Source organism: Pleurodeles waltl, chromosome 7 (genome assembly GCF_031143425.1).
Source record: "Pleurodeles waltl isolate 20211129_DDA chromosome 7, aPleWal1.hap1.20221129, whole genome shotgun sequence".
Classification (NCBI taxonomy): domain Eukaryota; kingdom Metazoa; phylum Chordata; class Amphibia; order Caudata; family Salamandridae; genus Pleurodeles; species Pleurodeles waltl.
The window spans coordinates 677,735,187-678,311,902 of NC_090446.1; the positions used below are offsets into that span (position 1 = coordinate 677,735,187).

Below are 576,716 nucleotides of genomic sequence, written 5' to 3' on the forward strand. Positions count from 1 at the left end.
TTCTCCCCAAAGCCCCCCAAATTTAGCTGTATTTTGGCTAATTGTGTAGTCCCCTCCAGGGGAATCCACAAACCCTGGGTACCTTTAGAATTCTCAGGATATTGAAAAAAGGACACATTTTTGGTGTGGATACCTTATGTGGACAAAACGTTATGGGGGGCCTAAGCACAAACTACAAAAAAAAAAACAAAAAAAAAGGCTTAGCATGATGGGGGGATAGCAGGGAAGGGGTTAGGACTTCAGAGTTAGGACAATAACTTTCCGCTAGCAGCACAACCATGCTTTATCACCTTCTCCGTTTTTTTGTCACGGTCCTTACTTATTGATGTTCACCTTAACTCAGTAGGCAGCCAATCCCCATGGAATCCCTCGTGGTTTGTTTTTTCCCATTGTTGACATAGGCTATTTGCCTTTTCTAGTTGCTTTAGTGATTAATGGCTGGCCTGTGTCAGGGTTGGGACCCCTTCCAGGGCTGCGTAGATCCATCATTTGGTGTGTAGTGGTGCCCCTGCAATAGGGCACTTAGGCCTGAATTTATACTTTTTGGTGAAAAACTCAGTTTTGCTCCTAAAAGTATAGCGCCGGCTTGCACCATTCCTGAGCGCCAGCCGGATGCCAAATTAATGGAATGGTGTAAGCTGGTGCTCAGCTTGGGCTAGCGTCAACTAAAATGATGCTAGCCGGGTGGGGGTGGCGGTAGGGAAGGAGGAGGTTGTACCTCAAAAAATGATGCTAGCCTGGATAGAGGCAAAAAAATGCTTCTAACCAGACTAGCACCATTTTGTGATGTACAACCACCAAAAACATGACTCCTGTCTTAGGAAATTCAGGAGTCATGACCACCACCCCAATAGCCAGCACAGGGGGGACAAATGTCCCCTGGGCATGGCCATTACACCCTGTGCCATGCGAGGGCCCCAAGTAAAGGCCCCCAATGGCACTTTAAAAAAATAAAAAAACACTTACCAATACTTACCTTACTTACCTGGGATGGGGTCCTCCATCCTCTGGTGTCCCTTTGGTGTGGGTGTTCCTGGGACTTGGGGTGGGCACCTGTGGACCTATTTCATGGTGTCTGACAATGGAAATGGGTCCACAGGTCCCCTAACGCCTGGTATGACCGAGGGGTTAAGCCCCTCCTCCCACCTGTGCGTTATTTTTGGACAGGGGGATAAATATGGGGCTATGGGGATAGCACCATTTTTTTGGATGGGAACGCTTACCTTGCATCTCATTGACGCAAGTTAGGTGCACGCATCCAAAAAATGGTGCAAACTCCTATATTTTGACGTAAGACGTGTCTAACATCAAAATATAAATATGGAGTTAAGTTTGCATGAATTTGCATTAGAAAAATTATGCAGATTCGGCCAGAGTATAAATATGCCCCTTGGTGTCTGACTATGTTTCAGGAGGTTATCTTCTCGCCTGCATGGCGGCTGTTTTTGCATGTGCATGCAGGAAGTTGGGTTGAAGGACCCCATGCTCCCTTGTGGAATGCAAAAACTGGGATAATGTGTGTGTCTTCTGACCTTGGCGGGGTCTCAGTCTGCGAATTTGGTTACATTTCCTCTGTGTCTGTGCATTGTCGCTTTGCCCTGAAAAGAAATGCTGGAAAACTGTTGACTTCTGCAAGGTCTATAAATATGTTGTTGTGGAAAGCAGAGGCAGTGGCTCCTGGACGGACTTTTTCTTTTCGAACCTGCCTTCTAAATTGTTTTTATTTTACTAACATACGGCTTTCAATTCTTCGCATTTTTCTCTGTTTCTACACTCTCGGGTTCCATCTCCTTGTCTTCAGGTAACCGCCCAGTGAGACCAGCAGTGGGATTTTGTCTTGCTTCATAGATAACAAAACTCGTGATTTGGGATGGAGAAGATTCGTTATTTTTCAAGTAAATGCATAAAAATATTTTAGCTTTCCCACAAATAAATGTATCTATGTGAGAAAAAGCGCTTCTCTTCGTTTCTGTCATTAAATCTCCCCTTAGTTGTCTCAAAACGTTGATGTACCTCCTGCTTGTTATGGTCAGGATAGACGTGTTTGTTGCCTTGGCTACAGCGGGCTCTTTGGTTTCCTCACTATACTGGTTAGCTAGTTTATTAAACTGGATGCCTGTGTCTTTGTTAACACCAAATTGATACCTTAGCAATTGCTTCCGTCTCGCATTGCAACCTCGGTGATATCCTTGCAGGTCCTCTAACAGCGATGCGGCTGGATTGTTTGAGTTAACGTTTGTAATGGCTGAAGGGACTTAGGGCCATATTTATACTTTTCGACGCACAACTGCGCCAACGCAGTTGTGCGTCAAAAAATCTAACGCCATTCTGAAGCGCCATGCGGGCGCCGTATTTATTCAATGACGTTAGCCGGCGTTAGCCGGCGGAGCTGCCTGGTGTGCGTAAAAAAAAATGACTTACACCAGGCAGCACCGGCGTAGGGGAATATGGAGCTTGGGCGTCAAAAAATGGGGCAAGTCAGGCTGAGGCAAAATTTTCGCCTCAACCCGATTTGCGCCATTTTTTTTTACTCCCAACCCCCATTGAAATGACTCCTGTCTTAGCAAAGACAGGAGTCATGCCCCCTTGCCCAATGGCCATGCCCAGGGGACTTATGTCCCCTGGGCATGGTCATTGGGCATAGTGGCATGTAGGGGGGCAGAAATCAGGCCCCCCATGCCACAAAAAAAAAAAAAAAACAATACTTACCTGAACTTACCTTAAGTTCCCTGGGATGGGTCCCTCCATCCTTGGGCGTCCTCCTGGGGTGGGCAAGGGTGACAGGGGGTGTCCCTGGGGGCATGGGAGGGCACCTCTGGGCGCCTTCCGAGCCCACAGGTCCCTTAACGCCTGCCCTGACCAGGCGCTAAAAAACTATGCAAAAGCGGCTGGATGTCATTTTTTTTTGACCCGCCCACTCCCGGGCGTCTTTTTTGCCCGGGAGTGTAAATACGGCGCACATGCCTCGGAGTAATTTTTTAGAAGGGAACGCCTATCTTGCATATCATTAACGCAAAGTAGGTGTCCACGCTAAAAAATTACGCAAACTCCAGGAACTTTGGCGCTAGACGCGTCTAACGCCAGAGTATAAATATGGAGTTCGTTTTGCGTCGAATTTGCGTAAAAAAAACCGACGTAAATCCGGCGCAAACGGAGTATAAATATGGCCCTTAGTGCCTGCTGGGATTAAACTTCCGGATATGGTTTGGGAGTGCAGTGGGCTGCAAACTTATTGAATTCCTCCATTCTCTTCCGCGCTGTCAATATTTGATCTATTCATGTATGCATGCCGTTGGGTATTTAGTTTGCGCTTGTTTATTTTGGTGGTTTTGGGATGCATGTCACATCCTCAATGTGGGGTCTTTGGGACCATTTCTGTTCATAAGTTGTTAGGTTTTGGTCCTCTGTTCTTCTTTCATATCCTATTGTATTCCGGGAGTTCTAGTCCTGGTTTAAGACATCTTAGACAAGAAACTGCCAACACTGTTGATTTGTGGGGGAACACCTAAACCGGGTCCCAGTGGCCCAGTTGACATGAAATCATCTAGAATCATTCTTTGCTCTCTATCTTCTGATCTTTTGTGTGTGAAGTACTTTCCAAATTGCATTGGGGTGCTCCATGATTTCTGCTTCAGGTTGGCATTGCAGTGAGCTGGGCTTTGGACATATTCAAATGTGTTTAAATTTTCTTTACGGATCCGTAGCTTTGGTCATTGTTTTTCTGTGCGATGTACCACAATGGTATGATGTGATTTGTTCCTGTCTCTGGCGTGGTTGCATTGCATCATGCGTTTTCCTAGTTCTCTTCCAGTTGTAGATGGCTGTAGGTATGCTTCATGGCGCAAAGCTGTCAAATATACCCATTCATATTCACGGATGGTTGCAGTGGGTGCTCCTCTGGCATCTTCTGGGCAATTTCTGTTTGCGTATGGCCATGGCTTCATCACCTGCTCTCATGAATAAGGGTGAAATATTTGCCTGTAATGTCCATCAGGCTTTGGCGGGGTTTGCTATTGTTGCAGCAGGTGCACTGGAAGTTGCACTGCTCTGTGGTTGATTTTCTGGATGTATTGTGACTCTTTCTCAAGGTTTTGGGTTGTTATCTGCTACATCAAATAGGACCCATAGGCCCGGATTCTCAAATGTTTAGCGTCGGGTTAGCGTTACTTTTGTAAAGCTAAACCAACGCTAAACTTCTTTTGGGATTCACAAACCAATGCAAATTGCGTGGGCCACATGCAAACCATGCTCTGTGTTCACTCCAAGAACAGCTTTCTGTGGCTAAGAGACATCTAGTATGCTACATTGTGAATAAAGGCCACTGTTAGCTCTTTACAATGAAGGTACAATGACATGTCTATTTTATATACAGCTGAATTCTAATTAGGATGCTGCATGATATGCTAAGGAGACATTATACATTTCTTTTCTTTTGAACTGGAGGATATTGTGCAGTAAAACAAAAGTTATTGGCTTATGTTATTTCTGTGATTGTTAAAAAGTTTTTTATGTGGGATCACATAATCACTGTTAGGCCCAGAGTTGAAGCCATGGTTCTAAAGTAATTTTTAATGTATTCACAATACAGAAACATAAGTTGTTCAACTGTATGTGTTTTTTATTCACTTCTTTATTTAGAACAGTGGCATTCCTCTGCTGAATTTACTCGTTTTAAATAATTGAATCCTGGTAGTGGCAGGAGAACATAAACTGTGCGCATCAGGAGAATGTTTAGCTTCTTCGGTGTGCCACTTTCAGAGTTAAATCTATCAGTCTAACTGTATAATCTGATTTGATTCAGGATTTATGCTTTTTCTTTGCGTAGTTTGTCTTGATGTACTATGGTTGCCAATAGTCTATGTCTTGCCATGTGGGTCAGGGCCTTCCTCTCCTTGTGTGGTTGCATTATTTGTTTGTGGTCAGCCTTGGATGTTGAGGTATGAAGAGTGCTATGTATATCCTTAATATGTAAATACTATGACAAAGACAAGTGAGGTGGTAATGGCTTGAGTGCTACCAGTAAACATCAATATTGTGAGCTCACGTGTTCCTTGTCAGGCCCTGCATTCCTTAAGGAATAGTTTCAGCCCCACCAGATTAGCTACTGCTTGGTAGGTGCAAGTAGGTTATGAGTCTGCTGGGGAGTATTATGACACGGAAGATTTGCAGTTGAAGTCATGAAGATTATCATTATGCAATCAGGGAGACATCCCTAACATCCACTTTCACCACAACACATTTCATCTTGCTGACCCGATGTCATAGTTTATTTATTATTTCTATTTTCACTCTCTACTAGCACATGGGAACAAAACCCAAACCTGACCTCTGAAAACGTCTCATGGGATTCACCTTTTATAGCAAGCTCTAGAGATTTCAGAGTATGTGATAACATGATCATTTGAACTATTTGGAGAAAAACGTATAGGAAATTAAGGGCCAGATTTACAAGGCCCTAGCGCCACCAGAGCATCACTTTTTGTGACACCTCTGTGGCGCTAACCACATCTCCATATTTACAAGGAGGTGTAACAGCACTTTTTGTGGTTTTACGCCTCCTTGTAAATATGGGCCCCTCTGATGCAGTTTTCTGTGTGCAATGGTTGTTGCTGTGGGCGTTCCACCACATTACCCATTGCTTTTGACGCCGCCCCAGATTTACAAGAATTCGTAAATCTGAGGCAGCGCCAAAATCTAACACCACCCATGGCAAACGGAGGAGGAATATTTTTATGCCTCCTCGTTTTTTAAGTTTTCTATGTGTGCTGCATTCTGTGCAATGTGGCGCATGGAAATTATCTCCTTAAAGCCACATTAGCATAAAAAAATTACACTTGTGTGGCAGAAGGAGGTACAAGGGGCTTATATTATGCCCCTTTATGTCTAATTTTATTTTACAAAAAATATGTTGCTTAGTCCGCCATTCCAGAGCTCTGAGACTCACACATTAGAGGTTTTCTCCACTGTTCTCTTAGAGACAAATGGACTCATCCATAGGCACAGGCAAAATTTAAATCATGCTGGCATAATTTGCGTCATTTCTGGCACTTCACCTTATGTTTATTATGCATAATTCTGGGGAATAACGCCAATACACTTGGCTGAAACGTGGTGTGCTTGGGTAAATATCCTATCACGTGAGCAGAGAAACAACGCGAACAGAGATTACCAAGAGAAGACAAGCAGCTCTTGCGTGCTGCGCCTGGGTTTTTGAGCTAGTTTTAGTACTAAACTATAGCTTTATATGTTGCATATTTTTTCTCAAAATGTTGACTGAGGTACGCAAAATGAATGTAGGCAAGCTTTGTACACTCTTGGAAACCAATCAACATGGAAAACATTTTTGGAAATGGCTGCATTTGTTTTCCGAAGAAAAGGTGAAATCAGGTGTTGCACCCAGAATCTAAGATATAATCGTTCTGCACTGCCATTTATCACCCAGTATAAAGCTATCAGATGCAAGGCAAACAGTGTGATGAGGCCACGAGGAAAGGAAGAGTTGTGCTGTGTTGTGTTAGAAGTGCACCACTGAATAAAAAGAAGGTGTTTTATCGCTGAACAAACCATTGTGGATGACCCGTTGTAGGCGTTTTGTGAAGCGCCTGAGTCACAGCGCCAGAAAAATAGAGACAGATTGTAGACAATCCTGAGTCAATTACCCCTTCATTTCTACTCTTTACAAGGTACTTTTCTTTCATATTTGTATTACTCTTCTAATCTGACGTTCTTCTGATTTTTTTATGCTTGTCTCCCCACCCGAGGACCCTGCCACCATTTCTCCCTTTCCAAGCCAGAATTCTCCCGTTTGACATCTTTCACTTGATCTGAACTTCCAACTGTTCTCCGAGCTGCCCTCTCCATCAGCTCACCAAGAATGTACTGCCTTGTCTCCACCAGCAAGCATGAAACCCTCTCACCTCCCCTTCTTTACTTCCATCCCTTGCCCTTTACTCTCCCCGGCTTTCCACCTTCGCTCCCACCTACAGCCGCTGACCCTTTCCTCCAGATATTAATATTCATACATAGAATAATGTCATAATAAAAATCAACATTTTATTTATGCTTGGCGCTTTTATTGAGGACTGCAAGCTTCTGTGTATCGTTACTCTTTCATGAACAAAAAAGTGTGATAATGGCACTCTTTATCCTCCATTAAGCTGGCACGGGTTCATTACTGCAGCGTGTAGATATACTTTAGTCTCTCTCCACTACACGCCCACACAAACTTAAAGGCATTCTCAAAGCACTGTGCCACCAAAAAAATTAAAAATAAAACAAAATAAATACTAAAATTACTCAAATTTTTTTTGTTACCAATTACATGAAAGTTATGACGGATTCAGTTTCGTTATTCTTATAATATAAATGAAAAGATATGTTTTACAACTGTACACGACATTTTATCTACAAACAACAAGTAAAGGACGTACACTTTTTACGTTTCTTCGTTTCCTATCATATCCGAGGTCGCGCATAATTCGCATTAAAGTTGGCCAATGATGAATCGAAGTTGCGTTGCCATACTTTTCTACACTGAACCGAAAGTTAATTTGTTAACACGCCTCTTAAGAAAACAATCACGATTTGAGAGAATAAACAACACATCCGAGGAATCTGTAACAAAGCTGAGGCACCATGCATTTAATTTCTTGACAAAACACCACTCTGACAAAATGAGAGATTCACCAAACTGCCGCTGCAAACTTTTTAGAAGCCAGCAACAGAAATGTGGTGGCCAGCCATTAGCCAAATAGGAGCTGAGCTCGTTTCTGAATAAAAAACTCCTCCAAAAAATGCTGAAGTATAGAAGGCGCCTCTGCACATAAGTGTTGTGGCCTTTGAAAAAAGATGCAATCTGATAGGGTAATGTATGTCTACTGCCAAGGAGAGTTATACTAACCTGTATTTAACACTATTCTCTAGCTCCTTGACCACATGGCTGCATTTCCTTTAGTGAACAATATATACAGTGGTGCTGGAAAAAGTTGTCCGTAGTCTTGTATAGTGCTAAAAAATCACCCATGTTCTGATTAACTGGGAATACAAGTGTCCTGGTATTTCCAGCACATAACGATTGCAAAATGCTGATACAAATATGCTTGGAAAATTGGCTGGAACTGGTGAAAAACGTGGCAATCGGTGCATTAGTACTTCCTTCTTCGCGTTATTCACCATTCTAGATGTCAAAAGAAGGATTCGCCTGGCACAGGTGTAGTAATTCCACACAGTGTCTGTGATATCAGGTGTGGTATTACTGCCCCTTATTACCCGGCCACTTGGTATCAGGGCCATTGTATCTTGACTCTGTAGTTCCCCTTTCATTTTAAGAAATCAGTTATAGCTTATCGGAAACTGAGTGACTCTAAGTCACAAGACTACGAAGCGCTTCTACAATTTTTGCAAGACAGCTTATGTTGCTAAACCCTCATGAAGCGAAAAGGTTAAGCTTTTGACTGCAGGTGTCTACTCGGGTATCATGATGATTAATCAAAGAAGGTTCCAAAAAAGTAGTTTAGCACACAAGGACTGAGCCAACAATCACTAGGAGCCTGGGGTAATGAAGCAAATGAATAAACAGTGGACCATAATCTACACCTATAACAATAGTTATAACCAAATTGTCATTTGATGAAAAGATAATCAAATAATAATAAAATGGGTGAAAGTGACTAAGACACGCCCCACGGTGCAAAAGTTGATAGGGAGCTGGAAACTCCTATGTGAATCTCCTGCAAGAATCAACCTGGTTGGGGCTGCAAGGAAGGTGCAGAAAGGATTTTCCAGTCAGAACGGAGCAGCGTGATAACTAATACGCTGCCTGTGTATTGCTGCTACCATCCACTAGAGACCACTGTTTATTCATTCACTCAAAAGTACAGCACAACATACTGATGGACCACATTGAGGACAGGTTTGCACCGGACCACCTACTGACAATTCAGAAGTTAATTACCACTCTGGGACTTCTGGATTTGGCCTTTGCCAGAGATGACCAACTATTTACTGTCAAAGTTGTCTAGAATATTGGGTTCAGTCAATTTCATTGCCATCAGATCAACCCTTGGAAGGCAGGATTTGGGATATAGAATTTCATTGCCATCTGGGCAGCCATTGCCTTTTGGTTGACTTTCTTGCAGGTCCCAGTCCTTGCAGCAGCTGGGGCAATGTTCTGAAGGCAGGAGAGCAATAAACAACTCCCGGTTCTTCTTGCAGACCAATGCAGTAAATCACAAGACCCCTCAGTGTCATCTAAAGGAAGGTTGCCGTCCAGTGGTGAAAATATGAAGCATTAAATGAAAACGCATGAAACCAATGTGGGGCCCCGAAATTCTCATATCTTTTTCCTATTGCTTTCAATGTCCATACCCAGCCATTTTCTACAAACTTCAGAATTTTTTTAAAAAGTTAGCGCTAGACTGGCTGTCGACGTCTTTCCACCCAGATGCTTTAGTAGGTAAAGCAAGACCTATTATGGTATTCTCAGTCAATTTCATTCACAGGGGAGACCACCTCCTTTCTACTCCAACAACCTACTATTGATCTTTCATAGCATGCCCAACCACCTTAAATTTGGAAAAATGTTTGAAAACCTATCCATCCCAAAACTAGAACAATAAACTTTTCCCGTTAGCGGGTGTCAGCCTGTCCAAATACTGAGGTCTGTAGTGTGCAGAAAATAAGTCTCTCAGTCACTCACTCGCTCCCTTTGACGTTTAATGATCTCCTTTGTTTGTAGGTGTGACCAGGAACAATATTTATCAGTTGTAGCCTACTAATAAAGAGGCACTGGCAATGGCGGGACTGTGAGAAGTGCAGCAATGAGTATTTGTTTTGTATCCCAAACTGTACAAGGCAAATACGTCTTCCTGTGTAGATAGGGGCGCATTTTGCCTCTGCAGCCCCTTTGTGTAAGCGTTCATTGAATGACACATACAATAGTAATAACAGTGAAAAGCGCGAGCCTGTAAACACAGATGGGCCGGGGGAAGATGTCCGACTAACTCAAGAGCTATTGCTCACTCGAAAGTAGGCTGCGGTGTGGGAATTTCCCCAGTCTTGGATTGGCACCGCCTATCATGAAGTCCTGTTATGTCAAAAATGCTCCAGTCTGCCTATGTCCTTCCCCGTGAAATCAGTGCCTAGAAAAAAAATCATTTTAAGCACTCTAGTCCAATAGAACTTTGCGGATAAAGATGTCGGAGACGTCATTCTTGAAAGTACTGTTTGTTGTAGACGGAGATGGACCTTGTTCGCAGCATCCTAAATTAATTGACAAGATCAATGTGGAATCCTGACTCCTATGACAACTGAATAAATGAATGAATGATGGATGTACTTCCGGAAATCACAGCCTACTTGATAGCTCACTGTCATGACCAGGCATGTTGGAGGTTCACGCTGATGTTTCTGCTGCAAAGGCCAAGCAACTCCAGTTGTTTATACTTAAGCCTGCCCATCTCTAGGTTGACTAGTTCGAAACACACGTCTGTAAGCGTGCATGAAGTACAGCACTGTGTTATTTATGTGTGTTGACTGGCAGGTGCTGGGTGGGAAGTTTAATCATGCCTTTCGGAACAAATAGTAGTGATTATCACATGATTCCTCCCAGCGTGTTCAGGAAGCTGTGGGGCTCGCTGCTGTGTTCTGCGAGGTCCCGTCATCTCGTTCTGGGACCGTCAGCTCATGTCATTCATTACATGTAACATTGGAGCTCTTCTCAAAAACTGTAACGCCCCTTGCAGCACAGCCTTCGGTCCGCCATATTTAAAATGTTGTCCCTGCAGAAACAAAGAAAACATAGAATCTCATGTTCGTTTATCGGTGAGCAAATGAATCTGACCTCGCTTAAATAAACATGCAACATGCGCCATGACATTTGGATCCCAATAGATTAAACTGACAGTACACAAATCGGGCATATGGCTCTGAGAAAGACTTGATCAATAACTGAGCTGAAAACAAAAGCCGTTCAAATTAAATTTAGGGGTGTTCCGGTTCCGATACTGCGAAATGCGCAAATTAACCACATCCACAGGGGGTATTTCAGGCTGAATTGTGCGTTTGCTCTATTTATGTGGAAAGGGCTGGGATAGTATGGAAAAGAGGGTCACCTAGGTTTGCAAAGAGATGTGCTCACAATGAATGCGTAGGTAAAAACATGCTGGCCTCCGGCCATTGCAGCAATATTCAGGTTGCAATTTGCATACCTTCTGTAGGACAATCACTCAAAAAGTCATCCAGGTTACTGATATTACCTAATCCTGTACGTTTGCTTACGTTATCGCCCAAATACTGTGACTGCTTTTGGGATCAGTGTCCCACTGGGAGGTTGACTCAGTTCATGACTGAGGGGACACACGATGAACAAATCTGCCTGGTAACTTATTTCAGTACGAAGACAAGACGGGGTGCTTTACCTAAATGAACATACACATCTACACCACATCCCTCTTGCAATGGTCTAGATCATACTTAGGCCCGTATTTATACTTTTTTAGCGCCGCATTTGCGTCGTTTTTTGATGCAAAAACGGCGCAAACTTGCAAAATACCATTGTATTTTGTAGGTTTGCACTGTTTTGCGTCAAAAATCGGCGCAAATGCGGCGCTAAAAAAAGTATAAATACGGGCCTTAATTTGCTGGTTATATGGTATATTCTACTTTTATATCCAATAGCCAGAGTGGGTTTATGGCTTAACTACTAACATCCCTCTAGACTATTCTGGCCCTTTTTTATTGTAACCACGTAAGTGTGATGTGGGTCCTTATGTGAAGGTCGAGTATGAGTCTTGCTGCTGAGTTCTGTGTGTCTGGAGTTTCTTCTGGAGGTTTGCTGTGTTTCCTATTTAGAGCATGTTTCCGTAGTCCTGTCTGCTGGTGATGAGGGCCTGCATGACTGTCCTTCTGGTGTCTGCTGGGAGCTACCTGAAGATCCTGCAGAGCATGCTAAGTGTGTGGAAACAGGCAGATGTGACTGAGCCAACTTGTTTCTTCATCCAGAATGATGCTGATGTTGCAGGCGTGGTCTATTGAGGCAGGAGATGTGCCAAGCTCTGAGGCCATAAGGAGTCAGCCAATGGCGACGTATAGTTTCCATAGATGGGGACTTCCATTTTTTTGGTGTTGCGTTTGAGACAGTTGTTCTTCATCCTCTCTGCTATGTTCATCATGCATCTGTGGAACCTAGCAACGATGGGAGACTAATCCTTTGGGCTCTGCCGGTGAGGTATGAAGCAATCCATTTGAGAGTGTTTACTTGCATCCCAATGTGGTGGAGTTTGTTGTTCAGGATGTAATAGGAGACGGTGTTAAACGCGCCGCACAGGTCCAGGAGGATGAGAGCTGCTGTTTCCTCATGGTCCAGGAGGGCTCTTATGTCATCTGTGGCTGCAATCAGTGGTGTCTCGTGCTGTAGTTAGCTCAAAATCCAGAGTGGGAGGGGTCAAGGAGCTTGTTGTCTTCTAGATGTTGGGTGAGTTGCTGGTTGATTGCTTTCTCAAGGACTTTTGCTGGTTATGGGAACAAAGAGATGGGCCAGTAGCCCTTCAATTCAGCTAGGTGGGCAGATGTTTTTTCAGGAGGGGCCTCACGTCAGCCTGTTTCCAGACCTCCAGGAAGGAGGCCACAGTGATGGAGGTATTTAGGACCTTCCTGAGCTTGTTGACGATTGTCTTGCTTCCGAGGTCGAAGACGTGGTGGAAGCAAGGGTCCGTGGGTGCTCCAGAGTGTACCGAGTTCGTGTTGGAGGTATCTTGTGTGATGAGGAGTTCCCAGTGGGTGGAAAGGTGTTTGGGGTTCGTGTTTGTGCATGTGAGTCAGTTGATGCTGTCTGCGATGGAGGGTTGGCGTTCAAAGTTTTCATAGTTAGCTGAGATCTTGTCCTGGAAGAAGTGTGTCAGGTTGTTGCACAGTTCTTTGCTGTGGTTTGTGCTGGCTTTGATACATGCTACTAGTGCTTTCTTCTTGGTTTCTATCAGGAGGTAGTGGTACTGGTTGAGGGCGGTCCTGAAGGCGGTGCAGCCTTCTGTTTTATTTGCTGATGTGCCACTTACTTTCAAGTTGTCGGCAGTTGCATTTTGAGGAGTGAGGTTCCTCTCTGAACCAGCTTGCTATTTTTCTTGGTTCTTTGATCTTGACTGTCTTGGTGGGGTGATGGCATTGGCACATTCTGTGATCCACTCGGAGAAGCTCTTTGCTGCTTTTTCAGGGTTGTGAGTACAGTCTGGGAGGTGTGGGCAGAGAGTGTCATTCCACTGGTCCTTTGCGTGGATCTGGGGGCAAGGTGCTGGGGTATGTGGGTCCGAAGATGGTGAAGTGTATGCTGTGGTGGTCAGACCAGGTGAGTGGTGTGTCGCTCGAGGTGAAGATGGGATTGAGTGTGTGTCCTGCAATGTGGGTGGGGTCAGTGTCAAGCTGCTTGAGGCCAATGTTTCTCACGCTTTCCAGGAGGTTGGTGGAGGCACTTGGGTCATCGAGGTGTAAGTTGGGTTCCTCTAGGAATATGTAGTGCTCTGAGTTGATTGCTTGCGGGGCGATGTGTTCCAGGATGGTGTTGCAGAAACTGTGACATGGTCCTGATTGTCTGTAGGCAGGGGTACCTCTGATGGTGCTTCTTCAGTCTGTGTGGAGTTGGAAGTTGAGGTGTCCCATTACCGGAGTTGGGTCAACATGGGATGTCATGCAGGGGATAGTGTCTCTGAAGATGATGGCGATTCTGCCTCCATGATTGTTAGTTCGGACCCAGTCTGTTATCTTGTAACCTTTGGGGATGGCGGTGGCGATGTCTGGTGCAGAGGCGAGTTGAGCCAGGTTTCTGTGAGGAAGATGACTCCTGGGGTGAGGGAGGAGATCTTGTCCCAGACATTGTGGTGTGTTTAACTCGTAATCCTGAGTTGGGTAGGATGCACTGGAGTTGTGTTGTGGTGGTCTTGTGTTTGTGTGTGGTTGTGTCATGGCCCCTTCCTGCACAAAAACAATCTTGCATGCAACGGAGACATCCTTGCACCATGGGTGCCTGCGTTGGTGCTAGGTAGAAAATTGTGCGCCAGCACAGGGGGAAAGAACAGGAAGGCACTGTATTTCATAAATGCGGTGCATTCCTGCCCTTTCACGTTGGCGAAGGGCAGCACTGCAAGAAGACTTGCAGCGCTGCCCTACGCCAATTGCCCATAAATATGGGCATGAATGTGAACAGAGAGATGAACAGGACAAGTGTCACAATAAACTGGCATTCACTTTTTCACTGGTGCCCCAGATGACATTTACTTCCTAGGGATTCAGTTTGAGCGTTCAGTGTTTGTGGCTAGGGTAACGAGGTATCCACTGGCATGTGCTGTGTTCAAGATATTTGACACATTCTTAGAATGTGTAGGGAAAGGATTTTGTGGATCTGATCATGTGCTGCACTACCTGGATGACATCCTTAATGCAGGCAAAGTACAAAGGACAGGTGAATGTGAAAGTTTGCTAGAGAACCCTAAGGGGTTGGAGGAGGAATCGGGGGTGCCATTGGCATGAGTAAACATAGAACAACCAGCAACGACATTAGCATTTCTTGGAAACAAACTAGATTTGAGATCAATGAAATCTAGACTACCATTAGAAAAACTAACACCACTGAAGAGACTGGTGCATGAGGCGAAAGCGAAGGACATTTGAGTTGACAAATATACAAGTCTTGGTCATCTTAATGTGCATGCAAAGCAGAGGTTCTATTCAGAGCTATCGCCTGCTGAATGTCAATAGTCGGGGTTCAGTAAAACACCACAGACTGTATGGTTTGTGGAAAGGGTCAGTAAGGGCTTGGAAGGCTGGGAAACAGTCCATGATGGATATAACATATTCCACAGGTGGCTCACAAGATCTTCACATTGGTGGAAGAGGATCGGCTTGGTCTCTGCGGGGAGATTAAAGTGTGGAGGAGGGGCATGTGTCATAAGCAGACAAGCAGCACATTATTATTATTTTAAGGATTTTTTCCCAGTGGCTTTAAAAGCCCTAAGACAGCGGGGAAAAGGTGAGATGAATAACTGCCTCATTTTCACTTTTTTCACATTGAGGAAGTGGTGAACAAAAGAATCAGGATAAACACAAAGGACCACTGGGCATTGAGACTACTCAGGACTCTGGTAATATCTATGAATGAAAACACAACACTACGCCCGGTTCAGAGAAGTATATAGCTGATGTTCAGTCTTTTTCATAGTGCTTGAGATTCCATGGAATGGCTCATAAAGCAGAGGAACAGATAAACCTGGTCCCAGAAAACAAGTGGAGGGAAGTAGAATGAGGTGTTACTACTGGTTGAGAATTTCATAGCTTGAACTCCGTGATGACTTTACAAGGTTGATTGATCAGAATTAATTCACAGTGGGATGAGGGTAGGCAGCACATCCAAAAAGGGCATAGAGGGCAGATGGGATGATGCAGTTTGATTCATGATGGAGACTATTCTCAGGAAGATGGCCCTTGTAACCACTGGAGAAAACATTATAGGGGTGGTATTCTACAAAAACTATTTCTCAGGGGTGTGCTATTGAGGAGGAGTTTAGCCAAAGTGGAAAGAAGGCAAATGAATGGAGGGTGATCATGAGTCCCATTCTTATTCATCCTAGCTTATGTGGAATTCAGGAATGTTTTTGTTCCTGTTTAAGTCGAGCAATATAGAAGTGGCTGGTGCCAAAGGGATTTGTGGCATTAATGGAGGTGACATTGGTATTCAGAAAAACGCTACATGGATCGAAGTGGGAAAAGCAAAATGCACCAAAAAGGAAAAGAGTGTTTATGTAAAGATGGCAAGTTGAATGCTCGACACGTTTTCTTGGTCAGTTGGATGGAAGAAATATGTGAGTGAAAGTGGTGCAAGTGAGGGGCCATTTTCCAGGCATAAAGATGGAAGACATGGGACTGAGACAGTGGGGTAATTGAAAAAGCAGGAACAAATGTCATATTCTTAGAATGATGGTCTTCATAGCCCAACAACCCATTCACTTCACCCTCTGAAGCACCCTGAGGGGCGTGGTTTATGGTTTACCAAGTCTGGCTTCCTCACAACCTGTTCCTTCTGTTCCCACCCAGATTTATTTAATCTTCTGCTCCACAGACTCATCCAGAGCACATATTACTGCCCTTCTATATGCCTCCCTCCCCAGTGCATATTTCATCTCAGAAAGTGAATTCCCGTTTGCCACCCATTCCCCTTGTCACATTTTGCTTCACTCCTCATTCCATCCCAGTACGCCCTTTCCTTTCATTCCATATTGCCACCGCCCTCAGTGCAATGCAAAAAACGTTACATTATACACAACTATTGCCTTTGTCGTTTTTGAAACATCAAAGGGATATATCAGTAGAGCGGATGCACTACCATCAGTTTTCACTGAAGCCTATCTTGCTGGGAAAGTTGAGTTTAACGGGAGGATCCGATAGGTCTAAGGACAAGGTCCTCACAGAGTGCGATCGCTTGTTCTCCATCTGGTGCACAGGTGCTGAGTTAGCTCGCTGGTGATAAATGGCGGTCATTTCAGGACCAGGCGAGACCTCTTGCTTAGGTGACTCTGCTGTTGCTGGTTCCAACCTGCTGCTTTCGATGCCTGGTGAAGAAAGCGAGCTCTGCCGCTTGGATGGCGGAGGGCTGAAGTTCTGAAATCTCACCGTCTTTACTTGCTGCCATAGAATAACAGGTCAATGTTAATACAAAGCAGGTGAAACCTCATGAAGCATTTGCAAATCAACATTGCTTTGAGATTAGCAGAACATGTCTATGCGGGGTCTGTGGGAGTTCAAATGTCCCTATGATATGACTGACAGCCATGGCAAGCCTATTCAATTAAGCAAAGATGGTCACTCATCTTTTCGGCTCACAAGAACTAGAAATAAATAAAAATAATATATTTACAGTAACACTTGTTTACAACACTTACAAAAGGCAAACGCTGTAATAGTAACCGATATATAAATACAGTATTAAATTATTGAAATTAAGAGTAAATAAACAATCTCTCTGATACAGTATACAGGGGCTACATGTTTCAAATGAATGCAGCATTGTTCGAAAATAAATTTGATTAAAGGCACAATGCATTAAGTCAACACAAATTGTAATATGTACAACTCTGATAACTTAGCTCTATGAGCTATTGCTTATAGTGCTGAGGTCAACTGCATGTGTGCAGTTATTTGTTTGATACTTGGCAATACTGAGCAACAGCTACATCTGTTATTTACACCACTATAGGGACAAGACCGTGGATGAAATCTCTTTAGGAAAAACGATTTGTTATAAGGAATGCAATGATATTTATTAGTGGTTGACCAGTACTGTCTGTTATTCATATTTTATGGAGGTTCACTGGCCGCAAACTAAACAATGCATAAGGGCCTAAATCTCTAGTCTCAGACGTCAATATATAAAGTCACATTCAGTCCAATCATGTATAGTCACTCACAACTTCTATTCTCACTTCTCTCGATTAGGCAATATTTTCATTTCTAGTAATATTGCCAGCCCAAAAGTCCTTTTTTTATGTGTGAGATGTGTATCGTATTCTATTTTTACTTTAAGGGGTTTTGGGGCAGCCTCGTTCAGTCATGAACTTCTTTTGCTCTGGAACCTTCAGTCACCGGCTTGAAACATTGCCAATCACATCTTGGATTAGCCCACAGAAGAATTTAAGTCTCACTCTTTTTCTATTGGCTGTTTGATGAGCCATTCCATCTTCAACTGAATGCATGTGGGACTATTTTACATCTGGTATATTTCAGGGTTGTCCGGTAGTTCTGGGGAGCTCGGGCATCTGAAATATAGAAACTCCAGAAAAAAAAGCAACACTCTTGTTTCCAAGAGCATCCATGTTCATACGCATTTATCTGTGCTCACTCACTAGTGTTACTGGGCAAACGAGTCCCCAGTGCTACTGGACGTAAGAGCATTGCAAAGCCAATATGCTTGATATGTGCATTAGATGTACGCACCCGAACTGCATGTGATAGAAAAGTCAAGACTATTCCCTTTGCTAATGCTTGTTAGCTGTAGGAATATAGCAGGACTTCTTATCAATAAAATATTAGTCTTTCTTTAATGGTGATTCCAAGTTTACACGGGAAAATGGAAGGGCCAGCAAGGGTCACCCACCCTGTTACTCAGAAGGATGAGAAAATAGAAGAAATCCGACCCTGTGTCTCGAAAATTCACTTTTCTGAGTAAAAGTTAGCTTAAACTTGCAAGTTTGCTTTTTTTGCCGCTGGGCAATGTATTGCTTTCAATTTTCTTTTTGCCAATTAAGTAATTACAATTTATCTAAACAAAGGGTATTGTTTCCTTTATTCATTTTCGCATATCGCTTTATTCATTCGTATTTATCTCTAGCATTTCATTTATCTGCAAAAATATTTTAGTTGAAGAATTCACCAGAGCTGGGCTAATTTCCCACATTTGTCTGTGAAGTCCCAAGTCTAAGCTGCCAGGGCCTTTACTAGCTTGTGCATCCAATATACCATGTACATTGTGCATGACCTATTCACAAAGAGCACTTGTTTTGCGGAAATTGCAATGCCTGTGCTAAAGTGCATACAGAGGTTTGGCAAGAAGGTGGCAAACTCCTGTGGAAGCAGATCTCTTATCTGCACCGACATGCCTTGCATGAACGTATTCACTTCTGCTTCTGTCTTCATGGTTGGAGGCACTTCGGCCTGCTTGCGTCAGCCACATGGGCAGCAAAACCCTATACATAAATAGATACATGTGCATGGAGCGCTGGACAGCGCAGCGCTTGCACTCCTCACAAAACATATGAATACAGGAACTGTGCGCTACCATCCGCACTTCTGCAATGCACCACGCGTCTCCCTTAAAGAATGAACCCTCGATCCAGAACTGCTCCACTCTATACAGTGGAGTGTGCCGACTGGCAAGAGCTTCCTGCCTTACTCATCATCTGACCATCCATCTCACAACCTGGGGACTTGCTGAAAAGCATCACGAGGCCAACACCCGAACCATCTTTCACCAAGCAGTCATTAATACATGCGATAGCCATTTGAGGGCGCTCGTTAGCCATCTTCACACAACTGATCCATGATGTACAAGTCTTGATCGCAGCACGGATTGGCTATTGTAACGGCTGTACTGGGACTTCCGGTTGAAGTGAGTGCTTGTAATTGTTGTATTAGGGTGACCACCTGGCATTGAGGCAAATTCTGGACAGGACTGTAAAAAATTCCGGACAAAGGGTCAAAATTCAGGACAAAAATTCAGGACAAAGGGTCAAAATTCAGGACAAAAATTCAAGGACAAACGTCAGTTTTACAGACACACGCAAGAGAGGCCATGCCTCACTATGTTGTCAGTGCATTTATGTATTCTTTTTCAACATAGCACTATTTATTCACTGTGGACCTTTTGTGATTGCCTCCTGGTGTGCTACAGACAGGTGTCACATTACGTCCTTGTTCAGTAGTAAATTAATGCCCTTCACGGCAAGGCCATCACCCCTACCCAAATCTACCCGATCTTTCCTGAAGAGAAAGTAACAGCAACATTTTTGATTATGTTTCTGAACATTTCAAAACCCCTGGCAAACAGTTTGGGAAATGTTAGAAATGGGGTCTCTGGTTGACAGTCAGGTTACCCCCTGTTCAAGCAAGGACCCTCACTCTAGTTAGGATAAAAGAGAATCACCCTCAGCTAACCCCTGCTTACCCCCTTGGTAGCTTGGCAGAGCAGTAGGCTTAACCTCAGAGTGCTGGGCGTAAAGTATTTGTACCAACACACACAGTAACCTAATGAAAACACTACAAAATGACACAACACCAGTTTAGAAAAATAGGAAATATTTATCTAGACAAAACAAGACCAAAACGACAAAAATCCAACATACAAAAGTCAAGTTATGATTTTTTAAAGGTTTAAACTAAAAAGAGTCTTTAGGTAGTTGTAACACCACACTAGCGCTGCTAGCGTGAAAATGTACCTGGTTTGCGTCAAAAATAACCCCGCACGGGCGGTGTGCGTCGAAAATAACCCTGCACGGTTATATGCGTCGAAAACAGCTCGGCACGGCGAGGCGCGTCGAAAAAGCCAGCCACGCGACGGTCCGAAAGTCCCGCGGCGCAGGTTGCGATCTCTCAGCCTTCGTCAGCGATGCTGCGCGTCGTTTCTCCTGCTCCGGGCGTCGATTCTCCGGTCGCGTTTCCTGCGGCGTCGTTTCTCAGCTGCGGAGCCGGCGTCGCGTCGTTTTCTCAGCCGCGATCGGATTCGCGTCGATCTTTTCTCCGCACGGTGCTCGGTGCGTGTATTTTTGTCCTTAGGCTGCCAGCTTCTCCTTTCAGGGGCCCAGGGACTGGAAGGGCACCACAGAGCAGAGTAGGGGTCTCTCCAGAGACTCCAGGTGCTGGCAGGAAGAAGTCTTTGCTATCCCTGAGACTTCAACAACAGGAGGCAAGCTCTACATCAAGCCCTTGGAGATTTCTTCTTCAAGATGGAAGGCACACAAAGTCCAGTCTTTGCCCTCTTACTCTGGCAGAAGCAGCACTGCAGGAAAGCTCCACAAAGCACAGTCACAGGCAGGGCAGCCCTTCCTCCTCAGCTAACAGCTCTTCTCCAGGCAGAGGTTCCTCTTGATTCCAGAAGTGTTTCTAAAGTTTGTAAGTTTGGGTGCCCTTCTTATACCCATTTTAGTCTTTGAAGTCACCTTCCTTCAAAGGGGACTCACACCTTCTTGTGAAATCCTGCCTTGCCCAGGCAAGGCTTCAGACACACACCAGGGGGTTGGAGACAGCATTGTCAGAGGCAGGCACAGTCCTTTCAGATGAGAGTGACCACTCCACCCCTCCCTCCTAGCAGAGATGGCTAATCAGGAATGCAGATTACACCCCAGCTCCCTTTGTGTCACTGTCTGGTGTGAGGTGAAAAACAACCCAACTGTCAAACTGACCCAGACAGGGAATCCACAAACAAGGCAGAGTCACAGAATGGTTTAAGCAAGAAAATGCTCACTTTCTAAAAGTGGCATTTCCAAACTCACAATCTTAAAATCAACTTTACTAAAAGATGTATTTTTAAATTGTGAGTTCAGGGATCCCAAACTCCACATGTCCATCTACTCTCTAGGGGAATCTACACTTTAATCATATTTAAAGGTAGCCCCCCATATTATCCTATGAGAGAGACAGACCTTGCAACAGTGAAAACGAAATTGGCAGTATTTCACTGTCAGGACATATAAACCACATTACTATATGTCCTACCTTATCCATACACTGCACCCTGCCCTTGGGGCTACCTAGGGCCTACCTTAGGGGTGCCTTACATGTAAGGAAAGGGAAGGTTTAGGCCTGGCAAGTGGGTACACTTGCCAAGTCGAATTTACAGTGTAAAATTACACATACAGACACTGCAGTGGCAGGTCTGAGACATGATTACAGAGCTACTTATGTGGGTGGCACAACCAGTGCTGCAGGCCCACTAGTAGCATTTGATTTACAGGCCCTGGCACCTCTAGTGCACCTTACTAGGGACTTACTAGTAAATTAAATATGCCAATCATGGATAAACCACTTACATACAATTTAAACAGGAGAGCATATGCACTTTAGCACTGGTTAGCAGTGGTAAAGTGCTCAGAGTTGAAAAGCCAACAGCAACATGTCAGAAAAAAATAGGAGGCAGGAGGCAAAAAAGACTGGGGATGACCCTGCATAAGCAAAAGTCTAACACGACCCCCTACCAGCCTAAAGCCAGGGGAGAACAATCAATACCTTGATGTACTTCCCTGATTGGGGCGATAGAACAGGGACCCAGGCCCACAACAGCAGGGGCATGTTCCAGTTCTACGCCTTCCTGACTCCAGTTGGATCCCTCTGTCCATACTCTCAGGGCCCACTAAGCTAACCCATGGGGAACCCTTCTCCACATCTACAGACACCATCTGTGCAACACCTAACTTTACTTTGCTCACAGATGTATTGCAATGGGCAGATAGTACCACCAGGGCCAACACAGTGGTGTTGCCCACTCCACCCCCGGGGTGTGACTCTCGTCCTCCCCCCCCCAGGGGCAACTCTGTCCACCAGGACAGCAAGCCACAGTGGCCCCAGACAACTGTCAGGGATGAGAGCCCGACCTCAGGCCTCTCTAACCACTGTGACTGTGGAGAGTGGGGGGTGGTAGCCCCAGGTGCCTGGCACCCTTTGACCACTCTCTCTTCCACCAGGTCAGGGATGACAACCTGACCCTGGTCCTCCCCTCTGGGGCTCTGTACCCTCCCTGCAGAAGCGGCACCCCCAGAGTCAAAAACTGTCAGGGTGCTTGTAGAAGCAGTCCTGCACAATTCTTCCATCAGTGCAGGGATGTTAACCTGCAATTGATCCTCCAACCTGGGGTCTGTACCTTCAGGTTGGACCAGGGCCAGGGGTGAGGCTTCCCTCCCCCTGCCCTCTCTTCTGGGGTCCTGACCCACCCAACTAGGAGTGGCCCCCCCAGAAGACAACATGGTAGGGGCACTGTTAGCAGTAGCCCCTTCCTCCAGGTCAGGGGGGACACCCTTAACCTGGCCTCCCAATCCAGGGTCTGTACCCACAGACTGGATCACTGCCTGGCAAACCAGGACTTCCTGGGGGGCATACCTACCCCCTACCAGGTCAGAGTTTACCCTCTGAACCTGGTCATCCAACCCAGGGTCACCACCCTGCGGTTGAACCATTGCCTGGCACACCAGGACTTCCAGGGGGGCACACTTACCCCCCTCAAGGGACACACTGTCCCGAAGGGCCACACAAGAGTCTGGCTGGCGCAGGTCCCCTGACCTCTGCCCATCTGACAGAGTCTGGCTTCCCCCCAACCCAGAAATGGTCTCACCAAGGTCATTCATGGGGGGCTCTGCTCTCAGAGCTGACCCCTGACCCTCCAGGTTCTCCACGGGGGTCCGCAACCCTCTCTCAACCCTCTGTCTGGACTTCTGCACCCCCTCACTAGGAGTGGTACTGCCAGACACCAGAACTGGTGGGACGCTGGCTACAGCTGCCCCCCCAAGTTCTCCTGACACTGTGGGGTCTCCCTCAACAGATGGCCCTATGGTACAGGCTAGGCTCCCCTCCTGGTGTTCCCGCAGGGAACCCTCCAGGACCTGGGACCGGATCTCGGGCACCTTGGGCCTCAACCCATCCCCATTCCCTCTCCTCTGAGACTGGACATGGGGTCCCTCACCCATCCCACTACACTGGGACCTACCTGGGACACTACAATCCTTCCCTACCTCACCTGGTTGGGAACTACCTAGACCACTCCTCTCAGGAGCACCCCCAAATGCCTCTTCAGACTCTCTGGTACTCACCCAGAAGTCTGCCTCCATTGTAAGCTCCCTGGGGTCAGAGAACTCACACTCCACCTGGTGTTGGCATAGCTCTGGAAAATAAGGACTAGACATATGCTCTCCAGCAATTACATCACTCAGCCCCTCACATGAATTAACCAAAGTACCCTTCACCCAACCATCCAGTGACTCTGCTTTGAAAAAGCACCCCACATCACCCTCCTGAGACTGGTGAGACAGTACCTGACTGTCCCTGACACTCAACCCACACTCTTCTGGGATGTTTTCACACTCCATAACCAGGACTTCTACCTGGGGGGAACCCCTCTCCCTGTCACTCTCACCTAGAGTCAGTAGAGTGTCCCTCCCACCAGTAGGAATATGACTCCCCATGCCAGTTCCCCAATCCACCTCAGGGACCCTGTGCATCACTGGAGCTACCTCATACCCCTGAACCTCCTGGCGTGTGTGAACTCCCTCCTTCAAGTAGGGCACCACCTCTCTGGGCATGTGCACTTCTGCAGCATCACTGGATATACAATTGTTGCTGCCACCATTCCAGCTGGACTCAGCCCTCATGACTTCCAGCTCTTTCAATTTAAGCTCGTAAGCATAAATCATTTTTTTAATCTCTAAGTTCCTCCTCCTTTCTTCCAACTCCCAATCGAGCTTTTTCAGCTCCCATTGGTACTCCCTCTCTGCCTGTCTGTCCTGTAACTCTTCAGGAGTCAGACCCTTGGGTGACACCCTGCCATCCCTCCTGGGGACCCTCCCCCCAGGCGTAACAGGTTCCTCCACTACACCACTGTGTATCCTCTGCACTTCCCCACCCATATTCTCCTCCTCTGTGTGCCCTCCAGCCTTCTTGATTGTCACCCAAGCCCTCTGTGCCTGTTGCAGCTCCCCCTCCCTGGTGGAGCTCTCAGTGGGACAGTCAAGATCTTTAAGGAACTGTTTCAATTGAGCAACTGAGTACTCCTTCAGTTTCTCCATTTCAAACACAGCTCCAGCTGTTGCATCTCCAGATTGAGACATGATGGTCACAAGTGCAAAGTTCCAAAGGCAGAAAAAAAAAATTTCCCAATGAAGTAAAAAGAATCAGTCAAGGGATCAGCAAAATCATGGAAGTAGAATAAAAAGAGTCCTTAAGAGAAAAATCAAAAGATCACCAAACAAGTAGTATGTGGTCACGTAGTGGTCTGAGATCAAAACAGTAGTGTACACTTAATTACTGTATGTCAAGTACAAACACAAGTCCAATCCCGACCGCTGGTCACCAATGTTAGAAATGGGGTCTCTGGTTGACAGTCAGGTTACCCCCTGTTCAAGCAAGGACCCTCACTCTAGTTAGGATAAAAGAGAATCACCCTCAGCTAACCCCTGCTTACCCCCTTGGTAGCTTGGCAGAGCAGTAGGCTTAACCTCAGAGTGCTGGGCGTAAAGTATTTGTACCAACACACACAGTAACCTAATGAAAACACTACAAAATGACACAACACCAGTTTAGAAAAATAGGAAATATTTATCTAGACAAAACAAGACCAAAACGACAAAAATCCAACATACAAAAGTCAAGTTATGATTTTTTAAAGGTTTAAACTAAAAAGAGTCTTTAGGTAGTTGTAACACCACACTAGCGCTGCTAGCGTGAAAATGTACCTGGTTTGCGTCAAAAATAACCCCGCACGGGCGGTGTGCGTCGAAAATAACCCTGCACGGTTATATGCGTCGAAAACAGCTCGGCACGGCGAGGCGCGTCGAAAAAGCCAGCCACGCGACGGTCCGAAAGTCCCGCGGCGCAGGTTGCGATCTCTCAGCCTTCGTCAGCGATGCTGCGCGTCGTTTCTCCTGCTCCGGGCGTCGATTCTCCGGTCGCGTTTCCTGCGGCGTCGTTTCTCAGCTGCGGAGCCGGCGTCGCGTCGTTTTCTCAGCCGCGATCGGATTCGCGTCGATCTTTTCTCCGCACGGTGCTCGGTGCGTGTATTTTTGTCCTTAGGCTGCCAGCTTCTCCTTTCAGGGGCCCAGGGACTGGAAGGGCACCACAGAGCAGAGTAGGGGTCTCTCCAGAGACTCCAGGTGCTGGCAGGAAGAAGTCTTTGCTATCCCTGAGACTTCAACAACAGGAGGCAAGCTCTACATCAAGCCCTTGGAGATTTCTTCTTCAAGATGGAAGGCACACAAAGTCCAGTCTTTGCCCTCTTACTCTGGCAGAAGCAGCACTGCAGGAAAGCTCCACAAAGCACAGTCACAGGCAGGGCAGCCCTTCCTCCTCAGCTAACAGCTCTTCTCCAGGCAGAGGTTCCTCTTGATTCCAGAAGTGTTTCTAAAGTTTGTAAGTTTGGGTGCCCTTCTTATACCCATTTTAGTCTTTGAAGTCACCTTCCTTCAAAGGGGACTCACACCTTCTTGTGAAATCCTGCCTTGCCCAGGCAAGGCTTCAGACACACACCAGGGGGTTGGAGACAGCATTGTCAGAGGCAGGCACAGTCCTTTCAGATGAGAGTGACCACTCCACCCCTCCCTCCTAGCAGAGATGGCTAATCAGGAATGCAGATTACACCCCAGCTCCCTTTGTGTCACTGTCTGGTGTGAGGTGAAAAACAACCCAACTGTCAAACTGACCCAGACAGGGAATCCACAAACAAGGCAGAGTCACAGAATGGTTTAAGCAAGAAAATGCTCACTTTCTAAAAGTGGCATTTCCAAACTCACAATCTTAAAATCAACTTTACTAAAAGATGTATTTTTAAATTGTGAGTTCAGGGATCCCAAACTCCACATGTCCATCTACTCTCTAGGGGAATCTACACTTTAATCATATTTAAAGGTAGCCCCCCATATTATCCTATGAGAGAGACAGACCTTGCAACAGTGAAAACGAAATTGGCAGTATTTCACTGTCAGGACATATAAACCACATTACTATATGTCCTACCTTATCCATACACTGCACCCTGCCCTTGGGGCTACCTAGGGCCTACCTTAGGGGTGCCTTACATGTAAGGAAAGGGAAGGTTTAGGCCTGGCAAGTGGGTACACTTGCCAAGTCGAATTTACAGTGTAAAATTACACATACAGACACTGCAGTGGCAGGTCTGAGACATGATTACAGAGCTATTTATGTGGGTGGCACAACCAGTGCTGCAGGCCCACTAGTAGCATTTGATTTACAGGCCCTGGCACCTCTAGTGCACCTTACTAGGGACTTACTAGTAAATTAAATATGCCAATCATGGATAAACCACTTACATACAATTTAAACAGGAGAGCATATGCACTTTAGCACTGGTTAGCAGTGGTAAAGTGCTCAGAGTTGAAAAGCCAACAGCAACATGTCAGAAAAAAATAGGAGGCAGGAGGCAAAAAAGACTGGGGATGACCCTGCATAAGCAAAAGTCTAACAGGAAACATTAAGGTAATTAACCTTATGCTAGTTTAAACAAATTGAACAAAAAACATCTGGCTTACCGCAACCGCCCATGGACTTTTAACCTATTTTTTTTTAAAGAGGCAGGGCAGATGGTGTGGGTGACAGTCTCACACCTAATGACAGGATGTGATGTACCCATAACTTGTCTGTAGTCTCACTGCACTAGAGTGTATGTTTGGGACTCTACATTTATCTCAGAAATGGGAGCCCGGACTACCAATCAAAGATAATAAAAGAGTAGGATGAAATCGAGATCAAATGGGAGATCCACGGCAAGTAATTCAAAGGGTTGTTGCTAACAACTGGATAAATAAAGAAGAGAAGAACAAGGTGGGACAATTCCTAAAATCAGACAAGATGGGTCCACCAAGACTATTTGAAGGTATTGGGTACCTGGGGAGTTGTCTGCACACAGGAGCGAAACAGAAGGGGCACTGTCAAGTGGTTGAATAATCAACACCCATCCACCTTGGCAAACTCTTCTGGTGCAATGGTTCGCTGTTAGTGCTTGTGAAGGGTGAGCAGGGGCCAGACCCCTTGCAAGGTTGTGCAAGGCAATTGCCCGCTTAGTCCATGTCTTTATATGGTTTTGAAATTGAGCAAAAGCCAAACTAGAGATCTGGGTTATCCCTAAGTGTCAAGTACACATACAATCTTCAAAATATTTACAAATTTTAAAATTTAATTAGTGTTTCATTAACATATGGCACTGTTTTCGCCTTCATACACAATTAGACCTCAGATTGAACTGGGAACAAGTTACCTTTTGATACCTAGTGATTAATATCTACCATTCTTACACTGATTTCCAGGATGAAAATCTCGGCAGAGCGAACGGTCCCTCCAAGCCCAGTTTGCTTTTTGGTCTTCTCTTCTGCTTTCTGTAGAGGCCATGTGGCACTAGCGAAGATGGTGTGCTACCCCAATGATAGTATTATTTTGCAAACCTTCCCCTGCTCGTCCTTCATTCCTTCTTCAGACAGGCCACACATCTGATTTGGTCGCTGCGGCGCCATCGGGAGCTCTTTCCACTCTAAAGCTAACTGTGACTGCGGGTGGATTAGATCTTCTGGACTTAGAATGCTTTTATTCAGCTGCAGATGTCCAATGGGTGGCTCACTGGCTTTCTGCCCACCTCCCTGCATGAGATGGGGTTTACCAGTAAAGACTTTTAAGGAAGGCTTAATGCACTGCTCATCGTTTCCTACTGACCATTCTATGGATCACCAACCGGGGTTATCATGCATGGCTTTCTCTTGCCTTGCCAGAACCTGTAAACTCACTGACACGAAGAAACCCTATGCTCCTGCACTACCTTTGCTAAGCCTTCCCACTCGCACAGGATGGCTGTGCTCAGAGCAACTCTATCAGTGGCATGTTGCAGGTGTCTTAAAATTGGGGACTTTGTTTCTGAACAGTGAGCTACTAAATTTCCAAACCCTTGTGGCAGACTACCATCTTCACCCCGGTCAACTCCTTACTTACAACCACCTTAAATAATCATTAAATGCCCTATTTCATGTCTGCTACCTAGCACTAACCCTACAAGAGGTGTGCCAGAAGCTCTGTACCATAGGAAATGGTGGCAAACTGATAGAATGGGTGTACAGACCTATCCTGCAACATGGAAACCACTCCAGGTCTTCTTGTCATACTACCTGGGTGATTGATGTAGCCAAACCTCTGCAAGATATGGTCTAAAATACTGGACTTTCCCCACAAAGTATCCCACAGCTGTCCCTTTAAGTAAATTCATAGTGCTTCCTTGTGAATGCATTCTGCCCGTTGCTTGCCATTGGCCTTGTGGTTTGTAACTCACAATTTGTTGCTTTCAATTTGCTGGCTTTATTTGTTTTAGGCCATGCAGCTTGAATTTGTCCCTTCCCTTGCCAAAACCCTATTTACAGTATCCTGCTGAGTGCTCCCTTTCTGTAAACAGGCCTGTAAATCTTGTTCTTATCATCATATTTGCTGTGCATTCAAAGAACAAAGTCAAATGTCAGGCTCTGTCTTCGGTGGGAACTTAGGGGGTCATTCTGACCCTGGCGGTCACCGACCACGGGAGCACCGCCAACAGGCTGGCGGTGCTCCCTCGAGCATTCTGACCGCGGCGGTTCAGCCGCGGTCAGAAACGGAAAGTTGGCGGTCTCCTGCTGACTTTCCGCTGCTCGGGAGAATCCTCCATGGCGGCGGAGCGCGCTCCGCCGCCATGGGGATTCTGACACCCCCTACCGCCATCCTGTTCCTGGCGGGTCTCCCGCCAGGAACAGGATGGCGGTAGGGGGTGCCGCGGGGCCCCTGGGGGCACCTGCAGTGCCCATGCCAATGGCATGGGCACTGCAGGGGCCCCCGTAAGAGGGCCCCACAAAGTATTTCAGTGTCTGCAAAGCAGACACTGAAATACGCGACGGGTGCAACTGCACCCGTCGCACCTTCCCACTACGCCGGCTCAATTCTGAGCCGGCGTCCTCGTGGGAAGGTAGATTTGCCCTGGGCTGGCGGGCAGCCTTTTGGCGGCCGCCCGCCAGCCCAGGGCAAATCTCAAAATACCCTCAGCGGTCTTGCGACCGCGGAGCGGTATTTTGTCGGGGGAAGACTGGTGGGCGGCCTCCGCCGCCCGCCAGTCTCAGAATCACCCCCTTAGTGTTTACTTTCCTTTCTCTGACTTCAAAGTGAGAGGATTTATGCAACAATCTTGCTGGATACTGGGGTTAGGAAAGAGTTTTTTCTATCACATGACAACATTTAAATAGACTTCAGAATATATCAGAATTGCACCCTACTCTGTATCACTCCACTTTATGCCACTCCATGCCACTGTTCTCTTCTCCATTCGGAACCACTCTACATTATGTCACTGCTCTCTATGCTACTTCACACTATGCCTCTCTACTCTACTCTGTACTACTCTACTCTAAGCCACCGCAGTTTGCGTCTCTCTACACCACTGCGCTCTGCTCGTCTGCACGCCATACCACTCCAGTATAGGCAACACCAATATAATCCGCACAACTCCACTCTCTGCCACTCTGCAACGCTGCACTGTACGCCACTGCACTCTAAGCTAATACACTTTACTCTGTAACACTCAACTCTATGCCCCTGCACTCTACATCAATACACTGTACATCATTCTAATCTACTCTGCACCTCTGCACTCTATGCCACGGCACTCTACACTACTTTACTCTATGCCATCACACTCTATGCCACTTTATGCAACTCCACTCTAACCTGCACTTCTCCACTCTAAGCCACCTCACTCTACTGTGAAATAATCTACTTTATGCCACTGCACCCTGTGCCACTGCATTCTATGCCACTGCACTCTACCCTGCACCTCTCCACTCTACGCAACTGCACTCTACTCTGAAACAATCTATTCTACGCCACTATACTCTATACCACTCTGACCACTGCACTCTAGTTCAATGCACTCTACACCACTGCAAGCTGACTCTCTGCAACACTGCTCTAGTCGCCAATATACTCTACACCACTCTGCCCTGTACTACTGCATTTTGCACCAATATACTCTATTCCACTGCATTCTATGCCACTCTACTCTGCCCAATGCCACTCTATGCTACTGCACTTTACACCAGTGCACTCTAAACAACTGCACTGTCCTTTACTCTGCACCACTGTACTCTATGCCACTGTTCTCTGTACCACTCTACACCACTGCACTGACACTCTACTCTGCAACTCTGCACTCTACACCACTCTACTCTATGCCACTGCACTCTAGGCACTATACTCTACACCACTCTACTCTGCACCACTCTACACCACTACACTCTATGCCACATGAGTCTACTCTGCACTCTATGACACCACTCTGCATTACTGCGCTCTCTGCTACTCTATTGTATGCCACTCTACTCCACTGCACTCTATGTAACTCTACCCCATGCCACTCTATGCCACTGCACTCTGCGCCAATGCACTCTAACCAACTGCACTGTACGCCACTGCCCTCTAATCTGTACCACTGTACTCTACGCCACTGCTCTGTGCCACTCTACTCCACTCTACATCACTGCACTGACACTCTACTCTGCAGTGTTGCACTCTCCACCACCATACTATACACCAATGTATTATGTACTACTGCATTCTATGCCACTGCACTCTATGCCATTCTACTCTGCATCACTCCACTCTACAGCACTTTGCCCTACTCTGCACCACTCTACACTACACCACTGCACTCCCTGCAATGTGAGTCTACTCTGCAATCTATGCCACTGCACCACTCTACACTACTGCTCTCTCTGCTACTCTGTTGTATGCCACTCTACTCCACTGCACTCTATGCCACTCTACTCTGTCCATTGCCACTTCATGCCACTGCACTCTAAACCACTGCACTCTACAATAATGCACTCTAAACAATTGCACTGTACCCCACTGCACTGTACTTTGCACCACTCGGCTCTACGCCACTGCTCCTATGCTACTCTACTCCACTCCACACCACTATGCCACTAGCTTTAAGCCATGCTGAACAGCAGCTACTCTGGTGTATAACATGGCTAATGGCTAAAACACATTAGCAAAGCCATTAACTCTTTCGTAGATGAGACCTATTGGCTTTGCCAATGTTTGTTAGTACTATTAGGTACCGTGGTACCTGAAAGAACTGTGAAAAATACAATTACATCATAATAAAAGCTGCTACAAAATGCGCAAATACATTTCGGTTAAATAAATAAAAAGTGCTTCTTAAATACAGATTTGAATAATATACAGTTTATACCTAGTGATAAAAAAAATTATAACACTCCATTAAAACCACACACTCCACAGCTCACCTTGGAACACAATTACAATACCTCTCTGAAAGAAATATCTTTGCCACCAGAAAACTTCACGTGACTCCTTTTAGTAAATTCAATGCAGGTTTTCAAGCCCCTTTGTATTTGCAGATTTACCAGTTGCCACATTTGCATGTGTTTAGGGAAGGAGACACCCTGGCAAGAAGGCCTATTCTTATCTGTCTGCCCCTCCCTCCCTCAGAGCACAGGAGACCCCCTGCCTTCCAGCCCAGCTGGGGAAACTCCTCTGCCCATAATTTCACCCTGCTTCGTTGCCCTTTAGGTGAAAGCTAAAATTACAGACAAATGCCGTCCGTTAAAGCTTTCATCACGGACAACGGACAGCAGGGCGAAATTACGGACAGTCCGTGAAATTTACGGACGGGTGGTCACCCTATAAATTGTATGTATATAGCGCGTAGTACACGGACTTAGATGACCACTTGATCCCAACCTGGGGTCCGATTAGCATTTTATCCTCGATGTCATTTGCTGGTTCCCAGTGTAAGTAAGAATCAAGCTGCAGACAAGCACTGCCAATAAAAGGCATCAATGCACTGAGATCCTTCTGGCTCACAGGGAAAGCAAGCATTGGTAAAGTCAATAATCACGTCTTTAACAAGTGAGGGAGTGCGAAGGGGAGGGGGGCTGCGGCATCTCCTTTGCGAATGTTTTAGTTTGCACTTTTCAAAAAAGATTTTTTAATTTTCCATACTAAAGTTAGAACAGTGAATTCAAAATGAGAAAAGGCCAATGGAGTGTCGTGACATATGCACACAAGCAGAGTTCATCTTGTAATGGTGAAAAATGTTTTTTCGGCATTCGAAGAAAGGCATACACCGTGACGCACTGGTGGACATTTTAGCAATTTTGAATTTACTGTTCGAACATGGCTACTGGCCACCTTATAGCAGTGATTTAAAAAACTATGTACGGGGGGCAGGGGTTGCTAAAATAACAAAGCGAGCGGGAAGGGGGAGCTGGGCCCCACCGATGGGGGAGGCGAGTGTAGTGCCGTGTGCAGCTGCTGAAACCCTTGCCCCAAGAGTGGAAATAATAAAAAGCAAGAGTGTGGAGAGGCAGGGGCGAAATGTAGGAGGCATTGGAATTTAGGGATTGGTAGTGAGTGGAGAAAGAGAGATGAATGATGCATTCACATTGAGAGCAGAAACACAACTAAAAGGCAGCTCTTTCACAACAGCAGCGGAAGGATACTTGACTAATCAACTATAATTGATTTAAGAAAACGAGGCACGAGGGGCTGGACAAACCGAAGAATAGAGATCAGAGTTATCAACTAAGGAGCAGGGAACTGAGACAGACAAGACAGTCATTTAATCACAGCAAAAAACTGACTCGAAGTCCACTTTATACACTACATTGAAGACAAGTTGTATTAAAAAAAAAGTAGGAGGCAGATTTAAGAGCCCCTAGCGCCTCCTTGCGCCACACTAGCATCATTTTTTTACGCTAATGTGACCCAACGAGGCCAAAATCGCCATGCCAAATTTACAAAGTGGCACAATGCATGCATTGTATCACTTTGTAAACCTTTGCGCTACATTATGCCTGCGTCAGGCATAATGGATGCAAAGGGGCGTTCCCTCGTCGGGGGGGGGGGGTGGGGGGCAAAAAATGTCACAAAGAAATCTAAGAGATTTCTTTGCATCATTTTTTTGGCACTTTTAACGCCTGCTCAGAGCAGGCCTGAAAAGGAGGCACACCACTGTTTACAATGGGCCTCAATGGGCTTTGCAGGATTAGCGTCCCAATTGTTGACGCTATTCCTGCAAGGCACCGAACTAGCATAAAAGGTTATTACTCTAGTTCCCTAACTACCACCATGGTGCGTCGTATATTAACCACAGTGCACTTATGGTGGCGTTAGGGGGGGGGCGCTAGAAAAGTGGCTCAGCACTATATGCAGCGTCTCTTTTCATAAATCTGTCCCTAGGTGTCTCCGGCATTCTCCACACAAGAACCACATTGATGGCAGATTTTAGTTCTCTGGGCTCACCTTGCAAAACATATTGGTTCAGTTTATAGCATTTGAAGCATTCTCTGGTTTGTCTCCTGGCTATCCTTGGCGGAAAACCTGCTTGTTCAAGTAGCGCTTACTCTTCCAGTACATGCCAATCTAGATATTGATTACCCATCCATTTTGTATGTTTTCCTGTAATGTATTTTGCTCTCCTGAAAATCTAATGCAAAGTGGTCACGCTATGGTTGCATGTGCAATAAAAAAAATAATAATAATAACAGTGCAAAAGTGCCTTTTTTCTACTAAAGTCAGTCAATTTAATGTCTCAGAATGTAGCAAATCGTAACCACTATTGAGAGGCAAAATTTGTTTGCTTCATGAGTTATTATGAAACAAAAACAGCGTAAGATACTGGAAAGTACCCTATGGGGCATATTTATAAGGAACAAGCGCATCATCTTCGAGGAGCCAGTTTCCTTGCATCGCCCTGTGCCCCCTAACAACACCATGATAGTGCTGTATACATATACATATGTATTCAGCGCACCATGGTGCACGTTTGTACAATAGCGTCAACATTTTTAATGCTAGTGTGGTGCTTTGCTGGACTAGTGCCAAAAATGTTGATGCTAGTGCAGCAAAGCTCGGGAAGGTCCTTCGGAAATAGCACTAGTGTAACTTTAACACCTTCCCTGGGCAGGCGTTCAAAAAAATGATGCTAGAATGGCACAGTGAAATCTTGTAAATTTCACTGCGTCATTTTTTTGGGCCTCCATGTGGGGCATCGCCCCCCTTGCATACATTATGCCTGGCGCAGGTTTAATGTGGCACAAGGGTTTACAAAGTAGTCCAATGCTAGCATTGTGTCACTTTGTAAATATGGCATAGGGCGAGGGCCTCTCTAGCGCTACCGTAGCATAAAATAAATGATGCTATGGTGGAGCTAAAGGGCACAATGAGCTTATAAATATGCCCCTAAAAGTAACTCAAAGCAGCGCGAAGCTCTGCTTTGCGTTACTTAGCACCAAGGGGGCATTACATGGGTGGCCCATGGGTGTTCCCCTGCAACCACCCGTGCGTTTTCACGTAAAACCGTATCTACAAATAATAGTATGCAGGGTTTTGTGCCAAATGTTAACGCCATTTAAAGGCAGCATCAGGCATTAAAAGAAGAAATGTTTTAATTTCTCCTTTCTTTTCCGACTTTGCATGCGTGCTACACTGTGCAGCATGCATACAAAGTAGGCAAAGTTTTAAAGTGTGTTGAAGCATAGTATTTTGTACTGGAAGGCTACAATCCCAGTACAAAGCCCATGATAGACTCATGCACACACCCTTGCATTATGTCGCAATGGTGTGTGCATGGCGCACAACAGCTGAAATCAGCACCAGCGCTAGAAAGAACGGAGGAGAGAGACATATCTTTGTAGAGATGGCACTTTCCTGCTCCCTCGCTGCCACGCAGCACATCACTTTTCATTGCTGCGCCGCGCTGGGTGCTTCTCTCTTGTCCACTCACTACCAATCTGCCCCTTAGTTGTTTTTTAACACAGTCTTATTCATAAGGTAGAGACAGTTTGCTAAATTCTCCATTACTCTTTTAAAGTGATCTGTACGCAATGCACGTTGCAAATGGTTTCATAATCTGTATAATTCCCCATTACCCTGGAGCAAAGATCTTTCTGAATTATAGACTGGAGCAAAATCTGTTTGCCTCTTTCTATATTACACAAACAACACAAATGGTGCGTACAGATGTTCCCTAATTTTGCATGACTGCAAACTGTCTGGCTTATATCACCTGATCTCAACATATGCAAATTGGCACTTTACGATGCTACCTGGTGATACTACATATCACCTTTACCAATAATGCTTTCAGAGTTTGAATACATTAAATATGTTGTCTATAGCGTATGTCAAACTTACCTTTTCTGACAAGCTCTTGGATGTGTCTGGCTTCACCAATATGGACGGAGGCGCCGAACCAGGAGGCTTTTGCATCGTGCTGGTTTTAGTCACTTTAGTGTCCAAGATCACCGAACTATCAGCGGAATGAGCTCTTTGCTCTGTGCCCCGGCTGAAGACAATGCCAAAGTCATGACAGGAGTTAGGCCTTGTTCCTGTATCTGGGGGAGAAGAAGGGGTGCTGTTCTGCTCTGCCAAGTTCTGGTAGCTCTGGAACTGCTGTGGGCGTACAATGGCAGATGGAGTTCGCCGGAGGCTGTTGTCCATCTGAAAAAGAGGCCCTGTCTGGCCGTACCTGGGGAGCGAGGCACCTGTGAAGGAAAAGCAAATTGGATGTAGGTGGCCAACCAGAGAAGTGGAAGTTTGCTCTTTCACCTTCTCCTGAAGAAACTATCAGCAATGAGAAGAAAACCACATCGATTTCAGGAACAGCAAATCTAAAAACGCGAGGTGAGAGAGCCTTCGAGACTCCCTTTAGGTTTGTGTCCAAGCCCCTAAAAACTGCTGCAATTTGTACTCAACTCTCCCTCAGTTCCCGGATCTAACATCTGTGCATTTGTAAAGCGCTTGCTGACACCTTCTGGAACCTTGGCACTACATAATAGATGTTTATTTCTGTCCAGCTCAATGGTACTTATTTTGTTGTCCTCAGAAGTATGGAAAGGCGAATAGACTAACCAGGAATAGGGGCTATGACCATAAGGTCAAACACAACCCCATGGATGCATGGATTCCATTTAGCCACCAGACCAGGCTACCAAGTTAGAATTTGAAAAATGTTGTCAGGTCTTCTTTCGCCTCAACTTTAGCATTTTTCACGCGCCCACCAAGTTTCTCAGAAGTACCAGTTGATCAAAAGTCAACTTGAAATATCTGCCGTTTTGAGCCCACAGTCATTCTTCTCTTCAGGCACATGGGGATAAATTATTTTGCAGCTCAACGGGTCCACAATCAAGTCATGCAATGTTCTGTCATTACTTATATTAGCTGAGTTCCTTTACAATGCCTTAGCCAACAACGACTGTCAAAATTCCCTCGAGGCCCCCACAACTCCAGGATCTCACTCTAAACAAAATGTGAAGTACACCCTAACAGTGAATGCCTGTGATGCTGCCCCTCCCCGCAGGGCCAACTGCATGTCAGGCTTTTTCTGCCATGGCTGTTGGCTACATATGCACTTAGCAATTTGAAGGATGGTCTCCATTCTGGCTGAAGATCATAGATGGCATACATGATGCAACAATTAGACAAGACTCCGTTGGTGGCTGTAATCAACGTGTCAAGACAAAGTTCATGAGAGTTGACATGAAGGTTGGTTCTCGATACCCTACTTAATAAATATAATTGCCTAGAAGGAAGGTTTGAGGTATAAAAGGGGTTATTTATTTAAAACCACATTTGACTAATTGTGCAGTTAAAATTAAACACCATGATGAAAAATTAAGGATCTATCTTTAAGCATTACAGAGGTATGCTTTGTCACAAAAGTGGTGGGGAAATGCTCCAATAAAAACACCGGGAACAATGTGGTATTGCTAGTCTCTATCGTCTGGCATGAACATAAGGAAACTGTGGCCCAGGGTTAGTCAATGGACAAAGGTTGGTATAGGGGCAGTGCATGTGATCTTTGAGGCTGGTACACCCATATAAATGAATGGTCCGGGGCATTCAGATCCGGAGCTGGCCTTGCTATTGGCATTCTTTATGATGTAGGCCTAGCGGGAATTAATGGATTTGCAGAAATATGGTTCTTGGGGGCACAACTCTCACGGTTCAGTTCTTCGTGGTCTCCCTAGGTTCTGGTGCTGCTTGGGTGCTGCCACAAAGCTCTTTTTGGGGCAATTTGACATTGGAAACAGGGTATTTTTTGAGTTAGCTTGATAGATTATGCTCTAGGTTTTCGAGCCTCAGCTAGGAGACAGCTATGGGCAAATGGGGGAGCAAAACAGACAAAACAGATCCTGCAGTATTTCTTCCTACCTGGAATGTCCGCCACTTTGCTGTGAGGTTATTGGCACTGACAAACAAAATGTCCCATATCTCAGGTTTGGATTTACGCCATTAGGTTTTAACTCTGGCTTGGTGTCCTTCTTGACATTGTAGCCTCATGATTATGCTTAAAGTCATGGGAGACAGCAGACCTTGATAGCTGGTAGGTTTAAGTAGGACACAGTTCGAACAAAATGGTGTTGGTACAAAGAGTGCTAGCCCTGCGTACCAACACTGCCCAGCAAAGATTACTTAGAAGTTTAAACGCTGCCATGGTAAACGTTCCTTGCATAAAAATGTTGAGCCATGGGACCCTGCTCAACAACACGAAGGATAACGTGTGGTGGAACTGAAGGAGTGGGTTATTTTGGAGTGTGGATTAATTTCAAAGGGATGTTGGGCACAGGATTTATTAGAACCTCTGGGCCAGGTGGTGGAAAAACGAGGCATGTTGTGGCCAGGTGTGTGAAGTGGAGCAGCTGTGTTCTCGCTAACTCGCTTGTCTACATTTTGCTTCAGTTGTTTATATTTTAGGAGGTCTATTTCTTTGGGCAATAGCAACTTGTTTAACATCACTTTGTAGTTCACTTTTTTACGCGCTAAAACCCAAAGTTATCATGTTTGAAAATTTCTGGGTGACATCTACAAATATATGTGAAGTGTGAAATGAAATGTAAATCTATCTTGTACAATTAAGCTGAAGGTGGGCTTGAGTGTACCAGCGTTGGGTTGGCCTACTGGGCACTCTGACACTGTCAGGTAGGCCAACCTGAAAGGACCAGTGTGTAGACAGTTGTTTGGTCATAGTCTCCAGGACCAAAACACGTCCACACAATTGCCCATTCAAGCCGGCCCTTCTAGCAGTGCAAGAGTGCCCGATAGGTCAGTCCAACACTGGTGTGTATGCTGATCTTCACAGATTAATTTCAACAGTACTGCAACTTTTTTTATTCATGAAGTTCTGGTGGCATATAGGATTAAAACAGAGCTCAGTACTTAATCCAGGGCCAGGGAGGCAAGGCTCCAAGGAAACCAAGTGAGATCGGAGATTGGCTCCATATGACAATTTTAAAGACATTTACAAAACTAGCAGTAGAAACGTTCTAGTCATTTTTAAACCCAAAAGCAACAAAAGAACACTACTAAATACCTTCTTGTCTATACTGTTTTAAACGGGGGACACTTTAAGGAACAAATTATGCAGAAATGTGTACGCTTCTCTATCAAATAATGATTGCACAGCAAGAAGGATGAGTAGCAAACAGGAAGTTGGAAACAGGAAGTTAAACAAAGCTTCCTGGAATGATACCGAGTCAGTTGCAGGGCTCCGACTTCGACCTGCGCTTTCAAACACCTTCTCGTGTGTATGGCAAATAAATAATCTTTTACTCTCTACGACTAGCACAACAGGGACTGAAAACAGTCAAAGTCGTATGGACTCTGTAGAACATGGCGCTACTCGCTAAAATGCTACTCGCAATCCTAATTTGAAAGCAAAGGTCAGAATAGGAGGTAAAGTGTTAGTGTTCACCAGAGGAAACAGGTGCCAGTGATGCCAGTTCAGGAGCTGCAAGGTTTCCTGATGTGTGTGAATTTTGGGCCTAGAGTATAAGGGACACTTGGGAGAAGCCTTACTTTGCCATCAGCAATGCTCGAAAGCTGGTCAGACTGCCTGAGGTCTCTATATAATCAAGAGGGAGTGGCCACATTCACCAGGGCAGATCAATTGATACGACCTGCTTCCCAAGGAAATCCTTCTGGTCTGTTATAAGGACTCTCCCACTTGGCTTTAATTTAGTGGCAGCATTAATTTTTGACTCCTCGCAAGAGACACCAATGTCGTATCTTGGCAGGCTCTACCCTGTTCATGCTAGATGGAAGTGCCAGGGAGACACGTTAGGTGAATATGCCCCCACTCTCCATAAATTAAACAATCGTGCAGTTTTGATTACATTGTTAACAATACCATAATTAAAGAGGGTTGGATGATTCTTTCACAATGGAGAACAAGAACTGGCTAGAGCTTGTAAGTTTGCAATTTGTGTGATGCCCCGATCAGGTGTACAGACTCCATACAAATGTCAAACCCATTGCCTTTGCCAGTGTATACTTACCAAGTAGCACAGTGGACTGATCACAGACAAAAGTATCTGAAAAAAAGGATGCTACAGAAAAAGGTTGCTTTCTTTACTGTAGCATCCATGTTTCCGATTTGTTTGCAGTAGTTATTCCCCAGTCCTGCTGCACTGCTGGCTGACAGTTTATAAATATGTCAGCCATCTTGCATTGGCGAAACAACTGAAATAAATACCATTTCAAGATGGCTTCCATGTTTCTAATCTGTTTGTAAGTGGTCTGGCAGTACTGGTAAGCAACACTGACAAAAGCAGCTGAGAATGGACGTGGCAGGAGACTAGACAGAAGGAAAACTGTACCAGTTTCCCCCGCACACTTTTGAACAGTTTTCGGCTGGTGATATAGCCTGTGAAAGGATGAGAGATTATGAGGTATATCAAGGATGTGGATTTACTATACTACATGTAATTCCGATACACCCTGAAGTTCCTATTGCTAGCTGAATAGGGGTTCACTTCCAAGTCAAAATTAAGACTTGGGTCTATGTCTGGTTTCTCATGGACATCAGTTAGGGATGGCTAGGTTAGACACTGCTTTACGTGGCTAATCCATTGTGTCGCTGACACTGTTGTTTGTAGTTTGAACTGCTTGCCCTTATGTTGGCCCTTAAGCAACAAAAAGCATTGGCAAAACCCATAATTCTTGGTTTTAAAAGGTTGAGCTATTTGCTTATTGCTACTTTTCTACTGGCCACATGTGAACAGATGTATCATGGTGCTCTGGCACACCTGGGTAGCAAATTTGCATTGGGCTTACTCTCCTAAAAAAACGGTTCAATATAGTCGGGCATGCATATGCATCATGACACCTTGCACTCATGCACATGAGATCCTTGTGGCGTATGTGCGCTTGCTTAGTAGTCCATGGTGTAATTTTTAATTTATTGATCTAACATAGCAGATTGGTACGTTAAAATAGTACATTAAAAGTAAAAAAACAAAACAAAGAAAAGAAAAGTAAAAAAGTGCCTACAAGTTTAAAACAAGGAAGTGAATGGCCAGACAACAGTTTGCAACTACCAAACCCAGGTAAAAAGATAAAAATTATAAAAATGACAAACAGAAAGTGGAATCAGAAGAGGAGAGTACCCAAGAGTGGAAAAGGTAAGGAAAAAAAAGCACACAGGATGGAAGGCTACACAGAGAAGCAGAGGAAGGAGCAAGGACAAACGTACTCCAGAGCAGTATTAAATGCTACATAAAAAATAGTCCCATCAGGTCAGCAGTGAAAGGACAGAGCTAGTCCAGTAAGAACACTGTGAGACTGAAATGCTCCTGGGTGTGACAAACACAAGGATAGGTAAGAAAGTCACAGAATCAAAAGTAGACACTTGGCATAGGCGATAAAGCCATTTAATCTTCAGCAAAGGGCTGACCCAAAGCCCACTGTAATTATGTACTTATGTATTGGAAATAGTAGGTCTTGCCACTAAAAACTAAAGCTGTCTGTGGCCAAGACCTAAAAAGAAGGTTTTTGAGAGGCAAAGGGCGAGTCAAGGTATTGATCCCCGTGATTCTGTCCCGGGTCACAGGGCATGTAATGTCATGTAATGCCACATCTGATACCTTTGTCATTTTAGTAAAATAACATCCTCAGGCTCTCAACTTACTCTTTCTGACACTGGCACGCCCCCTTCGTATGGACATCTGGGTGGGAACACTGGGCCCGGTAGAGCTCCTGACGGGGGCCACCACTGCCGTTGGCACATAGACGGATCGTCGATATTTGCCTGTCGTGCTTTCTGAAACGCTACCCAAAGAGGAGAGCGAGGCAGTGCTGTAGGTTCCAGGGGTGAAAGGCAGAGCCCTTGGTTCAGCGAGGTGCTTATCTTTCCTGCTGAGGAAGGTGTTGAAGAGTTGTGTTAATATCTCAGATTGACAAGAAGATGTGACTTAGTGAAATCATAAGAAAGATGATACGATTATACCTCAGATATCTAGGCACTGGGAAGTCTTAGAAATTGAGCAATTACGTTTAAAAAGCAATAAACAGTACAAGTGATCACCAGGTCTAATTCATAATTAGGATAAAAGAAGAAGAGGCCTCATTAGAATGACAGAGCAAGATAAAAAATGATATCCCACACCCTATCGTTTATTTCATTTCAATATTTCTAGGCTCTATACCTCACAGCAAGGTGGACATAGACTGGCATCCTTTAGCTTCTTGATTGTACATTCTCCACACATTCCAAATTGTGCATCCTCAAAAGCTCAACCTCCTTTCTATCCCAGCATCACTTTGTGCACATTCTTGCAATGGAGGCGGAGTCCTGCAGGAATTTCTACTTACGTTTGCATTTTGTCTATCCAAAATTGATAGAGGCACCATAGGCAAAATAGCATTTCCCTGGGCACTTTGGCCCACCTCTGTTGCTTTTTTGGCTAACTTGGTGTGTCCTGCTGGTGATGACGTAACTGATCACCTAGGATTGTGTTAGTGCTAGAGAACATACAACAAATTCAGAATAAGTACAGGGTGGCTCAAGTCGAAAAGCCTTTGGCTGTTTGATGTTTCAGTGGTAAGCCTAGCCCCCTAAACTTACACCAAGTTCGTGTTATTCAAATGGAAATACCCCCAAATACTAGCATTCAAAGGACTATCCTCGTATCTCACATCCAAACTCTAAAACTCTGCAGAGAATAATAGAAATATCATTTACCAACCAATCTATGGCTGGTCGCTATTATGTACGTGGCAGTCACCACAAGTATGTGTTAGAATTATGTGCTTGAATCTCAGGTACGTCCATGCATGAACTGAGATCTGTATTTACCTATATTTGTGGCCATGTTATCATTAGAGAATTAAGATTTTCCTTTTTGGTAGATGTATATTTGAATGGAGCAGCCCACCTTCTGCCTTGGCTGCCTTTTTTTGGACACTTTGGGAACAAAAAATTGTTGAGAATGCCTGCGAGCCAGCGACGGCACTGATTTAAGGATATTAGGAGGTTCTAGGCTGTGTTGACAGTGATCGCTCCAAGCGATGGGCTGTGTTTCTTTGACGGGGATAAGATCCTTTGATGCAAATATGAAATCACAGGGGTGACCTGCATCATGTGTACCCCAAGTCTTAAGCTAGTAGCTAGTGAGCGCTTCAAAGCAATTGAGCAGGCTAGTCATCTGGTCTGGGTAATTGAGCCAGGTGTTGTGGTCTCCTAAGAATATAGATGAGGATGGTCAGTTGTGATATCTAGTAGGGTCCAGCGAGGCATCAGTGACGTGTATGTGCCGTGGCAGTGGAGAGATTAGAAGGAATGAGGCAATGAAGGTCAGAAAAAGGTGAATAGGTAATAAGTTAATATTTGCACTGTGCTGTTAAGCGATCTTTGATTATGCCTGTTGGTGAAGAGATTTTGCAGGCTACACCTATTCCTCCACAACACCTGTTGTACTGATAGAACTTGTGAAAGACAGCAGATTAGAAAAAAACCTGTTCTTTATTTCTTAATATATGCAGCTATTGACATCAAAAGCACCTGTAATAAGAAAGTTGTCATTAGTCCCTTGTTAGAAATTACTACACGTGTGTAATGATGTCACCCTTCTATTGCTATTTGTGGCATTACCACTACAAGGAGGAAGCTTATCACTGTTTTTGAGAACTGCCCCACTTCTTCCTCAGAGGCAAGCACATGACCAGCTCTCAGCCCAATCCACCTTCTGCCGCATCTATGTCTGGGAGACTGCGTCCAGGCTAGTGGGGTGGGGGCAGCCAAACGACAGTACATGCATTGCCCTCCATAGTTTTCTGTGAACAGGCCACCTTGTGCAGCCCCTCACTAAAAGCCTCTGCCCGTTCCCACCCCAAAGCGCTGCAATACTGTTGAAGGCGGCCTGTGAGGAACGAGGTGGGAACTAGGGAGTCTGACTACTGCCTCATGTATGTTTTGCATCCTGGGGACATTTATTTTTAGAAACAACTTAACTACTACTTTCAGTAGCCAAATTAATAAGTTCTATCATAGAATTCCTCACTGACTAAAAAAATCTTTTAAAGTAACGGCGCTCTAAAGCGCTAAAATTAAAAGTAGTGTCTGTCAGTCCCCACTGGTTTCTGATAGTTTCACCATCCCCCGCAACTGAATTGTTTGTTCGCCAATGATTAAATGGGTGTTAACATTTTCTGATGCAATGCTAGTCATTTCACTGACATAGTCAGTAGGATTGAGTGCTCTACTTAGCAGTGCCTTAACCTTGTCCGCCCTTTCCAGCAGCCATTCGTGTTCTCATTTCATTTGAATTAGAATTAATTTTAATGATGCAATTATGCTCCACTGCAACAAGTCAGGACCATGGATGCTAAGCTAAATGAGGAACCACCCCTCTTCCCTCCTCCTCATGTCACAGTGCCCATTAATTCATCCTCAAGTACTCCCCCAACTCATCCACCTGCAACACAGAACAGTATTAGGTGCTCCTACTTTAAAAAACTCAAAAGGAGTTTTTCCCGTAGTGGAATGAACAGTCATTTGATAGTCAGTGATTCTTTGTTTTAATTCTTTTTTCCAATCTTGAGTATTAACTCTGGCTAGCTAATTACCTTCCTATAACATTGTATTAATTCTCTCCACTGCCCCGTTTTTTTCTATGTGATGAACAGAACTTTGTTTGTGATGGATACCACAAGACATAAAATAAATTTCTACCTCAATAGAATATAACTGGGGACTGCTGCCCGAATCAAGCTAAGGAAACGTTCCCTCAAACACTTCCTCCAGAAACATTGTAACTTCAGAGGAAGAGATGTCTTGCACACAAGAAGCCTCTACCCATATCAAATGCAAACCAATTAACACAATAAGATAAAGTGTTTGATGTTCTCCTCTTTTTAGACCAACTACATCCATAGCCAAACATTCCCAGTGGTGAATGGAAAGTTTTCTACAAAACGTAGATATCTGCCATGAAGATATAATCTTATCACTCTTTCTACATTCTAAACATTTTCTAAGAGATCTCTGTACTTCAACGTCCATGCCAGGCCACCATTAGCTCATAATCCCGCCCTGGTCTTCACTATACCCAAATGACCAAGATGAGCCTGAGCCATCAACTTGCCTCTTAAACCAACCGGATTCTGGAACCTCTTAATAACATGCCCACTTTTTTTTCTCGTTTAGTCACCTGCCAGTGGTCACTTTGTATCCACTCACTTTTCACCACCCATCTTTCATTTTCTTCTTGCTGTCTATTTTCACTGTCTCCCTTTATTGCTTTTCATTCTCTCTCTTCATTCACTTCCCTCTTTTCGCTGCCCCTTTTAACTTTTTCTTTTTCCACTTACCTTCGATTTCTTTTACCATGTCTCTTTTCAGGTTGGGTTTCCACTTTTCAATTTTTCACCTAATGCTTTTTACCTCACTCTCTTTTCATAATCTTTTATTACTTTTTCTTCTCACTCTGTACGATTTAACTTGTAACATGGCCTTGTATCTTTTAACTATCATCAGACCTAAAGCCTGTAGACATTTGCAACAGAGACCTTACTACTCGAGCTATCTAATTCGAGATGAAACATATCTCTTGTTTGCCCTACTCCAGGATACATTACTAGTTTATCTCAATTTCTTGTTATAACATTCCATAGGCATAATAAGGTTTACATTTTCTACCCTATTGCAACATTTGAAGCGACAGTTTATATAGGCACTTGGAGTACACACATGAAATTAAGAACGTTGGCATAGTGCATAGTGAATAAGGGCTTGGTTTAGACTTTGGTGGACTGGAAACTCCATTACAAACTTGACAAATATCCCTTCTGCCGTGTTACATGTGCCATAGGTTATAATGTACTTCTAATACTGTGGATGTGATATCTGTCACGCTTGTGAAGGTGTATCCCATCTGCCAATGTCTACAATCAGGCCCTACGTTACTCTGAGGAAGCTAATGGCAAATAGTATTACTACATTTTATTTACTAAACTTTTTTGTACTCATTTTATCAATGTCATGATGAGCTTACGTGGGATTTGAAAATCTAAATCGACAAGTTGAGTAAAGCCCTGCAGCAGATATGTTCACACTATGAACTATCTTACCAGACAGAAGGGAATGCTTCAATGCATTGCTCGAAGTTGCTGTGGTCAATACATTTTAAGAGTTTTGTAAATGAATGTTTTAATACAAGAATTAGAGTTTCACATGGCACAACAGAGGCACTTTTTGTCCTCTAAAGGTATATTTATTCGGGGATAAGATAGGAGAAAGGATGTCTTGAAAGAGCATTGTGTATATCTCAGTACTGTGTAATGAAGTGTGCTTCACGCATCAGGTTAAACACGTTTATGTTCATGGAGCACTGTGGATGGCTAAATAACGTTTTACAAATCCATTCTGTGTGTCAGGACAGAGATGGTTTATTAGAACAGTGGATGATGACTCAGTACTTGATGACAAGTGCATGAGAAAAATCATGATAGATGTTTGTAGGGGTGTAATAAATATATTAGTTTGAATGAACTGAGAAGGAGGCTCAGTACCTCATCCAGCACGAATCCGACTTTGCATTCTAGTACTTTAGTTTGTTTTTTGCAAGTATGTAAGTACAGAGTGCAGAGAAAACATAAGCTATCTAATGCCTGGTTTCTAGGAATTCAGCAGGACTGTGCAAACTTTGCCCCATATTTATACTTTTTGACACAAAACTGTGCAAACGCAGTTTTTACGTCAAAAAGTATAGCTTTGGCATGCGTCATTCCAGAGTGCCAGCTGGGCGCCAAATTTATGGAATCCCACAAGCCGGAGAAAAGGGTGGGCTAGCATCTGGGAAAATAACGTTAGCCGGGTTGGGGTGGCGGTATGGGGGAAGGGTTTTTTGCACCAAAAAATGACGCTAGGCGAGTTAGAGGCAAAAAAATGCCTATAACCAGCCTAGCGTAATTTCCTGATGCAAAACCATCCATACCACATGACTCCTGTCTTATAAATGTCAGGAGCCATGCCCACCACCCCCATGGACAGCCAATAATGGTGATAAGCAGGCTTAGCACCATCATTTAGGCGCACCTTCCCCTGTGCACTATTTTTGCATGGGAGGATAAAAGGCGCTAGGGGCTTTGAGTAATTTTTTGGACGGGAATGCCAATCTTGCATCTCATTGACGCAAGGTGGTTTCACGCATTCAAAAAATGACTTTAACTCCAATATTTTGTCGCTAGACGGGTGTAGCGTTAAAATATAAATATGGAGTTAAGTTTATGCTGAATTTGCATGAAAAAATGACGCAAATTAAGCGCAAACAAAGTATAAATATGCCCCTTTGTTTTGTGGATAGGCAGGAGCTAGAGTGATAGAGACACTCTGCATGCCGGAGTCTACATGTTGAGGATGGGGAGGATTGCAGGAACAATGGGCATGGGAAGCTTTGTGTTGAGATGAAGATATTAGAAGAGAAAATTAAAATGACCCTTTGGCGTCTAAAAGGACAAAAAAACACACTCCACACTCACAGTGGTGTAATGAGCATGCACCCCTAGAATGCGTAAAAGTTACATGAAAAGCTACATCTCCTAACTCCTTTGCCCCACAGTGTAAACTGTGGCCTCACCCCTTGACCCTGCCCCCAAAAACCTGTTACTGTCCTCACCTGAAAACAGGAATGACGTAGCTGCCTGGGAAGACACCAGTTTTCCCACTGACCAAAGACATGCCCTTGAGCCACCCTTCATGGATAGGTCCTAAGACTCGAATGCCTTCGCCTTTCTGCAGGTCCATCTCGTCAGGGCCTCGCGCTTTGTATGGGTGAAGAGCTACACACCTGAAACACAGTTAGAGAAATGGGATCAGAATATTTATCCAACCTAGGGGAAAATCTAATCTCTTCAATTCTAGGTACAATATTTTGGTGTTGATTTATAATTCTATCAGTCAGCTGAAAAATAACATGCATGAACAGATATTTCTCAAAGTTTGAAATATTATACACAATTACATAATCAAATGGATACAAGTTGAAATTGTACAGTAGAAAACATGCAATCTATGACAGGAAGTGCATAGGTCTATCAATTTGATATTGGGGTAGTAGTGCATCAGCTTCTGATTCCCAATCCGTGATGGGTACCATTTGCACTCCTTTCCAAGCCACAACTCAAAAAAGCTCAAATGACCCACTAGCATCCTAAACTGCCCCAATAACAAAGTACAAAGGATGCAACAGTTGTAACAAACCATTAATGAGACTCCTGAGCTGGGGTGGAAACTGATTTGCAAAGTGGACGCTGTCTCACTGGGGAAAGTTTCCCCTTTGGGAATCATGCTTGGTGGCCTTGGAGGAGCAGGTTGTCATCCAGGAAACCACTATAGGCTTCCACAATCTCTTCCCTGCCTCAAAACATTTTTAAGCAGTACCTGTCTCTTTAAAGATTGCAGGGACGGAGGACTCCAGTTCTTCAATTCCTGTGTTGAGAGTCATTCGTACAGCATCATAAAATTGGTCCTGTTTCTTTAATATTAATGAGAAAGTAGGTTTTGCAACCGCTTTGAATATAGATTTTGTGATGCAATCAATACTAATGTTCCCTATATTAAGTCTGCCTTCTTACAGGCCCTGAACCCCATCTCTTTTCCTGTTAAAACACACAGTGCCATCAACCTATAGGGAGAACTATGGGAATGGTCACAACCAAGACCACAGGTGGACAAAGATGGGGCCTAAGACCTGACCCATCTTGATCTATTAAAACTCTTCACCACTTTACTATTGTCTGCCTTGAGGAAGTGGTGGTTTAGAGCCTAGATCTAAAGTTATTTCGTCTAAGGCAAAGGCCAGGCAGTTTCTATTCAATCTTTCATTTTGGGTATTTACTGTGGTATTTGTACTTGCCCTCAGACAATGGCTCTGTATATTCTGCTGTTTAATCTTTCATTTTTATAATTTCCCGCTTCAACCTCGATCTACTGGAGCCCTACTTTTTACCTGCTCCAACTACACCCGGATATTTGTAAAACTCATAGGAGTTCAAAGTCCATTAGTATCCTGTTGGAAGGGTGGTCTGACATTCATTAGGGACTGAAGAGGTGAGACAGAAGTACTGCCTATTTTGCACTTCAGCATTTTATGGATGTTAGAGTTTTCACAAAACTGCATTGGCCATTAGTACAGAATGTGAGGGTACGTCTGGATTTTACCAGTTCTCTTGAACCACAAGTGGCAAGAGTCTCTAGGGAGTGTTTTTTTTTTATCAACTTCTGCACTGTTGCTTTTTACACTTACTCTCCTTTGCGCACAAGTGTCGTTGTCCACTCATGCTTGGATTTTAGCAACAACATTTCACTTGCCTTCATGACCAAGTTGAAGTCCCATCTGCAAAGGGCTCATAACTATGATTTTTCATGTTTCCCTGGCTCACGACACTACCCATTGGCTTTCAGTGCCTATCAGTGTGGCGTTCAACGAAGTTTTAATGTTCACAAATCCATCACTGTTTAGTCTTTCCTTCTATGGAGATTAGCCGGTTCGAACAGGGATCTATGTTCAGTCATATATGCTCAAACATGTGCCCATCAATAAAGAAAATGTAGGCTTTGAGAGAGATATCTCGCTCTGTACGTAGATCGACATGCTTTCCCCTTGCATCTTGAACTTGGCATCAAGAAATTCAGAAAGCAACTTCACCCTCAACAGCATGTTTTTAGCAGTAGCTCTGCACCAAGATGGCAAAAGTGAGTACTTTACTAAAAACCCTCGCAAGAAATTACCTATGTACAGATTTAATTGAAAATTAAAACCAGGCTCATCTTAGCAGGTTTTAAAATGTGCATAAATAATGAGAAGAGGATAAGGCGAATGTCCATAACAATTGTACCCTGAAGTTGCACAATTGATACTGCACAGCTCAGCACTGAGCATTCCACCATATAGCTCAAAGTTAAGTTGCCAAGCAAGTTGTTATGTATTCGTTCTAGGGTGTGCCTGTGATGCTCCTCCTGCATGCTAGGAACTGACCCAGTTAAGAGGGAGGTGGCCTCCATTACAAGGAACAGTAAATAATCTTATGAAGAGTTATATTTTGAATTGTTTGTAAGTATATGTTATCTATATAGCACGAACCTAGTCGAAAGGCAGCACTGTGATTTACAGGGTCCAAGCAGAGCATTCAACATGTGCATTAACAGAGAAGGTCTAGTGCCTTATTCTTTCTAATTTGCACTTCTTTGCCTTTCGTCTGATGGTGTGTTGGCTGCAATTGTGCAGAGATCCACCAGAGATGTTGAGTTCGTCAGCCAGATAGGTGGGGATGTTGGTCATGAAGGCTGTGTAACTGATGCAGCTTTTTTTTAAAAGATGGTATGCATTAAAGGAATATTGTGGTGAACAGGTAAGTGAAGATTATTTAATATCCAGGTGTCTTCAAACTTCCCTCATGGAGCCAACTGACTTATGTACAATCGTGTCATGAACATTCTAAACAGAATTCAAAGGAACAATTCAATAGTAAGAGGATGGAGGAGGAAAGGAAGGTAGGGAAAGGTAGGGAAAATGATACAGTTCGGATGCAACATATCTCTTTCTCTGAAGAAAATGGGAGGGTAGAAAAGTTAAGGTGGAAAAACAGGAGGACTTCATAGCCTGAAATGCACAACTAAATAATATGTGCATATACACATCAATTGGTACATCAATTAACGTCATATTCTTTGTACCAAAAAGGAGCCCTTCGGATGCTGGTATCCTTCAGTCCTTTGTCACACTCTTCCAAGTTTGCATTGGTAAGAGTGAAGTGTTCCTCATTTTCCACTAGAACTCTAGGCCATTTGGACAATGTGCCTGTATCCCTGTGTGACCATCCTCTAGAATAACTACCTTTCTTTTGCCTTTTTTAATCCTCAAGGGTTTGGAAAATACATTCAATTTAATTCCAGAAGTCTCTGGCTTTATGACCACCACACACTGCCCCACATAGCTATTCTGGTCCTTCACACCAAACTTGATATTATATCTACATCTGCAATCCTTATAGTTTTGTTTTGACCTGTTTGTCCATAACATCCCTGTGGAAGCAAATCATGTTACCTCCATTTAATCAATTGGTGTCAACCTATTCCCTGGTTGCCTATCTTTTAAAGATACTGAAGGTGAAACCTTAGTTACATAATTGGGTGTGGTGTGATCACAAAATGTTTTACAAGGCTATTTTAACTGAAACTCTAAATCTATAAACTAATTGAATATAATCCTTCAATCTGTTAGTTGTTTCAACTAACCCATTAGCCTTGGGAATGCATAGAGCAGTTCTAGAATGACGGATGAACAACTCCTCTAAGAAACATTTCATGAGTTCAGGGATTAATTGTACTCCATTGTGTGACTCTGAGGTATTGGGTAGGTCTTCCACTGAAAACGTGCCCTTAGTGAACTCTTACAACATTTTAGTACTAATACTGTCCACCATGTTAATTATGATCCAAAGGGAGTGATAGTCCACTAAAACGAACTGAACTTCCTGGACACATTTGGTAAATTAATGGGACCAATTATATTAGGAGCCAACCTATCCCAAGATTTTGATGGTATTTCGGTAGGAGGTAAAAGGGCCTTATGTGCAAACTAGGAATTGTCCCTTAACCCACCCACAACCATAATAATCTGTTACTTTACGCTCAAGTATTGTGTCCATTTTGGGGACAAACATCCTGTTCTAACCTTACATTTTCATAAGACTCCTACCTAGATGGTCTTCATAGGCTAGATTAGGCAAAGCGTTCCCACAACCCCAACGTTATATGTCGGGGGTTCTAGGCAATACTCTCTACTTTAAATATTTCTCCCTTAAAGTGCTACAATCCTAATGTATATGGAGAAAACATGTCGGCAAATACCTTTTAATCAACACCATCTAAATGGATGTTTCAGTTTGGATAAGTTACATTGGTCTCATTATTAGTAGACCCAGCTTTGAATAGTAGTGTCTATTTCCCTTCATCTTCTACTTAAATTGCACATACTTGCTTGTTTACCAATACCCTGCAGCCCCTGGCAAATTGCCCCCTTTTATTACATTTCTTGTAAATCACGGCAACTGAGGTTATTAGCCAAGAGAGCATTATTCCCACACCAACAACATTTAAGTTTCTTACCACATTCTTTTAGTTACAGTCACCTGGATTTACTTATTTCTGTGTGGGGTTCTTTCATTTGGAATATTTCATTCATATCTGTATTTCTTATCTATTGGAATTTAGTTAATGTAATTGGATTTCTTTGTTTGATTTCCACAGCTTCTGTAAGTTTAGGGTTATGTGCGAACAGTTTTCCCTGAATCGTTGAATTGTTGGCACACCTACGCAACTGGTCTCTAATTAGTGAATCACTTAGTGGCCAAAAATTGCACGTCATAGATAAACCCCTCAAGACAGCAATGTAGCTTGTCATTCTCTTGTTTTCCTCTGCTGTGCTAAATCATTTTTGTCATTCTGATAATATATGAGATGTTCTTCTATTTTTTTTTTTTTAATGAACTGGTAGATATCTAGTATAGCTTCTCCTGCTTAAGATTTGTTCACCGTGGGTTCAGGCAAGCTTTCGATCATCTTTCAGCCATGTATTCCCGTATTATGTAATAAAATATGTGCTTTGCATAGTGGAGAGAATTTCTACCCACATATTGCTAACAGGTAAGACTGAAAAATTGTATACTGCAGACTTAATGAAGATTTGAAGTGCTATGAGATATAAAATTATGTTTTACAAAACTCACTTAAATAATTATGGGCCTAATTTATATTTCAGTGGATATGATACTTTGTCACAAACATGATGGAAATCCTATCTGTCATATTACACGTGCATTATATTCCATGGTACTTGTGAAACAGCGGATGGGATACCCGTCACATTTGTGACAGAGTACTCGCAATGCTGAAATAGCAAGACCTATGTGACAGAAGACACTATAACACTCATCTTATCTCCTATAGATAGAGAGGTCACATTATACTAACAGCCTAATCATGAAACAACACATTTGGCTAATGATATAGTCCTATTTTCATAAAGATGACTGTGAGGGTCTCTAGTCTTTAACTAGCAGTCGTGAGGCTAATTAGAGTGGAGCACCGCCCCCCCTTGCCAGAGAGAAATGTCCTTCGAAAGTCTCTAGATCCCACATAGTTAGCGAGGATTCACGTCGACATGCAGGGATAACGCTGAAAGCAGAAGATAGAGGCTCATATTAGTTTAGCTGCCACTCCACATGCCTCGACTGAGCAACATCGCTCTCAGCCGTTTGACGCAGTCAAAAGCAGTCAGGAGAAGAGTGTTCATGTGGCGGCGACTCCAGAAATCCTTGGATTGCAGGTAGCTGCGGCTTTAGTTAGGTGGGGCCTACATGAGAGCTGACGGGTATAAAGAGCCCAGCAGCAGCAACAATGAGCGAGGTGGAGGAGAGGCTCAAAGGCATGCCAAATTCAGGTAAAGGCCAGAACGATACATGGAGAGAAAGGTTCTAGTGTGAAGCTGCTGCTGAGGAGAGGTCCCACAGAAACTCAGTAGATTGTGGAAATCTCAATTAGGAACCAGTCTTGTTATTTAGCAACCACCTTTTGGGATGTCAGACCGAAACCTTTCCACAGCTGAAACGCATGGCCCGTTAACCCATCAGTCTTCTACCCCAAGACTCAGACAACAGGCTACTACAGCTCAGAATCAGGGAGTAGGTCATAGCAACATGGTACAGCACAGAACCAGGGAATAAACTGCAGCAACACAGCTGTTCCGATGGCCTGTGAGCTAAGAAGAACAGCAGGACCAGCGGCCACCATAGCGAGACTGAGACAGATGGCACTCAGCATCTGGAACCAGGGGAAGATCCATTTGGTGTACCGAGCAATACTAGTAGTAGGGCAATTAGCCTTAATATTATATGAATAGACAAAGAACAGTCCATGTCAGCACAATATGACATTAGCAGCCAATGCCTAAGTGATTCCAGCAGAAGTGATGCTGGATTAGCTGTGATGACTCTGATGCAAAAGGGTATTAAGACTGGGGTAAAAACACTTTTCCATTCTCTGCTACGATACTATCATTGTTGCCAAAAATTATAGAAAAGCGGTGGTGAACAGATAAGTGAAGAGGTTTATTAATCAGGTGTCTTCAAATTCTCCTTCTAGAGCCACATGACTGCAGAATGTCATGGACATTATAAACAGCCTTCAAAGGGACAATCCAAAAGTAAGAGAGTGGGAGGAGGAAAGGAAGGCAGGAGAAGACAGGGGGCATGGTATAGCCAGGATACAACAGTATGGGACGGCAGGAGGAGCCCATTGATTTTTCAGATGCATTCAGTTTCTAAAGTAGTACTCCTAGATTGGCCAGTGAGGTTGAGACTATTGATAATTTCCTTCTGAGCCATGTTTCGTCTTCCATTGCTTGCTTGAAGGGGCGGCCTTAGGTAGGTTTTAATCTTATTTGTTCGAGTTGAAGCAGAGGATGAAGCTGGACCCTCTAGTGTCTTATAGGTCAGAAGTGGATTACAGCGCCCGTTTGGTAGTCCTCACTTTATCCCCCATTGTTTTATACACACCTGAAACCACTAATGGGCTTGCTCCGGGCTAGGGGCCTTTTTTCTTGAATCAAGGACAATTTGTCTTACCTGCTCACAGCAAGTCCACTTTGGCAATTAGAGCACCATAGCATGGTGAACATTGGATCAGGTGCATAGTGCAGGCAGTTGGTAACGAGCGTTAATGGCAGCCCTGCGTTTAAATCTCAGCAAATGCTAGAGTGTTGCCAAAAGACTGCAGCAGGTCGTGTGAGCCGCTGAGTTCCATTTCTTTTGTGCACAAGTACCGCTTCTTCCTTTGAAGATTCTTGAGCCTTGGAGATCAGAGCAGGGGAGAGGTATCAACAGAGGATGATGAGTGCTGGTTGGCAGTCCTGTGTTTAAAACTTGGCAATCACAGAAGCAGCAAGGAAGGCTACTGCAGGCTGTCTGAACAACAAAGTCCAGAATATTTTGTGCAACAGCATTTAATGACACCAGTACGCTGACTTCCCTGCTTCCAGTAGGTCTGCTCCCTCCTTTGGAGAACGGCGCAGTGGTGAAGAAGAAAGTAGGTGTGACAAGAAGTGACATGCACTGCAAACTCTTCTAGTATACCAGCATCTAATAGCTGCAGCGCTTACTTCCGAATATGTGATCATTTGTTAATCATCCAGAGTAGATCCAAAATTTGGTGAATTGCACGTGCCAAGCGATCATTCCTTGTGAACGTCACCCATGGGCTCAGTATGGTCCTGATGACGACTCTTCAGAAAGAGTTTCCAAAGGAGTTTAAATATCGACTTATAAATGTTGACTTTAACGTTAACAGATGTTTACTGTTAACAATGGAACTTGTATGGTTATTTTGAGTCTGTGCTCAAAGATATGTTTAGGTTTTTAAGCCACCATTTCTTGGCTTTTTATATACTATTGTGCACTACTGTCCACCATCTTTCACTAATCACAATCACTGCACCATTTGTTTGAAGAACCCACGTGTAAACTGCTGAAGTATTTACAAATATATGTATAGATATATGTACAACCATTAACCAACTGGTTCCAGAATCACCAACCAGAATGCCTTCTGTTGTTGCCAAAGAAGCATAGGCTTTAAGCTTCCTCCGAGGGAACCAGTGTTCATTGTATACCATACAACAAGGATCCTAGCTATACTGGGTTCCCTGAATCGGGTTTGAGATGTACTGCAAACTCAGCAAACACTACAGAAGTGCGGGTGACAGCTGCACATGCAAAATGCGGAAACTATGCTAAATGTGTCACTCTCCTGAAAGAAACCATGAAGTAGGCCACACTGCATCTGCAGAGGGTCATAGAAGGTAACTTCTAGTTAAGGACGTCCCATTTTGGGAGAAATATAGAATGGTAAAGTCAAGATCTTTGCTAAAAAAATCTTGTCTCTTGCCTTGATGCCACTGGAAAGTGGTCAGAGTACGCCAAGCACGACAGAAATACAATTTAAAAACAAATAGGGCTGGAAAGATTCCTCAATCTTCTGTTACAGATTGTTCTGCCAGTAAACATAAAAGCCCCTTACCTTTGGTTCATATTAGATCTCACATTCTGTCAGATTGTTCCAATGAACATGTCTCCCATATTGTCTCTGAAAATGTTTGGGAACTGCTGATCGCAACTAGCTCAGCTTTACACCAGTCCAATTCTACAAGGGATTTCATGGATTGAGAAGGCAGAGACCAGTAGCATGATTTGTTTGTCTTCAATGGTCATTCCAGTACACTCGATACAACCCACCCACACATACCAGCGACTCAGGTACAAGAGCTACAGCAGGTGCTCAAAGGCATATTATTGATTTAGACACCAGTGAGTCAACACTCGAAAAGGCACTATGGTCTAGTCTGCTCAGATATTGTGCTGAATAGGTGCACTATATTGAAAGCTACTGCAGGAGGTCCACCCTACAGTTAAATAAACGTGAGATGCAGTAGACCTCCCAAAGACGTAAATCTTCAATGTTGTTGCCTTTGATGTAAAACTTATCAGACTGAATACCATGATAGAGTGGACTAAGAATGAGGCAGGTAAAGTCAGGATTTATAACTGTGTGAGTTCTACGGAAAGTGACCGCTTGACCTACAATGCTAACAGGTGTTGTGGCAGACCTAAAAGTAGGCTTTCATAAAGGACGGGGCGGACCGACAAATAGAGCTTGTGCATCAAATCGTGGAGGCAGTACAATCACTCAAGTAGCACATGTCCACAAGAGTGGTTATTCAGATGATAAAGGCATAATGAAAGGAAGTTCAGGCAGTCTAGTCAGCAGTGCCACACTATAGAACAGTCAGCTCTAAGGCTACAAAAACTTTCAGGATGGTTCTCTCCCAGAAAACTAGAGAAAGGAAATCAATTAAATAGGAATCAAAAACTGACTGTTATTAACAATTTTAGAAATACTACCGTACAACAATCAAAAATAATTTGTCATGTTTGAAAAACAGGTTGTCAGTGTGAGAAAGGCCACCAGTTAAAATATCATAAACAATGAGTGGAAGTGGACAGGTATACCAAGGAAAGGATATAAGCAATATCATTTTGAGAGTTTTCAATAAAATGACATGCCAATGGTTTGACCGAAAGTGAAAACACATTCATATAGACATAGAAAACAGATGCTTTACCCAGGAGCCACTGCGTGTACAGGCTAAAGAACGTTGTCAAGAGACATTTGTCATGACGGACATAAGGACTGCTGTAGTGTTTCACTTACATGTTAGCTGTTATGTGCTGCTGTGAATTCAAGAAGGCTGCGACTGTTGTTAAGTGTCCAATGGACTGAGGAGAGCCAGAATATAACGTGTTGACCTGAAAAACAAAAAGGGGAGAGAGTTGTCATGGTTGATCCTGCTTGCATTGAATGGCCAAAGAAAACATCCTTGGGATATGTCTGTAAAATGCACCAGCTGCACCCAAGACTCTCAATCCAATATTGCACAATGCGTCATCCTTTTAATTCTGATGCTAATCAGTAAAACACAACAAGGACTCCCACATAGCTAACAGGTCCAGGAACAAAAAAAACGGCAAAGCTTCAAAAGTCTTCTGAAAAATCTAATGATCTCTTCTGTGCGAGCATACCGGCTTGCAATCTTGCCAAGACGCGGTGTGCCGCGTCTTGGCAAGATTGGCAATATTGGATTAAGTGCCCTGATGAAGGTGGCCGTGAGTATCATGAATTTATTTAAAAGCATAAGTCAATTGAAATGCGCATCGGCAGTTCCGGCATTTCTGATGATTGATTAAGGGAAGAAGGATCATCTATCAACCGGCAGCAAGGACGATTGACTAATTGATGGAGCCATCTTGTTTTTGAGAACTTGTATAGAAAGACGCACCGGCTTTAGCAACAATTAATTCATTGAAGAAGTAATTTGGTTGATGAGAATTTGCATCTAAAGACTCATTGGATGTAGCCATAAGAGTTTGAATTTATGTGCCTTGTTATCAGCTTGGATCTCTGTGATATTAATTACTGCATTTGTGCAATGGACTGATCTAAAGTGTATTATTGGTGAGAAATTATGAATTATATATACAGGGGTGTGGTGTCTTAATTCACCATTTATTTGATATTTCAATTTGTGATGATTGATACTTTTCAGTTGTAAAATATTGTTCTGTCTGTAATTATTTGTTTTTCCGGTGTCTGGTCTTTGTCTATATGTAGATTGTATCTGTGGTCATTGGTCTATTGTTGTTTGTTGTGTTGTGCTATATGTGTATGTGTGAAGGCCATCTGTGTGAGAGTTTTTGAGGAGATAGGGGTTGCTCATTTAGTTTAGAAACTGTATATTTTGAAATAATGATGTATATATATATATATATATATATATATATATATACACACATATACCTGTGTTTGGATTAATAAATGTTTGATTATTACTTAGGCCTTTGTTTGAGAATACTTTGCTTTATTGGATTAATAGGAGAGTGATGCACTGTTTACTTATTGTAGATTTCCCTGAATCCCTCTCCATATTTACGCAGGGACCCTGTATTTCACATAGTCCATCCTTCGCCATGCATGGTTCGCAAATAGTCAAAGGTGTAGGAGGATCCCTGGATTAGAAATCAGTACCACTTCAAATGAAATGCATCAACTCAACGATAATATTTTAATTTCCCAACACAAAAAAGAGTAAAATTTCACTCAACTTTACAGTGAAATGACGGTCAAACTGTCCAAATAAGGGCCACTCACATAACTTGTGCCTGTGTTAAGCAAGTAAAAAGCTGGTGCCTTACAAAGCCACAACTAGGAGATGCTATATCACAAACACGGATGAAGCATGTTCTACACACACAAGTTTCGCTTGGAACGTTAAAACTTTGGGTCAGATTTACAAGCCCCTAGTCATTTTTATGACGCTAAGGCCGTGTTAAGGTGGCCATTCCTCATGCCATATTCACAGAGTGGCGCAATGCATGCATTGTGCCACTTTGCAACACCTTGCTCCAAATTATGCTTGCGTCAGGCATAATGTATGCAAGGTGGTGTTCCCACGCAGGGAGATCTGAAATAATGGCGCAGTGAAATTTACAAGATTTCAGTGGGCCATAGTATCCATCATTTTAACGCCTGCCCATGGAAGGCGTTAAAGTGATGTACACATACAAATATGGGCCTCACTGTGCTTTGCTGCACTAGGGTCAACATTTTTGATGCCATTCGAGCAAAGCGCAACAGCAGCATTGAAAGTTTTCATGCTGTTGTGTTAAAAACCACCATGGAGCATTGTATTGTAAATACGGCACAACCATGGTGTTGTTAGGGGGAGCAAGGGAGACAAAAGAAAAGTGGCGCACGGGGACCAATATGCGACTTTCTTGTAAATCTGCCCCTTCGTCCTTTTATGGCTACTTGAAACATGCATGTGGAAAAATCTCAGTGAAACTTCCCCTCTCCTATAACATCCCAGCTATTGTTCACCAAAAGACTAAAATTAATTACATATTAACTGTTCAGCTCCTAAAGACTTCCCACGAGGCGAGGAGGAGTCGGAAGGTTAGGAGGTGGGGAAGAAGGATCTTCAGCATGAATAAACATTTCTAGCCATAATCGTTATTGAGTAAATAACGTGAATAACTAGAGTGCGAATAAGTACACATATTAATATTTCATGTTCATTGCCTGACTCCTGGCAGGTGCCTTGGAGCGGCAGCTGCACCCCTGCTGATGCAAAAGATGTAAAATAACATACGCCATATGGGTTTTTGTTTTATGTTTACAAAGTGATGAAGAAACTCGGTTGTTGCAGAGGTGACGTCTGGACCCGGTGGAAGCAAGCTTGCGCTCTTTTAAGTTGTAAAAAAGAATATTTTAATGAAAAAGAAGACTTAGAGCTACATATGATGTCTTTTGCTTTACAAACTTTGGAGCATATTTACAAGAAAGTGGAGTGTTGATCCGATGCGCCACTTTTCTTGCATCTCCCCTGCCCCACCTAATGACACCGTGGTTGTGCCGTATTTACAATATGACGCACCCTGGCGGTCGTTAGGACAATAGCATCAACATTTTTACGCTAGTGTGGCACTTTACTGCCCTAGCGTCAACATTTTGTACGCTAGTGCAGCAAAGCACAGAGAGGTCCATTGGTTAAAATGGGTGCATCATTTTAATGTCCGCTCTGAGTAGGCGTAAAAATGACGGAAAAAATGGTGCAGTGAAATGTTGTAAATTTCACTGCATTCTTTTTTCGGGCCTCCCTGTGTTGGAACGCCCTCTTTGAATACATTATGTCTGATGCAGGCATAATGTGGCAGAAGGGGTTGCAAAGTGGCGTAATGCAAGCATTGCGCCACTTTGTAAATATCGCACGGGGGAAAAATGATGCTATGGTGGCGCAAGGTGGCACTAGGGGCTTGTACAGCGTAAGGTGGCACAGCGCTGGGAGGCCTTCGGGTAGCCATGAGCTTTATAAATCTATGAAACGAAACTAAACTAAACTAAATATGCCCCTAAAATTACATCTTCTCTGCTTTCCAGTCAACCCTTTCAGCATTTGCTTAACATTCCACGTGTATGCCTCATACTGCCAAAAATACTTCATCTAGAAAGTTATTTGGGCCATCTTCCTCAATATGGTAAAGCACAGGACTTCAATCTGTGAGGCACGACCCCTGGGGGGGCGTGGAGACATGGAAAGGGGGTCGTGCATTCCTCAGCCTTACTGTCAGCACAAAAGTATTTATAAAAAAATGTTCTCCTTCTTTTTGTAAAACAACCGTCAGGGGATAGAGGTTAATTCCCATGTTGTAAATGCTTCAGCTGAAGCGTCATTCAGGGTGTGTCCTGCACTGTGAAACCAAAGCCAGGTAGACAGATAAACATCTTCTTGCCAGGGTGCCTGCTGCCTGAAAGAAATGTAAATGTGCGCTAAGAGGTAGCCTATAAATGTAAAAGGTAATCTACAAATATAAAGGATGCTTGGGAGCCAGTATTGGCTTTAACTGATCAAATTTTTGTGCTAACAAAGATTTATTCTTTTTTGAGTGTTAGTGCAGTTAACAACTGAGCTGTGATGTGAGTGCTTTTATTTGTATTTACATACTGCTTACTACCACGAGTAGGTGTTAAAGGGACAGGTATGTTAAAAAAATGCATTACACAGTTTGTGTATTGATAAAAAATATATCTTGGAAGCACCATTTTATTGTAAAACTTTTAATGCATTTTGTAACAGTATATTTCATACTGTGTGTAATGCAAGTTTAAGATAATGACTTGCATATTCACAGTACTTTCTGTACCTCCTAACACAAAAAATACACAAGTCACTATTTTCCACTGCACCACCCAAGATTTAATTGTGTGGCTCTCTGGTTACACACAGACCACTGCAGTGCATTAACTAATAGAGGTTTCATAACATACTATCATGCATTTCACAATGAATAACAACTTTTTTTATTTAATTTTCTTTTAAGCTGTGTGTTATTTTATATGTAGCTACCTGACGGTGAGAGACCTAAAAAACGTACAGAATATTTTGTTTTTAGCTGCACATTTGATCCAGCTTCCACGCTCACTGACATCACCCCTATTGCATGCAGCATCTCACTTCCCATACTTTCTATAATGCAGTTCGACAGCTGGTTTGCTTGTAGAGTGAGAAAGCATAGCTTCATTTAGCTATATCCATGTGTTAGTCCTTCATTTTGGACTACAAATTTGAAGTTGGAGAGTGTTTAATCCAGCCTGTAAGGGATATCTAAGTTCTTTCATATCTAAGGTATTTTATCTTATTTTTAATATAAACAAACTACTCATTTACTATTCTTGACTAGATTCTCTCGGTGGTAATCCAACACTTTTATGCTATAGGTGATTCTATTTCTGCACTTTATCTAGTATTTTGCTGGACACGAATGGTGCTTTCCTTGGATCTTTAGATTTAGATTTATTTACCTTTATTAAGCATTGGTTTTATAGATTTTGATCTTGGGCACTTTATCAGTGTTTTTTCTTAATTAAGTCACTTGAGTTGGTCTGGTTGCAAATCTGACATGATTCGAGCCTTCCCCCTATGCAAAGAATTGTAATGAATAATTTTGATGTTTCTTTGATAGGCAGATTACAAGATGTACGTATGCCAATTATACTGAATCATAAAGTCCTGATGAAGGTGTATTTATATTTTTCTTCACTCACCGAAACGCGCGTCGGCTTGTAAATTGGCATGTCTTGAACATTGGCATGAAGTGTTTGAAATTGGCAAATTTGAAGCCCTGACCAGGATTGGCTACCATCAGGCCTGTAACACGAGAATTTGAATCAGGAAATTATAACCTAGAATTGGCTGTTATTATGTTGAATTTTATACAATCCAAACTACAACGCATAATTGTGGCATCAAAGCAGTAACTTTATTGTGCTGTTTAAATATCCTCTCATGTATGAGGCGGTTGTAAATTTGTATGTATACTATTTTGTGATTTTGTTGGTTCTGTGTTATTTGTTTATTTTTGCGTATTTACTGGTATGTTATTTATGTTTTCATATATGTATGTTTCATTTAGGTTAGGGGGTTGTATTATATTTTTCTGGTTGATTCTATGTTGATTATATTATGTGCGAACTGAATGTTTAATTAGCCTTAATAAATATCTAAATTGAAATATATTGTATGTTGTATATTTGAATTCCTATGTTTGCTATGTTAATGGAGAGTAAACTACGTTATACTCATAGTATTGCTTCCCTGTGTGTTACTCTCTGTATCTAGCTCAGGGACCCTGTTTAGATACGAGGATTTGCTTACTTACAGCTCTGCTGTCAGGGTTTGCTCGTTTGATTACTTTATTTATCTTGGGTCTTTCTGTGCACCAGACCTTCTTTCTTTTTTTCATTTGGGATTACATTGTTTTTGGGCCAATTTTTTTGTTTTATTTTAGATTCTTTTCTCTCTTTTAATACGTTCTTTAGAGTTAGTTTAATCTGTTTTCTTTGATGAAGAGTATTAAAACCTTTGGGTTTAACGAGGAGGATTTTTCAAGAACAGTGGGCACCAGTACCAATTCGAGTTCAGAGTCCTTATTTTCCAACAGCCTGAACAATGACTGGCTTAATTTACTAAATTTAAAAAAGAAAGGCCGCAGGACTGAAGCACACGCTGAATTTCTTTTAGAATATCTTAAGGCTGGTACTATCCCTAACGGCCTAAGAATAAGAAACATTCCAGGCCTCTTTGTTGAGATCAAACAATTCCTCGAAAAGTGGTCGCTTATTTCTAATAGATGCTCTCGTGATCACATGCTGTTGATTATAGAAACAGCCAGAGAAGTAGCTTCTTCTCTGTTTTCTGAGATTCAGGAACTTGAAAGCAAGCTCAGGCAGGCAGTATCTGTGGAGGAAGCCAAAAAAAAGCTAGAGGAGATAAATACGGATTTGGAATCATTTAATATATATTTGACAAAGAGGAAATCAGACAAATTGAAAAAAGATATCAGGTATTTCACCCGGGAGAGGACATATCCTTATCTTGCTGACCAGTACTACAAACAATCCTCCATACCACAGGAAAGACAGGAGTGGGTTCCTAAGAAAGTGGTGACGTTTTCCGATACTTCTGAATCTGAAGGGGAGGGTAGTTCATATCAATTCGATGAATATGGCAATAGACTGAATCATTCGGAACAGTACCAACAGAATCCCCGTTTTTTAGGTCACTGCAGATTCAATCACAGATCAAGATTCAGACAAAATCGGGGAAATCGTCCCCCGAACTCAGAACAATCTCACCACACATTACAAACAAGACGCAATCAGTATTGGAGGGACTGAAGGAGATTCCGATCTTTAATCTGAGTCAAATTACCTTGGATGACCATTGCATCAGCTTGTTATCGAAAGGCTTGTCCTTTGTACCGAATTCAGACATAAATAAATTTGAATTGATGAGAAACCTTCAGGCATTCTTCAGACGAATGAGACTAAAAAGGTTTTTTTCATCGTCTCCCCCTACTACCACTGTTAGCAGATCAGGACTCAAATTGCCATCTACGTTTACTCCCCCGTTAGAAGCTTTGGGTCCCGAAATAGCTATATTTGAGAGGACGGTGACTAGTAAAATTAAGAAAATGCTTCTACATGCCCCAAGATCCAGGTACAATCTTAGCAAAGATGAAAGCATGGCCCTAAAAAGTCTTAAAAATACCAGGACTATCACTGTTAAACCATGTGATAAAGGGGGTGGTATAGCTATTCTAGACACCAATTTGTATATGGACAATATGGAAAACATGCTGCAGTGTCCGGTCTTTTATAAATCTATACCAGGCCACCCTGAAATCAAATTGAAGAGATCAATCAAAACTACGAATCTAGAAGCCTTAGAAGCGGGCTTTATTTGTAAGAAAGAATTTGATTTTTTGACTCCAGTTCCTACTAGAATCCCGATTATCTATGGTTTACCTAAGATTCACAAGGACGCCAGTAATCCACCTATGCGTCCGATTGTATCCACCATAGGCTCGGCCATTGAGCCATTGTCAAAGTACGTTGATACCTTTCTGAAACCGATGGTAGCCCTTTTACCATCCTACATCAGAGACACAGGCCACTTCATTTCTAAGATCGAGGGCCTGCAATATAGATCTGATGGGGAATATCTGGTGACCATGGACCTTGAGTCTTTAAATACGAATATACCCCAGCAAGAAGCCATTGATGTTGTAGCACTATATCTAAACAGACGCGGAGATGATCCAGCATTGAGTTTCATTCTGAAATGTTTGGAAACTGTACTATTTAATAACTACTTTGATTTTAATGGCAAAATGTATCATCAAATCAAAGGAGTCAGTATGGGTGCTGCCTGTGCACCTAGTGTGGCGAACATATATGTGGGAGCATTCGAGGACAAGTTCATTTACAACGAAATGGCCCCTTTCTATGAGAATGTGCAGGCCTGGAGTAGATTTATTGATGATGTTTTCTTCATTTGGAAAGGCAGTGAAGACCAACTACTAGAATTTTACAGTTGGCTCAATCTGTGTGACAGCAACCTCAGATTTACGATTAAATACGACCATCATTTGGTTGAATTCCTGGATGTGTATATCAAACACTATCAAGGGCACTTGCTTATGACCCTATACACTAAACCCACGGCTAGGAACACGCTGCTTCACTTTGATAGTTTCCATCCCCGTAACCAGAAGCAGTCTATTCCTTTTTCACAATTCCTGAGACTCAGGAGAAATTGCACCAGCATGGCAGACTTTTTGAAACATGCCGCAGATCTTACGTCCAAATTTAAACAGAGAGGTTTTCCGATTAGAACCATCAAAGATTCCTTAAAAAGAGCCAAGTTTTATAACCGTGAGGCCCTGTTTTCAAAACAACGATGCAAGACCAGTGACCGGCTAGCCTGTGTGATTCACCATTCTACCCTGAATAATCAAATCAGGGATATTATTAACAAAGAATGGCACATTTTGAATTCCAATACTGAAGCGGATAAACTTGAAAAACCATTGTTCGCTTTCAGGAGGAACAAAAACCTACGGAACCATTTGGTGAAATCAGCTACCAATTTTGTATCTACTTTTGGCCAAAAGTCACTAACAGGATCTAATCCAGTTACGGGCAATTACAAATGTGGCCAATGCCACGCCTGTGACTCAGCCATTGTTGCAAAAGAGTTTACATTCAATGACAAGACTATCCCATTTATGGACATGACTAATTGTAGATCTAAAAATGTAATTTACTTGATTATTTGCCCCTGCAACCTGGGATATATAGGTGAGACCTCCAGGGAATTTAGAACTAGGCTATCGGAACATAAATCTGCGATTAGGACACAAAAGATCAACGCCCCCCTAGTTGCTCATTGGTTATCTTTAAGCCACAAGGAGGTAGATATCAGGTGGATTATTCTTGAGAAAGTACTGACAAGAAACGATGTGGACCCTGAAAAACAAAGGAAAAAGAAAGAAGTGTTTTGGATTTTTTCTTTAAACACATATGAGAATGGCCTGAACGAAGATCTCCCTTGGAGCAATGCCATCTGAGTACGTATGTACAGGATTGCCTGAGGGGTCAATATTTTTCCAGGTGCCTACCACAGGGCTGCTTTGTGCTCTCCTGTGGTGGCCCTTTATCTTATTTTGAAGTGAATTCTTCACTTTATACGATAAAACTGTTTTCGGTTCCTTCTTATAAAACCTTATGTTATCGATTTGTATTATATACACGATACGTATTGTATTTTACTAACCCACTTTGTGCCTACCCTTGGGGCATAGAGTACCCTGTACTTTGACGTTCCAAGATGGCGCCCACTGTTTTGGGCATGCTGGGAAGTGATATCTACTCTTTGGTTTGATTTAGAACTGGCCATTATTTTTTATTTTTTATTTTTGGTTATTTCCTTTTTCCACTACTATATGGCTGTGACTCTACAGTTTGATTGTACCTCTTATTCTCTGTAGATTTGGGCATATCTCATGTTTTTTTGACGGTTCTAAGATGGCGCATGTTTGACCATTTCCTTAGATGGCCTCTATGGGCCTGTTTCTATGTTCATCACATCACCTGTGGTGATTTGGTTTAAATAGGAGGCAGCTGGGGAAGTACGGGTTATTGCTCCTCGAGAGATCATCGTGCTGGTCATATGTCCTGGATCCTGCTGATACTGGTAGGCTAGCTTTGCTGAACCTTTGTGGATTGAATTATTTTATACCGTCTGGATTGTGTCATTTCTATTTGGCTCATGACTCCCCCCTGTTCTCTTGCAGTTAGCAAGTTGTTCCCTACAAGTTTGGTATCCTTGTGGGTTTCCCCTGTGGATTACGTTTTTTAAACCATGTTAACTTGTAGGTAAGTCTGTAGTTAGCGATTGTACATATGAGCAGATTTTTTCTTTTCTATTCTGTAGACTTTCCTGCCCTGTGCAAGCTAATTATTTCATTATATTTGCTTTTAGAGTGAGAAAGCATAGCTTCATTTAGCTATATCCATGTGTTAGTCCTTCATTTTGGACTACAAATTTGAAGTTGGAGAGTGTTTAATCCAGCCTGTAAGGGATATCTAAGTTCTTTCATATCTAAGGTATTTTATCATATTTTTAATATAAACAAACTAGTCTTTTACTATTCTTGACTAGATTCTCTCGGTGGTAATCCAACACTTTTATGCTATAGGTGATTCTATTTCTGCACTTTATCTAGTATTTTGCTGGACACGAATGGTGCTTTCCTTGGATCTTTAGATTTAGATTTATTTACCTTTATTAAGCATTGGTTTTATAGATTGTGATCTTGGGCACTTTATCGGTGTTTTTTCTTAATTAAGTCACTTGAGTTGGTCTGGTTGCAAATCTGACATGATTCGAGCCTTCCCCCTATGCAAAGAATTGTAATGAATAATTTTGATGTTTCTTTGATAGGCAGATTACAAGATGTACGTATGCCAATTATACTGAATCATAAAGTCCTGATGAAGGTGTATTTATATTTTTCTTCACTCACCGAAACGCGCGTCGGCTTGTAAATTGGCATGTCTTGAACATTGGCATGAAGTGTTTGAAATTGGCAAATTTGAAGCCCTGCCCAGGATTGGCTACCATCAGGCCTGTAACACGAGAATTTGAATCAGGAAATTATAACCTAGAATTGGCTGTTATTATGTTGAATTTTATACAATCCAAACTACAACGCATAATTGTGGCATCAAAGCAGTAACTTTATTGTGCTGTTTAAATATCCTCTCATGTATGAGGCGGTTGTAAATTTGTATGTATACTATTTTGTGATTTTGTTGGTTCTGTGTTATTTGTTTATTTTTGCGTATTTACTGGTATGTTATTTATGTTTTCATATATGTATGTTTCATTTAGGTTAGGGGGTTGTGTTATATTTTTCTGGTTGATTCTATGTTGATTATATTATGTGCGAACTGAATGTTTAATTAGCCTTAATAAATATCTAAATTGAAATATATTGTATGTTGTATATTTGAATTCCTATGTTTGCTATGTTAATGGAGAGTAAACTATGTTATACTCATAGTATCACCCCTATTGCATGCAGCATCTCACTTCCCATACTTTCTATAATGCAGTTCGACAGCTGGTTTGCCCAGCTGCCCATGCCTGTTCATATGGGGGGATATTGACAAAAATTGGAGCACTGCACTGCACACAGCACTGACGCATTAGTGAGTACTTTTGACTCATCACAATATAGCTGGCACTGGTCATGCTGGCCAGGGGGCTCAGCTGTGCTGGCTGCAGCAGTCTGACCACAGCTGAGACTCACTCAGCCCGGGTGTAAAACAGCAACTATGTTTCTTTTTCACGCTGCTACCTATGCCTCCAGTTTGGTGCATGCCTCATTAACTATATGTGTTTTATTAATGTGAGGGGCACCTCACCTTTAAGTCGTACAGACATGCACTGTCCTTTAGTACTGTGCTAGCTTCTGCCACAGCTGCTCTCCACCCCAGACAGTGCCTGTCTCAGCATATGGCTGCACTCCTGCAGCTAGGCCAGCTCTCAATCCCAGGCAGCAGCAGAAAAAGAAAGCAGCGTGTCACAGGTGCACACATTAATTAAGTCCTATGGTGCACAGGGGCACAGGAAGTTATACCACAGGGTCAGGAAGTGCTATCACATGGTTCTCCGTACTCAGACCCTAAAGCCCCTCCCCTCTCTCCCCTAAACACGACTGAAGCCAACAACAGTAGCAAACTAACATAACTAGGAGTCACCCACAAAACTTTAGTTTGCTAAACACTGGCTAATATTTCTCTACTGTAAAAATGATTTTCTGTGGGAATTGGGGGCATTTATGGTAGTCATTGAGGAGGAGTACCATGTTCTAGAAATTATTGTCAGGAGGGGGTCCTTACACCTAAATTGTTTTACAGGGTGGTCTCTGCAACAAATAGTTTGAGGACCTCTGTGGTAGAGAAAGCCAACTCTCTACCAGTCTTATTCACCATGTTAGGGCATGGTCTCTTCTTGGTCCAACTTTCATTCCTTTCCTTACATGTCAACGCTGTGTGGACTGCTGTTCATAGAGCCTCTCAATGATGCCTGCCTGCCATTTTCATGTTCCTATGCTATTAAGTTAATGTATCTACTATGCAGTTTTGGAGCAGAGGAAGGCACTTCATTGTAAACCTTAGATTCCATTTAAGGCTGCTTAATATCAACATTCTCAGGAGTCTCAATGTCCAGTTATACGGATAGCCAATCTGTTGCTGGCTCCTGCATTTTTTGTTGAAACAAATGTCACTCTCTTACTCACAACTCTTTGCCCACAGGTGCGGTGTCAGTACATTGGAGGAAAACTTAAGGAATAGAAAGCTGTGTGCCGTAGCCTATTATGCTCTGGTACACTCCTTAGGACAGCATTGTCCCTCCCTTAACACTCTCAGCCACATGCCGCGGCCAGGTATGAAACCATCTCTAACTTCCAGATGCATGGCTCTGCATTCCTTTGCATGGATTCTCAGATGGAGCCTTCTGTGCCTGCCACAACACTGACTTCTCCCTGATCCTCCTTGTATGTTGGCTCTTATGGTAACATTTTGTTTGCCCCTCCAATTGCTACTGATATCTGCCTATAGATTTCCATCTTGGTACCCATAAGTCAGCAACTTGCACTTTTTAGACTGCACTCTTCACAGTCCTAAGTCTCTAAGTCCATTTAGCAGAGCAGCAACTTAGATTTTATGGCGACTGAGTCCAGCCTGAGTCCTAAAAACATCAAAGCTGTTGCTGATTCTTCCATCTTTTTAGGTTTCAGTCGTCACACAAAGGTCTGAAGCAATGTTTTCAAAAAAGCTCTTAATAATTTTCTACACTGTTCCCTATCACATCCCCTGCCCACCACGGGGAACTCATATAGCACAAGCTCAGCCCCCCCACATCTGCTTTCCTGTCCATTCTAAAATATGTTGAATGTTTCAAGAACCAAGCTTGCGAGTGAGCACCCCATTCAACTTGCATTCCCCGGCAGGAGCCTGAAACCTGAGAATGTCTAAAACCATTTACACTCCTATACCACAGCCCTTAATTAGTTCAAGGGTACTGTACACATGTGAATATGAAAGTTAGCATTCATCGTGGTTTTTAAAGTAATGGACCAACTGTGCTTCTGGATATGCAAGTTGATGTATTAACCTGTAGTCTACAGTTGTCTTTGTAAATAAAAAGCCTAGTAGCAAAGTAATCAAACCTGGCATTCATTTGTCTTGCAATGGGCCTGTCATCCTACCTTCTTCCACTTCTTTCTCCAGCTTTTGAGTCACCACACGCTTGTCATCGTTAATGATTACAAGTTCTTGGACCACCTCTTCCTCATCTGATCCTGGCAAGGCAAAACTCTCTCCTCCAGCTCTTCCTTAGCCTCAGTGCATTTTCCATCTCTAGGTAGTTTGCATGCATTTTCCCACAAATCGTTTTCTACACTCTCCTCCTGCCCCCATGCGTGGTTGTCTGCCTCACAGCACACTGTAGCACTCTACATGGAGGTAAGGCCGAATGTATTTAGAGCATTCATACATGAACCTGTTGGATTAAAGAGTACATATGTCTCTACTGTTGGCCCAGCACAATCCCACCTTGTATGTTCCTTTGTACTGGAAGCCCAACTTTCCTTGGGCGGGATGCCATGAAAAGAAGGATCACAGTACTAGGAGCACACAGGGCAAATGTGCAACCTGGATTGTTCTGGAGGCTGCCACCTACTGCAGCCACTTTTAAATGGTGTGGCAAAGTTACCATGCCCTATGAGAACTATTCTTGGTGTCTGGCAGCTCTTGTCAAGCTGGCTGAAATGCAGGGTCTGAGCAGTGTTTGAAGTTGGCTTCCATGATGTGATGCTGCCAAGATGACAATACTATCTCCAGTAAGGGCCTGATTTAGATCGTGGCAAAGGGGAATACTCAGTGACAAACGTCCACCGTGTTACAATCACATAATATCCTATGGAGCTGATAATACGGTGGATGAGATATCCGTCACGTTTGTGACAGAGTAGCCCCTCCACCAAGATCTAAATCAGGCGTTAAGCGTTGTTTCCCCAAACCATCATGATAGCCTCAAGCTATACTCTACTCATATTGTTTCTCAAACGGGTTACCAGAGTTCTTTCTGTGGAACAGTGCTTTTGAATGCTTCTGGTTTCTTTCTGCCAGGAGGTATGTCATCCTTGTTGATTATGTTTTTTTCAGTATTTATTCTGGCTGATTTTTTGCTACTGTTGGCATCTCTGCAGATTGCTCAGCTTGGTGTTTACATGCAGCATATGTTTATTTTGTTTGGGAGCCCAGTGATGTTCTGCCACGTTCATAAATGGATTGGTATTCAGTCAAAGAGCGTTTGTTCATGTCTGCTGGCATTTCCCTCCCTCGTACTGGGGCGTATTGTTAGACAAACTTGTTAATTCATGTATTCTTTATCAGTTCATAGATATACATGTTTGAACCCGAACACTACAGTGTGGCTTTTAGAAAGAATTGACATTCCCTCAAATTCTCAAAGACGTGAGAGAACAAGCATTGTGCCAAGCCCTTTACAATAGTGTACCTTGCCTCAAGGCACTTTATTATCACTAATAATGTTTCTACCTATCAAAAACCACAAATGTTTATGTCTCTGCATCTATTTTCATACGGTTTAGGTGCAGACTTTGAATCACCTTAGTAGTAAAACATCTGTCTCTAACCTTAATTAACGTTCTAGGTATGCTGACTCTAAAATTCATCATAAAATTCAGGTTATGGCTCACCAGTGGTTTGTACGTTACCTACAGAACATCCTTCAATGGTGGTTTAACCAAATATCCTCTGTGCACCCCAACACATGAGTGTTGGTTCACACTGTATGCCATAGCATTTAGAAAAGCTTCAGCCAATTTAGTGAGCTATCGGTACCTTGCATGTGTGGTTCCCTACCATCCTCTCCTGATCTTAAAATGCGCTTGGACATCGTGGCATTTCAAATGTATGCATTTGCACGTGGCAGTATTTGTTTATTTATGTATTTCAAGTTGATTTCAAACTTCTGGCGTGAGATGAAAACCACTTTATAAGGCTGTTGAAAATTCGAATGGAAGATCATGAGTGATCCTTTTCCCTTCACTATAATTGATGGGTCCATGTCTGTATTAGTCAGGATCACATGATGGTCACTCAATTACAACCTTCCTCAATAGGGGTAATAATAGCCCCAGCTTCAAGAAAGGATGGCAAAGCCTTTTTGAAGGGACTTGTTTTTTTATATGTTTTCTATAATGAAGTCAGGTTGGGGAGATTCTTGAGGTCTGGTCACAATAGGTTCCAGAGCCCTACGCCCATCACACCGATCACCCCCTTCATGCTACCTGTAGTTGAAATAGACTTGTGCAGTTCAGTTCGCCTTGCTTGATTTCAGGTACACTTTATTCATCCTAGTTAACACCATTCTCACCTCTCTCTTAAGTTTCCTTCATCTGTGATAATAACTCATTTGTTGACTCTGCAACATCACTAATAAAGTGGTTGAAAAAAATGATCTTCATGGCTCCCCTCCCTCTCATGCCGTGACAGTTGCAAGCCCAATTCATAGCCTGTCACCCAATATAAGGGACTACGTGCACTAGTGTGAGAGGCTTTGCTAAGATCACCGACCAACACATCACTCGTGCTGATTATTATCATGAAGTTTTCGCTTTATTGTTTGGACAGTAATTACCGAACTGTCCTACAGTGCTGGAAACAACGCGATAATCCACATCGGAAAGAGTACATTACTACAACACGTTTAGACAAAGCCAAAAGATCTGCACTTGGCAGCCTTGTTCAATGGTTACATTTTAAATGTTTCTTTTTATTGCAATCGCTTCCTACAACAGCAAAAAAAAAGAAAAAGCAAACTCTGTCACTGCCTAAAAGTGGTGCAACAAAAAAGTACTATTGACATTGAATTACAGTAGACTGAGGACATGGTTTGACGACACAAGGGATTTTACTTGTTTTTATTTGTGATATTTGTATACCGAGCCGCAAGGACAGGGGAGTGCTTTACAATTAAGATTAGAAGATAACATAGAACACACTGACAGGAGAGGCAGGGAAGAAAGGAAAGAAGAGGATGAGGCATTGGTTAGTGATGTGTAATTTTTCGGTTCTTTATGACAGGCCAGTAGATCAGGTTTTAGGGCCTGATTTAGATCTTGGGCAATGGGGTTACTCTGTCACAAACATGACGGATATCCCGACCAACGGATTCCATTATATCCTACGGAAATTGTAATACAGCGGACGGAATAACCGTTACATTTGTGACAAGGTAACCCGTCTGCCAAGATCTAAATAAGGCCCTTAGTCTGATTGGGTCATGGATGGAGTTCCATGGTCTTGCAGCAATGATGTTTTTGCTTTATGGATTTAGGAACTTTGAAAATTAGTCTGTTTCTGTTTATTGTATTCCATTGTCCACCTGTGAGGTATAGTCTATCTCAAATAGGAGGTAAGCCATTTTGAATTCTTTCTTGGTAATGCATGCAGTCTTGAAACCTTCGAAGGGGAGCCAGTGATGATTTTCCGAATGGGAGTGACGTGGTCGGACCTTTGGTCTCCTGTGGTAAATCTGGCAGTAGCATGGGGTATAGCTATGAGAGCAGTAGAAGATGTTATGAGAAGGCCCCCTTGGACAGCGGATTGAATTTCTTCCATCTAGACATGTCAGAACAAGTGACTGTACTGTTTTTTTAAATCTGAATTAGGTATTGACGCTTTTAGTTCCCTTAATACATGTACATGGTAGGAGGCACATTTAGTTAGTTCAGCGATGTGATCATTCAGATTGAGCTTCTGTTTAAAAAAAAAAAAAAACTTTATTGAATTTTGTTGAGTTATGAACAGAGCATTCACGGCATTATAAAGTGTGCTTCTTTACGCGCAAAAAGCCATGCATTTGACAGAAACATTGTACGCTCTATGGTGCCACATGCACCTTAGAAAAAAGAGAACATGTTTACCATTGTAGATGGAACAACAGTATACAAAACAGTCATTAGTAGAGCGGTCTCCTATGATGGAGAATTGGACTATCTTACCACATGGCTGACACAAAATAAAGCATATTTAACTCAAACCCCCGACCCTCTCCAAACCGTCATTGCTGCCTCACGCCGCACATGCTTTTGTGTAACTGAATAAAGAAATTAGTTTGGAACATGTACTACTAATCATAATAATGGCATTAGTCTTGACGCGTAATATTGTATTTGGACACATCAAAAACAGAGGCATGTGATGGAATAAAGCAGTGAACGTTAGTGGGCTACCTGTGGTTGCTAATGAGTAGACTGAACGTGTCAGTGGGGAGAGGGCAGCCCCTGGGTGCTGTGCAGGTAGACCACGTTGATTGGCGCCTACAGCGAAATGGAGAGGAATCTAACCAGTGCTTTTCACTTGAGACTTAAAGGATGTAAGTACATCATCCCACACCATAGCAATGGTGCATTTACGCAGGCCATGGCACTCCACTGTATTCCAGTACACCATGTCTTCCCTTCATTAAAAGATGCGGGGTCCCGTGGGGGACTTCCACCATCTTGTCAATACGTGATTCACCAATAAGAGTGCTAAATCAACAAAACATGCCATATCCTTGAAGCTTGTAGGTCTGAGGTATATCCCCAGCAGTGTACCAGAGGTTAGACACAGGCAGGTCTGTTAAGGTGCTTTGAATGGCTGCCCATTAAGGAGACAGGAGCAAGCCCATAGCATGTGTAATAAATCTGCGTCATGTGTTTGGCAACAGGGGCAACCGGAGGAGGCAGTGGGGAACACTGAATGGAGTATCCGCAGTGTGAGTTATGCTCTATGTAGAATTGAGAATTGTATACATTTATTGCATGAGTTACTGTAGATCCTTCTGGGATATTCAATGATATTGTTCCATTCTTTGCCATGTAGAATGCGGTATAAGTCCTCTTCCCATTTGGTGTGAGAGTGTTCAGGTGGCAGTGAGGTGTAAACGTAAACCTCGGTATAACCACTTAACTAAGCACTGACCAAGGCCCAAAAAAAATCACATAAATAAATTAATGAGTGAAAATTTCGGAGCAGAGTGGAACCAGATATTCATGGATATATCTGGAGATGCTAGCATGTGTCAGAAAAAGCGTCTCCTGCAGACTATTAATCTGGGTAAATTCCTGATGAGTCATTACATTTTGGTTTGCAAAGAAATATCCCACTGGCATAACCCCAGCCTGTTCCCAGGGCGATAATCTATTTACTGTCAGCTTTCACAGGGAGGTGGGCAGAACTCTGAGGGGGATACCCAAGGCGTAGTGTGAGGGCGAGTCAGTATAAAGTAAGACACTCTTCCAGTAGGCATGGGCTATGCAAATCAGAAGGAGCTGTGGAGAGGACGGCCGCACCCCTAGTAAGAGCAAAGGTGTGGCTTACCTATTTTGAGCGTGCGCAGTGTATAGCCAGTTTTGACCAGGTGATGGCTAGCCATTGCAGGTGCCCCACCAAGCAATAACCCTTAAAATTTGGGGGGGCCATTCCACCATCACTTTCACAGTAGCTGCATCTTGGATAGGCCAACTCTGTGCCTTCTGGGGTAACACATTAGGTCAATTAATAAAGGGTTAAGTAGCTTGAAGGCTGGTGCAGCAACGACCACAGGGAGATTAAAGAAGCAATACAACAGGTGAGGCAATATGACCCTTTTGACCAGAGTTACCCGTCCTGCGACAGACAGGGACAGGGTGACCCAAAATCCGATTTCAGATTTTACCTGGGTGATGATTTTCATGAGGTTACCGTCCAACAACTCTTTAGTGTCCCAGCATATCTGTATGCCTAGGTAGCGAAATGTCTGAGGGGCCATCTGTATGTTGCCAGGGCCTAAAGGAAGATTGTTCTCTTCAGTGTTATCTCTGAAGGAGACCTGACAAGCTGCCAAACGAGTAAAGCACCCTGGTAACGCTGGTAATGGGTGTCATGTCCACCTTACGATCACTGATGTGTAAGACCGTCATCGACATACAGCGATATGGTGTGTATAGTGGGCCACTGGGACTCCCCAATCCTGTGGGACTGTCTAACGCATTGTGCCAGGGGCTTCGATGCCAATAAAAATATTAGTGGAAAGAGTGAGCAGCCCTGTCAAGTGCCACTGGATACTGGCTATTGTGAAGATATATAGGACTCTGTTTTAGCCCTACGGTGGGGGCAGTGTGTAACAGTTTAACCCAGTGCATCTAGATAGGGTGGATGTTGAACCGTGCGAGGGCAGCGAACATAAAATCCCACTCAAGCCTGTTGAATGCTTGTTGTAGGCCCAGGGAGAGATGGCCGACCGCCAGACACAGACCATGAGCTACATCCATGACCTGAAATAAGTGGCGTATATTTAGCAAGGTGTTTCCCCATGGAACAAATGCATAGTAGTCTGCATGTATTAAGTGTCGAACCAGAGGGAGCAGGCACCTCGCCAGCACTCAGCTCAAGATCTTATTTTCTGAATTTAGCAAAGACAAAGGCCTATAAGTAGACATATCTTCTGGGTCTTGGCACAGTTTCAGCAGAGAAGTGACCAGCGCCTGGCTCTTGGTGAGTGGCAATGAGCTAGCCTTGAACGATGCTTGTAAAGCAGTTCTAGTTGTGGTACCAGTCGAGTTGCAAATGTGACATACAAGTCAATAGATAATCCGTCCAAGCCAGGCATTGAATTATGGTGAGGTCATCAATGGCGTGTCATATTTTACCTGGTGTGAATGGAGCACCCCACTCCTCTCTTTCAGAAGCGGACAAGCTGGGCAATTGAAATCCATCTAGGAAGTACTTAATGTCCGTGGGGTCGAGTGGGGAGGGGGCAAAATTCAAGTCAACGTAAAAGTCCCTGAAGGCCACATTGATTTCCAAATGGGATGTTATGCGGGCATTTGGGGATGTGAGCACTGACAAGGTAGATTTAGGTGGGGGTGTCATCTTAATCATATGTGCAAGCAGTGCACTGGCTTCATAGCAGTCTCTGTGTGTTCTCTGTGTGTAAGCTGCATAGTCAGTAACCTGCAGAATCGCAAGGAGTTCAGCATAGGTAATCCTCACAAGTGGTACACATGTGCATCATTCTCCGCTGTGTCCTGTTCTAGCGAGCCTAATCGCTTCTTAGTGCTAATAAAGCTGTGGTGAAGTTTCTGTATTGGTATTTTCTGAAAAGTATGTGTCGATTGTGGTGGCTAAAGTGTCCTTCAACACTATGGCCCTCACTAGCCGCCCGCCAAGGTTGAACTGCCTATGCAGCCGCAAACCCACAAAACCGAGTTTCCGCGCGCCGGCCCAACGGGGATGTCGGCTGTAACATTGCAGCTGGCTCCTAATGGAGCCGGCGGTGTTGCGGCCGTGCGACGGGTGCCGCTGCACCCGTCGCTCTTTTCACTATCTGCTGTGCAGACAGTGAAAAGCAGGGGGGGGCTGTGCCTGGGAGCCCCTGCACAGCCCATGCCAAGTGCATGGGCAGTGCAGGGGCCCTGCGACTCCCCTTCCCGGTAGCCTTTCCATGGCGGTCTCTACCGCCATGGACAGGCTGGCGGGAAGGGGAGTCATAATCAGCGCTGCAAACAGCGCTGCCCTGGCAGATTATAACCGCTGGGATAACAATGGCGGAAAACCACCAGTCCCGGCGGTGTGACTGCGGCGGTATAAAAATATGGTGAATTATACCGCCAGCCTGTTGGCGGTACGATCGCCAATTCAACCCTTATGAGGGCCTATGTCCTTCAGCAGCTGAGGTTGCATATGCTAAGAAGGAAGGGTGGTTAGGACGTGGCCCCAGTATATGGATAGTTCTAGGGGGTTGTGGTCTGACAGCATCCCATATGTCGCATGGGTGACATTTCTTGCAGGGATGCAGTGCAAAGGGTCTTGTCCAGGCATGGATGCAGTTTATGAGAGGGCGAATAGAAGGAGTATTCCGCTATTCCTATCACGCCTGATGTCAGACAAGGACCTTCCTGTGACCCATTGCTGTAAAGCCTTGGCTTGTCTGACCCAGCCTGCACCAGAGAGGAAGGAGTGAGAATTATATAAATTGATATCTAAGACTGCATCAAAGTGCCTCCATCACCCAAGGACACAATGCCAGGTCAGTCAAGATAGTGGATAAGTGAGCCAGGAATACATCTTGCTGGGTATGAGGGTGGTAGACACTGCCAAGTACCACCTGTTTCCCATCCAGTGTGCTCTTAACTAAAACATAGCAGCGTTTTTGGTGTCTAAGACTACAAAGGATGCCACCGTACGCAAACAGATTACCGCCTCCCAAGGCAATGGCTAAGTATAATGCCTCAAACAGCTGCTCCCTCCTTTCTTTTGTAGTTTAACAGCCTCAGTAGCAGAAAGATGTGTCCTGCAAATAAACATAGTTTGCTTTGCGTCCATTGAGCTGGGCTAGGATTCTGTATTACTTTTGAATGGATCCTATGCCCCTGAAGTTTCATGTTATTATGTAATAGCTATACTCAGATCTGACATAACACAAGGTAACATTATTTATTCATACATGATCCACACATTGCTTAAAATAATCCGTATGTGACAGGCAAGTGACGATGACAACAGCATTTGAACAATTCCCCAATATTAGAATCAGCGAAGAATGATCCTTCCACCAAAACTGTAGAAACATTTGAACAGAGTAGTGGTGTGTGCATTCGCTATAGGGGCAGGCAAGTAGGGACACACAACTAGAAGGGGTGTGAACTAAACAGAGACGTCAATATGCCCCTGGTTCCAGGGCCCCTGTCTCCATATTATGCAGCATAACCAGAATCAGTAAATCTGCATGTATATATATATATATCAACCTCCGGAGAGGAGTGGTCGGCTATTGCCATGCTGAGTCACACTCGCCAGCATTAGTCAATGGATGTCATCAGGTATTTGCAGTGTTACAGAGGGGAACAAAGCTATGCTGGCACTAGAGCCGGAGTCAGAGACGTTGTCCGCTGAAGAGCTGGAACAAAAAAGCAGCTGCTGTTCTCTGATGGAGGTTGCTGAGGCGAGTGCAGCCCTCCTGCCCTTCAAGACCTGCTGCGGGGATGGGACAGGCCCGAATGACATCCAGGGCGCAGCTCCATGACGGCCCCCTCCGATAGGGACATTTGGTTTAAGGTGCTGGTGGACCAGACGACGCCCGTCTCAGGAAGTCAGGAAACTGCTGCTCCAACCAATCCCATGCAGTTTCCATTGTTTCAAAGAAGAGAGCACATTGGTTGTGGATTACCTTTAACCTGGCCAGAAACATGAGAGCATACGTTAGCCCCTTTGTTTTTAACCTTTTTTGGGCACAGTGAAAGGAAGAACGATGATGCTGGACTTCCAGTGAATAGTCCAGAAACAAGAGACTGGTGTGTTATCTATATTGATGTGCACTTTCTCCCTGGCACTCTGAAGGATGACATCACAGTCTCTGAAATTTAGTACACAGGCCATGATGAGACCCGGCGGTGCATCCCGAGGCTGGCGCCACATTGGGACTTTGTGCACTCTTTTTACTGCAAACAATGCCAACAGACCATGTGGCGCCACTTTAGTCTTCAGCCAGGTTTCTATATAGTGAGTGGCGTTGGAACCCTTTATTTTTTCGGGTATGCCAATATGGCAGACATAATTACGGCTTGCTCGTCCTTCAGCATCCCCTGCACGTTCATGCAGTATCATGGCCTGTTTATGGAGACGTTGAGAATGGAGGAAAGAACTGCTTGCGCCATAGAAGAGAGTTGGTGAATTGTTTTTGACTTTCTGGTGATCATCTTTGAGGAGGCTTAAGTCCATAGTGATTGTGCCAAGTCATTGTTCATTAGCCACCCTGGAGTTGAGGATGTCCTGAAGGACAATGTTTATCCATTGGGGTCTCGGCCTTTGTAGGGGATATACCATCCTCCGCAGCCAGCATAAAATAACTGTCCAATTGGATATGCTGGGAGTGAGTGAGATTGAGCAACTGCGTTGTTTTCGCCTGGTATGACCCATTGTGAGAAGTAGAGGTGTGAAGGGTCATGAGAGGTGCCAGTATGCGTTACACACTGTGATGGCAACTCAGAGGCAGGCCAGGTGCACCATGATAGTTCAGTACATTAAACAGCAGCCGGCACTAACATCCTTGTGCAACCAGTGGAAGGGGGGTGCTGCCATCATGTACACAACAATGTGCTGTGGTGTAATGGGGATTTCAAGATACTAATAGTCAATTATTCCACCACCATTCACGCACCCTTTCCAGTGCAGTGTACATTTCCAGAGCAAGGCCCTTCCAATAAGCCAAAAGGGGTTCAGTGCTGGACAACCCTCCAGTGTGTCAATGGTAACTGTACATGCTGGGAGGGGAGGTCATGGGAGTAGCAGCAGGTAGGCAGGCAGGCCCAATCACGTTAAATGGAGTGACAAACCTGAACATCTCAGGCCTGCACCTACACTCCCATGCAGTTGGGTGTTGCCTCATGGGCAACACAGCACCAGTGTGATCCGGTGGAGGTGCACCCCCCCAAATTTAGGACGTGCTTCCAGCAACCTCCTGTGGTTGTCTGCACTCCAGAAGGGGATTGGGCCCAAGCCAACTTTAGTCACAAGGCCTTGGCAAGTCGCTCAGCAGCACTCCTCTCTAACGGCAGTCAGGGCTGGGAAACAGGCTTGTGAGGGAAGGAGCCCGGTGCTACAGGATGCAGCAGATATGTACGGATGAAGGTTGATTCTGGGATATGGCCCGGGAGAGCTACAGATGCCCAACCGTCATCTTTGGCAGTTAGCCATGCCCTCCCAGATTCAAGTTCTAGTTGATGATGAAGCTGAGTGACTTCATGAGTGGAACATTAGAAGGGAAATAACAAAAGGATGTAACACGTCCAGCCATTTCAGTACTCGAAATGGAGTGTTGTTCGAGGAGAAGCTAAATAAATTTGGTTACTAAAAGATATTAAAAAAAGTATAATGAGTGGAAAGAAAAAAGCATTGGCAAAGTAAAATGTTATCTGACCATCCAAGGCACTTAAGTGCAATTCTTAGAAGGCGGATGTGCATACATGATGAGGCACAATGCCTTTGCTCACAATGTAAGAGTCTCTGGCTGAAACAGGCTGACCTATGGCCTGGATTAACCATATGTAATTAGGTTGCAGCGTACTAGACATTGTAGCTGTTTGGTTTGCTAAAGACATCTTGAGAACTTGCAGAAAGTTGACCTACGAATGCCTTCCGCCCAACGATAACTATTGGCTTTTTGGTTTGTAACTCACATTTTCAGTCTTTCTATTTGCTGGCTTTATTTGCTTTATGCTCCCCATGTTCAGTTTGTCCCTCCTGTTGCCTACACCATGTTTACTGTACCCTTCCACGAACTCCCTTCCTGTAAACAGGCCTTTAAATCTTCTTCTTATCTTGTCACATTTGCTGTGCATTTAAAGGTGGAGGTCAAATGTCAGGCGTTGCATCCAAAGGCGCTCGTTTACTTGTCTTTCTTTGACTTCAAAGTGAGTGGATTTATGTAACAATCTTGCTGGATACTGGGGGTAGGAAAGAGTTTTTTTTCGAGCACACAACATTTAAATAAACTATGTAAGTATTTCAGAATATATTGGAATTAGTAACACACATGAAGCACATTTTTTGTTATTTCTGAAGTGTGTGGAAACAAATACTTTAATGTGAGTAAAACAAGTAATTACAGAAGGTGGTACATTTTCCACCAATTTTCTTTTGTCTACTGTATAGTTTCATCAGTAAAACTTAATATCTGGGCTAATATAAGGGTCATTTCAATTGAAAATATGTTGTCTTTAATGGTAGTGCGTTACCATATCATGCATACTCTGCCCTACGCAACTCCACTCTGCACCACTCCACACTGCTGCACTCTACTCTGCACCACTCCACTTTACACCACTCCATGCCACTGCTCTCTGCATAACTCCACTCTGCGCCACTGTACTCTATGCCACTTCACGTTATGCTTCTCTCTACTCTACTGTACCACTCTACTCTATGTCAATTCACTCTTCACCACTGTACTCTAAACCACTGCTCTCTTCGCCACTGCACTCTCACCACTCTAGTCTGGGCCACAACAGTCTACTGCCACTGTACTCTACGCCACTCTGCAACACTGCACTGTATACTAGTGCACTCTATGCCAATACACTCTGGCCCTCATTATGACTTTGGTGGTCTATTGCGTAGACCACCGAAGTCACCGCAGCCATATGACCGCCAGTGTTGGCAGCCTGAAGACCGCCATATTATGACTGTTGGCTGCTCTCCGCCACTATTTGGTGAGGAAGCCGCCAGCAGCCATACTTGCAGTCGGTGGTCTAGTGGAGCTTGATCCGCCGCCACATCACCACAACACCGCCCGCCATATTACAACATTGTAAATAGCGTGGCAGTGTTGTGTTGGCGGGGCACTGGCGGCAGAGCAAGCGCCATGACCCCCATTCCCTCCCAGACGACCCCCGCGATCACCAGGAAAGGTGATCGTCAGACAGGGGTAGAGGGTGTGGGGGGTATTGTGTGTGTTTGTGTGGGAATGCCTGTATGTGGGGAGGGTGGGAGGTGTGTTCTGGCTGTATGTGTGTGTGAATGAGTGAGTGTGGATGTGTGCGTGTATGCATGTATGTGTGGAGGGTGCATGGATCAGGGGGTGGGGGTAAGTACGGGGATCGGGGGCAGTGAGTGAATCAGTATGGGGACTGGGGAGGGCCACGCTGCTTGCGGGGTTGGTCGGCTTCTGATGGGTTCAGGGGGTGGGCCTCCTACATGGAGGGGACGCTGGGGAGTCCTGTTGTGGCAACAGGAATTAGAATTCCTGTTGCCAGTATCCTTTCTGCCAGGGATTTTGTGGCGGGGTTGCCGCCATGGAATCCCTAGCAGAAAGGATACTCATAATTCTGCAGGCGGTGCTAGGTGGACCCACGGGTTGAAGGAGGTCAACCTTCAGCCAGGCGGACTCACTGCCCTGGCGATACAGGCAGTGTAATGACTGTAATGCAGCCAGTTCACTGCTGCAGTAATAATTTGGTGGTCCTGCCCCACCATGCTGTTGGTGGTCTGACCGCAACTACAAGCATGGCGGGGCAGGACTGCCAAGGTCATAGTGACCACCTTTATGCTAACACTCTTTACTCTGTAACACTCAACTTTATGTCCCTGCACTCTATGCAAATCCACTTTATGTCACTCTAATCTATTCTGCACCATTCCACTCTATGCCACTTTACTCTGCCATTTCACTTGATGCCACGGTACACAATTGCTCTCTACTCTGCAACAAACCACTCTACACCACTTCAGACTACTCTGAAACAATCTCATTTATGCCACTGCACTCTACACCACTCTACTCCACTGTGCACCACTCCACTCTGTCACTGCACTCTACGCAACTCTGTTATTAACTACTGCACTCTACGCCAATGCTTGCTACATAACTATACTCTGTCACTGCACAATAATCTGCAGCACTGTACTCTGCGCCACTGAACTCCATGCCACTCTACTTTGCACTCCTCCACACTATGCCACTGCACTCTATGCCACTCAATTCTGCCCTGTGCCTCTGCCCTCTGCATCACTCAACTCTATGCTGCTCCAGTCTGCACCATTCTACGCACTCTACTCTACATCACAGCAATCTATGCCACTGGACTTTGCACCACTCTACTCTGCACCACTCTACTCTACTACACTCTATTCTGCATCTCTCCACTCTGCACCACTGCACTCTACTATGCACCACTCAAATCTGCACCTCTGCATTCTACGATGCTGCATTGTATGCAGCTGAATTCAATGCCACTACACTGACAGCCACTGCACTATACACCACTGTACTGTACAACACTCTATGCCAATGCACACCGGTCCATTCTACTCTCTGCCACTCCAGTGTATGCCACTCTATGTGACTCCACCCTATGCCACTCCAATACACAACACTCTCTTCCACTCAACTCTACAACACTCTGCTCTACACTTTGTTATTTCACTCTGCGACACTCCGTGTGTCTCTCCTCTACGCCACTACCTTTTACTCAAGGTGAACCACAGCCTCTTCTGGTGTACAACATGGCTAAAACACATTGACAAAGCCAAAGGTGGCCAGGCGACAACTTTTGGCTTTGCCAATGCTTGTTTTTGTATAGCAACTGCCTTCATACAAATACTTTGTGAATATTATGAGTAAACCGATTTTTTTTTTACTTTCTAGTGATTGGGCTTAATGGGAACACATAGTAAATTAGCAAACAAGAATGCTGATTTATAATTTTCATTTGTACCTTCAAAAGTCATTTTGCACTAGAAGGTCAATTTTTCAAAACTGTCACTATTTACTCACTCAAGCAACCTTGGTGCCTTTTGTCCGGTGTTATCAGGAAATCGAAGCACCATTTTGTATCCGTTCAGCTGTCTGATGACGGAAAAGTACATTTTACCAATTTGAATACACGCACAACATTTCAGGAGGCTGACGTTTGTCGACGTGCTAAAATGTACTGTATATTTGACTAAAAAAAAAACACTAACGTAGTGTCTTCCTCATTTACCTGTAACTCATTTCATTGTTTTATCTGAACATTCATTCTAGGTGAAAACAATTCTTGTAAGATTGTGGCAGGGGACTGGGAAAAGCAGAAAATGTCTCTTTGCTAGACATTTATTGTGCGAAACAGCCTCCTGCAGATATATGGCAAGACTTTTTTATGCAGGGTGCATGTTGGAGTAATAATGTTACACAAAACCCTCCAATAGAAAATTTCGAGAAATTTGACAAATTTTGCATAATGCAAAATCTGGGAATTTCGCAAGTTTTACCGGCATAGTTAAAATTTAATCGAGGCCTAGACTTTCTACAACTGAAAATGTGAACTACATGAAAATTAAAATATTTTCCGCCAAATATGTTTCAGAAATAGTGATTTTTGTTTTTGTCTGCAACAAGTCTCTCAAGTCTCTACTGCTCAAAATAAATAAATGTCCATTATGGACAATAAAAATCAACCAATCACCTAGTCTATTACGATTGGTATAAGTGGGGGTGTGGCTATGCTGGCGATCAAGATGAACGTTTGGTGTTAGAGTTCCTGATGGATCGGACCACATGACCAGCGGAGGCCCGAGACCTGAGCTTAAATATAATACTGTACTGATGTGCTCAGCTGGCAGACTGCCCTGGGCTGGTGGTGACAAGGTTGGAGTGCTTATGGCAGTAGCGGAGTGCCGCAGATAACGTGGGCACAGCGCCTCGGAAGCCCCGCAGCGACAGGGGCAGCAGGCCAGCTTGAGGCATGGGCCACATGAGCCACATGGTGTGGCTCATACTTACTGCCTGGTCTGCCCCTCCTTTTCGCTCAATAGGCCTAGATCTGCACCGGACCTCAGTATCCAACACTGCCATGTGCAACTTGCTGGGGAGGTGCTGCGATGAAGATATCTGACATCAGGCTGGTTGCGGCCTGGCTGGGTGGTGCGGCCACGCTGACTGACCGGCCCTCCTCACTTTTACCCCACCTTTGCATTGGCACACAATTCATACTCACCCCTGGCATGACTGAAGGGGTTGTGGGGGGAATTGCCTGCAATCAGTGTGACCACTGCTCGCAGACCTCTGACACCGCTGCCTGACCACGCAGACAACTGCACCAAGAGGCTGAGTGTGGAAGAGTGACCGGCCCGCTGCACTAGACCTGCACCTCCCGCCAGGAATTGAGACTAGACAGGAGAATGTGTAGCTACTAATACACACCTGTTACTCATGAATCCTCTGCTACATTAACGCTGTGTGCTACAAGAGAGTTTGGTGGTGCATCTCTCCTACCTATATTGTCACTTTCGGGGAGAGGAGAATAATCTCTTCCAAATCACAGGCACACAACTTCCCACCACACAGATGGACTGAAGGCTGTGATCTCACCTTGACTGCCTAGAATCGATTAATTACAAGGCTGCAGTGCCCCAGAAGACCAGGCATAACGTGCCCATGCCTCACAATTGAGAGTCCTTCACACAGCCCCTAAGTCTCATGCAGGGAAATGCATTGATAGCCAGGCTCACATACTTGCTCAGCTCAAACGATACATATACTCACCTGTAGATCATTGCCTGAAGAACAATCGGTAAAGGGGACTCCATACAGCACAGACTCACTTTCGAAAGACAAAACCAAACACTGCAACAAGAGGTACCCACAATGTCGGAGCAGGGGGCCCATGGAGAAGAAGATACAGACATGACTGTCAATGCCACTGCGATAATGATGTAGCTCCGTGCGGGCTTTAAGGCGATTGATACCAGATTTGACACCATAATGGGCCGCCTTGACTGTATGGGTGAACGTCTTGATCGACAGGACCCACGGTTAGAGCATGCAGAGGATGGGATATTTAATGCAGAAGACAATGTTGCCAACTCCACTAGAAGACTGGAGGTGCTAGAATCCTGCCTGCATACAGTCGCAATTAAAAATGAGGACCTCAAGGCAAGAAGCCGACTTAACAACATACACATCCTGGGAGTGGCAGAAACAACAAACATGGGGTGCAGGGACTTGTTCGTCGAGAGTTTGCTTACTGAAATGTTTGAGTGCTGCAGATTCACTTCTACATTTGTGGTGGAGTGAGCCCATAGATCACTCATGGTGCAACTCTGTGCTGTGTGCCCCACCGTGCCCCATTGTTGCCCACCTGTTCAACTTCAGAGACCGTGACACAATATTACGTTTGGCTTGTGAACAAGCCCTCCTAAAACACCAGGGCACCTCAATCTCTCTCTACCCCGCCTACACTGTGGCAGTACAGGAGGCCGGACAGAAATTTCAGGACGGCAAGGTTCTTCAGAAACATGGCATTCGCTATGGTATGCTATACCCAGCCAGACTCCATGTTGATGTTTCAGAGGGGAAAGCTTGTATTTTTGACAATCCAGCCGAAGTGCTGGACTTCTACAAAAAGTTCACTGTTCACCAACGTCCTCCTGATCACACCCCCCACACTTCCAGCCAATAACTTTTTACATCAAACTGACCTTGTGCAAGTCTCATGGGACTGGTCATATTCGCGCCGACCCCCCTCTTCAGGAGATGGCCCCAAATCCTTGTACAACACTTTAAGGCCCTCTTCCTCTGGGCGCCCACCTTACACCTTTGAAATGGCTGATTTGAACCGGGGCTCCTCAACAGAATTGACCCCACTTTTACATGTATTTGAGACACAAGGTCAAACCACTGTAGCATTGTCACCCCCCCATGGTTGACACCACATTATGTGATTTCCTGGGATTATATTGGTTACTTAACTTTTGAGTATCAGCTGGCATGTTCATGGCAGGTATTGGACAGTTTATAGGTATTCTGTTTTTGCATTGTTTATTTTCTCTTATATTGCTAATCACTGTGTACACACCCGACTACTATACCTCACCATTAATCAACTATATGACTGATCCACGGACAGCGCATAACCGACACAAGACATAAAACTTCTGTCATGGAACATCAGGTAACTCAATGACTCCCATAAAGGGAAGCAGGTTCTACAGTACCTCTCTAGACATAACGTGCAGATTGTCTTCCTACAAGAGACCCACCACTAACTGCTCATTTGCAAAACAATGGGCCCACAGAGATACTATTGAAATTACAGCTCCTACTCTTGGGGGGGAGGGGATCTGCATCCTGATCCATAAATATCTATTCCAGACGAGGATGGCAGATTCCTCCTGGTAAGGGGTATCCTGGCTAGCCGTCATATTGTGCTATTAAACGTCTATGCCCCAAACATCGACGCCCCAGAGTTCTTTGGTACAATACAATGCAATCTAGACTGAGAGCCTGGTGAACACTTGATAATAGGTGGAGACTTTAATCTACTTGAAGATGTTTGGCTCGATACTACATCCACTCACCCTTCCACCAAACCACAGTCCCTGCACATACTTCAAGATAAATGCGAATCTCATTCACTACGCTACCCCTGATGGCTGTCTACCACCACTACGCTGCCTTATATTTTCTACTCTGCCCCACATAATACCTGGTCATGGATAGATTATTGGCTCCTGTCACCTATAGTGTTGTCTTGGCTGGACAGCATGGCCCATCTGCCACGCACACTGTCTGACCACTCTCCTGTTCACCTTGAACTACACATCCCTTGCGTGGATTATACGGAGCGCCCATTTCGCTTCCCAGTGATGGCTTTATACGATGATGCCTTTTGTGCTGAGATCTGCTTGGCTATTGCAGAACATTATTATATCTGTACATCCACAGTGTCATCTAAAGTGGCGCTATGGGAGGTTTTAAGACCTACAGAAGAGGTATCATTAAAAACAAGCATTCTGGTGTTTTACGATTCATAGACCGGGTAGAGCCGGCATTTATCAAAGTGGACAGTGGTGGCGCCACCTGCTCCACCGGGGCATCTTTGCAGGCCACATCTCATCTCATTGGCGAATTTTGTGAGTTTTCGGAATGTGAAATCAAATTCATGGGCAAATATGCCTGAGCCAGCTTCTACAAAGAAGGCGAGAGGCCAAGCCGAATGCTGACCTGCCTCATCTGACCTCCACCCTTCCCCCCAGGTTCTACATTCCTGAGGTGACCCAACCTGATGGCACTATGGCTTCGACCATCTCAGACTTACAGGCACAAATCCTTGACTACTACAAACAGCTATTAACTGCACAGGTCACAAACAGCTCCCCCGAGCTACTACAATATCTAGAGCAAGTGGCCATGGTGTGGCTAAGCTCAGTGGAACAACAGTACCATGGCGAGCCCTTTTCTGAAGAGGAGATCTCACTTGCCGTCAATGTGCTTGATGGATCTAAAGCAACCAGGTCGGATGGCTTCACAGGTATTTTTTTCAAGACTAACAAAAGTCTCTTGACTCCTCACTTGTTCGACATGTTTCAGGAAGCATTGGAGTTTGAGGTACTTCCCCCCACGCTCAGGAAAGCAGTGATTACTTTGTTATTGAATCATGGCAAAGAACCCTCACTCTGTGGATCATATCGACCCCTGTTATTATTAGACTTTAATAATAAAGTCTTAGCAAAACTAGTTGCCAACCGATTATCTTTGTTATTGGACCAGATAATTTCCCACTCAGCGGGGGTGATGATTAGGTTAAATATCTGGGCACCCACATACACAGAGACTCCGAACAAATGGTTTGCCTAAATTACGGTCCCGCAATGGACAAATTGGAATCGCAGATTGAACGATGGATTTGCCTCCCACTGTCCATTGCTGGTCGTATTGCCCTGATAAAAATGGTGGTACTTGCATGATTTCTGTATCTATTCATCAACATCCCAATTCCCTATACAAACTCCTTCTTCGCGACCATCCAGAGCTCTTTGACTAAACTGATATGGGCCAGGAGACGCCCCCGCATTCGCTGGGAGATACTGACCCTCCCTTATAAGCGGGTGAGGAAGTGGGTTCAGTGTTCCCCATTTTCAATTATATTATCTAGCTGCAACGTGCCACTACACATATTATTGGTGTCATCCAGACGCCTGCTTGCCACACAACATTCCAGAGAGGAACCTGGTGTTGCCCACCCGCCTGACAACACTCTCCCATCTAGCATCCCATCAGACACCACCGACGTTCAACCCCTTGCCACAACCTGCTGGGCATGGTGGCAACTAACACGCCTGCTGACACCCCCTATGCTATACTCACCGGCTCTTCCTTGGAAAGACAACACCTGTCTCCTGCTTACACAAGAAAAACTGGTACACCACACTCTCCACTCACATCATTACTTACTGTAGGTGAGCTATTCCCTGATCAGCATATATTCTGATTGACAGAGGATGTCCGCTTTAGGTCTGCTACTCAAATGGATCAATTTGTCCTTAGCTGCCTACAGAGTACACTGTGTGCACTATTTCTCGCATACCCACTTGCGCCCGCAGAATTCACTCCCCTTACTTTGACTATCACAGCCGTTTCCAGCGCAGTTTTAATTTTAATTTCCAAGCTATACCACATTTGCCCCATTCAACGTTCAAACAGGGACTGGGTGTGCGGGAGGCGGACTTGTGGCACAGTGTTTCAGACACGGTGTGGTATTCATACTGCTCACAAACACGCACAGTATCCCTCAACCATACACATAAACGTATGTATTACAAAGTTCTTTCCAGAACATATGTGACACCCAATGCCTTAGCCAAATTTGATCCCACATGCCCCTCTAATTGTCTGAAATGTAATCCAGAAAATGTTGACTTCGCACACCTGGCATGGACATGTTGCAGGGTGTCGGAACACTGGAGAGATGTTTTTACTATACTTTCGGCAATGCTTGAAACCTCTGTTGCACCAGACCCTCAGATGGCCCTACTGGGCTTTGTAAAGACTGTTGCCAAACCCTACAATGTTTTACAGCAATGGCCCTGTTACTTGCCAAGTGTTAAATAGCCATGCACTGAGGCCCTTTAACCTCTCCTACAACAAAGGCATGGCTTAGTAGTCTTAAATACTGTGATACCACTGGTGAGATCTATGCCTCTTTGCAGCCACCCAGTTCTTGCCTGAAGGATATATGGCAGAATCTTTGTGCTTAACTGCAGACTCTGTAAGATATGAGCACTCAGGACCATAGTTTCCCCACGGGTCGCACTCAGCCATTTCCTGCAAGGGATGCACTGTCGCACACTCCCTTCATGAGGTCGCAGAAGAGGACATGTTAACGACTTATACACCCTGCCGACCCAACCTGTTTCTATCTCTCCAGTGTTGGTTATAACTATATACATATTCATGTATCAGTGTGTCAGAATCATCACAGTACTTGTCCTACACAGGGCATATTATTGTTACAATGTGGCGCATGATTGCTTTTGGTTGAAAAATCAACAAAAAGGATTGATGTAAGTCATCTGGAGGCTAATACAAATGTAAGTCACTTTGGCAGTCGTGCAGGTTTTAATCAACAGTATGCTCTGAGCCTCCCAACGATGCACTTAGAGACTTGGTCTAAATGCTAAATTTACCTACACACTTCCCCTCCTTGAAATCGTCTGGCACGTCTGGTCCTTGCCCACTGGCATTCTGAAGGACTCCTTTTATCACATCAGCTGCTACCCAGGCAGGGCCATTCTAAATTTCTCTCTGCTCTTCTGCTCCTTCCTGCAATACCTAATGGTTGCGTATATCAAACTCTCTTGAAAAAGTAAGGCATAGACTCTTCCTCAATCTTCAGACTTATAGCCAAAGGACATTTCCAAGCCAATTTGACTGAAAGAGCAGCCTTCAAGCAAAACTCTTTTGAAGCCAATAAATCCCCGCCTAATGCACAAACTTGGTGCTACACTCATTACAGCACAGAGGCTTCTCTTTCCTCCATATGGGTTGACCTCAAATCTACAATCAAACAAAATAGGAACATAGAGCGACCTCTGATGTCGAGCAGCATCACGTCCTACTATGCAAAGTAAAAGAATTGGAACTGAAAAAAAAAAAAATCCACATAAAGGATCTATTCCTTCATCACGAACTGTGTGCCCACAACCTTTAATCCATCCTTTCACTCAGTGCGCTTCCACGCTGAAGCTAGCATCCTGGAGCATCCCTGCTTTTTAATGCCTATCTCTGTTGCCTATCTCTGTTCCTTACTGGACGTCCTTAAAACATTCAACCTCTCCTGCTACAACTATGCTGACACACCAATCATTCTGGAATTGGAACCATCTAAAGTCCTTAATAACTGTATGATTTGTCCCTTGTCGCTTGTTAGCTAAAACTTGATGACTTTCAAGGACTTAAACTCAACACAAATTCCAGTGTGCCGGAAATGATTAATACCTGTGATCTCTTGCTTACCTCCTGTGTAGACTTCAGTAGATTCAAGACACAGATGCCATAGAGTTCTTCTGTGCTTGGGAACATAGAGTCACAACACACATCAGCTCTTTAAGCTCAGCACTAGCTCTTTGTAGCGAGACACATGTTATTGAAGGCCCTCTGCCTCTCTCACAAGCTACACACAGTGTCGGGCAAATCTGTCTATAACACAAATTCTGACTAGAACCGCCCAGGAAGAACTGACTTATAGGCTGGTGACCCTGCTTATCTTGCAAAGATACCCGAAGTATTGGATAAGTAGTACATCTTTCTCAGCACAAACCACCATGCTCAAACACGTTCCTGAGCCATATCGTAAAACTTACTACCTCAGTGCTCTAAGTGTGATGGAAAATGTGTGGGGAAGGGTTCTAAAAGGAGTGAGGCCTATTAAGTATATTTAAGGAATCTCCACAAGGGACGTGGGCAATGTGACTAAGGAACTGTTCTTATAAATGTGAAATAGAATTGTGTGCTTGACAAGTTCATTGATGGCTTACTGGACAAATGTAGCCACATTTATTGGATAAAATATATATAACAGTTGTAATAAAGGAGACTTTCAGTGATGCCATGTTGCAACTCTACCATGTGACACGCTAGCAGGTACAAGTGCTTTTTCTTCATCCGATGAACAGGAAAAACATGAAGTCTCTAGGCCCTGGAACCATGTCTGTTTTTTTTCTTTTCCATGACCGAGTCCTTCCAGGCCCTGCCTATAAACCCAATCCAGCATGCCTCTGCAAGTACTGAGTGGAACTGTAGTTACGCAACTGCTAACAGATAAGACCGGCACATTACATAGTTGGCAGGCATTACCTACAAGCTTGTATTATCTCCTGATAGAATATCTTTCAGCCGGTGTTGGCAAATCTGCCAAACTCTTACAAATGCTATATTACTTAAGACTGTTCTGCTACAGGTTGATAACTGTTGCAAAGCCTTGCCAGCTCTCTCTTTTAGGTGTGTTTAATTTTGCACTACAGAATCTGTTGTTACTCATCATGCCTGCAACCATATCATCTATTTCATATGAGGGGTTAAGAGTTAAAAAATGTATGAGGTTTGTGAGTAGAGTGATGGAGTCACCAGGTATCATAAGAAATACAGTAACCTCTGGTGTGTCTTAAAAATGTATTGTAAGTCACCTCAGAGTTCCATAACCTTATAACGGAACCAGGTCTTCAACCTCTTTGCTTTGTTTGTTCACGGAACTCCTTGGTGACTTATAATTTCCTTATAATATACATATACTGTACTGTATCCCACATATTGTAGGTTACAATCCAAATGAGATAACTGTTGGCTACCACACCTCTTCAAAGATCTATGTGTGGCCTGCAGGCCACAGGCTTAAATACAAACAGGATTGAATAAGAGTCTCTTCTCTTCGAGATGAATTAAAATTAAATGACTGTCTTTGAGTTGGATAATAGTACAAACCATTGTTAAAACACAAGAAGCAATTCGGCCTGCGCTGTATAAATGGTATATAATAATCCTACACAAAACAGGTATCTTTTCTTGGCACGTGCCAGAAACCATCTTGCAAGTCTGACTTTTAAAAGGCATGTCTTGACAAATGGTCTATTTCATCATCTTTGACAATCTCTCAACATTTGCCCACATGATATATTATTAAATTGTCTGTCAGCAAAAGAGCTTCATCGGGAGTCGTTTTCTTGCCTCTAGTAACATACATTGTGTTGTGGCTCTGTATTTCCAGGGTCCTGCACTTTAGATTTATTGCTCCCAAGTACAGATGCAGCACCACCTAATAAGGTAGAACTTTTTACCTTCATTTCCAAAAATCATGGAATCTTAAATGCTTCGAAAATGTAGGAGCTTCTGTCCATGCTGGTTTCACTTCACCGCATGCTAAATGATGCATTTCCAACACTGCAATGCCTGTTGGTCTGAAGCCTTTGCACGGATGTCCGTACTTGTCTCATTACATGCGCTCTCAATGCTCTGCTCTAGTGGAAGATTGTCATAGTCCGATAGCGGGGTCTCAATGGTTAAACATGCAAGAATGTTCCTGGGGTTTCAAGGGTGCGAGGTCTGGAACAAACTGGACAGTCTTTTCAAACAGAATGCTACGGGCTGAGCTGCCGAAATATCTCGAAAATGGAACTGTTCAAGTTGGCTTAGAACCGAGCTGTCCCTCAGGAACAGTGGCTGAATAACACAAGCGCCTCGTTCCCAGTACTCTAGCAACCTGGCACATTATCAACTAACAACACAAAAGGATGATGGACGGAGTGCTGACAATGCAAACACTCACCCCCAGTCACAGATCTGGGTTTAATCCATCATTTTTTTGCTGCCCATGCCATTCCAGTTTGGACCCAGCCATATGCAAATCAGTCTTGACCCTGTTCCCCATGGGAACAGTCCAGCCCGAACTGCCAGGCCAGGTCTTCCCTGGACTGGAAACAAGCATCCTGGGACCGGTTTCGGAGTTTCACCCCTCATCAGCCAGGCTAGCTTGAATCCAGTGGCATGGGAAGCACGGGACCCACGTCTGGGCATACCATTCCCACTTAGGGCGACATTAACAACACAAAAGGATGATGGACGGACGTGGGTCCCGGGCTCACTGTGCCACTGGATTCAAGCTAAGCTGGCTGATGAGGGGTGAAACCCCGAAACCGGTCCCAGGATGCTTGTTTCCGGTCCAGGGAGAACCTGGCCTGGCAGTTCGGGCTGGACTGTTCCCATGAGGAACAGGGTCAAGACTGATTTGCATATGGTTGGGTTCAAACTGGGGTGGCATGGTGAGCAAAATAATGGATGGATTAAACCCAGATCTGTGACTGGGGGTGAATGTTTGATTGGTTCCGCATTCCGCCCATCCAGTTACGCTATCCCACAGTGTTTGTGTTTTGCTTTGCTTTTGCCGCCCTAAGTGCGCCGCGTGGGTCCCGGGCTCACTGTGCCACTGGATTCAAGCTAGCCTGGCTGATGAGGGGTGAAACCCCGAAACTGGTCCCAGGATGCTTGTTTCCGGTACAGGGAGAACCTGGCCTGGCAGTTCGGGCTGGACTGTTCCCATGAGGAACAGGGTCAAGACTGATTTGCATATGGCTGGGTTCAAACTGGGGTGGCATGGTGAGCAAAATAATGGATGGATTAAACACAGATCTGTGACTGGGGGTGAATGTTTGATTGGTTCCGCATTCCGTCCATCCAGTTACGCTATCCCACTGCGTTTGTGTTTTACATTACCAACTAACTACATTGTTCTCTTCTTTAATTATGATGAGCCAGAGCTAGCAAGCCATGGCAAGTCGCCAGAGTAACACTTTAGAAAACTCTGCAAACAAACAAGCAAACAAATATATAAGCAGTCCGCACTTCTCTCAGACTGTTCCCACGCTTTTAAAATGCCCACACATTCAGTCCCAGGGCGGATTAACAGTATGGATAAACTTCCATGCTTGTTTTCTCCTTGGCAGCACCTGGTTTTGTCTGCTTGGCATTGCCACTTCTTGGTTTTGGCTTATGGCACAGTGGCAGCCTGCGCACTTACGATGTTTATCTTACACCCATGAGAACTACTTAACACATCATTGACATCTCTGCGCTTTGTTGCAATTAAAATTGTGCAATCTGTTATGCACTTGTGTGCCGGGGGGTAACAAAGAGCTGATTGCAAACCTGTGTTTACCCTCTCAGTATAATGCATTGTACATCCAATGTGGCACAGACCGTAGAGAATGTACTGACGTGTTCTACGAGGAGCGGCCCCGGTGTTTCTTGCATGCATTAGATGATAAGGAGCTGCCATGTGTTTATCCAGCTTCCAAATGCACACATTCCCCTCCGCGCCTAAACCAACCGCAGGCAAATGGAGTAATCTTCACTCTGCATTATTACCTTTGAACAAAGCATGAAAGCAAAAAGCACGATTGGTACACAATGCAGCTGTAATCCTCTAAAGCGTACCACTTATCTCCTTACTGAGGAGGCAGGTATGCAGCACCCACCATAGCTCTTAGTCACAGTACTCAAAGGAATGTGAACACAACATTGAGCTCTAGCTACAACAGCCATTAGGTCTTGCCTATGAAAGGTTTATTGGATTTGCTAATGTTTTTTAGCTATGTTACAAATGGCTGGAAGTAATGTAAAAAACTGTATGAGACGTGGCAAGTGTTGTCCGCGTTATACCACTTTTTTTTAACTTTCAGCTATGCAGCACTGAAGCTAACGCTGCTGTATAATATGGCTAACAACAAATGACAAATTCAATAGATCTCGCATAGGCAGGACCTATTGGCTTTGCCAGTCCTTGGTATGGAATGCCATATGTTAAGTTAAATGTATTTATATACTGTTTACAATGGCAGAAGTGCTAATGTTATAGAATGGAGAATACCCTTTCCAAGGTGTTACTGTGTCCAGAGTGAAAGGATTATAGGACCATCCAAAAACTGTGAAACTGCCATACAAATGCGCTGAATGTAACATTAGTTGTAGGGGTGGGTGCAATAGTTACATAGGAATCAAAAAAGCACTGCTGACTGCTTGTTTAATAGAAAAATATAGCAATTATGGCCCCTGTGACACTGCACCTGCTGCACCATTGAAATCATGGCCCCTAATGCCTGCAAGAGAACTGCACTAGTGATTGCTTATTTAGTGGTAACATATAGCAATGATTGGTGCTCAGTGAGTTTCTTAGAGCTATTGATCCCTGTGCCACTGCGTCTGCTGCACCATGAAAATCGTGGCACTAGTGCCTGTGAGATAAAAGCGCTTGTGACTGCTTGTTCAATAGTACAACATAGCAATAATCTGTGCTCAGTGGGTTTCCTAGAGCTTTTGGCCCCTGTGCCACTGGACCTGCTGCACCATCCAAATCATGGCCCTAGTGTCTATAAGGTAACTGCGCTTGTGACTGCTTGCCTAGTGGTAACACATAGCAATAATCAGTGCTCGGTGGGTTTCCTAGAGCTTTTGGCCCCTGTGCCAAGGACACCGTCTGCACCATCCAAATCATGGCCCTAGTGCTTGCAAGGTAACTGTGCTTGTGCCAGTTTGCCTAGTGATAACATATAGCAATAATCAGTGTTGAGTGGGTTTCCTGAAGCTTTTGGCCTCTGTGCCACTGCATTTGCCTCACCATCCAAATCAGGCACCAGTGCCTGCAAGGAAACTGTGCTTGTGACCGCTTGCTCAGTGGGATCATACAGCAGTAATCAGTGCTCGGTGGGTTTCCTAGAGCTTTTGGCCCCTGTGCCACTGCACCTGCTGCACCATCCAAATCATGAGCCTAGTGCCTGCAGGGTAACAAGAGGAAATCATTTTTATCAAGTATTGTATGTGTTCCGAAAAAGACTCAGTTGCAGAAGAAATACAGAATTAATTTGTAGGGAAACAAACACAAAAGCTTTCATAAAAAGTGCCTTTAAAATTATCCAGCTCTTCAAAATGAGTTGCACAGATGTCATAAATAGAGGAAATAATTTACACATCAAAGTGAAAACTAAGCTTTGTTATGTTGTGTTACAAGGTGCCTGACTCTTTTCTGTGAAAAGATCTCATCTTGTACTTGACAGTGAATGGGCCATAAACAGTGTAAATTGCCCAAGATCACCATATGTTAGGCTTACACTGAGTCTGAAATGCGGTTTTGTTCCTAGAAAGTCAGTTTCACAGATAAAATGGACTCAAAGCAGAAAAACTTTGCAAAAATTGTGGAACTGTTTGGGGCAGATGAAGAATAAGATACCTTTTGAGATAGCTATGTGTAAAATAAAATTTTAAAAAGGGCACAAAGAGACTTCATGGAGAAAGGCTGCATTCCACTTTCCTATAAAAGCTGTCACTTTGAAGTCAGCAGAAAACAAGACAAATTAATAAGGCGCCCATGAAAACACCTTGGCATTTGACCTTGGTGTTTGAATGCTCAGCAAACGTGACAGATAAGAACAAGATTTAAAGGCCTGTTGACAGAAAAGGAGTTCCTGAAAGTATTCAGTGAACACGACTTTTCCATCAGGTGGGAAAAACTGAACCTGGACAGCCTAAAGCAAATAAAGTCAGCAAATGGGAAGCAAGAAATTATGTGTTACAGACAACAGAGCCAATGAGTGACGGGCAGAATGAATCCCCAAGTCAACTTTCTGAAACTCCACAAGATGTCTTTTGCTAACCAGACAGCTTTGATGTCTGGTAGGCTATGCTTAAAGATGAATAAACAGCTTGGTTCCAACAGTTAATGAGACACCCATGTATCTGACCACAGAACCCAGCTCTTCTTTACTTCAAGGATTTCCTGGACGCATTGTTTACCAAATGGCTGCTGACCTCGCCTTTGCCACCTCGCACCTTGGAGATGAGACACAGTTATTTTCTGGGTTAAGCAGCCAGCTGAACACACCTAGCACTCCTTAGCCGAAACTCTTGATCTATTATACCGGGGCCTTCCTGGCTAGAAATTATAAACACATGCCGGAGAGTTGTACGCTGCCTTTTCCTAAACAACACATCGCCTCGTTCTCACAATGATGTCTCTAACCCGATTAAACTAAAACAGGGACAGACTGCCAGCCTCGGAGTTTGAGGGGTGACCTGTAGAAATGTACCTTGGCTCCTAGTTCTATCAATTAAAATAGACCTCTACAGCTCCACCTCGGTTGGGTAGTCAAAGCCAGTTAAAATTAGGGTGCAGTGTTTAATAGGATGTCACCAAAAACTGGAAATGAAACGACAAACAGTTATGGAAATCTGAACACATTTTACCACGCATTCACAATTTGAAATTATTTCCCTTTCAAGTTAACAAAGACCCCTGATTATTCAGTAATGTGATACGGAGTAAGGAGACGTGCATGAGAAAGAACAAGTGTACTTTGTACAACGAATTCAGGAACTGGTGTTGTGCAGACAAATTGAACAAATCCTGCATCCTGCAAGACAGAAGTTCACAGTCACAATCTCTGAAGGTGAATATATAAATCATACATTCTGCTCAGTTAAGGAATATATACTTATACTGCAGATGTTTTGGGATTACATTATTTTTCGTTCAGCGTGTACTGTAATAATGTACGACCGAAAAGTACTTGTATGCAATAAAACCTCTTAAAGTTACTATGCATGTTATAACTACTAAAAGTCGTACATAATTTGTCAAAAAGAATAAAGCCAGCATGGAGGGGAAGCAGGCACCTCACACCCCTGGACTCCAAATAAACGCCACCTACTTTACTTATTATACCCTTGAGCAGCAGCATAGTACGCAAGGCAGGCTTAGTGGGCTTTTTAGGCCTGTGGCAGCTACAGCATTGAGTTTAGAGGCAAAGGAGTATGTAGCTGAACACTGTCCGCTGCAACGTGAACTACTTTTTGAGCAACAGATCTGTTAATATGAATGAAAGCTTGAAAAGAGCATCCCTTTTCGATTCTCCTCTGGGTCTGATAGAGCTTGTCCTAACATGCTGGGCAACGTGTTAGGGTGGTCACTATTCTGGGCGGCTATTCTTAAAAGTGAAAGTGAGTTTGAAGAGCAGACTTTCCTGTATCACCCTAATTTGCAAGAGTTCCCTCCTTAGGAATGATGAGCATCAGGGAGTTCGCTGATTGGCTCCTGTTACGTACACATGAGTTTCTGTTGTGAAAATATTTGGCTCTAGCAATAAAGCTGTTGCACAAGGCTCTACTGGACTGGTAATGCTTAGTCTTCACATATACGAATTTGGAGGACAGTAGCTTCCATATTGGACATTTAAAAACCTAACCTTCCGTGGAGGGCATTTATCTCCATGGCGTTTCATTTCCATTCTAAGTTTGGTTGCAGGATTTTATAATAGTTCTATTATCTTCACAGTTTAGAGGGACAAGCTCTGGCATAGTACAGTGACCTGCGCTGAAGATGCGTAGACTGACCAACCTAGAGCTACAACCCTCCTTTGCTCCACATGCCACCATTCTGCTGTCATACTGCCCAGATGCTTGCGCCTGATCCATTTTTCATTTAATCTGGAGCTATTTACTCGGTTTTTCAAGATTATAACACTCCTATTAGAAAGTTGATTAGGTAAATTATATACAGAAAAAGTGTACTGTCCACAGAAGCACACCCCTGTTACACTGCTCTTCCAAACTGGTGCTGTAAACCAAAGAATTTGAAATGTTAATGATTAAGTAAACTTCTACGGTGAAATGAGCTGTATGCTTAAACTGAATACTACTATTGAAGTTGAACTGATACACTGTAAACAGGACTGAAGGCTGTAAACATCGCCCGTTAGTCTATATGCACTATTGTAAGACGTACGGTGTTCTAAAACCCACTGGTAAGAAGTCTGTGCTCTATAAAAAAACAAAAAAATAAATATTAACTTTATCTGCTATTATGCAACCTTCTACTAAGCGTGGATGGACCACGCCAGAGCCACAGCACTGGCGTGCTTTTACATATCAGTGAATTGCTGTCATAGCGCCAGTTCACAGCCACAAAAACAATGCTTTAAACGCTCATGGATTATAGCATGTTTACTACTGAAACAACGCGTGTTCAGTGCTACACTATTGAGCAAACACTGTTTCAATATAGCAAATGCTTATTTTGTATTAAATGTGAGTGCATGGGCCCAAAGTTTTTATTACGGTCCTGCTGCCGACACGGTTGTGTGCTGCGAGTGAAGAATAAGAAGACTGCCTAGTTTTGATTCCAACTCATGTCTCTTTCTTCTATCATTCAACATTTCCTGTTTCTTCATCTCCCCCTTTGGGTTTTTTATTCATTCTTGATTTTTAGGTTTCACCTGCACAGCATACACTTGTGTGCTGTGCTTGTGAAGCCTTTTGTAAATGAAAAAAATCTTAAAAGGAGCTAAGAGCCAGCCCCTTACTTACATGAACTTACCATTCGTCTATTCCAACCTGGTTCTGCTTTTCATGCTTCTCATTGGCAACAACGTTGTCTGCTTTCACTTCCTCCTGCTTTTTTTGCCATTGTGTGGAGTTAGGATGAAGTACATCTTCAGGCCACTTTTCACTTGCCAGTGGCCAGTGTCCTTCTCCTGGCTACTTCACTCCTGAGGTACTTTTTTATTCAATTCACGAACAAACACTCATTGTCAGAATACCGTATACACCTCCTGTCGAATAAGCGTGGTACAATCTGTTGGCTTCACGTGTGCGAAACATTACCGGATAGTTTTTTTGGATCTCTTTAAAAAAAATCTTTTTTAATAACAAAGCTTTGATGGACAGCGTGAATCAATACCACGTAAAAAAGGTCACAGGTTTTGCAGCGGTATCGGTTTCCATTCAACGCATGGTCAAGTGTCTACGTTTACGGTTTTTACTGCCTTAGTCCTCTGTCTGTGTTTACCAACTAGCTTGTGTATTGACAAACTGCCCATAGGCGAACTCTGAATTGGTAAGAAAGAAATCAGTGTCATTCACTGTATGCTGATCAAAATTTGGAGCTGACTTGAGTACTGCCTTACTGACATTATTTAATCAATCAAAGATGCATCCTTGTAATTGGTTGCACAGGTTTACTTCCCTTTCTTTAGCTTTTGCCTACATCTGCAGACTTTGAAACTGGAGAATCTGTGTTGGCTCAACTTCCTGTGAAATCACTTAATCTCCCCCCCCATAAAAATAAATCTAAAACGAATGTGTCCTTACACAATGTAACTGGTGCTCATGTAAAGAGCTCCAATGCCCGCAGGTCCAGTTTGCTCTATCTGAAACTGCCTTTGTGGCACTTCATTTTACACATCTGTTGCTTTCTTTTATTAATAGTTTTTCTTTTTGTTTGTTTTTTACACATGTTGCACAGCAACCCCCGTTGCTACACAATGTGTCAAAGAACACTGAGAAAGCCAACAGATCTTACTTAGGCGAAACCTATTGGCTCTGCCAATGCTTGTTCCTTTTGCCACTGTTCTACTACCTTCCTCTTCCTCCTTCTTTCTCACCTTTCTGCCTGTCACTTTTTTTCTCTGGATCCAGGCACGCCATGCCCATTGGGGGAAAGGGCTTTAGCCAACCCCCTGTCGTCTGCTCTAGCCCGGGCTATACAGACCCAGCTTCCAGGACACAGGCAGTTTTTCAGCTGTTGTGGGCTGGGCTGTTGCTGATGCCAGGGAAGCATTTGTAGTATTTTGCAGGTCTTCGAAACACCATTTAATTGAAAACGAGTCTTCTGTCTCCTTTCACTTCAGCCTGTGCCCCCTGCCGTTCCCATTCTTGTAAGGACTCTTGCTGCCACACTGGAGGAGTATATTCAGGGCCACTGGAATTATGTGTCAGGGAAGGGCCAATTTATGCAGCTGGGTTAAGTAAATTGTGTGGCAAGGGAAGGCAAGTTATGAAGCATTATGCAACACACTTTGTGATAGTATTGCTTCATTATTTTGTCATTTTTTAAACGTAACACTGTCTGTGCATTAGTTGCAATTCATTAGTACCAGTTTAATACCTAAATATGGCAACAAGCTACAGAAAGGTAACCAGTCAACCTTTGCAACAGGCATTCCACTGTGTGAAAATATGTGTTGCTGCGTTTTTAGTAACTTTTGAACTGTGCATGAATGTTCTATGTTTCTATGGTTTCTAATGCAAAGCCCTATCTAATAACAATGGTAGAGAGGGCTTTGTGCCAAAAAATATTGCCTTTTTTGAGGCATGTGTTAAAAAGGAGAAAATATTTGTATTTCTCCAAAAGTTTCCCACTTAGCATCTGTGCTGCAATGTACAGCATGCACCCAAAGTGGGAAAAGTTTTACATTTTGCCTAGATATAGTATTTTGTACCCAGTACATAACCTATGTCATACATAATGCATGCAGCCTTGCACTATGTGTGTATTGCGCGGATTGTCCATCAGCCCTAACTTAATATAACGCAGTACTGCTCTCTCCTTTCATGCAATTTAGTGCTGCAACTTTGGTTGCTGTGCTGCGTTGCATGGGTTTTTAGTAAATCTATCCCATACTTTCTAAACATGAACCTAGATATATTAATGACTCCAATTATTTTGCTATTAGTGACCCAAGATACAAGTAAATTAATATGTTAAACCTGCAAGAGGTTTAATAACAAATGGAGTAACATTAAAATCATTCAAACATATATAAGTGAGGTTTCTGTAGAGCACACATCCTAAAATGATTTTTTTTTAAAGGTGCACTCAAATGAGAGGACAAATGAAAAGGAGGCACATTGAAATACGGTAATTGTCTAGGATCCTACAATTTAGTAAAACAGGTAAACCGTTTGATCCCAGGATCCTTATTTCATGTTGCACAATTTAGCCACTAGATGAAGGAGCAGGGGGCATGGTTATTGACAAAGGGAGAGGTCACATGAAGTCTTGGCTTGAGGTCCTAAAAATACATCTTCCTGAGTCAGAGTTCTGGATTTGGGTCAGGTCCTCAGTGGCTTGGATACCCCAAGAAAAGTGAATTTGTCCAAAAAGCTGACATTTTGTTCTAGGATCAGCTGATAATTTATTTTCTCCACCCTAAATCCCTGATTGACAACATAATAATCCTGGTTTAAATTGCACCTGAAGTCCCACTTGTCAACCATCAATGACATGGTGAGTTCCTTAAAGCGTCTTGAGATAGATCATTTTGTGCTCACAAGGGCGCTCCGCTCACCCATAACTCACACAGCCCATTCTACTCTCCTATACACACATACACACACAATGGTCATCCAGCTGTCACATGGGCATGCCACTGACTCAGCACTCATACAGAGGCACCTTTCACTCAGCACTCACAATTCTAACTATGCATTCACACCGATCACAGTCACTCAGCACTTACATAGGCAAACCACTCACACAGCACACATTAAATTACCCAACTCTCACAAACATGCACATATGTCTACAAATGCACTTCCAGAATATCTGTTCTTCCCGTTGTACTAAATGCCTATTTAGTTACAGCCACAACCACAACCACAAGGCGGGTGCAAGAGGGAAGAGTATATTGAGGCCGGTGGATAGAATGGGGAAGGGTGACTGGGTTGGGGTTGAGTGGGCTGGTGTGGGGTCGAGATCAGTCTTAGTCTGTGAGAGTGAGCCAGAAGAGAGTGGTATTGTGATACAAGAAGGGAATGCAGGCAAAAGCTGCTGGAGGGGAGCAAGCACAACAGTCTAAGAGTGAAGCATTGCATCAGAGGCCGTGGGCTGGTGTGAGAATTAAGTGGGTACTGCAGGCTAAGTGTGTGTGTGGTCACAGGTTGTAGATCTATTTGTTGGTCCTACACTTTAACTCTGTTGGCTTTATAACGGCTGCTGTGAATGTGGATTTGGTAGGTCACCGGTGGTCAGACCGTTTTTGCTGTTTCTGAATTCACAATGTAGACCATCATCTGTGCCCCACTGGCCTGCATCGTGGTCGTGTACTGCAAGGGCTGCTAGTGGAGGGGACAGTGAGCTGAGGATGTTTGGACTACTAACTAGTGCAGGACATGGGAGCTGGTTGCAGCTCTACTCACCAATACTTCTACCAGTCATACTGCTTCTGGCTCACGAAGCAAAGTTCATAGCTAATACTATCAAATCATGAATCAGTGGTCATCCTCTTGAACACTGCCATGCCATAACATTTTAATGGACAGTCATGTTAGGTAAGAGAACACCCCTCAGGAGTCAACAGGACTGCAACAAGCACTCTTAGCACACAACTTCTGCCCAATCAAGTTATTTACTCAAGGTAAACAACGTGGGCGGAACCAACATTCTCTCCCAGTTGTGCCCCTTAAAGGTATTTTTCTGTAAATCATGTAACTGCGGCGAGAGCTGCACTGTCAAGACTAATTTAAAAAGTAAGTCTCAGAAGTACTGAAAACACAACTATGAAGGTGTTCAAAAATACTGTTCAGTCCACCATACAAGTATATTAATTCTTTAAGAATAATGTATGGAGTTTTAATTTAAATTGATGGTAGCCCACTTGCAAACAACAAGGGGTCCCCACAGGACCCCTTTCCCTTTGTGAATGGAAGTGAAAATATTTTTTCAGAGCAGGTAGTGGTCCCTCAGACCACTGCCTACTCTAGAAAAAAACAAAAAAAACCTTTTTTTTTTAAAACTGCTTTATTTAAAAAGTAGACAAAATGGTCTGCTGTGAGTGCGCCCATTCCCAGTGGGGTCGCAAATTGCTACCAACCTCATGAATATTGATGAAGTAGGTCATTTGCGACCCCATTGGGAATTGCTAACAGTGCGATTGACAGTGTTGTACATTCCAGTTTGCGACTCGAAAGAAAATGCAAATTGCGAGTCGCAATCTGGAATGGTCGAACATTGGGTCCTTAGTGCAGATAATCTTTTTTCACCCATTCTGCCCTGGACTTCCACTAAAAATGTAATATTAAATGAATTGCAGTAGACTATATAGGGTTAGGAGGCAGACAATACAAAGTTGATCAGTTTGAATGCATACCCTTTCTATTAGAGGACCTATCAGACCATATTCAGGGGGCCATAGGGCAAGCACGGGCTATTGGGTTTCATCCTTGGTGTTGAGGTTGTTTGCCTCTGATGTCCAGCAATATCTCTTATTATGGCTGTGCAAACAGGGTCAAGTACATCCCCATCAGCACTTGGGGCTCAGTGGTAGCCATGGAAAGTAGTCACAACCATCTCAGGGAGGTAGTGTGGGGGTTACCAGTGATTGGTGGCCAGAGTGTTAGCCAAGAGCCCTTTGATGAACACAAATACTGTTGCTGGTGGGGACAGCGGTAGGCATTGGTCCCACTTCTTGGTCACTTAGTGTTGAGCATGGTAGCAGCGGTGGTGATAGCCATAGGCAGAGGCCTTGGCTTCAATCGCTTCAGTCTCAATTGTTCTTATTGCAGAGGGGTGAGGTTAGCCGCCAATCCATGATTTACACTTGGCACGTCACTTCTGGAGAGACTGCACCCATACTTTCGGGCTCACCAATCTCTCTGTGTAGTCTCTCTTCCCCCGGGTAGACCCTCAGCACCACGTTCTGGCTGGATCTTTCCCTCTCTCTGTAGGCAGGCTGGCTTCCAGGCACTAAGTTCAGAGATACAGTTCTTCCAGTTAGGCAAGACTCTAGGGAATAACCACTCTCATCTAAGAAGCTGGCTGTCAGTCAGAAACTGGGCCTGGGTGCACAGCAGTCATATCAGTATGCAGCAAAGCAGAGTGATGCTCCTCATAGTAGGGTAGTCTCCAGCCTGGAGTGCCCATAACAGTGGCACAAATAGCCATGAACTTTCTAAGCCTGACTTATCAGCAGCCACACTGTAGAATGATCATGGGAGATACAAATGTCTGGCTCATCTAAAAAGATCTTTTCCACACTGAAAAGAGACTTCAGTCCCAAACTTCACCCCAACCATCTTCCACATAGCAGCACTGCAGAAAGACAAGTAAGCAGCTCCTCCCAGCAAAAGGGCCTCCGTGAATTTCCAAAGGGATCTAGTCTTCTCTGTGCCCACTTAATTGTCTAGGTCTCCTCCCTCCAGCTTCAGGAATGTCAGCAAAACCCTCAACATCTGGGAAAACAATGTTGTGCACAGGTGCAGGTTAGGGGTTTCTAAAATGAAATGGAACCTGCAAGCCTTCTGGCATACTTGTGCACATATTTCATGTACCGCAAAAGCTGCATGCACAACACATGTTTGGAATGTTAGTACAAGGTTTAGGATTAGCGCACTGAAGCAGAACTTTACACAAGTGGGGCCTCCAATCCAGTGGCACAAATAAAAATTTCTGGTCATGACTATGGATTCACAAAACACAGTATGCTGCAACTCTAAATGCTAAACCTGTGCAGGCTTGGACTGATCTACAGGGCAATCAGGCAGTGCTTAATGGGATACTCTGAAAGATTACTTTGTGGGCTGTTTTTTCTGTTCGTTGGCCTGTTTTGTAGTCTGCTGAGTCTGTTTTTACTGTAGATGTCCCTGATTTTAAAACAAACTTTACTTGTGGCAAACCCATGCAGTCTTCCACATCTTTACCAATAATTATAAGGTGTTTTTACAAGTTCAAAACTGACCCAATTTACGAATACGGGCCACTTTTTTGATGACCAAGCTTATTTTCTGTCCCAGTTCGACCTTAAACCTGTGACAAGCCAGTAGTCCACTGTCAGCAAAATGAGGAAATGCTTGGCATGCCCCTTCAGGTCACCAGACAGATCTAGGACCTCAGCCATGTCAAGGGACAGTACAGGCTTCTATGCACTGGATTAGCATGAGGCTAAAGACAAAATCTGGGAAACCAGATACTAAGGCCCATATTTATACCTTTTTAGCGCCGCATTTGCGCTTCATTTTGATGAAAAATGGCACAAACGTACAAAATACAATTGTATTTAGCAAGTTTGCGGGCCATGCGTCAAAAAAATACGCAAATGCGGCGCTAAAAAAGTATAAAGATGGGCCTACGAATTTGACATTTCGGATAGGGCTACATGACTGTATACCTTGCTGGGGACATTCCAATCCCAACAGCATCTTCAGGCAATATTCTGCTTTCTACTAATATGGCTTCTCTTATGGTATTTTCACTCTGTATATGTTTAATTGACTCTTGTAAATCTGATGTTTTGTGGATACTATACAAGTGCATATGTGCATCTCAATGTATAGTCGTTAGTCTAAATATACATTATTTCCATGCACACATGCTGTAATCAGCACTTCATAGTGCTTATATGGTGAGCATTGTAGATGTTTTATTTTATTTTCTCCTGGAAAGGGTAGTGTGGAAGCTGACTGGAGCAAGTAAAGTTAACAAACAACAAAACATGATGTCAGCCTTGCTTCAGGGAGACCTGCCCTATGCCCTGGCAAACTGACAGTGACCAAGAGCATGTACCACAGGAAAGGAGATTTGAACGGGGGGCTGTTGAGTGACCTTAAGACCTAATGAGGGCCTAAACATCACAAACAACAACCCCTCTAGAGGAGTTCAGAGGAAAAAGGATCATTCAACCGCAATACCTGAAGTAGTAGTACCTTAGAGCATCTTCGACCCTTGGCAACACAGCAAAAGGCCTCCTCATCACTGATTCTTGCTGATTGCATGTCACACCTTAATTGCTACTTAACCTCCTTGCCTTCCCACTGCTCAGCCACAACTCTAGCAGCACGGTTTAGTTCACCAGATAACAAAACACAAAACAACTATAGTTAACTATTTTAACAACCTGACCACAGAAGACTTCAACAATGCTGCAAACACTTGTAGGTCAGCAGAATCAACAACAAATCCACAGGGGCTTAGTTTCAGGGAGTGTGCCTGGGGTGTAACATCCCCTTAAATAAATGCATTATTGTCTTGGCAGTTGGTCTTGGGGGCCAGAATCGGGTCTGCTATACCTGTGTTGGTTTTTCCCACTTGTTTAGTTGGGAATTGTGAGATTCACATCTGAATATCACCGACTAAGCTACTTACCTGCAGACCAATGTCCTCCTAAATACCTCTGTGACCAGTCCAGCCAGAACTGTCAACAACTCCTTCAAAATGGTTATCTTCCCAGAGGGACTCTAAATGTCTTACATGAACCCTCCTTAAAACAAACATGCCTAGAAACAAGAGATCCTTTTTACTTCTGGCCAATAACAGACTGTTTTAGACAAAAAAGACAGAAAGATCTGCTTTAAGACAAATATCTGCAATTGAGTACTGCATGCTTATTACTTGAACTCTTCCTTGCCTTTGATACTATTAATCATCCCAATCTGCCACAGAGAGTTCAAAACAAACAGAACAGGGGTGAACTGAAGAAAATTGCATCATTTCTATTAGACACTTAATCTCACTTTATCTCTTTAGGTCAGTTCCATTCAATTCACACCTAATGTTCCTAACAGTTCTACTTCCTCTAGAGCACTTGCCTTTGCTCTCCGCCAGAACTAATTGACTTCTTCAATTTCAACAATTACTGTTATGCAGATGACACACAAATCATATTTAAGTATGAAAACCCATCTGATCTTGACTCATACTTTAATGAACAATGCCTCAAGTGGTCAAATAAAGGAAGATCTCTTATCACAGAAAAATAAACATGTAACAAATCAAAATGTTCATATGCACCAACTGGATCAAACTCCACACATTAGCAAGATGACCTCAGCAACCAGGCCTGCCACCAACCAACTCAGCCAAGTAGAAACAGGAGTAACCGCAGACTCCAATCTTTCAATCTTATTCATATTGGGTTTGTCCAATACATTTGAACTAAAGTTTGTCACTTCTTTCCCTCATATTGGCAGTGAAGATAGCTCTACCCGCATTGCTTGAAATGCGTGACCTGCACAACTTGCTGTAAGTGTTAGCCACCCCAAAGGTTGGGTCTAGTTGCGCCCCTGTCTGGATCTCATTCTGATAATGAAAAGAAAGCCCCTCAACTGAAATGTCAGCTCAAATAAAAACAGTATCTGAGATCCCTGCCTATTAATATCTCAAAAAAAGATCTGTACTATGTGGGTCCTGTTTTATGTGGCAGTCACCCTATCAATGTTTTAGCATTGATAGAGCAACTTGATGAGCCGGGGGGGGGGGACGCCAAAGTCCTGGGGCCATGGACGCCTATGTACCACATGCTCTAAGAGCCTTCAATAGCCTAAGCATAATTTAAGGACCTGTTCCTCCCTAAGCCAGAAACACAAGGAAAGAGGCAACCCTGGTGTTCAAGAATGCTGCTAAGAAAGTGCTTGGTTGTAACATTTCTGGCTCAAATACCCTGTGGCAATTGCAGGAGCATCATTAAAACAACAGCATTTCTTAAAAGCATTGCGAGAAAGTGTTAGTAAAGCCCTTTTGTATTGCTTTTGTACTGTAAAAACCTTTTAGTGTCAGCCTAGTGATTTCTTAGTATGGGCCCTTTTTACGTCCATTGGATCTTTGGGTCTTTAGCTCTCAGCCTGGCAAACATTCCAAGAGTTCATTGGTAATGAAGTGACGGTCAAAGTTTAACTTTCTTTTAAAAGGGATCAGTCTGGGTGGAATAACAGTTAGTAAGTAGATCTGCGGATCATCTTACTTTGGACCCTCACAGAGCCATGAACGAACATTTCTATCAACATTGCCTAGTTCTCCCTTAGAACAGACGCTGCTGCACAGGCACGTGGACTGGGCCTACAGATGGCCGTGCCAGGGTCCTGTAATGCCCACTCACCACATCGCCCACCCTGACTACTGCTCCGACAGGTAATCGACGGCAGGAGTCGTGCTGCTGGTAGGAGGTGACTGTGGAGGAGGGTTCATCAAGGAAAGCTGCTGGACGTGGAAGAGCAGATGGAGAGAAGGAGACGGGAGAGGAGTAGAGAATACAGGAAACAAGTAAGAGGAAGAACAGAGGAGATGGTGGGAGAGACTAGAAGCGAGGAGGATTAGAGAGATGAGTAGTGAGCTTGAGCAAGTGCCGTCGAATGATAGATTAAAAGGAAATTCAAGAAGGGGACAAAAGACAGAGCTGCCGAGAGGGAGGAAATAAAAAGTGAGGTAATATAATTAAATGAAGAGATAGAAATGAGCAGTTGAGAAATGGAATGTGGAAACACTTCAGAGAAGAGAGACAAACGAAGAGAATGAAAGGAGAGCAGACTGGGGAAGGGAGAGAGCTAAAAGGAACATATGAAGCTGGAGAGAGGAAGGGGAAGCTTAGGAAAGTGGTGATGGAAAGAACACAGGGGAAGCAAAAAGATGTAGTGTGAGATGGGTTGACAAAAGGGGAGAATGTGGGAAAGAGAACTGGGGGGAGGCAATGAAACATTAAATAAGACAGATAAAGAGACAGAGTGGGATTGCAGTTTCATACATGTTCACCGAGAGGCACATAGGGAAACAATTCATACTAGAAATGCACGCATCACTGGCAGGTGTAACATCACATTTATTATCACTGCTTGGTGCAGGGTGGACATACCCAAGGAAACTCGTTGTTCTCACTCATCTGTAAATTACCTTGTGATACTCAGGGTGTAGCTGAAGGGGGGTGTGCTTGGGATGTTCCACCCCCTTAATACATGTATTCTGTAGATAATAGTTGGGTAGACGTACACACCCGCACACACACACGCACACACTCTTGCCTCTGTTTTAAGGGTCTTAAAATGGATATTCTTCAAACCCCCACAATCCGCACTCCTCTCCCTTCCTACTGCTCCTTAAGCCCCCCTCCCGCCCTGCTTCTTGCATAATGTATTTTAACCAGTGTGATTGTTTGGAATTCTAAAGCTCTCTTCCCCCAATCTTAAAAACCAAGCCGCGCCCCTGGCGACACTGCACTGGCCACTTGTGCATACTTCGCTAACGTGACTGAAGATTGTTGGACAAGGGACTGTGCTTCTATAAGACGTTTGTATGACATATTTCCTTGCTTCTCACAATAGCAGACTACTATCGTGGCCACTTTTTTAGGTTTTCATATTTAGACATTTAGAGTCATGAGCCTTAATTTCAAAGACAAAGCACCCCTGGGAGTCCATCACTATGTGCTTTTATTGCACAACATTTTAGTGCAAAGCAGGGGCGGCTCATCCATTAGGACGGAGGAGTGTCTCCACTCCCCCACCCACATCAGCACTGGCAGCTGCAAAACCTTTAAAAGAAAACAATAATGAACTTTGTTTATTATTGTTTTCTTTTAAAGGGGCGGGGCCACGGTGGTGACTAGTAGTAGGGAGAGTGCCTGTCACTCTCCATCACTGCGCAAGTATGTTTGGCCGGCTGTTTCGGGCCGGCCAAACACACATGCGCAGTGTGCTCTCTCCAGCCCGGCAACACAGCTACCGGGCTGGAGAGAGCCTGCACAGGCTCCCAATCTGCCTGGGACCACCCTGCCATGAGCAGCATCAGGATTGACAGAGGGCAGGCTGGGAGCTTGTGCCTGCCTGCAGCAGAGGAGCCGAGGAGCGATGCGGGAGCGAAGAAGTTGAGTGTTTTTTTTTTTATTTAATAAATTTAAAGTTTATTTTCCCCTCACCCCACTTGCCCCACCCCACCCATTCCGTGCTCCACGGTCCGCTTCATTTGCAATACATCTAAGACTGTGCTTACCTTTCAATTAAAAATTTACTTTGTTAACGTTGTCAAGATGACAACCTATCTTACATCATTTTTCACATAGCTTGCACTATCAGAATCTTTCTCACTCCTATCTAGCATGGGTGTGGCATGTCAGGAGCTCCACACACACATATCATGATCATAGGCAAATGTAGAGGAAGAAACTGCAAAAGGCCACAAATGCAAAGTCAAAGGCATGCTGCAAGGAATCAAAAAGCTTATAATTTATCTAAATCGACCAAAAAATGACTGAGGCTGCGCATCAGCATGGAGAAAAGCTACAGAATGTAACTAAACTCTGACATACTTTTAAATTGAAATCCTTGTTACTTTTTTACATGTTTTTCAGTTTTATAACCAGATTTACTTTTTATATTTTTTCCAATTTTACATTCAGTTTTCTAGTACATGTTTATATTTGTATGGCAACAGACTGGCAAACGAAGTGGGTCCTTTCCTGAAGAATAAAATATGCCGCCCAAATCCTAGGGTGAAGTTTTACATGCTCTGTAAAACTTCTAATTGCTTAAAAAACAATCCATACACCATGCTTATATCATTGCTCCCTGTGGCAATAATTGGTAGGCTCTTAAATAGGTAAAAAAAGATGTGGAATGAAGGAGGAGCTCTTTCTATCTATGGTGTCTTCAATTACTGAATCTGCTTTAGTTCTCACTTAGGTTTCACTCTTAGACAGTTTTTGCAGGTAAACGCACTGACACCACCCAAAACTATGGTTCTGTTGCCTGCACAGTATTAAAGTGTGTAATCACCAACAGACATCACAAGAGTACGCCTAGACCTTGACTAAGCATGGATGAAATATTTTATGCAAAACAGTTCAGTTATTTTATCCAACTCATATTTTTTATTCATGTTTAGGTTTTTCTGGCAGAGGAAGATTCAATTGTGCATCTGCTGCAAAACATCACAAATTCCATAAATAAAAAAGAATGAAGCTATAGCAGTTCTCCATGCATAAGTCTCACTTACAGGTGACTGAGGTTGTGAAAAACAGGGAAAACAGCATTATAAAATGTGGCATTTGGATTACTGATATGGTCTTCTTGTCCTCACCATGTATAAGAAAGTGTAGAAAACTCATCTTATGTACTGGCAGCAACTTTTCCTAATAAATGCAGCAATTACTCCACAAATGGAGTTGAATTAATTCATATTCTCTTCAGGTTTTGAGCCATACCGAATCCTCAATTACAACTTTCTAGGAAAACCCTACTCTACCTTAGCAAAGTTCAAGCCCTACCCTGAATATCACTCCCATTGCTGTTTCTTAGATGCTTGAATCACAATTGTGTTCTATTCTGAAGCCAGAATAGCTGTTCTTGTGCTATTGATTAAATTGACCGGTTGTTGATCCTGCTTATCAGAACCACCTACACGTTTTCTAAGAGAAATCCCTTTCAGCAGGTGTCCCATTGGAAAAAGGTGAAAAGGACCACAGGAGAACTGGATGACTGGAAAATCCATCAGGCTGATGTCTCAGAAATGCTAGCCGACATTGGTCAGTCAATCACATGTTAGGATAAGGATATTGCTACCCCAATGGTACCAACCTTTCAGAGGCAGCAATCTATGGTGATATTCCCACGTTTTACTTGTAGGTTAGTCTGCCCCTGATCTCAAGATATTGCTGTGACCAAAAACTTTAAATTGTCCCAAGTCAGGAGGAAAGGGTGGATCTGGTTATGGTTACTATCTTTGCAGTTTTGCTATTTTTTAATACATACCTAAGATATGATGCTTTATCATAGGGAAAATGGTTGAGGCCACTCTTTCTCATCGAAATGTTTGGGCAATACGAAAAGCCAACCGTAGTCATTTTCTGGAGAGCTTTAAAAATGTGAACAGAAGTGAGAGTGGAGGTGCGGAAAGCCTCTGAGTGTTGGAATTTGATATAAAGAAGTGAATGGTTTAATAATTATTAATATTTATTTAAAACAATGGCATTGGTTGCATGTACTCTCACCTGTAAACTGAGTAACCAGACTGAAATAGCCTCTGACATTCCTGACTGTCCGTGAACCTAAGTGGACCGTTATTGGTGATTTATTTTTCAGAACCCACTAGTTTTTTTTCAGTAGAATAGCTAAATGATCTACAAATGAGGCCGTTGCAAGAGAGACGTGCTCCAGGTTTTTCAATTTCTCAGTTCGATGGCTACAATTTGTTGCACTGAACTCTGCACACCAGGCTCAATTTAAATGTCCATAGGAGACAGCAAAACCTAGCACAGCATGACATAAATGGGCATCAAATACACATTTCCATAATCCACCATGTTATTTTTAAAGGAAACACTAGTAGATCGTAGAACAATCTCCGGGGTTTTTACGAGCACACCCAGGGGCATATTTATACTCTGTTTGAGCCAGATTTGCATCGTTTTTTTTTCCGCAAATCCGACGCAAAACTAACTCCATATTTATACTTTGGCGTTAGACCCGTCTAGCGCCAAAGATCTTGGAGTTTGCGTCATTTTTTAGCGTGGACACCTTCCTTGCGTTAATGATATGCAAGGTAGGCGTTCCCTTCTAAAAAATGACTCCGAGGCATGTGCGCCGTATTTACACTCCCGGGCAAAAATGACGCCCGGGAGTGGGCGGGTCGGAAAAAATGACGTCCAGCCGCTTTAGCGTCATTTTTTAACGCTTGGTCAGGGCAGGCGTTAAGGGACCTGTGGGCTCGGAAGGAGCCCAGAGGTGCCCTCCCATGCCCCCAGGGACACCCCCTGCCACCCTTGCCCACCCCAGGAGGACGCCCAAGGATGGAGGGACCCATCCCAGGGAACTTAAGGTAAGTTCAGGTAAGTATTTTTTTTTTTTTTTTTGGGTGGCATAGGGGGGCCTGATTTGTGCCCCCCTACATGCCACTATGCCCAATGACCATGCCCAGGGGACATAAGTCCCCTGGGCATGGCCATTGGGCAAGGGGGCATGACTCCTGTCTTTGCTAAGACAGGAGTCATTTAAATGGGGGTTGGGAGTCAAAATAAATGGCGCAAATCGGGTTGAGGCGAAAATTTTGCCTCAGCCTGACTTGCCCCATTTTTTGACGCCCAAGCTCCATTTTCCCCTTCGCCGGCGCTGCCTGGTGTAAGTCATTTTTTTTTACGCACACCAGGCAGCTCCGCCGGCTAACGTCATTCCATAAATAAGGCGCCCGCATGGCGCTTTGGAATGGCGTTAGCCGGCGTTAAATTTTTTGACGCACAACTGCGTTGGCGCAGTTGTGCTCCAAAAAGTATAAATACGGCCCCCAGTACCTTAGCGCCATTTTGGATAGAGGGAAGGAGCGTACTACAGGGCTCCACATTGCTACAAAGAAGGAAGCCCTGGCCTCCCAAGAGCAGCCACCTTAGAAACCTGTCATCCCTGAAAATCTGGGCGGGAGGAAGGGCTCCAAGTACTTGGGTGAGGGTGGCCTCTTCCAGCTTTGGTAATAAAACCAACAAAGATGATCTATTTATTAAGGTCTAAGCATCCTGGGCCTCACACTGCATCAGCAAGTTCTACTCTCTATTTCTGCCCAAGGGGGAGAGACACTAGCATATACACACACTCCCTAGAGGAAACCCAAAGGAACACTAAGACAGAATGACAAGTACTCATCAGGGGCGTAGCTTCTATTCAATCAGTCAAATCAATCAGCTTTTGTTAAGCGCAACTACTTACCCGTGAGGGTCTCACAGTGCTGAGGGGACGGGGGAGGGGGGTTTGTGGAGCATCCATCAGTGCGATGGTTCTTCAAATATCCCTGTTTTTAAATCGCCATGTCTTCAGCTTTTTTGTGAAGTTGTAGAGGGGTGTAGTTTGTCTGAGGTGGGGCGGTAGGGCGTTCCAGGCTGTGGTAGCGATGTAGGAGAAAGAGCGTCCTCCTGTTCTTGTTTTTCTGATGCAGGGTTCTTCGGCGAGAGAGCGCTGGGCTGAGCATAGGGTCCTGTGGGGTACGTGGAAATTGAGTTGCATGTTCAGGTAGGCTGGTCCCGTGTCGTGGAGGGCTTTGTGTGCGCGGATGAGGATCTTGAAGGTGTACTGAAAGCAGATGCTTGGAGATGTGATAGTGTTGGGGTAGGTTGAGGACCAGTCTGGTGGCGTCATTCTGGATGTTTTGTAGTTTGCGGGTGAGTTTCTTGTTGATTTTGGTGTAGAGCACATTGCGGTAGTCCAGTCTGCTGGTGATGAGAGCATGTGTGACGGTCTTTCGGTGTTCGAGGGAGATCCATTTGAATGTCTTGCGTAGAAGGCGGAGGGTGCGGAAACAGGTGGATGTGACTGAGTTGATTTGGCGGTCCATGTTGAGTTTGGAGTCTGGGATGATTCCGAGGTTGCAGGCTTGGTTCGTGGGGGGGATTCCGAGGGTGGCGGGCCACCAGGAGTTGTTCCACGCATCGGGTTGAAGGCCCATGATGAGTACTTCAGTTTTGTCTGCGTTGAGTTGTAGGCAGCTGCTTTTCATCCAGTTGACGACTACTCCCATGCCTTCGCGGAAGATGTGTCTGGCTGTGTTGGGTTCATTGGCTAGGGAGAGGATGAGTTGGGTGTCATCAGTTTAGGAGATTATGTTGAGTCCGTAGTTTCTGATGATGGTGGCTAGAGGGGCCATGTAGATGTTAAACATTGTGGGGCTGAGGGAGGATCCCTGGGAAACTCCGCAGGTGGTGGGCGTGGGGTCCGAGAGGAAAGGGGGAAGTCTTACTCATTGAGTTTTGCCAGAGAAGAAAGATCGGATCCAGTCGAGGGCCTTGTCTCTGGTGCCGGCCTTGTGAAGTCTGCATATCAGGGTGTGGTGGGAGACTGTGTCGAAGGCTGCCGAGAGGTCGAGCAGGACGAGGGCTGCAGTGTCTCCCTTGTCCAGCAAGGAGCAGATGTCATCCATTGCGGCCAGGAGGGCTGTTTCAGTGCTGTGGTTTTTCCTGAAGCCAGATTGGGAGGCGTTGAGGATGTTGTGGTCTTCAATGAATGTGGCGAGTTGGTTGTTGATGGCTTTCTTAATGACTTTCGCTCGAAAAGGGGGCAGAGAGATGGGCCTGTAGTTCTTGAGGTCGGTGGGGTCGGCCGAGGGTTTCTTGAGGACAGCTACCAAATACAAGGCCTCACTTACGAGGTCCTAGCGACACACTGTGCCACTGAAGCGTCATTGTTTTACGCTGCAGTGGCACATTGTGCCCACCCATATTTACAAGTCCACACAAAGCCACCTTGCGTGACTTTTCATGGCCTTGTAATTATGGAACCCTTTCAACCATGACACTGTGTCAAAGGGGCGTTCCATGGATGTTGCTATAGGTGTTATCACGCAACATCCACGGAATCCGATGGAATTTGACGCATTTCCAGATTTACAAGTCTAGGAATGTGTCAGATTCCTATGCCACCTCAGGGGTGGTGTTAAAGTGGCGCAAAGGGGAGAAATAGCATTCTTTATTACCCGTTTCTGTCCTCTTTCTATGTGTGCTGCACTCTGCAGCACATATAGAAAGGGGAAAACACCATTAACGATTGCTTGTGTGCAGGGAGGTGTGGTGACCTGCACATAAACAATCATCCCTGCAACTCAGGCACCATCGCAGCAATTTGTGCACAAGCACAGGGGACAAGAGAAGGAATGTGCTGTATCTTATAGATACAGCGCATTCCTGCCCTTTTGTTTTGACACAGAGTGGCGCAGCAAAAAGGCTTGCAGCGCTGCCCTGTGCCAAAACTTAGTAAATGAGGCCCACACTGCTTTACATAGGGGGAAACACAGTGTAAATTCATATCTGTTTGGGCTGGTCTGATGCTGCTGTCATTCCCTGCATTGGCGCCCTTACTAGGCTGCCTTGCACAATGGTGCACTATCGTGCTGAGGTGAGCGTGAGCTGTCTAGCAGAAGATATGTAGTACTCTTTCAGTACAAATCTTTATGCCTAGACAAAGGTAGGAGGATACCACACATAGGATCATGCAGATAGGAATCATTTCATATGCAAAGTTTTTTTTTTCTTTTTTTAGAAATTAACATACTTCTCTCAGTTAACGCCTGCTTCGGGATGTGTTCATTTTTTATGCAAAGCCCAGTATGGCTATTTTAAGAGAAGGGGGCTAGCATCAAAACCTATGAATTTGCACTGATCTACCCAGGGAATGTCCCAATATTGCCCGATTGATGCAAAATAAATCAAAGAAATGTGAAGCACTTTTTGTGCTGAGTAAAGGGCACTTTTCCAGTATACAATAAAACTGGCGCTGGAAAGTAAATATCAATGTGTCGCTTTGCAATGCTTGGCATCACTTTGTGGAGGCGCAAAGCCCAATTAAGTCTGGGCCCAGTACTTGACAGAATACTACAGATTTGTCCTTCATAACTGGACACACTATTGAAGATGAAGCCTCACCAGTGATGTGGACAGTGGTGCACTACAGACCTTTCTTTCCCTGGTCATCTCTTTGTTTCCCACCACTTACCTTCCTATCTCCCTTTTCTGCGGATGGCCCTATCCTCCTCTACTGTTGACCACCTGGGAGAGTTCCTATATCTCCACCTGCACTTATCTCTGCGTGCTCTTCCACACCTCTGCCTGTACATCCTGCCTGTTTCCTGTTCTTTTGCCCCTCACATGTGCCTCACCTGCCATGAGCCCTTCCCATGCTTCTTCCTCCTAGTGGTGCTGCTGTCAAAATGGTCATAAGAGGTGGCACATTTTAATAAATCACCTCAAAAAGACTTTGTTGAACGAGGAAAGAGAGTGACTGAAGGGCAAAATATCATTTTGCATAGGTCTCAAAAAATCCACAAACTGAAGCTACCTGCTCTTATATGTGACTGTCTCCCCTAACTCCCCCCATCCTTTCCAGTGTCCATACTGTGTGCGAGGGAAGCTTGTCCTTCTACTCAGCTCAGTCTTCTAGGTGTCTCCAACCTTTTTTGTAGTAAAAGCTCCTTATGTTGATGAAAATCATCTAAAGCTATGAATATTATTTAAATGTTAATACTGAACACATCAGAAAAGTTCACATGTTTGTTTTTACATAAACTTTACAGTTTTTGTAGCCTGGGGTACACACAGGAGCTACTCGTTGGAGACACCTCTCGTCTGTGAATGAAGGAAGTTTCCATTGCTGCTGTCATGCTTCCCTGTCCCTCCTGTGCAGAGGAATGTTTCTCTGCTGGTGGCCATACTTTCCCAGCTCTTTCATTTTGTGGGACGCCTGCACTGTGTGGGGCCGGTGGGTTGATTGTGGAATCCAGCCAGCCCCCGATTTGTGAGTGAAGAAGGTTACACTTCTGCTGCCCAGCTGTGCTTTCTCAGTTTCCCATCCCAAAGTACTATATGGCTTATTTTAAGGCAATTTGAAAAACGGGAAGTAAAACCAATCATGAGCAGTGGTTTTACCGCTAACTTCAACTGGTGCACAAATCAGAGCTTTAAATGGGCAGGTACTGTCAGGAGCTGGGTACCTGCACTTCTTCAGTTTGGAAGAGAGTTTTCTAGCACTTACTAGCACTACTGCAATGTTTTAATGGGACAATTCCGGCACAGGCACTCTGGGAAAATAAGTATCTGCACTTCTACATTTCTATTTCAAACACTTGCACAAACAGTAATTACTATGTTCGGATATTGGGTTATCGAACACATTTATGGTTTATGCCAGACTCAAAATGACACCTTCTCAAAAGCTTCATGCCCCTAAATCTAAATCATAAGGGAAACAAAGTACCTCGTAGGTCGAGCAAACACTGCAAAAATCATCTGTAACGTGGGTAGGTAAAGTCAACCTTTCATCATCCTGAGTTTAATCCAGAATCTAGAAGAACGTGACTAACATCGAAATAGTGGAGTTCACTCCATACCTGGTGTAATACTCTATGAACACCTTCAAATATTGCCTGCGTTTTCTATATATCATCTTTTGTTCGGTTGTCCAAGAATCGAATTTGATGTTCACGCAGCATTACAACATGAATAAATAAACCCAGCAGAGATGCTCTCCTGCTGCAAAATAATATATGGCTGTGGGCGCCAGCGTCCAAGGCCGCACTAGTTTAGGATTTTCTATTTTGCAGACCTTCTCATGGCTGCCTCAGACATCCACCAGTGTGAAATTAGCAGCCCAGTATTCTGTGACACAAATAGGCCCTCGCACCAAAGTTCAAGTGGCCCCCATTTGTCAATTAGCAAACTAGAAAGTGGCCCATATTTACAAATTGGGGCTGATATGAACTTGTCGAGACAAGCTGTGTAAGTGTTTGCAATGTATGGAAAATTGCATGGATTTGTGCTTGCTGTAGGCAAGGCGTTTTAATATCACGGAAGCCAACAGTAGACATAGGTCCAACACACCATAAAACAGGCCCCCAAAAAGCCAAAAAACTGGCCCACTCACCGAGCTGTCAGACCAGAATGTCGAGCACTGCCTGATTGCCCTGAAGGCCAGTTCAGCCCGGCCTCTCTGCCTACTGCCGGCGCGGAAACACAACTAACAGGTCTGAATTATGAATCATGCGAGATGTTTGTTTACCTCTCTAGAAACTGCACTTGCCATTACATAACACCGTGAACCGTCCATGTGAGAAAGAGCACCCAGTGTTCACTTTCTACCCTCCTCTAGGTCAAATGTATTTATTTCTTTTACTTCCATAAGTTTCCAAAACGAATTAGTGAACAAAGGCATTCTGTTTCTGGTGTAAGTCTTTATCATCCTTGGCTATGATGAGAATAAAACCTGTATGTTATCTTATGTCTACATTAGCCCGTATGCGTCACTGTTTTTTTCTGCTCAGTCTGGAATACCTTGTTAAGTTTGTGTGCTTGAGGATATTTTTTTTGTTATCTACCTGTAAAGAACAGGCCTTGGATGTTCCGAATTATTCTTAATTTACTGCCAAATTAAGGTTCTGCTATCAAAACGACTATGCGTGGGAGCCCTGAGGAGGCTGCCTTGCACTGTGGTGCACTATGGCGCTGAGGTGAGCGCGAGCTGTCTAGCACAAGGTATGCAGTGAACGCAGACTCTTTCAGTACAACTCTTCAAGGGTCGAGGGATACCACGCGCAGGACGCACGCACATAGGAATCACTACATATGCGATGTGTTTTTTTCTTTTTTAGAAATGAACATACTTCTCTCAGTTAATGCCTGTTTCGGGAGGTTTTGTTTTTTCTCTTCCGAGACAAGAAAAATGTGTCGTAAACTTTCGGAAGGCCACTAGGACTGGCTTATAATTGAAAGTGTCTGACAAGGTGACTCCAACATTGGCAAAACAATGCTCATTAAACTTTCTTGCCTTCAGCAAAGAAGCCCACCCAACTATGGGTGCAGTGAACTGGTAATCCACAATTTTCTGTTTCATATTCAATCTGATCATCATAGTCTTTAAAACTATGGACCAGATTTAAGGGGGCCTAGCGCCATTCCAACGCCACATTAGCATAATTTTGCATGACGCTAATGTGACACTAGAAGGCCCTAAAATGCTGTGCGACATTTTCAAAGTGGCGAAATGCATGCATTGCATCACTTTGTAACCCTTTGCCCTACATCATGCCTGCACCAGGCATAATGTATGCAAAGGGGCGATCCCTCGTAGGGGGGGGGAGGAGGGGGGGGGCGAAAAAATAGCACAAAGAAATCTAAGACTTTTTTCGGCACTTTTAACACTTGCTCAGAGCAGGCGTTAAAAGAAAGCTCCCTAACTGCCGCCATGGTGTGCCGTGTATTATTTACGGCGCACACATGGTGGCATTAGGGAGGCGTTAAAGGGGGCAAGAAACTAGGTGCAGCGCCACTTTTCATAAATCTGCCTCTATATATTTATTTCCAGAGCTCTTGCGTCCAGCACAATTTAATATTCACATGGCCCCTCTTATCTCCTTGATCACTTTATTTTGCATAGCCACAACCTCCTATGCTGATGATACCCAGTGCATTTTATCCATAGATAGAAGCTCCTTCTGTTCTGAAGATACTTTTCAAAACTGCCTCACTAAGGTCATACTCTGGATGCAAAAAAGCAGCCTTTAATGTAACTTGGATAAAACAGAAATGCTACTAGTCAGTAAGCCCATCCTTTTCCCCCTACCCAATGGTGGCCCACCTCTGACCCTCCATCCCCTGTCACTGTACAAGTTGCTAGAAATGTGGGTGTGAAGTTTGACACCGTCCTCTCCTTCCACCCCCCAGGCTGTGGGAGAGCAGGAATGAGTTTTCAATTGATAAAGTCACTTACATAAAAAAAAAATATATATCCCATTCACTGCCTGGAAAAATAGTTGCCTTTGCTCTAATAACTTCTAGACTAGTTTATGGCAACAGTTTGTAAGCAGGTGCCTCCAGGCAGCTACTTCACAAACTTCAAATGGTCCAATATGCTGCTGCCAGACCAGTGTTGAAACTTCCTAAGCAGAACTCTGCTTCTACTGCGCTGAAAACACTTCACTGGTTATCCATCCATAAGAGGGTACTATTCAAAATCTTATTGGTCGTCCGGGCATTCAACTCTAGTGAACCAAAATACCTCACAGCCCGTTTTACACACTACAAAATGCAGAGGGTGTTGAGGTCTTCCACTGCCAACCTCTTAAAGCCCCCCCCCCCTTTTATATTAAAGACCCTTGGAGGAAAGTCCTTTTTGGTACTCAGAAACCAAAGCTTGGAAACACCTCCCGAATTCCCTTTGCTTTACAGATAGTGAAGCCATTTGCAAAAAAAAAGTCTGAAGACCTGGCTCTTTCTTGCCCCTGACTCTCTTTGCTACTCTTAATTTAATCCTTCCTCTAGATCTTACTCGTTGTTGTTAGGTCCAGGCTCAGCGTCAGGATACTCAACTGAGAGTGACAGTTGAGCTCTCCAAGAACCCCATTCATTCATTCGTCTTCAGTTGTTATATTTTTACCCTGGGTATTGTACTGTTTGCTGGGCAGACATTTTCATCTTGAATTAGTGGTGCGGCACAACTTGGTGGCCATCCTGTAAATGTGAGAAGGGGCACTAGAGTATCCCAAATCCCTCTAGTATTCATTGGCCCAGGACCAGTGCTTAATTTGCAAATAAAAATGTGCCATTGCCTAAAGCTCTCCTTTGAAACACGTGGCTGCTGCAATTAAATGAGTAACAGGGTCAAGACTTGTTTGGATATGGCTGGATCCAACCTGGTGTGGCATGGTGAGCAAAGGAACGATGGATTAAACCCAGATCTGTGACTGGAGGGTGAGTGTTTGAAAAGTTTTAAGACTCCGTCCACCATCCTTTTGTGCTGCTGCAATTAAATGTGCGAGCACGGAATACTGAGGAAGCGTATTCCTGAAGACATCTTGGGCCTCTTTAATCCATTTACAGCCACTCCTGGCCCCTTCAGATCACTCTTGCAGCTTTCTGCTTTCTCCCTTTGTGACGCGTTTTCGTTTTTTTCTCTTCCTCTGTGTTTCCCATGTGTCTTTTGCCCACAGTAAATGCTTGAGGCAGAACAATAAGTTCTGGCCCTCAAAAATAAGTGCTGGTGCCCCGCACTGGAAACCCCCGGCTCAAATTAAGCACTGCCTGGGGTTTAGAGGGGGCCCTCAAAGATTTGGGGCCCCACAAATGGTTGGGGGGCCCTCTTCACCACCGTGGCTGCAGGGACCTGTGTTATGCCCTAGTCTTGAATATGGTTCTTCTTTTATGGAACTTTCTGTAGATCTTAAGTGCACACCAAGAGTAAAAGTTGTGTGTTTCTGTTCATGCTGCACAACCTACATTTTCTCCATGGCTTTCCGTTCTTGAATTTGTTTTATATATTTTTGCTTTTTTATTTTTTTATTTAAGTCTCTGTTGGTGGCTTCTGTTTACTGAAGAAACAACCTACTGAGGTGTACATTACTCCCTTTCACACAACTGACACAAACCTTACACTCCTTCGGAGAGGGAGATGCTTGGAAAGAGGTTCACCCTTATGGCATGCGCTTGCCCTTTTCAATGAGCTGGGTAGAAAAACCTCAGAGCCCCCAGAGTTTTATAGAGATACTTTAGGACAAGCAGCACAGTGATTTTATCAGAAGATGCGGTAGATAGATGAAAGGCAGGTTTGTCTGTAGTCTAGGCAATGAAGTTTCATTGACTCACTCACTGCCTTACTGACTGACCCACTCACATCCCGACTCACTGTGTCACAGATACTCTTCCATGGGCAACTTTGTGATTTAAATACTGGAAAGTCTACCCACTATTGAAATCTATAGCTCAAGAACAGATGGAGTAAGCGCTTGTATTTTCCATATCTGACATACTTGAGACAAATACATAGGTAATACTATAGTACGGAGGGGAGGGCTTTAAATTTGTTTTCTATTACAGGAGTAGTTAACGTGAATTAATAATTTATGAACGGTGAACTACAGTCTATCACCTAGAATCCATATTTTAATATTAGAAGGGACCCACAAACGTAATGTTTTTCATTATTTACATGGCATTTTAAGCCAATGAGAAATTAATTATTTGTATAAAAAAAGTAAAGATGCAAGATTAATAACTGTATTAAAAGGAAATTGCGACCTAAGTTACTCGAAGATTTCCCATTGCCTTAAACAGTGTGACAAAGTTTTAATGAGCACATCGAAGGTAATTAAATGAAGAGATTTTGAAAGCATGCTCGTGTGTTGTAAATCATACTTCAAATAACCTGAAAGGACAGTGCATGATCTGATATTACACACCATTTACAGGTGTGTTTGTCTAAGTAATCACTCAGATGGCTTGCTGTAATGTGCAAGGATCATCCATGTAACACTTATATGTAGTGAGGAAAACATTTTCTGTTCCTGCGCACGAGATCGCAGCCCACTGAGGGGCATATTTAAGAGCCTCTAATGCCACCGGAGCGTCACTTTTAGTGATCCTTTGGCGCTATGCACTGCACCGTATTTACAAGGTGGCGTTAAGCCACTTTTTGTGGTTTAACGCTACCTTGTACATACTGCCCCTCCACACGCAGCACTTTGCGTGGAAGGGGAGTGAAATCAGGGGCGGCTCCTCCATTAGGGAGGAGGAGCGTCACCCCCCATCTGCCAACAGCGGCAGCTGCAAAACCTTTAAAAGAAAAGGATAATAAACTTTGCTTATTATCCTTTACTTTTAAAGGGGCAGGGCCACGGGGGTGACGAGTGGGAGTGCTCAGCACCCTCCCACTCCGAATGTATGTTTGGCCAGCCGTCTCAGGCCAGACAAAACACATGAGGAGTAGGCTCTCTCCAGCCCAGCTGGAGAGAGCCTGAACAGGCTCCCAGTCTGACTGGGAGCGCCTTGGCTGGGCGCTCCTAAGCAATCCTGACACTTATTGGCCACAGGGCAGGCTGGGAGCCTGTGCCTGCAGCCTGGAGTGACGAGGGATGGAGGAGCGGCACACAGCAGAGGACATAACGAGCCACGACTGGGTGCAATGGCTGTTGAGGTGGGCATGCCACAGCAACACCCATCGCATTTTGACGCTGCCTCAGATTTACACGTTTTCGTAAACCTGAGGCAGTGCCAAAATCTAACGCCACCCCAGCGGTGGCGTTAGCAAGGTGCAACAAGGAGTAATACTTGTATTCCTCCTCAGCTTTTTCTTTTTCTGTGTGTGCATTCTGCAGCACACATAGAAAGAGCAGAATGCCAGAAATGATTGTTTATCTGCAGGAACATGTTACTTCCTGCACAAAAACAATCATTTCAAATGATGCTTTGGCACTTCTGTGTGTGCTGCATTCTGTGATTATTTAAGGGATACCTTCCCGCAAATAAACATTCAAACCCCTAAATGCAGACATCCTTAAATGATGGTGCAAGGATGCCTGCGTTGGTGCTACGCAGCTTAATTTAGCACCAGCGCAGGGGGAAACGCAGAGGTGCGCCGTATTCTAGTAAATACGACGCATCTATACAATTCTAAGAGGGAAACATCCTTAACAACTAGGTCCTAAACAACTACTTGCCTAAACCACTACAGCTAAACAACTAAAAAGTGTCTACAACAAAGTACTGAACAACTACTGTCTAAACAACGATTTTGCCTGAATAACGATTACCTGAACAATGAATTTTAAGGTACGTTTTTCTTTTTCGTTTGGTTTTTTAGTTGTTTAGAATTTACATATCTATATATATATATATATATATATATATATATATATATATATATATATATATATATATATATATATATATATATATATATATATATATATATATAGCTTCCAACACTCCTTAAAATAACAGGAGACCCAGGACACCTCCAAAGTGCAATTTAATTTATTTCATAGGATGTTCGTGCTGAAATAAATTAAATTGCACTCTGGAGGTGTCCTGGGTCTCCTGTTATTTTAAGGAGTGTTGGAAGCTTTATTAGGGCTTCTCGGAGCCCATCCAGGACCGCTGTGTAGAGTTCCTGCATTCCGAGACTTTCTTGTGAGATATATATATATATATATATATATATATATATATATATATATATATATATATTCAGAAGTTGTTTGGAATGTATTTATATATATGTATATATATATATATATTATTATAAGTGATATATATATATTCTAAACAACTAATAAACCATTAAAAAAAAAACAAGCACTTGCAACGCAACAGGTCTTGCATTTCTCCGAATTAGAACTATTAGCAGTTGTAAACCCCCAACTGGACTTTTTTTGTCTCATTAAATGGAAAAAACGAGCACGATCGCGCTTCTACAGTTCACTCGTAGTGAAACCTATCGGCAAAAGTGCAATTATCTATGTAACCGGCAAAACTGCAATTAACTATGTAACATGGTCGATCTCATGCAAAGCGCTCGACTTCTGCCAAGCGAGATCGTGCTGCGAAAAGAAAGAGAAAAAGTAGTCCACAAACCGGATGGAAAACAGCGAGCCTCGTATGTTTTCAGTACATGGTCGCTGTGCTTGAGGAGGGCTAACCACCGGAAAAGGCATGACGTATGCATGCCTTCGACTAATGAAAGCAAGCAGATTTTAAAAGGCAAACCCACGAACCAATGAAAGACATTGATGTGACATGGACGGGGCTCTGAGCCCTTTTCTAACTACTACAGCGTCTCGCAAGTGATACGCATGGGCAAGCCCAGGCTCGACCCTAAAAAGAAAAACTTACCTTAAAATTCGGTGTTCAGGCAATTGTTATTCAGGCAAAATCGTTGTTTAGACAGGAGTTCTTCAGTACTTCGTTGTGGAGACTTTTTAGTTTTTTAGCAGTAGTGGTTTAGGCAAGTAGTTGTTTAGGACCTAGTTGTTCCATCACATATTCGTTCTAAAGTGACGCAGCGTGGCGCTTCCAATTTTAGGGCAGCACAGTGCTGCAACACTTTTTAGTAAATTTGGCCCTGAGTGTTTGCAAGCAGTCTAGTATGGTGACTGAGGCTGAAATAGCTTGTCAAGACACCCTTTTTAAGCCAGTTCAAATACATTTTAACCCAAGGATAATTTTGTTACACATTAAAAACCAATGGCGGGCTCGCTTTCAGGACAGTCTAGGGACACCCAACAGGCGAGTGCTTCTAGAAGACGAGGCCCTTTTCTGAATATGTCCCGGGGCACAGACGTTATTAGGAGCTAAAATTAAGAACCATTCTTCTTAACCAAGATAGTAGCAACTATCTAAGCAAAATGCACTGAAAACTGATTCATACATAAAGTGTCATACAATGCCAAAGATATACTCATCTTTAGAGGCCTTACCTGTAGCGGGAAGCTGGATACAGAGTCTGCCTTTTCACTGCCCTCGAAAAGAACTGCAGGGTTGCTGGAGCTAATCAGCACCGGTGTGCTAATCTCCAGGGACCGCCGGTCACCTGGGGAGTGCACCATCTTGTTGATTGTGTTCAAGGCATTTGTGATGATGAACTGCCTCTGGCCCTTCCTCCTTGTGGCATCAGGAAACTTGTGGTACATCCCAGACTCTGGGGTCTTCTCCCTGGGAAGGGGCTTCCTCAATGGAGAAGAGGTGCTGCTGTTAAAGCCTGTTCTGCTGCCTTTGCTGTGGTCTAGGATCTGCTGAGCAGCAAAGCTAGACTGAAAGAGATAAGACAGCCTAGTGAGTGTTGTGTGGATCACAAGAGGAGGTGCACACTACCAATAAATATGGAGCACAGGCAGAATCCTTCCCCGACTAAATCCTAAACTGTCACTTGTGAGAAAAACAGAAAGTGCTTCCAGAGGGTGGCTGTGTAGTAAACTATTGCATTTTCACTGGAATGAAGGTACAAGTTACCAAATTAGTCTTGTAATATTTCGCAAGGAGTTTTTACTGTGGACTTGAATAACTGGTCAAGCAGACAAAAACAGAAAGAACAGAAAGTAAGGTAGATTTGCCTGAAGTGGAGGGGAGTTAGAACAACGGCTAGCCCATGGTAATGGATGGGACAGTGAGATTATCCTCTGCCCAAGCTAGGAAGAGATGAGGTCCCACCTTATAACAGAGAAAATGTGAGTACCAGAGATAACCTCTGGAAGCCACATGTTGAGGCTTCAGAAAAAGCTTCTGCGTCAAAGTGTACGGATTTCAAAATTGGCCTCTTATATAGTGTATTATTATTGCAACCACAATTTCTCTGGTCAAGCACTTTATGTCCATGTTGCCAGGTACCAAAGAAACTCATGTCCCTACAGAACCTCAGCATAACCTTCCATTCCAGTCTGCTCAGGTTTGACATACCCAGTATCAGCATGACAAGAAGGCTCACACATAAGTTCAGAACTCCTGAGGAGGAACATAAACACACACCTGATTAAAAGTTATTTGAGCAACCCTCTGTAGTCGCCTGTACTACTTAAGAGAAATTAACCTTTTCAAATGCACACCATGTGGATCTGTATTGAAGATTTCCATGGTCCAGATAGGTCCCCTGTGCTGTGTACCCTTACATCTGTGGACGCTAGTCAGACCCCCTATTTACCTTTATGCCTGACTATGATATTTTCAGCTTGTGAGATTTAGGGCCAGATGTATTAAAGATCCGTTTTGCATTTCTTAAATAGCGAATTTAAGAAATCACTATTTAAGAAATGCAAAATAGGGTGTATGAAATTTGCGATTCGGTAATCGCGATTTCTTCAAATTCGCAATTGCTATTACCGAATCACAAATAGAGAATGCGACTCTATTCATCCCTATGAGCCTGTAGGCCCATAGGTGCGAATGGTTTTGCATTTCCCGATTTGCGAATTCCTGTTAGGAATTTGCAAATTAGGTAATGCAAACCCCAGGGTGCTGGGGGCCTACGGTCCCCTCTGATGCACCCCCCAAAAAATATTTGAGGACATGTGAAGCACACACATGCCCTAGGGGCATGCGTGTTCTACATGTCATTTTTAAAAATGCATTTATAATGCATTTTTAAAAATTGCAAATGCTTACCACCAAACTTGAGTTTGTGGTATTTGCATTTCCTAAATGCCCAATTCGCATTTAGTAAATGCTTGATACATGTGCTTTGGAAATCGCAAATAGGAATTCCTTATTTGTGATTTCCTATTTAGAGAATCGCAATTTGCGACTCTCTAAATGGGGGTGCAATTTTAAGAAATCGCTATCTTTGCGATTCCTTAAAATTGCACTGCGAATGCCTTTCATACATCGTGAAAGGCATTTTTGCATTCGCAAACGGCCGAATTTTGCGACTCGCACCGTTTGCGAATGCAAAAATGTTTGATACACGTGGCCCTTAATGCCTTGCCTTACAATTGATCTCACTGAGATTTTGACTAGAGGGGAATTGTTTCCCCTCCTACAAAAACAGAACAGCATTCATTGAGAAAACGTTCAGATATTGTACTCACCTCTACAAACAGGAGAGGAAAGATCCCAGTTCGGTCTCCCAACTTTCCCTCTGCCCAGTTATCATCCACTCGACGTATCACGCTGATCATATCATCCTAAAAAGATATTGCAACACACTATAAATGTTTTTAAAAAAAGTAAAAACTCTGCTTAAATATGGAGAAGAGGTTTCAATATTCTTCTGAGTTGACAGCCAACAGAGATTTATAGATTATTCAACGATCACTAGTGACTTGTGGGCAATAGTTGTCCAGACTTGTGGGGTTAGAGAAATCATTACCAAAGGTTAAAGTTTCAGTGGAAAAACAAGACATGAAGAAAGATGGTGGTTCAGACTAATTTTAAGCATGTATATTATGGTGTAAAAAAGGATGTCAACAAAGGCATCCTTCGTTGACCTGGCTACACCCATTCAGCTGTCAAACTGTGATGTGAATTGTGTTACCCCCATAAACCAACTATCCATCACTTCTACTATGAGGACTTCTGTTTCCAAAGTCTGCATGCTGCTCTTGATTGTTCTCTGGTGCCTAAACAACTATGTTTCCAGCATGAAAGTCTTAACTTGATAATACATTTTTTCAGAGCCCAGCTGGCGATTTCTCTATTCCTTCGACCAAATTTCCAAATTACAAGTTACAAAAGAAACAGGACTGTTTTTGTACTTATTTAGGCTGTAGCTGATGTGTGAAAGATTGAGATCTTGAGGGGCCAGGGCAATTTTGGTCTTTAATATGGAAAATGTAGTGCGTTATACTTGCAAACGTTCCCTTCTAGGAAGGAGAGGCTGTTCAGCCAATAGAAAAGTTGTGTTGTAAAACATCCCCATAAGTTTAGAGATGGCCCTGTTAGGAAGGAAAGGTGATAAAGTGTACTCCTTGCACTATAAAGCATTGCACCATCCCTACACAGGGCTGGGACACAGCCAGTTCCTTTCTCTTAATAAGGCGTGGTTTACTTGACAATACATCTCAACTAAGAAGGCCTCAGCCGTCAAGTTTTAAACCCTCACTTTACAAGCTCTGGGTTCAGATTAAACCAAAGAGGTTGTATGCAACATTACAATAAGCAAATCCCTTCAGTTCTGAGAAAATATATTTTCTCTGTTAATTTCACCCTTGCTGAGTACACAGGCACTCAATCTGCTACTCATTTAATTTAGCATTTTTTCTCAAACTCTTCATAAATAATTCTCGGTTTTCAGCCTTGGCTTTAATACACAGGTAGAAAGCAGGCTGAACACGTGTAGATTTAGTGGAGACAACTTCACTTCACAAAATCATGCATTGATGTGCGTCTTATGCAGCTGACTTGTTGAGACGAACAATGGTGAAACTGAGATTGTGTTCGGTGAATGAGTGAAGCTTTGGGGATGAACAATTGATAATGATCACATCATGGACACTGTCTTTCGCTTGCATCAGGAATTAGAGGTATGAGCTTCTCAATGGCTACTCGTCTTACAATAAATTTCAAAGCTAAGACCGTTTCAATCCTATAGATGTCATTGAAAATTATTTTCTTTTGTACCAAATAATTTTCCGTTCCTAAATGCAATAATATCTTTAAGATGGAATACCCTTGTTTCTTCTAATGAGTTTCACACCTAAAACAAACACAAGAAAAAGCAACAACAAGAAAGAATTATCAGCCAAAACTCAGATACTTGATTTGATGCAGGTGGGAAACTTTGGATTAGAATTTATTTTGATTTGCACCCACAAACTTGTTTGTTATCTTGTTCGAAAAGGCCACTGCAAGCAATGACCTATACAGTACCAACCGGCAGGCTCTCTAAGAAGGCGAACTTAATTTACTATGAGAATCAACTGACCTTCTACCAGTAATAGTGTGCTTTGGCCAGGCCATGCATTCTACAGTTTCCACGAAAAAGGATACTGTGTGTGACAGACAAATGCTGCATAGCAACTGTACATGATTTAATTTTCTCACAACATGGAGGGTATGAATGCATAGAGAACTTACCTTCACAAATGCTAGGCAATGTTTCTTTTCACCTTTGTCCTTGTCTTTCAACTCAAAGTTGTACAGGGCTCGGCAGAGAGGTAGAGGTTGTGTTGGATTTTTCATCACCTGTACTACACTGGCAGGGAAGATACCCGTGATGCCATTCACTGCACCCTGGTACCAGTTCTCATCCAGCTGGCGCTGTAAGAGCACAATGTCACCCTTATTAAACTGCAGCTCGTTGGGAGAATGCCCTCGGTAGCTGTACAGAGCTTTTGCCCAGGGTACCTTGGAAAAGAAATAAAACAGTACATTAGTCTGGTTTGCAGCATAGACCATGGTTAGTTCAGTTGCAATCAGTACAATAAGGCACAAGCTTGGAGATGGCTCGTCTTTCGAGACATTATGGACTTGCAGGGAAAGGCAACCTACAATCACTGCATGGCCTTCTGCCTGTGGTGGAACAGACTGTACAAATGTCATACAATTTCCTATTGGGCTGGGGGCCACAATGAGAATGACATTGTATGGGCAGAGTTAGCCACATAGCAGATGGTAAATACGAAGGTAACCTGATGATAATGAATTCTTCTAATAATTCCCAGACTCAAGTGCTAGAGCAGAAGAAGCTGGCATATATCTGCCGCTGTACTCTTCCCTGGAATTTCACTCACTTGAAAACTTGCAACATCACAAGCATCAAGTTCTTCACAGCAAAACCCACTTTTTCTGATCTGCTTATTCTCTCCCACGGATTCTTTCCCTCTCTGCCTTTGGCAGTTTATATCTATGTATTCCACTTTCAAGTGAAAAGTAATGCCTATAAATTGTCTGTTCAGTTCTCTGTAAAATGTCCCCCTTCATAATACACGATCTCTGAAACCTAGACCTCTAACCCTAGAAATGCAGATACTTGAAAATGTGAGGTTTTTAACACAAAAGAGCTCTATGTATGGTTCCCTGCACAAATGTATCCTGCTGCTGTTCTTATGCGCACCTAGTAGCAATTAAGATATGCGGGGCCACTATACCTAGTAGGTTTAAATACAACAGCCTTCATGCAGAGTTTGGTGGTGAGGATACTCCATAAAAAACATGGCGGATATGTTGTCTACCAAACTTGTGGTTCTCCTGGCAGAACCTTGAATTGGCTTACCTGTCTCCACTGGAGGAAACCTTTGACTAATGGTCCACCAGATATTAGGCCATCAGTCTAAGAATATCAGACCGTCTGCCGTACTTAAGGCAGATGTTCCAGCGTACTTTTCTCCTCCAGGGAAAGTTTGCCAGTTCCGAACAGGAAAGCAAAGACATGACTAACACAGCTGAGAGACGGCCCAACATGTCAGGAATATATTTTTTTGTTTTTTAATAACAAACTCTCGCTTTGGGAGTTTGTTTTGTTGCTGATGGATTGTATTAAATATTGTGGCCGCTCAGCAAATGTTTCAGTGTGTTGGATCGAGCCCCTGCAACTGCACCTCTCCTGAAAGAATAGAACTGTGGCATAGAGAGCTCTGCCATAGACCTCTAAATATTGCAGGTTGTACTTCAACAGGGCATTCGCTGATCGGGTAGAATGAAGTACTCCTGGTATACTCTTAAGTAAGGCCAAAATATATTAAAAGTGATCACTCCGGAGCATAATACCATTTGCTATGTTTGTTCATTTGGGGTACAGATGATAACCAGTTTCTTAACCATACAACCCAATGGGACTGAATGTTTGACTAATACTTTTATGCTTACTGAAGAGATACAAACTTAAATAATTGTAATAATTGTCACCATAAAAGGTGTAACACCAGTGCAAAGTTTACAATGAAAATTAAAATATATTTTCTTGATCTCACTGTAAAAATAAAAGTAGAATCCAAGATGAAGCCATCTTACTTCTTGATATACTATGTATGTCCATTGAGAGCTCTTTAATAGAACTATACAACTTGTCAGGGATACAGTTTGGGAGAAACGTGATACAAGCTTCCCAACTTCACAAGATTGCATGGCTCTGGCCAAATCCAGTTGTGTACAATTTTTGCCACTGCTTGTGCAGACTGATAAAATCGGAAGAGCTACGAAATACAAGTCTAAATTTGACACTTTTGCAGACTATGCAAGCGTAATAAAATTGTCTACAAACACCCCTAGATTTAGTGAGGACTACAACATTAAATTGAGTGGGGAGGCTTTGATCATTAATATGCACAAACAGAGGGCCTGGCAACATTCAGGGCACAAGTCAGGAGTACATGCAGGTACAAAGCGTCTACCGACTATTTTCACAGGGTGGACACCCTCCACCCTGCAAGAAGTGGGCCCCACTGAAATATGCTAAACTTGTCCCAGTGTCATTTTTAGACACCGGGACACAATCAGCAGGGCCTGTACCTTGTCTGGTTTTGTTTTCCAGCAGCAATGTGCAGGTGGCGAGGGGGCTTTCATGTTTCAGACTCCAAATGAGCCCACAAGAAAGGACGAATTTAATGGGCCATCAGGCCTCCTTTTGTTCCACTTATTGTGGCTGGGAGCTATCTGAGCCTCAAACCCAGATGCAAATGCAGGGGAGGGGAAACAAATGCACAAAGCTTTTATCACTTCACAAATACTTAAGAGAGTCATGTGTTTTATGTTGTTCAATCCCTGCTTATAAGAGATTTTTATGCACTGTAAGAATGCCAGATTTGTTGATATCTTCCAGTATTTGCACAAATAACAATTTAAATACCACTATGTTGGTTTATTTCTTTTACAGCACTACTCATTCTATTGCAGGATGTCAAAGAGCTTTACATCACACGTTCACATTATACATTGGCAATAAATCCTATACATGTGTAAATCAATGTACAAAATGTGTTACCTAAGACAGTGAGGATTACAAGGTGTAGGAGTCACATGTAATTCATAACTTAATATATTAGAAAAATTACCATTTATGAACTGTGAGTGACAAAAGGATCTCTGTGTTAAAATCAGTATATCACTTACCTTATGACTAATAATAAAAATCTGCAAATATTTGCAATTAGATGATGCACTTTGAAGCAGGCACATTAACCCTATATGCTACTTTGATTCAAAACTGAGATTAGAGAAAAAACAGGTTTCTACAGCAGATGCATTACCTCCAAAACTTATCTCACCATTATTATTATTCCCTGAGATTTACTGGACACACAAAGATCTCTCCATCAGGTGCCTTAACCCCATAAGATATTTTAAAATGTAGACTTTGCAACCAATTAAGCAGAACAGATGTGTTGCCATATTTCTTCTTGTTTTCAATCTCTTTGTGGCAGGGTTTTAAAAAATAAATGTGCAAGTTGAGGCCCATATTTTGCATTGGGTTGTGTCACTTTTTTGGCACAAGCCTGACACAAAGTCTCATTTGTTAAATATTGTAATGAGCTCAAACGTAACCATGGTAGATCTAGCAAACCGGTGTGGGGTCTTAAGATTTGATGTCCCTTTATGCGATGTCACTATTGTGAGGTCATGGGTTGTGATGCCACTTCCTGTGATTCAGCATGCAATGCCATCCGCTGTGATGTCACGCACTGTGATGTCATGCGCCATGATGTCACTTGCATGCTGCCTAACTTGGTTAGTCCCCCACTTATTTTTTTAGGACTTGTGCCCTGACAACGTTCATGTCAAAAAAGGCGTAAGACTGAAACATTGAATTTGAACTTTACTCTGTTCCAGTGGAACAGTTTTGATTCACAGTGAGAGCAGTGCAGGAACTTGGGCACCAGAGCTCTCAATCCAAAACATTTCATGACCGCTAAACTCACTTCCAAAAAATCTCCAAGTACCTAGTCATGTGACACTAACTGGGAAAATACAGACACGTCTTGCTCATAGTGGGCAAGATAAAAACAAGGGGTGGGTGAGCGTGCCGGTGAACTCCGCTCCGCCGGTGGCTGGTGGAGTTTTTTTGCTGAACTCTGTGTTCTGCTTGAAATGCTGAGTACAAAACTCAGAAGTGGAGTTCACCGCCCACCCCTGATAAAAACAGGGGAAGTTTGTCCATGTACTGATTCATAAAAGGAAAACTTGTTTGTTAAAGTAAGTAAATCAACAATAAATCAGTAATTAAAATATCAGTAAAATATACTAGAGCCACAAAAGGTAAAAGAAGTGCATATTACTTAGGTAAGTGCAAACTGCTCATATGTAACTGGCTGTGAAAAGCGATGAGTAGAACACTTGAATTCGTTTCAGAAAGTTATTATTGGCAAGGCCACATTCCAGTCCATCATCTTTTTGTTTACTGTGCCACAGAACACAGAGATCAAGCATATGCCAATCAATTTGGGGCATTGCCACAAGTAAGTGGACAGTCCAGTTGAAACTGCTATGCCATGCCCTCCAAGACATTCATTAATGAGGAGCATCACTATCTGATACTGGGCCCATGTTTAGACATGTGTGTCACTTGGGGTTCCTTATTGAAAAGCACAATTAGTGATGAATGGGATGCTTAAACTCAGTCACTGATTTTTGCACTGTCATTGCTATTTTGCCCACAACGCCACAGCCTTCATAATTTATATTTATGTGGCATGCATAACCCACATTTACATTAAGAAAAAGTGGTCACTATACTGTAATATAATAATGTATGGTTATTTGAATAGCAGCTTCCATATCCCATGCGAGGCCTAAATCACCTTCATTTTGCTGAGTAACTAAGTACTACGTGTGTACCATATATGTATTGCTTTGTTTCCTGTGAGGTCACTGGAATGCTCCAACTTTCATTGAGCTCCTAGGTGTTCTTCGGGTGCATAGTAGGATGGGTAGTGGTTGACTTTAGATTGATGTGGGGAAAATGGTGTGTATCTCATTTAGGGCCAGATGTAGGTAGGTATACAATTGCGACTTGCAATTTGCGAGTCATAGCGACTCGCAAATTGCAACTCGCAATTCGAGATGCAGAAAGGTGTCTCAGACACCTTCTGCGACTCGCTATGGGGTCGCAAAGACCCACCTCATGAATATTAATGAGGTGGGTCGCAGTTTGCGACCCTATAGCGAGTCTAGGCACTCACAGGGATGGTGGCCTACTGAAGACAGCAGACCACCATGTCTGTGACTGTTTTTAAATAAAGCAGTTTTATTTTTTATTTTTGCAGCCCGTATTCCTTAAAGAAAAACGAGCTGCAAAAAGAAAAAATACCGAAACCATTTAGTTTCGGTTTTTTCAGAGCAGGCAGTGGTCCATAGGACCACTGCCTGCTCTGAAAAATACTTTTTGGTGGCATTCACAAAGGGGAAAGGGTCCCATGGGGACCCCTTCCCTTTTGCGAATGAGTTACCATCCACTTCAAGTGGATGGTAACTGCGAGTTGGTTTGCGACCGCTTTCGCGGTCACAAAGTAACTCAACATCGCGATGCGGTCGCAAATAGGAAGGGAACACCCCTTCCTGTTTGCGAGTCGGAATCACATTTTGCGAGTCGGTACCGACTCACAAAATGTGACTCTGTATCGCGTAAGTCCTTTTGCGCCTCGCAAACTGCGTTTTTCGCCGTTTGCAAGGCGCAAAAGGCTTCCTACATCTGGCCCTTAATGTGTAGGTAGAAATGTAGAATGGTTTAAATGACACATGAGCATAAGTGTTACAAAATAGTGTACGTTTAGATGCAGCTTTGAATGCAGGTGCTTAACATTTATTTTGTTTATTGTATCATGAATGATGCTGTTTATGATGTGAGTATGTCCACAGGTCGAACAACTAAATTGATCTTGCAAGACTGTAGAAGTAGGTGGCACCCTACGCAAACGTTCGGGGCGTTTCACAAAAAACCCTCATGAACCTAAGCTATAATTTAGTAAGATTTAGTCTGCAGTGGCACAACCAGGCTCCTTTGTTGTGCTGATGGTTCATACGGGGTGTCACTAAGGTATGGTACCAGAATAACGTTGTTTACTAAATTCTTTACATCAATATTCTAACATACAACCGTCCCCTGATCGTTTATATGGAGTGTTCAGGAAGTAGCCAATGAAAACAATATAAATAATTTTCCACACTCACAAAAGAGGAAATTCCAAGTTTGACGATTGATTTGGTCCCTTGCACAAGCTTTGCTGTTTCATCAATATGAAAGTCAGGAATCCACTTTGTAATGTTAAAAAATCATACGTTTCTCACAAAGTGGGCTCTTTCAAAATGTGGGTTGCTTCCTTTGTTTGGATAAATTAAATAAAACCACATTGTGTATCTTGGCAATCTGCAAGGTTTCAGGTCGAAACTTGCAGATGGGGTTGTACTCAAAATGCACTTGATTTTGCAAACTACATAGATTTGCATGACTAGTTTACACCAACTATAATTTGCTCCAGTATCTCCTGCGAATGTTGGTCTAGCGAAAAAAAAACGTATATTATAGACTGGAGTAACACAGTGATTTACATACACTAAAATGTAGTGTACTTGTATGTACTCAAATTTCCCAGAACCTTTGCGACTCACACCCATCGTTTAGCACCGAGTTCTAAAAAACACACAACTAACATTTCATTGAAAGGGACGTGCTTGCAACAGCACAGGAATAATCGCCAAGCATATTATTTAGACAGGAACACAGACTAAGCTGGGAATAGAGGCCCAGCCGTGAGAAAATATGAGTAACAAAAAACATAAAGATCAGCATGGGAAACACCCAAATACTATGACTCAGAAAGGACTGCGTGAAAATGATAGAAAGATCACAACCTCACAGGGAACAGGGCAGCAAGTGGACACTGACTAGGTTCACCAGAAATGGACAAGATCAGAACCGTTTTCTTTTCTTTTTCTGGTCAATGATAGTCTCAGAATCAACTAAACTTTTGCTACCAGTTGCTAGAAATATTGATGATGATTCTAAAGAAGATTTAAGACATATACTATGGAAAGAAGAATTATTGCATTTATTGCAACACATCAAGTGATTGAAATAATCGCGTGTCGATCAAACTTGTATCTTTTATTTTACTACAAAACAATTAGCAGCACAAAGACACTGTAACTAAAATGCACCATTTCCCTTAAATATGTCAGTCAAGATAAGGAAACCCAGCCTCCTCTCGAAGTTATTATATACAACTTTCTAGAGGCCTGTTTTCTTTGGGGAAGATGGTACATAACCCTGACAGGACTTGCTCCGGGTGGGTAGACGCGTGGACCGATGGGAAGCCGCCGCATTATAAATGGTCCATGTGTCACGTACAGAGTTGCCTCCTTGCAAAATCGCATGTTGTACACAGTGAACGGCCGTGAGCATGTGTCTGTTGATGTCGAGCAATGTTTCCCGGGTGAAAGTGAGTCGAGGGCTGGGCCTTGCTGGTTTCAGTAACGTCATCGGAAATGTTGCAATCTAAACCGCAGGTGGGAAGGCGCTGCCAAGCTCGTGTTTCTCAGATGATAGCGACGCTTTAAGTACCCCTTACAGAGTCACTATTAGAGAGCAAGGGGTTGTCAAACATATCTTACAATAACCGTTTCCCTGGACTCCAAACTGTCCCTCCGAGGTCATAGTTTAAGTGCTACCTTCTGACAGTTTAGAAACCCCGAGGCCTTTTCTGAAGTTAAAAAGGCGCGAGAGAAGATCCTCTGAAACACAATAGTCTGAGCTGTCGTGAAGAGCCGCCTTCGCCCGGAGCATCCCAGAAAACCCCATCCCTGCAGTCGTTGCCCCTCCAGCTTTTACAGTGAGAGAGACGCTTCCCATTTACTGCTGTCTACACACAGCTGCTAGGCCCAGGGGAGGCCTCGCCCGACTGCAGTGGTGGCTGGTTACATTTCAAAGTATTAGGGCGTAAAAGTTGGGTATGACTTTTATGTAGAGTGAAGCGAACAAGCTTAATGGACAAATAAGGTGAGTCCTCCACCCAAGAAAAAATTGACAAGTCGTGCACTTGAAAGCAAATGAATTCAGTGAGAAAGCAAGGTTTATAAAACAGTGGGAAGGTATAGTCTTGAAATACTCAACACATTAAAAACTGCCTCATAACATGCTGCATTAATACGCTTAACAGTTACTTTAATGTGCAAATTGTAGAGCACCACAACCTAGTGTGTGCTGGCCCAGTGTCTTGCACTGCATGCAGCATCAACTTTGGAAGAAAATGCTCCAAGCAGGCATCAGGAAGCACCCACAGCTGTTGGCTGTAATCAATCATACAGAAATACGTGCAGCCAGATCTGTAAGTGGGATGAAAAAAGTGGGGGCTTTCTAAAACGGAACATGTAAAATAAATTTCTGTGATTCCCGTAGTGTGCCACCCGGCCTGTATTTTGGTTTCTCTCTGAGATGTTATTGCATACAGAAATATAACACAACTGACATACACCTATAACCTGTCAGTACTGTTGGCTTTGTCAATGGTTGCTAGCTGTTTAAGATGAATGAGTAACAACTATGATTAGTGATAAATAATTTACATTGGAAATATTTAAATTCTGAAATTGTGAGACTGTGAATTAAATATTATTGAGGCCCGTGGAAGGAGTAGGGCATTCAGTTTTGTGCTTTACGTTAGTTATGTACATCCCTTTTTTTTCTTCACATCTCATCCATCTGCACATTTTCAACCCCCCTCTCTTTCCTCTTCAGCACCCTCTTTTCCCTCTCCCCTGAATGCACTCCCTTGCATCGTCCTCATTTTACCACCCCAAACATACACTGCTCTCATTCACATTTAAGGACTTTATTTAATTTAGCTTTTGCCTTCTAAATATTTTGACCCCATTCACACACATATACACTGCATTTCATTTGTAACTGAAATACATGACCATTGTTCTGTGTGCTCTGCAGACAGACTAACCCACTGTCTGGCACTTTGCTTTGCCTTCAGCCTCAGCACCAGCGCTCTCAGTCAAAGCCCCTTATAAACACCTGGCATGAGTCAAAGAGTAATAAAATGCACAAAAAGAAATACAGAAACAGAGCATTTTGAAACAGCTAACTCTCTTGGGGAATACAACATTAAGTTAAATATGTGAAATAAGAGAAAGTAAATGGCTGACACACATTAAACACATTTTAACATTCATTGTTTGCATATCAATCCATGTTTGTGGCATTAACGTTAGGGGCATGAAGATAGAGCCAATTTTAACCCCATACAGTGGATAACTTCCTTTATTGTAAGCATGTATTTCTCCCCTTGTGCTTGTCTCAGATATATGGATCCGTTTCACAAGAGACCAATAACCCTGCTTGTCTTTTTAAACAGTTTCACGAGGAACAAATACAGCAGCTCCACTTCTAAAGGAGCCAGCGATCTGCAGCCAGGGCCTGGGGTGTCACAAGGGGGAGGTTAGCGTGACAAGGTGTCTCCAAGGGGTCTCAGTAAAATAAAAATAATACAAGATTAGCATTCTAACACTTACCATTACCGAAGACAAGACACAAAATCACACGTGCTTGCATCCACTCCTACTGCGTGACGAATGGGGGAAAGGTGGGATCTACACATGTGAATGACAGCCGGCTGCCCTCAGTCATCAATGAAGACTCTGACACCCAAAATCATGACGCTAAAAACATCACTGAGCTATAGTGGATACTGCCATAGACCACAATGAAAATGAAGGGCTTTAGAGCAGTCCACCCGCGTTGTGCGTCACAGTGTAAAAAAGTTGATTTGCTGCCTGGCTTCCATCTCCTGCTTCAAAGCGAGGCGGGTCAGGCAGCCTGGTTGTTTAGAGATACAATCATATCTCTAAACAAATTGATCTATTTAATTTTTTTTATATTAATGTGTAGGAATTTCAGAGGGGCGCAGCCCCTCAGCCCTAAAAGAGAAACCACCCCTGCCCAAATGACACACAGTTTGTGGTAACAGAGAGCTATACACCCTTTTATGCCATTTATTTTCCACGTATGGCAGAGAGAATTTGATATAGCACCGCGTTTGCAAACGCTGCCTGTCACCGGATGACCAAACCCAAGTTTACCCAAAGACCAAAGTGTCTTCACAAGATGAGTGGAGCAGAGGCAGGCGGATCAGAAGGTCTGTAACTGTTTGAGTTTGAGTTTGTCACTACAGACGTGAAGGTAAAAATGTTCATGTTCAAACCCTTTAAGGCTAATTCACAGAGGTAAATATACAGGCGTATATTTACTCATGTTAAGGTCTAATCCTACACCTCAGTTTAACTCTTAACTTTTTTGCTATTCACCACTTATGAGTGGAGATTTACAAATAGTTGTAAACTTACATGCCTTGGGGATAGAGCCTCCTTCAGTAGAATTTATGGTGTAATATTACTCCCAGAACCTTTTCACCACTGGGTGGAGATCTCTCCTACTTAGGGGAGATCTCCCTCTGAGAAAGTGTGTGAAAATTAGTAAATGCTATAATTTAAAAAATACAGTGAAAAGTATTTTAATGTATAAAATAAATGTAAAATAATTTAAAGACTTGTTATCAACCTGGAAGTAATAAAATACAATGTTACAGTACATCAACGCATGAAATTAAATGTTTAGTAAACAAAATAGTTCAAATACATAAATGTAATTTATAAATATAATATTTGTTAAACAATAATTATTTTAAAAAAACGAAACATAGGTTGACTCATGATGTTCCATATCACTTCTGCAGTTAGGTGTCAACGGTAGAGCTGAGCAACAGTGTCTCCCCCTACCCCTTTATTACTAAAATAAAGAAGGGAGAGATCATTCAATGTCTCTGTGCCATTTCAGTCTGCAAGGTAAAGAACGGCAATGCAGTCTTCTCCCTCCTGCGGAGTCCTTCAGTATGGTGCAAGGGGTCGAGACCATGCAGAGGATTCCGACCCTGCTGCTTCCCTCACTGATGTCAAGAGGGGATGGGCCACGTAGTGTAGTGTTTACGTCACATAGCAAGAGGGGGAAGTTGAGTTCTTATTTTCATCCCTTGTCTGCTATTTCACTTAATAAAACGTCCATGAAAGTCACTACGAGACGATATCTACTACGTACTACTATGTAGTGCAAAGTCTCTACTAGGAACCTGTGACAGCGCACATCCTGCAAGACAAAGCTGGGGTCATGTGATGTGGCCAGTGGAGGCATCAACGATGCTTTTGTCTTTAAATTGTGCAGAGGGTGAAGTAAAGTTGAAGACTAAGCAAGACTCTTCTTTTCAACGCTCTCTTTAAAAAGGGAGTCAGGAGCGTATGGTCCTAATTTGACATTAAAACCTAAATTATTTTCTGTCTGGATTCCATTTCTCACGGATTTGGTCTCAGATAAGGAATCATTTTATCTTCGATTCCCTCTTACTGAACCTTGACCTCTCTATTTTTTTCTCTTCCATTTAGCATGGTATCACCAAATGGCCTGGTGTCATGACACATTTGTTATATACCATTGACCCACTCACATGAGCTCCAATTGGATAGACTCATTGGTAGATATACAAATGCTTACCACAAAAATAAATCCTGTACTGGCCTAACACTGTGTATGCTACAAGCCATAAACACAATAAACAGCGGTTTCCCAACCAACCATAAATCAATATTAAAAGGAGGTTGAAATGACATGACCTACTACTGAAGAGTAGCTACGACTTAACAACTGATTTACCAGAGGAAACCATCTGCAAAGAACTGAAAGATAGGTGTGAGACATTGATGGAAGTTCTCACCCAAATTCAGAAGGAGGGACTAGTACCTGCACAGTGGGAGTTTCACAAGGAGGGAATCCATACTCATTGTAATGATACTCAAGAACACACTTGAAAGGTTAATGGGTAGATGTTTGTAATCATCATATTGTGCCATGAAATGGCGCATACGGGTGGCACATCATGAACGAACCTAAGTACCTAAGTACCTAAATATAAAATGATGGTGCTATTAACAATTACGTTCATTTTATCAAATTTATTGACGTATATGATATGGTTTTATGATTTATAATGCATGCATTGAAACACTGATATATAAATATATCTTTTACCATTACAAACATACATAAAATAGTTTTTAATACAATAATTTTAATGTTGACATATAGCTGATTGAGAAACACTTGTTTTTCTGTCATTACAGTAAGTTCCATCCCAAAGGGCCTAAAATAACAACCCCCATACTCAAGGTGAGGGCAAGCCATAAATAGGCCCAACACAACCCATCCTACCAGTATCTTTAACATTCTTGTCTTCACTGATTCATACCACTGCTCCATTTAATATTTTCAAAATTGATTTGTTTTTGAAAACTAAACACCAGATTGAATGTATTACACCCCAATATTAATTGGCCATAACACTTGCTAACAAATGTATAGAGTGTTATGGTTCAAACCTGCAAAGTAACAACTGAGTCACTAATAGATACCCAATTGGATTATATATCTGTAGTGTAGTTGGAGCTCTTCAGTGACTTTACCATTGATGTAAGCCTTAAGCATGGACGTCATTAGGGTTTGCCAGAAGTTCCAGCTTCAACCCCTGGCTTGCCCCTTGCAACCCCTGACACTTCTTTTGAGACCCCTGGCCTCAGAGGTGGCAAAATCAGCGTCTGGAACACAGCGGCAGCTCGACCTTAAGGACATGGTTTGGGGCTCCCTCTTCTTGTTTTCTCTCAATTTTTTAATACACCAGTGACAATAAATCATGCAAGTGTGTAAATGGAGATACAAGATGAGTTACATAAGACAGTGAGGGTTACAAGGTTTGGCAGACACATGTATCTGATATCATATCTTGCGAGATCACTTCCTGTGATGCCCTATGCGATGCCACGCTCTGTGACGTCATGAGCTGTGATGTCATGTGCCATGATGTCACTTGCATACTGCCTCGCTAGGATTGTCCACCCACTTCTTTCTTTAGGACTTCTGCCCTGCGCTTGTGTGTATGTGGAACATTGTGTGTGTGAGTGAAAGTGAAGTTAAAAAGGCACGTCATGTCACCACTTCTTCCCCTGAAAAAGTCTGCTTAGAACATTTCTGTTTGCACAGAACCGGGTATATAACGACTAGAATGCACTGACTTGGACTCACCAGATAAACCAAATACATGTAATAGTTTTACCCAGTGAAGCATTTCTGTGCAGCGTGTCGGCACCCTAGTTCGTACACTGGATGCCATTAAACCCACTATTTAATAAATGCATACATACAGTGTAACAGATTGAGAACTAGAGTCTGGGCAGACAGGAACACAGCCATTGAAAAGAGATGCGTCTCTAGATCACGGCAATGACGTCACTCTCTCAGAGGAGCACATAGGAGCCCCTTTATACCTGGCGCGCGCACTGCGCCGCATGGCAGCGTAGGAATGTGAGACACACGATGAAGGGATCGTCTAGACATGTCTGTGAGGGACGAGGGTGCGCTAGCAGCACGTGCCCGCTTCCTCTTTCTTGGAGAAGGCACAAGCCTCTCTCCCAGGTGAGACGGAAGAGCTAGGTAAACTATGAACAGTGAAGGGCCGGGATGTTTCAAGCTAATCATCTTAGTTTGGTCAGTAAAACTGAGCAGAAGATTTTCCAACAATCACACTGGCGTGTAATGATAAGATACATTATACCACCCGCAGGGGGCACCAGAGGGACTTAAGGGGCAGCGGGAAAGAGGAGGAAGGCGGAATGGCATGGGTACTAAGTGAGAGAAAACACAATATTCTGTAAAATAACATTTTTGAAGATTTTCAAAATAGAGAGAGGAGAGAGTGTGTATGCGTTTTTCTCTGTATGCACAAATTCCTGGTGAAATAGAACTGACCCCTCACAATACCCGACTGGAAGCACCTATACCCAATTATTTACTTGAAAATACATTTATTGGTGGGGTGAAGCAACTCGGACACCGATGAAGTTGACTACTTAGCTGATCCCGTCCTGTCTTTATTTGCATTTTGGTATTTGTAGTCTGGTACTGTGCTTTAAATGGAAACACAGAAGTGCCCGTACTCGCTAGCCGCAGTACCTGTTTACTCCGGAGAAGTGCAGGTACTCTCCAATTAAATGTATTGCAGCCGGACTGAGAAGTGCAGGCACTCTACCTTTCAAAATAAGAAGTGCAGTTACTCAGTTCCAGACAGTACCTGCCTATTTGAAGCACCGGTCTGGCATTTAATGTGGGAGAGTGAAGAGCAATAATGTAAATACAAATGAAAGACTATGGTAAATTAGACACTCCTGTCACGAGACATTCGTGTCTATGGAGATAAGTACCGCCTCTGCCACAGTATCAGGCAAACCTGTCCACCCACTTTCTTACTGACACTCTATCCTTAGATACTACATAATATCCAATTTCTGTCTCCATAATGCTTCTCTTCTTCTACCCCGGCGGACCGAGCAACTGCTTAAGTGCTACGTTATACTGTGGCGTAGGTCTGAGCTCTTTTCAGGGTTCTTGAAGAAAAAACAAGTATCATGACCCCCTATACAAGTGAGCATATCGAACTCCTGTTTATCGCAGGGGTGAACACACTTGTTGAATCTCTACATGCTGAGGTGTGTGATTACACTTCCCTTCCAAAGTGCTTACTAAATACGTCTTGCGTGGCAGTTAAGATACAAATAATGCAATGATTTCTCCTGGGAAATGGAGTCCCTTTTCGCTGTTCATTTATGGTGCCAACTCTAATGCTGTTGTCTTCAAGCCCCTAGAAAGTAGCACATTGACTAGACTGAGTGGACCTGGTATTAGTCTGTCACGAGGAAGCCTATAATTGGTGTAATAATGATTATCAGGAACTAATCAGACATTTTCCTGACATGAATGGCAAGATGAAAATACCACTGATGAAACATGATATATAATTATTGACATTTATAAATTGTTTACCACAACTAAATCATCTCTATGCAATAAATAATCTGTATACTTAACAGTAGCCTTAATGCATGTTCATACTACTAGCAGTTATCTAATCTTTGTTTTCACAAAGGACGTTTTTAATGAGATCATCACAGCTTTGGTGCGGCTATGCAACTAAAATGAAACTAGAATAAAGGAGCGAATGGTCAGTGAGGACCTTTAAACATTCTTAGTCTGAAGTGGCCGGAGGAAATAGCTAACACTGTGGTATTAAAATAGTTCTGTGATGTGTTACCTGGTGTATCGTATTTTGAAAACACTTACAAAAACTGAGTTTGTAGCGCTTAAGCTGGCACAGAGATGGGCTATCCCCTTCCAAAGATGGTTCTTTTCTGGCTCCCACTCATGTGCCTGTTTGCCCAACGTGATTGTTGCTCAGGTAACAGGCTTGTGAAATGGATAGCGCACTAGACAAATAAAGCAGGCCGTTATTACAGTGTGGAAACTAATGGCCTCTATTGACATAAGTTGGCGACGGCACTAGCTACTACTTTTTCCTGTCTTTCAAGTACAGCCTTTTCTGCATGTTGTGCCAAGAGCACACTTCTCCTGGTGTAGCTTCCACAGCTTCAGTCACTCATTTTATTTGAGGGATCTTGTCATAGGCAGATTTGCACGCAGAGAAACAAGATATTTGATAACTGGCTGGTGCTTATGCAGGGTGACTGAGTCTGTCCTGGCCTTGCTTTGGTGACAGACAGCTGTAAAGCACGGCTGAAAATTCAAGCTTGAGCAATCAATCAATCAATCATTAAATTTATAAAGCGCACTATGTACCCGTTAGGGTTTCAAGGCCCTGGGGGGGGGCAGCTGCTATCGGTCGAAGAGCCATGTCTTGAGGAGTCTCCTGAAGGTGAGGAGGTCCTGGGTCTGGCGCAGGGGGGTCGGGAGTGAGTTCCAGGTCTTGGCGGCAAGGTAGGAGAAGGATCTGCCGCCGGCGGTCTTGCGTTGAATTCGGGGAACGATGGCGAGGGAGAGGTTGGCAGAGCGGAGTTGGCGGGAGGGGGCGTAGAAGTTGAGACTGTTGTTCAGGTAGGCGGGTCCGGCGTTGTGTTGTGCTTTGTGCGTGTGGGTGAGAAGTTTAAAGGTGATCCTCTTGTCCACGGGGAGCCAGTGGAGGTCCTTCAGGTGGTGGGGGATGTGGTATCGGCGGGGTATGTCGAGGATCAGACGGGCGGATGCGTTCCTGATGCGTTGCAGTCGTTGGATGTCTTTTGCTGGGATGCCTGTGTAGAGTGCGTTGCCGTAGTCTAGTCTGCTACTGACGAGGGCCTGGGTCACCGTTTTTCTGGTTTCCATCGGGATCCACTTGTAGATTCTACAGAGCATGCGGAGGGTGTTGAAGCAGGAGGAGGAGACTGTGTTGACCTGTTTGGACATGGTGAGGGCGGAGTCGAGGATGAAGCCGAGGTTGCGTGCGTGGTTGGCTGGAGTAGGTGGGGGTCCCAGTGCGGTGGGCCATCAGGAGTCGTCCCAGGCCGAGGGGGAGCGTCCGAGGATGAGGACTTCCGTCTTATCTGAGTTTAGCTTCAGGCGGCTGTTTCTCATCCATTCGGCGATGGATTTTAGTCCCTCGTGGAGGTTGGCTTTGGCGGTGTATGGATCTTTAGTAAGGGAGAGGATGAGCTGGGTGTCGTCGGCGTAGGAGAGGATACTAAGGTTGTGCTGCCGGGCCAGTTGAGCGAGGGGTGCCATGTAGACGTTGAATACCGTTGGGCTTAGCGAGGAGCCTTGGGGGACTCCGCAGATGAGGTTGGTGGCTTCGGAGCGGAAGGATGAGAGTCGGACTCTCTGGGTTCTGCCGGAGAGAAAAGAGGAGATCCAGTTGAGGGCTTTGTCTTGTATTCCGGCTTCGTGGAGACGAGTTAGTAGGGTGCGGTGGCAGACCGTATCGAAGGCGGCGGATAGGTCTAGGAGGATGAGGGCTGAAGTTTCGCCGTTGTCCATTTGCTGTCTGATGTCGTCTGTGGCGGCGAGGAGTGCAGTCTCGGTGCTGTGGTTGCGTCTGAATCCGGATTGGGAGGGGTCTAGGATGGAGTTGTCTTCGAGGTAGTGGGTGAGCTGGGCATTGACGATCTTCTCGATGACCTTCGCTGGGAAGGGGAGGAGGGAGATCGGGCGGAAGTTTTTGAGGTCGCTGAGGTCAGCCTTTGGTTTCTTGAGGAGGGCTTGGATGTCGGCGTGCTTCCAGCTGTCCGGGACGGTGGCGGTGTCGAAGGAAAGGTTGATGATTTTACGAAGTTGGGGGGCGATGGTGGAGTCGGCTTTGTTGTAGACGTGGTGTGGGCAGGGGTCTGATGGGGATCCTGAGTGGATGGAGTTCATGGTCTTTCGGGTTTCGGCGTCATCTACGTGGGTCCAGGTGGTGAGGCGGTTGGCGTAGGAGGAGTTGTCGGGGTGGGGTCTGGCGGAGGTGTGGAGTTGAGGCTGTCGTGGATGGCAGTGATTTTCTGGTAGAAAAAAGTAGAGAGTGCGTCGCAGAGTTTCTGGGATGGTGGGATGTTGTTGACGTTGGCGCTGGGGTTGGAGAGCTCCTTCACGATGCAGAAGAGTTCCTTGCTGTCGTGCGCGTTGTTAAGGCGTTCTGTGAAGTGGGAGCGTTTGGCGAGTCGGATAAGTTGGTGGTGCTTGCGGGTGGCTTCCTTGTGGGCTGCTAGGCTGTTGGGTGTGCGTTCGAGCAGCCATTTTTTCTTGAGTTTCTGGCAGGAGCGTTTGGAGGTGATGAGTTCGTCTGTGAACCATGCTGCTTTTTTCTTTTCTTGGTTGACGGTGGGCCTCTTGAGTGGTGCGAGGGTGTTGGTGCAGTTGAGGAGCCACTGTTGGAGGTTGATGGCGGCGGAGTCCGGGTTGGTGGGGTCGGTCGGTGGGTTCTTGGCGAGGGTGCTGGTTAGTTGGTCTGCAGTGACTTTTCCCCAGCGGCGGTGTGGTGGTAGTGGGGTGCAGTGATGTTCGGTGTTTTTCTTGAATGTGAAATGGACGCAGTGGTGGTCGGTCCAGTGGAGTTCGGTGGTGTGGTTGAAAGAGATGTGGTTGCTTGCAGTGAAGAGTGGGTCTAGGGTGTGACCGGCGATGTGGGTGGGTGTGTTGACCAGTTGTCTGAGTCCGAGGTTGGAGAGGTTGGTGGTCAGTGATGCGGTGTTGGCGTCGTTGTTGTTCTCCAGGTGGAAGTTGAGGTCTCCAAGGAGGATGTAGTCCGTTGAGGCGAGGGCGTGGGTGCTGGCGAGGCCGGAAATGGTGTCACTGAAGGGGGGTCTTGGTCCTGGTGGTCGATATATGAGAGTTCCTCTGAGGGTAGTGTTGGGGTCCGTGTGGATCTGGAAGTGAAGGTGTTCAGCTGTCTTGAGGGTGTCGTCCGTGTGGGTGTGGATCTTGAGGGTGGATTTGTGGACGATGGCTATTCCTCCACCGGTTCCATTGGTGCGATCTCTTCTGGTGATCTTGTAGCCGTCAGGGATGGCGATGGCGATGTCTGGGGCCGAGGAGTCGTTCCACCAGGTTTCGGTAAGGAAGGCTACGTCTGGGGCGGTGGTGTCGAGCAGGTCCCAGAGCTCGATTGCGTGCTTTCGTGCGGAGCGTGTGTTGAGGAGGATGCAGTGCAGGTGGTTGGTGTCGGTTGTTGTAGGCTTCGTTGTTCTGTTGCAGGTGAAATTGCAGGTGCAGCAGGAGAAGGGTCCTTTGGTGTGCTTCGGGGTGGCCTGGAAGCAGGTTGTGGAGGAGCCAGGGTTAAGGGCGAGTAGTTCGCTGGTAGAGTAGCGAAGGCTGGTTGTGCGGGGGGCGTGCGGTCCGGGGGGGGCGCTGGGTGCGGTCCAGGCGCGGACGGGCGCGGACGGGCGCAGACGGGCTTGCCCCTGGTGCGCCTCTGGCGCGGACGCGCAGCACCAGCCATTAAGAAGGGAGGGATGAGGGAGGAGCAGCTGGGAGGCGGGAGGGAGCGGCGAATGGGGGCGCGAGGGGGGCGGGGCCGCAGGGAGGCAGCGGCAGGGAGAGAACTGCAAGGGGGAGCGCACAAGGGGCGAAAACCAGGAAAACAAGGCACAGAAAAGTCGGGCACAATTTAAAAACAGTCACAAAATACAGTAATGGCACAAAATACAATCGGAGTACAGCAATCAGAAGGGGCACAAATGGGGGCAAGAGCGCAAGGAGGCAATGCGCTGAAAAGTTGAAAAACACTTACAAATACGGCGAAAAGCGGCAGAGAGCACACGGGTCTAGCGAAGCTTAGCAGAGCCCACTAGACACGCTCTGGGGGCTCGAACACGCTAGCAGCAGCGTGGGTGGGGGTCAGGGGCACGAGACAGCAAGGTGGTGCTGTGGACGTGGGGGGCGAGCTCTAGACCTAAAATAGGTCAGAGGTCGCTCACTCGTGACGCGCAGCGCCAGCCATTAAGAAGGGAGGGGGGAGGGAGGAGCAGCTGGGAGGCAGGAGGCGGGAGGGAGCGGCGAATGGGGGCGTGAGGGGGGCGGGGCCGCAGGGAGGCAGCGGCAGGGAGAGAACTGCAAGGGGGAGCGCACAAGGGGCGAAAACCAGGAAAACAAGGCACAGAAAAGTCAGGCACAATTTAAAAACAGTCACAAAATACAGTAATGGCACAAAATACAATCGGAGTACAGCAATCAGAAGGGGCACAAATGGGGGCAAGAGCGCAAGGAGGCAATGCGCTGAAAAGTTGAAAAACACTTACAAATACGGCGAAAAGCGGCAGAGAGCACACAGGTCTAGCGAAGCTTAGCAGAGCCCACTAGACACGCTCTGGGGGCTCGAACACGCTAGCAGCAGCGTGGGCGGGGGTCAGGGGCACGAGACAGCAAGGTGGTGCTGCGGACGTGGGGGGCGAGCTCTAGACCTAAAACAGGTCAGAGGTCGCTCACTCGCGACGCGCAGCGCCAGCCATTAAGAAGGGAGGGGGGAGGGAGGAGCAGCTGGGAGGCGGGAGGCGGGAAGGAGCGGCGAATGGGGGCGTGAGGGGGGCGGGCCGCAGGGAGGCAGCGGCAGGGAGAGAACTGCAAGGGGGAGCGCACAAGGGGCGAAAACCAGGAAAACAAGGCACAGAAAAGTCGGGCACAATTTAAAAACAGTCACAAAATACAGTAATGGCACAAAATACAATCGGAGTACAGCAATCAGAAGGGGCACAAATGGGGGCAAGAGCGCAAGGAGGCAATGCGCTGAAAAGTTGAAAAACACTTACAAATACGGCGAAAAGCGGCAGAGAGCACACGGGTCTAGCGAAGCTTAGCAGAGCCCACTAGACACGCTCTGGGGGCTCGAACACGCTAGCAGCAGCGTGGGCGGGGGTCAGGGGCACGAGACAGCAAGGTGGTGCTGCGGACGTGGGGGGCGAGCTCTAGACCTAAAACAGGTCAGAGGTCGCTCACTCGCGACGCGCAGCGCCAGCCATTAAGAAGGGAGGGGGGAGGGAGGAGCAGCTGGGAGGCAGGAGGCGGGAGGGAGGGGCGAATGGGGGTGCGAGGGGGGCGGGGCCGCAGGGAGGCAGCGGCAGGGAGAGAACTGCAAGGGGGCGCACAAGGGGCGAAAACCAGGAAAACAAGGCACAGAAAAGTCGGGCACAATTTAAAAACAGTCACAAAATACAGTAATGGCACAAAATACAATCGGAGTACAGCAATCAGAAGGGGCACAAATGGGGGCAAGAGCGCAAGGAGGCAATGCGCTGAAAAGTTGAAAAACACTTACAAATACGGCGAAAAGCGGCAGAGAGCACACAGGTCTAGCGAAGCTTAGCAGAGCCCACTAGACACTCTCTGGGGGCTCGAACACGCTAGCAGCAGCGTGGGCGGGGGTCAGGGGCACGAGACAGCAAGGTGGTGCTGCGGATGTGGGGGGCGAGCTCTAGACCTAAAACAGGTCAGAGGTCGCTCACTCGCGACGCGCAGCGCCAGCGATTAAGAAGGGAGGGGGGAGGGAGGAGCAGCTGGGAGGCGGGAGGCGGGAAGGAGCGGCGAATGGGGGCGTGAGGGGGGCGGGCCGCAGGGAGGCAGCGGCAGGGAGAGAACTGCAAGGGGGAGCGCACAAGGGGCAAAAACCAGGAAAACAAGGCACAGAAAAGTCGGACACAATTTAAAAACAGTCACAAAATACAGTAATGGCACAAAATACAATCGGAGTACAGCAATCAGAAGGGGCACAAATGGGGGCAAGAGCGCAAGGAGGCAATACGCTGAAAAGTTGAAAAACACTTACAAATACGGCGAAAAGCGGCAGAGAGCACGGCTTACTGTTTTCACCCGGAAGCAACAACAGACATATCCTGTCCAAATTGATCATTGTACAATACAGTTCCAGCTTACAAAACAGCTTTGCCCAAAACATTTGTAAAACACGCATTGGCAAAGTAAACATGTCTGGATTCGGTTGCCAGCCTTTTTGCTTTGCGATGATTGGTGAGTCAGTGTATTTGCAAAGATGTCAGTCTGATTCACTGATTATTTCTTAAAATCAAAGAAAATTTATTGCTATCACCACTCTCCCATCCTCTTCCCACTTTAGTGAGAGGCATAGTGGAGCTTTGAACTATGGAGAAGCATGGCATCATAAAAGTGATTGTACCCATATTTTATGGAAGCTGGGCCAACCGCTTTTTTTCAACGCGGATCTGCTTCCCAACCTGCCCAATAAAAGCAGCTGACTTTATAGGGCAGATTCAAGAAAAGTAGAGCTGCAACCAGTGCGGCGCCACTTTTCTTGCGCCCCTTAACACCCCCCCTACTGCTACCATGCGTGTGCCGTATTTAAAGTACGGCGCACCATGGCGCAAGGTCGGGGGCAATAGCATCAACATTTGTTACGCTATTGATGTCCTGTTCAGGGTTAGCGCCAAAACAGTACATAGGGGCCCATTATAAATAATGGCGTGCCCCCTTTTTATGCCTGCTCTGAGCAGGCATTACAAATGCTGCAATGCCCCCCTTACATACATTATGCCTGGTGCAGGCATAATGTAGTGCAAGGGGTTACAAAGTGGTCAATGCATGCATTGCGCCACTTTGTAAATCTGGTGTGGCAATTTTGTCCTCGTTGGGCCACATTAGCGTAAACAAATGAAGGTAATGTGGTGCAAGAAGGCGCTAGGCCCTCTTATACCTGGGTCTATGAGTCTGTGGTTGTGAGTGGGTCCTCTTTGTGCAGTGATGTCAATTTAGCTTCCCTGGCGATACCCTAGTAACCCACACGACTCCCATGCTCTTACAAACACTTCATAATTCATTGTATTTGTAAGAAATTGGATGGGTATTTGGGGTGGGTGACAGCTCACCATAAGAAATAATCATAACTTTTTCCAAGGTCAATAAATTAACCTGAGCTGAACCTTCTGGCTATGGCAAGAAGGGAAACCAGGTTTAATATGCAAGGTATTTATTCAGCACCAAAACAGCAATATAGTTAAAACGCAAAAGAATAAAAAAGCCCATACCAAATTAGAAAAAATGGAGTAATATTTAATAAACAAAACAATAAAAAAAAAAAATGGGAACCAGGAGATATGAATTTTTAACATTTTAAGTAGACATAGCACCAAAAAGTGCTATAAGCCAACATTAATATATGGTCGCAGTAGACAGGGACCTAGGCGCAATTTCAAACTGACCACGATGGAGCGTAGGTCAGAGACACCAACCAAGTTTACCCGGTCAAAGATGTTTCCTCCTGACTTAGTCTTTTAAGTTTCAAATAACCACATAAGTACACTTCTAAAGCCCCCAAGAGCCCCAAGGGAGGTATTTAATGACTCATGAGGTGTCAGGCAGAGACCTACAGAAAGGTGTAGCCCAGGTCCAATTGCTACTTACCATCTGTACACTTCCATGAAAACGAAGCTTGTTTATTTTCCTGTAGCCACACAGGAGGTCAGCCGACTGATTCTTGGAGTTCACTTCTTTTTCCTCGATACAGGAGGGAGCAAGTCCAGGCCTTTAGGGCTCCTTTCAGGTCACAGTCAGCAGGTTTAGTCATCTTCTGGCCTTCTGCAGGTCTAGAAGTGTTTTCAAGTGGGTGCCTGGAGGTGCCACATTTATGCCTTGCACCACCTAGTGAGTGTAGGTAATTCCTGGATCCTCCCTAGCTAATGCAGTAAATGTTCCCAGGGGTAACCCTACTCACTTTTGTTTTCAGCAGCTCCTGTTTGTTTTACTGCATACAAATCCTAAATGTCATGTGTCAGTACATTTTCAAGATGTTGAAAGTCTTCAGCCATAGTAAACATGGGCTCTTAGAGCTGCAGGTGTTTGTGAGACTGTCACAGGGAAATCACCTTTGAAACCTACATCTAACACTAAAATCCAGTCTGGAGGAGGCATTGTACCCACAAAAACTCAGAGACATAAGTCTGGTAGGACAAAAGCAGGGTCCTCCGGCAACCGAACAGTGAATAGAGAAGAATTGTCTTGATATCCTCTTCTCTTCCTTTCAAGTGTACCTCAAGTGTTACATGGGGCACAACAGGCCTGTCAAGCAGGATTTGACAAGTGAGGTGTCACAGGATGCCCACAGTCTCACTCTGAATAATCTGTGGAGTTCAGAGGTGCCAACTTTGCCCACTTAGGTCAGCCTATTGTTTGCTCCTAGGAGGCATTTCACAGCTCTTTCACACCAACACTAGGCTAAACACTGGCTGGGCTACTGCTGAAGAGCACATACAAATTAGCCATCACGAGCTTCAGGCAGGGAAAAAGTAGTTTTCTAAAAGTTACATTTCCTTAATATTTAATAAAAATCCACAATTGAAATATATTTTAATAACTATTAGAAATACTATTTTAATTATTATTCTAGCTGGTCCCTTTCCTGATATATGGAATTAGTAATTTTAGTATGTAGTCTGGTTTTCTACATAGGACAGATAAGCCTTCCACAGTTAAAAAGCTTTTAGGGCCTTGTCACTGTAGGGGTATGGCAACATTAATTTTCAACAAGTCCCACTTTTAAACACCATGCACTCAACCTTGTTACAAAGCTTACATAGGGGTGAGTTGCTAATATTTAAAAGGGAGATTTCTACATGCCAAAAAGAGTTATGTTAACGGTCATTCAGCAAATGTTATACTGCAGCAGTCAGGCTAAGCAGAGTAGGCCTGAAGCCATTTTTTGTTGCTCTAGTAGATGGTACAATAAGTGCTGCAGTCCACAGGCAACAGCTATTTTTCATTCCATGGGTGTATTTCTGCACCATATGCTATTGCCTTGAAGAAAATGTAAATATGTCAACTAAGGATCAGCAAAATATCTCTATGTTTTAGGGTTCAAACTCCATACATTGGGTACTAAACAGCAGTGCCCCATTGTGCAGGGTCTAAAAACATTCAATAAAATAGGCCCCAGGCAAGGTGAAAAATCTGGCCATGCACAAAAGGCATATCTCCTGCAATATTTGTTTTATTCTTTTTACCATTGGTACAACCTCTGCTGGTAATACAAGGTGAAGATGGAGGGGTTGCTTTGCAAAACTTGCTACCAAGCTGAGTTGCTCCAGCCCCTTTTCAAATGTTTCAGCCATTGCATCAGACAAAGTTCTTTTAAAGTGTTTTTAAAGCCTAAGTACCAAGTGAACAGAAGTCATGTAGAATACTTCAGCAAATCTCACAATCCTGGTGTTTACCTATCAGCACTTTGTATGCAGGATCAGAGATTTGTAAGAATGAGTCAAAACCACAAGTCTCAGAATGCAAAGGCAAAAAATGGGACTGGCTGAACTATCTGAACCATACCCTACAGCCAAATGTGTGTAGATGGTAGGTGTTAAACCATGTCTGTTTAGGAGCTTCACATGTGGAGTTCCAGCTTTGCGTCCCTTCACATCGCCTGAGTAAGGTGTGGTGGTATGGGTCTGATTTTGGGTCCTAGCAGATCTCACTCAGAGCAACAGGGTAATGTTTTAAACCTGTGATCTTAGATGGTGCTTGCTGTAAGTCATGGTAAGGAGTGCACCTGGGCACCTGGGCACCTGGGCTAGGAATAGTGGGCCAAAGACAAACTGATAGCCTGATTCACTCATTAATTATGGGGTTTGCCTTTATTTTCTGAGGAGGGTGTTATGAGTGAAAAATGTACTGGAGCATTGTTCCGTGTTTTATATAAATGAAACAACGGTACCCCTGTTTTCTGGAGAATCCACTTAGGGAATTTTCAAAAGAGACAAAACCATTAAAATGAATGCCGAAATTTGATGTGCGGTCACTGCTGCCAAACACGTCTCACTTCCTTCACCTGCTGCGGACATGATGTGATTTACAGCTGGTGCAAGATTCACTAATAATGTAGGATATGATTCATACCTGGTGGGCAGAAGGACACCATACTCCTCAACTTTCACTTTTGACCTTTCAAGCGTCAGGCACTAATAGAGCTCATTAACACCATTACAGGCTTTAGAGGAACTATTAATAAAACAGTGGCTTGTCAGGGAGAGATTATCACTCTTCCATTAAAAATTAATTTGACCAGTTGTGGTTACACCATGCTTATCTTGCCTTTGAAAAATACCAATAACACCGGCAAAATAGTTCCTCTACCTCACTGTGGCTGATTTATTCATTTCTGACTATAGGAAGTAAGGAAGTAGGGTTGCCACCTTTCCTTTTTTTAAATAGTTGTTATTAACATTTAAAACAAGATTCCTATAGCCCAACGCCCAGGATATATTGTTTGAGTCAAGGATATTGTTTTTAAGTTTATATTGTCCTTGGGACAGGTAGGCCCAACTCCCTGCAGCACACACCCTTTGCCTGCCTGTTTACACTGAAGGAAACTGTCTGTAGTTGAGATAATCATTATGTCTGTACAATAATGCTGTTCAAACTTGTATTTATGGTATATTAAGGCAAAGCCTTTATTATTAGGGTGAGTGCTCTCTAAATAAACGCTGTAAGGTCACACTGCACTACTGACAATGGTTCCAGTAAAAACAACGTTTACACATTTGTTTGAAAGTTTAACCATATGAGGCTACATATAACGCTCCCAGAATGGTCTCTTATTTGATGCAAATGTTTGCAAAAGCTTGTAAGCAAGATTGATGATTCTTTGCTTTCAAAGTAAAAGTTCAGGAAAAAAATGTAAGAAGGAAAAAACGTTTTGCTAACTTACTGTGAAATTTTAAGTACTATTTCTTTGAAGAATCATTTGCTAAAATGTGTTGTTATGTGCTAGTATTTTCACAAAATATTCATAATAGAAAATCAGCGTAACCATTTTCAACATGATTATGGGAAGTATGAAAACAAACAAGCAGTGGCAAAGCCAATTGATCCGACATTGGTGGCCAGTCTTTTGGTTTCGTCAATGTGTGTTTTGTTTTGACATAACTTTTGTAATACTTTATTGTTTTGGGAGTTGCCAGGCCCTTGCCATTGTAACAACATTGGCAAAAAGCAAAAAAAAAAGGTTGGTCTTAAAAAGCACACATTGCCACAGTAGTCCTGGCACTGAACAAAACTATTTTGTGTGCCAATATGCTCCTTGTGGAAGAGCAGCATGCTCTCACTCACAGTAAAGCCAGTCAGTAGATAGATATAGAGAGAAATAGAATTTTGATAAACATAAAATGTCTTGGTTAACAATTGACTAAATTAGGGGCCCAATCATTAAAGAAAGTCACAAAAGTGCACCCATGGCGTATGTCTCTGATAAAAACAAAATATCTCGGTTAACGGTTGACCTCATTGGGGTCCCAATTCTTAACCCCTTCTGTGCCGTGGATGAAATGGTTACGTCCACCGGCACAGTGCTCCTGTGCTGAGGAAGTAACCATTACGTCCTCTGCACTGAGCTCAGAGGGAGCGCTAGTGCTCCCTCTGTGGGCTTCCCTCCCACCCCCCCCCAAGGCAGGGATGGAAGAGGAAGGGCCTGCCGACCCCCCCCAGTGACGTCTGATGACGTCAGCAGGCATTTGCGCGCTGACCTCATCAGAGGCCACTTCCCCATGCGATTGGAAGAGAAATGCTTTGCATTTCTCTTCCGCTCATGTGATGGGGGACTGAGAGGCTTCAAAGGGAGGGAAAGGAATTTCCGTCCCTTTGAAGTCTCTCAGAGCATTTCAGAAGCCGGATCGTAAAGCGATCCGGCTTCTGAAATGCCCACTAGACACCAGGGATTTGTTTTGAAAAAAGAAATTGGCATAAGTGGAGCGACCCCTTGGGCAAGGGTCGCTCCCCAGGGGGGCAATGTTTTTCAAGGCCTTTACTGCCCCCATGGGGGCAGATCGGCCTATTGTTATTAGGCTGATCTTCCCCCGAGGGGGGCAGAAACCACTAGGCGCCAGGGATCTTTTTTTTTTTTATTCTTTTTTTTTTAGAGTTGGGGAGCGACCCATTAGGCAAGGGTCACTCCCCTAGGGGACACATTATATTATATTTATATAACTAGACACCAGGGAGGTTTTTGTATGGCGAATTCATGGAAGGGGAGCGACCCCTTAGGCAAGGGGGAGGGCAAATTTATCTTAGGCCATTTTTGCCCCACCTGGGGGCAGATCGGCCTATTGTTATTAGGCTGATCTAGGCGCCAGGGATATATATTTTTTTTTTGTTTTTTGTTTTTTAGAGGTGGGGAGCGACCCCTTAGGCAAGGGCCGCCCCCCTGGGGGGCAAGTTGTATTTAGACCATTTCTGCCCTTCTTGGGGGCAGATCGGCCGATTTTTGTTAGGCCAATCTGCCCCCCAGGAAACCACTAGGCACCGTTGATTTTTTTTTTGCGCCAATTTCACACAAGGGGAGCGACCTCTTATGCAAGGATCGCTCCCCAGGGGGGCAAATTTATTTTAGGCCATTTCTGCCCCCCCTGGGGGCAGATCAGCTGATTTTTGTTGGGCCAATCTGCCCCAAAGGGGGGTAGAAGCCACTAGGCACCGGGGATTATTTTGTGCCAATTTCACGCAAGGGGAGCGACCCCTTAGGCAAGGGTCGATCCCCAGGAGGGTGGGGTGCAGATTTATTTTCGGCCTATTGTTATTAGGCTGATCTGCTCCCGGGGGCAGAAACCTCTAGGCACCAAGGATAATTTTTTTTTTTTTTTTTTTTTTAGAGGTGGGGAGCGACCCCTTACGCAAGGGTCGCTCCCCTGGGGGAGGCAAATTTATTTTTGGCCATTTTTGCTCCCCTTGGGGGCAGATCGGCGTATTTCTATTAGGCCGATCTGCCCCCGGGGGCAGAAACCACTTAGGCACTAGGGATTGGTGTGTGTGTATGTGTGTTTTCTTTAGTGGGGCAGCCCCTTGGGTAAGGGTCGCTCCCCATGGGGGCACATTACTGTTGGGCATATCTGCTCCCCTTGGGGGCAGATTGGCCTATTTTTAGAAGGCCGGGGCAGAAAGCCCACCAGAGACCAGGGAAGTTTTTTTTTCCAAAATAAGAGGGTGGGGGTATGGCTATACCCCCACCCCAAATAAATGGGGCCAAAGTTGTTCTGCCCACCAGTGGGCAGATGGAGCAATTACCCCGGGGGGCAGAAAGTCTACTAGATGCCAGGGAATTAAAAAAAAAAAAAAAAAAAAACTGTGGGGTGGTGGCTACCAACCAGTATGGGCCTGCTTATGGCCCCACCCCAACTGAAGGGGGTAGCAGTCTTTCAGCTCTCCCTCCGCACTTTAAAACATCTTATCCCACAGCAAGCAAGAAGACATTTGATTATTTTGGGTTTTGGTTTTACATTTGGGCCAGGAGAGGGCTGCACTTTATGGACTTTGGGACGCTGCCATATAGAAAAATCCACAAGACCTAGACACATCTGAAAACGAAACATCTGGGTGATTCCAGGGTGGTGTGTTTCACATGCACCCTGCACCATTTTCTTACCCACAATGCCATGCACACCTCCAACTTTGCTGGAAATCACATATTTTTTCCACGTTTTTGTGATGGAACCTTCCGGAATCTGCAGGAATCCACAAAATTCCTACCACTCAGCATTGTCTCATCTATACAGATAAAAATTCGGCTGCACTTGTCAGCCTAAAAATGTTTTTTTTCAAACTGCCCTTTTGGACCCACTTTGGTTCCCCCCTCAATTTCAACATGTTTTTGGCTCTTCCCTGTCACAAGCTCTTGGCCCACCTACACAAATGAGGTATAAATTTTACCGGGAGACTGAGGCGAACGTTGGGTGATATGAAATGTGTCCCAGTGCGGTGATCCCAAACACAAATGTGGGAAAAAATGTGATTTTTTAGCTAAATTTGAGGTTTGCTGAAGATTCTGGGTAAGAAAACATTGGGGGATCCACGCAAGTCACACCTCCCTGGACTCCCTCGGGTGTCTAGTTTTCAGAAATGTCTGGGTTTGGTAGGTTTCCCTAGATGGCTGCTGAGTCCAGGACCAAAAACGCAGGTGCCCCCGCAAAAACAGGTAGTTTTGTATTTGATAATTTTGATGTGCTCCTTTAGGCATTAGGCCTACCCACAGAAGTGAGGTAAATTTTTATCAGGAGTCTTGGGGGAACGCTGGGTGGAAGGAAATGTGTGGCTCCTCTCTGATTCCAGAACTTTCTGTCACCGAAATGAGAGGAAAAAGTGTTTTTTTTGCCAAATGTTGAGGTTTGCAAAGAATTCTGGTAACAGAACCTGGTCAGAGCCCCACAAGTTACCCCATCTTGGATTCCCCTAGGTGTCTAGTTTTCAAAACTTCACAGGTTTGCTAGGTTTCCCTAGGTGCTAGCTGAGCTAGAGGCCAAAATCCACAGCTAGGCACTTTGCAAAAAACACCTCTGTTTTCTTTGTGAAAATGTGATGTGTCCACGTTGTTTCTTGTCGCGGGCACTAGGCCTACCCACGCAAGTGAGGTACCATTTTTATCGGGAGACTTGGGGGAACAAAGTCTAGCAAAACAAGTGTTATTGCCCCTTGTCTTTCTCTAAATTTTTTCCTTCCAAATGTAAGACAGTGTGTAAAAAAGACGTCTATTTGAGAAATGCCCTGTAATTCACATGCTAGTATGGGCACCCCAGAATTCAGATATGTGCAAATAACCACTGCTTCTCGACACCTTATCTTGTGGCCATTTTGGAAATACAAAGGTTTTCTTAATATCTATTTTTCACTTTTTATATTTCAGCAAATTAATTGCTATATACCATGTATAGAATGAAAACCCATTGCAAGGTGCAGGTCATTTATTGGCTCTGGGTACCTGAGGTTCTTGATGAACCTACAAGCCCTCTATATCCCTGCAACCAGAAGAGTCCAGCTGACATAACGGTATATTGCTTTCAAATATCTGACATCGCAGGAAAAAGTTACAGAGTAAAACGTGGAGAAAAATGGCTGGTTTTTTACCTCAATTTCAATATTTTTGTGTTTCAGCTGTTATTTTCTGTAGGAAAACCTTGTAGGATCTACACAAATGACCCCTTGCTGAATTCAGAATGTTATCTACGTTTCAGAAATGTTTAGCTGTCTGGGATTCAGCATTGGTTTCTCACCCATTTCTATCACTAACTGGAAGGAGGCTGAAAGCACAAAAAATTGTAAAAATGGGGTATGTCCCAGTAAAATGTCAAAATTGTGTTGAAAAATTGGGTTTTCTAATTCAAGTCTGCCTGTTCTTGAAAGCTGGGAAGATAGTGATTGTACCAACACAAACCCTTTGTTGATGCCATTGTCAGGGAAAAAAAACCATGAGCCTTCTTCTGCAGCCCTTTTTTCCCATTTGTTTTTAAAAACTAAATTTTCGCTGTATTTTGGCTAATTTCTTGGTCTCCTTCAGGGGAACCCACAAAGTCTGGGTACCTCTAGAATCCCTAGGATGTTGGAAAAAGGACGCAAATTTGCCATGGGTAGCTTATGTAGAGAAAAGGTTATGTGGGCCTAAGCGCGAACTGCCCCAAATAGCCCAAAAAAGGCTCGGCACAGGAGGGGAAAAGCCCTGGCAGCAAAGCGGTTAAAGAAAGTCAGAAAAGTGCACCCATGGTGTATGTCTATGTGGCTTTCATGAATTCATAAGAATTTACTGAGGTAGACCAGGAACTTGTACTGCTCAAAACTAATTGTGGACTGTATTTTAGCACAAGCAAATATGCATGGGTAGATTTACTCATGTGAAAATCTATTGAGCGTTTACAAGTTCACTTTCCCTCCAACCACTTATACCCCCAACCCTGAAAGAACTTCTACTTCTGGCCTTGTTAGGAGTAAATTTCCAACCTTTCTAAGTATGTGAAAAGATTAGAGAAGAGCTGGTGAAAATCCTCAAAACACGCAAGTTAGTAGGTTTGGACAGACTCAAAGGCATTCCAGCCGTGGAACTATTGTTTTCTGCTTCGTCCAGCCTCAGTATTTAAATCTGTGGAAAGGTGGCAAAATGTGGCAATTGCTATAGTATGGCTTGAAATTGCTAGTATTCAAGCCCTATTGCAGTGTTAGTTCTGGCATAATCAGAGAGGCTATTATAGTTCTTACATAATGAGATTGCTGCCATAATATGTCGCTGCACTACATGGCCCCAAAGGAACAAGTAGATTTTTTCACAGGACATGTAGATTTATGAAGCAACCTGTCCCATGGACAAGTAGATATTTTGTTGAATTCCATACCCCTGCCAATACAGTATAATTCAACATGTTATAAAAAAGGTGTGTATAAAAGTAATAAGCCCAGAAGAGCATGTGTACAAAGTGCAATAACTTTTGGCATTGCGATCAATTAAGGTTAGGTGCAGGTATACAGATGCCACCACAGAACACAGGTACCATAACAGTGCAATTAGTAAATAGTGATACAAAATACACAGAAGCAAGGTCTGTTGGAAAGCAGAAGTGCCAAAGAATGCAATTACAATTACTGATGTGGAGCCAGTTTAATAAATAAAAATAAGTGAATGAAAACACTGAAGAACTTAATAAAAACTGCACTTATTTCAGTTGACTGAGTGAAGCAGCACAAAGATTGCATAGCCGGAGGGTACCATTAGGGCTGCACCTGTTAGTGTCAAGTAGTATGGGAGATCCAGGTGTTTTAATGATCACATGGTATAGTGTTAAAAAAAGGGAGGAGGAGGAGGGAAGTAGTATGCATGAGTCCCCAAGAGGGGTGTGATCAATTGATGCCCTCTCACGGAGCTTCTCCAAGAGGGTATCCCATCTCTCAGAAATGGGGCATTTACGGAGATCTTTTACCTCCTCTCTATGCAGCAGTCTGCTCTCCGATATGGACCCACACCATCATAGATAGAACCCAGGTAGAGGTTGCGGGGGGGGGGTTGCCGCCTTATGTTTGTGGGTGATCATCCACTTCGCTAGAAGAAGGGCAAGGTCTGCAAAGCTAGTTGCAGCTTTGTGTTTTTTTGTGCAGTGGTAGAGCACCAGGATGCAGCCTCCCAAGAATAGGTCACAACAATTCCTGTACAGCATGTTAGGTGTGTAGTGACATCTCTCCAACAGGTAACCAGTGAGGGACAAACAGGGTCAATGTGGTGAAAGTAACACTTTATTGGGACTGGTGCAGTATGTAGAATTGTATTAATTAAAAACGGGCATTTCAGGACACTAAGGAAGGGTGGGTTAGTAACTGTCAGTAAAAGCAAGAACTAGATCAGTGTTCTAGTGTCTTCGCAATGTGGTGAGGGGTACTGCTGTATGTAGGTGAGGGCTAACATCTATGCAGGTCAGGGCTAACATCAAGTCTGGTGGCCTGCACCCAGAACAGTCAGGTGTTGAATGACAAGATGTTGTGTGGGTTCCACAGTTGTATCTCTCCACAGGCCTGGCTCAGCACACCAATAAAGGAAGCATGAAGTAAAAACTGGCCCAGTGGGAGTCTGGAACCAGCCAATAAGTCCTCTATGGGGAGGAGAATTCCGTCACAGCTTTGGGCAGGCGCTGCTCCCCTGCTAGGGAATGTCACCTACCCCCCCCCCCCCCAGCAGCAGCAGCAAACCTTTTACTATAAAACAATAATTTACCATGTTTATTATTGTTTTAGAGTAAAAGGGGTGGGGTCATGGGTTATGATGGGGACGGGGGAGGAGTGCACAGCAATTTCACTCATTGAGTATGTATGTTTGGCTGGCCGTCCCGGGTCGGCCAAACCCACCGGCATACTGGGCTCTCTCCAATCTGGCACTGAGTTGCCAGATTGGAGATGGCAGGCAGAGACTTTCACTCGCCTCAGAGCACCCTGGCTGGGCACTCCAGCTAATCCAAATGCTGCTGCATTGCTGCCAGCAGCATGATGGCAGCGTTCAGATTGGCTGCAGGGAAGGCAGGGAGCCTGTGCCTGCAGCAGAGGAGCGGCGCGGTGGTGGCAGTGACGGCAAGAAATTATTATTTTTTTGTTAGTTAATCCCCCCCACTTCCCGCCACACTGCCCTGCCCCTTCAAAGAGCCACAAGGCACTAATGGATGTAAGCCCACTTTGTGCCATAGGGTTCGCTACCTAAGAGAAGTAGTCATGCATTCACGCAGCATACCAAGTAATGGTAATGCTGGGGTGTATACCTGGTTGATCAGGTACTAAACAACGGTAAGCGACCTGTAGGAGATGCATCTTTAGTATTGGAGTCCTAGCAAGGGGATGTAATGTGGCAAGTAACTGATCCAAATCCCAAGGAGGGAAATGTGTTGCGGTGTCCTCCAGATCGCAACCTGCAAACTTGCAGGACACCCATTGGAGTTGGGAGGCCAAATAGTAATGTACGAGGTTGAAAACTTTGAGCCCGCTGCTGTTCTTAGGGAGACAGAGCTTGAGTAGTGCTACCCCATGACACGCTTTGTACCAAATTAGATCATCCACCATACGTTTTAAAGAACAAAAGAAGGGGCGGTGTAAAAAAAGAGGAAGGTTGGCAAAATAATACAAAAGTATCTGCAGGACCACCATTTTTGTCAGAGCTACCCTTCCTGCCACTGACAGTGGTAGGGTCTGCCAAAACAACATCTGTGCCAGCAATGCAGAGACAGCATGAAGCAGATTACCCTTCAGAAGGTCCTTGGGTGTGTGGTAAATGTGTATCTCCAAATAGTGAGACATAAATTGCTGCCACGCAGGTTAGATACCGTTCACTTAATTCAGGGGGTCTAAAGTATGCGTGTTAAAGGGGAAGAGACACGATTTTGTCCAGCTAACCCTGAGTCCGGAGATGGTGGCAAAGTCAGTCAGCAAGCTTACAATGGTGGGAGGTATTGAGGGTTGCCACCTTCCTTAGTAAAAAACTGCTATTTGATTATGTTTTCTTATTCGGGAAACTGCCTTGAGCTTGTAGATGGAAAATAATTTGTGTTTAATTGTTCGTTTTATTTTGTAACATGGCAATTATCCCTCTGTTTGCTCCAGTACTCATTTTAAAACGATATAGACAGGTGCTCAAACACATTTTAAATTATTTCCTTATGTGTTTGATGTTTTATGTTTATGTTTAAGGAAAAGAAAAAATACCAAATTTCACTGGTTTTCCTAACATTTTTACTGACATAGAACTTAAAAAATAAAGACAAGCTAATAGAAAAACAGCATGGGGGCAACCCTAATCGAATGTTGTACTACAGAGGTACCATTAAATGTACTCTTACATGCCTTTGAATTGGCCTAAAACACCCAACTCAATAAAAGGAAAACTGAAAAGAGGGCCCAGTCTTTTTCTATCTGTGGTATTTGTATATTATATTTCCTAAATATTCCTATTTCATTTTACATATTTTGGAGTCAGTTCACAAATGTATGTGAGAGTATGTAAAAGAGTACTCTGGAGGTTCTAATTTCCATGCTCCAAAATACCTAAGGGAATACACCCTACAGTTTCTCAACGAGACTATCTGCAAGGTAAGGTTTCTTTAAGTATGTTGGGGAGAGGATGGGTGAGGATCCACCCTTAGTTGGGTGTCTTTTGTAGACAGACACCTTTAAAAAATGTTGAAAGTCCGGTGCCTAATTCTCCATTTCTGCCCTAGAATCATAGTCCTGTGCTCTTAAGTCCTGACAAAAAACATGATCAGAAAATTACATTAATTATTCATCCACCTTCCCGGAGCTTCGTCACACAATCAACTGCTCCATCACCATGGGCACCTTCCCTGAGTACTGGAAACAGGCCCACTCCTGAAGAAACCTTTGGCCGACCCATCAGAGCTAAATAATGTCTGGCCCATCTTGCTGCTACCCTACCCCGCCAAAGTACGAGAGAAAGCAATCAACGCACAACTATGGAATTTCATTGAGGCCAACAACTCCCTGGACAGCTCCCAGTCTGGCTTCCGCAGCAATCACAGCACGGAGACTGCACTCCTGGCAGCCACTGACGACATCCGATTTCTCCTAGACTGCGGCCACAACGCAGCACTCATCCACCTTGACCTCTCAGCAGCTTTCGACGCGGTCTCACACAGCACTCTGTGCACCAGACTCCACGACATAGAAATCTGCAGAAGGGCCCTGGAATGGATCCACTCCTTCCTCTCCGGGAGGATGCAGAGGGTCAGACTCCCGCCCTACACCTCCAGACCCACAGGAGTCAACTGCGGAGTCCCCTAAGGATCCTCACTGAATCCCACACTGTTCAAAGTATACATGGCCCCTCCTGATGCCATCATCAGAAGCCACGGTATGAACATCGTGCCATATGCCGATGACACACAACTCATCATTTCCCTCGAAGCCCGAAGACCAAATACTGAAGACCCGGACACAGCCAAAAGGAACTTTCACGAAGGAATGGAAGCCGTCGCCACCTGGATGAGAGAAAGCTGCCTCAAGCTCAACTCCGACAAGACGGATCTCATCATCTTTGGAAATGCCACCTCAGCTTGGGACGACTCCTGGTGGCCCACATCCCTCAGAGCCCCCTCTGCACTGACCAAGCACGCCCGCAACTTAGGAATCATCCTCTACTCCTCCCTATCCAAGACCTACCAGGTAAACTCTGTCTCCACCTCCTGCTGGCAGACAGTCCGCAAACTTTGGAAGATCTTCAGATGAATTCCAGTAGACTGTCGCAGGACAGTCACCCACACCTTAGTCACGAGCAAGCTCGACTACGGCAAAGCCCTCTACACTTGCACCTCAACTAGGAACATCAAAAAATGTCAACTCATCCAGAACGCCGCCGCCAGACTCATTCTGGACCTCCCTTGCCGAGGACACATCTCCCAACGCCTGAGGACCCTCCACTGGCTACTGGTCGAGAAGCGAATCACCTTTAAGCTTCTCACCCACATGTACAAGGCCATACACAACGCAGGACCAGCCTACCTGAACCACCACGTCTCCTTCCACACCCCCACCAGATCCCTCCGCTCCGCCCAGATGGCCCTGGCCACCGTCCCTCAAATCTGCAAAACCACCGCCAGAGGACGGTCTTTCACCTACACTGCAGCTAAGAGCTGGAACAACCTCCCCCTGCATCTCAGACAAAGCCCGTCGCTCACCATCTTCAGGAAGAACCTCAAGACGTGGCTCTTCGGATGAGGCCCCCACTCCCCCCTTCGCCTTGAGACCCTCAGGGGTGAGTAGCCACGCTTTACAAATATTGATTGATTGACTGATTGATATTCACCTCTTTTATCAGTCAGGTGCTTCCATGTTTGACAAGTTTGCTTGTGCCAAGGATGCACTGACCCCCTAATTAGTAACATTTACATGCCTGACTATCTTGCATGAATACAGGAAATATTATGCAGGGAGGGCCAGCTTGAAGTTTCCTACACACAATAAATATCTCCCAATAGTGGGGCATTCGAAAGAATGGTAACAGTGTCATAAAGAAGGGCATGGACAGCAGACCTGTAATCCATCATACATACTTTAGCTCATAGAAGTATAAATTAAAGTATGTCCATAAAGAGACAATACTTTTAATTGAAAATGCTGAAATATATAACTAATAGGGTGATTGAACCCCTTAGTCTGCCTTTAAAGCCACCATGAAAAAGCAATTGAACCACCTCTCAAGAGAAACTGATATTAAAGCCCCATAGGAGAAGTGCATACAAGTTCAATTAAAAAAATATTACTCAACCCAGACCAGACAACTATACCTGCATCTAGCATAGGGCAAATACTGCCTCGAACTAATACTTTGGGCTAGGTTGGTGCCACCCCCAACAAAAGAGTTGAACTTTGGCTGGAAATCTCTTACCTGCATGGTACGATGCAGTCTGTACAATTACAAAAATGAGCTCATTTGTTATGCTGTTGCCCAACTTTGCATAATGCCTGACACAGGCTTCTGAGATCAGTCTTTCTACATTATGGCGTCCACACTGTCAAAGATACGCAGTGTGCTATTCTCTCTGGAAACCGCGTCATACCTGTCAAAATTCGGGAAATTTATCGACTTGGTGCCAGTGCTTAATTTGAGCCAGTGGTTGTCATGAGGGACACCGGCAATTACTTTGGAGGTCCAGCATCTATTTTTCTGCAGCAGGCGTTTACAGTGGGAAAAAATCCACAAATGGGAAAAACGGAGTGAGTTGGAGGGGCAGGGAGTGGCTGTAAAAGAGGCTCGAGGTGCCTTCAGGACTACGCCGCCTCAGTGTGCTTCAAGTTTACTGCAGCAGCCGCGCATTTCAGAGGAGAGCTTTGGGCACCAGCACGTTTTTATTTACAAATTAAGCACTGCTTGGAGCGTTCATTGTTAATGGTCAGGTCTCCAGAAAAGGTACCCCTCGGTCGGATACAGTCTCCCCCTTTACAGGAGTAGGTCATCGAGTATGCAGCAGTTTAACTTCATGCCAATGTTGCTTGATCAGGGTGCCCAAGTGCCGCGTCTATCTGGTAAACAGCTTCCCAAGGGCCTTTACACTTGGCATCCGGCAATTTCTGTTCATATTGTTTAATCTAATGTTTTTTACGACCCTAAGTTGGACCTCAGAGGACTGAATTTCTATATTTCTTATTCATTGTGTGCATTTTAGCTTGTCATTTTGCATTTATGTAATGGTTAAGTAATCATACAGTAAAGTTTTACTGTGACCGTAGGGTGACGGTAGCGTGGCGGAGGGGGAATGTGGCCAGGTTAAAGGTGTACACGAGGTGCTTAGGGCCTGGACTTGTTTGTTCCGGAGAGGAAACTAGTGCTTCTACTGTGTCCATAATTCTATGCGTTTTTATATAATGTCCACCACCGCAGTTTTAGAGCTTCACAATACATTAAATAACAGGCGTTATTATTGGCCAACAGAAACATACTCATTTCACTGACCAAAACTGAAACTTCCTACATCCAGGTTCGACGCGGATCCCAGCCACATGAGCACTCACCAACTGAGTTACCAGCTTGTGTAAGGAATGAGTGGGCAAAGAGTTTATTGCATGAATGAGGTCTTGTGCAGATCCCTCTTCTTGGCTTAGTCCTAGACTGGCGAGGTTCCAGTGTTCAAGCGTCGGTGTGCTTGCCTAGTTTGCTATATCACTCCATGAGGACTGATTGGTACTGACAACGGATGTGCCGTTTCATTGTGAGTTAACCAGAAAACTGTTTTCTTCTTGACTTTAAAAAAGGAACGAAGTTGGCGAGCTTATTCCCTTGAAACAATTCAAAGGGTATGCCAAAGCCACGATATTCATTTAAAAGCCCAAATGTAGAAAACTTTCCTAAAAGTAATCGTAGTGTTCATAAACAATATGGGGAGTTTGCAAGAGAATAAGTTACTGAAAGGACTGCGGACCTCACGATTGCAGGTAAACAGGGTATTTCTTTTTTAAGTTCCTATATACAAACAGCTCCTTGCTTCCGTCCACCTTACACGGATCCTCGACACCAACTGCCCCGCATTACACAATCTCCTCCCAGCATTCTACATTCTGAGATTCTCCGCTCGTGGGTTCCACAGCGCGAGGAACCAGAAGAGGGAAGGAGAACCCAAACCCAACACATCTCTTCCCCTTACAACGATTTTAACAAACAATAAAAAACAATATAAATTATAAGAATAAATCATAAATACACAAACATTGAAAAGACAATTGCGTATGAAATGCACCGATATTGATAAATTCTAGACAAAACATTAGCATATGTAATCATCAAATCTTTTAGGAAGTTTAACAGTTCTGGATGAACGTCTGTAAGGAAGTATTGGTGAATTGACTGTCATAGAGATATGACTACCAGAACGCATAATGTAATCATCAAATTTCTTAGGTGGTTTGACAGTTCTCTTAGGAAGTTTGACAGTTTTTGTTGCATCAGGAGACTGAACTCCAAGATGTTCAACATGCTCAGCACCTCCATCCCCATCCTTGACACACGTCGCCGCAACAGACTTAGTAAGAGATATCTTATCCTTATTCCACCACTTACCATCATCAAGTCTAACAGCACTGTTGCCTACTTGGACTATTTTCTTGCCACTGGAAAATTTGGACAGACCAGTGGATCTCGGACACTTCACCCTCACTGCATCACCAACCTTCCAATCAAACTTGCGGCGGTGAGTTACTTGTGAACTCTGCACATACTTTTGTTGCGCTACCTGGCGTTTTCCATCACACCATCAACCTTGTACCGTGGCACGCAAAAACGCCCCATCCATTCCTTGGCTAATTTTGAGGATGGAACCCGTCCTCGTAATAACACAAAAGGTGATACTTTTGTATCTGAGTTGTTAGTGGTACGCACGGCCCACAACAATTTATCCAATTCGTTTTTACAGTGCAAACCACTCGCTTTAGATAATTGAATATTGTCCTTGAGAACCTTGTTGAATCTCTCTACTAACCCATTGCTCCTAGGATGGTACAGGGAAGACTTTGAATGTTTGATTCCCAAGAAATTCACAAATTTTGCAAATTGTCCCGAGGTAAATTGAGAACCATTATCAGGTCAAGATTTCGTCAGGAATTCCTTCCCTAGCAAAGATCCCTTCTAACCATCGGATCACATTATTAGAGTCAGGAACTTTAACAAATTTTACTTCTGGCCATCTACTGTAAAAATCTATTAGTACTAACCCGTATTCCTGGAATCCATATGATAAACTCACAGGTCCAATTATATCAATTGCTAACTTGCTCCAGGGTTTATCAGGAACACTAATAGCTTCTATAGGACTAGGAACTGTGATTTGAGATTTGTCACTGGCTGCACAATAGACACAGTCTCTTACGAAGTGTTCAACACATTTATCTACTCCAGGCCACCAGAATCCTTCTCTGACTCTCCTTTTCATGGCACGCATACCAATGTGACCCTCATGTGCAAGGCTTAAAACCCTTTCCTCATACCATTCGGCACAACTAACAATTTTGACCTGAATAATAAACCATTGATCACTGACAACTCGTCAAAAACATATTTATACTTATCCTTGAGATCGCCATCCGGAGACCACTGTGACCACCCCTTCACGACTCCCTGCACTATTGACTTGATATCTTGATCCTCTTCACAAGCTTCCTTCCATTCTTGTTCACCTAACGCTCCATTCAATTGCTCACCTATTATACAGACAACTACCTCACCATCTTCATCCTTAGAATTGAGATACATAGATGTTTCTTCTAATGGATCAGTGGTCACCAATCTGGACAAGCAATCGGCCAAAATGTTTTTCTTGCCAGGCACATACTCTAACTTGAAGTTGTGCTCACATAATTTGTACTGCCATTTAGCTATTCGTGGAGTGGCCTTCTCCGCTCCTTTGGTTGTAAATAGTTGAACCAAAGGCTTGTGATCAGTTCTAACCGTGAACCTTGTTCCCCACACAAATTGTTTGAAGTGGTTAATACCCCAACAACATGCCAATGCCTCATGTTCAATCACAGAATATGTCGCTTCGGCTCCTTTCAAACTCCTTGAGGCAAAGGCAACAACTTCCTCCCTGCCATCCCTTTTTTGCAACAACACAGCTCCCAAGCCTTTTTGGCTAGCATCAGTCATAATGATAGTGTTATCTCTGGTATCAAAAGGTTTTAGGGGAATAGCTTGGGAAATCTCTCGCTTAATGTCACCAAATTCACGGTCGCAGTCAACATCCCACACAAATTTAGTATTCTTTTTCAGTAGTTTCCTCAGATAGTACGTCTTTTCTGAACAGTTGGGTACAAATCTAGCATAAAATTCTATTAAACCCATGAAGGACCTCAATTGGTCATTGTTTTCAGGGCAAACAAAATCCTGAATAGCTTTCACCAAACTCACCTTAGGTCTGATGCCATCTGCTGACAACTCAAATCCTAAGTAATTCACTGTAGATACTCCAAAACGACACTTACTTGAGCTGAGAGTTACACCCTTCAGCTTCAATACATCCAACACCCTGCTTAATCTTTCATTATGTTCACACGTATCTTTTCCATAAACCAGAATGTCATCCTGAAACGCCATCACACCACACATGCCTCTGAACATGCTTTCTACTGTCCTCTGGAAAACAGCAGAAGCGGAAGCTAACCCAAACGGCATGCGTTTAAATTGGAACAACCCAAAAGGAGTGATGAAGGCGGTGTAATGTCTGGAACTCGGATGAAGATTAATCTGGTGATAAGCAGAAGTCATGTCAAGCAAGGAAAACATTTTACCGCCCTTAACAGAAGATAACAGTTCTGAAATGTTGGGTAAGGGGTATTGATCGACCCAAATTTGATCATTAAGATCACGTAAATCCACACACATTCTCAACATTCCATTAGCCTTGCGAGCTAAGACCACAGGCGCCACCCAATCTGAGGACTCAATAGGTTCAATTATGTCTTGTTCACACAGTTTGTCTAATTCTTTTTTGAAATCCTCCCTTAAGGTGAAAGGAACTTTTCGCACTTTGTGCACCTTCGGTTGAGCATTATCATTGATTTTGATTCTGTGCGAGAACCCCTTGTATAACCCCACCTTGTTATTGAAAATTTCAGGATAGCGTGATTCCCACTCCACACATGTTACAGATGATACAAGCATAAATTAACTTCTCGTTATAACTTGTTCAGGGTTATTCGGGTCAAATACCAATTCCAATTTACCCTGATCAAACCACCCCAAAAGACAAGCATTATCCTTAGCCACCTATATGGTGGCAGAAGTTGTGTTATTCCTGAACCTCAGATTAGCCTGGAACTCACCCATAACATCAATAGATTTCCCACCATAACCAATTGGCTGGATACGTGAAGGGTTTAAAGTGATCCCACAATCTTTAAACAATTCATTCCTCTTGGAATCACTTAAAAGAGTAAAGGGAGATCCAGAGTCAGCCATCATCTGGACCTGAATTCCGTTAACTTCTACCAAACAAAAAGGTCTTCTTGTACAATTGTTCGTGAGATCATTATTCACTACAAATACTTCCTCCTCACTACTGCTAGAAGAAGGGGGATCATTCGTATCAACATTGTTTACTTTGTAAGAGTCATATTTATCCGATTTGTAGGGTCTATTTGCTTTCCACACCCTTGCAAAATGGCCTTTCTTATAACATTTGGCACAATTTTTATCAATAGCCGGACAAAACTTGGCATTTCCCAAATGTGCAGTGCTACCACATCTATAACATTCTAATAACCTAGTAACTTTTTTATCAGGTTTTCCGCTTGTAGATTGTGGTGCAAATCCCTTGTTTCCTTTTTTAAATTTTGCCTTAACTGCAAATACATCAGACTTCGGAGTTTCTTTTCGGAAATAGACATTTGTTCCATAAAGGAAGCTGTACTTTCAATTCTGGTAGCAATCTCCAACGCTTTCTGCAGAGTTAAATTGGGTGTGGATAACAGAGCTTCCTGTACCTTTTTATTATTAGTTTTCTCCACAAGTTGGTCCTTGATCATTTCTTCCTCAAATTCCTTATAGTCACACGAAACCGCTAATAGTCTCAAGGCACCAACATAGCTAGATGCATATTCGCCATCAGCTTGTACCCTTTTATAAAATTGATGTCTCTCCAAAGTAACATTCCTGCACCTCTTGAATCTAGTGTCCAGAGACACTAGACACTAGTACTAGTATGAGTCTCGTACTCATCTTCAATGCCATCACCTTCTCCCACTGCAGTTACAACAGTCACTTTAGGAATATATTTTAACATTTTCCGCCCCTCATTACCCAAACAATGCTTCAATATCGCAAATTTCCTCTTGTGAGTGAAAGTTTCACCCTCAAGAGCATCCAAATATGCTTCAAATGCCTCCTTCCATTGTTCCCAATCAGCGTCAGGAGAAGCTGGATTTGGAACAAAAGGAGGAGGAGGAGAAATAGATTGTTGCATCTTGTGAACAAAACAACGTGACAGGACAAGTAAGAAAATTAAAAGGTATTTGTAATACAATGCATGCGGAAACAATAAATACAGTAGTAATGTTATTTGGAACAGACAAAGTGAGACAGACAGGGTGTGTGTATCACCATGGTACACGAGACCTTAGCCAGTAGAATTAAAAATGAATGTGAAAATTTTCCACCAAAACACGTTAATGTGAAATTGAAGGTGTGCGTATCACCGTAACACGCAGATCCATAAGTACAAGAAGGCTGTAGCACGAAAGCGCGAGACGCATTAGGTGCAACTCAGTACTCACGTGGCACAAGTGCTCAGGCTTCAGCAATGTAAAGTGACACCAAAGAGATATCACGTCGGAAGAAGAAGCTGTCAGAAAGCGTCTCTACGTATTCAACAGAGACGCTCGAGGATGAGTGTATCCTAGGAGACGTCAGCAAGATCGGCGAAGCTTCCTTAGTGTGCCGTTGTTAAGATGGCACGCTCCGCTCTCGAGGAAAACGGCACGCTCCGCTCTAGAGGAATTATGTAAGGAACTGGCGTCTCCCTCTCCTTGGAAACGCCAGCAGGAGCGGCTTGGACTTCCTTGGCGTGCCGTTGCCAGGGAGATGCTCGTCAGCGCGAGCATGCTCCGTTCAAACGGCTGCGGTCACGTCTAGAAAGATTAAAAAAAAAAAAAAGACCAAAACGTGACCAGACCGAGCAGCAAAGCAGTAATGTCCCACGACGGTCCAAAGGTCGGAAGATACAAATGGGAAAGTTCCCGATTCTTGCTTGCGATGTAAATTTTCAGAAGTGTCGAAGGGAAGTAACAGCAGGTAACCCTCGTCGCCACTGAAAGGACTGCGGACCTCACGATTGCAGGTAAACAGGGTATTTCTTTATTAAGTTCCTATATACAAACAGCTCCTTGCTTCCTTCCACCTTACACGGATCCTCGACACCAACTACCCCATTACACAATCTCCTCCCAGCATTCTACATTCTGAGATTCTCCGCTCGTCGGTTCTACAGCGCGAGGAACCAGAAGAGCGAAGGAGAACCCATACCCAACAATTACATACACATATCCCCCCAATGTGCGGACCACCTTACTCCCAGTCCCCCTTAGAAGATCCGATTCCAGCCTGCCTGGTCCATGTGCTGCTATAAACAAGGCAACGGAGAAAAATCTATGTAATTGATTCGCTGTAATTGAAATATTTGAACTTTGTTCGGATATTAGATTATATAGTTTAAATTGGAAGACAGGTTATTAGGACTAGGCACTTTTTCACTCCATTTGGCTTTCTGAGATCACAAGTTGGAAACCCACCCATCTTCAATTTGACTTCTGGAACGCAATACAGCGCCACTGCTTAATTTGAACCCGTGGTTGCTGGTGGGAAGACTTTTTTGGGGACCAGCATGTATTTTTCCTCATTGGACATTTACCGAGTTGTAGAGAGGAAAAAGCCCACAAAGGGGAGTGGAAGAGAAAGAGAAAGCCTGAAAAAAGCATGAGGTGGACTGAAGACTGCACAACCTTGGTGCTCGTTAACAGCACCGAGCGCACGCTTTTGAGTAGAGCTTTGGGCACCGACACACATCTTTTTTTCAACAATTAAGCACCGTATAATACAACAGGCCTGGTAAGGACTTAGAATAAATCTATAGAGGCGCCACTTTAAACCCCCAAATCCCACCCTATTGTATTGTTCATTTCACAGCGTCTTTCTATAAAAGAACAAACAACCAAGGAAGGAGGAAGCAAAAGGCTTCTAGATTAATGGAAGAACAAGCTCTTCTCCAACGGGCTTTGCGCTCGCATTCCTAGTTTCATCTAGGGCACGTCTTCTTGTGATGTCATCACAATATCTAAAGAAGAGAGGATTTGAAAGCACCTGGCGTGGGGATTTTTGTTCCCATAGATGATTCCGCCCAAATCTTCCAGTATTATATTTTTAACAATCACCGACAAATGTAAGCGGTTTGGCTTTTTTATAAAACAGTCAAGTAGTGGCACATAGCATGCACTCACACATACAGCACGCCCACGTGCACATATGAAGGAACCAAAACACACCGAGAGTCTTCATTTAGTACACGCAGACATACTATCCCCCGTGCTTACAAAGCTGCAGGTATACATGCACAAGCATCACCAGACATGCAGTCATACATGGAAATAGGCGAATAAGTGTACTGGTACCCATACAGACATGCCACCAGGCATACAAGCACACATGCAGCAAGGTTCGTGCAGGCGCACGAGCACACGCACAAATAAAACAAATACAGACACAAATACAGTTCGAGCCACCACTCGTACATCCAGAGAAGCGGGCAGACGTGGTTGTACATAAGACGTGACTGAGAGGATGTGGACGTGTGGATAGGTGGCTAGACGGAAGGATGCTAGACGGAAGGATGCAGGCTGTGTGTTCAGGAAACGTTTTGTCGTTTTACGGAGCAAAACACTTTTGAGGTGGCAGATGGGGCACGGTGTCAATGCCCATTCAACCCTTGGCCTCTCTTTGGAGGCATCTCTTCTACTGCAGGTAACATACAGTGCTCTCTGCATGCCACTTCCACCCTTGGCTACTGATCTGTAGCAAATAAGTACTTTTCACCCACCTAGGACAAACACAACATACACTTAGGGTGGGCCGATCACTCCATTTACTCCATATACCATATATCCAGTCCTAGACTATACATTTACAAATCATTGTTCCTATGTGCATTGGTTAGAATGAAGCAAATAAAGACTATAAGTCCCCGAATATACTGATTTGTAAAGCTGCGGCCTGTAAAAAATATACACAGGGCCCAGCACTAGCTGGCAGACCTACCTGGACTGAACTCTGCATTCATGAAGCTTACCACGTTTCATTTTCAGGACACAACATACACGCAGGTTTACCATATTCTTTCATCTACCTGCCCCTGCTTTTTAAATGAATCAAACGGCATTGCACAATAGCAAAGATGAAAATGGGAAAACTTCCTCGTTACATATTTTTTACTGTGCGGGGCTGTCAATTTTTTTTTTTTGCCTTACCCTATGCTTACATTACCATTCAGATAACAGATCCCACGCAATAAATCTTTGTAATGAAATAAGAGAAGTATGTCCTGCTGAGCCACCCTGCAATGCCATCAGTTTCACTGTAGATGATTTATACTAAAATGTGCACAGGCTGTTACAGCAAATGTCTGTCCCGAATGCTTGCCTGTGGAGATGTGAGTCGTTTCCACTAATGAAATCAACCAATGCAAGTTATTGCAGTGCAACAGCTAAACTCCACCTTGAAGAATGATCCAAGTGGCAATCATTATACCAAACCAAAAAAACATCAGTTGCAAAGGATCACAGTCTAGCTCCCCTGCATCAACACTTATAACCGAGAGTGACTGTAAAACTATACAGATGCAACCATCATGTGTCTAATGAGTGAATACAAACTATAAAAATGAGAAAATCCACTTTAAATTATAAACTCCTTTTCAACGGCTTACTAACACTGGGTACCGTTGTCATTGATTTCAATGAACTATAAATTTCAGGGGCAAATTTGCTGAGAACTCACTGCATTGTGTGAATGGGAGAGAACTGGACAGAGTAAAATCAAACAAGATATGGCATGGTTGCCATCTTTTTCTGTGCTGGGGCAATTTAGGCTGCCTTGCACCATGTACACACCCTTTCACAACAGTGCAAGCGTGTGTGTGTGATGTTGGGCATAGATTCTGTGCATGAAGACTACTCTTCCTGTACAGAATATTTTGCTTAGGAATAGTTTAAAACTTCTAATTTTTTAACGTATGCTGTACTCTAAAACTCACATGCAAAGTTAGAAAAAGTTTGATTAAAACGTTTCTGAAATGTTACACCTGCCTAAAGAAAGGATACATTTTGACGTAAACCCATTTTTACCTTTTTAGCAGCTACGGCTTTGTGTGATATCCATCAGTGGCTGCATGGGAACACTCATGTACCACCCATAGGATACCCTCTTGATGCAAAGTAGGGCAAAGTAGCATCAAGCGCTACTGTGTGTTACTTCATTATTGGCTGCTCTCCAATCCAAGTCAAAATTTTCTATGGAGAGTTAATCCCAATTCAAGACTTTGCACCAGTTTGCATCCATTTTTGTCACACTGCACTAGCACAAAGCCTCCATACCGCTGGCCCACAATTTGTGAAATAAAGTTCATCCCAGCTCATTAGCTGAAACTGTTACACCATTCAGGTCTAATACAGCCCTGATGCATGACTTTAGTGTGTGTGCATAGTTCAGGATGGAAGAGGTGCACATGGATGGTGTCAATGTATCCACTAATATGAATCGATCACCTGTGGAAGGACCAGGATTTGGTTCCCATTTTGCTCTTGGCCATCATCAGTTTGAGATTGTTAAGGCTAATTCCCACAGGCGCAAACAATGATGGCACAAAAGTGCTTCTCTTCCCTGGCCGTAGACCAGAGGTCACCTTCTTTAGGCACCACGAGTACCAAACACCTCACTTAAGGGAAAATGTTTTCTATCATCAACATGTTGTTTTGGATTATAGGTTTTGTGACTACTCCTGATATTATATCATTTTTTGTTCGATTAGCCAATTCAACAAACGACTTCAACAATCAAGTTAAATCATGGGAGTAACTAGTAACAATCTTACTTCTACACTAAAAACCTGTCTCACGCACTGTCTCTTAGTCAGTTAAAATTGTGCTGCCACAAACCAAAAATGGGCCTTAAACAGGGAACTGTGCTTATTTGGCTCACAGTCAATCATTCGAACCACAATATACTCAATAAGGTGAGGCCGCTACGCAAACAATACAAAAGCAAACTTTGGGCGCATAAGAACAAACATGCCAACATCTTTTGGGCTAAATTGCACTACGTTTGCAACAGCAATATCTCCCCCAAATTCTGGGGAATAATCAACTCACTGGAAAAATGTCAAGTGGCGGCTACAACACTGACATTCCAGAAGAAGCTTGAGACTCAGAATTGCGCAAATCAAAGTCTCTGAGGGGTACCTTACCCCAAGAAGAAGAAGTTACCCCATGAGCTCCAACCACACCATCCATCTTTTGCACTGAGTCTCAAACAGAGGACATCATCAAAAAAGAGCAGGACTGACTAAACTCCTGGACCCATCGGCTTCCCCCCAGGTGTTATTCAAACAAATCCATCAACATGGGTGAAAATCCTAATGCAGCTGTACAACCACGCTTCCTTGACAAGTAAGATCCCGGACTCATGGTGAGGTGCCATAATATATCCAATTTTTTGAGGAGGAGATCTTTCAAATCAAGGAAACTGCAGCCATATGACGTTGTTGGATTATATTGTAAAATGCTATGGCAGTTTCCTCCTGGAGGAATTAGAGTCGTGGGCAATTGATAATAGCATTGTGCCCATAAATTAGACAAACTTTAGAAAAACAATGCATACCACCTCCAGTTTAATGGCCATTTCCCTCATGCTTGATAAAATCAAATCCAACCCCACCCTTTCCTATCTTTATTTTATAGACTTCAAGGTTGCTTTTTACAAGGCACTTGGGTCGACACAACACCTTCTCAGAGCTATTATGGAGCTGCATATGAACACCTGGGTGTGCATAAAGGTAGGGGACTGGAGCGTAGTTACTAGAAAAATTCCAACCAATACCGACCTGAATCAAGGGCATATTTTGGCCCTGCTTCTTTTCAATCTTTCTCAGGCAGACCTGGTAACCTCCCTAAATGATATCACTGCCCATCCCCCCAAAGTAGGTGAAATGCACATGGGAAACTTGTTCTATGCAGACACTGACCTCCTTTTAAGTTAGACGAAAATAGGCCTCCAGTGATTGTTAAATACCCTACAAGCATATACTGACAAGAACCAACTGGTGGTGAACATACAAAAGTCCTAAACAATGATTATAAGGAACAAAATCAAAAAGAAGGGTGAATGATTCTTAAATGAAAGCAACATCTCCAAAGATAACACCTACAAGTACTTAGACATTCTGTTAGACAATCATAGCTAATTCCGGCCCCAAAAACAAACGATCATTAATAGGACAGAGGCCCTTCATAACGCCTTCAGAAAACTGTCAAACCATTTAACTGGACCTTCGTTGACATCACTCATAGATGTAATCAAGGAAAAATTAATTCTAACCATCCCCTATGGGTCTGAAACCCTATGTGACAGGCACTTTGCTCCTAATGGATAACCTAGTTTTAAGTATATATAGGAAGGCCTTCAGACTTCCACAAAGTGTGTCCCCAGCCCACATAAGGGTGGAATTCAGGCTTATCAGCCAAAACACAATGCATCAGGGCTCATACTCAGAATTCTATCATAAACCCCAGGGTTCCAAGCCTGGCACTCTAAACCATCATCTATGGCTAGACATTTCGAAAACAGGTTCACCATCCCGGGCCGGAGCTCACCATAATCAGGCGATCAAAACCTTACAACTCAGTGAACACTGGCCCCTTCTCTACCTTTAAAGCAATAACCAAGAACATCATGCAGCAGCTCTCCCGTATTATTGATAAGGACACTCTAGCAATGCGGCCCCACGTCCGCCTTGTTATAGCTGTAAGACCTTGTATCCACAACCTTACTTGACAGTCAGTTTGTGAACCACAGTGGAACCACAGCTTATCAGGTACCGGCATGTGAACTTCTGACTCTAGACATGGCCCTGAGCCGGAGTAACCTAGATGGCAGAAAGTGATGCGGTTATGCAACTACCAATGAGAGTCAATGGAACATAACACATGTATTTGCCCTTCAAATCGAAAACAGGCAACGGCTAAAATCCATCTTCATCTTTAGAGGGATACGCACATGCAGGAGGACTATGAGTGAGTCCCTACAAGCAACTGACTACAGATTAACTGCACGCAAAGAAGCTTTCCACTCAACGGGTTGAATCTGTCCATCCCGGACCCATAGCCTTTTAAGCCGGTTATTGGACAGTTACTTTGCCAATACCTTATGATACCAATATGATGACTAAAAAGTTCAGTCCCCTCTCCTACCTCATGCTCGAAATGTAACAACTAGCTTATAGGAAATATAGTAACATTCTTACACATTATAACCAGACCCCTTTTCAATGACTGTAGTTTTTATGAACAGTTTACTTCTATATAGTGCGAACAGGTTTTATGTGGATGAACTACCTCTATGAGATTGTATGCAATGGTTTTTAATAACTGAGCATTAAATAAATAAATTCATTTTACGTCCGAGGCGAAATTTTCTTCCGTTTTTTTGGAATATCCCTTCGGCTCCAAACAGTGTGCTTGGGAGTTCTGCAGCCAATATAATTAGCCACTTCGCCTCCCGCCTTTACATGGAGGCATTTAACAGCACCCCTTTGTTCGACACCCGGGAAACTTGTTATCACTTGACAGCTCCACTTAGCTTTTTAGCTGATGAGTAAAGCTGAGAAGCGGCATCGTGCCGCGTGCACCAGATATGGTGGGAAGGCTGTGGGTGACAAGCAGCTAAAGATAGCTCCTGAAATACTATGTGACTCAATAGCTCTTTTCTTTAGGGGGCTGGGAGAAGCCTCTAGCATAAAGGACTGGCGTCGATCAAACGGCTAGATTTCAATCTTGAGAAGAAAGTCCCCAACAAAGAATCACTTCTATTACAATGCAAGAAGGAAGAGGAGGGCAAATTAGTGCATTAGTTAGTGTATACTTACAGGCCCCATAGCAGCCTTTGTGCAGAAGTCAGGTTGAGAGATTGGTGCCCTGAAGAGATACATGGTGCGCGAATAACAACAGGGTAGCTTGCAATGGTGAATTAGGGCCTTATTAGTTCAAAGCCTACAAGATAGCCGCAGCTGTCTGGTTTGTTTACAACTTCTTGTGGCCATTCTTAAAGCTGCCCTGGGAATGCATTTCATCCATTGCTTACTATTGGCTTTGTGGTTTATAACTCTCAATTTGTTGCTTTCTATTTGCTGGCCTTATTGTCTCTAGGCTGTCCAGCTTGAGTTTGACCCTTCCGTAAGCAAGCCTTGTTTACTGTTTTCTATCGAGTACTTGTTTTCTGTACATAGGCGTTTAAATCTTGTTTGTATTTTATCACATTTGCTGTGCATTCAAAGACAGAGGTCAAATGTCAGGCTCTGTCTTCTGAGGGAGCTTGGTGTTTACTTTTGTTTCTCTGACTTCAAAGTGAGAGAATTTATGTTATAATCCCGCTAAGTACCCATGTGAGAGAAGAAGCTGTAGGATGTTATTTTTGTCAGGCACACAGCAAAAATGAACTGTGCTGATGTTTCAGAATATATCAGAATTAGGAAAGTACAAATGAAGCATATTTTTTTTGTAATTCTGAAGTGTGGAGGAAAGAAATATTTCAATACAATAAAAACACATCAATACACTATTCCATACATTGTCATTTGTGCAAAGTAAAACTGTGTGATGGTGCAAATGTAATAGGTCATTTCTGTTGAAAATGTGCTGTATATAATGGTAGTGCACTACCACACCATGTATACTCCACACTACGCCAGTCCACTTTACACCACTCCACTCTAGAACACTTTACTCCAATGTATGCCCTTACACTCTACACCAAGCCACTCTGCTCAATGCCCCTCCACTTTAAGACACTCTACAACACACCATACCACTCGAGTCCACGCCACTCCAATTCTACTTTATGCCACTCACCCCAAGACACAACACACCACTCTACTCTATGGCACGCTTCTCTATGCCCCTCCACTCTGCGCCCCTTCAATCCACATCACTTATTCTACTCCACTCCAATCCACCCCAAACTATCACACTCCACTCCTCTCAAATATGCACTCAATCTATCCCATTCCATTCCAGTATACTCCACTAGACTCCAATCAAACACACTCCACCACAATCTACTCCACTCAAATGTTCCCCACTGCACTCCACACAATATACCCCACTCCCCTCCAATCTACCCTCCTACAATCTACTCCATTCCAATCTACCCCACCCCACTCCAATCCAATCTAACCCAATCTACCTCAATTCACCCCACTCCAGTCTACCGTACTCCAATCTACCCTACTCCAATATATTCCAATCCACTTCAGTCTACCTCCAATCCACCCGCTCCACTCACCTCTACCCAAACTACCCCACTTCACTCTATCCCAGCCTACTCCACTCCAGTCTACCCTAGTCCACTCCACTATGATCCAGTCTACCCCAATCTACCCACTCCACTCCGCTACAATCTACCTCAGACTACCCCATTCTAATCTACCCATTCCAATGTACCCCATTCTACCCCACTCCACTCCAATCTACTCCATTCCAATCCACACCACTCCACTCCTCCCGAATGTACCCCACTCCACTCAATCTAACCTAATCAAAGCCACTCCACTCCACTCTACCCCAATCTACCACACTCCACTCCAATGCACTCTAATTTACCCCTCTACCCCACTGCATTCCAGTCTACCCACTCCACTCCAATCTACCCCAATTTACCCCACTCCAATTTACCTCAATCCAAACCACTATTCCCAGCATTCCTGAATCCATTCCCCTCCAGTCTACCCCACTACACTTTACTCCATTCACTCCACTTTAGCCAACTCCACTCCAATCTACCCCACTTCACCCCAATCTACCCCACTCCAATCTACCCTAATCCAATCTACCCCACTCCATTCCAATTTACCCCACTCCACTCCAATCTCCACTTCACTACAATCTATCCCACTCCACTCCAATCTACTTTCGTCTCTGCCACTCAAATCTTCCTCAGTCTACCCCACTTCCTCAGTACACTCTCCATTCCAATCTATCCAACTCCACTCCAATTTAGCGAACTGCACTCCACCCCATATCTATCCCACTCTACTCTAATCTACCCCTCCACCCAAGTTTACCTCAATCCACCCCAATCCAGTCTATCCCACTCAGGTCTCCATAACAATCTACCCCCTCCCCCACTGCAATATATCCAACTCCCATCCACCCCACACCACCCACTCCACTCTACTCCACTCAACTCCAGTATACCCCACTGTACTCCACTCCAAACTACCCCACTCCAATCTACCCAACTGTTCTCCACTACAGTCTACCCACTCCAGTCTACCTCATTCTATCCCAAAGTACCCCACTACAATCAACCTCATTCTAACTCAATCTATTCCATTCCACTCTACCCCAGTGTACCCCATGCCACTCTACCCCTAATCTACCCCACTCTAGTCTAATCCACCCAACTGTACTAACTTTTAGCCATGCTGAACAGCAGCCACACTCATGTACAACATGGTTCAAGCACAATGGCAAAGCTGATAGCTTTCGAATAGGCAAGACCTTTAAGCTGTGTCTATGCATGTGCTAGAAGGGGGCTTACCTTATCTCAAACAGACCAGCACACACACTAGTTTTAGGGGATGATGGGCCTTTTTTTCCTCACATTAACACATGCTACATGCAATTTTCACAGAGCAAGGACCAACAGACATTTGCAGGCAATAAATCTTCATGCTAAAGGTGGAGAACCTCAAACAAAAACTACTTGCTGTCTCTTTTGTTTGTCTTAAAATATTGTCTTTGGGGTGGGAGAAGCAAAATGGTGTATGTTGTGCTTTGTTTAAAAATATTGCTATACTATTGACACATGCTCACACATTCCATACCTATATTTATGAGGACCGTCAATGACATTCGTAGAGTGTCAATTGACTATTCTAACTTTGCATGAACTTTGATACTGGGGTAGGTTATAAAACAGACAAAAGCTAATGTAACTGGGCTTTTAGTTTTTTGATCTACTCCCTCAAAAGTACCTAAAACACTACGGAGACCGGTCATCATAGCACTATGGTCCTCACAGAGATGGTATTCCCCAACCGCCTCTCTTGTTCTTGAAAGTGTCTTAAAGTGAGAACGATTTACATTTTTACAGATAACGCAAACCTGCCATTTATTAAAGGTACGTGCAGCTCACTCAGGAAACACCTATACTGACTGCACATATGTAGGTGCAAACAGAACCCGGAGGAGGGGGCCATCACAAGCTGTAACAGGAGGAAGTGTGACGTAGTGTGATGGCCAACAAAAATGTTCACTTAGTGAAATCGCCTGGGAGGGAACTCAGCACACAAAGGAGGGACATTTCACAAAATGCACCAATAAAAATGAAGCATTTAATACAAGCATAACAAAGAATGAATAGCAAGAGTGGGCGTGGTTAAACGCCCACAGAGAGATTACAACAGGCCAGAGCGCCTGAGCGCTCGACCCTAAAAGTGACCATTGGCATGTTCATTCTCTCCTCCCTCTTAGCCCAGTGTGGACCAAATGGTCTGCTTATTTACTGTAGATGCACATTTTGCATTTAGAAAAATGCAAATAAGTTGCCATTATGTGTAATTATATAGTAACGGTTGGCTAGAATGCATACGAGTATATGTGCTTATCCATATTTATGAAAATATGTCACAAACGTAAATTTAGCTGCTGAGATACACAGAAAGGGGAGGCATGTCATACAAATGACCTTAAGTATATTTTCAACTTACGAATGGGTATATAACTTGATACTAAGCACCACAAAGCAAAACTCGAGGAGCCTAAATCCCTGCCCTTGTACCTATGATGCTACTAAACCATTATGAGTGCTTGAGAAATAGCAAATTGCCTTGAGGGTTTACCCTAAAAAGACAGAATGCTATCATTCTTTTTAGGGAATATCCGCTGTCAATTCACTGTTCTTCCAGCACCCATAAATAGCGGTATGCTTAGGTTGCTCAATTGAGCTCTAGTGTCAGATACTTCTTTGGGGTTACTGTTATGCTAGAGGGGGGCATCATGACACTAAAGAGGCTTTTTCCTATTGGTCCCCCATTTTGTGTAAGCTAACTGTATATACACAAAATAAATAATCCATTTATATTTTATGTATGTTCGATTGTATGTCTTGGCTACAAATGGCTTACTAGCTGTCTGATACCCAAGACCTATTGCGTACAATACAAGAGGGAGCTTTGGGTCAGCACACTGATTAACTTTTGATAGCTTTTCTGTCAATCTCATTTGCTTTCTACTTTTATGATGACTTTTCTTCCTCTTCTGGTGTTTGCCATCCCCTTGAGTATAGCTTCTTTACGCTCTTTTGGTTGGAATGCTTATATCATTCCACAGTCCATGTCAGAAAACTAAATTTTTAATTTTCTTTGAGCACTCTATGGTAGCAACAGGTATATTTTTTCCAGGTTTGACTAAAGAGTAGACTTTATCAGGCTGGTTTTCTTTAATCTCCTAGCTTTCACATGCTACATGGAGGCCCTGGCCTTGTTACACAAATGCACCATTTGTAGTGCTGGGGTAGTGGAAGGCTACTGCACTCACTCAGCCTGCTTTTGAAGCATAAGAGTGGCTGGAAAGATGCCTCTCCTCCCTGAGACCCATAAATGAAGTGCAGAGCAACAAGTTGCTGGAGCATTTGTTCCAGTTACTAGCTGTATGGTAATTAAATAGCAAGTGCTTTGCTGTGCTCTAAATTCTGACATTTCCTCAGATAGTTAGGATATTATTTTAACAACCTGCAACTATTTGGCGTCTTATTTTCAGGTGGGTCACTTGCAACAGCCTTTTAAAAAGTCTGTTCATAGTTTCATGGTGAAATATGAACATTTATACAGATTGAAAATATGAAATGAAATGTACAGTTTCAAGAAACCTTAAAACATGTTTGCTTGTACTACAGTTTAAAAAAAGTTGTTTTATATCAGTTAGCTTTACCAATGCTTGTTATATAATTTAACCATACAGTGCAATGGGGAGAGGACAGTGAGAGCGTCTGTGGATTCCCCCTGCTGAGGATACAGGAGTTAGTTTTCTAAAAACGCAATCCCAAGCGTAGTACAGTGGATGCAAAATTATCTGGTCCTATTCTTCCAGTGTCATGTAATGCTTTTTTTCAACTAGGAACAAAGTAATGAAGTGCTGAAGAGCAAGTGGGCTTGACTCTGGATGAATAGAAAATGACTACCAGATGTCAAGAGATTCTCACCTCTCTCTCTAAGTCGGCACACGCTAATTGTAATAGTAATACAATAGCAAATCTTAATGCTTGAAAAGCTTAATAATTGCAAATAAAGCAGCCATTACCTGATGGTTTAGTCAGCACACAGCATCGCAACAAAGTAAAAAGTTTTAAGGAACCAGGTCGTTTTCAATTAGTCACTCGGAAAAACAGTGTTCGGTAATGGGTCTTATTTGCTCTAAACTGTTTTTAATTATTGCCATTAGATACATTTACTGAATAACTGAAAGTACCAAATGGCCTACTGCAATCTGTGAATAGCCATGGTTCCACGTTTGCGCTTAAGTTAATTTAACATGCATAAACGACAAAATGGCCAACATGTTTTGTTTAAATATGGAGGTAAGAGACTGGAACAGTCTAGTTCTCTAGCTCAGGATTTAAGCGCTCTTCCAGGCAATTGTTTAGAATTTGATCCATAATGGCTTAGATCAAAATACATTAGCATGTGACTCTCTTCTGTGTGCTATGTAAAATTAGATGGTGGTCTCAGTCATCAGTGCCCAGGTGTATGCTTCATACTAAATGCCTGCAACAGCTGGTACTAATTGTCCTACCTGCTGCCAAGGATCAAATGATTGTGGAGTCTGGTGTATTGTCTCTTCTTTCCTCCAGCAGGAGTAAAGTTAGCTAGATGGCAATAGAGGTCAGTTCTCTCAGGAAGACCATCAGCTTCCAATGCTCTCAACTGTGATTCACATAAATGCATAGAATTGATTCAAATTACAGTGGGTGCTACAGTAGAAATTAACATTTGCCTGTTCATTTGATTATCATTGCCATTCTTATTTTTTCACTGCATACAAAAAAGGGTTTTATTCAAAGAAAAAGATGTTTTACTATCCCTGTCAGAATCTATTTTCAGAGGGTTGTGGGGCAAACAGGAGCTACTGAGCCCAACCAAATGTGGTAGTCGAGGCCTTTTACTCATTGTAGGAAAGCACCCTTTTTGACATGGTTAGCCCCCACTTTTTACCTGGTTTCTGATGTGGCTTTGACTGTTAGTGCACTGAGTCCTTGCTAACCAGGTCCCCAGTGCCAGACCTCATTCCCCAAAACTGCGCAGTTGTTTTGCACAATTGGCAAACTCTTTAGTTACCATTGTAAGCCCCTTGTACATGGCACCTCTGGTACCTAGGGCCTGAGGTACTAAGGAAGGTCTCTGAGGGCTGCAGCATCAGTTGTGACAATCCCAGAGACCCCTCACTAAACTCACACAAGTGCTGCCATTGCAGGCTACATGATTGGTGAAGGCTAAATGGAAAACACGGCCTGTCACACACCCATGTGTGCCAGGGCCCCAATAACTGCATGTGCCAGGTGCACGTCACCCCTAAGGCAGGGGTGAGGGCACATATGCATGAGCAGACATGCCCCTGCTTTGTCTTTGTCGGTTCTGAGACATAGTAAGTGCACAGGGAAGCCATTTTAAATGCATGTGCTGGACACTGGTTATTACAAATTCCCCAGCTACATGATGACTTTTCTGACTCCTGGGGTGTTTGGTATCAAACATCTCAGAATAATAAACCCTCACTGACCCCATGATGGGATTATTAATAAATACACACAGAGGGCACCTTAGAGGTGTCCCTGAAAACCTACTAACTACTAGTGTGTTGATTGACTGGTCCTGAAAATTTCAGCAACAGCTGACCTGTTTCTGGGCCCCCCAGGTGACAGCCAGCACTCTCTCCCTCTGTCCCTCTGTCCCTCTCTCTCTCTCTCTCTCTCTCTCTCTCTCTCTCTCTCTCTCTCTCTCTCTCTTTCGGGCCTGAGACAAAAGCCTGCACTGGGTAGAGGTGTGACCTCTTCTCCCAGGCAGGATGGACATTCCAAGGTGAGGAGGTTCAAAGGCCTTGCCACCTTTAAAATGTGACCCAGGTCTCTCCAAATGGCGGCGAAGATTAACCCCTTGTCCAGATCCCACTTTTGGCGGCAGCACAGATGAGAAATGTAGTTAAATTAGGAGGAGTGCCCACTTCATGTCAGTCCCACCCCCTAAGGTGGACGAGCTGAAGTAGACACTACTTTTCAAGTTCCTCCATCTTGTTTGGAAAGAATTAGGCGACTAGGGTTAGGGTTACGCCCACTTCCCAGCAAAAGTGGTCATGCAAAGTGTGTAGTCACCCTAAAGGTGGTCAGCCCATTCTCTACCGCCTGGCACTCCCTGTAACGCCCCTAAATTGAGTATTTAGGTGGCAACCCTGCACCCTAGAACTCAGATTTCGACAACCTAAAAAGACCCAGATGAAGAATAATTGCACCCGCAGAAGAGGAGAAGAAGAAGCAGCTGACCTGGAACCAGACCCTCTTGCCTGCCTGCTAACCTCAAAGGATCCTGCACAAGAAGCCAACTCGTCCAGTCTTCAATAAAGACCAGACCTGCCCTGCTACATAAAAACTCCAAGGAATGGACTCTGCAGCTGCTGGAACCTTGTAAACCAGACACCAGAAGTGACTACTGCACCCGATGTCCATGACCCAAGGTAAAGCCAACCAACAGTGCCAATGCGGTTCCCCAGCTGCCAAGGGCAGCCTCTGCATGCAGATCCCATCTACCACAGGCTTGCAGAAAGAGAAAATCTGACAGCTACAGCAACTGCAACACCTATGACCGCTGACCCCAGCTGAGGTGCCAGTGCCAATGATGTCCCCCAGCTCCTAAGAGCTTGAGTCTATTCTGGGTCCACCCCTGCCGGACTCCCTGACACTGCGTGCTGCCTCAAAACACAGCAACCCATGACCGCGAGTACTCCCGGATGTGCCTAAATTCACCCCTGCTTCAGTCACCCCTGGGCACAGAAGAAGAGTACAAAAGATGCACCCCAAGTCTACTACCTACCTGTTTGTTGTCCCTGACTGGCTTCCCAGCCAGCGCATGCAGCCTGTCCTCATTAGGACCAAATTCCTATAGGAAACCATTGGGCACCAAATTGCTTTACTGCACCTCTGCACCCTGCACCCCAAGGCCGCCCGGTGTGTCCTGTTGGTGTGGTTCAGTACTTACCATAACCCTCTGAGATTGTCTTTGTAAGTTGTAGTTAACCCTGTGTTTGCTGAATATTGTTTTCCTCCATAGGATAGCATAAAGAGAACTCTGAAAATTGCACTGTGTCTATGTTTGAAACTGCAAAGTTTTTATGCTTGAAAGTCTACTTACCTGTTTACGAAGTTGTTGGGTTTGAAAAATATTTTAAAAAAAATATTTTTCTAAATTGGTCTCAGACTTATTCTTTGAGTGCGTGTCTCATTTATTGCCTGGGTAAGTACAACAAATGCTTAGTACTACCCTCTGATAAAGCCTAACTGCTCATCCACACTACCACAAAAAAAGCATTAGTTCTATCTACTTTTGCCTTTGCAATACCAATTGGGGATCTACTGGACTCTGTGCACAGTGTACTTCATTTTAGTGCACTATATAGAGAGCCAGCTTCCTACAGTCCTAATGTACTGGGGCCCGAGTTAGAATGAGGTCTGAGCATCTAGGAAAAGTACCCTTTCAACACTTGACTCTCAATAGTAGTGCAGTTTGAGCAGTCCAAGGCTTTGAGGAAGCTGCAAGGCCGGCATAGGCGCTCAACTCAAAATACATCCAGCAACCACAATAAATGATTGTCCAATCAAATACTTTCTTTTATGTAAAAATGAGTTTTTATCTACTGACACAAACTACAGTACAACAAACTGCAAATAATATACACAACCTTTGTGAGAGAAGCCTACTTGTGCTAACTGGGTCAGCTTTTCAGTCCCACTTCCCCACTTGTGGCTGTTGGGGATTACCCATTCAGGATGCAACATCCATGGTAGGCCCGCTAAGTTGTTTATGTCTCAGAAGTTCTACAGGGGCTGTGTTGAAAAGATCCCTGAATCTCAGTGCTGAAACGTATCAATCAGAAAGTTCCCATGGCCATGGCCATGGCAGCCAAATTGTAATTCCTATCTGCTCTTGCTGAGAGGCAGTTCAGAGTTTGCGGTAGCATCTCAACATCCTGACTGTGCCCAGAGAGCTGAAATCTGTAGTCACAGCGTCCACTATACTCATGCTTCTTCGATGTGGTAACACCCTCATGGAATCCAGGGGCAGGGCTCCATGGCTCATCCACCAGTCCTAGACAAACCCTTTTAATAAATGTCATGCCTAGTCTCAAAACGCCGATTACTACTGCTCGATATGCGTCACACTTGGGTGACTTATCAAAACGCACTTGAATTACAATTATTCCTGATCTGCCTATTTTTGGGTGAATAACACCACCGCCATAAAGTGTAATTGCTGTATTACAATGATTACATTTAACCTGTAATATCTCACCTCAGTTGAAATGTACTCTTGAACTGTGTGTTCTGAGGTATTGCAACTCCTAGACTAACCCTGATAATACATACCATTACTGGTCCTGTAATACCAATTTCTATGGGTTGGTCTGTGCCACACCTTGGAGGATTTAACCAGATGTGCACGTTGGCTGGCCCACAATAATTGCTGCGCTGTTCGCTTCACAAAGTACCCATTGCAGCAGGTAGAATGGCAGGTTACATCATTCCCATTCCTCTGGGTTGCCTGCTGCCACTATTGTTAATCCTCAGACCATGTCCCATGTCTGGTTACATAATGCCCACTCCTATGGTTTGCTTCCCAAGCAAAATGGAGTGTGTTCGAAAGTATGTCAATTTGCACGAATTGTATGCCACAGAAATCACCACAGATACGAGGGATATGCATGCATGCCCAGGCCTCACACTCTTCTCCACTTATGCGTAGTTGCAGCTACTTGCTTGTATTGAGATGGCCAGAGCCGCCTAAGCCATACACGCACAGAGCACCAAAGAACTTTCCACATAGGCCACAAGGCAGAGACACTTTCTATCCATTCACACTCCAACACCTAGGCCCATATTTACACTTTTTTAGCGCCACATTTGCGTCATTTTTTCACGCAAAAGCAGCGCAAACGTACAAAATATAATTGTATTTTATGTTTGCGCCGATTTTGCGTCAAAAAACGACGCAAATGTGGTGCTAAAAAAATATAAATATGGGCCTTAATGCTTAACCGTCCAATAATTTGCTGCTTTTTGCTTCTAATTCAGGCACATGCAAACGGGCAAAAACACAGTAAGAATAAAAGGATAGCCCTCAAGTACGATATCAAGGACTTCCCATGTAGCCATCGAGACTCAAACACACTCCTCCACCCGTAGCTTTGATGAAGTAGCATTCTACCCAACAGCCGGTGTGCTTTGGTGTTTCGTCAGGGGTATGAAAAGCTATATAAAAGTGTTATAATACAATATAATACAAAACAGTGACAATATTTCAGGCATATATAAGCCTGCATTTATAGAACACAACACTTTACAGTGGTGATCCGTGAAATTGTCAATTGATGTCAAGTGTGTGTGATTTCTATCACCTCACGCGGAGGACGCGTGTAGTTCATTCAAAATTGTATAGCAGACAGATTTACCATTAAAGAGAACTCTCTAATGAAATGCACTGAGCCATGAGCTCAGCCTGCATTACGGACAGTGGTTCCACAATAAAACGTGTGCAACAGGTTACTAAATGTAACAATTTGAGCCTATTTATAATGCTCCCAGAATGATCAACAATTGTATGCAAATACATGTATAAGCATGTAAGCAAGATGTTAATTGTTTCCATTCAAAATAAAATGCATAGAAAAAAACGACAACTTGAAAAACACGTTCTGCGGAAATATTCTGTAACATTAGAATGTTTTTGAAGTTTAACCCCATAAAGTGTTTAGATCATGAACTACTTACATACGAGTCATCAAATAATCAAAGTAGAAACAAGCCTTGTACCTTAGCTCCGAGGGAATATTTCAATAATATCAGCTGGTGTCTCTAACTCAGCATGAAATTAAATATATACCTTCTCTATCAGCTTTACCAGTCCACATAAATTTGCCATCCTCCTAAAATACACTAAATTCACGATTGCATTTTTGCGTAATAACATTTTCCTTAACAAAAAGTTTGCCGTTTTTTTTAAGTAAACCCTTTTGGTCCCACATTCCATATTTAAATTTTAGTCAATGTATTCACAGAGCTCCCAAACATAAACTTGACATTTCTTCTGAAAATGCACACATTTTGCTCTTAAAGGCCAGCTTTTTATTTTAGTTACATAAACTAATTCCACCGAAGTGAGGTTGCCTTTTCTAATAAAAAAATCCTCCTTTCCTCTCCAAATAAAAGCGCAGCAAATGTTAGCAAATAGTAGTTTGTCTCCAAGCATTAGTTTATTGTCATCAGGTACACTCATTTATTACTGCTCCACATGTAAACAAAGTGTCTCACTTTTCAGTGTATAGGTGCATATGTCCATGCAGAACTTTCATTTGCACATGTTCATTTTCAAATGGCCAACATAAATTTCAAATGGCAAGGTTAAGCCTCAAGGTACCATGTATGGCTGTACGTGCCCACATTTCACCATAGTATACCAGTGATGGCCATGAGCTTGCATGGCTAGCTCTCAGATACCAGAGATTACCTTTATGGGCAAGCGAAAGTGAAATCAGTACCGAACTGAAATCGACATCTACTTTGAATATCATTGCTGAGCATTTCCACTACTTTTCATAACCATTTTTGAGTTTGTAAAACAGCATCTCTTTTCATTTTATTTTTCTTTCTATAGCGCTAATAGTTTTACTAACCCTGGCAGGCTAGAAGCAGCGGAACTGTAACCTACTTCAACCACAATTTTTCTTGCTCATTTCTACCTCACTCCCTTGGACGATAGCCTTTACTCCCTTCACTTTGTGGTCCAGTGCTTTTTTTGGTCCACCTTTACATCTGTATGCCAAAGATAGTCGCTGTACGCAAATTATGTCCACCCAATCTAGCTGCTGCACACTATGCGCCAACAAAATGTATCATACACTAGAAATTGCATTCATATGTCAAAATTTGCCATCAGATGACGGTTAGATTCTGGGAATCATCACTGGATGCCAAGTATCATTGGCCGTGTGGCAGTGATTACATTCATGAGCTTGAAAATGCATTTATATGCTGGGAGTTGCCTCGGCATGCGATGAGTGTCATCGGATGCTAGTAATTTCCAGCATATGACGCACACACAAGCACGCACAACCTTCCCGCAGCAGCTGATATTGTTCTTAATGATGATTTGGACCAGGCACTTCTTTGCTGCACTGACATGGTGTCTACCACGAGTGCAGTTGCTGAATACTTGACGAGAGGCAAGCACCGATCAACTAGTTAACAGAGCCCAACAGTTTATCCCTGAAAACTACGCATCGCCTTCACTCAGTACTGGATTCAGACATCCCTTGCAAGAAGATTGGCCCCTCAAGCACAGCACCTCCTGCTGCCTGTGTTTACATATTTGCATGCTGTGACAGTGCCTGCGCCTCCTGCCTGGTTGTTCAGTTACCCGCTCGGCTTGGCCTGGGGACATGCCACTCCTTTGTAGACTGCTTCTGCAGTGGTAGGGTGGTGGATACACAGTGTGCCCGGTAGGCCTGTTTGGTCCATATTCCACCTTGTTGCGATGCTTGTGTATGAGGAATGGCATGCAGCCCTGCCCCTCTACATACACCGTTTAACCATCCATGTGCACATGCCTGTTTTCTGCAGGTGCATTGCTGTGTATGGGCTGGAGTCTCCTGGAGCCTCTTGTGCTAGCTGGTTCTAAGCCCCAGCCCCAGTGGTGGGAATTGCACAACAAGGGAGTATTGGCTCCCAGCGCAAGCAAGGAAAATGTGTTTTCTTAGCACTAGTTTGATATCGAAATTAGCTTTTATTCGGTTTCAGAAGGCACATTATAGCTCTTGAAAGCAAGGCCGTGCATCCACGCTAATGATAGCCATGCCCTACTATTAGGTTTCTGAGCGCTACCATTTACTTTTTCTCTTTCTTTCCTTTCACCATCCCCCTTCCCCTCCTTTTGTGCACTTGTTTCTCTCGCCCCTCCTCACTTCCACTCTTTTTTCCACTTTTCTCTCACATCCTCATATCCTTCCTCTTTTTAGCACTTTTTCTTCTCAGCTCCATGCTCTGTTATGCTCCTTTGCTTCCCCTCCTTTCTCTTTCCCAACATCACTCAATCTAGCGCTTCTATCCGTATCCTGTTCTTCTCCCTTTACATTTTCTGTCCTCGCTTTCCTGTTACTCCCTTTCCCATCTACATCTTGTCTTCAATTCTTTCCCCTTCTCATCTTTGTCCTCCCTTGTCCTCTTTGAGCTTCTTCCTGTGTTCTTCTCTTGTCTTTTTTCTCCGTTTCTTTATCTAGTATCCTCTTCCTGATTATAAGACCTACATATACCTCCCGGAACTGACTCTTCCTCAACTCCCCGAATATGAGTCAACACAAAACCAGCCCCCCAGGGAGGACCTTGCAAAAATGATTCTGCGCCGACAGCCTTTTACCTAAACTGCAGCTGGAGCAGAGAACTGTGAGCCCCTGACATCCCTGTAGCCCGGTGCCACTGCACCATCTGCAATCCTTATTGAACAAATGGCCTTTGAGTACTGCAAAGCATTCCTTGCCAGTTCGGGCCTAATGATTAAGGTGGATTTCTATGGAAGATCTGCCCGTTCTCTTCTTAGTGCCACGCTGTGAGAAAGCAGAGGGCCTCTCACCCGGACTGCCGCAAAGAGGATAGACTAATCTGCATCCCTGGACGCTTAATTCAAACCCCTATATTGCAAAGAAGCGATAGGGTACCTATGTAGAACTGGGTTTCGGATATATACAGATCGGCAGCAGATCCAGACAAGAGTGTGTGCGGAAGGACGGAGAGCATAGCGTTCAGGAGGTGCCATTTTAGTGGCCCGGGCCTACGGCAGTGTAACCAAGAGTGGAACCTGTGTTGCTTTACGTTGCTTTCTGTGCCTTCTGGCTGGGTCGACGCTGCTCGGCGTGGGGGCGGCCGTGGGAAGGAGCAGTTCACCACGGGGCTTTGAAACCGTGCTGACGGGTCTCACCCTCGGTTCTTCTGCGCGGGTTATAATTATTTTAAGCAGGTGTGGTTAAGACGTGTATTTAGGGCAAATCGGAGTGCGGCTCATTAACCTCACAGTGACACCGAATGCCGGGCTCGAGTAACTAACAGAGATGTTCTAAGGCTTGAGCAGAGTATGCAAATTTGGTGTTAAGGTGTCATTTCAAACGCGGCATATTTACAAAGTGATGCAATGCTTGTATTGCTCCACTTTGCAAACCCTTGCAACACGTTATGCTTATGCCAGGCATTAAGTATGCAAGGGGGGCATTCCCCCATTAGGGGGGGTTGAAAAAATGGTACAAGGAAACCCTGTGAGATTTCCTTGTGCCATTTTTTTGGGCACTTTTAATACCTGCTCTGAGCAGGAGTGAAAAGGGGGCTTCCATGATTCAGAATGGGCCTCTATGTATTCTGCAGGAGTAGCACCAACATTTTGGCGCTACTCCTGCAGAGTACATCAATAGCGTCACATAGAATGATGCTATTGCCTCCTACCATGCGCCTTGGTGCTCTGTATTTTAAATACGGTGCACACATGGTGGCGGTAGGGGGGCGCTAAGGGGCACAGGGAAAGTGGCGCTGCACACAGTGCAGCGCAACTTTCCATAAATCTGCCCCATGGTGTGCTTGTTAACCATATAAGATTGTGGCACGTTTCTGCTCTGTGATATGCGGTGTGTTCGATCATGTAGAGCTTTTTGTCACCGCTTGATTTAAAACAACAGCTGCTTATTGTTCATCAGTGTATACTGGGCCCTTTGCTTAACTGCTTGCAGCAGTCTTGTGCGTTAAGCACAAACCAGGGCAATGTGCAATAAGCCGAGAACCAATGCAGTTTTCCTCCCACACACTGCACAGCTGGGCAAGAAAACTGAAGCGCACCTTGGCAGAGAAGTGGTTATATCTGGCAGAAGGCATGGGCCTCAGCCAGCCCCACAACAAGTGCACTCACCCTCAGGGGGCTCCAGAGCCATTCTTAAAGCCCAGCGTACTGGGTGCATGTGCACACATCCTTTCTGCATGAGTTGGGCAGTCCACAACAGCACTCCTAAGGCCTTCCTCAACCCTGCAGGCTAGCATCACTTTGGTGACACTTTGTCCATATGTATGCTTCGGTCCTGGGAGTAATCACACAGCAATTGGGGATTCATTAACTCATTTGTAAATGGGCTTACCTGCCAACACATGCAGCAACCCCCCTTTCAAATGCCTGTTGCCAGTATCCGACTGCGACAGAACATGGGCCCGGCCACGAAATTAAGAGTGGCCCGTATTAGTAAATCAGATAGCCAAACAAGCTTTGGCAAAGCCAATAGGTCACACCTATGCAAGAGCTATTGGTCTTGCCAATGTCTTTCAGCCATTTTCAAGAGCAGCATTGCTAAAAGTTATTTTAAAAAAGTACTATGACACAACAAGTGCTGGCTGCATTCTTTTTTTTTTTCTTCTGGTGGATGAGGGCAGGCTACTTGGACAACTGGGCAGAGGTTGGGAAGGAATGGGCAACAGGAGGGAGGGAAAGCGCAATGGGACAAAAAAGTGCTATGACGCAGTTAACACTGGCCACTGCATAACACTTTTTTTCTTATGTCAGGTGGAATGGAGGGTATCAGTAGTGTGGTGGCTGGGATTTGAAGCAGCAACATGGACAATGGTAGGTGGGATGGAAGAAGCCACACATTTGACGGGGGTGGGTTTAAAAGACCACCTTCAGGAATGTGGTAGCATGTGATTGTTTGAGAAAGTTCAATGTGTTTGTGGGGAGTCTTGAGAAGAACTGTCAGAGTCCTCAGCTGAGTGCTGAGCTCCACCCTAGTGGTCCTAGGATGAGTGGGTTGTGCTAATATCCTAAAAACAGGATCTCTGTCTGGGACAGACATTAGCAGTAATGGCAGACAGGACATTCTGGAGCATGTTGTCTGGGCATGTTAGCACTTTGTAGCCCTCAGATCATGAGGCACCGGAGGATGGAGTCCCTGCAAATATGCATATTTAATGTAATTGATGCACTGGAAATGATGAATGATTGAGAAGCATGCCGATGAGTACTTTTAGATTTTTCTTCTGGGATTGACACTCTAGACCACCACTTACGTCTTCAGATCCTAAACTAAAGAAAGGGAATAAAAGAAACTGTGTTGAAGTGGTTTAACTCATTCCTTTCCTCAAAATAGCAATTTGTGAAACTAGATTCCTTCAAATCTTTCTAACTATAGATGAAATGTGGTGTTTCTCTCATTATCCTACATCTCTCTTCTCAACTCTTCAATGTATATATGGAACCACTGGCTACAATACTTCATGATGATTATCAGTATATGTCAATATGGTGATGACACTAAGCTTTGCCTACGATAAACCGCAAGTCCTTCTTTAATAGACGTATGAACTGGGAGTTATCACTCTTGCAGATTTAAACCCTACAAAGACCAAATTCCTATTTTTCTACTTACTAACCACTCCAGTCTAATAATGGTTATCTACTCTACATACTTTGAGTACCTTAGCATCCCTAGTATCTTGTACGAAGTTGCTTGACTTCATCCAATATTAAAATCTCTGTGCAAATGATCATATTGCCAAGTTCACAAAAACTGCCTCCTCCAACTACATCTGCTCAGGAAACCGAAACCCTTTATTGATTTGAAATCTGAAGTACAGGCACTTGTTTTTACTCATTTAGACAATGGCAATGCTATCCTAGAAGGCCTCCTGAAATCTTATACTGACTCTTATAAGACATTAGAGTACTAGTTGAGGGGAGTGAGAACCCACTTCAAATAATAATCACAATCCTTGCCAGGGTGAACCACAAAGGTCACTTAATAAACCTGTGATTAACCCTCTGGTAACTAGGGACTAAATCAGTCAAGTTTGAATTGGAGGCAATATGTAAAGTATTTATGCACTACTCAAATAGCAATACAGTAAAAACACAAGAAAAGTCTCAAACCACTTTAAAAAAATGAAGAATATTTTAATAAATAAAATGACACTAAATTGCCAAAAAAATCCAGTTAGTTGAACTAGAGTTATGAGTATTTAAAGTTTAAGGATCAAAACAGCGCCAAAATGTGTTACACACCAATGATGTTCATCTGTTTGTGCTTGACTGGAACAAAGTCAAAAGTTAAGGATGACTTCGGTGGAGCGGAGGTTAGATACAGAGACCAGGTTCATCCCGGTGGACTCAGTCTTTGGAATGGAAGTCAAAAATCCTCAGCAGGGCAAGGCAGCAGCCAAAGACGGTTCCACACCTTCACATAGCCACTGGATTAAGTCTCAGTGAAGCCACTGACTATTGGTGGGAAAGCTTTGAGTGGGAAAAGTGTGAACTTTGCACCCAGAAGGTCCCTCGCCAGCCAGATACTTTTCGTGCCTTCCCTCAGTGAAAATTTATATCTTTGGGCTTTTGTGGAGCTCTGATTCTTCAAGTGGGGCAAGGCTGAAGGCTCCACAAGGTTGGACACCTTCTCTGCGAAATCCAGCTCAATTGGATTTGCTGCCTTTGCTAATTTGAGTTGGTGGATGTAAATGTGGACCATAGACACGTACGTGGGGACTGATTCTTATTTTTCCTCATCAGATTTTGATCCACAGCAATACAGATAAAAACACAAAAGTGGGAAAGAAGAAGAATGAGAAAGAGGTAAAACAGTGACAATAAAATGCAACATAGATGCAAAAGAACTTCAAAGAGTGAGTTAAAGGGCGGGAAGAGTTTGGTGGTTGATGAAATATGCATGAGATGAAGGTTTGACTATGCTGTCTTGGTATTCGGCACCTCAGACATTCAATAGACTCAGCTTTGGGCTTCTGAGCAAAACTTTGGACCCTGGCACTTTTGGGTTCACAAATTAAGCACTTAAGGAGACAACCAAGGGAAACTTTCTTAGGGGAGTGATGGTGTCATTGTTTCAAATAGAAGACTACAGCATATAAAGGTTATGTTGCACCTTAATCTGGATTTGATTGATGGCTACTTGGCCCAAATATATTTGGATGATTCATAGTTTTTCTCATGAAAGTGACCCATTTGGATAACCCAAATATGTTAATTGCTGCAATGTCTGTGCTGAAACTTAACATTTTACTTCGGGCAGCAAGATGGTCCTTGCATGACTTCTTTGTTGCAAGGAGAAATCGTTGTTTGGTAATCAAGACAAGAAGTCAATCTTGGAGTGGGTGATTATTTTACATTGTAAGATGTTCCTGGACTTTGGCACACCAGGTGTAGGCACCTTATGTATCTTAAGAGTTAAAGAGCCATGGGCCAGATGCACTAAGCATTTGTTTGGTTGCAAAAACTCTGATTTGGTGTTTTTGACCTTTAAACTATTTTTTACTGATTAGGTATTTAGAAGGTGTGGGTTGTAGTCTCCACTTTCTAATACTGAATTGTTATCTACCCTGTCAATGTTTTATAAATTAAATATTGTTGATATTTTACCGACATCTAAAATGAGGTGGTAAGCCATGTGCAAAAGGAAAAGGGGCTTCTTTGGGAACCCTTCCCATTGTAAAGGTAAAAAAGTAAACTTTTATTTTTAAGGAAAACAGACTGCATTTTAAAAAGTGTGCCTTATTGAAAAACAATTACAGACTCTGTGTTCTGCTGATTCTAGCAGGTCACCAATGATGGCACCCAATTGTAGTGAGTTAAAATTCCATAATATGCATGAGGTAGGTTAAATTCCCACCCACCAGAATAAAAAAATTTAAGAACCGACCTATTAGTTCATAGGTCAGTTCCTAAAAATGTTTATGGGTGGCACAAATTTGCAACCCGTATTTTGTGACCAGTTGTTAGTGCATTTGGCCCTATGTTACTTCACTGGAGTTGCATGTAATGCCCTTTCACATATAAATCCTACATCACAGTTCTGGATTTAAGTGCCTTCTAAACTTTCTCCAGTACAGGTTGATTACTTTTACTGACACACATAGACACCATGGGATGCAGGGCGGACCGGCCTTCTAATTCACTGGGCATTTCCCCTGGTGGGCTGGAACCTCTGGAGGCCTAGTCTGAAAGCCCAGGATCGCCGCTGGTGTCACTTTCCCCAGCTCCCCAAGGCTAATGGCAGCATGCATGGGGAGACTTTAAGGGAGAGAGAAAGAGAGGGTGTTGGGGAGGATAGAAAGAATGCGATCACAGATGGGGAAGAGAGAGAGAAGAGAGACAGAATGAACGGGTGGAAAGAGAGAGATTGCCTGAAGGCCCGAAGGGAAGGGAGCTGGTTTGAGCATTTTTGCCAGGGCTGCTTTTGGTTACCCAATCCGGCCCTGATGGGAGGTTTGGTGTCATATGATTTTTGGATTAAGGGGTTACACAGGGAACAATGTTCAGTAATTCCTTGGTGTGTGTTCTTTTGTGGCATTTTCTATAAATAAATGTACTAAGTACCAGCCCACTGAATTATAAAAAATATTTTTTATTCTTTAAAGGCCATTTCACTGTCAATAAAATAAGTACATTAAGTAAACTTCAAACAAATTAAGTGCCAATTAAGTATTTCTGATGACGTGGTGTTAAACTACCGTACACATTAAATGCATTTTCTGTAAATGGAAGAACACTGTTTTAAAGCAAAGGTTATAATAAAAAGAATGTTAAGAAACAGCTCCGTAATTACCCAGTAAGAAGAAGGAACTAGAAAGTGTTATCACTTTTAAAGAAATCGCTGGTTGTTGCAGTTCCTCAGGCATCACCCGGAATGTGTTTTCAACTGAGCGATTAAACACTGTTACTAAGCTACACTACTGTAGTATACAGAATAAAGCCAATCTCCAAAAACTGATCCATCACATCTATTTCAAAGAAAATCCCTCTTAAATAGTCTTGTGACACAGTGACCCTGTTTTCATTTTGTGTATGTTGCATTCCCTGTATTTATTCTGTCTAGTGGCCTTGCACCTCAAGGCCATTAGAAGAGCGCCTGACTTTACTGGACTAAGAGTACATACAAAATGTACTTCAGCATTTAGTGGAGGGTGACAGTTGTCCACTCACGCGTCCCTGGACAGACCTAGAGTTGTTGCCTGCTGACACGTAGCAAACTGTAGGGGCACAGACCTTTTGCCTTCTATAAATGGGACCATGACTTCTCCATCTGCATGTGATGTGCGATTATGCCTATCTGTGTAGGGCATGGAAACAGTGCGCAATATCATGTGTCTTCTGTGAGCAGAAAATATTGCCATCCTGTATTGGTGTTAGGACAAAAATGATGATATTATTACTTCTCTACTACCCATAATATGTATTATCTTCAGAACTGATAGGGTGGAGTAAAGGGAAGGACCCTTTTTTATGCCCAGGCAACAAGTAACACAAGTCTCAGCTAGGAAAGAGTCAAATCTCTATAAGTAGTGCCCATGGTCATTTCCCTCCGTTTGAACTAAAAAGCCTGCAAGTTAAGATGATCACAAGACCGCTGGTATACAGCTGAAGCTTTGCCTCGGATTGGATGCAACTTCTGAGTGGCTTGCTTAATAGTGGTAAGAAGATCGTCTTAGAGGGAGATTTTAAAACCTCCACAGAAAGTCAAAGGGACACACGGGCTGATTTAACAGAATACAGCTCACACATTTCGCTAATTAAAACACTCACAAAAAGCCATTTATAAATCCAGTTTTATGGAAAGTTATCGTTCCAACTAATTTATTCCTCCCCCTCTTGGTACGAGGCATGCCATCTGTAAATACAGTACACAATCCCCTTGTTAAAAAATAAAAAAGCCTGTCTGTCTTTAGTGAATTTGCATAAATGCTCTAAGATTGTTTGGCTATTTCACAAAAATAGTATTTGAATAAACACGTTGCCAACTTGGTCCAGGCTGACAAGGTACTTTAATATCTTTTGCACCATGCACTAAGTCCTTTCAAAAAGCTATATCCTAGTAAATAACATGCATTTTATCACATGACAAATATTTCATCCACTACATTGTCGTACAATTACGTCTCAAAGTAAGCATAATTAAGTAGAATAAATTAATGCAATAGATAACAAGTTGAGGCTGTAGATGTGGAGGCAAACATAATATAACAAGTTGAGGCTGTCGGTGTAGGGGTAAAAATAATAATATGCCTACCATTAAGACATACTGGTAGGCAATGTACTGAATACATAGGCTATCCTGTTTTAGGTTTAAATCTATAACTTATAAAACCCCACAGAAAGGGAAACAACCCTCACCAGTGTAAACATATAAACACTGATAAACTAAAATGCATTCAAATAAAGGAATACAGGACATAATAAATCATATTTATTTCTTCTTGAAGGGGCCAACACAATGCAACTTTATTATACAAGGAAGTAACAAGAAAGAGTGGTCTAAGATTATCCTGTGTGAGTTTTGTTATTTAGGGGTGTCACTAAAATATTGTTTTGTTTTCATTTTCTTTTTCTAGTTTTGTATGCTGAATTAAATATGCAGGGTCCAAAGGCATGTTTTAGCTCTGATCTAATTATTTTATACATTGTAAAGAACCTGGGACTATTAAAATCATAGTTGATCTTTTGGCATTCTTAATTCTTTAATGATTAGTGAAATTGATGGCTCATAAGACTCTTGACCAATATGTGCAATCACAGAATGGGTAAAACCCTTATTCATCTGACAATTTTTCGATCATGTAAGTATTGGTAGCAGGTCAAATACCAAACTCTTTAAATAAACATACAAGGTCTAGTGACATTACCTGTGAAACAAGTGCTATCACCATGCACACAAAACAGTGGTGAAAACATAAGACTTTCCACATACCAACAAAATAATTGCTGCAAGGTGTACCAGTGTTATGTGTGATACCTCCAGTTACTCCTGTCTTTTTACCCAACTGCACTCTACTGCTGCAGCTTTGGAGCCCATAGTTACAATGTTAACAGCAACATTTCAAGTCTCAGCATACAATGTGATATATGTTAAAATGTCAGGACTGACTTAAAGTGAGACATTTGCCATGGGGGCACTTGCAGCCATGAATGTTCTAACCACCTTTTACTGGTTAGGCAAAGGGTACAGAAATGCAGTGGTGAGCATGCCTAAAGCGTCAAGTTTCAGGTGCTTAGAACGCAGGGCTACAAATGAATCTGGTGTAATTCAAAACTTTAAAGGTTTCACAATGTACTCTGCTGTTGACAGGGCTGACCAACCCTACAATGTCACAATATTCAGTAAGGATTAGGTGAATAACCCCTAAATATTTCCAGGAATTTGTTTATTATAACATTTGAATATATCACTTTTTATGTTCTTTAATAGTCTTGTAAAGCAGAGTACCATGAGGATGAGTGTGAGAGGTAAAGAGGTGTGACAAAGGTTAAAGGGAAATGAGTGTGAGTGAGAGTGTAAACACTTTCCATGCTTAAAACAGTTTAACATAAATCCACTGGACACACTGCCAATGGGAAAATCTACCTATCCTGCACTACTCCTCCTTTATGTGCTTTATGTCAATCACTGCAAACAACAACATATTTTTTAAACACTGGAAAATACTGCTTTGTCCATTTTGGAGTCACAAATCTGAGTAAATAGTGAAAAGCAAAGATTTCAAAAGGTCTGAAAAAAACACAACTTGAAATACACAAAACATCAACATTAAAACATGGGATCTTATGAATGCGATGTCATTGTAGGGAGATATTATTGCTTTTGACATACTTGTCATGGTCCTGGAAATTTGTTATACCTCCCCGGCTGCTGCTCTATTGCTTAGTGCCCCCAGCTCACAGCACTAACTGTTTAAAGAGTGTTAAACCCACTGAACTACACATGATCATATCCCAGTTTGGCTGTTGGTCCATTTCCCCAGAGCTTTCATCTGTGGGGTCAATAACCTTGTTACATCCTTGCTGCATGAAAGGTATACTACCAAATCTAACAGGTACCATACCTTACCACACAAGAAAGAAACCCTATACTGGCCGCAGTCATTCACAATTAGTATCATCCAAATCCAGGCTGCTCCACCCTGAGCAAAATTATTGACAAAAGAATACTAGTACAATAAAAAAAACTGAAGCCAACATGTCCCATTAGGTTCTCAACAATTAGGTTTTGTTCCAGGACACTGGAATGAGATGGCATTACTTGACAGCACAGCTTCATCCAGGTTGGATTATTCAGTAACATATGTGTATGTTGATCAGTGTCTAGACAAGTGTGATTTTAAGGTATGCAATGCAAGTTTATTTTTCTATATCTCTCTCGCACACTTTCCATCTTTCCTTCTCTCTCCAACATCTCTTTTTTTAAAGTTCACTATTTTTAAAATTCTCTAACAATGTATTTTACAAGTTTGCAAATGCCTCTTACGTCCTTTTGTGCTACAACCTTAGTTATTGACAACTGTCTTAGAAAGAATTGCACTCATTTAAATGATTCCTATATGCCGCACTGTTGAATTGTTAATATAACTTATATCCCCTACCCAGCATTTCATTTAATTGTCTTTGTAATCATCCAAGCTGTATTATTGTGTAGAGTATCAGTGACTGGTCGCTATGTAAATCACTTCTGTGTTAAGTGGTCCTACCTTGCTGTAAATAAAAAATAAAGGGCTCACGAACTGAAGAATTGTGTGGTTGGAAATCTGGCAACTTGCTAAAATACAGGCTTTCATACTGCAAAAATGTACAAACTAATGTTATGCCTCTCTGTAGTTTCAAGTTAGGAAGGGTTGTGAACAGGGGACCACTTATGAACTTTAGAAACATTTATCATTGCTTTGTGACCACAACTGTGGTTGAAAACCATTGATTACGTGCTGACTCTTCAAAGCAGATGGAATAGGCTTTATAATGTTGAAACTGTCTCAAAGGACAACTTCACTATGTGAATGTGGACTCATTCTTTTAGAGACCATACAGTACACCAGGAGAACTCTGCATGTTTCCCCCAATGTCCTTTGCGTCATGCCTTTTGTTTTTTTGGAGAAGTCGGCACCTGGCCCTTTAAGGGACAGGGCCAGTAACCAAAGGAAAAAAATACTTTTTGTGAATGCGAATGAGTTGATGGAGGTCTCCTGTCCATTCAGCCTTCCATCCAAGTATTCACAAAAGATCAGAAAGAGTTGCAACCTGAGGCTTGCTGATTTTTGTGAACCTTCCCTTTACAGTACAGGGCTTTGTACATCCCCTACACTTCAAATGGAGAGACTGGTTGAAGCATAAAGCAAAGACTGTGCTGCGACCAGCCTCGTTAGTACAAAAGGCCTTAAGCAGAGCACATGTCAGGGTACCCGCAGATGGCCGCCGTCTGCCCACTCGTTTCACATGGTGGACGCTAAGAAGTTAAACCCCGCTGAGATATGCTGAATTAGCGGACACATTCGGCAGCGTCTGCTTGCTGTCTCCTTTCCTTCCAGCAATGTGCAGGAGGGAGTGTTATTCTTTCAAATTCCAGTTGGGCCCAAAACAAAGGCCAAATTTAAGGGACCATCAGGCCTCCCTTTGTTTGTGTGTCCTGGAGCCTCACACCTAGATGCAAATGCAATGGAGGGGGAAACAAAGTCACACAGCTTATCACTTCACAGGTCCATTGGAGAGCCATGCTATTGACTTTGTTCAGTCCCTGTAAATAAGTGATATAATGCAATGTAAGAATGTCACGTGTCAGAGTGCTTTACATTACTCATACACATGATATGATAATAAATCATATGTGTGTAAATCAATGTACAGCATATGTTACATAAGACAGTGAGAGTTACAAGGTGTAGGAGCAGCATGTCCTTCATAGCTCACTGTGCTATATTAGAAGGATTACAATTTATGAACTGCAAGTAACACAAGCATTTGCAATGCAATGGGTCTCTCGCTTGCTCGAGGTAGAGCTATTAGCGTTGTAAATTCCTAACTGGACTTTTATTGCCACACAAAATAAAAATAAAAAGTAAAACAGTTGACATAAGCGAGCCAATTCAAAGCGCCGCCGTGAGCGCGAAGGGAGAGACAAAAGGAAATAGAAGTTTGCTTGCAGTCAACATTATCGGCAAAAGTGCAATTATCCATGTAACATGGTCAATGGCAAAGGCGGTAACAAAACCACCACATGGAGAGACAAACGTAAAGCATTTACCAATGATAACAAAGGATTTTTGAAAGGCATGCCCATGAACAAGTGATAGTGATGGGCGTGTGGGGAGCTTGGTTAAAAGCCCAGATACATACCAACATGTTGGAAAAGCAGCGCTTGCCTGCCGCTATGCTCAACCTAAAAAGGATATCTATGTTAAAAGTAGTAACCCACTGACCTAGTTACATAAAATGAAAATATCTCATCTGCATGTTACTTTGATTCAAAACTGGGACTAGAAAAGATACAGATCTTGTCAGCAAATGCATTAACCTCCAAAGCTATCCCTGAGATTTACTGGGAAACAGAGCTCTCTGCAGCAGGTGCCCTATCCCCATAAAATATTCAAAAATGCCTTTTGCAACTAATTATGTAGAAAAGATATACTGCCATGTTTCTCCTTGTTGCCAATTTCTTTGTGGTAGAGCTTTAAAAAGTAAAATGTATAAGTTGAGGCCCAGATTTTGCATTGGGGTTGAGCCACTTTGTTGGCATAACCTGACACCTAATCTCATTTGTTCAATAGTGTAATGCACTGAAATGTACTCATAATAGACCTGCTGAACATATGTTTGAGGTCTTAAGATCTGATGTCACTTCTTGTGATGTTACTTCCTGTAAGGTCATGAGTTGTGAAGCCACTTATTGCGATGCCATGCAAGATGTCACACGCCATGATGTCCTACATCATGATGTCACTTGAAAACTGCCTAGCCTGGTTAATCCCCCCCCACTTCTTTTTTAGGACTTGTGCCCTGGCTTTAATGTATCAGTACTTCATGGCATTACCATCAGATTTTGCACAAACCTGTAAAGATAGCCTCTGCTGTCAAGTCGCATAGTCAAAAGCAGAATTGAGGTCAAAAACAAATAAGTTAGCCTTAGGACTGACTTCTTTGACGTCTAGTGGGGAGGGGGTGAGGAATTCAAGAATCACTATTGATGTTGGCGAGAGATACATCAGCGAGAGGATCAACGCCTTTTTAATTCAGAATACTTTTACACCTCCTATTCTACACGTCACCCTCGGCAATTAGATGGCTGACACCTTCCAGCGTTGAAAAAATATGTCTAAATTAAAGTTTATGCTGACCTATTTTCATTGCTAATGTTTCTGTGTGCACTGTACCATGGGCAAGGTCACTGGAGCAGTGGCCAACAAGGGTACTAAAAAAATCAAGGAAAATGGGCACTTATTTTGATAGTAAAAACAGCACTAACCGGGTGCAGAGAGCCCCTCAGATCCTAGGTGCCTCTGCACCTCCTGCGGCACTGATATGTAGGCGCCTGCACTGGAGACAAGCTTAAAACAGCCTGAAATGGATGCTGTGAATCACTGCACAGATTGTCAGGGAGAAAGCTACCCATTATGCCTCCCAGTCTTTCCTGGGGCAGAGGCACAGCGCATCCAGGTATATGCCAAGGGTCCACTGCGAGAAAAGTGAAGATCAGTCAGTGAAGAAGTAATTGAGGGAGGTGGGGGCTGACTCAGGAGAGTGATTAGAAAGAGAGGCCTGGCAAACAGCCTCCCGTGTAGGTAGTTCAATTAAAAACGCAGATGGCCCTACTGGAGCCAGTATCCCAAAAAGACCATAGGCCTGATGTACAAGTTGGCAGACGGCTTACTCTGTCACAAACGTGGTGGATGTCCTCTCTGCCTTATTACAGGAGCATTACATCTTATCTCACTTGTAATGAGGCCGACTGCATTTCCACCACATTTGTGGCATTTCTACCAGCAAACTCTGACTCAAACACAAATACGAAGGAGGTGCCTCTTTTACCCGACGTTTCATGGATGATATCTGACCTGCTGTTTTAGCAATCATGAGGAAATGCCTCATACCTGTCTTAAAGCTGAAATGTAATATATGTTCATTAGTGTATGTTTTGTGTCTAACTCTGTTCCTTTATAGGTTTGTGAAGCAAGGAAAAATGCTTCTTTTAACCAGTAGCAAGCAGGTTCTGTACCTTTACTCTTGTTATCTCCCCCAAACAACCCTTCATAAGCAAGTAGCAGTTTAGAGAGTGGTTTCTTAGCTGGGGTTATTGCTGAAGAATGCACTTGACCTTTCTTAGGCAGCAAAAGGGCAGAAACATGTTGACAATTTACTGGGAAAACAGAGCTCTCTGCAGCAGGTGCCCTATGCCCATAAAATATTTAAAAATGCCTTTTGCAACTAATTATGTAGAAAATATATACTGCCATGTCTCTCCTTGTTGCCAATTCCATTGTGGTAGAGCTTTAAAAAGTAAAATGTATAAGTTGAGGCCCAGATTTAGTCCTAACAACCCCTGATTCCCTCTGCCTTTTTTTTTTTTTTTACCTTGGACAACACTCAAATACTGCAAAGTGTTCCCATTATACATTTTTAACAGCTCTCTTCCCCGCCTGCTTCACATGTGAAAACTTATTAAGATCCTATGTAGGTCAGACTGAAAACCAGTGCGTAATTTGAGCTTATTGTTTCCGGTGCTGAGCACCGGCACTTATTTTTTAGGGCCGGGGCTTATTCTTCTGGCTCAAGCATTTGCTGCGAGCAAAATACACATATGGGAAAGACGGAGGAAGACAAAAAGGAAAAAAGTGTCACTAAGGGAGAAAGCAGAAAGCTGCAAGAGTGAGCTGAAGGGGCGGAGAGTGGCCTTAAATGGATTGAAGAGGCCCGAGATGGCTTCAGGACGACGCTGCCTCAGTATTCAGTGCTTGCACATTCAAATGCATCAGCCGCGTGTTTCAGAGGAGAGCTTTGGGCACTGGCACGTTTTTATTTACAAATTAAGCACTGATGAAAATAGTTTTGTGGTCCTGACTAAGAGCTCCATCACCTCATCAGCATGTGGATGTTTAAATAGGAAGGTTGTGTAATTGTGCCTTTAAGCATCATCACACGTCTTCACCCTGTGCCTTTTACTGCAAATCTGAAGATGCCAGGAGCAAAATGGTACGTGTAGCAGCACTGGTAGTATGTGATTCTTTACCCTAATGGCATTGTAAGATGAACTTTGATCGTAGTTGATAACACCACTGGAGATAACATATAAAGGCATCCCACATCCTAGACACCCCTGTGGTGTCTTGACAGCTAGTGGAATATGAAGTACAGGACAATCAATGAAGTGTTTCTCTCACTGCACAGCTATGACGCAGTTATGTTGCGAACAGTGCCAACCAGTTTCTGTTTTTTTGTAATTACACAATTTTTCTCCAATGGTTTGGTAGTCATGCAACCGTATATTTCATATTCATATGTTGTGCAATTACCCACAGTTCAGGAAATTCTTGAGAGCTGCCAACTGGCCCCATATCATAAGGTTGTGGTTCCTATTTTCCTGCAAGTCCCAGCATGCTTTGAGATGCCAACTGAAGATGGAGAAATGGCTTAAAGCCACCCTCATTACATTGTTCCGGTTTACATCCATTGTCCTTTCACTCCAACAAACTACATCTGGAAGTCTGGTCACCCTGCCACGAGGAGCCCCCCCCCCGTCAACGAGGAGCGCTGCACAATATGTGCAAATGTCATCAAAATAGACACCACACACAATATACATGGGCATCGAAGCAGCCGATAAAGCGAAAGGGATAGTATCAAAGGAACTTTAATGTGTTATGGATTCCACATAGTTCCTTTGAATACACGTATGTTATTTCTCATACTAGTAAATAACGGTGAATTGAACAGTATGTTCTTGATTCACGCAGTTTCCTTTTTTGAAAATGAACTGCACTCACATAAATAAAATAGTTAATCTAGTCCAATATACTTCAGCCATGTGTGCCACGTGGACCCGGCCGCAGTACGTGAAGGCTCACTACTTAGGGAGCTTAGGGTGTATATTGGATCCAGGGGCGCTGGGAACATTAAGGCCCTATGTCAATAAAATCCTATTTCATTAATTTGCTGAAAAGCAATGTCTACAGTTGATAGATCAAAAGCGCCTAATATCCAACTATCATAAAATCGCGCAAAAGTGATGTCGCAGCAATGGACTCTGTTCATGAAGATTCCATAATGTAAATAATACCTATTAGTGTGAATCGTAATTCGGGCAATAAAACCTTGTTAAACACAATGCCTATAAACCTTTGTGCTCTGCAGCTACATTACACCGCTCTATGAAACTGGGCAAACTGGCTCAGAGACTGTATTTGTGTACAGTCATGTTTTGTTCCTGGCTACAAAGTACTTGTGTGACGCAGCTACTTATTTGAATGTTCTCCTCAATTATCTTGGATGAGCTCCACGTGCAAACATGCCATCCAGAGAGCAGCTCCTGGCAGACAGGGTACAAGGAATCCGTGAGACACCGTCTGGAGCACCGAGCCTAACCCGGGAGGTTAAGTCCTGGATTTTTGCAAGCACTTAGTGAAGGTAGAGCAGAATTATCTGAATGCCAGGCAGAAGGTCGTGGAAGTCGGAAATGATGATTCTATCAGCATCGTCCATTTATCAATCTCCATCATAATCATCATCAAGGTTTATTCTCATAGGAATGCCCTTGCCTAGCATGCATAATCTAAATCCCAGAATCCATTTTGCATAAAGTAAATTAAATCTGTAGCCTATGCCTGCTAGCACATGAGGGTCTTGCGAATGGCTAGAAAGCTCCACGATGATAGGTTTGGCCTGAATCTTGTACATATCACCAAATCTCTGCCGCCAGCCTCAAAAAACGAATCCTACATGAAGGGATAGAAAAAATGGTGAAAGAGTGTTGCTTTGTGGTTGTGAAAACTGTTAATTGGGTTACTTCTCCATGATGTTTTTGACATGCTGCATCAATATAATCTCATGCATGTTCTCAAAACTTGGCTTGCTGATGAAAGAAAGTGTAGCACAACTATCATTTCAATAACGTACTGCACTTTCCTGGTGGGATGAATGTACTAACAAACGTTTTGAAATATCTGTGGTGGGTGTAGATTTAGTTGTATAAAGCAGTTTGGTGTCATTGTCCAGGGTGAGGAGCTTGTTACCCAAATGGTTTACAAAGAGACTTGGGTTGCCATGTGATTGTGGCCACTGAAAATATGCCAAGCAGCCGTCATCTGGAAGTGGAGGAAGGTCTCTTCTGCAAGAATAGTAAGAAAATGAATGAACTGTGAGTACCCAAAAGTACAGTATAAGGAACTCCTCAGACCTAAACAGTAAGTGCACATAGAAAGTGGATTTCTATGATTCACATAGGGAGAATTTAGAAATGGCTAAAGCTTGCTGGTGTATGCTTATGTGCTTTGAAGGTCCCCTAATTAATATGCATAACACAGACTTGTCCCATTACCTCCATATTAATTGGTCCTCTAACCAAAAAAGGTGGTCTTCACAGGCCTCAGACCATGTTCGAGGAGGCGATAGTTTTGAAAATGGCTTCCACCCTCAGAGAATTTGCAAATATGGTTATCTATTTCTGGAAGGTGTAGAATATAAATATTTTTGCGGCTATAGCCAAGAGGGAAATGTGACTAGTTCCCACGTGGGGCTTCTCTACGCCCAAGGATTATAATTTATCCCAAATACATTTTACCCTGGATAGCACTGAATAGTGCGTGAAATATTGCGCAGGGAATTAACTGTGAGTAAGTAATGGCAGAGCTACAGTATCTGTGGCCATCCTCTCAGCTATTCCCCTATTTGCAACCCTCAACAATATTATAGGTCGATACGCTAGGGTTTGCGGATCTCCTAATGCCCTTATAAATTATTTCTAGCAAACTAACTCAATTTTTATTTTGGCTGGTTCAAATAGTAAGATGCAGTATGTGAAATCACTATCTCCCACACCCCACAACCACCATATTACACAAAAGTTAGCTGGCCCATCCCCTCAGAATGGGCAACCAAGACCTCAACATAGGAATTCCTGATTCCCACATGCCCGGGTGAGTAGCTAAACCGTGCAAAACAAAGAACACACGTTACACCTTTCAAAGCTGCCTTCCCTGAGAAGATGTACACGGGGCCTGCCTGGTTAGTCAGTGCAGCACTGCAGGCTTTAAAATGACACTGGGCGGCTCGCTGGTACATCAGACATGCCAACCGCCTTGCTCAGCATGTAGCAGTGGCTCATAGCTGGTTATTAGACCGTGACAGGGCAGGGAGTTCCGGGCAGTATTAACAGAGTCAGCTCCAAAGTGCCGCCGGCCCATCCTGAAGGGCTGTGTAAGAGTCTGCCTACTTCAAATCATAACGCGAGAAAGGGCATCATATTATTTGATCGAAAGAGAAGTGAACACCTTGAACAGCCCCCTAGCTTAAGCGGCGGTGAAACCCAGGCAATGACTTCAAAAGGCCGCGACAGAAATAGAGCAGCTTTGGTGCTGAGTGACCGAAAGCAATTAAGCTGTAAACCACGTGGCTGCACGAGCCCGCTGGTCACGTAACCACGCAAAGGCCTCTATTTTCCAGCACCCAAATATGTACTCAAGTTACAGGGACTATTCTGTGCCATGCAACAGGTAGGGATTTCAGTCGAGTCTGTGTTTTGTTACCTTGTATTTTTAAATGTTTTTCTTCAAATTGGAGGTTTATAGAGAGTGAATGACGTCATGCCATTTTACATCGAAGTATACATATATCTAGACTGAATTTCTTTCACCCAAATAGCACATGCAGGAAACAAGCTGCACATGAAGTAATACTTAAACTATGTGAAGACAAATATATGGAATTCAATGTCACTCAAACAACGGATTGTGGTGACCTGTGTAGATTTAGAGGTTAAAGTTTCTTCTTTCTGTGAATGCCATCATGGTTGGGTTCACCTTATGTCTCTATGTCTCTGGGGACACTGTGTTCCTGTCTAAGGCTTTCATTTAAAAATGTATCAGATTCCCCGCTGCTAGTCTTGGTTTACTTCACTTAAAGAAACTGGACTTCTGCACACGACTGGAAGATGGTCACCTGGGGTCATTTTTTACAAAGTAACCCAAGGGCACAATGGTTAAGTTAGCCCGTTTTGCGTGCCCCCGGGTCACTTTGGTATTACAAAAAGGGTTGCAGGTGCTTGAGCTCTTTCTAGCGTCTACTGCCCTTTCTGTGATACAGATAGCACTGGCACACATATAGCACCAGCGATATCACCAGAGGCTGTTCTGTCATTTGCATGGGGGCGTGGATCCTTGCAAATGAGGGAATCTCTTTTGCCTCTGCGTTGTATTATAGATGTGGGTGCAGAGGCAAAGAAGGTGTCAGAGGCGCACTAACAGTACCTCACCTAAAAAGGTGGCACACTCTCAGAGCACCGCTGAAGGAAGTTCTCTGGAGGGTGAAAAGAGGGTCCTATGGAGGCCCCAGACATTCCCTTGCAGGCGAGTGCAGTCATTCAGTGCAACCTGCCTACAAGGGGCTCTCTAATCCCCCTTAATAGTGCAGGTGGGTTCCAACCTGCACAGGGAAACACGAAGCTGCTGCTTCAAAGCCGTCTGTTTTTCACTTGAATGTGCTGTCCCCAGGGCAGAGCGAGTTTGCGGTTGCCCTGGGGCAGGGCATTCATTGTAATAGGGCGCACTTTTTCCATTGCGCCTGGCGAACTTGTTTTAAGTTGCGTTGTGGTGCAAACGGAGAAAGTGCGCCCTATGTGTAATTGGGCCTCTGGTGTCATGGATCCCTAACACTAGTACGACTAAGGTTTTCTCTCTGAATCAAGTAGTCTAATCTGAAAAACAGAGGAGTGAATTTATAAGGAATAAAATCAGATTTAGCCATGCTCACCTGCCGTTCTTGCGTCATGCCTTAGACTACATTTTGAAGCTGGACAAGTGACTTCAACATGGCTGACAAGCCATCCTGCAGCATGAAGGACTCTGGAGTTTCTTCAAATTTGCTACTAAATAAGATGTTGAACTACCTTCAGTTAGCCAATGCATCACTCCACTTTGCCATTATCTGGCATTTAGAAGTTTTTTAAAAAAAATATATGATACTGTATTCTATCTACTTTAGCTTAAGTTCAAGAGCTCAGATAGAGAGGGACTGACAGCCAGGGTAACTGAGCCACCTCTTGGTGATACCATTTTTGACTGGTTCCCATTAAACTAGACTGCGTCACTTATGGTTTTGGGTTGTGGAGAGCCTCTATTTACAACACCTCTGCACAATTATGTAGGATGAAGATTTGATAACCAGGGTGATGGATTTGAAGAGGGTACAGTTTTATGCTATCATCCAGTGTGCCAGATGTCTCCAAGAAAAGGACAGTGGCAATTAAGAAACTGGCACCAAATTCTACCAGCAGAGTTGAGAATTTCTTTCAAGATGTGGTATGTCTAAGTCAGGTACTACCTATGAGAACTATAGGCCCTGATTTACAGTCTAGCAGACTTTATAATCCATCACAAATGTGGCCTTATTGCATATGCACTGTAGCCTATAGCACTTGCACTATTGTGGATTGGATATTATTACATGTGCATTACAGCCTGTGGCACTTGAGCTACTGCGATGGGATATCTGTCATGTTTGGGACAGAATAACCTATCTATCAAACTCTAAACCAGGCCCCTATCTTAACGTTTTGCTTTGCTGTGGCTTCATACTTATCTCCTTTAACTGTATACGGATCTGCAAAAAGAACAAGATGATGGATTGAATGCTTGAATTAATCTCAGCAAGTGCTCAGGCCACATCCCAATCTATCATTTTTTTGCCCACCATGCCACCTCAGCTTAGACCCAACCATTTGCAAATCACTCTTGACCCTGCTCCTCATGGGAACAGTCTAGCCTGAACTGCTAGGCCAGGTCTTCCCTGAGCTGGATCCTATCACCAGTTTCACCCAAGTTAGGGCGCTTAGCCAGGAATAGCTTTGATCAAGTGGCACAGTAACCCTGGAACCCACATCTGGGCATACCTGGCGCACTTAGGGCAGTAAATGCAAAAAGAACATGCTTGAATTAATCACAGCCACTGGCAGTCACTAGGGCCATATTCCAATCCACTGTTTTTTTGTTCACCACGCCACCTCAGCTTGGACCCACACATGTACCACCGGCGGCCAGTTATGGCACTTTTGTCAACATATTTGCATTCTGGGGCTTTTGACGTATAAAGTCTTAAGGCAAAATTATAAACCCCACAATGCAACATGATGCTGACTGAAAAGCGAAGAATGACTGATGTGTTGTAGTACCCTGAAATACAAAATGCATTTTCATTCCCGGCTTTCTGCCTTTTCTCTTGAAGGCTAAAAAGTCCAGTGGGTGAAGGGGCAGAGATGGCATTTCAGATGAGAATAGGAATTACTGCTAATGGCCTAACATTAACACTTCTGTTTTCCGAAACAAAGCAAGCAGCCGAGATAGGAAGAAAGGAAAAGCAATGTGCTCTTCCGGAGCCCCTGCTATGACTTTGCTTCATAACGGTGCCAGTGGTTGGCCCCTCAGCCACGAGCCCTGGGATTAAATGAGATGCTGAGATATGGGCTTCAATGTACCTCGATCAAGTGCAGACGCTATGTGCCGTATTCCAGGTGTGTAAGTGAGAGGATGAACACACCTTCTGTAGATATCAGGGTGTAACCTACAAATCAAACAAGGATCCAAATCATAGGCGCTCATCCTTCAGGTGTGTGCAAAGTGAGTGCCATTGCACTGGTAATGGTAGTATCCAGTTACTACGGTGCCAGGATACCTTAGGGTTTGTAGTGCTAGAAAGTTGATCTACTAACAACAACAAAACAACAACAGCATTATTATTGTTATTATTATTATTATTGCCTACAGTGGGTGTGCTCTTGTTTGCTAAACACATTCCTACGTCTCCATGTGACCATAAAGTCTAGGGGTTTTATCGTGATTAGGAATGTACAAGTTAAAATGAGTGCACGGGTAAAACCTGCTGGATCACATATTTTAAACAGTCTATCACAGCATCCTAGCCAACTCCACCCAGTCTTGCTTGCACTGGTAACATCATTATGATGTAAATATTGAGTCTGTCTAGATCATCCCATTACCAAATTGTGTCTTGTGAATGCCCTTGCGGAAAGGGTGAATTAATCAGAACATCACTGTTCCATATCGTCTCTTGGATGCCAGCAGCAGTCTACCCTCCAGAAGACCCTAGGGGTCTGGGCACCTCTGTGTGCCACTCTGCACCACCTGCCTTCACCTTTTTCAAGTGCTTTTGAGTTGTGGCACACTTTTTGACCAACTATTCCAGTCAGGAAGTAGACTACCTAGTGCCAGAAGATTGAGAGGCAGTCTCTGTAGTCCACTTTGTTGCCATGTGCCCTTGTTCTTTGTACTTCTGAAGCCATCTTCAGAATCCTTCTGTGGGCCATGAAGAGCAGACAGAAATAATAGGAACAGTGGGGTGGCAGGACTAACCCTTATGAAGTAGAGCATGGTAAAGCATGTATCCTCTCACCCTGCCAATCCCGTCTTTCTTTTCCATCCCCAGCCCTCTGCTCTGAGGCTCATCAATTGACTGGTGCACACACTAAGAGAAACCGACATATGAGGCAAGTGGCTCTCCCCAAAAGCATGACAAAATATGGGGGAAGTGGTGGACTTATCATGGGATACAGTCATGAAAATAAATAATTGTTATGTATAGTACTGTAATCCGGAGACGCTCTGCTATTAATGACTGTGTCACATTAGAATTATACCTGCTCTGTAAACTCGAGAAAATCTTGGTTATCAATTTCTATTTAGTCAAGGTTGTTGGTGTACATAAAATCCAACAGCTAGCAAAAATGAAAGAACTATAGAAAATAAATATGTGTAATGAGACGTTCTCTGAGTAGATTATGCAAAGTATATTTATGTACTATAGAGAATAATTCAACACATAAAATAGATATATAAAAATACTTTATTTGTATTCTCAGTTTTATGCAATATCCTTTTTTTATTAAAAAAAAATGTAATTGAGTTGTTCAACGTTTGCAGCCAGCGGTGCAGTACAAATCAGACACATAAACTGGTACCAGTCCTTAATAACAGTAGTAGACTAACAATGTCTATTAGTGATGGTTATTACAGCAGCACATAGCACCTCCACCATTCAACCCAGACCTTAGTACGTTTTGAGGAGATCCCGAGATTATGCAATATCCTTCTATCCATTTATTTTTTGTGGCACTGTTGTCCATGTGTGCGTCTCATTGCTTCGACATAGCGATCATGCATATATTTTTTAAGCATTTCGGTCTCTTGTCCAGTCTTGACTCATCCTTGTTCCTGGTGACTTGCTGGTCTGAGTTTTGGAGACTTGGCTGTTTGGGTAGGCCTTTGGTTCCACTGTCTGCTTACTATATTATGATTCATGAAGCCCTCACAGTACTGCTTGGTTTTTGTTCTCCCATACACATTGGTTCCATATATAAAGCATTTGCCTCAGTGAGACTGTGATTATTGGGTAAGCACCTCTATATGAGATTGAGAGCTTTTTTTATTGTTATATTGTAAACATGTTCTCCCTCTTTTCAGTCATCTTTTTCAGATTGATTCTTTTTGTATTTGTTGGTTTATTTACTCCTGTGACGACTAGACCTGATGAGAGTTAGCATTTCTACATTTTCTGTCTGGGCTATTTTGGTTTTCTTTTTTTCACACCAGTGCTTGGTCTGATTGAGTAGCATGTTGTTGCTGGATTTTAGCATGTGCTCGGTGACTGATGCACACTTTGTTTTTTAGTTAGATTTTTTTCACTTTGGATTACTTCCTGTTTTCCTTTTTCAGCATTGTTTATTGTATATATGTATTGGCATATGTTCGCTTCGTTAGGTTCCTCTGGGTTCTGTCTTTTCAACATTTGTTAAACGGTGTCCTTAAGATGGTCTCACGGACTTCTGTATCCTTCACGTTTTTCCTCTAGGCCAATAACTCTTAATTGGTATTGACCCGTTAATATCACATGACAACTATAATTCTGCATGCAGAATAACCACCCCAACATTAATGTGCAACTTTAGAGTCTTGTTTGGTTTTATCATTTTAGGGGTTTTATCAACTACAGACCTGGCCTGGTCGAGAAGAGGCGTCCAAGCAAAGAGCAGAAAACAAAGGTTTAGCTACTACTGGTATTACAAGAAGTAGGACTATAGTTTGTGCCTTGAAACCATGCACGAACCACTTAACGCACAGCAATCATTCATGGGCTACTGTTGGAATACGCGGCAGACCCATCAGCACGAGTGATCACTCTCACTTATGGATGTAGAGAACAGTCGTCAGAGGGTTCTAATATAACATGAAATAAACTTTAGCTAGAAGAGTTTGACTTCCAAATAAATGAAACAAAAAAGTGTTCAGGGAAGATTAGCTTGAGGAGAGCCCTGGCTGGCATGAGACTTGAACCTGGAAAGGGTCTAGAGGCAGGGGTGTCTGCCTCTTCTCAAGAAGAAATGTGCATCAACCCAGGTGACTAGGATTGTCTTTGAAGGGTACAAGCTGAGGGTGGGTGTTTACCGTGAGGCTATCAGCTTGCTATATGCAGCCGGAGCAATACATTGCACACCATTCAAAACATGCTACCTTTCCAAACCTACTATCTGTGTCCATACTGTCTGTATACATATGTGTGTTTCTGTGCACAAGTCTCTCCCCTGGCAAATTTATGTCACCAGCATAATTATTGTATTTGCTGGCAATTTGTGGACATCCACAGCATGATGATCTCCCATGGTGAGATCCTGGCTCTGATGTATTGAGTATATTTTCCCAAAATGAAAAACTCTTTTGACAGCAAAGTATCCACATATTCATAAGCAGACAAGCTAATGTTTGGGGACAAAATGATTGTATTTGTGAAACTATATTTAGAATTCACATTTAAGTGACAATTTCAATTACTGTTGGAGATCCTACTCTGTAGTGATTATGTGCCCTGTAGGGTTTCATAACCTAGGCAACAGCATTGCTGTGTGAGCTGTAAAATCTGTCTATATGTCTGTGTACTGGTCGGGATTGCAGGTTTTTCATCGTTTGTTTTCATCCTTTCTTGTCATAATAATTGACTGAAAATTTACTCGGAAATGCAGGATGGAAAAATGAATGGAAGTGAAATTTAGAAATGCAGATGGGGGCTATGAAAAACGATAGGTCATGTAAAACCATTTTTCTGAACTGCTTGTACCACCAATGCATTTGTCGATATGTGTTTTGAAAATTATTCTGAAAAAGAAGAGTTTTTTTGCCACTCTGTTCACAACTGTGACAGGTGGGGCAGGTGAAATATACGATTTAGATCAACATTTACAAATATTCTATTGGTGTAATTCCTTTCATCAAGTCCTCTCGTTTAAGAAAATTCCAAGCCTGTTCGAGCACTTTTTTCCAATTAGTGCACAGATTAAATCTGAGACGGGGTGACATCTGAGAGCTGAGTCGTGTAAACCCTTAGAGCACTGAGATATCAGAGTGAGTACTGCTGTATGTTCCTCTAACTTTGCTATAAAGACATAAGAATGATAATTTCCTGTGCTATTATGAATATATAGAGGTGCTCCCAAATTAACGTAATGCCTATTATACCAGACAGATAATGCATTTTATAAATAATACCTATTATACCAGCCAGCTAATACATTTTATAAATAATATCTATTATACCAGACAAATATAATGCTTGTGCACAAAAGGAACCTCTGAGTAAGCCTGACCTTACGACTTGTTAGCACAGCAGGATACTAACCAGGGCGTTAATATGGTGAACAAAGAGCGGCTTTATTTCACCCCTAAAATGGCAGCAAAGTATTCCATTTTTTATCCAGTATGTGACATTCATAAGCGCAGGTCACATACGACGAATTCTAGCTGGTTTAGAACATCAAAAAGGGGAAGTCAATAAACTCCTGCTGTATTTGTAGGAAAGGTAGCTACCCTTTAAAACTGTCCTTTGTGGCACTGTCCTACCCTTCCAAGAATCACAGGAGGGGGTGTCTATCATAAGTGTTTATTACTATCTTCTCACGAGCTGGCAGCGTACATCCAACTGCCCTGCATTCCGACCTCCCACAAACATATATAAAATATATATAGGACGCAGAATGTTCGGAATGTGGAGCATACCAGTGCACAGAGACGGCAGGGTTTTATATTAACTACATACAAAACAGAATACAATAATACCTTATAATAAAATATTACCAGGAACAGTACACACCTACTTCGATAAACAGACGATTGAAAAATAAAAGAGCAATTCGCAGCACAGAACATTATATAGGAAGGAATGCAAGCCATACATTTCCAGAAAATACTACATTATATACGTGTTACATAACACAATGTTCACTGATATTTACAGCTCATTTAACCAATGGAATAACTACGGCTCTTTTTCTTCACTGTGGTAATCTTCCATCCATTTTTGAAGTCTCCCCATCCTGTTCTTTCCACACTGCTCTCTTTTGCAACTATCTGATTCTTTACAGGACAGTTCAGCTTGTCACGAGGTGAATACTCCCACCACACTCCTTGTCCCAAATTACCACCTACACATCTGGTGTTGTGCTTCATTCCATGCTACTTTCCTCGATGTAACCACCATCAACCAGTTGTGTTCCATAACCTTCACTCCCATAGCTACATCACCTTCCTCGTCTAACGATCCCTCATCAACCTTAACCTCCGACTTCTGCTCACTTACACCTTCTTCTTCACACAGACCAATCCTACTTGCCACACTTTCCCGTTAGACAACTGTAGAGAAAGACGCTTGATTTTCACAATTTTATCTGGTTGATAATATTTATTCTCGCCGTTAGTTACTGTACCATGTTTCTTCAGCCTGACTCAGTGCTCCGACTTAACTTCTACCTTTTGGCATTTGTTTTCCCCCATGAAAATATCTCTTATATTCTTCTTGGGTCTTTTGAATAATTTCTCTTACCTTTTGTAAGGACATCAGTCCCTTCTTAGACTAGAATAACCAAACTGCCCACTAGTTAGATTTTAAAAATCTTCTATTATTGATCTGAAATGACGCTACACCAGTAGCTTCACAACTTGTAGTTCAATACGACTGTCATTTCCATCTGTAAATCCCAATCACAATTACTATTCACTGCCAAGTGAATGGTACCTTTCAAAACACAACTGAAACGTTCCACCACTCCTTTACCACTAGAACTGTATAGGAACTTTTCTGATATCTCCATATCTTTGAACTCATAGGCGCTCACAGTACTCTCATGTGCACTGAAAATACTATCACCATACACGCCCTGTTCCAAATTACCAACCAATAGCTGGTATTATCTTCATTCCAAGCTACATCCTATCAATCAATTCCAATCCGAAATTCCATGCTCAATATAAGCAGAATGACCCACTTTGTGTTGCATAATCTTGGTTTCCTCAACTGCATCATTTTCCTCATCTAATAGTCCCTCATCACCCTTAACCTCCGATGTCTCCTCACTTACACCTTCTTTGCACAGAGCAATATGACTTCAATTCCACACTGCCCCATTATACAACTGTACCGAATTGTACAGTTTTCACTATTTTGTGTGGTCCATCATATGTATTCTTACATTTAGGAACTGTAACAGGTTTCTTCACCCTGACCCATTGTCCCAAGTTAACCTCTACCTTGTGGCCTTTATTTTCCAATCAAAATATCTCCTATATTCTTCATGAATCTTTTTGATCCCTTCTGTTACTTTTTAACAAGCACCACAGCTCCACCTTAGACTTGTAAAACCAATTGGGCCAAGACTTAGCTTTGGGAAGTATTATGGAATGTCATAATTTCAAATGAAGTTACTCACTATCTTAGCAATTCGTAGTCCTATACGACCATACCATCTTTCTAAATATATTTACTGCTCATTGCTGAGTGATTGACACCTTTTAGAACAAGGCTGAGTCGATCAACCGTCCCATCACCACTAGAATTGTATAGGAAGTGGCTATATGTACAACGTCTACTTTTTCAAATACTCTTTATCTTTGTGAGTTGTAAATTGAACACCATTATCATGTAACGCGGTAGTAGGTGGGGGGGTGAAATTTGCATAATTTGTTGTTGTGTAATAAGGCAAACTTTCAGCGATATTACGTATAATTACAAATGCAAATATGACATTTTCCATTTCGGATGCACGTATATATTTCAAACTAAAACAAACACTGCAACAAAAAGCTGCTGGAACTCTGTTGTTTGTGTTGTTCCTGTGCGTTCGCTGTAAATTAATGCCACTTGTGTTCTGTTATTTGTATTGTTCCTGTGGGTTCGCTATAGATTTTTACCACAAATGGTGCATTTGTAGTAAATCTTTACTGCGAGCTACCCTTAATGTGATATAATACAGCACTTTTCCAAAAATACATTATCAATAAACTCCAGGACCGTGTCACTAACTGCCTTTTCGACTACATGCATAACTGGCCACTCTGAACACAAGTCTCTCATTGCAATGACATATTTGCTGCTTTCCCCAACAGGACCTAAAATGTCCACACTAGGCTACGATTGTCCCAGACACTGACACGGGCACACAGTGGTGTTTTTAATGTTCTTAAAATGTTATCCACCTTCATACATATAATACAGTATCTCACTATCCGCTCAAACGTGACATCTATACTAGCAACAAATACAAATTTTTCACACCTTGTTTAGTCTTTACAATCTTTAAATGGCCTTTGTGTCATTGCCTCAGAATTATATCACATAAACAATTCTGAGGAACAACTTTATCACTTCGTACTATGATCTTTACTCTGCAGTGAGTTTATTTCCTCACTACCAGTAACACTTCTTTTCTATGTCTAAACTCTTTGTTTAGTCGTTAGCCAGCCATGCAGTGCAACCCCAGTTTTACATAGCAGCCTATCTTTTTCACCTTCAGAAAACAGCTCTTCTTTCTTAATAGCTGGTAAACCGCTGTCATTTACAAATCCAGTTTGACAGCAGTCCCACTCATCTTTAGCATCATAGGGAATTTGCGTAGGCATTCTAGAAAGAAATTCTGTAACTACACTCTTATTGCCCAGCACACATGCAACTTTAAAAACAAAGTCACAAAGTCTTGCAGATGCACAGACATCTTGGCTGTTCTTGCAGTTGTGTTTACCATAGCGTCCGTGGTAAACATTTTTGTATACGTTTTATGATCACAACATATAAGGAATGGCTTCCTGCACACATACGTTTTCTCCAAAGAAAAACACATACACCAGCGCTCCATGTTCTATTACTAAATAGCTTTTTTAGTTGAAAGGGAGAATGCTAAGCAAAATTGATAACATTTTCTCTGCCATTACCATCGATCTGACTCAAAACAGCTCACAGACTTTTACTACTCGCATCTGTGTTGATAATACCCTCTGCCTGGGGATTTAAACCTTATAACACACGGACATTGATACAATTTTTTACTAGGAATTCTCCTCGACAATCTCAGCTCCAATGAAATTTCACTTTGTTTTTTTAGTAACTGTCTCGTGTTAAAGATTTTACTGAAAAAACGTCAACATATTTTGTGTAAAGCTAATCCGAGGAATGATCTAGCGTCATCCCGTTTAAGTGACAGTGTAATTGCATCTATCAAACTAGTCTTTGGCTTTACACCCATCGCCGCTAATTCTATGCCCAATAAAAGTGACACTGTGACTGCGAATTTGCACTTACAACAGTACTGTTAAACAATTCATACTGTGTTCAAAACGCTATCCAGTCTAGCATCATGCTCCCTCATATCCTTGCCCAATACCAGAATTCCATCATCTTTGATGTCTATCTCATTGCTTAATAACTTATACATTAACTTTTGGAAATCTGCGGCTATGGATGCCAACCCAAATGCCATGCAAGTTGAAACACCTATCTAGGGTAATGAACGTAGCATATCTTCTATTATCCTCATACAGTGGAATTTGGTGGCAAACAACTGAAAGATCTTCAGTTGAAAACCACATAACCTCCTTATTCATAGCCAAAAGCTCACAAATTCTTGTAAAGGAAATCTGTCCATGATTCTGTTGTTATCAAATAGTTAATCTTGCCATTGGCACGTCCAGTAATCACAAGTAAAGCTACCCAATCTACAGCCTTCCCAAGATCTACTACCTCAGCTTTCACTAGTTTCTCTGGATGACTAATGACTTCCTCCCTTAAAAAATCGGAATACTTTTAACACAGTGAATTCTGGGACAAGTGTCCTCTGTGAGAACATTTTTGGGCTGAGAGCCTCTCAGGTTGTGTATTTTACCACGAAATAATTTAGGGTACTTCATTAACATGTGTTTACCAGTAGCCTCCCTCCTCTCAACAATTAGCACTTGCTCCATTCTATTGGGATCCAGCACAATATGTATATTACGGCAATTCATCCATCCTAACACATAATAACTCTTCTTTGCTACATATAGATTTACCACAACCCTCCTATTTTTAAATCTAAATAACAGTATTCCGTAACCTAAAATATGAATGGCCTCATCACTGTAACCTTGTGTCTCACTCAAACAGTTTGAGCCGCATTTTTCCTATAAATTTCACCCTCTCCACTTCTCTCTCCACTATAATATATGGGTATCCAGAATCTGAAACAGTGTGTCCCGATTGTCATTTAACATCAACTTTATCCTTTATTATCTTGTTCTCCTCAATATTCAAAACACATTTCTCCAGTACATTCAGCACATTCTTTTGATTTGAATGCCCATCCTCTCTAGATAACGATTCATCTTACGAATCTGCACATTTAACCTTAGCTCCCTTTCTTTGGCAAACTCTGGAAAAGTGACCACTCATACCTTGTGAATTGCATCTCTGTTTAGCTGCTGGACAATATTTGTTGGAGATCATATGATTAGTGCTGTCTCATTTAAAACACCACTGATTTCTCTCATAATCTTGCTTTTCCTGCCTGCGCGTATACCTACACGCAATATTCCAGTTTGAGAAAGGAAATGCCTTTCTGGTTCTCAGAATTTATTTTTCCTACAACTTCACCTTCAAAGACTGCAGTTTGTACACATAGCTCCGCCTTCACAGCCTGTGACACCACTTTGCGAGCAATAAACAAAATGACTTTTAACCCAGAATCATCATGAACCCCAAATTGTTCTTGTTTGTTCTGATTGTAAGCAGGAATGACCACTTGATATCTGATGAGCTCATCATGAAGTGCGCCAAATTTGCATTCAATAACAAGTTATTTCAGTGAATTAGCACAGTCATCAATTGTCTCATATTTTCTTGTTTTCTGTGAAAAATAAATAAATGTATAATCCCCATACAAACCTTATGAGCAAAATAACTATATAAATCAATTAAAGTTCTGTCAATACATTAGCATTGCCAGCTCTCTCTTTTGAAGGAGCTTGCTTGTAAATTCTTAATCATTCTGGTCCTAGTGAGTGCAGAAGGATCTGCTTCTTTCTCTCAAGGGACATTTTGTTTTCTTCATTGATAATTGAAGTGTAGTTCAAACAAAGCTCCTTCTGTTGCACCTATTTTAAATGTGGTTCTCCAGGAGCAGATAAAATCTCCTTTGGAAGATTGATACCGATGTTCTGTGCTGGTGGTGTAACAAAACTTGAGGCCGCTCCTACAAAGTACATGGAGAGAGGGCCCCCAACCTAGTCAGGAGCTCTCAGGCCAGGAGCCTGCCTCCTGTGTACAGTGTACTGCGCTGGAAGGGCCCCCCTGCACGCGGGGACTGCAGGGGCTATTGTTACACCGGTGTTCTGCACACACATTATGTATATACAAAGAGTGGATGAGTTTCATGTCCACATTTCAGCCCCTAAAAACAGGACTAGTCTTAGTTAATTTTTCACTACTTTCAATAATCGGAAAATGATAGCACAACAATGCATGTTGTGTTTTTGTATATGAAAACCCGACTTACAATTTAAAATCCTCATTTTACCCCTTTTAATTAAATCACAGTTTACACATTGCTCTCATCTTTGAATATATATTCAATCTAGATGCTCCAACCGACGCGCCACAATCAGAAGGGTAAAGGCTTCTGATCAAATGATGAACTGTTTTTTACTGGTGATGCCATAAACAGCTTCACAAAATGGCCGCCACGCCGAGGTCATGTCTTTAGCCTCAAGATGCTACATTGGTCGTTCACCAATGTCACATTGTTGATACGGTATTCCACAGATGCATACTCACATGTCACAGTTATGAGCTCAGGGTTCTTGTGCAAATTAATTGGTAAATGGAGCTTGTCATGAGCACACCTTCAAGGTTACCGTTATTGTATGCAGGGCTCTTGTAATCCAGGTTACGGACTCTGTTGCCCGTTTAGTAGCACTGCCCTACACCGTTCCAGGGACATGACGCAGAGTATTGTATAAGTGTCTATTAGTATCTCCTCATGACACCAAACACCTCAAGCTCTGCTAGCATTCAACTGCGCTACCTTTCAAACTCCCACAAATATACAGAGAACATGACATGTGAATTTGAAGCCTACCAATGCACACAGAAGATTCTGGGCCTTACATTAAAACATACAAAACACAATGAAATAATGCTTTATACTAAAATACTATCAGGCACACTACAAATGGGATTCTGAGTGCCTGATATTGGGCTCAAATACCTCCTTAACCTGAAGAGAAACCCTCTGAGCATGCAGCTGGGTAGACACACCATTTAGTATGTGCTCAAATGTACATCTCTGTTTTTGCTTGTAGCTTCTTTCCGCTCAGATTCTCTCTTTCCTGCTCTCCTCTCCTTTCTGCTTGCCCCCCCTCATTTTCTTATCATTCTTTCGCTAACCAGTGGTCCTCTGCTGTTTGAAAGGTGTAGCCAGTGCTTCAACATTTTTCTTCGTTTCGGAGCCCTAGGCTGTGCTTATCTGCCCTATTGCTCATGGCCTCCAGAGATGGGTTATCGGAGGACATAGTGTATATAAACACAGAACTAGGCAGAAGGATGATAAACACTCCTCCGTTTACTTATTTAGAAGCACTAGTAAAATCTAACTTGTAATTTTAGGAATTCCGTGGGGAGATTCTGGCGGGTATTAATAATTGTGTCCATCTGAAATCTCTGCAATCCTGGAATTGGAGAATAAATAGTGATCTGAAATATTTTTTCACATTATTTCTCTCTGCTCACATCCTCCCTCATTCCCTCTGACTGCATATATACCACTTCCCTGCCTCTCCAATCTTTAACCCCCTCCTCATCATTTCTGTTTTGTCCATCTCTCCCTTTTTAGCTTTCCCTATAAAGCGGACTCTTTCTTTCCGCTATCTCCCTAGCCCCTCTGCCTTCCTCGCCCATCCCCTCCATCTCTCACTTCTATCTTTATGTACCTCACTTTTTAACTCTCTCTCTTCTCAACAGTTGCTCTTATTTCCTTGTTCCATCCACCCCCAGCCAAGCCCTTCCCTTTAACCATTCTAAACGTTATCTCCTCTTTCCCATTCTCAGGCTATGGCTTTTTTACCCACCTACCTGTCTTTTCTCCCAGTTTCTTTCCCTCTATTTCTCTCCTATATTTTTCTACGTGCCCTCCCATCTCTTTTCTCTCCTAGTTCTAACTCTTTTACTTCCTCACTCCACTCCTTTTACCTCGTTCCAACTCTCTCTTCTGTACATCTTCATTCTCTCCTGCCACCGAGTCTTGGTTTCCAGACTCTCATCCCAACCCCTCTCTCTCGTTTTCTCTCTCTCTCTCCTCATCCCACCTCAGTCTCCTCCTCCCTCCTTCTCTCTCCCCCCAACAACTATCTTATAATACACCTCCCCTGTCACAGTTTTTGGCAGGTGCATCTGCTCATAGTTATAATGAGCATTATAAAAAACGCGTTTCCAGGCAGAATGTGCTATGTACCTGTTACAGTTGCCTTAGCCACAGAGTACTTTCACCGCATGTCTCAAAAAGACGCAGACTTTCCATCTCCTCGGAAAAAGATTAGCACCGGCTTGTGCCATTCCACAGTGCCAGCCGGGCACCATATTTAAGGAATGGTGCAAGCCGGCGCTAAGCTTGGGCTAGCGTATAAAAAAATTACACGAGCTGGGTGGGTGTGGCTGCATGGGAATGGGAGGTTGTGCATCTTGAAAGGACTCAAGGCTGGTTAGCGGCAAAAAAAATGCTGCTAACCAGCCTTGCGTCATTTCCAGACGCACAACCATGCTAAAACATGACTCCTGTCTTAGAAAAGGCGGGAGTAATGCCCACCACCCCAATGGCTAGCACAGGGGACCAATGTCCCCAGGGCATGGGAATTACACCCAGTAAACGTATTTAGAGACCCAACCCAGAGGGGAAACTCCCACAGAAAAAAAGTTCTCACGGGGAGGTGAGAAGTAGGTTATTGGTGGGAGTGTCGCTTTGAAGTATGTGTGACTACAAGCACACACCCCCTCCCGGAGGACCTATGATGCCATTAGCATAAACACAGAAAATTTGCCCAGCAGAACATTGATACTGATGGGTAGTATTTAATTTAATTGTATATGCTACCACAGTGAATAGTAATAGTACTTCCATTAGTGGTAGGTGCATGAGGAGTGATACTAGGGAGATCACTTTGGCCCTGATGAGTTTAGGGTTAAACTTCAAAACGTGTAGACCACTAAGGAAGACAGGTACATAATATACCCACCCTCCTAACACCCCTTTTTAATCATACCACCCCTGTGAGACATATTAAATTAGTAATATCATCCAGGGGGTAGTATTTTTAACTTACCAAGACCTCACCACTCCTATCCTTTTCTAGCATTTCACATCGTTGATACCAACAGTGCTCCCACATATTCCGTCGGTGGCAACACGCTTTGTTCTGCAGCAGAACGGGAGGAAACCCAATGATGAAGCATGCCACCAAGGGGTAACCCTGGTGGGTGAGGGTTTTTCTAACAAAATTTTTTTTCTGTGGAAGTTTCCCCTTCTGGGTTGGGTCTCTAAATATGTTTACTGTAGCTTCAAGGAGGATAGACCCTCCCCCTTAAACCTCCTTCTCCCCCTTTGTTTGGCACATTACACCCAGTGCCATGCAGGGGGCCACATGTTAGGGCCCCCAATGGCATTATAAAAAAAATACTTACCCTACTTACCTGGGATGGGGTCCCCCATCCTCTGGTGTCTCTCTTCCTGGGGCTTTGGGTGGGCTCCTGTGGGCCCATTCCATGGTGGTTGACCATGGAAATGGCTCCACAGGTGCCCTAACGCCTGGTCGGACCCTTATTTGGGGCCGCATCCCACCCGTGTGTCATTTTTGCATGGGTGGGATAAATGTGGTGCTATGGGAATAGCGCCATTTTTTGGATGGGAACACCTACCTTGCATCTCATTGATGAAAGTAGGTTCATGCATCCCAAAAATGGTGCAAGTTTGCGCCGCATTTGCTTAAAAAAAAAAACACTAATGCGGTGCAAACAGATTATAAATATGCCCCTAAATTTGTTTTATTGTTCATGTTGTGCTGTGCCATTGATGTCCTGTTTTACTGTACAATTTGTCATATACTAGTTTTTAAGTCTTTGTTTGTTTACATCATAATTTTTCAGTCACATATGTATACACATTTTCAGTTATGTATTTAGCATTATTGTCCTTATCAACATTTAAGTTTATTAATTCAAAGATGTAACAAGGTTAGTATCTGGTCTCCTACAAAAGCACAAGGCGCTTGATGGACAACAAAGAAGCAGCTCAGATTTGACACCATCGCTTACATGCTGGATCAGAAGTGCTACTTTCTGAAAAGCCCTCTGGGTTATCGCAAGTGGCAAAGCACCAGAATGATCCAGGCAGCGGGGAGACCCATCTCCAAACTGAGGGCCTCATTTACCAAGGGTTGGAGCAGGGCAGCATCGCAAGCCTTCTTGCTGCGCTGCCCTGCGTCAAAATAAAAGGGCAAGAATGTGCTGTATCTACGTGATAATATGTTCCCAATGCAGGTACCCTTGCACCATACTGACACATTCCCAGGTTTATGAAACCTTGTAAATCTGGGAATGTATCTGGTTCCATGGGTGTTGCAGGGGAACACCCACAGCAACACCCATGGAAGGCTCCTTTCATGCAGAGTAATGCATGAAAGGGAGCCATGTAAAGCCACGCAATGTGGCTTTGCATGGTCTTGTAGATAGGGCCCTGCAGCCTGCACTGCCGGTGCGACACAAAAAATGATGCACGAGTGGCGCAGACCGCTTGTAAATGAGGCCCTGAGTGTAGTATCTGACACTGTGCAGTTGGCACAAGGAACACTTCTAACTCCAAACTCAAGTGGTCTCTGACAAGCTGTTCATGCCACCTTCAGCACAGATGTTGGTATGGATGTAACATCACATCAGATTGTGACTGGCACTCACCTTTCGGCAAATTGTCATATTTCCCCAAACGCCCACTACACCTTACAACTCCATACTTCATAAGCTCAAAACTGCAGAACCTACACTATTGGCCTTGTTGACTTGTATGTGATTTGCTCTCAAATCTCACTGCATCCCATTTCTTCAACCACAATTTCATAAAATATTTCCAGCTCTTTTAACTAGCCTCTGGGTGTTATGGGGCAATGTATGAAAATTCAATATACAGGATGAACTATTAGATTTGATCTCCAGCTTTTCTGTGCTTTTTGTAGGATTTAAAAGTGAAACCAGCTTTCCAGTTCATATCTGGCCCGCATCTGACCAATAGGACCTCAAATCTGACTCTATGCCACAAATGACTGCTCTCTCTTGCCATACTATAGCACAGCATGATTCATGGCCATATACATCTCCATAAATAGCCATGTCACAAACCAAACTTTTCTATGTCTAATTATGGTGTACATCACTAACAAAATGCACAAAAGCCCAAATCATTTACTACCAGAGACATATGTTTCAAACAGGTTTATCTTGTAATCTTGTTTTTGTTGACTGGTCTTTGGCCTAGGTTGGAGGTGGTATCTGATCTCTTTGCATAGGCAAAGTATGCACTGTGGATGCCAGTGATTATTGGGCACTAAACTATGCAGGGCCTACCGTCTACACTCTCTGGAGGACTACACGTTGGGTATTGTGAATGGGGCAATCATGATCCAGTAAGGAATTCTGCAAGGCGCAGAAGGAATACCCCAATCCTGAGGGTCTGAGGCAACAGAACTCAGCCCTAGCAGCAGGTGAAGCCTCTGGCAATCACCACATATATTGGAAGAATGATCTTCTCTACAGTGAGCCTAAGGTGCCAGAGGATGGGGTAGCACATGTGCTGGTGGTCCCCCAGTGCTACCGGGCCTTCCTACTGGGTCTGGCTCATGACATTCCTCTGGTGGGACATTTGGGGCAAGACAAGACCTTCACCAGGCTTGTCACCCACTTTTATGGCCTCGAATGCAGGTGGCCTCAGATGCATTCTGTAGTCATGCCCAACCTGCCAGGCTAGTGGGAAGACAGGGGAAAGGCTCAAGCCCCCCCTGATCCCAATCCCTGTCATTGGCACCCCCTTTGAAAGGGTGGGCATCAACATCACTGGTCCCTTGGACCCCAAGACTGCCTTAAGCAACAGGTTTATCCTAGTTTTGGTGGACCAATCCACCTGCTACCCAGAGACAATCCCTCTGAGGACAGTGATTGCACCGGTGGTGACCAGAGCTCTGATGGGTATATTTACCCGTGTGGGATTCCCAAAGGACATTGTGTCTGACAGAGGCACAAACTTCATGTCTGTGCACATTAAGTCTATGTGGGATGCGTGTGGGGTGACCTGCCGGTTCACCACCCCTTACCATCCTCAATCCAATGGTCTTGTGGAGAGATTCAACAAGACCTTGAAAGGCATGATCACAGGCCTCCCGTGAGGCCATGAGGTGTCAGTGGGACATCCTCTTGCCATTACTTCTCTTTGCTTATAGAGAGGTGCCCCAGAAAGGGGTAGGGTTCAGCCCCTTTGAACTTCTCTATGGGTACCTAGGCAGGGGACCCCTAAGCATAGTAAAAGAGGGGTTGGAGAAAGCTTTAGGGAAATCCCCCCAGGATGTGGTCAGTTACATGCTGGCCCTCTGCAACCAGATGCAGCGCTTCTGGGAGAAGGCCAAGAGCAACCTCAAGGCCAGTCAAGAGGTTATTAAACAATGGTATGACCAGAAGGCCACCATGGTAGAGTTTCAACCTGGTGACAATGTTTGGGTAATGGAGCTAGTAGAGCCTAGAGCGCTCCGGGACCGCTGGACTGGCCCACTTGAAATCAAGGAGCAGAAGGGGGAGGCCACTTACCTATTTGACCTCAAATCCCCTAGAATCCCCCTAAGGATGTTCCTTCAGAACCGACTGAAGCCTCATTTTCAGAGGTCTGAGGGCAGCATGCGTCTGGTGACAAATGAAGGTATAGAAGAGGAGAGTAACCTCCTCTCTGCCAAAGAAGGTGATGGGTCAGTGGAGGGTGTCAATCCCTCTGATTTCCTGACCATGGATCAGAGAGGGGACTGCTATCAATTACTTGAACTGTTCTCCTCCCTGTCTTCCCTCACCCCTGGACTCATGCACTTGTGTGTCCCTGACATTGACACGGGAAACAGTCCCCCTGTAAAGAACAAAATGTACAGGTTTGTCAGACAAAGTGAGGACTAGCATCAAGGAGGACGTTGCCAAGATGCCGGCTCTTGGGGTGATTGAGAAGTCCAGAAGTCCCTGGTCCAGCCCAGTGGTGCTGGTTCCCAAGGCTGCCCCTCCTGGTACCAAGCCAGAACTTAGGTTCTGCGTGAACTACAGGGGTTTCAACTCTGTCACAAAGACAGATGCTCAACCCATACCCGAGCTGATGAGCTCGTAGACAGGCTAGGTGCTGCCAAATTCCTCAGTACCTCTGATCTCACATCAGGGTACCGACAGATCGCCTTGACTGAGGGGGCTGAAGAGAGATGTGCATTTTCCATGCCTGAGGGTCATTACCAATTCCGGCTGATGCCCTTTGGATTGAAAAATGCACCCGCTACCTTTCAATGGTTGGTTAACGGGGTCCTAGCTGGCAAGGATACGTTCTGTGCAGCCTATTTAGACAACACTGCCGTCTACAGTTCCAGCTGGAAGGAACACATGCTCCACGTCAAAGAGGTGCTTCAGGCTCTGCAGCAGGCAGGCCTGACCATCAAGGCCAGTAAGTGCCAAACTGGGCAGGGTTCCGTGGTGTACTTGGGACACCTAGTAGGTGGTGGCAAGGTGCAGCCCCTCCAGGCCATGATTGAGACAATCAAGGCCTGGCAACCACCTAGAAACCAGACAGAGGTGAGAGCCTTCTTGGGTCTCGCCTAGTACTACCGCAGATTTGTTAAGGGCTATGGCACCATAGTGGCCCCCTTAACAGAACTCACATCTAAGAAACAACCTAGGTTGGTGATTGGACAGAGGCTTGTCAGAAAGCCTTTGACTCCCTGAGGGATGCCATGTGCATGGCACCTGTGCTCAGGGCTTCTGAATACTTCAAAGAGTTCATTGTGCAGACAGACGCTTGGCATAGGGGAGGTTCTAGCACAGCTGAATGAGGAAGGCCTAGACCAACCAGTAGACTTTATTAGCAGAAGACTATTATCATGGGAAAAGAGGTGGAGTGCCATAGAAAGAGAAGCATTTGCTGTGGTCTGGGTACTGAAGAAGCCGAGACCCTACCTGTTTGGGACTCACTTCCGGGTTCAGACAGACCACAGGCCCCTCAGATGGCTCATGCAGACGAGGGGTGAAAATCCTAAGCTCTTGAGGTGGTTCATTTCCATACAGGGGATGGACTTTACGGTGGAGTACACCTGGCGACTGAACACGCCAATGCTGATGGTCTCTCCAGATACTTCCGCCTTAGTGATGAGAGCGCCCAACGGGTTGGGTAGCTTTCCCCACTTTCAGCTGGGGGAACACATGTTAGACATGACAGCCTTGGATGGTCATCCCCCAACTTTTTACCTGCCTCCCTCCACTTTTCTGACACTGTTTTTGCTGGTTTTAGGGCTCTGCGCACCTTACCACTGCTAACCAGTGCTAACGTGCATATGCTCTCTCCCTTAAACATGATAACATTGGTTCATATCGAATTGGCATATTTGATTTACTTGTAAGTTCCTAGTAAAGTGCACTACTTGTGCCCAGGGCCTGTAGATTGAATGCTACTAGTGGACCTGCAGCACTGGTTGTGCGACCCACATAAGTAGCCCCTTAACCATGTCTCAGGCCTGCCATTGATAGGCCTGTGTGTGCAGTTTCACTGCCACTTCGACTCAGCATTTAAAAGTACTTACCAAGCCATAAACTCCCCCTTATCTACATATACGTCACCCCTAAGGTAGGGCCTAGGTAACCCATAGGGCAGGGTGCTATGTAGGTAAAAGGCAGGACATGTACATGTGTGTTTTAAATGTCCTGGTAGTGTAAAACTCCTAATTCGTTTTCCACTACTGCGAGGCCTACTCCTTTCATAGGCTAGCATTAGGGCTACCCTCATATTCTGTTTGAGAGTTAGATTCTGATCAGAAAGGGATAACCAGGTCATATTTAGTATGCACAGAATGGTAATACAAAATCCTGCTTATTGCTGAAGTTGGGTTTGATATTACTACTTTAGAAATGCCACTTTTAGAAAGTGAGCATTTCTCTGCACTTAAAATCCATCTGTGCCTTACAGCCTGTCTCCAATCCACGTCTGGCTGGGCTGGTTGACAGCTCCCTTGTGCATTTCACCCAGGCAACCAAAAACACAGGACACTCAATCACACCTGCACCCATCTGCATACTGAATGGGTCTTCCTGAGCTGGGAGGGTGGAGGGCCTGACACATTTCAAAGGCTAGTGGCGTGCCCTAACACAGTAGAGTGCCAAACCCCCTACTGGGACCCTGCCACACAGACTTGTGCTGAAAGGAGATCTTGTGCAGTTCAAAATCACTCTTTGAGGTCTTTCCCACTTCAAAGGCATTTTTGGGTATATAAACTGGGGCCCTGACCCCACCAAATCAGACACGTTTGGACCTGCCAAGAGAAACTGCCTGGCTGCCCACAGGACTCATCTGGACTGCTTTGCTTTGAAGGAATGCTGCCCTGCTGTTGCCCTGCTGCCTCTGACTTTGCTGAGAAGTGCTCTCCAAGGGCTTGGATTGAGCTTGCCTCCTGTTTTCTGAAGTCTCAGGGCCAAAAAGACTTCGGGGGTTATTCTAACTTTGGAGGAGGTGTTAATCCGTCCCAAAAGTGACGGAAAAGTGACGGATTTACCACCAGCCGTATTACGAGTCCATTATATCCTATGGAACTCGTAATACGGCTGGTGGTATATCCGTCACTTTACCGTCACTTTTGGGACGGATTAACACTCCTCCAAAGTTAGAATAACCCCCTTCATCTCTTCAAGGAACTCCTTGTGCACCGAAATTCGATACACAGCCTGCAGGAAACGACACGCAGCCTGCCCTGCGAAGAAAGAAAAAATCACCACACAGCTGACCCGGAACGACACAGCCAGACTTCCTGAGCGAAGATCGACGCAGTGCCTGCGTGGAGACCGCAAATTCGATGCACAGCCCTACTGGATCGACACAGAGCCGAGATAGAAGGATGCAGCCCAACTTCCTGAGTGAAGAATCGATGCAGTCCCTGCCGTGCAACAGAAACTCCGACACATCACCTACCGGATCGACACTACACCTGTGACTTCGTCCTGCACGCCCAGGATTTCTATGCTCCGTCCCTGGCTGTCAAAGAAAAACCTGCATTACAGTGAGGAACCAAGACTGAGTGCCGGAAATCAACGAAAAAGCCCCTTGCTGCGTGGAAAGAAACAAGAAACAACGCATCGTCTGTGCCCCGCCTGAAATTCCGATGCACACCTTATTTTTCCACGCATCTCCTCCTATGCGGTCTCTGTGCATGCAATTTTGGAAGCAAATCAGGTACTTTGTGAAACAAAGAGACAAGATTTAAGACTCTTTTTAATCTTGCAAAAGGGACACCTCAAATTGTGCTTATTGAATCTTTATTGTATTGACCTTAATTTAACCAGATAAATGCCTTATATTTTTCTAAACCTGTGTGGTATCTTTTTGTGGTGTTTTCACAGTGTTACTGTATGATTTATTGCCCAAATATTTTACACGTTGCCTTTTAAATTAAGCCTGACTGCTCAGTTCCAAGCTACCAGAGGGTGGGCACAGGATAATTTGGATTGTGTGATTTACCCTGACTAGGATTGTGGTCCCTGTTTGGACAAGGGTGTATACCTCTGCCAACTAGAGACCCCACTTCTAACACTCACCAACTCATCTATGCTCTGGGGAATTGAACAACTATTGAAGTTTAATGTATATCGCATCTGGATTGCACTTCAATTTTAATATTTTTTAGAACTGAGTAACTCACTATATCTGTTGTAAATCGCATTTGGGTTTATGTCACAAAGGTTATGGGCAATGGTGTTACAATTTACACTCCTTTTTAATTCAGCTGAGTGTTGGAAACTGATTGCATCTCTCAAATCTCCTTGCTTTGAGTGGAATAGAAATTCCAAAGGCCAAGCGGAAAGATGTCCATATTCCAGACGCATTGCTATACTATATAAATGGTAGAAATGTAATCTAAGCTCAGAAAGGACAATGTAGGATGTTGATATTGTCATTCAGCCTCAATGTCTCAGCATTGCCATCATTGTTATTAACACCTGTAATTTAGCACTGAAACACACTTAGAGATACATTTGACAATTGACAGATCTGGTCGGGGAAATGGAAGATCCTTTGTTATTGTAAGGGAATCAACTTTGTAACAACAGAGTTGGAGAGCGAGTGATATGTTAGCCGTATCGCACCTGCATCATACTTTGTAGCATGAATGGTCATCGTGTTGTAGGACTACTTTGTAAAGAACTGATTTGGGCTGCAGCTGGTCTGGATTTGCAGTTTTTTTGCAAAATGCTGTGCTGTGCTTGAGTTTTGTTATAGTTGAGACTTTCTCCACCGACCCCAAAAACGTAAATTACTATTTCTAATGTTGGCCTTATCCAGTTTAAGAGAATAATCTACCTGTTCTAAGACATGCCTGATTGGAGGGGTTTCCTGTATTCTGACAGGAAGGACTTTATGGTACAGTTAGTGGAGACAACATCCCAGGCTGAAATAGTGCAGTACGCTAATATACGGCTGTGTCTGGCTCAAGTGGCTGAGAAAACAAACATGTATTTCTATTATTTTGATGACTGCAAAATATGACCTGCAGAAAGTGGACCACCTGAGACTTAGACACTGTACTTACGGCTTCCTTAAATAGACCCTCAGTTCTGGGACTTTATAACAATACCCTGGTCTGGCCAAACCTAAATGTCCGGCCTTGGATTTTGCCCTTGTTGCAAATACCACCAATTGATACATTTCTCTATTAGGGATAATTTTGGAAAGAGTGTTCATTTCACGCCTGGTGAGCTACCTGAAGGCTAAAGCCATATTCTCCAAGTCCAGCCTATCAGTATAGGTCTTTAAGTTTGAATGTGCTAGAATAGACTGCACTAGCCTGCCACTTGACCATGCCATATAAAGCTGGTCTACTTCTAGCTGGCAGAATGAACTCTCACGGGTCTTTCTGTGTACTTCTGCACAGTGACGTTGGACGGGAAATCCTGTCTTCAAGAACATGGCAGCAAGCAGTGATTATGGATGTCTCCTTCTTTTTCCAGTGGTCTGCCCTTTTCTACGTGGCGGACAGGCTTTGACGCATTCTTTGTACTGTATGTCATACTGGTTTTCTAAATCATACATAGTAATTATATGCGTTCATTCTTCTAACAAAGGCTATTTTGATCCTCACACTGCCTCTCACAGTTACATCCTGCCTCAGTGCTTAATTTGTAAATAAAAAGGTGCCGGTGCCCAAAGCCCTCCTCTTAAATACGTGGCTGCTGAAATTAAATGTGCGTGCACCGAATACTGAGGCAGTGTAATCCTGAAGCTATCTCGGGCCTCTTTAATCCATTCACAGCCACTCCCTGCCCCTTCAACTCACTCTTGCAGCTTTCTGCTTTCTCCCTTTGTGACGCTTTTTCGTTTTTCTCTTCCTCCATCTTTCCCACATGTGTCTTTTGCTCGCAGTAAATGCTTGAGGCCGAAAAGTAAGCACTGGCCCTCAAAAATAAGTGCTGGTGCTCTGCACCAGAAACAACAAGCACAAATTAAGCACTGCCCTGCCTCTTCAATTATTTGGGCCCTATCTTCTTACCCAATTGTCTTAATTTCCTCCGACTATTTTTTTGCAATATTAAAATGGTCCTCCATGTGTAACAGCAATTTTTAGAATGAAAGTTAGTTACACATTGTATTGGGTAGTAAATGCTATGTTTAAAAGTTTGGAATTAATTTTGAATTGTCGTTATAATAATGTTTTTGGAAATGCTGCCTTTGTAAATTCTGCCACAGTGAGTTTAGTAACATGATTGCACTTTGGCATATATTGATGCATGGACGGCTGCACAAGGCCCCAGTTACCAAAAATATATATGCAATATTGAATAAAACACTCAGCTGCAAATTGGCCAATAGGCAATGCATAATGTTGTCAAGCTTGTACAGTGGAAATAGAAATGGGGCTGTAATTATATGCATAACATATGCATAACATACTTACTTAAAGGGACCTGCTGGCAGTCCTCGTCATTCATTGCTCTGTTATCGTGTCATTTGAATTTTATATCCCCCAATAGAACATACAGCCTGGGGCAATGGATCAGTTCCCTTTAGCCACTGGCTAACTTCACTGGGAGTGACAGCATCCTACCTTTCACAAGGAGAACATCCACCCACAAAGTAGGCATCCTCAGTGCCAGGGACTACTAGAGCAATGGTTGTTTTTAGACCAAAATTGAAATCTTTTTTACCCACTGTTTTGTTTTTTTGTTTGGTGAGACGCAGCCGCTTCTCCGACATTAAAGTTTTGCAAAACCCATTGCAAAGCAAGCATTAACAAAGCAAAAAGGCTGAAAGACAATGTCAGCCCTATTGGCTTTACCAATGCTTGTTTCTAAAAGGTTCCATGGACGTTTCCTTGTCTCTTCCTAAATAAATCAAGAAATAAATCTGGTATTTGGACAAAGGTACCTAGCGAAACTGGGCGAGCATACAGAGATGGGCGGGGCATAATCAGTGACGTCAGAGAATACTTGTCACGGACCGTGGCTCAGTCAAATAGCTATTTACCGACAGGCGGTCTTCATTGCCTGACCAAACTGGCATTTTCGGGGGAAATTACCAGGTTTCAGGTGTCCCAGGTTTCTCACTGAGAGAAGCTTTCCTTGTTCTTTTAGACTTGCTGTGTTCAATGTCAGAATTTTCGTTTGGTCACTTCCTCGACAACAATTTCACTAGAAAATCTCCCTACAAAGAATCCAGTGATTGCAAATCGCACTTAAAGAGATTATTTACTCCGGATCTCCCTGAAACTCCAACATACACATCTGCATGTAATAGATACAAATGTCTTAACCAAACAAGAAAAGAGGCTTAAATGAAATCGGAAAGCACATCCACAGTAAGGCGCTATTGACAAAAGCAGCCTCCTTCCTCCGCTCTCGCAGCTTCTTTGTATCCCAGAATTTCACCGAAGAATCCAGGAACAAGCAGGCTTCAACAAAAGAACCCCCCTTTCTAGCTTAAAAGTTTTAAGCAATTTCTGTGAAAAAAGTCGATCTGAACGGAGTGTCATTTCATTCACAACATTTTCAGCCAAAAACAGACATGGCTCAGAAAATGTTCAACAATCACTGACAAGACCTGGCCTGCTTAGGGCTCGTCGGCTGGATGTAGATGACTTACTTCGAAAAGGAGAGGCGCATTCTGAAATTAACAAGTTACGTTCATTTGGCACTATCCTTTCCACGTACGTGCTCGTCGACAGTGATTCAGAAGTAGCCACAATACGAAACGCATGACCTCTTTCGGGACAGTGCCTGTTACTCACGAGGCTTTGTGGGTTCTATTGATACAAACATTCTCTGTGCTGAAGAATTCGAAATGCAAAGGGAGGTTCTCCTCGACTATTATTAATATGAACGCTTTCACATAACTTTTTTTTATTATGTTGCCCGTGAATTATACTGAGTGCCATTTTGTTTCGGGACACGATTTACACTTTAAATACGATATACACAAACGAAACAACTTAACTTGAGAGCAAAAGCTTAAAAACGAGGCGTGCCCCTGGACAAGCAGAAGTCCAGACGTGTACAGATATATGTAAAACAACACAGACTATTACACAACTCGGTTGCGAGTGGGAAGAGCGAACGCCTCACCAGGAACAACATCCACCCTGCTCAGCCGTCCTATTCCCACCGATCCAGGTATCACCCCGCCCGACATTCCATTTTACATACAAAATGCACTTATCACTGCAGGTTAAGAAATAACCTCACTAGGTCACAGGACCCCCGACCCACTAGGCTTGCCTGATCACTCCATGTCAAGGGGACATGTTACCACTCCTAGGCTTTCCTGTTAGGAATCAGTCACATCCAGCATGGTGGTCCCCTTGGGCTCACTTGTAGTGAAACTTAACAATGCCCCGAGCAATGCCCTGCCACCATGATAACATGTACTATGTGCTCTCTACTGCTGGGCAGTTTTGAGGGCATTTGGGGTGCATTTTGCCACATGCACAGTCATTTCTCAACATAGACCATCATTTATAACTATAACCAATGTATTGGCACTCACCCCTTCCATTGGGAGCCTGGCAGCCTGGCTCAGTCTGTACGACCCTGGTGGCACACCTTGCAGATCCCGGCTTCTTCTCGGTGATGCTGTAGCCGGTGGGCCTGCCACCCTCCTGAGCGAGTTCGCCCTGACAATGGCCTGTTCGCCCCGGATACTCTCCAACAGGCGCACCAATAGCAGGTTGGCGGGCAGCTCTTCGATGCCACAATGGACCTGTGTCCGGCACTCGGGACACCGAAGCTCCTTCCTGGCGTTGACTGCCTTCTGTAGGCAAGGCTGGCAGAAAGTGTGCTGACATGGTAGCACCCGGGCGCTGGCATCCAACTTCCCTCCGCACACAGGACATGCCAGCAGGTCCAATACTGTCGATTCATTCATGTCTGTGCTCCTAGAACCGACTAGCGTGGCATGACCAACCTAAAAAAAAGAAGAGAGTTACTGTGGAGCAGTGCAGCAGAGACAGGCTGTTGGGTGTTTCAGTGCGGGATCTGTATGGTCTGAGTCAACTTCATGGCATCCTAATTGTTGCAGAGAAAGGGTTTACACCATTTATGCCTCAAGATCTGAATCATGGATGTGCCGGAGCCAAATCATTCTATTCTGGGATTCAACTCTTTCCCGTGGGGGGATGAAGACTGTTCCTGTCCTGGGGTCAGATTGGGTTCAATCCTGAAATAAAAACTGGTCCTATCCTGGGATTAGGTTTTCTACAATTGTTGGATCCAAACTGTCAATATCCAAACGATCCAAATCATTCCCGATGTTGTGATTCAAGTTATTTCTATCCTGGCACTGAACCCTTTCTGAACTTAAGATCTGAATTCTCTCTGCCACGGGGTCTGAACTGTACTTCTTCTTGGAATGCCAGCCAATTCTTTCCCAGAATCTTATTTTTTCCTACATCAACCTCCCAGTCCGTCTCATTCAGGCGCTGAGAATATTTTTCTCTGGGAACGAGATGATTCCCGTCCTGCGATTCCCAACATTCCTGTCCCAGGGTGTGAATTAAACCTGTCAGGGATCCGATTCTTTTCTATTCCAATTAACAAATAATTTCTAACCTTGATTTAAATCATTCTGTCCTTGAATCGGATTCGTTCCTATGTCAGGACCCCAAAATTTCCTACTTCTTGACCTCGAGCCTTCCTATCACGCAATCAAAATCTTCCCTATCCCCTGCACCCTGGCCGGAATCTCTTGGAGTCCTTCCCTTCCAGGATCTGATGGCACCTACCCTGGGATGTGAAGGCAGATCGTGTGCAGCCGAAGGGAAGCTGAGCCGCAGATCCCAGCTGCTGCCTCACACTCTGGCCGCCACCTACATCGCCGAGCGATGCCTCAGCAGACAATCTGCAGATGTGCACTTACCTCGCTCAGCCCAGTTCCAAGTGAGTCACTTGTGATTCAGTACTGCGTGAAAACACTGCCTCCCCCACCAGCCTACATGCGGGCTGCTCACTCAGGGGCTGGTATCAGCCACCACAGGGAGGTGGGGGAGGCTACGGGCATGAAACAGACACGAAGAGGCCTCTGGGATCTGTGGAGATGCCAACAAGGGCAACGTATCTCAGCGGTGACTAGACTAATGTGATTTCATGGCAAAGAGAAAAGAAAACAGTGCGGAAGCTCACACTTTACTGTTCAGGTTCGTGTGTGCTAAGAAGCACAGAAGAAGGACAAGTGGGCTTGTTAGTGACTGCTGAACAGGTTTCCCCAGTTCTGATCAATAACCGCAGTTTCCCTTTATTATTAAAGATGTGTGATCCTCGGCAACTCACTTTAGCTCCGAGTTTCTCGCTCTCAATCGAAATAATAACCAGGATAAAATCAATGCATATGCGGTGCACAAGAGCTCGAGTTGTAACTTGTTAGTGCCGCGCGCCAAACAGGGAAGTGTTTTTATTTGCATTCTGGCGCTCTTGGTGTTGTTTTCCTTTCAACCCAGAGCAAAAAACGCAAGTTCCAGAGTACAAAGGAGAAACGGGAGAGGGCACGTTACACACAGGATATTCGCTGGTGGCTGAAGACATCTGGGTTCATTCTATGGTGCGGTTTATTCCCCCTCTAGGTTTAGATGACGCCCTCAAATTAGATCATGTCTGAAGAAGAACACTCACCTCCTTGCTTCTACTTTTTGCTCGAGTTGCTTTGTAAATTGATACAAAATCAAGGCATATCACCTGGAAACGTTTCCAGTCTTGGGAATTTCTTGTTAAAAGCATAGTTATCAAGAGTGTTGGCCCAGTCGGTTTAAGGCAAGCAAATAATGACTACAACTCCCAGAACACCTTAGGTTGACAAGTGAAAGCCTATGACTGGACACTGTGTGCGCTACTGACATTGAACAGTGATGCAACATTTGCTACCACGCGCTCACTTCCTGGTCCTGAGAGTCTCACACTGAAGAAGCAGGCCAGAGACAAAAGCCATCACTGCGCTTCAGGCAGGAATCAAATCTCCCTTCCCCTGTGTACCACTAGCTAGTTCTGCAGCTTTTATGACATGTAAATTCGAATTAGCTAGCATCTGACTATTTATTATGAGGTTGAGGTTTGGCTGTTGTTTCAAACAATGTCTGTAGGCACACTGGGACCTTTAGTTTTACTTTTCTCACTGTCACCACGAGCCTAAAAGTAGCAAGATGGCTAGCTCTTAGAAGCCAAAAATGCATCTGTGTGGCACAAGCCAATTGAAAGCTACGTGAGCTACGTATTCAGGTGACATTGTTTTCAGAAAGTGCAAACCTGCAGCAAAGCAACATTAAATGTCTCCATGGCGTAGTTACACACATTTATGTCTGACCTCTGCTGGAAACTGCCCCGAGTACTGTTGAGATGGGTTTGGTGGTTTGTGCTGGTGAAAGTACTATGCATGGCTTATTTTGAGCCGGTGGTTTAGGTGGGGCCCAGCAGACCCCCAAAACGAGGTCCGGTAGTTATAAAGGGTTGAGGTAAAGAGATGAGGGTGAGAGAGAAGTAAAGTAGTTGGAAAAGTAATACAGGGAGTGCAGAATTATTAGGCAAGTTGTATTTTTGAGGATTAATTTTATTATTGAACAACAACCATGTTCTCAATGAACCCAAAAAACTCATCAATATCAAAGCTGAATATTTTTGGAAGTAGTTTTTAGTTTGTTTTAAGTTTTAGCTATGTTAGGGGGATATCTGTGTGTGCAGGTGACTATTACTGTGCATAATTATTAGGCAACTTAACAAAAAAAAATATATACCCATTTCAATTATTTATTATTACCAGTGAAACCAATATAACATCTCAACATTCACAAATATACATTTCTGACATTCAAAAACAAAACAAATCAGTGACCAATATAGCCACCTTTCTTTGCAAGGACACTCAAAAGCCTGCCATCCATGGATTCTGTCAGTGTTTTGATCTGTTCACCATCAACATTGCATGCAGCAGCAACCACAGCCTCCCAGACACTGTTCAGAGAGGTGTACTGTTTTCCCTCCTTGTAAATCTCACATTTGATGATGGACCACAGGTTCTCAATGGGGTTCAGATCAGGTGAACAAGGAGGCCATGTCATTAGATTTCCTTCTTTTATACCCTTTCTTGCCAGCCACGCTGTGGAGTACCTGGACGCGTGTGATGGAGCATTGTCCTGCATGAAAATCATGTTTTTCTTGAAGGATGCAGACTTCTTCCTGTACCACTGCTTGAAGAAGGTGTCTTCCAGGAACTGGCAGTAGGACTGGGAGTTGAGCTTGACTCCATCCTCAACCCGAAAAGGCCCCACAAGCTCATCTTTGATGATACCAGCCCAAACCAGTACTCCACCTCCACCTTGCTGGCGTCTGAGTCGGACTGGAGCTCTCTGCCCTTTACCAATCCAGCCACGGGCCCATCCATCTGGCCCATCAAGACTCACTCTCATTTCATCAGTCCATAAAACCTTAGAAAAATCAGTCTTGAGATATTTCTTGGCCCAGTCTTGACGTTTCAGCTTGTGTGTCTTGTTCAGTGGTGGTCGTCTTTCAGCCTTTCTTACCTTGGCCATGTCTCTGAGTATTGCACACCTTGTGCTTTTGGGCACTCCAGTGATGTTGCAGCTCTGAAATATGGCCAAACTGGTGGCAAGTGGCATCGTGGCAGCTGCACGCTTGACTTTTCTCAGTTCATGGGCAGTTATTTTGCGCCTTGGTTTTTCCACACGCTTCTTGCGACCCTGTTGACTATTTTGAATGAAACGCTTGATTGTTCGATGATCACGCTTCAGAAGCTTTGCAATTTTAAGAGTGCTGCATCCCTCTGCAAGATATCTCACTATTTTTGACTTTTCTGAGCCTGTCAAGTCCTTCTTTTGAACCATTTTGCCAAAGGAAAGGAAGTTGCCTAATAATTATGCACACCTGATATAGGGTGTTGATGTCATTAGACCACACCCCTTCTCATTACAGAGATGCACACCACCTAATATGCTTAATTGGTAGTAGGCTTTCGAGCCTATACAGCTTGGAGTAAGACAACATGCATAAAGAGGATGATGTGGTCAAAATACTCATTTGCCTAATAATTCTGCACTCCCTGTATAAGAGGTGAGATGTGAAGGTGGAGAGGAAATATAGGGAGGTTAGATGGTAACAGCACTAAGGCGAAGAAAGAGAATGAGTTCGAGATAGATTTGTGAGGCAGAGATAGCTATAGGCACCGAGAGCGGTCCAAAGAGAGAGGTGGAATAGGGAGAATATACCGAGTGAAAGGTGGACATACATGAGACAGAGAGAATTGAGAAAGAGGGGTGGTAGAAATAATAGATACGTGGAGAGAGCGAGTGGTAAAGAGAGAGGCATGAGGTAGAAGAGGTGAGGTACATTTAGGAGAAAGAGACATAAAACAGTAAGGTTATCTTGTAATGTAATTGACACCATCTGCCAGAGAGTGTGAGGGTTACCTCTGGGCAGGCCAGCCATGCACTCCCTCATTAAGAGTGGCCCAGTAAAGAACGCCTGTGCACAAACATCTGTTTGCACTGGGGGCCACAGCTGTAGGTTTGTCACAATTTAACACACTTGGTAATTCCCAGGTGCGCAAAGACTGACCCCGGAAATACATTTCAAAATCTGAAAACATCCAGTAATCTCTGGCAACTGTGGACTTTTGTGCAGAAATAGGAGCCACGATAAACATAGTTCTCCGAGGAATCAGCATTTACTGGGATTGATAAATAACGCATCCCTTACTGGGAGTTTGCTAATAAGTGCCTACTGTTTCTTTTATTGAGGTCTAGCTGCCACATTATAATCCGTGTTTTATACAGATCGTCATTATGAATGACATTTTTAATGTCCAAATCACTTTATCGGGAGACTCCTGGGATTGTGGGGGCCGTGGGCAAATGCCCACTTTCCCCATGGCACGAAGCGATTCTGGTTTGTGCCTCCATATTGCAGCACGCTTAGACCACTCAGCTGAATATCAGGAGTGGGTACACGTCACCATTATGACTTGGGGCCGCTATACAGTAGTCCTGCACTGGTTTTGTAAAACGAAAGATAAGGTCTGAAAAACATGGTGGCAAAGGCAATAATAATTTGCTAATGACCCTTGCTGCATCGGTTTACATACCTCTTCCTGGCAAAATACTCTTTTTGTATAAATTCAACTGTCACTCTTGGATGCCTCAGGCATTTCCGCGGCGTAAACACAGAATGAAACCCATATAAACCTTCAGTGACCAGGCTTTTAAGCACAGATAGAATTGTTATATTTAACGTGGCACAGCTTTTACAGGCTCTCTGACTGACCAGTTTTCATGCTTTGTGAAAATCTAGAGTGATAGGGATACAAAACATTATTGGTTAAGGACCCATAATGCCTCAGTCTTGCACTCGATATGCAAGCTATTACACTCAAGAATGCTCTAGAAGTTTGTAGAATTCCTTAAATCCAACAAAGCTCACAAGTTTGCCCGATTATTGGGCTGATACTTTTAACCAGTACTGCCAACCGCACCCACATTCTGTTACCTGTAGCTTTGCAGTTCCAGTTATAAGTATTGCCTTGTTGGTGGCGACAATTGATAGAACACAACATTGGGCCACGTAGCTTATACACAATCAGTAAGCCCCATCCTGTCAGTCCTGCACCCTTCTTGCCTGGAGTAATCATGGTGTCCTGTCATTCTCATATTATGGCTGTGTGCATGGCCATGTTCATTCTCTCAGTCAACAGCACTGAGGGCTATCTATCTATCTATCTATCTATCTATCTATCTACTGAAAAGGGGAAAGGTTAAAGTAACTTTATAATCATGTGAGTTTATCAGTGTCAACATTAACATTTTGAACAAAAAAAACAGAAATTTACCAGTTATGGTTAGCACAGCTAAATATAATTTGCACCCAGGCCATGCACTGCATATGACCTCATATATGACATCACTCATGACATGTTCTATGACATCATTTATGACATCACTGATGACATCTCAAATGACATCACTGATGACATCATCCAATGAGTGTGAAAGTTTGTGTTACACTTTACATAGTTGCTAATATCTACCATATTAATTTCTTTACGCAATTTTGTATGGCTTGGGTGCAGCTTATGGGTATAAGTGATTACAAAATGCGTATACTTCTAATGTATCATAGCTGCGTAGAGGTATTGAACATGTTATGAATGTTTTAATTCAAAAGTAGCTCTGTGTGCAAGTGACAGTTGACTTGTATTCATTATGCTCCAGAGAACCTTTTGGTTCTGTAGAAAAAGTTTCCAACAGGAGAAAGATTCAACGTAGTAGATTCTAACATTTGTAAGCAGCCTTAAAATATAAGAGAGATTCGTGTCAGCATGAAAATTTATACTTAACATCGAAGAGTGTGTGCACCATGTACCAAACTATGCATGTGTGCTTGCTTTGCTTCAGAAGATGGGCTATCCAGGGGCGGCTCCTCCGTAATAGTGGAGGAGAGTCACCTCGCTGCTCAGTCAGGCAGTGAAAAATAATTATTTATTATTATTTGTCACTGCCTGACTGAGCCATAGGAGTCTAGGGCGGGGCAGGGTCAAGGCAGGTAAGAGGAGTGGTGGGCACTTGTAAGTGCGCATGGCAGTTTGGTCGGCCGTCTTAGGATGGCCAAACTGATATGCACACTTACATTTTTTCAACCCAGCAGAGTTTCACAGCTGGGTTGGAGAAATGGCACAGGCTCCCTGTGCCTGAGCGAGCATCAAACCAGCCTGCTAACAACAATCTCAGTGCTGCTCCCATGCTTGCTTTAGCATGAGAGCAGCATCTGGATTGAGAGCCAGTGCTTTGTGCCCCAGTGCCAGGAAGAGGGGCATCACAGAAGTGTCCGGCAGTGGGAGCATTGGAAAGGTAAGTTTAAAAAAAACTTTTTAAACCACGACAGCTCCCCACCACCACCCCACCTCACTTGATTGGTGGCAGCTGCCACTGGAGCTATCTCTATAGTTTTCAACACATTATTAAGGGTGAAGATACTATGTTTTTTAGCACCTTCAGATCTTGGTTATTTTTAGCAAATAGGGTTTTTTTGGCAACTGCTGAGTGGAATGTACACTGTTCTTAGTAGATTCTTTTGAACACTCTAAGGTGTATTCCTCATGAGAGTTTCACTGTTTTCAAACAGTGCGGTGTAGAAAGGACTACTTCCATAGAATAAACACTGTTTACAGTACTCAGTTCTCTATTGATATCAGCTTCACTTCTTGATGAAGGTTCAGTGTGTATCGGGGGTTTGATACAGATCAAAGCTGTCCATAGTAGGACATTTGTTTTGGAATTGGCATTCACTATTTTGGCTTTCTCTGAACAGATGTATACATATTGTACACCGTATTCAATGAGTGTTTCTTATATATCTGTGGTTGATATGTGTAATGCCATAGTACCTTATACAGCAATATGTGAGAAAACAAAGTTTGGATTAGGTCATCAGTGATGTCATCAATTATGTCATCTGAGGTGTCTTCAGTGATGTCATAAACAGTGTCACAGAACTTGTCATGAGTGCTGTCATATGCGGGGTCATAACTGACCTTACATATGAGATCACTGTTAACTATGACACACTGCCAACTATAAATGGTGAATATCTGCATCATAACTAGGGGGAGGGGAGCACATAGCCCCCTCCCTGGGCTGATTCTTGCTCTAGGGACCCCAACCCCTGGGGCCCAGTGCTGAAATCAGGGGTAGAGGGACACACAGCCCCCCCCAGCTGATTCACGCCCCAATTACCCCATCCCCTGGAGCCAAGCGCAGTATCTTTGGATGCCGTGGGGGGGGTCAAATCTCCTGCAGCCCCAGTCGTCTCCCCTCATCCAGTGGGACCTGGCATTGCTCCCACCTGGAGGGAGCAGCCAATAACAAATAATGCTGCTACCAGTGGGTGGGAAACAGCTCTAAATTCTAATACAAGTGGGAGGGACCATTTTTAAAACTCCTGCCAACTGGGAATGACTAGTGTTTGCTCCAGCTTGGCAGGAGATTTGAAAATACTCCTGCCAAGCGAGAACAAATACAGGTTTCCCTGTCCACAATGCTGCGGGCCAGCCTCTGAAGTGGGCTCCTCCAGGGCCATTAGTGGCTCTGAGAGTGGGGTCGGACGGCCATCCCCCCATTTGATGCACTTCTGACCCTGGGGGTGGGCTCCCCGGGGCATTTTCAAGCTCGGAGACAGGGCCCACGATGGCCCCTCCTCACTGGCTGCATTTTGGGCCACAGGTGTGGGCTCCCTTAAGGCATGAGGAAGGGGCCACGTGGCCCCCTCCCGGATAAATTATAAGATCGGCCCCAGCGGTAGGCTCTTCTTTCTTTTGTGGACCCAGGGGTCTCTTCCCTCCCTATGGGGCCTAGGTGGTCATGGTATCCCTGTTCCCATATATCTTTGTTCTTTACACAACTTTGGGACTGGGGACTAAGTCCATGAGTCCTGTAATGGCTGCCAGCAACATTTTTCTCATGTTCCTGGCAGACAATCAGAGCACTTGCTCTTGCAGATGTCTCACTCCTGCAGAAGCGAGATGGCCCAAGAGAATTAAAGCTCCTTAGGCCAATCAGATTGCTCTATTTTTTTAAATTGGTGCTCCCTAGAAGGTTTCAAAGTCTTTTGCAGACAACTTCTTGTCCACGAGGGGTCTCTCACAGACCTCTCAATTAGTCCCATGAGGTCAGGGTCCCTTTACCTTGCCTCTTCTATCACTTTTTAATATTATTTTCCCTGCTGAGAACTGAGTTCCAATGATCAAAATGGTGGCAGCAACTTTCCTCTCATGTTGCAGCCAGCCGATCACAGCATTGCTGTTGGTGGGTGGATCTGAGAATCTACCCGGTTCCACAGAGGATCTGCAACCCTATACAGCTATAATTCATTTCCCTTTAATAGCTCCAAAATTACTGAAAGGATTTGCTCCAAATTACTAAAAACACTCTACAAAGCAAGGTGGATCCTAGGAGAAGGTGACCGCAGACACATCCATTCAGCTGGACATGGTGTCTGTTCTGTTGGGGTGCTCTTCAGGTTCAGGTGCCTTCCAAATCAGACATTGAATGAGGTGACAATGTGTCTATAATAATTGCCTTGTTATATTTTCAAGTTGATGGATGTTTATATTTTTTTTATAATAGATTGCTTATGGGGCATAGAATTTGCATGATCTCCAATACTTTTATAGTATAGTATTTAATATGGTGTAGAGCATATATAAAAAGTTGTTCTTATTTGTCAAACCTTTACTGTGAGAAGTATCTTTAAATGAAACTGTTTCTTTCAACACGTTTATGTCCACAAATTGCATGCAATAATTCCCAACCTGTTGTAACCGTTAAACTCCTGCATGAAAAACTGACCTTCCAATTACTTGTGCTTTTTAAATCGACCTCTGCTTCATTCTACCTTCCTTCTACCTTCTATCTCCCTCATCTGTGTACAAGTTACTCTAAAAATCTCATAACTATCGGCCTTAAAGATCTTTTGAAACCATAACCATGTTAAATCCAGCTAGAAATTGTGCCTCATGTGCCCCATGCCCCAGCCGCCCCCCCCCCCCCAGCCGCCCAGCCTGGTCTGAGGGCCGCCGGGCGGTAATCCGGACGGCCCACTTCCCCTCGCATGGACTAGCCTGAAACTTAAAGTCCCTGGATGGAATCAACCGACCAATGAGCCCCCTGCCGACCAAGTCCCCCACACAGGTGATCATATAGACCCGAAGCGGCCCTGGAAAGAAGAGGCACGAAAACCCCCGAGACAACTGAACTTCACCCACATAAAGGCGTAACTGCTCAGAATAGGCAACATGGGGAAAGACAGAGCCTCCAGGCAAACACAAGCATCCCAACAGAAAATAGACCAGTTTACCACGCCGGCGGCTCCCCGGGCCGCAGGTGACACTGCGTCCTCTGACCAGACCACAGAAGGAGTCAGCACCATCCTACTTGCGATTCAAACCTCACAGCGGGCAGTGGAATCCAAAATTGGAGAGGTGAAGGAAGAAATGGGCCTTGTGAGGCAAGACCTTAGAAATGCGGTGGGCCGCATCACAGGTGGAGGCCCGTGTCTCACAAACCGAAGATGAACTGGCGGATCTAAGAACCAAAGTGGCCCAGTTGCAGACGCGGACTGGAGAACTCCACCGCAGAGCCGTAGATGCCGAGAACCGCTCCAGACGCAACAACTTACGCTTTGTAGGCGTACAAGAGGGAGCGGAGGATGGCAAGCCTGCCGAATTCCTAGAAACTTGGATTAAATCCTGGATGCCGGAGAACTCTCTCTCGCTGTGGTTTGCAATAGAGCGAGCACACAGGGCCTTGGCCCCGAGACCCCCGCCTGGGGGCCCTCGAAGACCCATGATTGCAAGCTTCTTTAACTTTAAAGATCGAGATGCCGTCCTCAGAGAAGCCAGACGCACACCCAACCTCCTTTGGGACAACCAGAGAATCTTGGTCTTCCCGGACTACACCCGTGAAGTCCAAACGAAACGCCGCTCGTATGAACAAGTGAAACAGAAACTGAGAGCGATGCAGCTCACATACATGCTCCTCTTCCCAGCACGCCTGAAGGTAATCCTAGCGGGCAGGGCGCATTTCTTCGAGTCACCCGAGCAGGCATGGGACTGGCTGACGGAGGAGGGTTTGGGAAACCGACGGGGCCCAACCGACCCGCCAAGGAACCCGGGTGGGACACAACCGATTACCCGGATTAACACGAGAAGGTGTCGGAAGCGAACCAGATCCAGGTGGGGTAGGCCTGGAAGCCCCAACCACCGAGCAGAAGAGGAACCGCATCTTAACCGAAATCCCTCGCCAAGGGGAGACCCGATTGATTGCCCAAGCGACGGAGCTGGGGGAGAGGACAAACTGGAGGATCGTTTGAGCCAATCCCCTGAACTTGGCTGATGGCGCCCCCGCATGTACCGAGCTCCGGTTTGCTTGGACCTACCGGCAGTCTCGGACGCCGCCCCACATCAATGAGACAAGGGGGCACGAATTTTCCAAACTTCTTGTACACCCCGGACACGTTACCAAAGGTGGGGGTTTCGCACTAACTAATTGCAACTGATCCGGCACACAGGAGGGGTCCACCACTCCACTCAATGGCAGTCGACGCGACTGTATTGCCCCAGTTGGGCTCTAGGGCGACAGATGCTTCAAGGGTAGAAGTATGGGGTGGGGGGAAGTTGGGATGTTTAAAGCTCACGTTAGGGCTTAGCATAGTGGTTAGATAAGTTACCGTAACAACGCCGACACCTACTGTATAAACTCTCCTCAAGCAATAGGCCCATCTCTGGTTCCCAGGTCAAGTCCTCTAATCCCTACCACGCAGACATGGCACAAACTGGTCCCCCACTGACACAGATCCTATCCTGGAATGTTAACGGCCTTCTAGATAGGATCAAAAGATCCGCAGTGTATAGCACGCTGCGTAGATACGCCCCGAAGGTGGTCCTTCTACAGGAGACCCACCTACTTGGAACCAAATGCCCCTTCCTAGCGCGAGGGGGTTTTGACAAGGTTTTCCACGCAGGATTCACTAGAGGTTCCAGGGGGGTGGCCATCCTACTTCATCGCTCACTTCCAATAGTAATCACATCTACCACGTCAGACCCGCAGGGTAGATTCGTAACGGTGACAGGAACATTACACGGATCGACAATTAACTTGGTGTGTACTTACCCCCCAAGTTGGTTTTGACAACTACTTGTTAAAACTACGCCGGACGCTTACTGACCTCCCACAGGGACTCACGCTCATAGGGGGAGACTTCAACTCTGTCTTAGACCCCAACCTAGATGTGTCTGGTCCCGTCTCCTCTGTCAGAATTGGGAGAGCATCCAGTTTAAACGGATGGGCTACTAAAATGGGACTCTGTGAGGTATGGAGGACATGGCACCCTAGGGCAAGACAATACACCCACACCTCGGCGGCTCACCACTCTCAGGCAAGAATTGACATGGTGTTCATGCCCGCACTGGACATCTCCAGAGTCACTTTCGCAGAGATATTGGCTAGAGGAGTCTCAGATCACTCCCCAATACGCATCCGATTGGGGAGCGCAACCTCCAATCAGCGCCCTACGTGGCGCATGAATGCATGGTATCTGCAGGACGAGGATTACACCTCCGAAATAAGGGAGCACCTTACCCAATATTTTGAGCATAACGTGGGCTCAGTTCAATCTCCGGGCACGATCTGGGCGGCATGTAAAGCCACGCTTAGAGGCTACGCGAAGCATCGCGTTCGCGCCAGAGAGAGAGCTCGGGATCAGCGAGTGACAGACCTCGAGATAAGAGCCCTCGCTCTAGAACGATCTATGACCTCTGCCGCTAACGGCAACTAGGGAGGAAATAAAGCAGACGGTACTTGAAGCCGCGAAACATGCTTGGAGGGCATCGGCGGCCCGTGTCTATGGATGGGGTGACAAAAACGGCAAACTCCTTCATTGGCTGGCCTCGAGCCCCTTGGCCACCAGAGTTGTCCCCGAGGTAGTGGATGACCCAGGCCTGGTTGAGAGAACCCCTAGTGGAATTGCGAGGAGCTTTGCCTCCTATTACGCTAAGTTATATGCGGTGCGTCATCGCCCGCTAGCTGAAAGGGAGTCCCCGCTCTTGAACGATATTACTCTCCCTAGAATCTCGCACACGACCAGAAGGAGCCTAGATGAAGCCATAGACCTGACCGAAATTACAACGGTAATAGCTGCCCTGACATCGGGTAAAACACCCGGACCAGATGGCTTTCCGGCTGAACTCTATAAAAGATGCGGAGATATCCTAGCCCCCCACCTACTTAACATGTTTGATGAAGCAGAGAGGGCTGGCCACTTCCCCGCTGGGATAGACCAAGCCACTATAGTGGTGATCCCAAAGTCACAACCGCCATCACCCAATAGATCAGTCTACAGACCAATCTCCCTGCTAAATGTGGAGATCAAATTACTATCAACAATACTTGCCACAAGACTGAAAGCGGTACTTCCCACACTGATACACCCAGATCAGTGTGGCTTCAGGCCCTCCCGCAGCACGAGACACTGCATAAGGAGATTACATGTCGCGATGGCTCAGCGTGGCACCCTGACTGGATCCCCCCTTGCTCTCCTCCTGATAGACTTTGAAAAAGCCTTTGATACGGTGGACTGGTCGTACTTAGAGCAAGTCCTTATAAAAAACGGCTTTTGGCCCAAGTTCCGCAGCCTTGTTAAACTACTTTACTCCAATCCAACAGCCTGTGTTCAGATAAACGGTGTGACCTCTGATCCATTCCCCATCCGTCGCGGGACACGGCAAGGATGCCCGCTGTCACCGCTGCTCTTCGCTCTAGCAATCGAACCGTTGGCCACAGTGGTGAGAGAGGACCCACTGGTGACGGGCTGGACATGGCCAGAGAGCCCGGAAGACCGTGTGGCATTGTACGCTGACGACGTTCTCCTCTACCTCTCCAACCCAGCGAGGAGTGGCCTCCGTGTCTTGGAACTCCTGGAACTCTTCTCACAAGCTTCGGGTCTAACCCTAAATCCCAGTAAATCCTTGCTGATCCCCCTACACCCCTCTAGAGATTGCATAAACTGGCAGGAAAACATCCCAATCCGTCGTAACAGTTTTAAGTATCTAGGAGTCCATATAGCGCTGCTTCCCAAACTAACGTGGGAGCTTAATATCGCACCACTTCTTAAAAAGACCAAAAAAGAACTTCAACGCTGGCGAGATTTGCCACTCAATATACTGGGAAGAATCGCATTGTATAAGATGATGATACTCCCTAATTTTTTATACCAACTACAGAACTTCCCACACCCAATCCCCCGGAAGTGGTTTAGTGAAGTAGAATCGACTGCGCGCCAATACCTATGGTACGGCTCCCGTACCAAATTATCCCTTGCCACATGTCAAAGGGACACATATATAGGAGGCCTAGGGATGTCCAACATTTATTTTTATTACCTAGCTATGCGAATACAGGTGATCAATGACTGGTTATCGGGGGGGTGGACGGACCCAGCATATAGACTAGAGCTCCAAGCACTGGGCTACAATGGGGTTTTTGACGCGCTATATGGGGGAACGATACCACAAACTATCCCTGAAGTCACTGGAATGGTGTTGAAGGGGTGGCGAGCGACACAGAAGACTATGGGGTGGTGGGCCCGACTAATGCAACAAACACCTCTCTGTCAGGGGAGGTGGCTGAGGGAGGTTTCCACGCTGGCGGGATTCCGGAAGTGGGACATCATAGGGATATCCACACTGGGAGATATCTGGGGAGACTCACAAATCCGAACTTTTGAGGAACTTCAGAGGTCACACGATCTGAATAGGACCCAATTTCACAAATACCTTCAACTAAGGCACGCCCTAGCAGTACACCTGCAACCCGGGGACAACATTCCAGAGCACAGCCCTCTCGAATCACCCAGGTATATCGAGTCATCCTAACAAACACCTCTCCCCCCTTTGAGAAGCTTCGCCAGAAATGGGAGGGTTGGGTGTGCCCCCTGGAAGAACTAGACTGGAGGGACGCGCTGTCCGCACCCTGAACACTGGCCATATCTACACGATTTCAAGCGCTACAAACCCTCTACTTACACACAGCCTACCTCACCCCTAAAATGCTCCATCAAGCTAACCTCCGCCCCACAGATGAGTGCCCCCGATGCCTTCAGACAGGCGCTGATTTCTTCCATATGATCTGGGCCTGTCCAGTTATAGAGTCATACTGGGGGTCAGTCCTGGGAGAGATCTCTGAAACCCTACAGTCTAGAATAGAGGCATCCCCGATCCTGATTTTGTTGGGGGCTATGGACGGATTGGGGCTGGGCAGAGCGAATCGCACTTTCCTAGGGAGAGCCTGTTTGATGGCAAAAAGGGACATCATTTCAGAATGGAAGGCAGCGAAAGCTCCGACCCTCGCCAAATGGAGACGAGGAATGGACTGGTGCGCAACATGCGAAAAGCTGATATATGAAGTGAGGGGATGCCCAGACAAATACAACAAAATATGGGGGAACTGGGACAATCAACTAGACAGTTGAATAACCTATTAGAGCAGAACCCCCAGAGAACCCCTGGTCAAACCGTTTAACCCTGGGAGAAGAGACGTAGCAGGCTGCAAACCCTGATCAGTGATAAAAGAAGGACCAGACCCACAAAGAGTGGTGCGATGGCGAAGCGGAACCCTAAAAAAGAAGGTAGTAGCGAAGTCTGTAGCCCCCACACTCGAGTGATAGGACCGAGCACAGACTATAATCCACGTCCGAGACCAAAGGAACTGGACAGGGCCATCAAGATTATTAAAGTCACTAAGACCGCTAAGAGGAACACTTAATATGCAGAAGATGGTATATCTTAAAATTGTGTCAATTTGTCGGTAACTGTTGATATTTATTCTTTCCCCTTTTTCTCCCCCCCCCTTTTTTTTTTTTTCCCCTTACTGTTGTAACGTGTTCATGCTGTTCCATTCAGACAAAATGAATAAAAATCTTTATAAAAAAATAAAAATAAGAAAAAAAGACAGCAGATTAGGGAAACTGTGACCCCCAGGCCCTCGGGGACGAGTGTCAGAGGGAGCCACCTTCCACCCCTGTGGATTCAAAATACAGTATGTTTTCACGTCGCTGGGATTCCCTGTACTGATCGTGTCTCCCACCCATGTAAATTTGCTAAGTATCAATAAATTAACACAAAATTACACAAAAAAAGACTACAAAAATGTTGGGTGTGAGTCCATTGGTGTTGCACGACTGTAGGGTGATCATCAGCAAAGGGGGTCTGCCGTCTGCTTGGGTCTGGGTGCAGGTCCTCACCACTGGCCACTGTTGGTACAGTAGGCACATGCTTTTCCTAAGTGTGTTCTAGGGAAAGGGAATGGGCACTCACTCCACCTGTGTCGTCTGTGGCAACCCTTAACTTCCACCAGTCATCTAAAGGTTGCATGTTGCAGAGTCTCCCTGGTGATGGCTACTGAAGAAGCTCTGCCCTGCGGTGTCTAGGCTGTGCACTGCTGAGAATGGCCACCTCACCGCTGGCTTTAAGAGGAATGTGTTTGCTGGATGAATGGCCAACTAGGTTACTGGGCTGTGTCATCTGGGTGTGTCTTAATCTCTAAAAATGATAGGTGTTAAGTGACAGAGCCTGCGGTTTCTGGTAGCGCGGCGTTGTGAAGTTGCCTGTAACCTGGGTGGTGCAAGGGAGCTGTGCTCCAATGTGCTGGAAAGAGGGGAGCGTGCGGCAAGGGGGTGGTTTAACACCTACGAGCTAACATTTGACTTTTTAAAGGGAATCCCTATTGGCATATTTTGTTTTGTCTCTGGAACTGGTGGATTTTAACATATTCGGCGCATGCTGAATAGCGCATCAGAGGAGCCCTTTAGTCGGGTAAACACACATTCTGTTGGTGTGCACTTTTGCGTGTGGAAGATGCAAAACGTCTGGCAGGGAGATTCTACCTGCTGTACGAGGGGAGGTTGCTTGTACTCCAATTCCCTGCCTCTCTCAGCCTCAGCGGGCAACTTAGAGCGCATTCAGGTGTGTTGTGCTCTTTCTGTGATGATTCCACTTCTCTCCCCGCCCCAAACCTCCCAAAACAGACTGAGATAATTAGAACTAAGAGGTATTGACAGGAGAATATACTAATGTTATGCGAAGAATGTATTCTCTGGGCCTTTGTGAGATGGGGGGTTATCGGCTGAAAATTGACCACAGGATGGGTGGGATGAGGAATACAGAACTATTTTGTATGCGGAATACGGACGGAGGAGGTACGATGTATACCTGTGTCTTGGCTTTAGGGCGTTTTGTAGTCTCGAGCCAATCTGACAATAGGCCTGCTTAAGAGTAGTCACACGATAGCAGGCTACAGGTTCTGCAGTTGTTAGTCGGGTTTCATTGTGGTTTCCTCCCTTGGTTTGCGATTCAGAATTTCCTTTGCATAGTCTTGTTGCAAGCCGAACTTGTAGCGCCAGAATGTAGAGGAAAAAAAAACCGAATGATCTACTCACACCCAGATTTGAACAATTTCACATCTCCCGGTAGCCTGTCAAATCAGCCAATACCCGATTGCTCTACTGCATCACATACGTGACATAGATCTCTCCGATTTCTAGTTGAAGGAAGGCCTGAGTGAGGCGAGAGGGGCAACACAACACTAGGAGTCAGGGCATTTTCGGACTGAAACTGAACATATTCCTGCAAAAAGTAAATAAACGTCTCCAACGAGGAGCCCATAGTTTGAAGCAGTAATTCTCTGCACATCAGGCTTGCCCATCAGCCTGTAATTCAAGACCACCTCTTCAAGGGACATCACCAACAAGGATTTTCCCAGCTCCCACTGCACACCCGGACTCAACACGGAAGAGAGCCACCTTCTCGCTGCTCACTGTACATAATCTGGAAGTACAGCTCCTTTTGCATCCCAGCTAGGTTTGTGCACTATACATACCAATACATCCATGAATACCAGCATTATATTGCTGTATTGATCCCTCTACTTTTGCCAATGTACATTATTCTTTTTATACTGCTTTCCTGTGCCAAGCTGGCATGCACTAGACGGTGGCAGAACACAAAATGATGCCAACCCCTACAGAATGTGATGATGCAGCTTGATACTCTAATTTCTCAGTGATGTTCATTGGCCTTATGATGAATGGGGGCCTTCTGAAGGTTTTAGGTTCCCTGCTGTGTTGGGAGCCCCCCTCTTCCGCCAGGGCCCGCAGGAGCCTGCATTACTCTTCTAGCACCAAAAGCGCTACCATCAACCATTCACTCTGACCCAGCTAACTAAATAGATCTGAATCATATAAACCACTGCTAGACAACATTGAAAGTGGCCTATATGTGGACAAGGTCCTACAATCTACCGAATGAAGGGGTCAGTATTATCAGCTCATCTTGGCACAGATGCTGCTTGGTATCGTCTACAGTACTGTGTTCTTCCTGCTCTTGCGCAAAGTTGGACATTTTTCAATCATGTTATGCGCCTGGCACCTCAAAGAGGAAATAAAATATTTCAGGTGTGGTACAATAGATTCCACAAACTCAGTGAGTAAGTGAGTGGGTGAGAGGGTGGGTGAGTGAGTGGATGACTGGAGGAGATGTGACTTGGTGGGGGGGTGAGTAGGTTGGCGAGTGAGTGGGTCAGTGAATGCTCATAGTTGTTCTATGCCCAAACTGACACGTTTATATGATTGAGGAACTTTACACTGGTACAGAATCCGACAGTTACAAATTCACATAATCTATTCTTCGAAGATGCTACCGCTCCTGTAATTAATATTGTTTATGAGGGATTTAGAAAAACTGCGTAGAATTGTTAAAGAGAATATGTAGCTGATGGCAGGAACAGGGACAGGGCAAACCTATCCTCTGGCTCTCTTTATGCTCTGGAACAACTGGGTGGTTCTACATACAATCACTCAATCAACCTACAACTTTTCCTACTGAGAAAAATAGAATACGAAAACATTTTCAACAATGTCACCTGGATGTCTGCCACTGGCGCCTGCCAGGACAAGCTCTGCATATTTACGGAGAGTTGCCAAACTAAGCAAGCAGTTTGCAACTGTTTCAAACTAAACCACTAGGCCCAATTAGGAAGACTAGTGGCCTGATTTAAAGTTATCCGACAGTTTACATTTTTATAAACCAGAGGGATACCCTGTATGCCTTATTACTAGTGCTATAGGATATAATACACTTGTAAAAGGCTGATGGGATATCTGTTGTGTTTGTGGCGGAGAAACCCATCCACCAAGCTCTGAATTAGGCTTTATGTCTTTTGCTTGCGACTATATATGAAACTTTTGGTAAACGTAGATCACACTGTATAGGTGGCCCAATGTCGAATGTGACTCATTTAGACAGCCTTGATCTTTCTGATGTTTGGGACAATTCGTAACCCCTTGGGTGCCTTGGACATAACAGTTACATCCTGGGCAGTACCTCTCGGGTGCCCAGGACGTAACCATTACATCCTGCACCCAGCTTATGGGGGGGGAGTGCTAGTGCTCCCCCTATTAGTCTCCCACCCACCCACCCCCCAGGGCAGGGACGGAAGGGGAATCGCCCTCCCAGTGACGTCTGAAGATGTTAGCGCGCAATTGCGCGCTGACCTCATCAGAGGTCGTCTCCCATCACGCTAGAAGCTCAGCTTCCAGCACGGATCAGAAGAGAAATGCAAAAGCATTTCTCTTCCGATCGGGGAGTGGGGACAGGTGGAGGCATGAAAGGAAAGGAAAGGCCTTTCCTTTCATGTCTCTTTGAGTATTTCTGTAGCACGATCGTAAAATGGTTGGGCTGCAGAAATTCCCATTAGACACCACGGATTTTGTGTTGGTTTGTGTTTTATGTTGTAATTGACATGAGGGTCGCTTCCCAGGGGGAGCATTTTATATAAGGCCTGTTCTGCCCCCCTGGGGGCAGATCGGCCTATTTTAATTGGGTCGATCTGCCCCAAGGGGAGCATAAATCTCTAGACACCAGAGATCTTTTTTTTATTGTTTACATGTTGGGAGCGACCCCTTAGGCAAGGGTCACTCTTCAGGGGGTTGGGGGGAAATTGTTTTTAGGCCATTTCTGTCCCATCTGCCTTTTTTTCTTCGGCCAATCTGGCCCCAATGTGTGCAGAAACCACTAGACACCAGGGATTTTTGATTAGGTCAATTTCACAGAAGGAGAGTGACCCCTTAGGCAAAGGTTGCTCCTATGGGGAGCAAATTTATTTGAGGCCATTTCTGCCCAGCCTATTTTAATTAGGTTGATATGCCCCCACAGGAGGCAGAAACCAGTAGGCACCAGGGATTTTTTAAAATTATTTTTTAACAAATGGGGAGCGACCCCTTAGGCAAGGATCGCTCCCCTGGGGGGCAATTTTATTATAGGCCATTTCTGCCCACCATTGGGGCAGATTGGCCTATTTTTATTAGGCCAATCTGCCCTCAAGAGGGGCAGAAACCACTAGACACCAGGGACTATTTATTCACACCAATTTCACGCAAGGGGAGCGGCTTGTTAGGGAAGGCTCCCTCCCCAGGGGGGCAAATTTATTTTAGGCCATTGCTGCCCCCCTTGGGGGCAGATCGGCCTATTTTAGTAAGGCCGATCCGCCCTCAAGGGGGCCAGAAACCACTAGGCACCAGGATTTTTTTTTTAACTGCTGGTGAGCCACCTCCAGGCTAGGGTTGTTCCCTTGGCGGGCAAATTTATCTGCCCCCCGGGGGAGGGTTAGAAACCACTTAGGCACCATGGATTGGTGTGTGTATGTTTTGTTTGGGAGGGGCAGCCCGTTGGGCGAGGGCCCCCCCCCATGGGGGCACATTACTGCTGGCCATTTCTGCCCCCCTTGGGGCAGATCGGCCTATTTCTGGAAGGCCCATCTGCCTCCAAGAGGGTCTGAAAGCCCACCAGAGACCAGGGAATTTTTTTTCAAAAAAGAGGGTGGGAGTATTGCCATACTCCCACCCGAAATAAATGGGGACAAAGTTGTTCTGCCCACCGGTGGGCAGATGGGGCAATTACTCCCGATCCACTCCTGGGGGGGGGGGCAGAAAGCCTACTAGATACTAGGGAATTAAAAAAAAAAATCTAAATATTGGGGTGGTGGCTACCAACTAGTATTGGTATCGTTATGCCCCCACCCCAACTGAAGGGGGTAACAGTCTTTCAGCTCTCCCCGGCACACTAAAATATCTTATCCCATGTCAAGCAAGAGGACACTTGATTATTTTGGGCTTTGGTTTTACATTTGAGCCATTAGAGCTTGTCTAAATCTTAAAATCGTCCCACTTGGAATGGTGAGGGCTGCACTTTTTGGACTTTGGGACGCTGCCATGTAGAAAAATCTACGAGACCTAGACACATCTGAAAACTAAACATCTGGGTGAGTCCAGGGTGGTGTGCTTCACATGCACCCCACACCATTTGCTTACCCACAATGCCCTGCAAACCTCCAAGTTTGCTTGAAATCACACATTTTCCCCATATTTTTGTGATGGAAACGTCTGGAATCTGCAGGAATCTTCAAAATTCCTACCACCCAGCATTGTTGCATCTATATTGATTAAAATTTTGCCCCACTTGTCAGCCTAAAAACGTTTTATTTTTTTCAAACTGCCCTTTTGGTCCCTCTTTGGTTCCCCTTCCTTTTTGACATATTTTTGACTCTTCCCTGTCACAGGCACTTGGCCCACCTACGCAAGTGAGGTATAATTTTTACCGGGAGGTTGACAGGGAATGCTGGGTGCTAAGAAATTTGTGCCGGTGCGGAGATCCCCCCACAGAAATGTTGGAAAAAATGTGATTTATTTAGCTAAATTTAAGGTTTGCTGAGGATTCTGGGTAAGAAAACACTGGGGGATCCACGCAAATCACACCTCTCTGGACTCCCTCTGGTGTCTAGTTTTCAGAAATGTCTGGCTTTGGTAGATTTCCCTTGAAGTCTGCTGAGCCCAGGACCAAAAACGCAGGTGCCCCCCCAAAAACTGGTAGTTTTGTATTTGATAATTTTGATGTGTCCACATTGTGTTTGGGGCATTTCCTGTTGTGGGCACTTGGCCTACCCACACAAGTGAAGTACCATTTTTATCTGGAGACCTGGGGGAACGCTGGGTAGAAGGAAGTTTGTGGATTCCCGCAGATTCCAGAACTTTGCAGCACCGAAATGTGAAGAAAAAGTGTTTTTATGCCGAATTGTATGGTTTGCTAAGGATTCTGGGTAACAGAACCTGGTGATAGCGCCACAAGTTACCCCATCCTGAGTTCCCCTAGATGTCTAGTTTTAAAAAATGTACAGGTTTTGTAGGTTTTCCTAGGGGCCGGCTGAGCTAGAGACCAAAATCCACAGCTAGGCACTTTCCAAAAAACTCGTCAGTTGTCAATGTAAAAATGTGATGTGTCAATGTTGGGTTCTGGGGTGTTTATTGTTGTGGGCACTAAGCCTACCAACACAAGTGAGGAACCATTTTCATCAGGAGACTTGAAGGAATGCTGAGTCGAAATTTGTGGCTCCCCTCAGATTCCAGAACTTTGCAGCGCTGAAATTTGAGGAAAAAGTGGGTTTTAATGACAAATTGTGAGGTTTGTTAAGGATTCTGGGTAACAGAACCTAATGGGAGCGCCACAAGTTACTCCATCCTGGGTTCCCCTAGGTCTCTAGTGTTCGGAAATGTCCAGGTCTGCTAGGTTTTCCTAGGTGTCGGCTGAGATAGAGGCCAAAATCCACAGCTAAGAACTTTGCAAAAAACAGGTCCGTTTTCTTTGGGGAAATGTGATGTGTCCGCTTTGTGTTTTGGGGCATTTCCTGTCGCTGGCACTAGGCCTACCCACACATGTGAGGTACCATTTTTATTGAGAGACTTGGGGGAATGCTGGGTAGAAGAAAGTTTGTGGCTCCCCTCAAATTCCAGAAGTTTCCATCACCGAAATGTAAGGAAAAAGTGTTTTTTTTGCCAGATTTTGAGGCTTGCAGAGGATTCTGGGTTATAGAACCTGGTGAGGGCTCCACAAGTCTCCCCATCCTGGATTCACCTAGGTGTCTAGTTTTAAAAAAATGCACAGGTTTGGTAGGTTTCTCTAGGTGCCGGCTAAGCTAGAGGCCAAAATGCACAGCTAGGCTCTTTCCAAAAAACACGTCAGATTTCAATGTAAAAATGTGATGTGTCCATGTTGCGTTTCCTGTCGCGGGCATTAGGCCTACCCACGCAAGTGAGTTACCATTTGTATCGGGAGATTTGGGGGAACACAGAATAGAAGAACAAGTGTTATTGCCCCTTGTCTTTCACTACATTTTTTCCTTCCAAATGTCAGACAGTGTGTAAAAAAATACATCTATTTGAGAAATGCCCTATAATTTACATGCTAGTATGGGGACCCCAAAATTTTGCAATGAGCAAATAACCACTTCTTCTCAACACCTTATCTTGTGCTCATTTTGGAAATACAAAAAAGTCCTTGATACCTTTTTTTCACTCTTTATATTTCACCAAATGAATTGCTGTATACCCGGTATACAATGAAAACCCATTGCATGGTGCCTTTATTGGCTCTGGGTACCTAGGGTTCATGAAGAACCTACAAGCCCTATATATCTCCGCAACCAGAATAGTCCAGCAGACGTAATATATTGCTTTCAAAACTCTGCCATAGGTGGAAAAAGCTATAGAAGAAAACGTGGACGTGGACGTGGAGGTTTTTTCACCTCAATTTCAAATTCTTTTTTTGAGCTGTTACTGCCCATAGGAAAACCTTGAAGGATCTACACAAATGACCCCTTGCTGAATTCAGAATTTTGTCTACTTTTTAGAAATGTTTAGCTGTCCGGGATCCAGCATTGGTTTTACACCCATTTCAGGCACTAACTGGAAGGCGGCCTAAAGCACAAAAATAGTAAAAATTGGATATTTCCCAGTAAAATGCTAAAATTGTGATGAAAATGTGGTTTTGTGATTCAAGTCTGCCTATTCCTGAAAGCTGGGAAGATGGTAATTTGGGCACTGCAAACCATTTGTTGATGCCATTTTCAGGGAAAAAAACACAAGTTTTCTTCTGCAGCCCTTTAAAAAAAAAAAATGTTCACTGTATTTTGGCTTATTTCTTGGTCTCTTCCAGGGGAACCCACAAACTCTGGTTAACTTTAGAAACCCTAGGATGTTGGGAACACAAGGATGCAAATTTGCCATGGGTAGCTTACGTGAACCTAAGTGCAAACTGCACCAAATAGCCAAAACAAGGCCAGGCACCTGAGGGGGAAAAGGCCTGGCAGCTTAGGGGTTAAAATTGGAAAAGTGAAACAAAATACACCAAAAGTAAATTGGGCCATTTGATAAAAAGCTAGGACTGTCTGAAAGTGTTCCTCACGATAAGTGACCATTTTGGCAGAACCGAGATGTGCATGCGCTTTAGAATTAATTATTGAGTCAGATTTTAAAACTTCCATATTTAGTGTTTGCAGGTTCTCTCCTATAGTGCTTACTTCAAGTGAAATACCTTTGCTTGCTATTTTTGCATACCCCCTTTCAAATCTACTAGATCAGCACCAGGTGAGGTCACGGGTGAATGCAAATGACATAAATTTCTGGCTAGACTACAGACCAGATAACTCATTCGTATTTCCTTGTTCTTGGGCCATGTGTTCCACTGGATTGAGGAAAGTTTACGCTCTCTCTAGCCTTTAATTGGCACCAGGCAATATTGCCCGTTTATCAACCTCTTTAGAAGCTAGAAACAGGTCATCTACTTGACCTATCCAACAATGAACTCTTGTTAACACCACAAGTCAATGCCACGGTCATGAATATCAATCTTCAGCTCGCCCTGCTATCCAAAATGCCCCAGTATTCCTAAGTGACCAGCGGGTGTCGCTAACAGGCACTCGTCTCATGGCACAACTGGACTACTGCAATATGCTACACTGGTTTTCTTACTGCTGGACTCTAAAGTCCAAAAGCAATAGCAGCCAAAAACGCCCTCCAGTTTTAGCAAACGAGATCATGTCAAACCCTCCCTGAAAGCTCACTACTCCATTTGAAACTAGGTTCAAATGTATGGCTCTCTGCAGCGTCCATAACATCCAATGCAGAGATAGTTTGCGAAATACGTATCACAAATTGTCTCGTGTCAGGAGAAAGTACACCCCTTTCACCTGTTCCCTTTGCATTTTGGTACTTGTAGACGAGACTGTCCATTGCTGAAAGTGTATTTAGTACTGACGGTTGGCACAGGATGATTAAAGACAGGTGTTGACAAGCCCGGCTTCCGAGTGACGCCTCGTTCCTCCTGTCGTCCGTGTAAACAATGAAACTAGAAGTATCATTCGCTCACCAGACTACCTGGGCACCGCAGTGATCTGTGTGGCAAGTTTGGAGGAGCACAGGTACGAGTTTAGTACCGCACTGTAACACGACCTGTCCGCACTGCTGGTGGTACCCCACGCGCCCCCTGCGCGGGATGATTTCCCATGCAGGAGGGGCTCAGGAAGGCAGCGACTACCTGTGCCACCGTGCTACCCACTGCCCGGCGCTGGCAGCAGCCACAGGACGCGCGCCTCCATGTGTGCCCAGACAACCACCCAGCCCGTAGGGAATGCAGGAAGTTTAAACGGAACACACCGTCAACGCAGCAAGGCAATCCCTGCTCACTGTTCCCGACGTGTACTTTTTTCGATTAATTAGAAGAAAATCCAAGGTCTATGAATTCATTTTAGACATCCAACAGTCAAAAATGCACAAACACTCGGCTCAGCGCAGCCACCCAATGCACGACCCTTCAACGCCCCACTACCCTGTTGACTGAAACTGTTTGGGCTTGGGCAAATCATTTACCTCCCTGCTCCCACTGCCCTAGCTCGCTCATCCGCCAACGGAAAAAACAAGTTACGGAACGTAAAACTCATCGCGCGCGCACACCCCCCCTGCCCTGCGCACTAACCTCATGTCCGTGGCCACCTAATGCCAAGGCAGGTTGTGAAGTAAAGCGCGGCTCAGCGATCCTCCTCACAGGCTGCAGTCAGATACTTCTGCCTCCTTCCTGCCAACTTTCAGGGATCCGTTTACAGCTCTTGAGGCGCACTTTTAACGCTTGCCTGCCCTGCAAGACGCTGTGACGGAAGCGCCTGCTCCCTGCGGGTGTTGCCTGCGTCTGTGCACGCCCAGCTTGACAGGTACTTTTGGCAGACAGTTACGAAGAGGAGACGTTTCTATTCACAGAGCTCCCTTCTCGTCCCCTCGCCGCTGCTCCTTCGTCTTCTCCCGACCCCTCGCTTCCTTCCAGTTCTTTGAGGCGGTCTTTGGTGGAATAAGATGCTTTGCAAAACAGTTTTCACACAATATAACTAAGGTGCAGGAAGATTACTTTAGTAAGCGAGAATTACACAATGGTGCGTATGCACTCCTATATTACAGCTTCTTTTTTTACAATGCAAAAGGAATTAACTAGTCGCCCACCTCTCCTCAACAGGTTGAGATCGAAGAGGGGCGTAGTTTCATGGGGGTATTTAGGAGTTAGACCCCCCTAATAAATGTATTTTATATTAAATAGTTGGGTACAAGAGCTTTCAATCGGGTATGTGTGAGTACACACACACATACACACACACACAGACAATTAAGCATTGGTAAAGCCAATAGGTTTCGCATTCTTTTCTTTTGCATTCTATCTCATTATCTAACCGGATTATAAATATTAGAAAAATGTTATGTTTGAAATTTGTTAAACCGTAATGATTGTTTATGTAGTTTATTAATTCAACCTAAATCCCAACATAAACAACTATTATTGGTTTATGAAATTTAAAACAAACACTATTATATTATTTATAATCTAGTTAAATAGTAAGATAGAATGCAAAAGAAGAAATAAAGGTGAAACCTATTGGTTTGCCAGTGCTTGTTAGTTATTTGCAGTTTTTTGTTTAACATAGCCAACCCGAAGGTATTGGAGCGCTTTACATGAGCTGCAGTTACCTTACACTAGAACGCATTATTTTTTTATTTTATTTTTTTAGGCCCGTGGAGATTGTGTTTGAGTGAAGAGCGGTCGGAAGGTGCTCTGAGCTATGTACAGTTGAGGGCCAGAATACTGCTCTGAGCAGAGTATACATGAGCTGTGTGCAGGTAACGGGTAGGGCCTTGACAGTGCTGTACGCTGTGCACAGTTGAGAAGTGAGCAGCCCTGTCCTTGAAATGCACATTACCGCCTTGCTATTTTCCATTTCGTACCCGAGGAGGAGTCCTTTTCAATCGAGATTTAGCACCATCTCAATACACTCTCTACTTCTAAGCACTTTTCAGTTAAATCCTGAGGATAGGTGGCACTGGGAAGGATTTGTGGATTCCGCAGCTCTAATCAGCGTGCCATTGGGGGGATAGAATGCAAAACTATCCATACCTTACTATGTGTGAACCATGTTTCTGTCTAATGCACGCGGCGGCCTTGGAGAGCACCACTATAGGCGTCATCACACTGGTGCAAGGTTTGACCTCATGCCTGGGATCATGCCACAAACCCTAGTAGACAGCTATGATTCGGTTCTTGGGCCGAGTTGGGGAAAGAGTGGTAGGGGCAGGGATTACCCGAGCTGAGTTGGGGTGATTTTTCACAATTTACAGCAGATTTGAATTGCCAAGGTCCAATTTCCTACCAGTTTTGACAAACAGACATAACAAGTTTTCCGGCTTTACACTTAAATGCTGTATGTATACCATCAGCCCCTTACAGTATTTGTGAGGAATACACAGGTTTTGTCTTGTCAAGTGTTAACTTGAAGGAAGGAAGTGAAGAAAGAAGACAGAAGATGACATGCAGTAAAGAAGAAAGAAGACAGCAGTGAAGAAAGAAGACAGAAGACAGCATACAGCAAAGAAGACAGCAGCAAAGAAAGAAGATGTCAGCGAAGAAAGAATACAGGCTGCATAAAGAAAAAAGAAGTACCTTCGGCATCGTAACCAGTGAGGAAGGACACTGATCAGTGTCCAATTGGAAGTGATCAGAAGGAGTATTTGGTCCAGAGGCTACCCGACAGAAAGAGGGGCAAAGAAGACGAAGAAGACAACAGGAAGTGAAGCAGGATGATGTGCAGATGACGTGCTGGCCACTCAGAAGCACGTATATCAGACCGAAGTTGGACTAAGCCAATGGTAAGTTCAGGTATGTAAAGGGCTGATTCTAAGACCCTTTTAAGTTTCTTTTTACTAACAATAGATTTTGCAGGCAGCAAGCGCCCGTGCAGGTGAAACCTAAAAAGGCACATACACCCTTTGCCTCTCTGTTTTAAAAGTCTTAAAAAATGTTGGTTATTTTACAAAATATAGTGCTTTCTCTCACTTAGTACCCCTACCAATCTGCATTAGCCTCCTTTTCCACTGCCTCTTTAGCACCGGTCATGCACCATGCTTTTTGTGTGATGTATTTGAGCATTATATGATAGCGCAATTGTTGGAAAATCGGAAGCTCACCCCCCCCCACATCTTACTGACTAAACTACGTCCCTGTCAAAGACAGCTGCTTCCACTTTATTATCTATATTCCCAATATACCAGAAAACATGGACCAGTGCTCAAAATGTCACATATATCATAATCTAATATAATCTAATCTAATATAATTATTATAATATAATATAATATAACATAATATAAATAATGTAATAGTTTTCAATCCCTGTAACAAAACCTGTCTCCTATTGATTTATGATCCTGGACTTGTGATACGTCCAGCCGCTGATTTTAAAGGAATGACGTCAGAATTCAACTGTAATAAGGTATTACAGTTGAGTTCTGAGGTTACTAAGGCTGCTGTTAGAGCAAGCATCCCAGGGGAAAGGTAGGTCAGGTCACAGAGCATAGTTAAAACAGCAATTCCAAGAACAGAAACGAAACATGTTTTTTCTGTCTTCTGCTCTGTTTTTCTAGCAGTACAATGACAACCAGAAATTAGATATTTATGCCAACATGTCTGTTCTTTTGAACTCCTTAGGTAACTATAAAAAGGTTAGAAACTTTCTGCTTGTTTATGCACATTCCGAGCTACTGCATCTTTTCTTTTTAAAACAAAAAAGAAAAACCAGAATTGTATTAAACTGATTCTAATATCTCCTTGCAACAGGCATTTCACAGATTTTTTTTATATGTTTAAGTTTGCACTAGAGATTCTGGGGGTCATTCTGACCTTGGCGGTAAAAGTCGCTAACCGCCGGCCAGAAGGCCGCCATAACACCGCCGCGGCCGCGGTAAACCGCCACGGTCATTCTGACCCGCAACTGGCAAACCGCCAAAAACCCGACATCCACAATATTCCGCCACACCAAAGGTCAGCGGGAAACTGGCGATGACCAAACCTCCACCGTCACGCCAACAGAAATACGCCCATGCCATTCCGACCCACAAATCCCCGCAGCGGTCTTTCAACCGTGGTATTCCATTGGCGGTACACACCGCCGCGCTCAAAATACACACACCTTTACAAAACACATCCACATTGGATAATTCAAAATACACACACCTGAGACACATACACACACCACTCCCACACACCCAATCCAGTATAAAACACACACCCACATCACCCACAAACCCCTACGACCACAATTGCGAATGAAGGACAGAGTGAGAGAGCACAGCATAGAGTACACCATCACACAGAGGCAAATCACAACATCACCCACACACTTTCCACGCACAAAACACCATACACCACCACACTCACCACACTCTACAACACATACACCACCCCTCACCTCATCCACACCACCCCATGGCACCCCAAAGACACCCCAGGTTCTCTGACGCAGAACTCAGGGTCATGGTGGAGGAAATAGTACGTGTAGAGCCCCAGCTCTTCGGGGCACAGGTGCAGCACACCACCATTGCCAGGAAGATGGAGCTATGGAGCAGAATAGTGGACAGGGTCAACGCTGTGGGACAGCATCCACGCAATCGGGACGACATCAGGAAGCGGTGGAACGACCTACGGGGGAAGGTGCGTTCCATGGTATCAAGGCACAACATTGCGGTGCAGAAGACTGGCGGCGGACCCCCACCTACTCCCCCAGAATTCACAGCATGGGAGGAGGAAGTCTTGCACATCCTGCATCCCGAGGGCCTCGCAGGAGTAGGCGGAGGAATGGACTCTGGTAAGGCAAATCTTCACTACTTCATTCCCCCACCCCACCTGCATGCCAAATCATACCCCCACCCTCACCCCCACCCCCATCACACCAACTCCTTGCTAATGGCTCACCATCACAACCCACCCATCCCAAAACCCAGCCCTGCATGCCTCCCCAAAGCATGGACACCCATCCCCAAAGCATGCCCACTGCACACACCCATCACCCCCACAAGCCACCGTCACAAAAGAACCCACAAGGGAATGCCAGCACTGGGGTACACTGCCACCCACCCTTTACACGAAATGCCACACACAGAAGCAATAACCATACTCTTATACCCCTGCAGGACCCGAACGCCACCACACCGCCACGGAGGGTCCAGAGATGTCCATCCCACCCCCAGAAGAGGCCCCCAGTGATGACAGCAGCTCTGTCTCCCTGGACCCTGATGACCAGCCCGGCCCATCGGGGACCTCGGGACAGTCGGTTCCCCACAGACAGCCACAGGCTACACCAGACCTAACCCCCTCTGGGAACACCAGCACAGCTCCTACCCAGCGGGCCCATGCCTCTGTCTCCAGGACACGTCAATCAGCGGTGTGTCCACCACTACAGGGCACCCAGGTTGACCCACCACCCCAACAACAACAGGGACCTGGGGGCAGTGGTAGTGGGCACACCGTCCAGGGGACAGAGGCCCAGGGAAACAGGGGAACTGGGAGGGCTGCTGTGCGACAGGGGGGGGACAGGCCCAGGGAACCGACTCTCCAAGAGGCCCTCTCCTCCATCATGGGAGCATACCACCGCTCCCAGGAGACGATGGCTACGGTACTGGCCAGGTTCCAGGAGATCCAGGTCATGCAGGAGCAACAGTACATGGGGTTCCGAGAGGAACTGAGGAACATTAGTTCCGCAATGGGGACCATCGTTGTGGCCCTAACCCAGATAGTCACCACATTGCGGGACCATGTGGCACCACAAAGGGCCCCTGTCACTAGCCTGGACCAGGAACAGCCTACCACCTCCGCCGGCGGTAGTGGACAGGAGGCCCCCACACAACGACAGGCCACCAGAACCCCACCTCCTGCAGAAGAAGAACCACCCCGCAAGCGGAACCTGAGATCTCACAAGAAGACAGAGTAGGATTGCAAGACCCCCGCCAGCAAACGATACCCCCTGATGTCATCCCACTGTCCCACATTGTCACCCTGTCCAACCTTGAACTGCCCCAGCTCCATCCTTCCATAGGCATATGGACAATGCACCTGTGCGACTGAGAACTGGACTCTGCCATGGACATTACTCCACCATCACCCATCCCCGTTTTACAATCATGTTCCATAAATTTAGCACTTGAATTAAATCACTTTTTGCACTAAAAAAATCTGGAGTCTGCTTGTAATTTGAACAAATGTATTAGACATAAGGGTGCAGAAATGTTCAGTTACATTGTGATGACAACATACCACTGTCACACAGCTGTAGTACATGGGCAAACAAAGCAGAGGTCACGCAGTGGGGCCCACAGCTCTGAAAACGGAAGGGAAAGTCACAACTCAGTTAACAGGAACTGGGGGGGAACTCAGACAGTAGAGAGGCAGGAGACTTTAAGTAAATGTAAAATGGCATGGTTGATTCGTACCTGTGTGCTACTGAAAATACTGTTGTATCACTGTGTCCCTGTTGTCTGTGTCGTCCCCGTCGTCCTCCTCCTCTTCACTCTCCACAGGCTCCACAGCTGCTACAACACCACCATCTGGACCATCCTCCTGCAGGAAAGGCACCTGGCGTCGCAAAGCCAGGTTGTGAAGCATACAGCAGGCCACGATGATATGGCACACCTTCTTTGGTGAGTACATTAGGTATCCCCCTGTCATATGCAGGCACCTAAACCTGGCCTTCAGGAGGCCGAAGGTTCTTTCTATAATCCTCCTAGTTCGCCCATGGGCCTCATTGTAGCGTTCCTCTGCCCTTGTCCTGGGATTCCTCACTGGTGTAAGTAGCCACGACAGGTTGGGGTAACCAGAGTCACCTATTAGCCACACACGGTGTCTCTGTAGCTGTTCCATCACATAAGGGATGCTGCTATTTTGCATGATGTACGCGTCATGCACTGACCCAGGGAACTTGGCATTTACATGGGAGATGTACTGGTCAGCCAAACAGACCACCTGGACATTCATAGAATGATAACTTTTTCTGTTCCTGTACACCTGCTCACTGCCACTGGGGGGAACCAAGGCCACATGTTTCCCATCAATGGCCCCAATGATGTTGGGGATATGTCCAAGGGCATAGAAATCACCCTTCACTGTAGCCAAATCGGCCACCTCAGGGAAAACAATGTAGCTCCGCATGTGTTTCATCAGGGCAGACAACACTCTGGACAAAACCTTAGAAAACATAGGCTGAGACATCCCTGATGATATGCCCACTGTTGTTTGGAATGATCCACTTGCCAAAAAATGGAGTACTGACAGAACCTGCACCAGAGGGGGAATCCCTGTGGGTTGGCGAATGGGGGACATCAGGTCTGGCTCCAGCTGGGCACACAGTTCATGTATAGTGGCTCGGTCAAGTCTGTATGTCAGTATGACATGTCGTTCTTCCATTGTCGACAGGTCCACCAGCGGTCTGTACACAGGAGGATTCCTCCATCTCCTCGCAAGTCCCAGCGGACGGTGCCTAGGAAGGACAACATGGAGCACAGAGTCAAGCAACCCACAGGTACGTAACCACAGCTTGCACAGTACACGATTCGCTATGCATTGAATGGCTTGTATGAGTGGCAATGCAAGGCCTAGGCCTGTGTGACGCCGTAGAAATTCAGCCATGTGGGCCCTTGAAATGGCGGCTGCCTGACCTGTGAAGTGTGACAATGGGATGTGAGGTCAATGCGCTGGCGTGGCACACTGTGGCGGTAGGCGGTCGAAGACCGCGGCGCAAAGCAGCATTGGTTAACATAGAACCCTATGGGTCTCAGGAGCCAATGACGATGTGCGCCGGCGGTCGCGGTACACACCGCCGCGGGCGTGACCGCCATTTTCTATCTGCTTAATCACTCGATACCTGATCATCCACAGGAGAGGACCTATACTGCAAGTGCTGCTGTGAACGCGGTCTGGAAGAGACAATGGCTGCTGTGACTGGGGAAAGGGCCCCTGCCTTCACATCTGAGGAATTGGATAAACTCGTTGATGGGGTCCTCCCCCAGTATGCGCTACTCTACGGTCCTCCAGACCAACAGGTAAGTACACTGGGAGCACGTAGTATGGGCTATGCCTGTGTTGAGTGGGGTGGATGTAAGATTGTGGGGAGGGGAGCGTATGAGGATAGCAACGCACGACAGATGAGAGCATGTGCCACATGGCAAGGTTGGGGAGGGGGGGCCACTCACATCGACCATGCAGAAATGTGATGATATTTCTTTTTCCACCCTGTCCATGTCACATAGGTCAGCGCCCATCAGAAGATCGACATTTGGCGTGCCATCGCCAAGGACGTCCGGGCCCTGGGGGTCCACAACAGACGGGGCACCCACTGCCGCAAGAGGTGGGAGGACATCCGCCGCGGGAGCAGAAAGACCGCCGAGGCTCTGCTGGGGATGGCCTCCCAACGTAGGAGGGGTGCCAGTCGTCAATTGACCCCCCTGATGTCCCGGATCCTGGCGGTGGCCTACCCCGATTTGGATGGGCGCGTGAGGACATCACAGCAGACACAAGGGGGTGAGTATCAGCACATTCTGCTATATTAGCGCACAGTGGAGGCGTCTGGGTGGGGGAGGAGGGCTGTGGCTATCTCTAGGCCAGGGCGGTTTCTGTAGGCTAGGCCCCTCCGTTAGACATGGCCCTGTGCCCCCGCCCCCCACCTCTGTAGGGTGCTAAGTACAGCTATCCATGGCCCGGGCTCACCTATGTGTGCATTTGTCGTCCATAGACTTGTAGGCCAAGTCACAATAATTGAGTAGTGTACCCCGAGTGCGCGGCGTAGTGCAGGGGGCTTCTGTGTCTGTCCTCTCCGCCAACGGTGCCGCCAATGTATGCACTCAACATGTCTTTCTTTCTTCTCTCCCCCCCTTATTTTTTGGTTTTCCTGCTCATGTGTGCATTAGCATCATCAGGCGGAGGAGAAGTGTCATCGGCGCATGAGGGAGCTGCATCTCACATGGGCCCGGAGGGCCCTGCAACCGACTCGGACTTAACCAGTGAGACAGAGGGCGAGGGGGGCTCCACAACGGGACCCGTGGAGAAGTCAGCGACACTGACACGTCCTCGGAAGGGAGCTCCCTTGTGGTGGCGGCACCATCCGTGCCCACCGCAACAACAGGTACAGCCGCCACCCAGCGCACCAGCTCTGCCCTCCCAGCAGCCCCTCAGCTTTCGCCCCGTGAACGCTCGGCCAGGAAGCCGGCCATCTCCTTCGCCCCTGGCACCTCAGGTCCTGCCCCAGTTACCCCTGCTGCCGCAGTGAGGAGGTCATTGACCTCCTCCGGACGCTCATTGTTGGGCAGTCTACCCTTTTGAATGCCATCCACGGGGTGGAAAGGGAGGTGCATCGGAGCAATGCATACCTGGAGGGCATTCATTCGGGTCAGGCTGCCCATCAGCGATCGTTCAACGCTCTGGCCTCAGCACTGACGGCAGCAATTGTCCCTGTGTCTAGCCTCCCCCCTCCAACTTCCTCAACCCAGTCCCACTCCCCTGTTCCTCTGCCTATCCCAGACACACCTACAGACCAGCCTGCACACACATCAACACCCAAGGGCAGCTCATCCAGACATAAGCACCACAGATCACACAAGCATTCACCCAAGCAACATCCACATGCAGACACAGCAACACCCACTGCCTCCACTGTGTCCCCCTCCTCCTCGTCTCCCTCCTCCCTCCCTGGGACGTCTCCACTCACACCTGCATGCACACCACCATCAGCCACTACGTCCATCACCACCACACCCACCAGAACAGTCCGCACACGTGCAGTCACCACCCCCACTACCATTTACACTTCCCCTGTGTCCTCTCCCAGTGTGTCTGTCACCCCCTCTTCCAAACCACACAAACGCAGGCAGCCACCCACCCAACAGCCATCCACCTCACGACAGCCTCCGTCACAAGCACCTGCACCCAAAGACAGCACACTTGACTCTCCTACAACCACATCCTCTTCCTCCACTCCCATACCCACTACAACTACCCGTCCCTGTCTTTCGAAATTGATTTTCCTTTCCAACCTTGACCTCTTTCCAACAACTGACCCACCCCCTCCATCTCGTAAGAGTCCAACCAGCACCTCAGCCACCACAAGCCCTGCACCTACTAGGACCATCGTTCAGGGCTATTGGAGTCCACCAGCTCCTAGGGCAGGAACATCGGCCAGCAGCAAGGGGACAGCCAGCCCACCCCCTGGGAAAAGAAGCAAAAAATTGAAGGGCAGGCGCCACAGGCCTGAGACGGCTGCCCCCAAGGACACCATCCTTGCACCGTCACCTGGCCCATCCACCAAGGGAGGCAAGGGCCCCAGAGATTCGTCCAAGGAGGGCAAGGGCCCCAGAGATACTTCCAAGGGAGGCAAGGGCCCCAGAGATTCGTCCAAGGAGGGCAAGGGCCCCAGAGATACTTCCAAGGGAGGCAAGGGCCCCAGAGATTCGTCCAAAGAGGGCAAGGGCAGCAGGGCGAAGAGGTCCGGCAGCAGGCGAGCTGCCCAGGAGGGCCCCACCAGCCCCATTTGGGGTGTGACGGAGGACACCCACGGGCCCAGGAGTCCAACACAGGAGGGCCCCGCAAGCGATAGGTCGGATGGCGACTGAGCGGGAATGATTGCCCAGATCTGGTTCCCTAGGAACACAAGACAAGCACCGCTGAATAGGGCCCCGCCATGAGAAGCACCGCTGAACAGGGCCCCGCCGTGAGAAGAATCGCTGAACAGGGCCCCGCCGTGAGAAGAACCGCTGAACAGGGCCCCGCCGTGAGAAGCACCGCTGAACAGGGCCCGCCGTGAGAAGTACCGCTGAACAGGGCCCCGCCGTGAGAAGAACCGGTGAACAGGGCCCTGCCAAGAGAAGCACCGCTGAACAGGACCCCGCCGTGAGAAGAACCGCTGAACAGGGCCCCGCCGTGAGAAGAACCGCTGAACAGGGCCCCGCCGTGAGAAGCACCGCTCCGCTGGGCCCCGCTGTCTCTGCACCGCTCCGCTGGGCCCTTCCTGTCAAGCACCGCTCCGCTGGGCCCTTCCTGTCAAGCACCGCTCCGCTGGGCCCTTCATCTCAAGCACCGCTCCGCTGGGCTCTTCATCTCAAGCACTGCTCCGCTGGGCCCTTCCTCTCAAGCACCACTCTACTGGGCCCCGCCGTCTCTGCACCGCTCCGCTGGGCCCTTCCTGTCAAGCACCGCTCCGCTGGGCTCTTCATCTCAAGCACTGCTCCGCTGGGCCCTTCCTCTCAAGCACCGCTCCGCTGGGCCCTTCATCTCAAGCACCGCTCCGCTGGGCCCTTCCTCTCAAGCACCGCTCCACTGGGCCCCGCCGTCTCTGCACCGCTCTGCTGGGCCCTTCCTGTCAAGCACCGCTCCGCTGGGCCCTTCATCTCAAGCACTGCTCCGCTGGGCCCTTCCTCTCAAGCACCGCTCCGCTGGGCCCCGCCGTCTCTGCACTGCTCCGCTGGGCCCTTCCTGTCAAGCACCGCTCCGCTGGGCTCTTCATCTCAAGCACCGCTCCGCTGGGCCCTTCCTCTCAAGCACCGCTCCGCTGGGCCCTTCCTCTCAAGCACTGCTCCGCTGGGCCCGCCGTCTCTGCACCGCTCTGCTGGGCCCTTCATCTCAAGCACCGCTCCGCTGGGCTCTTCATCTCAAGCACCGCTCCGCTGGGCCCTTCCTCTCAAGCACCGCTCCGCTGGGGCCTTCATCTCAAGCACCGCTGGCCCATTGGCAGGGCCGGATCTGTGTCGGGCAGGGCTTCACGAAGCACTCTGGGCACCATGCCTCCTCCATAACCAGTGGAGTCTGTAATCCACCAGATGGACTGTGGCTTTGCACTCCCCAGGATGGTACAGTGGGCAATCCACCCACTGAAGAGACTTGTGAGACTGTGGCTTTGCACTCCCCAGGATGGTACAGTGGGCAATCCACCCACTGTAGAGACTTGTGAGACTGTGGCTTTGCACTCCCCAGGATGGTACAGTGGGCAATCCACCCACTGTAGAGACTTGTGAGACTGTGGCTTTGCACTCCCCAGGATGGTACAGTGGGCATGGAGGCCCCTCGTGGATCTGGCGTTGTGGACTCATGTGGCTGAGGTGCCCCCCCTTCCCTCCCCCCTGAGGTGCCTGTGGTTTTATTATCTGATGCCCCAGCAGTGTTCTCTCCAATGGAATCGGGTTTCGTGTGTGGGCTTTGCCCATGTGTTTATGCACATTGGCCCACGGACAATGGCATGTAGCCAATATGTGCCAGACTTTTGGACTATGTTCATATTCTTCATGTTGTGATTTATTTGTTTTAATAATCTAATATTTCACTTCAGTTCAAATATGCTTTAATATACTTCTATTTTGATGATCATTTTATTTTGTCTTTGAATTATTCCGTGGGGTTTGGGGGGTGTAAATCTGACTTGTTGCTCTGCATTGGTGTGTGGGGATTTGGGGGGGGGGAGGGGGTGTCGCGTATGTGTGTGCCCGTAATCTTTTCTCCTCCCCCCTCCCCTGTGTCGTAGGTGCAGTACTCACCGTTGTCTCCTGCGGCGGCGTTCGTGCTCCTGGTAGAGGAGCAGGTAGACAATCGCTGGAAGGATGTTTAATTCGGGTTCCATGCTGTCCAGATTCCTCGTGGAGTGTATAGAGGTGAGCGTTTTCCCGTTCGTGATCTGTTTCCGCCGTGTTTTTATCGGCGCGGCCCCCGCACCGGAAAAGGTGGCGGATTGGTGGGTCGTGATAGGGTGGGCGGTACATCCGCCTGTCTGTTGGCGGTGACCGCCGCGCTGTTTGTTTGCCCCGCCGTGGCGGTCGGAGTGTTAAAGTGGCGGGCTGTGTTGGCGGTTCCCGCCAGGGTCAAAATTCCATTTTTTTGACCGCCTGCCTGTTGGGGGGTTGGCCGCTGCTTTAACATCGACCGCCAGGGTCTGAATGACCCCCTCTATTTTTAGCCTTCATCCTTGTAAATATGCTGTCTGAAAAAGATACTACCAGGGATTTAAGGGTTTTGGCGGGTAGGGGATGGTGTGACCATGTCTTGGAAGGGCTAAGGTATCCCCTGTAGTGCATGAGAAGGATATTGCAAGTCACCTTGGAGTTGCATAACCTTATAGAGATACTCAGAATTTGGCCTCGTTCCTCTATATGGTCATAGAACTCCACTGCGTCTTGCAATATCATTATAGTGTAAGGTACGGGTATTTTATATCTAATCGTATCTAATCAAATCTATACTCGTTTATATTGCAACATAGCTGCATCTTGGACTTTAGCCTTAGGGCTCATCACAAAAAACCACATTTCCAACCTCAAAAGTTGAATAAAAGACTGTGTTTTGAGAACACACACATGTTCAGGCATGTATACACACACACACACAAACACACACACACACACACACACACACACACACACATACACACCAAGCAGCTGAGGCAAAGGAAAGCTGTCATTCTGTGCCTAATTTGTAAGAGATCATTTTTACAGGAATAAACTTATGTGTTTACGTTACAAAACATAGTTGGCAAATATTGCACTACACAGTCAGCATGGGGGCGGACATTCTGCCTTTCTGAAAGTCCTCGTGAATGTCAATATATTTCCAAAGTAGAACACACTTATTGATTTTTAATAAGTTTCTACTTATAGCATGTCAAACATGACGAACCAAGCCATTGGACCATATGGAGCGCGCTCAGCAAGTGAGTGGGTGGCACACTCCTACAGTTTCTGTAAAAATCAATTGCCTCAGGAGAAAATGAATTTGGAGATGTACATAACATACTGGCACTGAGTGGGGAAAAGCTTTAGCTAAAGCAACTTTAAATGTAGAACTTGGAATAAGCATTTGCAAAGCCAATAGGTTTCGCCTATGCAAATTCTATTGGATTTGTCAATTTTTTTACATGGTGCACAGTAGTTAAGCTGCTGTGCAAAATAGCTTAAATTAAAAAAAAAACTCTACAAAGAAGACAATGCTGGCTGAGTCATAGTGCTTTTTTCTTTTTAATGTAAGTGGGGTAAAGGAGAGGGACTGCAGTACATGCACTCAAAGAGTGCAGGTCGGAAAGTCAAAGAAAAGTTCCTGCACTGCAGGAGCCTGCAGTGGAAGGACACTGGCCACTGGAAGCACTAGTTGGGCCAGGCTCCACAACAGGAAAAGGCTTGACTCGAAGCCCAGGAGCAAGATGGAGGTGAGGAGGAGGTGCTGACCAATAGTAAGCAAGGAAACAAGAGTGACATGACAGCCATGTGGGAACCAGTCAATAATAAGTAAAAGTGACGTAGGAGTGCCATTGGAGCCAGCCACTTGTAAGTAGAGGTAAGTAACAGGCGGGCTCTATGCCTCTTTTAAGATTTTTGGTTTTAAATGCAAGAGATTTTGCAAGAACAGAGCAAGCACTGTGCAGGCAAAACCTAAAAAAGTACCTGAAACTGAATATGATGATTCTATCAATCAGTGTCCCAGTGTTTATTGATTTTCCATTTGTGCTGATGTGCAACTCTCACAGGCTACGATTTTCATCTTGAAATGCACTCTGAGGCTGGGGTGTGCACCTGCACCACCATGCAAGTGTTGTACGAACATGGGTCCCACACTGTACACTAGGCCTCACCTGCATATAGGGTGGGGGGGGTGCAAGATACATGTTCAGTCTGCATGTAGTGCATGCTTCAGCAAAGTGCTGTAAACGCATGATAAAGGCCTTTGCAGATTAGAAATAGGTTATGTATTGCATGCTTGTTTAACCCCAGTAGATTAAATTACATCTCTGCATTGAAATCTGTTAGTGGTAACTGTTACCATTTCCTGGCTTTCTATTTGCTGACTTTATTTGTTTTAGGCTGTCAAGGGTGAGTTCGTCCCTCCCTAGAAGCAATGCCTTTTCACACCTTCTCCCCTCCTGTTCTTCTGTGAGTGCTCCTTTCTGTAATCAGGCCTGTAAATCTTGTTCCTTTCTTTTCACATTTGCTATGCATTGGAAGACAGAGGTCAAATGTTAGGCTCTGCATTTGTGTTTACTTTTCTTACTAGTACTTCAAAGTGAGAGAATTTATGTGACAACCTTACTGGATATTGGGGAGGGCAGGGGTGAGGGGGCAGGAAAGGGTTTTTTCTATCTTACAACAATATTGCAAGTATTTCAGATGATCAAAACAAATCAATACAATAAGTAATGTCATTTCCACACAATATCATTAGTGTGATGTATAGTTTTCTTAGTAAAACTCTATTTCTGTGCAAATGTAAACGTCACTCTACTCTACACCACTGCACTCTTCACTACTGCACTCTACACCACTCCAGACTAGGCAAATTCAATATACTCTGTACAACCCCACTCTTTGACACTACACTATACCACCCTGCAACACTGCACTCTACGCCACTGCAATCAATGCCTATACACTCTGCACAAATGTACTTTATTTTGTAACAATCAACTCTACATCCCTGCACTATGCACCACTCTAATCTACTCTGCACCACTGCACTCTATGCCACTGCACTCTTCACCAATTTACTCTACACCATTACACTCCATGCCACTGCATTCTACACTGCACCACTCCACTCTACACCACTCCACTCTACTCTGAAACAATCTACTCTATGCTGTTGCACTGTACGCCACTCTACTCCACTCTACACCACTCTACGTCAATGCAGGCTACACCACTTTACACCACTGTGCTCTGCAACACCCTACTCTGCAACACTGCACTTTCTGCCACTGAACTTTACACCACTGTGCTCTGCACTGTTGCACTCTATGCCAATGTCCTCTACACCACTCTACTCTGCATCACTGCATTTTGCATACCTCCACTCTACGCCACTGCAGTCTGTGCCACTCCAGTTCGCCCCAATCTATGCCAATGTACTCTCGGCCACCCTACACCGCTCAACTCTATTCTACACTAGTGGACTCGATGCCACTGCATTCTATGCCACTCTTCTCTGCACCATCACACCCAGCACCACTCTAGCCTATGCCACTGTGTTTTACACACTACATTGTATGCTGCTGAATTCTATGCAGTTGCGCTCTACACCACGACTGCACTATGCATAACTATACACTGCAATACTCTACACCAGTGCACTCTACTCTATGCTGCTCCATACCACTGCACTCTACTTTATGCCACTGAATGTTACTCCACTGCACTCTACACTAATGCACTCTACTCTTCACCACTGTACTCAACACCACTACAATCTACTCAAGACTGCTCTGTTCTATGCTAGAGCACTCTATACCACTGCACCCTACATTTTAGTCTGCAACACTGCACTGTACACCTCTAAATTCTATGCCACTATACTCTGCACTGCTGCATTCTTTGCCAGTGCACTCTAAGCCACTGCACTCTATCCTACTCTACACCACTCCACTCTACAGCACTCCACTCTACGCCACTGCACTCTACAATATGACACTCTAATCTACAACACTGCATTGTACACCATTGAATTCTACGCTGCTGCACTCTACACCTGTCCACTGTACTCCACTCTACTCCACCTCCCAGGCCACTCCATGCATTAATAACTAGGCTTTTTTACTATTCCTGCTATAATGTGTAAGCTGTTTGTAGCAGTGTAGATAACAGATGTTTCTATTACTCAGTTTAAAAAGGTGAATCACCCTTGCTAGGGTTCAAACCAGCCCTCCTGCAGTATGTGCACACACCAGCAGCAAGTGTTTACCTCACAGAGATATTTTATGCTTCTTACTCCTGTCACAGAACTGCTGGAATGCTCTCCTAGACCTCAAGGCAGCCACAAACATTGAGTTCTTGAATACAAATGTCATGCTGAGCTCCTCCTCTTCAGCTCTCGGACTTGGGACCCTCCCCCAATAAAACCTTCATGCTTAACCACCCTATTTCCTGGCTGAAATGAGCAATGCTCCAACTAAATACCATTGTCATCATGTTCACTCTTATTACCATTTCCACCTTTGCTGGTTGATATGACTATTCTCCATCTTCCATGTTCCTATGTACTGCTTTTTTCTATATAGTACAGACGAGGAGGAGAAATCTGCAAAGAAAAAAATAGGACAGTCCTATCTTATTATGTGCAGATTCTCAGCGGTTGTAAAAATACAATTAGTAAAGTTAAACTTGTAGTTTGTGAATACCAGAAAAATAGTAAACTTACACAAAAGTATAAGTTTACCTTTGTGAATCAGGCTTTGAGGGTCTTGGTGCAGCACTTATGATTAATATCTATATAACCATAGCCATGAAAGATGGAGTAACTGGACAGTTTGTGCATACATATTTTATTGTGATTGATACTATCCTGTCACATTCAACTATTTATGAACCCTTACGTCTCATTCTCCATCATAACGTTAGAGCAATTTTATTAATTCTATTTCTTAAAAGATTTATACAAGTTTTATGCCCTTGATGTAATAGGGAAATGAGGAGAATGTATTGGCACTAATGTTCCTAGTTTATTTCTTGTCTATTATTCCTGCTTATCCACCAGTTCATTTACCATACACAATATTTTTTGACTAATTATTGCTTTATACTTCCTGCTCTGGTGCCTTTTCATTTTTCAGTCCTTGAATAACCTCTACTTCTGTGGGCGTTATTTCCCAGACACTATTCTGAGGAGGGAAACTGTTCGCTCCTCAACATGGTTGAATGCCTTACCGAACTGACACAGTGTCAGAAGTTACCTGTATACTTCACTAGACCCAAGAAGAAAACAGCCTCAAGAAACCAACATCCACAAGTGCAGGTGAGGCATCTCATCATGGCAAGCAAACCCAATCCCACCTGGCACACGCCCTGCTCTATGTGCACAAATGTCCCACCTATACCCCTCATAAAAGCAGTCTCCCTCATAAATTGGTTCATGTAAACCATATTGATCCACTCACATCAGAAAGATGAAGAAATATGTATTTTTTAGCCTGTAGATCCATGCAGATTCATGCAGTTGCTTTATGGGCTCTTGCATTGTTGGAAACTGTCACCCTGTTGCAGTATCCCCCACTTTTTGCCTGATTTCTGTATGCAACGTAGACTGGAGTTCACTGTTAACAAGGTCCCCAGTGCTGGTGTTCTTTCCCTAAAATTGCAAAGGTATTGATACAATTGGCAACACCTTTAGCTGCCACTGTAAGTCCCTAGTAAACGGTACTTAGGAATCCAGGGCATGAGATATTAAGTGTAGGCGTATGAGGGCAGCAGCAGATATTGTGCTACCCTCAAGTGCCATGCATACAGATGCACCCAGCACTGCCACTGCAAGCTGAGTGTCCTGGTGCAATCCCTAAATGCAAATGTGACATGGCACACAGCCTGCATGTAATATAGATAAATCACCCCTCCAGCAGGCCTTCTAGCCCTAAGGCAGGGTGCACTATACTGTATGTGAGGGCATAGCTGCATGAGCAGTATGCCCCTAATGTGTCCTTGCCAAACCTGGGACAAAGTAAGTGAAAAGAGCAGCCATCACTGGTCAGTACATGTTTCCTGGTACATGATAGCTACTCTGAATCCTGGGTTGTTTGGTATAAAACAACACAGAATGAAAAATCCAAACTGTTACCAGTATTGGATTTATTACAGAATGTACCCAGGGGTCACCTTAGATGTGCCCCTGCAAAATCTAACTACCATGGCATGGTTGCTGGTTGGTCCCAAACAGCCTGTCACCACCAATTGTGGACCCCTGGGGAGAGAGGCATTGTTCTCTGGGGCCAGAGAAAACATCAGTTCCTGGGCAGAGGTGCCACACTACCTCCCCTAGGAATGTGCACAGCCCTGCCCAAGAGCTTCAAAGGGCTTCCTGCCCTTAAAACTCAACCCAAAGCATGGTGCTAGCAGCAGATGGCCTCCCTCGTTGCAAACCCCCCACTTTTAGAAGCAGCAACAGAGGGTAAACACACAAAGGACAGAAGGAACAGTCAGACCCTGCTTGCACCACCCCTAAGGTGTTGCATGCATGGTGACCTCTCCCTTTAATTTTCCTTCCTCTTGCATGAAAGGAAAATAGCGAATCAGGTGTGTAAAGTAACCTCTGCCCACAGGAAGTGGTCACTTAATGGGTGTAGCCACTCTAAGGTAGATGACCCATTGGTCACTACTGGGTACCCCCTAAAAACACCCACTAAATACATTATTTAGTGGGCATCCCTAGACCAAGAAATCAGATTTTAAGGACACAAGAAGACCAGCAACAAAGAAGACCCAAGGCTCGAGAACTGAAGACCTGCTGCACAAAGAAAATGCACCAAACCCTGCCTGCTGCACCTAGGACTCGACATTCACTGCTGAGGGGTTGCTTGGACATTGGACAGATTCTAGAACCCCCCCAGAGGACCTCCACACTTCAAAAATCACCAAATATCTCCCTTCAGAGTGAAGGCATCACTCAAGAACTACAAGGAACCAACAAGCAAGTGAGGTCCACTTCACTGACTGACTGCTGACTGCCGAAACTAGATGCTACAGCTGGACCAAACTGCACTGGATGGACTGCGAGGACAATCCCTGCAAGTGTGCCAAGTCTTGTGGCACTGCGCCCTCCAGTTGCCGAACCGTACCATTGCCCTGGGTAGTGGTCACTTTACATCAGCCACTTAGAAGGATAGTCTACTATGGACTGTAAAAGGATGAGGAGGAAGCCCCAGTCCAGGGACTTCAGAAAATACCAGTACCTCTCACCAGAGTGCCCCCGCGGGCCTGTAAGTGACCCAATTTCTGCTTCCAAAGGACATCTTTGCACACAGCTCCTGGCTCACTGATTTGCTCTGCACCCAGCTGCCCTGTGCCCTGCACTGAAGATCCAGCGGTGCTCTATGGGTCCCCCACCCATTGCGACCTTGACACTCCAGGGGGACCCACCGGACTTACCTTTAAGTCTGCCTGTGCAGCGCTTTTCCAAGTGGCCTCTTGCACTGTCCTGGCACCAGCTCCAAAGACCACTTCTTGCTGCTCCCGCCGGAACCGGGAGCCACCCGAACTTCTGCAGCCTACCAATAGTGGCCATTGATGACCTCGACGTACATGCAAAAGGAGAACTTGCTAAACATACTGCCTGATTTTATTTTCATTTTAAAGCATAGCCACTATTGATTCCTATGGTGCGTAATTACGCACAAAAAGACAAACTTCATTAAACTTCCAAAATTCATAACTTAAAAAGTAATTACATGATTTTGATCTTGGTCTTTACATTTTTATAAAAATCAGAAGTATTTTTGTAAATGGGTCTTGAGTTATTCTCTTGAGTTTGTGCCTTGATTTATTGATACTGTGAGTACAACAGAAGCTTTGCACTTCTCCAAAATTAGCCTAACAGCTCGACCAAGCTACCATAACAATTAGTGCATTAGGTGTTCTAGTTTTTACCTCTGTAAACCAACGTGTGGTTGCCTGGACCCCCTGCACAGTGTGCCTAGTTTTGCACACTACATAGAGGGCCAGCCTCCTACATACATCAGTATAAGCTATGGGGCATTCAGTAGCAAAAGATCTGAGTGGGTGGAGTGGATACATTTCACTTGGATCAAGAGCCGGCTTTTGCTTCTAAAGCATTATTAAAGGCACTTTCTGCTGTGGGTGTACAACTTCAAGTTTCACACCTGCTCAAAACGCAATCAAATTGAGTTGCAGAGAGGTTGAATAGCATGCTCAAATGAGCTTTGACTTGAAGGGTCTTAAGTAATGCACATAATAACTAAGTATTTTATTTAGTACCAAGTAATCATTAAATAAATTGCAAAGGTGTGTTCTATAGGACAGTATGGTTTATCTAAATCGATTTGGGATTAAATTGTATGCCCTAGCTCTCCTATAGGCTAAAAATATTTTTGCTTACCCACACCTAGGTGTCTGGCAGGATGTACTAGAGAGGTAATATTGCTTGTCTGAAACTGAAGCTCTCGTTGTGCTGCTAACATCTGTTGCTGCTGCTGTTTGCTTACAACAGACTGGCGACCATCTGCCTGAGCAAATTCTACACAAAGAAATCTGATTTGATTGACCTGGCCAACGTGGCTTATTCTTCACAGTCATCCAGTGACACTGTTGCAAAGCGTACAGACCACAACTCTACAGGAAAATTCTCTCCATGATCTGCAGTCTTCTCAGGAAGCAATACGTGCTTTGTTACTTAGGAGTATAACGTTGATCTTTCCACTGTCATTCCATGTGCACCACCTATGCAGTATATATTCAATATGAAGTTGAAATTAACAAACTTGGCACCAGAAACGTACCAGATTCACATTCTGAAGTTCTCAAATGTGTGAATCATTGACTGAGCATCTTGAACGTGGAGAGCCAATTGATGCATACACCATTACTTTGTACTTGTACATTTGAATTGGCTCTGCATCTGAGCATGAATTAGTGAGATAAATGGATTGCATACAGGCGTGCTTTCAACAAACACATGCATTCGACTGCTATTTGGATGATCCTGATGTTCAATGCATTTGCTTTATTGTGGCGCGTCTTGTTCAAGTTGTGCGTCTTGTTCAAGTAGTGCATCATCATTATCTACCAAACCTCTTGGAACCCATGCCATTTAGGTTACAGTTGAACCAGCAAACTCTACTTCCCCACTTCGTGTGTGTGCATTTTATGTTAATGATTATTCCACTGAAAGTCTATAGGCCTAATTTAGATATCGGTAGAGGGGTTACTCTGTCGCAACGGTTACGGATGATCTGTCTTCCGACTTCTAAATACCATTGTTTTCTATGATATTAAGATTTTGGCGGACGGGATATCCATCACTGATGCGACAGAGAAACCCCTCCACTGAGATCTATATCAGGCCCTATGTCTTTGGGACTAATAGTGACAACATAAGCCACACCTTCTGTTTCAACCTCGATGACATTGTCTCACAAGGTCCATTTGCCAGTGAATGGGACACCCTTTATGTTGTGGATCAGTATATAGGTAGGGTTACCAGTAACTCTTTTAAAAGTTATGCAGATTAATTCTTAAATATTTCAGACACCAAAAGAGCAGTGCTTCCTCATTATCGATGGGAGCACTGTTTAACTCAGAGCTGGACAGAGCATCTAAAGTTTTTAGGTAGATTCCAATATTTTACAGCACCAAAGAAAATCAACTTCACCCTAGACTAATATTTCTATAATCAAAAGTATTTAAACCTGACTCATGTCCTTCTTTCTATGAGTTGGGAAGGAAAAGTCCTCTACATGGTGATGGACATGCACCCCTGCTCTGCGTGCCAAACTCTACTGATGTCTGGATCTCTTAATGCTGGTTTTTGTTGTTGCCATGGCATGTTTCACGGATTGCAGTCTTTTTGGTCCGGTAGGGACGTCCAAAGCACTACCCACATATTGGTGAGAGGCTGCTGCCTTTACCAGGTGTTCAGCAGCACGCGTGTGATGATGGAAGTACACCATGTGGTGATCAGTAGGAATGAACAGGTCCTTTTTACCCTGTGCAACTGGAGTGAGGCTTACAGGATCACCCATTCAAAGTCCTGTTGAAGTGTGCCTAACTCAACCCTTGGCCTACATCGATTTTGTGTTTAATGCTGCACAGTGCATGTGTTGTATACATGTGCTGAGTGTATATGTGCCTGTGAATGGTACAATGCAGTGGTAATACAGTGCATGTGAATAGTACAAAACATAAAGGATGTAGTGCTGTCTAACTCCTGTATGTTATATGCATGTGCATGGTGTGTATATGCCTGTGAATGGTACAATACACAGAAGCCTCTGGGTTCCATTTAGGGAGACCAAAGGCTGACTGGAGGATCATGAGGAGTGGAGGTAGAGGAATTCTCCTAGGAAGATTTGTGTATTGCTGCATTCCTGTAAGCTGGGTGGTACACACCAGAGGAATGGGGAGCTAGGCTGTTTTGTACACTTCAAAGGATGCCCTTTCATTCAGAGAAAGGTAACTGGGAAGGAGCCTTGGCACCTCTCGGGAAGAAGATGGGGCTGATAAGAGAATCGTAAAGAGTAGGGCAAAGGGCCTAGAATAACCTTTTGATACACATATCACTGTGGCTGCCTCCAGGTGTGAAACTCTAGTCACTCCCATGGCCGGTATTGTGGGCAATCAGATTTGTTGTCATTCCTGATATGACAGACTACTTTCTGGAGGAAAGGAGAACAGATGAGAGGGCACTTTAAAAGGAAGCAGACCCCCAACAGAAACTTCAAAGACTTAGGGTCTGATTTAGATTTTGGTGGATGGAATACTCGGTCACAAAGGTGACGAATATCCTGTCTGCCGTATTATGATCCCCATAGGATACATGTGGTCATAATATGGCAGACGAGGCATCCGTCACGTGTGTGATGGAGTATTCCCCTCCGCCAAGATCTAAATCAGGCCCTTAGTCTCTACATCACATTTGGTATTAGGAAATGGACTATAAGAATGGCAGCATGAGGCCCCCATAATTGTCAACTGTCAAGCAGACAGTCGAGCTGTGTGAGGAGGAGAATGTCTCTGCAAGAGTTATGCCTGTGACCAGGTTTGGGGGCCCAGACCTGCTAGTCTCCCAGCCAGGTGAGGGAACACCACAGAGGGAATCTGAGACCACTGGCCCCAGGAGCCTGGACTACCAGCACCTGTCTGCTTGCCAAGATCAGTGTGTCCTATGAGGGAGAGGAGAGCATTAGACGGAGCGAGGTCTAGTGTGGGGATCCTGGTGATTAGATACCTATAGTGACGTGTGAGGAGATGGCTGCTGCACTGATCAGGTCGTGGCCCTTGTGTAGTAAAAAGTCATTGACTCCCATATGCCAGAGGAGGACCATTGTGAAGTGAGTTGTGACTGTTACTACACCGAACGGGTCATCACTCATGTGCAGAACCAAGTTGATGGACCCGTATGCCAGGGAGGGCGCTGTGAAGATTGCCGCTATGCAAATCAGGCCATAGCCCATGCACAGAGGAGGAACAGTGACCCCATATGCCGGTAGTGCCACCATGATTAGGCAAGGTGCATGATCTGGTTGAGAGTCTTGACACCATCAACAGGGAAGGAAACCACCTTGGTGACCTGAGCAGGACCAGTCTGTAACTAAGAACCAGCACGACGATCGTCACACCACTCTCACCTGTGGAGAGTATCCTGATAAGCTTAGCAAGCATTGAAGGAGCTAAGAGAACCTCGTCCACCAGCAGCGGCTACAGGACTGTGAGTGAGAAACTCAAGGACACTCGACTGAAGCCCTCCTGTGCTGCATGTGACTTACTGGAGGCAGCTACTGCAGCTTCAGCGTCCAAGTAGGAAGCACGCTCAGAGACTCTGGTCATTTGGATCCTTCTGGTGCTGCTAAGATTTATTTACAGGCCACACTGTCACCGAGGGGACTTGCTTGCCAGATAGTGCTTTGGCGCTGGAATACTTTTGACTTTAAGAAATATTTGGAGTGGGACTCCTGAGACCACTACTAGTGGCAAATATTTGACATGATAATCATTCATTGTTCTTGATGCATGAAATTTGATTTGTGAGCCTGTGTTCACCCCTCTGTATCCACATCCTCCCCAAGAAAGTCTTTGACTGCTCGACCCACAGTACCATTTAGAAACATGGGTTGAAGGGGTACTTGGCCCAGTTGCTTAATATCCATAGTAGGCTAGGCCTGGGACATCAGGAGTAAAAGACCTCAGCCCCCACGGTTAGGCCCAGAAGTTCCACTGGACAGGCCAACCCCCTTCTACATACAACTTCCTCCCTGAGCAAAACTCAAGCTTAAGACTTCTGTGCCTCCCTTAATACTTATCATGAACTGATAAGGCAAGCCTCTTCTACATACTGCTCTCTCTCTAATCAAATCCCAGGTTCAAGAAACCAGTCTCACACCACATAGATCACTTTTAGTAGGTCAAACCACATGTATATGCATCTGTCCCTCAAAACAAAGGTCTGAATCAAGAGATCAGTCCCCTACTAGACACATTACCCATTACTAGGCCGAGCCTCTTCTACATACAAGTTTCTCCCTGAAGAAAGCTGAGCCTCAATGCTGAGCTCCACCACACATATCTTGTACTAGTAGGCCAATCGTCTTCTAAATTGAGTTGTCTCCCAAAACAAAGCTCAGGATCAAGAGGCCAGTTCCACACCACATACACCCCCTTTTAGTAGACCGAGCCTCTTCTACAGACAGCTGTCCTGCAACAAAAATTCAGCAATATGAGACCTGTTCCCCAGTACATATACAACCTCTTTCTATACTCAGCCTCTTCTGCATACATCTGTCTCTCTGTATAAAGCTCTACAACAAGTAACCAGTTCCCTAAGAAATACACATCACCTTTTAGTAGGCAGAATCTCTTCTGCATACAGTTGTTCCCCCTAAAAACTCAGCATCAAGAAACTAATTCCCCACTAGACACATCACCTTTTACTGGGCCAAGTTCCGTTTCATACAACTTTCTCCCTGAACAAAGGTCAAGCTGTAGACTCCTGTCAACTACTGTACTTACCATGAATAGTTAGGGACAGGAGCCTCTTCAGCATAAAGCTGTACCCCTAAACAAATGTCTGCACCAACAGACCAGCCTTTGTCTACAACCATCAACTATAATTGGCCAACCCTGGTATATATACATAGTGTTTTCTCTTTGAAGAAAGGTTAGTCTGAAGAATCCAGTTCCCCAGCTCACATATATAAGATATATATCTTCTACATGGACCTGTCTCCCTAAACAAAGCTCTGCAATATGTGGCCAGTCCACCACCTCACATACACCACCTTTTAGTAGGCTGAGCCTCTTCTACATATAGTTGTCCCCCAAAAACAAACTCCCTGTCAACAGGCCAGTGTCCCACCACAAATACTACCCTTTAGTGCACCAAGTCTCTCATACACACAACTTTCTATCTGAAATAATGCTTTTCTATGGAAACATGCTCCTAACAATATATATATATATAAATTACCTAGTGTCGGTATATATATATATATATATATATATACATATATATATATATATATATATATATATATATATAAATAAATATATATTTATATATATATATATTATACATATATATATATATATATATATATATATATATATATATATATATATATATATATATGTATATATATATATATATATATATATACCGACACTAGGTAATTTATATATATATATATTGTTAGGAGCATGTTTCCATAGATAAAGCATTTTTTTACTTGCCCATATCTTTGTCACTGTTTAACGAATCTTCACAAAATTTGCCCTAAAAAGTGCTCCAGTGATTATTGTTGTGCACGGAAAGTTTCGGGGTAATCCATCAAGCGGGACCTGAGAAAAAAGGGGGGGGCATGCGTTTGCCCTGTTATTTCCCATAGGACCTTTGAACATGACTACAGCCTGGACCACTGGACAGATTTACACCAAATTTGTCAGAAAGCTAGCTTTCAGTACGCAGATTGTGCTTTTGCTTATTTGGTGTAAATCCGTTCAGTAGTTTTTGAGAAATTAAAGGCAAAACACATTTTTATGTCTGGCCGTGGCAACTTGGCAATTATTTTGTGAATACATTGTGGGGATTCACGAATTTTCGTCAATACGCATGCTAGAAGAAGTGCTGTAATTAGCTGACCACAACCTGACTAGAAAGTTGCAGCCGCCATTTTGTTTCACGGGGCATGGTCCCCTGGGTGGAAATCCTCATTGAAAGTGGCCTTAGGGGTCAGGGTGAAGGTACTCTGACCCCAGGGGTTTGATATAGGTGTGTTTTATTGGCAAATTATGTGTTTAAAGTAATTGTGCATCACCATGCGTGGTATTTGTGAAAATTTGCGAATGTTCGCAAATTATTCATAAAATATTCACAAAAGTGAAAAAAATTGAAAAATAAACTACTGCCTCATTCATACACTAATTCATTCCCTCATACAAGCACTCAGAAACTCATGCACCCACTCACACACCCACTCAGACATTCAAGCACCCACTCAGACCCACTTATAGACTCAGATACCCACTTTCACTCCCACTCAGACACTCACACACCCACTCACAGAGCCACAGACAGAGACAGGCGCTGTGGCCAGTATGCGCTGCGCATGGCCAAAGGCAGTGCATGGCGCGGGGTTAGGTGGTTATAAGGGCTTAGCTGCCAGGCCTGGCTGCAGGTGAGGTCATGCAACCAACCCCCGCCAGCGAGGGCTGGAATAACATATAGTAATTAAAATTACTATACGTTAAAAACCATAGAAATTCACTGAAACAAACAAAGGTTACAGGGATGATATAGTTAGGTTCTGAATTTACTCGTACAAGACCATAGAAATTCAGCAGTTATAGTTAGAGTTCCTCATCTATGTTCAACACCAGGGTCTTGGTCCTTAGTTTTATAATGTATTGACAGAGTTTTAAAGTTCTGTTGTGACCTCTTTCATTCTTTGGCACATGGGCTGTACTATAGTAATGCATCATTTTCTAATTACTATCATGTTGTAGTGCATAATGTCTGGCTATGACATAGCTCATATCCTTTTTCTGTACCACCCTTATATGTTCAAGTATTTGCTTTTTCAAATTACAAGTGGTGCTGCCTTCATATTTCATGCCACACTCACACTTTAATACATATACAACATAACATGTCTCACATGTCATCTTTAGGGTGATTTTAAATGTTCTACCTGTGGTGTCTCTAACTTCTTTTTTGTTTAAGCCTATGCAACATGCTTTGAATTTCTGGCTTTTCACAAATCCACTTGTTTTCTCCTTCAACCTGGTTTTGCAGTTTCCATTTTTTTCAAAATGGTGCCTTATCAGTTTGTCACATAAAAATTGAACTTTTCTGTATGTGACATTGGGTCTTTCTCCTACCAGGTGTCCCACCTCAGGGTAATATTTCCACAAACTCCAATGTTTGTTGAAAATATTATAAATGTATTTTTCCTCCTTACTGTACATTAGTATTATCCTTATATTTTGATTTTCATTCATGTCCTCTTTTTTATTCTTTTTCCCTTTCTGAATCAGTGTTTGTGCCCTTGATGCTCCCTTTGCTGTCTCTGCGCCTTGGTTGACATATCTTTTTGCATATCCTCTTTCTAAGAATTTATGTTTCACTTCCTCAACTTGTTTCTCCGATTCATGGCCATTAGCACATTCTGCTGTCTTTACTGACTAATTCCTATGCTTCCTCTGCTTTTTGTATTTGTTTCACTGCTTTTGCCTCCACTGCCACATCACAGACCACCTGAAAAACCTGCACTGGCTCCCAGTCAACAAGAGAATCACCTTCAGACTCCTCACCCACGCTCACAAAGCACTGCAAAACACCGGACCAGAATACCTCAACAGATGACTCTCCTTCTACACCCCGACCCGGCATCTCCGTTCCGCCAACCTCGCAACCATCCCACGCATCCGCACAACTACAACTGGCGGTAGATCATTCTCGCACCTCGCCGCCAAAACGTGGAACACTCTTCACACCCAGCTGCGCCAGACCAAAGACCTCCTTACCTTCAGGAAACTTTTCAAGACCTGGCTGTTCGAGCAGTAGCAGCACCTCCCCCCCTCCCCTTCCTCCCCTCCCCTCCTCAGCGCCTTGAGATCCTCATGGGTGAGTAGTGCGCTTTACAAATCCCTGATTGATTGATTGATCCGAACGGGTGTCTCCCTCAAGGTACGAATGCACTGAGCACTCACATGTACTGACTGAAAGGCATTTTGCATGATGTTGATGCAGTCCAATTGTATCTTTGAACATTGTGCAACAAAGTAACTGGAATCGAGCCTGGAGAACTAAATAGTAACAGTGTAACAAGGGTGTTTCTCATTTGTAAACGAAATGGAGGCAAGAGCTTCGAAACAAATGCAGAAAGCAGAGGAATTATTCAGTACCAACAGCATAACAGGGAAAAGGGGGGAAAGGGTTGATAACACAAGGGAAAAGGAACTAACACTGAAACAATTGTTCCTACAATTAGAGAGACTCTTAAAGGAGGAAATCATAAAGAGCTCTGAAGTTATATCATTGGAAAATATATTGAGTTAGGAAGAGTCCCACGTGGTTTGAGAATATTCACATTACCAAATCACACTGACACTAAGCCCCAGATGTTAAAGGAATGAGGAGAGAACAGTGTGTAATGTTCAAGAAATATGACCATTATTATTATAAAATATGTAAAGCTGGATACTGAGGAGCTACATATGGCGATCAAGGAAACAAGATTAGCAGGACGGCACAAGAGGAAGAAAGTGGAAAACTGAGGCAAATAATGGAAAATAGTTTGTATAAATGTGAAGCTGAAGTGGAATCCAGGAAATAAAGAAAATGTAGAAGAGACAAACATAATTATCTTAATGGTACAATACTAAAATTTGCAAAATGGTTCAATAATCTCAAAAACAATTTTCATCAGGTGAGATATCAGGAATCACAGCCTAAACTGAAACCAGCAGTGAATCTGATATTGAGTGAGTAAGGTGGCTCATCAATAACCACAACAACCACTAAGAACTTTTTTGGAGGAAATTCAATTACTTTACATTGACCAACAGACACCACGAAACAGAGGACGGGGTCGAGGGTGGGTAAGAGACCGTCCATCGGCGCACCACGCCGAAAGTCTCCAGAAGAAAGAGATATCAATTCCTGAACCAAAAGAAACATCAGGAGAAATAAAAGGGAATGCAGTGGTGAATCTTTCCAACAATCAACGTACAATAAATGGAAAGGGATTATTAAATAAGGGACTATCCTTTTGCCCTGAGAAACATTTTGATTATACTGAATGGAAAATAGACACATATATGTTTGTGAGGAAAGTGAAGTTAGCTAAATTCTTCTTGAAGAAGTGATGAACCTAGTGCACTGAAAAACAAACAACAAGGAAACAAGAAACCAACTTATTCATTGAGCATCGTGAGGATGTAAAAAGGTGTTTCGATTTGATGTACAGCATAGACGAAAAGTATATGTCTGAAACACAGATACTTGAACATCTAGACATAAAACTGATCAACATAAACATAGTACATTAAAGCCTAAATCTAAATTTTGTCCAACACTAACCCCTGGCAATACAATTGATATTTTCTATGATCAAGTTGCAACAAATCTAGACAGATTGAAAAACAAACAACGTAAGGGAAGACCTAACAATAAAAGAACGTAAAGCCTTGAAACATCTTAACACTCAAGATTCAATAGAAAGTAAACCAGCTGACAAAGAGGGTATATAGTCATTTTGGCCAAAAAATATTAAATGTTTGAGGCCTACCGGCAACTTAATGAAACGGAAAACTATCAGAGACTGAAAGAGAACCCCAGGAACAAATTAGCAATGGAACTTAAACAATTTTTGAAATTTGTGTGCAATGAAATCTTGCTCAATGAGGATGAATGTCAATTCCTGATGAATGAGTTTTCGGTCACACCAACAATATATTTTCTCCCCAAAAAATACATATCAATGAAGGATCCTTCAGGGAGGCCCATTATAGCCAGCTGTGGATTACTGTATGAGAATGTATCATCTTATGTGGACTATTATTTGGCGCCTTGGGTTCCCACTCTAAGCTCCTATGTGAAAGACACAGGTGTCTTCTTACGAATTCCAGCAGACATCACATGGCAAGAGGAGTACCTACTGGAGATGTAGTAGATGTGATTGCACTGTACATTTCGATTAGAGATGAAGTAAGCTTAAATGCTATAGAATTCTTTCTGAAACAGCACAACATCTAAGAGCTACGACATTCACAAATGCTGGTATCTATGATTACAATGTGTCTGATGAATAATGTTTTTCTCTTCATTCATGAGATGTTCCTACAAAAACAAGCGACAGCTATTGGAGTTTTCTTCTTTCCAAGCTACGCCAACCTCACTATGTGGTGGTTGGAGAGAGCAGTAACTTGGAGATAGGAGAATTAAAGATAAGTCAACAAGGTGATTTTATGGTTAAGATTTATTGATGACTTGTTCATCATTTGGAGTGGAACAGATGCGGAATTCAAAGAGTTTTTTACTATTTTGAACAACAACGATTTGGGACTGAAATGTACTTGTAAGACAAGCAAAACACAGATAGAATTCCTGGACATCAAGGTATATGTACATCGGGAGACTTTGGAAACCACCTTATATCGCAAATCCACTTCCACCAACAGCATCTTACATGGCACAAGCTTCCATCCACCCAGCCTAATCAATAATATATCCTACAGGGAGTTTCTGAGAGTAAGATATAATTGCATTAATTACCACGACATGTAGAAACAAGTTGAGGAAGTGAAACATAGATCATTAAAAGGAGGATATCCAAAAAGATATGTCAATCAAGGCGCAGAGAAAGCAAAGAGAACACCAATGGCACAAACACTGAAAACAGAAAGAGAAAGAGAAGAAGAATAAAAAGAGGACATGAATAAAAACCAGAAGATAAGAATAATATAAGTATATGCAGGAAAGAGGAGAAAGACATTTACAAAATTTGCAACAAACATGGGAGTTTGTTGAAAAATGACCCCGATGTGGGACTCCTGGTAGGAGAAAGTCACTTACCGAAAGGTCCCATCTTTATGTGACAAACTAGTAAGGAGCCATTTTGAAAATGAAAACCACTAAATCTGGTTGGAGGAGAAAACAAGTGGATTTATGAAATGCCAGAAATGCAAAGCATGTTGCATAGGCTTAAACAAAAAAGAAGTTAGCAACACCACAGGTAGAGCATTTAAAATCACCCAGAAGATTACATGTGAGACAAGTTATGTAGTATATATATTAAAGTGTGAATGTGGCATTAAATATGTATGCAGCACCACTTGTAATTTGAAAAAGAAAATGCTCTATCATATAAGGGCGGTACAGAAAAAGGATATGAGCTAGAACATATGCAGTCATTATGCACAACAACATGATAGTAGCAGGAAAACGATTTGTTACCATGGTATTGTCCATTTGCCAAAGAATGAAAGAGGTGGCAACAGAACTTTGAAACTCCATCAGCTGGAGTCCCAATACATTATAAAAAGAAGGACCAAGACCCATGTTGGGTTGAACACAGATGAGGAACTGCATACACATTTATGAATTATCTGTAACAACCCAGGGGTCAAACATGATTTTGAGAAAATATTTTGCCTGTTTATGCAAACTTGAAACAAAACTGGGAATCCTTCACTACACACCTTTTTAATTTGTAATAGTTTAAGCTGTTGTCCCTTCCACAACTCTCTCTTTTATTAAGGTACCAACATACATCTGAGAACTTCCCATATAACTGAATAACAATTTATAAAATAAATGCACTATGAGTAAGGTGAGAAATGGCTAGCTTAGAAAATATGGAATATCAATTTCTCTTGTGACAATGTAAGAGTCATAATAATAATATATCCACTATGGATAAAGCACGCAATTGGCACTGAGCTAAAATGGGCACCAGAATCATGCACAAGGGACATGACCACAATAGCAAATACTCCCACACCAAAGTGACATTGGTAGACTAATAGGACTACAGCTTTATGAAAGAGAATGAATGGGAAGTTGCATATAAATCACATAATATCGAAGGAACGTAAAGTAGAAAATATCATGCCATTAGGAGAATATACATATACATATATGGGCAATGTATGATAAAATGAAAGCCAAGATTTTGGAAAATATAGTAATCACACTATGCAGGACTACAAACCCCAGAATACAGTGTAAGGAGGTTGTAACAGAGGTTTAAAAGTCATACATTGGGATTAAAACAAAATATCACCAAATACAAGCTACAGTATAGAATAACAGCACTAAGCTATTTCGAGTTGATGGTATTTGTATGTGGTAATGAAATGATTTAATGAAGAGAAAATGTAACATTGATAACAAACAATGTGACACTACAAATCACAAAATGCACCACAATGGTAATGTAAAGTATTGTACTATATAAAGAGAGAGCAAAGAAGGACTAATCATCGATGAACAAGACTTTGTTATAGTTGAAATGCATCGGTGGTGTGATTGTTTCCTTTTGGAAAATAAAGTATTTTATTATAAAGCTTCCTGGAATGTGACCTTCCTGTTTTTTGTGATGTGATTCAGCTTGGGAGGCCTGGTCACACATCCTGCCTCTCCACCGGCAGAAAGAGCATCACCAAGAGGTAGTTATATTTAGGACCTGATTTCTATAGAAAAAGCATTTTTTTCCTTGGCTATATCTGTGGCGCCGGTTGATGAATATTCACAAAATTTTCCCCCAAAAAATTAACACGCATTTTGGCTGCTGCCTGGAAAGTTTCAGGGTCATCCATCATCCGAGGCCAAGAAAAAGGAGGGGTCCCAAATTGCTTTTTCCCTATTCATTTTTTCATAGGGTTTTGGAACAGCGATAGAGCCTGAACCACTAGACAGCATTATGCCAAATTGGCAAAATGGTAGCTCTTGGTCCAGAAAGCAACCTTTTTGTTATTTGGTGCAAGTCAATTCAATAGGGTGTTAGTAATTAAAGAAAAAACTAATTTGTATATATAGGTTAGCAAAGGCATTGTGAACACTCATGTTCTTGTGCTGCGATTTGATTGGCTGCCAGCACTTCAACAAGGAAGTGTTGAGAGCCATGTTGGCTTAAGCTGAGTCCCTGAAATAAATAAATAAAAATTAATAAAAGGGGCCAGGGTAAAGTCACCCTGACCCCTTAGCTCTTGTGCTGGGGTCCCAGAGAGACCACTACAGAGCAAAAACGCATTTTTTAAAAAACTTTTTCGGGGGGAATTGTGGCAGATCTGCTGAAAAAATAAAAAATAAATAAAAAACAAGTGCGGGCTCCCGTGCTTGTTTCACTAAAACCCCTGGGTGGGCCAGGTCCTGGGGGCATTTAGAATTTGAATGGGGGGGGCACACAGCCCCACTACAGACCTGGGGCTGCCACCTCCTCTGGGCATTCGAGAAATATAAGAAGGGGGCCGCGATGCCCCCACAATCCCGGGGACTGCCACCTCCTGGGGTGCTTTCAATAAATACAAAGCGGGGGGCGTGCAGCCCCTCTACAGCCCTGGGGACCACCACCTCCCTGGGGCTGCAATCAAAGAGTGAAGGAGGTCCCTGAGCCCCGATGACCACCACCTCCATGGGGCAAATGCAACATTGGAGGGACCTCTCTGTGCCCCTTTGGGAGCCATTCATGGCCCTGGGGACCGCCACCCCCCAGGCCTGTCTCCTGCTGTGTTCAGTGGTGCCCACCCGTGGGACATAGCTGTTTGCTTTTGCTTGGTGGCCCCACCATTCAAAAGCAAACAAAGTCCGCTTTCTTACAGCGAGAGCTGTCAAGCAGCTCCTGCTGTCAGAAAGCGGAGTTTTTATCTGTTTCCCTGCACACATATCTGCATGCAGGGAAACAGATGAAATATTGCTTCCATTAGCAGGGAGCTGCTACTTAAAGCAGCTCCCTGCTTGTGGGTGCAATGCCGGCTCGCGCAGGACATGGGGAGCTGGCTAGGACCAAGGGGGCCTTGAGGTTCCTCTTGCGGTCCTTTCACTCTCTCTCTCTTCCGTCCCATAGCGGGATGGAAGAGAGAGAGAGAGAGAGAGACTGTCATTGCAATGGTCTCTCCACACAATGACTTCAAAGAGTAAGGCCAGCAAGATGTTTGGTACAAATGTTATAGTTACGTTTGGATGCAGAGTGGAACAGAGTCAATTCTGGCTCACGGTCTTGTGCTGTCACTCAGGAGGCTGAAGGTTCAAATCCTAGTATCGCTTGGCAGTGTGTTTGTTTATTTGCTTGTGTTTTAACTGTTAAACCTTCCTAGTGACGGAACATTCACACTCTTTTGAATCACATGTGTGGGTTGACTGTCATAGGTATGTCTGGAAGCATGATAGTAAGGAGTCACCTTTCGCCTAAAGGTTACAGTCACAGACTCTCACACTGAAAGTTGAGGGTTCTACTTCAGATGTGTCCATGATCATTTTCCTTCTTTAATTTATTTTAAACTTCAACATTTTAAGGTTCATTCTGAAAGGTGATCTCACTCTTTTTAATTGACAAAAACATTTTTCTTTTTCAATTTGTCCCGAAATATCTCACTCTAAGTATGTCATTAATCAAAGCCTAAATCACTCTCTTCTCTCTCTCTCTGTCAGTGTTGGGTGGTTGGTCCCAGGAACTGGTTGCACGCCAGACCCTGCATCCAACCCCACCACGCACAACCTTGGGTTGTGCATAGCGCAAGGCTGGGTGGTTATAGGGGGTTCGCCACAGGGCCACAAGGCGGTAACTGGATTAATGTATGGTAGTGAAAATTACTTTATGTTAAAAAAAAACATAGAAACTCACTGAAAAAAACAAAGGGTACCCGGACGTCTTAGTGAGGCTCACATTTAAATTCAAGTTAGAGTTATCTCAAACAAGTATAACTCATGCCATAAGGTAACTATAATTCGCGCCCTCTCCAGGCACTGCTAATTACCCCATAAATTGCAGCACTGATGACATCTTTGATAACATCCTTGATAATATCAATGAAATATTTGCAGTAAACCTTTTGATGAAAAAAGTGTTCATGGCAGGGGCTCCATTGGGGGATCTTGTCTTGTATTAAATTATGTTCTTTTATTCAAGTTGTCGCAGTAAACAAATTCTATCACCTTCCCTTATTCATACAGGCTTTTTTGCTCAAACGAGCAATTAAGAACAATTAACCCAAGTACCCTGTTCCAAGACTCTAGTCACACAATCGAGATGGAACATCTTTGAAATATTGCAGAATAGACTTACAAGAAAAGCCTGTAAGGGGAGGCAATAGAATTTGTCTACTGCAACAACTTGAATCAAAATACTTCTTTGAATACAAGAGCTAGTTCCTGGTGTCTTCCTCTCCTGAGAAAGGTCTGTCACTGGGGATCCTGTAGGACTGAAATAAAAAGCAGTTGGAGAATTACAGTGAAACTCTAGAACAGACTGAGGTAGGGACTTAAGGGAAGATGACATATATGATTATATGAGGTAGAGAAAGAAAGAGGTATGTACTGACATGTTGCATCCCATCCTTTTAAGGAGAGGAACGTGTCTGTGATGAAATATAAGATAATGTGTTTTTGTATATATTCCTATTAATGAGGAGATGATGTACGCATGGATAAGTCAATGAATGGATGGTTTTACTTTGGTACCGTGGATTGCAAAATAGATCTTAGAAGATGCTTTACTGGAAAATTGTCTCAGTGTTTGCCTGGTACAACAGACATCCAGCTCAAGGTGCTCAAATACACGATTAGTACATTTAGCAAACACATTGATAATAGGTGTGTGTGGAAATCACGTAATTTGCTTTCACGCTATTACACAAGCGTATGGCAAAATTATAGGAAAAATATGCATAATAAAGTACAATATGAATCCTTCATTTAGAGCTATATTTTGGTGAAATGCGCACTCATCTACATTTTTTGACATAACGAAGTACTTTGGGGAAAAAAGCATAATTTTGCCACGATCAGCTGCTTAATTACAGAACATGGCATAATTGAGTCATTTGGGAAATTTGACGTAACAATCATGACGCGAAATTCCCAAAATGATGTGAATTACACTGCCATAGTTTACATTTCATGCGGGCCTAATTGATATCTGACGAAGTGCATTTTGTACACCACTGACACCTTTCACTACAATTGGTGATGCACCCCATTCTTTGACTGAGTGAGGATTGGGCCTCGAATGGCAAACCATAGCAACTGAGAAGAACACACTGTGATAGGATGAAAGCTTGCATTGCTCTCAGTCACCAGTAGTTAACTTTGGTCGTATTCAAGATATGTTTTTGCATTTTTGTGCCTCCTCAGTGAGATGCAACTTGAATTCTATGAAAGAGTAATCTCCTGGACCCACTTGTGGGAATACCTCTCCTACTTACTAACAGATGAACAAAAAGTGATAGGAGGGACAAATGAATTAATCTCGGCCACTGTCAATTATTCTGGGCCACATTCCTGTCCATCATTGTTTTGCTCGATATGCCACAAAGAAGGACCACACAACATGCAAATCATTAAGGCCCAATTAATATGTACCTTCCGAAGAAAGCCCCTTCAGTCAACCCACAGTAATTTGAACTTTTTGCATGCTCTGTATTATACCAGTGAATTTCAGTTGACTGTTTTCCCAGCTTTGAAATGGCTGCTCTAAATATTCCAAATTCAGTGACCATTGAGTATAATTTCCCTCCCCAGACACAGCACATTTTATGGTTGCATTTTTGTTTGTTTAGGTGTATTATGTAACTCAAACATGAAAAGTTACTGCAGGCTTCTGAGCCACTGTGGACAATAAACAAACACATATAACCGATTTCAGGGAAAAGAATGAGGTGAGTTAAAGCCAGAGAGAACTGTGCATAAATGGGGGCAAGTGGACTAATCTCCTGCATCCTGGGGTGCTCATATGTTATATTGATTTACCAAGATTCTTATGACTACTGTAAGTGCCATGGGGACACAACAGGCATATGTACCTGTTTTCTGTGCTTTTGGACCTCTTTGGTATTATAGAAAGGGTGATAGACACTTGTGAGGCACCTTCTGTAATACAGATCACGCTGGTCTTCATGTGGTATTTCCTCATTTGCTTGTAGGCATGGCTCCATGCACATGTGGAAACACTTTTCCTGTGCGCCCATTCCATCTTACAGATACACGCTAGGTGCAGAGGCAAATGAGTGGCAGGATGGACATTGACTGTGTGGTACACTGAAGAGGTGGTTCCGTCAGTGTGCACCGATAAGAAGGTGGGAGAGGGGCTCTCATAGACCCCACAGATTCCCTTGCTGGTGGGGAAATTCACTCATTGCACACCCCTGCAAGGGGATCTCTAGCCCCCTTTGATGTTCAGGTCTCATTGCTACCTGCATTGTGAAAGGAAGACTGACAGCTTCCAGCAGCCGGTCCACCTTTCACTAATGCGCTACTGCCAGGGCACCATATTAACATAATAGAGCACAATGGCCCTCATTACAACATTGGCGGTAAATCCCGTTTACCGCCGTGCAGAAGACCGCCAACACACCGCCGCGGCCGCGGAATTCCGCTACAGCTATTACGACCCACAGCTCGGAATCCACCAAAATCCAGACACCCACACAAGTCCGCCACACCAAAGGTCAGTGATAAACTGGCAATAACAAAACCTCCACTGTCACGCCAACAGGAATACGCCCACATTATCACGACCCACGAATCCACGTGGCGGACTTTCAACCGCAGTAAACCATTGGCTAGACACACCGCCGCGCTCAAAATACACACACATTTACAAAACACAATCACATTGGACAATTCGAAATACACACACCTGATACACATACACACACCACTCCCACACACCCGATACAATATAAGACACACACCCACATTACCCACAAACCCTTAAAAAAATTTGGAAGAAGCAGAGAGACAGAAAAGCAGAGACTACACCAGCATACAGAGGCACAACACACCACCACTCAAACACATCCACGCACAAAACACCACACACCCCAAAACATCACCCCACACATCACAACAGACACCACCTCACACATCACCCACACCACCCCATGCACCGCAAAGACACCCCAGGTTTTCTGAGGAGAAGCTCAGGGTCATGGTGGAGGTAATCATCCGGGTAGAGCCACAGCTATTCGGATCACAGGTGCAGCACACCTCCATTGCTAGGAAGATGGAGCTATGGCGTAGAATCGTCGACAGGGTCAACGCAGTGGGACAGCATCAAAGAACACGGGATGACATCAGAAAGAGGTGGAACGACCTACGGGGACAGTTCAGAGGACTGGCGGCGGACCCCCACCTCCTCCGCCACAACTAACAACATGGGAGGAGCAGGTCTTGGCTATAGCTGGAGGAATGGACTCTGGTAAGTCAAATCTTTAACTACCATATCCCTCACCCTACCTGTTTGCCAACACATACCCCCACCCTCACCCCCATCACTCCAACTCCTCACATATGTCCTATTATCACAAACCACACATCCCAACACCAAGCCCTGCATGCAACAACAAAGCATGGACACCCATCACCAAAGCATGTCCACTACACATACCTACACCGACCCCAAAACAATTATCACACAATGTCCTACACAAGAATGTAAGCACTGGGGTACAGGGTCACCCACCCATTCCACACCAAGGCACACACAGATGCAATAATCATGCCTTTGCACCCTTGCAGGACCCCTACCCAACGTCACCGGACAGGAGGTTCCAGACATGACCACCCCCCCACAGAAGAGGCCCACAGTGATGACAGCAGCTCTGTCCAACTGTATCTAGATGACCAGCCCGGCCCATCTGGGACCTCGGGACAGTTGGTTCCCCTGACACAGTCACAGGCCACCACAGAGTCTCCCCCTCAGGAAACACCAGCACAGCACCCACCCAGCGGGCCCATACCTCTGTCCCCAGGACAAGTCAAGCAGACAAGTCAAGCAGCAGTCTGTCCACCACTACAAGGAACCCAGGCAAACCCACAAACCCAAGAACAGCAGGGACCTGGGGGCAGTGGCAGTGGGCACACTGTTCGGGGGACAGAGGCCCAGGAAAACCAGGGAACTGGGAGGTCTGCTGTGCGACAGGGGGAGGACAGGCCCAGGGAACCCACTCTCCGCGAGGCCCTCTCCATCATGGGAGCGTACAATCATTCCCAGGAGACGATGGCAACGGTACTGGCCAAGTTTCAGGAGACCCAGCGGCTGCAGAGGAACTGTATTTGGGGTTCAGGGAGGAACTCAAGTCCATCAATACCACCCTGGGCACCATTGTAAAGGTACTGAAGGACCTTGTGAACACCAGGAGGGACACTGTGGCACAACAAGGGGCCCCTAACACTAGCCTGGACGATGAACTGCCCACCACCTCTGCCGGAGCTAATGGACAGGAGGCACCGCCACAGGACCATGACACCAGCACCCCACCCCCTGCAGATGGAGAACCACCCTGCAAGCGGTCCCTGAGATCCAGGACAAAGACAGAGAACAATGCCAAGACCCCCGCCAAGAAATGAGACCACCCTGAATGTCATCCTTCTGTCCCACTTTGTCACCCTGTCCATCCTTAAACTGCCCTAGCTCCACTTCCTATGCCCCTTTGGACAATGCACCTGTGAGACTAATAACTGGACTCTGCCATGGACATTCCTCCACCATCACCCCTGACCATTTTACAACCCCCTCCACTATTTAGCACTTAAATAAACACCCTTGAATCGCAAAACAATCTGGAGTCAGTCTGTGCTTTCACAAATGTGTATTTGCAATAACTGAGGAAAATAGCAATGTCCATTCTAATGTCAACATACCAATGTCACACAGCTCTAGTCCACGAGGTAACATAGCAGAGGTCACCCAGTGGGAGCCACATCTGTGAAATGGTAAGGCAAGTGACAATTCAGGGTCCATACACTGGATGAAAGTGACAGACAGATGATAGGTCTAACAATTTTATCAGATGTAGGAAGCAGTGATGTCTTCTTACCTGTGTCTAACTGGAAGTATTGCTGGATCACGTTGTTTCTGTTGTCTATGTCCTCTTCTTCTGCCTCCTCTTCTTCACTGTCCCCAGGCTCCACAGCTGCCACAAGACCTCCTTCTGGACCATCCTCCTGCAGAAAAGGCACCTGTCACCACAAAGCTAAGTTGTGCAGCATACAGCAGGCCACGATGATCTGGCACACCTTCTTTGGTGAGTAGTACACCACCTGTCATATGGAGGCACCGGAACCTGGCCTTCAGGAGGCCGAAGGTTCTTTCTATAATCCTCCTAGTTTGCCCATGTGCCTCATTTTAGCATTCCTCTGCCCTTGTCCTGGGATTTCTCACTGGGGTCAGTAGCCATGACAGGTTGGGGTACCCAGAGTCAACTGCAAATGTCGAGGGACAACTGTTAGACACACACTAACCCTTAGGGACAACCCCAGACCCAGACAACTATTCATAGGGTATAGGGTCCTTGTCCTCACCTATTAGCCACACACGGTGCCTCTGGAGTTGCCCCATCACATAAGGGATGCTGCTATTCCTCAAAATGTAAGCGTCATGCACTGAGCCTGGAAACTTGGCGTTCACATGGGAGATGTACTGATTGGCCAAACACACCATCTGCACATTCATTGAATGGTAGCTCTTCCTGTTTCTGTACACCTGTTCACTCCTGCGGGGGGTACCACGGCCACATGTGTCCCATCAATGGCACCTATGATGTTGGGGATATGTCCCAGGGCATAGAAGTCACCTTTCACTGTAGGCAAATCCTCCACCTGGGGGAATACGATGTAGCTGCGCATGTGTTTCAGCAGGGCAGGCAACACTCTGGACAACACGTTAGAGAACATAGGCTGGGACATCCCTGATGCTATGGCCACTGTTGTTTGAAAAGACCCACTTGCCAGGAAATGGAGTACTGACAGGACCTGCACTAGAGGGGGGATTCCTGTGGGATGGCAGATAGCTGACATCAGGTCTGGCTCCAACTGGGCACACAGTTCATGGATTGTGGCACGATCAAGTCTGTAGGTGACTATTACATGTCTCTCTTCCATTGTCGACAGGTCCTCCAGCGGTCTGTACACCGGAGGATGCCGCCATCTTCTCACCTGCCCCAGCGGACGTGCCCTATGGATGAGAACAGCGAGCACAGAGTCAGCCAACACTGAGGTAGTAAAACAATAATTTTATTGCACACATTTGCCAATACGCTATGTGCCTGTCTCTGTGTATATGCAAGGCCTATATATGTGTGAAGTATTAAAAATTAATGCCATGTGGCCCCCTGAAATGGCGGCTGCTGGACCTGTAATGTGGGACAAGGGGATATGAGGTAACTGCGGTGGTGTTGTACACCGTCGCGGTAGGCGGTCGAAGACCGCAGCACAATCCTGCATTGGTTAACATTGGGCCCTATGGGTTCCAGGAGCCAATGACGATGTACGCCGGCGGTGACGGTACGCACCGCTGCGGACGTGACTGCTATTTTCTCTCTGTTCACTCACTTGATACCTGATCTTCGACAGAAGAGGACCTACACTGCAAGTGCTGCTGTGACCTCAGTCTGGAAGCGACGATGGCTCATGTGTCTGGGGAAAGGGCCCCTGCCTTCACATCAGAGGAGTTGGATGGGGTCCTCCCCCAGTACACGCTACTCTGCGGTCCTCCAGACAAACAGGTGAGTACACTGTGAGCATGCTGTCTGGGCAATGCCTGTTTGGAGTGGTGTGGATGGAAGATGCGGGGGGGAGAGATGAGGCCTGCATGATCGGACAGTGTGTGTATGTGCGTCAGGGCAAGGGTGGGAACGTGGGACAATGACTGTGACGGTCCGGACGGTAAAAGTTTTACATTTTCCCCTGTACTATTCCTCTAGGTCAGCGCCCACCAGAAGAAGGATATTTGGCGTGCCATCGCCAAGGACGTCCGGACCCTGGGGGTCCACCACAGACGGAGCACCCACTGCCGTAAAAGATGGGAGGACCTTCGCCGCTGGAGCAAGAAGACGGCGGAGGCCCAGCTGGGGATGGCCTCCCAAACGTGGGAGGGGTGCCCGTCGCACCATGACCCCCGATGTTCCAGATCCTGGCAGTGGCGTATCCAGAGTTGGATGGGTGCTTGAGGGCATCACAGCAGCCACAAGGGGGTGAGTACACTCTCATTCAGCTGACTCTGCGCGCATTGGAGATGTCTGGGTGGGGGAGGTGGGCAGTGGGTTCCCCTAGGCTAGGGAGAGCTTTGTAGGCAAGAACCCTATGTGAGGCAGGCTAAGTGGCACCCCATCCCCACCAGTGGTAAGAGCATTCTACACCTAGTCAGGCTCCTGTGACTTCCATGTGTGCAGCAATCGGGCATAGGCCATGTACCCCATGTCCCTGTGATTAATTAGGGAACTCTAAGTGCATGGCGTAGTGCAGAGGGCTGCTGTGTCTGTAGTGTCCGCCGACGGTAGCGGTATTGTATGCACTGAACATGTCTTTCTTCTTTATCCCCCCTTTTTGTGGTCTCCCTGTTCTTGTGTGCATTAGCATCATTAGGCGGAGGAGCTGTGCCACCGGAGCAGGAGGGAGCTGCATCCCACATGGCCCTGGAGGGCCAGACAACGAAGTCTGAATTCACAAGTGGGACGGAGGGCGAGGGGAGCACCACGGTGGGGACAGGAGCTGAGACCAGCAACACCGACTCTTCCTCTGATGGGAGCTCCCTTGAGGTGGCGGGCCCCTCTGTGCCCACCGCATCTACAGGTACAGCCGCCACCCCCCATACCAGCACCGCCCTACCAGCAGCCCCTCAGCGTGTGTCCCGTAGCCACTCACCAAGGAGGGTGGGCATCTCCTTCGCCTCAGGCACCTCAGGCCTTGCCCCAATCAGCCCTGCTGCCCTCAGTGAGGAGGCTATTGACCTCCTGAGATCCCTCACTGTTGGGCAGTCTACCTTTCTGAATGCCATCCAGGGTGTAGAGAGGCAGTTGCAACAGACAAATGCATACCTGGAGGGCATTCATTCTGGCCAGGCAGCCCAACAGCGAGCATTTCAGGCTCTGGCCTCTGCACTGATGACAGCCATTGTCCCTGTGTCAAGCCTCCTCCCTCCAACTTCCTCCACCCAGACCCAATCTCCAGTACCTCAGCCTATCCCAAGCACACCGTCAGACCAGCAGGCACACACCTCAACACACAAGGGTGGCTCTGGCAAACATAAGCACCACACATCCCACAAGCACTCACACAAGCATCATACCCATGCACACATACCAACATCCACTGCCTCCACTGTGTCCCCCTCCTCCACGTCTCCCTCCTCCCTCCCTGTCACGTCTCCACTCACACCTGCATGCACTACATCTTCAGCCACTACCTCCATCACCAGCACGCCCATCACCACACACCGCTCACGAGCACTCACCACCCCCACTACCATTCACACATCCCCTGTGTCCTCTACCAGTGTGTCTGTGAGCCCTCCTCCCAAAGTACACAAACGCAGTCACACACCCACCCAACAGCCATCCACCTCACGACAGCCTCCAGCCCATGCACCTTCACCCAAAGTCAGCAAACGAACACCTCCTACGACCACTACCTCTTCCTCCACTCCCTAACCCCCTCCATCTACCCGTCCCAGTGTGTCTAAAAAACTTTTCTTGTTGACCTCTTCACTACACCTCCCCCCGTCCGTCCCCTAGGGCCCACCTTTCCAGGTCCCAACCCAGCACCTCAGCCACCACATCACCGGGCACAGTGGTGCCAGCAATACCCGGACTTTGGAGTGCGCCAAGCAACAGGGCTGCCAGTGTCCCAAGGAGCGAGGCCAAGGACATTCCCCCACCTCCAAAACAGAAAAAGTTGCCCACATCCCGGAGGGAGAAGGCCAAAACACCTGCCACCAAGGGCTGAGGCAAAACAATTGTGGGGAGTGGCAAAACAGCTGTGCCACCATCCAAGGTGGGGAAGGGCCTGAAGAAGAAAGGCAAGTCAACGTCGCCACCAACCTGCACGGTGGACAAGACCGCCACTGGCACCGCCACATGCACCGCCGCCACGGACACCGCTGCCAGCAGCCCAGATACTGAGCCCTTCACCAGCACCACAGACATTGTGCCCTTCAGCAGCACCGCAGTCAGTGAGCCTGCCACCAGCACCGCCGCTACTGACACCGCCGCCAGCACCGCGGCCAGTGAGCCCGCCACCAGCACCGCCGCTACTGACACCGCCGCCAGCACCGCGGTAAGTGAGCCAGCCACCAGCACGGCAGTCAGTGAGCCAGCCTCCAGCACGGCAGTCAGTGAGCCAGCCACCAGCACGGCAGTCAGTGAGCCAGACACCAGCACCGCAGTCAGTGAGGCCACCACCAGTACCGCCGCCACAATGACCGCCACAAGCATCGCCACTAATGACACCGCCACCAGCCCCGCTAGCGGTCCCGCAACAACCTGAGCCAGTGGCACCACCACAGACATGGCTGCCATCCCCAGTGGTCATCCGTACGTGGCTGGTGGTCAGTTCCAGGGGCCTGGGCAGCTTCCATGTTGCCCCACCGTCAGTGGACTGTCACATCCACTACCTCAGTCCTTGGCAGGATGAAGCACTGTGGGCACAATGCCCCCTCCAGAACCAGTGGAGAATCTTATTCACTACCTCAGTCCTTGGCAGGATGTAGCACTCTGGGCACAAAGCCCCCTCCAGAACCAGTGGAGAATCTCATGCACTACCTGAGTCCTTGGCAGGATGAATCACTCTAGGCACAAAGTCCCCTCCAGAACCAGTGGAGAATCTCATCCACTACCTGAGTCCTTGGCAGGATGTAGCACTCTGGGCACAAAGCCCCCTGCAGAACCAGTGGAGAAAGGCATCCACTACCTCAGACCTTGGCAGGATGAAGCACTCTGGGCAGAAAGCCCCCTTCAGAACCAGTGGAGAATCTCATCCACTACCTCAGTCCTTGGCAGGATGAAGCACTCTCGGTACAAAGCCCCCTCCAGAACCAGTGGAGAAAGGCATCCACTACCTCCGACCTTGGCAGGATGAAGCCCTCTGGGTGCAATACCCCCTCCAGAACCAGTGGAGACTGTTCTCCACTTCAGAGACTGTGGCTTTGCACTCCCCAGGATGCAGCAGTGGGCAAACCACCCACTTGAAAGACTTGAGAGACTGTGGCTTTGCACTCCCCAGGATAACACAGTGGGCAAACCACCCACTGGAGAGACTTGAGAGACTGTGGCTTTGCACTCCCCAGGATAAAGCAGTGGGCAAACCACCCACTGGAGAGACTTGAGAGACTGTGGCTTTGCACTCCCCAGGATAAAGCAGTGGGCAAACCACCCACGGGAGAGACTTGAGAGACTGTGGCTTTGCACTCCCCAGGATGCAGCAGTGGGCAAACCACCCACTGGAGAGACTTGAGAGACTGTGGCTTTGCACTCCCCAGGATACATCAATGGGCATGGAGCCCCCTTGTGGAGCTGGCGTCGTGCACTCATCCGGCTGAGGTGCCCCCCCTTCCCTTTCCCCTTAGGTGCCTGTTTTATTTCGATCTGATGCCCCTGCAGTGTTCTCTCCGTTCCGATCGGGTATCTTGTGTGGACCTCGCCCATGCATTTTGGGCCCAGTGGTCCACGGACTATATAGGTGCAGTACCTGGACTTGAATTCTTGGTGTACATATTTGTTTATAGTGTATATAAATTTTGGAGTATTGGATGTTTATTGATTACAATTCCTTTTGTCCTTGCGTTCTTCCAGGGGGGTCGGGGTGTAAATGTAATGTTTCAGCATGCATTGGTGTGTGTGTGTTGTTGTGGGTGAGGGTGGGGTGGGGGGTGTTGCGTGTTGCGTGTTGTGTTTGTGTGTGTCACTCTCTTTTCCCTCCCCCCTCCCCTGTGTTGTAGGTGCAGTACTCACCGTGGTCGGCGCCGCCGTCGGTCGTGCTCCTGGTAGAGGAGCAGGAAGACTATCGCAGGGAGTATTTGGAGTTCTGGTTCCATGGCGTCCTGGTTCCTCGTGGGTTGTGTAGAGGTGAGTGTTTCCCCTTCCAAGTCCTGTTTCTGCCGTGTTTTTGTTCATGTTGAATCTGCCCCGGAAAAGGTGGCGGATTGACCTGTCATAATAGTGTGGGCGGTACATTGTCTTCCGCCTGTCTGTTGGCGGTGACCGCCATGCTGTTTGTTTGTACCGCTGTGGCGGTCGGAGTGTTAAAGTGACTGTCTATGTTGGCGGTTTCTGCCATGGTCATAATTTCATTTTTTTTTACCGCTGGCCTGTTGGCAGTTTTACCGCTGCTTTACCACCGACCGCCAGAGTTGTAATGAGGGCCAATGTCACAATCTGAACCCGACGGACCCCTTAAAGGTGCCAAGTGACGCAAACAGGCATAGTATTAGCCACATGTAATGTGGACCCAGCAGCCAATGGAACCAGGTTCTGGGAGAAATGTTTAATTTCTTTAGAAAACCAAAGTGTGAGGCATGGAATGCACCTTGTGCCATCATTATTTATTAAAGGTTGTGTGATGTCCCTTTTGCTAAATCTGGCATTTGATGAATTGAAGGAAAATCACACCTAGTTTAAAATTCTGAGTTTCCTTTATGTCGCAGAGCACTGATACTTTCCACAGCTCTGCAAAGTGCTTTCACTTACCTGGTATTGTTACCTGCTCCTTTCTAGCCACCGACGTTTCTGCTTTCCTGTTCTTTTCTACACACCATTTTAGTACGATATGGTTTTCCATATCGAACATCTGGATTTTTGCTTTTGGTCAGGGAGAGGCCAATTATGAGCAAGGCTTACCTATTATGCTTCCATAAGTGGGTGTAGTTACCAGGGCATCATGCCCAGATGGGTAGGCCTCCAGGGGAGGGTGCACGTTTGAGAGGAGAGGCAGGCATATTGTACCATCAAGGCTCCCCAGGCCTTAGGGTTCCAAATATGTCTATGCTGCAAACATCATTATTCAGGTTACAAAAAGGACACACGTGAAGCAGTATGGACACACCTCACAAGCATTGCCTTGCTTTGCTACTGCATCAGCTGACCTACCCAGTGACTAACCCCACAAAACAGCATTTACATTCAGCATTCTGTGCCTGAGCAGAGATACCATGGGTGCATACACTGCACTTTCACAGTCACACATGAGGTCACACACTTATCCCATAACACAGGATAAGGCAATACAACACTGAGCCCAGACTCTGGCCAAAGGTGCCATAAATATAAGGTGACTGGGGCTGGGGGCAGCACGTGAAGTTGTAACAAGACCTGAGGGCCTCAAAACAATTGTGATTTTTCCACATCAAGGCACTTTTTCCTGCAAATAATTTTAAGCTACAAAAGGCCAACTGGCTGGATTCCAACTTTAAAAGTCACTTCACAATGTTAATTCTAAACTGTTTTGTCTCCTAAACTGGTTCTAATGCAACAATGTAGCATTCCCTGTCTGTGACATCACAAGCGATGAAAACCAATTTGTTGCTTATTTCAACATAGATTCACATCAATCATCCAGTCATTTGTAGAGCACAGCATTGTCACCCCTAGGGGTATCCGGGCATTGGAGGCACGGGGTCTCCGTCGAAAAGCCAGGTTTTGAGTTTCTTTCTGAAGTCTGCCAGGGAGAGTGCTGTTCGAATGTAAAGGGGCAGGTTGTTCCAGGTCTTGGCAGTGATGTGGGGGAAGAGGCGGCCACTGATACGGCTACGACTGTTGCAGGGGGTGTGTGTAAAGGCTAGTGAAGAGGAGCGCAGGTGTGTTACAGTTACATGGAAGTTGAGTTGATGGTTGATGTAGGCCATTCCTTGATAATGTAGGGCTTTGTAGGTGTGTGTGAGGATGTTGAACTAGCATCTCTTCTGAATGGGGAGCCAGTGGAGGTTTCAGAGGTGGGGGCTGATGTGGGTCTGTTTGGGGAGGGGCAGGATGAGTCCGGCTACAGTGTTCTATATGATCTGGAGTCTTCTGAGGAGCTGGGAGGAGATGCCAGTGTAGAGTGCGTTGCCATAGTGGAGGTGGCTGGTGATGAGGGCAGGAGTGACTGTCTTTCTGGTGTTCACTGGGATCCATCTGAAAAGTCTGCGGAGCGTGCTGTGGGTGGGGAAGCAGGAGGAGGCAACTGAGTTGACTTGTTATTTCATGGTCAGTATGCTGTCAAAGATGATGCCTAGGGTGTGTGCATGGTCTTTTGGCGTGGGTGTAGGTCTGAGTTCTGCTGGCTGCCAGCTGTGGTCCCAAATGGATGTGCTTTTCCCGAAGATCAGTACTTCTGTCATGTCAGAGTTAAGTTTAAGGCAACTGGCTGTCATCCAGTTGGCTACATTGGTCTTGGAATCACTTACGTTTGTTCTGGTGGTGGTGCATAGCTGTAAAACGCTCCCCAGACAGGTTCCTTCATTTAAATGTAGTGCATTTTGAACACAAACATTCTTTGTTATGGAAAATCATATTTTCACCATCAAGAGAACACAGAAACTTAAACTGCATCTATTAGACCTGGCATTCTTTGCACGGCATCCCCTGTTTTTTTGCCTCTGCTCTCATGTTTTGACTGTGTGCTGGACTCTGTTTTTGCTGTTTTTGGTACTCTGGGCACTTTACCACTGCTGACCAGTGCTAAAGTGCAAGTGCTCCTTTGTAAATTATATATGTAATTGGCTTTTTCATAATTAGCATATTTGATTTACTAATGAGTCCCTAGCAAAGTGCACTAGAGGTGCCCAGGACATGTAAACCAAATGCTACTAGTGGGCTTGCAGCACTGGTTATGCCACCCACATAAGTAGCTCTGCAGTGTCTGTATGTGCAGCTTTAAACTGCCAATTCGACCTGGCAAGTGTGCACACTTTCCAGGCCCAACCCTTCCCATTTTATATATGTAAGGCACCCCTAAGGTAGGCCTTAGCTAGCCCCAGGGGCAGGGTGCAGTGTATGATAAATGTAAGACATGTACTGATGTGTTTTACATGGTCTAACAGTGAAATACTGCAAAATTCGGTTTTCAGTGTTTCAAAGCCTATCTCTCCCATAGGTTAACATGGGGCTGCCTTTAAATATCTTTTAAGGGGAGTTTCCCTTTGGGAGCAGATTGAAATCTGGAGTTTGGTGTCTCTGGACTCACAATTTTAAAATACATAATTTGGTAAAGTTGGTTTTTAAATTGCCAGTTTGAAAATGCCACTTTAAAAAAGTGGGTATTTTCTTGCTTAAACCATTCTGTAACTCTGCCTGCTTGTGGATTCCCTGTCTGGGTCAGACTGACAGTTAGGCTGTTTGTGAATCCCTCTAGAGAGTGTGACAAAGGGAGATGGGGTGCAGCCTGCATATCCTGATGGGCCATCTGAGCTAGAGTGGAGGGAGGAGTGGTCACTTACACCTGAATTGCCTTTATCTGCCCTCACACAATGCAGCCTGCAACCCCCTGGTGTGTGTCTGGGGCCAGGCCTGGGCAAGGCAGGATCCTGTGGACAACAGAAACTTTCCTTTGAAGTTTGCGTACTTCAAAGGGAGAAAGGGAAGTAGTGGACCCAAAACCCCAGATTTTTAGATAACTTCTGGAATCAAGAGGAACCTCTGCCAAGGAGAAGAGCTGAAGAGCTGAAGAGCTGGAGGAGGAGTACTGCATCTTTGCCTGTGACTTCAGTTGTTGCTTCTGCCTGAAAGAGGACAAAGACTGGACTTTGTGGTATATTCCTGCTTGTGAAGAATCTCCAAGGCCTTGCATTGAGCTTGCCTCCTGTTTTGGAGTTTCAGGGCCATCAAAGACTTTCTCTACCAGCACCTGGACTCTCTGCTGAGACACCTGCCCTGCTAAGTGGTGCCCTGTCCAGTCTCTGGGCCTTTGAAAGGTGAAGTTGGCATAACAAGGACTGAAATCCATGCACAGGACACCGTGCAGGGATATTTTTGACGCACCACCTGCACCACCTGCAACGCGGCTGAAGAACGACGGGCCACCTGCTTCACAGCAAAAGTCGAAGCTCCACCTGCACCGTGGCTGGAAGATCGACACATCGCGGCTGGAGAAACGACGCAACACCAGCTTGCGGTTGCTGATAATGATGCAAACCCCATGTAGTGCGGTTTTCTGATACCGTGCAACTGTACTTCACACGCATCGGCGCTGGGCATCAAAGTAATCGTGATCCTGCGCTGATCCGAGGTGCCTTGTCTGAGAAAAACGATGCATCACCGACCCGACCGTAGAAGAAAACGAAGCACAGCCTCACTTGCGCGTAAGGAATCGACGCAGACTTTTCTGACGCACGCTCGCCAGTGCGGCTTTATTTTTAACGCAAATCTGGTACTTTGTGTAAAATCAACGTTTCTGTTGTTTCCTATGGAGTAAGACTCTTATTCGTTTGAAAATTCATATATTGACTTGTGTATGTTGGATTTTGTTTTGGTCTTGTTTGATTTAGATAAATATTACCTGTTATACTAAACTTGTGTGGTGCCCATTTTGTAGTGTTTACACTGCATTACTGTGTGTGTTAGTGCACCTACTTTACACATTGCCTCGGAGATAAGCCTGGCTGCTGGTGCCAAGCTACCAGCTGAGCAGGGGTTATCCTAGGTGTGTATCTCCAGTACCCTGACTAGAGTGAGGGTCCCTGCTTAGACAAAGTGCAAACTGACTGCCAACCCGAGACCCCATTTCTAATAGCATCAGACTGCATTCTCAGTGTCGCAGGAATCCTGATTTGGTCCGGGCACAAATGAGAGTGCACTCAAGTCAGGATTCCGGCAGAATGAGGCACTTAGGCGAAGATTTACTAATTGTTCACACAGTTCAGTGCAGCCACCAAATTTGCTGCACTGGCTAGCGCAAGGGGGAATACATAGCACACAGCCATATCTATTAAGACAGGCATGCTGCTGCTGTCATCCCCTGTACTGGCACTCTAATTCAACTGCCTTGTGCGATTCACAGCCTTACTCGATGACACAGAGGTGAGTGTGTGATGTCTAGTATGGGATTTGTGCTGAAAACAGGCTCCTACAGTTTGAATTCCTGTGTCTAGACAAAAACTTAAAAGGAGCCCATGGGTTGGATGCGTGCTGTACAATGCAGAACACATGCAATCAATGTTTCTTTTGGGGAAATTAAGACATTACCCCTTGTTAACACCTGCTTCAAGAGGGAATTTATTTTTTAAGCAAAGCCCGGTCTGGCTGTGTTGTGAAAACCCATGGCTGTATTCGCTGATTCACCCAACTAACACCCCAGTAACACTCCCTTGATACAAAGCTATGCAAAGCACTTTTTGCGCTGAGAAAAAGGGACCTTTCAGGCACTAAGGCCCATATCTATACTTTGTTTTGCATCGCATTTGCATCATTTTTTGGCGCAAAAGCGGTGCAAACTTACAAAATACAATTATATTTTATAAACAAAATTACGCAAATGAGGCACAAAAAAAAGTATAAATATGGGCCTTAATTCTTTTGGTGTTGGAAAGTAAATACCAATGTGACACTTTGTATCACTTTGTGATACCGCAAAGCCATTGTAAATGTGGGCCATAGTATGTCCAGTCCATATACAAATAACCTCATCTCCTCAAAGTCCGTCTTTAGCATTTAGAAACACACTCAATGCTATTTTATTTTATTGCAATATGACAGGTTATTGTTCTGTTTTATTCACAGATGGCAAAAATCTGACCTTAGTGTGGCATCGAAGGTCTTCTTATGCACCTCTCTTCATAGTGTCAGTCACCTCCAGGATGCTTATATTGACGATATTAATATTACCCAAAAGTAATGATTTGTTAACTCAGCATGCTTGGGTTGTGAACCTATGCCCTGTACAATATACGTAGACAGATCTATTCAGTGCACAACCCACAGGGCTTACTTACCGTCTAGTAACTGCCAGAGAATTCTGCTTATATAGAATGTTCTACCATGTTGAATGAAAATGTGTTTTTGTATAATTTTGTTGTTATTAAAGAAAGACACGTTATACACAGTTTACTCAAATGGTGGCACAACCTACCAGGCTATGGCAAAATTGATTCACATCAATGAAATAGAAAATGATCTAAAAAGAAAATAGTTCACATCCTGCAGAACAGCAGGGAGATGCAACTAATCTGCCATTAAGGTGTAAATGCGTCTCCCATTGCGATCTTGCTCACTCTTTCAGTCGAATTTCCCATCCCACCTGCCCCCGCGAGCAAAAAGTAGAATTAATGCCAGTGGAATGAATGAAATGAAATGATTATCGTGTTCGTCTTCAGTGAAATGGTTCCAAAAATAACTCACAAATTATCTTTCCCCTTAGCCTTTGCGTTCAAGATCTATCTGACCTAATTAGGTATGCAGCTAACCAGAGAGACCCATTTCTGTGAGTAACACGAGAGACTCGGCCCCTGTTTGCTGGTAAGACAGCACGGTGGGCTAAAGTGTCTGCTGCAGTGATCTGCATATATTGTGTGTTGGTAACCCGGGGGCTGCCGGGGCTTCGGCTTCCACAAGGAAGGTTCATCTTATCCTATCCAATTGGACGTGGGTAGAAGAGTCTCAGAAAGACCGACTTCAGTCATCCTGGAGCAAGGACTTCAATTCACCAAAATCCAATAGGTTGTGACAGGAAGCGAAATCATTCAAACTTTCACCTAATATCATCCTAGGAAGTGATGTCACGTGGCATTTTACTCTGACACTGCGCTGATCCGAGGAGCCTTGTCTGAGAAAAACGATGCATCACCTTGAGCATGGGCACCACTGCAGTTAGAAATCGTGCAACAAGTGGAAGGCTGATAAAGAGGTTAGGTACAGTTTTGATGATCTCCCTCTGACCGGCTTCCCTCTCATCCAGCTGTTTCTTTCTCATCCATCTTCCTCTTTAGGGAAGCACTCGCATCTTCCCCCACAGCTCTCTCTCAGCTTGTTCCATTTCTATTTCTGCTATCTCCCCACTCTTGCAGCTGTCTGTCATCTACGTTTCACCTGCCAATCCTCCCGCCTCTCTCAGATATTTGTATCCAAGCTGCTATCTTTTTTATCAGCCCTTACTCTCTCACAGGCTTCACTCTCTCTAAGGTATCACATCAGTTTCTTCTTTCCCCTTCACCTGTCTCATACTGTCTCTCTTAACACAGTATTTCTTACCTAACTCTCCCCATTCCCCCCTTCTCTGAATTGCCTTTTCACCTGTCTCTCACCTGACTCCTTATTACTTCTTCTGCCTTTCACTCACTCACCCATCTCTTTCCTTTCTCACCTCCCTATATATCATCAACCTTTCACCATTACCTTTACGCGCCTCTCTCTCATCTGCCTGTTACCCATCACCTCTCTAGATTATTTCCTCCTCTCAGTGGTCTCTTTATGACACAGTTCTCACGTGTCCTTTCTCTCTCTATTCAGTTGTTTCCATTCTCTCTCTAACCTGTACCCCCCTCTTACTCTCTGCCTCTCTTTGGGCTCTCTTGCATCAGTCTTTTAATACCACCTTTTTTACACCTCCCTCCTACTCTCTGGCCCATATTTATACTTTTTGCGCAAACCAGCGATGGCGCTGGTTTGCGTAAAAAATCTTACAGCCGGCTAACGCCACTCCTACGCGCCATGCAGGCGCCTTATTTAAGGAATGACGTTAGCCGGCGCTGCGGTCTGGTCTGAGTAAAACAAAATGACTCAAACCAGGCAGCGCCGGCGTAGGGGAAAATGGGGGTTGTGCTTAAAAAAATGGTGCAAATCAGGTTTGAGGCAAAAATCATGCCTCAAATCGGACTTGCGCCATTTTTTGATGCACAACCCCCATTGAAATGACTCCTGTCTTAGCAAAGACAGGAGTCATGCTCCCTTGCCCAATGGCCATGCCCAGGGGAATTCTGTCCCCTGGGCATGGTCATTGGACACAGTGGCATGTAGGGGGGCCCAAATTAGGCCCCCCTATGCCACTTTAAAAAAAATAAAAAAAATACTTACCACAACTTACCTGTACTTACCTGGGATGGGTCCCCCCATCCATGGGTGTCCTCCAAGGGTGGGCGAGGGTGAGAGACCATGGAAGTGAGCCCACAGGTCCCTTAACGCCTGCCCTGACCCAGGCGTTAAAAAACAGCGCACATCAGGCTGTGCACCCTTTTTTAAGGCCTGCCCTCTCCAGTGTGTCAAAATGACGTTGGAGTATAAATAAGGCACACAGGGCTTAAAGTCATTTTTTGGGCGGGAACGCCTACCTTGCATGTCATTAACGCAAGGCAGTTTCCCTCATCCAAAAAATGACGCACACGGAGGAATTTTGACATCCGCGGGCTCGAGCGTCAAAGTTTAACTATGGTGCACGGTTTGCGCCGAATGTGCGTCAAAATTTTTGATATACATTCGGCTCAAACAGAGTATAAACATGCCTCTCTGTCTCTTCAAACTGCCTCCTACTCACCTGTTTTTCACCTTTCTGTTAGGTACTTCTTTTTCTGCAGAGTTTTTTTGGCCTGTCATCTTTTTAGCCCTTTTCTCACACCCGTGTCTTCTCTATATCTCTACTGCACCGTTCTCATTCGTATGCTTGTCACGTTTCTGTCTTTCACACTGTCTGTCAGCTGTCTCATTTTTGCCACTGTCTTAAACTTCTCTCTTGCCCTTCTTTCTCTCACACCTGTCTGTCTCCATCTTTCCAACATTTATCGCTGCATCTCTATTGTATCTTTCTCATCTGTCTATTACATCTCTGGCTTTTTTCTTATGTCAGCTCTTTCATTTTCGCCTACCTTAAACTTCTCTCTTGTCTCTCTCACACCTGTTGTCTGTCTCTCTCTCTCTCTCTCTAACATATATTTCTTTATCTTTCCTTCTCTCTGCTGTTTCTTTATCTCTCTCTCTCTTACACATACACACACATTCACTTTCTCTCTCTCTTGCTCTATCTCTCTCTCTCTCTCTCTCTCCCTCTCTCATTTTTCCTACTGTATCTCACCTATCTGTTGTGTCTTTTTCCTTCCTTCTGTTTCTTCTTTTCTCTCTACTCTCTGCTGAATTTCCCATCTCTCCTGCCATGCCCAGAGACAGCAAGAGACATACAAGAGACATGGATGCATCTTTTGCGGGCCTTCTCAATCAGGAACAATAAATTATGTTGCAAGTTTTGTTGTTTTCAGTTGTCCAATGGGCTTGGGTCTGGCTGGAAATGCACGTTGCAAAAGCAGCTCAGCCCATGTACCACAGTTCACAAATGGTACCATTTTGTTTCAGTGCAGTGTGAGCTGAGGAAATTCCAGTTTAGCATTCCTGCCTCTACTTTATTGATCTCATAGGACAGGGGTCGCAGCAGGCAAGCCAGGCGTTGCAACTGTGACCTCTGATGACCCCTAAATGACGTCCATGAGGGGCAGAGCCCCACTGCAATGCAGCCTCCAGGCCCAGGTCCTGAAGCTTTGTGTGGTCAAGCGACTGGCTGGGTGGCTTCACCTTGCACATGGCTGATGGACACTTCTCTGACAGTCAGAATATTCAGGGTCCCTGCCTGGTTTGATCCATGGCCAGCAAGAGTGGGAAGCTCATAAGAAAAGAAGGGAACTGGAGCCAGATACACAATGTCCATTTCCTTGTCTATTTCTTTCTTGCTGCACTCTACCGTAGGTTTGCAAGACAGTAGCATTTCACCATGCCTCACTGAACCTGAATTGCTGTCAGATGAGAAGTGGCTTCAAGTTACTTTAAGGCGTCCATAAAAGATGAAGCAATATGTCATAAGGGCACTAAGAACAACGATGTGAGATATACATCTTCTGTTTTTTAGATGTGTCATCTGCACTCACAGGGCACCCAAACATATTGAACTAAAACCTATGTAAGTAGATTATGGTAATTATCATCGGGTCCTGATAAATCGAAACAGACCCATAATGGGCTATTAAGGCATGAAACATGTAGATCACTATCACAGACATCTCATTCCACCCAGTTGGCTTACACTACCCTAGCATGGACAATCTCTAAAAATAAAATACATTTATAAGGTTACCCAGAATGGATTTTATATAGAAGACTTTCCAATGTACTACACTCTCTTCACAACTCCAGAAAAGGGCACCATTTTATGCCTTGACTAATACCTAGCTCTGAAATCAAAGATCTTCAGCAACAAGACCTCTTGTGGGGCCTGCTGGGTATTGCAGCACCCACCCAGCCAGAAGCACAGTCCTATGATGAAGCATGCTACTTCGAAGAGGGAGGATTCTTGCTTCCTAAATAGGATGCACCCAATGACCTATAATTTCTACTCTCTCATTGAGTTACTGGAGTAGCAGAACGGTACACCGGTTTTGATTTTTATTTCATTTCTTTTTTGCCCCACATGGTGTAACTGGTGCCAGAAGCTCTAAGGACCTTTCATAAATAGGATGGCCAACTCTGGATAGACACTTGCCAGAACACTGTGCACAAACACACAATGCTGGAGACATCAATGATGTTTATATTGGGGTGAGGGTGTACCATGAATCCACTGCAGCACGTACATTTAGGGTTTCATTCCATAGCACTTTCCTCTAAGCGAAGTCTCTTTGAAGTATGTAGCGATGGCTGGATATTGAGCTGATCAAATGTGTCTACAGTCTCATGGAGCAAGCCTAAGCCGCTCGTGATCATCCTCCTTGTAGAGTACAGACAGCAAAGGGAAAAACTTAGTTACCAGTAGGAATCACATAGCATCTTGGGATCTGCAAAGCCAATGGCAATTTTTGCAATGCGACCTATGTACTCATAGGTCATTTTGCAAAATATGAGTCATTTTGGGGTTGCAGAATGAGCTGTCTAATGAAAATTAGTTAGGCAGGTCGCTCTTTGTGACTCACTGTGAGTAGCTACAAACACAAGAAGGTTGGCCTGTAAAAAATGTCAAAGAAGTAGCCCTATTTTTATTCTTAAACGGGAAACCGTTTTCATTTTTTTAAAACAGCCCATGTTCTTAGGAACCGCTGCTTTAAAAAACATAGGGGGTCATTCTGACCCTGGGGGCCGGTGACCGCCAGGGTCACCGACCACGGGAGCACCGCCAACAGGCTGGCGGTGCTCCCGAGGGCATTCTGACCGCGGCGGTTCAGCCGCGGTCAGAAAGGGTAAACTGGCGGTCTCCCGCCGGTTTACCGCTGACCCATTGAATCCTCCATGGCGGCGGAGCGCGCTCCGCCGCCATGGGGATTCAGACACCCCCTACCGCCATCCTGTTCATGGCGGGAAACCCGCCATGAACAGGATGGCGGTAGGGGGTGCCGCTTTGCAGACACTGAAATACGCGACGGGTGCAACTGCACCCGTCGCACCCCTGCAACTACGCCGGCTCAATTCTGAGCCGGCGTCCTCGTTGCAGGGGCATTTCTGCTGGGCCGGTGGGCGCTCTTTTGGAGAGCGCCCGCCGGCCCAGCGGAAATGTCTGAATGGCCGCCGCGGTCTTTTGACCGCGGTGCGGTCATTCGGCGGCGGAACCTTGCCGGACGGCCTCCGCCGTCCGCCAAGGTCTGAATCACCCCCATAATAATCTGTTTGGGAAGGCAGTGGGGGTGTAGAGGCAATGGATTCGTGGACCACCGCCTGAAGTTACCTGACATGATTCTACAAGTGGAACGGTCTCTGGGGGACCCTTTCCCCTTTATGGATCAATTACCACCTCCTTTGAAGTGTGTGTAAGTGGTTAATGGATTGACACATACCCTACTCATTAGTAATTAGAAAGGGATGCCCTATAATTCGTCTTCCTAATTTCAATTCGGTAAGGGACACTAAGCCCATTTTGTGGTCGAAATGGATTTCTGACTCAAGCAAATCACAGAGTTTACATTCGCAAAAGTATTGTGTACATCTGGCACAGTGTCCTAGATTTATTTCCTTAAAAGCCAATGTTTAGAGTAGTTGGAAACAGGCTCAATGCCCAGCAGTGTGAGTATATTAGAACTTTGAAAAGATCCCAAAAATGTGTGCATTTCACTAGAATGGGCAGACACCACCCCCAACCTTACTCCCTGAACAAACAGTAGTCCACTGGGTACGTTTTAGCCTTGAAAAATATGTTGGAATAAACACTATATAAAAATCTGAGCATCGCCCATAACACAGTTGTTTTTCTTTGAGCACCTCGGCTTTGACTTTAGAAATGCCTCCCCCATTTGTGGCCTAGTGAGCAATTTGGAATTAGTGAAACCACTGGACATGTTTTTTAAATCTTAGCCTAAACATATGATCAAATTATGTGATTTCTGGGCAATTACTTTTCAAAAATATCCTTCTGCATTCGTTTTTTTCTAAGATTGGGAGTCTTTAGAACTTGGAGAAAAATCGCAAGCTAGTGTGCAATTAGAAAACTGGACTGCAACCCAACACACATTGAATATTACATCTGGGCTACAACATGAAGTCTCAAGTTCTAGTCCCAAATGTGTGTACAGATGGAAAATGATGCGCTTTGGAGCAACTCGTTTTTCAATGGAATCTTGAGTCTCCTCAGTGAAAAAATACTTAGTGGTGGGTAAATACTGTTCACCTGATTCCTTTGACTTCTTATCTCTCATAATGTTAGAACTTAGACACAGGCTCAATACATGAAATGCCATTGCTCCAGGAACATATTCCTAGGGATGGCCCAGTTTGGCTTTCACTCAGAGATGATTATGATTTTATCATACAATCAAAGTAAAACGCATAGTTGACAGATATTGACAACATGGTCTACTAATGTGACTGATGAAAAACCTTATCACACTGTTTAGTCTCAAGCTGTGTCTTGCTTGCGTTATGATCACAATAAAGAAGTATAAAACTATCCCATACAAACATATGCAAGAGTGCTGAAAAAAATCCAAGATTCCTGCAGTCACAATGTTGTATTTTCCTTTTTTATATAAAACAGTCAAATTAACCACACCCTTTACTTGCTTAACTAGTAGTCTCCTGCTCTTGGCCACTAAGTAAATTGGCTTTCTGCGGGATTTTCCTTAAGCAGCTCACATTTCTCCTATTATCATCTCCAATTTAAGAACGTTCCTTAAGCCGTGTTGTGTTGTTGTTCTGTGCTGCAGCTCCTCCCATCTTCTAGCAATGTGATCAAAAGCCTGACTCTTAAATAAACCATGCACATCTTATGGTCACAGTGTGCAGGTCTACACTAGGGACACCACCTTGGACTGCTGTAGCATGGCCAATGTTTTGCTGGCGGCCTCACAGCCACCTCTGTCAAGAGCGCTTCTTAGGATATTAATCTGGCCTGGGCTTCATCAGTGGATCTCCTCTGCCGCACCCAGAAATAGTGAAACTCTTGGCATCCCGCATGAGCCCACAAAAGCAGGATAAACCCAAAGGACAATCCCTAAAAAAATAACCGGGAAGCTAATTGGTCTATGCGATGCACAATGGTGTTATAACACTGTCATATGTTGGAGTTTATTGAATTTATTTTTGAGGTTTTCGCGCTCTAATGTCTATGTATTTACCTAATGAAGATTGTATCTTGTCATCTGGGTAGATATGAGTTTATATCTCTTACATAGAGTATTTTTCCTTATGCCCTTTTTAAGGAAAGTGGTTTATTATGTGGTGTGGTTGTGCGATATCACTGCACAATAAAGACACAAGTCCGTATTGGGTCCATTTAGGTTCCTCTGAAAAATCTTAGCTCAACCCTGGGTAGCTGTGACTCTGAAAAGTCAGGCTTTATCAAAGTAACAACTGTAAAGCATTAAGCAGTACCAACACAGTTGATTAAGAGAACATGACAGTAAAAATCCAACACTAATTTATAAAAAATAGGCTAAATTCTTATATTAAATCTACACCTAACAAAAATTCACTGGGGAGGTTCCAGAAATATTATTTTTTTAAAGAAACAATAAATCACAGATTTTCACTTAGCACAATAAATCATAGTAATCTAACGCACCTTACAGTTTAGGGGTAGCCACAACAAGTAACTTGAAAATGACTATAATGGCACTCTTGTGGTGATCAACTCCTCCAGGTAGCCATTCAATGAGACTTTTAAAGTTGAGTAAAACAGTTAACTCACAGTAAAGTATGTCTCTAGTCCAGTTCCAGGCTCTATCAGGGGACTGCTATAGACTTAAATGAATACATGGGATACAGAATTCTTAAGATGATTAAGGATGCCGAGGATGTGAATCCTGTGCCGTTATCTTCCTGGAACCACCTATTGGTCCAAGAACACACTAGGGTGACTTTGACCACAGTGGTCGATAGCCCTCAAAGTCTGGGTGAAATCAAGCCAAATGCCAATTGCCACTTTTCTCCAGTTACATCAAAACTAGCTGTTCCCTTTAACTGGCGGTAACTTCCTTGTTGAGTGACCAAACCTGCACTCCAGCATGTCTCCAAGGTCAAGCTGACTCTGGTGCAACCTTTGACAGACTTCTTCAGCTTTAGCTGCTTTGAAGCTGTAACAGAAAGTCAGGCAACTGATTCTTGGTATCACTTTCTCTGTCTGGGTGTTGGGGACGACTTTTCTTTGAGCTGAGCACCATAGGCACAGTCCTCTCTTTGCTAGTCTAAGGAGCTGTGGATGTTGCCCAGTCTTTAATGCAAAGCCTCTTTCCTGGATCCAGCAGGGCAGTCCTTCTTTGGTCCTCTGTCCAGTTCAGTCATTATCTGAGGTCTAGGTGCCAGAGATGCCACTGTTATGTCGAGTTCTTTCTATCAGGTCCCCTCCTGTCTAGTGATGACTTCCTGTGAAAAGTGGCATCTAGGTAGTCCAGAATTAACCATTCTGTCTATTCCCAACATGGCAGAACCCTTCTCATGGGCTGTAGAACTCTCTAGTCCATCCCAGAGGTGTGGCTACCTGAGGGCTAGCCCACGGAAAAAAGAGATTTGGTCATGGCTTCCCCCTCTCTGTCCCTGATGCCAGCCTGTCTGCAAAAACAAATGAGAAGCCACTCACATGTGACTACCATTTAGCCTTCCAAGATAGGCTTTCCTTTCTAGTTCCCTTTTGGGCTCACACCCTATTTGGCCATCCTGCCAAGAGGATGTCACAACATTTTCAACTGCGTCCCTTTGTTTTCCTTCCTGAAAGGCATACACACCTCACTGCAGGAGGACAGAAGGCTGTTTTAAGGACAGCAACCGTAAACGGGTTACTGGAACATTTTGAGCAACAAAGTGACAACTTTCTAAAGTTGCAGTTTGTGCAAAAGTTAATTACATCTACTTGAGAGTCAATTCAAGTTTAATGCAATGATTTGTTTGATACTCTGAAGTATAATATTTAGCAGTCTCATCCAGAATTTATCACTGCCTAGGAATCAGCATGTAATAACTCTGTTCTCGCCCATTAGCTTACTAGCCTTTCCACAGAAAAAATTACAATGGAGGGTTTATGCTGTCAGGACATTTAAAGTTAGGTAACATATGTTAATTTTTTTAATGTAATACACCCTGCTGGGAATACACCTTACAGGCATTGAGAACCACTGGTACCATATAATAAGGACTTTTAAGCAAGTAAACATGCCAATTGTGGGTGAACCAATGAGCCACATATCTTTTAAAGGGTATGTTTAGCAGAACTCAGTGCTCTTATAGAGTCGAAAAACCAGCAGCATCAGTCCAAAATATGGGGGTGATCATGCAAAAAGAGACATTTCCTTAGCCCCTGTTTACATAAGAAATTAGCACTGGAAATCTGTGCATACATTTTAATAGAGCTTGTTGCGTTGCTCACCGCTGAGAGCTTTATGTGAGTTACAGGTTAGGAAATGACTTGGTCAATTCAACCCCTCATTCATTCACACTCAAGGAAATAAGAACATACAACAAGATCACTAGAAATGGCAATACTAATGTCACTTGCCAAACACTAACTTGGCTAACTGCAACTGTACTTTTGTAAACCGTGATCTGAGCCTGTGGCACATGGCCATCTGAACCAAGAGCCACATCCGAGCGGGAAGAATGCATTTCTGAGCCTACAAAAGATTTGTTTCACTGAAAAGAACAGGTACCAAAACAAAGAATGGCTACAAAAGAAAAAAACAAATGTGTGCTCCCTTGCTTGTTTTTCAAATGCCCCCCTTCCCCCCCACCGGGGTGCGCCAGGCCCAGGGATGGGGGTTGGAAGGGTGGAAGGTGCATGTAGCCATCCTCCCCAGGCCAAATTTGGCCCAGGGACCCCATCCCTTGGGGCCCAGTGCATTTTTCATGTGAAGAGGGGTATGTAGCCCCCGACCCCAGGCCATGTTTGGCCCCCGGGACCCCATGCTCCTGCTCGGCCCTATTCCCCGAGCCTCTTAAGGCTCGGGTGGCACCCCTTGGGCTGCAAAACTATAGAGAAAGTGAGGAGAGCCGCGTGGACCTCCCCTTCCTGAGCCATTATTGTCTCAGGGACCCTATTTCCTGTGGGTGGCTCACAAGCTATGTCAAAGGGAACCTACCCTCAGCACATAGCAGTTTCCCTGCCCGCAGTGGCCACAGAAGGAAAACCTGTAGTTGCTCTGACATGGCAGGAGCATTTTCAAAACTCCCACCAAACGTGAGCAAACACAAAGGACCTGATTCAGAGTTTGGCAGATGGGTTACTCAGTCACAAATGTGATGGATATCCCGTCCATCATATTATGATCTCCGTGGAATATTATAGAATCATAATACAGCGGACATGAAGTTTCAACTGCCAAACTCTAAATTAGGCACAAAGTCTGCTGCATGCGGGCAGGAACTTCAAAAATGCTCCTGCCTGCAGAGAGCAGACTTTTGATCTATTTACCTGCCCACACTGAAGTGGGCAGGGAGTCAGATCAAAAGATTGCTCTTGCCTGGAAGGAGCAGTATTAGTAGCTTCTCCCTCCAGGTGAGATCAAGGCTATCACCCCCAGCAAGTGGGGTGGCGGCTGGGGCCACGGGCCATGTGGCTCCCCCAGCCGCCTCCAACAAGACTATGGTGGGTGACCTGGGTGGGTACAAGGGAACCCACATTTTAGTGTAAAGGCCTCAGGTAATAGTGTTCCGGGGGATGTACTCGGCCTGAGGAGAGGAGCCCATGCCCCCTCACCCTCTAAATCATGCCGGACCCTGGGGTCCTGTGTCTAAAGTTGGCCTGTAGAGGGGGACAGCGTGCCTCCTTCCCCCTTAAAATCATGGCAGGTCCTGGGGGAATAGGGTCCCCAGGAGCAAAATTGGCTCAGGGAGGGGGCAGCACGGCCCCTAAGCCCTTTATTTTTAAAAACAGTCCTGGAGGATGGGGTCCCAAGGCTTTACAAGTTTCGGGGAGGCATCCGCTTAGCCCCCACCCCTTCAATTTTAATATTGGCCCTATGGGATGGGTCCCATCCTCTGTAAAAGAAAAAGCCCTGAGGGATGGGGACCCAGCCCCCCCGCTGCACACAGCAGAAGGCCATGCGCAGTGTGGGGCTAGCTGCATGCATGGGGTAGGCCACAGGGCCTAACCACAGGCCAAGCCCTGCGGCCACCCTCCGCTGTGGAAAGCCGCAGCGGGGGGCTCAGTTTATGGATGGTAATTAAATATTACTTTAAGTTAAATAAAAAACAGAAATGCACTGTATAAAACAAAGATTAAAGTAACGTTATAGTTAGGCCAAATATTCAGTAACAATGAAGCATTTTAAACCCTAAAACCCCCATGGTAAACCAGTTATAGGTATAGTTATCTCAACTAACTATAACTTGTCCCCTAAGATAACTATAACTTGTGCCCTTCCGCGCATATATAATGCAAACTGTACTGATCTCCTTATAGTATATGTATATCAAAGGTGATTCACTGATATTGACTGTAACTTTGTTCAAAGTTTGTCACCGCTTCCCTATGCCTTGGTATTAATGAAATTGTTTTCGGAAAAATGTGCTACTTTAGGAACAAACATTTATTAGTATTAGAGGCTGAGTCTGTCTCTTTGGCAATGTTCCAGTCGGTGTGTTTTTCGTTTCATCAAAGCACAACAGTTCATCTGTCAGAGAGACATTGATACTTCATTCAGGACAGAATACAACCATCAAAGGGTACATTGTGGGCACTTCTCTCTTTAGACAATTAAGCATTCTAAGGTTACCCCACAGCTGGTTCATTGACAGATATAAAGTGGATGCTGCCAGAGGCTTTAAAGGCACCATATGAACTCACACTGAATGTGTATGCATGAGTATGCAGCAATTATACAGGCTAAGAGGAACACACTGACAAACTGTGCGATTCACATTAAAGGGGCACTTCCCCTCCACCCTCTGCATTGAGCTAAGGAGGTAGGGTGCTCTCTCTGTGTAGGGATGGCATTCACTAACGTCCAGCTTTCAGTATAACCTTCATATTTTGTAAGTCCTGGCTCATGTGCCCTAGTACCAGTCCGCCTGTGGCTCTGACTGTAGACTAGAAAAGTAAGGAGTTAAGCAGACCAGATTAAGATAGTAAGGCCCCATGATTTTCTCAAGCTTTTTCCAGCCGGATTCCATAACACAAAAACAGTTGCAACCAAGATTACTAGTACCAGGCCATGCCATCATGGGGCGCCTGCTGTACCACCAAAGGAAAAGAAGATTCTGCTGAGTAGGTAGTGGGCACCACAGAGCTAATTCTCTCACTTTCGTATATGTGAGCTAGCTAAGGCAAGTGTCTGCTTTATGGTTGACTCTGCTAAACCAAGTCACATTAGAGCGAGGCCACTGAGGCTTTTCTGACAGAATCACATTCCAGGACAGATAGAATATTATTTCATGCAAAACAGTGTAGCAACAAAAGTTGCTGTGTTAAGTAGTATGAGCGGGAGGAAGCAGGATGACTTTGAGAAATTTGGTGGGGGCCTAACAGAGAAACCAAAGGAGCAGAGGCTACCACTTCAAATAATGGAGTGGAACTATTCTTAGAGTCTCTGCATAGACATCATAACAGAGAAAAATCCTGCAAGGCATATGTTAAAGCACATTCTACATCTTATTTTGCAATGCACTCTGAGACGTTTGCTTTAGTTGGAGAGGAATGCCTCTGGCCAGACATAAATCATATGTTCAGGCTTTACATAGCAGAGCTACCCATTGGTCATGCATTGGACATCTGAGCCATCCTTAAGGTGACAGCAACAAAGCACAAGAGCCACGGCCCATCCTTTCTGCTTGATTTCTTCTAAAGTTGCCACTGACCCTGAGTCTGGTGCCTGATGCCATTCACTAAATATATTGAAAAACTGTACATGCAAGATATGAGTTGATTTGTTACGTGTAAAGTTCAACGAATGCCTTAATTCATCTTGACACTGAAAAGGATAAGAAAAGATATGAAGATAATCAATAAAATATAATAATATTAAGAGCCTTCCTCTATTTTGCACAGCCCAAGATGGAGTGTGTTCCAAATAGAAAGATAGATAGATAAATCCATAGATAATATTGCTGTCATACCTCCAGTCCCCACCAAGCCTTTTTAAGTTGGAGACTGATAACAGGAGAGAAGAGCCAAAATGAAGGGTTAGCTTATCCTTGGAAGTGAACACCTAAGCTTTAAGGGGTCTATTTAATATTAGGGTTTGAGCTAAGCGGAGCAACTTATAGTGGATCCTTCTAGAAACAGGCAACCACTGCAGCATACATCGAGCCTTGGAGAACCTATCAAAGTTCCTGAAATTCATGACAACTCATGCTACTATATTCTGAACGTCTGACAGCTTGTATATAGGTGGCTCAGAAGGGTCCATGTAGCAAATATTGGCATAGTTTGATATAGTATATGGTAGATGGTCACTATGGAATGGAGAGATATCAGCCATAGCTCGTTCCGAGATGGGGGAGTATTAAAATATGGCAATAATCGGTGCTCAGTGGGTTTCCTAGTCCATCTGGCCCCTTTGCCACTGCACCTGTTGCACCATTGAGATCATGACCCTGATGCCTGCAAGGTAACTGCACTTGTGACAGCTTGTTTAGTAGTAAAATGTAGCAATAATTGGTGTTCAGTGGTCTTTCTAGACTTTCTGGACCCTGTGTCACTGCACCTGCTGCACAATCCAATGATGGATCGAGTGCCTGCAAAGTAACTGCACTTGTGACGGCTTGTTTAGTAGTAAAATGTAGCAATAATCGGGTTGAGTGGGATTCCTAGATCTTCTGAACCCTATGCCACTTTCACATGCTGCACCATTGAAATCATGGCCCTAGAGTCTGCAAGTTAACTGCACTTTTGACTGCTTGTTTATTAGTAAAAACATGCAATAATCAGTGTTCAGTGGGTTTCCTAGAACTTTTGGCCCCTGTGCCACTGCACCTGGTGCACCATTCAGATCATGATCCTAGTGCCTGCAAGGTAACTGCACTTCTGACTGCTTGTTTAGTAGTAAAATATAGCAGGAATCTGTGTTCAGCGGGTTTCCTAGATTTTTTGGCCCCTGTGCCACTGCACCTGCTGCACCATTCAAATCATGACACTAGTGCCTGCAAGGTAACTGCACTTGTGCCTGCTTGTTTAGTAGTAAACCATAACAATAATTGGACTTCAATGGGTTTTCTAGAGCTTTTGACCCTTGTCCCACTGCACTTGCTGCACCATTCAAATCATGACCCTAATGCCTGCAAAGTAACTGCACTTCTGACTCCTTGTTTAGTGGTAAATATAGCAATAATCGGTGGAAGGAAAAAGCCAAGTGAACGTCACATTATTAATGGGTCTACATCACCCACAATACACTTTGTTTAAGGCTACCATTACCTGGGGTTCAGGATAGCAGACAGGTTTTGGAGGACTGCAACACTAATTATAAATCATTACTAACATCTAATGACAGAATTTATATTTTTTCTTTTCATTTCTGTTTAAATAGTGTCCGATGTTATGTTTCAAAGCATTAAGAAAATAATACAAAGCAATGTTTCTTCCAGATATGGGCTTTGAGCCTTTCAATTGTTGGGGAAGTGCTATATCAATGGCAATGCAATATATGCAATATATGATCAGCGTCTCTCTCTATTACAATCTGATGGAAAATTACGAGTTACGCCCCACCAAATGGGGAAATAGAGCCAGATGAACAAAGTATTTTTGAGATCACAAACAGCCGAATATGCGGAATCGGGCTATTTGAGACTGAAAAAATTTGTTTTTTAATGTATAAAACACAAATTGTGATTGGTAACAAGTTACCGAATCACAATTTGGGCCTGCAACTTAATAATGATTAGGTATTTTGAATGGGTGTGTTTAGGGTATCCCTTTCAAATGCTAAATTGTGTTAATGTTTTGCTTCTGAATTCCAATTTCAAAACATTAATATTTTACTACCTCCAAAAAGGAGGTAGTAGGCCAGTCACAAACAGGACCCCTTTATGAATATTGAAAAAATATTTTTTAAGGTAGCAATTTTTACCGAATATCAATTAGGAAATTAGGCAATTTCTAATGTAAGAAAATTTACAACTATTGAATAGCGATTCCTAGTGGGTTGCAAATCAATCTGCCTTATGAATATTAATGAGGGAATGTCGCTGATTGTGACCCATAAGGAATGATGGCCACCACAGAGATGGTGGCCAGCCGGGGTCAGAAGACACCATGTCTGTGATTGCTTTTCAATAAAGCATTTTTTTTAAATGCTCCCTTTTTCCTTAAAGGAAAGGAGGATGTGTTTCAAAAAAGAAAATTAAACATTTAAGTTTCATTTTTTTAAGAGTACCACTGCTTGTTCTCATACAATATATGTATTTTAACTTTCTCAAAGGGGAAGTGATCCCTTAGGACCCCCTTTCCCTTTTGTTAATGGGGTACGACCTCCTTCGAGGTGTCTGTAAAATATTAATGTTTTCAACCGGAAATCAGTCGCAAAACATTAAAACATCCCATTCAGATTCAGTATTTGGAAGGGAGGCCCTAAACTCACCTTTTACAAATATTGAATAGGTATGTATTCACAATTTTAAATTGCAATTTGGTATCTTGTTACTATATTGCAATTGGGGAATCATACATACCAAAATGCTTTATTGTGTTCACAAAGGGCCTATTCTGAGATACAGCCAGTTTACGATCGCAAAAAAGTTATGTACATCCAGCCCTAAATCTCTTTGCACATTTTGCTGCAGCCTATCTTATACTGTGTGTATTACAATTTTAATGTAATGACTTGTTTATTCACAGGGCTTTCAGTCACAGATTGGTACCACGTAGCACCACAAATACATGTCATTATTTCCCAGAGTGCCAACCAAGGTTTAGTTCTGTGACGGGGGACCACGCTGACATATGCAGTGATCACATTAACGAGTAGAACTTTGACAGCATAAAAGAATGCCTTCCCATCTGCTTTTCAGGTCTTCCCTATGAAGCGCATGCGCTGTCTCTTCAAGTAATGCTGTATTCACTCCGTGGGCTTACAGTCTACCCATCGTTTTTTATTGGGAACTTCAAGTGTCCTTTATAAAGCCTTGCTTCTCAGTGGTTATTTGATCTTATATGTCCCTTCTTTTTGTGTATTACTACCACCCATGGAGCATGCCCGTATTACTTGAAGGCTTTTTCTTTTCTGCATTAGTGTTTGTTTGTGCGCACTATTTTTTCTTGGCTTTCTGTTTGTGTTTCATGAAGGTTCCCTTCTCGTTCTCTGCCATGTCCGTAAAACTTTAATTCGTTTCTTATGCTTTTGTGTGTTGTTTATGTTTTTGGCAATATGGTAAATCTTGTTAGACGTTACGTTTGCAATAATTTATACATATGGGCGATTACATTATTCTGAAAAATGACCCCTTTATTTAGTTTTATCAGTATGGGAAATCTTGTTAGATGTTATGTTTGTGATTATTGTATACATACAGGCTTTTACATCGTTTCCATTAAAATGACCTCTTTTTTTAGTTTAATTTTGTACCCATAAAATGCCTTTGTCAGTCATCCTCGTTATTCACCTTTTTCAAGACCAAAGTAATTTTTTTGTGTTAGGAAGAATGTAGTACTTAATTGACCAAAGCATAGGCACACTCTGGAAATATGTGAAATACTGGAAAATTAATGGTGTGCAGTTTATTTAGTCTTCTCTTCCAACAGGACCGGTAATACTTCATTCCGTCATGTCCACTTCGCTTAAAAGTTGAAGGGCATCTTGTTTCTTTCCATGGATTTAACTTGAATTGCTTCTGTTGAACAAGATATTTTGCATTTCCGGGGTTAAGTTGCAAAAAAAAAGACCATGGCTACAAATGTATTTATTAAATTTGTATTATTATTTTAGAGGCTCTTGCAGAAATGTCCCTGAGCAAATGATGCATAAACATGGGGGTATGTTATAAAAGTGCCTCTGCGAGGGTGTTTTTACACATGGAATATTTCCTCCTTTAGGAAGTTGCTGCAATTACATGTTGACCTTTTCTGTAATACCGATCATAATGGTGCGGGCATGCCCTCAAATTCACATGGGGACATTGCCTTGCGCTAGGCAACCATTGTGCGCACAATGAGGTCTGGTTTAGACACAGTTGAAGCCAAGACCCTTTCCCATCGGCCCTTTCCGGGGGTGCACCAGAGAAGCACTTCTGCCTCCTATTTGTGTATAATGGGACCAACTGTTAATGCTTCTGTGCCACCCCCACTGTTACCCTGTATATAGCCGGGTCTGGTGGCTCTTTGGACTAATGCTTCTACCTTTAGGGGTCTGTGTTTGACTTCATTGTCACAGGTTCAAATCCCAGCAGATCCTCTCAGACTTTCACCCTTTCGAAGTTGATAAAATGAGTTCCATTGAGTTGGGTAACAATAACTTGAGTTGCTTCTGTTGAGCAAGATGTTTTGCATTTCCGGGGTTAAGTTGCAAAAGAAAAGACCATGGCTACAAATGTGTTTATTTATTATTATTTTAGAGGCTCTTGTAGAAATGTCACTGAGAAAATGATGCATAAACATGTATGTTATAAAAGTGTTTATACACATGAAACATTTCCTCATTTCGGAAGTTGCTGCAATTACACATTGACTTTTTCTGTAATACTGATTATAATGCTGCGGACATGGCCTCAAATTCACATGGGGACATTGCCTTGCGCTAGGCAACCATTTTGTGCACAATGAGGTCTGGTTTAGACACAGTTGAAGATGAGACGCTTTCCATTCTGCCCGTTCCAGGGGTGCACCAGAGAAGGACTTCTGCCTCCTATTTGTGTATAATGGGGCCAGCTGTTAATGCCTCTGTGTCACCCCCACTGTCTCCTCCACGGCTTAAATGTGCCTGATGCCTGCCAGGTGTCCAAATTGCACTGTCCAGGAAGTTAAGAAGGGGCTACTCTTCCCTCAGCACAAACATTCCAGAGGGTGGAGGGTGGGGAAGGGGTGTATCATTGAATGACATAACTATGCAGTGGAAGAGGCGAGTGAATCAACAAAAATTATTGTCAAAACCAAATAGGCCCCTAACAAAGGCAAGACCTATTGGCTTAGCCAATGCTTGTTTAACTTGCATTTATTTTTTTCATTTAAGGTGTGTATGTTACCTTTTCTATAACCAGGTGTGATGGCTCTGTGGACCAATGCGTCCACCTCTAGGGGTCTGTGTTTGACCTCATGGTCACAGGTTCAAATCCTGGCAGGTCCACTTAACCTTTTGAAGTTGATAAAATGAATTCCATTGAGTTGGGTAACAATACACATCTGTTATTCAGCGCCAAGATACCCTTCTGGGTGAACATGCGCTTTTCAAATACACGTTATGTTTTATGTATTTACCTGAAGGTGAAACACCAATAGTTTAATATTATTTTGTTATTTTTTAGCCATGCCACTGGCCCCATCTCCATTCCACTCAGGATCACAGTTCTCATAATTTTTTTATGCACTTAAGCCTGTGGATGACCTACAAAATACTTCATAGGAGGCTGTCTTTGAGTCCTCTACTCCAATGCGGCCCAGCACAAATCAGTTAAAGATGTGCGTATGTCCTGGAAGATGCAGCAGTCCGGTTTGGTGGCTATAGCCCTCTTAGCTCAGTGGGCGTTGCATGCCTGAATGGTGCTGTTGTGTAGCCATTTTTGTTATAGCTCTATGCACGTTATTTTAGCATACTAGGCCTGCTGCTGTGCACTTTAACCTAGATATATTTTATTCAGCTTCATTTTAAAATTCTTACAATAGCCAATTTTGCGGTCTTGGTTTATTTCTCTCTATCTAGCAGTTTTTGCCCAGGCCAGCACTGCATTCCCAAACAAGACATTCTTGCTCATTCTGTGCTTCTTTCAAGGCTGAACTAAGATAGGTTTCAGATGAACGTGGTACAAGTTTTGTCTCTGACATTCATAGAAAAACACACATCCTGGCGTAGGGACATTTTCTCAGAACATCAGCTTTTGTATTATAAAACACTTCCCTGTCCCTTACACGTTAGAGGGAGATTCCAGCAAGAAGACCACAACTGTATGCTGATTGTTGAATGCTTCTCTACAGCTGCTTATGCAGACTTCAGGCCTTTGCTCAGGTATGGGGGATGATGTCTTCCGAGGGGAACCTGAAGGGAAGAATTAGAGCTTAACACTCTGTGCTCTATTATAGCCTAGGTAGGAATTAGTCTATTGGCTCTAGTGACAATATGGTAGCGTTATTTCTATGCTTTACTCTCCTTGTCACAATTTTAATTTTGTCATGCTGTATCGTCCTAGTTATCACAGCCCATGCTTTGCTACCTAAGATGCACTCGCTTCATTAAAACATTATTGAAACATATACTGACTCTATTTGTCATTGTGTATGTGAGACTAATGTAACTGAGAGAAACGGATGAGACCTGAGTGACCACGGTTTCCCTGAGAAATCAATTATGGCATGCGCTCGGCTGCCCAGTCATCCCTGCCCTTGGGTAGAGATGAGGCACTGCTAGTTAGCTGGAGCAGAACCCGGATTGGAGTGACAGGTGTCACCTGTAGTGGGTCAGACTCAGTCTCCCACACCGCAGGCGATTCTGCCGCTCAAAATCCAGTAGTCTCATTACAATAATGAGAGCCTATGCAACAGTGCCATATCTACTAAGATTTGACACTGCTGCTCTCTTCCCAAGACCTAGCACACACTTAGGATGCCTAGTAAAACACACACACTTTTGCACTGTAGCACAAAGATGTGTGCAAAATGTTTAGCATAGGTTTGGCACTAGAATGGTGTTGTTCCAACACAAAATACTTAGCTCAGACATACTTTAAAACTTTTTCCGCTGTGTACATGTGCTGTACAGTGCAACACACAAACAAAGTTTGAATAAATAAACCTTTTCTCTTACTTTGTGCCTGCCCAAGGAGGCATCTTTTTTTGGGGGCAAATCCCTGTCTCTAAATGTTAGTAGATAGGACATTGCATCGAAAACCATCAGAGGTAGAAAAAGAATGCCCGTGTACACCTATGGAACGTCCCCTTGATCCATAATAAAGCTTAGCAGAAATGCTATTTATGTTACTTTTAGATAACTTCCCAGCACAAAAATGTTTTACACTGGAAAGTAAAAGCTTTTCAGGACTTTGTATCAGCTATGATAAAGCTGCCCCTCTTTTTGCCTACCCTATTTCTAGAAAAATTCCAAGAGTAGCTTCGGGTTAATTTATTATGTGATCTGTATCGAACAGAATGTACTGCTTCAGCTATTGAAGGACAACTGCCCACAACATCCTTCCCTGTAGGACTGTGTGCTGTGGAACCCCAAGTTCAAATCCCGGCCCCACAGCCCGATTCCCAATTTGGCCAATTTATAATAGAGGCATCATTTTCCTAAAGTCTAACACATAGGATGACTGAAGTGAGTCAGCTCACCAAAAGTGTGTGAAAAAAAACTAATTTATTAATCGAAAAATATACTACACACATGATTATATGACTGACACACATTGATACTACTACCTACCACTTATAATGTGGACTGCAAAAAATGTAATTGCTTCTTGACTCACTCATCGGAATGCCACTGGGGCGTTCCTTCCTAAATAATTTCTGGGCCTCATTTGCAAATCCTTTCATGTGGGTAGGCGTGATATATTTATATATGTATGTATGGGATTTAAAGTGCACGAAATGGACCGCAAAGTAACTGAGAATTTAACAAAAATGAGCTCATCACCGCTCGTAGCAGTTGTTCTTGGTAAACATTCTCCATTTTTTTGTTGGAGCTAGAGTTTTGCTATCCACAGTCTTGCAAAAGAAATTTGAGATAATAAGACGGGAGTCTTTGGACTGGCTAGGCACGTCCACGGAGTCAAGTGGGTCAATAGCAGACAACCAAGTAGAGGCGCAGCAGGCCATTAGGCTTAGTTTCTACCGAAAGGAACATTATATCACTCAGTGCCGCACTCAGGAAACCACTGGGAGAGTGCCACATCAGGTAAGGTCAAGGTGAAAGTCATCCAAGTGTTGAATTGAGGCTCCATCCTATATAGCCATCAATAGCAATATGAGAGCAAATTGCAGATAATCACTATTTGCGCGTCTTTACACCTTGAATTTCCACCTCTCTGTTTGGACCAGGCTTTCCTGCTCCTGAAGACCAACATACATTGTGGACAGTAGCAGGCTTGTCTTCCTTTTATCATGCACTACAACACAAGAAACTAGCAGGTACATGCTACTGCACAAAAGATGAGAAACCGGAGGCATATTACAACAACGTAGTCCTGGGGAAAGAAGAAGTAGGAGTTGTATTGACCATATTTTTTCTGTGTGCAGCATCCCATCTCCCATCTTGCACTTAGCAAAACGTCCAGCTTTTAGTGGTTTTGTGAATCACTAATCAGGCACAAGATTACAAAGGTGATGAAAAAAACAGAAACAGCCTTCTCTTGGTGTTTGTTTTCTGTCTTCTCCACAAAGGTGCTTCTTTTTTTATCTTGCATAAAACAGTGGATTTGCAGTCTGTAGCAAGACCTTTGTTTCGTAGCAGCGGGTTTAGAAGTTACCCCTTGCTTTCCAGTGGTTGGCTTTATTGCCACTCTTATTTGCTTCCTTCTTATTCATCAGCTTCCATAGGCTTTGCTTCCTCTTCTTGTGTCAGTCCCTCCCCTGAAGCATGGACTCATTACTTTCCAGGCACCACATATTCTTTTTTGTGTAAGCACTGTACAAAAGTAGGTGTGTTTTGCAGCTGTCTCCCTCATACTTCTCCACCCTCCCTATTTATCCCCATTCCCCTCTCACACACCCTCCATTGTCCATGTACTGCCTTAGCCCCTCCCACACACCTTCCATTGACCATGTGCTTCTTCTAGTTCCTCCCGCCCACACTCCATTGTCCATGTGCTTCCCCAACCTCTGCACCGCCCTCTCTGTTGTTCATTTGCTTCCCCAATCACTTCCAGCCCACTGTCTGTTCTGGGAACATGTCTGTTTGCTTCGCCTGTCCCTCCCACCCATCCTCTGTTGTCTGTGTGATACCCCATCCCCTCCTGCTTACATTCAGTAGTCTGTGTGCTTACCATATCCCCTCCCATCCATTATCTATAGTTTGTGTGCTTGCTACATCCTTCATTGTCCGTGTGTCTGCCCTTGCCCTGCTCACCCATTCAAAATGTACTTGCCCCACCGTCTCCTGCAAACCCTGTGGTGTCTGCAGGCCTGCCAACTTCAACAAAAACTTCATAGTGTGATGAGGGGGCGAGGCCTTCATGGATGCGTGTCCTCATGCCAAAGCACCTAAGAGGCACTTTTGCCACTACACCGGCTCCAAACCTCCTCTAAAAAAAACAGAAAACAAAAAGCACACTGAGGCTGCTGCCAATGTCCTGGGGTTTTTCCACACCTATAAATGGACATTGGTAGTTAAAAGCCTCAAAAAACGAGCTGAAAACCACTGTTTACAGTGGTTTTCTGCTGGTTTTCCTTGCCGCAGTGTGATCTTGGCTCTTCACCGTGTGACCGTGTGAGGGAGGCCAATCACATGTCACACAGAGGCACCGTGTGAGTTGACAGGTCTGTGTCCATGTGGATGCTCCATCCCCTTCAGCCCATCCTCTATTGTCCATGTGCATGCCTCCGCCTTTCCTGCTCATCCCCTCTTCTCCGCCTGCCCGCTCCCCCACCCGCATAAAGAAGTAACCTATGAGCGTCTTGTCATTGAGATAAACAACAGGCAGGCACCACTAGGAATTGGAGATTTTCCAAAAGGCCGGGCATCGGAGGGCAAGCAGGGCTGGGGGAAGTCTATCACACCCTAGCCTATTCGAGGTCTGTGTCTGAAGCATGTGCTTCTACAGTCAATTGTTTGGATAGAAACCCTATATTGAATGTTTGTATGGTGCTCTCTGCTCACTGAATTTCACAATGGTACTTAAACAATAGGTGGTGTGTTGTCGACCTCAGGAGATGAACATATGAACCAGTCCTGAATCTGCGAGTAACAGAGAGAGAGGTGCTTACAGCAAGCACTCAACCCAGGATGTACTTTACAACCAGAGCTGTGCGAGAGGATGGATGGAAAGGAGCAGTTCAGGGCTGTAGTACACGTTTGGGGAAACAGTTCATATGGATGCTGCTATTGTTCTAGCGAAGTGATGCAATTGAACTGATTTCTTCCTGGCATGGACGCCTTCCCTGATTAATGATTTTCAGAGCCTTGGCCTGCTGCTCCCTATTCTTGGTGCCTGGTGACCAGTGCTTAATTTGTAAATGAAAATGTGCCGGTGCCCAAAGCCCTCCTCTTAAACACGCAGCTGCTGCAATTAAATGTGAAAGCAAAGAGTACTGAGGCAGCTAATCCTGAAGCCATCTCGGGCCTCTTCAATCCATTTACAGCCACTCCATGCCCCTTCAGCTAACTCCTGCAGCTTTCTGCTATCTCCCTTTGAACTCTTTTTAGTTTTTCTCTTCCTCAGTCTTTCCCGAATGAGTCTTTTGCTCGCAGTAAATGCCTGATGCAGAAAACTAAGCTCCAGCCCACAAAAATTAAGTACTGGTGCCCGCACCAGAAACCACAAGTTCAAATTAAGCACTGCTTGCATGACTCAGTTTCAGTCTGTCACGCCCTTATGTCCAGAATGATCTGATAAGGTACCCTATGGGCTGTCTGGGTCCTGCTGAAAGTCTTCTATGCCCTGTCCCCATGCCTACGGGACAGGGCTAATGGCCTCCTTCACACCTCCCATTTGCCTCAAAAGGAGACTGACACTCTTGAAATCTTTTAGAGCATTTATGATAAATTTTTACAATATCTTCACTGCAGTAGCACTTAAGCCACCTCACTGCAAGCACTGTGACTCACTTACCTCGCCCTCCCATACATCCAAAGCTCCAGTGTTTGAGCTTCCTTCTCGGCTCACAAGCTGTGGTGCCAGGAGGCCTTCCAAAGCTGTGCATTGGCTGCAGACACTCACTGCGTGCCAGAAGACACTCAACGCCGTGGACCACCGAACACTGGCACGCCACAGCTTCAGCACCTTTCTATCTTTGGCCTCTCTATGCAGGAGGTTGATCGCCTGCCCTCACTAGACCGTCGGACTGAGATAGTACACAAGTGTCCTGAAACTCTCCCTGTCAAATAATTGTTTCATTATAATAAAACACAACATCTGTATTTTATCCATCCTTAGACTTTACAATACAGCCAATACAGAATATAAAATAGATTTACTGCAGTCTCATTGATTAATTTAAAAATAATTTACTGTTATTGAGCATATACAAATCCATGTAACTTTAACATACTTAGGATCAAATTGTAAATCGACCAATTAAACATTCTCGCATTAAATGTCTTCTATATGTAAAATAATGAAAGTGCACGTCACCTCATTAACGCAGTTTCTTTATGCGTACACTATATAAAGAGTCAAACTATGCCAGATGTTTGTACTTTACTTTCAATGAGTGCTTGGGTCCCATCACTATTTTTAGGTTGAGGATACAAATGCTCTGGCCTGTTGTAATCTATCTGTGGGCTTTTAACCACGCCCACCGCATGCCCATCACTATCACTCGTTCCTGGGCTTGCCTTTCAAAAATCCTTAGTTATCATTGGTAGATGCTTTATGTTTGTCCCTCCTTGGGGCAGTTTTGTTACCGCCTTGGCCATCGACCCTGTTACATGGGTAATTGCACGTTTGCCGATACGTTTGACTGCCAGCAAACTTCTTTTTCATTTTGTGTCTCTCCTTCACGCTCATGGCATCCGTGGCGCTTTGAATCACCTCCCTTGTGTCAACTGTTCTAATTTTCATTTTCAATTTATGTAGCAAGAAAAGTCCAGTTAGGAATTTACAACGCTAATAGCTCTAACTCGAGCAAACACACGACCCATGGCATTGCAAATGCTTGTCTGCCCCCCTTAAATCCACCCCAAAAAAGTGGTGCATGTGTAAAGTGCTCAAATGCCCTAGGGGCGAGTGCGTGCTCTATCAGCTATGGGAACAAATGCTTTGTCATTTCCTAAATAGTGTTTTTCTTATAGCGACTCCCACTCTGTAGGAATCACAATTAGGAAATCGCTATTTTAGTACATTCCCATTTGCGATTCCCAAATTGCGATCTATGAATTGCAATTTAGAAATCGCAAAAGAGATTCTTTGTACATATGGGCTGAATTTCTTTTGTGAGATACCTTTTTTGGGGTCGAGCACGCAAAGCGCTATGTCTCTGTTGCAATCCCTCTGTTGGATTTTAACCACGGCCATCAGTTTGGTTGGTTCGTGGGCTTGCCTTTTAAAATTCGATTGATTTTATTAGCGAAAGTCATGCATATGTTATGCCTTTTCCGATGTTTAGCCCTCCTCGAGTGCACCAACCAACTACTGAAAACATACGAGCACCTTGTTTTCTGTATGGTTTCTGGGCTACTTTTTCTTTTAATTTTTTACGCAGCGTGATCTCGCTGGGCAGTAGTCGAGCGCTTTGCATGACATCGACCCTGTTACATGGATAATTGCACTTTTACCGGTTACATGGATAATTGCACTTTTGCCGATACGTTTCACTGTGAGCGAACTTCTGTTTCCTTTTGTGTGTCTGCTTCACGCTCATGGCGGCCGTTGGTTCTTTCTAGTTTGCTGCTGATCAGTGGGCTCTGTTCTCTTTGAGCCGGTGGGCGCCACAAGCCTACCATGAATAGCAGGTCTAGGTGCTGACGTCTGCACTATGGGGCTGGTCTGAACATTTCTGCCAGGGCTGGTTTTGCTGTGCCCACCTTTAGATGTGGTGAAAGGAGGCATCTAAATTGCAGCCGTGTATACAATGTAATTGCCATAGCAGTTATCAGGATTGTTCCACTCAAATCAACATTGCTACGTTTGTGATGAGGAAGCCATTTTGTGTTTGCACATGGATGCCTTGTCTTGCTAGTTCAAGGGATTGTGACAGTCGACATGACATAATGTGCCTTGAGTGCTTGATTGGTTGTGAGAGGGGACACCCCACGCTGCTGCCGCCCCCATCAGCTGGCAGGATGCAAGCAGTGGTCCCCACGCTGCTGCCGCACCCATCAGCTGGAAGGATGCAGGCAGTGGTCCTCTTGCACCTGGGTGTCATGCTTTAGCTGACAGAATCCCGTGGCTTTGAATAACAAGACTTACTATGTAACTTGAAAGTCTAAACCCCTCTGAAATCGAACGGATTTTGCTCATGAACATAAATTCACCAAAATGACAGGAGTAGGAGGAGACCTAACACGCCATGTAGCCTTTACTTTCACTTACATACGCACGCTTACGCATGCTCTTACATATACACACACACGAGTTCTCACATAATCACACACACACCTGCAAGCACGCACACAACATACATTTAAAATACGTTTTTACTTACCTCAGCTGCTAGGAAGGGTAATATTCAAGCTAACTGTACATCATTCTTTATCACACCTTGTGAATAAGCCTTTATTCACTATTAGTGTAATAAAAAAATTACAAAAAACAAGGAAAGGGGGCTGCCCTTGTGTGCCTATGGCTTATTTAGCTCCTCTGCTGCCAGGGGTCGCAAAGGCAGTGCCAGGGGTCGCACGGGGCAAGCCAGGGGCTGCTGCTGCGACCCCTAAATGACATCCGTGAGTTTGCTCCTTGATCGGCGAGGCATCCCGTGCTCCAATAGAACGACGAAGCTAATTGTACCACGTCTTCTTTATATAATTTCTGAAGGAAAATGTCAGCCAGTAGAAACAATTCCCACTCACCAGGAGGACTGTGTACCATGGTCTCGGCAGCCCAGTGGGCTCGGTTTTCTCTGGCCTACCTGGGTTCACCCTTGTTCACAGTCCTTTTAATTTATTTGTATTTTTTAATATTTGTAGAGCGCACACCTTCACCTGAAAGTGTCTCGCTGCTACAATGTTAATTGGACAAAAAAAAACTATCGAAGAGACAGAAAAGGGGCAACACTTGAAGGCCCTCCCTGTTTCAGAGAAAGTCTTGTTTTCAGTAGTTTCCCCAGTTTTAGTAACAAGGCTTGAGAGCCTAAGAGGAAATTGGGCAGATCTGGTAATTGGCTGCTGCAATGGAAAATGCATGGCCGGTGTCCTTAAACCGTTGTCCCCTTGACAGGGCTGCAATCTCTGATCTCACTTTGTGTCTTTGTGTGATTAAAGATTCTGTCCTGAGTCATGCAAATCTTTATGGGCTGGACAGACATAGCTGAACAATATTTCCTGTAGGACCGGAAGGCAGAGATCTTTCATCTTCATATTCAACACTATTCTACCTGCGGCATTCTGAAGCAGTTTTTTTTAAAATTCTTGCAAAGAGAATCAGCATACATATCACTAGAGTAGTCGAATCTAATAGAAATAAGGAATTTCTAATTTGTACAATATAAAATTCGCTTTAAAATGCACAATTGAAGTAAATATGAGCGTCTGATTATTTTTGCGAAACCGATTCAAACCCAAAGTCAATTAGATGCCAAGGTTCTTGACACAGTTTTATCTCTATGCAAATTCAGTTTCTTCTTACATATCCTGGCAGCTGCTGCCCTCTGTCTTGGGTTATCTTGAACCTTAAAAATGATCTGGGTATCATTCACATACGTAGCCATCATCAAACCACAAGGCTGGATTAAAATAACCAAAGGGCCCATATACGGATTGAGGAGTAGAGGGGGGACAGCACAGAGTCCAGGGAACAGAAGGAGTCAAGGCCTTCTTGTCTGATTCAAAAAAGGGGTCCAGGTAGACTTGGATCATTGTGGGCGACGGAAAAGTCGCGTGAGCCAGCCCTCAAAAATAAGTGCGGTGCTCAGCACCGGAAACAACAAGAACAAATTAAGCACTGCTGGTGACAAATAATAGGAGTGCATGAAGCAGGACTGTAGGAGTGCAGGTACTCACTGCCCTAGGGCACCTGTATACTCCTGAGAAGCGCCAGTACTCTGCTATTAAAAGTAATACCCATGTGCTGAGGAGTGCCCATACTTTCTGTTTCAAATGAAAGAATTGCAGTTACTGGGGATCTGATGTTACTTTCCCAATATAAGTATTTGTTAGAAATGGTGTCTTTGGGTGGCAGTCAGTTACCCCATGTCCAAGAAAGGACTCTCACTCTAGTCAGGGCAAAGAAACAAACCCGGTTAACCCCTTGCTCACCCCCTTGGTAGCTTATCACAAGCAGAAAGGCTTTGCCCCAGAGACAATGTGTAAAGTATTTATACCAACACAAACAGAAATGCAGCGAAACACTACCAAATGGACACTACACAGGTTTAGAACAATAACCAATGTTTATCTAAACAAAACAAGACCAAAACAACAAAAATCCAACATATACAAACAAAGTTATGAATTTTTAAAGATTAAACACAAAAATAGTGCTTAGAAACACAAATGCTTCGATTAGGTGATATCACGGTGTCTTTTAAAGGAGTCATTCCCAACAATCCGATGCCAATGGCGCCAGTCAGGGAGTCACATGGACCCCACGGTACAGTACCCTGTGATAATGAGGAAACAAGCCGGTGCATGGAGTTGGGGATCACAGCGTTGCTGAATCTGAGGCACTGTCAGGCCTAGTGCTGTGGAGCGAAGGAGCGTAGGCGCCACAAAGAGGTGTTGTGTCTGTGCTGCCGAGTGGTGAAGGTGGGGCAGCGTCGGTGCGAAACATTTGATCTATGCACTTCCGGCGGAGATGATGTCTGGCGGTCACGACGTGGTGTGGCGACTTCCATGGAGTTGCAGACTTCAGTGAGGCTGCAGTGGCGTTGGGCCTGCAGGGTCATCGCAGTCCAGTGGTGACGACGGCTTCAGTTGCAGGTGGCATCACGGGGTTTGGCAGCAGCGTCGGTCTGGAGTCTTCTGAACTTGGTTTACTTGGCTTTTCTTGGTTTTTCCACCAGCTTCTCCTTTTAAGGTCCCAGTGACTGGATTAGGCACCACTTGACAGGGCAGAAGTCTCAGCAGAGAGTCCAGGTGCTGGCAGAGGAGGTTTTTGATGGTCCTGACACTTCAGAACAGGGGCAAGCTCAGTCCAAGCTCTTGGAGATTTTTCTCAAGCAGTAATATACCACAAAGTCCAGTCTTTGCCCCCTTTCACAGGCAGAAGCAGCAACTGCAGGATAGCCCAACAAAGCACAGTCACAGGCAGGGGCAGCACTTCTCCTCAGCTCTTCAGCTCTTCTCCTTGGCAGAGGTTCCTCTTGATTCCAGAAGCCAATCTTGATGTCTGACCCAGACATGGAATCCACAAACAGGCAGAGTCACAGAATGGTTTAAGCAAGAAAAGGCCTACTTTCTAAACGTGGCATTTCAAACTAACAATCAAAAAACCAACTTCACCAAAAGATGCATTTTTAAATTGTGAGTAGTTGCATTTTTAAATTATGAGTTCAGAGACCCCAAACTCCATATGTCTATCTGCTCTCAAAGGGAAATTGCATTTTAAGGTTATTTAAAGGCAGCCCCATGTTAACCTATGAGAGAGATAGGCCTTGCAACAGTGAAAACCGAATTTGGCAGTATTTCACTGTTAGGACATGTAAAACACATCAGTACATGTTCCACCTTTAACATACACTGCACCCTGACCATGGGGCTACCTAGGGCCTACCTTAGGGGTGCCTTACATGTTTAAAAAGGGAAGGTTTGGGCCTGGAAAGTGGGTAGACTTGCCAAGTCGAATTGACAGTTTAAAACCGCAAACACAGACACTGCAGTGGCAGGTCTGAGCCATGTTTAGAGAGCTACTCATGTGGGTGGCACAATCACTGCTGCAGGCCCACTAGTAGCATTCGATTTACAGGCCATAGGCACCTCTAGTGCACTTTAATAGGGACTTACTAGTAAATCAAATATGGCAATCATGGAATAGCCAATTACACATACAAATTCACAGAGGGAGCACTTGCACGGTAGCACTGGTCAGCAGTGGTAAAGTGCCAAGAGTAACAAAAACAGCAAAAACAGAGTCCAGCACATAGCAACAACCTGGGTAGCAGAGGCAAAAAGTTAGGGGAGACCACACCAAGGATGCCAGGCCTAACAGTATTGCATTAGATCTTTGGTGCTATTTAGCTGGACTGGGCCTTCTACACCTGATGCTTGCATCACTCTGCTCCGGCACCAAAAACAGCCTTCAACTTCAACTAAATGAGCTTAGCAAGATGTGGAAGGCAAACAAACTTCTGTTTGGCGATGTTTCACAATTGAAGATCGGCATTCTTTGTGAGAAATAGAAAAGCAGCCAGGTTGTGAGTTATCTGCCACTCCCATTCCAGCAAGGATGCCAACTGTAACATGAGGCCATGACTATCTTTTTTTTTTTAAGGGTATAATTTAATTTGTTATTTACGAGGCTGGTTTGTCAACATGTCTCTCAGACATAAAGAGAAAACATTGCACAGCAGTAATTGAGACATCAAATAGCTCCTATTCAAAGAGGGGAGAGAAAATGGTTTAGCTGCAGGGTCCAGAAACAAACACAAAGTGTTTTTTAAACTACTCTTTACTGTGCCCAAACTTAAATCGCATGCCAGAACTATACAATGTTATGTTATGTATATTTATATAGCACAAAAATCACCCAATAGGGTATCCAGATGATTTGCAGGAGTATTAGGACAGTTGTCTACTTAGTGAGGTTATTAAAAAAGCCAGGTCATCAGCTTCTTGTGGAATATGAGAAGTGATGAGGAAGCTATGATGTGGTGTGGTAGGTCATTCCATGTTTTCGGGGAGATGTAGGAGAAGGCGTGACATGTGGCTTTGTCGCTGTGGGGTACGTGTTCTAGTGAGAGTCTGGCTGAGCAGAGGTCCCTGGGAGTTAGGTGGAAATGTATACAGCTGTTGAGGTAGGCAAGGCCGGTGTTGTATAGTGCCTTGTATGTACGTGTGAGCAGTTTGAACTGGATGTGTTTGTGTACGCTAACAAAAAGTATGAAGGTAAATAGAATGACATCACAAAAAAGCAGCAGAAGTTGAATTGCTGCCACATTTCTATTTTGGTGCTGCACTATGTTGGTGCTGCAAAATCAAACACAAAGGTGTTCATAATCTCCTATGGGTAACTCTATAGAGAAATGTACCAGAGATTAAATTGATACATTTTTCTCTCCTCGTTTCAATGAGTATAAAAATATAATGAATGTAAACATTGTCATTCATAAAATAAAAAGGTCACTAGACTTAGGGCCTGATTCTAACTTTGGAGGACGGTGTTAAACCGTCCCAAAAGTGGCGGATATACCACCTACCGTATTACGAGTTCCATAGCATATAATGGACTCGTAATACGGTAGGTGGTATATCCGCCACTTTTGGGACGGTTTAACACCGTCCTCCAAAGTTAGAATCAGGCCCTTAATTTACATGGGGGTAAGTAGAAATCACCCCAGGGCACTTATGGCACCTCAAAACTAGATATTTTACCACAAGGGGTTAGAGTAAAGCACTGAATGCGCTGCACAGTCAAGACATAAGAACTGGGAGGTAAGTTAAGGGTGTCCTCAGTCCAGAGATCACGAAGTATGGCTCTATGGGGCCTAGACTTGTATTTTTGGGGTCCCTTAGGTCAGGAGACTCACAAATGTAGCCAAAAAGTAAAAAAAATATAACAGAACTTCTGGAGAAAAAATGTAAAGTAATAGAATAGGACATCTGGTGCATCTAGTTGAGACTTTCTGTCCATGCAACCTTCATTTCCAGAATATTTGAGAAAGTCTGGCCTATTTCCTGTTTGGTGAATCACACTCATCTAATCGGTTCAGCTTCCTTGAAAGTCAATCCACATTGGAGTGGCAAGTTTCTGCCTTGTGCTCCTGCAGTGAACTACAATCCCTGGATGAAAACGGCAGACTAGATCAAGCTGAGATGGTGACCGTTCTTGGCCATAAGCCATTTCAAGGGTTTGTGATGTGTATGAAGTGTGAACGATGTCCCAAACGAATATGAGTAGAAACTTTTCAGTGTCTGAACAATGACAAACCATACTGTTTTTGTGCTCAAATTTTACTACCAGAGGCAGTAACTAGTGAAATGCATCTGGTGTTCTCAACCTTTTTATTTGAGTTAGACAAGTATGACCCCAGTCTCATGGTTGTGTGGGCATTATGAAAAATTAAGAGCTGGAACAACTCCACTACCTTCAGAATGTTGTGTCTCAAAGAGAACTGCCTTGTTATTATGAAAAGCCCACTGGAGAAAACATGTTTGGGACCCCCACTTTTTTGGCTCCTGCTTGACGCATCATTCCAAAACTTTCCAGACAGCAGCCGAAATGACTGGTACATTAGGTTTGAAAATTTTGTGACGATTCGTCAAATGATGCCAAAGTTATTAGCAAAACAAAAAATGCTTTTACTATGGAAACTAGGTCATAACTATTAACTACCTACTGGCAACTGCCAGAAGGTAATATATATTTATCTCTCTTTCTCTCTTCCTCTCTTGAGATATATATATATATATATATATATATATATATATATATATATATATATAACCAGAATTTCCTAAAAAATATAAAGGAAAAGTCAAGACACCAACGGATAGTTGCAAACTTGTATTATCAATAACAGAAAAATGTTCCTCCCAACGCGTTTCGGCCGTAGCCTTGTTCACGGATGGTGGAGTGCTTGACACACCATGTATAAATACAAAATTACCTAAACATAAAAGAAGGACTCAAAACCCACAATATACACACAATAGTTTGAGATCGTAGGCGCCATTTTGGAAAAGTTCCTGTAGCTCAATAGATACAAGAAAATACTAGAAAAGCAATTAAACAAAAATCCCATCACAGTTTTGATCCATTTCAAATAACATGACAATATATAATCTAAAGTATGATTATCCTTCAATATTTCAAACTCCATAGTCAATATTAATAATAATTAATTAAATCAAAAATGATGATAAAGATATAATCCCTATTACAGTCCATCACTATTGTTGATATGCTATTACCCAATGACCCCGCAAGGGCTAAAAAGCATCAAAAAATGTATCTGTGGATTTTTCTGACATTGTTTTTAAAAAGGAAGAGCAGTTTCATGCCTTTTTCTTTTAATTAATCCCCGGGCAGGTCAGGTCCCTGGGTCATTGGGTGCTTTAATAAAATAAGGGGGCGCGCAGCACCCAATCCTAGGGCTTCTCTTAGCCCCGGGGACCGCCACTTCCCTGGGGCAATCAGAAAGAAAAGTGCAGGGGCCGCATGTTCCCTTCGTGCCCGGGGACCACCACCTCTTTGGGGCAAAATAATACTTTGATATGGGGCAGAAAGTATGGCTTTCCCCCCCCGCAACCCTGGGAACTGCCACCTCCCCGGTGCAAAATAATGTTTTAATATGGGGAGGACCTATGGCCTCCCCCAGAGCCCGAGGGACTGCCACCTCTCTGGGGCTAAATAAGAAGAATGTGTGGGGGTTGCATGCCCCCCACACCCCCAGGGACTGCCCCCTCCCCAGCGCAATTTACTTAAATTAAGGGGGGGATGCTTGCCCCCCCTCAAAGCCCCGGGGACCACCACCTTCCTGGGTCTATAATAAAAGAATGAAGGTGGTCAATTGCGGACCACCTTCCCCATGGACCACCACCTCCCCAGGCCAAAAAAATACTTTGATATGGGGGAAGCCGTATGCTCCCCCCCAGCAGTCCCGGGGAACGCTAACTCCCTGGGGTATACTAATGTTTTATTATGGGGGAGGCACTATGGCCTCCACCAGAGCTCCAGGGACCACCACCTCCTTGGGGCTACAATAAAAGAATGAAGGTGGTCAGTTGAGGACCCCCTTCCCTGGAGACCATCACTTCCCCAAGGCAAAAGAATACTTTGATATGGGGAAGCCATATGACCCCCCCCTCCGCAGTCCCGGGGACCACCAACTCCCTGGGGCCAACTACTGTTTTATTATGGGGGAGGCCCTATGGCCTCCCCCAGAGCCCCAGGGACTGCCATCTCCCCGGGGCTAAATAAGAAGTATGTGTGGGAGAACCACAGGCCCACAGCCCCAGTGACCACCACCTACCTGGGTCTCACATTGTATAATATATGGGGGCCACGCGCCCCCCCCCCCCCGCAGCCCCAGGGACTGCCACCTCCCCAGGGCAATTTACTTAACGCGCATCCCCCTGAAGTCCCGAGGACCACCACCTCCCCGGACCTGTAATAAAAGAATGAAGGGTGTCAGTTACAGACCCCCAGCCGTGGGGACCACCGCCTTCAGCTCCCCGTGGTTCCCAACGAACACTGGGTGCCCTGCGGGGCACCCAGGATTGATGGCTGGGCCCCAGGTGATGGGGACCCCCGGGCCAAAATCAGGTGGAGAAAGGCACGCAGCCCCCCATCCTTAAAATAAAAAAGTAACTAGTGAGGCTGGGTCCTGGGGGATGGGCCTCCTGGGGCCACAAGCATCCAGGGGGCCCCATGGCCCCCCTCCCCCTAAAAATAATATTAGAAGGCAGAGCTGTTCTGCCGATGCTGTTAATTTCACAGAAATTAAACCTCAACAGTAAGCACTTACAAATATAAATGCAGCAGGTGCCCCGGTTGAAACTCCACTTCTGGAAAGGACAAATGATCCTAACTCCTGGGCATGGCGAAGGAAAGCAAGTGTGTTTACTCCCCTATTTCCATATTGAAAAATGATCAGAAATCCTTTGTGGACTGGTGTTGGGTGACACTCATGATCAAAGGGCGTGCACAGAGCTAAGTTGGGTGGTTATAGAGGGTTGGTGTCAGGGACTGGCCACAGACCGTGAGCGGCATTGGATTGGGTGGTTATAGGAGGTTGGCTGCAGTGGTTGGATTAACATATAGTAATGAAAGTTACTTTACTTAAAAAAAAACATAGAAATTCCTGAAAAAAACAAAAGTCACAGGCACGTTATAGTTAGCAAGTAGAATTTCAAAAACCATAGAAATGCCCTTGAAAAAACAAAGGTTACAAGGACATTACAGTTAGGTTCTGAATTTACTCGAACAAAACCATAGAAATTCAGCAGTTATAGTTAGAATCATTTCAAGTAACTATAACTTGCGGCCTTAAATAACTTTAACTGGCGCCCTCGCCATGCAATGCAAACTACCCCAGATGTTACAGCACTAATAACAATTTTTCTAACATCAATTATAATATCAATGAAACATTAGCAGTCAGATTATTGAAGAAAAACTGTGCATGGCGGGGGCGCAAGTCATAGGTACCTTAGGCCACTAGTTATAGTTACTTGAAATGACCCTAACTATAACTACTGAATGTCTATGGTTTTGTGTGAGTAAATTCAGAGCCTAACCGTAAGGTCCCTGTAACCTTTGGTATTTTCAGTGAATATATTAATATATATATATATATATATATATATATATATATATATATATATATATATATATATATATCCACGCCAAAATTTTAACTATACAAAAACACAAATTGATATTTTTCCACCTGATCAGGAAGTTGAAGTTAATGAAAATCTTTGCACAACAAAAGGACGTAACCATATCACATACAACAGAAATGAACAGTTCAGAGTTGGCTTCAGAATTAATGATTAGCGATCTAGACGGTTTAGCTGCCTTACGTGAACTGGAGATAGGAGAAAGAACATGGGGAACAGAAATGGAGCTACTAGAGGATTTAGACCTATAAACGGATTGTGCCAGCGGTAGTAGTTTCAAAGTTAAATCGAGATGTAATCCAGTTTTACCACATGATAATATTGATGCTTTTCATGAAGCAGTAACTTTGGAGCTGCTTAATTTGTGGAAGAGGACAAAAGATGCTTATGCACGGAATCTAACAGCAGGTCAACAAACAGCACTGACATCTCTCAAGAAAGCAACCTCATTTGTGATAAAGCCGGCGGATAAAGGTGGCAAAGTAGTGTTATGGGATGCTACTAAGTACCAACAAGAAGTTAAGAGGCAACTGCTCAATCCAGCCTGTTATGAGATATCCACAATATCAGCTTACCGACACTCTATAAGCAGGTTTCATGATTTGCTCTTTGATGGCGTCAGTAGAGGTTTACTCTCGGATGACGAGTACAAGTTTTTACTGGTACGGAAACCAGTGGCACCTTGCTTCTATCTGCTACCCAAGATTCATAAGGATATTGATAACCCTCCGGGTCGTCCTATAGTATCAGCAAGAGGCAGTCTTTTGGAGAATGTTTCCATTTACTTAGACTATTTTTTGAGTCCTTATGTATTTAAACTCATATTGCAGAGACACTACAGATTTTTTAACAAAAATACAGGATATTCCTTGGCAAACTAACTATATCATGGTAACTATAGATGTAGTATCGTTGTACACCTGTATCCCACATGAGAAGGGAATTCAGGCGTGTCGACATTTCTTTAGGGACAAACCAATCAGATTGTTGGAACACTCTGAACTACTTCTGAACATGTTAAAATTTTGCTTGGAAAACAATTTTTTCATATATGAGGATCAATGGTATAGACAAACAACTGGGACTGCGATGGGAAGTTGCTTTGCTCCCAATTATGCCTGTTTATTTATGGGATGGTGGGAAACACAATGGGTGATGGCAGATGAAAAGATGGAATGGTTCCAACATATCATATTTTGGACACGATATATCGATGATATATTTATGATATGGGAAGGCCCAGAATCAGTGTTAAATGATTTTTTGAATTCGCAACCGAATAGGGACCTAAATTTACAATTTTCATATAAAACACATAAACAGATAATGGAATTTTTAGACATAGAGGTCTGTGTAAAAGAAGGCACATTACATACAAAACTGTTCAGGAAAAGCACATCAGGGAACAGCATTCTACACGCCACAAGTAACCACCCTCCGAATGTAAAATGGAGCATACCCTATGGGGAATTATTAAGAGCTAAGAGAAATTGTAGTACCCCACAAAGTTTTGAGAAAGAACGATTAACAATGACACAGAGATTCAGATCTAGGGGTTATCCATACAGAGTAGTAAAGAAGGCATGCCAAAAGACAGCAGTAGTTCAAAGGGCGGAACTATTGATTCCCAAAGAGAGAGGAGAAGGCACTAATACCCCGAGATTTGTGACAGTCTTTAATGCATATTCGTCAGAAGTCAAAAAGATCCTCATAAAATATTGGCATCTTATCAAGGCTGACAGAATAATTGGGCAGCTAGTCAGCCGTACTCCTTTGATAACATACAAAAGAAGTAGTTCTTTAAGGGACATTTTGGTACATAGTTATACAATGAAGAAGAAAGAAACTTTCTTAGATAAATATCAAGGCTTCTATAAATGTGCCAAGTGTAAAGCATGCAGATACAGTTCAAACCGTAAGCAATATGAGTTACCCACGGGTAGGCAAGCGAATATTAAAAAGTATATTAATTGTAACACAGATTTTGTTATCTATGTAATAGAATGCCCATGTGGATTACAATATGTCGGCAGCACAATTTTTCCTCTGAAGAAACGTATTCTTGAGCACTGGAGAGCGATATTGAACAAGGATGCTGCGTATCCAGTAGCGAGACATTGCAATCTTGAGCATGACGGGAAAGTTGAGAAGATGAAATTTTTTGGTATAGACAGGGTCTTGGCCACTCCGAGAGGAGGGGACAGAGAAAAACAATTGAGAAGATTGGAGTCTGAATATATTATTCAGCTTAATAGCCGTTATCCTTGGGGATTGAATAAGGACGAGGAACTTTCTGTTCATATTGGTTAATATGATGATGTCAAGGCAGGGTCCTATTATAACAATGTTAGGTCAGATTACCTCTTATTTTTTTGTTGAAAGGCCTACAAAATATTAATTTGATGATTCATTGTGTTACAATAGTGGCTCATCCGATTAGTGATATGATTTTTGGTTAAATAGGAGTATTATACTAAAATGGGAAGAGTATACAAAATGGATATTTAAAATGATAATATCAGAATGTATATTCCTATGTACATATATAAATATACATATATTAAAAAAATAAAAAATAAAAAATTATATATCTTCTATGTCTATGGATGATGATATATATAGCAGATGGGAGGGGCCACATTTTTTCTGTTGTGTAACTCTTGTAAGAAGGGCCAAGGAAGAAGACCGTGAAGGTTGAAACGCGTTGCCCTATGTTCTGTTTTATGGATTTTTGAAATAAATGAAGGCCATTGTTTTGCAAGGAGTGCCAGATTTTGATTTGTTTTTGGCGTGGATTTAAAATGGGTCCTGTGCCCATTGACTGAGCACCAACCTCGATAGGCGAGCGCTGGAAGGAACACAGGATTCCCTCTTTGATGATATATATATATATATATATGTATATGTATATATATATACAAGGAAAACTGGCTGCATTAAAAAAAACTGCTTTATTTAAAAAACAGTCACAGACATGGTGGTCAGCTATCTCCAGCAGGCCACAATACCTGTGAGTGTGGCCATTCATAATGGGGCCTCAAATTGCAACCTACCTCATGAATTTTGATCAGGTAGGTAATTTGCGCCCCCATTGGGAATCACAAACAGTGTACTTAACACTGTTGTACATTTTGTTTTGCAACTCGCAATTTGCGATTATCAAATGGATCGCAAATTACGAGTTGCAAAACAAAAGGTCATACATCTGGCTCTTAGTCCACATAGACCATGGGTACTCGCAAACATTTTCCCAGGGGCCAAAAAGTTTGGTCTGTGACTTGCCTGGGGGCCGCATTGATGCCAGGGCAGTGGCGGTTGGGTGGGGTGACTAGGGGGACTGGTGGCAAGGTAGGTGTAGGGGAAGTAAAGGATATACATCTAGTGGCTGAAATAAACAATGGGAAACCAGAAAACCTGGAATTAATCCCGGCTTACCCACTTTTCAAATTGTGTGATCCTAGGGAATTGTTTAGTGTCACTTTCCCTCCTTTTTCTGCATTATCACATTTAAGATGACCTTGAAATACATGATTCATGGTGTGCGCTGCACAAAACCTGCTTCTATGTTTGATTTAATAAACTATAATGTTGTTTTTGTATGATAGGAACCCAGGCCACCCATAAAGTGCACATACCAAGTGACTTGCCTCTTTAATTTACTATTGGTGGTGTTCTCAGGGTAAGGGAAATAATTAATGTTTCCAAATTTATGTTTGAAAATGCACTGATAAAATAAATAGTACTAAGGCAAAAGGGTTCTGCATGTTAACTAAATAGACTTAATTAATTTTGAAGAGTCTGTCTTAGTTTTACACTTATGCTGCAAGATGTCTTTAAAAATGAAGGCGTTTCTAAAGTTAAGTGCAGGAGTCCCTAGTGACTTCCTTTCTTTAACACCAATTAAGTTTGAAATAAATGATTGTGTGTGTATTTAATATTTTTGTTAGTGCAGAGTCGAGCAAACAGCTGCCCAGTGCTCCTGTTGCCCAGGGGGCCGCATGTTACGGTCAGAGGGGCCACATGAGGCCCGCGGGCTGTACTTTGAGTATCACTGACATAGACTATCAGTACATGTTGACACAATTGCTAGCTAGCTCACAGTGCTCTATCTGAAACAGATTTACCCTTTCGTTGTTACTTTTGCATGCCCAAGGTCTACACAAGAAAATGGCTTTTCAAACATTTATTGAAACAAACATATTTTTATACAGCATTACTTGTTATTATTAGGCTGATGAAACAAAACATGGTACAAGAATGGTAAAAAAGGTAAACAATTTAACCATGGTGATTATTGTTGTTACACTACCTCTCTGCTACTACCAACACTGCCGAGAGCCAGTGGGAGTACCCTCTCCCAGATCCATTGGGATAGCCTAACCCCCATAACTGGGTATGATGTGCCAAGAAGCCGGTCTGACGTAGTGCAGGCTATCCTCCTTTGCAGGATGGAGATGAGAATCAGCAGGGCTGCATCTCAGTCACAGTGCACCACATTCTAGGATAATCCCAGCGGAAGTGCTCCTCTGCTGAATGTAGCACAGAGGCAGTTTATATAATAAAAACACTGTTCATATCGCACTGTGCCAAAAGTGCAGAGCTGAGGTGATGTTGAATCTGGAGGCTTAGATCTGTTTCCACTGGACAGTCAGGATAAAAGGGCATCATGTTCTATGTGCCTAGCCTTAGACAGAGCATACATACTACGTGGCAGAAATGCTTAGTAAGAATAAGCTGCATGTACAATATCTTCTCAGTGCATAATCTTGTCAGTGTAAGAACATGTCAAAAGTTACCATTAGAAAAAGATGTCAAGTTAAAATGTGCATTCAAAAATGGAGGCTCAGTGTGGGCTCTAATGTGCCTCACCACAGTACGAGGGCTTGAGTAGCAGTTCTGAAGTCACTTTCTGGACGAAATGGTTTCACTTCTCTTAGAAGAGAAACCTTAGAAAAGAAAACTGGTCAGTGTTTTTCTTTAGGGTGAGGTTTGTGACCTGGGTGAATCCAAGTGCTGCTGATTACCGATCCTTACCAGTCTTTTTTCAGTGTAGGCATTTCAGAATCCAATAAGTGTGTGTCCTGTAAGAAGCCAACCTCTGTACATTTTGTTTTAAAAATTTAAAATAGTGTAAAGCTTTCTTTTTTTTGACGTTGTTCAAAGTACAAAACATGAGTCTGAAACATACTTTTGTATGTGCATTGGGAATGTTGGGAAATTGTCTAGATGTACATTTCTTCCTTCTACCTCTCTAGAGTGAGCTACAATGGTGACCTCAACTTGTCTCTTTCTGGCCTAAAATATGGTTCAAGCTGCCAGATCAACAGTGCTCTGACATCTTGTTGAGCGTTACTGTGATGCATATGAGATAGGTAGCTGGCTTCTGGCTGAGATCAGAACACAGAAGATAGAGTCACCTCTACAGTTGGGTGTTCAAGGGAATCTAAGACATTTTCCAGGCCATCGGTGCCATATATTCCAATTACTTTCCATTCAGGTTGATTATCATGATGGCAAGATCTGGATTTGGTAGGTGGATTTGCTCTGAAATCAACAATGGTGTAAGGAATTCCTTACTCTTGATACTGGTGTTGCAGGAGTAGTTATAAGTTATGGTGACAAAGCGACTGTCCATGGTGAAGGGCTCATTTTTCTTTCTAGCAGTGAGAAGTATTTTCCTACAACGTTGGTGTTGCAAAATACATGCTATGATTGGGTAAATACGGTCACCAAATGTTGAATAGTGAGATAAGATACAAAAATCCCTCTAGAATTCCAGTGGTTAAGAGAATATAATGATGAGGAGATGGGGAGAGAAGGTGGTCGGAGACCCCATGATGTCAACTTTCTCCACCTTTTCTGGGGCACAACAGAATTAGGCATCATCCCGTCTCGAGTGGTCTCCAAGATAGGTTACCTACTTGTGCCATATATTCTGACCACATTCAGGCAATTTTCCTCAGAAAGATGCCTTTTCTCTGTGGTGTCCAGACAGTTGTTGAGGGTTAATATTTCAGTGCGCACTGAGCGTACTTCAGCAGACATTTCAGACACTGTAGACACTCTAGAGTGTAACTTCGTAATTGACTGGCCAATAGTTTCAAGGGTTTCTTCATAATGGAATCAAGAGTATCTTCCAATATAAGGGCCCACATGCCTTTTTAAACCAGTAAGGGCTTCTGTAAAAACAGGAGCTTCTTGACAGGGCGTGAAGATAACACATCTTGTAGGTGTCTAGAAGATTACTAAGTCTGGCTACTCTGTATAGCAGTTGAGGATCAGTGCACTTGCAACCTGACCTGAACATGAAATCCCAGGTGTGCATCTGCGGCACTTTGTCAGTGACAAGCAAAGGGTGGGTGGCAAGTCAAACTGTAGTCTAAATAATATCAGAATGAACAGGGTAAGCTCAGAGATTTATTTGCAGGCCCTCTTCCCTGAGGGTTAAAAAATTAGGTGGGAGGTGCCCGGTAATTTTTAACTGCAGGCCTCAACCCTGTAGTGTTAAGATTCAGGTTGCTTTCAACGTTGGATCATGGAAGACCCAGCAATAGCATGGCGCTCTCTGGGAAGCTGCGGGCACCAGAATACCACCATTGCTGGTGGTATGTCTGGCTCCCTATTTTGACTTTTCCGTTGGGCCAGCGGACTGTAACAGTGTTACCGTCTGCTGGCTCAGTGGAAAAGTCACATCAACATTGCTGCTGGCTCGTAATAGAGCCGGCGGCAATGCTGATGTGCAGCGGGTGCAGTACCACCCGTCACACATTTCACTGCCCGAAATTCGGGCAGTGAAATGCGCGATGGGGCTATGCCTGGGGGCCCCTCCACTGCCCATGCCAAGTGCATGGGTAGTGCAGGGGCCCCCCAGGGGCACCCCGAGTCCCCTTACCGCCAGCCTTTCCATGGCGGTATGGACAGGCTGCCGGTAAGGGGACTCAAAATCCCCTGGCTGCCCTGGTGGATTACGACCACCGGGACCGCCATGGCGGTATACTGCCAGTCCCTGTGGTGTTACCGTGGTGGTACCCCTGCGGTCAAAATATGGTGTCCTGTACCGCCAGCCTGTTGGCGGTACGAACGCCACTATAGCCTTGGCGGTCACTGACCGCCAGGGTTATAATGACGGCCTATGTCTTTTGGGGTTTTAAGCCATAGAGCCAAAGGAGCTGGTATCATATCTGGCTTCCTTAGTAGCAGCCAGCAGGACTTGTGCAGTGGGGTAATCTGGGAGAAGGAACCCCAGCAGCGAGCTGTCTGTTGCCAATCGAGAGCTGCAGGTACCGGTGACATCAATGTTAGGACTTGTGGAGCCACCAGTGTGGGAGGGACTCATGCTGTCAGCATAATCCAGACAGGAAGGTGGGTGATATAGTGATCACCTCCAAGGTCCGCTACGATTCCACCACTCCTCTCAGGATCCCCTCGCTGGGGAATTTCAGGGAGCAGCCATCATGGTTCAGGCCAAGCTCCACCACATATGTTCGCTTCTAAAATGAAAGCACTCCTGTCAGGAGATACAGCAGAGGCTTCTTATGTCAATGACGTGTACCATGAAGGTGATTACTCAAATGATCATCTTCACCAGGTACTACTACTGGGAAAAAATAAATTCCAGAAAAACCAAAATACCCATACCTAAATATAAATTTGTTGGCTTATAAACTGTCCGATGAAGGGAAAGGAGTACTACTCAATTTCCTGTAAAATTATGCTAGATCAAAGCATCCAAACACACGCTGCTTAACAGTAAACCCCTAAAGGGACTTTTGAATTTCAGGTGAACATATACGCTAGAATGAGCAGTATGATAAACCTTTGTACTCACCCGCATTTTCAGAAGATGAAAAGGCAGAAAAGGTAAAACACTAAACAAATTTCAGACAGACAAACTAGAAACTAAATATTTGAGAACTAGCAGTAATCATCTGAACTTGTAAGGGGTACCCTGGAAATCAGTTTACACCTATGTAAAATTAAAGTCAGGCAACAACCATTACATATAAATCACGTCTGTACTTACCTGCAGAAGTTACATTTGTACCCATAGAAAAGATACTGAGAGCAGTTCTAAAGCCTACTTTGGAAGCTATCAGTGAGGCAGCATGCGCATTTCTAGGGCATTACACATGATGAGAGCATAGCAATGTGCACCTACTTCCTCCGGCTGCTGGAATCATTTCAGTAAGAACCTTTACTCAGAACTGAATAATTCCTTCAATACCAAGAAGCAGTTTCATCTGCTTTACACACAGTGCCCTTGGGTACCTACCATTCAGTTTTAATGACAGAGCTCAGCCAATGGATGTAACAAAACACAGATATTCCGCTGTCTGTAAAGCTGTGTAGGTGAAATTTGAAGGATCCAAATGTAAGCCATTGCATCACACCCCAAAACATAAAGTGAACCTTCTACATAAATAGTGCAGAAACATGCACATAAGACAACAGGGAAAATGCAACTTAAAAAAGTGCAGCAAAATGGTTACAAGGATTCAAAGGGAAAGCAGATTAAGGCCAAAGAGCTATTATGAGAGGTAGCCACTTTTCAAAACAATCTACTTCTAACATATGTGCAACAGACTGTAGTTCATCATAATGAGCAGTGCAATGTAAAATGTACAACACAGCTCATTCAGCCATGCAGATGATGCTAACAAAAGGGGCAGACTAGACATTGTGCTAACCATGACATTTTTCCAGTGGGCTGTGGGCTAGTGGGCTACTTTTAAAGCAAGATGGATTGTCATAACCCAACTTTTCACCAATGTCCCCATTCCAGTCCTAGTCTTCTGCAGCGTTGGTCTGATCTGAAAATTTTGCAGGACTGATTTTCGTTTCCATTTTGCTGTTAGATAAAAGCCTGCAAGGGAGCATCCGTTAACTAGGTCACAAATAAAAATAGGCCCACACATAACATTAGCAATACAGACTACTTTAAAAGCATACATTCCACCTGAACCTTTCTCAGTCAAATATAAATGTACTCTGTGGCCTGTGAGCACACCTATTCTGTCCGAACCTTCAATACAGCTTTATAGCCCACTATAGCGGGCAAAACTGACCATTAAAAACCCACTCCAGCATTAAAGGCCCAAGCTGAAGACGAGGGACCTTAACAAGGAAGCAGGTCTTTTTATGGCCGGTATAGCCCAGCTATGGTGGGCTGTAAAGCTATTAGAACATTCCACCCCCATCAGGGCAGAATGTTATAATTACTAAAACAAAATCCTCACGGAGCTCAAGCAGGTTGAAATCTTTCATGCTTCGTGAGGCCCTTGTTCACAGCTGTGGCTGTGAGACACAAACATTGGAATGTTGGAGCTCCAAACTTTTACCAGCCATTTTAAGCCTGGAGCTACTCTGTTGCCTTCACTGGAGTGGTCATTCCAATGTTCTAATAGGTCTTACAGCCCAACCAGACATCATCAAACAAATTAACATTCCTGCTGGAGCGGGCCTTTAATGGCCGGTATAGCCCGCTACGGCCTTCTATAACTTTATATTGTGACTTAATTTACCTGATGACCCCTTTAAATTGCAGGTGTATCATAATCTCTATAAGGTTCATTATCCCCTCCATAAGCAGATGAGAAATATACTTTAGGACAAAACTCCATACCAAAAACATTTTTGGAATCCTTTGTTTAGCCCAGATCTCCCAATAGCCATGTCTTGATTTTGTTTTTGGACCTGAAGAGGCCTGAATACATGTATCAGAGATTCACAGCTCTCAACAGTCTGGCCCGGAGCTACTCAAGATAATGAGTGGAAACCTAAACGAGGTATTCTCATCAAGAAAATTGTTCCAATGATAGGATTAGAAAGAGTATGCACCCCGATTCTGCTACCAACTCCAGGATCACAGAAAAGTTGCCAAGCTTCAGTTGCCTCTGCTGCATCATTTTAGCCAGTTCAATTGGATTTCCACAACTCCCAGGTCCTCATTAAGAGTCGGCCTCCAATTATTGATAGGTGTGGTAGTTCTTGTTACCTCACATACTGGAATTATGAGTTTTGCATTTTTTTATCACCCCCAGTGTGATATACTGGTGTGATAATCGAGGGATCTGAATTAAATTTCAGCAGGTTAAATGTGCCAGAATACTTAGTAAAAGTATTCACTATTTACTGGGTCATGCAGAGTTTGGCGCTAATGGCACCAAAATCAGCATGTTATACACCATTTTACGAGAAAAACTCATAAAAGGTGCTATGTATTGTGCCTCACCTGACAATATTTGTTATTCATCAGGTATGATGTATATTGCACCTAACACTGGGCTACCTGTAATGAGGATTTTAGTTCCGAGCTCTATACTGTTCAGGATTGTCCTCTCATTAAACGATCAGGGCATTAGGAATCAGCACGCCTGAATTCTGAAATTTGTGATGATTCAGTAGAATCTCTCCCACATGAATCTTATCCTGTCCCAACAAACATCTCAACAAATATCTACATCTGTCTTGGGTGGTGGATGCCTGGATGACCATTTCAGGATCAGGTTTAATTTTGAAAACCATAAATTTGGTGATTGCTTCTGAACTGGTACATGAACATCAGTAGTTCAAATGAATGTGGGACTGCATTGGCATTTGTCCTTTTGCTGCATTGAAACAAGCACAACTCACTTGAATCATACTGTACTTTGTCTAAAAGATCCTCTGCTTCCTCAGGAAGAGTGGAATGTTCAATGGGGGCCCATCTTCAGGCAACTCAGTCTCTGTTATCATAGTGCAGAGTATGCATATGACCAGATCAGGGGAAAAATTAAGGGAAGAGCGCCAGGATGGAGGCCTGAAATAACAACAGGAACAAATCTGTACCCAAACGTGACCTTTTTGGAACTCTATTCTGATGATAATCTACAGAATTATGTTGCCATTGCATCATATGAATTGGACGCCTGCGGATATACAAATTCACCAACACAATGAGGACCAAGAGGGAGCATTTAAAGACCCAACCTGCTTACTCCAAATACTAATCAAACACATAATAGGCACAGGGGGTCTGATCAGAGCAATCAGCTACTGAGTCAAGCTCATACTCTGCAAGTCTCCTAGAACAAAAAAATATTTATTTTAAGGAGGGAAAACTCTCACCCACTCTTGGGTGGTATGCTTCATCTTTGGGTTCCTCCTCACACCACTAACAAACGTGCTAGGGGTGTGAACTACAACTCTAATAAAGCTGCTGAATAGAAGCTCTTGAATAATGCCTGTGAGGTTACAGCAATGTGGGCTGTTTGGTGATGGTGAGAGTAAGCCGAGTGTAACAAAGAACAATGAAAACATCATTGAGAATGTCTCTCAGTGAACTTAGTCCCACCTTTCATGAGTGTACCCGAGCGTATTAAAAAAACTTGAAACAGTGGTGTGACTTCACCCTGTATATGATAATGACGTCAACATATTTTTGCCTATTCTACTGACCATACAAGGATGTGTATTGCATTCTCCAGGACCTAATACTTCACCTTACATTTGTTAGCGGTGTGAGAAAGAACCCTATGATGACGCATGCTATCCAGGGGTGGGTGAGGGTTTTCTGTCCTGAAAATACTGATTCATTTCTTCTTTGAAGAGATTCACATAATACGAGCATGAATCAGTAGCTGGTCGCTCTGAACAGACCCCCTGCACCTATTATGTGTTTAATGTACACGTTTACCCTGGTTACAGATTGAGGAAAACAGGTTCAACAAATGTCTTCTAATGTTACCTCATAGCTGATCATCCTATATTTTGCATGGAGAGCTGATATATTGTTGATCTTGATAAATCACACCCTCTCCTACTTTGGCTCTGTATGTGGCTTAAGATCGAGACTAGGCTCAACCAGATAGCTATTGAAGACTCTCTCGCCTAGGATTCGGTATTAAAAATTCCCTTGCTCAGCTATATCAGGTCCGCTTTTCTAAAACTCGGTCATCTGGAACTGTTTTTCAAGGCAGATTCAATTGGTAATGCGAATGTACTTTGGACCAGAATGGCCTTTTTAATGTGTGGACCTGTTCTGAGGCAGGAATCGGAATTGAAAAATCATCCATTAGAGTCGTCATTCTTTCAAGAATAGTACCCTCTATTGAACCTTACCTGACTTTTGTTGTAAACAGCAAACACTCTTTTTTTACTATTGACACATTTTAGAATGATCTTGTTGCAGTGTCTTCTGTGTGTTCCCAAAGATTGGTCACGTTTCCATTCTTAGTCCCTGTTTTATTCCACTTCATCTCCAGACGCTCAGCACTATATTATGTTTTGTAGTTTTTAGAACCAGCTGCAAAAGTGATATCTTATTCCCTTACTCAAGAATTGGAAATGTAGAAATGCCAGAACAGCTTTATTTTACTCACAGACGTTACTGGATCTGTATACTTGTTTAGTGGTTGCAAGCTTTCTCGCAGGTACGGTTAATTTGAGATCTTCTTTAATTTTTAATATCTTTCTTATGTTTCAATTCTGGTGATCAATCTGTAAAACTGATTTATTTCTCATACTGTCAATTCCTCGTATTATGATGGATTTTACACCTTAGTTCGTTTTAGTGTATTTTACTATTGTTTCATCATTCATGGTTTTATGCAGTAAAACCAAATTAAGATAAAATGAATGAACCTACAGAACCATGTTGCACTCCCACAGAACCAACTTGTACTATTATAATAATTAGTATTAAAATTTGTTAAATTACCACCGGTTTCTTCTACCTTCTTGGTAAGTCGGGTGATCTGAGCGTTAAGCAGGTTGTGTGATTAGCTATAAGGAAATAATAATTGTAGGGCCTCATTCACAAGGCCCTTGATTATATTTACAAGGCAGTATTAAGCCAAGTTTAGTGACTCAATGCCACCTTGTGAATATGGTCCCTTCACATGCATCATTTAGCTTGGAAGTGGTGTGCAATGGGTGTTGCTGTGGGCATTCCATTGCAACACCCATTGCATTTTGACGCTGCCCCAGATTTACAAGGAAACATAAACCTGAGGCAGTGCCAAAAACTAACGCCACCCTAGGGCTGCGTTAGCATTGCGCAATGAGGAGAAATACTTTTATTTCTCCTCGTTTTTGCTTTTCTTATGTGTGCTGAATTCTGCAGCACACAAAGAAAGAGCAAAACGCCATGGATAATTGTTTATGTGCGGGAATGTGCCCCTTTCTGCGCATAAACAATCATTCCCACCAACGCAGGCACCCTTGCTAAATTTAGTGCCAGTGCTAGGGGAAGCACAAGGGGTGCACCGTATTTTAGTAACTATGGCACATCTCTGCATTTCTGAAGTGATACAGCGCGGCATTGCCAATTTTGCGCAATGGTGCACCACGTCCTCATAAATGAGGCCCTTAGTTAGTAAACAGTGCAAATAACTGAAAAAGAACAAAGTACATTGATGACTTATAAGGATGCTAACATTCATTTAAAGAGTTCACATACAACTATCGCGGTGAGTACATACAGGCTTCCTTGTTCACAAGCAAGGCATAGAGAGTCATTGATCTAGCTTGGTATCTTAAGTCTGTAAACTTGTCGGCCTTTGGCTAGAAATGAAATGTTTAAAGTTAACCTTTGTTGACACTCCAAGATTAGCACTCAAAAGATTAGTGCTCCAAACTTCAAAAAATTATCACAGTAATCAAAAACTAATGTTCATGAATCCAAACACCAAAGGATGTTGCAGACATTCATCATATTTACAACAATTATTTTTTGCGAAAGATGATCAAACTAAACTACCATTGGACTGCACAAGCCTTCCCCTAATATTTTGCTCTCCAGGAAAGGCGTTCCAAAACTTTCTCAGTGAAAACAAGTGATGCAACCAGCAAGAGATCAACTCCTCCACAGAGCTCTCTACAATTTTAAGTGGTTCGAGAATGGCTAGGCCCTCCTTTATAGTGTATATCTCACGATGCCCATCCCACAAAGCTCTCTGGGAGTTGTGGTTTTCTCTTTATATGTCATTCTTAGATTTTCACGCTCCATCCTTTGGGGCTCACCATAGTCTGTTTACAATGTTGAGGCCCTTGAGCACAGGGCCATTAATGCTGAGTTCTGTTGGGTACTCCCATGTGAGAGCCCCCATAAACCCTTCAAGAGCATCCTGGACACATGTAGGTTGCAACCAGGCACAGAATGCAGATAAATCAGGGTGATGAGGGCCTGACAAGGAAGACATCTACTGACCCAAGGAAGACTATCTGATTCAGGGACCATCACACAAACTGTTCCATGGCTAAACATTTTTCATCTGCATTTGAATTATGTTGTCTTCCCTAAACCCATGCACATTTGTGGGATATTGGTACCTTTAAACAAAAGCAGCTCAATTCACTAAGGCCTTTACTGCTGTAAAAGGGCTAATTTACGTCATACAGTAAGAGTTTTAATATTGTGCAATTTTTCACCTGTTCTGTGTATATTTAGCCATTTGTAAACACCACACAAAGGACGGAGAGTGGGAGGATCGAGAAGTGGTTTGCATTGAAAGTTTGTCAAGACTACCAAATTGTTGAGTTTTTTTGCGTTCACAAATATCGCTCCAATCCTTTCACAGCCTGGGTAGGGTTGGATTTTTACTCCAGCAAAGAGCTCGAATTACTCCCCTTTCAGGATGGAAAGGGAAACAGAACATATTGAAAATTTGGAGGTTTAGGGGAACGTTTCTGCTAGGTGAACGTTTTTCCCTTCTGTCGGAAAAAATGCACAGTGGGCTGCATGTCCCTAATGCAGGGTTAGATAGTGCATGGAACTCCGCATAAGGGAAACAGCAGATTTACCATGACATTACAAGTAGTACACCTAGAAAGCTGTGACTGCTGCAGCTTTCAAGGGGTAATACTAGGAAGTTTTGCAAATTTCCCAAAGCTGTACATGTATGCCAGTGGTTCCCAAACTTTTTTGACCCGCGTCTCCCTTCACCTATATTGGCCATTGCCCGCGGCTCCCCATTATGTTACTTTTTTTTCGGGTGGGCGATGTAAGCCCTGCCTCAGGAGTACTTCAATTATATTAACGAGCATAACATGGATGTTTTGTATGTTTCCTCCTCCCTGCTAGACCACAACACATCCAATTCAACCTCTCATTCTTAAACGTCTAAAATATGTAGCCACATATCCCCTCTGTGTCACACTTGCTGTTCTCCATGCACATATTTTCTTCTCCATTTACAATGTGATTACTTTGCCTTGACCACACCTCACACCTCACCTTTGGAGCACACATTCTGTCTTCAATCTGGACACTTTGTCCTCTAACACTACTTAACAGTACTTGATCATTAACCAGTGCTTAATTTGTGTTTGTTTCCGGTGCAGAGCACCAGCACTTACTTTTGATGGCCAGCACTAATTTTTCTGCCTCAAACATTTACTGCGAGCAAAAGACACATATGGGAAAGACTGAGGAAGAGAAAAACAAAATAGTGTCACAATGGGAGAAAACAGAAAGCTCCAAGAGTGAGCTGAAGGGGCAGGGAATGGCTTTAAAATTATTGAAGAGGCCTGAGATGGCTTCAGTATTACACTGCCTCAGTATTCCGTTTTCCCCCATTTAATTGCAGCAGCCACATGTTTAAGAGGAGGGCTTTGGGCACCAGCACATTTTTATTTACAAATTAAGCACTGTCGTTCACACTCCCACTCTGCAGTTTCTTGAGAATTTAGGAGAAAAGGGTGGAAGGCTAATCTTTCACAAAGCAGAAACGCTGCAATTTTCCCCTGGACTTGTCATCAGAAAGGAACTAATAATTCTAATCATATCTTCTAACCTAAATAAACAAATTCAACTTGTGTGCGTGTGCTGAATCAAGCTGTTAGCAGTTTTCTCCTGTCCAGCAACTACACAGGGGCCTCGTTCGGAGTGCTTGCCCCAGGGAAATATCCATCTGTTTTTAAAACAGAACATTAGTTATTAATAGTGCTATAATTACCATATCGGTGCTGGTTAGGAGAATTTCCTGCGCATTCCTGTGATCTCCGGTCCTGCCGTGCCCTGTCTCTCACCCTAGATTAGAAATCCTAACAATAATAATAATTACCTGATTATCCTAAATTCGACAAGGAACACGTTGGATGTGCGCACTTTAATGAGGATCGCACGGGGAGCAATAACACTCCAGTACTCTCTTCTAAATTGCCGCGCTCCTGGCAACGCCGAAGGCTCTTATTTAAGAACATAATCACGCTGGGTGAAACCATGCTGCATACGACAAGACGTTGACAGGTGGGGCTTATGTAACTCCCCCACATGGAATGCTAATGAGTTACTCGGCCGCAAAATATTTTTTACCTCGTCGTAAGCAGGTAATTTATAAACTGCGCGCACAAATCTTTTTTAAATTGTTCATATCAGGTTTCCAAAATGCACGCGGTGCCCCTGGCAACTTCTAACGGCGCACTGGGGTGCCACAGTTTGGGAACCACTGATATATGCCCTTGTGTAGGGGTACGTCTACGAGCGTAAATGTATGAATTTGCTTTTCTCATTTGAGATCGAGGTTTCATAATGAAGAAGAACCTGGGATGCTTGAAGATGCTAATCCCTGCTTCTCTTGTTACAAATCATACAGTTACATTCTCATCTGTATTTATTGATTCTTGTGCGACACCTGAGTGGACAGCTTTGATTTATACTGTTTGTTAGTAGTTAACAAGGAACACAATTTTGGCCCGTACAAATAGCAGAAACACTATGGGGGTCATTACAACCCTGGCGGACGGTGTTAAAGGTGCGGTAATACCGCAAACAGGCCGGCGGACAAAAAAAGGGAATTATGACCCTGGCGGAAATCGCCAACAAAGACAGCCACTTTAACACACCGCCCGCCACGGCGGTACAGACAAGCAGCGTGGCGGTTACCGCCAACAGACAGACGGGAGACAATGTACCGCCCACACTATTACAACCCGCCAATCCGCCACCTTTTCCGGGGCGGATTCACCGTGGATAAAAACACGGCGGAAACAGCTTTTGCTATGGGAAAACGCTCACCTCAACACATCCCACGAGGAACGAGGACTCCATGGACCCCGAACTCCAAATACTCCCTGAGCTTGTTTTTCTGCTCCTTTACGACCAACAGCTACGTAGGCGCAGAAGATACCGGTGAGTACAGCACCTACGACACGGGGGAGGGGGGAGGCAAAAGTTAGGGGGACACCCACCAAACACCCCCACCCCCACCCTCGCATATCACAACATACACACCAATGCAGTCACAAAAATAACAGTAACAACCCACAATCCCCCCGGAAGAATGAAAACACAAAGCCAAAATCGGGCAAACATTGTAATGTGCCAATATACATGTCATAAAAAAATATACAGATATATAAATTTAAAAATCACTCTTATTTACACATACAATCCGAGAAGTAGTGCAGATATGTACATAACAATGTCCGTGCACCAACAGTCCAAAAATGCATGGGCGAGGCCCACAATAGATACCTGACCAAACTCGGAGAGAACACTGCCGGGGCATCAGATAGAAATAAAACAGGCACCTCAGGGGGAAGGGAAGGGGGGGGCACCTCAGCCAGATGAATGCAAAGCCAGATCCACAACGGGGCTTCATGCCCATTGAAGTATCCTGGGGAGTGCAAAGCCACAGTCTCTCAAGTCTATACAGTGGGTGGGTTGCCCACTGTGCCATCCTGGGGAGTGCAAAGCCACAGTCTCTCAAGTCTCTACAGTGGGTGGGCTGCCCACTGTGCCATCCTGGGGAGTGCAAAGCCACAGTCTCTCAAGTCTCTACAGTGGGTGGGTTGCCCACTGGACCATCCTGGGGAGTGCAAAGCCACAGTCTCTCAAGTAGATGCAGGTCTCCACTGGTTCTGGAGGGGGACTGATGCCCAGACTGGATGAGTCTCCACGTGAAAGTACTTGTCCTGTCACTGTCCCAGCTGCACATGGGATAAGGATGCCTGATGTGGCGGTCCATTCATTCCTACACGGTGCATGCCCTGTTCAGCGGTGCTTTGCCATGGTGGTCTTTGCCCTGTTCAGCGGTGCTTTGCCATGGCGGTCTTTGCCCTGTTCAGCGGTGCTTTGCCATGGCAGTTCAGGACTATTCAGCGGTGCTTTGCCATGGCAGTTCAGGACTGTTCAGCGGTGCTTTGCCATGGCGGTCATTGCCCTGTTCAGCGGTGCTTTGCCATGACGGTTCTGATACGGACATTGGTGTGTGGCATGACGATCTCTACACTGGACATTGGTGTGTGGCATGACGTTCTCTACACTGGACATTGGTGTGTGGCATGACGATCTCTACACTGGACATTGGTGTGTGGCATGACGTTCTCTACACTGGACATTGGTGTGTGGCATGACGATCTCCACACTGGACATTGGTGTGTGGCATGACGATCTCCACACTGGACATTGGTGTGTGGCATGACGATCTCTACACTGGACATTGGTATGTGGCATGACGATCTGCACACTGGACATTGGTGTGTGGCATGACGATCTCTACACTGGACATTGGTGTGTGGCATGACGTTCCATCATTGCCCAGCGGGGCTGTGGCATCCTGGCCCCTCCTGGGCTGTGACTCCGGCGGTGGTTTCTGGACCAGTAACAATACTTGTGCCCTCCTGGGCTGTGACTCCGGCGGTGGTTTCTGGACCAGTGACAATACTTGTGCCCTCCTGGGCTGTGACTCCGGCGGTGGTTTCTGGACCAGTGACGATACTTGGGCCCTCCTGGGCTGTGACTCTGGCGGTGGTTTCTGGACCAGTGACGATACTTGGGCCCTCCTGGGCTGTGACTCCGGCGGTGGTTTCTGGACCAGTGACGATACTTGGGCCCTCCTGGGCTGTGACTCCGGCGGTGGTTTCTGGACCAGTGACGATACTTGGGCCCTCCTGGGCTGTGACTCCGGCGGTGGTCTCCTGACCAGTGACGACGGTGCTGGCGGTTTTGTCTGGACCGCCGGAAATGATGGCGCACTTCTCCGCCGTGACACTCACAACAGGCTGGGCAGACTTCCTCTGGACCTTCTCCACCTTTGTTGGAGTTACAGCTGACTCACCAATCCCCTTCGATCCCATGTCACTTGTTGTCCCACCAGGGGTCTTGAGACGGTCCCGTCGTCCACTCTCCATTTTCAGAGCCCTTACAGGGGGTGGGCTGCCAGTGCCTTGGCTCCGGGTCCTACTGCCTGCCCTGGTGGACGGTGCACTCCAAAAACCTGGAACATGCACCACTGGTACTGGAGGCTTTTTGGCTGAGGTGCTACGATGGGACTGATGAATTGGAGGGGAGGGGTTGGGGCAAAAAGGTCAATTTGACAGAGGGACAGTTTCTGACGAACACTGGGATGGGTAGCTGGAGGGGGTCTGGGAGTGGAGGAAGAGGAGGTGGTTGTAGGAGGTGTCACTTTAGCTGTTTTGGGTGCAGGTGCAGGTACTGGAGGCTGTTGTGAGGTGGATGGATGTTGGGTGAGTGATTGCCGGCGTTTGTGTACTTTGGGAGGGGGCGTCAGAGACACACTGGGAGAGGACACAGGGGACGTGTAAATGGGAGTGGAGGTGGTGAGTGCAGGTGAGCGGCTTGTGGTGCTGGGTGTCCTGGTGCGAGTCCTAGTGCCTGTAGATGTGGTGCATGCAGGTGTGTGTGTGTAGACGAGACTGGGAGGGAGGAGGTAGAAGAGGAGGAGGGGGACACAGTGGAGACAGTGGATGTTGCTGTGTCTGTATGTGGGTGAGGCTTGCGTGAGTGCCTGTGGTGTGTGTGGTGCTTATGTTTGCTTAAGCTACTTGTGTGTGTTGACTTGGGTGCATGCTGGTCTGTAGGTGTGCTTGGGATGGGCTGGGGTACAGGAGATTGGGTCTGGGTGGAGGAAGCTGGAGGCTAGACACAGAGACAATGGCTGCCATCAGTGCTGAGGCCAGAGATTGCAGGGTTCGCTGAAGGACAGCCTGACCAGAATGAATGCCCTCCAGGAATGCATTACCGTGTTGCAACTCTCGTTCTACACCCTGGATGGCATTCACAATGGTAGACTGCCCAACAGTGAGTGACCTGAGGAGGTCAATGGCCTCCTCACTGAGGGCAGCAGGGGTGACTGGGGCAGGGCCTGAGGTGCCTGGGGCGAAGGTGATGCCCACCCTCCTGGGTGAGCGGGCACGGGGCAAACGCTGAGGGGCTGCTGGGAGGGCGGTGCTGGTAGGGGGGGTGGCGGCTGTACCTGTAGAAGTGGGGCGCACAGGTGGTGCCGCCACCACAGGGGAGCTCCCATCGGCGGACGAGTCCGTGTCGCTGCTTGGTGATCCGGTGGCCGATGTGAAGCTCCCCTCGCCCTCCGTCCCACTGGTGCATTCAGAGTCTGTGGTGTGGCCCTCCATGGCCATGTGGGATGCAGCTCCCTCGTGCTCCGGTGCCACTGTACCTCCGCCTGATGATGCTGATGGACAAAAGGACAGGGAGAGCAGGAAAAGGGTGGGAGACAGAAGAAAGAGAGTTTTAGTGCATGGAATGCCGCTACCGTTGGCGGACAAGACAGACGCAGCAGCCCCCTACATTACGCCGTGCTCCTGACCTCTGCACTTGCAATTTCTGGGACATGGCCTACATTGCAATGGTGGAAATCTGCGCACATGGATGCCACAGGCGCAACTATACCTCAACTTGCCCCTCTGCTGAGGTGGGGTTGAGTGCCACATGGCCTACATTACGGAAGGGCCTTGCCTACCTAACTCGCCCTGGACTAGGGACACCCACAGTCCACCTCCCCCACCCAGACCCCTCCACTGCACGCAAAGTCTGCAGAATGAGGTTGTACTCACCCCCTTGTGTCTGCTGTGATGTCCTCAAGCGCCCATCCAACTCCGGGTAGGCCACCGCCAGGATCCGGAACATCAGGGGGGTCATGGTGCGACGGGCACCCCTCCCACGTTGGGAGGCCATCCCCAGCTGAGCCTCCGCCGTCTTCTTGCTGCAGCAGCGAATGTCCTCCCATCTCTTACGGCAGTGGGTGCCCCGTCTCTGGTGGGCCCCCAGGGTCCGGACCTCCTTGGCGAAGGCACGCCAAATATCCCTCTTCTGGTGGGCGCTGACCTACATGACATGCACAAGGAAAGAGGAACAGTCATTACCAACTGCACCGTCAATGTGAGTGGCCCCCTCCCTACTCTGCCCATGTGGCCCATTCATTCCCATGCATAACTGATCTATGTACTCTGCCCCCTTCCCTCTTCCAACCAGCCCTCTTCACCCAGGCCTAGCCCATACAACGTGCTCCCTGTGTACTAACCTGTTGGTCTGGAGGACCGTAGAGTAGCGTGTACTGGGGGAGGACCCCATCCATAAGTTTCTCCAACTCCTGTGCAGTGAAGGCAGGGGCCCTTTCCCCAGACGCAGCAGCCATCGTCGCTTCCAGACCGAGGTCACAGCAGCACTAGCAGTGTAGGTCCTCTCCTGTCGAAGGTCAGGTATCTAGTGATTGAACAGATAGAAAATGGCGGTGACGTCCGCGGCGGTGACGTCCGCGGCGGTGCGCATCATCACCGCCGGCGCACCTGTTCATTGGCTCCTGGGACCCATAGGGTCCAATGTTAACCAATGCAGCATTGCGCCGCGGTCTACGACCGCCTACCGCGACGGTGTGCAACGCCAGCGCAGTTACCCCACAATCCCATTGTCCCAGTTTAGATGTCAGGCAGCCGCCATTTCAGGGGCCCACATGGCTTAATTTACTACTGCGACACGCATAGCTAGGCCTATACTCAACACACATACAGGAAGGGCTTTTGTCTGGTGTAGTCTTGTGTGTAACTGTGGGTACATACCTGGAGGAATAGTGACTGGTTCTTCGCTGTTGTCCTTCTTAGGCACCGTCAGCTCGGACATATGAGAAGATGGCGGAATCCTCCGGTGTACCGACTGCTGGTGGACCTGTTGACAATGGAAGGAAGACATATCATCGTCACCTACCGGTTTGACCGTGCCACAATCCAGGAACTATGTACCCAGTTGGAGCCAGACCTGATGTCACCGATCCGCCTTCCGACTGGAATCCCCCCTGACGTGCAGGTGCTGTCAGTGCTCCATTTCCTTGCAAGTGGCTCTTTTCAGACAGCAGTGGCCATGGCATCAGGGATGTCCCAGGCTATGTTTTCCAACGTGTTGTCCAGAGTGTTGTCTGCCCTGCTGAAACACGTAAGGAGATACATCATTTTCCCTGAGGTGGAGGATTTGCCTACAGTTAAAGGTGACTTCTATGCCCTTGGACATATCCCCAACGTCATAGGCGCTATTGATGGGACCCATATAGCTCTGGTCCCCCCCGCAGGAGTGAACAGGTGTACAGGAACAGGAAGAATTATCATTCAATGAATGTCCAGATGGCAGACCAGTACATCTTGCAGGTAAATGCTATGTTCCCTGGCTCTGTGCATGACGCCTACATCCTGCGGAATAGCAGCATCCCTGATATGATGGGTCAACTCCAGAGGCACCGTGTATGGCTATTGGGGGACTCTGGTTAACCCAACCTGTCCTGGCTATTGACCCCAGTGAGGAATCCCAGGACCAGGGCAGAGGAACGGTACAATGATGCCCATGGGCGGACTAGGAGGGTTATCGAACGCACCTTCGGCCTACTTAAGGCCAGGTTCAGGTGCCTCCATATGACAGGTGGATCCCTATTCTACTCACTGAAGAAGGTGTGCAACATCATCATTGCCTGCTCAATGCTCCATAATTTAGCATTGCGACGCCAGGTGCCTTTTCTGCAGGAGGATGATCCCGATGACGGTGTTGTGGCAGCTGTGCAGCCTGGGGAGCGAGTGGACAGTGATGAGGATGAAGCTGAGGATGAAGAAAACGACAACAGGGAGTCAGTCATACAGCAATATTTCCAGTGACACACAGGTGAGAAAATTTTCATGTTTAACATTACATTAACTTTCAGACGTCTACCTCTATCCTGTACCTCCATTTCACTCACTATTTGTTAATTGAATTGTACCCTTCCATTTCAGTTTCACAGGTGTGGTTACCTATGTGTCAACTGCTTGCATCCTTGAAGGGCTTGTGATGTGTGACATTGGTATGTTAGTCTTACAATGGGTAACCCATTATGACACTGTAATTGATAATACAAAGTTCCAAATCATAGACTGACTCCAGATTTTTTTGGCTTTCAAGGGTGTTTATTTAAGTGCTAAAAAAATCAAGGAAGGTTGTAAAATGGGGATGGGTGATGGTGGAGGAATGTCCATGGCAGAGTCCAGTCTATTAGTCTCACAGGTGCACTGCCCATATGGGCATAGGAAGTGGAGCTGGGGCAGTTCCAATCTGGACAGGGTGACAAAGTGGGACAGTGGGGGGACAATCAGGGTGGTCTTATTTCCTGGCGGTGGTCTTGCCATCTTGCTCTTGTCAGAGTCACCAGATCCTCGGGGTCCGTGCACGTTCCCAACACTTCCACCACAAGACAGCTCCAATACTCTGATTAGATTTATCACAGAGTCTAAGAGAGTCCAAGTGGGGAAAAGAGGATTAGGACGGGAACAGCTGGGAAGGAGACCTGTAGGAAGCAAAAGGTTAAAACACAACATCAAAATTACATCTCATGAAATCAGTACCATGCTACAACTCTAAGCTTCGTCTTTTCCGAAAAAACATGAACAACCCTGGAATAATCCTAAAACTGACTAGGCTTTAGATGACGAATACCTGAGGAGGAAACAGGAAAAGTTAAATAGGACTTTCAGATTCAAGTACTTTCTTTAGCATGAGAATCAGGAAACACTCTGAGCAATTTCTAAACAACCATATGAATCTCCTTTTATGAATACATATCAGGAACACACAGCATTACATCTAAAATTCTGGTATTTTTGTGTTCATCTCAGAAAAAACATTTGGAAGTAAATTGCGCACATTGCAGATTTTTATATGAGTATTAAACACCATAAAGGTTTGTGCACCATGAAATCACACAACGTAGATTCAAGAAATAAATCACGCGACGTGTCAACTTGAAATGCTACCAAGAAAATGTCTTAGAATGGTAGCGCACAGTAACTTACATTATTTATACACGAGGAAAGAATTGCGCGTCTTGCCGATTCAAATGCCACCATACAAATGCCAAGAAATAGTAGCACACAATGAACAACATGAAAAGCACTCAGGGAAAGAATCGCGCGTCTTGTCGATTCAAAGGCCACCATACAAATGCCAAGAAATAGTAGCACACAATGAACAACATGAAAAAACACTCAAGGAAAGAATCGCCTGTGTTGCCGATTCTAATGCCACCATGTAAATGCCAGAAAATGATAGCGCACAATGAACAGCATGAATTACACACGAGAAGTGAATCGCGAGTTTCGCCGATTCGAATGCCACCATGTAAATGTCAAGAAAACATGGCGTGCAATGAACAACAAAGTTAAATGCTCATGAAACGAGTTGCACGTCTTGCCAACTCGTAAAACATCATGTAAATGTCAAGAAATATCAGCACGCAATGAACAATAATGTAATAACGAAGTCAAATCTTTATGGAATAAATTGCGCGTCCTCCCTGTTTGCAAACCACTATACAAATGTCAAAAAATGGCAGCGCACAAGTAATCTGTTATTCATTTAAGAATTAAAAGCAAGAATATGAAGATTCTCAATTACGGTGTTGGGAAATGTCCAAACACCGTCTTACCGCCTGGAAACAGTGATCACTAATGAGAGATGAGTGTAGAAGACTGGAAAATCCAAATAGGCCGTCGGGACAGCAGCTCAGGAAGAAGCTGCTGCTCTGCACCGGGACCTCTGAATAGTGAGCACTGGAAGTTTGGCTGACTCTCTTTTATAGAGTCTTGGCCCAGCCTAGAACCACGCCCAGGCAGGTTGCAGGGAAAGTCTCCAGAAGGCCCTGGAAAGGGACCACACCCTAACACACTCTGAATGTCTGCAGCAATACATTGTAAATGTACAGTATTTATAAGCACCTTAAAAATGAATCTTTTGGATGGAATTCTGCAATGCAAAAGGTTAAACAATAACATATCATCACAATGCATAAATTACTTTATCTTGCAAGTGTTGGGTTTTTGCATTCTAGATGCCCGTAGAGCGCGCACTGTCCTGGTGTTGACAGCTCTGTCCTGTTCCTGGATCTCAGGGCCCGCTTGCGTGGTGGTTGTCCGTCTGCAGGGGATGGGGTGCTGGTGTGTTGGTCCTGTGGCGGGGCGTCCTGTCCACTAGCGCCGGCAGAGGTGGTGGGCAGGTCGTCGTCCTGGCTAGTGTCAGGGCCCCTTGGAGTGCCACGGTGTCCCTCAAGGTCTTTTGAATGTCCGTCAGCACCCCTACGATGGTGCCCACGGCGGAGCTGATGGTCCTGAGCTCCTCCCTGAACCCCAAATACAGTTCGTCCTGCAGACGCAGGGTCTCCTGCAACTTGTCCAGGACCGTCGCGATCGTCGTCTCCTGGGAGTGGTGGTATGCTCCCATGATGGAGGAGAGGGCCTCGTGGAGAGTTGGTTCCCTTGGCCTGTCCTCCCTCTGTCGCACAGCAGCCCTCCCAGTTCCCCTATGTTCCTGTGCCTCCGTCCCCTGGACTGTGTGCCCACTACCACTGCCCCCAGGTCCCTGTTGTTGTTGGGGTGGTGGGTTACCCTGGGTGCACTGTAGTGGTGGACACACCGCTGATTGACCTGTCCTGGGTAGGGAGGTTTGGGCCCGCTGGGTGGGTGCTGTGCTGGTGTTACCAGAGGGTGGCAGCTCGGTGTTGGGCTGTGGCTGGGCAAGGGGAACCGACTGTCCTGAGGCCCACGATGGTCCGGGCTGGTCATCAGGATCCAGTAGGGCAGAGCTGCTGTTGTCACTGTGGGCCTCTTCTGGGGGTGGTGTGGTGTTGTCTGGACCCTCTGGTGTGGTGACGTTCCTTCGGGTTCCTGCAGGGGTATAAGAACATGATTATTGCATGAGTGTGTGTAATGGTGTGCAATGGGTGGGTGTTTGTGTACCCCAGTGCAGGCATTCCTGTGTGGGGGCTTGTGTGGTGATGGTTGGGGGGGTGTTCTGGGTATGTGCAGTGGGCATGCTTTTGTGAGGGGTGCCCATGCTTAGTTTTGTCATGCAGGGCTTGGTGTTGGGATGGGTGGTTGGTGTCATGGGTAGATTAGTGAGGATTTGGGGTGATAGGGGAGGGTGTGAGGGTGGGGGTGTGGGGGTGTGTGATAGCATGCAGGTAGGGTGGGGGATGTGATAGTTAAGAATTGACTTACCAGTGTCCCATCCTCCACCGACTCCTCCGAGGCCCTCAGGATGCAAGATGGTCAGGACTTGCTCCTCCCATGTTGTCAGTTGTGGGGGAGGAGGTGGGGGTCCGCCGCCAGTCCGCTGCACTGCGATGTTGTGCCTGGAGACCGTGGAACGCACCTTCCCCCGTAGGTCGTTCCACCTCTTCCTGATGTCCTCCCTATTTCTTGGGTGCTGTCCCACAGCGTTGACCCTGTTGACTATTCTGCGCCATAGCTCCATCTTCCTGGCTATTAATGTGTGCTGTACCTGTGAGCCAAATAGCTGTGGCTCTACCCGTACGATTTCCTCCACCATGACCCTGAGCTCATCCTCGGAGAAGCGGGGGTGTCTTTGGCGTGCCATGGGGTGGTGTATGTGATGTGTGGGGTGGTGTATGTGTTGATGAGTGTGGTGAGTGTAGTGGTATGTGGTGTTTTGTGCGTGGATGTAGTGTGGGTGATGGTGTTGTGTGCCTCTGTGTGATGGGGTTGTCAATAGCTGTGCTGTCTCTCTGGCCTTCTCTCAGAAATTCTGGTTGTAGGGGTTTGTGTGTGATGTGGGTGTGTGTTTTATATTGTGTTGGGTGTGTGGGAGTGTTGTTTGTATGTGTATCAGGTGTGTGTATATTTCGAAATGTCCAATGTGGCTGTGTTTTGTATATGTGTGTCTATTTTGAGCGCGGCGGTGTGTACCGCCAATGGAATACCGCGGTTGAAAGACCGCCGCGTGGATTCATGGGCCGTAATAGCATGGGCGTGTTTCTGTTGGTGTGGAGGTGGAGGATGTGTTTCCGCCAGTTTATCGCTGACCTTTGGTGTGGCGGACTTGTGTGGGTGTCTGAATTTCGGAGGATTCCGTGATGTGTGTCATAATAGCTGTGGCGGTCTACCGCGGCCGCGGTGGTGTATTGGCAGTCTTCTGCACGGCGGTAAACGCCTTATACCACCAATGATGTAATGAGCGCCTATTTCCGGAATGATTTGCACACATAAGATTTTATGTTCTTCAAACACACAATTCAACAACCTACGTATTTGGCTTCTCAAACACCCACACTTCTTTAGGACTCCAAAACAACTACTCACCCTTCCTTAATTGGCCCTTGGATGTGGACTCTTCAGACAGACGTGAAGGAGCTAGTGAATAATGGATTATGGTTCAAATGGTGCACACCTTTACTGCACTAAATCAAATGATTTCATTCAATACAATCAAGAGATACTTCTAGGACCTTCTGCTGATTGACTAGATAAATTCATGTTAAGTTTGTCAGACTTGCAACACCATTGATCATTGATCCAAAAGTTGCTAAGGGAATGAAGTGGAACCCACCATGTTTATTTCTCATCAACAGTGCTGAATAGGTCCACAACATCACTCGGCACTTACAACGAAGATGGTGGAACGTGTATAGGGATACGAGAAAAGTGGATTTTCTTCAGTCTCTCATGAGTGATGGCTGTTTTATACTACACAGAAGACATGATTACTGTTACTCTCTGCTCTTAAATAAACTTAAAATACAATATCTTTCATTCACATGAATTCTGCACAAAGGGTAACTGTGGGGGCTGAAAAGTCCCCTCCATTGAGTGTCTCAGCTGCATGGATATCTGGATTCTTAGTTCTGAGTTTTGGTCATGGGTGAAGACAGATCATGCATCTATGCAATGACCTGGGTCTGTCTCATAGTATTGTGGTCTGCTTAAGCTGGAAGGGGCTCCCCCAGTGCTACCCTTAAGAATGTAGACAGCTACTACCCTCACCTGCAGATGAGTGGCATGAGTATGGCGGTGGCAGCATACCTGTTTTGAATTCAGTAAAATCAGTAATATGAACAGGCCTTTTTACCTGTGTCACTGGAGTGGGGCACACTAACCCACTTGTATAGTGTTTAGGGGCTGCCTACTTAACTCATCCTTGGCAAGCGTGGATTGCATGTGTTAGAAACTGGGTTGTTGGTGGATTGGGGTATGAGCACTGGTCAAGCAGCAACCATAGTCCTAGTCAGCGTAAAGCACAAGCAACCTCAAGTTAATCAGTGCTCACCCCCAGTAGCTTGGCACAGAGCAGTCTGACTTAACATAGAAACAATGTGTAAAGTTTTTGTGCATGCCTTCCAACAATAAACCAGTGAAACACCACTCAAAAAGGGATCAGACACCATATTACAGAAACAGCACACATTCGAATAGGTAAAACAAAACCAAAATGACAAAAATCCAGTAAGCAGAACTTGAGTTATGAATTTTTTAAGATTAAACTGTAAACCAGCACATAGGCCCTCATTATGAACTTAGTGGTAAGTCACTGCCGACTGCTGTGACGACGGTGAACAGAAGACCGCCATTGGCAGAAGACAGGACACCGCCGAATAATTATGCCAAAAAGTAAAACCTCCAAAAATCCTGCAACCACCACCCACCGTCAGGACCCACAACAGCGGAAAGGCAGTACACCCCACCCCGCCACCGCCATGCAGACAAATCCTCCGCCCACCAAATAATGTAGCACAAATCAGCGTGGCAGATAGTGGATGCCAAACGACCTTTGGCGGTATGGACCACCACGGCCAGCAATGGGACCTACCAACAACAAATGCACACATTGGCAACTTTGAAACCCACACACCTGACACACATCCACAACACTATTTAACACACACATACACACCCCACAATCCTTTGCAACTCCAATAGCAGAACTGAGATTGACAACACAACACGCGTACACTGAACACAACATAACACAAGTCACACGCACAAATAGACCACCAAAACACATACAACCACCATACATCTTTATAAGCCACACACATAACCACACAACAGCACCCTCACCAATACACCCACAACACACCACTCACAACACACACCATTGCACCCCGTAATCACCCCTGCTTCACAGATAGGGAGCTAAGGACCATGGTGGATGACATATTCAAGGTCGAGCCATAACTATTTGGGCACAGGTGCAGCAGACACCCGTGGCCAGTAAGATGGAGCTATGGCAGATGATTCTAAACAAGGTCAACGCAGTGGAAAACCATCCACGCACAAGGTATGACATCCGGAAGAGATGGAACGACCTGCATGGGAAGATTTGGTCCATGGCATCCAGGCACAACATCGCCATGCAAAAGACTGGTGGAGGTCGCCCACCTACACACCCAATTACACCGACTGGGAGGAGAAGGTCCTGGCTATCCTGCACCCAGAGGGCCTCACTGGACTCACTGGAGGACTGGACTTGGGTAAGTCAACTACAATACCTTAACAGTCACCCCACCTATAATGCATGCATCACCTCACCCCACTCACTACCACCAGGATCCCATCCCCAGACAGTCCACAATACCCACATCCAACTACCCTGCATGCCCACAATCCCACAAACAGACCTCTATCCTGCCCCCTGGGCACAGTCACGTACCCCTGCATGGATTTCCAGTGGCACTACAGCACCCACAATGCACCTCCACCCCCCACATAAAATGCAAAGATATGTACACAAAGGGACCTTGCATGCCATGACAGGGGAATATAAGCACAAAATAGGGCAGAGCTGTGCATCAATGTCCGAAAAAGTACCTAACACCCACATGTCCATTCCCCCCCCACAGGCACCACCACCCATGCCACCTGGATGGAAATGCCAAGGAGTGCCAGCGCACCACACTGAGACAGAGGCCCCACTCAGGAGAGTGGAGAGGGATGTATGGAAATTGAGGCCCATCACACTGTCCTGGACTGTCAACCTCTAGCAGCCCTACCCAGCATACCACTGACAGCCCTACCTCCCAGCCACCATCATCTGCTCTGGCCAAATGACCCCATACCAGTGTCTCACGGCCACAGACTGGCAGCCCACATGTACAGAGGCCACAGTCTCCACCCACCAACAGGCAGGATGATGAAGGGCCCAGTGCAAGTGGGACTGCCAGACCTGTGCAGGGGATACAGGCACAGGAAGCTAGGCCCAGTGGGAGGGTACCAGTGGCCCGGGGGGGTAGCCAAAGGATGGATGCAGCAGCCCAGGAGGTGATATCTGAGGTCCTGGGAGCATACCAACATACCCAGGACAGGATGGGCCAGATCCTGGGCACCTTGAAGCAGAATCAGAGGCTGCAGATAGCACACCACCAGGGCCATGGAGCAATGGAATCAGCATCAGTGAACAGTACCTCATAGTCACTGGACGTATAGGCGGATCAGCTGGTTCCTGGAGTTGAGATCTTCACCCTCTTCTTCCTCACCATCACTCTCATCTCTTCTCAGAGGTTGCAATGCTGGTTGTGCAGCACCCTCCTCTTCCAGAAGGGGGATAGCTTTCCTCACAGCCAAGTTGTGCAGCATGCAGCAGGCCACCACTATCTAACACACCTTGTCAGGGACATAGCACATGGATCCCCCAGCGAGATGGAGGCAACAAACTCTAGCCTTCAGACCTATAGTGCGCTCAATCACCCTCCTATTACGTCCATGGGCCTCATTCTAATTCCTCTCACCATCTGTCCTGGGATTCATCACAGGTGTCAGGAGCCATTGCATGTTGGGGTTGTAAGGATCAACTGCATAAGTGGGTGAAACAGAACCTTCAGAAACTGACTTTACATGCATAATGGCTGGCTGTCAGCTGTGTACAGATCCAGTGTCATACACACTCACCTATGAGCCATCCTCTGTCCCCTTGTAGTTGTCCCATCAAGTGTGGTACACTGCTGTTTCTCAGGACAAAGGAATCATGGACTGAGCCTGGGAACCTGGCATTGACATGTGAAATGTACTGATCAGCAGTACACACCAATTGCATATTCATGGAGTGATAGTTCTTTCGATTTCTGTACACCTGTACATTCACTCTTGGGGGTATGAGAGTTTTGTGGGTTCCATCAATGGCACCAATCACATGTGCGATGTTAGCAAAGGCATAAAATCAAGATTTGATGGCAGGAAGGTCAGCCCTTTGGGTAAACTGGACATATGTTTGCAGGTGTTGGACAAATGCATCCAGGAATTTGGACAGAATGAGGCTGAACATTGACTGTGAAACCCACGCCCACTGTCACCTGAAACGAGCCTGTTGCCAAAAAATGGAGTACAAATGGCACTTGCACAGTTGTAGGGATGGCATGCTGATTCAGATTAGCCTGTTTCAGTACAGGATCCATTAATGCACAGAGGTCATGGACAGTAGCTCTATTGAGTCTGTAGGAGACAATGATGTGATGTTCCTCCATAGTTTCCAAATTAACCAGGGGTCTGTAAACAGATGGGGCTCTCCCTTGCCTCATGGGTCTGTACCTATGGGGGAGGAAAGAACACATATTGAGTGTAAACATACACCTGCATCACATGATGTCACTGTATTAATGTAAGTGCAACATGTAGGTAACACACACAGACGCAAAGTATGAAGTACACCGTCGGGCATATGTGTGCTGAGTCAACTCTGTTATAATGGCATCCCAGTGTGGACACAATTCCAAAGATGGGTGCATGTGAGGATCCTAAACTCATGCCAGGAGGCGACTAAGGTCGTAGATTTTGAGTGCCAGGCTATGGTGAGGTGGTGGTAGCAAAAGGCAGCCTCCTGCCACCCAGGTATGAGGGAGTGGAAGTGACTTCATTCCGCTAGCGATATTCGTCATGGCGGAAGCTGGTGTTCACCACTCTGCACCCCATCATTGGATGACATGGTTGTCAATGGGGAACCTGGGCCAATCATGATCGCCGGCGGCGGTGACGGAGCACACCGCCGTGGTACCTACGACACTTGACTCCTGATTGCCGTGCAGAGTAGTACTCCACTGCGTTGCTGCTGTGTCCTGCCTCTGGTCCCTGAGATGGCGTGGGTCACAGGGGAACGGGCCCCAGCCTTCTCCGCTGAGGAGCTGGAGAAGCTGGTCGACGGGTCCTACCCTTGCATGCCAAGTTGTATGGGTGACCAGCGATGCAGGTGAGTTGGTGTCTGTCATCTGTAGATGTGTGTGAATGTGGCAGATGCCAGTATGCATGTGGGATCAATTGGTGACTGACCAGCCATAGACTGTCTGGCATATACTGTGTGTGAGTTGATAACATACCTTTCAAGAAGGACTGTTCCATAGGGAACGACATGTCATCTGTATTCGGTGCACACACACTGACGTCTGTTTCTTTGCTTTGTTTGTCCCATGCAGGTCAGCGCCCATCAAAAGACAGGCCTGTGGCAAGCCATCGCCAAGGAGGTGCGAACCCTGGGGGTCTACAACCGGCGGAGCACCCACGGCAGGAAGTGGTGGGAGGACCTGAGGCACTGGGTCAGGAAGACCGGAGAAGCCCAGCTGGGGAAGGCCTCCCAACAAGGAAGGCGTGCCCATCGGACCCTGACCCCCCTAATGGCCAGCATTCTCACAGTGGCCTACCCGGATTTGGATGGGCACTTGAAGGCAGCACAGCAGCCACAAGGGAGTGAATACCAACAATGATATTATACTGCTTTGATGGATGTATGTTGGTGCTGTGGTATGTATGCTGTGTAGTACCAGGCACTTGGACAGGTGTGTTCCTGCAGCCCTTCCCCTTCAAAGTCCCTGTAATGGTGTGAGGGCAAGTTGGGGCGGTCCCAATAGGCCCATGGGTGGTCCCCTTTCTGTCATCTGGTATGCTTTGTGGCCTCATTGACTAGTAAGTGCATTAACTGGGCATGGTCTCCCATGGGTGTACTCCATACAGTTTATCAGGTCCGTGTTTCCTGTGGTTAATGTTGTGTATTCTGGGGTTATGGCCAGTAGTCAGGGACACAGTCATGATAGATGCTGTAGGTGCTGCGTGTAGGTATGTGACCTGGATGGGAGTGTGTGTGAACCAGAGATGTACATATATTCAGGTTTTGACAAAGTTCTCTCATGTTTTGTCTCTCCACCCCTGTGATCTTGTGTCCTTTGTGTACATCAGTATCATCTGGTGAGGGAGCAGTGGCACCAGCTAGTGGGGATGCAGCAGCCCACGATTCCAAGGGGGCAGAGTAGGCAGACGCCAAGGGGACCAGTGGGTTGAAGGGTGAGGGGAGTGCCACAGGGAGGTAACTACCACTGGAGGTATTGACTCTGATACCTCCTCCGATGGGAGCTCCCTGATGGTGGCAGACCCTACTCGGCACACCCATTTTATGCCATCTTCTGCCACCCCACATGCCATCACCGCCCTCCCAGTTGCTCCCCATCCAGTTGCCCATGCCCGCTCACCCAGGAGGGTGGGTGTCTCCTTCGCCCCAAATCAAATCAAATCAAATCATTAGCATTTATAAAGCGCGCTACTCACCCGTGCGGGTCTCAAGGCGCTAGGGACAAAGGGGGTGGTTATCGCTGCTCGAACAGCCAGGTCTTTAGGAGTCTCCGGAAAGCGGAGTGGTCCTGGGTGGTCCTGAGGCTGGTGGGGAGGGAGTTCCAGGTCTTGGCCGCCAGGAAGGAGAAAGATCTCCCACCCGCCGTGGAGCGTCGGATGCGAGGGACGGCGGCGAGTGCGAGGCCAGAGGAGCGGAGGGGGCGGGTGGGGACGTAGAAGTTGAGGTATTCCGGTCCCTTGTCGTGGAGGGCTTTGTGTGCGTGGGTGAGAAGTCGGAAGGTGATCCTTTTTCTGACTGGGAGCCAATGCAGGTGTCTCAGGTGTGCGGAGATGTGGCTGTTGCGGGGTACGTCGAGGATGAGGCGGGCTGAGGCGTTTTGAATGCGTTGCAGGCGATTTTGGAGTTTGGCGGTGGTCCCAGCGTAGAGGGTGTTGCCGTAGTCCAGGCGGCTCGTGACGAGGGCGTGGGTCACGGTTTTTCTGGTGTCGGCGGGGATCCAGCGGAAGATCTTGCGGAGCATGCGGAGGGTGAGGAAGCAGGCGGAGGACACGGCGTTGACTTGCTTGGTCATGGTGAGAAGGGGGTCCAAGATGAAGCCGAGGTTGCGGGCGTGGTCTGCGGGGGTCGGTGCGGTGCCGAGGGCCGTGGGCCACCAGGAGTCGTCCCAGGCGGACGGGGTGTTGCCGAGGATGAGGACTTCAGTTTTTTCAGAGTTCAGCTTTAGGCGGCTGAGCCTCATCCAATCTGCGACGTCCTTCATACCCTCTTGTAGGTTGGTCTTGGCGCTGGCGGGGGCCCCAGGCACCTCATCCCCTGCCCCAGTCAGCCCTGCTGCCCTCACGGAGGAGGCTATGACCTCCTGAGAACCATCTCTGTAGGGCAGACAACCATCGTGAATGCCATCCAGGGGCTAGCATCCCAGATGCAGCAATGCAAAGCATACCTGGAGGGCATTCATGGTGCCATGTCTGGCCCACAGAAATCTTTTCAGGCTCTGGCCTCCTCTTTGACGGCAGCCAGTGTCCCTGGTCTTTCTGTCCCCCCTCCCCCCACCTCTACCCTTTCAGCACCCCACTCCCTTCACCCATCTCAAGCACATGTACAGACAGCAATGCACACACGTCAACACACAAGAAGTACACAGACAAATACAAGAACCACACTTCCCCCCACAGGCATGCACACACCCAACATACAATAGCACAAACAACAACATCCACTTCCCCCAGTGTGTCATCCTCCCCCGCCACCCTGTCTGTCATCTCACCATGCACACCCACACGCACTGCACCCTCAGTCACTACTGCTGCCCCCATTCATGCAGTCACCACAACATCTGACATCCAGACATGCACCCCAGACACCACACCTGCACTCACCACAACTACATTGACAGAAACTTGCAGCACACTCACCAGACCTGCAGACACCCAGACAACATCCATGTACACTGGCAGCCTGTCTTGTCCCACTGTGCCCACCCCTCCTCCTCCCAAAACACTCAAACATCCACAGACATCCACACCACACACATCCACCACACATCAGCATACTTTATAGGCACCTGCATCCATGTCGGTCACATCTACATCTGGTGCGAGCACTCCCTCAATCTCCACTCCCAGACCTGCCTCAAAATCACCCTCCAACTGCCCCTAAGAAGCTTTTCCTCTCTCGTATTGACCTGTTCGAACCCACTGGCCCACCCTGTCTTGTCCCTAAACGTGCCGATCTCGTTTCCCAGTCCACTCCTGCCACATCCAAGTCCGCCCCAGTCCGCCCTTCCCATTCCCATTCCCCTTCCCCAGGAAGGAAGAAGCCCTGTGTTGCCCCAGGTCCCTCTGTCACCCCCCAGTCCAAGCCCACTCCCCCTTCTTCCAGGGGCAAGCCCAAACCCCTCCACCACCCAAAACTAAGCCCAAGCCTCCCCCTACCAGACGTAAGCCCCCACCCTGCCACCCCTACCCCTGTTCCCTGAGGTGCCTGGTGTGGTATCTACAGTGAAGCTTGCTCTGCATGTTTCAAGAGGTGGAATGTGAAAGTAAAGAGATTCTAGATTCCTGGAAGTGGAGACTGTGAGAGGCTGGAGAAAGAGTGGAAGGAAGCAGAGCTGCTGAGGGAACCTATGTGGATGAGATATTATTTTGGAAAACAATAAAGAACTATTTTGAAGACTTATTTCCTACGGACTACCTTTTCTACACCTGGCTGCCCCATTGTTGCCCCTTTCAAGTGGAGTACCTTTTGCACATGTAAAGTTCTATAGGCCCTTCAAGGATTTTAAAATGGACTGGCTAATGGCCTTATTTGGTCAATACTGTTTTTTGGTTCAAATCAACTTTGAGTGCCCAGTAGTGCTGTTGGCACAATATAGTGACGTTGTTTAGCATTTCACTGTGGTGGTGGGGTGGGCGCATGTGTGTACTTTGGTGCAGGTCTTTGTTGCCTTTGTCTGGTAACTACATCTTGTTATGACATGTATGGCTTGGGATGGTGGGAGGGGTTGGGAGTGCGTTACGGTGTGGGTGGGGTGGGTGTGTAACTGTGCCCTTTCTTCCCATGTGTACTAGGTTGCGGTACTTACCGTCGTCGTCGACGGTCATGTCGTGGAGGTATGTGGCAAGGAGCAGCACTGGCATTATTTCCAACTCTCTCTCCATGATTGCGTCGGCGTGTTGTATGTGCCTCCGGTGAGTGTTTCCTTTTATATTGTTCGTTTCTGCCACACTTTGCCTGGCGGTGGTTCTCGCCCCGGAACTGCCGGCGTTCTTGTGTTTCATTATTTGGTGGGCAGGTAGGACCTTTCCGCCGGCCTGTGGGCGGCCTGCTCTGTCCTAGTTGGGAATACAAAGATGGCGTGGTGTGGATGGACCGCTACTTGTTTCTCATGTGCTTCATTATTTGGCGGTTCAGTGTTTACCTCCATGTTCATAAGGACCACCTTAGAAGCAAGAAACGCCAACCGGGGATATCTGTTCACACAAGTCCACGACAAACTCAAAAGTGCAGGGCAACCACGATGGAGTGTGGGTCAGCGACGGAGACACAGTTGAGCCCGCTGAACAAAAGTACCTTAAATCATGGTTGCTGAGCAATGTGTTGGTTCCGAACCAAGCAGTAGAGGGGATGAGTCGCTTTCCTCCATGCAATAGCGGTGATGCTTCGGTTCCAAGATGCGGTGAGGTTGAGGTATGAGTTCTCGATGCTTCAACATTGTAGATGCATTGGGCAGTTGAGGCAATGCATTGGATCCAATCCGAAGAGTGCAGGGGTTGCAATGCAGAGTTGCGGTGTCGTCAAGGCTGACATCGACGGGGATGTGAGGACCTTACGCCAAGAAAAAAGGCTCAGTGTCATTTTCAAAGGCAATGCGCTGGTTTTGCGATATATGAGGAACAGCAGGGATGCGATTCTGATTTTGCTGGTTCCGACCCATGCAGTAGAGGTGATGTGTCAAATTTTTTCATGTACCAGTGGTGATGTGCCAATTCTTCTTCTGCAGCAGAGGATGAGTCGATTCAGCTGGAGCGAAGCACCTGAGGCCCACTTCCAAGGATCCAATACTGGAGTGGCACCACTTGGCAGGGCAGACTCTCAGTAAGAAGAGTCCTCGTCCAGGAGCAGGGTAGTTGGAAGTCTTTTCTGTCCTTGAGACTCAGATCAAGAGACAAGCTAACTAGTCATTCTGGGATGGAGAGATGCAGGTACATTCATTGTCAATCCCAGACAAAAGGGCAGCAGGCACTGGTCAGCACAGCAAAGCTGGAAACCAGAAAAACAGCAGTCCAGCATAGTAGCAGGCCTTCAGCTGCTCAGTAGTCCTTCATTCTGGCAGGGCACTTACAGGTCAAGAAATGTACTGTAGAAGTGGTGCCTGAGATCCAGTATTTATACTTTGGTGCCCAGATTATGGAAGATGGGAAAAGCTTCTAGGTAGCGGCTTGGAAGTGCAAGAAATCCCTTCCTCCCCTGCCCTGGCTTCAAGCTGGCTGTAGTGACAATAGAGTCTCATTAGGGCCTTTGTGTACAGACAGCACACAGCCTATTCAGGTGCAAGTGAGGCTGTATCTAGCTCCTCCCTCCCATCCCGCCGGGGGTGACCCATTAAATCACATCTTAATGGGGCGGTCTAGGAGGAATACACAACGCCTAACTGCCAACTACACCCAGTGGAGACCAGAGGCAGACTTCAGGCACCAAATAGCTAAGGCAAAAAAATGCCAACTTTCTAAAAGTTTTCAGAATTACAATTTAAAATCTGACTTCACCATAAGTTAGGCTTTTAATTGTGACTCCATATATACCAAACACAAAGTTGTAATCTCTTCCCATTTGGAAGTTCTAAGATGTAATAAGGCAACTCCAATGTTATCCTATGGGAGCGACAAGGTTTGCAGTAGTGAAAAATGAATTAATACATTGCACCCTGCCATCTGGTCTGTCAAGGGCCTACCCGAGGGGTGACATATGTATAAAGAGAAAGGTTTGGGCCTGGCAAAAGGTTTATTTTACCAGACCAACATGGCAGTGTAACTGCAGACTCAGGCTCAGCAGTGGCAGGCAAGGGACATGTTTGAAAGGGCTGCTTAAGTGGGTGGCACAATCAGTGCTGCAGGCCCACTAGTAGCATTTAATTTAACAAGGCATTTGTACTTGGGACTTATAAGTAAATAAAATATGCCAATTGGGGAATAAGCCAATATTACCATGTTTTAAAGAGTGAGCACATGCACTTTCGCACTGGTTAGCAGTAGTAAAGTGTTCAGCGTACTAAGGTCACTAAATATAGATACAGCAAAATGGAGGAGAGGCAAAACGTTTGGGGGAAGACCCCTCCAAGGCTGACAGGTCTAACAGTGTTGATTGAACATAGGGCAGTGCCTCATACTTGTGTTTTTGTGCTGGGTTGCATGTGTGTGCATGTGTGTAAAACATATCATGGTGACCCATTGGTCCCATTTTGGATTCTGGAGAGTCGCTGGAGATGCCAGAGAGGTGAGGGCTGCATCTCCCAGATAGGAGATGTGTATTGCTGACAGTCCTGAAGATTGGGGTGAGAAACATGCACTAAAAAAAGAGGGGAAGAGCATTCTCTGTGCACATTAAAGCACCCTTTGACTCCATGAAGATTTAGAGGTCAGTAGGGCATTTTCTCATTGTCAGGAAGATGGTGGGACTGATAAGGTTAGTACTGCCAAGGAATCTTCTTAGAAAGGCAGGCCTAATCCTTTGAACGTTTATGGGGCATATTTCAGTGAGGTTTGACAGGCAGGTGTGATCCCTGTTACTAACTTGGATTATGTTGAAGGTTCCTCAGAATCTGAGTAATTCATACTGTGGCAGAATGTCCCTTTGACGAAGGACAGTACAGAGGAGGGAGCACTTCAAAGGAGCTGAAACCTTTAACATGAATTTCAAAGGTCTAAATCTGGATTAGGACTGTTAAAATAGTAGCCCCAGTCCCATCTTTTGTAGAACAGTACCATCTCATCAGGAAAGAGAAGAATGCCAAGTTGTCTTGCTCCTGGATCCAGGACTGGTACCAGGGTATGTCATTCTCCCTGCTGGGTGAGGGGCCATCTCCCAGAAAGTCAAGACCACTTGCACTGAGATTGTTCGCCAGCTGTCTGTAATGACCACATCCTTCTGTGAGGAGGAAAAGCAGGTAGAGTCTGTCTGTTTACCAAGACCACTGTACCCTGTAAGAAGGAGAGTGCTTAAAGTCTGCCTGCTTGCCTGCCAAGACCAGACAGCCCTATGAGGATGGAAGAGACTGTCTGGAGGGAGCGAGCCCCAGTGGAGTGCCTGATAAGTGGGTTCCGGTGAGTGAAGTATGAGACTCTTGGTCTGTTTGGGGCCACTTCAGTAGTGCAGGTTGTCGGGCTGAACCTGGAGAAGCTAGGGCGATTATCCTGGCATGCGAACAAGGTACCAGGGGACCCTGTGTGCCAGGAAAGGATCACTGTCAAGTGCAGGCTGTCACCTGTGGGAGCTCTATAATAGATGACTCCATGTGATGGAGCAGGCCACCGTGAAGTGGGAGCCTTTGCCTGTGGGAGCACTGTAGTTCATGACCCCATGTGCTAGGAAGTGGCCACCATAAAATATGGGTTGTTGCCCATGGGAGAGCTGTAGTTGGTGACCTGGTGTGCAAGGAGGGAGCCACTATGAAGTGTGGGTCATTGCCTGTAGGAGTGCTGTAGTCAGTGACCCCGTGTGACAGGAGGGGGTTACCGTGAAGACAAGCCTCTTACCAGTGATGGAGCCAGGGCTGGGGATTACTTGTGGGTGAAGGAAGCCACCGTGGAAACAGGGCCATTGCCCTGGTTCTTTGTGTCAAGTATGTTGTAGCGAATTGTCTCTGGAGCAGTGGTAGGTTGTCCGACACCAACGCGGGCTGTCTTGAGACTGAGGAAGCCTGACGCTTTCTTGAGGAAAGACCGTGAGAAGTAGTAGACCTCGGAGAAGTGATATTGGAGCTTGCAAAGGAACATCCTCATCCTCCTGGGGCCATTGGTTGCCAACGGATCAGGTAAGACTTTTCAGGGACATTGGAGACACTGAAGATTTGCACAAACTTCGCACCCAGGGGCTGGTGAACTCTTAAGGCAAAGCATAGACTTTGAGGTGCATGGGACTAGCATGGACATCTGAGAGTCACCTCCATTATTCGGATGCGGAATAACTACCCCTATTAGAAGGAACAGAGAGACTCAGGGATCCCACCCTAGATGGTGCTAGCATGCTGACTTTAAGAGGGCTGGGTAGACTACTTAGTGTGTTGTACATGCTTTGTGTCCTTACATTAAATCCTCCAGTTTTCATATAAACTAGCATTTAATTGGATTATCATTTTATTGCTGCTATTGTTCATATGTTGATTAATGAGCCTGTGTGTCCCTTAACTGCTCAACCCGCACTACCACTGAAAGTCAACTGCTAGACGAGGTAGTACTCGGCCCCACCGACAAGGTAGTAGATGGGGCTCCGGGACATCAGATGTAAAAGTCCTCAACCCCCATGGTTGGGTTCTGTAGCTCCTACATTCCCTGTGGGCCCCAAAAGGGATTCTGACAGTAACGTTCTATAGGAAATGAGACATACACAAGTTTTACTCTACTAACTATGCCAAGCTTTCAGCATATCAATCTCTCTGTATTTGAAAGTTGATTCAGCCAAAATATTCTCCATGAGACTGGTCTGTTCTGATGTCCTACAGCAGTTGTTAATGCTGCATACTTTAGGACACCAATCAGAACCAAAGGTTCACACAGGATTTGCAAATAACACTGCAGCTGCCCAAGAGACAGTCATTACAGCACAATTTATGGGTGTTACAGAATCGCACTAAGTAGGTGGAAGGAAAACAACTGGCACCCATCAGACGTCCTGTAATCTAAACAAGTGATGTGCCACTCTACCCAGTTATCACTAACTCGAGACCATTGAAGACAGTGCTAAAATAGGTTAACTAATTCCAAGGATGCAACAAAGGTCTTTGAGGTGGTGCTACAGGAGGCATTTCAAGAAGCTCTGAAAAATATAAAGCTTCTAGGAAAATGTCTTTGATGTCTGGCTTAAAGATAATCTCAACTGGAGAGCCAGGAATACAGATGAAGAGCTGTACCTACTCAGAGAAACGTAGATGAAGAGCAGACCCCAAGCAGATACTTCATCTCTTCAACAGGGAGGGAATAAAGGTGAGTGACCATGCCCTGGATATGGTGTTATAGAGTGCAGGATCCTCAAATCCTATAGTAGGTCCTGGAATCCTGAGATTGTAAAATCCTACAGTAGATCCTCAATTCCTAGGATCCCCAAGCGCTGTGGTAGATCCTTGAATTCCACTGCAGCTTACCACTCAGATGGGGTGTGGGGTCATGGCTTTTGGGGTGCCTGCATGGGAATAGGACTGACAGTGCTGGTAATGGGGGTTACAAATGGGCAGCACACATGTAGAGTACCATTTTATGCAGGCTGGATTACTGCAATGCTCTGCTCCTAGGAGTACCAGACTATTTAATAAATAGATTTTTCAGAGTACAAGCAGCAGCTACAAAACTAGCATTAAACAGGCCAGGAATGTCATCCTCCTCCACAGCCTTGAATGAATTTCGGTGACTTCTGATAAAACAAAAGATTGCATTTAAAACACTTTGCATAGTCTTCAAAGCAATTCAGGGTAAAGGCCCTAAACCATTTCAAAGGAAACTGAAAACATATCTCCCTAGGAGGAACTCACCTCAGTAACCGAAAATCTTCTGTCCATTCCGTAATTCCAGAAATTAAGGCAGGGCGGACGAACTTTTACAATTGAAGGGCTCAGCTTTGGAACAGATTACCCGCTTCATTGAGGAGCACTACTGACAATGCATTTCTGGAGAGCATTAAAAAGCTGGCTATTCCCATGCAATCAGTAGTCACTGTTCCAGCCATTTCAACAGCAGCGCCATTCAGGAGGGGTAAGCGCCAGGATACATGTTAGGTGACAGTGCACTCTATAAATGCTGTAAATAAAGAAACAAAGAAACAAACACACGTGATGGCCACAATCCTCGGTGATGACTCAAGTCAAGTCTGAAGAGAAAATAATCCTGAGTAGCAATTCCGTGAGCAAGGGCTGGAACAGGCAGCTTACAATGCCCAGGACCAGAGGTGGATGGGAGTTGGAACGAGCAGTTGTCACAAGACAACACTCGCTACATCTATTATTAGTAAGTTTAGTCAGTGGTGGGTTCAAAAACGTTCAGCTGCATCCATCAGATATCGCATCTAACCCCTCAATGACAACGCAGAGGTGTATGCTTCCCTTTCAGGTCCTGTTTCAACAGTGGAGCAAAAACGTGAGTTCGTCACTTCTGCATTACTCACACTCGACCCTCTTATTCGAAAAAGGAAGCTAGTGAATGCATTATGGAAATCGACTGCATATATTTGTACCACATTCTGTTCTATTGCGAACTATTAGATCTACCGACCACAAAGATATATTCTGCTTCAGACATTATGTTTTCGGCTCTTGAAACTTTGAAAGAAGACTTGCATTCTCTTTGAACAGACCAGTCACAGAGCTATGCAATCACCGCATCAGAGTCTGACACGTGTATATTTATTTAAGTACTCCTTTTACATGTTTAAGTATAATACAATTTATGTCCCAGCCGGAACAAAAGCTCTTCTTCCATCGCAGCACTCAGGGTCGCTGTCACTTCCAGTTATCAGCAGTTGAATGTACCTTTCAGAACAATATTCCATCAATGCAGACAGCACCATAGACAGTGACAAAATAGCACAACACACACAAGCAGTGCAAACAAGAGTTTAAGACCTGTTCAAAGTTGATGAAATAGATGGAGAACCCATGGCACATAATTTCACTAACCGAATTGTACTCATTGACCATGACATGCTGTCTAAATAAGTTGAGGTGACAATCGGTGCTTTAAAATTTTCGGGTAGTGTCAGGTACTGAGGGGCATATTTATACTCTGTTTGCGCCGGAATTGCGTCGGTTTTTTTTACGCAATTCCGACGCAAAACTAACTCCATATTTATACTTTGGCGTTAGACGCGTCTAGCGCCAAAGTCCATGGAGTTTGCGTCATTTTTTAGCGTGGACACCTACTTTGCGTTAATGATATGCAAGGTAGGCGTTCCCGTCTAAAAAAGTGACTCCGAGGCATGTGCGCCGTATTTACACTCCCGGGCAAAAATCACGCCCGGGAGTGGGCAGGTAAAAAAAAATGGCATCCAGCCGCTTTTGCGTCGTTTTTTAGCGCCTGGTCAGGGCAGGCGTTAAGGGACCTGTGGGCTCGGAAGGAGCCCAGAGGTCCCCTCCCATGCCCCCAGGAACCCCCCCTGTCACCCTTGCCCACCCCAGGAGGACGCCTAAGGATGGAGGGACCTATCCCAGGGAACATAAGGTAAGTTCAGGTAAGTATTTTTTTTTTGTGGCATAGGGGGGCCTGATTTGTGCCCCCCTACATGCCACTATGCCCAATGACCATGCCCAGGGGACAGAAGTCCCCTGGGCATGGCCATTGGGCAAGGGGGCATGACTCCTGTCTTTGCTAAGAGAGGAGTCATTTCAATGGGGGTTGGGAGTCGAAAAAAATTGCGCAAATCGGGTTGAGGCAATAATTTTGCCTCAGCCTGACTTGCCCCATTTTTTGGCGCCCAAGCTCCATATTCCCCTACGCCGGCGCTGCCTGGTGTACGTCATTTTTTTTGACGCACACCAAGCTGCCCCGCCGGCTAACGCCGGCTAACGTCATTGAATAAATACGGCGCCCGTATGGCGCTTCAGAATGGCGTTAGATTTTTTGACGCACAACTGCGTTGGCGCAGTTGTGCGTCGAAAAGTATAAATATGGCCCTGAGTGCCTGCACTTCTTGAATTTGAAATGGAGTATGTGCAGTTCTCAGCACTGCTGCAATACATCTAATGGGAGAGTTGTGGCACTTTAGTTACTCTGGATAATAAAGGGACACGAAGGGGACTAAATGAACGCGGATGATGAGCGCTGACAGGGTAAAGACACACTGCAAGAGGGTGGAAGATAGTGCTTGAAGGTGCTTGCACGCTCCCACGATCCGCTGAGGATCTGTTGTGTGAGTGTCACATTCGGCACTTTTGGGAGACCAGATGTTTGCCGCATGCTGCAACTGCTAATTGTGTTCAATGGTAAAATCTTTTGTTGGGATGAGGCTGAATGGGGTGGCCCGGTGTACATGTAGGCTCCTCTAGCCAGTCACTCACGTTTATCGAGAAGTGTGGTCTCTCTTTGGAAACATCAGAATTTCATTTTGAGACAGCACTTGTGAGAGTTGATTGGTTGTATGTTGCTGCTGAGCAAGTGATCTGGGAAACCAAATTAGGATTCGTAGTCTGAAGGAGATTAAATGAAAAACACTTACAAAGAGAGAAAGGTTAGCAGTGAACATGGTAACCCAACATAATCCAGAATATATTGTGGGCAGGTATAAAATGATCTCCAGGAACGTATGGGGACTTAACGACTGTGCCAGGAAACATAGAGTATGGTCCTTCTTGAAGTGCAGGGCATATCGATAACACCAGGGGCGGACAGGCGAACGCCCCAGGGACCCGATAATAAGAGGAAGAGACGAAGAAGAAAAAAATTACAAAGCATTTCACCACTCTACACAAATGTTTTGTATCCAAAAGCCCATAAATGTTTATTAGCTGAACTGCTAAATTGTCGCAGTGCGAAAAGAATTAGACAACTATAAAGAGTAGGCGAGCTGGGACCAGAATAGGAGACATGGGTGGAAGCAAGACACCCAGATGGCCTGTCAGCTGACTTCTATAACTGTGCACGGAGTATTCTAACAGACAAGTTCATAGAGGAAAGGGAGCAAGCACTAGAAAGAGGCAGACACCCAGACGATGTGAAAAGCAACAGTATTAATGAAGTAATGATACCAAAGCCTGGTAAAGACACGACAGACTATACATCTCAAAATACATAATGAATGTTTATTACCAATATCAAAATCATTAGAAAGACTATAACCAGCAGATTGGTGAAAATGGCTCCGCAACTGGTCCATTAAAACCAACCAGGTCTCCTACCGGGTAGGAACATGGAGGCAAATCTTAGAATATTAGCCCAGGCATAATGTATGCAAGGGGAGCCAAAAAAAATGGTGCAAAGAAATCTAAGAGATTTCTTTGTGTCATTTGTTTCGGCACTTTTAATGCCTGCTCAGACCAGGAGTTAAAAGGGGGCACACCATTGTTTACATTGTTTACAATGGCCCCTATGTACTGTTCAGGGTTAGCTCCAAAATGTTGGCGCTAACCCTGAACAATATGTCAATAGCGTAAAGAATTTTGATGCTATTGCCCCCTAGCCTGCGCGATGGTGTGCTGTATCATAGATACGGCACACACATGGTGGGTATAGGGGTCGCTAAGGTGCACAAGGAAAGTAGTGCTGCATTGGGTGCAGCACCACTTTCCTTAAATCTTCCCCTTGGTATTTTTCCATACCTGAAGATGCTTTGGGACTGGCTGGAAGCTTGGAGAACAGACAGTGGACCCAGGCCTCAGGCCCACTTGGAACAGCAAATAAAAAAACATGATGCTTCGGAACTGGAGAATGGTCACAACAGGCAACATGAAAGTTCTGAGGCACATTCACAGCGAATTATGTAACTGCAGACATGGGGCTCATCCTTGTTTCATCGCTCCATGGTGGCGGTTGGTCTGAGGGCCACAACAAGTTTGAAGTCAACTACCGGCAGGTTGTATAGATACTGATCGCTATACAGCCACTCCACTATGCAAGAACTACTCCTCTTAGAGACTGCGGACCTCAGTAATGATTTGAACACCAATGGTAATCTCTTTTCATCCTATGTAAGGGGGAGGGTGGGCAACCCTTGGTTTTTGGAACTAGCCACCTACGATTAACTGTGTTGGGGTGATGGGTGCTTGTAGTGTTGGGGGTGTGGGCTGTTTCAGTGCCGCTATGAAGGGAGGTGGGTCAGGGGGGTTTGTTTGGATGGGAATGTTTTCACCTTTTGTTAACTTTGTTCTTTCTGCACTGTGTGGGCTCCACTAACATGTCTCAGCCATGATTAAACATCCTGCTTGGGGGACTCTTCCTCTCTCATGCACTGGTTCTCTCCTGTAGGTATCCATGGCAGACACACTAACTACCCCCTGCTTAAGGGTGCATTAATGGAACGTCAAAAGATTGGGAGACAAAATCAAACAAGGGGTGGTACCACAATTCCTTAAGAGTCATTCACCGGATGTGGTGTTAATACAGCAGACACACCACTAAGGCAGCACTTTTAGGGTATTGGATAGATGGGGGTATAAGATGAGAGCCCATGCCGGTTACCCTCCTACTTCGTCTCCCCGAGGGCGGGCTAGTGATGGGGGGTGATTTTAACTTCTGCCATGTGCCATAGAGACTGTTTCCTTCCAGGGGAGTTGGTATCACTCTTTCCCCCCGCGGACTTTGTGACAGCCCTGGACCTTACAGACACATAGCGTGCCTTGAACCCCACAGTACTGCAGTACACACACCACTCAGGGGCTCATGGCAGCCTCTCACTTAAAGGCCAAATTTTTAGCTGGCCACTCAGATCCCATGCTTTCGCGAGATTCACCACCTTGCGGGGGATCTCCGATCAATCTCCTATTTGGGTGGTCTGTGGGTTAGAGGACTGGCATGGCCACAGGCACATAGGGCCAGATGTACATAGCTTTTTTCTTGTCGCAAACAACCCAATTCGCAGATGCGGACCATTTGCAACAAGAAAAAAGCATACTGCTATGTACAAGCCATGTTTTGCGATACGATAATCTATTTACTGAATTGCAAAATAGATTTGCGAGTCACTATTTGGCATGTCGAGGGAGTCCCTTCCCAATAGCGAGTCGCAGGAGGATGAATGATTGTTTTGCGACGCATTGCAGTCACAGAAACAATCACAGTTACCTCGAATTTCAAATTGGTGGTAACCCATTTGCAAACAGAACCCCTTCCCCTTTGTGAATGGATGTGAAACTATTTTTTCAGAGCAGGCATTGGTCCCACAGACCGCTGCCTACTCTGTAAAAATGATACTGAAACGTTTAATTTTTCTTTTTGAAATGCAAAGGAAAATGGGCTGTATTTAAAAAATAAATAAAACCTGCTTTATTTAAAAAGCAGTCACAGACATGGTGGTCTGCTGTCCCCATCAGGCCACTATCCCTGTGAGTGCAGCCATTCCCAATGGGGTCACAAATTGCGACCTGTCTCATGAATATTGATGAGGTAGGTAATTTGCGACCCCATAGAGAATCGCAAACCGTATGAGTTACACTGTTGTGCATTTGGTTTTGCGACTAGCAAATGGGTTGCAAATTGCGAGTCACAAACCTTGCGGTCATACATCTGGCCCATAGGGCTTAACCCCTGGTACATAAAAATGTCCACGTTGGCGAGATGCTTTGAAAAATACTTTGAAGAGAATAACATTTCTGTAGGGTCGGCCCAGACCCTATGAGAGGCATATATAAGGATTTTATCAATCCCCACAGCCTTGCATTAATAGTAGGGCACAAGAAGGAAAAGAGAGCTAAGTTGGAGACATTGGAGCAAACAATTCTCAAGAGAAAGGCTAAGCTCCCAGATAAGGGATAAAAAATCTAACACACTTATTGACATTAAAACAAACTGAATATCGAGGTGTGGCAATGAACGCTGCCAGGGTCAACTATCGCACAACCCAATACTGCCTTTTTTAGGTGGGGGACAAAGCAGGGAAACTCCTGGTTTGGGTAGATAAGAGAAATGCAGCCATTCAACCGATTATGAGAATCTTAAATGAAAGGGGGGAATGGTTGAGTGACTGACTGGACATGGCAAGTGCCTTTGTGGCCTACTACATGAAACTTTACTTGTCAGCACATATTGTGACTGCCGATGAGTGCTGTGAGTTCCCACAGTTCTCACAACCCAATAGACCCAATAAAGACGTCCTGGAACAGGAAAGCACAGAACCCAAGGTCATACAGAGGATCCTAGACTTGGCCTCAAGCAAGGTGACGGGCCCCAACGAACTATACAAACTCACCACACTTAAGAACGAGCCTCTCTCATGCAAATGTACAAAGAAAGCTGGGAGAAGGGCTTCCTACCCGGAGAGCAAGGGCAAACAGTCATAATGGTGATACATAAAGAGGGCAAACTGCCAGAGCAATGTGCCACATGTAGGCCTATTTCTCTATTATACGCGGAGGCAAGCTGCTTCCTAACAGGTTGATTAAGAAGATTTGTACTGTGGTCCACCCAGATCAAACCGGCTTTATTCCGGGCAGGAGCACCTCCCTCAGCCTGTGATACCTACATTTTGTCCTGTGGTGTGCGTCACACCTCCACATGGATGTGCTGGTGCACTCTTTAGATACACAAATGGTCTTTGACACTGTTGAATGGCCATTCATGTTTGCAGTCCTAGCCAGATCAGGCTTTGGCCTACGTTTTATATCATGGGTGAGACTCCTATACACTGATCTGTAGGCCCAGGGAATGGTGAATGGGGGCCTGCTTCACCCCTTGATATTTGCCCTTGTCCACGAACCCCTGGAGGCCTGTATTAGAAGTGACCCCCTGATTAGAGGTCCCGAAATGGATGAACGACTGGGAGGACAGAATCTCCCTTTATGCTGATGATATTCTACTCTAAATTTCTGACCCTACCCATTCCCTTAATAGAGTAATGCATATCCTAGACATATACCAACAGCACTCTGGCTAGACCATTATTTGGGATAAGTTTCTCATCTATCCCCTGCATGAGACTGTACCACGCCTAACCAGAGACCATGCGCGAAGGTGGTGGAGATAGGCTTCTGCTATCTAGGGATATACATTACCACTGACCCTAAACACTTCCATCCACATAATCCTGAGCCCCCACTCAGATGCCTCTGACAAGATGTCCGCCATTGGAGAATGCTACCTCTTTTGCTGCTTGGGAAATTGGCCCTATTCAAAATGATGGCTCTACCTTGATTCCTTTATGCACAACAGAACACGCCATACCAGGTCTCACACTCCTACTTCTAAACGGTTGAGTCTGAACCCCTGATACTACTCTGGCACGGGGGTCCACCATGGATAGCCCTTAGGAAACTGACAAGGAGCTGGCATGACTGGGGCATTGCGCTCTCTGACTCACAAAAGTACTACTGGGTGGCACAACTCATTGTCAATCACTGGGCTCATTTACTGGATGGGGATCCTGCATCCTGTGTTGATAGACTGGCAGTGCAGCCTGTGGGCTATCTTAGGGCTATATATGGTTGGTCCCAAATTACTGCCTTGCCTGTGACAACGGTCACACTTTCATTCTGGCATATAGCATTTAGGGCCTTGGGATGGTGGGGAAGTTCACATAGGCCACACTCCTCTGGGACGCCGCTCCATTAGGGACACTACGGGTGCATCTGGAATTTTACAGGTGGGACCTTATCGGCCTCTCTAGGGTGGGAGACCTTTGGACTCAAGATAGAGTAGTCCAGTATACCGATCTCCAACATGAGTATCAACTAGGTCTGCCACTGAGGTCTTTTACTATCTACAAATACGACATGTACTACAACAGGTGCTGCCCAAGTCTGGGTAACTCCCTGCATCCTCGTCTCTTGAGGACAGGCTATTAAATGAACAAATGCCCAAGAAGGTGATTTCCCTCAGTTATTGTAAGCTGATCAGTAACTCCCCTGACATGCTCCTTCACCTGAGGGAAAAATGGAATTGGGACCTGGAGGGACTGAAAGATGATAAGTACTTGAAGCCCGAGCCTCCCACTAGGGAGGTGGCTATTTTTTCCAGATTCTAATTCATCCAATGGAAACTTCTGCACAGAAGCTACTTCTTCTGAACTACTCTGGTCAAAATGGGTAAAACCGCCTCCCCGCTCTGTTGCCAGAAATGCAGTCGAGAAGGAACATTTTTCCACAAGCTTTAGAGCTGCCACGTTAACCAGCAATAATGGGAAGCAGTGATCACCTGCATGAATGAGGTGTGTGGTAGTAACCAAGTGGCCTCAGCAAAGTGGTGTCTTTTAAATGTTATGAAGGGATTCAATCTTTCCAGGATGGACCAACTTTGGGTGACCCTGGGATTAATGGTTGGCAAGTGTAACATAGTATGAATGTGGAAGGCCGAACCTGCGCCCAAGCTGCGGGATTGGAAGAATGGTATGGATTGGTCCATGCTGGCCGAAAGGTAGGTCTACAAAAGAAGGGGCTGCCCCAACAAGTGGACCATGATCTGGGGGAAGTGGAATGAAGGCAGAGGTGGACTTTGCGTCCCCCTGGGGGCATAGGCTGTATAGATCCACACTTCGAGAACCCTCCTGCACAGACTTCCTGTGTACTGTAAGGGGGGATGGATATAGGAGGAGGGGTTCTTTTCGCTGTTGATAGCTGCTGGGTGAAAGCAACGCAGTAGGAGGTGTCATGGTCTTAGCACATCTGATGTCTCTGGCACAATGCATGTTTTCTGTTGGTTTATTTGCAATAAAATTGAATATTTAAAAAAAAGAAAATGATAGAACAAAAACTATAGGGAAAAAGAATTAGGAACACAGCATGATACATAAGAGCAAAAAATGAGATCTACGTCAAATAGATGACAAGCAATGCTAGATTCCGTTACACACTTACACTAAAATAAAATCATACAGAGAGCATACCTTACTATCAGAATCAGAAACAGGATTCATCCAATTAGACCAAATACACATGGTACGGGACAAACTGGCTCTGGTAAAATGGTATCAGCATAAAATCGTACTTAAACCTGATGCCATTCCTGTTGTACATAAGGTACAAAATGTGCCATTAAGCATTAGAACGAAACTCAAAGAACACGTACATGAATTATGTATTGAGGGAGTCATTGAGCCAGTTGACTCATCTCAGTGTGTTTCACCTATTGTTGTGGCAATTAAGAACACAGGCGATTTGACATTGTGCATGGACTTGAGATCCTTGAATAAGAACATTTTGGTGGACTGTTTCCCATCACCTAAAATTCGGGATATGCTGGCACAATTGGGGGGAATGAAAGTGTTTTCTTTGATTGATCTCAAGTCCGCCCATCATCAAGTTGAACTCAGCAGAGAAGCTCGTTATCTTACGACGTTTATTGCGCCTTTTTGTGCTTACCGTTTTTTATGAATGCCGTTTGGTTTGGCTTCAGCAGCATCTGTTTTCCAGAAGCTCATGTATCAACTTCTTGGTGATGAGTGCGGTGTGTTGGCTTATCAAGATGATATTCTTATTGGTTCTGAGTCAGTCCAGGAGCATGTACGCAAACTTGATAAGATCATAGGGATCTTGGAGGATCATGGAATTACCGTAAGGAAAGAAAAGTGCAAATTTATGGTTGAGTCGGTAGATTATTTGGGGCACAGGATCTCTGCCCAGGGAATTTTACCCAAAGAGGATTTGTTAAGTGCAATTAAAACTTCTTCTTCTCCCAAAGATAAAGACCAATTGAGATCATTTTTGGGTCTTTGTGAATAGTACTCATGGTTTGTGCAGAATTTTGCTTACCAGACTGAACCTATGATAAAGCTTTTGAGGAAGGGGGGAAGTCTCAGTGGGAGGAAGAGCAAGTGCAAGCATTTTCTGCACTTAAAACTCTTATATTGAAGGCTGCTGCTCTTCATCCTTTCAGAGATGATGTGCTTTCCATCGTGACGGTGGATGCTTTCATCTTCGGCCCCTGTGGATTCACCTGCTGTCCTGTTGGGATCCATGGACTGGGACCAGTGGGTTCTGGTGCTCCTGGGGATTCTCCTGGACCTGAGCTGGTGATCTGTTCTGAGTCATTTGTTAAAAGGGGGTACCTTTGCAGCCAGATCGGCCATTGGTCCTCACTATGGATGACAGTGCTTTGGATTGGGAAGTGATCCTGGGGGATTGGTCCCTGCAAACTCGTCGATCTCTTCAGGAGAGCAGGTGTTCTTCGATTTGGAGAACTCATTGCAGTCTACAGGGCGATCATGGGGTTTTCTCTTGTCCTGGTGGGTCACAATTTGGCGGTCCGTTCAAACAACCAGGTCACTGTTGCTTATTTGAGCCTTCAGTGGGGCGATCAGATCCATTCCAGGTCTCTCAATGCAGTGTCTCTGCCTCTGTTTCATTGGGGGGATAGTCATTTTCAGTCTTTGGTAATGATTGACGTCAGGGGGGTAGACAATGTGGTGGCAGATGCCCTCAGTCAGTGTTTTTCCCCTCTCAGGAACTGCCTGTCACTAGAGAGGTGCATTTACAGGTATGCAAGAGGTTTGGTGGGCCTTTCCTGGAGCTCTTTGCATCCCTGCACAAAGCACAGGTTCCCTTGTTTTGTACCGGCACATGGAAATAGGGGAACTGGGGGTTGGATGCCCTGTCATGGTCTTGGCCCCACCATCTGTTGTACGCCTTTTTCCCGATTGCTTTGACTCCCTTATTCCTGGCCCTACTGCTGAGGGAGTCCGGGCTGGTGGTTGTGGTAGTGCCATTTTGGTCCTGGTACTCTTGGGGCCAGATGTAGCATTAGAAAATTTTGCGACTTGCAATTTGCGAGTCTGACCGACTCGCAAAAGTGCATGCTGAAAGGTGTCTCAGACACCTTCTGGGACGCGCTATGGGGTCGCAAAGACCCACCTCATGAATATTTATGAGGTGGGTCACAAATTGCGACCCCATAGCGAGTCCCTGCACTCACAGGGATGGTGGCCTGCTGGAGACAGCAGACCTCCATGTCTGTGACTGCTTTTTTTAATAAAGCAGTTTTTTTTTTTTAAATTGCAGCCCGTTTTCCTTAAAAGAAAACGAGTTGCAATTCAAAAAAATAATGAAACCATCTGGTTTCATTTTTTCAGAGTAGGTAGTGGTCCACTGGACCACTGCCTGCTCTGAAAAAATATTTTCAGCGACATTCACAAAGGGGAAGGGGTCCCATGGGGACCCCTTCCCCGTTTGCGAATGTGTTACCACCCACTTCAAGTGGATGGTAACTGCGAGTTGGTTTGCGACCGCTTTCGCGGTCACAAAGCAACTCAGCATTGCGATGCGGTCGCAAATAGGAAGGGAACACCCCTTCCTATTTGCGAGTCGGAATCACATTTTGCGAGTCGGTACCAACTCGTAAAATGTGACTCTGCATTGAGATGGCCATTTTGCATGTCGCAAACTGCGCTTTTCGCAGTTTACGACATGTACAACGGTTGCTACATCTGGCCCTTGGTTCTGCAGATGGCAGTTCAATGTCCTTTGTTGATTCGTTGCTCCCCCTCTCCTCTATGGTCTCTTCCACCCCAGCCCTTCAGTGGCTTTGTCTCTTGGTGTGAAAGTTGAAAGGCAGGGGTTGCAGCTTAAAGGGGTTCCCAAATATTTAGCAATGTCTGTCAAGGAGTCTTGTCAGCTTTCCACTTTGAGGACATATGAGAGGCATTGGGGTAATATCCAGAGCTAGTGTAATATTTTGCTGTTGCCCCCCCAGGACTGTTCCTTGACTGATGTCTTGCAATTCTTGTGGGATGGTTTTAAAAAATGTTGGCTATATCTACTCTGAGGGCCCAATGGGCTCCTGTTAAGGCTTTTTGCTCCCCTTGAGAGAACCTGGCTGATGTTGATGATCAGGTGTCATGTCTGTTGCATTGCTTCTCTCTTTCCTGGCCCTTGGTAAAGGCCTTATTTCCTTTTTGGGATTTGTCTCTGGTGTTGAAGGCTCTGATGTCAGCACCCTTTGAGCCTTTGGGATTTGCAGACATTAAGTTTCTCACTTTTAAGGTTATGTTTCTCATTGCCATCACTTCGGCTAGGTGGCTGGGGGAGCGTGGGGCTCTGATTGCTTTGGAGCCCTTTTTGAGTTTTTCTGCTGATCAGGTGGTCCTGCGGCTGTATTACTCCTTTGTGCCAAAGGTGGCTTCTCAGTTTCAAAAGTCCCAGGAAGTTGTGTTGCCTACCTTGGGGGTTGGTTCAGGCTCTTCTGGGGAGGTTGCTTGGTCCTTGTTGGCTGTGAAGTGGGTGTAGGAAAGTACCATCTTGCCTCGCATGTTGCCCCCATATTTCACTGTATGTATGTTGTTTTAGTCCTAGTATGTGCCCTGTATGTGTTCCCTGTGTGGTGCCTAACTGTATCACTGAGGCTCTGCTAACCAGAACCTCAGTGTTTATGCTCTCTCTGCTCTCTAAATTTGTCACTGCAGTCTAGTCACTAAATTTACCAATTCTCATTGGCACACTGGTACACCCATATAATTCCCTTGTATATGGTACTGAGGTACCCAGGGTATTGGGGTTCCAGGAGATCCCTATGGGCTGCAGCATTTCTTTTGCCACCCATAGGGAGCTCAGACAATTCTTACACAGGCCTGCCACTGCGTTATTTCACAGCCATTTTACACTGCACATAAGTAACTTATAAGTCACCTATCAAATCAAATCAAATCATTAACATTTATAAAGCGCGCTACTCACCCGTGCGGGTCTCAAGGCGCTAGGGGAAAAGGGGGGGTTATCGCTGCTCGAACAGCCAGGTCTTTAGGAGTCTCCGGAAAGCGGAGTGGTCCTGGGTGGTCCTGAGGCTGGTGGGGAGGGAGATCCAGGTCTTGGCCACCAGGAAGGAGAAAGATCTCCCACCCGCCGTGGAGCGGCGGATGCGAGTGACAGCAGCGAGTGCGAGGCCAGAGGAGCGGAGGAGGCGGGTGGGGACGTAGAAGCTGAGGCGTCTGTTGAGGTATTCCGGTCCCTTGTCGTGGAGGGCTTTGTGTGCGTGGGTGAGAAGTCGGAAGGTGATCCTTTTGCTGACTGGGAGCCAGTGCAGGTGTCTCAGGTGTGCGGAGATGTGGCTGCTGCGGGGTATGTCGAGGATGAGACGGGCCGAGGCGTTTTGAATGCGTTGCAGGTGATTTTGGAGTTTGGCTGTGGTCCCGGCGTAGAGGGTGTTGCCGTAGTCCAGGCGGCTCGTGACGAGGGCGTGGGTCACGGTTTTTCTGGTGTCGGCGGGGATCCAGCGGAAGATCTTGCGGAGCATGCGGAGGGTGAGGAAGCAGGCGGAGGACACGGCGTTGACTTGCTTGGTCATGGTGAGAAGAGGGTCCAAGATGAAGCCGAGGTTGCGGGCGTGGTCTGTGGGGGTCGGTGCGGTGCCGAGGGCCGTGGGCCACCAGGAGTCATCCCAGGCGGACGGGGTGTTGCCGAGGATGAGGACTTCCGTTTTTTCAGAGTTCAGCTTTAGGCGGCTGAGCCTCATCCAATCTGCGACGTCCTTCATACCCTCTTGTAGGTTGGTCTTGGTGCTGGCGGGGTCCTTGGTGAGGGAGAGTATAAGTTGGGTGTCGTCGGAGTAGGAGGTGATGATGATGTCGTGCTTGCGTACGATGTTGGCGAGGGGGCTCATGTAGACATTGAAGAGTGTCGGGCTGAGTGATGAGCCTTGGGGTACGCCGCAGATGATCTCGGTGGGTTCTGAGCGAAACGGAGGGAGGTAAACTCTTTGGGAACGGTTTGAGAGGAAGGAGGCGATCCAGTCCAGGGCCTGGCCTTGGATTCCGGTGGAGCGGAGGCAGGTGATTAGGGTGCGATGACAGACGGTGTCAAAGGCAGCCGAGAGGTCGAGCAGAATGAGGGCGACTGTTTCACCGTTGTCCATCAGGGTTCTGATGTCGTCAGTGACTGAGATGAGGGCGGTTTCAGTGCTGTGGTTGGTTCGGAATCCGGTTTGTGAGGGGTCGAGCAGGTTGTTGTCTTCCAGGAAGGTGGTCAGCTGTTTGTTGATGGTCTTCTCTATTACTTTGGCCGGGAAAGGCAGAAGAGAGATGGGGCGGAAGTTTTTCAGGTCGCTCGGGTCAGCCGTAGGTTTCTTTAGTAGGGCGGTGACTTCGGCATGTTTCCAGCATTCGGGGAAGGTGGCAGAAGAAAAAGAAGAGTTGATGACGGTCTGGAGGTGCGGGGCGATGATGTCGTCGGCTTTGTTAAAGATGAAGTGCGGGCAGGGGTCTGAAGGGGCGCCGGAGTGGATAGAGTTCATGATGGATTTGGTTTCCTCCGTGTTGATGTGGGACCAGTTGTTGAGGGTGATGGCCGTGGATGCCGGTTCGGTGGTGTTTGGTTGGGTCTGGTGTCCGAAGTTGTCGTGGAGGTCGCTAATCTTGCGATGGAAGAAAGTGGCGAGGGATTCGCACAGATCCTGTGAGGGCGTGACGGCGTTGGCGCTGGGGTTGGAGAACTCCTTGATGATGCTGAAGAGTTCTCTGCTGTTGTGTCTGTTTTTGTCCAGTCTGTCGGTGAAAAAGTTCCTTTTGGCGGCGCGGATCAGGTGGTGGTGTTCGCGGGTAGCGTTCTTGTGGGCGGTCATGTTGTCAGCGGTGCGGTCCTTGCGCCAGGCTTTCTCAAGGGCGCGACAAGTTTTCTTGGATTCTTTGAGGGTGTCAGAGAACCAGAGAGGTTTTTTGGTGTTGGTCTGTCGATGCGTGCGTTTGAGGGGAGCAAGGATGTCTGCGCAGTTGGAGATCCAGTTTGTGAGGTTGAGGGCTGCGTCGTTGGGGTCGGTGGTGAGGGTGGGTTGGTTGGCGGCGAGTGCGGAGAAGAGTTGCTCTTCGGGGATCTTGTTCCACTGTCGACGAGGGATGGGTTGGGTGCGGAGGTGGCGGGTCTCGCGTCGGAATGTGAAGTGGACGCAGCTGTGGTCGGTCCAGTGTAGGGCGGAGGCGTGGCTGAAGAAGACGTGTTTGCTGGCGGAGAAGATGGGGTCAAGCGTGTGTCCAGCGATGTGGGTGGCGGTGTTCACCAGTTGTTTGAGGCCGAGGTTGGCGAGGTTGTCGAGCAGGGTCGTGGTGTTGGGGTCGTTGTTTTGTTCCAGATGGAAGTTGAGGTCACCTAGGAGGATGTAGTCCGGCGAGGCGAGGGCGTGCGGGGAGATGAAGTCGGCGATGGCGTCGCTGAAAGGGGCGCGTGGCCCGGGAGGACGGTAGATGAGGGATCCTCTGAGGGTGGTCCTCGTATCGGTGTGAATCTGAAAATGCAGGTGTTCAGCGGCGAGAGGGGTGTCTTCGGTGGAGGTGGTGACGCTGATGGAGTCTTTGAAGACGATGGCGATACCTCCTCCTACCTGGTTGGTGCGGTCTTTTCTGGAGATCTTGTAGCCTTCGGGGATGGCAGTGGCGATGTCAGGGGCCGAGGAGGCGTTCATCCAGGTCTCCGTGATGAAGGCGACGTCCGGTGCTATGGAGTCCAGGAGGTCCCAGAGTTCAACGGCGTGTTTGTGGACGGAGCGAGCGTTGACTAGGATGCACTTGAGGTGGTTGATGGCGCGTGGGCTTGTGGTCATGGTTGTTGCGTGGTGGAAGGTGCGTTTGCAGGAGTTGCAGGCGAAGGGTCCATGAGTGCGTTTGGGGTGAGCTTGGAAGCAAGTGTTGGAGCGTCCTGGGTTGAGGGCGTGGAGGGTGGTGGGGCCGTAGCGGGTCAGCGGGGCTTGGGAGAGCTGGGGACCAGGGGTCGTGGCGCTGGGCACGGGACAGGCACGGACGGGCGCAGACGGGCTTGCCTCTGGCGTGCCAGTGGCGCGCCCGCTGCGCACTCGCGCAGCGGCCGCCATATGAGGTAGGAGGGGGGGAGGGGTCAGGTGGGGGCGAATGGGAGCTGGGGCGTGCAGGAGGTCGCGGCGGGAAAGCGCGAGGGAGGGGGGGACAGGTAGAGTGAGAAGAGCTGGGGGAGGGGGGTTTAAGGGTGGAGGGGGGTGAGTGTTAGGAGGTTTAGGAGATAAGGGAGAAAGATAGGAGTAGGGTTGAGAAGATAGGGGAGGGGGGTTGTAGAGGTGGGTGAGGGTGAGAGGTAGAGTGAGAGGATAGGAAGATAGGTAATAGAGGGGGTGAGGGGGGGGAGAGATGGAGAAATGGATAGAGAAAATAGATAGATAGGGAAATCGATAGATAGGGAAATAGATAGAGACATAGGAAGATAGGAGGAGGTGGAGAGTGAGGGAGTTAGATAGTGGGATAGAGAGATAGAGAGATAGGTAGATAGGAGGAGTGGGGGAGGTAGATAGTGAACGGGTTAGATAGGGGAGATAGAGAGGGGGAAGCGAGTGGGGGAGGGGGATGAGGGCAGGCGCAGGGAGAAGAGGACGGAGGAGGCAGAAGAGCCGAAGTCAGAAGACAAGAAGAACAGAAGACAAGAAGACAAGAAGACAAGAAGAACAGAAGAACAGAAGAACAGAAGACCGGAAGGAGAGAAGAAAGGAAAATCAGAAGACCGGAAGGAGAGAAGAAAGGAAGACCGGAAGAACACAGAAGAACACAGAAGAACACAGAAGAAGATACAGAAAACGAAGAACAGAGGGCAGAAGACCACAGAAGAAGATGAGGAAGAAGAGAAGTAGAGTGAAGACGGGGGAAAGAAGAGTACAGAAGAAGATTACAGACGAGGAGCGAGGAGGAAGAACAGAAGAACAGAGAAGAAGAAAAGAAGAAAAGAAGCAGGAGCAGGAGAGAGGGTGAGTAGCGCGGGGCAGAGCGAGGGGCTGGGAGGTAGGGGGTACTTACTGTGAGGTGGGTCTCAGGAACTCAGGAACCTGGAGGAGCTGCAGCGGCAGGGGGAGCGATCCTACCCTTGGGTCAAGGGTCGCTACCACTGTCGCGCAGCGGCCGCCATATGAGGTAGGAGGGGAGGGGAGGGGTCAGGTGGGGGCGAATGGGAGCTGGGGGGCGTGCAGGAGGTCGCGGCGGGAAAGCGCGAGGGAGGGGGGGACAGATAGAGTGAGAAGAGCTGGGGGAGGGGGGTTTAAGGGTGGAGGGGGGTGAGTGTTAGGAGGTTTAGGAGATAAGGGAGAAAGATAGGAGTAGGGTTGAGAAGATAGGGGAGGGGGGGTTGTAGAGGTGGGTGAGGGTGAGAGGTAGAGTGAGAGGATAGGAAGATAGGTAATAGAGGGGGTGAGGGAGGGGGGGAGAGATGGAGAAATAGATAGAGAAAATAGATAGATAGGGAAATAGATAGAGAGATAGGAAGATAGGAGGAGGTGGAGAGTGAGGGAGTTAGATAGTGGGATAGAGAGATAGAGAGATAGGTAGATAGGAGGAGTGGGGGAGGTAGATAGTGAACGGGTTAGATAGGGGAGATAGAGAGGGGGATGCGAGTGGGGGAGGGGGATGAGGGAGGAGCAGGAGGGCAGGCGCGGGGAGAAGAGGACGGAGGAGGCAGAAGAGCCGAAGTCAGAAGACAAGAAGAACAGAAGACAAGAAGACAAGAAGACAAGAAGAACAGAAGAACAGAAGAACAGAAGACCGGAAGGAGAGAAGAAAGGAAGATCAGAAGACCGGAAGGAGAGAAGAAAGGAAGACCGGAAGAACACAGTAGAACACAGAAGAACACAGAAGAACACAGAAGAAGATACAGAAAACGAAGAACAGAGGGCAGAAGACCACAGAAGAAGATGAGGAAGAAGAGAAGTAGAGTGAAGACGGGGGAAAGAAGAGTACAGAAGAAGATTACAGACGAGGAGCGAGGAGGAAGAACAGAAGAACAGAGAAGAAGAAAAGAAGCAGGAGCAGGAGAGAGGGTGAGTAGCGCGGGGCAGAGTGAGGGGCTGGGAGGTGGGGGGTACTTACTGTGAGGTGGGTCTCAGGAACTCAGGAACCTGGAGGAGCTGCAGCGGCAGGGGGAGCGACCTACCCTTGGGTCAAGGGTCACTACCACTGTCGCGCAGCGGCCGCCATATGAGGTAGGAGGGGGGGGGAGGGGTCAGGTGGGGGCGAATGGGAGCTGGGGGGCGGGGCGTGCAGGAGGTCGCGGCGGGAAAGCGCGAGGGAGGGGGGAGAGGTAGAGTGAGAAGAGCTGGGGGAGGGGGGTTTAAGGGTGGAGGGGGGTGAGTGTTAGGAGGTTTAGGAGATAAGGGAGAAAGATAGGAGTAGGGTCGAGAAGATAGGGGAGGGGGGTTGTAGAGGTGGGTGAGGGTGAGAGGTAGAGTGAGAGGATAGGAAGATAGGTAATAGAGAGGGTGAGGGAGGGGGGAGAGATGGAGAAATAGATAGAGAAAATAGATAGATAGGGAAATAGATAGATAGGGAAATAGATAGAGAGATAGGAAGATAGGAGGAGGTGGAGAGTGAGGGAGTTAGATAGTGGGATAGAGAGATAGAGAGATAGGTAGATAGGAGGAGTGGGGGAGGTAGATAGTGAACGGGTTAGATAGGGGAGATAGAGAGGGGGATGCAAGTGGGGGAGGGGGATGAGGCAGGAGCAGGAGGGCAGGCGCGGGGAGAAGAGGACGGAGGAGGCAGAAGAGCCGAAGTCAGAAGACAAGAAGAACAGAAGACAAGAAGACAAGAAGAACAGAAGAACAGAAGAACAGAAGACCGGAAGGAGAGAAGAAAGGAAGATCAGAAGACCGGAAGGAGAGAAGAAAGGAAGACCGGAAGAACACAGAAGAACACAGAAGAACACAGAAGAAGATACAGAAAACGAAGAACAGAGGGCAGAAGACCACAGAAGAAGATGAGGAAGAAGAGAAGTAGAGTGAAGACGGGGGAAAGAAGAGTACAGAAGAAGATTACAGACGAGGAGCGAGGAGGAAGAACAGAAGAAAAGAGAAGAAGAAAAGAAGAAAAGAAGCAGGAGCAGGAGAGAGGGTGAGTAGCGCGGGGCAGAGCGAGGGGCTGGGAGGTGGGGGGTACTTACTGTGAGGTGGGTCTCAGGAACTCAGGAACCTGGAGGAGCTGCAGCGGCAGGGGGAGCGACCTACCCTTGAGTCAAGGGTCGCTACCACTGTCGCGCAGCGGCCGCCATATAAGGTAGGAGGGGGGGCAGAGGAGTCAGGTGGGGGCGAATGGGAGCTGGGGGGCGGGGGCGTGCAGGAGGTCGCGGCGGGAAAGCGCGAGGGAGGGGGGGACAGGTAGAGTGAGAAGACCTGGGGGAGGGGGGTTTAAGGGTGGAGGGGGGTGAGTGTTAGGAGGTTTAGGAGATAAGGGAGAAAGATAGGAGTAGGGTTGAGAAGATAGGGGAGGGGGGGTTGTAGAGGTGGGTGAGGGTGAGAGGTAGAGTGAGAGGATAGGAAGATAGGTAATAGAGGGGGTGAGGGGGTGAGAGATGGAGAAATAGATAGAGAAAATAGATAGATAGGGAAATCGATAGATAGGGAAATAGATAGAGAGATAGGAAGATAGGAGGAGGTGGAGAGTGAGGGAGTTAGATAGTGGGATAGAGAGATAGAGAGATAGGTAGATAGGAGGAGTGGGGGAGGTAGATAGTGAACGGGTTAGATAGGGGAGATAGAGAGGGGGATGCGAGTGGGGGAGGGGGATGAGGCAGGAGCAGGAGGGCAGGCGCGGGGAGAAGAGGACGGAGGAGGCAGAAGAGCCGAAGTCAGAAGACAAGAAGAACAGAAGACAAGAAGACAAGAAGACAAGAAGAACAGAAGACCGGAAGGAGAGAAGAAAGGAAGATCAGAAGACCGGAAGGAGAGAAGAAAGGAAGACCGGAAGAACACAGAAGAACACAGAAGAACACAGAAGAAGATACAGAAAACGAAGAACAGAGGGCAGAAGACCACAGAAGAAGATGAGGAAGAAGAGAAGTAGAGTGAAGACGGGGGAAAGAAGAGTACAGAAGAGGATTACAGACGAGGAGCGAGGAGGAAGAACAGAAGAACAGAGAAGAAGAAAAGAAGAAAAGAAGCAGGAGAGAGGGTGAGTAGCGCGGGGCAGAGCGAGGGGCTGGGAGGTGGGGGGTACTTACTGTGAGGTGGGTCTCAGGAACTCAGGAACCTGGAGGAGCTGCAGCGGCAGGGGGAGCGACCTACCCTTAGACCTATATGTCTAACCTTCACCTGGTAAAGGTTGGGTGCCAAGTTACTTAGTGTGTGGGCACCCTGGCACTAGCCAAGGTGCCCCCACATTGTTCAGGGCAAATTCCCCAGACTTTGTGAGTGCAGGGACACCATTACACACGTGCACTATACATAGGTCACTACCTATGTATAGCGTCACAATGGTAACTCCAAACATGGCCATGTAACATGTCTAAGATCATGGAATTGTCCCCCCAATACCATTCTGGGATTGGGGGGACAATTCCATGATCCCCCGGGTCTCTAGCACAGAACCCGGGTACTGCCAAACTGCCTTTCCGGGGTTTCCACTGCAGCTGCTGCTGCTGCCAACCCCTCAGACAGGTTTCTGCCCTCCTGGGGTCCAGGAAGCCCTGGCCCAGGAAGGTAGAACAAAGGATTTCCTCTGAGAGAGGGTGTTACACCCTCTCCCTTTGGAAGTAGGGGTGAAGGGCTGGGGAGGAGTAGCCTCCCCCAGCCTCTGGAAATGCTTTGATGGGCACAGATGGTCCCCATCTCTGCATAAGCCAGTCTACACCGGTTCTGGGATCCCCCAGCCCTGCTCTGGCGTGAAACTGAAAAAAGGAAAGGGAAGTGACCACTCCCCTGACCAGTACTTCCCAGGGGAGGTGCCCAGAGCTCCTCCAGTGTGTCCCAGACCTCTGCCATCTTGGAAACAGAGGTGTTGGGGGCACACTGGACTGCTCTGAGTGGCCAGTGCCAGCAGGTGACGTCAGAGACCCCTCTGATAGGCTCTTAACTTTCTTGGCAGATAATCCTCCTTTCTTGGTAGACAAACCTCCTTTTCTGGCTATTTAGGGTCTCTGCTTTGGGGAATTCTTCAGATAACGAATGCAAGAGCTCACCAGAGTTCCTCTGCATCTCCCTCTTCGACTTCTACCAAGGCTCGCCCGCGGACTGCTCCAGGACACCTGCAAAACCGCAACAAAGTAGCAAGACGACTACCAGCAACATTGTAGCGCCTCATCCTGCCGGCTTTCTCGACTGTTTCCTGGTGGTGCATGCTCTGGGGGTAACCTGCCTTCACCCTGCACCAGAAGCACAGAAGAAATCTCCCGTGGGTCGACGGAATCTTCCCCCTGCTAACGCAGGCACCAAAAGACTGCATCACCAGTCCTCTGGGTCCCCTCTCATCCTGACGAGCGTGGTTCCTGGAACACAGGAACTCTACCCAAGTGACTCCCACAGTCCAGTGGCCCTTCAATCCAAGTTTGGTGGAGGTAAGTCCTTGCCTCCCCACGCTAGACTGCAAACCTGTGTACTGTGTGATTTGCAGCTGCTCTGGCTTCTGTGCACTCTTCCAGGATTTCCTTCATGCACAGCCTAGCCTGGGTCCCCAGCACTCTATCCTGCAGTGCTCAACCCGCTGAGTTGGCCTCCGATGTCGTGGGACCCTCTTTTGTAACTCTGCATGGACTCCAGTTCACAAATCTTCCAAGTGCCTGTTCAGGTACTTCTGTGGGTGCTGCCTGCTTCTGTGAGGGCTCTTTGAGTTGCTGAGCGCCCCCTCTGTGTCCTCCTCCAAGGGGCGAGATCCTGGTCCTTCCTGGTCCTCAGCAGCACCCAAAAACCTCAACCACGACCCTTGCAGCTAGCAAGGCTTGTTTGCAGTATTTCTGCATGGGAACACTTCTGCAACCTTCATTGCGACGTGGGACATCTTTCTTCCAAAGGAGAAGTTCCTAGTCCTCTTCGTTCTTGCAGAATTCCAAGCTTCTTCCATCCAGAGGCAGCTTCCTTACACCTTCATCCGGGGTTCCCTGGGCTCCTGCCCCCCCTGGACACTGTCGCAACTATTGGACTTGGTCCCCTTGCTTTGCAGGTCCTCAGGTCCAGGAATCCATTGTCAGTGCACTGCTGGTTTTTGTTGTTCTTGCAGAATCCCCCTATCACGACTATTGTGCTCTTTTGGGGTAGTAGGTGTACATTACTCCTATGTTTCAGGGTCTTGGGGTGGGGTATCTTGGACACCCTGACTGTTTTCTTACAGTCCCAGCGACCCTCTACAAGCTCCCATAGGTCTGGGGTCCATTTGTGATTCGCATTCCACTTTTGGACTATATGGTTTGGGTTGCCCCTAGACCTATGCTTGCCTTTTGCAACCTATTGTAAATCTACACTGTTTGCATTACTTTTCTGACTGTTACTTACCCATTTGTGTTTTGTGTACATAAAACTTGTGTATATTACTTACCTTCTTACTGAGGGTACTCACTAAGGGCCAGATGTAGGAAAGGATTTGCGACTCGCAAATGGCGAAAAACGCAGTTTGCGAGGCGCAAAAGCCTCTCCGCGATGCAGAAATGCATTTTGCGAGTCGGATCCGAATCGCAAAATGCATTTCCGACTTGCAAATAGGAAGGGGTGTTCCCTTCCTATTTGCGACTCGCAACGCTATGCAAGTTCATTTGCGACCGCTTTCTCGCAGTTACCATCCACTTGAAGTGGATGGTAACCCATTCGCAAACGGGAAGGGGTCCCCATGGGACCCCTTCCCCTTTGTGAATGATCACAAAAACTATTTTTCAGAGCACGTAGTGGTCCTATGGACCACTGCCTGCTCTGAAAAATACCGAAACAAAAGGTTTCGTTTTTTTTTCTAAGTGCAGCTCGTTTTCCTTTAAGGAAAACGGGCTGCAGATAGAAAAAAAAACTGCTTTATTAAAAAGCAGTCATGGACATGGTGGTCTGCTGTCTCCAGCAGGCCACCATCCCCGTGAGTGCCCATACTCGCAATGGGGTCGCAAACTGCGACCCACCTCATTAATATTAATGAGGTGGGTCTTTCCGACCCCATTGCGAGTTGCAGAAGGTGTCTGAGACACCTTTCTACATAGCAAATTGCGACTTGCAATTTGGGAGTCGCACGGACTCGCAAATTGCAAGTCGCAATTTTCAACCTACCTACATCTGTCCCTAAGATACTTGTGGCATATTGTCATAAAAATAAAGGCCCGTATTTATACTTTTTTTAGCGCCGCATTTGCGCCGCTTTTTGATGCAAAATGGCGCAAACCTACAAAATACAATGGCATTTTGCAAGTTTGCGCCGTTTGTGCGTCAAAAAACTACGCAAATGCGGCACAAAAAAAGTATAAATACGGGCCAAAGTACCTTTATTTTTAGTAACTCTGTGTATTGTGTTTTCTTATGATATTGTGCATATGATATAAGTGGTATAGTAGGAGCTTTGCATGGCTCCTAGTTCAGCCTAAGCTGCTTTGCCATAGCTACCCTCTATCAGCCTAAGCTTCTAGAAACACCTCTATTCTACTAATAAGGGATAACTGGACCTGGCACAAGGTGTAAGTACCTTTGGTACCCACTACAAGCCAGGCCAGCCTCCTACAGTGGGCCTTGCAGATATATTTTTGAGTGGACAGTCTTTTTGGAAGTTGGACTCTTTGTCTCTTTTGGGGCTTCCTCGCAGGTGGAGAAGGCCTCCTCTGTGTTTCTGGGCAGGTGGATTAAACAGGTTATTGAATTGGCTTACCTTTGGGTGGGTCACCTCCTCCGGTTGGGGTGGAGGGGCAGTCTCCTCAGGGGGTGGCGGCTCATGGGCTGAGTTGCGGGGGATGCCCATTGCCGACATTTGTCAGGCTGCTACATGGGATTCATCCAATACCTTTGTGAGGCATTATCATCCTGGTGGAATGTGCTAGGTGGTGATGACAATTTTGCATTTGGTGTCTTGCATCCCTGAATGTGTCTTTTTCTTCCTTTGTTTAATAAATCACTTTTGGGTACTGCAACTGGTGTGGTGTCCTTTTTTGGATGTGCGTGGTGAATGAAGACTGGATTCCTGGCTTTGGTATTCTCCACTTGTCATGAATGGGACGACATTGGGGGGGGTCTGGGTGTAATGTCCCGTTGCTTACCAATAAACTTCATTACTCCTGGTCATTGTCCCATTCATGACACCCCTCCCATCCTCCCAAACTGTCCGTCTTCATATGGGGATGCTTGGTATGTTCAGAACGAATGCTGTGTCGGTACTAGTTAAGTAGTCCCAGTGGGAGGGGTTGGGGTTGGATCCCAACATTCCTAATGTTATTTTGTTCTGCCTTGGAGATTCTCCATCTTCACATGTCATTATTTGGGATGAGGACACAGGACCAGGAGTAATGAAAATTACTGGTAAGTAATAGGAAAATACCATGAAGTGGAAGAAAGGAAGGACAAAGGGTAAAGAAAAAAAAAGGAAAATAAAAAGGAGATGAATACTTCAGACTAGCAGGCATAATCATCCTAGTAGTACATTTATTGTTTCCGCAAAGAATGTATGAAACAAACAACTACTGCTCACTAGTATTATGTTATCCATTTATTTATTTATGTTTCTTTTTTCCTTTTCCTTTTTTTATTCCGTATAGAGTGATCTGTCGACTTTGCACAAGTGTTGTGTTAAGAAAATCAATAAAAATACTCATAAAAAGAAATTAATTCGTAAACACATTTTAATGTATTTACTTAGCTGCTGCTAATGCATTTTAATTGCTGATTTGTTCAGTTTGGATCAATAAAGTTGATGCTGTTTGGACACCTTAGTCTGCCATAAAGACTGTACTGTTATTTATTAATCATCCTTGTGGGCTCATTTGTTTTTCATTGGTATCATAATAATATTTTTTGTTGTTGTTACAGTTTGTTTGTTTACAAAGTAAAAACATGCCTGCACATGGACATTTCTTTAAAAAACATAAAACAAAATGTAGCTTGCATTCCTATATAAATTGCACAACATTCACAAAATGGGTATAATAACAATACACATTTTTGTGAATGACTGATGCTTGTAAAATTATGTTGATGTGGCAATACAGCGTGGTCATAGTTGCTACGATTAACAAATATTCATGATAAGTGAGATTGAAAAAGGAGAGTCACTCTGGCTGACACATTACGTACAGAAGATTAGACTTTGTGCTATTTGATGGATACATGATCAAGAAAACATTAAATCATGACTGCAAAAGAGTAAAGAAGTCTTTTAGATCCTGCATAACTTTTATGTGGACCTTCACCCATACAATGAGAACAAAGCTAAATTGCAGCACCAACTAGAAACTGAAAAAAATCAATAAGTGAAAAAAGCCAATCAAAGTCAAATGTGAATTCCAGACTGATAAAGAGCTGCGGGGTATAGCTTAGTGTTATGTTCTACTGTGTACTTGCAGTGAACCTTTATGGAAGTTTGCCTCCTGCGAGTTCCGATGTCCGAGACTGTCGTTCCATGTGTTGACAGTTGACCTGAAGTACTGGGTTTTTCAGAACCCAGCGGTGCCAGGTAACACACCCTAAGACTTCGAGTCCTTCCTGTTTCAGACTACAGAAACACAGAGTCTTCTTGGTGAAGTCAAAGATCTTGTTTATTGGCTTCAGCCAGCAACAGGTATCCTAGAAGTACAACACGGTGTATATTCTCAGGAGACTGCTCCCTTTGCAAAGCTAACCTTCTCTTTTATACAAAATATTATGCTTTAGGCAAACATTCCTTATTTTACAGTTGACCATTCACATATTTTCACTACAAAGAAATAGCAGGTTTATGTTGACAAGCCCATATTTCAGTTTGTCCAGCCCTCAATCAATTACCCAGAAAGGCTTAGTACTTTCATCAGATATCGACGGACCCCCAATATAAACGGGCACCTCCTCCTTGTAAAGCAAGTCATAAAGAAAGAAACAGAGACAGGTGTGTGTAAGATTAGGCATGGTTTGTGTGTGATGAAAGGTTTATGATGTGTTGTGCCTTGATACTAATCTCATTCGGCCACTGGGAAAGAAACTGGCCGAACAGGTTTGGCTTCAGGCAGTGGAGTCAGCTTGCCCAGGTCACAGAGGAGTCAGCAAAGGTGTACGTGTCCTTCAGACTCGTTTTCAGCATTAGACATTGGCCTATGTGAGGGCAATCACAAAATGGCTGTCGTTTAAATGGAACACGAGGGTTCAAGACGGAAACTCTGATATTCGGGTGATTTTGTTACCCGAATATGAATACAATGCTTGTGCATACTATTCTGATCATTCTCGGTCTGCTGATACCAAAATCGTTGTGATACGACGATGTTTATAACACGGGTCCAGAATTTTCAGTACCACAGACCCTCCTTTTGCCCTTACATAGGCAATAACCTATACTCACGCTAATCTGAGTCCAGGTCTATATTCATAAAGTCGTTGAGATGTTGCTGTAGCATCATCCTATTACTTAGCTCGTCCCTTGATACAGGTTTCCTTACACACGATGTAGCACAGAGGCCACATATTGCAGGAGCACACTGTACACACAGACAGGACAGGAAAAGAATGGCTAAGATCATCCCAATGACTATCAGAGTCTTCCATCCCCAGGCGGATATCAGCTCCCAGAACCACCCCATCAATTACCAATCTCCTTTATCCACGTGAATAGACTCGGAGATCTTATGCAGTTTGGAAATGGCCTGGTAGACTGTCGGAGCGTTATCTGGGATGAAAACACAGCAACTTGATTGGATCACTTTACATACCCCACCTCGGTCTGCAAGTATGACATCTAATGCGACCCTGTTCTGAAGAGTCATAAGGCGATCCGACTGGAGCTCAGCAGTCAAATTACTAAGGGCACCGGCGGTTTCAACTACCGTGGATTCAACCACCCTTGTCAATTGCCTTATGTTCCTGCTGTTAACCATAGGGCCCCAAAACTGCAGAAAACCCTTTGCGGAATCTCCAAATTCTTGTCCTGAAGTGTCTTCTTTACTTATGACACCTCAAACTATCCTTGTTTTATGGTAATCTGCCGCTGCCGTGTAGGTGGGAGGTAACAGGAACGAAACAAAACATGTGCCTGAGAAGTCAGGAGGCAACCATGTATAGGCTCTGTTATGGCAGATGAAATAGGTACCCTTAGCTGCTAAGAACGAAGGAGGAGTCTGAGACGCAAAAACATATGTTTCAGTGCAGATACTTTTCCCTAACTGAGCTCTGGGATTCTTGCCATTACCTTGCAGACATAGGTGACCCTGATGGGGTACAATCCAAATCGGGGAGGATCTCTTTGCTCGCTGGTTCCCACTCAGAGTAACTCCATATCCTGTTATGTTCCATCCAATATATGCTAGTGTCTCATCTCTCGGGATAGTCTCATAGGAAATATCTTCCCTAATCATATCTACTATACCCTTAGCTAGAGCACTATTTTTAGGATTATCTTTCACAGAACGTAGGGGGTTGGCTTCATACGCGTATATGAACACCGTTCTATATGCCCATACAGAACCATTATGGCTAAAAGGCAGGACCAGATAAGGGATACCTTTATCAGTAGTATGAGGCATAAGACCACACACCCAACAGTTAGTTGTGTTCACTACTAATTGGTGTTGGTGTAGAAGCTGAATGAATGAATTGTTGACAAACTCTAATCTTCTGGCAGACTCGTGTTCAGGCAGGGGGTGAAAAGAATGCGAGGAAACAGTAGAAGGAGGTATGGGCTGAGTAATGGGTGCAAATGTCACTTGAAAAGAGAATAAAACATATCCTATTAAAAACGTCATTACACTAAGCAACATGAAAATACATAATATCAAAAATCGTTTCTTTGTCATTATTATACCCATTCTGGCTTTAAAGTCCATCTGTCTGGCAGGTCTCTCATTCTTGAAAAACTCCATCCTCTCTAAATGCTGCTCGTGGTGGTAGGGTGTTCTATGCTAGGGAATGCTTCTGTCAGTCCAGGGCAACTCCCTTAGACCGACCAGAACTGTCGACCTAACGTCTTCAGCTGCACTCCAAAGACTTGGGCAACCACGACCCCACAGCTGAACCCGGATGGCGGTTCGAAAAGAAAAAAAAAAGAAAAAATAAGAAAGTTTCTCAGATGAGAGAGCTGCACTTTTAAAAAAATAGCAAAGGAACGGGAAAAAAATTATTTGTCCTTAGTTCTTGGTCTCAAATTATAACGGCTTTTTCCAGGAACTGTCTGGTTCTGGAACAAGAGTTCAGGCTCTGTAGTGTTCAATCGAATTGACGGTGGCACAGCTTCTTGCAAATTATTGTCACTTTCTTGTTCAGAAATTGTTCCTTTTACACGTGCATCGCTAAATGGCAAAAAACGAGGCACAGTCTCAGTCTCAGAGTCAGCGATCCCCTCCTGGTCCCACCGGTCGTACGGTAGAGGAAAAGGGACCCTCTTGCAGTGTACACCGTGGATCCAGTTCTTTTTCCCTTCCACTCGAACAGCTGATCTTGTTGAGAGAAGGACGAGGTAGGGGCCGGTCCAACGGGGCTGGTCATTCTTTGTCCGCTGGAAGTTCTTGACCAGCACCCATGATCCAGGATCGATAAGATGTCCTGGAGCTTCAGAGACCTGAGGCAGAGTATCGTAAACCTGTTGGTGTAGAACACGCAATTTAGCCGTCAATTCATAAAATAATCAAGCAGTACAGGGTGTTCGATCTCACTGAATTTTGTTGGTCTTGGCACTCCCCATATGTTGGCCGGGCGGCCAAACACAATTTCATATGGACTAAGTCCCACTCGCGAATGCACAGTCATTCTTGTTGATAGGAGTGCTAGAGGCAGAGCGTCAGGCCATTTAAGACCAGAGCTCGCTTGTATCTTTGCCAACTTCAGTTTTAGCGTGCCATTATAGCACTCTACTAGTCCAGCCGATTGGGGGTGATTTGCAGCGTGGAATTTTTGCTGGATACCTAGCCCTTCACATACTTTTTTCATCACTCGACCCACAAATTCACTCCCATTATCACTCCAGACCATTCTCTGCATTCCAAACCTAGGGAAGAATTCTTTGACAAGGGCTTTAGCTGTGGATAAGGCAGTGTTGTCTTTTAAGGGATATGCTTCTACCCATCTTGAAAAAGCACAAACAACAACGAGTACGTATTTCAGATTGTTGCACCTTTCCATGTGGATGAAATCTAGCTGCAAAACCTCAAACGGATACGTTGGAGGCGCAAAATGACCAGCTGGAGTTGGGGTTCCCCTACCAGGATTGTATTTCAGACACACCATGCAATTCTTGACCACATTCTCTGCACATTTAGGAATTCCAGCATTTTGCCATACTGGAGCCAACAACTTACAAATCCCTTTCACACTGATATGGGCCATTCCATGAGCCATTGTCACCACTGCAAGCACATACGCATCGGGTAACAACCATCGCTGATGTTCTGACAAGTCAACCCAACAACCATTTTCAGCCAATTTACCCGTACTTTCTTTCCACACACTCAACTCTTTCTCTGAAGCTTCAGCTTGAATAGACTTCACACCCTCTATCGTATCTTCACATATTCCAACGTCACCAACCCATCTTGCGGGGCCTGCAACATACATTTGATTCATCACATCTTTTGCTGTTTCTTTTGCGATTTCGTCAGCAAATGCATTGCCACGACCGACATCATCAGTAACCTTCTTGTGTGCACTGCATTTCACAATCGCAACTTGTAATGGCAAGGTCAGTGACTCAAGAAGCTCATTCACCAACTGACCATGCTGAATTTTAGTTCCATGCGAAGTCAGGAACCCACGTTCTTTCCACAATCGTCCAAAACTATGGGCCACACCAAACGCATACTGGATGTCGGTATATATGGTCACTTTCATTCCTTTCGATAACACACACGCTCTCGTAAGTGCAATCAGCTCTGCTGCTTGAGCTGAATTATGTGGTATACGTGCAGCTTCAACAATCGTATGCAAAGTTGTGACAGCATATGCTGCAGTCATATCACCATTCGGAAGCTTGAAGCATGAACCATCCACCCATAAGGTACCATCACACTCTACAAGAGGAGTATCTTTAACATCTACTCTCCCTTTCGTTTCTTCTTCTGTCCTAAGAAAACAATCATGTTGTTCAACATCATCTGTTTCTACTGAAATTGGCAATAACGTGGCTGGATTCAACGTATTGCACCTCTTTATGTGCACATGACTCGCTAACAGTGTCAACTCGTAACCTGACAATCGAGCACTAGTTAAATGCTGTGTCTTGGTACTGTTTAACAACGTGTCCACTGCATGTGGAACCATCACAATCAACATATTATTCATCACTAACCCAGCAGACTGTCGAATAGAAACAGCTGCTGCCGCTGTGGCTCTCAAGCAACTTGGCAATGCTTTAGCTACCGGATCCAAAGTCGACGAAAAATATGGGCATGGGCGCTGCTTGTCTCCAAAAGACTGTGTCAACACTGACAATGCACAACCCTCTTTCTCATGGACATACAGTGTAAAGGGCTTACTGTAGTCGGGGGTACCCAACACAGGAGCCGAACACAATGCATTACGCAATTCGGAAAAACTTTTCTGACAATCTTCAGACCACGGAACGGGGTTTGGTGTATCTTTATAGGTCAATGCTACCAAAGGTTTGGCCAGCAAAGAAAAATTTGGTATCCATTGTCTGCAGTATGATGTAATGCCCAAGAAAGCACGTACTTCTCTCTGTGTCCTTGGCACACTCAATTTTGCAATTGCCTGAATTCTTTCTGAGGTCAGTTTCCTTCCCTCCTTCGATAAGAGATGACCTAAGTAGGTCACTTCTTGTCGACAATATTGCAGTTTTGAAAGGGACACTTTGTGATGTAAATCAGACAAATGACGCAACAACAACAAGGTGGCTTCTTTACAAATCTCTTCAGTATCTGTAGCGACTAGCAAATCATCAATGTACTGAATAAGGGTAGCGCCGTCAGGTAAAACAATTGCATCAAGCTGTGTTTTTAAAGCCTGACTATATATTGATGGACTTTCACAGTAGCCTTGTGGAGTGCGTTTGAAGCGGAAACTTCAGCCTCCTAAACTGAAGCCAAAAATATCCCTGCTCTCCTCTGCAATCGGGATGCTGAAGAAAGCATTCTTTAAGTCAATCACCGAGAACCAGGTGGCGGAAGCTGGAATCATAGTCAATAGGGCAGTGATATCAGGAACAACTGGAAACTGTGGCACAACTATTTTATTTACCTCTCTAAGATCAATCACGAGCCTGTAAACAGGTGGCTTAGAGGGGTCAGTAAGTTTCAAAACAGGCAGCACAGGACTATTACAAACGTTGCCTCTTGTCTCTTCAATTACATCTTTTTCAATTAAATCATAAATGATCGCTAGCAACGCCTTTTCACCTTCACTAGAGATCTTGTATTGTTGAATGCGTGGTAATTTAACATTGGCTTTCAATGTCACAACATAAGGCGGTATTTCCAACAGACCCACGTCATTAGGACCAGTAACCCAAATGGTATCAGGAAGAAACGACAATTCGGTCGGAAGTTTGTCCTTCGACAAATACATTGGAGAGACCACTTTCCTACCACGTGTAAGTTGTACTCCCGAAGGAGAACAATATAATGTTGCATACAATCTTTTCAACAAATCCAATCCTAACAAGTTTTCATCACAACCTGTCGTCAGAATAAGGGGTGCTTCCAATTCACAAGGTCCAACAGAAAGGGACATAGGACTAGAAATCGGGTTCCTAACCGGGGCGCCAGAAAAACCTACTGAAACATTCATCTCGCCAGACAAAGGTGCGCCAGGGAGTTTTGAGTGCATAATAGAACTCTTTGTAGCACCAGTATCCAACAGAAAAGGCTCCGACACACCTGAGATAATCACCTTAACATAAGGTCCATTCTGATCCACTGGAACTAAAAAAACTCCCTCTCTTCGTCTATGGCTGTCCTAGCAATTATTACCTTCCAGATTCTCATCTTCTGCATAGTAGTCGTCAGCATAGTACTGAGTCGTCCTACCAGACGCGTTATGTTGCTGGTCAAAACTATTCATTGAGTTTTGAGACGGAAAGGAACGCGTGTTCTGGGGGAAACTTCCACGTCCTCTACCTCTAGGAGCTTGTTGAACACCTCGACCTCTTGCGCCAGAAGCACCATTCGTACGCTGTAACAAAATAGGACAACTATACTTGAAATGACCCTCCTCTTTACAATATGAACACTGATTGGGACCTACAGGAACACGTGGTTGAGAAAACTCGAACCTTTGCGAGTTTCTCTGGAACAGTTGAGGTTGCTGATAGTTACTCTGACCACCACGTGGCGGATACGCCTGTTGTAAAAGAACCTTCGTCTTTAATTCTTTAGTTTTCTTGTCTGCTCTATCCTTCTCATCTTTATCCCTATTTTCGTAGTACTGTGCAGTAGCCAATATTTGTGCTGAAGAGGAAACGGCCCAAGAACTCTCTGAATCCTTCAATTTCTTACACAGCTCGGCAAGCAAATTGTGCACAAACTTGTCGACGAACAACCATTGACCACCTTCTGTACTCATATCTTGACCACTGTGGTCGATAAACGTTTCCTCAAACATGGTGAAGAAATCAGACACTGTTTCATCTTTCTTCTGCTTACACGCAGACAATTTATCCCAATTCACACGCATCGCAGGCATTAAAGTCTTCATGTAAGTAATGATCCTAGCAGGCAGTTCTGCTACCATAGGCTCAGGCTTGGCACCACCAACTTGTCTATCATTTGCAGCACTAATATTAGCCCATGAGTCACCTAACTCTTGTGCATGATCTGTATGGCGAATCAATCCCCACAAAGGCTGTGGAACAACATTCCCAAATAACATGTCTATGTCGGCTAAATTCATAATGCATGAGTCTGCAGTCTGTGATAATTCCTTATAATACCCTGCAGGGTTTTTACGGGGATCTGGCAAAGTCTGCTTAAGGGCTAAAACTTCAGCTCGCTTCCACGGAACATGTACCCAAACACGCTGAAAATGAGCTGGGACAGCATCAATTTGATTAGCAACATCAGCCTCAACAGCGTCCTTCCATACCGGAGGGACTTCTCTCATTGGGTACTGTCGCACCTTTTTTTTAACAGAGGAGTCATGTTGGAACAATGACTGAGAAGGATCCTTATTCCTAAAGGACAACAACGTCGCAACTGCTGTCTCAACATCGGGACCCACAATCATGCCCTTTGCAAACTCAAACCGTACTCGGCACAAATCAGGTGGATTTGTTTCCAAATCATTATCCTCTAATTCCTCACAAAGGAAAGCACACATTTTCTCAAAAACGTATCTTTATTTTGGTGCTCCCCATTGACGGAAGATATCCATAACAGACTCTACATCGTATCTTAAAGGGTAAACAATCCATTTACGCGCCATACGGTCCAACATTTTTCTCTCTTGAGAATTAGGCAGTTGACTACGCGACTGCTTACGCTCCGAATCTGGGGTCACACCAGACGACCCAAAGAGAGGAAATATAAGGCTGGCAACAGTATCTGTCATTCTCTGTCGGACAGAGGGAGAAGTTGATGAAAGAACAGGAGGAAAAACAGAGGGAGGCAAGGCAGACGCAGAAGCAGACGCAGAGGCAGTATCAGGAAGAACACCAGAAGAGGCAGTCGATGTAGTACATAAAGTCGTAGGAGGTACAGATGGAGCAGGTAGCGAAGTCGGCGGCCCTTGAAGGGGCTGCGCCATAGTAGTAGGAGCCAACTGAAAAGGAGCTGGCGGCTGTGGAAGAACCTGAGGCACAATAACCGGAGGTTGCACAGCTAAAGGTTGCGTAGGTGCTGTAGCATTCTGCGCATAAGGGGGTGGCGACCTCAACAAGTGTGACATTAAAGGATCTTTCTCAAGTTCTTTTGCTGCATCTTGCTGAAGAAGCAGAAGAACTGGATAACATTTATCGGTCACCAATTTACGTTGCCTGTGCAACTGCTCATTCATCTGTTCTTCTTCATCATCTTTAAACTGCATGGCAGCTTGCATTATCGAGATACCCTCTTCCCTCTTATTTCTCTTTGCTAATTTAATTTCCTTCTGTTTGGCTTCCTTACGCCATAGGCGGAAAGAGTCAAACATCGCCGGCCAGGCTTTCTTCTTGAAAAGTTTAACCTCCAGATTATTCAGAATCTCTGTGTCAAAACTACCATATTGGGGCCATTTTAAAACACCATCTTTCCTGGTGTATCGGATCCATACTTCATTATATGTGAGGGGGCCTATGCCATGTTTCACATATAGTTCATAAGTTGGAGTTCCAATCGGAGGAACCGGACATGAATCCTCCAATCGGGAATCCCTATTATAACCAAGACAAAACAAATTTCCATATCTGCTAAGACCAGGCATCTTCGCTCTCTAGTCTAGCTTCAAACTTCAAAGGATTATCGAATACGATAGTCTTGTGAATACACGAATCCCTCGGCTTTGGTACTTGCAAGTTCCAAATCAAAGATCCCAAGGGGATACCAAACTACGAACCAAACTAAGGACTGAGAGACGCTCCACTTATACTTAACTGAGGTATCGATGATGTCACCAGAAGACTCGTTTATCGTTTCGCCCTACCAAATCATCAAGGGTCCAAAACAGGGCGATAGTCAGGGCAGCAGTCCTTCGTAGCCGTCGGAAAGCGGGGAATCTCGCAGCAAAGACTTTCGGACCACGTCGACATACAGGGGCCGATGAAGTGGCGGCCTTCCTCCAGAATTTTCACACGAAGCTCCTCACGAACCTCTGGCTTGGACCGGTACCGCTGAAATCGCCCCACGTTGGGCGCCAACTGAAGTACTGGGTTTTTCAGAACCCAGCGGTGCCAGGGAACACACCCTAAGACTTCGAGTCCTTCCTGTTTCAGACTACAGAAACACAGAGTCTTCTTGGTGAAGTCAAAGATCTTGTTTATTGGCTGCAGCCAGCAACAGGTATCCTAGAAGTACAACACGGTGTATATTCTCAGGAGACTGCTCCCTTTGCAAAGCTAACCTTCTCTTTTATACAAAATATTATGCTTTAGGCAAACATTCCTTATTTTACAGTTGACCATTCACATATTTTCACTACAAAGAAATAGCAGGTTTATGTTGACAAGCCCATATTTCAGTATGTCCAGCCCTCAATCAATTACCCGGAAAGGCTTAGTATTTTCATCAGATATCGACGGACCCCCAATATAAACGGGCACCTCCTCCTTGTAAAGCAAGTCATAAAGAAAGAAACAGAGACAGGTGTGTGTAAGATTAGGCATGGTTTGTGTGTGATGAAAGGTTTATGATGGGTTGTGCCTTGATACTAATCTCATTCGGCCACTGGGAAAGTAACTGGCCGAACAGGTTTGGCTTCAGGCAGTGGAGTCAGCTTGCCCAGGTCACAGAGGAGTCAGCAAAGGTGTACGTGTCCTTCAGACTCGTTTTCAGCATTAGACATTGGCCTATGTGAGGGCAATCACAAAATGGCTGTCGTTTAAATGGAACACGAGGGTTCAAGACGGAAACTCTGATATTCGGGTGATTTTGTTACCCGAATATGAATACAATGCTTGTGCATACTATTCTGATCATTCTCGGTCTGCTGATACCAAAATCGTTGTGATACGACGATGTTTATAACACGGGTCCAGAATTTTCAGTACCACAGACCAGCTGTGCTTCCCTTTGGACGGCTGCTGAGGACATCGGTGTTGATTTTGACTGAATAAACTGCTTCCTTCAAAAGCGCATTCTGCCTGTTGTCCTCCTACATACTTACACAGGACATCACATAATTTGGCGACGAGTTGGAACTTCAATCAACACCTTTTTTGTTTTGATTTTTCTTTGACCCACGCATTTCCATTTCTAAGGTTGAGATCCTCACAGCCTTTCACTTTATTCCTGCCGGTAAGGTACATTTTCTTTATTACATGTGATTGGCAAGCTTTCTGCACGGATTTGTCTTTAGTGTAGAATTTAAAGGCAGATTGATTTTCCAGTGACTCGCACACTTGCAGCTCAAAAGCGAGTCCTGCAACTCAGTCGAAGGAGCCTAAACGGCTTAACGGCAGCTTAAACGGCTACAGTGTGTATTGCGCTGTTAACTGAATTAACACTGTTATGATGAAGATAGCTACCGGCACACTTTTATTGCTTCTGTGACTGTGCTGGAAATTGGCCTTGTGAGTTAGCGTTGCCGTGGTGACGGTTGCCCGGAAGTTTATTGTTGTTTTCACAGCCAGGAAGAATCTCTCTTAGACATTACTTTTGGCGGTTCACAGCGTTAGACTGGGCCCTTCTCGTTCATGGCTTAGTTGTCATGGGTACAGTGACTCGTACACTTGATCTGCGCATCTCATCCTTGGCTCAGCTGCCGTGGTGACAGTAACTCACACACTTTATCTTGTTTAGCGAGTCATTGCCATTTATTTGATATGCTTGGAGAGCCCTTTCAAGTTTCAATTTTCAGTGACTCGCACACTTGAACATTTTTCTTAAATTAAATGGTATCATCTGCGAGTTGATTCTACGGAGACTTGCACACCTTCAAGTTTTATTTTGAAGTGTTTAGGATTTTAATACCTGGTTGGGAACAAAAAGGAAGAAAATCTCCAATATGGGGGAATTTGGTCATTTTGTGAATTTATAGGTTTGATGCTTTTGCTTTAGTTATATATAATAGTTTGGTTGCGTTGATTTCTTGACAATGCAAACTGAAAATTTACTGGTGACATTTCTACCAGAGCCAGGTATTCCTACGATCAAACGGCACCATTGGTACAAATCTTTTGAGAGTTATTTGGTAGCAATTGATGGTTTGATTTTTTCAGCCATTCAGAAGAAAGAGATTTTGTATTATTGCCTTGGAACTGAACGACAAAGAATTTTTGATCATCAACCTCAAGCACAACCGTTGTCTGCTGAGCAATGGGATGTCTTTACGGAAGCGGTTAATAGGGTTGAAAATCATTTCAAGGACGACCTTAGCATTATCGTTGAAAGGCAGAAATTTTTCACTCGTAAACAATTTCAACATGAGTCAATTGACAATTTCATAGTAGAGCTCAGGGTATTAGCTTCTACTTATGAATTCTTGGGTCCATTGGGATCAATTAGTTGTGAATTGTTATGACACAAGAATTGAAGAAAAAATTAATGTTGTTGAAACCCGACATTGAATGAAACGTTAGAGCTAGCCAGAGGCATTGTACTATCTTTAACCTCTTAGCTGCTGGGCCTTCCCCCACTCCCCCAGTGCTGAGCCCTTTTTTGGCTATTTGGGGTAGTTAGGCCTTCATAACTTTTTGTCCACACAAGCAATCCACGCCAAATTTGCGTCCTTTTTTTCCAACAACCTAGGGATTCTAATGGTACCCAGAGTTTGTGGTTTCCCCTGGAGGAGACCACGAAATTAGCCAAAATACAGTGAAAATTTCGTTTTTTTCCAAAAAATGGGAAAAAAGGGCTGCCGAAGAAGGCTTGTGTTTTTTTTCCCTGAAAATGGCATCAACAAAGGGTTTCTGGTGCTAAAATCACCATCTTCCCACCTTTCAGGAACAGGCAGACTTGAATCAGAAAACCACATTTTTCAACACAATTTTGGCATTTTACTGGGACATACCCCATTTTTACTATTTTTGGTGCTTTCAGCCTCCTTCCAGTTAGTGACAGGAATGGGTGTGAAACCAATGCTGGATCCCGGAAAGCTAAACATTTCTGAAAGGTAGACAAAATTCTGAATTCAGCAAGGGGTCATTTGTGTAGATCCTACAAGGTTTTCCTACAGAAAATAACAGCTGAAATAAAAAAATATTGAAAGTGGGCTGAAAAAAACAGCCATTTTTCTCCACGTTTTACTCTGTAACTTTTTCCTGCAATGTCAGATTTTTTAAAGCAATATACCATTACGTGTGCTGGGCTCTTCCGGTTGCGAGGATTTATAGGGCTTGTAGGTTCATCAAGATCCCTAGGCACCCAGAGCCAATAAATGAGCTACACCTTGCAATGGGTTTTCATTCTATACCGGGTATACAGCAATTCATTTGCTGAAATATAAAGAGTGAAAAATAGGTATCAAGCAAACCTTTGTATTTCTAAAATGGGCATAAGATAAGGTGTTGAGAAGCAGTGGTTATTTGCACATCTCTGAATTCCGGGGTGCCCATACTAGCATGTGAATTACAGGCCATTTCTCAAATAGACGTCTTTTTTACACACTGTCTTACATTTGGAAGGAAAAAATGTAGAGAAAGACAAGGGGCAATAACACTTGTTTTGCTATTCTGTGTTCCCCCAAGTCTCCCGATAAAAATGGTCCCTCACTTGCGTGGGTAGGCCTAATGCTCACGACAGGAAACACAACATGGACACATCACATTTTTACATTGAAATCTAACGTGTTTTTTGCAAAGTGCCTAGCTGTAGATTTTGGCCTCTAGCTCAGCCGGCCCCTAGGGAAACCTAGCAAACCTTGGCATTTTTGAAAACTAGACACCTAGGGGAATCCAAGATGAGGTGACTTGTGGTGCTCTGACCAGGTTCTGTTACCCAGAATCATTTGCAAACTTCAATATTTGGCTAAAAAAACACATTTTCCTCACATTTCGGTGACAGAAAGTTCTGAAATCTGAGAGGAGCCACAAATTTCCTACCACCCAGCGTTACCCCATGTCTTCCGATAAAATTGATACCTCACTTGTGTGGGTTAGCCTAGCGCCCGCGACAGGAAATGCCCCAAAACACAACGTGGACACATCCCATTTTTTGACAGAAAACAGAGGTGTTTTTTGCAGAGTACCTACCTGTAGATTTTGGCCTCTAGCTCAGCTGGCACCTAGGGAAACCTACCAAATCTGTGCATTTTTGAAAACTAGAAACCTAGGGGAATCCAAGATGGGGTGACTTGTGGGGCTCTGACCAGGTTCTGTTACCCAGAATCCTTTGCAAACCTCAAAATTTGGCCAAAAAAACACTTTTCCTCACATTTCGGCGACAGAAAGTTCTGGAATCTGACAGGAGTCACAAATTTCCTTCCACCTAGCGTTCCCCCAAGTCTCCCGATAAAAATGGTACCTCACTTGCGTGGGTAGGCCTATCGCCCACAAATGGAAATGGCCCAAAACACAACATGGACACATCACATTTTTTCACAGAAAATAGAGGTGTTTTTTACAAAGTGCCTACCTGTGGATTTTGGCCTCTAGATCAGCCGGCACCTGGGGAAACCTAGCAAACCAGCGCATTTTTGAAAACTAGAGACCTAGGGGAATCCAAGATGGAGTGACTTGTGGGGCTCTGACCAGGCTCTGTTACCGAGAATCCTTGGCAAACCTCAAAATTTGGCTAAAAAAACACATTTTCCTCATATTTCGGCGAGAGAAAGTTCTGGAATCTGACAGGAGTCACAAATTTCCTTCCACCAGGCGTTCCCCCAAGTCTCCCGATAAAAATGGTACCTCACTTGAGTGGGTATGCCTAGCGCCCACGAATGGAAATGGCCCAAAACACACAACGTGGACACATCTCATTTTTTCACAGAAAACAGAGTTGTTTTTTACAAAGTGCCTACCTGTGGATTTTGGCCTCTAGCTCAGCCGGCACCTGGGGAAACCTAGCAAACCAGCGCATTTTTGAAAATTAGAGACCTAGGGGTATCCAAGATGGGGTGACTTGTGGGGCTCTGACCAGGTTCTGTTACCCAGAATCCTTTGCAAACCTTAACATTTGGCTAAACAAAAACACATTTTCCTCACATTTCGGTGACAGAAAGTTCTAGAATCTGAAAGGAGGCACAAATTTCCTTCCACCCAGCGTTCCCCCAAGTCTCCCGATAAAAATGGTACCTCACTTGCGTGGGTAGGCCTAGCGCCCACGAATGGAAATGGCCCAAAACACAACGTGGACACATCACATTTTTTCACAGAAAACAGAGGTGTTTTTTGCAAAGTGCCTACTTGTAGATTTTGGCCTCTGGCTCAGCCGGCACCTAGCGATACCTACCAAACCTGTGCATTTTTGAAAACTAGAGATCTAGGGGAATCCAAGATGGAGTGACTTGTGGGGCTCTGACCAGGTTCTGTTACCCAGAATCCTTTGCAAACCTCAAAATTTGGCTAAAAAAAACAAATTTTCCTCACATTTCGGTGACAGAAAGTTCTGGAATCTGAGAGGAGCCACAAATTTCCTTCCACCCAGCGTTCCCCCAAGTCTCCCGATAAAAATGGTACCTCACTTGCGTGGGTAGGCCTAGCGCCCACGAATGGAAATGGCCCAAAACACAACGTGGAACATCACATTTTTTCACAGAAAACAGAGGTGTTTTTTGCAAAGTGCCTACCTGTAGATTTTGGCCTCTAGCTCAGCTGGCACCTAGGGAAACCTACCAAACCTGTGCATTTATGAAAACTAGAGACCTAGGGGAATCCAAGATGGGGTGACTTGTGGGGCTCTGACCAGGTTCTGTTACCCATAATACTTTGCAAACCTCAAAATGTGGCTAAAAAAACACATTTTCCTCACATTTCGGTGACAGAAAGTTCTGGAATCTGAGAGGAGCCACAACTTTCCTTCCACCCAGCGTTCCCCTAAGTCTCCCGATAAAAATGATACCTCACTTGTGCGGGTAGGCCTGGTGCCCGCGACAGGAATAGATCACACAACGGTCAATGTTGGTCCTTACATGAGGCAGCTGTTGACCCTGGGGTGATCCATTCCTGACGCAGGCACTAGGTGTAGGCACTCTAGTGGGGTAGTGTTTTTATCAGGACAGGTGAGGAATCACTGGGTGGTAGGAATTTTGTGGATCCCAGCATATTCCTGTAGTTTGTGTGACAGAAATGCAAGAAAAATAGAGTTTTTATTCAACATTTCAGCTTTGCAGGGTATTCTGGGTAAGAAAACTTAGGGGAATCCACACAAGTCACACCTCTGTGGACTCCCCTGAATGTCTAGTTTCCAGAAACGTTTGGGTTTAGTGTGTTTCTCTATATGGCCGCAGAACCAAGGACCAAAAACACAGGTGCCTGCCTTACAAAACCAGTTTGTTTTGCGATAGATAATTTTGATGTCTCCACAATACGATTTTGGCGGTGGAATTTGGGGCTGAACTAAATTGGGGAGCTCCCAAGAGAGCACTCTCTCTCTCTGCTTGACGCCGCATTCACCTGCTCTCTGGGTTGGGCTAACCCACTATTACCCAGTTGCACAGACTTCTTGCGAAGGGACAGCAGGACTGTCCTCATCACCTCCCTCATAATTTACTGGAAGAGGAGTTATCGAATGGGACTCCTCCGACTGAAAAATCACTCCCAGAGTCTGCGCCATTGTCCTATCCCTCAGATGCTGTCTCAGTATCTGATGTCTCAGTCTCTGATCCTATGTCAGAGCTGTCCTCTATAACCCGAGTGACGGCAGCAGTCATCCATCAAGATGCCATCTCTGCTATTGGCTAAACTGTTGCTCTAAAACACTAGCCTACGTAGACAGTCACAGAATCGATGGTGTGTGTGAGATACGTGCAACAGTAGAGGCCACCTTACCTGCGCTTCTTCCCTCAATCAGCACGTTCTTTCAAGACACTCAAAAAACACCTTGTCACATACCATTTGTCACAGTCTTTAGCACCTCCTGCGCCCAGTCCAACAATCATTATTGGTGCTCCCACTCCCTCCTCCTCGGATTCCCTCATTACCACCCAGCAAAAGTGCCCTTCATCTCTCCATAGCCGCCCCCCACCCCGCACATACATTTAATTTGTATTATAGCGCAGGTAATGGCTGACTTTACTAATGTACTCAGCTATTTACATAAAATACAGATTTGCTCTTTGCAGTAGGCATATAAACCTTCTGCGTTTCTTTAGGGCACTAAAACTGCCACTAGACAAGTCTGACCCTTTTGTAGCAGAAACATAATCACAATACTTACTTGACTTTTTTATTGCTGCCTAAAAGCTACAGTTGAAAAGCGACAGTTGAAGTATGTGCATTGCTTCGAAGACGCAAGCTGCAACTGCAAGACAACTGGTGGCAAATATATATATATATATATATATATATATATATATATATATATATGTATATATATATCACTTTTATATGTGGGTCTGGTTTTCCTGGGGGCCGATCGCAGCCCCCAGGGAAACCACACACGTATTGACAAAAGTGATAAATATATATATATATATATATATATATAAATATATATATATATATATAAAAAACGAAGTTGTCCTCATGTGAAAGCGCACTCCCAACAGGTTATATAAACGGGAAGAAAAAGCAAAGCCAGCAACTCACAGTGAATTTCTTTAAGCAGTTTCATTATTCCAGGCCTTTGGTTATAAAATCCTCTCTGGACACGTGTTTCTAGGTCAATCCTTTCTTCAGCAGAGAAAAATAAAGTGTTTCACCCTCGTAGGTGCAGCCAGTGGTGGAAGTGTTCCAGGCATTTCTTTCTTGTTGAAAAGACCGGCATGGCTTCAGCTTGTCTAATTGCAGGCACCTGATTAGTCTCTTTAAATACCAGTCCGCCCCAGTGGGCCTCTCAAGTGAGTACAGTGCATGCTGGTTATGGTGGTCCTGCAATTTTTTAATTTTGCCCCAAGTGGGTTGCTGGAGCCAAACGAAATAATGAACCCAAGTGCAAAACCTATGTAGGCGAATCCAAAGTAAAATTGTCAGATTTGCTGTGAATAGCCCAACCTGATTGCTCTTATGTGACAATCCATTTTTAGTCACACAGACCTGCTTCGATGTGCAGTGGTGCTGCTTTCCCGATTGGACGGGCCGGTTAGTTATCAAAAACGAAGTTGTCCTCATGTGAAAGCGCACTCCCAACAGGTTATATAAACGGGAAGAAAAAGCAAAGCCAGCAACTCACAGTGAATTTCTTTAAGCAGTTTCGTTATTCCAGGCCTTTGGTTATAAAATCATCTCTGGACACGTGTTTCTAGGTCAATCCTTTCTTCAGCAGAGAAAAATATAGAAGTGTTTCACCCTCGTAGGTGCAGCCAGTGCTGGAAGTGTTCCAGGCATTTCTTTCTTGTTGAAAAGACCAGCATGGCTTCAGCTTGTCTAATTGCAGGCACCTGATTCGTCTCTTTAAATACCAGTCCGCCCCAGTGGGCCTCTCAAGTGAGTACGGTGCATGCTGGTTATGGTGGTCCTGCAATTTTTTTATTTTGCCCCAAGTGGGTTGCTGGAGCCAAACGAAATAATGAACCCAAGTGCAAAACCTATGTAGGCGAATCCAAAGTAAAATTGTCAGATTTGCTGTGAATAGCCCAACCTGATTGCTCTTATGTGACAATCCATTTTTAGTCACACAGACCTGCTTCGATGTGCAGTGGTGCTGCTTTCCCGACTGGACGGGCCGGTTAGTTATCAAAAACAAAGTTGTCCTCATGTGAAAGCGCACTCCCAACAGGTTATATAAACGGGAAGAAAAAGCAAAGCCAGCAACTCACAGTGAATTTCTTTAAGCAGTTTCATTATTCCAGGCCTTTGGTTATAAAATCATCTCTGGACACGTGTTTCTAGGTCAATCCTTTCTTCAGCAGAGAAAAATATAGAAGTGTTTCACCCTCGTAGGTGCAGCCAGTGCTGGAAGTGTTCCAGGCATTTCTTTCTTGTTGAAAAGACCGGCATGGCTTCAGCTTGTCTAATTGCAGGCACCTGATTAGTCTCTTTAAATACCAGTCCGCCCCAGTGGGCCTCTCAAGTGAGTACAGTGCATGCTGGTTATGGTGGTCCTGCAATTTTTTAATTTTGCCCAAAGGCCTGGCCAGTGGCCGACACCCGCATCCAAGGGGTTAATAGCATCTAAAGAATTGAGTAAATCAAAAATGAATTTAGTGGAGAATGTGAGCATGGTATTACCAAAAACTAAAGCATTGATGTTCTTACTATCTGATACAAAAAATATAACATCAAAGGTATACTCTGTTTTAGGTGTGGCTCTAAGCCACATGTAGCTAATGCAACAAATTGTCCTGCAATAGGGAAAGTGTGTATGAAATGTAAGAAAACAGGGCATTTTGCAGGGGTGTGTAAGCAGTCACAAAAGGTTATGATGGTGGAGCAACAGCAACCTTTATGGCAGGCAGATGATAATGAAGTTGATTTGATGAAAAGGTGTGTTTTGGTTGTCGATGCTTCTGCTAACTTTGATACTGTTTGTAAGTCTTCAAAAGATCCAGTTTGTAAAATCAAAATTGGGGATGTCATGTTAGATGTTACGGTGGATTCTGGTTCACCTATAGCTATCATATCTGATGAGAACTACTATTTGAACGGGAAGATATTTACTTTACTGCCTCCTGATAAAAAAAACGGCTGCTTTTGATGGTCAGGAAATAGACATAATGGGGTATTTCTATGAGAAGCTTAGTGATCAACACAAAAACTTCAATACAAAAAATGTATGTAGCTAAGAGAGGTTACAACATTTTGGAGTGGAGAGATCAAGGACAGTTTGGGATGGTACTCAGGCATGGACCAACCAATTACTTTGGTTGAGAAGATTGATATAAAGTTAGATTCTCTACAAGATGTTCTGAATAAGCATGAAGCCATATTGAGGGACAAACTGGGTTTGGTAAAAGGGTATCAGCATACTTAAACCTGACGCCATTCCTGTTGTACATAAGGTACGAAATGTGCCATTAAGCATTAGAGCGAAACTCAAAGAACACGTACATGAATTGTGTATTGAGGAAGTCATTGAGCCAGTTGACTCATCTCAGTGGGTTTCACCTATTGTTGTGGCAATTAAGAAAACAGGAGATTTGACATTGTGTGTGGACTGGAAATCCTTGAATAAGAACATTTTGGTGGACTGTTTCACATTACCTAAAATTCGGGATATTGTGGCACAACTGGGGGGGGAATGAAAGTGTTTTCTTTGATTGATCTCAAGTCCGCCTACCATCAAGTTGAACTGAGCAGAGAAGCTCGTTATCTTACTACTTTTATTACGCCTTTTTGTGCTTACCGTTTTTTATGAATGCCGTTTGGGTTGGCTTTGCGGCATCTGTTTTCCAGAAGCTCATGTATCAACTTCTTGGTGATGAGCGCGGTGTGTTGGCTTATCAAGATGATATTCTTATTGGTTCTGAGTCAGTCCAGGAGCATGTACGCAAACTTGATAAGATCATAGGGATCTTGAAGGATCATGGAATCACCGTAAGGAAAGAAAAGTGCAAATTTATGGTTGAGTCAGTAGATTATTTGGAACACAGGATCTCTGCCCAGGGAATTTTACCCAAAGAGGATTTTTTAAGTGCAATTGAAAATTCTCCTTCTCCCAAAGATAAAGACCAATTGAGTTCATTTTTGGGTCTTTGTGAATATTACTCATGGTTTGTGCAGAATTGTGCTTACCAGACTGAACCTATGAGGAAGCTTTTGAGGATGGGGGAGAAGTTTCAGTGGGAGGAAAAGCAAGTGCAAGAGTTTTCTACACTTAAAACTCTTATAATGAAGGCTCCTGCTCTTCATCCTTTCAGAGATGATGTGCTTTCCATCGTTACGGTGGATGCCAATGGTATAGGTTTAGGTGCTGTACTGAGCCAGATGGTTGAAGGGAGAGAGCATATGATTGCATTTGTATCTAAGCGTCTTTCTAAAGCTGAGAAGAATTACAGCACAACAGAGAGAGAGGCTTTGGCTTGTGTTTGGGGTGCTAACCATTTTTTAACCTATTTGTGGGGAAGAGAATTTAATGTAGACATGGATCATAAGCCTTTAGTACACTTGTGGAATGAAAAGGTTTTTAACAAAACCAGTCCTAGGTTGACCAGATTGTTAGCTAAATTGTATGAGATCAATATGAAAATGAAACATATAGCTGGGGCAAAAACTGAAGGACAGATTTACTTTTAGGTGTCTAGTATCCAATACTATTGAAATGAAGGAAGTAGAAGATGAGGATGTTGCTGTGGGAATGATTGATGGAGAGTTTGTTTCGGAAGAGGTAATTTCCAGAGAGGCTTGGAAAGAGGCGAAAGATAAGGACTATTCTCCTTCATTTGTTGAGAAGTATATTGGTGAAGGTTGGCCTGGAGTAAAACGTATAGCTGAAGAGATAAAACCATTTTGTAAGGTGAGAGAAGAGTTGAATGTGGAAGACAATTTAGTGATGAGAGGGGAGCATTTGGTACCGCCTAGTGAGTAAAGAAACAAATTAACTAAATTGGTTCACAGAGAACATGTGGGAATTACTGGCACTAGGAAACGATTGCGATTGTATTATTGGTGACCAGGTATGGATGATTCTGAGGTGGAAATGATGGTCAAGAATTGTAGTGAGTGCAGAGGGGCTGAAAAGAGCTTACATACGAGGGAGGTGCCGGTATATCCAGTACAATTGCCTGACAGATCTTTGGAAAAGCTGGGTTTGGATTTGGGCCCATTGGGGATCTGAATGAGGGCAAGAGGTATGTGCTGGTTGCGGTAGACTATCATTCCAAATGGATTACATACACATTTTTTGGAGAATCGGACACTATTAATGTAATTGTGTTTTTGAAAGAGATTTTTAGTTGTGAAGGAATTTCTAAATTTCTGGTTACAGACAACGGAGTACAATTTCTATTGCACCGTATGATCGAATTTTTGAAGGGTTTCAATATGAGGCATCTTACAATTGCTTTATATAGTCTGCAAGGAAATCGTGTGGTTGAGAGAGTGAATAGGATATTCAAGGAAACAATACAATTAGCCATTCATGTGGGGAAGAGTGTTTGGGAGCTGGTGGCAGAAACAATTTGGTGTTACCACAGCACTCCACATTCGACGACGGGTGTTGCCCCTTTTGTTTTGCTAAAGGGTAGACACTCTTGTAATGAGTTGTCTCCTTTGTGGGTGGTGCAAGAAACCATGAAAGTTGCGTCTGCTCCTGATTTCATTATTTTAGAGTCATTTGTGCTTTATCTGAAATGTTGCCCTTAACACAGTGCTTTGCAATGCTGTAGGGAGGGTTAGATCATGGAGGAGATCATATTAATATAAACTGTATAAGAGATAATCGTTTTATAAATTAAAATGTTTTCCCCCTGGTGAGAAGGTGGACAAATATACACCTTTTCCATACATGTGCAGAAACATTCATAAAGAGCGCATCAGCAACTTTTGGGCGAGCTTGGGTTAACCATTAAGCAAGGTAAGCATGTGCTTAGGGCATCGAGGGAAGCAGGGCACTACAGACATTTTTCAATGCCAGATTTACCATGGACCATGTGGTGCAAAACTGCAAATAGTGCAACTGAATGACAGATTCCACAAAAAGGGGGCTCCCACAATAAATGAAAAACATACATATGTCAGCAAAAAAGAAAAGAGAACTCTAGGTAGTTCCCAAGTTTAGGTGGAGAACAGCTCCAGAAAAGAGCACCCTGCAACACCAGCGACACTCTAGATTTTCTCACCTCAAAGGGCTTTGTTTTGACTCACACTGGGTCCTCCCTTGTGTCTGGACAAAGCTAAACCCCTCTGAAGAGCACGAATGAGAGCGAAACACATGTCAGGGTTTGCTACAACAAAATTAGAATCTTGTAACTGCCACACGATCCAACGAGGCTCACATGATTGTTCTTGCCTTGGTCATGTCAGCTGCCCCATTCAGTTGTCCACTGACAGTGAGTGCAGCTGCAGTGTCAGTAGCTCACTCAGCATCTGGTGTGTGGCAAACCAACAACACAGTGTATATGAGGGCAATCTTTTAAGTGCTTAGGCAGCAGTGGCCCGTCCAGATGGGCTGAGGGGCCTCACCCCTCTACCTTTTTCCTGACGTGAAGAATATCTGTCAGGCTGAACAAAAGTCAGCCTGACAGATACTTTTCTGGTTCTGGTCAGGCAGCTGGGAGTTGGATAGGCGCTAAATGCGCAGACTCCTGGCTACCTGAGCTGAACTTTGCTAGGCTGAATAAGTCACAGCCCTGTAGGCGTGACCTCTTCAGCCTAGCAAATATGCCTCAAGGCCCTCCCCCTCATGTCGAGGGGGAACGTAACTGATTGGTTTGAGCCTGGGAGCTTCAGTTTTACGCCCTGAAGCGTCCAGGGCGAGTGTCAATCACTGACACCTCGTCACAGAGTGGGGTAGGGTCAGCAGTCTCACTGACCCCATCCATTCGGTGACAAGTGAGGGACTGCTACCTTCCCTTATTGGCTGACCTTAGGTAGCAGTCCCAACCCTCCTGGGACCTGCGAGGTTTCCCTGTCGGATCTGCTGAGGTAAGTTTTATTTTTATTTTTTTAAATGTTTGGTGCGTGCGTGTATACATGTATGTGTATTTGTTAGTGAGTGTTGTGATTGGGTGTGTGAGTGCGTGAGTGAATGAATGGGTGCGAGTGAGGTGTATTTGTGCATGTGTGGCCTACCCCCTCCCTTGCCCCCTCTCTCCCAAAATTACGGGTTACCACTGTGCTTAGGGCCTCTAAAGGTCTTAATCCGGTCTTGCATTTGGACAACAGACAGCATGGCAGTACTGGCAGCAGCATAATTCAAATAAAGCTCGCAATTATAGCGCAATGAATTCTAAAATGTCAGCTTCCTAATTTTGTGCTCTAATACATCAGCTTCATTACTGAGTCTGAAAAAAGATAAAATGTGATTCAACAGTTTGATAAGTCAAGAAAAGTAACCATTAATGGGCAGTGCTTGGAAAGGAAATGGAGAAGTGCAGGTACTCTACTTCTCTGCTACTGAGAAGTGCCATACTCTTCCATTTGAAGTTTTGATACCCCTCCGGAGAAGTGCAGGTACACCCCATTTCAAACTTAAGAAGTGCAGGCACTCAGTGCATGACAGTACTTGCCCATTTAAAGCACGGTTGAAGGGTCAAAAGTAAAATGATAAAAAATTATTCATGGCCGTAGGTCTGTCTTTCAAAAATAAAGGACAGGGAAGAACTTTAACGGGGAATCGTTGTGACACCCACCTGAACCATGTTTAGTACTGAACAGCAGGATTCATGGAGAACAATTTTATAACATAGGCTGGCATTATGAAATGAATGCCAGCATTTGTAATTCCAAGAGTAATTTTGATGCATTAGGTGTTTTGCATCGGATTACCCTTGATTGGGCGCACTGCGCCCCACTATTCACATGGAAGTGAGTGGGCAAGCAACTCTTTTTAACAATCTAACTGGTTGGATTAGAGGAGCAACTGTACACTCTATTCCCTTAAGAGACGAACTTCAGTTTAAGACACAATATTCACTTAATTCGCAGGGCAAATGGGATTTAAAATATTGAATTAGCTACAATATCAAAGAATGATTGGTCCCTGTCACTCCTCCATGAACACACTGCTATTTCCAGCTTCCAGGTCTTAAGGCTGCGAGTCTCTTGAACTCCGTGAAGACATAGCTATGACATACGATTTGGAAAAGGAAATCAGTATGGTTCTAGAAGTAATTTGTAAGCTAACTCCTCTCTGGCTACCAAACATTGTGGTTACATGTTTGCAATATAGAACATTCTCTTTTTTTTATTTTTATTCCATGAGAAATCCTTGAGGCGGCCTGTGAATGACGAGACCTTCAAGTAAGTACAGCACCATTGATTGAGACATTTGAAAACATATGTTTTTAAATAAAATCAGAAAAGGAGTTCGGTTAGGGTCCATAGGTGACTACAAGCTGATACCTGCCTCATTTAGAGAACAAAAAACAGAATGGAGAGAGTGAGAGAGAGGGAGTAATAGAGTGCAACAGAAAAGATATTTTGATTTTAGGGACAATGTGTATTTCGACAATTTTTTTAATCAACATTAAAAATATTTTTTCTAAACCTTCTATTCTGCCAATACTGGTCAAACAAATTGGGCAAATAGCTGAAATATGAAAATTATTATTTTTCATTTATTTCGAATACCCTTGAAAATGTTTTCAGATTGAACAGACCTTCAAGCAGATATATTACTTGGGATTTCAATAAACACCCATCGGGATAAGAGTCTAAGAAGTTATTTAAAGAATATTTGGTGTTCTACTGTCCCTCCACAGAAGTGACGGCTATAACTTCTGACACCATGAGAGATGACCGCCTGTCCTATTTTAAGATACCTGCATGATTGGAAGGGATCTCTTTGACTTTCCAGAAGCCACCCAAAGAAACACCTTTGAAAGCATGAGTGAACGGCTGCCATGTTTCTTATGGCTGCTCAGCGTTTTATTTGTATTTTTAAACCACAAATACCAAAGTGGGAGTTTGTTTTTGAAACATTTATGATGCCCCTGACACCCTAAATATGGGGGTCATTTTTTTCTGTTAGGCACATCAAGGATTTTCCCAGTTGTCATGTCAGGAATAAAATAGTCTGAACATCCACCCTAAATAAAGTGGATAGTCTCTGAGGTACTTAGACCCATAAGGCCACAGTGAATATCTGTTAAACTTCATGAAAACATTCAGGGGGCTGTAGGGGTGGAAAAGTCCATTGCATGGTGATTGACATGTACTCCTGCCCGAGTACCTGAGCTGCAATGATGTCTGGATTCCTGGTGCTGAATTTTGTTGTCATTGATGAACACACGTGCACCATGCCTGTCTTGATGATATACTGTTTTATCTACATCTATATGGTACATTCCTTCCCTTGTTTCCCCCCTTTCTCTTCCCCTTCCTATTAGAGTGTTCCATGCCCAAAAAATACTTTACATGTTGGTATAGAGGCTGAATAAACTTACCACGTGGACAGCTGTTGAGGGCAGTTGATAATTGTGGACCAGAGATTGGAAGCACATTATTTTGACAATAAACCTTATTTAATTTAATTCTGTGTCACTATTTTACTGCACTAAATGCATGCATTCTGGTCTAGTTGGACCCAGATGGGTGCCTAAAGCACTACCCTCATAGTGGTGAAAAGCTACTGCCTTTGCCAAGAGTTAAGTGCCACAAGCACAGTGGTGGCAGCATACCCTGTAGTGATCAGTAGAAGTGAACAGGCCTTTTTACCTGTGTCACTGAAATTAGGCCTACAGGCTCACTTACAGAAAATTCTGCTGTTCTGTGCTTAACTCACCCCTGGTCTACATCAAGTCAGCATGTAGTGCTGTGCAGACATATGTGGTGTATGCATGTGCTGGGTGTATGTGTGCCTGTAAATGGTACAATACATTTAAGATTATGGATTCCATTTTGGGAAAACGAGGGCTGACTGGTGAAGCATGAGGATGTAGAGGAATCCCTCCAGACAGATTTGTGAATTACTGCATTTCTTTGAACTGGGTGGGAAACACACTGGAGGAAGAGGACACACGCTTTAGTATGCTTCAAAGGGTGCCCTTTGATTTAGAGAGAGGTCACTAGAAAGGGGCCTCGGCACATCTCAGTGAGGAGATAAGAGAATCATAAAGAGTAGGGCTGGGGCACTGGGTAACCTTTTGATACACATAACACTGTGGCTGACATCCAGATTTGAACCTCAAGTCACTCCCATGGCTTGTGTTATGGGACTATCAGATTTGGAACCACTCCTGTTGAGACAAACTGCTTTCTGGGGGAAGGGCAGGGCAGAGTAGTGGGCATTTCAAAAGGTAGCAGACCCCCAATATAGCTTCAAAGTCTCAGACACTAAATCACATTTGGTGTCTGGAAATGGACTAACAGATGGGGAGCTCGAGGCCCCTAAAATTGTCAACTATCAAGCAGTCAATCATGGTGTACAAGGAGGAGATGCTCTGCAAGACGTCTACCTGTACATAGGACTAAAGTCTAAGGCGTGCAAGATTCCCAGCCAGCTGGGTGAGGAGACATCACCCATGGACATTCCAAGACCACCTGCCCTTGGAGCCTGGAGAACCAGTGTCTGCATACTTTGCCAAGACCAGTGTGGCCTGTGAGGAAGGGGAGAGTGCTGGAGGGAATGAGGTCCTGTGGGGGAACCTGATGAGAGAACCCCAGTACGAGGTGTCAGGAGACATCTGTTGCACTGGTTGGGTTGGTGCCCATATGCAGGTTCACGTCGGTGACCCTGGGTGCCAAAAGGGGGTCATTATGAAGTTAGCTGTGATCAGCATCACTGCTGTGCTGATCAGACTATAGCCTATCTGTGGCTAGAAGTCGGCAACCCCTTCCAAGTGGGTACACTGTGAAGATGAATGCTGTGTATTCAGGCCGTAGCCCTTGTGCGAACAGAATTTGGCGACCCCGTATACCATGTGTCTCCAACTTGAAGATTACTGCTGTGCTGATCAGACTGTAGTCCATGTGCTGAGTAAGGTCTATGACCCTGCATGCCTCGTTCCTGAGTTCAAGCTGTCATTATGAGGCAAAGCCACTGTGGTGAGCCACTGACGGGCTGACGGCGGGTGCATGTTGTATTCAGCCAGGGCGACACTGAACACTGCTCCTGATTACAACCTTGCTCTCCGCCAGACTTATCATGGCATTACCACCACCATGAAAAGGCTGGCAGAGAACAAGCGCAGAAAAACACACCTACTTTTAGATTTTTGTGTGAAAAATGCTTTGGGAATAACCCCAGAGCCTTTGAAGGTCATCAGTCATGAATTACAACTTGTTCTTGGTCTTAGGGCCTAATTACGAGACTGGCGGTTACAAGACTGCCAGACTTCTGGTGGTGGTTGGATCGCCTTGGCGGTCCAAATGCCACATCACAAGCTTGGCAGGCAGACCCGCCAACCAACCTCCATCTCTGTTAGGATCCAAGATCCTGCCAGGGTGATGGCGGGTGGGATTGTAGTCAACGTTTTCATGGCGCTGAAGTCAGCACCACCTGGCTTATTGCAAGACCACTTTCTACCAGCCTTTTCATGGTGGTCTGACCGACATGAAAAGGCTGGAGGGAAGCCAGTGTTGGGGCCAACAGGGGGAACCCTGCACTGTCCACAACCATGTTGTTCAATTTCACTGCATGTTTTCCACTGGGCTGACCGGCGGAAAACTTGATTTCTGCTGGTCAGCCCAGTGGAAATTTCATAATGGGGTTGGTGGAGTGACCACCAGCACCGTGGGGGTCTCCTCACCGTGAGTCTGGCAGATGTTTTGAGCGTAATGAGGCCCTGGTCTTCTATCAGAAAAGCAACCAATGTAAAATGTAACCGAATTTCAAAGAATGGCACTGAAATATGGGTGATTTCTCTTATGATTCTGCAGCCTTCATTACGTTTTTTAACTTGTATGTTTTTGGGTGTTTACTGGTGATTACAATATTAATATTAATGAAGTAATTTTTATAGTTTTCTGTTCAAGACTTGGTGTTGATAATGTATCCTCATGAATTCTGTACAAAAAGACATCACTTTCTGCTCAGCTGTTGGCAAAATATCAGCATCATATACTATTTAGTGGAAGCAAAGCAAATACAAAAATTATATTTTGTCTGGCTAATTCGCATCAATTGTATAGGACTTAACTCTCTTGCAAATACTGAAGTTTAGTTGGCTTAATATTACAAAGTTTCTGCCATTTATTTGTTCACCAGTGAAGTAATAATGTTTCTTTGCTGGGTTCCTGGCTGTTGGCTACATAGTACAGAACTTCTGTTGTATAACTGTCTGCTAGATGAGCAGCACAGAACATCTGCGATTTACCTAGCTGTTGGCCACAGTATGCCAACAGGCAGGCACAAAGCAGAGATTTTGTACTATTTAACCAGCAGTTAGGTTTGTTTTTCTCAGATATACTGTACTATTATCCAGGATCCAGTCATACGGCAGAAATAATTTGTCAAATAATGGCCCTGACAAATCAATTTTGTACCGATTCATAAGCTTGGAAATAAAAAATGTGCAGCAGATTTTTTCTTTAAACGGTTTAATTTATTTCTTTGTATTCATTTGTCTCAGTGCAAGAAAGAAAACTGCACAGTGTGATTAAATCTTTTATCTCCATGCACTGTAGTGCCTGGTGAAATTTTAACTATGCTCGTCAAGATTTGCAAAATTCCCTGAAATCCACTCTATGCAATTTTACATACCGTTTATTTCAAGCAAGCATGCATCTCATGAAAAAAAGTCTTAAGAAGAGCAGTGGGAGAGTAGTTTGCACAGAAAATACCTCACTTAAAAAGTCATGCAAAAGGTAAGCATGCATAAAATCACTCTGGAAGCATATTTTCATCGAAATGTGTGAAACTTTCATGAACTTTTATGCACCTCCATAAAAGAACTACACAATTTGGCACACTCATAGTACAAATGCACTCCAACCATTCACAGCCCTCACATGTTTAATGAAAAGTGACTGTCGTGCAAAAGCTGGTCCACATTGCTGGTCCTTTGAACTGAAAAAGGTTGATAAAATTCTATGGAAGCTGCAACATGAAAATGATCTGTAATTTGAAGCAAAAATGATTACACGTGAGTCAGATCTGCCAGGAGATGTTTACTAGAGGGCTGTAACTCAGTGCTGTAGAAGACGTCAACACATTTTATAAGTGATATGATTTTGTTGAGGAATTTGAGCCTGATTCACAAAGGTAACTTACACTCTTGAGTAACACGAGAAATAGAACTAAAGCTATATCGGTCTCTAAATCTGATGCAGTGACTGCATAACGTTGCAACTGGTCTGTTATAAAAGAATGTAAGTCTTCTTTCAAAACATGTAGGGCCTAATTCATAAAGCTTACATGCACTTCTAAGTAATTTACACTTTTGAGTAAGTTTGCTACTTTTTTATTATTCACAAAATCCAAGTGTAAGTTACTACTACAAAAATACGGTAGTTAGTTCAATGCCACACATTGCCAACCACTGATATTGCAATACCCACCTATAGAAAATAATAATGGAGGTAGGGAATTAAATAAAACCCCGTAGAAAATAATGCAAAGTTAAAGTAGGGTATTTTATATATATATATATATATAGATATATATATATATATATATATCTATATATATATATATATATATATATGTATTATTCAATATTTATTATTTAATTGTAACCTATTTTAAAACCATATTTAGAATTTAAAAGGTAATGTAACAACTATGTTTCTTGCAATATAACTCAATTAATTTCCTTCCATCACTTTTAATAATTATTACTGCATAATACAAATATATTTTTATTTTAGCTGTGAATTTATTTTTTAATTTAAACTTTAAAAAAACGCTTAATGTAATTTTATATATTTTCTTTCATTAAAGAATTAGTTTACAATCAAGTTAATAGTGTTGTACCATTTTTTATCTTGTTCTACATTTAAAATAAACATATACAATTAATTTCCATTAATATTTAATGTAGAAATATTTTTGTATGTATTTGTGGGTTAAATACGTTTTTGAGGATTTCACAATATTTTACTTTGTGGCAAAAAATAAATATTAACTCAGTTTTTAAATACCACACAAACCAAACAGAACAGTAGCCCGCCATTTGTGATGGCACAAGTGCTAGTGTTCTGATTTTACTATGCAGCGCTACACTTCAGAAAAAAGCCCCCCACTCTCGGACCTCACAAAATAGAATACAAACAGACTATGGAGTGCTCTCCAAATATTCACTGTGGCATTAAGGTCAGATAGGGCCATATTAAGGCCAGAAACAGAATTTAATCATATTAAAGCCTATTCAGATGGGTACAGAGATTCTTCCATTTAGTTCATAAACACACAACCAGACGCAGAGTTGAGTCTTCAAATTCAAACACTTTATTCTTCACATATTGAACATCCAGTCCAGCCACTGCGTTTCACCCTTGAACAAGGGCTTCATCAGGGCTGTGAAACAAATATATACAAAACTCTATTTAAAAACACATAAAATGCTTTAAGACCAACCATCGTATTTACAACTCTCTCCATGTTCATCTATACATTAAATTCTAATCATTTGGGACTCTACACCCATCTATTACTTACCCCACATCCCACAGATCTCAGACTGCAAAATGTTACATAATTAATTTCCTTGAATACTCTCATAAAAGTTTTTTCATCAAAAATAACATCCTACAATGCTTACAGATCATTGATGGTTATTGGATATGAAATCTCCTTATAACTTCTTTTTTTACCCCTCTCATCCTCACAAGCTGTTTCATGTCCAATATCCATCACTGATCTGGGATATTGTACCTTATGAGTATAATACTGCACATGGTGATATTATTAGAAATATATTTGTATTGTAAGTATTGTAGGATGTTATCTTTGATTAATAAAATGTTGATCAGAATATTTAATGGAACATACCACACTTTTAGCGTATCTTTGCATAATGGAAAATGTGGGGCTTGGATTCAAGGAAATGAATCTGGATAAAGTTCATCTGAATGGACTTTAATATGATTAAATTCTCTTTATGGCCTTAATACGGATACTATTCCAATGCCCCAGTGATTATTTGGAGAACGCTCACTAGTTCTGTTTTTATTTAATTTTTAAATAAATCTTGGTGAACCAGGCCCACAATAGCTGGGTCCTTAGTGCATTTAACATACAATAATTTAAATATAGGAACACATAACAACTCTTCTTCTTTTCTACCGCTTTCATCGTTTGTTCTCTTTCTTTGCCTCTCTTCCACATTTTCCTACCCCTCTCGTTACTATTCTGTACCTTTCTGCCGCTAGCCCTTTCCAGACTTCTTTTTCTATTGCACTGGTTGACTCTGTTCAGCATGCCAGTGTTACTTTCCTCTTTTCCTTCTATCTCTGACTCTTTCTCTCGTATTTCTCTTTTCTTTTTCTCCCTTTCTCATCCACTCTATGTATTTGTTCCCACCCTTTGTTTGAGTATAAACACCTTCCACTGTCTTCCTACAACTTATTTTGTACGTTTCTCTTGCTCGTTTATCTCTCCTTCTCTTAATTGCCCTGCTATTCCCTTTTCATTCCTCTTTCTGTCTCCTCTTCATCTTCTTTTTCTTCGCTTTCATCATTTTCTTCTGTTTTCAAGCCTCTTTTTCCCCCCTGCCAGTCTCTTTGGTGTTTGTGGTTTTCTCTCCACCTTTCTTTTCCTTAATCCCTTCTTTTTCTATCTCTCACTCCTTTTTCTGCTACCTATTGCCCGTGGCTCATTCTTGTTTTTTTACTATTCACCACTCCCTGGAATATGGGGATCTATATCGTTCTCAAGTGCAGAACCATTTCTTCTCGATTTTCTTTTACAGGTAGTAGGATTTCTGTGGTGCATGTGAACAGCAGTTTCTTCTCTGCACCGGCACACTCATTCGATAAAATGTGTTTTTTTTCTGTGTGTGCTGCTTCATCATAAAGATTGTAATTGCAACTATGGTAATTTTCCCCCTTCTCGGAAATTTGCCACTAGGTGCGTGGATCTTGGCGAAGTTTTGCATTGAGCATCAGGCACCACACCCAGTGTTTTGGCAGAAGCCAAGGGCACACCTTTAAAGCTTATCTCCTGAAGGACTTTCTATTCTATGATTTAATTACACACAGAGCTTTATTCTGGTCGTTTTTATGTTTGCTCTCCTTCATTGGAAAGGCTTGCAATTTGATCTTGTGCCCTTCACAGGAATAGGGAGTGGTTTTAATTCCTTACAAAGAACATTTACGTGTCAAACTATTTAATTCCACCTTGCTCTTCTGCTTTTAGTGTTGAGTCAGCAGCACTGATGTAACTTGAGTAGTTCAGGCTTTCCAGTAGCAGCACATTTTTACTTGACTGTACAGCTGTCTGCAAAAGGTATTGTTACAAATGTTTCAAAATATATAGTTAAAGTGCACTTTGGCTCCGCCCAGAGGAGTATAACTCTCTCACCTCGTGGTATTGGCTCTTAAGTGTATCATTTGGCATTCTAAAAAGTGGGTCTTTTTGAATGCATGAGGGACTCTTTTCCTTTAGAAAGGCACTCTCAGTCATCATGCCGTTTGTCACATTCAATTCGTTATCTCCTATGTGCATTCAATAGTGAAAACAATAATGTTATCTACTTTTTCATCCAACTTTGAAAAACTATATGGCATACCTTAATGTGACAAACTGCATTTGGGCATTCAATGCATGTAAACAGCATTTACGAATTAATGCAAAGGCACACCCAGACATATTGCCAGAACTTGTTCTGTAAGGTTCTACAAAATAAATGATGTCAGGTTTTCCTGTGGCTAACGTCACTGTCACTGTGGTGATTGGAAAGGGCTGTCTTTGCAGTTCATGCTGCATGGGAGAGGGAATTGGGTCATTTGGAGCACACTCGACTTCAGGCCTGTGGCTGCTCTGGGATGCTAATCAAACCTCAGTGGTGACTTGGACACACTGCGCACAGCTGTGATCGCAATTTCATCAAATTTAACAAATGCTAAGATGTGAAATAATATTTCGAGCACGTTATATATTTCTCAAAACAATGATCAGCAAGTCCAAAGAGGCAACACAAAATATACAAGAACACCATAATTCATGATGTCAGATGAATACAAACACAAGGTACATAACGTGATCTGCCTGTTCTTTCGAAGGTTTTGAAAGTAGAGAACTCCCAATTGATTTCGGAATCAGAATGCCCCTTCTGCATGGGTGACTGGAACCAAAACAAAAACAAGGAACAAGGAGAAAAAATATTGTGACAAACCCGTAATACATGACAAGCACATGCTTGTAGTATTGGTGGTGAACACCACTATAATGTCCCGTTTTCAGTGCCATCAGTATTGCACACTCAGAACTCCATGTTCAGAGAGTGCCACTCGAGTGCGGTTCCATCCAAGCAGGCGTGTTTTAGCAATAAGACAACAAGAATTGATAAGTTATGTTGGCCTTTTTGGCTTGGTGAACATTGTTTTGAGAAATATAAAACGCGTTTGGAATATAAATTAAGCATTTGTTAAATGTAAAGTAATTACGTTCACAGCTGTGCGCACGGTATCCAAGTCACCGCTATGACTTTGTTAATGTTCATATTGATTGTTGTGGGGCTGGCAGAGCACACTACAGTGCGGCACGCAATATTTTGCTGAATTGAGTTATAGCATGATAACAAGTCGAGATTGTTGATACTGGTGTGCATTATACATGCATCTAAAGGTATTTCTGTTCTAGTATGCTGTCTTGTCTGTAACTACTGGCAACTCCACCGTGGGATACGCATTTGGTGACCTGTAACTGCAACAGTTCCCCATCCAAGATGCCATTCCACTCACATATTTGTAGTGTAGGGCCACATTTCCTATCGCAGTAATGGTGTACCTGACAGTCATTTGTGTATGTTTTTCAAGGAAGAGGACAGCTAAGGTGTGCATGTGTCCGCTTGTGCCTTACAACTGATAGAAATGCTGTTAATACGTAAAACCATGCACAGTGCTGCAATACTTTATTTAACATGCAGCACCATATCTACAAACATGTTTTGCGTATTAAAATGCACTAACTAGACCCATGGAATTCATATAAAGTATACCTTAAATCCTACTTTGAGGCGGACACAAACAGGTTTCCATGGAATGGAGGTTGGTAATGAGAAACTAAAAGACTGTTGTTGTGATTACTAACCTACTTCTAAGATCAGAAGAAGGAAATGGAAGATGGACCATTGGAGAAGCATGGGAGATGGCAATGCATTGCTTGTCTTCATTTTGGAATGCCTATGTTGAATTCTAGTAAGGAAGCAAGAGTTAGCCCCTCTGTGTGATCTACTTGTGCTTCTAGAAAACTGAGGATTGAATGGCTGTCTCATCTCTGTCTCACACTTTTTATGGTTCTACTACTGATTATGGACAACACAGTATCAATGCGAACAATATTGTGGTAAAAGTACACTGAGGACAAAATATCAAAAGACAAAATATCAAAAGGTCAGTGTATATGGGGAAATATACATTTACTACTCCTAACTCCTAATCTACGTACCTTGAATACATATGTACTACATAGGTACATGTTTATGGAGTTAGATGTAGAAAATTTAGAATCACCTGTTAATATTTTATTTTCAATATTCTGTCCTTGATGTTGCTTCCCATTGATATTGTGGTTTCGATATTCAGGAGCACACCCTCAGTATCTGCCTTGTGCAAATTCATTGTGAGTGTTTCTTCCATGTCGGCTGTGAGCCGGTGCAGGTGTGTCGGAATGGGGTTCGTTCAGTGCTGAGGTTTTTCATGGGAGTCTAGGTCAAGGAGTACAATATAGTAGGATAGTACATAGTAAATTCTGGGCATCAGTAAGGTATGCCCATATTTCTTCTTAGCATGCGCTGCAAAGGAATGATAAATTGGAGAGAGAGGAAGATTTTCTTTTACTCTTTGATAGTAGGAGAGATGCAGCCATCACACTGAGGAGATTATTTCTATTCAGCCCTGCACTGATCATCTGTGCAGTGTGTAATCAGATGAAAGATGTGTCTTCTTGGAAATAAGGAAACTGGGAGCAATATTATTCCACTCCTATCTGCACTTGAAACCAAGCTAATTGAATTAATTATTTCCTTAGAGGTCCAGAAATTAATTGAAAGCTATTAATAGGTCCAACAAATAAAGATCCATGTCTCAATTCTGGAACTTGAGCTGCCACCTTCCTGTACTGGGTATAGTCAATGCTCCTTTAGCCAAATTAAGATTCATTGCACAAATAGTAAAGGCTGATAGTTTAAACTATTCAAAATGTGAAGGCAAAATAGGTTGCTGGTGACATCTCCTGATCTATAAAACAATTGAGTGCTCTACGGGAAGAGGGTTCAACAATGGAGACTGTAGAAGATGGGGATGAAGGAAGGGGGAATGCGTGAATACAGCATGGTTTACCATAGAGAGGGGAAGAGAGCTGGAGTGGTGCTTACTGGCTGCATCAGGGTAGCCAGTGTGGTGAAAGAGATGTTAGCTGGACATGGGTACACCTAGTACATGATGTTCCGTTTTTTTTTAGTTTTCATTTTCTATCTCATTGTGGATTGATCTTCCTTATGGGAAAATCGTGGATTCAGGACACTTCTCACTGCCAGGATTTGAATATTTATGTTCACTATAATTACTACGGAAGAGGAGGTAGTAGTTGCAACTCTGGGGAATAATTAGATAATTTAACTGTGGAACTTGTGAGAATCAAACAGTGCAATAATAGATAAAATGAAGTTTGATTAAAGCTGTTCCAAAGTACAACACATGTTTTAAAGGAGAGGCAAAGGGACTTAACTACTAATTAGCAGTGGTAAAGTGCATAAAGTCATAATAACAATAAAACCAGGGTCTAGAAAAAGGCAAAGGAACTGTGATGGCCATGCAGAAAAGGCAAATGTGCTACATATTTTATCTACCTTCAGGGGCTTACTGGATCTACCATATGTGACCTCAATAAACTGAGGGTAATACAAGAGTATGATGTGGTGCTTATTGGTATTGTATGGAGCAGGGTCATCTGAGTGGAGTGTTATGTCATGTGTTTTTGATGTAGCATATAGAGATACCGCTTTTATGGCCTCAGCACTGTTGGTGTTTTTACAGTTTTTCCCAGAAGAGGATGCACTTACAAGGGGTCTTGTTTTTGACCAGATACAAACGTACACATGCAAATTCTGGCCCTACATGCTACAAAATTCTCGTTCTTGGTTTACATGTTCCCAACTTAGCGTTGTTGCTTTCTGAGATTTTATCCTGATTTGTAAGATCATGATGTGCCCAATCATTCAGTCCATTTTGTCTTTCATTGCAAATCTTCCCTATGGATGTGTCCAGAACAAGTATCGGATTTGGTGACATTCTTGAAAAATTCCTTAGGTCTGATGGTGTAGGTGGGTAGGTGTGTGGGTGGCCAGTGTGACTGCATGCATGTGCGTTAAGCCCTTGTTACAATCACAGGGAAGTAGTTCAGCATATTGTCATCAAATCTATATAAAATTACGTTTCAATGATTCTTAGGTGTTTTGAGGCACTCTGTTGTTCAGGTAATTATGATGGCTAGCTTTTTTATTTCTGAAATGCCACACTTCCAAAAATATTGACCAGTGATTAAACCGAATGCTAAGCATATTAGGAAAGTTTACACAAATCAGAAGAGCAGGTACATTTTTTTATGGTGTTCTATAATGTAATGTGTTTTTTGACAGTGTGATGAGGTGTGTATTATGGGGCGATGGTGAGTACTGTGGTACTATTTGTTGAGAAGTGGAGTGGTTTGATGTGGCATTGTTAAATGTGTCAGTAAATGTTATGTTAGGCTTCAATTTGATAACAAGTGAAATGGTTTGAGCTGTGGTGTGTTAATATGTGGTGTTGGGTGCTGTGTTGTGAAACAGAATTATGTGATTAAGGTGGTCTGCTAGGGTGCAGTGCCTTGGAGTGGGCTTGTGAAATGTAGTATCAAATGTCTTGCTTTTGTGTGATGTATAGCAGTATGGAGTAACTTGGAGTTGGATGGTGAAGAGCAGAGTGGGAATTTATACTGAGGAATGTGTGAAAGTGGAGGTTAGCATGGTTAAGTGCTGTCTTATTTGATACGGTTTGGTATCGTAAGAATGTGCATGTATGTGTCAACATTTTCAATTAATACATTTAAAGGGTTGAGAAACAGGATCATGACCATGTGAGTTTCAATAAACTGTGGCCCTTTGCCATTAAAGAAAACCTTCACAGGACATAATTCGAGGACAACAACATAAAGGTTTATTTAAATGTAAGAATCATTACAGAAGGTAAAAAGGTATGTGTATAGGGCCTGATTAAGAGCTTGTAGGATGCTGTTACTCCATCACAAATGTGATGGATATCCGTTCCGCTGTATTATAATTCCATTAAATACTATGGAGATCGTTACTCCGCGGACTATATATCAGTCACATTTGTGATGGAGTAACCCGTCCACCAAACTCTAAATAAGGCCTTTAGTCAAATTCAAATCAGCATCAGTAATGCCTCAAAAATATAAATTGTAAGAGGCTATAACATAAGATCGGCCTCCAAAGTAAGACAATTAGCCAGAACCAAAATACAGTTCAGCAAAAATCCTAGCATAAATCTGCTCATTTCGACAGTCAAGGACAGTCCTATTATAAATGAGAAGCAGAATGACATAGAGACTGCTCAGACTGTAAAGCAAGAATAAGTTTACATATAAATCAATTGGGCTATAGTGAAGTCAGCACAATTTAGAAAGCAAGAAACTTCTGATGCATCTGCCAAAAAGGGCACCTTTTATTAGTTAAGAGCCCCTTTCAGATAGATAGATCATAGATTTCAGATAGTGAAAGGCACACTCTTTACATGGGAAGATCTTAGATATTAGGGCTTGTTAGACCTGTCAGCCTTAGGGTGGTCTTCCCCCAAATGTTTTGCCTTCTCCCCTCCTGTTATGCTGAATTCTTTTGTGTTGGCCCTCTGACTCTGTGGACTTTACCACTGGTAACTAGTGTTAACCAGTGCTATGGTGCTTCTGTTCACTTCCTACAACATTGTAACCTTGGCTTACACCTGATTTGCATATGTAAATATACTTGGAAGACCCTATTAAAGTGGTATATCATGTACCTAGGGCTGGTAAGTTAAATGCTATTCTTGGACCTGCAGCACTTATTGTTCTACTCATGTAAGTAGTTACCTAAAACATGTCTCAGGCCTGCCATTGCAGCCTGTACGCAGTTTTAAACTGACAATTCGACTTGGCAAAACACACCCCTTGCCAGGTTTAAAACTTTGTTTCAATAAAATGTCACCCCTATGGTATGCCCTAAAGATACCCTAGGGCAGGGTGCCTTGTATTGAAAAAGATGGACGTGTATGTTATAGGAAATGTGAGATGAGAAAACATGGAGCAACAGCAGACAACAGTAGAAAGCATCACACAGCTATACGTGGTGAAAGAATAGTGCAGGACAAAAGCCCATTGCTAAAGAGGAGAGGTGAAAAATTCACTTGAAGACAGAATGCATGAACAGAAAGGTCATAGTTAAAGGAAAATCTGTGTTTATGAGCCTGAAGGATTTTCAAATCTTAAGCACACGAGCATGTAATCTGATTTCTCAGTAAATTACAAACGTGATTAAAGAAAGGGAGCAGGAGATTGAATTAGCCTAAGGTATTCAAAAACTGGTAAGAGATCTTGGGAGCAGAGTGATAAGGCACACACCCATACCCACATACATATACATATACACACACACACACACACACACACACACACACATAAACTTCCATTCCAGAGTAGTGAATGATTAGTTTGTTAAGCACTGTTTAATTGCAATAAAGAATGTGTAAGAAATAGGTTAAAGGTTAAGGGACATTGGTGAAGTTATTTTACAACAGGAATGTACTTGCTAAACTTTCTTGTTAACCTTATGTAATTGTTGGAACCGCTGTGTAAGTGGCTGCCTGTGAAGCAGCACATTGAGACCAGCTGTTTAGTTGTGTGGGCTTGGTTCTCTTCTTGTCTCGGCAGTAAACAGCTATTTTTCCATTGCTAAGAGGAGTCTTTTCCTTAATTCTTAAGCGACCCTGCAACAGTTGGCGAGCCAGCCCTGGAGTCCCTCTTACCTTCACCTGACTGCTGACACTGGAATACCGCCTACTCCTGCTGCAGAGATTATTGTGCATCTTAGATGAAGTGAACAGACACCACATTGTCTAAAGTTCTGCCTTTCTAGGGGGCTAGTAAGATCCAGGGATTGTGTCTTTTAAAAGTGAGAACAATGTGGACTATGTTCAACGTTTTTGTATATATTATTTATCTTATCTCTTTTGTCAATGGTAAACACAGGCATAGATGTAAGAGATATAAGGATATAAAATGTATAAAGAGATAATAGACATAATAGTATCGCTTACAAGACTCTGTACATGTGTTGCACAATATCAGGAAATGCGCTGCATAACCGGTTAACTTTGTTAATCCCAAAATAAGGTTGAAAGTGGTCAATGTGGGTAGGTGAAGTGGGGGGTGCCAATCTGTGTTACAATGTTTGACATAGAGGGACAGATGAAAGGCTGATGTCGTTAAACTGAACCTCCGAGGGCAAATTACTATCCTAGACCTAATATCCAGAAGTCATTCCATGGTCTGAAAGACACATGGTTTGAAAGGTTATCCTCTCTAAGTGCAGAGGGAAGTGATAGGGGTTGCCAGTTGTAATTACTATATAGAGTGCGAAGAATGGTGCTTCACATTTAGAAGTAGTTGAGGTGTTTTAAAAATGTTGATGGCGAATGCATGTGTACGTGTGAACGGAAATGTGGCCACATAGTGACGTCGATGTGTAATGTTGTTGCATAATATTATAATAATGTATAATGTTTAATATATAATTGACAAGATACAATTGTTGTATTTTCTTATTTATGAGGACTAGTATACATTTTTAAAGGAGGAGTAATATTTGACCAAGCAGATAAAAGTTAAATTGTAGAAGTGTTAGAAATATGAGAAATTATGGAGACTCCCTTACAGCACATGCACAAAACCTTTCCAAACGATCAGAGAAATTACAAAAATATTGCTAGGAGTGGTTTAAAGCCACTCAGAAATATGCGCATCCCTGGCCAAAAGAAGGGACATTTGTCGATAAAATATTAGAACATTTTGTTATGCATGTTAGAAGTAAATATAAAGGAGACAAACTTCAGATGGGAGAAGCCACCTTAGCCTCATAGTGAGATTTTTGTGAGAAGTCTAAGGTCTACTTAAAAGACGATGCTCCTAGTACCCCATCTGCTCCCCCCCCCCATATGATCCTATGAGTACTTCTCCCAAGGTACCTCGCAATTATCCACTGACACAGCTATAGGAAGCCACAGTGGGATATGAGAAGCCTGAAGTTGAGATCCCTTTACAATTCCCAAAAGTAATTCCTAAATGTCCAAACCAAAGCAAACAAGCACTCCCAGACAGCAAGTCAGGGTGGGTGACTCCATGTTTTCAGGACAACGAGAAGCACATTTTACACTGCATTTAGATTCAGCCTTTCCCCAGGAGGATAGAGATGAAGAGCAAGGTCCAGGAGATAGTGATAACCAGCCCATGTTTCATAGGCTACATCGCATTTGTTCCAGAGAAGAAACACAATTAGAAAGGTAGTTAGGGAGCAAATGTCTACCCCACAGAGAAGAGATGCAGATGATGTTAGATGGAGTGACTATGTGGGAGGGCTGATATTATGATGCGGTGGCCAATATCCCAAGAAAGAGATAGGACTGCAGATAATCTACCACTTCAATAGGAGAAGGAGAATGTAATAGTTTCACCTGAAAGTTTTTTCAAGAATGGCTATCACAAAGTGAGGTTGGGAGACCAGAAAGAGAAGGAAGGAGAGAAGGATATTTTGATAACCTTTCAGGACAGATTTGGGAGAGTTTGGGAGGATGGCAAATAGAATACAGTCCATACATAGGTGTGTAGATACCATGAGTGAAATGCTTCAACCCTCAAAGGCAAGGCACTTTACTCATAATATTAGCACGCAAGAAAGACCACTTATTGATTTTGATCACACAAAGGGTGCACTGGGATTGCCTAATCATGCTAACATTATATAAAGAGAGTAGGACATGTTCTCTAGAACTAGGAAACCTCGAGCGACTGAGCTTGATTGGTTACTGTTTCAGGGACTGCATGACTAGCTAGACCCCAGGGCGGGATTTTGTGATTCTATGGAAGAATTGAAACTATATGAGAAATCGTTACAGCAGATGAGAGTTCAGTTTTGTGCAGGACTGATCTCACCCCTCATGAGATAGTGGCTGAAGGAGAAAATAGTTGGTGCAGTTTTGTACCTTATGCGGATAATTTAGTAAGAAGGTCTGAAGGTTTAACTCCACGGACGTGTCCATGGTCACAAGAAGGGTTCTTTGATCCATGCGATATGGAGAGTGCCGAGGATTGCGTTCTTTTTGGTGAGGGAGATCCTGACTGGGATTATCCCTATATGCAGACATGTTTATGCGTGTGGCAAAAATATGCCAGACAGCAGAATCCCCAACATCCTGCCATTCCCATATAAAGGATGCCCTTGCTGTGCAAGGGTCCGGAGGCACCCCATTAGGTTACTTGGCCACAAATGGACAAGGAGAATCTTAAGAAATTGTTACTACTGCTTACAGAGGGAGCAGGGAAATGGATTAGAGCTTTTGAAAACCAAACTGCAGGCATGACCTTGGCAGTAAGAGACATAAAGAGTCAGCTTAGCTCTCTCCTAGGAGATGAAACAGACACTATTTTTTAAAAAGAGGAGTGAGAAATGTTACCCTCACTGAGATTAGACATGATGGATCCCCCTTTAACTTGGTTATGAGAGTAGTTTGGGATCAGCTGAGAAAAATGTAACCTGATACCCCAGAAATTGGATTCCTCATGGCTCAATCAATGCAGCCAAATGAGGACCTTGCTCGGTTTATTAGCAGAAAGAAGGAACAATTGACCCAAGAAGTAGGTCAGAGTTGGGAAGTAACAGGAGGAAATGCTGTGTTATTTTACAACATAGTAAAGAATAGGTTACCCTCTGATGTGCAGGATTATCTTGATAACATAGTGGCATTAGAAGCCAAGCCCTAGAGAGAGACACATGCACACATAATCCATTTTTGTAAGAAAAGGCAGGAGAAAGAAAGAATGAAACAGGAGCTGACAAATAAAGCAGCAGCCAAGTTAGTCCAGCAGAGGTTGCAAAGAAAGGAGAGGTTGAAGGAGCTGTAGTAGCAGCCACCACTCAGATGACTAGAATGTATGGGGGTTTGGTCTCAGGGACCACTCAACAACAGTACCCACAGCAACATGATAAGGTAAGGACATAAATAAGTAGTAAAGGAGGATGAGGAGGAATAGAAAGAGGTAGGATGGGTCCCCAAAGGAAGGATCAAGCAGGTAATTATTATCAGAGATATGGACATTTTATTAGAGATTGCAGAACTAAGAGATGGGATGAGCAAAAAAGAAGGACAGGAGTCTACAATCTGCCAGGAAACACAGCAGTACAGCCAGAGTCAAACCTGCAAATAATATATATGTCTCAGATGCCACCTCAAAATGTGCGCTAACCAGCAATGCCTCAGGTGCTGCAAATGTCACCACAGCAAAGAAACCAAGCACGCCCAGTGGCAACTCCACCCCAAAGAATGTTGGTAGGAGCCGTCAGGAGCGGCACATCTACTTACTCTACTTTGCAATTTAACCTGCATGACACCCATATTGAAATACCCCCCAATGGGCATCCCTTCCCAGACCAGGCGGCCAACATATCAAAACCCAAGAGCCCATTGATGCATAATCCTTCAACAGCCCATGTTTCTTGGAAGCAGTAAATATCATGCAAACTGACATATTGTAACAAGTCAATATCTTCCAGTTTGCTAGCCAAACCTACTATATTACAGGACAGTATTCGCAAACAGCCCCCCTCCAAATTATTGCACTGGGGAGTTATGTAGGGGGTGCATACAGAAGGAATGGCTGAGTAGGGAGAAGATTTCTTTACTAATCAGTCAGTTCTTGCTCTAGGGGATGCTCCTGGATTTCCAGCAAGTACAGCAGCTACCCATGACCAGTTCTCACAGTTGGACCCTTTTTTCCTCACATCATGGCTGGGGATCCTGATTTGTCTGCTGTTTTTATAGGTTGTGATAGTCAATAATTCTCTCACTCCATTGCCCTCAGCTATAGAACTCTTCTTGTTTCACAATGGTGCCTGTCTGTACCTAATAGGGCTGCCATCCCTCGACATATCTGAGCTGCTCCCACACCACTCGTCCCCGCTGATTTTCTCTTGGTTAAAGGTAAAACATAGCAACATGTCAACCCCCATTACGTGGAAACGATCCGCGTGGTTGAGGATTAATCTGGCTATACCTGGTAGGGCATATTCAACCAGAGCTGAGGGACAGGAGATATCAGAATCACCTTGAAGAATAGTAGAATAGGTACACCTCCTGCCATGAATGAGCCTCTGTTGCTTAGTTCCCAGCTTGACTAGTTTCACGTCGCAAGAGGAAAGAACTCTCATCTCAGGTACAGCATTGAAGAGGCTTAATAATCTTGACCTATTCATGGGTTGATTTAGACCAACGTCAGAAAAGAGATTGGCGAATTCCAGACATTGCCCGCTGTATCATCTCCCTGGCGCGACATTAGTGTGGCAATCAGTTCTGTTGCAATATGAGTCACAGACATCCAGGCTGTCTCTGTGTCTAGGTCCTGGAAGCACCATAAATGGCAAAGCATCCGGGTTCAAGCCAGAGAGTGCTCTCAATTCTCTGGGAGTGCATGAAACTTCCTGTTCAGTTTGGACTGCCACCGTCTCCTGGGAGCAAGGCAGGGGGCTTCCAGTCTTAGCTACCTTCCTTGAACCCTTCCTCACAACCATTCTTTTTCTCTTTATGGAGCTTTTCTTCTTGTTTCTAGGCTTCGTTGCCTTTGCTGAATTTTCTTGACAAACTGCTCCTTCCGCTGCTGAGGTTATCCTCGCAGTGTTGGGGCTGGGTGGATCGTGAGGGTTCTGCTACCCCTCTACACCTAGCAGCCTGCCAGGAGGTATTATCAGGCCGGGAGGCAGCTGAATTTCTGGTATCCATGTTCTCCTCACTTGGCACATCCTTAGATTGGATATGCTCATCCCATCTGAAGAGAATACCACTATCCACAGCAGTATCACTATTAGACATCAACATAACAGAGACATCAGCACAGGTATCAGAACCCCTTCAGGACTGAAGAGGAACTTTTGAAAAGATCTCTGTGATATCTTCAGGTCTGGTGAAGGTACCATTGTTTTGATTTAGACACAATAACTGCAAAGACTGACTGATCTAGGCAAATTTCTCACTGGTCAGTGAGTGATCAATCGCAGCAGATCCCTGAAATAATTATCCATCTTTTTAACGATCAGATTGTCACTTTCTCCAATGGCGCTGACCCCAACCAGCACTATCTAATAATACATTAGTGGGAGGAAATCCTTGAATACCTAGGTATCGACTGTACATTACATTTAGATCTCCAGACAACATACATCAACATATCTGCACCCCCTCATGATTAGGGGATAGAAGAATTAACACCCCAAAACACACAGATAGAGCAAGAATTATTGTACAGTATAGGTAGGGATAGGGATAACTATCTTGAGAATTATTTTCAGAGGGACTGCGATACAACTAGGATAGAGCATTTCTTTAAACTGATAACTAAATGTAACTTTGACACTACTAGAATAGAGGAGTTTGTTGCAAAATGTGCAAAGCCTGTTACGCTTGTCCAGCCAATGGTGAAGTATCCTTTAATGGAACCAACAGATTAGTAGCGGTGAGGCCAGAACACAGAAAAGAATCAGAAGTGTGAACGGTCCCAGGAGATGTTATAGTGAACTTCAACTTCCGCAATGCATCTGTGCAGGAGAAACATATATAAACCTGACCCATGAGGGACCACCTTGAAAAAGATTGATAGTTGAAATGCGTCAGTGGTTGCAGGGAGATGATAGTGGAAAACCTGTGCCTAAATTAAATTAATTCCATCCTCCAGGGAGTGTAGTTATTTTTTTAAACTATAGTAAGAAAGTATCGGTCAACCTTATCACTCGCATCAGCAGTAAGAGGAGCACGCCATTTTGTGACCTTTTTACTTGTGAATATATATATATATATATATATATATATATATTTGTATATCTCCCTAGCTCTCCCATCCCCCAGGGCCCAGCCAACTATTTACTTTTTTTGGGAAGAGGGGCTGCGTGGCCCTTACCCAGGGCCAATCTCAGCACCCGGGACCACACCCCCTGGGGCCCAACCATGTGACCCCAGGGCACTCAGTCACAATGTTGGGGGCCGCAGGGAAAGCTTGAAGGCCCCCACGGTCCCTGTCGGCTCCCCACCTCCTATGAGAGCCGGCATTGCTGTCACAGAGAGGCAGCTGCTAAAGCAACTCTCTCTCTGTAAGAGCAATGTTTCCTCTGTCTCCCTGCCTGCCTCTCTGTGGTCAGGAAAACAGAGGAAACCTCTGCTTGCAGTGAGGGGGAGCTGTTTGACAGCTCTCCCTCACTGTGAGAAGAGTATTTGCTATGACTTGGTGGGAGCTGTCAAAGCGCATACCAAGTCAGAGCAAACAGCTATGTCCCCGGGGTGGGCTCCTCGAGACATAGCAGGAGCCAGCCCTTGGCAGTGGCGGTCCCCAGGGCCATCAGTGGCTCCTTGAGAGGGGCTGCGTGGCCCCCTCCAGAATTAGTAGCCACAGGGTGGTAGTGGTCCCTCTAAGTCTTTTTAAATTAGCCCCGGGGAGGTGGCAGTCCCTGGAGCTGTGGTGGGGCCAGACGGTCTCCCGTGTTTCATTTATTTAGGGCACCGGGGAGGTGGCAGTCCCTGGAGCTGCGGGGAGGACTGGTGGCCCCTTGCATTTGATTTGCTTGAAGTCCAGTGGTGGTCCCCAGGGCTATGGGGGGACTGGCGCCCCTGTGTTTCAGTATTCTATAGCCCCGGGTTGTTGGCAGTCCCTGGGGCTGCGTGGGGGGTGAGTAGCCCCTGCCTTTAATTAGATTTTAGCCCAGGGGAGGTGGCAGTCCCTAGGGCTTTAGGAAGCCCAGGAGAGGGGCCCTGTGTGCCCCCTCCTTATTTTTTGCATGCCCCAAGAGCTTGGGCCACCTGTTTTTGTTTTGAAAATGTCAGAAAAATCCCCGGATCCATGGATTTTTCCAACGTTTTAGAAACAAATGCTTTTATGCCCTAGAGCACCAGAGCTAAGGGGTCAGGGTGTCTGTACCCTGGCCCCATTTCTTTTTTTTAAACTTTTTTTCCAGGACTCAGTTAAAGCGTCAGTCCCAAGATGGCTGCCAACACTTCCTGGTTGAAGTGTTGGCAGCCAGTCAGATATCTGCACAGGGACAGTTGGATCTGTGGATGACACGAGTCCCTAAATATCTATATTTTTTAAACTCTAATTTCTCTAAAACTACTGAACCTATTTATGCCAATTCACAGAAATTGTGCTTTCGGGACCAAGATCTAGCTTTCTGCCAAATTTGGTTTAATTCTGTTCAGTGGTTCAGCCTTTAGTCGTGTTCAAATTTTTTTTAAATCCCATTGACATAGAATGGGAAAAAGGCGTTTTGCCCCCCCCCCTTTACCTTAGCCCCCGCCTAACACATTACCCCAAAACGTTCTAAAAAGCAGCTTAACTGACAAAAGTATACGTTTTGAAAATTATGTGAAGATTTGTGGCAAACCCAAAAAGCTCTGTCTATGGTAAAAGAAAGTGATAACCATAACTACTTAGTGTGGACTGCCACTAGGTGAAATAAATATATGTACACATTTGCATATATATATATATATGTATGCAAATTTGTCTACTACTCTAGATAAAAGTGCTGATGAGGTACCACAGACTCACACAGTAAAGAATATTTTTTGATCTAACAAAGGCTGATAAGTTCTTCCCTAAATAGGTGATCTGGAGAAAGGTACCCAACAATGTCCACCCTGTGACATTTAACCAACAAGTTTACATTTGCAATTATGACTTAGAACAATCCCAAATTCAACAAACTTTTTTGTAACAATGATTACTCCCACAAACAGTCAAAATCAATGGCAGGAAGCCATGGATCGACTTTTCAGGCATCCGGATGAACCCTGCATCACTCCAAGTAGAGCTGGTAATGTAAATGGAACAAGAGAGGGGAAGAAGATTGTGATCATAAAAGATACCCCTCTCAATCTCTGCGTTTGGACAATATTCAGCTTTTGCACAATCTTTTACACCAGCAAAAGGAAGGTTATGTATTTTTGTTTTCTTTTTTTCCTTTTTGTCTCTTATTATTATAACTTCTACTATTGCTCTTTCAAAGTAATGTATATTCTAGCTCTACTAATTACATCACACAGCAGCAAAGAGAACTTTCTATTTATGGTGTGTTCTATAATGTTCAGATCATGTTATCAGTTAAGATGAATCCTGTTTCATTTGCTCTCTAATTTCTCATTCCACAGGATCAGATAGGCTACATTTAACTAAAGAAGTACCCCCAAGTACAGCTTTATGTCTTTTGCATCTCTCCTTGCATAAGATTAAGGCCCAATTGCAATTAGAATGCCATGGTAACACTTGTTTTAGTCAACGTTACAAAATATGACTCCTCAGTAGATGTTTTATATATCAGTACAGATAGACAAGATGTTAGGGATGAGATACCATGAATGAAAAAGACAGATTGTCCTAGTACTGTAGAATAGGGTGAGATGGTCTTAGATTTACGATTTTTAGGAGCAACACGCCCACCCACTGAATGTAGTAGTAATTTAGTGAATCCTTTACCCCAGATTGTATTTGTTGGGCAGGATTTTTAGTCACAGGATCTGTTTTGGCCCATGATCAATGGCATTCTGATATCGAATTTTTCTGTATGGTCAGGTCTTTATGGAATTGTACTGATGTTAGTCAGGATGCAGTAAAGAAGTGTGCTTGTATCCAGTGCTTAATTTGTAAATAAAAGATACCGGTGCCCAAAGCCCTCCTCTTAAACTTGCGGCTGCTGCAATGAAATGTGCGAGCACAGAATACTGAGGCAGCATAATCCTGAAGCCATCTCTGGCCTCTTTAATCCATTTACAGCCACTCACTGCCCCTTCAGTTCACTGTTGCACCGTTCTGCTTTCTCCCTTTGTGATGATTTTTCATTTTTCTCTTCCTCTGTCTTTCCCATTTGTGTCTTTTGCTCGCAGTAATTGCTTGAGGCAGAAAAATAAGTGCCAACCCTCAAAAATAACTGTTGGTGCTCCGCACAGGAAACAACAAACACAAATTAAGCATTGCTTGTATCTGAAACTAAAACATTGCATGTTACACTTGCATAATTAGTGCAGTACGAATTAACATCTGTGTCTTTGTTTTTCAGAGAGAATGGCTCCGTTAATGTAGCCAGAAATATCAACCGCTGTGCCACAATAGATAATGCTGACGTGCAGGGAGGCACCTCCAGCCTAATGGACTATTATTGGCAGTGTGGAGAACTACTGTATGTCCTGCAACCACCGAAATATATTGGCCTATACACCATGGCCACCTTGCACGCCCCTGTTTTGGTAATTCTTGGAGTCAATTTATCAATGCTTCACAAACATCCCATGAGCCGTCCAATGATTTTTTTACATCATCACCGAAGTAGCAGATGTGTAGAGCATTATGGCACTACCACTTGGAAAAATGTTCCCCAAGAGTACCGGTTGTTTAATGATGTACAGCTGTTCTTTGGAAGTATTCTTCTGTTTGTTCAGTCACAGGCAACTGCTCGATGGTTACAGATAATTCGATGGTAACGTATGAAGTCTATAAACAATACAAAAATGGATTCAATGCAATAAAAGAAGAGTTGCGTGCTATGAAATGGTAGTAATGCAACACCGTTGTGTACTTGATCTTATGACGGCCATGGAAGAAGGGGTATGTGAAAAAACAATTGGGACTGCTTGTTGTACTTTTGTCTGAGCTAATGATGCAAATGATGCAGACAATAGAAATTTGTCAGAGGCCACATATAGTTTGCATAATCTACAGAAGAAAACAGTAGATGAAGGAGGTTCCCCAGATAATTCACTTAGTAGATGGTTTTCTTTATTACCATCCTGGATCGCAGGATTGTTGGGAGCCTTATTGCCAGCTGTTGTGGCTTGGATGATAATATGTTTTTGTATTCAATTAATTTTAGCATATTATAGAAGGATTAGTACAAAGGTGGGAGGGATGTTTCCAGTTAGGGCACCAATACAAATAGTAGATTTTCAGGGCAAAATATGTATTCTAGTTGAAATATCAAATACAGGGGGGGAATGTTATGGGAAATGTGAAATCTGAAAAATTGGATCAACAGCAGACAGTAGAAAGTGTCACACAGCTATACATGGTGAAAGAACGGTGCAGGCCAAAAACCTGTGCTAAAGAGAGAGAGGTGAAGAGTTCACTCGAAATCAGAATGCATGATCTGCAAGGTCATAGGTAAAGGAAAACCCGTCTTTATGAGCCTGAAGGAATTTCAGATCTTAAGCATGCAAGCACGTATTCTGTTGCCTTAGTATATTACAAATGTGACTGAAGAATGGGAGCAGGAGATTGAATTAGCCTAAGGCATGCAAATACTGATAAGAAATCTTGGGAGCAGAGTGAAAGGGCACACACACAAATACACATGCATTCCATAGTAGCGAATGGTTAGTTTGTTAAGCAGTTTTGAACTGTAATACAGAATGTGTAAGAAATAGGTTAAAGGTTAAGGGACACTAGTGATGTCATTTTACAACAAGAATGTAATTGCTGAACTTGCCGATTAATGTTTTGTGATTGTTGGTACTGCTATGTAAGTGGCTGCCTTTGAAGCAGCAATCAAAACTGGCTGTTTACTTATGTGGACTTGCCACTCTCCCTGTCGCGAAAGTAAAGAGCTGTTTTTACATTGCCAAGAAGAGTCTGGGGGTTATTCTAACTTTGGAGGAGTGTTAATCCGTCCCAAAAGTGACGGTAAAGTGACGGATATACCACCAGCCGTATTACGAGTTCCATAGGATATAATGGACTCGAAATACGGCTGGTGGTAAATCCGTCACTTTTCCGTCACTTTTGGGATGGATTAACACCTCCTCCAAAGTTAGAATAACCCCCTCTGTCTTTTCCGTCATTCTTACGTTACCCTGCAACATGTACTTTTATGCTTTACATGTCCTGGTATTGAAAAACTCAAAAATTGGTTTTTAACTACTGTGAGACCTACCTCTTCCATGGGATAAAGGTAATAAGTGATAACTTTTGTTTGGAAGCAGGTAGAAATGCCATTGTTGGTGTCTAAGGAATTGTACTTTAAAATCCACTTCAATAGTAAAGATGATTTTCAGTCAGTTCTGAAAATGTCATTTTGGGAAAATTGGCATTTTCTTGTCTTAACAATTTTGTGCCTGCAGCCTGTTTCCTGGGTTACATGACTTTAGGTATAAGTGGCACCTGGCCTTTGTGTATTCTTTCTAGACAGCCACACAATAGAGTGACTGGGGGTAGGCCGAAGCTATGCACAGCTCTACTTGTACTTCAAAGACACTGTCACTTGTACTTTAAAGACTGCCTCAGCACACACACAAATTACTTCACTCTAGCCTATTGTGCCCCCCAAATAGCCTAGGACCAGGACAGGAAGGCAGGAAATTCCAGGCACTTCTGTGAGGTGACAACCCCAGAACTTTCTTACACTTCAAAGCTGGTACCAGGTATAAAACCAGGACCCTCAGGCCAACTGTTCAGTTCACTTCTGGAACTGCAGACACTCGGAGGACTTCTCTATTGCTGTGGCCCACTGATAACTTCAGAAGACTGCCCTGATTCACCAAGAACACTGCCCAGTTGCCTGAAGCCTGCCCTGTGTCCTCAGAGGACTGCCCTTCTGCTTGAACCCATGACTTCAATAGCGATTCCAAGAGCTAGTTAGCTGACCTCCTGATCAGAGCCTCAGAACAAAAAAGCCTCTAACCATCTTCAACCTGCACCTAGATCCAGCCTGAGTGAGTCCTGCCAATCCAGGTGGTGGCCCACCAATCCTGGACCCTTGGAAATGGCCCCTGAGAGGAGTCCTACCTGCTTGCTGATCCACCCAAGGTGCATTGTCAGTCAGCCTAATTCTGCAGTAAATCCTGCTACATTCTAATCCCCAGCAGCAAATCCTGTTCAGCAGCACCTATCCAGATAGGTATCCACCTTGTGGAGCCCTTGTCAGCTACAGTTACAACTTTGATAAAAGAGACTAAGGGAGGGGGGAGTGGTCTGGCCATGGTGGGAGATGGTCACCTAGTCTGGGAGTTCTGCGAAGCGGTGGGCTCTGGCCAGTGGTGGGGGCGCCCTGGCCGCCATATACTTATTTATGTGAGCCTCTGAGTCTCCCACCCACCTACCGGCACACAACCACTGTCGGCGGGACTGAGCTGAGAGCGCGCCGTGGGCCGTGTGACACAGCGGCGGCAGAGGCCTAGGAGGCAGGGTGGAGCCGTGACCTGTAGTTGCAGGAAGAGGTGCAACAACGGCAGTAGGACGCGGTGTCGGTGAGCTGCTGCCGGTGCCCTCCCCCCCACATCCCCACTTCTCATACTGAAAAAGCCTCATGGAGAGGCGTACAAAGTCTAACACAGCGATGGTGACGAATGGTGCCGCTTGACTCTTCTTGCCCAATCCCGGAGCGATACCCATGGCTGTCTGTCATGCCTGGAAGCCGTGGTGAGAACGGTACTATACGGGGGTGGGGGCCACACACGGAGGAGGGAACACCTGAGAGATGGGAAAAGCTGCATTGCGACCTGGGTGATCCACACCTATGACGGTGAATCATACGGATGATACAGCATTGCTGTACAGATACCCCCGCTGCTGAGTGCATCACAATGCAATACTGGGTATAGCAAGGAACCTTGCCTGCTACCATTATCTCTGAGGACCTTCAGAACTCTGGTCCTTTCTCTTAGCCGGCCACTGCCAACCAGTGGGGTCAGCCTCCTCACTTAACTCCGGGGCGATACCACAGGTCCTTCTTTTTTCTCCCCATGCTACCGTATTTGCCCAACCATCGCGTAAGATGCAAACGAAACACATCCCTCCAGTACTCTTAGTGGTCTTGCTGTGTCCAACCTGCGCAGCACTACGGACGGGGAGTGGAGGTGGCGTTGAGACTCTGGCGTCAAGTATTTCGCTGCCTAGCGCCGCTTTGACATGCTGTTCCCTCTGCCCCATCAGGCCCAAGATTTCAGCTACGCCTCCCCTCACTCAACCGGCACAGGCCTCCCCGTCAGCATAGTTTGAAGGTCTTGGCGTACAACGGACGGCACCAGATCTACATTTGATAGCGATTGGAGGGCTAATTATTATGTGGCCTACACACTGCCAACCCTTGCTACTACCAGGACAGGGAGAGGACTTGACGGGGTGGCTCCCCTCCCCAACTTAGGCATAGGATCTTGAAGGCTACACCCACACAATAGTCCTGAGATGCCCGGTGGCAAGGCGACGGACAAATCTTCAGGCAGACCGGCGCGGCAGCTGCTCTTTTCTGAGGCCCTCCGATTTAAGCAACCCTTATCCCCTGTCATGGGATTCCACCTGCACAGCCATCCAATATGTCTGACAAGGAGCAGCCCATGACCATGGACCGTATACTCCAGGATGTCACTGCAGTAAGCCGCAGGCTTGAGGGAATGGATGCCCTCGTAGCTTCCTTGATGCTGGAGACAAAATTCATGCGATAAGATAAAGCAGGTTTCCAGACCAGAGTAACAGGGCTGGAACACCACATGGTGACCCTGGAGTTTCACATGAATACTGCCCAAGACAGAAACCAGGACCTTCTATATTTACACAGTAAAATAATGGACCTGGAAGACAGAAGCCGAAGAGATAATGTCAGTTTTTCTGGATTTCTGGAAAACGAAGAAGGTCTGGACATCCAGACCTTCCTCAGGTCAGTCCTTCCCAAATTTTCTGCACTAACCTTCGATCCACCATTGGAATTCCAATGGGCGCACCGGCTGGGCCCGAGACATCCGGACAAGGCCTCCAGACCCCACCCGATCATCACTTGCCTTCTGAGACACGGTTAGGCCCGTCAACTCCTCCAGGCAGCCCGAACGCATGGACCCTTCCAGGCGGAAGGCTAGGACATTCGCATAACGGCTGACTACTCAAAGGACACCAATGATCGCCGGAAAGCGTTCTTGGCTCTCAGACCCCATCTTCGCCAACTGGAGATGAAATACGGCCTTTTCGATCTGGCAAGAATGTGGGTCACCAAAAATGGAGTATCCAAAGACTTCTATGATCCAGAAGATCTGAGACTTTTCTTGGATACTTTTCAGCACCATCCCATGGACACAGCAACCTCAGCTCAGCCACAAGAGCTACCCAAGGACATCTATAATACGTCACCCCAACATCTGAGCAGGGAGGGGTGGATCGACACGATCCTGATCACTGTCCCAAAGGCAAAGATCTAGAGAGACTTGCGAGGACAACAATAGGGGCCAGGTGTTATAAGCAGTGGTGCTCCACACCCAACTCCCAGAAAGGGACAAATCTCGTTCTCCTTTAAAACTGGCCACAGCCCCTACTTGACATTGTAGCTGCGCTGTGACATGTTCAGGGACACAGAGTTTGACCGAGAGCCCAGGAAGACTACTTCTGACCCAGCGGATAGATGAGTATCTGCCTGGATATTGTTCTTGTTCACATTGATGTTAATGTTATACTGCCATAAAGTTATGTTATCCTTGTTCATGCGCCAAGAGTGCGCTAATCGGATCTCGATTGAACCTTACCTATAAATGTTAAACGTATTGATACTTTTAGCGTATACTAATGCCTGATGCTTACTGCATGATATTGTTTTGACCTTGTAGCCTATAGGTCTACCATCTTCCCATCCAACACTCCCTCCCCTACAGCCTACACAGAGAAGATCACTGCCCAAATGGACAGCTAGGTCTCATAGTTAGCAGCTGACCTATGGGAGGTACACTGTTTCTCAGCTACAAAGTAGCACGAAACGTGAGCGACTGTCCCTTAGCCATGACATGATTCCACAAAGGGACTAAAGATGTACTGAAAACCACCATTAAGTGTGCTGAGAGGAGCACAATTCGATGCAATGACACATCTCCACAGTAACATTGACAATCAACACTCGCCTGAAGCTTGAACTCCCCCACCCCTCTGCTTCCACTCATGCCCTGCCCCCAATGATCGTGTGGCACACGGACGCTACTGCTACTCTTTGCCAACGGGTGACATCCTGTACACAGGACCACTATTGCTTCATCTGTACCTTAACCCTTCCCCTCCCCACACTCATTCCATTTGTCAGCACGTCGGGAACCACCCCTCACACAACTCACCCACCACAGATTCTCTCCTGGAACGTGAATGGCTTGACGAACTTCATAAAACAAAAGAAAATACCGCCCTACCTTCAATCCAAGAAACACATTTTGATAGCTTGAAAACCAGTAAACTACACCGAGACTGGGTGGGAAGGGTGCTTTTAGCTGCTGCCCTACACAACAGGAGGCAGGTGGTGGAACCCCACGAAAATGTGGAGTAGCGATACTGCTTCGCAGAACCCTACCCGTCACGGTCATTAAAACGTGGGATGACCCAGAGGGAAGATACGTGGTCAACCGTTTAAAAGTGTGAGACTCCTCTCTTTGTGTGGGTTCTGTGTATGCGTCGACTGGTTCTAAGCGACTTTTGTTCTTGCAACTAAATCGCCTTCTGATTGAAATAGGGACAACACGCTATATAATAGGGGGAGACAGGAATCTGCAGTACTGGATGGGACGGGTCCCATAGATGTGGGTAATAATCATGATAGGCCTCTCCTAACTGATGTGTTGACAGATACCGGACTAGTGGACTTTTGGAGGCTAACCCATCCTACGGTCAAAGAATACACCTTCCTATCACCCGTTCACGGTAGCCAATCTTGTATGGACTACTTCATGGTGTCACAAACTGTGGTGGCCCAATTACAAGACGCTTGCATACTGGACAGCGGTCTCTCCGATCACTCTCATATACAGATGTCGATCCAAATGGGACTAATGTCCCCTGGCCATAAAACATGGCATTTCCCTGTACACCACTACCGATCCCCCCCCCACGTAATGGTCAATTGCAGGCCTGCGTGTCCACATACATGTCTGATAACGCCAGCACTGTGGCCTCCAAACGGATCCTCTGGGTGGCAGTGAAAGTGACCCTCAGAAGCCAAATGATGCGTGATGCAGCATTGGCCAACTGGGTTAGGATGGCCTGTCAGAGGACCCTTGAGGATGACATACAGGCCCATATTTATACATTTTTAGCGCCGCATTTGCGTCATTTTTTGACGCAGAAACGGCGCAAACTTGCAAAATACAATTGTATTTTGTAAGTTTGCGCCGTTTCTGCATAAAAAAGCGGCGCAAATGCGGCGCTAAAAAAGTATAAATATGGGCCACAGTGTCTTATGAGGCAATACACTGCCCAGCCATCTCTTGCAAAACGCTGTTCTCTGTAACGTGCCCGCATGGCACATAACGAGATCCACACCTCCCAGGCTGAATATGCGCTGCAACGCTTGCGTGGTTGGCACTACGATCAAGGCGAAAAGGCTGGACGGCTGCTAGTGGTGCAGCTTCGCCAGAGAGAAGCTGCTATAGCCATCCCTGCCATAACATCCTCCGCAGAGAGATACTTACATGCCCACAGGACATTGTTAATAAATTTGCGACTTTTTACCAACATCTTTACTCCCCGGAATCGGTGGCTGACACGGCCCAAATAGAGACCTTCCTCTCTGACGCTAACCTACCTTGTCTCTTGGACGCAGGTAGAGCCCTCCTGGATAGTGAAATAAGCAGAGCAGAAATAGTACAAGCCATTTTGGATCTTACCTACCACAAATCCCTGGGCGAGGACGGCTTTCCTGCAGAATTTTATAAATGGGCCGGTGGGGAAGCGGTTAGCGTTGTCCACGAGGCACTTGAAGAGCTGTGTTGGGAGGGTTCTCTAGGAGCAATATCTAACAGGGCTACAATAGTCATTATACCAAAACCAGGTAGGAACCCTCTACTTTGTGGCAGCTATTGGCCCATATCTCTCCTGAATGGAGATATCAAAATATTGGCGAGTATCTTGGCGGCGCGCTTGCGTAAAGTCATACCATCCCTGATCCACCACACTCAAGTGGGGTTTGTACCGGGATGTACCTCCAGAAATTCGATGTGAACTCTCTGCCATACTCTGTGCGAGGCCTTGAACATGCCAGAAGAGGCTCTAGCCCTACTGCTAGAAGCAGAGATGGCATTTGATCGTATTGAATGGCCCTGCCTGTTTGCCACTCTGACAAAATGTGGTCTCGGAGAAAAATTCATCTCCAAATTCTGTTTGCTATACGACCACCCCATGGCGCAGGTCAACTGCGGGGGCTTCCAATCAGACCCATTCCCCATTCGTAGGGGATGCAGCAGGGTTGTCCTCTATCACCACTCTTGTTCCTATTGGCAATGGAACCCCTTGCGCTACCATCCGCCACTCTCAACAGATCTTAGGAATTCCCTTGGCGGGCGGGACCTTGAAATCTACCTTTAAGCTGATGATGTTTTGGTAACCCTCACTGATTTGACAAGATCTCTGCCGACTTTACTGGCAACCATAGAAGGTTTCGCAATCCTGTCTGGTTACCAGGTGAACTGGGACAAGAGTGAGGCACTGCCTCTCTCGCGGATGACGACGAGAGCCGCAATCCATGGCCTCCCATTCCACTGGACCCCAAACCGCCTCAAATATCTGGAGATCCTTGTTAACTGGGGTCTGGAGTGCATGATTGTGGAAAACCTGGACCCTCTTGTGGCTTGTATGAAACAGGACTTTGCGAAAAGGTCACTCTTGGGTCTCTCCATGTGGGGCAGCGTACAGGTGGTGAGAATGGTCCCACTCACAAGATTTACATCTGTTCTTGGCATGCTTCCCCTACAGGTGCCCCTTTCAACACTTCGGATGATAGACACAACGATGAGGGCCTTTGTTTTGGGTTCACACGCCCCCGACTGACGCCGGCAAAAATACTTGTGTGTCACTCCTGTGGGGGTCTAGGACACCCCTCAGTGGAGCACTCCTCCCTTGCCCTTCAGTTATCCCAATTGACATATATGTTACCAAGAACACCGGATCTGCCGCAATAGGTGACCACAGAGAAGCTCTTGCTGGCCCATCGCGGAGAACTTGGAGGCCTGTATTGTGGAAGCCGCTTACAGATCAATCCAGCTAACCTGATCCTCATGGCGACGCGCGCAGCATGACCCTTCTTTACATGCCCAAGCTCCCATATGGGGTAATGACAGTATGAAAATAGGGGGAACTGTCCTCAGGTGGCAGCAATGGAGCCTGGCTGGTATTGACTGCATAGCCCAAGTCATGGACAAGGGACAACCCAAGTCATTTGACAAACTAAGAGATTAGTACAATATCCATCACAGACAAGAATGGCGTTATTTACAACTTAAGCACTGTCTCCATCGAGTTCTGGGAGCCACCCCATGGGAGATCAAGGCCTCACCAATTGTTGCCTATCTGCAAACCTGGGGCCGCCACAAAGGCGTAATGGCAGGCCTCTGCGATGCGTTAGTGAGCCATCTTTACTCACAGCCCCTTCTTGAAAAGCTGTGATGTAAATGGCAGACCCGACTAGGGACAAACTACACTGTGGCGGACTGGTCCGATATTTTGGACGCCCTTGATAAAGGCACTCGAGAAGCCCAACTGAGGTTTTGTCTTTTTAAAGTCATACACGAATGGTATTGGACCCCGTTGAAATTGCATAGGGCATGCCTTCTGCCACACACGAACTGCTGGCGATGTGCGGAGTCTAGATGCGACCTACTTCACATCTTATGTGAATGCCCATCGTTTCAGTCCTTGTGGGATGCAGTGTACCATACTTTGGCTGACTCCCTACTGCTACAACATTCGGGCCCTGATTCTAAGCTTGGCGGGCGGCGGTAGCCGCCCGCCAAGCGGGAACTGTCAGAAGACCGTACCGCGGTCAAAAGACCGCGGCGGTCATTCTGGGTTTCCCACTGGGCTGGCGGGCGACCGCCGAAAGTCCGCCCGCCAGCCCAGCGGGAAACACCCTTCCCACGAGGAAGCCGGCTCAGAATGGAGCCGGCGGAGTGGGAAGGTGCGACGGGTGCAGTTGCACCCGTCGCGAATTTCAGTGTCTGCAAAGCAGACACTGAAATTCTTTGTGGGGCCCTCTTACGGGGGCCCACGACACCCCATACCGCCATCCTGTTCCTGACGGGTGAACCGCCAGGAACAGGATGGCGGTATGGGGTGTCAGAATCCCCCTGGCGGCGCAGCAAGCTGCGCCGCCATGGCGGATTCCCATAGGCAGCGGAAAGTCGGCGGTACACCGCCGGCTTTCCGCTTCTGGCCGCGGCTGTACCGCCGCGGTCAGAATGCCCGGCGGAGCACCGCCAGCCTGTTGGCGGTGCTACCGCCAACCTCCGCCATGGCGGTATTTACCGCCAGGGTCAGAATGACCCCCTCGATCTCCCCTTCGCTCATCCTCATACACGACACAGGACCCCATCCTACCCATCGTGTCCGCAACAGAGATTACTACATACGGCACTTGCAACAGCAAAAATTTGCATTCTTAGGCACTGAAGATCAAGTACTGCCCCAACCCCAGCAGAGCGATGACTGCTATGATCCAAATAGCTGCACATGAACGGGTTATTTACAACCTACAGGACCAAGCAGTCCTGTTCAACAAAGTCTGGACCTCATTTCTTACAGGACTGTCATAGTAATAATTTTTCCATCACTGTCTGCTCCTCCTTTCAACCCCGCACAACCACTACCACTGCTGGTAGGATGTTGGCACCCTCTCCCCACCTGCCCCCTCCCCCCTCACTCCCTTGCCTATATCTTCTCTTGTACCCTCTCTTATCCACCTTGAGAATCTAACAAAATCATCCTATCCCGCAATTGTAAGTCTTTTCTCCCCTTACTGCCCATACCCTGTTTACCCCATGCAACATGCTATAGACTCACAGTTTATCATTCACAGTCTAGTTATGCTCCATAACCTTCAGCCTATGACTGCGTTAACCTCTTTAGCTCTCACCTACCCACAGGCCATTTCTCTCTCCTTCAACACCCTCCCTCCCTTTTCTTTATTCTCCCGTCCTCCCCACCCTTTCCCAAATCAATCAAGCTTTATCCACTCGCTCAGTGTAGGACTCGCTGCCCTGTCAAACAGGGGGTATGCCCTAAAGGTATGCTCTGACTTGGACCTTCCTGACCTCCCTCACATAACTGCTCGGGGATAAGCCACAAGCAATAAGCACGAACGATGGCCGACAACCCAACCGACCCACACTCCGTCTACTAGCGGGCGACAACGTAGCTATTCGTCTTGACTACCCTCCTTACTGTCATGTAGGACAACAATGCGTCAGGACCTGCCAAACCACTTATACCCAATAGTTTTCAAGGCGTGTGATGTGCTATATCTCATGTTGATACCCACTCCCAATAATTTACAATTATATATCCTTACGTGGTAACCCCTTCGGACCACTTGGACCACTCGGCCTACTATGACCACTGATCACTCGAACTACTCTGACTATCTTGACTACTACAACATACATTCACACTCTCACCAACATTCCCTTTCCTCCCCCTCACTTCAGACCCCCTTCCCCTCCCCAGCACCCCTCCTCTTTTTTCTCCTCCTTACCTGTCTTCTTCTAAGCACCATCCCTCTCACATTGGTCTGTATAGTAATAAGCTTACATGTGTTTCCATCACAGTCGTAACCGTTGTGATGTTCCTAACCCCTTGATAAAAGCTGTTCAGCCTTCCTTTGTTATGTTACCTGACCTATAATAAAGAATATAAAAGAAAAAAAAAAGAGACTAAGGTCCTGATTTAGAGTTTGGCGGACAGGTTACTCTGTAATGGATATCCTGTTTGCCATATTACAATCTCCATAGGCTATTATGGGATCGCAATACAGTGGATGGGATATCCATCTCGTTTGTGACGGTGTAACTTTCTCCCTCAAACTCTAAATTAGGTCCTAAGACTGAACGTAGAAATCTTTATCACAAATTTGTCCAGTAGCTTCCTGACAACGACACCTCCTCCTCGGACATCACCAGCTGCTTTGCCCCCGAATTAAACCGTCGTTGACATCTTTTCACAAAATTTGTTCAAAGTCCAAAGGTAAGCAGCAACTGGGCCCAATCCACTTTGTGTATCCGAACCGTGCTCCATCACGGTCGGCAATAACATTAAACTTTGCACCACTTTTGCACGACTAGATATCCACGGTTGGGGTTTTGATCTTTTAGACGCTAATTTCAACTTTAAACATTAAAAATGTATAACTTCAGTTTTAATTATTCGACTTTTGTTGTTTTGGTGTCAAATATATTAAAATGTACTCAATTTTTCTAACTTGGTGTGGGATTCTTCTTGTGTTGTGTTTTGACTTTATTGTCATTTAAATGCTGCACAAATACATTACACATTACCCCTAAATTAAGCCGAACTGTTTTTGTGCAAAGCTACAAGAGTGTTAGGCACAGGTTGATTTAGTGTCTTTTTGTGGTTCACCCTTACAAGGACTGATGCAGTTGCTGGAGAAGGGCTCACACCCTCTCAATCAACAACCCGAATTCTCTCAGGGTTGTACTAATAATGCTTCACTCGCCCAGGCAAATAGTAAATCAAGAAAATGGGATACACCAAATAGGAACCATTTAGTAACCAACTTTCATGCATACTTATAAATGGGAATTGAGAAACAAATGTGACCTTTATGCAGCAAGTGAAAACAGTAAGCAGTACAGCTCCTTAAAACAGACCCAAGCAAAGGACCTTCAATATGTTAATATATTGTGAGCAGGTGACCGGGTCTTGGAGGGGAAGGGGCCTCGTTCTGAGAGCTACCTAAAAGGCACTCTGTCCCCTCGCCGCCCCCCCCCCCCCGCCTCTAACAATCCCTCCCACAAAAAAACACCTAAAGTATCTGAGGCTGTTACTGATGTCCTGGGGCGTTTTTACACCCATTGATTGACACCGTTTGTATAAAGCCTCCAAAGACGAGCTGGAAAGTCAATTAGTGCAGTGAGTTCCAACTCTTTTTCCCTGCCACCACGTGATTTACACTCCTCACCAGGCCACTGTGTGAAGGGAGCCGAAATCGTGTGATACACGGTGGCATCGTGTGAGTTAGCAGGTCTCTGTATGGGAAGATATTTATAACGTTATGCAGTGATGTTTTATGGATGCAGTGTGGTGAGCGGCTAGGAGGCGTGCAGTGCAAAGTGATGAATAGGTTGTTGTAGTCTGTGGTTGTGTTATTTGGTAAATCTGATAAAGTGTAGAACGTTGTGATGGTGCATTTTGAAATACAGAGTGTTTAATTTGAGCCGATGCTAAGAATCCTGATTTATTTTAGAGGGTGGTGATTTATTGAGTTTGCAAAGCTGACAGCAGGCTGTCGTCGTCTGTGTGTGCAGTTCCATCATTCAAGAGGAAGCTCACATACACATTTTTAGACATTTTATATACACTGGAACTATTCGAGGGTGATACCAGAGCTCCCACTTGGGTAAGCTTCTTTCGAGCGTGTGCTCCGAACAATTTATGTCTAATAGGCCTTCGGGCGCCACACCCTTAAGTTCGAACTTTTCAATGCAACCATGCCCACCCGGCCTGCCCTCTGTTTAGATGACTTGAGTAGGGCGAGCGAGGCCAGATGCCAGTCTCCATCATTTTCGTTCAGACCAGTGCTCTCTGCAGAAGTGCGCGCCTCAGGACATTTGTAATGTATTGTCTGCTAGTGGGAGCTGTGAGTTCAATCCTTTTGTCTGTAGATTTTGCCCGCATTGTTCAAATGTACTGTCCGCTAGTGGGAGATCTGGGCTTAAACAATTCTAAGCATCTGTATGTGCTTCCGTTTTGCCAATATGACCCGTATCATTGTTTCTATAAAGTATCATTGTTTCTACAAATGTTGTTACATAGTTAGCAACGTGTAATGCATAAAGGTGTACATGGAGCGATGTGCTTTTGCCTGTTAAAATCTGAAATAGCACAATGTGTTGAAGATGGACTTATGTTGTATGGTGTAACCTTTAAAGATGCATGCTGCGTTATGATCCAAATAGGAAGAGGCATGGCGTGCTATTGTGAGTTATTTCTGATAAATGAGATATATTGTTCGGATACCTGTTTTTGTGTGTGTTTTATTCAGTATATCTTGATTTCGTTTACAGAGGTAGGGAGTGACGCAGTGTCTTCTACGGAGATCAAAACAAGGGCAATTGGGGATTGTGTTATCGTCTTATTGGACCACAGTTTGAATTAATCTTAGTAGCTACTTCCTTGAACTGTCTTTAGCGCCAAGAGACATAGGGGGTCATTCTGACCCTGGCGGTCATGGACAGCCAGGGCCAACGACCGCGGAAGCACCGCCAACAGGCTGGCGGTGCTTCCGGGGGCATTCTGACCGCGGCGGTAAAGCCGCGGTCAGAAAAGGGAAGCCGGCGGTTTCCCGCCGGCTTCCCGCTGCCCCAGGGAATCCTCCACGGTGGCGCTGCAAGCAGCGCCGCCATGGGGATTCCGACCCCCTTCCCGCCAGCCTGGTTCTGGCGGTTTTCACCGCCAGAATCTGGCTGGCGGGAACGGGTATCGTGGGGCCCCTGCAGTGCCCATGCCACTGGCATGGGCACCTCAGGGGCCCCCTAACAGGGCCCCACAAAGATTTTCAGTGTCTGCGTGGCAGACACTGAAAATCGCGACGGGTGCAACTGCACCTGTCGACCCCCTTCCACTCCGCCGGCTCCATTCGGAGCCGGCATCCTCGTGGAAGGGGGTTTCCCGCTGGGCGGGCGGCCTTCTGGTGGTCTCCCGCCAGCCCAGCGGGAAACTCAGAATGACCGCCGCGGTCTTCTGACCGCGGTACGGTCTTCTGGCGGGGGAACTTTGGCGGGCGGCCTCCGCCGCCCGCCAAAGTTGGAATGACCCCCATAATGGTGTAAACTGCGCCCTATAAATACCATATATAAATTTTTTTTTAACGTGCCTTTATTGAAGATATTTAACAATTCGCAGAGAGTAACTTGAAGGTCATGGTTACAAGCAATAATATATCAAATATTCAACAGGTAGTCCAACATACATTATATAAAAACCGGTAAGGTAACCTCGCATACTGGGGGTTAGTGGAGTGCGCATTAGAGCAAACTTGTCTGAAGCATAGTGATACATTCTCCAGCCAGCATTTACCTAGCAACTAGCCAGTCTAGGTCGATATTCCACAGAAACAATATAGTGAAAGCTAACTAACCCCCTTCCAACCAACAACCGCGGCTCTCCAGCATCCAGGTGCTCCAGCATGTCATTTCATTTCCAGGAGTGCACCGCCAGCCCCAGCCCAGCTGCCCAGGAGGGCACCGCCACCCCCAGCCCCAATGATCCATGAAGGACCGCCAGCACAAGCCCCTCTGGGCCATGAAGGACCGCCAGCACAAGACCCGCTGGGCCATGAAGGACCGACAGCACAAGACCCGCTGGGCCATGAAGCCGATCCATACCGAAGATAGGTAGATATGACAATGTGAATGAATTTTCTTTTTGTGCCTTTTCTTTCTGGGTACCAACTGCGCTGTTTAAATAGTTTTTCTTAGCTAGATGTTTTCTAAAATTTTTGTTCTAAATTGTTTTGCATGAAGCCGCACATGCTGATGCTAATTTGGATTAGATAAGGGTTTACTTTCTATGATGATTGACAGACTACAGAGACAATGGCTGACGGACTGGTTTGCTGAACTTTATGACACAGTTTGACTTATTGCCTATGATTCATTTGTTGATCTATGCTAATGCTTTAGAATGTACTCTGATACAAGCTTTGATTAGGTTATATTTTGGCACCTTTTAATAAATTAATGCAGATTAATTTGAATTGAATTGAGTTTGAACTAATCTCATGAGTTAGTATTGTAACTAATAGGGAAATAAAATTAATAAAATGTATACTGAATTGTGGTTATTCATGACTGAAAGGTCATGGTGTGATGATTATTAATTGCTGATTAATGACTAGCCTAATGATTATTAAATATTGTGTATTGATTATTGAGAAACATTGGTCACATCATAGCTAGGATACTCCATGCGAATTAAAAGGTTCATCGACCTATGTGCGTCCCCTTGTAAGTTTACTTATTAAGGACCAGGCGTGCAGTTTTTGGTAGCAGCTTGATGGTTAGTTTCCTTGGAGAACTAGGGTCACATACCACCTTTGCCATTTAAGGATTATTCTTTGGACACAACTCACCACGTACGAATGGGTTATCTCTATTTTTGATTGTACATTACTTATAATGGGTCTTTTAACTTGATTTATAAAAAATGTCAGTTTCCCACTATTTCAATTTACAATTAAGGTCTTAATCTATACATGTACCTACCGCTTGGTAGCGAATGTTTCTTGTTTAAGAGCTTCAATCCGTTCTTGTTTCCAGCCTTGAAGAAGTCCGCTGAGGACGAAACACGTGTTGGCTGTTACCAAACTTTTTTGCATGTATTATAATCTATGGACAGTACTATCACTTATAAATATCAAGTTATCACCATGGAGGTTTTACTAATAAATTCCTCTGAGAATTTACCTATTTTGTTTTCATGATTTAAGGAGTGCCCTGGTTGCTTTTCTCTCTAGAACTAGTTATGTGGTGACTGACGGTTATGGTGGTAGTTTGAGTTAGGTCAGTTGTTCATTATTATTGAAATTTGGGTTTTTGTTTTCAAAATGGCAATCGTAGCAAGGATGATGTCCCCGTTAGCCAAGAAATGACTTTCCCAGATCCTAGATCCTGCTAGTAAAGTTGAGTATGTTCTCGGCGTTCTAGTGATCGTGTGAGAGTGATAGGTTGCACTTGCACAGCTTATGCAAACCGCAGGTGAATTGTGATGTATGTGAGGGAAATTAGGGAGTCTGCTTACTCCAGATGAAGTTTTAGTAGGAGTGTGCATACTCCGCAGTATGGAGTCAGGGAAGTCATTGAACTTCATATGTGTGTGGCGCTTTGTGCTAAAAAATTGTCCACGTGGTTGTTGATGTACGGACCCTACGTGATCTAAGACTCCGGAGTATATTGACAAGTGTAGGAAACACTTGGTTATATGTTGTAAACTGCCTGGTTTAGTAGGTTGATCGGGCGTAGTCAACAAGTCAGTGTGTGAGTTAGGTGGGTAAGAGAGAAAAATTTTGACTGATATTTGGTGAGTCCGATGTGCACCAGGACAGACCCAATGATCAGTTGACAGTAGAATTTGCAGGTCAAATTTGCTTACGCATGAGGGAGACTGAGAAAGAGGAATAGCAGCATGAGCGAAAGGGCCATCAGTGAAAATCCGTAAGGTCTCTGAAGCGATTGTGTTACCTTCCTGTAGTTAACCAGCATATTCGTTTTGGTTTAGTTTTGGTTAGTGCTCGCAGTATTTTCCATTAGTTGTGAAATTGAGAGTGTTGGGAGGATGAGCTGCAAGCCTTTGTCAGCCGCAATACGTATGAGTGTGATGTCAGTAGAGCCGTGCTGCGATAGGTTGGTTAGTGAGAAGAGTCGCGCACGGATTGGCAGTTGTCCGTGAGAGGCAATTGGTTGAGAACATGGGTGAAGGGAATCTTGGGAGTAAAAGTCATTTCTTGAGTTGATTTGAAAAACACAACAAGTAGAGAAAATGCAGTTTTTCAAAGAGTTTCAGAGTGGCCTGAAGGGAGATACATATATTAGGGCGACAGTGGGGGAGCCGACCCCACTGGAAAATTCTCAGGCTTATATTGTGAAGGAAGAGCGAGGTGTTACACCATGTCTTTGGTTAAAGCAGTGGTGCAAATTGACAGAGAAACAGGGAGCTTTAGCGTTTTCTGAGCATGGAACGTTCAATTTGAGAATTTTAGATCAGTTGTGGATGGCGCTGTATGACACAAGCCCCTTCCGAGACCGGCACAGTTTGAGGCATTAGCAGTTTGGGAGCAGATAGCGAGACAGCATCAGGAAATAAAGTTTCAGATGAGAATAAGGAAGGTGGAGAAATCGCTAGCAGAAGTGAGATGGGATTGGGAACAGAAAAAGTGGAGAATAGTGACATTGTAGGGTGTTAAGTTGTTTCCTGCTATTACAGAGGAAGATGAAACGGAAGGGAAAGAGGAGACTAGCAAAAGTGATAAGAGTTCATCTGGAAGAAAAAAGGCGAAGAAGGCTTCCATAGTAGAGGAAGACTCAGATGTTGAGGATCTTATTACTCAGATTCTGAGGGACCGTCCTCCACCATATGCAGTGCATGAGGGGGGTCAGAGCACAAGTTCTGTTCCAACCGCCCTGGCCCAGGAAATGGGGACATCAAGTCCAGTACAGTTTGATAATGGACAGGTACGAGGGGTGGTGCATAGTACTCCTAACACGTTGACAGCTTCAGTAGTGCAGGCAAAGGTGCATCTGCTACAGATACAGAGAATTTATCCTGAAGTGCTGATTCTTGAGACAACTTCGACTTTAGTGGTACCTACAGAGCAAGTAGTTCCGAGACCATTGCTGGTCCAGACTCAGCCGACTCCGATATTGATGCCCCAGGCACAGTCACAGGGTATGCCGAGGTTTACCCCATTGACAGAGACACAGTCAGATTTGACTCCTATAAGGAATCAGAGCATGGGACTAACTCTTTCAAAGAATGCAGGAATTAGAGCAGCCCCAGATGCAATATCGCTGCCGATTACTGTTGGACCAGCGGTACCATTGTTTGCGCAGAAGAAGCCAATCACAGGAGAACAGGGTAAAATGTCACAGAGCTTCGTGAGGAGGGGGTGTGAGAGAATATGTGCAGGTAGTTTTGCCTATGGGTCAATCCTTTGATGGACCGAGGTCACTAATGGATCTTAGTCCACCTGTTGCACTTCCCGATGCTGTAAATGGCCCGAGTGTAGGTCAGAGCTTGAAGCTTTTGACACCGCAACCTCCAGGTGCAGTGGTACAACAGGTGCTATCACCAAATGCAAGTAACATTACGTTACAGAGATTGACAGCACAGCAGCTGATTGAGTGGTTAGATTGTTTGAATACCCCACAAAATGTGTCCAAGAGTAAAGAGCAGATTGATAGCGTTAGGGTGGCTACAGAAATAACTGAATTTGTCAATGGATCAATGGGAGTAAATAGGTTAGAATCCTATACGGAAGAGGAGCTGAGATACTTATGTCCGAGAATCACGAGAGAGGTGGGCAAGATACATCAGAGATTGGCAGACTTAGCAGAAAAACATGATATAGAAATTGGCAAAAACAAAGCATCTGAAAAGAAGCTACAGGCTAGAATTTGAGGCGAAGGATTTTGAACACATGAGGTCAGCCGGAATGAAAGAGCATCTTAAAGAACTAGTTCTCAGATTTGGGGAGCATTAGAGAAGTGGGAAGGCAGATGAGCAAAGAAGAAGGATAAACGGAAACAAGATTCACAAGAAGGGTCCAAAAGTGTACAAAAAGATAAGGATCCAGTGAAAATTTTACCAATGAGGGAAATTCCAGGAGGGCAGTTTGTTCATGTTCCTTGGCATAGGAGCGATATTCTGTCATTTACAAATGATTATACAAAGCTGAGGGAGAAACCGGTCGAATGGTATCAGCAGACAGATTTGTGAAGCTTTTGAAATGTCTGTGGGAAGACCTGAATACTCTGTTGGAGATAGTGGTTCCAGCTGATTTGTAGGTTGAATGCCAGAGATCAGTAGATTGGCCGACAAGTGAACCAGAAAGGGATAGAACTACAGGTGCACCATCACCTGGAGTAATGAAACATTACTATAAGGCAGTGGTCTTCAAACCTTTTAATGCCGCGCCCCCCCAGTTGAAATATAGAAATCATTGGGCCCCCCTTCAGTATTTTTCACAATTATTTTATAAAGATGGCAATGTTTAAATACGTCTAGACCTATTTAAACATTGCAGTTAAGTACTGTTATATTTTTTTAATGCAATAACATGCTTTGTCTTAAAACAAAGACCCTTTATCTGTATAAAGCTTTTTTTGGCCAGAGTATGGCGCCCCCCCTAAGATCACTTGAGGCCCCTATAGGGGGCCCCGCCCCCCAGTTTGAAGACCTCTGCTATAAGGTGATTAAATTCCCGAAGATGAGAATTTTGCCTAAAAATATTGACTGGCAGAGAATTGATAGGACAGTGCAGGAGGTAAAGGAGTCAATACATGCATACTATGAGAGATTGTTGAATGCGTTCAAGGAGTACAGTGGCAAAGAAGCGATCGATCCAAAAGACATGTTGCATTTTGTGTTCAGGTTCGTGGAAGTACTGAGACCTGAAATAGGTCAGCTGATTAAGAGTCATTTAATTTGTTGGCAAGCTAAGCCAATTGATGAGGTGTCGCAGTATGCAAAATACTGTAGTGATGAGATCGAGTTAAAGCAGAAAAGGCTGAAGGAGAAAGCGTTGGTGATGCAGATTAAGGCGGCTCAAACAGGAGTGCAGGGAACCCTTGTGCAGCAGATACCGCAGCAGGGAACTGTTATGTTCCAGCCTCAGGTGAGAGGTAGAGGTCATGGAGTTAATGTCAACACCAGGACAGTGCGCGCTCTACGGGCGACTAGAATGCAAAAACCCAACACTCTCAAGATAATGTCATTTATGCATTGTACTGATATGTTATTGTTTAACCTTTTGCATTGCAGAATTCAATCCAGAAGATTCATTCTTGAGGTGCTTATAAATACTGTTCATTTGCAATGTATTGCTGCAGGCTTCCAGAGTGAATCAGGATGTGGTCCCTTTCCAGGGCCTTCTAGAAGCTTTCCCTGCAGTATGCCTGGGTGTGGTTGTGGGCTGGGCCAAGACTCTATAAAAGGGGAACTAGCCCAGCTCCACGTGCTCACTATTCAAAGGTCTCGGTGCAGAGCAGCAGCAAATTCCTGAGGTCCTGTTCCGGTGGCCTACCTTGACCTTCCAGGCCTCTGTGCTTCATACTACAGTGTGAACCTTAGTCAGGCCGATAAGAAGGAGGTTGGGCTGGGCCCCCGACTCTGTAATCGAAGACGCTCGAATTTTTGGGCCTAATTCTTCTTGTTAAACATTTTGCTCTTGCGCGTGTAATTGTGCGTTTTGGATTTTTCATGGCATTTGCATGCTCGCATTCGAATCAGCAAGATGCGCGATTCTTTCCTTGTGATTAATTCATGATATTCATTGTGCGCTACCATTCTTTGACAGTTACCTGGTGGCCTTCGAATCGGCAAGACGCTTGATTTGTTTCCTAGTGGTTTAACCCTTGATGCTCATTGTACGCTACCATTTCCTTGACAGTTTCATGGTGGCATTCGAATCGGCAACACGCGCGATTCTTTCCTTGTGTGTAATTCTTGATATTCATTGTACGCTACAATTTCCTTGGCAGTTTCATGGTGGCATTCGAATCGGCAACACGCGCAATTCTTTCCTTGTGTGAAATTCTTGATATTCATTGTACGCTACCATTTCCTTGGCATTTTCATGGTGGCATTCGAATCGGCAACACGCGCGATTCTTTCCTTGTGGTTAATTCATGATATTCATTGTACGCTATCATTTCTTGGCAGTTTCATGGTGGCGTTTGAATCGGCAAGACGCGCGATTCGCTTCCTAGTGACTTAACCTTTGATTTTTATTGTGCGATATCATTCCTTGGCAGTTATAGGGTGGCATTCGAATCAGCAAGACGCGCGATTCCTTCCTTGTGTTTAATTCATGTTATTCATAGCGCGCTACCATTTTTTGGCAGTTACATGGTGGCACTCGAATCGGCAAGACGTGCGATTCTTTCCTCATACTTAATTAATGTTATTTACTGTGCGCTACCATTCTAAGGCATTTCCTTGGTAGTATTCGAGTTGACAAGTCGCATGATTTATTCCTTGAATCTACATTGGGGTATTTATGGTGCACAATCCTTCTATGGTGTTTAATACTTATATAAAAGCCTGCAATGTGCGCAATTCACTTTCCAATGTTTTGAAAGAACACAAAAAGACCAGAGTTCTAGATGTAATGTTGTATGTTCCTGATATGTTTTAAAAAAAATAAGATTCATATGATGGTTCAGAAATTCCTCAAATAGTTTCCTGATTCTCATGCTAAAGACAGTACTTGAATCTGGGAGTTTTATCTAACTTCTCTTGATTCCCCCACAGGTATTTAGTCATCTAGAAGCCTATTCATTTTAAGACTATTCTAAGGTTGTTCATGTTTTCCAAATGACAATGCTTAGAGTCATAGCATAGTACTGATTTCATGAGATGTAATTTTGATGGTGTGTGTTTTAACCTTTTGCTTCCTACAGGTCTCCTTCCCAGCTGTTCCCTTCCTAATCCCCTTTTCCCCACTTGGGCTCTCTTAGACCCTGTGACAAATCTAATCAGAGTATTGGAGCTGTCTTGTGGTGGAAGTGTTGGGAATGTGCACAGACCCCGAGGATCTGGTGACTCTGACAGTTAATATGTGCAGCGGACCGGATTTGAATAGTGTTGTGGTTCAGAATGATGTGCAAGGGATGAAGAAGATGTTACTGTGTTAAATTTGCGGAGCCGTGGGACATTGGAAATGGGAGTGTCCGACGATGGTGCAGGAAGGTGTTGTTCAGCAAAGTGGTGACGTCAATACATTCCAAAATGTAAGAGTACCCAGAATGAGAGGTCCTAATCCTAATTTTCAGAATAATATGATCAGATACAAACTTTTCAACCCATGCAGCAGGTGCAAATGCCTTGCGCACAAATGACACAGTTGCAACCAGTGCAGCAGCAGGTCCTTATGGTACCTAGAGAGCAAATGCACCTCAAGCCCCGATGGAGCAGCAACAGATGATGCTTACTCAACAGGTCACGGGTCACAGACAAGACAGAAGCAGTGACATAGTGCCCCAATTCCCGTTACACAGTGAAAATGAAATAAATGGTGAATGGATGAGGAGCCATGTATGCTTGCAGCCTTCTTAGAGGTAGATCATAGAGGACCTTTTGTGAGAGGGAAGGTGAAGGGCCATAAGATCTCATTTTTGGTGGACACGGGAGCTACACGCTCTACAGTGAAGAGTGCAGAAACCCCGAATTTACCTCTTTCAGGAAGAACAGTTAAGGTTGTGGGGGTAGCAAATAAGCATTTGACAAATCCGATCACAGATACAGTACAAGTTGAAATTGGCAACTTCCAGGGACTGCATAAGTTTGTAGTCTGTGATTCAAGTCCAGTATCCCTACTGGGAAGAGACTTATTGTGAAAGACCAAATGTTCAATTACCTGTTCAACTACGGGAATAGAGATTCAGACAAATAGTGATGATGAAGAAGAACTAACTCCAGAAACTGAGAGTGAAACTACCAATGAAGAGTACCCATTGTTTGAGTTTTTTCCAGTGTTCACAGTAAAAGAGCTTCATTCAGATTTGCAGGGAACAGTACAGGAAAATGTGTGGGATCTGACAGGTAAAGAATTGGGTCTGATCAAGGGAGTGGAGCCGATTAAGGTTACTTTGAAGCCAAATGTAGTGTTTCCACAGCTTCCAAAATACAATATGGCACAAGATGTTCTGATGAAAGTGGCACAGATAATTGGAGATTTTCTGAAGCAGGGAGTCTTGAAAGAAGTACCGAGCAGCCCATGTAATTCAACAATAATAGGTTGGAACAAACCTTGTGGGAAAGTATGAATTGTACAAGATGTGAGAAAAGTAAATGACATGGTGGTGAAATGTTGTCCCATAGTGCCAAACCCAGCAGTAATAATGTTTCAGATTCCATGTGATGCAGAATGGTTCACAGTGGTCGATTTGTCACAAGCTTTCTTTTCTGTGCCTCTTCATGAGGATAGTCAGTTTCTCCTCAGTTTCAAATTCGTAGACAGAGTCTACCGTTGCTGCAGGCTTCCTCAAGGGTACATGGAGTCACCTTCCTTGTTTAATCAGATCTTGAAAAAGAACTTGGAGTAATTGGAATTGCCGTACCAATCAACTCTGGTGCAATACATTGATGATTTGCTGATTGCATCCAAAACAAAGGACGAGTGTAAATATGACACGAATGCCCTATTGAATAACTTGGGAAAGTTTGGTCATAAAGTGTCACCATTGAAATTGCAGTACTGTCAGAAGACAGTAAACTATCTGAGTCACCAAATTGAGAAAGGGTCAAGAAACATTTCCAAAGAAAGGATTACAATGATATTGCAGGGAAGTTCCCCGACTTCACAGAGAGATGTCAGGATGTTGAGCATTAAAAGCATTTACTGAGTTGAGAGAGAGTTTGTGCAGGGTTCCAGCATTGGGAATGCCTGATTACACTAAACCATTCACATTGCTTTGTCATGAACGTGATGCTTGTTCTTTGTCTGACTTGACACAGGTCCATGGACGTGCTTATCGTCCAGTAGCTTTTTCCAGCTACCTTGGACCCAGTTGCAGCAGCCTTACCGGGTTGCTTGCGTGCAGTTGCTGCAGTTGGTCAAAGTCTTTAACTGTGTGAGAGAGTAGTGATGGGATATCCCCTGACAGTAATGGTACCTCACTTAGTTGAGATCTTACTGACAAGGACAAAAACACAATATTTGACGGTTGTCTGACTGACAAGGTATGAGACGAGCATTTTAGGTGCTCCAAATATAACACTGAAAAGATGTACAGTGCTGAACTCGGCAACATTACTTCCAAGTGATACCGTTGAAATTGAAAAAGAGGAAGACATTGAGCATGATTGTCTTGAGGTAACAGAGTTGTGCACAAAACCAAGACTTGACATCAGAGATACACGGTTGGAAGAAAATGACCAAATTGTCTTTGTTGATGGTTCTTGTCTGAGATGGTACAGGAACACTGAGAGCAGGATATTTTGTGTGCACAATCAGAGGTTCTTTAAAAGCTTCCTGGCTTTGAGGAGTATATTCTTCACAAGTAGCAGAATTGGTTGCTCTTACTAGAGCGTGCCATGTATCTGCTAGATTGAGAGTCACTATTTATACAGATAGCCAATACTGATTTGGTATTGTTCATGATTTTGGTCAATTGTGGTCTCATATAGGTTTCCTGACCTCTAGTGGTTCACCAGTGAGAAATGGTGAAAAAATAAAAAAATTACTGTGTTCAATACAATTGCCTGAAGAAATTGCTGTGGTGAAATGCAGTGCATAAAGTCGCAGGACTACATGTCACTGGGAAATGGATCTGCGGATCAAGTTGCAAGGTTTTGCGCATTGAACTGTATATCGTTCAAAGACAAATGGAAGTTGATGTCTGAAGAAGACACTGCATGTACAAATTTTGCATTAAAAGTGATTGACACAATGGAAGAACTGAAAACTTTGCAAAGTCATGTTGACAAGGAAGAAAAGAAGCCATGGCTCAAAATGAAGTGTGTCCAGAGACAGGATGAGCTATGGGTATCAGAAGAGGGTCAAATGGTTCTACCAAATAGTTTGCTGTCACAAGTGGCAAGATACTATCATGGTCAGGCACACATTGGGAGGGATGCCACGGTTCGTGTGTTCAAGATTGATTGGTTTAACCTAAAGTTTAGGCAGGCAGCTGAAGCAGTATGCCATTGCTGTATTATTTGTCAGCAATTAAATGTGAGGAAAGGGACCGTGGTGAATTTGAGCCACATTGGAAGAGTAGGAGGTCCATTCAACAGAATGCAATTGGATTTCATTGAGATGCCTGCGTGTGGAGCTTTGAAATACGTGCTGGTGATTGTGTGCATTTTTAATCACTGGATTGAAGCATACCCTACAAGAAGGAACAATAGCCTCACAGTAGCGGAGATATTGTTTAGAGAGTTGATACCACATTTTGTTTTTCCGATCTCTTTAGAATCAGATCGGGGAATGCACTTCAATAATGAGGTTACTAAACTTTTGTGTGCAACACTAAACATTGAACAGAAGTTGCATTGTAGTTACCGCCCTGAAACATCAGGACTAGTGGAACAAATGAATGGTACTTTGAAATCGAGAATTGCCAAGATGTGTGCAGCTAAGAATCTGAAATGGCCAGATGCATTGCCTTTAGTGTTGCTGTCAATGAGAAATACACCTGACAGGAAGACAGGACTGTTGCCCACGAGATGGGCAAAGCAATGAGATCACCAGCAGTTCCAGCCAATGCATTTGTCAATATTACAGATGATATGGTGTTGGACTACTGCAACGGTCTGCCTGATGTGGTTTGCTCTTTCTCTCAGCAGGTGGAGGCCACCACACTGCCACCAATTCACGATCCAGGGCACAACCTGAGAGTCGGCGACTGGGTCGTTGTCTGAAAAAATGTCCGCAGATGTGTTTGTAGCCAGATTGTAGAGGGCCTTTCCAGGTGATTTTGACAACTACGACAGCTGTGAAGTGTGCAGGAATCCCGAACTGGATTCACGCAGGTCACACGAAGAAAGTGGCACTTCCACTAGATCATGAAGAAGCATTGTTGAGAGCACCAACAACTGCAAAGTAAGTTGCAGCACCTGAACCAGAAAAGGAACAAAGAGGGCCTGAAATCGAACAAGAGTTTATGGAAGATGGTTCTATCAACCCTGTAAGAGACAAAAGTGAAGAATTACAGGAAGGTGCTGGAGAATCAATCTTGACGGATGCAGCAGGAGAGCCTAGCACAGCAGAGGTTTTCCCAGAAACAGACGGTGCTGAGAAACAAACAAAAAAATTGCCAGACCAAGAAAGGGAGGGAGTTGAGCTAGATCAGAGTCAAAGTGGTCTGACTCTTCCTGAGCCTGTTGCAGGTCCATCAAGAGAAAACACCATAGAGAAAGAAAAGGAGACATGTCCAATTCTGAAGAGAATATTGACAGAAGGATCGAGAAAAGGAGATAATTGGCCTGAATCGCAAGTTGAGAAAAAGAAGGAAGTGATTGTGAATGAAACAATAGAGGAAGAATTAGATACCACCAGAAAAGAAGAATTGAGTGGAGAGTTGAGTTGTTGTAGTTTAGCAGCGATTAGATTAAGCATTAGCAGAAGACATCTTGTATTTAGTAAGTATTGTGAACATTTCACGGAAACCATTTTGTATTCATGGCAGCCATTTTCTCTGCCACATGCTGCCATGTGCTCACCATATGCCCTACCTTTCTGTTAACTACTCTTGAAAATCTGCCTAGTGACAAGTTATATTTAGCATCTCCCACTTTCGCACATGCTCAGTAAGGTCTGCAGCTGTTAGTCCTTGAAAACTGTTAGCCCCTCCTACCTGTCGACTGTGCATTTCCACATGACCTTATATGTATAGAAGTCTTGCTTCTATAATTGTACCACCTCCTTTTAGCCCCTGCGTGGGTATAAAAGGACCATGCTCTCTCAGTTCAGTGTGCTATTTCAAACATTACCGAAGGGTGCTGTTTGAACTGTAGTACCACCTCATGAGGTTTAATAAACTTTTGACTTTTATTTCAGTTTCTGTGCCAACTTCTTCCTATGTGGTCTGAGGACTTTGTGCAGACAAAGGTGAACCCCTTGCACTAGTAGGCCTTGCTGAGGCTTACTTCAACAAATTGGCGCCCGAACAGGGACTCATCGGTGACTCGGACGCCCAACGGATTGGTCGCGACGAAGAATTGGGATCTCGCTGCGGACGATCAATGCCTGAAGAGACTCCAGTCTTGGCAAACACAGCGTTTTTCCCTTCTTTCTGATTTGACCATCCAGGTGGCGCCAGTCCTCGACTGAGATCCTTTTTGTTCATTCGTCATGCAGTGACCATTTGGTCGATTTTAGAACTTGGCAGTTGGAACCTGGACACCCTGTGATTGGTAAGAGCCATTTTACGGCACTTGCTGTGGGTTTTGATGCCTTTGTTTGGTAATGTAGTTTAGCACTACTTACTGTGGCTCTTGTATTTTGGGTGACTAGTCAATTTGTGTCCTTTGAATTGATATATAAATTGCAATTTATATAGGCAGGTAATGAGTAGAATTTTCTCCAATTTAATTTTGATTTGAACGGCACCTTAAGTGCTACTTTGATTATAATATTGCATATTCTGCACTATTTTTTGGCATGCCTGTTTTTAGCGCACTTCGTAGGATGTGTTGCTTTTGTAATGGTACCTATTTGAGACTGGAAGAATCGCAACCGGCACCCCCAGAGGGGACGCCCAATAGAGATATGTATGTTAAATATGGTCTTTCTTCTATAATGTACAGCACATTATGGAATAAATACACTTGTGCGGATCCTGAGTTACATTGGCCTATGCATGGGTCATTTGATTTGCGAAAGATTGAGTATGTGGAACAATGTATGTGTAAGCGAAAGTCTAGGCAAGATATGTTTGACTGTGTACGAATGTGGGAGAAAGAAGTGCGTGGACGAGTGAAGCGATAGCAAGCCTCGCTTGAGAAAGAGCAGCAGAAGAATGTATATGTGAAAGCATTGGAAATGAGAGAGAAAGAAAGAAATGACTTAAAGGCGATAGAAGAGAAAGAACGTAAATTACAGGTAACTGGCCAATACACTGTTAGGCAACCTCTCTATCCTATCCTTAATAAACCGCACGATGATTTTATATTACTAGATCGCCCTCCACCTCCGTATGTCGTTCCTTCTGCCCCTCATGAGTTAGCTGAGGTCTCTGGTTCAGAGCAACAGAAGATACGAGACAGTCGCTCTATGTTGCCTGCTGACCGTGCGTCTGAGCTTAGATCTATTGCTCGTAAAACAATTCGTAGCGATGTCTCTGCTTCTGAACTTTTAGATAACATGAAAGAGTGGACGGAAAAGGAGCAGCTATATTTTACTAAGGCATTTGGCACAGAAGTTATTGAACTATTTCGGAAATATTCTGATGAGTTAGAGCCCGATGATGTTGCAGCTGATCATAAGCAAATGCGTGATGGTCTTTTTGTTTTCTCCCAGGTGGCTGATGCAATCAGGTATTTGGTGAAATTATGTGTTGCAGCAGACCGTTTGCGAGAGGAGAAAAGGGCCGTGGACGTAGTTGCATGGACATCTCAGACCGGCGGGGTGCAAGCTTCCATCTTTGGAACAGATAAGACTATGATAGTTCACGCGAAACCAATGCGGGAGGCCGCGCCTTTGTATGTTTCTCCTAAAGGATTGGGTACAAGTGATAATAAAACTTCTGTTAATGCTAAGGGTTATTTTATTTATAATTGGGTGTATACTCCTTGGAATAGGGCAGATGTAATGGCACTTAAAACAGCATTACCTGACCCGCGGAAAAATCCAGACGCCTTTTATGAGGAAGTTGAGGGAGCAATTAGTCCTTGTACTATGACTTTGGCTGACATTGATTTATTTTTCGGATTGATATTACCACCAGATATGTGGAGAACTGTTCGTAAAATTGATGATCGTGTAGTTTTTGGGGCGTCATGGAAAGAATTAGAACAGATGGACGGGGATAGGGAACCTGCGAAAAAGCCATATCAGTTGATTCTAGATCTTCCCACAGCCATATTAGTTAAGTTAAAAACGATTATTCCCCCTAAAAATATAGATTGGACTGTTTTAGCGTCTTCTAAGCAAAAGGCAAATGAATCGGTCTCTGATTTCATTACACGCTTTGAAGAAGCATTTCAAGATTTTAGCGGCCAGTTATTGTCAGATGATACGGGCAGACATTTGTTTGTCGATAAATATGTCGTAAATCTGTTACCAGGAATAGCTAGTCATCTAAAAGCTAGTGAAAGTTCATGGACTACCTCTACTCCGGTTTCTCTTTTGACTATGGCCCAGTATTATGAACGTCAGGAATTAGAAGCAAAAGGTAGCGAGGATAAAAAGATTAAAGAATTAAAGACGGAGGTTATGTTGGCTCAAGCTTATGGTCGGCCTTTTAGAGGTAGTGATAGAGGTGGATGTGGATGTTATGGTTATTCTTACACTCGTTCGAATTTGTCTGTTGATCAGTGTGCGTATTGTAAGAAATTTGGGCAATGGGCTGCCGATTGTCCATCACTACATGTTCAGCAGTGTTCACGTGGTCGGGGACAAATGAGAAATTGCTCAGGATATTCAGGGCCTAGAAGAAGCACAAATGATCATGCTAGGGTTGATGCTAATGTACGAGGGCAGGATGGGTTTAACACTTTTGATAGACGGAACCAATACCAGATGTCTAACCATGTGCAGCCTGATTTCCAAGATTCTGCTTATGCATAGGATTGCCTAGGATGGGGTAAGGAATCAGTTGAAGTTCCAGTAGATCAGACGGGTCCCTATGTTACAGCACATGTTTTGGGTTCTACTGATCAGTTTCTGGTTGATACAGGAGCTACTCGTAGAGCCTTGTCTAAACAATTGATTCCAAGGGCTCCCCTGTCTGGCTTAACCATTACATCGATAGGTTTCGATGGAACACCTTCCCCTAGCCCATTGTCACAACCACTTGCATTCCATGTTGATAAATTTACTGCTCCATGTCCATTTTTGCTTTCTCCAAATACACCATAAAATATTGTGGGTCTTGATATGCTCAAGTATTTCAGGGCTACAATACGATGCTCTCCTGAAGGAGTGCGTGTTATTTTAAATGATATTCATCCTGTGATGGAAAGAGTTTGTCTTGTTAAAGAGGATATTGCATTAGCTTCACTCCCTAGTACTTTTTGGGCTACTTCAGATACTGATGTGGGACAAATGATTATTCCACCAGTACATATTAGTGTCAAGGAGGGAGCTGTATTGCCACGTTTGCCTCAATACAAAATTTCACAGGAGGGCGAAGAAGAACTCACACGAATTGTGCATGATCTTATTGCAGTTGGAGTTGTTGAGGAAGTTCTGTATAATGTTTGTAACAGTCCGATTCTTCCTCTTCTGAAAAAGGATACTGATACTAGGATTTACCGATTCATTATTGATTTACGAGAAGTCAATAAGATTGTGATACCCCAATATCCTGTGGTATCTGACATCACAACACTTCTTACTTTGGTTCCCCCGACAGCAACTATGTTCTCTGTGATAGACTTGAAGAATGCTTTCTTTTCGATCCCTATTCATCCTGACAGCCGATATTTGTTTGGTTTTACTTTGAATAAACAATCATATAGATTTTGCAGAGTTCCTCAAGGCTATACTGAGAGACCAAGTATTTATAGTCAAGCGTTAAAACGACAACTTGACTCTTTTGTTTTGCCTGAAGGTGTGGCTCTCATACAATATGTTGATGATATTTTGTTAGCAGCTGATACCCCTGAGCAATGTGAAAAGTGCACTTTGTCCTTACTTTCTTTTCTTGCTTCACACCATCATAAAGTGTCACGAAAGAAATTGCAACATTGTAGACTAAAGGTAACCTATTTAGGTCACCTTTTGTCTAAGGAGGGCCGTGCATTTACATCAGATCATATTCAAGCAATTTTAGACACACCAGTACCCTCTACTCAGAAAGATGTTCATGCATTCCTTGGTCTTACTTCTTTTTGTAGGCAATGGATATTAGGGTTTTCACACATTGTCAAACCTTTGCTAGCACTTTTGACTAAGGATACTCCAATGCCCCTCCCATGGACAGATGAATGTGAGACTGCTTTCCGGCAGCTACGACAAGCCCTTTGTTCAGCACCAGTGTTAGGTACTCCAGATTACATGAAGCCTTTTGCACTTTACGTACATGAGAAAGATGGATGTGCATTGTCAGTTTTAGTGCAGGCACATGGCGATAAGCAGCGTCCCTGTGCATATTTTTCAGCAGTACTTGATCCTGTCGCTTGAGCGTTGCCTGGGTGTTTTCGTTCAGTTGCCGCAACAGCTGTGTCGATACGTCAGAGTGAAGGGATAGTTTAGTCACATAAGCTGTTGGTGTTAGTACCCCATGCGGTTGATGCTCTTTTAAATCAAACAAAGACACAACATTTAACTAGCGCTCGCATAACAGGATATGAGTTGACATTGCTGGCTCCTCACATTACACTGAAGAGATGTGCAACACTAAATCCAGCCACTTTGTTGCCATATCCGGTGACTCAGCCTCAGTCACAAGAAACACATGGTTGTATATTCCTTACCGAAGAACAGACAAAGGGTCGTATTGATTTACAAGATACGCCCCTTCCAGATGTAGATGGGGAATTGTGGGTTGATGGGTCTTGTTTGAAGTTGCCAGATGGTACGACCTCAGCTGCATATGAAATCACCACAATACACACGGTAGTGGAGGCAGCTCGTATACCACAGAAGTCAGCTCAAGCAGCTGAACTAATAGCTTTGACCCGAGCATGTGAGCTTAGTACTCACTTATGTGTGAACATTTATACAGACAGCCGCTATGCTTTTGGAGTGGCTCATGATTTTGGTTTGCTTTGGAAGGAGAGAGGTTTTCTCACATCCCACGGGATGCAGATAATGCATGGAGAATTAGTGCATAACCTCTTGACTTTATTGACATATCCAAAGAAAATAGCTATTGTGAAATGTAGTGCACACAAGAAAGTGACCGATAAGATAGGGCAAGGTAATGCCCTTGTGGACCGCGTAGCACGTGAGACTGCGATGCAGCGAAGTACTACTTCTATATATGTAGTGAAGTCACAAGCTGAACGTTGGCATAATGCTAGACAAGACGTATTAGATATACAGAGATCTGCTTCTGTGAAAGAATGTGAGCAATGGTCTGAAGATGGAGAATTGGATGATGAGGGCTGTTAGCGGAATAAGCAGATGGATAAATGGAAATTGCCTACAGCTTTTGTACAACCTATGGTTCAGATGGCACATGGGCTGGCACATGTTGGAGCTTCAACAATAACAAAGTTGCTTACGCAAGTTTGGGAGCATCCAGAAATTTCCAGTACAGCTAAGAGAGTAGTACAGTCTTGTTTGATCTGTTTACAATACAATCCTGGAAAAGGGACACAAACTCCTGCGGGAGGGTTTGCTACACCAACTGTACCTTTTGAAGTTCTACAAATGGATTATATTCAGCTTGAACACTGCAACAATTTAAAGTATGTCTTGGTGGTGGTATGTGCCTTCAGTAAATGGATTGAGGCGTACCCCACAAAGGATAATACTGCCATTACCACAGCAAAGGTGCTTTTGAAATAATTTTTCCCTAGGTTTGGGATTTTCAGACTTTTATGGAATGATAATGGACCTCATTTTGTTGGGGAAGTTATTAAGTATGTCCTGAAAGGATTAGGGATCAAACAGAAGTTCCATGCGGTTTTCCACCCACAATCAGCAGGGTTGGTGGATCGGTATAATGCTACTTTGAAGCTGAAGTTAGCGAAGATACAGGCTTCCACATCCTTAACTTGGCCGGAGGCATTACCGTTGGCATTATTGTCTATTAGGTCAGTGCCACACTCTCGACTCGGCCTTAGCCCATACAAAGTGGTTTTCGGGAGGCCAATGAATATTTGGGGAGTTCCAAAGCCAAATTCTGTATATGATGTACCTTGTGTCCTGATGAATGATTATTTGGCACAGATAACCGACAATTTGGTTTCTATTCACCAACAGGTTCGAGAAGCACTTCCTGACAGATCTACAGGTGAAGGCCATGAACTCCGACCTGGTGACCAGGTGATGATTAAGTCCTTTGAAAGATCAAGCAGCTTGGAACCAAGGTGGCAAGGCCCAGAACAGGTGCTCCTTGCGACAAGGACAGCAGTTCGAGTGACGAACCGAAAGAATTGGGTCCATAGTACTCACTGCAAGAGAGTGCTACCTACCTTGGTGGAACCTGCTGTGCTGACCGATCATCGAGAGATTTTGACTACGGAGAAAGGCCTTGCTATATCACCTGACGAATCTGCAGAGGTCTTCCCGGACCATACGACTTCTGGAGTGTCGCGATATAATTTGAGACCGAGGAAAGAATCTGAAATGTTTTTGAAAAAAACTGGTTGAGCTACTGCCCTGGGTTAGTGAAATGGAGAGCCAATGTGGCGAGGGGGGGGATCGGCCATGCATTAGAGTAGTGACACCCGTCTTGGCCCGTGGTGAAGAAATCAGCGGCTGCCCAGGGATAAGAGCTCCAACGATTGTTTTTAATTAATTTCTGAAAGGGTTGATTATCACTGTTGCTAAAATGAATAACAAACTGATCATTAGTACTATGGGGTTTGTTGTTGTTTTGGTGGTTATAGCAATAATCACCTGGTTTGTTGAAACAAAGGGGGTCATTCTGACCCTGGCGGCCGGTGGCCGCCAGGGCCACCGACCACGGGAGCACCGCCAACAGGCTGGCGGTGCTCCCGAGGGCATTCTGACCGCGGCGGTTCAGCCGCGGTCAGAAAGGGTAAACCGGCGGTCTCCCGCCGGTTTACCACTGCCCGTTGGAATCCTCCAAGGCGGCGCAGCTTGCTGCGCCGCCGAGGGGATTCTGACACCCCCTACCGCCATCCTGTTCCTGGCGGTTCGCCCGCCAGGAACAGGATGGCGGTAGGGGGTGTCGCGGGGCCCCTGGGGGCCCCTGCAGTGCCCATGCCAATGGCATGGGCACTGCAGGGGCCCCTGTAAGAGGGCCCGCTTGTATTTCACTGTCTGCTTAGCAGACAGTGAAATATGCGACGGGTGCAGTAGCACCCGTCGCACCTTCCTACTCCGCCGGCTCGATTACGAGCCGGCTTCATCGTGGGAAGGACGTTTTCCCCTGGGCTGGCGGGCGGCCTTTTGGAGGCCGCCCGCCAGCCCAGGGGAAACCTCAAAATACCCACCGCGGTCTTCCGACCGCGGTACGGTATTTTGGCGGTTCCCGCCGGGCGCGCGGTGACCGCGCCCGGCGGGAGTCAGAATGACCCCCAAAGTCTCCTGCTCGTGAGTTTTTTGTTGCCACTACTCCAGTACCAGAGGATCACTATTACTTTACGCTTCCCTATAAGGAGCAGAAGCACCGTCAATCGTACTTCAATAATACTTTCATTCAGATGTTGCATCATATTCATAATGCTACAAATACTACTAACTGTTGGGTATGTGGAATGATACCTGCGCATCAAAAGAAAGGAGGAACACCTTTCATTCCTCTTCCTTTTTTACACAATGGTTCTTGTCAAGCTTGGTACACGCTTTTGTTTGCATCTGGAAAACGTATAGAGGGCGGACTTTTTTTTTCCGCCTTAATAAAGTATGCTTCCAAGACAAAGATGGGTATCCCCAAGCCAAAGGAACTAAATGGGAATGGAAAGAGTATCAACCGTACAATGTTTCAATACCATATGTCTTCACAAAAAAAAGAGACTGACAAGAAAGAACAATTTGTGATTTCTGTTACAAAAACTAAAGCAGATTTATGTATACGTAGCATTGGGCGAATTCCAGTAGGGATAAGCGATTGTACCTTGATTTTAACTATTGAGGGTGTAAATAATAGTAGTTTTACAGCTTCACATAATACATATTTTGTTTGTGGTAACTATGGATATTACCAACTACCTGTAGGGTGGTCAGGTGTGTGTACAGCTTGCAATATTTTTCACATGCTGTATCTGTATTCAGTGTGGTCCAATGTTCTGCTCCATGTGTATTACTGCTTGTATGCCTACCAAAAGAAATATTACAGAAATGAAAGCACAACACATGTTAGATAAGGAAATAGCTGAAATGATGGGCATAAATATACAAGATGAATATTTAGATTATCCTAGAAAGACAAATGTCTTCAGCTAATGCTGAAAGGGTCGTCTGTTGTAGTTTAGCAGCGATTACATTAAGCATTAGCAGAAGACATCTTGTATTTAGTAACTATTGTGAACATTTCACGGAAACCATTTTGTATTCATAGCAGCCACTTTCTCTGCCACATGCTGCCATGTGCTCACCATATGCTCTGTCCTACATTTCTGTTAACTACTCTTGAAAATCTGCCTAGTGACAAGTTATATTTAGCATCTCCCACTTTCGCACATGCTCAGTAAGGTCTGCAGCTGTTAGTCCTTGAAAACTGTTTGCCCCTCCTACCTGTCAACTGTGCATTTCCACATGACCTTATATGTATAGAAGTCTTGCTTCTATAATTGTACCACCTCCTTTTAGCCCCTGCGTAGGTATAAAAGGACCATGTTCTCTCAGTTCAGTGTGCTACTTCAAACATTACCGAAGGGTGCTGTTTGAACTGTAGTACCACCTCATGAGGTTTAATAAACTTTTGTCTTTTATTTCAGTTTCTGTCCCAACTTCTTCCTATGGTCTGAGGACTTTGTGCAGAGAAAGGTGAACCCCTTGCACTAGTAGGCCTTGCTGAGGCTTACTTCAACAGAGTGGTGATTGAAAGTTAAAGAGAGAGAGAGAATAGCAAGTCGAAGATACCAGGTCCTGATTGGGCACACGCAACTACAAATGAATGGCAACACAAGTTTATGGCGGTCATTCTGACCGCGGCGGGCGGCGGTTGCCGCCCGCCATGCGGTCACCGCCAAATGGCCGCTCCGCGGTCAGGAGACCGCGGATGCCATTCTGGCTTTCCCGCTGGGCCGGCGGGTGACCGCCAAAAGGGCGCCTGCCGGCCCAGCGGGAAAGGCCCTGCAACGAGGAAGCCGGCTCCGAATGGAGCCGGAGGAGTTGCAGGGGTGCGACGGGTGCAGTTGCACCCGTCGCGATTTTCACTGTCTGCAAAGCAGACAGTGAAAATCTTCATGGGGCCCTGTTAGGGGGCCCCTGCACTGCCCATGCCTTTGGCATGGGCAGTGCAGGGGCCCCCAGGGGCCCCACGACACCCGTTCCCGCCATCCTGTTCCTGGCGGTAAGAACCGCCAGAAACAGGGTGGCGGGAAGGGGGTCGGAATCCCCATGGAGGATTCCCTGGGCCAGGGGAAAACCGGCGGGAAACCGCCGGTTCCCCTTTTCTGACCGCGGCTTTACCGCCGCGGTCAGAATAGCCCTGGAAGCACCGCCAGCATGTTGGCGGTGCTTCCGTGGTCCCCGGCCCTGGCGGTCCATGGAATGACCCCCTATGTCTTTTTGTTTTGATAGGGAAGTTCCGAGACAATATTTTGATGTAACTTGAAGGTGATCAAGGAGCTGAATTGTTAAACAATCTGAGAAATAACTTTGAGACAGAGAGACTGTTGAAAATAAACTGGAAAAGACATTGATAACCTGATTTACCTTAAAACCAGATGTGACAAGCTGATAATTGATTTTGACAAGGGAAAGGGGTTCCTGGATTTGAAACTGAACTGCTAAAAAGAAGAATTGTCTGTTTTAGATTTTTGCTGCACTTTTCAAAGTTACTTCTGCCTTTTGATTCTTTACAGATCATGGCTGAGTTAAATAACCAGGTTAGAGATATTAAGCGATGTAAATATATGAGCATTGGGTTGGCAACTACGTGTGGGATTTTGTTTATAGTGGTGATTGTGGGTATGTCTGTTCTTGATGAGAAAGGAGCCAACTATACTTCTGCTTCTGAGACTAACAGCTTTGGAGAAGTTTAAGTTAGATGAGAAATATTTGCATGATTATACTAATGCTCAAGGAGAACTTTCTTCTAACGTCTTCTATAGCTTATTGAGTGAGTACGTTGAGACGATGGATGCAAGGGATTGTCTTGTGTGTACCCAAATTATTTCGTCAGTTGAGGAAGGAGTTATGTACCATAGTCTCCCATTAACATATGGGACATATGGGATAAGTTGCAGTCTGCTACTAACAAGATTCTATGACCAGGAGTATATCCAATATTTTTACTCTGACCACGACATAGGACCTCATTACAACCCTGGCGGTCGGTATTAAAGTGGCAGTAATACCGCCAAAAGGCCGGCGGGAAAAAAAATAGAATCACGACCATGGCGGAAACCGCCAACATAGACAGCCACTTTAACACTCCGACCACCACGGCGGTAGGAACGAACACCACGGATGTAACCTCCAACAGACAGGCAGAGGACAAAGTACCGCCCACTGTATTCCAACACGCCTATCTGCCATCTTTTCAGGGGCGGAACCAACGCTATCAAAAGCACGGCAGAAACAGTACCCAGAAGGGAAACCACTCACCTCTCGACACCCAACGAGGAAACAGGACGCCATGGAGCCCGAGTTACACATACTGCCCATGCTGGTCTTCCTCCTGCTCTATCAGGAGAAGGACAGACGCCGTCGACGACCACGGTGAGTACTGCACCTACAACACAGGGGAGGGGGGAGGGAAAAGAGAGTGACACACACACACACAACACACAACACCCCCACCCCCACCCCACCCCCACCCTCACCCACAACACCATACACACAAATACATGCAGCAACATTGCATATACACCCCCTCACCCCCTGGAAGAATGCAAGGACAAAAGGAAATGATTGTAACAAGTGTAATCTTGAAAAATCAGATAGTGAAAGTTCAAAATTCAGTATATACAAATATGTACACCAACTACACAAGCCCGGATAGTGTACCAATCATTGTCTGTGGACCAGTGGTCCCAAAATGCATGGGCGAAGCCCACACAAGATACCTGACACGAAACGGAGAGAACACTGCTGGGGCATCAGATCGAAAATAAACAGGCACCTCAGGGGGAAGGGGAGAGGGGGCACCTCAGCCGGATGAACGCACAATGCCTCTGCTGCACGAGGGGGCTCCATGCCCACTGCTGTATCCTGGGGAGTGCAAAGCCACAGTCTCTCAAGCCTTTCCAGTGGGTGGTTTGCCCACTGCTTTATCCTGGGAAGTGCAAAGCCACAGTCTCATAAGTCTTTCCAGTGGGTGGTTTGCCCACTGCTTTATCCTGGGGAGTGCAAAGCCACAGTCTCACAAGTCTTTCTAGTAGGTGGTTTGCCCACTGCTTTATCCTGGGGAGTGCAAAGCCACAGTCTCTCAAGTGGATAACATTCTCCACTGGTTCTGGAGGGGGCTTTGTGCCCAGAGTGCTTCATCCTGCCAAGGACTGAGGTAGTGGATGTCTTTCTCCACTGGTTCTGGAGGGGGCTTTGTGCCCAGAGTGCTCCACATGCAGTGTGGCTGGTCCCATTACCTCACATGGGTGTGTGTGTCACGAGATTGCCTAGGAACAGGTAGCATGATACGCCATGGAGGCAGAGACATACCCCACCCTGCTGCGGCTTCGCCTTCCACCTCCAGGGGGAAACAGTGATGAGAGTCATGCCTCATGGAAGCTGGGCAGGGTCCAGGAAGTCTCCTCCAGCCTCGGACGGCTGCCCGCTGGGGATGGTAGCCATGTCAGCGGTGGTGCCCCTGACCGAGCACGTCACGGGGCTGGTGGTGGTGCCTGCGGCGGTGCCTGTGGCGGAGGTGCTGACGGTGGTGCATGTGTTAGCACCTGTTGAGGGACACAGCAGGACGTCTTCTGCAGCCTCGGACTGCTGCCCACTGGGGAAGATGCTGGGGACTGTTGCTGAAGCTTCAGACGTGCAGGTGGCGGTGTTCGCCGCCGTACAGGTTGGTGTAGTGGTTGACAGAAGGGGTGACTCAAGTCCCTCAGTCGGGGCCACCGTGCCCTGTCCTGACCTGCTCTTCAGCTTGTGTCCCTTCCCCACCTTTGATGGTGCCGCGGGTGTCCTGCCACTGTCCCCTTTTGTTTTGGATGGGCCCTTGGTGGCTGATAGGTGCGGCTTCTCCCTCTGGGATGTGGGCTCCTTCTTCACCTTGGCAGGTGGCGAAATGTCCTTGGCCTCACTACGTGGCACACTGGCAGCCCTGATGGGTGGCGCACTCGATGACCCTGCAGTTGCTGGCACCACTGTGCCTGGGGATTTGGTGGCTGAGGTGCTGGGCTGGGACCTGGAAAGCCTGGCCCTAGGGGGGGGGAGGTGAAGGGAAGAGGTCAAAGTTAGCCAGGAAAAGATTTTTAGACACACTAGGACGGGAAGATGGAGGGGGTTTGGGAGTGGAGGAAGAGGTAGTGGTTGTAGGAGGTGTACGTTTGCTGAATTTGGGTGAAGGTGCATGGGACGGAGGCTGTTGTGAGGTGGATGGCTGTTCGGTGGGTGTGTGCCTGCGTTTGTGTACTTTGGGAGGAGGGCTCACAGACACACTGGGAGAGAATACTGGGGATGTGTGAATGGTAGTGGGGGTGGTGATTGCATGTGAGCGGTGTGTGGTGATGGGCGTGCTGGTGATGGAGGTAGTGGCTGAGGATGTAGTACATGCAGGTGTGAGTGGAGATGAGACAGGGAGGGAGGAGGAGGACGTGGAGAAGGGGGACACAATGGAGGCAGTGGATGTTGCTGTGTCTGCATGGGTATAGTGTTTGTGTGAGTGCTTGTGGGATGTGTGGTGTTTATATTTGCCATGTCCACTCTTGTGTGTTGATGAGTGTGCATTCTGGTCTGATGGTGTGCTTGGGATAGGCTGAGGTACAGGGGATTGGGTCGGGTGGAGGAAGTTGGAGGGGGGGAGGCTGGTCACAGGGAAAATGGCTGCCATCAGTGCTGAGGCCAGAGCCTAAAATGCTCTCTGTTGGGCCGCCTGCCCAGAAAGAATGCCCTCCAGGTATGCATTTGTTTTTTGCAAATGCCTCTCAACACCCTGGATGGCATTCAAAATGGTAGATTGCCCAACAGTGAGGGATCTCAGGAGGTCAATAGCCTCCAAACTGAGGGCAGCAAGGCTGACTGGGGCAGGGGCTGAGGTGCCTGGGGCGAAGGAGATGCCCACCCTCCTGGATGAGCGGGCACGGGACACATGCTGAGGGGCTGCTGGGAGGGTGGTGCTGGTAGGGGGGTGGCTGGTGTACCTGTTGATGCGGTGGGCATAGTGGTGCCCGCCACCGCAAGGGAGCTCCCATCAGAGGAGGAATCGCAGTCGCTGGTGTATGCTCCTGCCCAGTTGTGGAGCTCCCCTCACCCTCTGTCCCACTGGTGGCTTCAGACTCCGTTGCTTCACCCTCCAGGGCCATGTGGGTTGCATCTCCCTCCTGCTCCGGTGCCAAAGCTCCTCCGCCAGATGATGCTAATGCACGCAAGAACAGGGAGACAAAACAAAAAGGGGGGGGAGACAGAAGAAACACATGTTCAGTGCATGCAACACCACTAAGGTTGGCGGACACAACACACAGAGAGCAGCCCTATGCATGAAGCCATGCACTAACAGTTACTAGAAAATTCACACTGGCTTGGGGGATGAGGCCTAGGCCCTTTTGCTGCACACCTGGAAGTCACAGGAGCCTGACTAGGTGTAGATGGCTCTTACCACTAGTGGGGTTGGGGTGCCACAGAGCCTGCCTAACAAGGGACCTAGCCTACCAAGTTCGCCCTGGCCTAGGGGAACCCACAGCCCACTTCGACCACCCAGACACCTCGTAATGCACACAGAGTCAGCTGAAGGAAGTGTACTCACCCCCTTGTGGCTGCTGTGATGCCCTCAAGCGCCCATCCAACTCCAGATAGACCACCGCCAGGATCCGGTATATCAGGGGGGTCATGGTGCGACGGGCACCCCTTCCACGTTGGGAGGCCATCCCCAGCTGGGCCTCCGCCGTCTTCTTGCTCCAGTGGCACAGGTCCTCCCATCTTTTACGGCAGTGGGTGCTCCATCTATGGTAGACCCCCAGGGTCCTGACGTCCTTGGTGATGGCACGCCAAATACCCTTCTTCTGGTGGGTGCTGACCTAGAGGAAAAGTGAAGTAAAAATGGATGTTTCTATCCCGTACATTTCATCTCATGCATTGCCAAAAAACCTCCCACTCAGACATACATACACACACAATCCTGACATGCTGGCCTGTACCCCTCCCCACACTCTTCCATCGATGCCACTCCATACACTCATGTGCCATCCACCATGCTCACAGTGTACTCACCTGTTTGTCTGGAGGACCGTACAGTTGCGTGTACTGGGGGAGGACTCCATCCACCAGTTTCTCCAACTCCTCTGACACTGTAACAATTGTCGCTTCCAGACACAGGTCACAGCAGCACTTGCAGTGTAGGTCCTCTTCTGTAGAAGGTCAGGTATCAAGTGAGGGAACAGTAAGAAAATGGCGGCCACGTCCGTGTACCATCACCGCCAATGTACATCGTGATTGGCACCTGGGACCCATAGGGCCCAATGTTAACCAATGCTGAATTGCGCCCCGGTCCTCGACCGCCCACTGCGACGGTGTACAACGCTAGCGCAGTTACCTCATTTCCCCTTGTCCCACCTTACAGGCCAGGCAGCCGTCAATTCAGAGGTCCACATGGCATGGGAAAAAACTGCGTCACACTTATTTAAGCCTGGAATATGGACAGATAAAGGCACATTGCAAATTTGCAACTTTTAACCAAATAACACAATGTGATACCTAAGTGTTGGATGACCCTCTGCTCGCTGTTCTCCTCCATAGGGCACGTCTGCTGGGGCAGGTGATGAGATGGCGGCATCCTCCGGTGTACAGACCCCTGGTGGACCTGTCGACAATGGAAGAGAGACACATCATTATCACCTACAGACTTGATTGTGCAACAATCCTGGTACTGTGTACCCAGTTGGAGCCAGACCTGATGTCAGCTATCCGCCATCCCACGGGAATCCCCCCTCTAGTGCAGGTTCTCTCTGTACTCCATTTCATGGCCAGTGGGTCTTTTCAAACAACAGTGGCCATGGCATCAGGGATGTCCCAGACAATGTTCTCTAACGTGTTATCAAGAGTGTTATCTGCCCTGCTGAAACACATGCAGAGCTACATCATTTTTCCTCAGCTGGAGGATTTGCCCACAGTGAAAGGTGACTTTTATGCCCTGGGACATATCCCTGACATCATTGGTGCCATTGATGGTACACATGTGGCATTTGTCCCCCGGAGGAATGAACAGGTGTACTGAAACCGGAAAAGCTACCATTCTATGAATGTGCAGATGGTGTGTTTGGCAGACCAGTACATCTCCCATGTGAATGCCAAGTATCCTGGCTCTGTTCATGACGCTTACATTTTGAGGAATAGCAGCATCCCTTATGTGATGGGGCAACTCCAGAGGCACCGGGTGTGACTAATAGGTGAGCCTAAGGTCCAAATACAGTTGACATTGGTGTCTGGGTATGGGGTTGTCCCTAAGGGTTAGTGTCTGTCTAACAGTTGTTCCTCGACATTTGCAGGTGACTCTGGTTACCCCAACCTGTCATGGCTACTGACCCCAGTGAGGAATCCCAGGACAAGGGCAGAGGAACGCTACAATGAGGCACATGGGCAAACTAAGAGGATTATAGAACGCACCTTCGGCCTCCTGAAGGCCAGATTCCGGTGCCTCCATTTTACAGGTGGCTCCCTATACTACTCACCGAAGAAGGTGTGCCAGATCATCGTGGCCTGCTGTATGTTGCACAACCTGGCTTTGCGACGCCAGGTGCCTTTTCTGCAGGAGGATGGGTCAGATGGTGGTCTTGTGGCAGCTGTGGAGCCTGTGGACAGTGAAGAAGAGGAGGCAGAAGAAGAAGATGTCAACAACCGAAACAACATCATCATCCAATACTTCCAGTGAGACACAGGTAAGAAGATGTAACTGCTTCCCACATCTCATACTATTGTTGGAGCTAGCATAGGTCTGTCATTTTCACTCAGTGTATGGGCCCTGACTTGTTACTTTGCCTTTCCATTTCACAGATCTGGGTCTCACTTTGTGCCCTCTGCTATGTTTTCTGGTGGCGTACAGCTGTTTAACATTGGTATGTGAACAAGTACATTGACATTGCTATATTTCAGAGATTTTGCAATTACACATGTGTGAAAGCACAGGCTGACTCCAGATTGTTTTGTGATTCAAGGGTGTTTATTTCTGTGCAAATAAGTGGAGTGGGTTGTAAAATGGCTGGGGTGATGGTGGAGGAATGTCCATGGCAGAGTCCAGTCTATTTGTTTCACAGGTGCATTGTCCAATGGGGCATAGGAAGTGGAGCAATGGCAGTTTAAGGTGGACAGGGTGTCAAAGTGGGACAGAAGGGTGACATTCAGGGGGGGTCTTATTTCCTGGCGGGGGTCTTGGCAATGTTCTCTGTCGTGTTCCTGGATCTCAGGGAACGTTTGCGGGGTGGTTCTCCTTCTGCAGGGGGTGGGGTGCTGGTAGCCTGGTGTTCCTCTGGCGGTGCCTCCTGTCCACTAGCGCCGGTGGAGGTGGAGGGCTGTTCATTGTCCAGGCTAGTGTCAGGGGCCCGTTGGTGAGCCACTGTGTTTCTCCTGGTGTTGACAGTGTCTGCCAGCACCCCTGCAATGGTGACCAGGGTGTTTGTTGATGGACTTCAAGTCCTCCCTGAACCCCAGGTAGTGTTCCTCCTGTAGCCGCTGGGTCTCCTGAAACCTGGCCAGTACTGTGCCCATGGTCTCCTGGGAATGGTGGTAAGCTCCCATGATGTTGGAGAGTGCCTCGTGGAGAGTGGGTTCCCTGGGCCTGTGTTCCCCCTGTCGCACAGCAGTCCTCCCAGCTTCCCTGTTATCCTGTGCCTCTGTCCCCTGAACCGTGTGCCCACTGCCACTGCCACTGCCCCCAGGCCCCTGATTGTCATGTGTTAGTGGGTTTGCCTGGGTTCCCTGTAGTGGTGGACACACTGCTGATTGATGTGTCCTGGGGACAGAGGGATGGGCCCACTGGGTGGGTGCTGTGGCGGTGTTTCCTGAGGGGGGAGGTTCAGTGGTGGTGTGTGACTGTGCCAGGGGAACCGACTTTCCCGAAGTCCCTGATAGGCTGGGCTGGTCATCTTGATCCAGGCGTGCAGAGCTGCTGTTGTCACTGTGGGCCTCTTTTGTGGGGGGACTGGATATGTATGGCACATCCTGTCCGGTGACGTTGGGTAGGGGTCCTGTTGGAGCGTGAATGCATAATCTTAGTATCTGTGTGTGCCATCTTGTGCAATGGGTGAGTTAACCTCTACTCTTGTGCTTGCATTATTGCCCAGGCCCTTGTGTGATTAGTGATTTTGGGACATGAGTGAGTCTCTCTACTGGACATGCTTTGGTGATGGGTGTCCATGCATTGGTGTAACATGCAGGGCTTCATTTTGGGATGTGTGGGTTGTGGTAGTGGAATATCTGTGGGGTGTTGGGGTGTTGGGGTGATGGGTGTGAGGGTGAGGATGGGAGTATGTGTTGGCATGCAGGTGGGGTGGGGGGATATGGTAGTTAAGATTTGACTTACGGAAGTCCAGTCCTCCTGCTACTCCTGCGAGGCCCTCAGTATGCATGATCGCCAAGACTTGCTCCTCCCATGTTGTTAGTTGTGGTGGAGGAGGTGGGGATCCACCGCCAGTCCTCTGTACAGCAATCTGGTGTCTGGATACCACGGAACGTACCTTCCCCCGTAGGTCGTTCCACCTCTTCCTGATGTCATCCCGTGTTCTTGGATGCTGTCCCACTGCGTTGACCCTGTCGACGATTCTCCGCCATAGCTCCATCTTCCTAGCAATGGATGTCTGCTACACCTGTGATCAGAATAGCTGTGGCTCTACCCGGATGATTTCCTCCACCATGACCCTGAGCTCCTCCTCAGAAAACCTGGGGTGTCTTTGAGGTGCCATGATGTGGTGTGGGTGATATGTGAGGTGCTGTCTGTTGTGATGTGTGAGAGGATGTGTTGGTGTGTGTTGTTTGATGTGAATGGATGTTGTATAAGTGATGGTGTTGTGTGTCTGTGGATGCTGGTGTTGCGTTAGCTGATCTCTCTCTCTGGCCTTCTTTCAAATTTTTGGTGTGTGTATGTGTATCAGGTGTGTGTATTTCGAATTGTCCAATGTGGTTGTGTTTTGTATACAGTATGTGTGTGTATTTTGAGCGCGGCGGTGTGTACCGCCAATGGATTACCGCGGTTGAAAGACCGCTGCGTTGATTCGTTGGTCGTGATACTGTGGGTGTATTCTTGTTGGCGTGACTGTGTGGGTTTTGGTATCGCCAGTTTATCACTGACCTTTGGTGTGGCAGACTTGTGTGGGTCTCTGTATTGTGGCGGATTCCGAGCTGTGAGTCGTAATACCTGTAATGGAATTCCGCAGCCACAACGGTATGTTGGCGGTCTTCTGCACGGCGGGAAGCAGGTTTTACTGCCAGGGTTGTAATGAGCGCTATAGTGTTTTCGTTTGTTCCTATTATTAGGTATTTGAGTAGAGTAGCTATGGATCATGACATAGTATTAGTGAGAGGATTCTTTGAGCCTACGCTAACGTTTGGCACAGCTTACGCACATAAAAACAATCTGACATGCTTACTTACACATTTAGAAAAGGGCTTCTTAGGTCATACTGATGACAGGAGAAAGGCATTAAAGGAGAAATTAGAAAAAGGCTTAGAGAAAATGACTTACAAGAATGATTATCCTGACACTGCAATTAAGACGCAAGGGAAATTAGCATTAGATGCATTACACGTTGGGAAGCTTTGTATATATAGGCCAAAGTCACGCACTGACACTTTATTTGTGGGTACGAGTGAATGTAGGCATGTGTTTTTGTCTCAGAGTAAATGGACTTTTATGTTGAATGGTCAGAACCCCGCAATTCCGGGGATTTATTACATATGTGGACTTAATGCTTATTACCGTCTTCCAAGCGGATGGTATGGGACATGTTATTTGGGGATAGTATTCCCAAAGATTTGATTTGAAAAAGTTTCCGAAATTGACTGAATTACATCATAAGAGAGAGAGGAGGGAATACTCTTCCGCTGTAATGGGAGATATATTTGGTGCGGTGATTCCTTCATTGGGATTCATCCTGAACTCGATTAAGATACAAAAGTTGTCTAGCACTACTAGAGCAGCCAGGACATCAGAGTTGCCAACCGAATGTAGCACATGGGGCAGTCTCCTTAGGTTCGTGTGCATTCTCCGAGCCGGCACAAATCCAAATTTGTCTTTGTGCACCAATTGAGTCATTACCCTATCCAGCCTCATTACCAGGGCTTTAGCTGCGATCTTGGGCCCTGATTTATACTTTTTGGGGCAAAACTGCACTAAGGCAGTTTTGCACCAAAAAGTTTAGCACCGGCTTGCACCATTTCTGTGCACCACATATTTATGGAATGGTGCAAGCCGGTGCAAAGGGTAGGCTAGTGTAAAAAGAAATGACGTTAGTTGGGTGGGGCTGGCGGTATGGTAGAAGGGGGTTTTGCACCAGAAAAGGAAGTTAGGCAGGTTAGAGTGAAAAAAATTACTCTAACCTGCCTAGAGTCATTTTCTGACACAAAACCATCCATATCACATGACTCCTGTCTTATAAAAGACAGGAGTCATGCCCACCACCCCAATGGCCAGCACAGGGGACCAGGGTGCACCATTTTTGCACAGGAGAATAAATATGGCGTTAAGGCCATCAAGTCATTTTTTGCACGGGAACACCTACCTTGATTTTTTCATTAAGGCAAGTTAGGTTTCCACATTCAAAAAATGACTTTAACTCCATAAATTTGGCGCTAGATGGGTCTAGCCCCAAAGTATAAATATGGAGTTAGTTTTGCACTGAATTAGAGTAAAAAAAAAAAAAGACACTAATTCGGTGCAGACAGAGTATAAATATGCCCCTTGGTGTCAACTCCTAGCATGGAGAGGTGCTGTATGAGCCTGGGTCTATCAAATCTTTGCCAGGTTTTGGGAGCATAACAATCTGGACCTCCTGCATGGATGGAGGCAATAGTCTGTTGTGTCTGGACATCTGAAGAGTCTCTAGCAGGCAGGGTACCAGCAATCCAGAATAGGCTTGGTAATACTCCACCGGAAGCCCATCAGGTCAAGGGGCTTTACACCACGTCATATCACGGATCACCTTCTGTAGTTCCTCCAAACATGGATCCTCTTCTGATCCCTGCCACAGTGCTTCCGTAGGATGAGGTTGCTCCAGATCATCGAGGAACCTCCAGGGATCTACTGGGCCACCTTGAATCCCAGCCAAGTAGACTACAACCAGATAGTCTAGCAGTAATGAGTTAATGCCCACCTGTGTATTGGCCACAGTACCATCTGCACACCATAGTGACAGGATCAACGGGGGTGATTGTTCTCTTTTGAGCAACTATGCAAACTTTCTACCTGACTTATCACCCTCCCTATGGAGGCATTGCCGATCATCATGCTGGACCAGGCAATCCAGTCTTCCCCACATCTTCCCAATGAGTCTCTGTGTCCTCAGGAAGACCTACGAGCACACCCTGCCCCTGTGTGTCTGTCGCTGAAAATTTGCTAGGACTTTCTCCTCCCATGTCAGATCTGCCTCATGGCATTGTCGCTTGCCGCTAATGTGGGACATATATTCCCCACTCGTCACTACCTTTAGGTTTTCCCACTCCAACCCCCTCCATGCAGTCGGTGACCAGTTGGCCTCCTAATGGTTAGTAGTCACCTCCCAGAGCTCCTCAAAAAAGTGCATCTTCTAATGCCTCTATGCAGAGGCGCCACAGTGGACTCTCGGCTGACCCACACGCAGCCCCCACTCCAACAATAACGGTGTGTGGTCTGATAGAAACTGACCTAGAATGTGAACCTTTAAGACAGAAGCCGTCAGAGTCTCTGAGACCAGGAACCTATCGAGTTGACTGAAAGTGTCACGTATCAGACAATGACAAGTATATCCCCCACATTCCCAAGTGTATGGCCTGCCATATATCCGTACACTGTAGCTGCCCCATAACCCCCAGTAATCCAGAAGACATATGCAGTTTTGTGAGAGTTGTGGTAGATAGCGGTCTAACTGCCTGTCTAAGAACCAGTTGAAGACACCAGCCCACAATAAGGGGATCCCAACATAGGGGATCAGCTCCTTTTTTAACTCCTGGTAAAAGTCACCTTTGTCAACATTTGGTGCATGCACATTTAGTAGACAGATCTCCAAACCATTCAGCAAACCATGCAGTATAAGATGCTTTCCCTCAATATCTACCTGAAAGCCCCAAACCTGAAAAGGGACCCTTGGGGCCACAATGGTCACAACCCAGCAAGCATAGTTGCAGTACATGGTCGAGTACAGCTGTCTCTTCCATTTTCCCTGTAATGGATGGACCTCTCTCTCCATCAAGTGCATTTCCTGCAGTAGCGCAAAATGCACATCCTGCCTGCACAAGTACATCTGCACCCTATAGTGCTTCACATATGAGCTGAGCCCACGGACATTCCATGTCATAAATTTAAAGCGTGTCATCATTCCAATCCGACAGCCCACACAAACTTCCTCCCTAGCACACACATCAGCAAGTCCCTCTACCATCACTGATTAAATACATCTGTAACATCCCCTCCCACGGGGTAAACACAGACAAACAACTTTTGCCTTCCCAAAATGCTCGAAACCCTTGTAGTGCCCACCTCGTTAAGAAAGCCTCACTCTCCTATGAAGAACAGGCAACCAACCAACTGATACACTTTATCACACATATTACAAGCAGACACACTGAAATAGAGGGTGGATGCACGCTGAGTGCTGCACCCATAGCAATCCTCAAGCACCCCGCCTCCACTTGCTCTCTCACTCACACACTAGTCACTCACTTACCAACATTTATGTCACCCTCACACACAATGCCTACAGTTGCACACTTCAGCTCACAACCAGGCAAGCAAAATCCCCACTAATGAGGCGGAAACAGGAGAAGGGAGAGGTCCCTCCCATGTTAACCAGCACATGCCAACCCTGACCCACATCTGCACTCCCTCTCATGGAATGAAATAACAGTTGACCCCAGTCTGTCTTGATGGGGGCCTAAGCACATTTCCACCAGCTCAGCACTCTGATGGATCTGCTGCAGGTCAAGAGTAACAGGGAGCACAGAGCCCAGCCTGAAGGAGCGGTAACCAAAGTTTACAATGCTAGAAGGGGCCAGCCACCAAATCAGGGTTCCCCCCGCTCCGGAGACTCTTTCACCACATTTCCACTGCTATCATTGGAGTTAGATGCCATGACCGCCTCCAGTAGGACCGTCACTGCCTCTCTTTCTGACTGCTGTTGCTCCATGTCTAAGGTATCATCTCGACAAACAGCCACTTGGGAGGAGGACCTGGTGAAACCACCTCCCATGTCGTCATGTCTTCTGTGCCAGTTGGGAAGGGTCGGAGCTCCCCGTCCACTGTCTAGGGCCTCGGGGGGTTGGTGCCGGGATTTGACAATCCCCACAATCTCCAGCCACTTCCACACCACCTCCCAGGTAGTGAAAAAGTGTCCTCATGGATCACTTTCTGCTTGGCGGATAGAGGAGCGTATAGCGTAGTCTGATAGCTCTCAGTTTCTATTTAACTCCTCTGTATATTAGCTGCAGCTGTTGCACTTGTCTGTAGTCTGGGAAAATATATATCACATGATTTTCAAACTTGGGATTTCAAGTTTGTTGGACTGCTTGCAGCATGGCATCCCCGTCTCTGTAGTTGAGTACTATCACTACAACAGGAAGTTTCAGCATCAGGGTCAGAAGAGCCCTCTCCACTACAATCAAACAGAGACAATTGGGCCAAAGGGATTTCTGTCTTTATCCATTCTTCAAGGAAGAGCTCTGGGGTCCGACCCTTAGCCTCCTCTGGGAAGCCCGCAAAGCTCAGATGGAAGTGGCTTAAACCGCTGCACTTGAGACCTCTATGGCAAGGAGTATCTGAGCACCAGTGGGGCCCTGAGTCTCCTATGAGGTCCTGTATCGGGGTGATGGCCACTGCACCTGGCCCCAGGGCTGTATATCGGTCCATCCTGATCTGCTGGGCTCCTCTCTGGGGCCTATATTTTTCACATGACCAGGGTGAGCATGTGTAAGATGAGTTGCGCTTCTTCCGTGGATGCCTCGATTTCTATCAATGGGCCATTCAGTGGAGAGGGACTGAGATAACAGGACGTCAGGACCAGGCAACTGCAGAGTCTCTGTGGGCATCAACAATGTTTGGGCTTGCTTCAGCTGTTCCCTTGACCAATGTACTAGGGGAGTCAGGTGAAGTCTCTCCTGAGGGAGTGAAAGGCTACCACTCGGTGAGGGACAGATCATACCTCCCAAGGCCCAGGCCCCAATTCTGTCAGTCAGTGTCAATGATTGTGGCAAAGCTGACAAGAGGACCCGGAAAATGAATGCCACCAATAGTATGGGCTGGCTATTCCCTCCTGAACTCCTCCTCCAAGTGTTTCTTCTTATCTGGTGCATGGCGGCCAATCCTACCAGTCACAGAGTCTCTTGATCCCAGCTCATCCCAACCCGCGTTCAAGGTCTTCTCGTGTGAGGAAGGGGGCCCTGCAGCATGCAACTCATCCCTGCAATTATTTTAATCGAGGTGTTGCTGTTAGTCTCCTCAGGTCCCTAGGTTATTGACAGGCCAACACGGGGGCTCCTCAAATGCATCCCGCTGGTGCAGCACTACTAAGGCAGGGAACGAGTCCACCCAGCACACAACTCCAAGATGCAGGGACGCCACACTCCAGAACAGCTTATGCAGGTATGTCCACTTAACAAGAAGGGGGGGGGGGTCAATGCTGTATGCACGCCGCTGTGAGCTGCCGGGTCCAGTCCCTGCATTTTGGCTTCATATGTCCGTCCGATGTTATCACACAGAGAGGGGGAAACGGAGTCCCCCGAGATGCTCCTTACTGAATTTCTGGCATCAGTGCCTTGGCTCCCAGGCCTTCTCCTCCACCTCCTTGGTGAGAGGCAGCTGCGCTCCCCGACTGGGCAACCGCGCAACCAACCCCACCTGAGTCATTGCTTTCCGGGCTTTCGCAGCATCGGGCTCACCTGCTGAGGCAATTGGTACCTCTTCCACGTCTGCCACCCTGGCTCCTCCCCTGAAGCGGGCCACGTGGGCCGAGGTCTCTCTGGCCAGGCTCATGACGCCGACTGCAGGGCAGTCACGCCGTCATATTCCCCTTGTTACTGGGTTCTCTCAAGGGGATCATCATTGCACCAGCATGGGTCTCATCTCGTAGACTGCCCCACTCAGGTCCCAGGCGTGAGGCTGCAGGGCCAAGCAGATCCTGTCCATTGGTTTCCACTGCACCAACTCGTTCACACACAGTGCGGGCCAGCTGCGTTTCCCAACCAAGGGACCACACTGCTTAACCCCACTGAGCCACTGCAATTATCAGTTTAATGGCTAACACCCGCCGGCAGCTGGTACTGTTAAGCCAGTGCAGGTGGTACCCCGTCATATCTTTCCGCATGTTAAGCCTAATGCGCCTTCAGCCTCCTGGGCACTTCACGCTGCCCGTCCCCCAAACTCTGGTGGGCCGCTCCCTATGCCTCATTGAGACCTTCTGGACTCGGGCCCGCTATCTAGTCCCTGAGGGTGGGTACATCATGCAGCAATCAGTGCCGATGAGGAAGGATTTGCAAGGCCAGGACAGAGCTCGGAAAGCTATGCCCTGGCGGCCATGAATTCCAGGCCACACCCCATAAATACCAGATATAACATTAAATAAAGAATCTATGCTTAGGGCCACTGGAATTATGCAATTCTAAAAAGGCCGCATTTTTGGCATAAATATGGATTAACCACACTCACCATATAATCCATTAAATGCTGAATAATCTACAGATTTTAACAAAACAAATTGTTTCTATCTCAACCAGACCAAGAGTTACTAAAAACGCAGCAAAGCATAATGCTGCACAATGAGAAGCCCTTCACAACTATTGACTGATCAGTTTTAAATAGCTTATTACTGTATTTAGGTGTTCGTCTGGAACTGAGTTAAATCCTTCACCCAGAGAGTGCTGACGAGTGCAGATGACAAAATAATGAAGTAATACTGTCAAAAACTGTGCAAGATTATGCCCTATAATTTACTTGTCCTCTGCCACATAATTTGGTCTGCCTCTGCCACATAATTCCAGTGGTCCTCTCTATGCTCCATCCATCTTGATACACTCCACTCCCATCTTAGTCAATAGACTGTCTGTTGCTCCAACAATGCACAATGAGCTAATAGGCGTGTATTCTATTTGGTGTCTTTTACTTTTGGGTTATGAGTAAGGCTGTACATGTTATTGTTCAATATGATGGAATATTTTGCTGTGTAGGTTCTAGAGTAGAATGTAGGGGAGAAGGAGACTGTACTAGATTATTATTATTTGGATGTGGTACTGTGCTGTAGGAATAAAGATAGCCTGGATTCATCCTCAAGTGGTGATGAGCTGGAGGAACACTTGTTACCACGCTTCAAGGGGCTAGTGTTTTCTCCACCAGAACCCATTACTGGCATTTTTCTGGTATTTTTCCTGGCATCTTCGCCATCTGTATACTGAGTAATACCACTCTTCAGGAAAAAACATTTTGAGGATCTTTGAAATTGGTAACATACTATTTTCTCTTCTTATCAAAGCATTTGGGAGGCGAGAAATTATTTGTTCACCTGTCTCTGTATGATTTGCATATAGCTGGGTCCAAACTGGAATGGCGTGGTGAACAAAATAACAATGGATTAAACCCACATCTGTGACTGGGGGTGAATGTCTGACAAAGTTCAGCATTCCGTCCATCATCTTTTTGTATTGCATTTTCACCCTAAGTGGGAAGGCTATGCCTAGACGAGGGTCCCATGTTCGCTATGCCACAGGTTTCAAGCTGCCTGGGCTGATGATGGGTGATACCCTGAAATAGGTCCCGGGATGCTTGTTTCTGGTCCAGGAAAGACCTGGCCTGGAAGTTTGGGCTGGACTGGTTCCAACAGGGAGCAGGGTCAAAACTGGTTGCATATGGCTGGGTCCAAACTGGGGTGGCATGGTGAGCAAAAGAACAATGGATTCAACCTAGATCTGTAACTAGGGATGAGATGAGTATTTAAAAAGGTTTAGCACTCCATCCGACATCCTTTTGTGTTGCTAAAGTCACTGTAAGTAGCTAGGGTATCACCAGATGTGGGTCCCTTGCTCACTGTGCCACTGGATTCAAGCTAGCCTGGTTGATGAGGGGTGATACACTGAAACCGGTTCCACAGTGCTTGTTTCTGGTCCAGGGAAGACCTGGCCTGGTAGTTCTGGCTGGACTGCTCCAATGGGGAGTAGGGACAAGACTGATTTGCATATGGCTGGGTCCAAACAGGAGTGGCATGGTGAGCAAAAGAACAAAGGATTCAACTCAGATCTGTGACTGTTGGTCAGTGTTTGAAAAGTTTCAGGACTCCGTCCATCATCCTTCTGTGTTGCTTATGTTAAGACCACCAGCAGCTCCCCTCCAGCCTGCACCTTGACCAGATTCACCATGGCAGAAGTTAGGGTTTTATATATTTGGACCATTCTATGCATTACCTAGTGAGGTTTACTATGCACTGGTTCTAGTGGACTTTCATTCAAAATGACCAGCGATACAATTAGTTCCTCAAGCACCTTTGAGTATCATCATTGAATTTTTCAAAAATGTTTTTCTAAGGAGGGATATCCACAAACGTTGGTATCTGACATTGGTGTTCAGTTGATTGTGAAGGAAATGCTGAGCTTTATGAGATATAGTAACATTCAACATGTTATCATTATATAAACTACAAGGGAATGGACAGGTCAGGAGATTTAAGCGTGCTCTTAAGGAAAATATTAGTTGCGCATGTGGATTTGGTGGACAATGGAAAGATAAACTGATAGAGAAACTGAGGTGGTATTGCATCACTTCCCAAAGTACCATGGAGGTTAGTCATTTCAGGTTGTACGGAGGAAGACAGCCAGGGTCTAAGTTGTGTCCATGGTGTTTAAAAAGAAGCAATGTAAAGGTCAGGAGGAAGTGTGTGGAAGAGATTAAGGAAAGAGTGAAGAGAAACAAAGAGAAAGTTAAGAAGACTTATGATACTAATTGGAAAGTCAAAACCCCGTCATTTGTGGTAGGTGATCGGATTAGAGTATGTAAGCTAGAATGGGTGAGAAAGAGGTCTTCTAGGTTTGGTAAAGCAATGAAAGTGACAAAAGTATAGAACAAAAGTGTGGTGACACAGGATTGCAAAATATGTAATGTAAGAAGATTAGCCAAATACAATGCAATGTGTGAGCAATCTCATTACTGTGATTTGGAAGAATCTTTTGTGAGAATAAGAACCGGATGCAATTCCTCCATTCCGTCATCTGACAGAAAGGATGATAATATAAATCAAAACAGAGCTATGCCAGAGAATGGTTTTACCTGTGAAGAGAATATGACAGGAGTTGCTCGTAATTAATTCAAAACGACAAGTAATGATGAGTCTATAGCCTTACGTGTGAAATTAGGTGCTTGCATAAGACGGCCACCAGCCAAGTTAGAAAGCTTTGTATAATCTATACACAGTTTTTGGTCCTTTGTTTTATTTTTAAAGGAGAAATGTGTTATATTTTGTTGTCTTTTATTGTTGGGCTATGGATAAGGCTGTACATGTTATTGTTCGATATGATGGAATATTTTGTTGTGTATGTTCTAGAGTGGAATGTAGAATGTAGGGAGAAGGAGCCTGTATTGGATTATTATCAGTTGGATGTGGTACTGTGCTGTAGGAAGCATTTTCATAATGGTTTGGATTGAATTTAACAGCTTGTTAGCCTGCGCTGCAGTTCTTAGAATTTCAAGTATGTGAGGTAGTAAATCTGCATATTCAGAATTTTTGTGTGAATCAGATGTTGTATCAACATTCTGAATTAGTACCCATTTGCACACTGAAGTTAGATTTGGGTGAGCAATTGGCTTGGTAAATCATACCCCCATATCTCATGGAACCTCAAACTTGTGCTGTCAGTCCGGATTACACAATGGATGAAAGCCATATGTCTCAAGCTCAACGCCAATAAAGAACACCTCACCATGGAACTCCGATTGGTGGCTGGCTGAACTCACGCCCATAGCCTCACCCAACACCCATGCCAAGAACCTCAGAATAATCATCAACAGCAAACTGGATATGACCGCTAAAGTCAATGCTGTCACTGAATCCTGCTTCCACACCCTGAAGGAAGATCTTCAAATGGCTCCCAATGAGCTCTAAAAAAACTGTCAGTCATGCTCTAGTCACCAGCAAGTTGGACTATGGGAACAGTGTCTATGCCGTGATCACCAAACAACTCATTAGAAGACTACAAACCATCTAGAATTAGGCAGCCAGATTTATACTCATCCTCCCACATGGAACTCACCACAATTTAGGGAGCTCCATAGGCTCCCAATACACAAATGAGCTAATTTCAGACGCCTCACATACACATTCAAGGCAGAACACAACTTAGGCCCCACCTTCTTGAACAGTCGCATCTCCTTCCACCAGCCACCCAGAAACCTCTGCTCCACAGGACTCCTACTCGCACACATCCCACGCATACACAGAATCAGATGAGGAGGACATTGTTCTCTTACATCACTCATAAAGCGTGGAAGGGCTTCCCACTCCACAACAGAGCCTCCTCCTCTCTTTTTGAATTCTGCAAGAAGCGGAAGACTTGTCTTTTCAATTAACCAACATACCATAGGAAGAGCTAGCCACACACTCTTGCTCAGCACCAGGATACCCTCACATTTGACATTGTGATTTCCAGATACACATAATATAACATAAAATAAGAAATACAAGGTAAAGTGAGGCTTAGAGTGGCTCTCGTAGGTAGTGATAGCAATGCCTTGGAAGTGAGGAGTCTGACATGGGACTGAATTCTGCTCACCCTTGCCTGCATTTCCAGAGGGCTTTCAATTGTTTGTAGGGCCTTCTTCTTCTGGTTGTAGGAAAACCTAAGGCTGATTTTCTTGTGAATGCAGCATCTGACTCTGACCATTTTAATTTTCCACCACAGTGTCAAAGGTTATGCAGGCCCACAGTGTCAAAGGTTATGCAGGCGTGACCATAGAATCTTTCCCTGTGATGTAAAGATCAGATTCATGTGAATGAAATGTCGAGCATCTGGAGCCAGGTCCACCCTAGCAGCCAACTCACACAACTTCACACAAAGATTTGTATGCCAGGTAAAGCAGCCACGAGCTCTGAGAACGGATAGGACATCAGAGGAACTTGAAGCAATATAAGAATTTTACAAACAGTGTGGAAAATCCCTAATAGTCAGAAACCATATGATTAAATTCTTATTTAGGGCCTCATTACCAGTTTGGCAGTCCCGTGACTGCCATGTTGGCGGTCTGTCTGCCAACAGGCTGGCAGAGCAGACTGCCAAATTATGAGTTTGGCGGTGGTGCACAAAGATGACCGCTGGCGGTCTGCCGGCACCGCCAGGCATCACAGACCACGGCGGTTGTGTGGAGGCACAAGCTTCGTCTCCTCCAGACCTACTAAGAGGTTGCACACTGCTGATGTGACCACTGCGGTCCAACCCCCATGGAGCACTAAGTGGAAACGAACAGTATAAAAGGAGACACTCACCTCCAGGAAGCCATTCATGTCTGGAGTTGCCATGGAACCAGAACTAGACGTCATCCCGCTGCTCCTGCTCGCCAATAAACAACAGAATCATCACCAACAACCGTAAGTGCACACATTCACCTGTTACATATTTGAAATGTATACATTTCTACAGTAACATAGCATAACATAGGGAGGGGGTGCAAAGGGCTGCACACACGCAATAGCAGAGTGACACACATACTCACATACTGCATCAAGGACCCCCACACATACAGAACACGCACACTTCAGCCAGCACACACACCACACATCAATACCACATATATGCACGTGACCAAACTCCACAACACACACCACATTCATACAATAGCCACATCAGGGGACAAGGCATACGCCATACAGGACCACATTGCACATCACTACAACAAACACATGTCACTACAAACACAATACAATACCATGACACCATCATTTCAGCTACATACACATACCTATCACACAACACACACCCTACCCCTGGGGAACAACAGCACTGAACACAACCTCACATACTGCTCAAACAATACATGAATCAGCAAGCAGCACACACAACAAAATACAGGCACACAACCAATGTCAGCCGGGAGCAACTCAAACCTAGGAGAGGAAATACAGGAGAAAGATGTAACCAGAAAACCAACAACTGGTTGGTTTTAATAAATAGCTTGAGCAAAATATATGAAAGTCCAAAGCCTTTGGCCAGTCCATAATTAGCAATGTTTTTTGCACCAAAGGCACAAAATGGCGCCCCAACTTGACTCCTGACTGCCATGTAACCTCCACAGGTAGAGGTATCAAGGGGAAGGCAGGCAAATCAGGGGGTATTGGGGGGCAGGGAGGAGGTTTGAGCTTGGGGGGGGTGGTTTTTGGTGTGGGGGAACCTTATTGGGAGGGGTTCATCTCTTCTTGTTGGGGAGGGGTATGGGTGCTGACAGGGGAGGTAGGGGAGGCCTTGGAGGTATAAGGGATGGCATTGGGGAGGGAGATAGATCTTTTGGGGTGTCATGAGGGGGGTAAGAGTAGGGAATAGGTCAAAGTGAGAAACAGACACTTTTTAGACACACAGGGATGGTAATCAGAAGGGGGTTCGGTGTTGACGGTGAGCGAGTGGTTGTCTGATATTTAGGTGTGGATGTCTTGGGTGTGTGTTTGTCAGAGGTGTGCTTGTGTGTGGTGGGTTTCTGTTGGGTGGGTGAGTGAGGGTGTATATGTGTCTTGGGCTGAGGGGGGTGGAGGTGCTGGGGGATGCTGTGGTGGGTGGGTGGCTATCTGTTGGAGTGGTGACTGCAGGTTTGGTGGATGTGCTGCATGTAGGCGTGTCAGTGGTTGTATGCCTGCAGATCTGGTGACTGGGGTGGATGTCTGAGGATCTGCTGGGTTGGTGTCTGCAGGTAGAATAGGTGTGGTGGCTGGATCAGTGAATGTTGGTGTTGTGTCTGCAGGTGTGCCAGGTGTTGTGTCTGTGATGCTGGGGGTGTCAGGGCAAGTTTTGACTGTTGCTGTGTCTGCAGGTGGATGATGTTTGTGTGCATTTTGGTGGTGTGTCTTGAGGTGCTTATTTTTGTCTGCGCTACTCTTGGATGTTGAGGTGAATGCATGCCTGTCTGTGTGCTTTGGCTAGGTCAAGGAAGAGGGGATTTGGACTGGGACGAGGAAGGTGGATGGGATGTGGTAGACAAGGGGTGATTTGCTGCCGTCACTGTGGAGGCCGGAGCCTGAAATGATCTCTGTACACTTGAGATTGTACAGTGAATGCCCTCCAGGAATGCATTGGTCTGTTGGATCTGGCTTGCCAGTTCCTGGGTGGCATTCACAATGGCTGTATGATAGCCTCCTCACTGAGGGCAGCTGAGGAAACAGGGGCTGGGGCAGAGGAGCCTGTGGCAAAGGAAATGCTTACCCTCTTGGATGAGTGGGCATGGCCAACTGGGTGGGGAGCTATAACGAGGGCAGTGATAGAACTGGGGGTGGCAGACAGAGGTGGCACAGGATTGGTTCCAGATGGGTGCACAACCACTAGGGAGTGGCCACTGGAGGAGGGCTCAGATGAAGATGTTGCAGATGCGGTCTCCCCGTGGCACTCCACTTGCCCTTCGGGCCACTGGGGCCCTCGGTGTCTGTGGTGTCATGACTGGAGTCCCATGGCCAGAGCTTCCCTACTCGGCTGTGCCCCGTCTCCTTCGCCTGCCAGTGCTGATGTTGAAAATAGATAGTGAAGTATGGTCATCACATGATAACTGTAGGAAAGTACCATCTTGCCTGGCATGTTACTCCCATATTTCACTGTATATACGTTGTTTTAGTGTATGTGTCACTGGGACCCTGCCAGCCAGGGCCCCAGTGCTCATAAGTGTGCTCCAGACCTCTGCCATCTTGGAAACAGAGGTGCTGCTGGCACACTGGACTGCTCTGAGTGGCCAGGGCCAGCAGGTGACGTCAGAGACTCCTTCTGATAGGCTCTTACCTGTGTTGCTAGCCTATCCTCTCACCTAGGTAGCCAAACCTCCTTTTCTGGCTATTTAGGGTCTCTGCTTTGGGGAATTCTTTAGATAACGAATGCAAGAGCTCATCAGAGTTCCTCTGCATCTCTCTCTTCACCTTCTGCCAAGGAATCGACTGCTGACCGCGCTGGAAGCCTGCAAAACTGCACATTTGATATTTAGGTTAGCTGCCTATTGGCTTTAACGTGAGGTTAGGCATTGCAGTTGAGACATTGCAGATGAGCTGTGTTTTTCCAAGCTGTGTTTTTCCACATGATAGACCAAGCAGTGTTCTTCACACCAGACCTTAGCTGATAAGAGCATGTAGATTTTGTGTTTACCTCGCAATCAAGTCTGAGAACGAGGAGCTCGGGAGAACTGGCCACTCTCCAGGTTTCTTCGGTTCTCACACTGAGTTTGCTTTAAAGGATGACTCTGGGCTACAGCAGGGGTAGATTGAATCTGCTTTGACTTCAGACAGGAGCTAGACGTCGGTTGCCTGTCTCCCGTTTGGGTAGAAAATCTCTTTCTCGCAGTTGACCGGAGTCATCAACTTGCAGACCCCAGAAAGATGAAGCTGAATATAGGCCTGTAGGAAAGTACTATCTTGCCTGGCTTGTTACCCCCATATTTCACTGTATATATGTTGTTTTAGTTGTATGTGTCACTGGGACGCTGCCAGCCAGGGCCCCAGTGCTCATAAGTGTGCCCTGTATGTGTTACCTGTGTTATGACTAACTGTCTCACTGAGGCTCTGCTAATCAGAACCTCAGTGGTTATGCTCTCTCATTTCTTTCCAAATTGTCACTAACAGGCTAGTGACCAATTTTACCAATTTACATTGGCATACTGGAACACCCTTATAATTCCCTAGTATATGGTACTGAGGTACCCAGGGTATTGGGGTTCCAGGAGATCCCTATGGGCTGCAGCATTTCTTTTGCCACCCATTGGGAGCTCTGACAATTCTTACACAGGCCTGCCACTGCAGCCTGAGTGAAATAACGTCCACGTTATTTCACAGCCATTTACCACTGCACTTAAGTAACTTATAAGTCACCTATATGTCTAACCTTTACCTGGTAAAGGTTGGGTGCTAAGTTACTTAGTGTGTGGGCACCCTGACACTAGCCAAGGTGCCCCCACATCGTTCAGGGCAAATTCCCCGGACTTTGTGAGTGCGGGGACACCATTTCACGCGTGCACTATACATAGGTCACTGCCTATGTATAGCGTTACAATGGTAACTCCGAACATGGCCATGTAACATGTCTAAGATCATGGAATTGTCAGTGACAATTCCATGATCCCCCGAGTCTCTAGCACAGACCCGGGTACTGCCAAGCTACCTTTCCTGGGGTTTCACTGCAGCTGCTGCTGCTGCCACCAACACCTCAGACAGGTTTCTGCCCTCCTGGGGTCCAGCCAGGCTTGGCCCAGGAAGGCAGAACAAAGGACTTTCTCAGAGAGAGGGTGTTACACCCTCTCCCTTTGGAAAAAGGTGTCAGGGCTGGGGAGGAGTAGCCTCCCCCAGCCTCTGGAAATGCTTTGATGGACACAGATGGTGCCCATCTCTGCATAAGCCAGTCTACACCGGTTCAGGGATCCCCCAGCCCTGCTCTGGCGCGAAACTGGACAAAGGAAAGGGGAGTGACCACTCCCCTGACCTGCACCTCCCAGGGGAGGTGCCCAGAGCTCCTCCAGTGTGCTCCAGACCTTTGCCATCTTGGAAACAGAGGTGCTGCTGGCACACTGGACTGCTCCGAGTGGCCAGTGCCAGCAGGTGACGTCAGAGACTCCTTCTGATAGGCTCTTACCTGTGCTGCTAGCCTATCCTCCTTCCTAGGTAGCCAAACCTCCTTTTCTGGCTATTTAGGGTCTCTGCGTTGGGGAATTCTTTAGATAACGAATGCAAGAGCTCATCAGAGTTCCTCTGCATCTCTCTCTTCACCTTCTGCCAAAGGATCGACCGCTGACTGCTCAGGACGCCTGCAAAACCGCAACAAAGTAGCAAAGACGACTACTGCAACCTTGTATCGCTGATCCTGCCGCTTTCTCGCCTGTTTCCTGGTGGTGCATGCTCTGGGGGTAGCCTGCCTCCTTCTTGCACCAGGAGCTCTGAAGAAATATCCTGTGGACGACGGAATCCTCCCCCTGCAACCGCAGGCAACAAAAGACTGCATCACCGGTCCTCTGGGTCCCCTCTCAGCACGACAAGCGTGGTCCCTGGAACTCAGCAACTCTGTCCAAGTGACTCCCACAGTCCAGTGACTCTTCAGTCCAAGTTTGGTGGAGGTAAGTCCTTGCCTTCCCACGCTGTACTGCATTGCTGGGTACCGTGTGATTTGCAGCTGCTCCGGCTCCTGTGCACTCTTCCAGGATTTCCTTCATGCACAGCCAAGCCTGGGTCCTCGTCACTATAACCTGCAGTGCACAACCTCCTAAGTTGTCGTCCGGTGTCGTGGGACTCCCTTTTGTGTCTTCGGGTGAGCTCCGGTTCACTCCTCTTCCAAGTGCCTGTTCCGGTACTTCTGCGGGTGCTGCCTGCTTCTGTGAGGGCTCCCTGACTTGCTGGGCGCCCCCTCTGTCTCCTCATCCAAGTGGCGACATCCTGGTCCCTCCTGGGCCACAGCAGCATCCAAAAACCCTAACTGCGACCCTTGCAGCTAGCAAGGCTTGTTTGCGGTCTTTCTGCGTGGGAACACCTCTGCAAGCTTCTTCACAACGTGGGACATCCATCCTCCAAAGGGGAAGTTTCTAGCCCTCTTCGTTCTTGCAGAATCCACAGCTTCTACCATCCGGTAGCAGCTTCTTTGCACCCTCAGCTGGCATTTCTTGGGCATCTGCCCACTCTCGACTTTGTCGCGACTCTTGGACTTGGTCCCCTTGTTCCACAGGTACTCTCGTCCGGAAATCCACTTTGGTTGCATTGCTGGTGTTGTTCTTCCTTGCAGAATTCCCCTATCACGACTTCTGTGCTCTCTGGGGAATATAGGTGCACTTTACACCTACTTTTCTGGGTCTTGGGGTGGGCTATTTTTCTAACCCTCACTGTTTTCTTACAGCCCCAGCGACTCTCTACAAGCTCACATAGGTTTGGGGTCCATTCGTGGTTCGCATTCCACTTTTGGAGTATATGGTTTGTGTTGCCCCTATACCCATGTGCTCCTATTGCAATCTACTGTAACTTTACATTGCTTGCATTACTTCCTTTTGCTATGACTGCATATTTTTGGTATTGTGTACATATATCTTGTGTATATTTGGCATCCTCATACTGAGGGTACTCACTGAGATACTTTTGGCATATTGTCATAAAAATAAAGTACCTTTATTTTTAGTATATCTGTGCATTGTGTTTTCTTATGATATTGTGCAAATGACACGAGTGGTATAGTAGGAGCTTTGCATTTCTCCTAGTTCAGCCTAAGCTGCTCTGCTATAGCTACCTTCTATTAGCCTAAGCTGCTAGAAACACCTCTTCTACACTAATAAGGGATAACTGGACCTGGTACAGAGTGTAAGTACCCCTTGGTACCCACTACAAGCCAGGCCAGCCTCCTACAATAACTCTTCCATTACAAATCACTAATAAATCCCATCCCGTCATGTCAACTGACCCCCCACAGGAAGTTCCCGTAAAGTTCCAACATCATGGAACAACACAACACTATGAATGTCCCGCAATTGCTCAACTGTCACATACCTGCAAAGCAATCTAACGATAACCTGCAATACGATGAATGAAGTAGACAAATCACACTGACCATACCATTACTAGGTGCCTATTCCACTTAATACAGGTTCCCTAATCACAACATAGTCAACCAGTAGACAAACAATGGGTCCCCATTGCAATGGAGCTTAACCATTACACAGACCCAAACCTTACCACATGAATACATCACCCAGATGTCTTGTACCAGGCAATAACATATGTTGTCAAGTAAAGGCAAGCAACCCTGGTACAAACCAGCCATACCTAAATCGAGTCACATAGATTCAACCATATGACTATGGGTACATACCATCCTATGCCATATCAACATGTCACACCTGCCAAATGTTGGTCAAGGAGCTAGTACACATGTCACACACACATACACCAATTGTTATGTAGCAAGGAGTGACAATGGCCTCAGGTCAAGCAATGTATGAAACATGTCTCCAGTAGACAAACAATAAAAGTAATGTAAGGACCAAGTAAGCTCACACCAATGTCCCACACGCAAATAGCAGTTTACCATTCCTAGTGTATGTATCAAATAGACTACTGTGCTGTGCAGGAAGGAGGGGAAACATAACTGGTACAACAACCATGATGCAAGCCAACAGTCAGGTCACACTTACCAACCTACACACATGTGTCTATGAACTACCACAACTGCACCATATATGTTTCTTGTCAAACAGGACGTTCCCAAACACCCTGGACTTATTTGTCATATCTTTCATAGCTACATCAAGCACACATGACAAATTCCAACAATGAGGCATGAAATTTGTCTCCAAAATTACACATGATGTTTACACAGCATTGCATGGGCCATGGTTGTGAGTGGGCAGCCATTGCCTATGTATCATATCTACACAAGTATACCATGGACAAGCTATGTGTCAAGTGTATGATTTCAGGACATCAGCATGGCAATCACATTTTTACATCTGATATCAACATATGTGTCCCTGTGGAAATGTAGTAAATGCATACTGGTAACCAGCATGCATATTGTCAATTGATGGGACATAACACATGTCATTGTACATTCTTCACTTACCAAAGGGAAATACCTTGCAACAGGTATGAAGATGTTAGCTAGGTATGTCATCTGACATGTCTTATAGACACCACTGCATCACATAATGCTGTGACACATCAGAAACCAATAAACACTGGGGGTGACTTTCCCTTATCTGACTTTAATTTACACATAGACATACCCCCAATACATTGCGGATGACAGAGAGCAAGAACCGACCCATCTTTCTACCGTAACATTAGGGATGAGTGATCTATTGGTGGGAACTAACACCCACCAGGGAAGTAAAAGCAGATCACTGGAACCCCAAAACACTGTCAAATGTGCTTCATTCTGTGCTATAGGACTGAGTGCCCCCCCATAATTGAGTACCATGTCTCAAAACAAAATGAATGTGCACACCTGTTGTCAATACATGACACGTGTACATCAAAGTGATCACAGAAGATCTGTGACACATGACACTTACCACATTGTCAGAGCTAACATCCTGTCCCTCATTCAATCACCTGTTAAAGAGACAAACATGCTATTGGTATGTACTTACCCGCTTCTGTCTGCTGTGATGCCCATCCAACTACGGGTAGGCCACCCCTAAAATGCGGGCGCTTAGCAGGGGGGTCATGGTCTGGTGGGCACTGTGTCCTCGTTGGTAGGACAGTCCCAGCTGGGCCTCTGCGATCTTCCGGTCCCAGCGTCTCAGGTCCGTCTCAGGTGTACCATCACCTTCCTGGCGATGGTACGCCAAAGCCCCTTCTTCTGATGGGTGTGGACCTGCATGGATTCAAAAGGCAAGAATGTATATCATGTCCAAAAGTACCACACAAGAACAGGCAGAGTTAACTACAAGTCAGTCCAACAAGCCAATGACAAACTGTCTTTACCATCCTGTTCACCTATGGCACAAAGCAAACATTGGATAAGGGGATCTTACTACTAATAGTCCCCACAAGGGTACCTATCACAACCACCAGCTCAGCCCCTGCACTGAATAGGTACAAGAACAGTGTGTTTTGTGTGACATGAGCAGTCCACATGACATTGACCAGGAACACGACATAACATATCACCTCAAATTGGCAGGTGATATCTGCACCACATAGCAAAATTGCACACATTCATCTGTTGTTCCTGATGATGTCAATCTGCATCTGGTCCCCACAGCACACAGCCAGGCTACATAAAAGCCCCTATTGTCAGGACAACATACAAGGAAGTCACGTGCTCACAAACATGCAAGCCTCTACATGTGTGCACCTATGCACATACACATGCACCCAAATGCTACTTCAGGAAGTGGGGGTATTTTTGCCATTTCAAACAATTAGCACCATACTTCCAAAACATGTGTGCACAGATAAACTATGTCTGAGATAGAAACACCTAGCTTTGCATTTGACATGTCCCACATCATGTCTAATGCACTGGGTTAAATGTCATGGACCATCAGTTCACAACACACTGTCTGTAGAAGTTTAATGCCCAATAAACTAGGAGCATGCACAGTACACATCAGACCTGGACTAAGGAGCCAACAGGGCAGTGCGATCATGGGACCTGTCAAGGACATGTAACACAAATTGTTAGAGTTGTCATGAGCACATCTGTCACAGCTCTCCTCCATGCCCCGAATGCCATAACAACGGCAAACACTTGGCATAGGGTGAAGTCGAGGAACCTCAGTAGTGAGGCATGGTTTTTAATCATCACAGGTTGTATATGGTTGCAGGGTGCGGCTACAGGCTCACACTTGCAGTGCTGAAGCTATACAATAGCAGTCCAGATGGCAATATTTACAGAAAGTGGCAATTGAACAGCAACTTTCTCTCCAGGCAGAGCTCACACATCAACACGAACTACCATGTCCCAAAAGGTTAGATGCATCAGAATACTTAATGTATCCAATTGGCAATTGACAGCATGCATCAACACCTCCTGCTGTCATGTAAGCACATATGTCCACACATCAAGCACATCTGATGATGGAATTTACCTGGTGATGGCTGGAATTACACCTCAGCTACCCATGTGCAACAGTAACAAGGTGACTCAGGGAACACTCATTGCACACTATCCACAATGTCTTAGAACTCGACATCTGTCACTTCACAGAGGGACATGCCCAGGAACTCAATCATTTAAGCACACTGATAGAACCTACAGGGCTTTAAGGACACATTCTGACATATTGACCATAAGCCTAGGCTAATCAAATGAAAGCTTAGTCGAGGTACAGAAACATATGTGAACATGGTGCTCTCACCTTCTCCTCTGGTGCACCAGGCAGCAATGTGTTCCAATAGCAATGTCCGCTGTGGTTGCATCTGCCTACCGCCATGACATCTTCCACTGGTTGTCTTGGTTGTTTCCTATTGTCCAGTGGAGTAGGTCAGGCAGTTGCCATTTTAAAGCCTTTTCATGGTCGGAAAAGTTAAATTTATGATGCGTCACAATGTAGAAAACATTTCTTATGCATATTGTTCTGTCCTGGCATTGTCCAATATGTATATATTTGTCCAGGTTTAAGGAACATGTTGTAATCTTGTCCTCACTAAGTTTAAAAAATCATTGGAGGCAGAGGCACCACCCTCTTGGCCATGGGCAAAAATTTACTTTGGGCTTTTAATCACATGCATTGTTTGATGTCACTATCACATAGTTTTGCTGATGCATTCATTTCTATATACATATCTTCACTGAGGCAAGGGGATGACATGCCAATAAAGTGCCACTCTTACCATTGGTATGTGCTTTGTATCATGTTTTCACTGTATCAAATGGCATGTCATATTTTTTACGTGAGAAATGTAGTGTCAGTTACAAGGGACACAGTGAGTGATGGAAAACCTTATTTTTTTCTCACAGTTACCCTGGAATGAGAAGGGTCAGACATCTTCCTGTGTGCTGTCCTCGAGCAGACTTGCAGACCATGGAGGATAGGCATGTCATTCAGATCTACCACCCAGATAGACAGACAATTATGGATCTCTGTCGTCCGTTGGAGCCAGATCTGATGCCTGCCATTCATCATCCATATAGCATACCACCCATTGTCCAAGTCATGTACAATGCACTTTTCGGCCACAGGTTCTTTCCAAAATACAGTGGCACTAACTGCAGGGATGTCCCAGCCTAAGTTCAGTCTGGTCTTGAAGGCTGTATTGTCTGATTTGTTGAAACACCTGGATAGCTGATTCAATTTCCACAACATAAGGATTTTGTTCATGTGAAGGCAGAGTTCTATGGTTTGGCACACATCCCACATGAAGTGGGAGCCATTGATGTTACCTATGTAGCCCTGATTTCCCCACATGGCAATGACCATGTCTTTCGGAACAAGAAGAACTTCCACTCCATAAATTTCCAAATAGTCTGTTTGGCGGACCTCTATATATCCCAAGAATGCGCACTGTACCCAGGTTCAGTCAATGATGCCTTCATCATGTGGAACAGTGCTATCCCACATCCGATGACATAACAGTACCCAGAGAGGGCCTGGCTGGTTGGTACGTTACAATTGTCATGTGTGTTTGTCTGGTATGTCTGTTGCCAAATGTGATGATGCCCTGGACTTATGTTTGCACACATGTCAAGATTTGTTGCAGGGGACTCTACCTAACCAAACCATCTCTGGTTGTTGACACCAGTGAGGAACGCAACCACGCCAGTGGAAGTTCACTTCAACGAGGCCCATAAAAGGACACAGGGGGTCATTCTGACCCTGGCGGTCGACGACCACGGAAGCACCGCCAACAGGCTGGCGGTGCTTCCTCTTGTATTCCGACCGCGGCTGTGAAGCGGTTTCCCGCCGGATTACCCCCGGCTGGGAGAATCCTCCATGGCAGCGCTGCTTGCAGCGCCTCCATGGGGATTCCGACCCCCTTCCCGCCAGCCTGTTTCTGGCGGTTTTCACCGCCAGAACCAGGATGGCGGGAACAGGTGTCGTGGGGCCCCTGGGGGCCCCTGCACTGCCCATGCCACTGGCATGGGCAGTGCAGGGGCCCCCTAACAGGGCCCCAGAAAGATTTTCACTGTCTGCATTGCAGACAGTGAAAATCGCGATGGGTGCAACTGCACCCGTCGCACCCCTGCAACTCCGCCGGCTCCATTTGGAGCCGGCTTCATTGTTGCAGGGCCTTTCCCGCTGGGCCGGCGGGCGCTCCTTTGGCAGGTGCCTGCTGGCCCAGCAGGAAAGCCAGAATGGCCTCCGCGGTCTTTTGACCGCGGAGCGGCCAAGTGGCGGTTCCCGTGTGGCTGGCGGCTACCGTCGCCAGCCAAAGTCGGAATCACCCCCACAGTGTGTTGTGGAGCGGGCTTTTGGGCTTTTGAAAGCAAGATTATGCAGCATTGATAAGTCTGGTGGAGCCCTCTTCAACTCACCTGCTAAAGTTTGCCAGATCATTGTGGCCTGCTGCAACCTTCACAGCCTTGCCATGAGATGACGGATCCCATACATCCCAGATGAGGGGGAGCAAGCAGTTCAACCGGGTGAGAATGTATGAATGCCAAGTGAGGATGACAGTGATGAGGAAGAAGGTGGAGAGATGCGGGCAGATCTCATCAATCAGTACTTTGCCTGAGGGTAAGTATGTGAAGGACTGTAATTACAGATACTTTGTTGGGTAGAGTGGGGGTCAGGATTGTTTGAGAAGGGTCTGTGTGAACATCAAACAGGTCGTTTGCTGCTTTGCAGTATGCAGCTCAGGTTTTCAGGCAAGTAAAGACTTGGAGTTGTGACTTCATGAGGATATCCTTTGCTTGGGGCAGTTAAAATGCACAATCTGAGAAACTCCAATATTTTCTACCGATTTCTCTAGGTTATGTAAGCCTTTGCATGCCTACACTCTGTGTTTACCACTTTCTCCTTCCAGGTCTCTTCACAATGCCACCCTCATGGGGACATTTCTGAGTTGTGACAATGGCAGGTGGCTTTAGCTGATCTGACATGTGAAGAAGAAATTGATTAATACCGGTACTGTGTTTCATATTTTTGGGGTGTGTCAGTTCCATGCCCAGGCTGTCAGGACAGTGGGATCACAGAGACCGCAGCCTTGTGGACTGCTAACTGGTACCTGGCTGACATTGTACGCACCTTCCCCAGAGCTCGTTATACCTCTTCCTGATATCCTCCCTTGTGCGCGGGTAGCTGCCTACGGAATTCACCCTGTTGAATATATGCCACATTTCTATTTTCCTCACAATTGTGGCTGCTGGACTTGGGCTCCAAATACATGTGGGTCTACTCTGATAATTTAATCCACCATGAATCGTAACTCATCGTCTGTGAAACGAGGATGTTTTTGTGGTGACATGGTGGCGGTGGACAATACTGTAAAAGGATTATGGAATGTAGGTGCTTTGTGGTGATGGGTGACGGTTAATAAATGATGTGTGAAGGTGCTATTTTGTGTGGTGGGTGTGTTGTACGGGTGTGAGATAGTTGCTATGTGAGAGTTGGAGAGGGGTCTGATCTATGGTACTGTCTCTGATTTTGGACGCTGGCTTCTATGTGTGGTGTTGTCAATGCAGAGGATTGTGTGTGAAGGGGTGTGTTTTATAGTGCAGTTTGTAGGTGTGTCAGGAGAGCAGATGTGTGTCAGCTGCGTAGATGTTGAAACTATCCAACGTGGTGTTGTGTTTTACTACGGAGACCACCGACCGCCGTAGTTCGCTCCACCATTGGATGTCCGCCATGGAAGAACCACCAGTGTGATTTGTGAGTCCTAATAGATTCAGTGGTTGGTTGACGGGCTGGCAGTGCTGGTGGTTGGACTGCTTATTTCCCGCCCTCCTGAGTCCTGGCAGTGTCTTTTTGGCTGTGTTTTGGCAGTCCTGTCTGTTCAACTCGTAATACGACAGTCTGTGAGACCACCAACATGGCGATCTTTTGGCAGCCACCACCATGGCGTTCTGGCGGACAGACAACCAAACATCCCCCAAGTGTGTACCAAGCAAAATGTTTTAGCGACGCAGTGTGTGGATTTCTCTGTCTATATTGTGGAAGTAGGATGGTGGGATTGGATAGGGTGTGTTTTGAAGCATATGTAAGAAATGTGGGACTGCCATCATTTTAAATAACGTAGCTTTCCCAAGGAGCATCAGTGGTGAGGCTCTCCAGTGGTGAACATCTCTTTTTAAGTGTGCGAATGAGAGTTCTAGATTTCAGGCATGGAAGTTGCCTGGATCTGCTGTAACATAGATACCTAGATAGTGTAAGTCTGCTGTTAAAACATTGGCCACAAAGTCATGGGGCAGTCGCAGTACACAGCCCGAAAGGAGGAAAATCTGGGATTTGTTCCAATTAATTGTGTATCCCAAGTTTTGTCGTTACAGTGTGAAAATACGCATTATCCTATCTAAGGTATGGATAGGGTCGCTGATATAAAGCAGAATGTCGCCACAGTATAGGGAGATCCTGTCTTCCCAGTCCTCTGTCCACTGTAACGCCTGAATCAAGGGGTTCTGCCTAATCCATGCAGACAGTGGCTCTACACCAGTGCAAAAATTAGGGGAAAAGTGGGCATCTTTGTCACGTACCACACTGGAGACGGAATTCTGAGGATGTGCCATGGTTCACTATCACCCTTGCTAAAGGCTCTGCATACAAGAGTTGTAAACCATTTCAGAAAATGCGGGCCAAAACCCAGTCTGGTAAGGACTGCAAATAGGAACAGCCACTCGATCGTATAAAAGAAAGGACCAGTGCAGCTTTCCTAATTTCCAATGCCCGTCCCAAAATGCCATAAAGGCGCTAAAGGTTGAGCGCAGTGCTCCGTCGAGCATGAAGCCAGATTGGCTGGGTGAATTTAAGTCATGATCACCCAGATCAGGAGTGAACCCAGTGGTTTAGCTAGGATTTTTCACTCTGCATTCAGCAGGGAAATTGGCCTATAGGAGGCACACTCATCAGGAGGATTACCCTCTTTATGTATCACCACTATGCTGGCTAATCTGTGATCGAGTGGTAGGGAACCTTTCCTGCAACTCTCTTGAAACATGCGTAGTAGGTGTGGTGCTATCTTGGCTTCTATGAGCTTGTAGACCTCTATCCGTATACTATTCTGGCCTGCCACCTTACCCGAGTTGAGGTCATGAATGGCTTGGATTATTTCAGCTTCCGTAAGGTCTTGGTCTAATGTCAACGAGTAGATATGCGTGTAGTATGTTGCAAAGGCCTCTGCCACCTCTTGTCACCCCCCTCACTCGTTCCCCTGCCGCAGTAAGAATTTCTGAGACCTGCGATTAGCCCTCTCTCTCCTGTCTAGCCAGGTCCGAGGTTTTCTGGCCCTGTCTCCAACCTTGTAGAGGCCATGCTGGGCAGCCCTATGGTATGCCCCAGCTGTTTCCTCCGTGATATCCCTGTATTCCTTCTGCATAAGGGTTAAGTTGTAATTCAAGCCCTCCCCTTCTGTTTAGATGAGGTTGGCCCCAGCTGCAGAATCTCCCTTTCACATGTTTTGAGGAAAGATCTTTTGTCCTTCCTATGTTCCACCATTATGGAGAGTCCTTGACCCTTTATGACTGCCTTGTATGCCTCCCACAGGTTTTTGTTCTCCGAGTTTACTAACCCTTCATTCTTGGTGAAGCATCACTCAGTCACTTTGTGAAGGCTAGCCTGGATGTGAGGCAATTTTAGGTACCAAGGGCTCAAAACTATGCGCCTGTGTTCTTGGCTGTTTGGTAAATTATATACTGCCCATACTGGGGACTGATCAGAGATTCCTCTCGCCAAATGTTGGACATCTCGGAAGTGTGGAAGGTCATGGGAGAGGGTAAGGAGTTAGTCAATGCATGAGGGGCTGCCAACGACCCCTGAGTGGAATGTGTACTGCAGTGTCGTGGGGTTTAGGGTTCGCCAAGTATCTACTAATCCCAGGGAAGCCATAACTTCAGTCAAAGGGCTTTGAGGGGCTCCAGCATGCATGAGAGGCCAACGGTCTTTAGCATCACAGTAAGCACTGAAGTCCCAGCCTAGCACTAGCCGGCCCTCAGGGAGATGAAGAAGTAGAGCACCTAAGTCTGTAAACATCACCTCATGAAGTTTTGGGAGGACATATACCGAAACTATGTTTATCGTCCTGTCCTCCCAGGTCCTAGAAATTGCCACATATCTCCTGTGTGCATCGGACAAAGTGTGGTGTATGGTGAGGGGCAGTGCCTTCCGCATGAGAACTCCCACTCCACTAGAGTCCGTGGTGTAGCCCGCATGGCCCACCAATGTGTATCCCCACCTCTCCAGCACCCAGTATGTGTTCCCTTGCCGATGCATATGCTGGAGGAGGGCAATATCTGGGGAGTGTCTCTTGAAGAACTGTAGTACTATCCCTCTTTTATTCTTATCTCCCAGTCCCTCAACATGCCAGTAGAGTACCCGGAATGTGATCTCATTTAATTTGGGGTCCATAGGCACTCAGGGGTAAAACATCTCTCAGGGGCCCTACTCATGGCAGAAATGGGACCGGGTAGCATGGTGAGGTTCTGAGGGGGAAACTGCTTGGATGATGGAGTGCTCCACATGAAACATATCAACAAACACACTTGCAACCCAATACCTAAAAATCCCAACTTCCTATCCCTCCCAACCTCCCTACATTGTGAACCTACACAGGTACACTTCCCCAACTGTGCAGAGCACCTGTCACCCCACCGAACATTCCAAAACTGTGGTTTACTGTGGCCATCAATTAGAGCCCCCCATTTGTACCCCTGAAAATATAAAATAGTGTTACTGATGCCATAGACATTCTCCTGACTTCATAATGAGCAAGCGACCATAGCAAAAAGCAATGTGAACAGGACTTGTTCTGGCAGGCCCATCTTGTATCCCCTCGACTAGTGTCCGTGTCTCAGCAGTATGTAGAGGGTTACCTTACAAACAGATTCCTGCAGAGACTGGTAGGTCAGAGATTCACTGTACCTCTGTGGATTGACTTCTCCATTCTGGGGCTCTAATGAGTGAGAGGTTCTCCTTTGTCTCTCAGTGCACATCCAGGCTTTTCGGACCTGGCATCTTCCACAAGCCATCAAGCCAGTCCCAGGCATCCTCAGGAATTTCAATGCAATAAATTTTGCCCACGGCCACCGCTTTCACCTCCACAGGGAAGATCACTGCGTATTTTAGCTCATATTCTCCCAGAGCTTTTTTTACTTCAAGCAAACTGCGCCAAATCTTTTGGACTTTTGGAATGTGATGGTGGGGTTTTCAAAGATGAGAGGCAGGGCACTTCATGCTGTTTGCAAAATTACATCACGGTCTCTGCAATTGAAAATGAGTGCAATTATTGGTCAAGATAGGTTTCCTGGTTTCAGGGAGATTCCAAGGACTCTGTGGGTACGTTCAACTGAGAAGTATTTTGACAAGCCTTGTGATTGCATTTTTACCAATATTAGGTCCTCCACCAAGTGACCATCAGGCCGCTTGGGCACTCCTATTATGCTACCCCATGACTGGCCATAGTCTTCCAATCGTGCCTCAATGCTTTTGGTGATGGCACCAAATCGATTATCTGATGATATTTTCAGTGCCTTCATGTTGGCCTTAAGGGTTACCGTGAAGTCCTCCACTTCTTTCAACCATTAGCCTCCTTCCCTGTTTGTGAGGCCAAAGGGTCCCTTCCCTGGGAGGTGTCTTTAGCTAGTATATATTTTTTCAAGGTTGGTTTGATGCGCTCCTGTTCCCACCTCTGCCTCCTCTCATTTTGCGTATCGCAGCTCCTTAGCACTTATCTTGTAGTGGCAATGGGGCAGACAGTGATGGTGGGGCAGGGGGGCACTCCAGTACTTGTCACCACCTGCCTGCGGGCATGCACTGGCAAATCCCAGCGGCCTGTCGGGTTCCCCACCTGTAGCCTCGCCAAACAGCACTCGCCTCACCCCTATCAGTAGCGGGAGTGCAGGTGGGTGCATCATTCGTTTCCCCCTGTTGGCCTCACAAGTCCCTTTCTTTCAGATTCTGCCACACTATGTGGCTGAGCTCTTCCAGCAAGCCACAAGTCTAATGGGTTAATGTTCCATTGGGGAGACACCCACTCAGTCTGGGACATACTGCCACAAATTTACTCACTGTACAAAGACTCTAGGCAGTGGTATTTATCTCAGACGCGGCTCACTCTCTGTGGACGAGTGCCCACTACTTTACATGTCAGTGCAACCCTTCTGTTGTCGCTATTTTTCTCTAGCACCCACTGTCTACTTAGGTCCAATGTTACTCCTCGGTGGTGCCATCCTCTTGGTCGGTGAAGTCGCCCTCCATGGTATAGTCAAGCTGTCCAGAAAGTGTTCACTGGTTGTCCCCAGTGGCCCTTCAGGGTCACTGTTGGCCAGCTTTCCCACCACTGGGAAGTCACAGGGAGGAGCACTGGGCCCAAAGACAGATCCCTCTCCCACCATCAGTGGCAGTGCAGCAGGAAGTCTTATAGCACTATTGAAATTGTAGACCTCAGAATGATCACACGGCCACTCACCCGCATCGGCGCCGTACCTCAGCAGGCATTTCCAGTGGTTCACGGTTCAGTTGTCTCTGGGTGCCTTCACCACTCCATAATTAGGCATCGCCACTCCCAGCTGCTGGCTACAACAATTGGCCCGGCACATAGGGGAGCTAATGGCTCCTGGCCCTCAGGGCCTTCTGGTGCTGATCCCAGGTCTCCAAAGTGGCAACAGGCAACACTCTAGCAGCCAGGATCAGGCACTGATCTCTTTGCGCTCAAGGTGTGTGTTTTTTTCTCCACATCCCCTCCATCTTCTGGGTGGTTGTTGCTGTTGCTGGGTGCTGAGCTGTTCAGGGGTACAGGTCTGCTGCAGTGACTGGTGGAAAGCCTCCCCGGGAAACTCAGACACTTGCTGGGCACTAACTCCTGTTCTCCTGTCGGCACCTGCCTCCGCTTGCCAGGCAGGGGCCAAGCCATGTCACTGAGGCCTCTACACACGTAGAGCATTCATGAGGATGCCCAGCAAAGATATTTAGAGGGTTATCTGGATGGATGGCAGGATCTGCTCTAGTAAGCTTCCATCTTGCCTGGCAGTTGGCCATGCCCCTCATATAAAAATATTTTTAATATTTATTTTCGAGTTAAATAAACTTTTTATTTTTCCCTATGATTCACAATGTAGAGCTCTCCACTCTGACTGTAGATATGGAGAAATGTAAAACAGTTTATTGAAATAAAAAAAATTAAAAACTGTTTCATGTTAAATATTAATAATGTAAATTAATGATATAAATGTATTTTAGATGTAGAGCAAAAAAATGCTACAGCACTAATACCTTTATTTTGATTCATTAACTCCTTGAGTGCTGCATCTTTATTGTCTTATCATGTGGAAAATATATATGTGTGTGTGTGTGTGTATATACACATATATATATATATTTATACATATTTATACATATTTTCAGAACGAAGTCCGGAATGTGGAAGCAATGACACAGCGGTCCCAGCGGGGCTCCGGAAATCCAATAAATATGCAAAATGTTTCCTTTTTATTTGTATGAATGTCCGTCATTTGTGTTTGTTGTTATTTATAGATGTGTATTGTATACCTACTCCATCCGTGATCAAGGCTAAGTCCGAAACGAGTCGGAGGGGAGACTTACTTCTACCCAATAAACCCTTATTCGAATTGACAGCACTTTGGAGGTGTCCTGGCTTTTCTTAAATAAAGAGGATTTTTTTTTAGTATGTATATATATATATATATACATACACACATATATATGTATGTATATATATATATATATATATATATATATATATATATATATATATATATATATATATTACCTACTGGAGGTTGCCAGTAGGTAGTTATATTTAAGACCTAGTTTCCATAGGAAGAGGGTTTTTTGTTTTGCTAACAACTTTTGCGCCGCTTGACGAATCTTCACAAAATTATCAGAACTTATACTTCAACAAAGAAGTGTTGGCAGCCATCTTTGGGCTCAGCTTCACTCAAGTCCCACAAAAAAAGTCCAAAAAAAGAAAAGGGGCCTGTGTAGGCTCACCCTGAGGCCCTAGCCTTGGTCTAGGGGTCCTTCACAGCCTCTGCCGGGGCTAAAAAACATTTTTATAAAAAATCTCTGAAAAATCCGCAGATCTGCTGATTTTTATAAGATTTTTTTTTTAAAAAGTGTGGTCTCATACCCTTTTCTTTTATTTAGCCCCTGGGTGGGCCAGATCTGGGGACATTGGGGGGTTGAAAATGGAGGGGAGCACACAGGGCCCCTTCCTAGGGCTTCTAGGACCACCACCTCCCTGGGGCTATCTTGTAGAAATATGCAGGGGTCTGCACGGGCCCTAGGACCTCCCCCACAGCCCTGGGACCACCTGACCGGGGCTAAATACAAAATATGTGTGGAGGCCTGCATGACCCCCTGCAACCTTTGGGACTGCCACTTCCCAGGGGTAGTTGATTGTAATTAAGGGGGGCAGTGGGGTACCTACACAGCTCTGGGGGCCACCAGCTCCTCTGGGCTAAATTGAAAGGTTGGAGGGGGCCATGTGGACCCCTTTGTGGACCCAGGACCTCATCCCTGAGCCTAGGCACATTTTGTGTGGGAGGGTGGCATGTGTCCCCCACAGGACCCCATGCCCCGGTGCATTTTATTAGGGCAGGGAGTGCATTGCCCGCCTCCCCAGGCTGTTTTTGGCCCCAGGACTCCATCCCCTGGGGCCCAGTGCTATACTTCAATAGGGAGGGGGCACAAAACCCCCTTCCCAAGCTCAGGTACCCCATCTCCTGGGGCCTGGCCAATGTCGAAGGGGGGGCAGAATCTTTTTATTTATATTTTGATGTGGATCTGTGGATCCTCTGCGAATTGCAGGCAAGATTAACAAAAACATTTTATGTCCCAGGTCGAGTCTTCAGCTGAGTCCTAAGATGGCTACCACAGCTTCCTGGTTAAAGTGGAGGCAGTCAATCACAAGATTGCTGTTGGCACGTAGATCCACAGACCCACCAAGATGGATCCATAGTAGATCTGCATCTTTAAATATAAATACATCTTTTTTCTTTAATAACTTCAAAACTACTGGCCAGACTTACACCAAATTACAAAAAGCACTCTTTCTGGACCAAGATCTAGCTCCCTAGCAAATTTGGTTCAAATTTGTTCAGCGGTTCGGTCTGTAGTTGTGTCTAAAATTGAAGTTACTATATGATAAATTGAAGTTACTAAATGTGGAACGTGCATTTTGGGATCCCCCTTTTTCTCAGCCCCCGTTTGACGAATCACCCGGAAAGTTTCCAAACAGCAGCACAAGTGAGTGGCAAACTAGTTTTTAAAATGTTATGAAGTTTCATCAAATGGTGCCGAAGTTATTAGCCAAAAAATTATGCTTTTCCTATGGAAACTAGGTCCTAAGTATAACTACCTACTGGTGACCACCAGTAGATAATATCTATCTATCTATCTATCTATCTATCTATCTATCTATCTATCTATCTATCTATCTATCTATCTATCTATCTATCTATCTAGTAGGGTTATGGAAATTCATGCAATTTGGTTTTGTGCAACAACGTGGAATTCAGCAACAATTAAGAGAAATGCAAAACCAGGATTATGGGCCAGATGTAGCAAAGTGTTAGCGAGTCGCAAACGGCGAAAATCGCCGTTTGCGAGTCGCTAAAGCCACTTTGCAATGTAGAAATGCATTTTGCGAGTCGGAACCGACTCGCAAAATGCATTTCCGACTCGCTAATAGGAAGGGGTCGCGAAAGCGGTTGCAAATGGACTCGCAGTTACCATCCACTTCAAGTGGATGGTAACCCAGTCGCAAACGGGAAGGGCTCCCCATGGGACCCTTTCCCCTTTGTGTCTGGCATTAAAAATAATTTTTCAGAGCAGGCAGTGGTCCAATGGGCCACTACCTGCCCTGAAAAATACCGAAACTAAAGGTTTCGGGTTTTTTTTCAAAGCGCAGCTCGTTTTCCTTTAAGGAAAATGGGTTGCACTTTGAAAAAAAAAAACTGCTTTATTTAAGAGCAGTCACGGACATGGTGGTCTGCTGTTCCCAGTAGGCCACCATCCCCGTGAGTGCCCTGACTCTCTATGGGGTCGCAAATTGCGACCCACCTCATTAATATTAATGAGGTGGGTCTTTGCGACCCCATAGCGAGTCGCAGACGGTGTCTGAGACGCCGTTCTGCATAGCAAATTGCGAGTTGCAATTTGCGAGTCGGAAGGACTCGCAAATTGCAACTTGCAATTTCATACCTACCTACATCTAGCCCTTAGGGCTATGTTTTAGGGTGAAATGCTTCCTCATGTCGTTTTGAACACAAGACATTTCTCCCTAAACAAAATAGTTCAAAAACTCAAGTGCCACGAATAACAGTGTTTTCGTTTTGGTGGTTTGCTCTGTTCCTGTGCTCACGCTCTTAATTATGTCATGTTGCGTAATAGTATAAATTTGTGCAGTTGGAATGGATACAGCGGACTCTTCTGATATATAGCTGTTTGCTACATACTGCCCTTTTCTCCTTTCCTTTTATTATCTCCATCTCCTTAGAAGGGCAACCTTAGTCTTTTGCTAGTGGCCTGTCTTTTGTTCCCCCACCCCAGAACTGCTGCTCAGAAAATTCTCATGGGTGTGGAATGTGAATACTTCCCTCTCCTTTTTGCTCATGATCCCAGTGGAGACTCCCAGCATCACCTCTGCCTGGGAATGGAAAATGTTCACTCCTTGAACTCCCTCTCAGACAGGATGCACATGACACTTACCAAACCAAAACGTATCTACTTTCAGTATCTGGTAACGCTTCTAAGACATTTGTCAAATGGTATCAAAGTTGTAGGCAAAGGGATAATGGGCCAGATGTACTATAAACTGGTCACAGAATACTAGTCACAATGTTTTTGTCAACATAAACAAAGGGGAAGGGGTGCCTTGAGGTAAAAGATTAAAGTTTAGTGAAATTCAGTTACAAAACATTAACACGTGCCAATCCGTTTTGGTATTTGAAAGAGATGCCCTAAACAAGCCCCTTTCAAATACCAAATCGGTATTGGGTTCCAAACCCAAATTGCAGTTTGGTAACTTGTTACCAAATCACAATCTATGGTTTTGTGGCAGGTTGAACAGTATAAAGACAACGGAGAGTGATTGTAGTGTTCAGGTGAGTGACTTATTCTTGTAAAACAGGTTATTCTCTTTTTCTCTAGTGTTCTCTGGGTTGTAATGTCTCAAGTCTTTTGGCTTCTCTTTTATCTCATGGGTTTTCTTCTTCTTTTCTTCGCTCTCTCTTTAGGTTGGTGTTCCCTCGGTCTCTCCGTGGTTCCAGCGGTGTGGTACCGGGAAAAAGGACAAAAACGCTACGGTAAGTGGGGAATTACGTATCTCTGATGATGATTTTAACTCAAGGGGAAGGGGTAAAAAGGGTGGGTTGTGCTGGTGGTGACTTTGGGACCAATAGTGAACAAAACCTCCTTACAGTGCACTTTCTATGTTGTTTACTCGTGTCTACCCTCTGTGTCCTCCCAGCTCCCTCCCAGTCCTTCCCTCACTCCTTCTCTACCTCCTTCCCCAGTGCCCTCTTAACCGTAGTGTTCCCTCTAGAATCCCACAACGACCGTACCTTAGCAAGCCACGACCCTCCTGGGTCGTGGCTGGCGCTGGGGTGTTCCCTCGGTGGGTGATATCCGGCACGGCCCTCCTGCTCCAACACCTCCTCTTGGTTCCGCGTTGGGACCGTTCTTCCTGGGTCTCCCGAGTCGGCTCCTCTATTCTCCGTCGCTCCGTGCTCTCCCTCGTCTCCTCTCGCCTCCTTCAGCTCGGTGTCTTCCTCCCTCTTCAAGCCCCCGGCGCGGAAATCCTCTGGGGTTTCCTTGGATACGCCGGGACGCCAGCCTCGTTCTGAGAGCTTCCCCACGGCAACGTGGGGACGCGGATATGACGTTACGTGAGTCCCCGGTGTGCGCGTCTCAGCTTGTGCCGGCGAAACGTTCGGGTCCGCCCGTTCACACACCCCTTCCCAAGAGCGGTCCTGCTCTAGGATCGAAGAAGAGCAAGGGAACCGAGACAAATAATCCGCAGGACCCTGCTGCGACCCTGGAACGTGGCGTACCTGAAAGGAAAAAGGCTGCAGTTCAAGGAACCATCGTAAAATCCGGGAGTTAGATTCTTTATGAGCGGCCATCCAGGTGAGGGGAGCGTGATCCGTGTATAGAATAAAGGGCCGGCCCAACAGATAATACTGTAAACTGTCCACCGCCCATTTGATAGCCAAACATTCTCTTTCGATGATGGGATAATGGCGTTCTCGAGGAAACAGTTTCCTGCTAATAAACACGATAGGGAGATCGTGACCTTCCCCATCAGGTTGAGCCAGAACAGCCCCTAGCCCCACATCGGAGGCATCGGTATACAAATGAAACGGTTTGGCGAAGTCCGGACATTGCAAAATCGGTTCGGTAGTCAGATAGGACTTTAACTTCTCAAAACTATTTGTCTGAAGGTGAGAAAAGGGTAATAACTGGTTAGGGTGGGATTTTGACAGGAGATCAGTAAGGGGAGCTGCAAGGGTGGAATAACCGGGTATGAACCTTCGATAATACCCTACTAATCCAAGAAAAGAGCGTAAGTCCTTCTTTGTTTTAGGGTTAGGGGCATGTCTTATGGCTTCCACTTTATTTGTTTGGGGTTGTAAAGTACCCTGGCTAATATTGTATCCTAGGTAGGATATGTCTGATTTTCCAAGGATGCACTTCTTGGGGTTGGCTGTTAATCCTGCATTTGTTAGGGTATAGAATATTTTTTCCAGATGGTTTAAATGATCCCCCCATGTCTTGCTGAAAATAACGACATCGTCCAAATACGCGGCCGAAAATGTATGGAAGGGCTTTAGTAACCTATCCATTAGCCTTTGGAAGGTAGCCGGAGCTCCATGCAATCCAAAGGGTAACACAGTGAAATGATAAAGCCCGGATTGGGTGGAGAAGGCCGTTTTCTCCTTATCTTCTGGGGCCAAAGGAATCTGCCAATACCCTTTAGTTAAGTCTATTGTGGACATGTATTTGGCTTTACCCAGTTTTTCAAGGACGTCATCTACTCTAGGAATGGGATAGGTGTCAAACATCGATATTTCATTAAGTTTTCGAAAGTCGATACAGAATCTGACGGTCCCATCAGGTTTTGGTACCAGGACTACCGGGGAGCACCAGGGGCTGTTAGAGGGTTCTACCACTCCGAGGGCAAAAACTTTCTGTATCTCGTCCTCTATGATTTGTCTCAGTGCCTCTGGAATATGGTAGGGTCGTAATCTGATTGTTTTACCTGGGGTTGTTCGTATTTTATGGCAGATTAAGGGGTTTTTTCCAGGTATCTCTGAAAAAAACTGTTGGAAGTGCGTCAATAGTTGATATAACTGTCCCTTCTCTGAATTTGTTAATTCACTATTGATAGGGGGTAGTTTGTTAGTATCATGCTGCTCTTTGGGGTAGAACTCAATGTTTAACTCCTTACTTGGATATAGGAACCGGCCCATTTCTACTGGATTGCCCGTGTTCTCTGGCTCTTCCCATTTTTTTAAGAGGTTCACATGGTAAATTTGTCTCTTTTTAGGGTTAGCTGTTATTTCGATAAGGTAAGTAACAGGAGAAACTGCTCGGATCACCTGATACGGACCTTGCCATCTAGGAAGAAGCTTTTGTTCCGACGTGGGACGCATTATTAGTACCTGATCTCCTGGTTGAAAAGTCCTCAATTTACTCCCTTTGTCATAATAATGTTTTTGGGTGGTTTGGGCCTGTTCCATATTCTTCTGTACTTCTTCCCACAGCCCTTGTAGATGGGACCTCAAGTTGTGGGCGTATTCCAACAATGGTCTTCCCTCCCCCTCAGCTTCTTCCTCCCAGGTTTCAAGGGCCATGTCTAACAGGGAACGGGGCTGCCGTCCGAACACTAGTTCAAAGGGGCTATGTCCTGTTGAGGCCTGTTCATGCGTTCGGATTGCGTATAGTACTAACGGTAATTTTTGATCCCAATCCCTCCCTGAATCATTGACTATTTTTCTCAGTAGGGTTTTGATGGTCCGATTGTAACGTTCTACTAATCCATCCGTCTGTGGATGGTAAACTAAGGTTTTAATTTGGGACACTCCTAGGGTCCTACACACTTGTTTCATGAGAGTCGACATGAACGGGGTCCCTTGGTCTGTGAGAATTTCGCAAGGAAACCCTATTCGAGCGAAGACAGTTATCATTGCTTGGGCAACTGTTTTTGTGGTCATACTTGTCAGGGGAATGGCCTCGGGGTATCTGGTGGCATAGTCCACAATAACCAATATATATGTGTGTCCTTTAGAAGAAGGGCGTACGGGTCCAATTAAATCCATCCCCACCCTACTAAATGGAACGTCTATAATGGGAAGGGGTACAAGAGGTGCTTTCTTCGGTCTACCGGGTTCGGTAAGCTGACACCTGGGGCATTGGGAGCAATATTTTCTTATGTGGGCAAAGACACCTGGCCAATAAAACCGTCTGAGAAGATACTCTTCCGTTTTTTCGTACTTCCAGGCTTGAGTGAGTGAGGGATCTTCTCTCTGTTGGTGATGAAAACTTAAGGGAGCTTCATGTGTTTCTGCTACGAATCTATGGGGTTGCTCCTGCTCTTTATGAATCCGGAAATGTATTTTCCCATCTCTCTTTTCGCGACGTGACAGTTTTCTACGGGATAGAGGACATTCAATCGCACTTGTGGAAAAAGGAGCCTCGCCCCACCAGTCCTGGGGAGTTTTTGGATTTCTAACATAGTCTAAAAGTTCTTGAAAATGGTTGTAGTCTGTACCAACGATGCATTCTTCGATAAGCTGCGGCATTACCCCCATAGGAAGGAAGTCCCTATAAGTTCCCCATTCTATGTCAAGTATTTTCAAGGGGTACTGCTCCTTGTCGCCGTGAATGCAGCAAATATTGACCCATTGACTGGTTTCCTTATCTATCGGGTTTATTAAATCCTCGCGAACCACGGATTGGCTGCAACCCGAATCAATGAGAGCACATACAGACCGCCCATTGATTTTCAGGGTTTGTTTATACTTAATGTCCCCTCCCCCTGTACATAGGACGCGTCGTCTGGTCACTCCTATCTCCATAGGTTCACTTCCCTCTACTTTCCGTGGACACATACGGGCTATGTGTCCCCACTCTCCACCGTTATAACATTGTGGTCCTTGAACAGGTGGGCCTTCTACAAGCCTGCGGGGGACCGAATCTTCAGTGGAAAATCTCGGTGAGGGTTTGGGGTTGGGTACAACCGGTTTTAGGTGGGGTCGGGGCTGTATCCCTCTCATATCGGTGGATCTATGGTAAGCGCATGCTAAGTCAATCGCCATATCTGTATCTACCTTTGGATGTTGTCGTATCCAGTTTTTGGTAGAAGGAGGTAAAGAATCTAAATATTGTTCGAGGATAATCGTTTGAATAACCTCCTCCCGGCTATTCCCGATGGGACCCAACCATTTCAGGGCCAAATCTTTTACGCGGAAATAAAAGGTTCGGGGGTCCTCGTTTGGTCCCCATTTTACTTTCCGGAATCTGACCCGGTAGTACTCTGTGTCGTGTCCTACCCGTTCTAAGATGCTTGTTTTTATGTCTTTATATGGAGTTGTTCCTCCGGGATTTGCGGCTTGATATGCGGCTTGCAAGAGTCCGGTAAGTAATGGTGCGACGTATTGGCCCCATCTTTCTTCCGCCCATTGAGCTGAGGAAGCCACTCTTTCAAAGTTAGTGAAGAAAGACTCCGGGTCCTCCCCCTCCTGATATTTCTGTAGAACTGAGCTGGGGACGTTGGGGTGTACTTTGCTGGCGGCGATTGTTTCTGTGAGTTTCTTCATTGCTGACTCGTGTACTAATTGGTTATTTGCCAGTATCGTCGCTTGGCTTTTCAAGGCAGACTGTAAGGCTTCCCTGTCCTCTTTCGCCTCTCGTTGGTGTGCCTCCCATACCAACTGCAAATGGCGTTGCCCTTCCGCCAGCTGTTTGATCATATCTTCTAGAGACGGACTTTCACTCATGGTTTATACTGTTCGGTTGCCGGAGCGGGCTGTGTATAAATCCCACTTCTGACACCACTGTGGCAGGTTGAACAGTATAAAGACAACGGAGTGTGATTGTAGTGTTCAGGTGAGTGATTTATTCTTGTAAAACAGGTTATTCTCTTTTTCTCTAGTGTTCTCTGGGTTGTAATGTCTCAAGTCTTTTGGCTTCTCTTTTATCTCATGGGTTTTCTTCTTCTTTTCTTCGCTCTCTCTTTAGGTTGGTGTTCCCTCGGTCTCTCCGTGGTTCCAGCGGTGTGGTACCGGGAAAAAGGACAAAAACGCTACGGTAAGTGGGGAATTATGTATCTCTGATGATGATTTTAACTCAAGGGGAAGGGGTAAAAAGGGTGGGTTGTGCTGGTGGTGACTTTGGGACCAATAGTGAACAAAATCTCCTTACAGTGCACTTTCTATGTTGTTTACTCTTGTCTACCCTCTGTGTCCTCCCAGCTCCCTCCCAGTCCTTCCCTCACTCCTTCTCTACCTCCTTCCCCAGTGCCCTCTTAACCGTAGTGTTCCCTCTAGAATCCCACAACGACCGTACCTTAGCAAGCCACGACCCTCCTGGGTCGTGGCTGGCGCTGGGGTGTTCCCTCAGTGGGTGATATCCGGGACGGCCCTCCTGCTCCAACACCTCCTCTTGGTTCCGCGTTGGGACCGTTCTTCCTGGGTCTCCCGAGTCGGCTCCTCTATTCTCCGTCGTTCCGTGCTCTCCCTCGTCTCCTCTCGCCTCCTTCAGCTCGGCGTGTTCCTCCCTCTTCAAGCCCCCGGCGCGGAAATCCTCTGGGGTTTCCTTGGATACGCCGGGACGCCAGCCTCGTTCTGAGAGCTTCCCCACGGCAACGTGGGGACGCCGATATGACATTACGGGAGTCCCCGGTATGCGCGTCTCAGCTTGTGCCGGCGAAACGTTCGGGTCCGCCCGTTCACAGGTTTGTACACAGGAAAATTAATTTTTCCAACCACAAACAACCGTATTCCACTTCCCCTATTTTCCCTGAAGTTCAGTTTTTCAGTTTCCTGTTGATTCCCATCTAAATGTAATTTAGTTCTTCTCTCAGGCCATTCTACATACTGGCACCCTAGACTTTCAAGATTCTTCCTCCATTCAGCCATTTCAAGGTTGAGCACTTACACCTTGATGCATGCAGCTCCATTTACATGGAGTTTTCTGTTAGGGCCAATAAAACACTTCAAAGACTGTGCTCACACTATCTTATTAGATAATCCAAGACAAAGCACTTATTCAGTATCAGAGATGGTGCTTACTTGAAGAAAATATGAGGCGCTGTGTACCAGCAGATAACAGTTATATCAGCCAATAAATCATCATAGTCACTCAAGTAAGTATCTAAACAAGAAGGAAGGTGAGCCTTCTACAATGTCAAAACCATGAAGGTTTATTAAATAATTAATTTGCAGTACAGAAGGCAAAAAGGTACCCGGTAGTCAAACTGTATGATGAATATTTATAGGGAATTAGCATAATTCCTGATCAGATGCAAAGAGTCTGAGATAAAGTCAAGCCTCAGAGAAAAAAAGAATAATCTATGTCCAAATTAAGGGAGAGAATAGCATAGTTCCTTTCTCAAAGGGTCAGACCACTGTGGTTATAATAAAATTCACATTGAAAATTGCATTGTCAGCATGAGGTGACCACACATCGTTACGGAATTAACAAATGAGAACACAAAATAAATCCAGCATCAATGAGCACTATCCCAATTCCACCTCCTAATATAACTTTTAACCTCCTCCCATTGACCTAGTGTCAATGGATGTATCAGTACAAACCAGGTTACACTTAAAACAAGGACAGCCACGGATAAAACGCTGCCACCGCCAGACTCCAGCTACAAGGCAGCCTGGTGGTGGCAGCGTTTCCGATCCGACAGGGCAGTGCTGCAAGTAACGCTGCCCGCCGGATAATTAGTCCGATTCCACCAGCCTGGAAAGCCTGCACTCGGCATGGGCAGGGCAGGGGCCCCCATGCACAGCCCTGTCGCGCATTTCAGTGCCCAATTTATGGGCAGTGAAATGCGCAACGGGTGCTGCTGCACCCACCGCACTTCCTCATTGCCACTGTGTTCAGGCCCTGAATCCAGCTCGGCCGGCTGGCGGAAACACTGTTTCTGCCCGCCGGCCCAGCTGGATGTTTGTAATTTGGACGGCGGGAGTGTTCTGTGCGCTTTTGGTTTTCTGTTGACCGTCAGCGCCGATCGTGGCGGGTTTCTCCACCGAGATCGTAATGAGGGCCTTAGTTTGGGCCAAGTTCAGTCAAGAAAAATATGATTCTTCAAGATGCAGTGTTTTTATTTTAGTGCAAAAATGTTCATAACGTCAGTCACACAATTTTAATAAATCAATATCAGCTCCCTTAGTCCACCCTCTGATTGGTTATTCAATCATGAAAATCCACTACTCTATTTATAATAATACAGTTTACATTGCTTTAGTCTCTTTCATCTAGATTCTTCCAAAGCCTTCATTTCATCATAAACTCAAGCCTTAATGTTCTCCATCTTCCCCTAGTTCAACATCTCAACTTTTTGTTTTCTTTGTAGATGTCGCTGGAGCTTTCGTCACACACCCTTAACTTGAACCTCTTTTAAAGCAGAATACTTCAAAGAATGTTAGCAAAAGAATGAGAACAAGTATGCATAAATGTGAGAAATTGGGTTGTTGGTTGACTGGGGTGTGAACCCTGGTCAAGAAACAGACATGCCTTGCACGGTGAACCACAAAAAGTCACTAAATTATTCTGTGCCTAACTCTGGGTAGCTTGGTGCAAAAAGCTGTTAGGCTTATCTTAGAGGCAATGTGTAAAGTATATATGCAGCACATAAACAGTAATAAAGTGAAAACAGAACACAAGAAAAATAGCAAACCAATTTAGAAAAATAGAGTAAATTCTAATAAATTATCTGACACCAAAGAAAGAAAAATTCCAATAAACAGAACCAGAGTTATACATTTAAAAAGGTTTTTAGTAAAAATTAGCGCCTAAATTATCAACTGTGGACAAAGTGTCTGAGAAGGAAATTCAGCAGGGCAAGGCGGCAGGAGTGGTCTGGAGAGGGTGTGTCATTGTCGGATAGCCTTGGGTCAAGCTGCAGTAAAGATTTGTACATTTAGATTTAGGGGGTGATTCTGACACCGCCGGGGCCAGGGTCGGCGGGAGCACCGCCGACAGGCCGGCGGTGCCCCGCAGGGCATTCTGACCGCGGCGGTTCAGCCGCGGTCAGAAGAGGCAAACCGGCGGTCTCCTGCCGGTTTACCGCTGCCCTTAGAATCCCCCATGGCAGCGCAGCTTGCTGCGCCGCCATGGGGGATTCTGACACCCCCTACCGCCATCCTGTTCCTGGCGGTTCGCCCGCCAGGAACAGGATGGCGGTAGGGGGTGCCGCGGGGCCCCTGGGGGCCCCTGCCGTGCCCATGCCAATGGCATGGGCACGGCAGGGGCCCCCGTAAGAGGGCCCGCAAAGTATTTCAGTGTCTGCTAAGCAGACACTGAAATACGCGACGGGTGCAACTGCACCCGTCGCACCCCTGCAACTCCGCCGGCTCAATTCTGAGCCGCCGTCCTCGTTGCAGGGGCATTTCCTCTGGGCCCAGAGGAAATGTCTAAATGGCCGCCGCGGTCTTTTGACCGCGGTGCGGTCATTCAGCGGCGGTACCTTGGCGGACGGCCTCCGCCGTCCGCCAGGGTCATAATCAGGCCCTTAGTCTCTGGAATGAAAGTTGAAAATCTCCAGAGTGACGAGGCAGAGGTTGGTAGCTGAAGACAGTTCCACAAAGCCGGATACCAATTTGTCAAAGGACTGTTGAGAAGTATTTGCTGTTGGGGAGAAGAACGTAGCCACTGAAGCCATGAAGTCAATCCCATCGACGATGCACCTCAAGCAGATAGATGAGCAGGTTGGTACCTGCCTCCTCCTAGTTCTCACACAGTTTTGGGCCAAACCTTGTCCTCAGTTTTGGATTTTGGTCATCTGGGCACCTTTGGCACCACTTCCAAGGGTCCATGCCAGGAGGGGCACCACTTGAAGTATCAGGCCTCACTCAGGCTGGATCCAGGTGCAGGTCCAAGATGGAGAAAGTCTTTTGTGTCCCTGTGGCTGTCAATAGGAGGCCAGCAAACTAGCCCTTGTAAGTTACTCTAGAGGCTTTGAGACTGCTGAAGTTCTAGTGCTTGTACCCAGACAGAAGGCCACAGGGCAGGAGGACAACAGGGCAGCCATCCAGCAGGGCAGCAGTCCTTCAGAGTAGCATTCCAGCTGTGTGACAGTCTTTTCAGCAACACAGAAGTCTTTCTTCCTGGCAGAGTATTCACATGTCTCGTACTGTACTGAAGGGTAGGTGCCTGAGTTCCCCTTTTCACCCCTTGGTGCCTGGGTTGTGGAAAGTGGAAGAAACTCCTAGAGAGGGACTTTGAAATGCATGGGATTTCCTGACTACCATGTCCTGGCTCCATGCTGGCTACAGTAACAATGTGGGGTTATTAGGACCTTTGTGTGAAGGCATAGCACAGGCTATTCAGTTGCAAGTGGGACTGTGCTCACTTCCGTCCTCCCCTCATCTTGCCAGCAGATGGCCCATTCAGGTATATCTAATCCCTCTACTGTGTGACTGTCTGGGAGGAATTAACAAAGCCTATCTGTCAGTTACACCCAGTCATGAGACCCAGCCCAGGCTACAGGCACAAAAGGGCTAAGGGCAGAGACATGCCAACTTTCTAAAAGAGGCATTTTTTAAATTGTAAGCAAAAACGTGTCTTTACCAATAAATAGGGGTTTTCATTACAACAGCATGGACACCAAACATGAGAATCTTACCTGCTCCCAATTGGAATTCTAGCTTATTGAATATATTAAGGAATCCCCAGTGTTGTCCTATGGTAGGGGTAGGCATCACAGTAGTGAAAAACAAAGGAGTTTTTCACTACCGGGCCTTATAAAACATAAAGGTACATGTCCAAGCTCTCATTTCCACAGCACCCTTTCTATGGGTTGCCTAGGGCCTACCTTAGGGGTGACATATGTAATAAAAGCAGATTTTGAGGCTTGGCAAGGGAGTTTTAATTTCAAATTGAAATGGCAGTTTAAAATTGTATTCAAGCTACAGTTGCAGGCCAGGGGCATGTTTTAAAGGGCTACCTAAGTGGACCGTACAATAAGTGCTGAAGGCCAGTGGTAGCATTTAATTCACAGGCCATGGGTATATGGTATACCACTGTACAAGGGACTCAAAAGTAAATTAAATATGCCAATCAGGTATAAACCAAGTAAACCATGTTTAAAGGAGAGAGCACAAAATGCATGGAGTCACAAGGCCCAAAACAAAATTAGCAAAAAATGTGGAGGGTAAAGGAGAAAGTTCTGGGGGTGACCCAGCAGAGAGGGCCAGGTCCAACACTAAGTAAATAATAATTTGTGGTGTTAACATTTTTTGAGAAAATTCCCCCACCAAATCTACCAAATCATATTAAACCACTCACCAACTGATTCCCACAATCCGTGATATTCAAAAACCTTTGCATCACATGAAATATTAGTAAGATTGCAAATGCAATTGTTATTATACGTACTTGCCCATATCAGGAATGAAGGTGCAACATTGTTGAATTCTCAACACATAGCAGAATCCACCCTACTTTGCTACTGGAATATCCAAAATAAGGCGGTTTTGCATAATCATTGACCGGAAAGCTATAAGCTCTGTGTAATATTTAGTTAGTGCCACCACAGTATTAGAAGCCAAATGATCGATCGGAGTAGACACCTTCCTAATTTTCACATCATTCAGAGCCACAGCAATGGGAGGAATTAAAACACCAAATACATCCATCAGCACTAGCATAAAACCATGCCCTGTTCTTCTAAGATCCATATTGCTCCTTCCAGTCATCCCATTCACATGATACACATGCGGAAAGACTAAGATAAGATAGTAGCTTTCCATTCAAATATGCAGGAGATTAAAATAGGCAGTCTTACTACAGCTACAGTAAATTCCTCTCAACATTGGTTCTTCATCATTCTGAAACTTATCATAAACTATATAACACACCTTGCACTCACTCTTTTGTACAAATTCAACTGACTACACTTGCAGATTTTCTCACCTACCATACACATTACTCCTTTCCTTTCTTGGTTTATTGTCAAGCTAGGGTGCATTCTCAAATATCAGAATTTTTCTTCAACATCTTCTTCTAATTCATATTCTCTAATTTCTTCCGAATTTCTACAAATTCTCACTTTCTTCTTGTTGTATTATTTTATAACTCCATGCTCAACAACACTAGTTTTACACACGTTTGTTCCTAGTCATGTTAAAATCATATTAGAATACACAATTGGTCCTAAATGACCAAAAAATGATTTCAAATCTTCAATGAGGAAGCACTCCCATCGAGATGTGTGCAGATAAGGTGCTAGGAATTCTTGAGCCAAGAAAAGATTAACAAACAATTTACATGACAATGGGTATTTCAAAGGGAGCTGTTTAGTATGTCACCCCCTCTGACACAAAGTTAAAAGAAAAGTACAGATATAACAATTATTAACCTTCATAAGACCGTATATCAGACTATGGTGGTCATTACAACCCTGGCGGTCGGTGTTAAAGCGGCGGTAAGACCGCCAACAGGCCGGCGGTAAAAATTTGGAATCACGACAGTGGCGGAAACCGCCAACAAAGACAGCCACTTTAACACTCCGACCGCCACGGCGGTACAAACAAACAGTGCGGCGGTCACCGCCAACAGACAGGTGGAAGACAATGTACCGCCCACAGTATCATGACAGGCCAATCCGCCACCTTTTCCGGGGCGGATTCACCGCGGATAAAAGATGGCGGAAACAGGAATTTCGAGGGGAAAACGCTCACCTCTACACACTCCACGAGGAACAAGGACATCATGGACCCGGAACTCCAAATCCTACCTGCGATAGTCTTCCTGCTCCTGTACCAGGAGCACGAACGCCGGCGGCGAAGAGCACGGTGAGTACTGCACCTACGATATAGGGGAGGGAAAAAACAGGGACACACACAAGCAACACCCCCACCCTCACCCACTACAACACACACTAATACATATCTATACATCATAGTTACACCCCCCAAAACCCCCGGAAGAATGCAAAGAACAAAGGAAATGATTGTAACCATTGTAATCTATTAAAATACAGTATTATAAAATATATATATACACTATAAACAAATATATACACCAACAATACAAGTCCAGGCATTGCACCATTTATAGTCCGTGGACCACTGGGCCCAAAATGCATCGGCGAGGCCCACACTCGATACCAGATCAAAACAGAGAGAACACTGCAGGGGCATCAGATAGAAATACAACAGGCACCTCAGGGGGAAGGGAAGGGGGGCACCTCAGCCGGATGAGTGCACGACGCCAGATCCACGAGGGGGCTCAATGCCCGCTGTTCAATCCTGGGGAGTGCAAAGCCACAGTCTCTCAAGTCTCTACAGTGGGTGGGTTGCCCACTGTTCAATCCTGGGGAGTGCAAAGCCAGTCTCTCAAGTCTCTACAGTGGTTGGGTTGCCCACTGTTCCATCCTGGGGAGTGCAAAGCCACAGTCTCTCAAGTCTCTACAGTGGGTGGTTTGCCCACTGCCATATCCTGGGGAGTGCAAAACCACAGTCTCTCAAGTCTCTACAGTGGGTGGGTTGCCCACTGTTCCATCCTGGGGAGTGCAAAGCCACAGTCTCTCAAGTCTCTACAGTGGGTGGTTTGCCCACTGTTCAATCCTGGGGAGTGCAAAGCCACAGTCTCTCAAGTCTCTACAGTGGGTGGTTTGCCCACTGTTCCATCCTGGGGAGTGCAAAGCCACAGTCTCTCAAGTTGATAACAGTCTCCACTGGTTCTGGAGGGGGACTGGTGCCCAGAGTGCTTCATCCTGTGAAGGACAGATGGAGTGGATGCATTTCTCCACTGGTTCTGGAGGGGGACTGGTGCCCAGAGTGCTTCATCCTGTGAAGGACAGACGGAGTGGATGCATGTCTCCACTGGTTCTGAAGGGGGACTGGTGCCCAGAGTGCATCACTCACCCAGTGACGGTCCCAGTTGCGTCAGTGCCCCTGCCGCTCATGGGCTAGCGGTGCTTGATTTGGCGGTGCCCTGTTCAGCGGTGCTTGATTTGGCGGTGCCCTCTTCAGCGGTGCTTGAGTTGGCGGTGCCCTGTTCAGCGGTGCTTGCCCTGTTAAGCGGTGCTTGAGTTGGCGGTGCCCTGTTCAGCAGTGCTTGATTTGGTGGTGCCCTGTTCAGCGGTGCTTGATTTGGCAGTGCCCTGTTCAGCGATGCATGAGTTGGCGGTGCTCTGTTCAGAGGTGCTTGAGTTGGCGGTGCCCTGTTCAGCTGTGCTTGCCCTGTTCAGCGGTGCATGAGTTGGCGGTGCCCTGCTCAGCGGTGCTTGAGTTGGCGGTGCCCTGTTCAGCGGTGCATGATTTGGCGGTGCCCTGTTCAGCGGTGCTTGCCCTGTTCAGCGGTGCTTGAGTTGGCGGTGCCCTGTTCAGCGGTGCATGAGTTGGCGTTGCCCTGTTCAGTGGGGCTTGTGCTGGCGGTCCTTCACGGCCCAGCGGGGCTTGTGCTGGCGGTCCTTCATGGCCCAGCGGGGCTTGTGTTGGCAGTTCTTCATGGCCCAGTGGGGCTTGTGCTGGCGGTCCTTCATGGCCCAACGGGGCTTGTGCTGGCGGTCCTTCATGGCCCAACGGGGCTTGTGCTGGTGGTCCTTCATGACCCAACAGGGCTTGTGCTGGCGGTCCTTCATGGCCCAACTGGGCTTGTGCTGGCGGTCCTTCATGGCCCAACTGGGCTGGGGCTGGCGAGGCCCTCCTGGGAAGCTGGGCTGGGGCTGGTGGGGCCCTCCTGGGCAGCTGGGCTGGGGCTGGCGGTGTCCTCCTGGGCAGCTGGATTGCGGGCCCTCCTGGGCAGCTGGGCTGGGGCTGGTGGGGCCCTCCTGGGCAGCTGGGCTGGTGCTGCTGGTGGCCTCCTGGGCAGCTGGGATGGGGCTGGCGGTGGACTCCTGGGCAGCTAGGATGGGGCTGGCGGTGGCCTCCTGGGCAGCTGGGATGGGGCTTGCGGGGCCCTCCTCGGCAGCGGAGATGATGGCAGTCTTCTCCGCCGTGCTGCTCTTCCCAGACTTGCCGGGTTTCTTGTGGCCCTTCCCCACCTTGGGAGGTGTCACAACTGAGTCCACACTCCCACCGGGACCCCTGGGAGCGGCTTTGGTGGCTGGAGTCTTCCCCCTCTCCCGCCGGGCACTGGCCAACTTCTGATGCTTCACGGGGGGGACTGGCTGTGCTGTGGCTCTGTGCCACACTGGCTGTACTGGTGGCCGGTGCACTCCACATACCTGTGACAACAGGCACCACTGGTCCCGTGGCTGAGGTGCTAGTTCGGGACCTATGAGATGGACGGGGTGGGGGAGGTGTGGGAAAAAGGTCAAGGCTGGACATGAAAAGTTTTTTGGACACACTGGGACGGGTAGCTGGAGGGGGTTTGGGAGTGGAGGAAGAGGTGGTGGTAGTAGGAGGTGTACGTTTGCTGACTTTGGGTGCAGGTGCATGCGCTGGAGGCTGTCGTGAGGTGGATGGCTGTTGGGTGGGTGTGTGGCTGCATTTGTGTATCTTGAGAGGGGGCGTCACAGACACACTGGGAGAGGACACAGGGGACGTGTGAATGGTAGTGGGGGTGGTGACTGCACGTGAGCGGGGTGTGCTGGTGAGGGACGTAGTGGCTGAAGAGGTAGTGCATGCAGGTGTGTGTGTAGACGAGACTGGGAGGGAGGAGGGAGATGACGAGGAGGGGGCACAGTGGAGGCAGTGGATGTTGGTGTGTCTGCATGTGTGTGATGCTTGCGTGAGTGCCTGTGGGATGTGTGGTGCCTATGTTTGCCTGAGCTTCCCTTGTGTGGTGAGGTGTGTGCAGGCTGGTCTGATGGTGTTCTTGGGATAGGCAGAGGTACAGGGGATTGGGTCTGGGTGGAGGAAGTTGGAGGGGGGAGGCTGGACACGGGGACAATGGCTGCCATCAGTGCTGAGGTCAGAGTTTGAAAGGCTCAGTGAAGGGCCGCCTGACCAGAATGAATGCCCTACAGGAATGCATTAGTTTGTTGAAACTGCCTTTCTACACCCTGGATGGCATTCAAAATGGTAGCCTGCCCAACAGTGAGTGACCTGAGGAGGTCAATGGCCTCCTCACTGAGGGCAGCAGGGGTGACTGGGGCAGGGCCTGAGGTGCCTGGGGCGAAGGTGATGCCCATCCTTCTGGGTGAGCGGGCACGGGGCGAAGGCTGAGGGGCTGCTGGGAGGGCAGTGCTGGTAGGGGGGGTGGCAGCTGTACCTGTAGATGCGGGGGGGACAGATGTTGCCGCCACCACAAGGGAGCTCCCATCAGAGGATGAGTCAGTGTCGCTGGTGTCAGCTCCTGTCCCCGCCGTGGAGCTCCCCTCGCCCTCCGTCCCACTGGTGAATTCAGAGTCCGTAGTGTGGCCCTCCATGGCCATGTGGGATGCAGCTCCCTCGTGCTCTGGTGCCACTGCTCCTCCGCCTGATGATGCTAATGCACACAAGAACAGGGAAACCACAAAAAGGAGGGGGGAAACAGAATAAAGACATGTTGAGTGCATGGATTACCGCTACCGTTGGCGGACAAGACAGACACAGAAGCCCCCTGCACTACGCCGCGCACTTGGGCTCTACAGTGCAATTCCTGGGAAATGGCCTACAAGGCATTGGACGACATCTGCACACATAGATGACACAGGGGCATGAATATCTGTACTTGGCACTCTACAGAGGTTGGGTGGGTGGGGCCACAGGGCCATGCCTTACGGAGGGGCCTAGCCTACGGAACTCGCCCTGGCCTAGGGAAAGCCACAGCCCTCTTCCCCCACCCAGACAACTCCACTACGCGCAATGTCAGCTGAATGAGAGTGTACTCACCCCCTTGTATCTGCTGTGATGCCCTCAAGCGCCCATCCAACTCCAGGAAGGCCACCGCCAGGATCCTGAACATCAGGGGGGTCATGGTTCGACGGGCACCCCTCCCTTTGTTGGGAGGCCATCCCCAGCTGAGCCTCCGCCGTCTTCTTGCTCCAGCAACGAATGTGCTCCCATCTTTTCCGGCAGTGGGTGCTCCGTCTGTGGTAGACCACCAGGGTCCTGACGTCCTTGGCGATGGCACGCCAAATATCTTTCTTCTGGTGGGCGCAGACCTACATGAAATGTACAGGGGAAGAAGAGAAGTCATTACCAACTGCACCGTCAAAGTGCGTGGCCCCCATCCCTACCCTTGCCATGTGGCACATGCACTCACCGTCTTACATGCACGCAGCACTCAGCCCCCTTCCTTCTAACATCCAGCCCTCTCCACACAGGCATAGCCCATACAACATGCTCCCAGTGTAATTACCTGTTGGTCTGAGGACCGTAGAGTAGCGTGTACTGGGGGAGGACCCCATCAATGAGCTTCTCCAGCTCCTCCAAAGTGAAAGCAGGGGCCATTTCCCCAGACGCACGAGCCATTGTCTCTTCCAGACTGAGGTAACAGCAGCACTTGCAGTGTAGGTCCTCTCCTGTCAAAGATCAGGTATCGAGTGATTGAAGTGATAGAAAATGGCGGTCACGTCCGCGGCGGTCACGTCCGCGGCGGTGTGTACCATCACCGCCGGCGTACATCGTCATTGGCTCCTGGGACCCATAGGGTCCAATGTTAACCAATGCAGCATTGCGCCGCGGTCTCCGACCGCCTACCGCGACGATGTACAACGCCAGCGCAGTTACCTCACATCCCATTGTCCCACTTTAGAGGTCAGGCAGTCGCCATTTCAGGGGCCCACATGGCCTCATTTTTAACTGTGTCACACATACCTAGGCCTAGCCTCAACACACATACAGGCCACCTTTTGTGTATGATTGGTGTTCTGGGTAAACTGTGGGTACGTACCTCTGAGTTGGTTGACTCTGTGGTCGCTATTGTCCTTCATTGGCACCGTCCGCTGGGACATGTGAGGAGATGGCGGCATCCTCCGGTGTACCGACTGTTGGTGGACCTGTCGACAATGGAGGAGCGACATTTGATAATCACCTACAGGTTTGATCGTGCCACAATCCAGGAACTGTGTACCCAGTTGGAGCCAGACCTGATGTCAGCAATCTGCCATCTCACAGGAATCCCCCCTCAAGTGCAGGTGCTGTCAGTGCTCCATTTCCTTGCAAGTGGGTCATTTCAAACAACAGTGGCCATGGCACCAGGGATGTCCCAGCCTATGTTTTCCAACGTGTTGTCCAGAGTGTTGTCTGCCCTTCTGAAACAAATGCGGAGCTACATCATTTTCCCTGAGGTGGAGCATTTGCCTACAGTGAAAGGTGGTTTCTATGCCCTGGGACATATCCCCAACATCATAGGTGCCATTGATGGGACACATGTGGCTTTGGTACCCCCCCACAGGAGTGAACAGGTGTACAGAAACCGGAAGAGTTATCATTCCATAAATGTACAGATGGTATGTTTGGCCGACCAGTACATCTCCCATGTGAATGCCATGTTCCCTGGCTCAGTGCATGAGGCCTACATCCTGTGGAATAGCAGCATCCCTTATGTGATGGGTCAACTCAAGAGGCACCGTAAGTGAGCCCCTGGAAGCAAGACAGTGGGAATGGTTGTCTGGGGTTTTCCCTACAGGTTAGTGTGTGTCTAACAGTTGTCCCTTGCCATTTACAGGTGACTCTGGGTACCCCAACCTGTCTTGGCTACTGACCCCAGTGAGGAATCCCAGGACCAGGGCAGAGGAACGCTACAATGAGGCCCATGGGCGAACTAGGAGGGTGATCGAGCGGACCTTCGGCCTCCTGAAGGCGAGGTTCAGGTGCCTCCACATGACAGGTGGATCCCTATTCTACTCACCAAAGAAGGTGTGCCAGATCATCGTGGCCTGCTGTATGCTTCACAACTTGGCTTTGCGACTATAGGTGCCTTTTCTGCAGGAGGAAGGATCCAGATGGCGGTGTTGTGGCAGCTGTGGAGCCTGTGGACAGTGATGAGGATGAAGCAGAGGAAGAAGACATGCAGAACCTGGGCTCAGCGATCCAGCACTATTTCCAGTGACACACAGATGAGAATACATTCCTGCCTACTGCATGTACTTTTACAGTACTACCTCTATCCTGTCTGTCGTTTTCACCCAGTGTATGGTCACTGAGTTGTCACTTTCCCTTACGGTTTCACAGATGTGGGTCCCACTGTGTGTCATCTGCTTACATTCCTCATGGACTAGAGCTGTGTGACATAGGTATGTTGACATTACTATTTGAAACACATTTTGTCACTGTAATGCTAATGCATTATTTTGAAATCACAGACAGACTCCAGATCATTTTGTGCTTTGGGTGTGTTTATTTCAATGCAAAATATTGCAGGGGGAAGTTAATTGGTAAGGGGTGATGGCAGAGGAGTGTCCATGTTAGAGTCCAGTCTATTAGTCTCACAGGTGCATTGCCCATATGGGCATAGGAAGTGGAGCTGGGGCAGTTTAATTATGGACAGGGTGTCAAAGTGGGACAGTAGGATGACAATCAGGGTGGTCTCATTTCTGGGCGGAGGTCTTGGCATCATTCCCTGTCTTGTTCCTGGATCTCAGGGACCGTTTTACGGGGTGGTTCTCCCTCTGCAGGGGGTGGGGTGCTGGTGTGGTGGTCCTGTGGCGGGCGTCCTGTCCACTAGCACCGGCGGAGGTGGTGGGCAGTTCATCGTCCATGCTAGTGTCAGGGGCCCCTTGTTGTGCCACAGTGTCCCTCCTGGTGTTAAGTACTTCCTTCAGCACCCCTACGATGTTGCCCAGGGTGGAGCTGATGGTTCTGAGTTCCTCCCTGAAGCCCAAATACTGTTCCTCCTGCCGGCGCTGGGTCTCCTGGAACTTGGCCAGTACAGTTGCCATCGTCTCCTGGGAGTGGTGGTATGCTTCCATGATGGATGAGAGGGCCTCGTGGAGAGTGGGTTCCCTTGGCCTGTCCGCCCCCTGTCGCACGGCATCCCTCCCAGTTCCCCTGTGTTCCTGGGCCTCTGTCCCCTGGACCGTGTGCCCACTGCCACTGTCCCCAGGTCCCTGTTGTTGTTGGGGTGGAGGGTTATCCTGGGTTCCCTGTAGTGGTGGACACACAGCTGATTGACATGTCCTGGGGACGGAGGTATGGGCCCGCTGGGTGGGTGCTGTGCTGGTGTTTCCAGAGGGGGGAAGGTCTGTGGTGGCCTGTGCCTGTGTGAGGGGAACCGACTGTCCAGAGGTCCCCGATGGTCCGAGCTGGTCATCTAGATCCAGATGGACAGAGGTGCTGTCATCACTGTGGGCCTCTTCTGGGGGTGGAGTGGACATGTCTGGACCCTCCTGTCTGGTGACGTTACGTAGTGGTCCTGCAGGAGTGGAAAGGCATGATTATTGCATCTGTGTTTGGCATGGTGTGCAATGGGTGGGTGACAGTGTACCCCAGTGCTGGCATTCCTGTGTGGGAGCTTGTGTGATGATGGTTTAGGGGGGTGTATGGCTATGTGCAGTGTGCATGCTTTAGTGATGGGTGTCCATGCTTTGTAGCTGCATGCAGGGCTTGGTGTTGGGATGGGTGGGTTGTGATATTGGGACATTTGTGAGGAGTTAGGGTGGGGGTTGTAATAGTTAAGATTTGACTTGCCAGAGTCCATTCCTCCACCCACTCCTGCAAGGCTCTCAGGATGCAGAATCGCCAAGACATGCTCCTCCCATGTTGTTAGTTGTGGGGGAGGAGGTGGGGATCTGCCGCCAGTCCGCTGAACCACCAGGTGTCTTGAGACCACGGAACGCACCTTCCCCCGTAGGTCGTTCCACCTTTTCCTGATGCCCTCCCGATTTCTTGGGTGCTGTCCCACTGCGTTGACCCTGTCGACTATTCTTCGCCATAGCTCCATCTTCCTTGCAATGGAGGTGTGCTGCACCTGTGGTCCGAATAGCTGTGGCTCAACCCGGATGATTTCCTCCACCATGACCCTGAGCTCCTCCTCCGAGAACCTGGGGTGTCTTTGCAGTGCCATGGGGTGGTGTAGGTGATGTGTGGGGTGGAGTGTGTGGTGATAAGTGTGGTGATATGTAGTGGTGTGTTGTGTGAGGTGCGTGGAAGTTGTGTGGATGATGGTGTTATGTGCCTGTGGATGCTGTTGTACTTGCTGGTGGTGTCTCTCTCTGGCCTTCTTTCTGTATTTTTGTGTGTGTATTTTGAATTGTCCAATGTGGCTGTGTTTTGTAAATGTGTGTGTATTTTGAGCGCGGCGGTGTGTACCGCCAATGGAATACCGCGGTTGAAAGACCGCCACGTGGATTCGTGTGTCATGATAGTGTGGGCGTATTTCTGTTGGCGTGACGGTGTCGGTTTTGTTTTTGCCAGTTTATCACTGACCTTTGGTGTGGCGGACTTGTGTGGGTGTCTGAATTTTGGCGGATTCCGAGATGTGTGTCATAATAGCTGTGGCGGAATTCCGCAGCCGCGGCGGTGTTTTGGCGGTCTTCTGCACGGCGGTAAGCGGCTTTTACCGCCAATGTTGTAATGACCACCTATATGTTCATGTACATATTTTCCTTAAAATTACCTAAAAACCTTTCTCTTTATTTTAACTTTGATGCTATTAAATCATCATGTCTAGTGGTCAACTCTTAACTCTTATTTGTATGCAAATAAAACTGGCCAGACCAAGCACAACAGTAAGTCAACTAAGTTATTGTTATCAAAACTAATAAAACTTCTATTATTTTACTCATCGATTAATCCTTTCACTATTCCATCCATCCAATTACGTATTTTCACTGAATGATGACGGTGACGACGCAGACAACGCAGATGACACTCGTGCCGGGTGGTTCACGGCACACAAGTTTGCGAGGAGGAGCGAGCGAGGAATGAATGAGGAACAAAGAGCAGGGCTGCGAGGCAGGGAGCCGGCGGCAAGGCAGCGAGGTGGTGGGCGAGTGTCAGCAGCAAGGCAGGTGCGAGTCAAGGTGTCACGTGAGACTGCACTGACCCCATCAACCCCCGTTCCAGCACTCCAGCCTCTGCCCATGCGCTTGCCCGGCTCAGACCAACCCAGCACAGGCTCTGGACTCAAGTGGCTCCCGGATGCCCTAGGGGCACAGAAGGCACAGAGGGTGGCTACTGTCCCCCCCCATGTGATTAAAGTGGCAGTGGGGTTTAAGGCCTGTGGTATCTAAGTTCCTCAGCCACTTATCTATTGGTAGTAGTTGCTACCATAGCGACAGGAAAAGCCCTTTTTTTACGGGACCCAGGATCAGGACCTGACCTTGGACCAGGACCAAGATCAGGGCCCAGGACCAGGGCCTAGGACCCAGGATCAACATCCTAGTACCTGCCGTGCAGCGCAGTCCAATCCAGCAGCGTGGGAACAGCAAGTGCGCAGTGAGAATGAGAGTGTAGTGAGAGCACAATTCATGTGCCCTATGCCGCAGCCACCTTCTGCATGGAAGCGGCCGGCGTTAGGCCGGTGTGGTTTGTGCTTAAGGGAAGTCTGCCAAGTTCCCTCTCAACTTACCTCTCTGTCTCACCCCTCCACTCCTTCGTGGCACAGGCGCCACTACAGGACCATCATAAGGCCTTCAACCCCAGCCCAGTTTTGCCTAGTCCTGCTGCTTGGTCATGCATTAACCAGCAATTAGTAACCAGTAACCATCAACTGCCAAAGCAGGCAAAGAACCGAGGAGTAAGGATGCCACTAACTCTTGGGAAGGGCTGCAGCAAAAAGGCAAAGGCAAAGTTCCCCGAGGCTTGCAGGACAAGTAGATCTAACAGGCCAGCCACATTACTCACTTACCAGTCTAATTATGGCTGAGAAAGCCACTAACAACTTGTGCAAACCTAACTCAAGCAAATCGGCTCGTCATTACAAGAAAGAGAGGTATAAAATTACTGAATTTTTGTTACCTGAGCCAGTGAATAAACCTACCTCAGTTTTCATGTCCACTCAGACTGACTCCCAGCACTCGAATGTCGTGGAGGCGGCCAACGCAGTGACAGAAAGGATTTCTCCCAACAGGGTAAGCCTACTCTGTAGCACCCCAAGTATTGTGAATGCTCCCAACAATAAGACCAGGGCGGAAGTACATATTGGTAATCAACAGGACTCTTTTTCTACCCTGAATCTTAGCAACTGGAACAATTGGAGCCACAATTCACCCTCACCATCTTCACAGGCATCACTGTTGTCACCATTAGTGACACAACCATCGCAATTATCAGTGAACTTGTTGGGACAGGGCACCACTTGCAGCACAACAAGTTATGATCCACCACTAATCGATCTTTCGGAACTTTCTGATTCCCACATCTCAGTACCTTCATCTGAGACAGGGCTTCCCTGTTCGTTTCAAACACCATGCAAGGAGGGGGGAGCTTCAAGCCAGTCCAACAACCACCCTGAATCAGCGTACTATCAGCTGTAGCTCACCAGTGGAGATTGTGGCCCACCCCCCTCTCAGCTCCCAGTGTTCTAGCGTTCCCAGTGTCCCACTCAAGCAGGAGCCGGCAACTGGTACGATGCTGGGTCGGTCAGTGAAGACCAAAGATCCAGTGGCTTCTTCATCGGATGCTCCATTAAAAGATGCAGGGCCAGCATCTGGGGAGGCCAGGGCCTCCTGACAAGCCCTGCTTACAACCATGGACACCATGTCCACGGCAATTTTTTATCAAGCAGACAAACAGGAAATCTAGGTGGACTTACTTGACGTATTGGCAGTACATATTGTGAGCACTGACAAGAAACTTCAAGGTTTGAATGACCTCACCATAAAGGCTCAGACTCATACTTACACCCAGCAAGTGAAATGTCAATGTGTCCCCACTGGAGACAACTCCCCCCAAACTACAGAACTTCTAAATGAAATTTTGACGGAAGTCAGGGCTCAAGCTTCGAGATCTCAGAATGGGCTCTGTAAGAGGGCTAGGCCCATGCACGAGAATCTCCATGAAAGGCCCATAGCTGACGGTGAAATTAGAAATCGAGAACTAGTAACCATCAATCCAAAGGCAACAGGCTCTTCCCAGCAGGAGCTAACTCAAAACTCCATCGGGACTCTTATCACTCTGCCAGCAAGTCCCATCGAGGAAGGGGCTGCAGGAGAAGCCCTACCAGCCACAGTAGCAATTAAGGTCTCACCTACTAAAAGAGATAAGAAATGGCTAAGGAAAGCCCGTAAGAAGGCCAAGGTAGCTGAACAAAACAGCATTTGGAAGTAATTTGCAAAGTTCACCGGTACGCAGGGCAAAGACCCTGCAGGGATAGACGAGGGAGTCCAGGAGGTTTGCAGGGCACCTCCCCCACGGCAGGCAATTATGCAAAGTGGCATGCAGGAAAACCCCACACAAACCGACAGGGCTTGCAGTAGTCCAGTAGGTTACCCAAATCAGCCACTCAAGGTTTCTTGGACATCTAGGCCACCGCATAGCGACTGGGACGGAAAAGCAGCTCAGGGGGAGACTATTAATTCCAGCTGCCTGGAAGTAGACTCCAACACTAACCAGAACTTTGTGCAAGGGTGCAGTGTTGATAACACTGGGCGCACAGCCCTCGACCGCATAGAACTCAATCAATCTCCCACAGCAATTGAGCACTGTAAGGTCCTGCAACAGGTTGCACTTGCTGACATCAAGGCAACACCCGACAGGGTACAACACACAAAACTTGATAATACTCTGAAATCGTCAACATTAAAATGCCTGCCGGGAGGACACCCATTTTTGTATTCCAAAGCTTTGAGCAATCACAAACTTCTTTTCACCCCCCGGTACAATTCAATAGGTACCTCTGACATCTTTAACAGAGGATCAATCATCAGGCTGATTTATGAATTCGGCCCCTTTGCCATACCACTACGGCTGAGTTGCAGTCGGTGGAGTTTGTCCCACACCCGTACAACCGGGATAAAGAGGCAACTCTCACATCTTGGGTTTCTTCTGATATTACTGCTCAAATCCTGTCTCATCAAGACATCTTTTGCTCATGGGGCACCAAGATCCCTGTCAATATCCTAGCTCCTTGCTCCCGGGAACAGTGAAAGAGGCATCCGTGTTGAAAGGAGCAGTTGGAGTGGAGAAGACCCAAAGCAGGCGTGAAAACTTAACCATAGTAAGAAACCTAAGCTCGCTGGATCAGGAGCGCAGCCATCAAGTATTCATTGGCATGCCCGCAATTGGGAACCAGGTACTGCAACAGTCCACCAAGTTCCACCATAGCAATTGGTCCTGACTTTGGAGTTTGGGAAACTACAACTGAGGATCACTTACGCATATCCACTTGGAACTGCCATGGTCTAAAACAAGTGGTAACAGATGAAGCGACACTGAAGTTCTTACATACGTTTGATATAATGATGCTCCAGGAAACATGGTGCACTGAGCCTATTCAAATCTCTGGCTTCATTGGCTGGCATGTCCCAGCATTTAGGATCCAAAATTTCAGGCATGTGAAAGGTGGCCTTATCACCCTATGATCAACCAAGTTCATCTGGACCATCAAACAAATCAAGCTTGGAATCGACTGGCTGCTGCCAATAAAGTTGGATTCTCTAGAGTATCTGGGACTACGAACTCATTACTGTTAACTACCGATTATATTAATCTGAATAAAGTGTTAAACAGCAAAAATTTAGAAACTTTGTTCAACATACTAAAAATACTAATGAGGCAGTATAAGGAGACCACTCATATTGTGTCTGAGCAAACGCCACACTGGACAGGGGAAAAAACATGATGGCCCTTATCTAAACAACTGGCTTGAAAAACTGGGACTAAGTCGCTTGAAGACGCACCCAGGGGGAGATCCCTCCCTTCCGGTAACCTTTACAAACCGTGCTACGAATCAACAATTGACTTTACGCTAATGAACGATAAAGCACTGTCACTTGTTGCTATTTATAAAATACTTACACACCCAGAAAGTGACCATTTTCCTCAAGCCATACTATTAAGACGGGCATGTAAGCGATTACCAACTTCAAACATCATCATTGCTGCACCAAGGACCGAGAATGCAAAGAAGTTAAAATGGCAAGGGCTAGGCATTGAGAAAGTGATGGAAGCAGTACATTGTGACGCAGGGTCACTGGAAGAGCTCAAAAATGAATTTGAAAATCAGGAAGGTACAGCTTTGTGTCCAGGCACTCGGGTAATGGCTTGGCAGCACTTATGTGATTTTCTGGTGCATACATTTCCCAACAAATCATCCAGTCCAAGCTCTGCAGTTGTTGAAAAAGAAAAGCAAAAGTTGCCACTAAAGAGCAGCCATGGTACAATAAAGCCCTGCAAATTTTAAAAAACCAAGTTTCACATGAATCCAAAAAAGTGGCTAAGGAAACACACAGGAATAAGAGCCATGATAACTCAATACTTTTGAATTTGAGATCACTTTACAAGAAGGCCTGCTGGAAGGAAAACATACAGTACTATGAAGACCTGGGGGGCAAGCTCTTGACGTCCAATAGAACGAAGAACAATAGTAAATGTTGGCACTTTGTGAACGGGCTGGTACATGGGAAACAAAGTCACTCCAATGCATGCATCGATGCTGCCTCATTGGAAGCCTACATTTTGGCACTATACTCAAACCCAGCACATATGGGGATACCAGGAGATCTATTACCAACTAACTGGAGCGTTTCAAAGCCACCTGATTTTGGCTTTAGAATCAAGACAAAGGTAAACCCTGACCAAGTCAATGTCATCAAGGACATTGATATTGAACAGCTAATTGGCATCATAAAAAAGCTAAAAATGTCAGGTGCAGCAGGACAGAATGGTATCCCGAATGCCTTATTTAAAGGTGATGTAACATACTGGGCCTACTGTCTGGCGCTCCTATTCAACGATCTCCATGGCTCCAAGACCCTTTCAGACGCCTGGAAAGGCAGCATATTCCATCCTATCTACAAAACGGGCAATCCTGCCTCTCCAATGAACTATAGACTAAAATCCTTGATTGACTTTGAAGCTAAGCTCATATCTGCTCCTACAACTGTCGGGTTGGATCCAAGCGAGACACCTTTTACCATGAAGCCAGACTGGTTTCAGAGCTGGCATGGGAACCTCAACAAACCTGACTGCACTGCCCTTGTTAGGTTTCAAGTCCAGATTAAAGAAAAGCCAGCTATTTGCCTGTTTCATCGACCTTAAGTCAGCGTTTGATCGGGTCCCGAGAGCCCGTCTGTGGGAAAAATTTAAAAGTTGGGGTATACCCAGCTGCCTGCTGACCGCGATGATTGAACTATACACAGGCACCTGGGCGCAAGTTATGATCGGAGCAGGCAGCCCTGTCACTAATAGACTCTATACTACAAACGATCTAAGGCAAGGATGTGTCTTAGCCCCCATGCTCTTTAACCTATACCTAAACGATCTTGCAGAGG

The 576,716-nt window shown here is 45.3% G+C and overlaps 1 protein-coding gene across 7 annotated transcripts; it reads right to left on the minus strand.

Annotated features, from left to right (window-relative positions):
• Nucleotides 1-7,284: 7,284 nt before the first annotated feature.
• SH3RF2 (SH3 domain containing ring finger 2) lies at nt 7,285-268,147 on the minus strand. Of its 7 annotated transcripts, none has more exons than XM_069244686.1 (11): nt 268,035-268,147; nt 242,124-242,540; nt 131,381-131,650; nt 129,394-129,489; nt 127,294-127,626; nt 56,879-56,973; nt 47,229-47,399; nt 41,243-41,466; nt 35,470-35,819; nt 16,450-16,665; nt 7,285-10,778 (listed from the first exon to the last, which is right to left on the minus strand). In XM_069244686.1, the coding sequence occupies exons 2-11, from the start codon at nt 242,499-242,501 to the stop codon at nt 10,677-10,679; spliced, it is 2,235 nt and encodes a 744-aa protein (XP_069100787.1). In that variant the 5' UTR covers nt 242,502-242,540; nt 268,035-268,147; the 3' UTR covers nt 7,285-10,676. The 7 variants fall into 7 exon arrangements, with proteins under 7 accessions (XP_069100787.1, XP_069100790.1, XP_069100784.1 ...); XM_069244689.1 differs by having other exon boundaries at nt 16,367-16,665; XM_069244683.1 differs by having other exon boundaries at nt 41,243-41,469.
• Nucleotides 268,148-576,716: the final 308,569 nt, after the last annotated feature.

Coding starts and splice junctions, on each gene's coding strand:
- SH3RF2 (XM_069244683.1), bottom strand. CDS start 242,501: ATGAATGAATCGACAGTATTGGACCTGCTGGCATGTCCTGTGTGCGGA. Junction 127,627..129,393: donor TTCCTCTCCTGTTTGTAGAG/GTGAGTACAATA, acceptor TATCTCTTTCAG/TCTAGCTTTGCTGCTCAGCA. Junction 47,400..56,878: donor CAGCACATAACAGCTAACAT/GTAAGTGAAACA, acceptor ACTGTGTTTCAG/GTGTGTAGCTCTTCACCCAT.